The 422,750-nt window shown below is 45.9% G+C and overlaps 1 protein-coding gene across 5 annotated transcripts; it reads right to left on the minus strand.

Annotated features, from left to right (window-relative positions):
- Window positions 1–92,704: 92,704 nt before the first annotated feature.
- SLCO3A1 (solute carrier organic anion transporter family member 3A1) lies at window positions 92,705–397,764 on the minus strand. Of its 5 annotated transcripts, XM_035024066.1 has the most exons (12): window positions 397,452–397,764; window positions 331,894–332,359; window positions 169,356–169,454; window positions 160,017–160,280; window positions 143,247–143,411; window positions 138,080–138,278; window positions 135,772–135,910; window positions 123,219–123,394; window positions 118,878–118,942; window positions 101,932–102,174; window positions 94,088–94,328; window positions 93,301–93,387 (listed from the first exon to the last, which is right to left on the minus strand). In XM_035024066.1, exons 1-11 carry the CDS (start codon window positions 397,629–397,631, stop codon window positions 94,120–94,122), a joined length of 2,205 nt encoding a protein of 734 aa, XP_034879957.1. In that variant the 5' UTR covers window positions 397,632–397,764; the 3' UTR covers window positions 93,301–93,387; window positions 94,088–94,119. The 5 variants fall into 5 exon arrangements, with proteins under 5 accessions (XP_034879956.1, XP_034879959.1, XP_034879957.1 ...); XM_035024065.1 differs by having other exon boundaries at window positions 92,705–94,328; XM_035024068.1 differs by lacking the exon at window positions 94,088–94,328 and having other exon boundaries at window positions 92,705–93,387; window positions 397,452–397,761.
- Between the last annotated feature and the right edge of the window lie 24,986 nt (window positions 397,765–422,750).

The following is a 422,750-nucleotide window of genomic DNA, read 5'->3' on the forward strand; positions in this document are numbered from 1 at the left end:
CCAGCTTTTCTTTTCTTTTTCAACATTCCTCTGGCTATTCGGGGTCTTTTCTGGTTCCATACAAATTTTAGGATTCTTTGTTCCATTTCTTTGAAAAAAGTGGATGGTATTTTGATGGGGATTGCATTGAATGTGTAGATTGCTCTAGGTAGCATTGACATCTTCACAATATTTGTTTTTCCAATGCATGAGCATGGAACGTTTTTCCATTTCTTTGTGTCTTCCTCAATTTCTTTCTTTTTTTTTTTATTTTTAAAATTTTATTATGTTGGTCACCATAGAATACATCATTATTTTTGATGTGGTGATCCATGATCCATTGTTTACATATAACACCCAGGGCTCAATTTCTTTCAGGAGTAATTTATAGTTTTCTGAATACAGATTCTTTGCCTCTTCAGCTAGATTTATTCCTAGGTATCTTACAGTTTTGGGTGCAATTGTAAATGGGATCGACTCCTTAATTTCTCTTTCTTCTGTCTTGTTGTTGGTGTATAGGAATGCCACTGATTTCTGTGCATTGATTTGATATCCTGCCACTTGACTGAATTCCTGTATGAGTTCTAGCAGTTTTGGGGTGGAGTCTTTTGGGTTTTCCACATAAAGTATCATATCATCTGCAATGAGTGAGAGTTTGACTTCTTTTTGCCAATTTGGATGCCTTTGATTTCTTTTTGTTGTCTGATTGCTGTGGCTAGGACTTCTAATACTATGTTGAATGGAAGTGGTGATAGTGGATATCCCTGCCACATTCCTGACCTTAAGGAGAAAGCTCTCAATTTTTCCCCATTGAGAATGATATTCACTGAGGGTTTTTCATAGATGGCTTTTATGATATTGAGGTATGTACCCTCGATCCCTATACTCGGAAGAGTTTTGATCAAGAAAGGATGCTGTACCTTGTCAAATGCTTTTTCTGCATCTATTGAGAGGATCATATGGTTCTTGTTCTTTTGTTAATGTATTGTATCACATTGATTGATTTGTGGATGTTGAACCAACCTTGCAGCCCAGGGATAAATCCCACTTGGTCGTGGTGAATAATCCTTTTAAGGTACTGTTGGATCCTATTGGCTAGTATTTTGGTGAGAATTTTTGCATCCATGTCCATCAAGGATATCTGCCTGTAATTCTCCTTTTGATGGGGTCTTTGTCTGCTTTTGGGATCAAGGTAATGGTGGCCTCCTAAAACAAGTTTGGGTTTTCCTTCCATTTCTACTTTTTGGAACAGTTTAAAAGAATAGGTATTAATTCTTCTTTAAATGTTTGGTAGAGTTCCCCTGGGAAGCCATCTGGCCCTGGGCTTTTGTTTTTTGGGAGATTTTTGATGACTGCTTCAATTTCCTTAGTGGTTATAGGTCTGTTCAGGTTTTCTATTTCTTCCTGGTTCAGTTTTGGTAGTTGATACATCTCTAGGAATGCATCCATTTCTTCCAGGTTATCTAATTTGCTGGCATAGAGTTGCTCATAATATGTTCTTATAATTGTTTGTATTTTTTTCCTTTCCATTTTTCCCCACTATACTCTTTTTTTATTCTTATGTTAATCCCCATACATTACATCATTAATTTTAGATGAAGTGTTCCATGATTCATTGTTTGTGCATAACACCCAGTGCTCCATGCAGAATGTGCCCTCATCAATACCCACCACCAGGCTAACCCATCCTCCCACCCCCCTCCCCTCTAGAACCCTGTTTGTTTTTCAGAGTCCATCGTCTCTCATGGTTTGTCTACTCCTCCGATTTCCCCCGCTTCATTCTTCCCCTCCCGCTACCTTCTTCTTCTTCTTTTTTTTCTTAACATATATTGCATTATTTGTTTCAGAGGTACAGATCTGAGATTCAACAGTCTTGCACAATTCACAGCGCTTACCAGAGCACATACCCTCCCCAGTGTCTATCACCCAGTCACCCCATCCCTCCCACCCCACCCCCACTCCAGCAACCCTCAGTTTGTTTCCTACAATTAAGGATTCCTCATATCATTGAGATCATATGATACATGTCTTTCTCTGTTTGACTTATTTCACTCAACATAATACCCTCCAGTTCCATCCATGTCGTTGCAAATGGCAAGATCGCATTCCTTTTGATGGCTGCATAATATTCCATTGTATATATATATACCACTTCTTCTTTATCCATTCATCTGTCGATGGACATCTTGGCTCTTTCCACAGTTTGGCTATTGTGGACATTGCTGCTATAAACTTCGGGGTGCACGTACTCCTTCGGATCCCTACTTTTGTATCTTTGGGGTAAATACCCAGTAGTGCAGTTGCTGGATCATATGGTAGCTCTATTTTCAACTTTTTGAGGAACCTCCATACAGTTTTCCAGAGTGGCTGCACCAGCTTGCATTCCCACCAACAGTGTAGGAGGGTTCCCCTTTCTCCACATCCCCGCCAACATCTGTTGTTTCCTGACTTGTTAATTTTAGCCATTCTGACTGGTGTGAGGTGATATCTCATTGAGGTTTTGATTTGGATTTCCCTGATGCTGAGCGATATTGAGCACTTTTTCATGTGTCTGTTGGCCATTTGGATGTCTTCTTTGGAAAAATGTCTGTTCATGTCTTCTGCCCATTTCTTGATTGGGTTCTTTGTTCTTTGGGTGTTGAGTTTGATGAGTTCTTTATAGATTTTGGATACTAGCCCTTTATCTGATATATCATTTGCAAATATCTTCTCCCATTCTGTCGGTTGTCTTTTGGTTTTGTTGACTGTTTCCTTTGCTTTGCAAAAGCTTTTCATCTTGATGAAGTTCCAATAGTTCATTTTTGCCCTTGTTTCCCTTGCCTTTGGCGATGTTTCTAGGAAGAAGTTGCTTTGGCTGAGGTCAAAGAGGTTGCTGCCTGTGTTCTCCTTTAGGATTTGGATGGACCCCAGTCTCACATTGAGGTCTTTCAACCATTTTGAGTCTATTTTTGTGTGTGGTGTAAGGAAATGGTCCAGTTTCATTCTTCTGCATGTGGCTATCCAATTTTCCCAGCACCATTTGTTGAAGAGACTGTCTTTGTTCCATTGGACAGTCTTTCCTGCTTTGTCAAAGATGAGTTGACCATAGAGTTGAGGGACCATTTCTGGGCTCACTATTCTGTTCCATTGATCTATGTGTCTGTTTTTGTGCCAGTACCATGCTGTCTTGATGATGACAGCTTTGTAATAGAGCTGGAAGTCCGGAATTGTGATGCCGCTGGCTTTGCTTTTCTTTTTCAACATTCCTCTGGCTATGCGGGGTCTTTTCTGGTTCCATACAAATTTTAGGATTCTTTGTTCCATTTCTTTGAAAAAAGTGGATGGTATTTTGATAGGGATTGCATTGAATGTGTAGATTGCTCTAGGTAGCATTGACATCTTCACATATTTGTTCTTCCACAGCATGAGCATGGAACGTTTTTCCATTTCTTTGTGTCTTCCTCAATTTCTTTTATGAGTATTTTATAGTTTTCTGAGTACAGATCCTTTGTCTCTTTGGTTAGATTTATTCCTAGGTATCTTATGGTTTTGGGTGCAATTGTAAATGGGATCGACTCCTTCATTTCTCTTTCTTCTGTCTTGTTGTTGGTGTATAGGAATGCCACTGACTTCTGTGCATTGATTTGATATCCTGCCACTTGACTGAATTTCTGTATGAGTTCTAGCAGTTTTGGGGTGGAGTCTTTTGGGTTTTCCACAAAAAGTATCATATCATCTGCAATGAGTGAGAGTTTGACTTCTTCTTTGCCAATTTGGATGCCTTTGATTTCTTTTTGTTGTCTGATTGCTGTGGCTAGGACTTCCAATACTATGTTGAATAGCAGTGGTGATAGTGGACATCCCTGCTGCATTCCTGACCTTAGGGGGAAAGCTCTCAGTTTTTCCCCATTGAGAATGATATTCGCTGTAGGTTTTTCATAGATGGCTTTTATGATATTGAGGTATGTACCCTCTATCCCTATATTCTGAAGAGTTTTGATCAAGAAAGGATGCTGTACTTTGTCAAATGCTTTTTCTGTATCTATTGAGAGGATCATATGATTCTTGTTCTTTCTTTTGTTAATGTATTGTATCACATTGATTGATTTGCGGATGTTGAACCAATCTTGCAGCCCAGGGATAAATCCCATGTGGTCATGGTGAATAATCCTTTTAATGTACTGTTGGATCCTATTGGCTAGTATTTCGGTGAGAATTTTTGCATCCATGTTCATCAGGGATATTGGTGTGTAATTCTCCTTTTTGATGGGGTCTTTGTCTGGTTTTGGGATCAAGGTAATGCTGGTATCATAAAATGAGTTTGGGAGTTTTCCTTCCATTTCTATTTTTTGGAACAGTTTCAGAAGAATAGGTATTAATTCTTCTTGAAATGTTAGGTAGAATTCCCCTGGGAAGCCATCTGGCCCTGGGCTTTTGTTTTTTGGGAGATTTTTGATGACTGCTTCAATTTCCTTAGTGGTTATAGGTCTGTTCAGGTTTTCTCTTTCATCCTGGTTCAGTTTTGGTAGTTGATACATCTCTAGGAATGCCTCCATTTCTTCCAGGTTATCTAATTTGCTGGCATAGAGTTGCTCATAATATGTTCTTATAATTGTTTGTATTTCTTTGTGTTGGTTGTGATTTCTCCTCTTTCATTCATGATTTTGTTGATTTGGGTCATTTCTCTTCTCTTTTTGGTAAGTCTGGCCAGGGGTTTATCAATCTTGTTAATTCTTTCAAAGAACTAGCTCCTAGTTTCGTTGATCTGTTCTACTGTTCTTTTGGTTTCTATTTCATTGACTTCTGCTCTGATCTTGATTATTTCTCTTCTCCTGATGGGTTTAGGCTCTATTTGCTGTTCTTTCTCCAGCTCCTTTAGGTATAGAGTTAGGCTGTGTACTTGAGACCTTTCTTGTTTCTTGAGAAAGGCTTGTATTGCTATATTCTTTCCTCTTAGTACTGCCTTTGCTGCATCCCAAATATTTTGAAGAGTTGTGTTTTCATTGTCATTGGTTTCCATGAATTTTTTTAATTCTTCTTGAATTTCCTGGTTGACCCATTCATTCTTTAGTAGGATGCTCTTTAGCCTCCATGTTTTTGAGTTCTTTCTGACTTTCCTCTTGTGACTGAGTTCTAGTTTCGAAGCACTGTGGTCTGAAAATAGGCAGGGAATGATCCCAATCTTTTGGTACTGGTTGAGACCTGATTTGTGACCTAGGATGTAATCTATTCTGGAGAATGTTCCATGGGCACTAGAGAAGAATGTGTATTCTGTTGCTTTGGGATGGAATTTTCTGAATGTGTCCGTGAAGTCCATTTGGTCCAGTGTGTCATTCAAAGTCTTTATTTCCTTGTTGATCTTTTGCTTAGATGATCTGTCCATTTCAGTGAGGGGGGTGTTAAAGTCCCCCACTATTATTGTATGGTTGTTGATGTGTTTCTTTGCTTTTGTTATTAGTTGCCTTATATAATTGGCTGCTCCCATGTTAGGAGCATAGATATTTACAATTGTTAGGTCTTTTTGTTGGATAGACCCTTTAAGTAGGATATAGTGTCCTTCCTCATCTCTTATTACAGTCTTTGGTTTAAAATCTAATTTGTCTGATATAAGGATTGCAACCCCAGCTTTCTTTTGGTATGCATTAGCATGATAAATGGTTTTCCACCCCTCACTTTCAATCTGGGGGTGTCTTTGGGTCTAAAATGAGTCTCCTGCAGACAACATATCGATGGGTCTTTTTTTTTATCCAGTGTGATAGCCTGTGTTCTTTTGATTGAGGCATTTAGCCCATTTACATTCAGGGTACTACTGAAAGATATGAATTTATTGCCATTTTATTGCTTGTAAGGTGATGATTACTGTATATTGTCTGTGTTCCTTTCTGGTCTATGTTGTTTTTAGGCTCTCTCTTTGCTTAGAGGACCCCTTTCAAGATTTCTTGTAGGCTGGTTTTGTGTTTGCAAATTCCTTTAGTTTTTGTTTGTCCTGGAAGCTTTTGATCTCTCCTTCTATTTTCAATGACATCCTAGCTGGATATAGTATTCTTGGCTGCATATTTTTCTCCTTTAGTGCTCTGAGTATATCATGCCAGTCCTTTCTGGCCTGCCAGGTCTCTGTGGATAGGTCTGTTGCCAATCTAATGTTTCTACCACTGTAGGTTACAGATCTGTTCTCCCAAGCTGCTTTCAGGATTTTCTCTTTGTCTCTGAGACTTGTAAGTTTTACTATTAGATGTTGGGGTGTTGACATATTTTTATTGATTTTGAGGGGGATTCTCTGTGCCTCCTGGATTTTGATGGGTGTTTCCTTCCCCAAATTAGGGAAGTTCTCTGTTAAAATTTGCTCCAATATATCTTCTGCCCCCCTCTCTCTCTTTCTTCTTCTTCTGGGATCCCAATTATTCTAATATTGTTTCATCTTATGGTATCACTTATCTCTCAAATTCTGCCCTTGTGATCCAGTGTTTATCTCTCTTTTTCTCAGCTTCTTTATTTTCCATCATTTGATCTTCTAAATCACTAATTCTCTCTCCTGCCTTATTTATCCTCACAGTTAGAGCCTCCATTTTTGATCGCACCTCATCAATAAATAGTCTTTTTGATTTCAAGTTGGTTAGATTTCAATTGTTTTATTTCTCCAGAAAGGGTTTCTCTAATATCTTCCATGGTGTTTTCTAGCCCAGCTAGTATCTTTAAAGGCGTCATTCTGACCTCTAGTTCTGACATCTTACTAATGTCCATATTGATTAGGTCCCTGGCACTCGGGACTGCCTCTTGTTCTTTTTTTTTGAAGTGATTTTTTTCTGTCTTGTAATTTTTTCCAGAGAAGAATAGATGAATGAGAGAACGAAATGCTAACAGGGTAACCACGACCCCAGAAAAACATACAGTGAACACATCAGAAGAGACCTGAAACCAGGGGAAAAGAAAGGGAAAGAAAAAAAAAAAAGGAAAAAAAGAAAAAGATAAAAATAAAAAAGAATATGATCAAATATGATCAGGCTGGTGCATAGATTAGTGCCACACACTAGATTTTGGGCATATTTTGGTTTGTCAGAAGAAAGTATCTCCCAAAATTTTAAAGAAACAAAAGCTTATATATGTACAAAAATAAGGGCAAATATGAAGGGATGGAATATGACTGTAAAAATGAAAATTATAAAAGATTTTATATAAGGAATTGATAAGATAAGTTGGATGAAGAAAGAAAGAAGAGGAATTAAAAAAAAGGGGGGGGGGAGAGAATGTGATCAGGCAGGAGACTAGAACAAAGCCATGCACTAGAGATTTAGTGTATATTTTGGTCTGTTAGGAAAACCTGTATCCCAAAATTTTAGAGAACAACTTATATATATACCAAAAATAAGGTTAACTACTATGAAGGGATAGAATATGACTCTAAAAATGAAAAATAAAAAAGATTTTTGAAAAAGGATTGATAAGATGTTGGTTGGAAAAGGGAAAAAAAATTCAAAAAGAAAAAAAAGAAAATTAAAAAAATTAACTTTGAAAGACTAAAGAATCAGGGGGATAAAAGCCACGAATTCTATGTGCAGTATTCCCCTAGTGCTGGTGTTCTGCTGTTCTCTTTGATTGGTAAACTTGGTCTTGGCTGGCTGTTCTTGTTGATCTTCTGGGGAGGGGTCTGTTGCTGTGGTTCTCAGATGTCTTTGCCGGAGGCGGAATTGCCCCGCCCTTGCCAGGTCTGGGCTAAGTAATCTGCTTGGGTTTGTTCTCGGGAGCTTTTGTTCCCTGCAAGCTTTCCGTGCAGCTTTGGAGGACGAGAGTGAAAATGGCAGCCTCCCAATCTCCACCCAGAGCAGTGGAGAACTTGGGGCCCCACTCCTAAGTGCACCCCCAGAGAAAAGCAGTCAATCACTCCCGCCACCCCGGTCTCCGGCTGCACTCCGTGCTCACCTGGCCTGTGACCGAGCATTTCTATCTCTGCACCCAACCCCGTTTGGAGTCTCCAAACCCAGCAGATCCCTGAGGCAGGCTCCCGCACCACTCCTCCCAGGGGAGGAAGGGAGTCTCCCTGGATCTGCCGCTTGTTGGGTTCCTGCTGAAAGAACAGTGGACTGACTCTGCCAGGGATCATGGTTTATGGCAACCCCGAGCTGAGAGCCCACTCCTCAGCTCCGTCTCTGCAGCCAACTTCCCCGCTCCGATATCTGGGAGCTCTGCCGCACTCAGTCACCCCCGGTCTTCCTGTGACCCGAGGGTCCTGAGACCACACTGTCCCAACAAGGGTTCCACCCCCTGCTTAGCCACTGGAGCGATGTCCCTCAGTGGAGCCGACTTCTACAAGTTCCGATTTTGTGCTCTGCAGCTCTATCACTTGCCAGAAGCCGCCAACGGTGTTCCCCTCCCCCGCCATCTATCCCCCCGAATATCGCCTCGGATTCACTTTTCTGCATGTCCTACCTTCCAGAAAGTGGTCACTTTTCTGTTCAGAGAGTTGTTGCTCTTCTTTTCTTCAATCTCCTGTTGAGTTTGTAGGTGTTCAGAATGGTTTGATCCCTATCTAGTTGAATTCCTGGGACCAGATGAAATTTAGGTCTTTTACTCCTCCGCCATCTTGCTCCTCCTCCCTCTTCTGCATTTTCTAACCTGTTGATACTTTCTACTATCTTTTCCATTTCAGTTATTGTATTCTTCAACTCTGATTATTCTTTATTATATTTTCTACCTCTTTGTTGAGGTTCTCATTGAGTTTATTCATTCTTCTTTCCAGTCCAGTGAATATCTTTATGACCATTACTTTGAACTCTTTGACAGGTAGATTGAATATTTCCATTTCATTTCATTCTTTTTCTGAAGTTTTGTTTTGTTCTTTCATTTGGAGCATATTCATGTGTCTTATTTTGCTTGACTTTCTATGTTTGTTTCTATGAATTAGGAAGAGCTATTTCTCCTAAACTGGAAGGAATGGTCTTGTGTATGTTTATGCCCTGTATAGACTATGTGAGCCTGGTGACTTTGACTGGCTAACTGGAGCTGTGACTGGCATGGATTGGGTGTCCTGGAGTACTCTATGGTGGCTGCCCTGGTGGGATGGTTGGAGCTGAACTAGGCACAGGCTAGGGTGATCCCAGGAATTTCCACCCAGAGAGTACCCTGGCAGCAGAGTTGAAGCTGAAGTGGGTGTGAACTGGGGAATCCTGGGGTGCTACATCTGCCGGGGCTTCTTGGGAGGGAAATTAGAGTCAAAGTGGTGTGGGCCTGAAGGTTTCCAGGGTGCTTCATACCTGTCTCACCTTGACCAGATCTCTGGAGCTGTAGTGAGTGCTGATGAGAGGTGTCCTGATGTGTGCTGTGCTGGGGCCACCATGGTGGGATGGTTTGAGCTGGAGAGGGTTTGGGTCTGGGGGTCACTGAGGTAGTAGGTTAATGAACTCTACTTCTATCCATGCCATCAAGGGGGGAATATAAATGGAGGTGCTCCTCAACCCCTCTGACTGAAAGAGAGCTCCAGCAGTTCTCTGGCCATTTGATGCATTTCTATAGATGGATCCTTAATATTCTAGTTGCTTTTTTAAACTGTGGCTTTTTTCTGTGCCCCCAGGCATCCTGGCCTAGCTTGGGTAGGATTCCAGGGCTCAATGAGGTGGCAGTCTGGCTATGATATCCAGACCCTACTCCCATCTGCACTATCAAGGTAAAGGAGAAATGTAAACTGTGGTAATCACCACCTCCTCCAATCAAGAGAGAGTTCAAGCAGCTCCTCCAACTTTTGTGTCAGAGTTCTAGAAGTGGATCTTTTAAATTCAAGTTTCCCTTTTAAGCCATACCCCACCACACCATGTCCCAGCACAGACAAATCTGCTCATGGTCACTCAGTACTATCCCTTTCCACTTTAGTTCAGTGTTGGGGGTGGGGGTTCCCTTCATTACCATGTCTGTCTCTCTTGCTGTTCTCTATGTGGTCTATTTTTTGTTGTGCAGAAGCTGTTCAGTCAACCCACAGTTCTTCAGGAGGAATTGCTTTATAAATAGGTATAAAGTTCATGTGTCCAAGGAGGAGGTGAGTTCAGGGTCTTTCTACATCACCACCCTCTCCCCTGTTGTCTTTGTTTTAAAACACTAAGTTTAGTAGTCATTTGTTACAACCAAAGTAACTGGGAAATGTCCTCTGTCGTTCACTTCTTGTTTCCCCCATTTTTTCCATCCTAGGTAGAAACCCAGGACACATTCTGGGGCTCTTTCATTATTTTCTCATTATTGTTTCATTATTTCTTGAGGTAGGGTAATGTAAATTTCTGTCAGTGAGAAGAGCAAATGCAAGGACATTATCCATTTGGAAAAGACATGCTCATATTAAATCATCTTATGTTTTCTGTATCAAGGATATATTATAAAGAATTCTCACTTGATGCCCCAGTTCTCATATAACTATGTTAACACAACAACTGTTTTAAAGTGGTAATTGCCTCAGTGAAGTAATCCATTTTATATTTATAATATCAGGAGTATCTTCCAATGGGGGTATGTATTCCCAAATCCACCAGAGGCAGTAGCCTTCCTTAGCACTATTGATAAACCCAAACAATTCTGTATTCTTTCCTATTGCTTACCATGCAGTTTCATGCAATAAAACTAATGTAACCCCTTCTTCATGCAAATGAACATCCTAAGCCTTTAAGGTCCCCCTCTTCATGCTGATAATAGCACTCCTGGAGGGAGCTAGCTCTCAAATTAATTTGGTGCCTCCTTCAGTCTCCTATATAATGTGCTGTCTGATTATTAGTTTCAAACTGCCCCCATGACTACAATAACAGCCATCTGTTTTCCCTTGGTAACTCCCCATTTCTGAAGTGGCTAAGTGACTGTCCTATTGGAAATGGTGGAGGTGGTGGATAGGGTTTTTGCCCATGACCTCTCTAGAGCAAGTGATAAGTTCCAGTAGCTTCCCTGGATGCATTGAGAAGGCTTTTCTTGTTTTCCTTTCTTTAAGGGCGCCATTTTATGTACCACATTGGCTTCTTTCATAGCCCTCTTACAACATTTCCACTTTTTGCCATGACCCTTGGAAAGCATCCATCACCAACCATCCAACTTTAGCCAAGTGACCTTGCCACTGCTTCAGTGGGGGTATCTCTCCCCCCACTTTCCATTTAAACCTTTTTCCTGGTTAAAACAACAACAACAACAACAACAACAACAACAACAACCAAAACATAATATCAGATCAGTTGGCATGGACAGGGATCCACAGTGGATGCCAAACATTAGGATACATGGTGACCCACACCATAATGCATTCATGGTGTAAACAGCAATAATATTAATTGTGAACAACTTTATAAACATATATAAGAAGCAGAATGCACAAGAGTGAGGTTTTTTTTTTAAGATTTTATTTATTTATTTATTTGACAGAGAGAGACACAGCGAGAGAGGGAACACAAGCAGGGGGAGTGGGAGAGGGAGAAGCAGGCTCCCCGCAGAGCAGGGAGCCCGATGCGGGACTCGATCCCAGGACCCTGGGATCATGACCTGAGCTGAAGGCAGTCACTTAACCAACTGAGCCACCCAGGCGCCCAAGAGTGAGGTATGTTTGAGCCAGTAGTACTGCAAGTGCTGAGAAGAGCACCTTGGTAGAGGAAGTTTGCCTGTATTTCTCCTTTGCTTTATGTATTTATTGGGTTGGCTGAGAGAGGTAAGGGAGATCCAGTTTTCTATACAATAAAGTGGTTTACTGTTAGGAGCCTAGAGCTCAACTATGGAGTATCCATACCAGTGCTACTGCTAACAACTGGAGGCCTTCAGCGCCCCTGAAGATGGGGGTAAAAATGGAGATCTGCATGGATATTAGGGACAAAGGCTAATTTCTACTAGGTAGGTGATGGGACTCTTGAAGCGCTGGCACTGCTTTCGTTGGGACTGAATGAATAGGGGGGAAAGAACTGCTCAAAGCACAGGTGCAGTGAGGATTTTGTTTACATGGTGTAGGTTGCCCTATCAAACCAGTACAGGGCATCTTCCAGCATCTCTCTAACAGCTTCTAAGAGTCCTCTTATCCCTGTCCTTAAACCCCTCTGTGTTTTAGTTTAGGTGGTTCCTACTGACCTAGCTTCAAGCTTACTGATCCTTTTCTCAGCTGTGTTGAGTCTACTGATGAGTAAAGAAGGACATTTTAGATTTTTTTTTTTACTTTGTTTTTCATGGCTGGCATTTATTTACATTCAGTTCTTAGAGTTTCCATCTCTCTGCTGAAATTAACCATCTGATCATGCATGTTGCCCATCTTTTCCACTAGGCCATTAACATATTATTGTTAAGTTCTCTATCTAGTATTTCCAAAACTTGTATAATATATGAATCTACTGTTGATTGATTTGTCTCCTGATAACGTGGGTGTTTTTCTTTTGAAATGCCTAATAATTTTTGTTGAAAGATAGATATTTTGTATAGGAAGGTAGAGACTGAGGTAAATAGTTCTTATGCTGGAAATAAGCACACCTTTCCTTCTGCTAGGCATTTACAGTTATGCACTGAGCCAATCTAATCAGGAATTAAGCTAACCAGGTCCCACCTTGAGGTCTGTCCCCAGCACATATTCCCACCCTTCCCACTGGTGGATGTTTTTGTTGTGTTTTCTTTGGCATGGTATAAAAACTAGTGTTCTAAGGGCAACAGAGTTTGTTGCTCTTCCGCAGTGGCTTAAGCCCTTGTTGGATAGGGAAAATAGAGGAGAAGGATCCAAATGGAGGTTTCATATCCTTTCCCCCAGTAAATATTGTTCCCATAAGGGATGCTTTATTAAAAATCTTGCCCTGCCTCCCATCTTTTTTTGTAAGTACCCAGCGTGGTATGTGGTAAGAGGCTGCAAGTGGGTGCAAATTCCCTTTATATCTGTGCCCCATGGGGTTTTGTCTTAAGCCACATTTGGTCTTTAGTAATTGGTTTAAGAGAATATTAGCTGAATTCTTCTTAGTGCCATCTGGCAAGATCTATCCCAATTAAAAAGTACTCATGCCACATCCCCTCTTGAAGATACTTATTTCTTATATTTTGTTGCCCTGAAACTTTAACTTTTGATGGGTTCAGATTGAGTTATAAATTTGGCTATCATCTTGCATTTTGTTGTTCTTGTTGTAAGGGTTAAAAATGATGTTCTCTCTCTCCATTTTTCTACCTCCGAAGAGGAAACCAGAAGTTCTTACCATTCATTTTAAATTAATCTACAGAACTACAGACATCCTCCTCAGTAAAATTAATAATAATAAACAAAAAACCCTCAAGAGTCATTTCATGAATTAAGCCTTTATTATTATATCCTGCTTCATATTATTAATTGCATAGACAATATTTTCAGTTAAGGTCAAAAGTATTTAAAATCTATTTCTTGATCCTGTGTAGATAGTTGAATCAGTTATCTGTCATTATTTCTTCAAGGTGAATTTGCTTGGTATGTACCCAGTGTATCATTATTTTCAGCTTGTATTTTTCCTGTCTAGTTAATTATTTTTTCCCACTTAATTGCTTAAAAAAACTCTTCTAAATCTTGCACTCTCCTAATCTGTTTTATGGCATTCCTATATAACAATCTGATTGGTAAAATATTGGTAACTTGACATGTATAAAAGCTTAATATCTGAAGTACCAGGGAATCTATAATGACTGAAAACTTTGACTTAAATACCTCATTTTATCAATAAAATGAAAGGACATCCTTTCTGTCCATTCTGTTTTGTTCATTATGGGGTATGATTTGCATGGTGATAGAGAAGATTATTTAGAAGATTTCAGATATTTTATGATATTGCATATCATGATATATAATAATTTGTGAAATTTTCTAAGTCAGATTTGGATGGAACACAATGTATTTTTTATGATGTTGATGGCCATTATGTGATCAGTAAAAATCTAAGATCCTATAACTGAAATTATCTTTGCCACTAAGAAATCATGTCACTAGAGATCATCTCCACTAGGGGAGTGGAGATCCTTTTATCCTATAACCCTGAGTGAAACTACATCCTTGACATTTTCCCTTTAGACACAGTTATGTCTGAACAGTGTGGGTCTCCAGCTGAAGGAGACATAAAATACAGATTTTATAATACATTTTAAAGGAAAACTTTTAAATTCAGAGTTTTTTGTAGGGTTTTTTTGGGGGATTGTGTGTTTTTTTTTTTTTTTAAGATTTGAAAGAGAGCGCATGCATGCCTATGCAAGTGGGGGGAGGGGTAGAGGGAGACAAGCAGACTCCCTGCTGAGCATGGAGCCCCATGTGGGGCTCATCTCATGACCCATGAGATCATGACTTGAACTGAAACCAAGAGTCAGGTGCTCAATTGACTGAGCCACCCATGTGCCCCATAAAGGAAAACATTTTAAAATGTAATTTTAAAAAAAGTTTTTATTTAAATTCCAATCAACATACAGTATAATATTAGTTTCAGGTGTACAGTTTAGTGATTCAACACTTACATGCAACACCCAGTGCTCATCACAGCAAAACAATGTAATTTTTTCTGATTATAATTTCAAATGTGAAAAAGCCAGAAGATTTAAGAAAAAGTTTAATTTTTTAAATATTTTAAAATGAAACAGCAAAGTCTAGTCTGGTAGTCTTAATGGTTGTGTATGTGTGTGTGTGTGGATATATATATATCCATCCATATATAAATATTCCTAACACTTTTAAAATCATACACATATACATGTTTATGTATATATTATCACTGTCATACTATATAAAATTTTCTATCCTGATTTTTTTTCTTACTGCATCAGAAGTATTCTCCCATGTCATCAAAAACACTTCATAAATATTTTAAATACTGAATAATATCCTGTTTTATAGTTGTGCCATAATTGAATATAAGCCTTTTGTGTATTAAAGTTGTTTCTAGTGTTTCTGTGTTGAAGATAATGTCATGCTGAATTTCTTTATATATAAATCTTTGTCTTCATTTTTGATTACTTCCTTAGGATCCACTCATAGAATTAAAATTACTGATTCAAAGAGGATGAAATTTTTTATAGCTCATGACAGTTTTACAAATCATGTTCCGGAGAGCTTTAACAAATTGCATTGCCACCAGTAGTTTATGAGAATATATGTCTTAGTGAATCTTCACAAATATTGAGTACTGTTATTTTAAAAATCTGTGTCAGTGATGAATCATCAAGACTAGGATCTCTCTGATATTTTACTTTTCATTTCTTTCCTTAATGCTGGGACTGAAAATTTTCCCTCTTGTTTATATGCCATTTGCATTTCATTTTTTATGAAGTCACTGACAATATATTTTCTTCTCTTCTTTCCACTTTTTCATAATTTTTGTTTTTCTAATGTGATTGTACCATTTTGCATTTCCAACAGCAGTATGAGAGCTCCAAATGTTTTACACTTTCTCACCGTACTTATATTTTTAGTTTAAAAATATTTTAGACATTGTAGGGGTATCTGGTTGGCTCAGTTGGCAGGGAATGCAACTCTTGATCTCAGGGTTAAGTTCAAGCCCCACACTGGGTCTAGAGACTACTTAAAAAAATCTTTAAAAAAAATTAAAAATTATTTTAGACGCTCTCAAAGATGTATAGTGGTATCTCATCTTAATTTGCATACCCCTAATAATTAATGATGTCAGATATATTTTGTTAGGTTGGTTGTTTGCTCATTATTGAGTTTTGAGAGATTGATATTTATTCTAGATACAAGTCCTGCTTTGATACATGACTTGCAAATATTTTCTCCCAGTATGTGGCTTGTATTTTCATTCTTTCAACAGTATGCTTTGCAGAGCAGAAGTTTTTAGGGTTGGAGAGGTGTGACTTACTGTATTTTCTAGATTAAATTAGCCAACATATAGTACATCCTTAGTTTCAGATGTAGAGTTCAGGAGCTCATCACATCACATGCCCTAATTAATGCCAATCACCCAGTTACCCCATTCCCCACATCCCCTCCAGCAACCCTCAGTTAAGAGTCTCTCATGGTTTGTCTCCCTCTGATTTCTTCCCATTCCACTTTTCCCTCCCTTCCCCTAAGATCCTCTGCACTGTTTCTTATATTATTCATATGAGTAAAACCATATAATTGTCTTTCTCTGACTTATTTCACTTAGCAAAATACCCTCCAGTTCCATCCACATTGATGTAAAGGGTAAGATTTCATCCTTTCTGATGGCTGAGTAATATTTAATTGTATATATATATACCACATCTTCTTTATCCATTCATCCATTAACGGACATCTTGACTCTTTCCATAGTTTGGCTACTGTGGACATAGCTGCCATAAACATTGGGGTGCAGGTGTCCCTTTGGATAACTTACTGTATTTTATTTAATGTATTATAACTTTGGGGTTGTATCTAAGAACTCTTTGATATAACATCATCTCATTTGTCTGAAAGTTTTTTAGTTGTAGGTTGTACATTTAAGTCTAGAATCCATTTTGGGTCCAATTTTTATATGGTGTGAAATGTAGTTTGAAATTCTTTTTTCCACATATGGACATACACTTGTTCCAGAAACCTTGGAAAACATCCCTTCTTCATTGAGCTGATTTATGCCTTTCAAAAATCAATTGACCATATTTGTGTGGGTTTATTTCTGGATTTTTAGTTTCTTTGATCGATGCATCTAGCTTTTCACCAAAACTACACTGTCTTGATTATTGTAGCTCTAAAGTAGTCTTAAAACTAGGTGAAAATTTTGAGCACTCTTTGTTCTTTGTTTTCAAAATTATTTTGACTATTCTAGTTCTTTAGTTTTTTCATATAAATAACACATTTATTTGGAAATGTCTATAAAAATATCCTGCTTGAATTTTGATGGGGATTGCATTGAAACTATGATCAATTGAGGAAAATAGACATCTTAAACAATATTGTTTCTTTAATCCATAAACATGATATACCTCTTTATCTTTGATTTTTTCCATCAGTGTTGTATAGCTTTCTAAATACAGATCCTATGCATATTTTGTTAGATTTATATCTAAGAATTTCATGCATTTTTGTGTAAGCAATACTTTTTAAAATTTGTTTCTTTTAAAAGTTGTTCATTGTTAAAATTTAGAAATATGATTGGTTTCTGTTTGTTGATCTTGTATTCTGAGACACTGCTAAACTTGTTAGTTCTATAAGCTTGTTTTAGGGGGATGATTAATGTGTTTTCCTTAAGATCTGGAATAAAGAATTGGTGTCACTCTCAGCATTCCTATTAAACATTGTACTGAAATTTACTGTCAGTGTAATAAAAAGAAATTGAAGGACTATACATTGGAAAGGAGAAATAGAACAGTTTCTATTCACAGATAACAATTGTCTATATAAAAATTTTTTTTAAATTACATTTTAAAATGTTTTCCTTTATGGGGCACATGGGTGGCTCAGTCAATTGAGCACCCGACTCTTGGTTTCAGTTCAAGTCATGATCTCATGGGTCATGAGATGAGCCCCACATGGGGCTCCATGCTCAGCAGGGAGTCTGCTTGTCTCCCTCTACCCCTCCCCCCACTTGCATAGGCATGCATGCTCTCTACTGTTTTCCACAGTGGCTGCACCAGTTTGCATTCCCACCAGCAGTGGGTGAAGATTCCTTTTTCTCTATGTCCTCGCCAACATTTGTTTCTTGTGTTGTTGATTTTAGCCACTCTGACAAGTGTGAGGTGATATCTCATTGTTTTGATTTGCATTTTCCTGATGATGAGTGATGTTGAACACCGTCTCATGTCTGTTGGCCATCTGTATGTCTTCTTTGAAGAAGTATCTGTTCCTGTGTTCTAACCATTTTTAATCGGATTATTTGTTTGGGGGGTGTTGAGTTGTATAAGTTCTTTATATATTTTGGATACTAATCCTTTGTTGAAACTGTCATTTACAAATATCTTCTATTCAGCAGGTTGTCTTTTAGTTTTGTTGGTTGTTTCCTTTATTGTGCAGAAGCTTCTTATTTTTATTTATTTATTTTTAAAGATTATTTATTTATTTATTTGACAGAGAGAAACACAGTGAGAGAGGGAACACAAGCAGGGGGAATGGGAGAGGGAGAAGCAGGCTTCCCACGGAGCAGGGAGCCCGATGCGGGGCTCTATCCCAGGACTCTGGGATCATGACCTGAGCCGAAGGCAGATGCTTAACAAATGAGCCACCCAGGCGCCCCAGAAGCTTCTTATTTTGATGCAGTTTATTATTTTTTTTCTCTTGCCTTAGGAGACCTATCTAGAAAGTTGTTGCTAGAGCCTATGTCAGAGAAATTACTGCCTGTACTTTCTTCCAGGATTTTTATGGTTTCAGGTCTCACATTTAGGTCCTTAATCCATTTTGAGTTTGTTGTTGTGTATGTTATAAGAAGTGGTCTAGTTTCATTTTTTTGTATGTAGCTGCCTGGTTTTCTCAATACCATTTTTTGAAGAGACTGGTTTTTTACCGTTGAATATTCTTGCCTTCTTTGTCAAAGATTAATTGAGCATATAAGTGTGGGTTTATTTCTGGGTTTTCTATTCTATTCCATTGATCTATGTATCTTACTTTTGTGCCAGTACCATACTGTTTTGATTAGTAGAGCTTTGTAATAGAACTTGAAGTCTGGAATTGTGACACCTCCAGTTTTTTTTTTCCTTGTTTAAGATTGTTTATGCTATTTATGATCTTTCATGGTTCTGTACAAATTTTAGGATTGTTTGTTCTAGTTCTGTGAAAAATGCTGTTGGTATTTAGATATGGATTGCATTAAATCTGTAGATTGCTTTGGGGAGTATAGACATTTTAACAATATGTATTCTTCCAACCCATGAGTATGGAATGTCTTTCCATTTCTTTCTGTCATCTTCAATTTCTTTCATCAGTGTTTTATAGTTTCCCATGTACAGGTCTTTCACGTCTTTGGTAAAGTTTATTCCTAGGTATTTTATTATTTTTGGTGTATTTGTAAATGGGATTTTTAAAAAATTTCTTTTTCTACTGTTCATTATTGGTGTATAGAGATACAACAGATTTTGGTATCCTGCAACCTTCCTGAATTTATCAGTTCTAGTAGTTTTTTGGTGGTCCTTAGGGTTTTCTATATATAATATGTTATCCGCAAATAGTGAATGTTTTGCTTCTTCCTTACCAATTTGGATGCCCTTTATTCCTTTCTTTTGTTTGATTGCTGTGATTAGGACTTCCAGTGTTATTTTGAATAAAAGTGGTGAGAGTGGACATCCTTGTCTTGTTGCTGACCTTAGGGGAAAATCTCTCAGTTGTTCACCATTAAGTATGATGTTAGCTAGGTTTTTCATATAAAAGCCTTTATTATGTTGAGGTATGTTCCCTGTAAACCTACATTGTTGAGGGTTTTTTTTATCATAAATGGATGTTGTACTTTGCCAAATGCCTTTTCTGCATCTGTTGAAATGATCACATGACATTTATCCTTTCTCCTATTGATGTGATGTATCATATTGATTGATTTTCAAATATTGAACCATACTTGCATCCAAGAAATAAATCCCACTTGATTGTGGTGAATGATTTTTTTTAAATGTATTGTTGGATTCAATTTGCTAATATTTTGTTGAGGATTTTTATATCTGTTTTCATCAGTGATATTGGCTCATAATTCTCATTTTTTGTGGTGACCTTATCTAATGTTGGTATTAGGGTAATGCTGGCCTCATAGAGTGAATTTGGAAGTTTTTCTTCTTTTATTTTTTTGGGGGAAAGTTTGAGAAGAATTGGTATTAACTTTTTAAAATTTTGGAGAATTCAGCTGTGAAGCTATCTGGTCTTGGATTTTTGTTTGGAGTTTGATTACTGATTTCATTTCATTGCTGGTAATCAACATGTTCAAATTTTCTATTTCTTCTTGCTTCAGTTTTGAGAAGTTATATGTTTCTGGGAATTTATCCATTTCTTCTTGGTTGTCCAATTTGTTGGCATATAGTTTTTCATAATATTCTCTTACAATTCTTTGTATTTTGTATTTTGTGCTTTTGGTTGTTTACTCTCCTCTTTCATTTGTGATTTTGTTCGAGTCCTATTTTTTTTTTTTTATGAGTCTGGCTAGAAGTTTATCAGTTTTGTTGATCTTTTAAAAAAACAGGCCCTGGTTTCATTGAACTGTTCTATTGTTGTCTTAGTTTCTATATCATTTCTTTTTTTAATCTGTAGTATTTTCTTCCTTCTGCTAGATTTTAATTTTGTTTGTTCTTTTCTAGCTCCTTTGGGTGTAAGGTTAGGTCATTTATATGATATTTTTCTTCTTGAGGTAGGCCTGTATTGCTATAAACTTCCCTCTTAGATCTGCTTTTGCTGCATCCCAAAGATCATGAACCAATGCATTTTCATTTTTCTCCATGTGATTTATTTCTTCTTTGCTTTCTTGGTTGACCCATTCATTGTTTAGCAACATGTTATTTAACCTCCACGTATTTGTGCTCCTCCAGATTTTTACTTATGGTTGATTTCTAGTTTCATAGCATTATAGTTAGAAAAGGTGCATGGTATGTCTTCCATCTTCTTGAATTTGTTGAGGCTTGTCTTGTGGCATTATATGTGATGTATTCTGGAGAATGTTACATGTGCACTTGAAAAGAATGTGTAGTCTACTGTTTTAGGATGAAATGTTCTGAATATACCTATTAAATCCATCTGGTCCAGTGTGCCATTCAAAACCATTGTTTCCTTATTGATTTTCTCTTTGGATGATCTGTCCTATGACATAAGTGGGGTGTTAAAGTCCCCCACTATTATTGTATAAATATTGATTGGTTCCTTTATGTTTGTTATTGTTTTATGTATTTGGATACTCCCACGTTGGGTGTATAAATATTTACAATTGTTATATATTCTTGTTGCATTGTCCCCTTTGTTATTGTGTAGTGTCCTTCTTTGTCTCTTGTTTCAGCCTTTGTTTTAAAAATATTTTTTGTCCAGCTTAAGAATTGCTACCCTGGCTTTCTTTTGACATACATTTTCATGATAAGGATTTCTCTATCCCCTCACTTTCAATCTAAAGATGTCTTTAGGTCTGAAGTGAGTCTCTTATCAATGGGTCTTTTTTTAAATCCATTCTGCCACCCTATGTCTTTAAATTGGAGCATTTAGTCCATTTACATTCAAAGTAATTATTGATAAGTATGTACTTATTGTCATTTTGCTACTTGCTTTATGATTGTTTTTATAGTTCCTCTCTATTCCTTTCTTCTCTTGCTCTATTCTATCATTGTTTGCTGGCTTTCTTTAGTTATATACCTGGATTCTTTTCTCTTTATTTTTTGTATATCAGTTACTGGGTTTTGATTTGTGGTTATCATTAGGTTTGTATATATATGTTCTGCATATTGTAGTCTATCTTAAATTGGTTGTCACTTAAGTTTGAACCCATTCTTTACTCCTATATCCCCTCCCCTTTTTATATGGTGTCATACTTTACATCCTTTTATTTTTGTGGGTCCCTTTACTGACTTTTACAGATAAACTTATTTTTACTGATTTTGTGCTTCCTTCTTTTGTTTCTCTCATGGTCTTGCCTTTCCACTGAAAGTGTATGCTTTAACATTTCTTGTAGGGCTGGTTTAGTGGTCATGAACTCCTTAAGCTTTTGTTTGTCTGGGAAACTCCTTATCTCTCCTTTTATTCTGAATGATAACCTAGCTGGATAGCATATTCTTGGCAGCAGATTTTTTCTTTTCAGTACTTTAAATATATCATGCCATTTTCTTCTGGCCTGCAAAGTTTCTGTGGAAAAATCTGCTCAGACCCATATGCAGTTTCCCTTGTATGTAACTGTCTTCTTTTCTCTTGCTGCTTTTAAAATTCTCTCTTTACCACTGCCTTTTGCCATTCTAATTACTATGTGTCTTGGTATGGACCTCCTTGGATCGATTTTGTTGGGGGATCTCTGTGCCTCTTGGATCTTGATATGTTTCTTCCCCAGATTAGGAATTTTTTAGCTATTTCTTCAAATAAGTGTTCTGTTTCCTTTCCTCTCTCTTCTGGGATCCCTATAATGTGAATGTTATTACACCTGATGGAGTCATTGAGTTTCCTAAGTCTGTTCTTATTTTATATAATATTTTTCTCTCTCACCTGCACAGGTTGATTACTTTCCATTAGTCCTCCACATCACTAACTCATTCTACTGCTTCCTCTAGCCTGCTATTTATTCCATCTAGCGCATTTTAAATTTCATTTATTGTGTTCTTCATCTCTGATTGGCTATTTTTTAATCCCTTTGAGTCTCACTGATGTCCTCCACTCTTTTCTCAAGTCCAGTGAGTATTTTTATGATCATTACTTTAAATTCTCTATCAGGGATATTACTTACATCCATTTCACTTAGTTCTTTTGCTGTGTTTTTTCCTGTTCCTTCATTTGGGATATATTCCCCTGTCTCCTCATTTTGTCTAACTCTGTCTCTATTTCTGTGTGTTTGGAGCATCAGCATCTCCTGATCTTAAAAATCATGGCCTTAATAAGAAGAGGTCCTGGGGTGCCTGGCTGGCTCAGCTGGTGGAGCATGCAACTCTTGATTTCAGGGTTGTGAGTTTGAGCCCCACATTGGGTAGACATTACTTAAAAATGAAATCTTAAAAAAAAAAAAAAAAAGAGGTCCTGTAGTGTCCTGTAGTGTTCTCTGTTCAACAAAACCTGGCACTTCAGAGGTGTCTCCTATGTGTGTTGCATGTGCCCTGCTGTTGTGTCCTAGCCATGTTTTCCTTCAGTCCAGTCATCTGCAGTGTCTCTCTTTGCCTACTGTGGGCAGTGTTTGGTTCCCGGCTTCATGGGGCATGTGGTTTTAACAAGGTGGGCGCTGGTGTGCTTGGGAAATGAGACCTGCTTTCCCTGCTTGGACTGGGCTGGGGTGGATCCATAAATTATGTGTGGGTGGGGCATGCAATTTTAACAAGGTGTGCACCACCAGTGCCAGGACCAAGGCCCTGCAAGGTGAACAGTTTGGGAGATGCAGTGTTGGCAAGGTTTGCATCTGGTCTTCTGAAGGAGGTGACCCATAGCATTAGGACTGAGGCAAGTGTGGTTGGAAAGGGTGGATCCACCAAAAAGTGGGGGGTGGGTGTGCGTGGGGCTTGATGTAAACAAGTGATATATGGTAAGAGTCAGTGCCATGCTGGTTCCTGCAGGTGGCCATGTGTTTATACTGGCAGATGGTGGAGGAAAATGGTGTCTGCCAGCTCCTTTTTTCCTGGAGAAGTCCTTCAACAAACTCAGATTAATAAATAACTCCCCCTCCTATATGCCCCAGGCATTTTTTTAAACTGCTGTTTCTTTGCTGTACTGCTGGGCGGCTGTTTGTTGTGCTGGCTCTTTATTTTTTTAATTTTTTAAAGATTTTCTTTTTATTTATTTGACAGAGAGAATGAGAGAGAGCACAAGTAGGCAGAGTGGCAAGCAGAGGGAAACACAGGCTCCCCACTAAGCAGAGAGCCTGATGCAGGGCTTGATCCCAGGACCCTGGGATAATGACCTGAGCTGAAGGAAGACACATAACTGACTGAGCCACCCAGGTGCCCTGAGCTGGCTCTTTAAGGGTGGGAACTCAGCTTCCTATAGCCCTGTAGGCTCTCCCAGAGCTTCACCCTCTGATTTTTAAAGTTCCAGGCTTTAAGTCCTTCTGGTTGTAAGAACTCATGAAATTCAGCCCGTCCTTCTTTCAAAGCCAAATATTATGGGGATCTGCTTCCCTCTGTGGGCTCTTCATTGTGATAATCTGTTTCTCTCCCCCTCTCCATGGCCAGGGCTCCCTCCCAGTCAGTTTTGCTCCCCACTGCATCCCTGCCCTTCCTACCCCCTTTGATGTAGCCCTTTCTCTACCTGCGGTTACAAAGCTTGTTCTGGCAGTCATTTTCTGGGTTATTTACACTGATGTGAGCTTAGGGTCCTCTTACAACACCATCTCCTCAGTCTCAAGTTTTTTTTTTTTAATTAAAAATGTGTTTTGAATTTTGCCTAATTTGTTTACTTCATCTATTTTTATGACCATATGATTTTTCTTCTTTAATCTATTAATATTATGTATGTTGATTGATTTTACAATGTTGAATCAATAATGCATTCTCAGAATAAACTACACTTGCTTGCAAAGTATTATCCTTTTCATATATTGCTGGATTTGATTTACTAATAATTCATTGAAGATTCTTGTGTTTATGTTCTTGGGAGATACTGCTATGAAGGTTTTTTTTTTTTCCTTGTACTTTCTCAATCTGTTTTCATATCGGGGTAATCTTGCCTTCATAAAATTCACTGAGAAGTGTTCTCTGTTTTTCTGTCTTCTGCAAGAGACAATGTAGTATTGGTATTTTTTCCTAAAGTGTTTGATAAAACTTGCCAGTGAAATAATCTGGGCCTGATGTGTACTTTATTGGAAAATTTTAAATTACAAATTTATTGTTTATAGTAGCATAGTACTATTATTTCTTCTGGAATATTTTGTTAGTTTGTCTTTCAATAGATTGGTCATTTTCGTCTAATTTGTCATATTGATAGATACAGAATTGTTCACATATTCCTTTATTATCTTTTAAATGTCTCTAGTAATGTCCTCTCTTTCATTCCTGATATTGGAAATTTGTTTTTTTCTTTTTCTTGTTATGTCTGGTTAGAGATTAACTTTATTGATCAAAGAACCAGCTTTTGGTTGTATTGATTTTTCTGTATTTTTTTATTAATTTATTGATTTCTGTTCTTTATTGTAGACCTTCATTTAATATAAGCATTTTTTCTATACATTTTTCCTAAGCATTGATTTAGCTGCATCCCACAACTTTTTTTAAAAAAAGATTTTATTTATTTGAGAGAGAGCATGAGCACAGAAAGAGACAGGCAGATGGAAAAGCAGGCTCTCCCCTGAGCAGGAAGCCCGATTCAGGACTCGATCCCAGGACCCCGGGGTCATGACCTGAGCTGAAGGCAGACACTTAACTGACTAAGCTACCCACACACCCCTATCCCACAATGTTTGATATATTGTATTTTCATTTTCATTAAGCCCAAAATATTTTCTAGTTTTTCTTGAGATTCGCTCTTTTATCCATGGACTAGTTAGAAATGTGTATTGTTGTATTTCCAAGTATTTGTGAATTTTCTGTATATATTTCTGCTGTCAAATTCCAATTTAATTTTGTTTTGGTCAGAGAAGATACTCTGTGTTATTTCAAATCTTTTAAATGTTCTAAGATTTGTTTAATGGCCCAGGATATGGCCTACCTTAATAAAAGTTCCATGTGTACATAGATAATATGTATATTTTGCTGTAGTTGTCTGGGATGTCCTATCCATATCTGTTAGTTCAAGATGGTCGGTCATGTTGTTTAGGTCTTCTATATCATTGCTGTCTACTTGCTCAATTGATTGGTGAGTTGGTGTGTTGAGGTTTCTAAGTATACTTGTGAATTTTAAAAAATTTCTCTTTTCATTTACATCAACTTTTGCTTTATGAATTTTGAAGCTTCGTTGTCAGGTACATACACATTTAGAGTTGTTAATTCTTCTGGATGAAATTACCCATGTTTTAGTCCGCTAGGAACCCCCATGACAAAATACCACAGACTGGATGGCTTAAACAGAAATTTATTTTCTCACACTTCTGGAGGCTAGAAGTCTGAGATCATGGTGTTATTATTTATTTTTTATTGTTATGTTAATCACCACACATTACATCATTAGTTTTTGATGCAGCGTTCCATGATTCATTCACCCAGTGCTCCATGCAGAACGTGCTCTTGTTAATACCCATCACCAGGCTAACCCATCCTCCCACCCCCCTCCCCTGTAGAACCCTCAGTGTGTTTTCCAGAGTCCATCATCTCTCATGGTTCATCTACCCTCCAATGTCCCCCCTTCATTGTTCCCCTCCTGCTATCCTTTTCTTCTTTTTCTCTTTTTCTTAACATATACTGTATTATTTGTTTCAGAGGTACAGATCTGTGATTCAACAGTCTTGCACAATTCACAGTGCTCACCATAGCACATACCCTCCCCAGTGTCTATAACCCAGCCACCCCCTTCCTCCCAACCCAAACCCCACTCCAGCAACCCTCAATTTGTTTCCTGAGATTAAGAATTCCTCATATGAGTGAGGTCATATGATACATGTCTTTCTGATTGACTTATTTCGCTCAGCAGAACACCCTCCAGTTCCATCCACATCATTGCAAATGGCAAGACTTCTTTCCTTTTGATGGCTGCATAATATTCCATTGTATATATATACCACATCTTCTTCATCCATTCATCTGTCAACGGACATCTTGGCTCTTTCCACAGTTTGGCTATTGTGAACATTGCTGCTATAAACCTCGGGCTGCACATACCCCTTCGGATCCCTACACTTATATCTTTGGGGTAAATACCCAGTAGTGCAATTGCTGGGTCATAGGGTAGCTCTATTTTCAACTTTTTAAGGAACCTCCATACTGTTTTCCAGGGTGGCTGCACCAGCTTACATTCCCACCAACAGTGTAAGAGGGTTCCCCTTTCTCCACATCCCCGCCAACATCTGTCATTTCCTGACTTGTTAATTTTAGCCATTCTGACTGGTGTGAGGTGGTATCTCACTGAGGTTTTGATTTGGATGTCCCTGAGGCCGAGGAATGCTGAGCACTTTTTCATGTGTCTGTTGGTCATTTGGATGTCTTCTTTGGAAAAATGTCTGTTCATGTCTTCTGTCCATTTCTTGATTGGGTCATTTGTTCTTTGGGTGTTGAGTTTGATAAGTTCTTTATAGATTTTGGATACTAGCCCTTTATCTGATATGTCATTTGCAAATATCTTCTCCCATTCTGTCAGTTGTCTTTTGGTTTTGTTGACTGTTTCCTTTGCTTTGCAAAAGCTTTTGATCTTGATGAAGTCCCAATAGTTCATTTTTACCCTTGTTTCCCTTGCCTTTGGCGATGTTTCTAGGAAGAAGTTGCTGCGGCTGAGGTCGAAGAGGTTGCTGCCTGTGTTCTCCTTTAGGATTTGGATGGACTCCTGTCTCACATTTAGGTCTGCCAACCACTTGGAGTCTAGTTTTGTGTGTGGTGTAAGGAAATGGTCCAGTTTCATTCTTCTGCATGTGGCTGTCCAATTTTCCCAACACCATTTGTTGAAGAGACTGTCTTTCTTCCATTGGACATTCTTTCCTGCATGGTCAAAGATTAGTTGACCATAGAGTTGAGGGTCCATTTCTGGGCTCTCTATTCTGTTCCATTGATCTATGTGTCTGTTTTTGTGCCACTACCATACTGTCTTGATGATGACAGCTTTGTAATAGAGCTGGAAGTCTGGAATTGTGATGCTGCCAGCTTTTCTTTTCTTTTTCAACATTCCTCTGGCTATTCGGGGTCTTTTCTGGTTCCATACAAATTTTAGGATTCTTTGTTCCATTTCTTTGAAAAAAGTGGATGGTATTTTGATGAGGATTGCATTGAATGTGTAGACTGCTCTAGGTAGCATTGACATCTTCGCAATATTTGTTCTTCCAATCCATGAGCATGGAACGTTTTTCCATTTCTTTGTGTCTTCCTCAATTTCTTTCATAAGTATTTTTTTTTATAAATATTTTATAGTTTTCTGAGTACAGATCCTTTGCCTCTTTGGTTAGATTTATTCCTAGGTATCTTATGGTTTTGGGTGCAATTGTAAATGGGATCAACTCCTTAATTTCTCTTTCTTCTGTCTTGTTGTTGGTGTATAGGAATGCCACTGATTTCTGTGCATTGATTTTATATCCTGCCACTTGACTGAATTTCTATATGAGTTCTAGCAGTTTTGGGATGGAGTCTTTGGGGTTTTCCACATAAAGTATCATATCGTCTGCAAAGAGTGAGAGTTTGACTTCTTCTTTGCCGATTTGGATGCCTTTGATTTCTTTTTGTTGTCTGATTGCTGTGCCTAGGACTTCTAATACTATGTTGAATGGAAGTGGTGATAGTGGACATCCCTGCTGCATTCCTGACCTTAGAGGGAAAGCTCTCAGTTTTTCCCCATTGAGAATGATATTCATTGTAGGTTTTTCATAGATGGCTTTTATGATATTGAGGTATGTACCCTCTATGCCTATACTCTGAAGAGTTTTGATCAAGAAAGGATGCTGTACCTTGTCAAATGCTTTTTCTGCATCTATTGAGAGGATCATATGGTTCTTGTTCTTTCTTTTGTTAAGGTATTGTATCACGTTGATTGATTTGCGGATGTTGAACCAACCTTACAGCCCAGGATTAAATCCCAGTTGGTCATGGTGAATAATCCTTTTAATGTACTGTTGGATCCTGTTGGCTAGTATTTTGGTGAGAATTTTTGCATCCATGTTCATCAAGGATATTGGTCTGTAATTCTCCTTTTTGATGGGGTCTTTTTCTGGTTTTGGGATCAAGGTAATGGTGGCCTCCTAAAATGAGTTTGGAAGTTTTCCTTCCATTTCTATTTTTTGGAACAGTTTCAGAAGAATAGGTATTAATTCTTCTTTAAATGTTAGGTAGAATTCCCCTGGGAAACCATCTGGCCCTGGGTTTTTGTCTGTTGGGAGATTTTTGATGACTGCTTCAGTTTCCTTAGTGCTTATAGGTCTGTTCAGGTTTTCTATTTCATCCTGGTTCAGTTTTGGTAGTTGATACATCTCTAGGAATGCATCCATCTCTTCCAGGTTATCTAATTTGCTGGCATAGAGTTGCTCATAATATGTTCTCACAATTGTTTGTATTTCTTTGGTGTTGGTTGTGATCTCTCCTCTTTCATTCATGATTTTGTTGATTTGGGTCATTTCTCTTTTCTTTTTGATAAGTCTGGCCAGGGATTTATCAATCTTGTTAATTCTTTCAAAGAACCAGCTCCTAGTTTTGTTGATCTGTTCTATTATTCTTTTGGTTTCTAGTTCTTTGATTTCTGCTCTGATCTTGATTATTTCTCTTCTCCTGCTGGGTTTAGGCCTTATTTGCTGTTCTTTCTCCAGCTCCTTTAGGTGTAGGGTTAGGTTGTGTATTTGAGACCTTTCTTGTTTCTTGAGAAAGGCTTGTATTGCTATATACTTTCCTCTTAGGACTGCCTTTGCTGCATCCCAAATATTTTGAAGAGTTGTGTTTTCATTGTCATTGGTTTCCATGAATTTTTTAAATTCTTCTTTAATTTCCTGGTTGACCCATTCATTCTTCAGTAGGATGCTCTTTAGCCTCCATGTATTTGAGTTCTTTCCGACTTTCCTCTTGTGATTGAGTTCTAGTTTCAAAGCATTGTGGTCTGAAAATAGGCAGGGAATGATCCCAATCTTTTGGTACTGGTTGAGACCTGATTTATGACCTAGGATGTGATCTATTCTGGAGAATGTTCCATGGGCTCTAGAGGAGAATGTGTATTCCGTTGCTTTGGGATGGAATGTTCTGAATTTTTCTGTGAAGTCCATTTGGTCCAGTGTGTCATTTACAGTCTTTATTTCTTTGTTGATCTTTTGTTTAGATGATCTGTCCATTTCAGTGAGGGGGGTGTTAAAGTTCCCCACTATTATTGTATTGTTGTCGATGTGTTCCTTTGCTTTTGTTATTAATTGCCTTATATAATTGGCTGCTCCCATGTTAGGGGCATAGATATTTACAATTGTTAGATCTTCTTGTTGGATAGACCCTTTAAGTAGGATATAGTGTCCTTCCTCATCTCTTATTACAGTCTTTGGTTTAAAATCTAATTTGTCTGATATAAGGATTGCCACTCCAGCTTTCTTTTGGTGTCCATTAGCATGGTAAATCGTTTTCCACCCCTTCACTTTCAATCTGGGGGTGTCTTTGGGTCTAAAATGAGTCTCTTGCAGACAGCATATCGATGGGTCTTGTTTTTTAATCCAATGTGATAGCCTGTGTCTTTTGATTGGGGCATTTAGCCCATTTACATTCAGGGTAACTATTGAAAGATAGGAATTTAGTGCCATTGTATTGCCTGTAAGGTGGCCGTTACCGTATATTTTCTGTGTTCCTTTCTGGTCTATGTTGCTTTTAGGCTCTCTCTTTGCTTAGAGGACCCATTTCAATATTTCTTGTAGGGCTGGTTTCATGTTTGCAAATTCCTTTAGTTTTTGTTTGTCCTGGAAGCTTTTGATCTGTCCTTCAATTTTCAATGACAGCCTAGCTGGATATAGTATTCTTGGCTGCATATTTTTCTCGTTTAGTGCTCTGAATATATCCTGCCAGTCCTTTCTGGCCTGCCAAGTCTCTGTGGAAAAAGGTGAGTCTCCCCGGATCTGCTGCTTTTTGGGTCCCTGCTGGAGGAGCAGTGGCCCAACTGTGCTGCGGATCATGGTTTATGGCAACCCCTAGCTGAGAGCCCGCGCCTCAGCTCTGTCTCTGTAGCTGGCTTCCCCGCTCCAATACCTGGGAGCTCTGCTGCACTCAGGCAGCCCCCGTCTTTCTGTGTCCCCGAGGGTCCTGAGACCACACTGTCCCGTGAGGGTTTCACCCTCCACTTAGCCACTGGAGTGACGTCCTTCAGCGGAGCCGACTTCCAAAAGTTCCGATTCTGTGCTCCGTGGTTCTATCACTTGCCAGAAGCGGCTGATGGAGGCCCCTCCCCTGCCCTCTATCCTCCTGAATATCGCCTCGGATTCACTTCTCTGCACGTCCTACCTTCCAGAAAGTGGTCGCTTTTCTGTTCAGAGAGTTGTTGTTCTTCTTTTCTTCGATCTCCTGTTGAGTTTGTAGGTGTTCAGAATTGTTTGACCCCTATCCAGCTGAATTCCTGAGAGGAGATGAAATCCAGGTCTCTTACTCCTCTGCCATCTTGCTCCACCCCCCCAGAGATAGATTTTAAATACAAATTCTCAAAAGGCATCTCAAACATCCCTCTTTTATGAAAGAGTGAAAAAGAACTCAAGTCTTCTTGGGAATGAAATGTTTATATTGCAATGTTAATTATAGTTGGAAAATAAGGAAACCTTTAAAATTATATTTTACATTTGGAAGTATAGAAAATAGTGGCAATAGGTAAGTAGAAAGAAACTTACATATTCTAAGAGGAAAAGAGAGCATTTGAACACTACACTTCCCAAAGACTAAATTTCTATAACTATTCTGGGAAGAAAGCATCCCAATGTAAGTGAATTTCAAGTCAAGTATGAAAGAAAGTGAGATGGTTATTTAGAACATAACATTTCCAGGAAAAAATAAAAGGTTTTTTTTTTCCTTTTTCAGTTTTTTATTTAAATTCTAGTTAGTTAACATATAGCATAATATTGGCTTCAGGAGAAGAATTTAGTGTTCAACACAAAAAGTTTATACTTGTGTCCACCAATATGTTTTTGCCTTCCTCATAAGAGAAGTATAGGTGGGGGGCACCTGGGTGGCTCAGTCATTAAGCATCTGCCTTCGGCTCAGGGCATGATCCCAGGGTCCTGGGATTGAGCCCCGCATCGGGCTTCCTGCTCCATGGGAAGCCTGCTTCTCCCTCTCCCCTTCCCCCTGTCTGTGTTCCCTCTCTCGCTCTGCCTCTCCCTATCAAATAAATAAATTTAAAAAAAAAAAGAGAGAAGTATAGATGGGCACATGACTAGAATGCACTTCCCTGCAAGTTCTTCTTAACATAATTGCTTTTAAGAAGTAGTTGAACTCCCTCCATAATTGTTCTCTGCTTTTAATAGGTGTATGCCAATATTTATGAAGCCCTAGCTGGAGGTAGAGCTATAGGTAAAATGTCCTGGGTCCCTGAATCATTGCAAGTAGACCACTGATAACTAGGAATACTTGCCTTGGATTTCTATGTGCATGAAAAATAGACTTCCATTCTGTTTATAGTCCTTTCACATTTTAGTGTCAGTATTTGCAATGATTTAACATACCCTAACTAATGCAATTGTGTTGCATAATAAGGTGGTTGAAAGCAGGAAATTTCAGAAGGCACAGAACTCAACTCACACAGAAACCCTTAAATCAATTCTGTTCTTGTATCTAACTCTTCATCCTGATTAGGATATTAAAAAACCCACAGAATGGGAGAAGGTATTTGCAAATGACACTACAGACAAAGTGCTGATTTCCAAGATCTATAAAGAACTTCTCAAACTCAACATCCAAAAGACAAGTAATCAAGTCAGAAAATGGGCAGAAGACATGAACAGACACTTCTCCAAAGAAGACATGTGAATGGCTAAAAGGCACATGAAAAAATGTTCATCATCATTAGCCATCAGGGAACTTCAATTCAAAACCACATTGAGGGGCGCCTGGGTGGCTCAGTTGGTTAAGCGACTGCCTTCGGTTCAGGTCATGATCCTGGAGTCCCGGGATCGAGTTCCACATCGGGCTTCCTGCTCGGCAGGGAGTCTGCTTCTCCCTCTGATCCTCCCCCATCTCATGCTCTCTCTCTCTATCTCATTCTCTCTCTCAAATAAATAAATAAAATCTTAAAAAAAAAAACACACATTGAGATGCTACCTTACACCAGTTAGAATGGTGAAAATCGACAAGGCAAGAAACAACAAATGTTGGAGAGGTTGTGGAGAAAGGGGAACCCTCTTACACTGTTGGTAGGAAGGCAAGTTGGTATAGCCACTTTGGAAAACAGTGTGGAGGTGCCTCAAAAAGTTAAAAATAGAGCTACCCTATGTCCCAGCAATTGCACTACTGGGTATTTAACCCAAAGACACAGATGTAGTGAAAGAAGGGCCATATGCACCCCAATTTTCATAGCAGCAATATCCGCAATAGCCAAACTGTGGAAAGAGCCGAGATGCTCTTCAACAGATGAATGGATAAAGAAGATGTGGTCCATATATACAATGGAATATTACTCAACCATCAGAAAGGATGAATACCCAACTTTTACATCAACATAGATGGGACTGGAGGAGATTATGCTAAGTGAAATAAGTCAAGCAGAGAAAGTCAATTATCATGTGGTTTCACTTATTTGTGGAACATAAGGAATAGCATGGAGGACATTAGGAGAAGGAAGGGAAAAGTGAAGGGGGAGAAATCAGAGGGGGATATGAATCATGAGAGACTATGGACTCTGAGAAACAAACTGCAGGTTTTAGAGGGGAGGGGAGTGGTGGGATGGGTATTAAGGAGGGCATGTACTGCATGGAACACTGGGTGTTATACCAAAACAATGAATCATGGATCTCTACATCAAAAACTAATGATGTATGGTGACTAACATAACATAATAAAATAAAATAAAATATTTTAAAAAGGATATTAAAAAACAAAATATTAAGTGACACAGAAATCCCAGAAATCATATGCTGAACTTTAAAAAATGACAGGTATGTACATAAATGAGAATTTAAAAAAAGAATTATAAGTGGTTCTGAAAGACACCGTCATGGTCATAGAGAATATGCCATTTATATTAGCTAAGAACAAAGAAGAGCACCAGGAATGGCCCTCAGCTAACCTCATGCCCATTATTCACTGAAGAGTGTCCTGGAATGGTTTTTCTTAGTAAATCTGAGGTCTTTCTCTGCTGATGGTGGCTAAAACACAGATAACCAGAAGTAGAATAGGCATTTAAAGACAGGCTCAATTATAGCAGAAAATTAACATAAAAGACTGATAAGAAAACTGAGGTTTAAAAAGAGAGAGTAACTTTCCCCAAGTAAGTGGCTGAATAAGGTTTTAAATCCATTTAGACCCAAATTTCTAAAGAATAAACAAATGCTTGTGAAAAGTGGAAAAGGAATCCCCATGGCATAGTGGTCTTGGACCCTTCATGTTGGGGTAACCAGGCCTTGGGTAGTGAAACAGGCATAATAACAGATAGTTCCCATAATGAATCATAGTCTTCCAATATAGGGAAACCACCTCTATTTAAGAAGCCAGGGACTTCTGCTTTCAGAAAGATGGAGTAAACATACTTTTCCCTATTCCTTCCTCTGAGTACAAACAATAACCCTGGAAATTATATACTAAACCTAATAAAACTCTGAAAAGTGGAGAGAAATAGACCTGGGAGGAATCTTGGTACTCCAAGAACAACACGGTAATAAGTACCTTTTGATTTTCATTTCACCTGTTATAGTTCAGACTTGGCATGGAAGAAGCCAGCAACCTGGAAATGCCGACCAGTAAAGAAAAACAATAAAGCACAAATAAAATCCTGGCCTCTTGTCAAAAGACCAAAGAAAAAATTTTGAGCATTAACAACTCTATTACAGCCAAATACCCCAGTTCTATTCCCATCTATGTCAGACAGCACTGAGTGGGGAGCCCAGACCTTTACCCTCACAGACTATAACAAGGCAGCACAAAATCACTACTGGAATGGTGTCAGAGGAAGCCAAGCGTGGAGTTAGGGCTTTCATCCCTGTCCACGCTAAGAAGCCTCCCTTATATGGTATCAGTGGAGCCTATCTCCACTCCTATCTGGCAGTAATGAAGTACCCCTTACCCTCTATGTTGAGATACTATCAGAGAAGACCTGGTAGTGAGTAAGAACTTTCACTACCATCCAGTGATAATGAGGCCTCCCAAACATGCATGGCAATGTGGAGGCCATGTAGGGAGCAATAATGAGACACTCTTACTCCTTACAGCAAGGAAGGTATCAATGGAGGCCTAGTGAGGAAATAGAATTCCCACCTAGACTCAGAAATAATGAAAAGCTCACCCTTGGTGCCAATGGAAACCAACTGGGGAACTTGAACTTCTACCTCTGACAGTAACAAAGTAGCACTCCTTTTCCCTGTGAAAATGATGTCAGATGAATTCAGCTAAAATAAAATATTTAAATAAGATTAAGAGGCTCATAAGGTAGCACACAAAAAGCACCAATTTAAATTGGAAATCACTTTTTATGCCAAGAACCAGCAAGATCTCAAGCTGAATTCAAAAGTCAATCAATAGATGCTTACAACTAGAAGACAGCAATATTAGAATTATCTGATAAAAATTTTAAGCAGCCATCATAAAAATACTTTGAACAGTTAAACACACTTGAAACAAAGTTTTAGCAAAGAAAAAAATCAAAAAAGTAAAAAGGAAAGGAAAGCAAAATTTTAGAACTGAAAAACAAAATAACCAAACAAACAAACAAACAAACAAACAAAAAACCCAGTGGATTGACTGAATAGTATAATGGAGGTAACAGAAGAAAGAATTTGTGAACAGAAAGAAAAATAAAATTTACTCAATCTGAAAATTGAATAAAATGAACAGAATTTCAGGGACCTGTGGGACTGTAACAAAGATCTTATGTTTTGTTATCAGAATCTTGGAAGGAGAAGAGAAAGAGGGTGTGCCTTAAAAAAGTAGCCAAGGAAATATGGCTGAAAATTTCTCAAATTTGGTAAAAGACATAACCTACATTTTAAGAAGCTGAGAGAACCCCAAACAGGAAAAGCTTAATCACAGTCAATGTTCTGAAACCTAAAGACAAAGTCTTGAGATCAATTTGAGAGAAAAACATCTTATGAATGGGGAAAACCATTATGGCAACACATTTCTCATCAGAAAACATGGAAGCTAAAAGAAAGTGGAATAAAACTTTTTAGCTACTGAAAGAAAAAACTGTCAATCCAGAATTTTATATATAATGAAAATATCTTTTAAGAATAAAGGGGAAATCATGGCATTTTCAGATGAAGATAAACTAAGAATATGTCACCAGCACACATACCCTAAAAGAATAGGTAAAGTTCTCAAAAAAAAAAAAAAAAGAAATAATAAAATAAAGGACTTGGAACATCAGAAAGTAGAAGAATATAGTTAACAAAATTAAGGATAATTACAATAGTCTTTATTTTTCCTCTTGAGTTTTCTAAATTGATGGTTGAAGCAAAAATTATAACACTGACAGATGTAGTTCTAAATGCAGAGAAAATAGTTAAGATAATTATAAATGTAGGAGAGTTGTGTAAAGGGAGATAAGATTTTTATACTTCATTGGTATTATGGTAAAATGATGACACCAGTAAACTGATAATTTATGTGTATATAATGTGCCTGGAACAAATGATAAGAACGTTTAAAAAGATATACTAAAAAACCCTAGAGATAAATCAAAGTATTCAGGTTAACCCACAAGAAGACAGGATTAAGAAACAGAAACAAAAGGAGAAAACAATAAATGAAATGGATGTCCACTCTCACCACTTTTGTTCAACATAATACCGAAAGTCCTAGCCACAGCCATCAGACAAGAAAAAGGAAGGAGTAAACTGTTGCTACTTGCAGATAACATGATACTATATAGAGAAAACCCTAAAGACTCCACCAAAAAACTGTAAGAACTAATAAATTAGTAAAGTTGCAGGATACAAAATCAATATATGGAAATCTGTTGTATTTCTATACACTAGTAACAAAATAGTAGGAAGGAATATAAAGAAAAATTCCATTTACAATTGCACCAAACAGAATAAAATACCTAGAAATAAATTTCACCAAAGAGGTGAAAGACCTATACTGTGCAAATTATAAGACACTGATGAAAGAAATCAAAGGTGCCATAAATGAAAGACACACAATGCTCAGGGATTGGAACTGGGTGATGGACATTGGGGAGGATACGTGTTGTAATGAACAATGGGTATTGTATAAGACTGATGAATCACAGACCTGTACTCCTGAAACAAATAATACATTTTATGTTAATTTAAAAAAATAAAAAAAATTAATATTGTTATAATGTCCATACTACCCAAAGCAATTTATAGATTCAATGCAATTTCTATCAACATACCAGTACTAGAACTAGAACGAGAATTAGAATAAAAAATTCTAAAATTTGTATGGAACTACAAAAGACCCTGAATAGCCAAAGCAATCTTGAGAAAGAAGAAAGCGAGAAGTATCACAATCCCAGATTTCAAGGTCTACTACAAAGTTATAATAATCAAAACAGTATGGTAATGACACACAAAAAAGACACAAAGATCAATGGAACAGAATTGAGTATCCACAAATAAACCCACATATATATGGTCAATCTACAGTAAAGAAAGCAAGAATATACAATGGAGAAAAGACTCGTCAATAAATGGTGCTGGGAAAACTAGACAGCTACATGCAAAAGAATGTAACTGGACCTCTTTCTTACACAATACACAAAAATTAAAATCAAAATGATTTAAAGGCTTAAATGTGTAAGATCTGAAACCATATAACTTCTAGAAGAAAACATAAGCAGTAATCTCTTGGGGATCAAACTTAGCAATATTTTTTCTTGATCTGTCTCCTCAGGCAAGAGAAACAAAAACAAAATAAATAACTTTCATTTTTTTATTGATGGGTCTACACCAAACTAAAATGCTTTTGCACAGTGAAAGAAACCATCAAGAAGATGAACATATATCAAGATAGACCCTATTCTGGTCATAAAACAAATCTCAACAAATTTTAAAACAAAATCACACAGAGCATGTTCTCTGACCACAATAGAATCAAACTAGAAATCAATAGCAGAAAGATAGCAGAATTATTTGGAAACTAAACATCACACTTTTAAGTAATCCATAGATCAAAGAGGAATCTTAGGACAATTTAAAAATTGAATGAAAGAAAATGAAAAAAAAAATTATCAAAATTTGTGTGACCCAGTGAAGCCATTTTGGGAGTGTTATTTTTAGCACTAAATGTATACATTAGAAAAAAAAGGAAAAGTCTCAAATCAATAATCTATGCTCCTAATTTGAGAACCTAGAAAAAAAGACCAAAAGAAACCAAAAGCAAGAAGAAGTAAGGAAATAATAAAAGTAGGAGCAGAAATCCATGAAAATGAACATAGGAAAACAATAGAGAAAATCAATGAAATAGCTGTTTCTTTGAAAAAACTTGACAATCTTCTAGTAAGAGTGACAACAAAAAAAGAAGACATGAATTACATCTATCGGGGATGAAATAGGAATTTTGCTGAAGACCCTACAGACATCAAAAGGATTGTAATGGAATACCACAAACAACTCTGCACACATAAATTCAGCAATTTAGATGAAAAAAAATATTGTAACTTCCCAATATTAAATAAATTATTTAAATTTCTCTATAGCTATCAAATTTAATTTGTAATTCAAAACCTCCCAAAAAAGAAATCTTCATGTCCAGATGCTTTTACTGTAGAATTCTACAAAATATTTAAAGAATGAACACCAATTATACAACATCTCTTCCACAAAATAGAATAGGAAGGAACACTGCCTAATTCATTTTATAAAGTTAATATTAACCTTATATGAAAGCCAGAAAAAGTACCAAAAAAACTACAGACCAATATTACTGAGGAATATAAATGCAAAAATCCTTAATAAAATATTAGCAAATAGAATTCAGCAATATATAAAAAGAATTATATACCACAATTAAACAGGGTTTATTCCAGAAATGGAAGCTGCTTCACATACAAAAGGCAACCAGTAAAATCTACCATATTAATAGGCTAAAGTAGAGAAGACTATCAAAACATCAAACATGATAAAAACTCTCAAAAGTAGGGATAGAGGAGCAACTTATTCAACTTGCTAAAGAACATCTATAAAAAACCTACAGCTAACATTATTCTCAATGGTGAAAGACTGAATGAGGTCTCTAAGTCAGGAACAGGCAAGGATGTCTTCTTCCTGTCTCACCGTTTTGTTCAACACAGTATTTTTTTTTTAATTTTCCTTTTTTTTAGTATTTTTTAAATTTTATGTTAGTCACCACACAGTACATCACTAGTTTTTAATGTAGTGTTCCATGATTCATTATTTGTGTATAACACCCAGTGCTCCATGCAATATGTGCCCTCTTTAATACCCATCACCAGGCTAACCCATCCCCCCACTCCCCTCCCCTCTAAAACCCTCAATTTGTTTCCCGGAGTCCATAGTCTCTCATGGTTCATCTCCCCCTCTGACTTCCCCCCCCTTCATTTTCCCCTTCCTTCTCCTAATGTCCTCTGTGCTATTCCTTATGTTCCACAAATAAATGACACCATATAATAATTGACTTTCTCTGCTTGACTCATTCCACTTAGCATAATCTCCTCCAGTTCCATCCATGTTGATATAAAAGTTGGGTATTCATCCTTTCTGATGGCTAAGTAATAAGTTCTCCCCATGCAATAAAGAAAAAAAGGAAAAAGTATGCAGATCAAAAATGAAGAAAAATTTCCTCTACTTGCAGATAACAGGATTATCTACATAGAAAGTTACAAGTAATCTATTTTTTAAAAAGCCTTCTAGAACTAATAATTTTTTTTAAAGATTTTATTTATTTATTTGAGACAGAGAGAATGAGAGACAGAGAGCATGAGAGGGAGGAGGGTCAGAGGGAGAAGCAGACTCCCCGCCGAGCAGGGAGCCCGATGCGGGACTCCATCCCAGGACTCCAGGATCATGACCTGAGCCGAAGGCAGTCGCTCAACCAACTGAGCCACCCAGGCGCCCTAGAACTAATAATTATATCAGGAAGTTTGTAAAGTGTAAAATATTGGATAAACACACAATTGTATTTCTTCATGCTAGTGATGAATACATGAATATGAAATTTTAAAATATACAATTTATAATAAAAAGTGGAATAATTAAGTATAAATCTAACAAAATACGTACAGGACTTGCATGCTAAAAACTAATACTGTGATGAAAGAAATAAAAGATCTGAATAAATGGTGGATATACTGTTGGTGCATGACATAGTAAGGTTGTCAATTCTCTTCAAACTGATATACAAATTTAACACCATTCCTATTAAGTATCAGAAGGATTCTTGTCACTGTAGATTTTAATCCAAAATTTATATGGAGAAGGAACTCATTAGCCAAAATATATTTTTGTAAAAAGAACAAAGTGGGAAGAATCAGTTTACCTAATTTCAAGACTTATTATATAGCTACAATAATCAAAACTGTGGCACTCACAAATGGATAGACAACACAGATCAATGGAACAAAATAAAGAACACAATAATAAACTCCTATGGAGACCCAAATGATTTTTGATAAAATTTCAAAGCAATTCAAGAAAGGATAGACTTTTCAACAAGTGGCACTGGAACAACAGAACATCCCTATCCAAAAGAAATTAAAAATTAAACCTCTTCCTAAGTTTCACAACTGTACAAAAATTAAAAATAGATCATGGACTTAACTGTAAAATGTAAAACTATAAAACTTTCAGGAAAAAAAATGCAAGTAATTCTTTGGGATCTGTGTTAGGCTAATATTTCTTAGATTTGACACCAAAAGAATGAGCCATAAAAGTAGAATTTGATAAATTAGACTTCATCAAAATTAAAAACTGTTCTGTGAAAGACCTTGAGGATAAAAAAAAAAAAATGGGAGAAAACAATTGCAAACCATATTTCTTACAAAGGAATAGTGTCTAGAATATATAAAGCATCCTTAAAAAGCAACAATAAAAAACTAAATCTGATTAGAAAATGAGAGAAGACAATGGAACTTTCATCAAAGATGATATACAGTTGTCAGATACAAGAAACATTGTTCGATATCATTAGCCATTTGCATTAGGGAAATGCAAATCAAAACCACAATTGGATATCGCTATACCCATCTTAAAATGGTTAGAATAAAAAACCATGGAAACACCAAATGCTGATGAAAATGCAGACAAACTAGATCACTTAAAAATTTCTGGTATGGAAAGTAAAATACTATCACCACTCTGGAAAATTTTGTCAGTTTTTTAAAAAACCTAAAAATGCCACTCCCATATGAATGGAAATTGCACTCCAGGGCATTTATCAGAGAGAAGTAAAAAAAAACCTCTTTTATCCCCAGAACCTGTACATTATATTTTTATTGTGGTAAAATTTACATAACAAAATTTACCATCCTAGGGTCTCCTGGCTGTCTGTCAGAAGAGCATGAGACTCTTGATCTTGGGGTTGTGAGTTTGAGTCACATATGGGCTGTAGAGATTACCTACTTGCATATGTACATAAATAAAAAAATAAGTGAACAAACTTTAAAAAATAAAATTTACCATCTTAAACATTTTCAAGGGTACACTTCAGTAGTAGTAAGTACATTCAAATTGTTGTGCAACTATCACCACTGTCCATCTCCAGAACTTTTTTCATATTCTCAAACTCAAACTTCATACCCATTAAACAATAATTCCCCATTTCTCCCTGCCCCCACCGTCTGGAGCCACCATCCTTTTATCTGTTTCTATGGATTTGACTACTCTAGGTACCTTATACAAATGAAGTCATACATTTTTTGACCTTTGATTTAAACTTTCAAAAAATTCAAGCATAATTAACAGTGTTATATTAGTTTCAGGTGTACAATATAGTGATTCAACAACACTATCGTCAGTGATCATTTTGGTAAGTGTACTCTTAGCCTCTTCACTATTTCACCTATCCCCCACCCACCTACCCTCTGGGAACCATCAGTTTGTTCTCCATAGTTCAGAGTCTTTTTTTGCTTGTCTCTTTTTTCCTTTTTTTCATTTATGCTGAGTGAAAGAAGCCTTTTAAGAAAGGCAAATAATGTCTTTAAGGTTCATCCATGTCGTGGAATTTGTCAGAATTTCTTTTTAAGAATAATCTATATATGACTATTTGATTTATATATATTATGAAATTATCACAACTTTATCTAACATTTATCATCTCATGTAGATATGAAAAAAAAATAAACCGTTTTTTTTCTTTGTGATAACTCTTAGGATGTACTTCTTTAACAACTCCAAATATACCATACAGCAGTATTAACAATAGTCATCATGCTATACATTACATATTTCATATTTACTTATCTTATAATTGGAAGTTTGTACCTTTTATCCACTTTCATCCAATTCTCTCTCCCCTAATACCTGCCTCTGATAACCACACACCTGATTTCTTTTCTTTTTTTTTTAAGATTTTTTATTTATTTGACAGAGAGAGACACAGTGAAAGAGAGAACACAAGCAGGGGGAGTGGGAGAGGGAGAAGCAGGCTCCCCGCGGAGCAGGGAGCCCAATGTGGGGCTCGGTCCCAGGACTCTGGGATCATGACCTGAGCCAAAGGCAGACTCTTAATGACTGAGCCACCCAGGCGCCCCTACCTGATTTCTTTTTTTTATGACTTCTTTGTTTTCTTTGTTTGCTGTTTTTAGATTCCACATATAAGTGAGATCATACAGTATTTATCTTTTTCTGTCTGACCCATTCCACTTAGCATAATGCTCTCAGTTCATATGCATGTTGTCACAAATGGCAAGATTTCTTTCTTTTTTATAATTAATATTCCATTTTAAAAAATACACACACATGTATACACTTATACACCACAACTTCTTTATTGGTTCATCTACTAAATTTTTTCCATATCTTGTATATTGTAAATAATGCCTCTATGAACATGGGGGTGCAGTTATCTCTTTGACATAGTGCTTTTGTTTCCTCCAGATATATTCCCAGAAGTAGAATTGTTGGACCAGGTGGTAGCTCTATTTTTATTTTTTGAGGACCTTCCATACTGTTTTCCATAGAGCCAGTAACGGGTTACAATACTACCAATAGTGCACAGGATTCTCTTTTCTCCATATCCTCAACCAGCATTTCTTATGTCTTATCTTTTTGATGACCATCCTAATAGGCATGAAATGACACATCATTGTGGTTTTGATGTGCATTCCCTTAACAGTTAGTGATGTCAAACACTTTTTCATGTACCTGTTGGCTATTTGTATATATTTCTTGGAAAAATGTCTTGAAATAAGGAAATATGATTACCTCCTACTTTGTTCTCCTTTCTCAGGTTTGCTTTGGTGATTTGGGGTCTTTTGTAGTTCCACATGAATTTTAGGGTTTTTTTCTACTTCTGTAAAAAATGCCATTGGAATCTTGAATGGGATTGCTTTGAATTTATAGATGGCTTTGGATGGTATGGATATTTTAGCAATATACTTGTGATCCATAAGCATGGAATACCTTTATGTTTATTTGTTTTGTCTTCAATGTTTTTTATCAGTATCTTGTAGTTTTCAGTGTAGAGCTCTTTCACTTCCTTTGTTAAATTTATTCCTAATTATTTTGCTTTTGATGCAAATCATTTTCTTTAAATTTTTTTCAGATAATTCATTGTTAGTGTATAGAAATGCCACTGAGTTTTGTATGTTAACTTTATATCTTGCAGTTTTACAAAATTTGTTGATTAGATCTATTTTTTCCCCCCGGTGGATTCTTAAGGATTTTCTGTATATAAAATTATGTCACCAGTTGTGATTAACATAATAATAAAAAATAAATAAATAAAAAATTATGTCACCAGCCAATTTTATATCTTCTTTTTCAATTCTGATGCCTTTTATTTATTTTTCTTCCTTGGTTGCTCTGACAAAAATTGCCAGTACTATGTTGAATAGGAGTGGTGAGTGTGGGCACTTTTGTCCTGCTCCTGATCTTAGGGAAAAGCTTTCAACCTTTTATTATTATAATATCACTTGCAGGCTTTTCATATATGGTCTTTATTATGTTGAGGTACCTTCCTTCCATACCTAATTCAAAAAAAATTTTTTTTAAATTCCAATGTAGCTAACATACAATGTTACATTCATTTCAGGTATACAATATAGTGATTCAGCCATACCATATATTACTCAGTGCTCATCAGAGTAATGTACTCCTAATCCTTTTCACCTATTTCACCCACCCCTCCACCATCCTCCTCTCTGGTGTATGTTTGTTCTCTGTAGTTAAGAGTCTGTTTTTTGGTTTGTCTCTCTCTTTTTTTATTGTTTTGTTTCTTAAATTCCACATATGAGTGAATTCATATGGTATTTGTCTTTTTCTGGCTTATTTCACTTAGCATTGTATTCTCTAGCTCCATCCATGTTGTTGAAAATGGCAAGATTTCATTCTTTTTATGGCTGAATAATATGCCATTATATATATATATATATATATATATATATATATGCACACACACACACACATCTTCTTTATCCATTCATCTATTGATGGACACTTGGATTGCTTCCATAATTTGGCTTTTGTGAATAATACTGCAATAAACAAAAGGAGTACATGTATTCCTTTTAATTAGTGTTTTCATATTTTTTGTGTAAATACCCAGTAGTGTGATTATAGGATCATAGTTCTATTTTTAACATTTTGAGGAATGTCCATATTGTCTTCCACAGTTACTGCACCAGTTTGCATTTCCAGCAACAGTGTAAGAGGGTTCCTAATTTCTTCACATCCTTGCCAACTCTTGTTTCATGTATTGTTGATTTTAACTACCTTGACAGGTGTGAGGTGGTATCTCATTGTGGTTTTGATTTGTATTTCCCTGATGATAAGTGATGTCGAGTATCTTTTTATAGTCTGTAGGCCTTCTGTATGTCTTCTTCAGAGAAATGTCTATTTGTGCCTTCTGCCATTTTTAATTGGATTATTTGTTTGGGGGGTGTTGAGTTGTATAAGTTCTTTATATATTTTGGATACTAACCCTTTATTGGATATGTCATTTGCAAATATCTTCTCCCATTCTGTAGGTTGCCTTTTAGGTTTTTTTTTTTTTAAAGATTTTATTTATTTGACAGAGAGATAGTGAGGGAAGGAACACAAGCTGAGTGAGTGGGAGAGGGAGAATCAGGCTTTCCCACTGAGCAGGGAGCCTGATGCAGGGCTCAATCCCAGGACCCTGGGATCATGACCTGAGCTAAAGGCAGACACTTACCAACTGAGCCACCCAGGCACACCTGCCTTTTAGTTTTGTTGGTTGTTTCCTTTGCTGTGCAGAAGCTTTTTATTTTGATGTAGTCCCAATAGTTTATTTTTGCTTTTATTTCTCTTGCCTTATGAGACATATCTAGAAAGATGTTGTTATGGTAGATGTCAGAGAAATTATTGCCTCTGCTCTCTTCTCGGATTTTTGTGGTTTCAGGTCTCACATTTAGGTCCTTAATCCATTCTTAGTTTTTTTTTTTTTTATGGTTTAGCACAGAGGTACAGTTTCATTCTTTTTCATGTAGCTGTCCGGTTTTCCCAACACCATTTATTGAAGAGACTGTCTTTTTCCCCATTACATATTCTTGCTGCCTTTGTCCAAGTTGAATTAACCACATAATTGTGGGTTTATTTCTGGGTTTTCTAGTCTGTTCTATTGATCTATGTGTCTACATTTGTGCCAGTACCATACTATTTTGATTACTACTGCTTTGTAACTTGAAGTCTGGAATTGCGGTAACTCCAGTTTTGGTGTGTGTTTTTTTTTTTTTTCAAGATTGCTTTGGCTATTTGGGGTCTTTTCCGGTTCCATATAAATTTTAGGATTGTTTGTTCTAGTTCTGTGAAAAATGCCATTGGTATTTTAATAGGAATTGCACTGAATCTGTAGATTACTTTGGGAAGTATGGACATTTTAACAATGTGTTCTCCCAATCCATGAGCATCGAATGCCTTTCTATTTGTTTTTGTCATCTTCAATTTCTTTCATCAATGTTTTACGATATGTTTTCAGAGTACAGACCTTTGACCTCTTTGGTTAAGTTTATTCCTAGGTATTTTTTCTTTGGTGCAATTAAATGGGATTATTTTCTTAATTTTTCTTCCTGCTACTTCATTTTTAGTGGATAGATATACAATAGATTTCTGTACTTTGATTTTGTATCCTGCAACCTTACTGAATTCATTTATCAGTCTAGTAATTTTTTTGGTGGAGTCTTTAAAGTTTTCTGTATATAGTATCATGTCATCTGCAAATAGTGAAAGTTTTACTTCCTTACTAATTTGGATGCCTTTGATTTCTTTTTGTTGTCTGCTTGCTATGGCTATGACTTCCAGTACTATGTTGAATAAAAGTGGTGAGAGTAGACATCCTTGTCTTGTTCCTGACCTTAGGGGAAAAGCTCTCAGTTGTTCACCATTGAGTATGATGTTAGCTGCAGGTTTTTCATATAAAGCTTTATTATGTTGTACATTCCCTGTAAACCTATATTGTTGAAGATTTTTATCATGAATGGATGTTGTACTTTGTCAAATGCCTTTTCTGTGTCTATTGAAATGATCATATGGTGTTTATCCTTTCTCTTATTAAAGTCTCCTACTATTATTGTATTACTATTAGTTCCTTTAAGTTTGTTATTAACTGTTTAATGTATTTGGATGCTCCCATATTGGGTAAATAAATATCTACAATTGTTATGTATTCTTGTTCATTTGTCCCCTTTATAATTATATAGTGTCCTTCTTTGTCTCTTGTTCCAGTCTTTGTTTTAAAGTCTATTTTGCCTGATAAAAGGATTGCTATCCTGGCTTTCTTTTCACATCCATTTTCATAAGTGTTTTTCCCTCCCCTCACTTTCAATCTCCATGTGTCTTTGGATCTGAAATGAGTCTCTTGTAGGCAGCATATAGATGGGTCTTGTTTTTTCATCTATTCTATCACCCTATTTCTTTTGATTGGAATATTTAATTCATTTACATTCAAAGTAATTAGTGATAGGCATGTATTTATTGCCATTGTATTATTTGTTTTGCATTTGTTTTTGTAGATTTTTTCTGATCCTTGCTTCCTTTGCTCTCTTTTCTCACCATAAGTTGGCTTTCTTTAGTGATATACTTGTAATCATTTTCTTTATTTTTTGCATATTTATTATTGGCTTTTTATTTGTGGTTACCATTATGTTTGTATATAACATCTTCTGCATATTAGCAGTCTATAGTTGATAGTTGGTTGAGTTTGAACCCATTCTTTACTCCTCTCCTCCTCATTCCTCTCCTCCCCCACCCTTTGTGAGTCCCTTGACTGATTTTTACAGATACACTTATTTTTTAAGTCCTTCTTCCTACTTTTGTTACTCTTATGGTCTTTTCTCAGAGTCCCCTTTATTATTATTTTTTTTTCAGGGCTGGCTTAGTGGTCATGAATTCCTTCAGGTTTTCTTTGTCTGGGAAACTTTTTACTTCTCCTCTTCTGAATGATAGCCTTACTGGATAGCATATTCTTGGCTGCAGATTTTTTTCCTTTCAGCACTTTGAATATAGCATGCCACTTCTTTCTGGCCTGCAAATTTTCTGCTGAAAAATCTGCTCATAGCCTTATGGAATGTCCCTTGTATGTAACTGTATTCTTTTCTCTTACTGCTTTTAAAAATCTTTATCATTGCTCTTTGTCATTGTAATTACTCTGTGTCTTGGTGTGGACCTCCTTGGGTTGATTTCGTTGTGGAATCTCTGTGCCTCTTGGATCTGAATTTCTGTTACCTTTCCTAAATTCAGGAGGTTTTGCTGTTATTTCTTCAAATACATTTTCTGTCCCCTTTTTTTCTCTCATTCTTCTTAGATCTCCATAATGCAAATGTCATTACACTTGGAGTTTCTGAGTTCTCTAAGTTTATTCCCATTTGCATATTTTTTTTCTCTTACCTGTTCAGCTTGATTACTTTCCAATGCTCTGTCATGCAGGTCACTGATTTGTTCTTCTTCTAGCCTGCTATTTATTCCATCTAGTGCATTTTTAATTTTAATTGTGTTCATCTGTGATTGGTTCTTTTTTTCTTTTAATCTCTTAATAAGGGTCTCACTGATGTTCTCCATTCTTTTCTCAAGTTCTGTATTTATATATTCATTACTTTAAGTTCTCTACCAGGCATATTACTTACCTTCATTATGCTTGGGTCTCTTGCTATGATTCTGTTTAGTTCTTTCATTTGGGGTGTATTCCTGTTTCCTCATCTCACCTAACTTTCTCTGTTTCTCTGTATTAGGAAAGTCAGCTAAGTCTCTTGCTCTTGAAAGTAGTGGGTAGGCACACAATTTTAACAAGGTGGTGCTGGTCCTTTCCTACAAGGGATATGCAGCTGCGGATGAGACCAGGCAGGCTGCTCTACAATATGCACACAGGTGAGCAGTGCCCACAAGGTGTGCATGATGGTCCTCTTTCACAGGGGCTGCACATCTGCTGCTGAGACCTGGGCTGTCTGGGGATGCTCCATAAAGTGCAAGCAGAGGATGGGAGGTACAGTTTTAACAAGGTGTGTGTGTCCTCTGTGGGAGGTGACCAGCTTCCTCCACCAGGACAAAGTCCCCACCAAGAGCATAGTTGGGAGACACAGTGTTGGCAAGATTTGCACATGTCTTCTCAGGTATGGGGACCCACAGCATGAGGACTGAAGCAGGACCCACTGTAAGGGGTGGGGCTTGGTGTAAGCAAGTTAAGTAGTGAATGTAGGTGGAGCTGCACTGGTTCCTGCAGGTTGCTGTATGTTTATGCTGGGAGGTAGGGGAGGAAAATGGTGCTGGCCATCTCTTTGTTCCTAAGCAAACTCTGAGATTAATAAATAACTACCTCTCCCCCTGGTATGCCCCAGGTGTTTTTCAAACTGCTGCTTCTATGCTGTATCTCCATGGGGCTTGTTTCTTGTGCTGCCCTTTAATGGTGGGACTCCGCTTCTTATTGTCCTCCAGGTTTTCCCAGAGCTGAACCCACTGATTTTTAAAGTTCTAGGCTTTAAGTACCACTGGTTGTCAGAACTCACAAAATTTGGCCCATCTGATTTTCTAAGCCAAATGCTATGAGGATTCATTTTCCCTTGTGTGGGCTCTCCAGTGTGGGAGTCTTTTTCTAACCCTTCTCTGTGTCCATGGTGTCCTCCTATTGGTGGCTAGACTTGTGGGGCCTAGCTCTTCACCACATCTCCACTGTTGCTACTGTCTTCAATGTGGCTTTTTTTCTACATTTGGTTGTGAAGTTTGTTCTATCAGTCTTTGGGTCATTTTCTGGGTTATTTATACTGATTTGAGTGCTATCTAGTTGTATCCATGGGACAAGGTAAGTGTAGGGTCTTCCTACTCTGTCATCTGTCCTAGAAATCTCTCCCTTTTATACCTAGTTTTTAAAGAGTTTTATCATGAACTGATGTTGAATTTTGTCAAATGCTTTTCCATATCCATTAAGATCGTCAAATGATTTTTTCTTTTAATTAATGTGATATATCACATTTATTGTTTTTTGCATGTTGAACCACCCTTACATCCCAAGGATAAATCCCACTTAATCATGGTCAATTATCTTTTTAATGTGATGCTGAATTCAGTTTGCTGATATTTTTTTGAGGATTTTTGCAGCTATATTCATTAGGATATTGGCCTGTAGTTTTTTTGTGTGTGTTTTGCTTTTTTTTTGGCTTTGGTATCAGGGGAATGCTGGCCTTATAATGAGTTTAGGAGTGTTCTCTCCTCTTGGGTTTTTGTGGGGTGTTTTTTGTTTTTGTTTTTGAAGAGTTTGTGAAAGACCCTGGGCTTTTCATCTTTGGAAAATTATTTTTGATTCCTCATTCATTGTCAATTCAGATTTTCTGTCTTCCTGATTCAGTCTTAGCAGTTTTTATGTTTCTAAGAATGTTTCCATTTTTTTCTCCATTGTCTGGTTGGTTGATATATACTTGTTCATAGTAGCTTTCATTATCTTTGTATTTTTGTGGTACCAGTTGTTATGTCTCCTCTGTTTTGTCAATTTGGGTCCTCTCTCTTTTTTCCTTGGTTAATCTAGATAAAGGTTTGTCAATTTTATCTTTTCAAAGAACAAGCTTTTGTTAATCTTTTATATTGTTTTTCTGTTCTCTATTTCATTTACTTCTGCTCTAATCTTTATTAATTCCTTCCTGCTGTGGACTCTGGGCTCTCTTTGTTCTGCTTTTCCTAGCTCCTTGAGGCACATGGTGAGATTGATATCTATCTTGTTCTTAAAATATTTATTGCTATGAACTTCCCTCTTAGAATTGCTTTTGCTGCATTCCTTAGGTTTTAGTGTGTTGTATTTCCATTTTCATTTGTTTCAAGATATTTATTTCCCCTTTTATTTCTTCTTTGCTCCATTAGTTCAGAAGTGTTGTTTACTTTCCTTGTATTCGTGAGTTTTCCAATTTTCCTTCTATTATTAACTTCTAGTCTCATACCATTGTGTTAATGGAAATACTTATTGTTTCAATTTTCTTGAATTTGCTAAGACTTGTTTTGTGGCCTAACATATAGTCTATCCTAGGAAATTTTCCATGTGTGCCTGAGAAGAATGTATATTATGCTGCTGTTGGATGAAATGCCTATGAATGTCAGTTCCATTTGGTCTATAGTGTTGCTCAAGTACTGGGTTTTGTTTTTAAATTTTACTTTAAATTCCAGTATGGTTAACATACAGTGTTATATTAGTTTCAGGTGTACAAATAATGACTTAACAATTCCACACATCACACACAGCTCATCATGACAGTGCATTCCTTAATGCCCATCACCTTTTTTACCCATCCCCACACCCACCTTCCTTCTGGTACCCATCAGTTTGTTGTTTATAGTTAAGAGTCTGTTTCTTGGTTTCTCTCTCTGTTTTTCTCTCTGTGTATCTCTCTTTTCATTTGTTTTTTTGTTGTTTCTTAAATTCCACATGAGTGAAATCATATGGTGTTTGTCTTTGACTAATTTCACTTAACATTATACTCTCTAGCTCAATCCATATCATTGCAAAGAGCAAGATTTCATTCTTTTTTATGACTGAATATCCCATTGTGTGTGTGTGCATGTGTGTGTGTATACCACATCTTCATCTGTCAGTGGATACTGGGGGTATTGTAAATAGGGCTGCTATAAACATAGGCATGCATGTATTCCCTTGAATTAATGTTTCTGTGTTTTTTTCAGTAAATACTCAGTAGTGCGATTATAGGATCATAGGGTAGTTCTATTTTTAAAGTTTTGAGGAAACTCCATACTGTTTTCCACAGTCAGTGCACCAGTTTGCATTCCCACCAACAGTGCATGAGGGTTCCTTTTTCTCCACATCCTTGCCAACAAATGTTGTTTCTTGTGTTTTTTTGTTTTGTTTTGTTTTGGTTTGCTTTTTTTAGCCACCCTGACAGGTAGGAAGTGACATCTCATTGTAGTTTTGATTTGCATTTCCCTGATGATGAGGGATGTTGAGCATCTTTTCATGTGTCAGTTGGCCATCTGTATGTTTTCTTTGGAGAAAGGTCTGTTCTTTTCTTCTGCCCATTTTTTAATTGGATTATTTGTTTTGGGGGTGTTGAGTTGTATAAGTTCTTTATATATTTTGGATACTAACCCTTTATCAGATATGTCATTTGCAAATATCTTCTCCCATTTCAAAGGTTGCCTTTTAGTTTTGGTGGTTATTTCCTTTGCTGTGCAGAAGCTTTTTATTTTGATGTAGTCCCAATAGTTTATTTTTTTATTTTATTTCTCTTGTCTTAGGAGACATAGCTAGAAAAATATTTCTCTGATACTGACCTTTGCAACTACTGCCTGGCTCTCTTCTAGGAGGCTTACAGTTTCAGGTCTCACATTTAGGTCTTTAATACATTTTGAATTTATTTTTGTGTATGGTATAAGAAAGTGGTCCAGTTTCATTATTTTACATGGAGCTGTCCAGTTTTCCCAGCACCATTTAAGAGACTGTCTTTTCCACATTGTATATTCTTGTCTCCTTTGTCATAAATTAATTGGCCTTGTAAGTGTGGGTTTATTTCTGGGCTCTCTATTCTGTTCCATTCATCTATGTGTCTGTTTTTGTGCCAGTACCATACTGTTTTGATTACTACAGCTTTGTAGTATATCTTGAAATCCAGGAATGTGGTACTTCCAGCTTTGGCATTCAAAGTCTTTTGTGGTTCCATACAAATTTTAGTATTATTTGTTCTAGTTCTGTGAAAATGCTGTCAATATTTCATAGGGATTGCATTGAATCAGTATATTACTTTGGGTAGTATATAAACATTTTTAACAATGTATTCTTCCAATCCATGAGCATGGAATGTCTTTCCATTCATTTGTGTCATCTTCAATTTCTTTCATCAGTATTTTATAGTTCTTAGAATATAGGTCTTTCACCTCTTTGGTTAAATTTATTTCTAGGTATCTTATTTTTGGTACAATTGTAAATGGGATTGTTTCCTTAATTTCTCTTTCTGCTGCTCATTATTAGTGTATAGAAATGCAACAGATTTCTGCACATTGACTTTGTATCCTGCAACTTTACTGAATTCATTTATCAGTTAGTAGTTTTTCGGTGGAGTCTTTAGACCTCTATATAGTATTATGGTATCATGTCATCTGCAAATAGTGAATGTTTTACTTCGTTCTTACCAATTTGGATGCTTTTGATTTTTTTTTTTTGGTCTAATTGCTGTGGCTATGACTTCCAGTACTATGTTGAATAAAACTGGTGAGAATGGGCATCCTTGTTCCTGATCTTAGGGGGATAGCTCTCAATTTTTTCCTATTTAGTATGTTAGCTGCAGGTTTTTCACATATAGCCTTTATTATGTTGAGGTATATTTCCTTTAAATTCACTTTGTTGAAAGCTTACATCATGAATGGATGTTGTATATTGTCAAATGCTTTTTCTGTGTCTATTAAGATGGTCATATGGTATTGATACTTTCTTTTGTTAATGTGATGTATCACGTTGATTGATTCACAAATATTGAACCACCCTAGCATCCATGGCATAAATCTTACTTGATCTTGGTGGATGAGTTTTTAAATGTGCTGAATTCAGTTTGCTAATATTTTGTTGAGGATTTTTGTATCTATCTTCATTAGAGATATTGGCCTATAGTTTTTTCTTTCTTTCTTTCTTTCTTTTTTTTTAATGTCTTGAGTGGTTTTGGTATCAGGGTAATGCTGGCCTCATAGGATACATTTGGAAGTTTTCCTTTCTTCTTTATTTTTTGGAATAGTTTGAGAATAACAGATATTCTCCTTTAAATGTTTGGTATAATTCGGCTGTGAAACCATCTGGTCCTTGACTTTTGTTTGTTGGCACTTTTTGATTACTGATTTAATTTGATCAATAGCAATTAGTCTGTTCAATATATCTTCTTTTTTTAAAAAAATTTTTATTGTTATGTTAATCCCAATACCTTACATCATTAGTTTTTGATGTAATGTTCCATGATTCATTGTTTATGCATAACACCCAGTGCTCCATGCAGAACGTGCCCTCTTTAATACCCATCACCAGGCTAACCCATCCTCCCACCACCCTCCCCTCTAGAACCCTCAGTTTGTTTTTCAGAGTCCATCATCTCTCATGGTTCGTCTACCCCTCCGATTTCCCCCGCTTCATTCTTCCCCTCCCGCTACCTTCTTCTTCTTTTTTTTTTCTTAACATATATTGCATTATTTGTTTCAGAGGTACAGATCTGAGATTCAACAGTCTTGCACAATTCACAGCGCTTGCCATAGCACATACCCTCCCCAGTGTCTATCATCCAGTCACCCCATCCCTCCCACCCCAACCCCCACTCCACCAACCCTCAATTTGTTTCCTGAGATTAAGAATTCCTCATCAGTGAGGTTATATGATACATGTCTTCCTCTGATTGACTTATTTCACTCAACATAATACCCTCCAGTTCCATCCATGTCATTGCAAATGGCAAGATCTCATTCCTTTTGATGGCTGCATAATGTTCCATTGTATATATATATACCACTTCTTCTTTATCCATTCATCTGTTGATGGACATCTTGGCTCTTTCCACAGTTTGGCTATTGTGGACATTGCTGCTATAAACATCAGGGTGCACGTACCCCTTCGGATCCCTACATTTGTATCTTTGGGGTAAATACCCAGTAGTAGAATTGCTGGATCATATGATAGCTTTATTTTTAACTTTCTGAGGAACCTCCATACTGTTTTCCAGAGTGGTTGCACCAGCTTGCATTCCCACCAACAGTGTTGGAGGGTTCCCCTTTCTCTGCATCCCCGCCAACATCTGTTGTTTCCTGACTTGTTAATTTTAGCCATTCTGACTGGTGTGAGGTGGTATCTCATTGAGGTTTTGATTTGATTTCCTGATGCCGAGCGATGTTGAGCACTTTTTCATGTGTCTGTTGGCCATTTGGATGTCTTCTTTGGAAAAATGTCTGTTCATGTCTTCTGCCCATTTCTTGATTGGATCATTTGTTCTTTGGGTGTTGAGTTTGATGAGTTCTTTATAGATTTTGGATACTAGCCCTTTATCTGATATGTCATTTGCAAATATCTTCTCCCATTCTGTCAGTTGTCTTTTGGTTTTGTTGACTGTTTCTTTTGCTGTGCAAAAGTTTTTTATCCTGATGAAGTCCCAATAGTTCATTTTTGCCCTTGTTTCCCTTGCCTTTGGCGATGTTTCTAGGAAGAAGTTGCTGCAACTGAGGTCGAAGAGGTGGCTGCCTGTATTTTGATGGACTCCTGTCTCACATTGAGGTCTTTCAACTATTTGGAGTCTGTTTTTGTGTGTGGTATAAGGAAATGGTCCAGTTTCATTCTTCTGCATGTGGCTGTCCAATTTTCCCAACACCATTTGTTGAAGAGACTGTCTTTTTTCCATGGGACATTCTTTCCTGCTTTGTCAAACATGAGTTGACCATAGAGTTGAGGGTCCATTTCTGGGCTCTCTATTCTGTTCCATTGATCTATGTGTCTGTTTTTGTGCCACTACCATACTGTCTTGATGATGACAACTTTGTAATAGAGCTGGAAGTCCGGAATTGTGATGCCGCCAGCTTTGCTTTTCTTTTTCAACATTCCTCTGGCTATGCGGGGTCTTTTCTGGTTCCATACAAATTTTAGGATTTTTTGTTCCATTTCTTTGAAAAAAGTGGATGGTATTTTGATGGGGATTGCATTGAATGTGTAGATTGCTCTAGGTAGCATTGACATCTTCACAATATTGGTTCTTCCAATCCATGAGCATGGAACATTATTTCCATTGTGTCTTCCTCAATTTCTTTCATGAGTATTTTATAGTTTTCTGAGTACAGATCCTTTGCCTCTTTGGTTAGATTTATTCCTAGTTATCTTATGGTTTTGGGTGCAATTGTAAATGGGATCGACTCCTTAATTTCTCTTTCTTCTGTCTTGTTGTTGGTATATAGGAATGCCACTGATTTCTGTGCATTGATTTTATATCCTGCCACTTTACTGAATTCCTGTATGAGTTCTAGCAGTTTTGGGGTGGAGTCTTTGGAGTTTTCCACATAAAGTATCATATCATCTGCAAAGAGTGAGAGTTTGACTTCTTCTTTGCCGATTTAGATTCCTTTGATTTCTTTTTGTTGTCTGATTGTCCTGGCTAGGACTTCTAATACTATGTTGAATAGCAATGGTGATAGTGGACATCCCTGCCACATTCCTGACTTTATGGGGAAAGCTCTCAGTTTTTCCCCATTGAGAATGATATTCACTGTAGGTTTTTCATAGATGGCTTTTATGATATTGAGGTATGTACCCTCTATCCCTATACTCTGAACAGTTTTGATCAAGAAAGGATGCTGTACTTTGTCAAATGCTTTTTCTGCATCTATTGAGAGGATCATATGATTCTTGTTCTTTCTTTTGTTAATGTATTGCATCACATTGATTGATTTGCGGATTTTGAACCAACCTTGCAGCCTAGGGATAAATCCCACTTGGTTATGGTGAATAATCCTTTTAATGTACTGTTCAATCCTATTAGCTAGTATTTTGGTGAGAATTTTTGCATCCATGTTCATCAGGGATATTGGTCTGTAATTCTCCTTTTTGATGGCGTCTTTTTCTGGTTTGGGGATCAAGGTAATGGTGGCCTCATAAAATGAGTTAGGAAGTTTTCCTTCCGTTTCTATTTTTTGGAACAGTTTCAGAAGAATGGGTATTAATTCTTCTTTATATGTTAGGTAGAATTCCCCTCGGAAGCCATCTGGCCCTGGGCTTTTGTTTGTTGGGATATTTTTGATGACTGCTTCAATTTCCTTAGTGGTTATAGGTCTGTTCAGGTTTTCTGTTTCTTCCTGGTTCAGTTTTGGTAGTTGATACATCTCTAAGAATGCATCCATTTCTTCCCGGTTATCTAATTTGCTGGAATAGAGTTGCTCATAATATGTTCTTATAATTGTTTGTATTTCTTTGGTGTTGGTTGTGATCTCCCCTCTTTCATTCATGATTTTGTTGATTTGGGTCCTTTCTCTTTTCTTTTTGATAAGTCTTTCCAGGGGTTTCTAGTTCATTGATTTCTGCTCTGATCTTGATTCTTTCTCTTCTCCTGCTGGGTTTAGGCTTTATTTGCTGTTCTTTCTCCAGCTCCTTTAGGTGTAGGGTTAAGTTGTGTATTTGAGACTTTTCTTGTTTCTTGAGAAAGGCTTGTATTGCTATATACTTTCTTCTTAGGACTGCCTTTCCTGCATCCCAAAGATTTTGAAGAGTTGTGTTTTCATTTTCATTGGTTTCCATGATTTTTTTAAATTCTTCTTTAATTTCCTGGTTGACCCATTCATTCTTCAGTAGGATGCTCTTTAGCCTCCATGTATTTGAGTTCTTTCCGACTTTCCTCTTGTGATTGAGTTCTAGTTTCAAAGCACAGTGGTCTGAAAATAGGCAGGGAATGATCCCAATCTTTTGGTACCAGTTGAGACCTGATTTATGACCTAGGATGTGATCTATTCTGGAGAATGTTCCATGGGCACTAGAGAAGAATGTGTATTCCGTTGCTTTGGGATGGAATGTTCTGAATATGTCTGTGAAGTCCATTTGGTCCAGTGTGTCATTTAAAGTCTTTATTTCTTTGTTGATCTTTTGCTTAGGTGATCTGTCCATTTCAGTGAGGGGGATGTTAAAGTCCCCCACTATTATTGTATTGTTGTTGATGTGTTTCTTTGCTTTTGTTATTAATTGCCTTATATAATTGGCTGCTCCCATGTTAGTGGCATAGATATTTACATTTGTTAGATCTTCCTGTTGGATAGGCCCTTTAAGTAGGATATAGTGTCCTTCCTCATCTCTTATTACAGTCTTTGGTTTAAAATCTAATTTGTCTTACAAAAGGATTGTCACCCCAGCTTTCTTTTGGTGTCCATTAGCATGGTAAATGGTTTTCCACCCCCTCACTTTCAATCTGAGGGTTTCTTTGGGTCTAAAATGAGTCTCTTGCAGACAGCATATCAATGGGTCTTGTTTTTTACTCCAATGTGATAGCCTGTGTCTTTTGATTGGGGCATTTAGCCCATTTACATTCAGGGTAACTACTGAAAGATACGAATTTAGTGCCATTGTATTGCCCATAAGGTGACTGTTACTGTATATTGTCTGTGTTCCTTTCTGGTCTATGTTGCTTTTAGGCTCTCTCTTTGCTTAGAGGACCCCTTTCAAGATTTCTTGTAGGGCTGGTTTCGTGTTTGCAAATTCCTTTAGTTTTTGTTTGTCCTGGAAGCTTTTGATCTCTCCTTCAATTTTCAATGACACCTAACTGGATATAGTATTCTTGGCTGCATATTTTTCTCGTTTAGTGCTCTGAATATATCCTGCCAGTCCTTTCTGGCCTGCCAGGTCTCTGTGGATAGGTTTGTTGCCAATCTAATGTTTCTACCATTGTAGGTTACATATCTCTTCTCCCGAGCTGCTTTTAGGTTTTTCTCTTTGTCTCTGAGACTCGTAAATTTTACTATTAGATGTCAGGGTTTTTACCTATTTTTATTGATTTGAGAGGTGTTCTCTGTGCCTCCTAGATTTTGGTGCCTGTTTCCTTCACCAAATTAGGGAAGTTCTCTGCTATAATTTGCACGAATATACCTTCTGCCCCTCTCTCTCTTCTTTTTCTGGGATCCCAAATATTCTAATATTGTTTCGTCTTATGGTATCGCTTATCTCTCGAATTCTGCCCTTGTGATCCAGTAGTTGTTTATCTCTCTTTTTCTCAGCTTCTTTATTTTCCATCATTTGGTCTTCTATCTCACTGATTGTCTCTTCTGCCTCATTTATCCTAGCAGTTAGCGCCCCCAATTTTGATTGCACCTCATTAATAGCCTTTTTGATTTTGACTTGGTTAGATTTTAGTTCTTTTATTTCTCCAGAAAGTGTTTCTCTAATAACTTCCATGCTTTTTTCAAGCCCAGCTACTATCTTTAAAGTCATGATTCTGAATTCTTGATCCGACATCGTACTAATGTCTGTATTGAGTGGGTCCCTGGCAGTTGGTACTACCTCTTGTTCTTTTTGTTGAGGTGATTTTTTCCATCTTGTCATTTTGTCCAGAGGAGAATAGATTAATGAGAGAAAAAAATGCTAACAGGGTAACAACTCCCCAGAAAATATACTCTAAACCAATCAGAAAAGACCTGAAGCAGGGGGAAAAGAAAGGGAGAGAAAGAAAAAAGAAAAAGATAAAAACAAACAAAAAAAGAACAAAACAAAATAACCAGAATATGACCAAATATAATCAGGCTGGTACATAGATCACTGCCACACACTAGATTTTGGGTGTATTTTGGTCTGTTAGAAGAAAGTGCCTCCCAAAATTTTAAAGAAAGAAAAACTTATGTATTTACGAAAGTAGGGGTTGATATGATGAAGGGATGGAATATGACTGTAAGAATGAAAATTATAAAAAAATTTGTAAAAGGGGGCGCCTGGGTGGCTCAGTCGTTAAGCGTCTGCCTTCGGCTCAGGTCATGGTCCCAGGGTCCTGGGATCAAGCCCCATATCAGGCTCCCTGCTCAGCGGGAAGCCTGCTTCTCCCTCTCCCACTCCTCCTGCTTGTGTTCCCTCTCTCACTGTGCCTCTCTCTCTGTCAAATAAATAAATAAAATCTTAAAAAAAAATTTTGTAAAAGGAATTGATAAGAAGTTGTTTGAAAAAAGAAGAAGATTTTTAAAAAAAAAGGAAAAAAGGGAGAGAATGTGATCAGGTAGGAGATTAGTACAAAACCATACACTAGAGATTTAGGGTATATTTTGATTGGTTAGAAGAAACTATCTCAAAATTTTAAAGAGAGAACAACTTATATATATGTGCCAAAAATAAGGGTAACTACTATGAAGGGATAGAATATGACTCTAAAAATGAAAAATAAAAATGTTTTTTAAAAAAGGGATTGATAAGATGTTGATTGAAAAAGGGAAAAAGAAAATTCAAAAAAAAAATTAACTTTGAAAGACTAAAGAATCATGGTAAAAAAAGCCATGAATTCTATGTGCAGTATTCCCCTAGTGCTGGAGTTCTGCCGTTCTCATTGATTGGTAAACTTGGTCTTGGCTGGCTGTTCTCGCTGATCTTCTGGGGGAGGGGCCTGTTGCCGTGGTTCCCAAATGTCTTTGCCAGAGGCGGAAGTGCCCTGCCCTTGCCGGGTGGGGCTAAGTAATCTGCTCGGGTTTGCTCTCAGGAGCTTTTGTTCCCTGCAAGCTTTCCATGCAGCTTTGGAGGCCGAGAGTGAAAATGGCGGCCTCCCAATCTCTGCCCCTGAGGAGCTGAGAACTCGGGGCCCTGGTCCTCAGTGAGCCCCCAGAGAAAAGTGGTCAGTCACTCCCGTCTCCCCGGTCTCCGGCCGCACTCCGTGCTCACCTGGCCTGTGACGGAGCGTTTCTATCTCTGGCACCTGACTCGGTGTGGAGTCTCCAAACCCAGCAGATCCTTGTGGTGTGCTCCTGTACTGCTCCTCCCAGGGGAGAAAGGGGAGTCTCCCCGGATATGCTGCTTGTTGGGTCCCTGCTGGAGGAGCAGTGGCCCAACTGTGCCGTGGATCATGGTCTATGGCAACCCTGAGGTGAGAGCCCATGCCTCGGCTCCATCTCTGCAGCCAGCTTCCCCACTCCGATACCTGGGAGCTCTGCTGCACTCAGGCATCCCCGGTCTTTCTGTGACCCCGAGGGTCCTGAGACCACACTGTCCCACGAGGGTTCCACCCCCTGCTTAGCCACTGGAGCGACGTGCCTCAGTGGAGCAGACTTCTAAAATTCCAATTTTGTGGTCTGCAGCTCTATCACTTGCCAGAAGCAGCTGAAGGAGGCCCCTTCCCCCGCCGTCTATCCTCCCAAATATCCCCTCGGATTCACTTCTCCACACATCCTACCTTCCAGAAGGTGGTCGCTTTTCTGTTCAAAGAGTTACTGCTATTCTTTTCTTCGATCTCCTGTTGTATTTATAGGTGTTCAGAATGGTTTGATCCCCATCCAGCTGAATTCCTGAGACCAGATGAAATCCAGGTCTCCTACTCCTCCTCCATCTTGCTCCACCCCTGTCCCCTCATTACTTATTATAGTCTTTGATTTAAAATCTAATTTGTCTGATACAAGGATTGCCACCCCAGCTTTCTTTTGGTGTCCATTAGCATGGTAAATGGTTTTCCACCCCCTCACTTTAAATCTGGGGGTGTCTTTGGGTCTAAAATAAGTCTCTTGCAGACAGCATATTGATGGGTCTTGTTTTTTTATGCAATCTGATAGTCTTGTCTTTTGATTGGGGCATTTAGCCCATTTACATTCAGGGTAACTCTTGAAAGATATGAATTTAGTGCCATTGTATTGCCTGTAAGGTGACTGTTACTGTATATTGTCTGTGTTCCTTTCTGGTCTTTGTTACTTTTAGGCTCTCTCTTTGCTTAGAGGACCCCTTTCAGTATTTCTTGGAGGGCTGGTTTGGTGTTTGCAAGTTCTTTTAGTTTTTGTTTGTCCTGGAAGCTTTTTATCTCTCCTTCTATTTTCAATGACAGCCTAGCTGGATATAGTATTCTTGCCTGCATATTTTTCTCGTTTAGTGCTCTGAATATATCGTGCCAGTCCTTTCTGTCCTGCCATGTCTCTGTGGATAGGTTTGTTGCCAATCTAATGTTTCTACCATTGTAGGTTACAGACCTCTTGTCCCAAGCTGCTTTCAGGATTTTCTCTTTGTCTCTGAGACTTGTGAGTTTTACTATTAGATGTTGCGGTGTTGACCTATTTTTATTGATTTTAAGGGGTGTCCTCCATGCCTCCTGGATTTTGATGGCTATTTCCTTCCCCAAATTAGGGAAGCTCTCTAATATAACTTGCTCCAATATACCTTCTGCCCCTCTCTTCTTCTTCTTCTGGGATCCCAATTATTCTAATGTTGTTTCACTTTATGGTATCACTTATCTCTTGAATTTTCCCCTTGTGATCCAGTATTGTTTATCTCTCTTTTTCTCAGCTTCTTTATTCTCCATCATTTGGTCTATCTCACTGATTCTCTCTTCTGCCTCATTTATCCTGGCAGTTAGTGCCCCCATTTTTGATTGCACCTCATTAATAGCCTTTTTGATTTCAACTTGGTTAGATTTTAGTTCTTTTATTTCTCCAGAAAGGGATTCTCTAGTGTCTTCTATGCTTTCTTCAAGCCCAGCTAGTATCTTTATAATTGTCATTCTGAACTCTTGTTCTGACATCTTACTAATGTCTGTATTGATTAGGTTCTTGGAAGTCGGTACTGCCTCTTGCTCTTTTTTTTTTTTTTTTGAGGTGAGTTTTTCCATCTTGTTATTTTTGTCCAGAGAATAGATGAATGAGAGAACAAAATGCTGAAAAAAACGCTAAAAGAGTAACAATGACCCCAGAAAAATATACACTAAATAAATCAGAAGAGACCCAAAACTGGGGGGTTGGGAGGGGAAGAAAGGGGAAAAAATAAAAAACAATATGATCAGGCTGGTGAAATTAACAGAGCCAACATAGTAGATTTTGGTTGCATTTGGTCTATTAGAAGAAATTGCCTCCCAAAATTTTAAAGAAAGAAAAACTTATGTAAATACGATGAAGGGATGGAATATGTTTGTAAAGATGAAAACTAAAAATGATTTTAAAAAAGGAATTGATAAGTTGGTTGAAAAAGAATGAAAAAAATTAAAGAGAATGTGATCAGGCAGGAGACTAGGAGAAGGTCATATACTAGATTTTGGGTATATTTTGGTCTGTTAGATGAAACTGTATCCCAAATTTTTAAAGAAAAACATATATATATATAAAGAAAAACATATATATATATAAAGAAGTTTAAATACAATGAAGAGATAGAATATGATTGTAAAAATGAAAAATTAAAAAAAGTAATTGTTAAGATATTTGTTGAAAAAATAAAGAAGAAAAATTCAACTAAAAAAATAGAAAATGAAAAAAATAAAATTAACTTTGAAAGACTAAAGAATCATGGGAAAATGAATTCTATGTGCTGTATTCCCCTAGCACTGGGGTTTTGCTGTTCTCATTGATTGGTAAACTTGGTCTTGGCTGGCTGTTCTTGCTGATCTTCTGGGGGAGGGGCCTGTTGCCGTGGTTCCCAAATGTCTTTGCTGGAGGTGTAATTGCCCTGCACTGGCCTGGTCTGGCCTAAGTAATCTGCTCGGGTTTGCTCTCGGGAGCTTTTGTTCCCTGCAAGCTTTCACTACAGCTTTGGAGGCCTCCCAATCTCTGCCGGGAGGAGCCAAAAACTCGGGGCCCCATTCCTCAGTGCGCCCCCAGAGAAAAGCAGTCAATCACTCCCACCTCCCCGGTCTCCAGCCACACTCCATGCTCACCTGGCCTGCATAGGAGCGTTTCTATCTCTGGCACCCGACCCGGTGTGGAGTCTCCAAACCCAGCAGATCCCTGAGGTGCGCTCCCCTGCTGTTCCTCCCAGGGGAGGAAGGGGAGTCTCCCCGATCTGCTGCTTGTTGGGTCCCTGCTGGAGGAGCAGTGCCTTGACTGTGCCATGGACCACTGTTTATGGCAACCCCGAGCTGAGAGCCCACTCCTTGGCTCCATCTCTGTAACCGGCTTCCCCAATCCAATACCTGGGAGCTCTGCTGCACTCAGGCATCCCCGGTCTTTCTGTGACCCTGAGGGTCCTGAGACCACACTGTCCCAGAGAGGGTTCCACCCCTCCCCCCCCAGCTTAGCCACCAGAGCGATGTCCCTCAGCAGAGCAGACTTCTACAAGTTCCGATTTTGTGCTCCACTGCTCTATCACTTGCTGGTAGCTGCTGATGTAGGCCCCCTCCCTCACCATCTATCCTCCCAAATATCGCCTGGGATTCACTTCTCCACATGTCCTACCTTCCATAAAGTGGTCGCTTTTCTGTTCAGAGAGTTGCTGCTATTCTTTTCTTTGATCTCCTGTTGCATTTATAGGTGTTCAGAATGGTTTGACCCCTATCCAGCTGAATTCCTGGGACCAGATGAAATCCAGGTCTCCTACTCCTCCTCCATCTTGTTCCTCCCCCCTGAAATGATAAAATTATAGAAATTAATATCAGATTAGTAATTTCCAGGGATTAATGAGTGGATGAGAGGGAAGTGGTGTGTTTACCAAAAGTCAATTTAAGAGATCCTTGTGGTGCTGTAAATGCTCTGTATCTTGACCATATCCATCTCAATATCCTGATTGTGATATTGTACCAAAGTTTTGTATGGTATCTCTGCATCATTTCTTACAACGGCGTGTGAATCTCTAAGTATTTTAAAATAAAAAGTACAATTTAAAGAAAGAAAAAGGCATGGAAACATGCAATATCTTTTAGAAGGATTTCCATGAAATATTGTTAACAATAAAAGGAAATTTACCGCTATTTGGGAAATATCTGGCGATAATGATTTGCTTCTCATGGTCTCTGGAGAATGAAGATTTTTTTTTCTTTTTTTTCTTTGTTTTAATGATGCTTAGAATAAAAGTATCTTGCAGCAGTCACAGCTCTGAATGGCTTAGGAATACTGTTGCTATTAGAAACTAATTGTCACCAAAGATACTATGGAGAATCTGTCTAGTAGAGACTATGACATCCTTATCTAAGTTAGATGACTGCCAGTTCTAGCCTGGCAGTGTTACCCAGATGGTCCTGAGCAGGTGAGTAGATTGGCAACTTGCTTGTACTCACAGTAAAGTCTGCACTTACATGACCCTGAGAGGGAGTCCCTTCTTAATTGTTGAGCCCCAGGCACCTCACCCACCCCATCCTATTCCTGGCCCTGCTCCCAGCCTTAAAAAAAAGCTAGATGAGGGACTCCTGGGTGCCTCAGTTGGTTAAGCATCTGCCTTCAGCTCAGGTCATGATCTCAGGTCCTGGAATTGAGCCCCACATCAGGCTCCCTGCTCAGTGAGGAGCCTGCCTCTCTCTATCCCTTTACCCCACTCATGCTCACTCTCTCTCAAATAAATAAAATCTTAAAAAATACTAGATGATCCAAACAAACTACTTTCTCAGCTGTAAATTGGATAAGTGATTCAAGATTATCTCTAGTGTTTTAATTTCAAGATCAATAATAGCAGTTACTGGGCATGGGCTTCTGCTTTAGGATTAGGCATTTTATTTGCAAAATTATTTCATCTTCACTGCAACCTTTGAGGAGCATCTTTTTATAATTTTCATGTTACAAATAAAAACTGTGTTGGAAAGGTGAAGGAAATTTCCTGAGAACACAGAGTGAGAGGGGTAAGGAAGCTGGGAAGAGGAGGACAAATCATCCCAATTTTCCCAAGACTGAAGGGTTTCCTGAGATGTGGGACTTCCATTGCTAAAACTGGGGGAGTCCCAAGTAAAATCAGATGAGTTGATTAACCTCGCTGGGAGGCGAATCCTGAAGGAACTCCTGTGATTCCGGAGTCTATATTCTCTCAGCTGTACCGCACCACCTCTCAGTTTCTTAGAGACTGCCTGAGAATTGTCACTATTAAAACAAGCAAGACAAATTGTGTTTTTTCAAGGGGAAGTGGGAATAAAGATGCTACCTGGAAGAATGGGAGAAAGTAGTAGGCAAGGAAACCTATATTTATATTTTATGTTGTTCATTTTCAAAAATAATTCGTATAGAAAGACTGGCAGACAAGCAATTAAACTTGAAATATATTAAAATGAGAAAATAAGGGAGATGAGCATGGAATTTATATATTTTTAAAATGTCTTATAGAAGTTTTAATAAATAATGTATGCTCCTTAGAAACAAATGCTAATAAAATCTAGGAGGATGGCTTGCAGTAGGATTCGAGATCAGCAGATGCCGCACATTAATCCAAAGATTGGCAGAGTTAATGGCCCTGCACGCAAGAGCGCTTTGCTTTCTCAGAACTGTGGTTTGCACAGATTTAACCTCCCTTCTCTCCATAACCCTGCCTTTTGAATAAGTGTTCCTTTGCTGAAAAAGTGTGATGCAATCCTCGGGGAGCAGAGTAGCAAATCAGGCAAAACACAGCACTGGCAACAGCTTGGAGGATGCCAAACCCAGTGACCGCTGGAGCAGAGTTGGGTAGCAGATGTTGTGTTACCATGGCAACCAGTGGGTGGCTCCAAATGAAGAAGGGACTCAATTTCCAAGGACTGAGACCTGAGGGAGTCTTTGACCCTGCCTTTTTCTAGAGCTCTGCAGCTTTGGAAATGTTGGGGGCAAAGGAAGACATAAAGGAGGGGCTATTCCAGTTTTCTTTCCTCACTGCTATTGCAGTGTTGGTGAAGGAAAAAGACATTTTTTGTTTTTTAAATATCAACCTTCGACAGGAAACATCCTGCCAGTTGTGTATGAATGAGTTGCCTTGCCTCCAGGAGACTTGATAACCCCCCTCCCGGTTGAACTGGTGGCTGATCCTACAGTGTTTCCTCCACTTCTCTCTGCTTCCTAATTACTGTTGTTGGGGAAGGGTACACGATCCTGCAGAACGACTGCTCGTAGGCACAAAGGAGGTTCTGCAGGCCACTGCCGTCCCGGCTTTCTGGCTCTCCTGTCTTCTCTGAAGCACAGGCGCCCACTGGGCCATCACTGCAGGAGCCCAGGGTCCATTTAGTGTGGTTCACACACATATCAGAGCCTCGATCACCACTGCCAAGGGGGTTGTGCACACACTCGCCCAGATACTGCAGTGAACAGAGATGTGAACACGCAACCTCCCACTTGTTCTCCATTATCGTTCCACTGCCTCTGTGTGCTCAGAATTAATTTTTTTCTAAAAAGATCTAATTATCTTGTGAATAGCACGATTATGTTGCATTCTGTTTTTTATGTCAGAAGCCTTTATTTTTTCAAATGTAAACAATTAAAATATTTCTTGATATTTTAACCTCGTTTTGGTATTTCTTTGTTTTTGTTTTTGAATACATTGTGATCCTCAAAAAAAAAAAAATAGCAGTGCTCCCTGATCTCCCTCAACCTCTGGGAAACCCTGGACTCTGTCTGCTGTGCTAGGAAGAACAAAGGTTCTGCAAACTTTGAGCCTCAGCTTTTTCTTCTAGAGCAGGCGTCTCCAAAAGCACTCCACTGGGTTGCAGACAGAAAATATTAAAATTTCTATTTATTTTTTAAATTTTGTTTATTATGTTATATTAATCACCATACATTACATCATTAGTTTTTGACGTAGTGTTCCATGACTCATTGTTTGCGTATAACACCCAGTGCTCCATGCAGAGCATGCCCTCTTTAATACCCATCACCAGGCTAACCCATCCCCCCACCCCCTTCCCCTCTAGAACTTTTCTATTTATTTTTATTTTATTTAAATTCCATATAGTTAACATACAGTGTTATATTAGTTTCACATACACAATATATTGATTCAACACTTCCATACATCACCGGGTGCTCATCACCGCAAGTGTGATCCTTAATCTCCATCGCCTATTTCCCCCATCCTCCCACCCACCTCCCCTCTGGTCACCATCAGTTTGTTCTCTATAGTTAAGAGTCTGTTTCTTGGTTTCTCTCTCTCTCTCTCTCCTTTGCTTGTATTGTTTCTTAAATTCCACATATATAAAAACACTAATTTAAAGGGATAGATGCACCTCTATATTTATTGCAGCATTATTTACAATAGCCAAATTTATGGAAGCAGCCCAAGTGTCCATCGATAGATGAATGGATAAAGAAGATGTGGTGTATGTAAAGTTTCTATTTAATTTTCATCTCAGCCTGTAAAAGTCTAGTTTCTGTATTTGTGTTACAATATACATGTTAATGCAATGATTTATGTGTGTGCATGTACAAATAATTTTAAATTTAGTAAAGATTTATGGAGGTTGTATCCTATAGTTTTTAAAACAGTTTTAATTATACATATCATACAATTCATCCATTTAGAATATACAATTCAATGACTTTTAGTATATTCACAGAGTTGTACATTGATTACCAAGACCAACTTTAGAACATTTCATTACCCCAAAAAGAAACCCCATTCCTCCCAGCCCCTGGCAGCCTCCTACTTTTTTGTCTCTGTAGATTTTATTATTCTTGATATTTTATGTAAACAGAATTATACTAATGTAGCTTTTGTGTCTGGCTTTTTTTTCACTCAGCATAAAAGTTTTCAAGGTTATCTGTGTTGTAGTAGGCATTGGTACTTCATTCCTCTTTATGGCTGAATAGTCTTCCATTGTGGATATACCATATTTTATTTATCTACTCATCATTGCTTTTAGGGGTTAGCAACCAAACATTGTTGTTGACCTTTGATCTATATAATCTTTGTACTATATGCACTGTGCATCAAAGACAATATTCAAAATATTCAACCGTAGCAAGACAGAAAAACAGATGTTATAATCTCTGGAGTTGGTTTCTGGAAGCACTGCTTAATGCCAAGGTACAGTATTTGCTGGGATCCGGGAACCTGGGGGCAAGGTGCTTAGGGGGCTGAGAGGAGAGGCTGTTTACAACTGTCATGGATGTATTTCAATATTTCAACAACTGGTATGGCCACACATGCATGCGTATAAGCTGACCATGTCATGAGCATAACTGTCAGCCTAAAGTCACTTCTCATTCCTTTCAATGTAGGACTGCTCCCCGCAGCTGAGTGAGTCCCTCTCCTAGAAGCCTATTTTATTATGGATCTAAAGAGAGCCCTAAGGTCTATTGCATGTGCAAGTACATTCCACTAAGATAGCAGGGGGAAAATCTCTTGCATGGTCCCCATGGTTCCTTCCCTAGAAATGGAGAAGAACAAATCTGGCTGGAGTCTGAGGGAACAGCCTGAATGTGAGGCCACTGGGATAAGGAAGGAAAAAAACTTCAAATGAAATCCTCCTCTTTCAGTTCCCTGCTTGCCTCACCTTGGTCTGTATCCCCAGAATGTTCCCTGATTCAGTCTAGGGCCTGCCAATCACTTCTCATTTTTGCCATGAAATCACAAAGTTGAATAGGAAACTGAGGCCCATATAGGGAACGTTACTTGCTCAAGATCACTCATAGCTAGCTAGCTGGTGGAGGAGCTGAGTTGTGACAGAGATTTCCTGATTACAGACTAGACCAGTCCTGCAAGATTGGACAAAGTGACAGCACATGGTGAGCTTCACTGAGCTGCTTCTCTTTTCATTGATGCTGCCCTCCACCTGTGGGTCCTCAGTGTATGATCATCAGGGGATTTCACACGCCCAGCCTCTTCCAGGTCTTGCTATAACCATGTGCAGTGGAAAGAGTTTTAGCAGCAAACAATCTTGTCTGCTCAAGGACCTGGACTGGAACCAAATAATAGTTAAAAAGTTATAAAATAATAGTTATGAGAATGGACAGAGAGGAGAGAAGGAGAGGAGCAGATTGATAACACTTCTTGATGTTTTAGACAACAAAGATTAAATACAAAGAGAAGGGGAAGCTGCTCACTGCCCCAAGATGATGGAGGAGGAGATCACAGTAGGGTCCAGGCAGAACTGAAAGGCAAGTGTGAACCTTGCTGATGAAGTTTCATGAAGATCTGGGGTGGTACTGGTGGATTAAGACTCATCTTCCCAGGGAGGTCTGTCCCCATCCCTTTGGGTTATTTGAATGCTCCAACCTGTTTGGCAGTGTTCTTCCAAAAGAAGAGTCAAGAATTGGAAGCAGAACAATAGAAATTGCGGCTGAATGGTGTGAAGGAAGTCAGATTGCCTGAGCCAGGGGCACTGTGTCACCTGCTCTTCTCCTCCCATCTCTGGATCATTAACTGGCATCATGTAGGGTATCCAGCTCCTCTGGGACTCCTCAAAGTATTTGGAATCAGTAGGGACTTTGATCTGCAGGCAAGAGGAACCTTAGCTCCAGCTGGCTTCATCCATAAGGAGAGGCATTGTCTCTCATAATAAGTTGTGGAGAACTGGGTCAGGATCCCAGACATGAAATGACAGAATGCTCATTGACACTATCAAGGCCCTGGGCTCTTCACCTCTTTGTGCTGGTGTCCTCAGCTTTGCCTTACTCCTAATAAAATTTTCTTTCATGGTTGTACGGTTGCACCCAGGAGGAATGGGGATGATGTGTGCTCTTCTTCCTGGGAGAGAGAGAAAATGGCCCCTTGCTTCCTTTTTGACATAGAAATTCTTTGTTTTCACTTGATTGGGCTAAATTAAGTCACACATACCCACTCTTAGGTCAAAATCAGTCACAGAAATGCCACAAGCCAGCTGGCTCTCTGCTCTAGACCAAAACCGTGTTCATAGAAGTTTGGGGATTAACTGTGATACCCATGACACTTCATTCCATCAGGACAAACCCACCACACAGAGTGCCTGCCTTGATGAGGCATAAAGTTGGGCTCACTGGCTCTTGAAGTTACCAACTGGGATATGGGCACTTCTGAATCCAAATTCTGTCTTCTTTCTAGTACCATGTATATCACATCCTCAAACTTCTGTCACTCAAGTAACACCTTCACATTCTCTTTTGCAATATCAGCACTCCATCTTTGATATTCCTTACTATTTTTCTTTAAACAAGCTCCTTTTTAAACATAAGTTTTTAAAAAATGAAACCTTATTATTGGAAATAGGAAACTGGTATCTCTTGCCAAAATTATAAGTTTGCTATAAAAATAAATATATGATAAACAATGTTAATTTTATCTAGACACTGTTGCCTGAAAAAGCACTGATTCTAAGACAGCTGCTTTAAATGGGAGATTGGCAAGTGTTTGAAAGTGTTAGAGACACACCAGCACAGAACAGAGACTTTGTCTTTAACCTAAGCAGATGAATTGAAAGAAATTTGAAAGAGGAGTAGCTTTCCCACTGTATGATTCAGTGTTTTTTAATGACATATCTGTGTACTACATGTTCGATAACCAATGTGATTAACCAATAACCATAGTAAATAACCAATTTTTTATCATTCTATCTGGGTAATGCTAGACCTAACCGCATCTCATGTACCATTAGTGAACTATGTCCTACTTTTGGCGAGACTGTCTGTTGCATTAGGCTGGTTGCCTTCAATTTTCACAGCTCTTCTGTAGTATTAAGGTAGTGAGAACAATTAGGAGAATACTGACATTGTTTGCTAGACATGGGGATCAAACTATATACATGTTTATTGAGCATTTACTGTGATTCTAGATGGTAGAAGGCAGAGCCCCTCCCCTCAACGTACTTACAATCTAGGTGAAGAAAGATGACCCAACGATTATAATGCAGAAGGGAAATGTGAGTGGGGATGAAAGAGTATCCTCTGCCTTCCCCTCCTGCAGCTCAGAGGCACTTCTGTCCAGAACACTTTAATCCCTGGCTGGTGTCCAAGGGATAAGGGGCAGGGACCTGGGTCACTGCTTGGTTCCTCCCAGTCTGGAGTGGATTTTATGCCCCTATGAAGGCAGAGTTAAGAGTCCCACACTCTTCCTCTTCCCAGCCTCACCTGAATACCAGCCGGGCTCTGAGGGGAGAGAGGCTGTCTTGCCTTCTAAAAATTACCTTAATGAGCAGTATAGCTGGGGCACTTTAATTTAGTTAGATGACTTGCCTTCTGAAGTCTCCCTCCAAAGGTCAAGCTTTCACGGGAACTTAGCCAGACCCCGGAAGCAGGAGGAAAAAGGCCAGGGTTTGGCCACCTCCCTAAATGAGCCAAGGCTCAGGGTGCTTCTTTGTGCATGAAGGGTGCATTTACTAAGAAGAAGCTTCCCTGGAAGGGCAGTTCCATTTACTTAGTTCTAGAAGATTCCATGGCCTGCTCCCTGAACTCTGATCAACTCCCTTGTCCTAGCACTGGTTAGAGCACTGTGCTCATTGCAGTGGTAGGCATGTACTTTGAAGGAGGCAGGTCAGGGGTGAGCAAGTGAGCGCATACTTTGCCCTGAAAGATGACTTACTGTTTCAGACCCTATCAGTAGATTCATCTTCCTTTGGGCCATCAAGTAGGGGATATGGTTACTCTTCCTTACTAACCTCATTCATCCATTGTCCTCAAAGGCTTATTGAGAGCTGACCCCAGTTATGCTCAGGCCCCACACAGAGGACCCTGGAGCCTGCTGCTTGTATCCCACTGGAAGTGCCCCTTCCTCCCCCATGGGGCCATGGCTACGTTACCCCCTCTTGGTCACTGACCTCTTGCCTTTTCATTCCCTCGGTCATCAACTGGATTAATAATCTCTCCTTCCCACCCCTTCATCAAACCCAGCTCCTGAATTATTTAGCAAAACCTAACTAGCTCAAAGGAAGCCTTTTCATCTCCCTGTTTCATGTGCTTTTATTCTTCCACTAGACAAGTGTGGGAGCTTATTCTTGATTTCAGCTGGGACTTGGGGAATGATTTTCACTTTTTTGTGGTTTGCACCTGCCTTAGGCCTGCTCCCCAAATCAGCTCCAGGTGGCACTTCCCCCACCCCCAGTTCTCCTAGCCCTAACTTTGGTTCCCCGCATGTGGTAAAATTAGCAAAGATCAGGGAACTAGATAGAAACTGAAATTCTGGGGTGAGACAACTCCACCAACACTTACATTTCTTATCTGTCAAATAGATGTAGCAGGTGCAAATCTCACAAATGCAGGTGTGCTATATACGTAACTGTATTTTTCTATAAGAATTTATATTTTGAGTTCCTATTCCATATGCTGTAAGACATGTACTGTCAAATAATTTGGGATTTCTTTTTTTTCTCCCAGGTTCACATTTATGTACTAGTTGACTTATTTGAAAACAGTATCACTCCAAGGCCCAAGTGCTCCTTGATATCATTTGGGCATCTACTGAGCTGTCCTCCCCCTCTGCAGGTTTCTGTGGTCTAGCCATGCAGTTGCCAGAAACGGTTTCCTGACTGGAGACTCCATCTGGAGCTCTTTCCTTGACCCCTTAGCAGTTTTTGGGAGGACAGGACAGGTTGACATTCTCTGACACGGTCTTCTACCTCCAGTGGTGTATCGGTAGACATTTAACTACTAGCTCTGAGGGATGGAGGGTGGAAAGAGGTAACTCTTGATTGTAGTATTTGCCAACTTCTGGGGTGTAAATACTCCCATCATGCTGATTTCAAGCTATAAATGATTTAGCAATTGGCTCACAAAACTACTGAAAATTTATCAACCAGCTCTTGCTAGCAGGCTTAAGGCACCACTGCATGATACATCTTATAACCAATTCTCTGGATCTGAACTGTTTCCCTGCTGCAATACCCAGCAAATCAGAAGTCCTCTTGCTCTCACATCCCAGAAATGAATCTGGGATTTTTCTACCTACTCAAGGTCAGCCCAGGGAGAAGGGCATAAGACCATTTTCACAGGGGACCCCAACATTTATGCTGCCTCTTTCTGCTTTTCTGATTCCTTCTTCCAGACTAAGGAACATCTTTCTAGTTGGTGGAATGGCTTTGAGTTGGAGGTGGTGGCTTCTATTACTCAGTCCAACTATTAGGCTTGAGTGATTCCCACTGCCAAAGGGCCTTGGCTTTTGAAATGGCTGTGTTCTCTGCTCCCTGTTATCATATTCCTTCCTTAAAGCAACTAACACAAAATGGCCTACCTCACTGAAATGAGGAAAGGGCCAAGAGAGAAAAGCAAATACAAAAAGGAAAAACTGATCAATATTTCAAAGCATTATTCTGTCATAGATATGGTAATATTTCCCGGGATGTTGGGAGAAAAAAATGAGAAGTTATGGGAATAGTTTCAGGCAGAGTGTGACATAAAGGCACTCCATGACATGGATTATCCTTTCTCTCCTCCAGCTGAAGGAATCACAATGTCCACTGGTTTGTATTGCATGGAGTCAAGCATGGTTCCCTTGGGCATCGACTGCCCTGTCTCCTTCCCCTTCTCCCCCCTTGAGAATGTAGCATTCCCTGGGATCAGAATGGACATACCTTGTACCTTTCCATTTAGAAGTCAAGAAATAAGCACCCAACTATACAAGGAGTTTATAAATCTTGTGTACAGTAAATTTTAGCTGAAGAAGTTAAGGAGTAAATGAAAATGCCTTGGAGGGGTTTAAACATATTTAAATGGTTTGAGACTGTATTTTAGCTCCCACTGAATTTTCTGGGAGAAACATATATTGATGATTATACCATCCTATCTGCTCATCTTAAATAGCTTGTCATCATTTTGCTTTGTGTTCTAGGTAACTGTGTTTTCGTCCTCAGCCTCCCTGCTAGATGCACATCCCTGAGGACAGGCCTAGCACAAAACTTCTTGGTGGTCAGAAAATGGCTACTGAACTATTTTCTTGATTTCTTGGTTTCGTTATGGTTTTCCCTCTAAAAGAAACTACACAGTCAAGAAAGATGAAAAATGTGTGTTTACTCAACTTTGCAGTGCTTCACTCTTGGCTTATAGCCTTTCCTGAGTCTATAATTTCTACTGGTTCTAGTCTAACTGATCTTCTGTCCAGGAAATGCTAATTGTTCCTTCCCTGGTGGAGGGATTAGAATGTAATACTCCATTCTGGCTTTGCATAGAGTCTTATCACAGAGGTGCCCTTCAGCTTCCATAGGACATGGCTACCTTAAGAAACAGAAATGGTCCTTGGAAACCAGAGGGGGCTTATTTTACCTTGGCATGGGAAAAGAGGAGGGGGTTTCATTTTGTTTCATCCCCAGAAGCACAGACACTCAGCATGGCTCCTTAGGATATTGGAGAAATAGAAGTGAGAGGGAAAATTGGGCAAAGGGAATTGGAGATCATTGGTTGGCAATGAATTCCCCCACATCAACATTCACACTGGATAGGGAGAGTACCAGCTGATTGGAACCCTGGGTGGGTCCTTGACAAAAATAACATGGCCAGGCTCCAGCTTACAGATCAAATCAAATGCAAGGCCAGATTCTTGTCATGGGAAGATAATGAGAGGAGTTCTCATTTCTAATGCAGTTTTCCTTTCAAGAAAAGGAGCTATCTGGAGGTTGAAATGAGAAACAGAGCATCTCTAAATCTTGCTGTAGATTCCCTGTAAGCTTTGGGCCTCAATCTCTATGCCTGTGATGGAATGAAAATATTTTACAGTATTAAAAATATAACATATTTCTAGTTATCCACACATACACCCTTTTTAAAACTTTCTAGTTGTTTCCCATTTAAACTAGCCTACAAGGCACCTACTGCCTCAATGAAGTTTTCGTAGATCAGAAAAGCAGAGAAGTTTAAAAGCTTGGACTTTTGAGTATCAAACTCCAAGGCCTTGATGTAGCTGGTCAGAAGTAATTTCTCCCTTTCCACTGCCCACTAAATAAAAATGTTCTGCTATGGGAGAGGAGAGAATCAGAGGGTGGGTGAGACACAGAGATAGGTAAACTCTGATATGTGTTCAAAGGAGGTATCTTGAATTCCTGCCAATCATTCCAGGTTGGGGGTCACTTAATGATGCAACCCGAAGGTAGGTCAGAGTATTCTTCAGGAGTAGTTGTGTCTTACTGCTAGACTGAATCCTGGGGAGTTGGCAAGACTTGCAGAATCCCCTCAAGACCAGCATGGCATGGGGAGGAATAGATTAGACATGGCCACTTGGCATTTCTTTAGGCATAAATATCCTGAAACAGTCTCCCAAGTTCCTTAGAGACTCCAGTAATGGTAGACAGCTGCTGGAATTTCTCAGAAGAGTAGTATGAAAGGGCTGAAATTAGTCAGCTCTGGAGAGCTCAGTGATGAGGACAAGGGGGATGTAAGTATGACCTCACTTCAGCCTCTATACTTTGCAGCAGATTTGTTGTTGTTGTAGAATAAAAAGGGATGGTGGCTGCAATTTCTTAAGGAATCACTAATAATTGCCAAGGGACACTTTCCAGGCATTTGACTTAGAAACCGCAGGAACAGAAGACCACACTTAGACTTTGCATTTTTAAGTGGGTATAGTGTGATGTTCTGGGTGTGCAGTTCTAGTCCCCAATATAGTAGCACTAGTTGCAAGTAACTATTTACATTTAAGTTTAATTAAAATCAAATAAAAAGTCAGCTCCTTAGTTGTACTAGCTATATTTTGAGTACTCAAAAGCCACATGTAGCTAGTGGCTCCCATGTTGAATAGTGCAATATAGAGCATTTCCATCACCACTGGAAGCTGTACTGATCAGAGCTGTGGCTTTTGCCACTACTCCTGCTAAGACAGTGACTACTGACCACTTCCTCCTCCTCCCCTCACACACACACACACACACACACACACACACACACACAAGCAGGCTGAGTCCAAAGAATTCTGTCACTAATCTCTGAGCTGGTATTTCCCTGGATGTGGCCACATTCCATCAGTGGTGGGTTTTTGTTTGTGTTTGTTCGCTGACACTCCCTACTCCCCATGGTGCTCTCACTACCACCACCATTTCAGACACTTTGATACTCAGCATAAGAAAACCAGTGTCATGAAGCCTCAGGGGTAGGCAGTCAACCAAGGGATTCTCTTGTCATAATCTCTGTGGAATCTGAATCACTTCATGACATGGACATCCCAAGACTAATAAGGCATCCTATGCCCAAAAGAGCCCACACAGAGTGAGCAACATGGTGGCTTGTATGGACAATGTTATCGAATCCTCTCAGGGGCTGGTTGTCCCAGTCAAACTGGAATAGAAGCCATTCCATTCAGAACCTAAAGAGTTTATTGATCCCCAGAATCCTGCATTCCCATCAAAACCATCAACTGATGTCATTCTTCCAAGATTGGAAAGGAGAGACCAACACCCTCTAATAGAGACAGAAGTCACTGAGGTTGGACATGGACTCCAGCTCTACCCATTCTTTTTTTTTTTCTTTTTTTATTCTTATGTTAATCCCCATACATTACATCATTAGTTTTAGATGTAGTGTTCCATGATTCATTGTTTGTGCATAACACCCAGTGCTCCATGCAGGATGTGCCCTCCTCAATACCCACCACCCGGCTAACCCATCCTCCCACCCCCCTCGCCTCTAGAACCCTCAGTTTGTTTTTCAGAGTCCATCATCTCTCATGGTTTGTCTACCCCTCCGATTTCCCCTGCTTCATTCTTCCCCTCCTGCTACCTTCTTCTTCTTCTTCTTTTTTTTTTTTTCTTAACATATATTGCATTATTTGTTTCAGAGGTACAGATCAGAGATTCAACAGTCTTGCACAATTCACAGCACTTACCAGAGCACACACCCTCCCCAGTGTCTATCACCCAGCCACCCCATCCCTCCCACCCCCCACCACTCCAGCAACCCTCAGTTTGTTTCCTGTGATTAAGAATTCCTCATATCAGTGAGGTCATATGATACATGTCTTTCTCTGATTGACTTATTTCGCTCAGCATAATACCCTCCAGTTCCATCCACATCGTTGCAAATGACAAGATCTCATTCCTTTTGATGGCTGCATAATATTCCACTGTATGTGTATATATATATATATATATCACATCTTCTTTATCCATTCATCTGTCAATGGACATCTTGGCTCTTTCCATAGTTTGGCTATTGTGGACATTGCTGCTATGAACATCAGGGTGCACATACCCCTTCGGATCCCTACATTTGTATCTTTGGGGTAAATACCCAGTAGTGCAATTGCTGGGTCATATGATAGCTCTATTTTCAACTTTTTGAGGAACCTCCATACTGTTTTCCAGTGTGGCTGCACCAGCTTGCATTCCCACCAACAGTGTAGGAGGGTTCCCCCTTCTCTGCATCCCACCAACATCTGTCATTTCCTCACCTGTTAATTTTAGCCATTCTGACTGGTGTGAGGTGCTATCTCATTGAGGTTTTGGTTTGGATTTCCCTGATGCTGAGCGATGTTGAACACTTTTTCATGTGTCTGTTGGCCATTTGGATGTCTTCTTTGGAAAAATGTCTGTTCATGTCTTCTGCCCATTTGTTGATTGGATTCTTTGTTCTTTGGGTGTTGAGTTTGATACATTCTTTATAGATTTTGGATACTAGCCCTTTATCTGATATGTCATTTGCAAATATCTTCTCCCATTCTGTCGGTTGTCTTTTGGTTTTGTTGACTGTTTCTTTTGCTGTGCAAAAGCTTTTTATCCTGATCAAGGACCAATAGTTCCTTTTTTGCCCTTTCTTCCCTTGCTTTTGGTGATGTTTCTAGGAAGAAGTTGCTGTGGCTGAGGTCGAAGAGGTTCCTGCCTGTGTTCTCCTTTAGGATTTTGATGGACTCCTGTCTCACATTGAGGTCTTTCAACCATTTGGAGTCTATTTTTGTGTGTGGTGTAATGGTCCAGTTTCATTCTTCTGCATATGACTGTCCAATTTTCTCAACACCATTTGTTGAAGAGACTGTCTTTTTTCCATTGGACATTCTTTCCTGCTTTGTCAAAGATGAGTTGACCATAGAGTTGAGGGTCCATTTCTGGGCTCTCTATTCTGTTCCAGTGATCTATGTGTCTGTTTTTTTGCCACTACCATACTATCTTGATGATCACAGCTTTGTAATAGAGCTGGAAGTCCGGAATTGTGATACTGCCAGCTTTGCTTTTCTTTATCAACATTCCTCTGGCTATGTGGGGTCTTTTCTGGTTCCATACAAATTTTAGGATTCTTTGTTCCATTGCTTTGAAAAAAGTAGATGGTATTTTGATGGGGATTGCATTAAATGTGTAGATTGCTCTAGGTAGCTTTGACATCTTCACAATATTTTTTTTTCCAATCCATGAGCATGAAACGTTTTTCCATTTCTTTGTGTCTTCCTCAATTTCTTTCATGAGTATTTTATAGTTTTCTGAGTACAGATCCTTTGCCTCTTTGGTTAGATTTATGCCTAGGTATCTTATGGTTTTGGGTGCAGTTGTAAATGAGATCAACTCCTTAATTTCTCTTTCTTCTGTCTTGTTGTTTGTGTATGGGAATGCCACTGATTTCTGTGCATTGATTTTATATCCTGCCACTTTACTGAATTCCTGTATGAGTTCTAGCAGTTTTGGGGTAGAGTCTTTTGGGTTTTCCACATAAAGTATCATATCATCTGCAAAGAGTGAGAGTTTGACTTCTTCTTTGCCGATTCGGATGCCTTTATTTCTTTTTGTTGTCTGATTGCTTTGGCTAGGACTTCTAATACTATGTTGAATAGCAGTGGTGATATTGGACATCCCTGCCACATTCCTGACTTTATGGGGAAAGCTCTCAGTTTTTCCCCATTGAGAATGATATTCATTGTAGGTTTTTCATAGATGGCTTTTATGATATGGAGGTATGTACCCTCGATCCCTATACTCTGAAGAGTTTTGATCAAGAAAGGATGCTGTACTTTGTCAAATGCTTTTTCTGCATCTATTGAGAGGATCATATGATTCTTGTTCTTTCTTTTGTTAATGTATTGCATCACATTGATTGATTTGTGGATGTTGAACCAACCTTGCAGCCCAGGGATAAATCCCACTTGGTCGTGGTGAATAATCCTTTTAATGTACTGTTCGATCCTATTGGCTAGTATTTTGGTGAGAATTTTTGCATCCATGTTCATCAGGGATATTGGTCTGTAATTCTCCTTTTTGATGGTGTCTTTGTCTGGTTTGGGGATCAAGGTAATGGTGGCCTCCTAAAATGAGTTTGGAAGTTTTCCTTCCGTTTCTATTTTTTGGAACAGTTTCAGAGAATAGGTTTTAATTCTTCTTTAAATGTTAGGTAGAATTCCCCTGGGAAGCCATCTGGCCCTGGGCTTTCGTTTGTTGGGAGATTTTTGATGACTGCTTCAATTTCCTTAGTGGTTATAGGTCTGTTCAGGTTTTCTATTTCATCCTGGTTCAGTTTTGGTAGTTGATACATCTCTAGGAATGCATCCATTTCTTCCCGGTTATCTAATTTGCTGGAATTGCTCATAATATGTTCTTATAATTGTTTGTATTTCTTTGGTGTTGGTTGTGATCTCCCCTCTTTCATTCATGATTTTGTTGATTTGAATCTTTCTCTCTTCTTTTTGAAAAGTCTGTCCAGGGGTTTATCAATCTGGTTAATTCTTTCAAAGAACCAGCTCCTAGTTTTGTTGATCTGTTCTACTGTTCTTTTGGTTTCTAGTTCTTTGATTTCTGCTCTGATCTTGATTATTTCTCTTCTCCTGCTGGGTTTAGGCTTTATTTGCTGTTCTTTCTCCATCTCCCTTAGGAGTAGGGTTAGGTTGTGTATTTAGACTTTTCTTGTTTCTTGAGAAAGGCTTGTATTGCTATATACTTGCTCTTAGGACTGCCTTTGCTGTATCCCAAAGATTTTGAACAGTTGTGTTTTCATTTTCATTTGTTTCCATGAATTTTTTAAATTCTTCTTTAATTTCCTGGTTGACCCATTCATTCTTCAGTAGGATGCTCTTTAGCCTCCATGTATTTGAGTTCTTTCCAACTTTCCTCTTGTCACTGAGTTCTAGTTTCAAAGTACTGTGGTCTGAAAATAGGGAGGGAATGATCCCAATCTTTTGGTACCAGTTGAGACCTGATTTGTGACCTAGGATGGGATCTATTCTGGAGAATGTTCCATGGGCACTAGAGAAGAATGTGTATTCTCTTGCTTTGGGATGGAATGTTCTGAATGTGTCTGTGAAGTCCATTTGGTCCAGTGTGTCATTTAAAGTCTTTATTTCCTTGTTAATCTTTTGCTTAGACGATCTGTCCATTTCAGTGAGGGGGGTGTTAAAGTCCCCCACTATTATTGTATTGTTGTCGATGTGTTTCTTTGCTTTTGTTATTAATTGCCTTATATAATTGGCTGCTCCCACGTTAGGGGCATAGATATTTACAATTGTTAGATCCTCTTGTTGGATAGACCCTTTAAGTAGGATATAGTGTCCTTCCTCATCTCTTATTACAGTCTTTGGTTTAAAATCTAATTTGTCTGATAAAAGGATTGCCACCCCAGCTTTCTTTTGGTGTCCATTAGCATGGTAATTGGTTTTCCACCCCCTCACTTTCAATCTGGGGGTGTCTTTGGGTCTAAAATGAGTCTCTTTTAGACAGCGTATTGATGGGTCTTGTTTTTTACTCCAATGTGATAGCCTGTGTCTTTTGATTGGGGCATTTAGCCCATTTACTCAGGGTAACTATTGAAAGATAGGAATTTAGTGCTATTGTATTGCCTGTAAAGTGACTGTTACTGTATATTTTCTGTGTTCCTTTCTGGTCTATGTTACTTTTAGGCTCTCTCTTTGCTTAGAGGACCCCTTTCAATATTTCTTGTAGGGCTGGTTTTGTGTTTGCAAATTCCTTTAGTTTTTGTTTGTCCTGGAAGCTTTTTTATCTCTCCTTCTATTTTCAATGACAGCCTAGCTGGATATAGTATTCTTGGCTGCATATTTTTCTCATTTAGTGCTCTGAATATATTATGCCAGTCTTTTCTGGCCTGCCAGGTTTGTGGATAGGTCTGTTGTCAATCTAATGTTTCTACCATTGTGGGTTACAGACCTCTTGTCCTGAGCTGCTTTCAGGATTTTCTCTTTGTCTCTGAGAATCGTAAGTTTTACTATAAGATGTCAGGGTGTTGACGTATTTTTATTGATTTTGAGGGGGGTTCTCTGTGCCTCCTGGATTTGATGCCTGTTTCCTTCCCCAATTAGGTAAGTTCTCTGCTATAATTTGGTCCATATACTGTCTGCCCCCCTCTCTCTTTCTTCTTCTTCTAGGATCCCAATTATTCTAATATTGTTTCGTCTTATGGTATCACTTATCTCTCGAATTCTGCCCTTGTGATCCAATAGTTGTTTATCTCTCTTTTTCTCAGCTTCTTTATTCTCCATCATTTGGTCTTCTATATCACTAATTCTCTCTTCTGCCTCATTTATCCTAGCAGTTAGAGCCTCCATTTTTGATTGCACCTCATCAATATCCTTTTTGATTTTAAATTGGTTAAATTTTAGTTCTTTTATTTCTCCAGAAAGCGTTTCTCTAATAACTTCCATGCTTTTTTCAAGTCCAGCTAGTATCTTTAAAATCATCATTCTGAACTCTAGTTCTGACATCTTACTAATGTCCATATTGATTAGGTCCCTGGCGGTCAGTACTGTCTCTTGTCTTTTTTTTTTGAGGTGATTTTTTCCATCTTGTCATTTTGTCCAAAGTAGAATAGATGGATGAGAGAACAAAATGCTAACAGGGTAACAATGACCCCAGAAAAATATACACTAAACAAATCAGAAGCAACCTGAAACTGGGGGAAAAGAAAGGGAAAGAAAGAAAAAAGGAAAAAAGAGAAAAAGAAACAGAAACAGAATATGATCAAATATGATCAGGTTTGTGCATCGATCAGTGCCACACACTAGATTTTGGGCATATTTTGGTTTGTTAGAAGAAAGTGCCTCCCAAAATTTTAAAGAAAGTAAAACTTATGCATGTAAAAAATAAGGGTAAATATGAAGGGATGGAATATGAGTGTAAAGATGAAAATTATAAAAGATTTTATAAAAGGAATTGATAAGAAGTTGGTTGAAAAAGAAAGAAGAGAATTAAAAAAAGAAAAAAGGGAGAGAATGTGATCAGGCAGGAGGTTAGAACAAAGCCACACATTAGAGATTTAGGGTATATTTTGGTCTGTTAGAAGAAACTGTATCCCAAAATTTTAAAGAGAGAACAACTTATATACCAAAAATAAGGTTAACTACTATGAAGGGGTAGAATATGACTCTAAAAATGAAAAATAAAGATTTTTTTTAAAAAAAGGGATTGATAAGATATTGGTTGAAAAAGGGAAAAAGAAAATTAAAAAAAAAAAAAAGAAAAAAAAGAAAATTAAAAAAATTAAGTTTGAAAGACTCAGGAATCATGGGAAAAAAGCCATGGATTCTATGTGCAGTATTCCCCTAGTGCTGGAGTTCTGCCATTCTCATTGATCAGTAAACTTGGTCTTGGCTGGCTGTTCTCACTGATCTTCTGGGGGAGGGGCCTGTTGCCATGGTTCTCAAATGTCTTTGCCGGAGGCGGAAGTGCCCCACCCTTGCCGGGTGGGACTAAGTAATCTGCTCGGGTTTGCTCTCAGGAGCTTTTGTTCCCTGCAGGCTTTCCGTACAGCTTTGGAGGACAAGAGTGAAAATGGCAGCCTCCCAATCTCTGCCCCAGAGGAGCCGAGAATCCGGGGCCCCACTCTTCAGTGAGCCCCCAGAGAAAAGCAGTCACTTCCATCTCCTCTGTCTCCTCCCGCACTCCATGCTCACCCAGTCTGTGACCAAGAGTTTCTATCTCTGACACCTGACCCCGGGTGGAGTCTCCAAACCCAGCAGATTCCTGCGGTGCGCTCCTGCACCACTCCTCCTGGGGGAGGAAGGGGAGTCTCCCCAGATCTGCCACTTGTTGGGTCCCTGCTGGAGGAGCAGTGGCCTGACTGTTCTGCAGATCAGGGTTTATGGCAACCCTGAGCTGAGAGCTCACGCCTCGGCTCCATCTCTGCAGCCAGCTTCCCCGCTCGGATACCTGGGAGCTCTGCCACACTCAGGCACCCCCGGTCTTTCTGTGACCCCGAGAGTCCTGAGACCACACTGTCCTGCGAGGATTCCACCCCCTGCTTAGCCACTGGAGCGACATCCCTCAGTGGAGCAGACTTCCAAAAGTTCCAATTTTGTGCTCCGTGGCTCTATCACTTGCCATAAGCAACTGACGGAGACCCCTCCCCTGCCATCTATCCTCCCAAATATTGCCTCGGATTCACTTCTCCGCACATCCTACCTTCCAGAAAGTGGTCGCTTTTCTGTTCAGAGAGTTGCTGCTATTCTTTTCTTCGATCTCCTGTTGAGTTTGTAGGTGTTCAGAATGGTTTGATCCCTATCCGGCTGAATTCCTGGGACCAGATGAAATCCAGGTCTCCTACTCCTCCGTCATCTTGCTCCTCTCCTCTATTTTTTATTTTTTGAGGAATCTTCATACTGTTTTTCACAGTAGCTGCACCAATTTCTCCACATCTCTCCAACACTTATTCTTTTCGATACTAGCTGTTCTAACAGGTATAAGATGTTATCTCGTTGTGGTTTTGATTTTCGTCTCCCAAGTGATGAGTGATGTTGAGCATCTTTTCATGTGTCTGTTGTCCATCTGTATGTCTTCTTGGGAAAATGTCTATTCAGGTCCTCTGCCCATCTTTATTTGTTTTTTTGGTGTTGGGTTGTATAAGTTCTTCATATATATTTTGGATATTAACCCATTATTAGATATAGCATTTGCAAATATCTTCTCCCATTCAGGAGGTTGCCTTTTTGTTTGTTGACGGTTTCCTTCACTGTGCAAAAGCTTTTTATTTTGGTGTGGTCCCAGTAGTTTATTTTTGCTTTTGTTTCTCTTGACTGAGGAGACAGATCTAGAAAAATGTTCCTAAGGCCAGTGTCAAAGATTTTATTGCCAAGTTCTCTTCTAGGAGTTTTAGGGTTTCAGGTCTCACATTTAGGTCTTTAACCCATTTTCAGTTTATTTTTTTGTATGGTATAAGAAAGTTCAGTTTCATTCTTTTGCATGGAGCTGTCCAGTTTTCCCAGTATCACTTATTGAAAAGACTACTTTTTCCTCATTGTATATTCTTTTTTTGTCATAGATTAATTGACCATGTAAATGTGGGTTTATTTCTGAGTTTTCTATTCTGTTCTATTGATCTATATGTTTATTTTTATGCCAGGACCATACTGTTTTGACTACTACAGCTTTGTAGTACATCTTGAAAGCTGGGATTGTGATACCTCCAACTTTGTTCTTCTATAAGATTGCTTTGATATTTGGGGCCTTTTGTGGCTCTATACAAATGCTAAGATTATTTGTTCTGGCTCTATAAAAATGCTGTTGGTACTTCGATATGGATTGCATTGAACCTGTAAATTACTTTGGGTAGTATGGACATTTTAATATTGATTCTTCAAGGTATTTTAATTTTGAAATAATCAGATATATCCTTTTATTGATGGATTTTTGTATTTTGGATATTCTTAGAAAATCCCCAAACCATAAATGTGTTCTGTTTGCCCTAAATCCTTTATAGTTTTAAAACATTTTAAACTATGTAAACCATGTAGGATTTATATTTTTCATTGGTCAGAGGCAATGAGTTAAATTTGTTTCCAAAGTGTCTCCCCAAGCCATTAGTTGAATGGTCCCATGTTTTCCCAGTAATTTGAAATGCTTTCCTTTAATATATTCTAAGTCTCCATATATATAAGTGTTTGTTTATGGAAGCTACTCTGAGCCTTTGATCTATTTATCTGGTTTGTGCAAATGCCACACCTCTTTAAGTACTAGAACTTTTTTTAACATGTTGATTTTTGAGAAAGCTACTCTTCCTGTATTGTTGTTTTTTATTTTTATTTTCAGAATTAGCATGCCTGTTCTTGAGCATTCTGTTTGAATTTTGCAATCAGTTTGTGAATTTCCATAGAAACTCCTGTTGGTATTTTCTTGGGGATTGCATTGAAATTATTTAGGGAGAAATTACATTTTCCAAATATTTAGCCATCCAATTTTGGAATATGGCAATGCTCTTTATTTTTTGTTATTACCTTTGTCTTTGAAAATGGATTCACAGGTTTTATTTTTTTTAATAAATAGTGCACCTTTCTGTTAGTCATTTTTATAGGTTATGAATGCTGCTTTTATAAAGGAGACCACATCATTATTGTGATTATTATTAAGTATGAAGTAATAAACCTGTGCACATGAACTGGGCTGAGTACAGCCTTTTCTGGGCTATGATTCTGCATTTTTCTTTTTTAGAAATTTGAAAGCTAACAGGTAGGAAATTTATATTCATCAGTGCTCAAGCAACAGAACTATATATACTCCAGACAGAATGTATATGCAGATTTTTTATCAGTAAGGGATGATCATGAATCTGAGCCTACACAAGTAGAGAAGTGGTGACATCAACTCACCCCATTACTAACTTATACCAATGATTTAATCACCAAGACGAGCCATCCATTCACATTAATCTAGAAAAGATGACCTTATATTGTCTCCCCCCCACTTTTTTTCCGATACAAGAATCTTTAGAATACCAAAAGCTTCAGTTTCTGGTAAACATTTAGAAAGATCATTACATGGTCTTCAAAAGAGTTGAGGATAATACCAGTTTGGCTGAACTTTATTTTTAGTCTTGCAGGTTAGATAATGAATTGGGTTTGATCTGATGGTATATTTCAGTGCAGCTCGAACTTCTCAAAGCTAACTATGGTGTAGACTTCTAGGACATTTTCAGGGGTGCAGTAAGATATTGGATGTGCCCACTTTTACTTCTGCAAGAGTTTTGTATGAAAATTTCTTTTTCATGTACGAAGATGTAAAAGTGATTGAATTGCTCTTCCATACCAGTAGAAGCTTGTGACCCTCTCTGACAACCATCTCAGAACTCAATAACCAGATGGTTTTATTTTCCTCTGTGATTACTGGGAAAGACACTTGTCCTCTTCTGGATTTTTTTCCAGTGGTAAAATCAAGTTTTGTGCCTTTCTTATCTCTACTTCACAGACATATTTCAAGTATCTAAGAAGTACACCAATGTAGATTGCCACCCAAATTCATAAATGATGAGCTGTATATAAATTCATTTACCTAACAGATACCAATTGAGACTTTCAGAGTGATAAACATTAGGCAAAGATTTAGAAATGAAAACGTATACCTGTGGGTCATAACTATAGGAATAATTAAAGTATTGGACATTGGCACAAGGGAAAAAAATTCCTTTATCATTCAGGGTTTGCACATTTGGGCCCCGCTATCATTACTAGCTGTGGAATTTATAAGAATTAAATAGTTTTTATTTTTTATTTTTTTAAAAAGACCTTATTTATTTGACAGAGAGAGATGGAACACAAGCAGGAGGAGTGGGAGAGGGAGAAGCAGGCTTCCCGCGGAGCGGGGAGCCCGATGCAGGCCTCCATTCCAGGACCCCGGGATCATGACTTGAGCAGAAGGCAGACGCTTAATGACTGAGCCACCAGGGCGCCCCAGAATTAAATAGTTTTTCAACTCAATTTTTAAAGTTGTATTGATCCAGATCAGCATATGACCATTAGATACTTGGAGAGTTTAAGGAACAATAAACTATTTAAATTTGTGAAGTGACCACATTATATTATATTATTTGTCCATTATTTAAAATAAAATTCTCAACCCAGGGTGCATATCATCCAGCTGAAATGTTTGCTTAATTGACTTCATCAACAAAATGCTACATCTTTTATAGATCTATTCTTACACAAAGATTGAGAGGATTGGTGTCTGTATGTGTGGTTTATAAAACCATCATAGTCCTAGCTTTTCAGAAGTATGTGGTGTTTATAAGGGTTGAATGCATGCTGATTTGGGGAAAGGAATTAATATATAATTTGAATTCAGGGTACAAGCCTTTAAAAAATATGATCCAGCTTGGAGAAGCATTTCTGAAATACCTCCAGGGAATAAATTTCTTTTATTAATCCAATCAGCCATTGATGTCATTCTTCCAATTTAATTACGTTTATCTGCCAATGGGTGACTCTGCTTCTTATGCATGTAATTTCAGTGGGTACAAATGGTGATGGCAAATAATTGTCCTCAGGGAGATAATTGCTGTTATAATTATTTACTCATGCAAGTTAGCTCTGTTAGAAAGTTCATCTTCTGTTGGATACCTGGCAATATGAGGGAACATATTTCCTTAGACATTTTCTGGGTACCAGGCACTGTGCTAAGTGCCTTATATACATTATTCCACTGAATCCTCATGATATTCCTACAAAATGGGCATGATTACCTTCATCTAATTAATGAGAAAATTATAACTGCATAGATGGCAAGTACAGAAACCCAGATTCAAACTGAGGCCAACAGGCCAGAAATGAAATGATTCCTATTTCACAGGTGTTTGCAAGGCTTAAATAAAGAGACAGCCTTTGTAAAGAATTTAGCCTGGTGCTGCTGTGTTATTACGGTTATCCGCATGTCTGTTCATAGAGATTTTACCTCTGCAGCCACTTCCTGCTTCCTTCCAGGAAGCCATTCCAGTGGATAGAGTGAAGCATCATACCTGGATCCTACATGAGAATGTTTTCCTTTGAGGTCTTTGTATGCCCCACCTCCTTGAGAATGCTTCATCTGGCTACTCTGGTCCTTAGGGATTCTCTCCTCTCTGAATTCCCATCACTCTGGCATCTCTTTCTCAATAATAATGCCTCGATGTATAGTGTGTCATAGAAGTCATCCTATGATATGGAGGCTTGTTTTTCCTTGATCTAAATTGTGAATTTATTGAGTACAAGGAAGGCTTCCTTGGATCTCTCCACAGGGCTTCATAGGGCACAGGGATCCACACCAGGCTCTGGATCAATACTCTTTCATTAAGTGTGAAATCTACAAATAATTAACTACCCGAAGGCTAGAAAGTGCTGAGAGCTCAGAGCAAGACAGATGTTCGTTATGAAGAGTTGGAGGCTCCTCTTGAGGGAGTGTCATTTATCATCAAAGGCACCCATTGGCCACTTCCTCTTTTGAAAATAGTAGTACAAGGTGGTAGGGTGGCATGCCAGGGGAAATGTTTGGAGGTTTTCTCTCTTGAGAAAAATGGCCCCTGTTAATTCCTCCCCAATATCTCATCTGTGCCCCTGTTGTCACACACAAAGGGCTGAAGAGGGAGTGAGAGGTTACAATTTGGGGGGAGAAGTGATGTTTGTGAAGAAAAGCATTGACTGGCTTTCTGCCCTAAAATTGAGGGAAGGGGACCCCAAAGTCTGGGCGTGTATTAAGGAGGGGGGCTGACATCTTGTACACTGGGTGCATGGGCTTGCTGACTTGTCCTGTCACCATCAGAGCAGGCTGGGGAGGAGGGAGGCAAGGACAGCCCTAAGAAGCAAAGAGGTGGGTATAATGGCCTGGTTCTTACTTCAGGCCCAGAGCCCAGACTAGGAGGGAAGGTGAGGTTGGAGGCAACTGGGTTCCCCAGGGACCAACCCAGTGTAGGGCAAACAGGTGCTTTCTGCAAGGGAATGAAGCAAATGGCTGGTGACTGAAAGTCTGCCTGAAGTTAGACCTACTTCTCCAAAGGAAGCCACAGAGCTCAGGGGAGCTTCTTGGAATGGAGTCCTTCTTTAGCTTGGCTTACTGGGGCAGGCTGCTTCCACACCAGCTCTTCATAGAAGAGGCTCAGTCAGCAGGGGTGGCAGCAAGCTTAGTCGTGGGCAATCCAGGAAGCAAACTGGGCTTCTCTCTTTACTTCCACACCTTGCTCTGGAGGTGAATTTGGGCAGGGAAGAGGAAAGTGGAGCTCCCCTTCGCTCCATGCTCCCAGAGCTACAAGTCCATAGGCCTGTCCTTGTTGGGGAGGGCTTGAACAGAATACGTGCTTAGAGTTCCCATATGGACAGAATTAGGTCTTAATAAGTGTAGCAAAGTTGCTTTTTTTAAAACATTGAAGTATAAGTGACAGCATTACATTAATTTCAGGTATACAACACAGTGATTCCACAACTCTGTGTTATGCTCACTGCAAGTGTAGCTACCATCTGTCACCATATAACACTATTACACTATGATTGATTATATTCCCTACTCTGTACCTTTAGTCTCAGGGACCTATTGTTTCCACAACTGGAAGCTTGGCCTTCTCACTGCCTTTCATCCCTTTTGCCCACCCCCAACATCATCCCATCTGGCAACCTTCAGCTCTCTGTATTTATGAGTCTGTTTCTGCTTTGTGTTAGTTGATTTGTTTTTATTTTTTTAGATTCTTCATATAAGTGAAATCATATGGTATTTGTCCTTCTCTGACTAATTTCACTTAGGATAATACCCTCTAGTTTCAACCATGTTGTTGCAAGTGGCAAGATCTTTCTTTTTTTATGGCTGAGTAATATTCCATCACACACACACACACACACACACACCATATCTTTATCCATTCATCTATTGATGGACACTTAGGTTACTTTCATATGTTGGCTATTATAAATAATGCTGCAATACACATGGGGTGCATCTATCTTTTTGAATTTGTGTTTTTGTTTTGGGGGGTAAGTACCCACTAGTGGAATTACTAGATTGTATGGGAATTCTATTTTCAATTTTTTGAGGAACCCCCCATACTGTTTTCCATAGCAGCCGCAGCAATTTATGTTCCCACCAACAATGCATGAGAGTTCCTTTTTTTTCCTACGTCCTCCCTTGATGCCAACACTTGCTATTTCTTGCCTTTTTAATACTAGCCATTCTGACATGTGTTAAGTGATACTGTGGTTTTGATTTGCGTTTCCCTTAATGATGCTGAGCATTTTTTCATGTCTGTTGGCCATCTGTATGTCTTCTTGAGAAAATGTCTATTTAGGTCCTCTGCCCATTTTTAATTGGATTATTTGGTGGGGGGGAGTTGGTGTGAAATTATACAAGTTATTCATAATTTTGGATATTAAGCTCTTATTGGACTATCATTTGCAAATATCTTCTCCCATTCAGTGGGTTACCTTTTTATTTTGTTGATAGTCTCCTTTGCTGTGCAGAAGCTTTTTAATTTGGTATAGTCCCAATAGTTTGCTTTTGTTTCCCTTGCCTGAGGGTACAGATCTAGAAATGAAGCTGTTTTGATAACTAAAATGATGAAACAATTAAGGAATTGACCGAAAGGTCATTAAGGGAGCAGCTATCCAATAGGACAGAGAGTTCCCAAAAAGCAAAATGGTAGCAACTATTGGTAAAGAGTTGCTGGTTTGTATTTAGATGGTCAAGGATGAGAACTCTCAATGAAACTCATTACTTCTTGAGTCTCACTGGGACTGACTCTGGATTTGCACATACATGGAATTCTCCTGACATCCCTGCCAAGCAGGCTGAAACTTTCCCATCTTCGAGCCACGTAAAGACAGGTTCAGAGCAGTGACTGGACTTGGTAACCTGGCAAGGCTAGTAAGCAGCCGAGCTGAGAGGCAAACTTGGTACCTGCTCTTTCCATCCTGTCTTCCTACTGCTCCCAGCTATGGAGGGCCTACTGTGCACAGGAGACCTCACAGTCTTGTCCATACTAATTAAAAATCATGGCCTTGCTTTAACCTCACATACCTCAGTTTGAAATACAGAATGCGTGGGGGAACCGCTAACCCTCTTCCCCAGTGCTCAGATTCCCAGGGAGCCTCGAATGCCATGCAGGAGAGGGTGGAACCTAGTAAGAGTGAGGGCCTGCAAGTATTTTTGGTCCTCTCCTCCCCCCAGCATGGGTCTGAGTTCTGTAGCTCTCCTCCCCAATAGCTACCTCCAGTTTTGGGGGGATTGACCTGCCAATACCATCTGAAGAAATGATTGACAGTGCTATATGATTCAAGGGCCATACAGGGACAGTTGACATTTAAATAAAGTCTGATCTCCAACGTCCTGTTCAAGACATATATGTCTCCTTTTCTTGCATTGTGTTGTAATGTCTAATCATTTGCATACAACTTAAAGACCTAGGCCATGATTATTTTAGCAACAACTGAAATAACTACCATTTTCTTTGGGCACTTTTTTTTTTCCTTTTTTTAACTGTATATCAAGCACTGATTTTACTATGAAAATATAGATGCCTCAATACAGAATACCCCAAAGGAATGGAAGGCTAGGCATGAGGGTGAGTTAAGAATCTGGATGAAGAAAGGAGCCCACTGCTATGCTGGGCATAAAGCTTTCCCACTTCCATTGTGTTGGGTAGACATTTCAATTGCTCCTGTGGATTATGGCAAAGTTCTCAGTGACAAGTGATGGAGAAGAACATCATAGACAATGTGTCCTTTCCAAAGAAGGCCAGTGTCTTCTGTCCTGCAGGTTTGAGTCCCTGAGGCTATTTCCTATATTGCTGGTCAAACGAATTCATGCATTTGTCACTCTGCCTTTGTGCTCTGAGTTCATTGCTTTTTTATTTCATCCCTTAATTCCTTCATGAGGAACAGCAGAGAAGTGGGATTGCCCAATGCAACACTCTTGACATTCTGAAAAGCCCTCCTTTGGGGGATCCAATAAATGCATATTTGTGCATTTCATATTTGGGAACACTGGAACTCAGGAAGCTTATGATACTTTTAAAAGTGCATTCTGGAAAGCAAAAGTTAGTTTCTGCCCTATGCGTTAACTATAGACATTTCTCTGCAGAGTTACAGAAATAGTTCTGTAGCAGTAGTTCGTGAAGTAGCAAAGCCTAAAAATATAAAAAAAAAGACAGGTTCTTTGTAAAGTGGGTATACTGGTAGTTTTGAATCCATATTTGAGGGCATAGAAACAGCCTGTTTTAATTTTGGTTGAGCCAAATGCTTGCGCGCATGACTAGCCCTTTCACAAAGACAGAAAAGGGTCAAGTTGGATTTTCAGATATGGATCAAGATGGACCACATGTATATGGAGTTCAAAGCCCTGCTGGCCATGGTGGCTGAGAGGACATTGCTGAGAGCTGGATGTGAGTTTAACCTGTCAATTCCCCCTGAGTTGGCTGAACAATCTGTGTGACCCGATCTCTTATGTACCTGCTTATATATGGAAGGATGAATCTCTTCATTCCAAAACAGTAATAATAGGTCTTTGTGAAGTTAAAATGGATGGAGAGTAAGCTTTCCATAAATTGATCACCTTTATGGGAGGAAAGGTAGCAGGAGAAAAGAAATTGGGCTATAGACGCAACACAAATGTGAAATTTTGGACTGAGAGCATGAATGCCATAAGCAATAGCCCTTCCTTGCTTCCTTCTGCCTCCCACTGAATTTCCAGAGCAAATGAAGCCCTGCTCCCGGGAGGAACCACTAACCAATTTTCCAGCTGCTTCAGCATCTTTCTGCGTCAGGAAGGAGAATGTTAAAATTGCATTTTCTTGGGATCTTTGTGCCAGAGAGAATAAATTGCCTTGCAAACAATATTGCCTTGCAAACAATAAACAATCGCATAAATAGCAAGACTAGGCTAAAAAAGAGTCTTCGAGGCACCAGTGTGCTGGGTAATCAGGCGTCAGAGAAGGTAACTCGCCCAAGCATATTCTTTCGTGAGTCCACTGACTCCCTAGAGTAAAGACCACATAGGGCTGAGGTGAGTGAAGTCTCCCAGTAATATTAACTTGACAAGCTTTGATTTCAGGTGAGCTCACCTACAAAGGATGAAGCTGTCTAGGGCAAGATCCAGGCTGGAAGGGGATATGAAGAAAGTAGGTCAGTTACCAGGGCTAGCCCCATAAGAGGAGTGGGGCCATCGTAGATCTCTTGCCCAGAAGACAGAGTGCAAGCACCAGTTTCTGGAGCTCCAGTCTGGCCAGCAATGTAATGAATGTATGATGCATGTCAGTGGCTGGCATCAACCTGACCAAACTGTCCATATATGGTAGGAGTCCAGCCACTGGACTCAAGATGGTGGAGGAGAAAGTAGCCAATCACAAAGAGGCCTGGCAAGGACTAGGAAGACAACTGGAGCCTCATCTATGGGGTGAGGCTGGTGGGAGAGAGGTGTCTGTGGACCTAGAAGAGGGAAGACAAATACTGCGGTTGCCTCTGCAGAGTGGGACAGAAGTCAAAGTCCCCCAGGCTGATGCATCTGAGACCATTTGTTATTCATTCACTCACTCGTATACTGAGCATCTACCAAATACTAGTGGGTCGACCCTGAAAGGAAGCCATTGCCTGCTCTCCCAGTAGGAGAGTCAGAAAGGAAAACCAGACAGTGACAGTGCAGGACCAGAAAATGTCGCAATAGGAGCTGCATCAGGGCTGTGGAGCACCTCATTCCAGCCAGAGTTGGGATGGCAATGAATAATTCCCATTTACCAAGCGACCATTCTGTGCTAGAGCTTGGTGCCTCCACATGTGACCTCATTTACATCTTATCACAACTGTATAAAGCAGATGTCAATATTCCGGTTTAAAAATGATAAAATTGAGGCTCCGTGCAGTCTGCTCACTTGCTCGATGCCACATCAGTGTCAAGGGCTGGGGTGAGGATTTGAAGCCAGGAGCTATTTTGGCTCCAAAGCCCATGCTCTTTCGAATGAGTCAAAGCCCACAAATATGGAACATCTGCAGCCAGAAACATTCCCCCAAAGAATCTTTTAAGATCATTCTACCCAAAAACACAAGAGAAAAAGGTAATAGAGATTACAGCATGAGACAGAGAAAGAATTAAAATAGTGCTTTTAATATAATTTTCAGCAAATGTACAGTATGTACTTTACATCACATATTTCTAAACTGCTCATCTGGAAAATATAAGCTGCAAAAATACAGAATACCACACTCAAAATCTGTTGAGTATGTGCTTTTTTCCCCATCCCTTCTGTGAAACAGGGTCATTTTTACCACCCCCACACCCCCACTCCATTGTAATCCAGCCTCGGCTGCTTTTGGAAGAGCTGCTGGAGCCCTCCGTCAGAGAAGCATTCTGGAGAGGGGTTTTCTAAAGCGTGTCAGCAGGACATCCCCACAGGAGCCAAGGGAGGGATAGACCAAAGGGAATTTGCACACCTGGTCAACATTACTCTTTAGCAACCCAGGAAAATTGCCTACTGCAAGGGTTTGGAGGACTCCTGACCACAAACACCTCCTCAGTCCTCATCACAGGCCTGTGCTTGGGGCCTCAAAGGACCACACACTGGCCGGATAATCCACACAGGGACCCTTGGGTTCTTGGGCAGGGCAGAGCACGCTAAGTCAGGCCTGCGAGGTCTGTGGATAGTGGCGGGCTGTTCTCTGGAGGAGGAGGATGAGGGCCAGGCCCTCAGCTTCTCACAAAGGAGTCTTCTGAAGGTGAATGTGACTCGGGGCAGGTTTTCTCAGTCTCAATGTCTTGGTACTCTGTGCCTAAAAAGGGAGGAGGGAAGAAGAGCCAAGAGGAAAAAGAGATCGGTCTTTTCTGGTTTTCCTACTATTTTTTTAAAAGGCTTATATAATACCATCAGGGCTTTTCAGTGGAATGGACAAGAGCAGAAGTCATGCAAGGAAATACTGGGTTTTGCTCCATGTAACCCCAAGAAGCCAGATTCCAAGCCCAGAGACCTTTGTGAAGGCCACATCTTTCTGAGAATCTATACCAATACTCAACTAGATGTTTCTTCTCTGGGAATGAATAAGTATCCCAGTCATTAACTTGTCCTCATCTTATATAAATCACCAGTGACAGGCCTTGTGTTCTGGGACTCCCAAGTGTCACGGCAATCTCTGTTGAAGATGTGGCTGAGTGCCAGACAGCACCCGCCTGCGTCATAATGTCATGCTTTCTCCTCCAGCATCCTGGACACTGTTTTCTTTCCAGCCACAGGATGCACCGCATGCTGAGTCAAACAATCTCCTCACTGGGGCAAGGTTTTTAAGCCTATGTCACACTTCCAAAATAGATGCTGTGGCTTCACTTAAAAGGCATTAAAAACCCAGCTAGTCCTTGGGCTGATTTACAAGCTGGGTAGGTCTCACTGAGCATGATGTGCGGCTCTGCTGTTCAGTGATAGGCACAGTGGGACCATACAAGTCCCCACTCATTTACTTGTCCTCTTTAGACTCTGACCTGGTGATAGAAAAGGTGACAGTGGGGAAATGTCACTCTTTTCCTCGGGATTTTGCAGCTGAGATCTGGCTTATAGGACGCAGCCCGTGTGTTCGGAGCAGTTTGGAGCATCCTTGCTCAACTTTCATGAGGATCAAGTTCTTGTGGTCTTGGGGCGGGGGGGTAGGTTCTGCTGGAACCCTGGGGAACAGGGAGTTGGGGAGGGTAGGACAGAAGCGAGAGCTGGAGTTGGTTCTTGTGCCTGGAATGAGTAAGAGAGAGGTTGTTGAGTGGCCAGAACACGTCTACCAATGTGGCTAAGGTGGAAGAAGGAAGGAGTGTGTTTAAAGGTCTCTAATGTTTAATTATTAAGGTAAAAAAGTTTTTTTTTCATTTTAGATTCCCGTGCCTGTAGGCAACATTTTGCAGAGGTCTCACTTCCGGCTCTTGGCTCATTTCTCTATGAAATATAGATTTCTGTGGGGGGTTTTCCCAAGAGTAGATGCCCCGCTGGCCTCATCAAAGCTTCCGAAGAGGCAGATCTCGGTTCTTGCGTTGGTGGTGATGTGGTATAGTAGAAAGAGCACTGGTTCAGGAGTCAGACAGACCTGGCATTGGCTCCTGGTGGCCTTTCTAACTAGCTGTGTGACCTTGGGAGCCTTGGGTTTATTGAACCTTCGTTTCCTGATCTGTAAAAGTGGAAAAAAATTAGATTCCCCTTTGCCTGGTGTAAAGCTGCTGGGTGCATTACCTGGGACCATGCCTTATGACACCTGGCACGTGGGTAGCAGACTCTTACATGGGAGCTCCCCAGCCCCTTCCTCCTTTGAGGTGCTGGACGAATCTATGTGTTAGTTGGGTTCCTTCTGTAATGCAACTTCCTATATTGCATACTTCTGATTCATCTTATGTCCTTAGATTATAAAATTGAACAGTTTTGACAAACATAATACCATGAGAGCTCTCTTCTATTAAGTTAGCACGAATTTAAGAAAAACATTATTTTGGGGGATTTAATGGCAAGATGTCAACCTATAGAATGTTAAACCTCCAGAAAATTTACCATTCCATTTGCTCATAGCAGAATACAATCACTTTGCCTTATGGAAAAATATTCAGAATTTATGCTAATCATCAACTACTGATTGTTGGCCTGAGTCAATGCAAAAATAGAAACATCTAGAAAGTCTGTTCCTAAAAGCCTAGTATCTGATAATAGAGTAAGACCTATCCAACTGGCAACCAGTGTTGGTGTGTCTGAAGGCCCTGGGCCAGAGCCAAAATCCTGAGGTTGATGCTGAGGACCATGGCGGTGCCTGGTGGGAGAGGTGTCTGGGGTGTCCCCACTGGAGCCGATGACCAGCACGGAGGAATGCCTCCCTGGTGTGTCAGAATGTATTAGAGTGGAGGAGTCTCCTGTTTCCTGTTACCTGTTTCTGGTAGAATACCCCATAGAAATTGATCATTGGGCTCTGTGGTTAAGACCACGAACAACCCAGGAAGAACAGAAGTCTCCAGAAGACAGCTGTCGTGGTGTCCCTGGTGGTTATATTAGGGGGCACGTGAGAGTGGGTAGGACACACAGTCCATTTGAGCCAGAGTCTTCCTGATGAGGCAGTCCCTATGGGTAGAGAGGAGTGTCTCACGTCTTGCTCAGTAGGCAGGGGGTACCCATAAAAGCTAAGATCACGGGCTTTGGATTCACAGACCTGGGTTTCAATCCCAGCTCTGCTTCGTGGCTTGAACCGATTCTGGAAGCCTTCCCTGCCTCCTTTTCCTCTCCTGTCCACTGCTGCTAGTAACAGTTCCTGCCTCACAGGGCTATTGTTGAGATTAAATGAGCTAATACGTATAAGAAGCTGATTCACAGTAAGTGCTAGGTAAATGTTAGCTACTATTATTATTAGTTATTATTAGTGTTTACCAATTATTCCACCTGGTGTATCTGTTAGCTTCATAGTGCCAACGTTTTATGTTGGTGGGAATGGATGTGAAATACTATTTGGATTCACTTTTTTTTTTTTTTTAACTCATTAACTCATTAACACATTTCCTCCTCCCATCCCCATTTCATCACATAAGAAAACAGGACAATTACTGTGGTAGAACTGTGGCGTATCAGAGCTGGCAGAGACTGGCGATCAGATCCTGTAGCTCAAATTCCCCTCAGTCCATAGAGAGAAAGATGATGTTGCCTTCATTGTAAACCCTGCCAGTCATGGGGTACTCACCTCATTCTTGGAAAATGGGATACCTGCATTAGACTCCTGTGGGCAGTAACGTCAGGGCTGATGGACACCTTGCTGCAGGACCCCTCCAACACATGACTTGGCCCTCGCTAGAGCAGCTTCAGCTGCTAGGGCACCCCCCCCCCAAACATGCTATGCTGCTTCAGACCTCAGCACACTACTGCCCTCGGCCACTGTCTTTGTAAATAAAGCTTTATTGGAACACAGCCTGTGCATTTGTTTACACGTGAGCTGCTCTCATGCTACAACAGAATTGAGTGGTGGTGACAGACAGCGTATGACTCTCAAAGCCTTAAAAAACCTAGCCCTTTACAGAAAGTCTGTCAACTTGTTCTGGCGGTCCTCTCAGGAGAGGTGACCTCCTGCCCCATCTCTCTGGCCGACACCCACTGCTCTCTAGTTCTTGGTTTTAGACCACGCCTCTCTCTGAAACCTTTCTGATTCTCGATGCCAGGAGTATGAGCTTCCCACCACCACGAATCAGCCCTCCTCGGGCCCAGTCAGAGCCGGGCTCTTAGTGTTATTATTCTATTGCTTTTGTTTGTGTTCAGGTCTGTCTGGCTCATGGAACTGTGAGCTCTTGGAGGATGGAACCCTGTCTTTTTCGTCTTTGTAGCTGGTTTGGGGCCTGGCATACTGCCAGAATCTTAATAAAGGAATGAATGAATACATGTTTAGAAATTATCAAGCTCATACGATATATCCCTGGATGACACTAACCCTGCAAAGGGAAGGCATACTACCATGTGGATGCTCTCTGAGAGGCAGGAGTTCTGTCCCTGTCTCCAGGGCCATCTCTGAGGTACAGGAGACTCTGGTTTTCTGAATTTCCCATTTTAGACCTTTTAACTCCTGTCCTTTCTGCCACAATGGCCAAGCACTCTGAGATCACCTACAAAATGTGAGAAAGGGGAGGCATGGGTGGGTGGCTGTGGGCAGGCAGGGTAGTTTCCACGTGTTACCCTGGGCAACAGGCCCCTGTAAGAGGCATCTGAACAAAAATATCTTCTTGCATATTCAACCAGTTAGGGGTCCTTCAGTTTTACAAATGTATTTGTGAGCAATCATAATCCCCCTGGGGGGCTGGGTCTGAAAGCTATCATTTAGGGCCAGTTGCTTGAAGAGATTAGGTCTTTGCACCTGTCCAGAACTCAACAATGCGGACTGAGTTGGAAGCAATGGTATAACGAACGAGGAAGGGCAGAGGGAGGAAGATAAGGACGGTGTTTATGTTCCACACTAATCCTTCTCTTGGAAAACATGGCACCTCTTAAGTATTTGGCCTGGATTCTAACTTAAAGGGAAACACAGCTCATGGTTGAGGGGAGGCTGAGGGAGAGGGCAGTGGCATGAGCTCAGCCACCAAGCCCCTACGGTGTGTCTGGAACTTTCTCCTGAGCCATCAAAATGGGCAAAGAAGAATAGCACAAGACAGCAAATATTCTCTGCGGGGCTGAAAAACTGCTGGCCTGGTTTTCTCCCTTCATCTAAAACAAACCACACCGAATACACAAACAACGCTGGAGTGGAACTCTGCCAAACTGTAACAGAATGTCTCCCTTCTCCTTTGTTCGACTGTATGATTTCTCCATAGTGACCTTTATTGCTTAATGCCGCTGAGAAGCGCTTACAGTAACAGGGCTGGCAGGCCTGACGGGGTGGAGAAGAGATCACACTTGTGAGGACCTGAAGAGCAGGCAGCAAGAAAACCAGCCTCGCAGGCTCATGGAAGCCAACAACTGCTTCTCCTCAGAGGGTTTCTCTGTGAGTGTGTGTGTGTATATATATAATTTTTTTTTCTCCATTTCCTATGTTCCTCAATGAATGGCCTGCTCTAGAAGTGCAGAAGATAATCCATTAGCAACCATGGTGGAAACTTTTTCCTGAGAAAATGCCTCTGGGGTGGTAGGGTGGTCATTCCCAAGGACTGGCTGGCTGGTTGCCCCCATATGGAATGTTTCTGCAGGTCACCTTAGAGGACCTCTCTTGTTCCTTCATTAGCTGGGAAGAAAGCCTCGTGCTGCAGCGGCTTTCCATGGGAAAGGGATGGGAAATCTTGCCATGCCTGAGTGAGGGCAAGCTCTAGGTCATCCCTGAAGACAGGGAAGTGGATTAAATCAGGGATTTAAATGTAGAGATACCACTTTAAAATGTATAGGCCTAATTAAAAAAAAAATCTCTAGAGAAAGCTATTCTACTTAAGGTGGTGAGAAAGAAGTGATTTTTATGGAGAAGCACATTCCTTCCTGCTTGGAAGACATTAACAAGTCTGTCAAAGGACTCCTTAGGAGCTCTTGGCTTCCCCTTGTTATTTTGCCTGCTTAAGCACTACTAGCAAACTCCTTAGGGGGGCACCGGGAGAGGAGGCCTCTCTTGCTCCTTCATTAGCTGTGAGTAAAGCCCACATGCTGTGGCCGTCTGGAGTGGTGATGTCCCCAGGGTGCCTTGACGCTTCCCAGCCCTCCTCTGTGGAGGCGGGAAGGAGGGGGCAAGGCTGCTGGTCTTCCCTGACAGCACACACCAAACTCCACCTCCCAAACAGACATCTACTTTTACAAAATGTGTTTACTTCACATGTAGGAATAATACCGGTCAAAAAACTTCTTGGTCTACATGTAGGGATTACAAAAATCTGTTAAAAGTTGCAGCAAAGAGAGATTTTTTCATCCATCTCTGGGCACGTTTGACCAAGATGGCAGAGGAGTTTTGGGGCAGGAGAGAGAGAGAAGCTTAGTGTTCACCTTCTAGGTTTATTCTATCCCTTACATTTTTGTTTTCTCTGAGTCCAGTGGAGCTCTCGCCAGGAAATCTTTTCATTCAAAATACCACTCAACATGAAACAAATAACCAAGGAGCTGGATCTAACGCTTATGTACAATGGTTCTTTGTAGCACAAAAGGAAACCTAACACCAGACTAGGTTTTCTGTTCTGCAGGAGGAGAGACATTAAAACCCTAAAAGGTGACACACTGCGCTTTGCAGCCGTCTTGCAATGGGGGACTTTAAGTTCACATCCAGTTGTGGACAAAGCTGAGCCCTGGAGGTGTTTTCCTTGTTCATCTCAACATCTCATTCATCCTAAAATCTTCGGGAAAAAAAATCCAAACTGCAAAGAGTTTTCAAAAAAAACACGTTTTTCTTTTTAAAGCAAATGGCCCCATGAAAACACAAGGTCAGCGGAGCTCAGTGTGTGTGTACTGAGTTTGGAGAGCTACGCAGAGGGCAGTGACCTATTAGCAACACATTTCAAAACAAAACTCACCCCAAACCTGTACAGAATGGTTTCAAAGCCTTAGGAGCGACAGAGTATACATATTTCATGAATTGGTTGGAGAACAATCCCGCCTCTTACTAGTTAACATACTGATGAGTGCCCCCATGTTCATGGACAAGGACAGACTGCAAGTAAACACACAGAAGGGTGGTTTTGGAAGCATCCTGTCCCAGGCAGCTGATCACGGTGGCCCCACACCACAACACAAGCTTCTCTTTGAGTTGTCCTTGCTCGGTGGGGCTTTCTCTAGTTTCGGGCTGTCACTTAAACTACCCCATTTACAGTATGTGTGAGAAATTTGGCACAAGAGTCCGGTCTTCTCCCCGCTCTTTTCATTCCTGATTCTTTTGTTGCCCTCCGGGGGAACTGCACATCTGTGTCTCAGGTGAAAAGGCAAACCAAAGAACAAACCTTGAGATCTTTCTCGGGGCCATGAGTGGCCTGGACCAAGGTCACTGAGGAAACACGAAAGGAACGTTAACTGGGCCATGTGTGCGTGTGTGTGTGCGGGCTCTCCCATAAGCCCTGTCCCCTTCCGGGGAATGGCCTCATGAGGCTGAGGCTGCTGACCCCAAAAGCTGCGCCCACGATTCTCCTCCCAAACAAGGAGGTTTGCCTGCCAGCTGCTGGAGGGTTAACCACTTTCAAAACACAGACCGAGGCCCCTTCGTTCAAGACTGACCCTAAAAACAGTGACATTTTAATGCATCAGACACGCGGTGGCTCCCGCGACCCTGTGGGTCTATTCACCATCACAGACCCCACAAACTGCTCGACAGCTCATGCTAGGGGACCATTCCTTCTCTTGCCTACCCCCAGAAGCACCGCACCCATCCACACAACCCACATCTAAGCGTGTCTCCTCCACGGGCTGAAAAGAACGCCTCTTGGAACGTGAAGCATGAATATAAAAGGGCTTCCCATGACAGTGATCACTGAATCACGGGGAATAAAGCCAGAAGGCGAATTTGCAATTCATCACATTATCCCCTGTTGTCTCAAATGTGATTCCTTTAAAGGCAGGCTGCATAGATACTCTTTCCCAAGAATTTTTTTTTTCTTCCCGTAGCACATGGTATATTCTTGTTTTCGCAGAATATCCGAATGAGGATAAAACGATAAAAAAAAAAATTACAATAGATTAATTGCATCCCTTGAATCACATTATATTTTTGGTGCATTAAAAAGAGGAGGAAAGGAAAAAGCAACCAGCATAATAAACTCAGCCTAGAGAACTGTGTTAGTGATTGAAGGGTTAACACGGATTTTAGAAGTGGTTAAAAATAGTATTAGAGGATTATACATACAACAGTTTGAAATTCATATGCATTGCGTTTTTTTTTTTTTCCTTTAAAAATGGTAAAATGTTTGGCAAATGTAAGCAAATGACTTGGACTGTGTGGGTTTCACCGGCTCTGAGCGAAGTCAGTCATAGCCAGGCGAGGCCCACCGCTTCCTGAGGTCACTCTGCGGGGCTGGGGGGCGCTGCAGTGGGGGGGGGAGGTGAGGTGCTGGCCCCCCACGCCCGGCTCCCCCCTCGGGCCCTCAGTCTTGAACATGAACATGGAGCTGGTGAGAGGTGCCAATTAGACTCCAGCACGGATCACCCATTAGCATCGCTGAGAGAACTCGGGGGCCTTGAACCACATGCAGACTGGGTGAGTCGTCTACACAGTGACCCATATTGCGAAAGTTAGAGGAGGGAGCACCCGCTCTTCCAACTTGCATGCTCCCCACCCCCACGTGGAGGAGGCAGGTAGCACGGGGTGTGTGTCCCTAGTGCTTATCCTGGTTGTCAACTTGTGATGTTTAGTAGACTTTTAAAAAAAATTTGTTTTGTATGTGTATGTATATCCAGAAACGTCCATCCTCCAAGCTGGCCACCACTGTTCCCTGAATTTGGCAGTGCCTGTTGCTTGCAGCTGTTGGCATCCCGAAAAAGCATGAGGTGCCTTCAAAGAGTAGACTCTGGGCCCCAGCAGGTCGGACGACAAACACACGGTCCCATGCTCTCCTTATTCTGAATCCTGTCTGGCTCTGATTTTGAGAAAGAGGACAAAGGTCGTGTTGTGTGTACGTGTTGTGTGTACGTGTGTGTGTGTCTGTACTGAGTTTGTGGGTTTTTTTTTTTTTTGGGAAACTTTTTTTTTTTTTAGGAAAAATGACCCTTTGATTACTAATACAGAGTTCAACCTCCTTTCGTCACTATAAAACGGACTCCATGTTTTCACACCACTCATGATCTTCAAGGTTATAGATAAATTTTGTCCTATGGGTCTGGCTTGCGGGCACAGGGTCCCTCCCCAGATTGTCTAGGGTCAGAGTAGAGGCAAAGAACTCACTGGTGCTCAGCCCGCCTTCGTGGTTTTTGATGTAGCGTTTATAGTTTTTCCTCAGGCACTGCCATGTGGTCGTATAGAGGACGAAGGCGGACGACTTCAGCACGATGGCGATGCTGACGTACAAGTATCTGTAGGCCACGTTGTCATACAGGACGCAGGCGCCTTGCTCCCCGCAGAAGGTGCTCCAGAACAGGCAGGTGGAGTCGATGCCGGCCCCGAAGATGAGGGGAGGGGGGATGAAGCCTGCGAGAGGGCAAAGAACACATCACACTCCCGCTCCAGCTCCGCAGGTTGGTCTCTCCCCATCCGCACGCGTGTACCCACTCTCCTTACCGTTCCTGGTGTCGACGCAGTGCGACCTCCTAGAGGGAAATGCAAGGAGGGTACTGCACTCCATGTACTGTGTTCCCGCACGGCCCTTCTAAGGCTGTGTGTGTGAGCAGAGGGAGCTGGGGCCAGAAGTTGAACACGAGTACCCTTTACCTTGTGTCTATATACACATACATGTGATAATATATATGTATGCAATGCATGTACATAAACATGCCTAACATGCATGCACGTAACATGTGTACGCAGGTATCTAAGATGGAAAATACCTGCACACATGCTAACAATTTCCCTTCCCCTAGACGTTACCACTGCATTGAATCCTTTTCGTCCTGAGCTGGAAACTGGTTTTAAAACCTTCACAATAGAGTATTTCAGGTGCTTTCAACCAGTGATCAAAAGTGGCAGAGGGGATAAAAACTAGTCTCCTTAATTCATGTCTGTGTTTCTGTCCCTTGTCCAAGCTCAAAGGTTATCAGTCCTGGCTGCACATTTAAAATCATCCAAGGTGCTCTATCCTAGGACAACTGAATTAGAATGTTTGGTGTGTGGCCGGGTCGTCAGGATTGTGAAAGCATCCCCTGGTGAGGGGGGGAAAGCCTCTCATTTGTACTATGGGAAATCCATGGATGGCTCATTAATACAAATTAATTGCTTCACAAAAAAAAAAAGGATCCCCAAGGCCAGAATGTGCTGCCAATCATACCCAGGGAGAGACCTCAAAAGCAGAACGTGATCACTGCAAGCAGGTGGCAACGTAGCTGAGATCCCAGTGCTGGGGTAGCCTGAGATCTGGAGTGTTCTTTCCAGGGCCAGCCCTGGACTGTCAGAGTTTCACGTTTTATCAAGGAAGGTCCCTCTGAGAATCCGATGTGATGAGATACAGATCCTTAGTCCAGGAAAATACATCTACCTGCAAAATGACACCCATGTTTCAGGGCGTTCGTGGGCCCCTAAAGTCCACTCACGGTCCCCAGATGTAGAACACCTGTGTTACCCAGGCTGTGTCCCTCCCTCTGAGCCAGGGAGGGAAAAGGCTTACTGAGGGAAACAGCACTTCCTTGGTTTTAATGGCAGGCCCAGAATGGGTGTGAGGGGGCCTGCACTGCCCCAACAGTGCGAACGAGGTTGGCAGAGCTCCTGGCTCCCCAGACGCCTTGGCACCACCCAGCTCTGGCCCCAGCCCGGAGAGAAACCCCAGAGAAGGGATTTTAGTTGAAACCTCATTAAAACTGCCCAAGCAGGTTGATTCCATGGGTAAACTCCAAGCTCAAAATCCTGCACGATCTGCTCCCTCTTTGCAGCATCTAAGTCAGCTTGGGCCCGCCGAAGGAAAGTCCTCATCCCAGCATTCTCTGCCCCAAAGTGTCTGACGCCTTCCTCACCGGCCGCTGGGAGTTCTTCCAGCCCCTCCAACAAATGCCTTTCTTCATTTAACTGAACATGAGCCCACTGGGCTAACTGTCCTGACAACCACATAGGAGAAACTAAGTCACACGCCACAGTATTTAGGTAAAGAAATGGAGATCTGGAGCCAATTTAAATTGATAGACTTGGCAAAAGAATGGGACAAATCTGGCTGTTTCTATGGCCCAATGGGATCGTTTGGATCCCTTCACCAAATTTCTCTGGGTTTTAGGAGTTGTGATAGCCCCCAAGTGCTCCTCCCTCCTTTTTCTTCTGTCTCTCTTGAGGTCACTTTGTCCTAGCTCACCCATCACCCAGCAGTGAGGTGCCAAGACTCCGAAACCTCTGACAACAGTTCTGCCATGCGAAGGGACGGACAGCCCAGGGGCTCCAGGAGCTGCAGGCAAATCCACACCAGGCAAATCAGGTCCTATTTTCAGCACATCCCAGGAAGTTTGCAATATAAAGGAGACATTCTCTAATCCTTGCTCGGACCCAAACAGCCCTCTAAAATGCCAATATGTAACTCCTTCATGTATCTGTATCTGTGCAAGGGTTTTAAAAATATTGTTATCGTGAAAGTAGGGCATCCTTCTTTGTGCTAACCGTGTCAATTTTACCCTGCCTGTCAAGCTCCATTACCAGATGAGGCAGCCCTGGAAGGAGTCAGAAAAACCCTTCAAACAGAAATTAGAAAGCTAAGTGCCTAGAAAAGTTTTTCACATTTTGGAGAGCCTTTGTGAGAGAAAAGAACGAACCTTTAACTTGAGTCAAAAGCCTTGGGGTGAGTCGCTTCATCTCTTGGTGTCTCAGTTTCTTGATCTTTAAAAATGGAGCTAATACCACCCCCCCGGCCAGGGTCAAGGTGAACACCAGTACGAATGCGGTGTTATGTACAGGTCTGGTTCTTCCACATGGCCAGAGCCCTTGTTATCTGATTCATGTTCTACAGGGGACTTGGGGTAACCGTTTAAACTCTGGGTTTAATACTTTAAGTATAACCTTTATGAGGTTCCTTTTAGATTTCTGAAAAAAAAAAATGGGCTTTTCCACCAAATTCATCTTCTTCCTTATAGTGACTTTAAATATTCTTCCCCAAAGGGGAGCTCTGGCTATCAGGTATGCAGAGAATACGAGAGGAAGAACTGACTGGATCTCTTTCACTAGAGGTCATTCTAGCACTCACCTGATTAGTCACAGAGGGGAGTTCCACCTGGTGGCTAATTCTCACATGCGGCCACTCCTCATTCTGTTTCTCACTCAGGTGGGCCAAATACACGCTCGGCCAGTCCCTGCAAGATCCCACCTCCCCAGACACCAATGGGAGACTCCCTTACAATGGCGGAAGTTAACGAAAGGAAACCTCATTAAAGTGGAGTAGGGAGGACAGAAGGGGGAGCCATACAACCAGAAGAACTGTCAATTACAGACCCCCAACAGGGAAAGATGTACATCGTATCTCCTACAAGAAATGGATGACCCCGGCAACTCAGCCAGTAAGAACCTGTCATCACCCTGAACTCTTGCTCTTCTCCAATGGACTTTCATTCAGTACCCCTTCTGAGGTCCTCTTCCTCCTCCATAAAGTAATCTTCCTCTCCTGCGTTTAGGATAGGACTTGCCTATGGTTTTGCCGTAGCTTACATGCCCGGAATTGCAATCCTGTTATTCTCGAATAACCCCCCTCCCTTTTTTTTTGCTGGTAAAATAATGGGCTTTTATTTTTAAGGTTCACATTATTTAGTGATCAGAGTGGGATCCAGAGAGGATCCAATCAACAGGCTTAGTAAAAGCTAGAATACTTTGTGAGTAAAGCAGTGCGGGCACCCAGAGCCAAGTGAGCTGCTCTCCTGATGACCTTAGAGTTTGCAGGTAAGTTTTCTCCTGGATTTCAAGCTCCATTCTGTGTTTTGAGCTCTCCAGACTATTCGGGATCTGTTTTAAGGCTTTGTTCTTTCTGAGAGTACTCATTTAGCCTTTGGTAGGACTCCTTTTGGAATCATGTCTTTCCTGTTGAAAAACTGTGCTGTTTAGGACATTTTTGTTACTTTAGAGAATACATCTCTTAAGAAATGGAGTCCCAGCCCTCAAAATGCTTTAGGGGGTACCCTCCCCCTTCTGGGACCCCAGCTGGTTTTATGTTTAAAAACTGCAGTCCCTCTTCATGCGCATTTCTAACTAAATGGACCAACTTAACCAAAAGTCATTTGGAACTTTAGTGGGGAACGTTCCATCTTCCTAAACTGACTCTTCTCAAAACTGGATTGGACAGGCCTGGCTCTAAAATTATCAACTGAATGGCATGACTATATTGATTGGTATTTTGCAGCTTCCAAACATTATCAGGAATCTAAAATTTATACTAGCTGAGGCAAACAAAGAAAAAAAGGGCAGCTAAAGCCGCTTTTCTCTTCCCTGTTCCTCTTTGTCTCAGGATATATGGCAGCCTCCTAGCTCAGATCCAACCTCTGGCGCCATTTTCCTCTATTTGCTCTGCAGGTCCTCTATATTCCCCCAAGCTAATCCTTTCTTTCAACTTTGCTTTCCCTATGAAGGAACTTCTCCCTCCTCTCCCAGACCTATTAAAATCTCCTTTAAAGTTAAGTCTCGGAGGATCCAAATAAGCCCCACATTTCTTATGTTCCCTGGAATAGGGCCAAACTGTGAGCCATAGTTAGAGTTTCCCAAAGTGACTGAGGACCCCCATAAGGTTTGCTGAAGAATTTAACAGAGTTATTCACATTTACCAACCTGGTTTCTCAGATTTATATTAGTCCACATTCCTGTTGGAGAGGGCCTGGCCAAACAATGGATGAAACTAGCCCGATGGGAACAGCCTGAAGGGGATTTAGAGAAAACAGACCCCTAACTTTTGGCAGGATGCTAGAACACTCTCCGCAAAGCTTCATCAAGCAATTATAGTAGCTTTTACTAAGCCTGCTGACTGGAACAAAATTCAAGTTTGCACACAAAAGCCTGATGAACCTGTTCATGACTATTACAATCAACTCCAAATTGTCTTTAAAGAAAACATTCTGGTCTTCCTTTAGATGTAGAATCCACCCGGGGAGCACTGAACTCAATTTATTATTTGTTATTATTAACATGGTATTTTATTTATTTTCTTTTTATTATTGTTTTTTTGAGAGTGAGCGAGCGAGAATCCAAAGACGTGCCCCCACTCAGTACGGAGCCTGACGCGGGGCTCAATCTCACGACCCTCAGCTGATGACCTGAGCCAAAAATCAAGAATTGGACACTCAACTGACTGAGCCATATAGGCGCTCCGGTATTTCTTCTTTAGTTAAAAGGATCAGGTTGGAATGGGAAACTGCCCACCGCAGATTTAATTTGTCAAATCAGCTCACTTGTATCCTAGATGAGTCACCTAAAAGAAAGTACTAAAATTCTTAATCTTCAATGCTGGCAAATGAACACCCCTCAACAAAACCAACTCTTCCTTAATTTCTGATATTACTGCTAAGGGCCAGGACCGTGGAAAAAGATGGTTACAAAGTGCTTCAGGCACCTGCAGCCTTCTATCCAGCCTTTTCGATGGCCTCTTAATTCCCAGTGTTGGGGCTCCGAGGAACTACAGGAGCTCTTCCCAATCCTCTTTCCTGATCAGCTCAGAGAAACCACTCTCCAGATTGGGAATGAATCTCTTTGTCTTTACTGATACCTGAGCTACATTCTCGTTGCTCAAGCCCCTGCCTCGGATACGAAACCAGTTCAAATAGTGGGGATCTTTAATAAACCTCAACAGCTTCCCATCTCTGAACCTAGTCCCCTTTGTTTAGGCCCACTGATACTCACCCTTTTCTCATTTATTTATTGGACTGAGATTTCTTAGAAAAATATCATGCCAGAATTTCTTTCTTCCAAAGAACCTGACAGTAGTAATCAAAATAGCCAACCAGGCAAATTAAAGGACCCTTTGGCATCTATTATTTGCTCCAACTCTGCCAGCACTGTAGCTGAGTCTGGGGACACCAATCATTTGTCTCTGTTGGATCAGCTACCATCCTTTTTATGGGCAAGATCTTCAATTGTTTTTGGTAGAATCCACAGTATACCTCACATCAAGATTCAAATAGATCCCTCAAAACCTGTCATGGTCCAAAGGGATGTTCTCGCAAATGATCATTTGGAAAAACTGACCAGAGATGCCCAACAATAGGCCCCAGAGAAGGAAAAACAGTAGTAGAAGTCTAATAATTGTTGGTTCAACAAAAAGAGAGAACTCTGCTTTGAACCAACTAACCATCTGGCCCTACCAGAAATTTTAAAATTCCCACTACTTACAAATGTACTAAACCATTGGTCTACTGACAAAATGATAGCATGTATGAACCAATATTGGTGAGGAAATATTAAGAAGGCGGACAATGTGCATGCCTCACTTGTCTCCCCCTGTCCAAAACACAATGCAGGGAAACCTGTTTGCGTTGCTCTAGGACGCTTTTTAATGGGCCATTCGAGGTTTGCAGGTGAATTTCGTGTTTTAGTCATGGTTTGTATGTTTCCTCACCAGACTGAGGCTTTCCCTTACAGACAGGCCACTGCTTTCTCTGTGGCTAAAACTCTGTTAGAAGAAATGATTCCCACCTGGGGAACTCTTCTCAAACATCATAGTGATCGGGGACCCCATTTTACCTGTCCGGTGCTTTGAAAGTCTGCGCTGTTTGGCCAGTTTTGGAACACTTTCATTGTGCATCCCATTCTCAGTCCTCAGGGTTATTTGAATGGACTAACGGTGCTATGAACATGCCATTGGCAATATTTGTAGCGAACCCTCCCAAAACCCTGGCTGAAAACACTGCTCTTTGCTTTCTAAATCTCAGCCCCACCCCTGCTGGGATAGTTACAGGATGTCCAATGTGCTTGTCTCCTGCCTCCTTTGGTAATAGCACTCCAGCTGGTCTTAAGGAGTGTGTTAACGTGAAGCAAGTTAACTCTTACTTGCTGACCTAAGTCCCTTGATCTGTAGCAGAACTAATTTACTTGGAGATTTGCAGACCACTGGCCTTGAGAAGGACCAGAACTTTGCCAGGCCCTAGACACCAGCAAGTCTCTTTGAAGGCACCTCAGCTTTCTAATTAGCCTAGCAATTTTTAAAGCAAAATGTTTTTTGTTTTTTTGTTTTGTTTTGAGGTCACACAGATGACTTTACTGACCACTCTTTGTGTAGCCATAGACCTTGCCCTTGCCCCCGTGGAACACAGTACTCCTGCACATCACAAGACAAGAACTGGCAGCCCCGAGCACGGAGAGAATGTTTATAGCCAGCAGCATCCCGTCTGTACATGATCAAGAAATGTCACAGGCCACTGCACTCCCTTTGCTGATGACCCTAAACCCCTTTAGAAACCTCTGGGTCAGGTGGAAACCTCAGAGTTGGCTTTTGGACAAGAGTCTGCCTTCTTCCCACGTGACCAGCCTTAAAGCTCATGTTCCTTTCCAATCACAAACTCGTCTCTTGGAATATCGGCCTCTTGAGCAACTGGAAGCCCAACACATTGACCCGCCACTGATAAGATATACTTTAATACTGTAAAGGCCTCATTGCTTCTGTAATAACAGCCATGCTTCAGTGGAACAATCTTTTCACTGTGCCCTCATGGGAGATGAAGACCTTGAGCATCACATCTGGCAACAACACCTCCAGGAAGATGTTCTTCAACCTCGCACTGCTAACCAACCCTGTGCTGCCAAACGCCAGGAAACGGACTCCTGGATTCACGTGACTCATCCAAAGAGAGCACCAATCCCTGACTGGACCCGCACCCATCTGGTGACCTGAAAATAAAGATCTCCCAGCACCGAAGCAGACGACATCCAGTGGGATCCGTGGGCCAGGCCTGTGAGAAGGTTCTGGGCTCAAAGAAGTCTGTCTTTTTTCATCTGGATATTAACAGACTTAGAATCTTATCCAAACTTCATGGTTTCCGAATTTCAACTTTATTATTAGTAACATCTCTATGTTCCAGCAGTTCTTTCAAGATAACAATGCTGCTTTTAAATGTCTCTGAAGTTTCGCTGTTTTGCACAAAGTCCACCCGCGGTTGCTTCATGTTTATACACATGCAGTGTATCGTCCCAAATGCATGTGGTTAATTCTTCTAGGGAGTTCCTGCAGTGTCCACTGTTCTGTCCTCATGACTGCTTTGAGTGGGGACTCCCAGGAGGCATATGTGACTCTGGGGTTTATCTCCGGAAGGGGGATTTTTCTTCCCTAAGCTGGAATGAGGGCCAATAGTTTAAGTTGGCTCCTTTCAGATCTAGGATCTTGTTTTAAAACCTCATCACACAATTTGGAATGGTCGTGTTACTTTTGATTCTGTACTTACTACCTGTCAAACCTTTGTAAAAACACTATACCCAATAAGGACATGATCTCCAGTGCCTGAGACTTCTGCTACCTGTCCTTGTTACTCGAATGGGACCTCAGTAGGTTTCCCATCTGCACAATGTCCCACTGCCGTGTGACACGACACCCAGGAAAGATCCATCCTGGCAATGAGGGACAAAGGCCACTGAATTACGAAAACGTGGCTCTTGCTCAGTGATGCTTCCGGAGAAAGATCTTGATCAAAAGGGGAAAATGTAAAAATAAAGGGACACCTCACTGAAATGGAATGGGGAAGATAGACTAGGGAGGCATACCACTCAGGGTTAATTATGGGAAGAACGATCCCAGTGGAAGAATCATCAATTACGGGTGCCAAGAGGGAATAATGTACACTGCATCTCCTTCAATGCACCATCCCAGGAACTCAGCCACTGAGGACCCATCACCACTGTGGACTTGTGCTTTCCTTCAGAACAACCCCTCCCAACTTCCTCCTCTTTCTAGATAAAATAAGATCCCTCTCCTTTGTTTACAATGGGACTTGCCTGTGGTTTTGCAGTAGCCTGTTTGTCCTGAACTGCAATTCTGTTATTCCTGAATAAACCCATTTTTGCTAGTAAATAACTTTCATTTTTAAGGTTAACACAATAACTACTATTAACTACCCCTTCTCCCCAGCACTGTGTGGGGGCGGTACTCTCAATATAGTATAAGCCCCCTCCATAACCCTGTAACACCCCCTATTTTATATGCAAAGAAACTGAAGCTGAGAGATTAATTATTTGTCCCAGGCTTGACATTTCAAAACCCCAAACCCAATAATCTCCTTCTTACTAATTCAAAGTTTGTTGATTTGACGAGATTTTAGGGCTCTTATCAGGGATTTCCAGGGCTATAGAAAACATCTTATTTGCCCTCCCGCTAAGCTCCTAGGAATAACTGGCTGGCGGAAGGCTGGTTTTGAAGCTTTCGGAGGTGAAATACACAGGGGTTCTGATCTTTGCAAGGTGTAGAGGGGGAAACACACACACACGATCTGATCTTTGCAAAGTGCTTAGTCCTCCCTTCTCCTGGGTTGTTAATGCATCGAGAAGGCTGACAGACTGTTTTGTAAGCAAACAGTACTTTGGAGAACACCTCAGGCACGACTACTGGCAGATGCTTGTCAGGAGAAAATGCTGACAGTCGCCTTTCTTCAGGCAGGGAGCTCACGGCTGCAGGATGCTTGGTGGTGGGGAGGCAATGAGAGCTTTGGGACTGGAGACAGCCAACTCTGGATTCCAGCTCTGCCACCTGGGAGCTAGTGACCCTGGGAAGTCACTCAACTTCAATGAATCTCAGTTGCATTGTTTATTAAAATGGGCACAAAATGCCTTCTGGTATGGAGTTTTCATACAGATTAAATGAGACGGCATTTGTGAGAGCCCCTCACGTAGCCAGCTCTTAACAGATCTTGTGCCTTTCCTGTTCTTTGGATACCTGGAAACGTGTCCCCCTTTACAGCACCATCTCTAGTGAGCTGCAGAACACTCTCCAAGCCAAGACTCAGAGAATGACCGCAACTGGCAAGAATCCTTCATGTCGTAAGAGTAAGTCAGTTGTGGAGGATAATCAGCCACTTCCAGAAGGGAGGCCAAGTGGATAAGGTGTAAAATTAGTGCCTACTTCTGCTCTGAGCATCTTCATTCTGTTATGCCCTCAATTACCTAGAGAATAAAGAGGGAGGGTGATAACGGTGCAGTATTTTAAGAAACTGTGTGTTTTATTTATTTATTTATTATTTTTATTTTTTTAAAGATTTTATTTATTTATTTGAGAGAGAGAATGAGACAGAGAGAGAGAGCATGAGATGGGGGAGGATCAGAGGGAGAAGCAGACTCCGTGCTGAGCAGGAAGCCCGATGCGGGACTCGATCCCGGGACTCCAGGATCATGACCTGAGCCGAAGGCAGTCGCTTAACCAACTGAGCCACCCAGGCGCCCAAGAAACTGCGTGTTTTAGAAGAACACTCTCCTCCCTGGAGCTGCAGTAGCATGCTCTCCCTTTTGCCTTCCCTTCTCCCTATGTCTCCTGGGGAGGAGCTCATGGATGGAGTGGGCATGAACCAGTGTCCCATCACTGGGACTCCGGGAACCCACTGTATGTTGGGGACGGTATCCGGAGACTCCGTGCTGTTACGTGCTATTACAGAGAATATTAAAAGGATTAAATCTTACTTCCTATTATACTCTGGCCCAAATTGCAGCTATCTATCTACCTATATATACCAATGCAAAAATGCAGTACTGTTCAAGGAAATGGTCTCTGTTTTCTTGAAATCTATTAACGGAAATTAAATCCCATGGTCTTATATTTTGGCTATTTAATTCAGTCCCCTGCTTGAAAAAGCTGGGCCTATTTATATTCTTTGGTCTTAAACTTTAAAGGTGAACTTAAAGGCTTTTGTAAGAAAACTAAGTTCACATACCTTTTTGGGACAAAATGGAAGCTGAAAATTACTCTTGCCATTTACATTTCCAAACCTACCCATTCCTCCCCGGTTTAACTTCCAAAGACTTGGAATCACCACGGAATCCCTCTTCAGCCTGACAGAATTACTGTCATGTCCAAGCACATGTCCTACTGAGAGGGTTGGTGGAAAAACAGATTCTCTCTGCTTCAGCAAGGCCAAGGATGCTACTGGACTTTTGGCTCCAGCCCGCATGGCCCATGGGTATTTGACATTCCCTTTTCTTTTTTTTTTTTTTTTTAAGATTTTATTTATTTATTTGAGAGAGAGAGTGAGAGAGAGAAAGAGCACAAGAGGGGGGAGCGGGAGAGGGAGAAGCAGACTCCCTGCCGAGCAGGGAGCCCGATGCGGGACTCGATCCCGGGACTCCAGGATCATGACCTGAGCCGAAGGCAGTTGCTTAACCAACTGAGCCACCCAGGCGCCCGACATTCCCTTTTCTTAAATCTGGGAAGTTGGGTGGTGCTACTTTGTTCTCACTTCGTTACTGGGCTCCTTGCTAAAGTCACTGAGGCTCGAAGAGCTTAAATAACTTTCCGAAGGCCACCTGGTCAGGGATGGCAGGGGGTACTCAAAGCCGGCTGGGCCTGCCTGCAGAGGGGCCCACGGTGAAGATGCATGCCACCTTAGCACACGTAAGGAAGTGAATCCTGGGTGATGAGGGGACTTCAGGATGTCGGACACACCATTGCTTAATAGATGTTTGCTGAATAAGCAAACAGATGCACAGGTGAGTGGGAGGGGTCTTTCATGCACCCAGACCATCACACCCCACCCCCGACCATCCCTGGGTGCGTGGCTTCTTGACTACGGCTTCCGGCACGCTGTGCTTACTTCTTCCAAAGTGCTCATTTAATGTGTTCATTTCTTCCACCTGCCTGTAGAACTTCTTTAAACTTTTTTTTTTTTTAAGATTTTATTTATTTATTTTTTGAGAGAGAGAGAATGAGAGACAGAGAGCAGGAGAGGGAGGAGGGTCAGAGGGAGACGCAGACTCCCTGCCGAGCAGGGAGCCCGATGCGGGACTCGATCCCGGGACTCCAGGATCATGACCTGAGCCGAAGGCAGTCGCTTAACCAACTGAGCCACCCAGGCGCCCTAGAACTTCTTTAGATTCAAGACTTCAGGGTAGGAGCCTGGACATTTCTTGCAGGTGATAACGGTGATTTGGGTAGGTTTGGAAATGTAAATGGCAAGAGTAATTTTCAGCTTCCATTTTGTCCCAAAAAGGTATGTGAACTTAGTTTTCTTACAAAAGCCTTTAAGTTCACCTTTAAAGTTTAAGACCAAAGAATATAAATAGGCCCATTTTGCAAGACAGGGCCCTTTGCAGGACATTTCTTGACCAGCCACATCGGGAGCTTCCTAGATGCGCTGCTCCTGGAGTAGTTCATGAATCACCCAAGACATGAGGATAGTTTGCTCAGGAAGGACACATGGATCCAGAGGTACAGCCAGAGGCTGATGTTCTCTTGTGTTTTTTGCTTAGCAGGTTGCTCTGAAAACTAAGAGCAGGCATTTGTGGGAGGAAAGTCTGATGGCCAGCCCAGCCCCGACAATACCCTTGAGATGACTGGCTGTGTCTCTTACTCTATGATAAGGCTTCTCCATATGCTCAGTCCCAGGGGCTGAAATCCTCTGCTTCATCTTGTGCTTCTATTGGTTCTCTTCTGCTTTCCTCTAGTCAGTCGTGGGGGGTTTCAATAGATGTTACCTCCACCATATGCTTCCACCTGTCCTTGCCATTTTAGTTCCACTGCTCTACCCTGGTTTGCTGCTTCTCTCTCCGATGCTTTGGTTCATTGTGTCGCACCCTGCGGAACAACCTTGCTCCCAGGCTGATCTCCCTAAATCAGAACTTTGAGTGCATATCCACTCTCCCATCTTTATCTGTCATTTGCTCCACAATGGCAACTACTTAGCCAAGTAAAATCTTTCTTCCCTTGAAATTCAAGGTCCAGACCTATATATCCAGCCCTACATATCCCTGGTACTTGCTTCATTCTTGTACTGGAGCTCCATGAAGGCAGGATACTGGCTCCTGCATATTTTTATGTTCTTTGCAGCCTCTTGAACAGTGCCTTGGGTGTAGCAGGATCTCAGTGAATATCTGTTTCCATTAATTTTACTTGGTGTAACATCCACGGCATGCAGTAGACCCCAGGGTCAAGATTCTGGACCAGACCTTCAAGCAGATGGCTTACCAACACCCAGAGAGAAAAGCAGTGATCAGGACATTTGCAAAAGGATGAAGGAGGACGGATTTGAATGCATCAAGTATTCTGCTATGAGTAGACCATTCCGTTTACTCTGAATTTACTGACTCAGCTCAGTGTCCTTCTCCTCCACTCAACTTCTGCCACTGTCCTGGGTGACTTGGACTTCTCCACAGACATGCAGTTCCTCATCCCAGCCTTTCATCGACTCTTCCTCAATGTCAAAGCCACTTACTTCCCTTTCCTCTGGCCATGCCACACCCTGGGCTTTGTGTCCTGTTTCCCTTATCCAGCCTATGTACCATGGTCCACCACTTAACCCCGCTTTGGCCATCATCCTTAATTTCTTTGCCCCATACTCTTTCCAGCGCACCTGCCACTGATACTACCAACCACGTTTCTACTTCTACTCCAGGGCTGCTGGGGAAGCTCCCTGAGCCACGCTGACCCTTGCCACCGGCGTTTAAAGCAACAAGAAAAAAATATAATCTCACATTCCCTTCTGGGTCCTACCTTCTTTCCTTATACTCTTCACAGCCAAGTATCTGGAAAGAGTGGTCTCCCCATGCTGGCCCCCTCCCTCATGCTCTGCCTCCCTGAGGGTGGTGCCTCAGAGACTGTCCAACACGATAGCCACTGGCCACATGTGGCTACTTAAATAAAACTCAGTAAAAACTAAAACTTACAGATGCCCCATCTCAACTGCTCAATAGCCACAGGTGATGCAAATATAGAGCATTTCCATTATTTCAGAAAGTTCTACTGGACAGTGCTGGTCTATGCCACTTCCAAATTGCCCCTCCTCCTGGGCTTCCTGTTGCCATGAGCCATATCCCCATTCATCATGTGATCCAAGCCTTTTTAAGGAGGTTTCACTGTGCATTCTTCCCTCTCACATACTGCAGTGTGTACACTTTCATTCAGAGATTAAGCCTTGAACGTTCTTCTTCCATCCATACCTCCCCACCCAGGCCATCAGCTACTCCGTTATACCAGTGGCTTACTGTTCAGTCCCTACATTCTCATTCTCTCTACAGCAGACGGTGGGATTTCTTCAAATGCACAACCATCTGGTGACTTCCTGGTTAAAGTCCATCCATGACTTCATCTGCCTTAGAGATAAAGGTCAAACCCGTCGACAGGGCAGCGACCCTTTCGGATCACGTTCCTGATGGCCGCCCACTCCTGCCCATCTTTTGCCAGTCTCTGCCTGCCCCGCACACGCCAGCCACATGGGGCTTCCTGCAGCCCCAAACATGATGCTCCCTCCCAGGCTTTTACTTCTGTAAGGCCCTCCCTATAAAGCACTCTCTCCTTCTTCATCTACATAACTCTCGCTCAGTCTTCATGTCTAAGGTGGACATCACATGGTTTCAGACCCACACCCCTGCCAAGACCAGGTTTGGTGGCTCTTCCACCTGTCCCCACTGCACCCATGCTGACGCCATCATGTATCTTGTCACACCAAACCGTGATGCTCCACTGAATTCCCACTACCCACACAGGGCCAATCACAGAGGCCAACAGTGTCGTGGAATCTGATTTCTTGGTTGACCCCTCATTAACAGTAATGGTGGTTAATCTTACTGGGTGCTGCAGGAAATGGAATCAGGCAATTGCAAAGACTTCTTTGATAAGCTGCTTTTAAGTAAAAGATGAAGCTATTGTATCCTGCTAGAGTGGAGTTCTCTAGACTGTGATTTGTGGCCCATAAACGGGAAACAAAATCAATATCGTGGGTCATGACCAACTTTTTAAAAGCATGGAATAGAACAGAATACATACATATTAAGGGTATTGTTTTGTGAAATTTTTGTTTCAGCTATATTAATGCATATGTATGTGTGTACTGGGCCATAATGTAAAAGTTATCTCTTGCTGGGGATCAGTCACAGAAGTTGAAAAATACTATTCTAGATAATGCCTGGTTGATTATTCCTGGGGCAGACATACAAACAGTAGAGCTGCTTTAGGGCAATATACAATGATCTTAACGGTGTCACATTATACGAGCTCTGTAATTTTCCATTCTGTCTTCAACTGTGCCGTAATTCTCATTAACATTTCAGAAATATTTTACAATCTTTTTTTTCGTTTTGTGCTATCAAGTTATTCTAAAGGGTAACTTTTTTTTTTTTTACCAGCTATACTGAGTCTTTAGCATCTGTTTAGAGGTGCAGAGATTCCCCTAGAGCAACTCCACAGATGGGGGAGTCCCACCTTCCCTGGTCAGCTTGCCCAAGGACCCCCAGGAGGAGGGCTGTGCCCACTTACCTGGGTATGGTCCACGGAAGTCTGAACCCATTAGGTGCTCAATAAATATTAGTTTGTTGAATGAATGTGTATGTGAGACGATTTTACCATTTACAGAAATAAGGGTCCACAACTTGCTATCTGATGTTACACACTCCTTTATCTACCCAAATCAGGGCGGCAGGGGTGAGGCATTATGATGAGTGCATACTCAACCCTCCAGAGGAGAAGAAAAAAAAACACATGATGATTACCCTGTGGTTACAGAGTTCTACAAGCCACTACAACTTCCAGGGAGGCCTAAATGTTTTAGTTTGAATTTCTACTGAACTTGTCTTACCTTGGTATCTTCATACCTAGAGCATTTCTGCAAGATCAAAATAAGAAATAAATGCCATTTAAGTTTCCCTATGTGTACCAACATCCATGGATTGATAATGGTCGAGAGGATGCTGAGACCTTGTCCTGGGCATGGGAGGAAGGATCACAGCAAACCACTGGAAATATTTTGCTACGGACAGAGAAGGGAAGTGAGGAGGGGCATTTGCCCAGAACTCGCCATTCCCCAGGGAGGACCTTATGAATGTTCTAAGGGTGAATGTTCTTCTTCCATATACCAATTATACAGGAATTCATCCCATCATAAAAGTAACAGGCACACATACATATTCATACAAAATTTTAACACATTTAGAAAATATGACTTACATGTTCTTTACTCAGACAATAACATACCACATTTGTGTTTAGCTTTCTAATATTTTCCACGTTTATACTTTAAAAACACTTGAGTATATAGTATATTACAGACTTTTCTTCCCCCTCTACATGTCCTGCACCCTTTCTAAGTCTATAAATACTTTCCAGAATTTTAGAGGAGGCCATAAATCCTACTGGGATTCTGGATCATAATGGATGTAACTAATTCCCCGGCTGTTGGACAGTTGGGTGGTTGCCAATTTTTTCATTTTTTACAAACATTTTCATAAACATTTCTATAGTTGAGTCTTTGTGCTCATCCACAGCGATACACTTAGAATGAGAAGTTTAATTTTTCCTCTAAAAATACATGCCATGGTTATCTCCCTTTGCACATTTATTTACCATAGAATGTCCATGCCACTACTATTCAAGGGAAAAAAGTTACCCTGTTTTGATCTTGGCCTTGACAAAGGGACGTTCATAAAGCAACAGAGGTCTACAGGGAGAAGGGTGGGGCATGCCTGGCAGCTGGGTTACCTGGTTGGCCTTTCCAGCTTCGCCTAAGCCTGTCCTAGGACCCTGGGAGAACCATGGAATATTCCCGTGCTCTGTTTTCTCATTTTAAAAATGAGAGGGTTAGACTTAATTCCTTATACATGCCAAACCTTGGAATCTACGCTCTATAGCATGAAGGTCACATTTGCCCCATCCTGGAAACCCAAGGTAAATAAACTCAATCCGTTTGGAAAAATTTAAAGGGTGCAAAGTTTCCATTTGTGAGGCATTGTAAGAACGCCTCTCTGTCCCAGCTGGCAGCCCCATAAACGAAGCATTTCATGAGCTGCCCAGGGTTTGCTTAATGAGGGAGCCACGTTACACCATCAAATGTTTTCTTTCCCTTTGGTGCCATCACTTTCCCCTTCTTATGCCACTGAGAATTCAGTGTGGCACAGAGACAGTTTATATAAATGAAAACTTTGCAGTGTCGAGAGAGAGAACAGGTCTAAATCCAGAGCAAAACGTACAGATTTAAAGTTTCTCTTGTTTACTAATAGTTATTAAACTTCATAGACAAAAAAAAAGGCAAGCTCAAGAAACGGGACAAAGTCACGGATATTTACTCACCTGGTCATAAGCATCCAATTCATTATTGAGGGAATAAAGAGAGCATACATACCCAACAAACGAAGGAGGAGGAACAGGACTCCCAGGGCGTAAGACTTGAGTTCAGGGCTGACTGTCCTACGTGCAAAGAGGTGAAGAGAAGAAAGGAAAAGATTCTTACCACTCCGCTTTAATTAACAGACCCCAGAGTCATCCACTGCTGTCCATCAGAGCCATTCTTTAGAAATTAGTGGGTGGGTTGGTTGATTGGTCATTCATTCATTCATTCATTCATTCGGCTTTCTTTGCCTAAAGTCTGAAAAACAACTAACTGCAGTGACAAGATAAGTTTAGGAACTTAAAAGTGTTTTTTAATAACAGGGCTAATCTTGTCATTGGAAAAAAGACATGCAAATGTGGTCCCTAAAGTCTTCCTTTAAAGGCGTTTTGCTTTTGCCAGGACAGGAAAACATCTTAAGTTGGTAACACACATGTATTGGGGAAATATCAACTAGGAAGACCATTTCTCTTCTAGCTTCACAAACAGCCAGCACCATGAACACCCTCGACCTTCTCAGGTTATTTTGTGAAATCATCCAGACGAGCATGGTTTGACACCGCAGATGGACCACTTGCAAAATAACCCATTCATCTATATCCAGTGTCAGTACCTTTTAAGTTGGAAAAGTACCTTCAGAGTCATGGTTCTTTGTTTTGAACTGACTCAATCACCCTGGCTTTGGTTTATCTACAACAGTCCCTTAGAATGATTCTCTTGCACATTTTCTAGAATATTCTCAGAATATAACATTTTCTGGGATGAGCATGACAGTAGAGGAGGTTTGGAAAGATGACCAATTCCAGATAAAGGGGCCTTCACAGCTGATAACACATCTCTTTTGAAATGCCTCTTACTCTTAAAACTCGTATTAATTCAGTGCTTGTCCTCTCTCCTTGAGTCAAGGGACAATTTGTATCTTGTTCACCATGAGTGCAGTGATGATATGCTGAGTAATATGTAAGTGGGTGGAGGGGTAGGCACATGTCTCTCACTCATGACCCAGGCTGGCCCCATCTCTAGTGGGGTGGTGAGGGGCTGTGAAGGTAGACTATTTGCCCGACTCCATGCACACCTGCTTCAGGTCATCCTGGACACCACTGGCAGAGAAACTTCCCCTTATGCTATTGCCATCATGAGTCCCTAGGGGAGATGGAGAGGTAAGCACACGACTATGACTCCTGGAAGGACTGGGCTAGGCCTAGAACGAGTCTGGTGTGGCTGAGCCTTTGGAAACACCAGGAGCATTTCAATATGGCTGAAAGACCAGGAAGACCCATGCAACACAGGGAGGACCTAGGCAATCAGTTCTGTAGAAAATAAATGTTAGAAACAAAGTACCATTGGATATCTAAGTCCACTAGGATATCTAATACCCAGGATACATAATCTGACTATGGATTTAGTGGCTAAAATTATATTCTTATATGACCTCAGAGGTCATTCATCTCACCATCCAATGCCATCCATTCCAATGACCTACCACCTGGTTCGAGCCTCAGGTGGGCATGTCTTTGGCTTCTCAGAAGAGTGGTCAAAGGACACCATCAAACCAAAAGGAACATGGATGTAGTTTTTACAATCTTTGCCCTAGTTCTAAGATTTTCAGTGAAAACTAAAAATGTGTTATTCTTGGGGAAATACCCATTTCCTCTCAATTATAAAGAGTGCAATACGGGCCAGCAGGTCAAGACTTTCTCTGAGCGATGGGAAAGCCACTCTCTGGCTGCTGAAACAAGATACCTGAACAACATCAACAATGAGATCAGCATTTCTGGACAGAACCACAGCCAGTTCTCTTTAGAATATACATGTTTCAAAATCCAAGTTCTTCGGAGCTATTTTCAGCTCCATGGTTCTGGTTTTTGCACATTCACTTGAAGGTACTGAATTGAAAGACATCCAAATAAAAGCAAATTGTCCTTTTCAAGAAAACATGCTGGCATAATGAGCTAGAATACTTACCACTTTTAATTTGTTTTCCTTTCAGCTCTCATGTCATTAGGAATAAAATGAGCAAGGGGCTAAGATCTCCCTTCATATCCTGTTGGGGAACTGGTTCCCCCAGAGGGAGTCTTCCTTCTCAGGTCTAGTTATGCAGAAATGGAAGGTTCAGGTCTGAATGTTACTGAAAGGTCTGGGCAAGGCCAGGGATGGGGGCTTAGGTCTACAACTTACGAGCTGATGACCTTGAGAATACTGCTTAACCATTCTCTGAGCCTCCACCTCCCCATCTGTAGAGGGGAATGCTAATAAGGATGTAAACATGTCATTAAAACAGGAGCCCAGCGCTGGCTCCAAAGAGGGGCGCAGTGGGGCTTAGCTTATATCCTCGCTACGGGTGTTCTGCACACTACAGTGGGGCCATCACTCTGGGACAGGGTAAGGACTGGCACACATCTGGGCTGTGGCCCAGGCTATGCCCTCGTGTCTGCCTAGAACATCTATGATGGCGTAGTGGACAGGGACGGTGACAGAATAAGGTGCTACCCCGGTCATCTTGATGGACCCAACGTGTGAGCCTGTGCCTCCAGCAGGCCCCAGCAGAGCATGGAATTACGGGGTGGCTGAGGCCCAACCTAGGTCATGTAGATCATCTGTTGCTGATCTATGCGAAGGAATCAAATGTGTCCTGAAAATCTCCAAGACCTGTTTATCAAGTTGGGACTTGGAAGTGATTAAGATTTCAACTTTCTGTGTTTGCTCTGCCCGTCACAGTGAGCTGGCTCTTTGTACAGAAATCATGGGGAGCAGAGGAAGGGGACTAGTCACTGCTAATTGTCATGAAGGTCATTCTTCCTGCACCTTGGTGCCTTTTGTGTGTGACCAACACAATATAACTTCACAGGAATTTCTAATAATGAAAAATAAGTTATCCATAATGCGGCCACCCCAGACCCATACCTAGGGCCTGATGGGTTTTGTCCACATGCATATTATATATAATCAACCTCCATATATAATTTAAATGCAATAGTTCATTCCACAAATACTTTTCACATTCTTAAGAATGTTCATTATCCCATGGAGCTATGGTACAGTACTATAATTTAATTCATTATTCCAATTCAGGTTCTTCTGCTATTATAGTTAACATTGTAATAAAAATCTGTCAGCATGGAGCTGTTTTTCTGGTAGAGAAGTATTTTCCTAAGTGGTGAGAGGTAGGGTTACCTCATAAAAAATCTGAACATTTTTATGACTCTTGATTCACAATGCTCTATTGCTTCTTTGAAAATTAGAGCGACAGGCTTTTCAATCCCACCAGCAGTATGCGATTTGACCAGTTTTGCTGCAGCCTTGCAAGCACTGGGTATGAGTATTTAACACTGATTTCTCAAGTTTAGTAAGTATAGAATGGCACTCTGTTATTATTGCCTTAATGCTTCTGCACATTAACAAGGCTTTGCTAATGACCTCCTCGAGCACTTATATAAGCACTTTGTAGAAATGCTCTTCCTTAGGAATTCATAACCAAGATCGGGAAATGTGGTGGCCATGGGGAGAAAGAGAGAGGAGGTGGATAAAGCAGCTGGGGATGTGCATTGTCAGCACAGGTCACACTCAAGCATTGCATTCCTACTTGTATTCCTACCCCCTAGGAGTGAATTAGCTGCATCCCAGTAAAGTGGGTCTGTCTGTGTTTGGTGTCGCTTCCTCTGGTTCAGTAGACACTGGGTTATGGAGCATTCCACTTCTAGGTTCCTCACACAACTCTAGGTAACTTGGCAAGTGTACAAATTACTCGGAAGATGACGCCATAGTTCACCTCGGAGGCACGTCCCCTGCCCCCAGGACAGGTCCCGAGAGACGGGGAGCCACACACTATGGGTGCTCTCTCCAGCCATCTATTTATACAAGAGCGGTCACTTCTGGTACACCCATGGTCTCAATGGGACCCACACCAGTGCCAGAGGCCAGCAGGACCAATGACTCCCCGGCCCCCATTCAGAAACAAGTCTGAGGGGAAAATGTGCCCAAGATCATGTGGCTGATCAGTGGCTGGACAGGAGCTGGACTTGAGGACTTGGCTAGTCCAATGCCATTTTTGTTTTACTCCAACGATGCTGCTCTCTGTAAAAGTCAATGCGGGACCAAAGTTCCTTTCATAATCACCTGCAGAGTCTACTCTTGGGAGGATATGAAAGTGCATCATCTCCCTTGGGCCACGATTTCTGGTCTCTTGTGAGGTCCCTGGCCAATGTAACGGATCCCTATCAGCCTGGGGAAGCTGGCCTGTGAGACTCACACAGTACCCGACGTTCTGGTCTCCTGAGGACTGCAGACACCCAACGAGGTAGGCAGGGGCAGGGCGAGAGGCGAGGCTGGCTCGCCAGTCCCTGGGTCTGAGCTTACCTGATAAGGATGATGACTGAGGGTGTCTGCGCCATTGCCCCGATCATGCTGCAGACACACATCACACACAGGAAGGTGAGGAAGGCCTCTTGGCACCCGGGACTGGGGCACTTTCCGGGAACCACAGTCGTGTTCTCGGGTGGGACAGTCGTGAGGCACGCACAGCCGGTGAGATTCTGAAATGCAAGTATTCAGCCCTTTTAACTGGGGGCATCTCCCGTTTCCGAACCCAAAGCCATCCATCAGCTGCAGCTGTCACAGCCTAATTATGCATTCTGTGGCATTCCATTAATTAGGCCTGAATAAACGAGTTAGCTTCTTAAGGAGGCTGCAAAACACATGCAAATAAAGGAATATTTACGGGGAGGAGAGCCCATGCCCTATCTCCTATGTGTTTCATTTCCACGTTCCAGAATCCCTCAATAAGCTGTACCCTTATGGGTCCCCCCCGCCAAGTACAATTAGAAAGGAAACTGTGCCTCCACAATAGGATAAAACATTGCCAAATTAACGTAATAATTACTTGCCAATTTGTCCTCTCTTTTATGCAGTGATAATATCAACGAAATGTATTAAAAGAAGTAAATCAGGTAACCTGCATATTGTTGCTGGTTCAGCGCCCAGTGTGGCACTTGGAACAAAGGACATGCATTGTCATGCACGAAGTCGCTGCTCTTGGGGGGCCACCGGAGGGGGCAACTTAATGGGAACATTCTCACATGGCAGGGTAAGCAAAGGGGGCTAAGAGGTGCCAGGAGCTTGGAGCAGATCACGCCCGGGCAGTGAGCTAAAACCCAAACCAGACACATTTATTAATTCTTGATCCAAGGAGGAAAAAAAAAAGGGGGGGGGACTGCATTCCATTTGATCTTGTGGGTGGATCCTTGCCCAGCTGCCCCTGCCCCCGGGCGCGGTCTGGTCCCTCCATCATCAGAGGAATTTCTGATGGCAAAGGGAGGAGCAGGGGCGGGGAGAGAGTGCCAAGCAAGCGCCAAGCCAATTAAGATTTGATAATAATAGTGCAGAGGCCTTTAATGAATACAGTCATAAATGATTCATTGCTTTTCTTCTTGGGACTGCTTGGCTTTCAGAGCACACGCCAAGGAAAATCCTCCTGAGGGTCAAACAAATCCCCTTTGGCTTTTACATTCCTCCTGCCTGTCTTCGTTCCTCTCCACCCTCCCTGTGCCTTCTTTTCTCTTCCCACAGAACACAGCATAGGTAGGGGGTTTTCTCATCCCATCAAGCCACATGGGGTTGCTTTCAGGGGTGTCCAAAGGCCCTTTAGGTGCCGCCCGTCCCTGCCCCATCAGGGCCACCTCATACGGCTGTGCCCCGCACAGGGGCTTTTATCCACGGGGCAGAGCTGTGGACAGACAGGGTGTGGGGCTGGACCCTTCTTCCTAAGAGCTGTGCCCAGAGCAGGTGCCTCTGTGTAAACAGCCCGGTTACTGTACCCTGTGGGGTTTCCTGTAATTCCCCCAGAGGTGCTGAAGCCTTGCCCTTCTGCCCCTTCCCACACACCTCTGCCTGGGGGCTTCCTAGGGCTTCTGGAAAACCTCCTCCTTCTGGGAGGCATCCCCCCGCTGAGCCGGCTCTGAGCCGGGGCCCTCTGTGCACCCCGAGGAGCCGGCACCTCCTTCTATGACGACACGCCCCACACCCCGCTGCAGGACCTTCAGCACGCGGCTGGAGGAGACCCCCATGGCTCCTGGGAGGAGGACGGAGTCTGAGACACACTCTCCTGAGCATTTCACGGAGCTGAGACACAGCAGGTGAAGCTTAGCAGATGGTTTTGGAACACATATGTCATGCTCTTCCCCTGCGTTTACCAGGAGGCAGGACGTCCCCCCACCTAGAACTTAAAATGTCACTTCTCTCCCTACTCAGCGTTGAGGAAAACTGTTCCCTCCCCTCCTCAGACTCCAACTTCACAACCACACTTTGCTAGCTGTCTACACTCACCACCCCCACCTCATCCCCCAAGCTCCCCCTCACTCGGGCTGGGCTGGCTTCTGTCCCCCACAGGCAGGAACCCGATCCATATCCTGAGCCCACCAGCCACTTTTCTCTTACTGGAGCCCCCTCAGGAGTGCATGCCTGTGAACCACACCCGTCCCTGGCTTCCACAGCCCATAATCCTCCCAGACCCACTTGATTCATCCTGCCCCAGGGCTCTGAGCACGTTGCCATCTCCATGAGGAATCCAAAACAAACGCCCAGAGCCGGATTCTGCACTGTCAGCTTGGCGCTCCCCCCCCCCCGCTGGGAGCTATTTCCCTAGAAGCCCCTTCCCTGCAGGGGTGAGGGCTAGATGGGGGAGGCACGATGCGGGTGCAGTTTAGAAGGCAGATGTGAAGCAGAGGCTGCTACCTCAGAAGGTCAGACACAGGGATGACATCACACCTGTGGAGGTGCCCAGAAGGTGCTGGCTGGCCCTAGCATCCCTGTTTACACCCCCCTCGTTTCTGCCTGTCCTGCTGACAACAGGACAACAACTACTGATGTGGCTGTTTGCCTGCTGATGTGGCCAGCACCCCCTTCGTCTCACTCAGCAACCACGTGAACACAGCTTCTTGGGATTTTCCCACAAGCCCCCACGTACCCACCTGAGCAGGTGCTTCTGGGGATGGAGTAACCGTGCTCTGATCCTTCATCTCACTCCTCCCAGATTGTAATTCCCCAACTCCCCCATGTTCACAGTAGCTCTGATTCCCACACTAAATTCTTTATTTCCAACATACTTGTGGGTGCTGTTTTCCTGACCAAACCCTGACAGATGCACATCCCCCGCCCCAACCTCCTTTCCCTCTGCAACTCTTGCCTGAGAAGTGGTACCCTATTAACTCTCTGGAAACTGGGTGGTAATTCTGGACCCCGACCCTCACTCCCACGTCTGATCCGTCTTCCTCGTGACTATGAGGCTAGTGAGGCCAGACACGACTGTGGTTTTGCTCCCTAATTTATCCTCAGCTCTAGGGGACAGGGCTTGGCTCATGACAGGGAGTCAAGAGCTATTTATCAAACAAATGAAGAGATCTCAAGTCCTATTCATTTCACTGTATCCTAAATCCTTCTCAAACCCTCAAATCCTTCTGTCTCTGATTCCTGCAGTAGCCTGGGAGAAAAGAGAGGTCCAAGTCTGGGGGGTGGGCCGAGACCCACACGGACCCAAAGAGTGCTCAGGTATAAATGAGGAACAGGCCCCTTGGGGATGGCTGTGGTCCTGCCTCGTCAAGCATCCTAAGAAGTGAGCTCCAGCTCAGCCTCTTAAGAGATGTGATGTGAGTACTGGAACTGAGTGATCAGGGCCAGGACCCGGTGAATGAACCATGTGATTGGTGAGCTTTGTTTCAGTTTAAAAAGTAATCTGTAACTGGGACCTGTGCTCAGTCATAGATTTTTGCCCAATACCTGGACTAGGGCTCGACTGCATTATATTTACCATAAAAGGCAACTGCCTGGTTCCTCTCTGCTCTGAGAAGTGAAAAACCCCTTCTGAAATGGATCCACTCCGGATTTGGTCTGTGCTCCTGCCCCTAATGGCGTGGGATCGAGAGAGACCGCTTTCTCTCAGACTGTCTGACTCAGCGACTGCCCGGCCCTCCTGGTCCAGGGGGTGAATGTGTCCATGAAGCCAATGCCCCGGAGATGGAGTGAGTGGACAGCAGAGTTGAGCCGCCATGGGATCTGAGGCCGAGACAAAGGGAGGGACGTGACAGTGCACAAAGCCAGGGAGAGGGATGAGACAAAAGCAGGCCAAGGGCAGCTTCAGGCCGACTGGACAAAAACGAGGCACTTGTAAGGTCATTAATACCAGAAGAGCAGAAGTGGGAAATACAACCAGCAAAGATGTTGGCTTACTGGCACCAAGGAAAGAAGATACAAATGGGTGGGTCCCTCCCAGAGGTTCTGGGCAAACCTGTATTTATTTATTCAGATTTAACTTAATTTATTCGAGAAGGGCTGAAGAGGCTGGGGAGGAGGTAAGCCAGAGGGTCCGAGCAGGGACTTGGATGGGTCTCCTTTTTGGGCAGGTGACTCAGTCTGACACAATGACCAGGAACCACTGGGTGGCCCCAGGGTCTGAGGGGCAGCTGGGACTTCTGGGCAACCCTTCCAAGGGGTATCTAAGGGAACATGCTAAGCCTGTGGCCATATGGCAAGAGATGGGGAACATCCTTCATTTGGGCTTAGGTGACACAAAAGATGGGCCTGGACGTCATATGCTAAAGGAGGTGCAGGGACTCTGACTGCTGAGGCAGCTGTCTGGGAAGAAACTTCCACCCACACGTTCACATGTGGTGGAAAGAACCGCAGATGAGGACCACACAGTTTCACCTTTCCCATAATTGCGAGAGATGACTTTCCACCAATGGGGTTTCAGACTACCATCCCAGATAGAAAGGAAGTGGGGGGACAGCCCTTCTGCTGGTATTAACCGGATGTCTCTGTGGGAACTCCTAAACTTGCAAAAGCTCCAAGCAGCAGGAAGCTGGAAAATACAGAGCAGACCTGGGTGTGACAGAACGATCCACTCTACTGAAGGGATCTAGAGGGCTGGAATCTGAATTCTCACCCTGTCTGGATACAACAGTCCCTTCGGGCCAGTCTCAGATGGGTCTCAAAACCCACCTGTAGACCATCACGACCTGAATGAAGTGGTAAACCCAATGCACTCCTGGCCAGTGCCTGATATATTTAACTAGTAAGAAAGTACACCAGGCTCCAGGAGATTGGCTTACCACTCCTGACCTGCAACATGCCCAGTTTTCCATCCCCGTTTCAAAGGAATGTCTTCCCAGTTTGCCATTCTGTGGGAGGGAATGCAGTCTCTGCTGTCTCCAGGGGAGCTGGATTCTCTGTCTGGTGTCATATATTGAGGTGAGGTGGGGTGGGGGCGGGGTCTGGCTTTCCTGGAAATAAGTGCATCCTGATCTATCATGGTGATAATCAGATGACCACTGTGCTCACAGAGGAGCTGGCCTGGCAATATCTGGTACCAGTGCTGACCCAGAGGACAGAGTGGGACTGACCTGGAAATTCTGTAAGAACTTATCCTATAGGCAGACCTGTACTGGGCATAACATGACCTAGGAACTCCAAGAGACACAACGATGTTTGCAAGACCTAAAGCCGTGCAGCAATCTGAATGCCCATCACAGGGACTGGTTACATAGGCTCCAACAGATCCACACAATGGAAGATTACGTAGCTGTCAAAAAGCACGAGAGTGTTCTTTATGTACTGACACAGAAAGAACACCAACATAAAGTATTAACAACGAAAGCCTCACACACAAGGTACAGAATAAGAAAGACCTTAGAGATACATTAAATGCCAGTTGGATATACAAGAAACTAAAAGCACTCATTACTTTACTTGGCAGAGTGGTGGGGTCAAACGGTAGGTGAACGGAAGACAGTGGTGGAAAGGAGAGTTTCCACTTTTTTTTTTACACTTTTTGATTTCTGAACAATACAAATATATCATCTACTAAAAAAAAAAAAAAGAAGAACTCCAGAACATTACAAAATAAAGAAGAAATCAATGAAGAAGAGTAGCACACTCACTGGAAATCGTACTCGTATTCCACATTCAGTCATTAATTTCCACTGAGAAATGTTTCTATTCACATAGAATGATGGGAATAAATAATTACAATAAAGCTGGAGACCATGAAAATAGAAAAATTACTCTTTGGAATCTGGGGCTAATTTTCTATTGATGCAGGAAATCATAAGCATGCTATTTTGACAGCTCATATTACAAGGAAAAAAATACTTTTCAGCAATGTTTCAAAAATACTGGCAAATGAACTTGTTTGTGTTTGGGTCTTTTCCCCCTACATGTAATACTGACGCATCAACTGCTATTAATCGTACAAATAACACTGATTTGTAGGTTGAAAGATGACTTTTCCAAGGGGACAGGTACAGGGGTGATGAGGTCAGGTGTACTGAGAGCCTCCTGGATTGAAAGCTGGAGGGTTACTCCCAACATTCTAGAATACTCTGTCTGGTTTTCTTTCTGTAACATATTCAGTTCCTAGGCAGAAATGACAATTTCGATTAAAAGCCGGATCCTCGTTCTGTAGTTTGGAGGGGAGTTTGCCACCAAGAGTGCTGAGATGTGTAGTGCTCGGTCCTGAGGCTGCCTCTGAGACCTTGGATCCCTTGTGCATGACATCCTAATGAGAGAGGGACAGATAAGGACATTTTCCTTCCAGGGGCAATGAGCTCCTATACGTCCTAGACACCTACGGACTCCCTCATGATTTGGCCAAGTCCCTCAGACCCTCTTCTGTCGTTCATTACTGTCCTTTTGTAGCTTAGAATCTCTTCACCGCATTGGCCCAACCCAAGCTGGTATTTTAGGTAAAGACCTCAGAGCTCAGCACAGAGAGCACCAGCGACCCATGTGCCTCAAGGCAAAGGGGATGTTGAAAAACTGCAAGAAGAAATAGACTCTCATGTTCCCTTTCAAGGTCACTGGCTGAAGGATATGGCCAGGGAGAAACATTCTGGGATGAAAGCAAGACCTCCATCCACCTCTCACTCCCAGAACCTGTAAGACAGATGCTGGAACACATCCGGGCAGAGCCTTAATTATCTCCTGCAGGAGGGGAGGAAAGGGCTGGTCTTTGGGGAGCGGCAAGGCCCACGCTTTGTTCCAGCCACCTCAGGCAGGAAGTGTGGGCAGATCACAGAAGGGGAAGGATGTGGCTCATGCTCAGGAATGGGGAATGAGCACCGGGCCCCTACGCTTCTCCCTCTTTCTCTCTCTCCTCCAAGTGGAACCTGTCCCCAGAGCACAGGGTCCAAGCCTCCCCGCCACCCCCCAGGGTGCACACACACAGCGCATGCTGTGATGTCCTTCGGTGTCTCTCCACCGCTGAATGCCCACTCATCCTTCACGAGAAGGACCCCACCACGGCTCCTCCTCTGGGGGGAAAATAACCGCACCCCTCCCTTCCAGCCTCACCTGCCCCAAACTAATTCCTGGTTCCCTCTAGGCTCACTGATCTCCCCACGTGTCTGCTTCCTTCTCTTAGAATGTAACCACCTATCCTTAAATGTCGGGTTATTATTAATTTCCTTAATAAAAAAGTTTTCTCCTTACTGAAAAAGGGATGCATGTGCATTTTGAACAATTTAGTAATAGGCAGAAATGATAGAAACATATAAAAATTAATTTTTTAGTCCCTAGCCAGAGGTAATGTTATATATCTTCTGTATAGATCTTCCCATGTAGAATATTTAGATTTTTCCTTTTCTTTACTAAAAGGGATCATAATCTGTACACTGTTTTATAATATGCTCTTTTCGCTTAATAGGTTAGCTGTTGCTCATGGGTGTTCCTTTGTACACGATTCTATCAATACGTTACATCTCATCTCATCGTAAACACGAGCTCCTACCTTTCCAGCTCTGTATTTCTAATGCCTAGTCCAGGGCCTGAGATATATTAGATGTTCAGGGTGACATCGCCCTAGTTGGGATTGATTCCAGAATCTTCACGTCTTCTGACAAGCCATTGCCTGACTGAATATAGACTTTTAAATCCATTCTGGCCAACGAGGCCAGGCTCTATGAGAGAGCTTGCAGACTCCAAACCTTCGAGGGCAAGAGGAAGCAGAGAAGAAAACCAGCGCAAGTTTAAGGGGTGGTCAGGGGCGGAGACTGTGGCTAAGGGGGATCAGATGTCTTGTCTGCAGGTTCGACCATTTCTCAGCTCCAGGCAATTGCTGCCCTGTGGGGGTGAAGGGGCAGGTCAGTTCTCATCCAGCTTTTACAGAGAGGCCAGAAATCCAGATTTGTGTATGAAATGCACAGACTGTTTAAACCTTGGTTCAGACCCCAATAAGCCCATGTACAGGGCAGAGAGGGCGTAGAAGCCATCAGTTTGCTTCTTCTGTAATATGCTGATATGGCACCTCCAGTCACCAGCTTACTTTCTCCAGTGCTTGAACACATAAAGGTGGGAAGGAAAAGGACACTGAAGGCTGGATGCTCAGTGTCCGCTCAGACGCTGCTTCTAGAAAGATACAATTTTAGGAACCCATCCCTTCTCCTGGAGCAGTGGTTCTCGACTGTGGGGGATTTGGCCCCCAAGCAGAACCTATGGAAGTATCTATGGGTGGTTTCACAAATGAGCAGGGCTTGCTATTGGCATCTGATGGGCAGAGCCCCATGGTCCCCACAACAAAGAACAACGCAGCCCCGTATGTCACCAGTTCCGAGGTGGAGACACTCTGGAGGGGAACAGTGGTTCTCAACTCTGTTACGTACAAAAACACTTGGCGGGGGGAGGGCTTTAAAAAGTTACTGATGCCTGGATCCTACCCCACAACAAAGAAACGGGAGTTTCTAAGGACGAGGCTCAGGACTCAGATTTTAAAAGTTCTCGAGCAATCCTAATATGCAGACAGGACTGAGATCCATGAGAGTCCACAGTAAGCTTCCTGCATGCGTCCATCATGGATCCCCCCCAGCCCTCCACAGAACCAACTCAGGGCTCCGCTCAAACAGGTGCCAGACACATATCTGTTGCCGGCGTGGGGAGACAGATTAGTGATCTATCATTAGTCTCCTACAAACTGCGGTGCTGGGCTTGGATTGACTTTCAGCGTTCTACTGGTGGCTGATATAAGTCTGTCTTTTTTTGTTTGTTTGTTTCTACTCAATTATTCCGTACATCAAAAGGCTACAACTTGCAGGAATCAGTCAGCCTCATACCAACATGCTTTCCATTGGAATAATTACTTCTGAGAGTGAAAGGTACAGAAACAATCTGGACAATATATTCATGCCAAAGGAAGCTTATGAAATTAACTCGCAATCTTTTTTGTCATCCTTCCTGGTCATACGCAATGAGAAGAATTAGAAATTGTATATTAAACATAGTCCTGGAAACTTCCACTGCTCTCACTCAAGGAGATAGGAAGTAAGAAAATAAGAAAACAAAACCCAAACTAGGGCAGCAAGGCAAGTCTAATAGGAAACTACTAATGCTAACCAGATTCCCCTGTAACCAGAATTATTCGATTGGTGACTTATCCACGTTTAGTTGAGTTGTGGGCAATCTTCACAGGTTCTGATGGAAGCTGTGTGCGGGTGGGGGATGAACAGGGACTGGAGCTTTAGTACTGAAATCTGCACCAGCCAACCCACCCGCCTGCCAATCGCTATTCAAGGGAGTAGTATTCTCACCCGTGGCTCCCTGGGGTCAGCACGTGGCCTCCAGCCAGGTGTTCAGGAAGCCTGGGGCCTTTATCCAGAGCCATGGTTGGCACTAGAAATGCAAGGGTCCACAAGAGAATCCCGTCCCTGGACGCAGGAGCCTAGGGAGGCAGACCCAGGAGTCAACAAGCTGTTCGACTGGGGGTGGGAGGGTCAGACCTTGTCGGATGGAGCAGGTGCTGGAGGACTCTGCAGGACAGGGTGCTGATGCACCCCTGGAAGAGGGCTGAACAGGGAGGAGGCTTCTCAGCTGCAGGTAAAGAATGATTATGCATCTCAAGGGCTTAATGGAGGAATGTACTTGCCAAAAGGAGCCCAGAGGTAAGGGAGAGCTGGGTGTGTTGGGGAAACCCCAGGAAGTTCAACACAGCAAGTCATTCTTCAGCAGGTGGGAGGAGGGGGGAGGCTGAGGCTGGAGAGGCAGCAGGGCCAGCCTGTGTGGGCGGAGGGTCCTGACTATGGAGTATGAACGAAGAGGTATTTTTCAAGGAGGAAAAAGGTGAGAATCCCAAAGAGGTAAGTCACCGAGTCAGACACTGGGGTCGGTGTCGGATAGACGGACAGACCTACAACGTCAACACCAGTGCCACCACGTTCTGCATGACCAGGGGCAAGGGACTAGTCTGTAATCAGGGAGTAAAAATCACAAAATCACACCTCCATCCTCAGGCTGCTGTGAGGATCAGTGAGGTAAGACGCACAGGGCTGGGCAGGGGGGCAGGAAGGAATAATACGAGAAGGGAAAGAGGGAAGAGGGTGGAGGAAGCCTTCAGTTGTGGAAAAGCTTTTCTGGGAACTCGAAGACAGGAAGGAAAGTAGGAACGAAGGAGGGAGTGAATGCACCAGGAATATAACCCACCATTTGGCATTTTCTCAAAATACTGCAGCAGAGATTGAAAAGACTGAAATTGCTTTTTGCTCATTTTTGGCCGGTGGCCTGAGATTTCTTTGACTTTAGGCCAAGCTGTCATGGGCCGTGAGTGACAGGCGGAAGGCCTGTTGCCTGGCCCACGCGGGCTCTTGGTAAAGTTGCTGGAGTGAGCTCTACAGTTATGGGTGTTTTGAAGGCTAGATTGTCACAAGGGCCCCTTTCCAGGATACACATGGCTCTGTGTCCCCAAATCCCTCATTCATCCCGACATCTGCCTCCATGAAGGAGAAACGTGACTCTCACTCAACCCTGGGGCCGGCGGCTGTCTCAGTCTCTGACTTGTAATCGCAGGAGGAGAACCTCTCTGCTTTGTGGACAATACGAGGCCTCCAGTAATGTGACGAAAAGGCAGGTATCTGGTGAAGAAAGGATATGTCCAGAGGGAAGCAGAGAAGCTCACTGTCCAATAATTGCATTCCATAGCTTGCTGTTTCAGCAGCTGGAAGCAGTCAGGAGCCTGGTTAGGCTCTTATTCAATAAGACTCTTGCACATGCAAGATCAAGGGAAATGCAATTTTTAAGACCAATTTTTTTTTTTTTTTTTTTTGGTCAGAGAATGCTCTGGAATAGAGACTTGTTTGGTTTCAGGACACCAGCCTATACAGAGTCCATTTAATTCTTGAAACAGGACAGTAACCCAAACTGATTTATATAACTTTTTTGGGTATTAGAATGTTAATAAAATTGTTGTCAGGAAAACGAATAGCTTGTATTTTTATTTTAACCAATCGCAAGGCTTCATCCCTTTTTTTAAATTCATTTCCACTCACATAAAGAAATTGCTTTATCATCCAATTTAAAAAAAAAAATCAGTTTTTCTTCCCCTCTGCTCCCCCCACATGGTGATTTATTTTCTCTGTGGAAAAATGTTAATAACTGGCCAGGAATCTAAATGTTAAAAGCAAAGAAAAATGAAATCTTTGGAGATGAAAATAAGTGATCGATTTTTTTTCTTTCGGAGAAATTGCCGCTCCTAAAAGATACAGAATATGGAAAGGAAAAACAAGTAATTACAACTCTAAATTCCTTTAAAGCAGCCACTCAGCCCTCTTTTTCTCATCTTTCTCTTCATCTAGATGTTCCTGGACATTTCTGGAGCAGTTCTGGATGCCAGCCCTCACTCAGGAAACTCACAGATCAGAGCAGATGACAAATACTTTTAGCAGATCACTGGAGTGAAATGAGAGAGCCGCCGCCAGCGGAGACAGTTCCTGCAGTGCCAGGAACTGCAGAGGCAAGAGCACCAAAGATAAAGAAGGGATGGCTTCACAGAGAAGGGTGAATTCGAGGAGGGCATTGACAGGTGTGTAGGAGTTGTCCAAATGGAGAGAGAAGGATAAAAAGACATCTGTTGTGTAGGGGAAGCTGAATACCACAAACTAAAAGGAAGTAGAGCTGAAGGGAGTGGCTGAGGATGGAGGACGTGTGCTGAAGACACATAACAAAGCCAGTGCAGTGCTTAGATCTTATCTTGTAGGTGACAGGGTAGCACGAGAAGGGGTCCTTTGCGGTGTTACAGAAGTCATTTTGGCTGCAGTAGAGAAGATGGACCAGAAGGGGGCCACCCTGAGCTGTGAGGCCAGTTAGGCAGCTATACCACAGGGGTCCAAGCAAGAGATGAGGAGGGCCCACACCAGGACGGTGGGGATGTGGATGAAGAGGACAGGCAGGTGTGAGACACACCTGGAAGGCGGGATCAGCATGACTTAATGACTAGTCCCTTAGCATCACGTTTTCATGCAGAGCAGAGCACAGAGAAAACTGTAGGCTGATAGCCAATTGGACAATTCAAGCGGAGAAGGAAAAACAAACAAACAAAACCCCCAAACCCAAAAAACCAAAAAGCAAAACAAAACAAAGTTTAGTGGGGGATGGAAAAAGGTGGGAGGTATCTAGTAGAGAATAAAAAGGCGAAGGGAACTAAGGAAGAGGTTAAATTTAAGAGTCAGTCTCAGGCTTGGAAGAAGTCTTCTAAATGGTTTTCTAGCCCTTCTTTACATACTTCTGTTCATGGGGAGCTCATTACCTGTAGAGTCAGGCTGTTTCACGGATACCCTTGGTAAGCACCTTGAACCATAATCTTTTGTTCTCTGGCTCCATATGTACAGCTTCCTTTGAAATTTTTGCTTTCAGTGGCTCCACGACACTTTTTGGAAACCTATTCGATTTAGCAGGAAGGCCTGAATGATCTGGCAGTCCGCCCATCCTGATGGAGGCTTCTCCACCAGAGCGCGGTGGAGGCTGAGAAAAAGTCACGGCGCACGCGCACAAAGTATGGAACGCGTGTGGTTGCCCGCTGCAGCCCCTGGCCACAGGTTTTAAGCTGCTTTGTCTGCCTGAGTCCCCTGCCCATCCCATCCCGTCAGAAAATCACCAATACCGTGCTGCTGCAGCCAGCAAAGCAGGCAGACAGGTACGTAATGCCATCTGCCCCACACACTGGAGTGAAGGAATCGGTTTGGCATTCACAGTTTTTATTGCAGGGCGAGTAGGGGTCCAGGGCCGAGCCCGGCGCTGAGCTGGAAAAGAGAAGAAACATGGAACCCATCAGAGGAAGGGCAACTTCTGTTGGATCTCCCCAGTGACAGCCTTCTGGCTCTGCTGTGATGAGGTGCCTGGCGCCCCTTCCTTCTCCTCCTCCTACCTCACCCCTCCCTGTCCCACAAGGACCAGCCCAGCGCCACCGCTGAGTGCAGTACATAACGGTGCCAGAAGTGGAAGAAGCCTCTCCTTTATCCTTTGCGCCAATGTGCCCTCCAGGCTGGGGGCAGCCCAGGCTCAGCTCGGGGCCACCTCCTCCGTGTCGCTGCTCGTGATTGCTGCAGCCTCAGCCCACTCCCCCTTCCCTGACCCCACACCACCACCGGGCACAGCCGGACACTGACTTCTCCCCTCCTCGGGTCAGTCCTCGTCTCTGCTTCCTCCCTCCTCCCAGCACGCAGCAAGCCTTGTGATGCTTAACCACCACCACCACTAGACTGGATTCAATAACTATCGTCTGTTTGATTGATTCGACTTCCTGAGAAAAATAACACAAGTTATTTTAAATTTCCTTTTGTACCATTAAAGGCACAACTACCTGAAGCACGCAAACTGCAAAGGGGAAACGGATGGAGTGGGTGTTTTTAGCTCTGTAAGAGAGAAATCGTCTCCTTCCAGCACCATTATTTTCAGCTGAGCCTCCTAGGGTTCATAATGACGATGACGGTGATATCTGACAATTTACATGCCAGGCACCGTTCACGGTACTGCGGACATTATTGTACTTATTCTCAGTGTGACCCCATGGGGTTGACAGAGAAGGAAACTGAGGCAGAGCCAGGCTGAGTCGCCTGCCCAAATCTATCTAAGTCGTACATGGGAGAGCGGGGGTGGGGAGGGTGGGGATTGGAGCTCCACCAATTTGGGCAGAGTTAGCAGTTGGATTGTAGGCTCTGAGCCTTTTTTTTTTTTTTCCTTTTTTAATGAAGAAGAACTTCATTATCGTAAGACCCTGTGCTTTGAACTACTACAAGTTTACTACTTGAGAGTTGGCACAGAAGGCTGGCGGTCTTTCTCTCCAAATGCTGTTACTTATGGCATGCACACACCAGAAGGCGCCACGTTTGGGAGGAGGAGGAATGGGGGCTGGGCTGGGGTGGGGGGCAGAAGAGACCCTGGTGGTGGTAAAGGGCCTGGGCTGTGCATGAATATACGGACAACTGCCCCCACCTGTGTTCTCCCATTCAACCTGCTTGACCTTGTCAGGTGGCAGGTAAGCCCGGTTCTCCTGCATCTTTGGGATACAGGACTACCAGAGAAAGCCTGATGGCCTGCCTGGAGGAGGAGACTGGCATGAGGAAGAACTGGTATCCTGCAGGTTGACTCTGCTGCAGCCTGGATGCTCCAGACTGATCCCCAAGCAGTTTCAGATTCTCACACAGAAAAGGGGACAGCTGTTGATGCTGGACATGTAAGTGCTCTCCATAATTCCCTCTGGGGCAATTCTGATTGGACTCTAGGCCAAAGTCTTGGGATAATAACTAGAAAAAAGGTGTCCCATAAGAACCAACTTCTTTCCCTTCTCCCTCTTTTCTCCTTTTATTCCCCACCTCCTTCTCCTTCCCGTACTTATCAATACCTACTAGGGGTGAGACCCTATAATTACTATGGGAGCCTGATGATACCTTCTGATAATTTCCGGAATGATTGGAATCTATTCTGTCTTTCATTTAAAGCTGAATTTTAAGGGGCACCTGGGTGGCTCAGTTGGTTGTCCCACTCTTGATTTCAGCTCAGGTCATGATCTCAGGGTCATGAGATCGAGCCCTGCAACGGGCTCCATGCTGGGCGTGGAGCCTGCTTCAGATTTTCTCTCCCTCTGCTCCTTCCCCCACTTTTCTCTCTTTCTCTCCCTCTCCAAAAAAAAAAAAAAAAAAAAAAGCTGAATTTTAAAATAAAATTCATCTGTATTATCTATCTTCAGTCGTTCCTAAAGTCAAATGCCAAAATGAGTGGAATGGTTTGAGCCCTCCACCCAAAAGGTCCATTTGACTCTTCAACCCCGGGAGGAAGATACAGAGGCATCATCGAACCCTCCACTCGTGGTCACCACTTGGGACAAAGAGAGCTCCCTGATCCGACCATGCAGAATGAATCCAGGCAGCCCTGGGCTGGCAGGGGTGGGAGCGGACATTTCTGGGACTTACGTGTTTCCATAGGGAACAGTAACCCCAGCCACGGGGCCTGTGTCACAGCCGAGGAAGAGGAAGGAGACATAGCAAGCTGTGGACACCAGGTTGACGAGCATGGCCATCCGAATGGCCCCGAGGGCAGAAAGACTGAGCTTTTTCACCAGGAGACCGCCCAAGAAGATCCCCAGGCAGGCACATGGGATTGCAGTCATCCCTGGGAGAAAAACAGAGGGGCGGGAACCATTAGTGGGGGAAGTAGGGCCCATCGGCGCAGACAGATGGGTGCCAGGCTGGGGGCCGAGCCCTGCGTGGGCCACATTCCCAGTGACCCCCCCACTGCAGTGCCGCCTCCTCCAAGCTGCCTCCGAGTCTCCATGAGGGGCCTTATTTCTGCCCTCCGGGAACTCACAGAAAACTGGGGGAGACAGACGTGGAAACAGTTATGGGGAGTCCAAGTACATACACCAATCTTGCTAAGTAAGGTATCCTCATGGGAAAGACACGGCTGGCGTGGGAACCACCATGAGACAAAGACAGACTGGGAACACGCTCGTGCTCTCTGTGCATTTTTGAAGTGATGTGAAAGGGGACTTGAGATCATTTGGGGATTTTCTCCCCTTTCCTCATTAGCTGAGGAGGGCTTCATGGAAGGGTCTGGTGGCTGTTTACACAAAGGTCCCAGCACTCACCAGCCTGTGGAGACGGCATTTTAACTTGCTCCCAGACCTCTTGGGAAGGAGCAGCCATCCAATCAATATGTTTTGTAGCTCTTGGTGAGTAATTGGCATAAATATTCTCCCCTTCTTATAAAAAGAGCTATCTGCAAGGCAGCAGGGACCATAAACCTGTTATTTCTGATTCTCAGAACCCCAGACTCAATCCTAGGGTTCCAATCTCCTGTTTGGCTTTGCTCTGTCCTGATTTGCTTCATCTAAAACTCAGCTTTAAATTACAGTGCATCATTTATCCACCGTGTAGACCGTGCATGGCCAATTTCCCAGTCTAGGCGGTCTCCTCCTTGCCAATCAACAGACCTTTAGGTCAATCGACTACATCAACCAGCTGGTATGTGCTAAGGGAATGCAAATTAATTTTAATATTAGGGGAAGAAAAACATAATCAGGAAGGCTGAGCTCTGCAAGAAAATAGCACAAGTCACATTTAAATAAAACATATCTCTGTATTATCTGATGCTCTTGGAATACCTATGCTTGATTTTAACTGGTTTTTGGTATAGAAATGACCTTCATGGTCTAGCCCCCATGTGCCCCTCTCTGCTCACCCCTGGCCCACGGCTCCTCCTTTCTCTCCCTGGGACAGGCCAAACCCATTCAGAACCCCAGGCTTTGCACCTGCTGGTCCCTCTCCTGGGACATTCTTGTACAGCATTTCTCCTTGGCTGGGCCCTTCCCAGACCATGACATCTAGAGCAGTCCTATACTCCATCCAGGGGCTCCCCATCATTCCTCACCCCATTTTATCATCTTCATGGTTCTCCCCATTATCTGAAGCTGCCTTCCTCATTTTTGGTCTTGTTTCTTGTTCACTCTCCCCCTCCTCAAATGCAGCTTCCCCGAGCACAGGAACCTTTTCCATCCTCTTCAGTCCAGCACAGTTCCCTGTGCCTTGCACAGAGTGGGCACTTAAGGCTTCTTTTCGGGATGGATGAAATGGCCAGCAGGCTGGATCTGTGTGCAATGAACATTGGTGCGGACATGCCCATGCCCAGAGAGCAGGCCTGTGCTTTGTTTCATTTCCTAGCAGAGACCATGGGGGAGCATCACCTAGTGAGGACGGTAACTATGGCAATAACAGGCTTTCGGCACCTTTTCTCCCAACCCGTCATCAGGCTGCTCTCTTCCTCCCTGCTGCATGTGCAGCCTTGGCATTCAGTTATCAGAACTTACCCCGAAACGCCATCCTCATTACGTTAAACTATGCAGATTGAGCCCTTTGTATCTTTACGCACAGATCCATGCATAAGTCCACGCCAGCAGCGCCTTCATCATCTGTGCTGCTCTTCTCCGGACCCCGCCCCATTTGTTGACTTCCAGGGTGGTTCAGAGGCCCTGCGCTGATGCCCCGGGGAGACTGCACGGGCCCCATGCCCTGGGTCTGCAGGAGCTGAGCACTTTCGGATGCGAGCCTTGCCTGGTGCTCCTGGGGTCCGTCTCTGTGTCCTGAATGCCCAGTGCCAGCCCTGTTGCAGCCAGCCCTCCAGGGTCCATGCTGATTAGAGTGAGGCCCCGAGCAGGACACAGGGAGAGGCCGTGCATGCACGCTACCTGTGTGGACTGCCGGACAGACGGACTGACAGATGGGCCAGCAGGTGGCCTCTCTGCATGGCAGGAGAAGGTCCTCCCCTGCTAAGCACCCTGGCAGACAGAGTCACTGGGAAAGAAACAGGTGCGAGAAGGCGAGATTGTTTTTTTGACCTTCTGCCCTGAAGAGTATTGATTTGTTTGTCGATAGAAACTGTTCTGAAATAGAACACAGCCCCGACGTCGAGGCAACTGTGCAAATGTAATGAGAACGTAAGAAGACCAGCACAGAAATGAGGAGGAAACGGAGGAACCCGGGCTGCTGGAGGGCAAAACCAGAGACACTGCAGGTATAAACAAGAAGTTACGACTTTAATTATAAAGAGACCCACTTTACCCTCTCCCTGCCAGACATGTACTAGAGGGCTGCCTTTATTTTGTTATTATTTTTTGGAAGTGACACTTAAAAAAAAAAAAAAAAAAAAAAGGATGGTAAAGCTTTATTAGAAAAAAAAAGGCTTGTGCTAGCCTAGCAGTTCCCAAGGAGACCTTATGATCCAGCTGCGTCATCGTAGTAGGCTTTTAATTTTTTTTTTTTTTTTTTTAGTTGCGATACATTATGTCCTAGGAAGTGTACAAAGCTTAAGGAAACAGCCGATGAATCCTTGCATCTGTAAACACCCCTATAACCAACCACCGCTCAGATCAAGCTTAGAACATTTCCAGCAGCCCGGGAAGGCTCCCCACTGGCTGCCCACCTCCCCCTCCCAGAATGATAATTCCCATCATCATGGCCTCTATCACTTTAATTAACTTTTCCCTCTTTGAACTCCTACAAATATGTCCTCTTTTGTCCCTGACGTCTTTCAACTCTGTCAGATTCATCCGCATTGAGGCAGGTATGAAAATGCTTGCTTTCTCATGTTGTGTGGCAGCACTGTATGAACATTCTCTAATTTATTTACCCATTCTCCCGTTGACAGACGTCTGGGCTGTATCCAGTCGGGGTCATTATGCACCAGGCTGCTCTGAACGCAGTTACATATGCAGATCGTAAGGAGTGGACTTAAACATTCATTTCTGTCGGGTATCTGCCCAGAAGCGGAACGGACATATCCCAGCATAAAAATGTGCTTTCATAGGTGCTGCCCAGGAACTGTCCAAAGTGCTCACACCACTGGGCACTCCCAACAGCTGCTCATGAGAGGTCCAGGTGCTCCACATCCTCACCAACACTTGGTACTATCAGTCCAGTGGATGCGCAGTGGTATCTCAGTGTGATTTTAATGTGTGTTTTCCTGATGACTCATGATGGGTTAGCACCTTTGCATTTGCTAATTGGCCGTTAGGTGAAGAAACAGGCAGTGTTGAAGGAGACCTTTCCTCTCAGCAGACGATCTGACCCCCTACTTACCAGAGAAGGTAATTCACGGGGCTGGAGCTCTCTCTCAAATGCAGGGCCATACTAGCCGTAGTCTCCGTGGCCAGACTCATGCCTCTCTCCTTCTCTGCACTGGCAGGACCTATGAGCTCTTCTTCTGTCGAGGGCTGTCCATCCGCATCCCTCTCTTTCCTGCAAATCCCGTTCTGCTGGCTCTTTTCCCTCCACTTAGCAAACTGCTCATGTTTCCTAGCAATGCCCCATCTCCCCCGCTCCCCCTCCATGGACACACGGCCACCTGCTGGAGCCCCTCTCCTCTGCGCCACGACTGAGCTTTGGGAAAGTGTCCTGCAGCCACAGACTACTCCTTCCCTCTTGCAGGCAACTCTCCACACGGAGCACGGGCTCCCCATGGCCACGTCTGGGCCACAGCTCTGACACAGGACGTCCCAGTGCTTGCAGCTAATGGAGACACCCAGCTTTCATTGTGTTTGCACTCACGCAGCTGCCTGCTTCCTCCTTGGAATCATCTCTTCCTTGACTCCCATGACCTGTGGATTTCTTTCCGGACTTCCCCTCAGACTCCTGTGTTTCCTCGTGGTTGGGACTCTTCTCTTCCAATTCACTTTCTTGCTACGTAATTTCCACTCCCGTGTCCTCCACTTCCACCCGGACATACACCAATGCAACAGAACCTCTATTCCCCAGTGGGGTCTCCTTGCTGAGCCCCCACCGAGTACTGGACGCTGCAGAGACACACCCTGGGTGTCTCACACTCAGCAACTTCAAATGTGATCTCATAATCTCCCCCATGGATCTGATTGTTCTCTGCTGTTTCCAGGTTTCAAAAATGGTGCCACCAGCTGTCTGAGCCAGAAACATGGGCAGCCTTCTTGACTCTTCCATCTCCCTTATCAGTCATGAGGCCACGTTCCTAACTCCACGTAAGTAATGCTGCTTCCCTTGAGGTCAAATTGGTTTTCCTTACCATGCCAACTCCAAACAGTGGAAGCAGATGCCCGTAGTCTCCTACTGAGAAGGATGGTAAAGTCATGCTTGAGCTTGGGGAGGAGTGCCGTGATCCATTAATTATGTCTGCTGTGGGCAGGGGTCAGGAGGGGAGTGTATGGCTTCCAAGTTCTATATTTGCTGACTGTGTGTTTCATGCTGCCAAGGATATTCTTAATTTTTTATGTGCCTGACCAAAGCCTGCTAACCTTTCTGGGTATGTCTCGATTTCCCTCTTCCTTCATCCTATCTTCTCCCAAATTCTGCAGTTCACACCAATCTATTGATCTCCTGGCCTGTCACAATGCTTCTTACGTACATTTTATATTTTAGCTCTTTCTTATCACATCCCTTTGGCAAATTTTGCTGCAAGAATAGACTCTGAAATTCCGTCTGCACACAGACCCCAAGAATACTACTGCTGTAGGAGCAGCAGAGTCTGGGCTCTTTCTCCAGTGGGCCTCAGTCTTAGAGGGTTACCTGCATGAGAGCAGCCCTCTGTCCTCCCGGGGGGACGGAGGAGCAGACTCACCGAGCAGCTGGTTGGCAGAAGAGGTGGTAAGGTTAAACTGCTGCTCCAGGTACTTCCCCAAGAAGGCAGCGAAGCCAGCCACCACTGCAATCTCCATGCAGGCGGCCAGGATGATGCAGGTGAACACAGGGTTCGAGAGCAGGTGCTTGGTGACCTTCGGGATCACTGCAGGGAGACAGAAGCAGAGGGTTACACTCTGCACTTCCAGGGCTCCTGCCCCCAGAGTCCCTTCTTGACACACTTTTGCCCATCACAGCAACCAGCGTCGGGAGTCACCCAGTTGCTCAGGCTGAAACCTGGAACCTGTAAGTCACCCACAAAGTGTGGAAACTCTGGCTTCAAAATATATGCTCATATTCTGCCAATTAAACAGAGAACTACTGGAACAGGAAAGCCTATATTGTGCCTTTTCATAGTTTACTGGAAATACCAAACAATTTTATAAGCAATGACAAATTATTTCCACCCCCCCCAAAAAAGTTTGGGGTTTGTTTCTCAAAGGAAAAAAAATATAATTATATATTATAAATTGCATTATAATAATGTTATATCAGTATATCTAAGCATATAAATCCATAAGTCTGAGATAAATATTTATAACTCTATATGTGTGTTAAGAAAATATACTTAATCTTAACAGGTTTCAAGAAAAAAACTGGAATTCTAGTGCATATATATATATATATATATATACATACATTGTGCTGAATCAAACCCCACCTCTTCTTACCAAGTCCATGGCCACCTCCCTGGCAAAAGCTTCCATGAGTTCTCACATGCGGGGCTCCCAGAGAGACCCACCTGAGGTCTTGGTTTTCACTCTTCATCTGACATAATCATTCCCTACATGGTAGCCAGTAGGATCGACTCAAATCACTTTCCTGTTCAGAACTCCTCGATAGCCCGATAGCCCGGGTCTGCCCCTTAGCAATCTGATGACACTTCCTGCCACGCCCCTTTCCCTCTAGTCCAGTCATGCTCACTCTTGCCTCACGCAGGTCCTCCCCACCTAAGGCTTTGCGCTGGGGGCTCCTCCTTCCTCTCCTGGGATGCTCTGTCCCCAGATCTTTCCTGCATCTCTTCCCTCGTCCTCAGATGGGGTCTTTTCTCATCACCCAGTCCCACCTTGAAGAAGCTGCCCAACCAGGCTGGTGCCCCGAGCTTGGGCGAGAACTGAGGGTGGGCAGAAGCACTTCGTGGCTTGTGGACCATATTAAGTACCACCAGAGCTGGAAAACAGCTCTTGTTGAGGTCATACATTTTGATCATATTTTTTTATACTCTATTTTTCTTGAAGTACGTGGTGGTTTCATAAACCACTTAAGGTTCCCCGCTTACATTGGTGCTTTAAAAAATGTGAGATTTTTTTTTTTTTTTAAATCCTTTGAACACAATCAACGACACATCTTGGCAGTAGGCAAAGGGGTTCTGCAGGTACAGGAACCAGGACAAGCCTATCGCTTCAATATTTACACTATTATTATTTTTTACCATTTAACTTATTTTAATGTTTCTTCACAAATGGTGAAAAATACTAAAGTACAGACAAGGAATAATCATGATGTTGTAGCCAACATTATAAATACAGAATTATAAATTTAAGACATTTTCTGGTTTAAAAAATAAATCTGGTAGTCAGTGCAGCTCTGTGGGGTCCCTGCGTCTAGTAGGGCTGGTCTCTGCGTTCCTGACAGTGCTCGCCTTTATCCATTCTTCCAGGTCTTCTGCACCTGCCTCTTCTTCCTCCCATCTGTTCCATCAAAGGTCCAGGGGGCCCATCAGGGCCACCCCATCTTCCTCCACCAGAGCCACCTTGGTCCACGGCCCCAGCTACCACAGAAGCCCCCTCTGTCTCCACCATGGCCACCTCTGAACATCCCACCAGGAACACCGCAGTCCATGAGGCCGCCTCTGCCATGGTCACCGCCCGGGGGTGGAAAGGGTGGTGGAAGAAAGCCTTCAGGCTTTGGGGCCTTACACTGGTTGCATTCTGTTCTCTAGGCGAAGTTCTGGTTTCCACACCTCGGACTGGGGCACTGCCAGTCTCCAGCTCGGTGCTGGATGTTTCCTCCTCCGGGGCTCTCTTGGGGGAAGCCACCTCTGTCTCCTCTATGGCCTCTCATGCGACCCATGGGGTCCCCAGAACCTCCTGGGCCCCTGGGACCTCCACAAAGTGGTGGCAGCATCCCTCTGCCCTCACGGGGAGGCATACCACCCTGCATACTGTTCATTGGAGGCTTCTTCCGAGCAAGAGAAACCTTAAGTTTGCTCCCTTGAAAATCTTTCCCATCAAACCACTCCATGGCAGCCTTGGCAGTTGGTGGGTCTTCATAGGACACTGTAGCATCACCTTTGGGCTTTCCTGTTTCCTTGTCCAAGTAGATATGGATCATGGGTTGTCCGGTTCTCTTGTTCATCTTAACAACTCCACACTGCTTAAAGAAGTCTGCCAGGTCATCTAGAGTCACATTGTCATTTAAGCCTTGCACATAAATTGCACTGTTGTCAGAGTCTTCATCTGGATCTACAGGTGGGCCTAGATCAAGATCCGGTCCTTCGTCCACGGGTCCACCAGGCTTACTGAAGGCACCTCGCTCTCCAGCGCTGCCCATTCCACCGCGTCCTCCTCCCCGCCCACCTCCGCTCATGCCTCCACGATCAAATCCCCCTCTTCCCCTGCCCCGGTTATCAGGGCCACTCATGCTCCCGTTCTCTCCTGGTCTGGAAAATCCTCCAAACTCCAGCCCATAGACACCCATGCTGCTGGGGTGGTCCTGTCGGAATGAACTCTGCTGCCCGTAGCTGCTGCTCTGTTGGCTATACTGACTTGGAGCCTGGCTGTAGGATCCAGTTTGGGGGCGGATAACTAGTGGGAGGCTGCTGCCCAGAGCTGCTTTGTTGACCATAGCTACTCTGCTGTCCATAGCTGCTGGGCTGTCCATAGGTGCCATAACTTTGCTGCCCAGATGCCTGGGTGGTCTGTGCGTATCCTTGAGTGGGTGGGGCAGGGTATGCACTGTAGCCCTGCTGGGCTGCCGCTTGGCTGTAGGTACTGTAATCCGTGGTCGCCATTTTCTCTCCTTCTCATTCCTTACACCGTCATTTTAATGTGTACTTACAGTAAGTCAACTGCAATGTAACTGATACAACAAATGTGTGGTTTTATGGCTCTCACGGTTTAAAATGATGCCAGGTTAAAACAAGTAGATTAAAGTAATTTAAAGAGAAGTCTTAAGGCAAAAAGTGATGTGCCAGGGACTACAGTCAGGGGAAGTCTGTTCCGCTGTAATCATGATGATATGGAATATTTGGCATGGGGTCTACTTTCCACCTGTGTAAACAGAAAAGATAAAACTGAGTCCCAGATGGAGCAATATTATTCTAAGTCTAGGAAAAACCATTTAGGTACCCATGGTCATACAAAATAAACAGGTGAGCAGGGAGTCTAATGCTGCATTCCAAGGTGATGAATTAGCCAGCTGTCTGAAAGAAGAGAGCTAATTATACAGGCTCAATCTCATCTCCTAGGAGAGGAAACCTCTAAATGGCCCAGCTAATTAGAATAAAATAATAATAGGGGGTACGTAAGTTTTTAATAATGGTAACAGACAAGCTCAATAAATCAAAATGGCAGAACAATGGGTCAGCAAATGGCAGATACACACAGCTCAAAATTTATCATTTCTGTGAAAGATACCAAGTTTCAAAAATGGAAACCTGAAGAGAGGGACTTAAAGATCCTCTGACATAATAAAAGGAACTCGGTTATGGGAATGAACTGAGTCAGAGGACAAGAAGCTCAGAATCACTGTGGGCTGATCAACCTAATCCTGCATCCCAACTAAGAAACAACCAGAGGTGGTGGCCTCTGCTTTTCTGTCACAGTTTCTCACAAAATTTACTAAAACCTTAGGAAGGCAACTCTTGGATGATAGAACCATGTGTAAGCAACACACACACAAGTCACACAAAAACCCAGAAACCTTAAATCCATGGTATTCACTCATTTACACCTGTCTTTTTTTTTTTTTTTTTGCAAACACACTGGCCTTTACATGTGTTTTGTTTATTAATTAATTTATTTTTGCAGGGTTTTAAGCATTTAAGATCTGACTTTTTTAGAAATCAGTTCAAATAAATGGCTAAAAGTGGTTACGCTTAAAAATCTCTGTTTAAATGTTGAGAAACTTTCCTTCGTTAAATACACATTATTTTTTAAGAATCGTACAAATATTTAGAGGCCTGTTGAATGTGTAATGTTTAAAAACGTGGACTGCTAAAGAAATACGGAAGATGAATACATTGGCTGTAAACAGAGGGTAATGCGGTTTCTGTCTTTAAACACAAAAGCCTGTTGGATGTTAAGACTCCATCATCCTAGGGTGCCTGGGTGGCTCAGATGGTTAAGCGTCTGCCTTCGGCTCAGGTCATGATCTCAGGGTCCTGGGATCGAGTCCCGCATCGGGCTCCCTGCTCCTTGGGAGCCTGCTTCTCCCTCTGCCTCTCTCTCTCATGAATAAATAAATAAAATCTTTAAGAAAAAAAAAAAAAAAGACTCCATCATCCTAAATCGCTGCTAAAGAGTGAAGGCTGATTTGCTATGGTGTGAGACACATTGTGATGGCGTAATGTTCCTGTGGTAAGGGACTGGCTGATTGTCTCACTCCACACTGTAGAGAGACAGGTATGGGTCGCATCAGGCGACCACAGTGCCTCCTGGTAACGAGTGAACGTCAAAGCCCCAGCTGTTTATGTTTTGGCAGATAAAAATACTGTGGCTTGCTCATTGTGCTCTTTTGGAATTAAGATATCTGAACTCTGGAAGCATTGCCAACAATCAATAGGCAGGTTGGGGGCATTCCAGGAAAACGATCGTCTGCCATACTTTCATTGTAGGCTTCATTTCCTTTGTTAGGGTGCAGACCATTCAGACGGGGGCCTTAGAAAGAAGCAGGACAGCCATGCTTGCTCACAAATAAAACTTTATCCTCCAAATAGGAACTTTGTTCTCTGGCTCAGAAATGGCACCAAAGAGAATTTAAGTTTGATCACATTACTTGGGTCCTGGTATCTCCTTGTCCTTGATCATGGCCATCTCGATTTACTGGGGAGGAAGGGAGGGCACGTCTCAACAAAGGCAACTCCAGTTAATGGAATGTTTTCATACTTCAGCAACCATTTTAATTATTCCAGAGATAATGCCACTTCAGTGGGGAAGATGCTTTGTTGAGATAGGAGAGCCTGCCTGCTTTTGTCTTAATATCTAATGACTAACTTCGTGTTGAATTAGATGTGGAAATCATTAGGTTTGAGGATCATCTGACCGAAGGCCCAGAGAAGCCTCAGTGGACCTTATTTGCATGAAGAACATTCTTTTCTTTCCTCTATCAGGCCGATTCGCTGCCAGAAATGACAGATTCCTCTTGCGTTCGGCTCTATTTTGCTCCCAGGTTCTTCCCTCCCATCCTAGGCTTTATTTGCAATGACCTGCAGCACTCTCAAAAGATTCCTTTTCAAAGGTTCAGCCTACCCACCAAAGCCCCAATTTGAAAAGGGGTATTAATTAGCTTGAACCTCGGGCTATCCCAGTATTTCAAGCTTTTTCATTCGAATGGGTTCTTAAACCCATAAAATTCTAACCTTCCACGGAGGCAGCAGCTAATGAGGTGGCCCAGACAAACAGAAACGGATGAACCAAGGCCACACCAGGCCACTGAACACCCATGGTCCCCTTTAGCCAATGACTTCCCACCCACTGATTTAGCCTCCGAAGCTGGGAGCTGGGGAAGGAGGTGGGCTGGCCTGCACCATGCGGCCTCACCAGCTGGGGAAGACTTCACTGCTCATCGGGAGCCCGACAAAGTGCCAAACAGCAGCCGGGGAGAGTTTTTCAGGGAAAACAGGTTTTCCACTCCTGTCTTTGGAAGACCTTCCTTGTAGGTTTGAGATTTCTTGAAAATGTGTAGGTCCTCCAGGAGGGAGAAGGGCAGGTTTGGAGAAGGTGTGAGGACTGATGGGGACAGAGCATTACCTGGGTGGGTGCCTAGTACCGTTCTGACCACTAACACATCAAATCACATAATCCTCACAACAAACCCGTGATCTTGGGGCTATGTACAGCCTCCGTTTACAGGTAAGGAAACCGAGGCAGAGAGTGGTCCAACGGTTAGGGAAGCGTGGCACCAACTCAAACCGTGGCACCTGCTGCCTCAGGGCATGCTCAGAGCCAGGGTGTTATTCTGGTTCAGGTTTTCAGAAGCTCTGCTCTTGGTCAGAGGATGGAGCATGCAGAGACCACTCCTGGTAATTGAAGGAGTAGCTTAATGTTTAGAAAGAATACAAAAATTCCCACTGGGGCTGGGAAAATGACTCACGGGTTTAGTACTTGTTTTTTTTGGAGGAGGAGAGGTAGGACAGGAAGGGAGGGAAATGAGAGAAAGAAAGGCTTGCAGAGCCCAAAAGGGAGGAGTCCTGTGCTGCAGAAAAGTGTGACTGAGCAAGGCTGTATAAAATAAGGGCCTGGTTCAAGGAGCCAGGTCACTGGGACCTGAATTCTACCTTCAAGACTGAGCAGGTCTGTGCCTGGAACATACCACTCCGTCCCATGGATTGTTGCAAAGATTAAATGAGACCCATGCCTGCAGAGCAGGTGATCCAGTGATTCTGACACACAGGTAAGATGAGCACGATGATAATTAATATAATAGAAGCACTTGTTGGCTACGTTAGGGAGCGAGCCCTCGAGCTAGGAGGACGTCAGACCTGCCATAAGAATGCCTGTGTGCGAGCAGATATGGTGAGTAAGCAGAGCTGGGAGACTGGGTAGGTGAGTGGAGCTCCTGGGAGCTGCTGCTGGAGTCACTGGCTTCCCAAGGTCAGAGATGACCTCCTGCAGAGGGCTGGACAGGTCAGGGGGTCGGGGGCACACGTCCTTGTTGCTCCGCCCCTTCCCGGGAACTGGAGGTGCCCTGGGAAGTGCTCACTGTGGGGCTCGATGGTATTGCACTTGACTCTGAGATATTTCAGCCCTCAGGCTCTCTACTGAAATTGGCCTTGACCTTCTTTTTCTTTAATAACATTGCTGTCAATACACCACGGTTAAGGCTCCCAAGACGGGGAGATGCAGCCAGTGTGTGGAACCACTTGGTAATTACGACAGCGACAGCTGATGTTTGCTGGGTGACCGTCGGCTTAGTGGATGGGCCCCGCGCTAAGGGTCCCGCATGTCACTCCCGCAGCTGTTACAACAGGGACAGTCTTACTGTCTCATTTCAAACCAAAGCTTCCTTGAACGGCTGCAAAAACCACGCTCGCAGAATGCAAAACCCAGGTCTGCCTGCACCTTGGGGCCCACTTCTAGATCTTCAGGTTTCTGGATGGGGACTTGAATCAACGGAGAAATGTCTTTCTGAATGATAAGTTGTCATGAAGCAATTCCCAGTGCACAGGACCCAAGAGCAGAAGAGAGCAGAGGCGCAGGGAGCGGGACGGCGGGGAGATACACAACAGTCTTCGGGTCACGACCGAAACCAGATGAAAGAGGAAGGAAGCAGTAACAAAGACGTGGAAAAACATCACCACAGAGGCATGAGATGAGAGCCAAGGCAGGGTGAATCCTAGGAAACATGATGTCTCCTGGTGCGGCACGAATGTCTGGCAGCCACCAGACCGGTCCCCCCGTACGGGGTGCAGCCTGTCATCACCGCACCTATGTGTCCCCAGACACCCTCGCCTGGGTCTTCCTGTGTCTCCCATTCAAGGAGCCACCTGCATGCAGAGATGTGGGCATGGTGCCCGGTGCAAGCAGATGCTTCATCAATGCAAGAGGGATTAAAGAATTCAATAAACAAACAAATTGCAGTCCCTAAAGGTAACTGTCACAATCTCTTAAGAAACCTTAACTGTGGAGACAGGGACCAGCTCGTGATCGCACCATGGGCCACGTTCCACAGGCTCGTGGGCCACGATGGAAGTGGGAATAATTAGCAAATATGGTCATTTCCATCGCTGATTCTGGAGGTATCTACATCGTTCCCTTGGATAGCGGTGGGGAAAAGCCTGGGCAGGAGGGGAAGCCTGTGGTGCCGGAAGCTTCCAGAAGGGAGTGCCTACCGTGCACCGGCCCCAGCCTGGCCGCCTCGGGCTCCCTGCGACCTTGTTGCTGCAGGTATGACTGTCCCCCAACCTCTGTTCTGGGCTGTCGAGGGGCCCAGGGGAGCTTCCTGGCACCCTCTCGTTGCCAGCTGTGAGACAAGTCTTTGGGAACAGGCTGAAGGTGACATGTCTCTTGTATGGAGAAGGTCATGGTTTGAGTGAACAAACCAGAAGCCATCAGCACAGGAAATGAGCATTTACACTGAAAGCCAAGTGTCAGATGGGTGTGGATCAGCCAGGGAAACCCTGAGCCAGCCAGATCTATTGATTCTTTTTTAAAATCCCCAGCTCCTTACAACACCACCAAGAAGGCCCGAGAGAAAAAGAGTAGTGTGGGGTCCCACTAGCTGCTTTGAGCCCAAACACCCCCAGAAGCACAGCTAGCTCTTGCAGTTGGCCAAGACAGAGAAAGGAGCCTGGGAAGCAGCAAGCTCTCTTTCAGATCCAACTGTTGTGTCTTTCCATGCCAGAGGTAGCAGGCAGAAAAGGACTAAAGAAAGACAGCTCCTCATAAGCAGAATGCCACTTTTGTAACCTCATGCCAGCCCCTAGGAACCTTGTCTGGGAGCATGACGCACCACCTCAGTGGTGGCAGGGCTGACTGCATTTAGCATTCATGAAAACTCTACCCGTAGGAGAATGCACTGCTGGAAAGACAAAAAGCAATGCTTAGAAAAGAAATGGTGAATTTCAGCACCCAAGCTGACAAAAATGCCCTTCTCGAAGCCTAGACTCCTTAGTGCTGTCTCCTGGAGGGCTGGGTTTACAGACCTTCTCAGAGCCTTTAAGGTGCTAACGTCACTTACGGCCCTCCAGATGGGCCACATCACAGACTGTCCTAAGCTTATTTCGTGAGTGGGTCTCCTCTCCGTATTTCATCTTATGGGCAACTGTTGCAGAAACAGCTTTGATGGAAACCCCCCGAAGGACTCCCACCCCCTCTCATATTTTCAACTAGGGGTTCACTTAGAATCGCCTCTGAACTTTAAAGACATCCAGGTGCCTGGACCACCTCCCTCTTCCCCACTAGACTCATGGAATCAGCATTTTCAGGGGTGTGACCCAAGTGTGGGGTGTTTCAAGAAACCTCCTGGGTGATGCTGACTCAAAACCCCAGCTGGAAAACAATGACTCATAAAGGCCACATACTTTAGAAGAGCAATGCGAATGCCCTCCGTAATTCATTCATAATTTTACCAAAGTCTTACTAAGTGGCCTCAGGTGCCAGGAACTCTGCTGGGTGCAGGCACGACACCAGCCAGCCTTCTGCCACAAAATTTTCTAAATCCTGTTCCCCCAAACCAGACGTCTCTCTCCCACCCACACCGTGGGCATTGCTGTCCCCTGCCTCTGGTCACACCTGCCCCCCAGCCCGGAAGCCCTTCTCCTCCCTCCATCCATGGGGATCCTGCTCATCCTTCCAGATGGGGCTGAAATGCTACATGCTTCCAGAACCTGTCTTCAAGGACTCCCTGTGGACTCAGTACATCCCTCTGAACGTCCTGTGATCCTCACCACCTTCTATCCTGCATTCTAGCAACAATTCCTAAATGCCCGAAGAGTTCACATGAACAAGAAAGTTCTGGGATCACATGGAGTAAAACAATGCCAGCCAACTTTCCATAGAGCTGGCCTTCCAAGGGCTTTTTTTTTTTTTATTAAAGATTCTATTTATTTATTTGAGAGAGAGAATGAGACAGAGAGAGAGAGCATGAGATGGGGGAGGATGAGGGAGAAGCAGACTCCCTGCTGAGCAGGGAGCCTGATGCGGGACTCGATCCCAGGACTCCAGGATCATGACCTGAGCCGAAGGCAGTCGCTTAACCAACTGAGCCACCCAGATGCCCCTCCAGGGGCTTTTAATACTCGAATATACCATACGGGTCTCCAAAAGGGTCACACAGTATAGAGACATTTCCTCAAGCTTATTTGGCTATGTGACCCTTCCTCCCTCCCCCCACTGATTTGTTTTTCCCTGAGCATCTCCAAGGACTCCTGTTCCAAGGAACCCCCATAGGGAAATGCTGTCCTCTAGTTGTTTCCTTCCTTTGTTCATCCAAACAAAACTCCTGGGGTATCCACAATGTGCCAGGCATTGGGCGAGGGGCCCTCCCCTGGGTCCCCAGGTGCTTTGCTGAAATCACTTGTGGTCTGGTCACAGACATAACACCCCAGCACATCGTCCTCCAACGCTGGTAAGAACATGCCAGTGGCCAGACTGGTCCTGGGGACTAACACACATGAATCCCATGAAATGGCAGCATATGAACCCCACAGCCTGGCACGGGGTTCCAAGCATTTGGGAGGGTGGATGGTTTTAACGGGGAAAGAAGATTTTAACGGGGAATCCACACGTGGGGAGAGCGCAGTTCTGAAGACAAATGGCATGATAAAAAACACTCAGCCATCGAGCCTGCAGAATGAGGGCTCTCAGATCGCCAGGCTCCTCACGATAACCTGATGCTGAAAGGCACAGGCCCATCATTAAGGAAAATGTGGCAGAAATGGACTGCTAGCTGGCAGAGGATGGAGGAGGTCTGGCGGAGCTGTAGAAGCTAGAGGCACGAGCCAGGTTCCAAGAGGAACAACGGTGGGGATGAGTGTGCACCCTGGCCCAGACCCAAACACCTGCCAGGGGACTCACAGACCCGAGTCACCAGTGCAAGTCAGCCTGAGCAACTGGGCCAGCAGCCCCTCCCCCACACAGGCGGGTCACCTGGGGGCTAGCGGTGGCACTCAGCGTATCTGGAGCTCCTGCTGACCCCGTGTCCACGGACCGGTCAGACCCAGGCCAAAACTCCGGGAGGGGGTTGGGGGTGAAGAGAGCTTGAAGGAAAGCAGCAAACTGTGCTTGGCAGTGCACGTCCAGTGCTCCGTGCATCCCTCCACCTATCATACACATCCCGAGCACCTATGGACAAGAGCAGAAGTAAGCAGAGGCAGTCCCTGCCCGAGTGGAGTGCACGGAGGGAGTCAGTGAATCATCACTCACATGACGGTAACATCATGACCGTGATACGGAGAGCAACACCTTGGGGGCGCGGGGGCAGAGAAATGTCCCTAGGGACATGATTGCGAGCTGATGCCTGCTGATGGGATCAGAATTCCAGCTGAGGGAACAGCAAGTGCAAAGCCCTGGGAGCGAGGGAGCCTGGGGAACCCAGGGGCTAGAAGGAAGCCGGGGAGGTGAGGCTGACGTGGAGGGCCAGGGTGGCAAGGTGTGAGAAGAGGCTGGAGGGGCAGAGTAGCACCACTGGGAGGCCCCGTGAAGGCTCCACCTCTGTCCCTTTAAGCAGGAGGCAGCCCCAGGATCAGATACGCTCTAACGCCATCATCATGTGCAAACAGACCTGCGGGGTGAGGGCAGACTGGAGTGCAGGAGATACCAGAGTGGGCTGGAGAGAGATTCAGGTGGTAAAATCCACATAACCCAGGGATGGATGGCATGAAGAGGGCAGGAGGGGAGGAGGGTGGACAGGGTAACCACCTGGGCAGATTTCATCTCCCCTGCAAGTGAAGGTCCTCTGAAACTGGGCACTGCATTTCCTCCCATGGAAAGGGAGCAAGAGAAACAGAGAGGGGTTGTTTCTCCAACACAGGAAGGGTTTTGGTTCAGTCGGCCCCAGGCTGATTCCCCTTTTCCTCCTCAGTCAGTTCATTACCAGTCCAGTGAATCCCTGAGGGACACACGATAGAGAGAGGATGGGATCCGGAGTCCAGAGAGCAGTGCCCCATCCCAGCTGCATCCTTCACGGCGGTGACAACCCAGAAGTGCAGCTTAACCCCGAGCTCTGTGTTGGGTGGTTGGCATGGAGATGAGTACCACTCGCTCATCAGCTGGACTGTGGGGGCTCAGTGGGAGGTCCCCGCAAGGGCTTGGGAACTCGTCAACCATCCTCCACATGTTGCGGGTGGTTTTTAAGGCTGAGCCTGGAGCCCCAACCAAGCCCCCCCCGGCTTGGCTCTGCCCTGCTATCACTCGATGCAGCTTTTTCTGGGACATGAAGAGGCCACTTGGCAGTCAGCGTGAAGTGCACAGAGACAAGAGTGCTCAGCTTTGACTGCTCTTCTCTTTTCGGTGATCAAAGGCAGGGCCCTCCCTGCAGATTTTAAACCTCTGGAACAGTTCCACTCATCCCAGCTAGAGAGCCCGTCAGAGGGCCAGGACGTGCCAACGCTTGCCGGGAGTGGGTTCCTCCCGCCCGTTTAGCCTGTAGCCTCGTCCAGAAGACCCACTGTTTTAGGGTACACTGGTGTTGTTGCAAGCAGCAGCTGGAATTTAAGTACACTCGGCTGAAGTCAGCGAGCACCGGCTGATCCCACTTTTCCTTTAAGAAAGTTCGTTTATGGCCGCAAGAGGTAGCATAATGCTGTGGTGAAGAAAACAGGCTCTGGGGCCCTTGCCAGGGTCCAAACACCTCTCCTTTCAATCTCTAAGCCCCAGTTTACTTATCTGTAAAATGGTATCAATGCCTCATAGGATCGGGGTGGGTAGATTAAATACAACAGTGTGTGGAAAACTGACGTTCGCTGCTAGTGCGTGTATGTGTACGTACGTGTGCACGCCGGCAAGAAAATATTCGTTTGTTCGCTCGTTTGTTCATTCAACCACCACCACCTACGTGCTGGCACCGTGCTGTGCAGTGGAAACAAAAAGATGCATGAAGGCTTTGTCCTCGGAGAACCCACAAGGTCTGGGCCGAGGCAGACAAGCTGAGAAGCCACCAGGTGGCGGGGTAACAGGTGCTTTGCAGGGGCTGTGTAGATGCCAGGGGAATGCAGCTAATCCAACACTGGGCACAGGGGGGCTGCAGGGAGGGACTCCTTGGAAGGGGGGACCGAGTCTAACGCAGAAGTGAACCCAGAGAGGAAGGGTGTCCCAGGCCGACAACGGAACAAAAAGGAGAGTGCCTGGTGGGTTGAAGGAACCAAACAGAGCATGATGAGGAGGGTGCACAGAGTATGGCTACTGGATCACCCTGGGCCCCAACCATCAAAGCCCATCTAGGGCAGGTGACAGCAGAGACAATCTCCAAATAAAGCACAAACTACGGACGTGAGATTTAACATACTAGCTGGTGATAATACTGTGCATTTGTTTATAACAGTCCCCCGAATTCCCTCCTTCCTCCGGGCCTAGACTTTTACAAACTGTTCTGCAAACCCTGAGCGTCTAGGTTCCGGAGGCCACATGGGTGCTGTCCTCCCCCGCACAGCGATGGCACGGAGAGGAGGAGAAGACACAGTGCTAGACACAGAGGAGAGATGAGAGGGGGCGGGGTGTGTCCTGAGAGATGAATCAGCAAAATGCTTTGAAGAATAAGGTTGGCAAAGAGGGGCTTTAGAGCCAGGGCATAAAGAAAAAGCTATCTGGTGGCACAGCTAAGATGCACAAATGTGTCTTGGGTTTGCAGACTCCCACCCGGGAAGATACTGGAGTTTAACAAACCCAAGCATTTGTTTGCCGGCTGCCTGCTTTGTTAAACAGTTATGTGTCAGTCCCTACAAGATGGGTACTTCTGGGCCGTGTAAGAAGTAACGGCTTCTCTACACTTATAGAACACCACTCTGGGCTTTCTGTCTCTCTTCTTCTTCTAAGAGTTGCAAACCCAGTGATGGCCAACTTTGTTGGAAGGAGACCTTCAAACCCAGTGGCCCAGTGGGAGGGTGCTTGGGAAGTGCTTGGGAACTCGTTTTTGGGGACAGTGCCCTGAAAAGTAAGCCTGAAGTCCTAGATCACCAGAGCTTGGTTTCCTCATCTATAAACAGGAATAAGTAATAATGTTAACCAGACAGCATATGTGAAAGCCAAGGGGAACTAAGCAACACGGCCAAGGCTGCAAGATTAGGAACCGCCCCACTGCTCTCCCAGGAGGGGGGCAGACTGTCTCGGTGCCGGGAGGTGCAGGGAGGAGGATGGAACAGCTGCTCAGCACACGACACCAGCTCTTCTCAGGGCCCTCCCCCATCTGTGGAGCATGGCAGGGGACACGGACTGATGGCCAAAGAAGGAACCCGTTTGCAAACTCAAATGAAACAGATGAGAAATTGCAACATATATATTTTTAGAGCAATGTTAATTCCTCCACACACAACACTGCTCAGCTTATCTGTACCCACAAATGTACAGCGCTCTGCCTTGAACCCATGGGGGCCTTCAAGGCTGCAAACCGGAGAAAGAGTTCGGGAGCACCGGGTGACACTGCATGGTGCTTTTGGTGGAAATGTCCATGTGGCAAAAACATGGTCTCATGTGGAAAAATGAAGGATGTAAACCACCATGCCCCGCCCCCCAATCCATGTGCTGGGGCACGTAAAATGTGTTTATTAGCATAATAGCTCACGTCACTGGATTTCGGCTCCTGGGGATTCTTCTAGACACATTGCCTTCCTTTCCTGCTGGGACATTCTTTAGGTCCATTAATAGACCTACTGCCTCTGGGAATTGTTAATTCTAATTAAAAATCATTAATTATTAGAAGTGGAGCCCACGTATGTACACAGGCCAAAACTCACGGTCGTTACGGCCTATAGCGAGTCTCAGACCAGTCTACCCAAATGTGCACCAGGTCAGCCACGGTACATCCAACATTCACTCTGCCATTGCTCCAGTTCTGCCTGTTGGAGGCCCCCCGCCCCCCACGGCTACAGCACTAGCTCCAGATACAAGCTGCCTGGGTTACCACTGAGTCCCTAGAGTCTAGCAGGATCTCAGTACATGCTGAACAAAGAAGTTAACAAGCAACTGAATCCTCACCCAAGAATTCTGAAGATATGACATCCCTCAGCCTCTGACCCAAGACGTGGGCTCCCCCCCGCCGCCGCCTGCCTCCAATACGTCCATAACCTCCCTTCCACACTGGGCTGCCTTTGCTGGCTTGCTGGTCTGTCCCTACACTGGATGGTGAGTACTTTGATGGCACGATTACATCTTTTCATCTTCGCATCCTCAGAGATGAAAGATAAGAGATTACTGGTGCAGCTCTTGCAATCACCCTGGGACAAAGAAAGACCCAGAAAGGCTGCCCCTGCTCTGGTCCAGGGCGTCCCCCGCAAGGCCCACTTGGGCCAGCCCCATTTACTCCTGCAGATCTGGTTATTGGGACCCCCTGTGCGGCTGCCTATGCTTTAGGACAGCAGTAAGCATGGCCCTCTGCCTGGCTCTTTGGGTGTGTGTGGGGCGGGAGGGGGCTCTTCTATTAAGCACAGACTCCTGGGGGTCCAAGCTAAGGCAACCCCCATGGACACAGCGTGGGTGGCCACCTTCTACCCGTGCATTCTGGAACTTAGACGGTTCTGAAGACCTTCCACGGACAATTCCAGATTTCTACCTTGGTAGAAACGATCGCGGAACAGGGGTTCAGACATAACCTTAGATTATTAATTAGTCTCTTCTGGGAATTCACACAAGTTCTTCCGATCCCTCCCCGACGAACAGGCACTATCAGCAGAGAGTCTTCTGCGGGCCGTGCTTTAATTCTCACGGCCCCACTGTGACTTCGGAACGCTATCACAACTGCCCGCTTGTGGAAATGAAGCGTGCAGAAGGTAATGATCCCAGTTCTAGTGAAGAGCGGAGTGGGGACCGCAGCAGAGAGGCTGTGCTGAGCTCCTCTGGAGGAAGTGTTCCTCGTCATACAAAAGCTCGGTGAAGAGACCTTCACCCAGTTTCTCAGCTGGCCCGTGGCAGCCTGGCACCGCTCACAGGTGCACCCGGATTCTGCCAACAGGTGACCATCCACCTTCCTCCCGCCCCAGCCTCACCGAGGAGGAGGGCCCCGGCCTTGCCACTGCCCACTTCAAAAACCCAGCAGGTTCTTTGGGGGACCCACGGGAGGTGTCCTGGGACTTCAGGAGCGTGGCACAGACCTTGCGGTGGGGAGGGGGCTGGGACAGACACCCAGTGGCCCGAGGCCGCACTAGCACTATTTGCCTTGAAGATGCTTTGCCAAATGTGGAAACAACCCCGGGGGCCGGGGTGGGGGGCATGCTTCTCATTCTCATTCCGGATCGCTCCATTTTGTCAGAAAAGATGCGTTCGGTTTCTTTTAAAAACCGAGAGCTTGGCCACCTTCTCAAGGGTGACTTTATTATTAAGACAGAGTTCACACTTCCTTCCAGAGAAACACGTCTCACACGGAGGGGATGGAAGGACAGAGCGATTCAAAGGAAATGCACTTTTGGATGTGGCTTTTGAAGAATGCCCAAATCAGGCAAAGGAAGCCCTGCTTCTCAAGTCCTTTCTTGCTACAACGCACTTGTACGTGGTGATCAGAAAGAGTCCAAGGGCTCCACGAGATGTCTAGAACCTTCCTTCTACAGACATGTCTACTTATTATGCATCAGGAGCTTTGGTAAGCACCGGGGTCTCTGCTGGGGAGATTGGTCTGCTGCCCCTTCGCTGAGTGGTAGCTACTCTGCTTTTATTTTGAGCATCAGGTCATTTCCTTCTCAGGGCTAATGTTAAGCATCGGGCCAGAGAAGGCAAACCATGCAAAACAAGTGTGGTTGTACCTCAAGCCCCCAGCACCCAGTCCTGAGTGTCCTCCATTCCCCCACCGGCCTAGACGAGCCCTCCTCCTTTGCTCTGGCCACCCACATTCGAGGCGCCTTTACCTTTCAACTGCTGGAAGCAGGAGGCGCTGCTGTCCGGCTCCAGGGGGTGCCTCAGGACCCCGTTGCTGGGCTTGGGTCTCTCATATTCTCTTTCGGGGAGCATGGCCTGCTCGCTCTCCATGGCAGGGTCTGAGTGTGGGGGCAGAGACTGTGGAAACCCGAACATCAAGAGGGAAGAGAAGAAGAGTAAGGCACCGCAGAGCAGAAAGCCGCCCCACCAGGCTCCGATCCAGCGGGGGTCGTCCGGAGTGATGTCCAGGTTACCTGCAATGGGAAAGAGCACAGTCAGGAGGAGAGGACACAGCCGGGCCGGGATATGGCTGAGGGTCTGAGTCAGGTGCACAGACAGGAGAGGGCTCTGGACACAGCCTCGGGGTGGGAGAGAGGCAGGGGAGGGAGCAGGGGGCCTGGACGCTTCAAAAGGCAGCCTTTTGTTCACATCAGTGCTCTTGTTTCTCCCACCCCTCAAAAAGCAGCTACTCGGAGATCCCATTCAACACCCCACTCCCGGTCTCAAATCAGGTTCACAGATCGTAAGGGACGGCATTGAATGAAGTCAAGAGCTGAGATACCTGGAGTGAAATCCTGCCACTTCTCACTGCGGGACCCCAGCCTAGTGATCTGAACTCTCCGTGCCTCGCTGACTAACCTGTAGGACCATGAGGACGGTGACAGCACCTTCTGGAGTTTGGAGGGAGGATCCAATGAGCCACACCAGATATGATGTGCTCAGAATAGTCCCTGGCATATGCTTGAGCATTTAAACACTGTTAGCTTCATACTTACGGCTAGGATCTTGTTTCCAAACTGCTAGTGGGTAGGTTAATTCAAATCTTGGTGGTGGCCTGTGGTTTGGGGCAGTCCTTTATTAGAAAGCTTTGCAGCCAACTTAATGCTTAAAGGCAGCGTGCATGTGGTTTGGCTGTCTTGTGCTATTATTTCTTTGATTTACCAGCTGAAGTCATGAAGACAAACTACAGCCTACCGCCTGGTAGATTTTTTTTTTTTTTTTGTCTTTCTCTACAACTACCCTTCATAGAGCACTCTCAGATAGGCTGCTTAGAAATGTCTCCTTGACTCTGAAAAACAAACTGAGGATTCTAGAGGGGAGGGGGGTGGGAGGTTGGGTATTAAGGAGGGCACATTCTGCATGGAGCACTGGATGTTATGCACAAACAATGAATCATGGAACACTTCATCTAAAACTAATGATGTAATGTATGGGGATTAACATAACAATAAAACATTTTTTTAAAAAAAGAAATGTCTCCTTGATGATAGTCCCATACCTCTGGACCACAGAAGGACATTCTTGGACATGGGGGCAGGGCATATGAGCTTAGAACTAACAGGACTACAGCCTTGGACCAGATGGATGGACAGGCTTGGGAAGAGAAATGACCACAGACACCAAACCAGCACTTCACCATTTGTAAAATGTTCTCCCTGAAGACTCTTCAGCTACCACTAATAAAGAGCCCAGCCATCATTCACTGAGTGCTTACTCTGCACTGGGCATTATGCAGAGTATATTCTTTTTTTTTATATGTTTTATTGTTACGTTAATCACCATACATTACATCATTAGTTTTTGATGTTGTGTTCCATGATTCATTGTTTGTATGCAGAGTATATTCTTAACTGTTCTGGTCAACCCTCCCCACAATCCTACAAGGTAGAGTCTTTTATTATCCCAATCTTATATAGATAGAAAAATCGAGGCTTAGGAAATATAGGTACTGGGGCGCCTGGGTGGCTCAGTTGGTTGGGCATCTGCCTTCGGCTCAGGTCATGATCCCAGGGTCCTGGGATCGAGTCCCGTGTTGGGCTCCTTGCTCAGCAGGGAGCCTGCTTCTCCCTCTGCCTTGGCCGCTCCCCCTGCTCATGCTCTCTCTCTCCCTCAAATAAATAAATACAATCTTAAAAAAAAAAAAAGAAAGAAAGAAAGTGTAGATACCCTGCCCAAATTCACAGAGTTGAAGACTGGAAGACGGGCATTCAGATGCCAAGGGCCAGGTTCCTTATCACTTTGCTACACTGCCCTTCTGGACCGTCTAGGCTTTGTTCTGGGCTCCCTGAGTGGATGATTAACTCCTGTGCTTTGTGCAATGGGCCTAAGATCACCAACTTTGCCGTTGGTCTTTGGAACATCGGTGGTCTCTCTCCTGGAGGCATTGATATCCACCCAACAGCAGTATCTAGGGCACTACCATGAGCCAGATGCTTCTGCACAGCTGCACGTCAGAGAAGAAAGAGTATAAGCTTTGGCAGGCAGAGGGTTGAATCCCAGCTCTGCTGCTTAGTAGCATGTGGTGCTGGGCAAGCTACTTACCCTCTCTGAGCCTTACTTTGATCACTTGCAAAATAAAGGCGACATCCACCAAGACTGCGTGCAAGGATAAGAGGTAACGAGCAAGGATCACTTGACACATAGGCTCTTTGTACATGGTAGCTCTTCTATCTACTTGTAGGTATATATTTACATGAATGCAGATTTCAAGATATAGGGGTTTTTGAGTATGGGAAAGCTTGAAAAAAGCATGAGAAAACCCAAGGTGATCTTGAAAGCATCTTTATGCAAACATGAGAAGAGAAAAGGAAGTCAGATGGCCTCGGGTAGCTGAGCAGGAATGTTTTCTCCAGTTACTGACTGTTTCTTCACCTGCTGCCAAGCAATGAATGAAAACAAAAGACATAAACGGGAGCTGTGGTATCTCCCTCCATTGTCGATGGGCTCCATAAAGGGGGAATTGAAAGCTGGCAGATGTGAGCCAGTAGAAGAGAGAGAGAAATCCTGGCAGTTGTTTGGGGAAACAAAATTAGTAGCACGTAGAGAGTCATATTTTAGTTAGGAAGTTAGTGACTCTCTTCTACATGTGAGGAAACATCCCAGGGAGAGGGGTTGCAGTGGGGAGGCGGATGTTTATGTGAACGTGTCAACTCGCTCCCCGTAGGCATGTGCCTGCGTGTGGAAAGCCAACGTTGGCTCGTAATTTGTAAGACAGGGAAGAGCACATGACCTGTGTCAGACCAAAGCCTGCCTGTGGTGCAGGCAAGGAGAGGGAGAGGGATCTGCAGCAAGGTGTGGTGGGGGCAGGGAGGGGGGGGCAGGATTTTATAGGAAAATCACAGTTGACCATTTTGGAAGGATTGATTTTTTTCCCCCCTCTCCATTGCAACCATCCAGAGCACCGTGGCAGGGAGAGAAATAATGTTCTGAGGAGAAACCACTCAGCTTTGGAGCATGCCGCCCTCAGGTCAGGGTTGGCTTGGGGGTGGAGTTTTAGTCCTGATTTTGGCACTTCTCAGGAAGATGGCTAATTCTTGAACCCAGGCTGAGAAGTTTTCTTTTCTAAGGCACCTCCGCAGAAGTGATGGTGAAAATCCCTCCCCACCTGCCTGGCAATCGTCACTGTCAGCAGGTATGTTCTAGTTCTACTGATGTTGAGGGAAAGTTCTCTATGTCGGCCAGCAAAGAACAGTGCGGTTGAGGTTACTGATGTCTTCATTTGGATCTCCTCTTTGGAGAACAAGGATTACCCCTCCCTCACCATGAACTTAGGTATAGCCACACGCCACAGAACTTTGCCACTGAAGTGTGAGTGGTCGGATATGTGTCACGCCCTTTTGCCCCAGCTGATCATGGAAGCATGTGAAATGCTCCTAAGATGGTCCCTGAGAGACTACGATGAACAAAATGTCACTGCTGACCTGTGCTGTGTGTATAAGCAAGGAACAAATCTTTAGTTGTTATTCTCAGCGACTGAGATTTTGGAGGTGTTTGTTACTGCAGCAGAACTGAGCCTACCCTGACTACTACCAAAGGCTTAGGAAATAAAAAGTCATGCTCTTCAAGAACAGTGATCCTGGGCAGGCTTGGAATCATGAAAGTGTTGTTTCAGGTACAGGTGGGGAACGGGGTGAAAACCTCGTTACTTTTCTTTCGACGTGGCTCTAGGTAGTATCTTGATCTTAAAAAATTACTGCAGTTTCGGGCGCCTGGGTGGCTCCCGAAACTGGCTTAACCAGTTGGTTAAGCAACTGCCTTCGGCTTAGGTCATGATCCTGGAGTCCCAGGATCGAGTCCCGCATCGGGCTCCCTGCTCGGCAGGGAGTCTGCTTCTCCCTCTGACCCTCCTCCCTCTCATGCTCTCTGTCTCTCATTCTCTCTCTCGCAAATAAATAAAATCTTAAAAAAAAAAAAATTACTGCAGTTTCAGCTTTTTCGTGAAGACTGTGGTCAGTAAGATGCCCAGAACAAAACTGAGAAGTACCCGCGTGTCTCATTTACTTAGATGTACTTAACTGTCAATCAAACTGCAACCACAAAGGACAAAAACACATTGAAAAGAACAGGGTAGGGACAGGATCCCAGGCTGAGGGAGCAACGCTCACAAAGGCATGGCACCCCTCAGTTAGGGGACTCCGATGGGCTGGCTAACACCAACCAGGCACTCATCGGCCCCGTCATTCCAGGTGTGGAGGAAGTAGAGCAAAGCATCACCATGATGGAGATGTCTGTACACCATAAGACAGGCACAGTCCGGCCTGCCTTTGCAGAACTGTCTGTATAGGCTTGAAGGATTTCTGCTTTACAAGATCCATTTTTCTAACCCTGCCATGTCTCGGAATCCAACATTCGGAGTGTTTTTGTGGTTTTATTGGGTAAGCCGAGCAAGCTTTTGGCAGTGTTTGCTTCTTCTGTTTAAGGTCATGTAAACACAGGGGATTGAGATTTTTCTCCCATTTCTGAGGCCTGCCACCATCGTAGGTAAGAAAGAAAAAAATCATTGGGAACAGTCAAACCAGTTTAAAACTAACTGAACAACCAACCCACCCATGAGGATATCCAGGACTGTGAGAAGGGGCCAATCAAAGCAAATTGGGGATATTTACTTGTGACTCCCAGGCCACACTAATGTGTAAGTGGTACCGTGGGCTGTTTTTTTTTTTTTTTTTCAGTCCATTTACCTATTTGTCTAACCTATTTTGTGAAACTTTTGCTATGGGACTCAAGCATTCCAAGAGTATCATTAAGTTACAGACCAAATTAGAAACTGGAGACAGGGAGGGGCTAAGGGTAGACGGCAGCATGGAATGATCAGGATCCTGGCCGTGAAGCTAATTTAGTCTAACATGAAGGACTCTGACGAAGCCCGCAGCTAGCCCCAGAGCAGGAAGCTCTTGGCTGGCTGACCTTTTTTAAGGAAGCAAACATATGGACCCATCTTATTCCAGGGGCAAACACCACGCAGCCCTAGTGGGGTCAGCTGGTGCATGCCTGAGGATGAGTCTGTATGGCTGGGCTGACGAGGTTAGGTCATCTCAGCAAGGCCTTTGTCCACGGAAGGGTGCAGCCTTCTGGCAAAAGTCCTGGAGAAATTCCAGGGACATAAGCTGCCCGGTTTGGAGTCAGACGGAGGCTTGGGCTTTGAATCCTACTCGCTGTGGAAAGGAGTGAACCTGTCGCTGACCATGTGCTTACTATACACCAGGCGCCGTGCTACGCTCTTGGCATGATTAACTCATGTCATCCACGCACAGACCCTTGTGGAGAAAGGCCCCCAGGATCACAAAGCTTGGAAGGGGTACTGATTCCAGCATCGGAACTCTGAACTCGTAATCACTGCATGAGAACAGCTCAGCTGGTAAGTGGGAGGACAGAAGGACCCAACCTCTAAGGGGAATGTCCTGAAGTTCAGATGAGACCATCTACATACAGCTTTAATAAGCGATCAGTCATCAATCTTCTTCTGATAACCCACTGCTAAGGTCGGTCGATTCAGTGCTTTGGGGCACATTCCTGCTACCAAGTCCTCCTTTCTTCTAGGTTCTGTTCTCAACTGGTTTCAGTCTTACAAAGATGTTCTCCGAAAGTGCTTCTGGCTGCACCATCACTCCTTCCCCAGGCTGTTACAAGAGGCATCTCCCCTTAAGAACAGGGGCCACGGGAGCCCCACAGGGATCAAACACAGATGGAGAGTAGCCGCGGCAGAATTCCAGTGTCTAAACAAGGCCAGCAGAGTCCTTCTGGGGAGCTGCCCGCGGGGTCTGCCCACCCACAGCTGGTCTGTTCCTACAACCGACTGCCTTCCCTCCCCCACACAGACTGCAACCAGCCTTCCTCACTGGTCTCCCCCCTTCAATCCTGTGTCCTCATCTGTGGCCAGGCTGCACAGTGCAGGGCACATTCCCTCCTCCATCTGCCCTAAGACAAGGGCTCTGCCTTGCCCGCCTCACCTCAGGTTCCAGATCACGGCTCTCCCCAGCCCCTACCCAGCTCTCCGCTGTGTGCCTGGCCCTTTCCATTCAGGCTTCAGGACATGCTTTCCTAGGTCGGACAGCCCTAAGGAGGACCTCTATCTTCACTGGCGAAGAAAAAATACAGGAGGGTCACCCCTAAAGAATTGAGAACCCCCTTCTCAAAATACAGCCTGAATCCATTCCAGACAGAACAAGTTTTAGTCACAAGATGAGAAATCATTAAAATTGCTGGCAACTATTGAATTCTCTGTCTTGCTCTCCGATAGAATAAATTACATTCTTCTGCCCTCTACTGGTAAAAAACAGCACCAGCCCTCCCTGGGCCTTCAGCAAGGAAGCAAACAAAAGATGGTGACTCACAGAGCATCCTTCCCTTTCTTAGAGACACACTGGATGGGACTTCTGCTATTTGCTTGTGTGCGTGTGTGTGGTGGGGGGGGATGCCATAAGCAAGATGCCCAGCTGGACCAGGAACGCGCCCATCTGCCTTCTGCTTCGAAACTGCCAGTGAGCCTAGAACCATGGGTGATGTTGCTTCACACGGCGCCCCGACGGGTGAAGAAAGATGCAGACCAGACAGGACCACAGGCAGGACTCCAGGCTGAGGGAACAGCCCGATGCAAAGGAACAGCACATCAATGGGGACCACGAATGAACTGGCTAAGCCCCTCGAGCCCCTTGTCCACCAGGCACAGAGAAAAGATGCTATTTAGTTCCCAGGAGGTTGCATGGTGGAGGGGGCTGTGAAGTGGAAATGCCCACATGCTTGCTAGGAGACCTGGGTTTTATAGAGATACGCCCCTTGGACTGGGTACATCCCTGTCCCTCTCTAGGCCCCGTTTCCTCGTCTGTACTATGGAAGGGTTGGAAGAGAATGAGCTGAGGTTCTTGGCTCAGAGATTCTGGTAACCCACAGGCCTTGATCCAAGGGAGCCACTGCTGATGACGCTGAGGGGCAGGATAAACTGCCTGGCCACCTGGCCTCTCCTTCCAGGAAGCCCTCCCCATTGCACGGGGGGTGCACCCCTTTCCCTCACCCGCTTTTACGATTCCTGTCTTGTGCTGCCTTTGGTACAGTGGTGGAAGCTGGCTTGTTTTTGTCCATATGAGCAAGATGGCAGCCGACTCCCACCACGTGATGTTTCTCTGACCAGGCCACCCCTCGTCCCACTCATTAGGAGCAGGGTACAAAGGGTCACCAACTGCCACAAGACAGCAGCATCCAATCACCTCCTGAACAGAGCCAGCACTTTAAAAGAATAAGTAAACAAAGCTTCATTTGATTTTCTCCACCCCCACCCCCGCCACTTGCAAATTTGTAACATCATTAGCTACAAGTAAATATATCAGTGGGATTAATGGAGTGAATCACAGAGGGGCTTGACTGGATTTAAAACCACATTATTTCTTTGGAGTGAATTAGTAAATTTTAAGCACTGTCAAGTGATGATGGATTGAGAAGCCAGGGACTGAGCTCTTATTGATCCTGAGAAAAGATTGGTATGAGGAGGAGAAGCTGGGATGGCTTCCCGCACTCCGTTCTCAGCGAGGAAGGAAACATGGCTCCTATGCTCACTGAACTGCATACAGAAACGGAGCGTTCTGTTCGGGGCTCACGGCTGACTTGTGACCACATATGGGGGGCAGCGTCTCAGATGGTCTCCAGGGATCCCACGCCCTGGTATTCACGCCCTGAGTGCAGACCGGAACAGGTGGCTTGCTTTCGACCCCCAGGATGCAGCAGAAGAGGAACGACATGTCACTTCCGAGCCAAGGTTATCAACAGACCACGGCTCTTGTCTCGGGCTCTCTCTCTCACCCTCTCTTGGGTGGTTTGCTACAGGGAAGCCCTGGAGAGGGAGCCTGGTCGAGAGGCCCAGGGATATGAGACTGAAAGCGGATCCTCCAAGGCCTGCTGACAGCCTTGGCAGTGAACTTAGAAGTCGAATCTCCTGCGGTTGAGCGTTGAGATGAGTGGACACCATGTCAACACCCTGACCACAAACTCATGAGGGACCCTGAATCGGAACCACCCAGCCAAGCTGCTCCTGGACTCCAGACCCACAGAAATAACCTGTGATATAATAAACAACACCCCAGTGTTGTTTTCAGTCACTAAGCGTGGGGTAATTTGTTGCACAGCAAGAGAAGACTGAGAGACCACATGACTTTTGCTTTGGCCACAGAAACGTAAGGAGAAGCTTCGAGAGCCAGTGTGCAACTTGCCACGGCCTGGTCTCCTGCCTTGGCAACTGCGCAAGCTGGGGTCAGATGAAGCTTCTGTGACCTGCGTCCTGGAGTGACCGTGAGGAGCCAAGCCTCACCCTCCCTAACACTGCCATCCTGCACTAGATACGTAGCATGCCCAAGAAGGAAACTTTGGTTGGATAAAATCACTTAAGATTTGGGAACCGTGTGTGACCACGGTACAACCTAGCCTATGTTAACCAGCCCACTGGTGGATCAAAGTGTGCCTAGGGTCTGGGGGGCCCAGAGCCGTTGGAGAAATACACTTGCTCTTCCTGCTAGGAACCAAGAAGTGTTGCTTGAAGTGGTTCTGAGCTATGGTACATTTCTTCATAGAGGCCTCTACAACACTGCCTTGTAGAAGGGGGTTTCAGATACTCTGTCTCATCGACCCCGTTTGTACATCTGCATTTCCAGAACACACTTAGAAAGTGGGGTTCTCATATAGGTTAATGGACTAACATTCAATGAGAAAATGCCAGGCACTCTACATCTATCCTCTCATTTAGTTCTTATAGTGGCCCCACGAAGCAGATAGAATTGTTACCCTTAATTTACAGATGAGGAAGATCCAGATTTGAGGAGTAAAATCAACCACAGAGATTATTCAGCCTCCGGGTGGACACTGGTGGAACACCACTGGATCCGAGGCCATCTGAGCCAACACTCATGCTCTTTCCTTTGATCTCTGGTGGGCTAGCAGCTTGAGGTCCACGCACCGAGGCTGCCCCTCAGTAGGAAGGTTTTAGAACCCAAAGGCTGAAGGGCTCCCTTATGATGGAGGACATGCTCGGGGGTGGCGGTGAGAAGTTGAGATATACTCCTTACTTGTGTCAATGAAGACTGCATCCACGTAGATTTTGGTACAGAAAGAGCCTAGGATAAATCCACAGGCTGGTCCAAATACCAGCATCGTGAAAAGGATTCCTGAAAGAAGAAGATAAAACAGAGATTAGATTAAAAAAAAAAAAAAAGCAAAAGCCACTCAATGAGCAAAAGAGTCAAAGATCAAGGATATTATTTCACATCAATCAGATGAGAACCTGGTTTATACAAATGACATTAGAGGAACTAGTCAAAAAATCCTACAGGGGGAAAGCTAGTACTGAAGCACCGTTATGCAGAAATTCTATAGTTTTTTGGAGGTTGCTCTGAAATATCTGTAGGCCCTGAGTGCACTTCCTTTTAGAGTACTCCATCCCACACCATATCCACCATATTAAAACACACCCACGTCTGTCATTAAATGGTTTCTATCATAAACATTTTTGAAACTATTTTTATATTTTTGCTTTCACATTTATTTGGCTTTATGGAATTCATTTAATTTATGGTTGGCTAAGATTTCTCAGCACTCATTGTACAAATTCAGGAATTGTGAAGGGAGAAAAGTCAAAGCCACAAATTATTTTCAAATGTAATGAAATGTTTACGAGCATTAAATTTAGCAAAAAACGGAGTTGACATAATGGTATGCTTTGAAAACATTTAATTAGATGTTTTATTAATTTGAATTTTGCAGATCTCCCCTACCCCTGCTTTTTTTTGGAGTTGCTATCTATTGTTTTAATAGTTGTTCAAGACTCAACCTTTTCCTTAGGACTTGAGAAGATGGTACTAGGCATGAACTTAAGCATCTGATGGATATAATACCTGGGATTTTCCACAAACCCTTTTATTCATTCTGGGAAAGTACCAAGCCCAAACTAAAACCCACAGGCTATATCTATATAACTAAATTTCAGTTTGGTAGAATGTTCCCTGAGCAAGGACAGTTCTCAAGGCCCTGGGAATAAAAATAGGAAGTGGCCCTTCCTACAAGAGGCTGGCTACCTGTGGGGACAAGTGGTATATGAGTTGATCCAACCCAAACAGCCCAAAAGAGGGGTGCTAACAGGTCCATGAGGGCACATGAAGAGCAAGGCTGGAGATGAATTCAAACAAAGGGAATTTGAGCTCGGCGGAGGGTACTTCTGGTCTCTCTGCTCACAGGTGTAGACTAACTCATTCTGATTTCCCTCGATGATGTCGTCATGGAACCACTCAAATATTCATTCAGTCAATCAATATTTATTGAGCTCCTTCTTTGTGCCAAGCAGTAGTCTCAGGAATGGAGATTCAATATTGAGCCAAATAATTAAGAATCCTGGCCTTCCAGAGCTCATTGACTTGGAGGTCGGGAGAAAACACAAACTATAAACAGGAACTCAACTGGTTTATAAATACTTGGCAAAGGAGGCCACATCTTCCAGATTTACAGACAGAAACCCAGACCCAAAGCAATCATTGAGGGACAGTTTATAAGGAATGTTGTTCGATAAAGGAAGAAATGAAAAGAGGATGGTTTAGGGCGCCTGGGTGGCTCAGTTGGTTAAGCGACTGCCTTCGGCTCAGGTCATGATCCTGGAGTCCCGGGATCGAGTCCCGCATCGGGCTCCCTGCTCAGCAGGGGGTCTGCTTCTCCCTCTGACCCTCCCCCCCTCTCATGTGCTCTCTCTCTCTCTCTCAAATAGGTGAATAAAATCTTTAAAAAAAAAAAAAAAGAAAAGAAAAGAGGATGGTTTATAACATGGAAATGGGGCCAACTCCACTCTCAGTGAAATCCTACTCTGTGATTTGGAGCAATCTAGAAGTTCTAGAGTCTCAAAGTACCTGCTCCCATAGCTGGCCAGAGACCTCCAATCTCAGTTATTCTTGTTTCTAAGAATCTTGAGAAGAGCAATATCCATTTTATGAGTACATGGACTCCGTTTTGTCACAACTCAGATTAAGATAACCAAACAGAGGAAGTTGAGTAAGTTGGGGGTATTGGAAAATTCTAGAATATGGGGATCTTGCAGATATGGGCTAGAATTAGGGGGGCTGTCCTTAGCACGGTAGGGTTAGGAACCAGAGCTACGCTTGGCCCCATTCCCTGGGAGGAAAGTGAAGCAGAAAGAGATGCTGAGGAGGACCCCAGGGGGCAGGGGTGGGGCATGGACAGGGGGTGTCCAAGGCAAGAGCACCACCCAACATAGCCTAAAGGGATTTCTGCTTCAGGGCAAAACTGTGAAGCCAGCCATGTCCTCCTGTCCAGGCTGCAGGCGGAGGTGAGCCCCTGGTCAACCACGGGTACTCTAAAGATGGCTGAGCAAGCAACGTATCTGCTCAGGCAGTCCCGGAGGAAGGGACACAGGGGACAGGAACACAATTCTCCTGCCACGGTTGCTGCAACTACCCTGCTGACTCCCTGTTGATATTCCAGCAGCCGCTCTATCCACCCCCCACCCCCGCCCGGAACCCACACCACTCATAATAATATGCCTTCTTTCATGCCAATTAGATAAAACCCCCAATCAACGTAATCATCACTGATGCATGGCCTACAGATTGCATAACGCAAATTATACCTAATACTTAATAGGTCAAAGGACTAAGCTTTTAGTGTCCTTGGAAGAAACAACTGATGGGCTGAAGAGGTTGTGGAGATTGTCCTGTTACTCCCTCCCCCACCTGGGGACAGCAGAGAGTGTGTGGATAGGCCCCTCAGCTGAAATCTCTGGTGGCATTTTATTTTTTTCTTTTATTTGAGAGAGGGGCAGAGGTAGAGAATCTCAAGCAGACTCACGGCTGAGCACAGAGCCTGACACTGGCCTCGATCTCATGACCCATGAGATCACGACCTGAGCTGAAACCAAGAGTCGGATGCTCAACCACCCGACCCACCCAGGAGCCCTTCTGGGGGCATTTTCCAAGCAGCTCCTCCTCAGAGAGATGTTAAAGAAACCTCTGGCAATAACAAGTTCTCGAATCTTTTCCAAGGAACAATCCAGTAGAGATGTGGGAGGGGGATCTTCACGCATCAAGAAACACCCTTTTTCCACCTCAGCAATATCTTAGGATAACACCTCAAATAAAGCAGCATGCAGAGCACAACCCTGGGTTTTTAGGGGAAGTTGTTTTCCTGCGAGGGTATGAGGCAGGCCACGATCTTACAGAAACGTACTTCCGAATGCACTTCCTTGCTCTCCTTTCGATTCATCCTCCTAGGCTGTGAATTTATTCTTGTTTAATGAAACCACCCCACATGTTCTGCCCAAACAGGAAAAAGACTGGCCAGCACTAAAATCTGCAATCCGGGTGCTGAACAGTGGAGTGCCTCCAGGACAGGAGAGGATGTGCTTTGTGGCTCAGTGCTGCCCCCTGCTGCCTGCCAGATTCACAAACATGGGAGGGGAGGGGCGAGGTGGCTGAGGAGAAGCTGAGACACAGGAAATAATACTAAAAATAAAATTAAAATATTTTTTCTTTTAATTCACGTGCATTATTTTATCAGACATTTATTACGTAGTTTAAACCTAACTGCTTGATAAACAAAACTGCTAGGTATTTCTTTTAGACTCAGGGCTCTGGGAAAATATAATTAAGATACTAAGGGCATGGGGAGCCTGCGTGGCTCAGTGGGTTGAGTGTCTGACTCTTGACTTCGGCTCAGGTCATGATCTCGGGGTCCTGGGATCAAGCCTCGCGTCTGGCTCCCTGCTTAGCTGGGAGCCTGCTTCTCCCTTTGCCTCTGCCCCTCCCCCCCCACTCATTCTCTGTCTCTCTTGATAATAATAAAATAATAAATTAAAAAAAAAAAGAAAGCAGCAGCAACTTGCTGCCCCACTGGAGAGACTTTCAACCATTCTTAGTCACTCAAAATACATACTGGCAACTACTAGGGGCCAGGCACTGTGCAAGCTGCTGAGACACAATAGTGAACAAAACAGACAAAATCCCTGCTTTTCTGTGGAGTTTGTGTTATGGAAGAAAGGCCATAAACAAACCAACCTAGCATGCTGTAGTCAGGAGTAGTACCAAAGAGGAGAGAACACAACGGCGCAGGGCTGCAAAGACCTTGCATGGCACCGAGTCCTCGATGGAACGCCCAGCACTGGGTCAGCTGGGCTACTGAGCTGGGGCCACTGTGTGGGAGGCAGACTAATGGCCCTCAAAGATGTACCTGTCCTAATCTCTAGAACCTGCCTCTGCTGGCTTAAATGACAAAAGAGAATTAAAGCTAATATGGAATTAAGGTGGCTGATCAGTTGCCTTAAAGAGATTATACTGATTATCCCCAAGGACCCAATCAACAAGATTCCTGTAAATGTGGAAGGAGAAAGAAGAGTCAGAGTCGGAGAAGGAGATAAGATGACTCGACCAGAGACATGGCCTCCTGAGAAGGAGGTGACCAGTGATTCCTGGCTTTGAAGATGGAGGATGAGGTCAGGAGCCCAGGAACGAGGACCACTTCCTGAAGCTGGAAAGGGCAAGAAAATGGATTCTCCTTTCCAGAGAGGATCCTCCAGAGGACGATAGCCCTGCTGACACCTTGATTTGAGCTCAGTGAAACCCACTGTGGGCTTCTGACCTCTAGAACTAGAAGATCATAAATTTGTGTTATTACAGGCCACTAAGTTTGTGGCAACTCATGATGGCAGCCATAGGAAATTAATGTAATTGCTAATCAAATTTGAGTCAATTCTCAGATCTCACAACCATGAATATCCATGTGACTAAGAACAGGACATTGCATGAAGTCGTTTGTTAATTACTTGACCACGGAGCATTTTTTGTGGGACATTTTTCACTGCTGGTGTTGACTGGGGCGTACTCACAGAGAAGCTGGAGGAGAGTCCAAGCTCTATGAGACAGAGAAGGTGTTTTATTCTTCTTTCTATTCCTAGTTTGGTCCAGCATAACGAAAAGTTAGTTCACCAGCTATTGAAAGGGTGCAGGAAAGTAAACACTAGTTCAGCATTGCCATAAAAAGAGGGAGTGTCTGTGCCCAAGCTCAGGCCCCTCAACCTGCTATTTTCCTGGACAGTGCTCTCTGCACCTGTCTCTTTCAGCACGGGGACCCTCCCATTCAAGTGCCTCCTCCTAGATCCCATGAGCCACGGGACTCGAGGGACAGAAAGGGTCAGGCCAGATGTACAGACCCCGAAGAATTTGGAAAATCCAAACGGCGACTTCAATTTAGAATCTGATGGCCCAGGAAGCATTAGTCAACTTTATTATACTGATATATAATTAATAAAAGTACTACAACATTTTTTATGTAAGTAACGTGACACACTGATTCTAATTTGTTTATAAAAATGTGGAGGGCCAAGAGCAGCCTAGATATCTTTGAAGAAGAATTATCAAGACTTGTCCTACTGAATAGCAGGACCTTTTTTTTTTTAAGCTGTAATGATGAAGACAGTGCATTTCTGGCTTAAGGAACAACAAATACAGCAATCAAGCAGAAGAGCAAGCCCAGAAACAGAGCCACACTTACGTGGACACCTGATTTATGGCAAAGTTGCATACAAAGCAGCAAGGGAAAGGAAAGGATGATCTTTTCCATAAATAGTGCTGAGGCAATTTGAAATTACAGTGGGGGGCGGGGGAAGCCAGCCTCACAGGACATGCAAAAATCAATTCTAGGCAGAGCAGAGACCTGGGTGAAAACCAAAACAATAAAGCTTCTGAAAGATAACAGACAAAAGTACTGTCATGGTGTCGGGGGTAGAGAAAGATTTCTTAAACCGAACAAAGAAAGCACCAGTCATTATAAGAAAAGCCTGGTAAATTGGTCTACACTAAAATTAAGAAGGTCATTCATCAGATTCATCAGATTCACTCAAAGAGCCCACTGACAAAGTGAAAATGTGGGAAAATATATGTGTAATGTACATTCTTAAACACAGACAAGAATCAGCTCATGTCTAGACTATATAAAAACTGCTAGAAATTGATGATAAAAAGACAAACTAGCTGAAAAGAAATCTTAATAGGTAGTTCACAAAAGAGGGAATTCAAATGAACTATGGACAAGGACAAGATATTCAACCTCATGAGAATTCAGGGACATGTGCATTACAACCCAATAAAATGTCCTTCCCTTTTCAGCTGGTTAAAGAGCTCTGATCATACCAACTGTTGGCAAGGCTGTGGGGCATCTGGGAGTCTTGCATGCTGCTGGTAGGAGTGTAAACTGGATAACCCCTTTGGCAAAACTTTGACAGTATCTGGAAAACTGAAGATAAACTCACCCGATGACCCATAATTCCAACTCCTAGGTAAATACCCTACAGAAAGTCTGACAGGTACTGGGAGACACATCCAAGAATGCTCATAAGGAACTGGAGACAACCCGATACCCATCAATAGTAGAAAAGAGAAACCAACTACCCATACTCTGAAATTACTGCACAAGCAAAGAAAACACATCATCAAGAACAAGGGAACCTTCAAAGATATAATGCCGAGCAAAAGAACGCAGGTGAGAATACATACCGGTGTGATTCTACCTGCATAGAATTCGAAACAGCAAAATTAACTATTTAGTGATATATAACTCGGTAGTCAGAGGATAAAGAAAAACAGGGAAATGAATAGTATGGAAGTCAGGACAGTGGCTGCAGTGTGGGGAGGGAGGGAATTATGATCCAGAAGGAGACAGGGCATGCGGGTAGGGAGGGCAGTAAGAGGGTGGGGGTGGGGATGTTTCTGGGGTGCTGGTTTTGTGTCCAAGTGGATGCTTGTTTCACAACCATTTGTTAAACTGTAATATGTTTTCTGCACAAAGACCGGACTGTTACATTTTTCACATACATAAGTATCTGTAACGTAAGTACCTATATACAAACAGCTATTCATTTTCTCAAAGTGTATCAAGGGAATCTCAGCAACCCTCCAGAGAAAACCACAGACTTCCCCTGAAGTGATCTTTCATTTTGTCAAGCCCAGAGCCCTCAGCTCCGCCCTTCCCCTCCCCTGCTCAGCGCTCTCAGAAATCCTGCATGACCCTGCGTGGAAAGTGACTAGGGTGGGTCTGTCCTACAGGAAGGACGGTGCCGGCCTCCGCTGCCATCTGGGTCTGCGAGCGCAGTATAAACGCTCCCTGCACCTCAGTTTCCACCTCCCTACAATGGGCTGACAACAACCCCTCCCCTCTTGGGGGCCTTTGAGGGTCAAATGCGTGAGTGCACCAAAACAAAATGCTCTACGTAAGTTCCTGGAACACAGATGTTCTCAAAAACAAACAAACAAACAAACAACAACAACAACAAAAAACCTGGTAGGTGCCAGGAATTCTTACTGATGGTTCCAGTAGCAGGATTTTCTCTTCTGCTTTCTCAGTTTTACTTTTTTGTTTACTTAGGTGGGAGATGCTGAACTGACTGTGGAAAATCCAGAATCGTATAACAAAAATACTTCATCGTTCTCCTATTTCCTTTTGGGCATGACTGTCTTTGAAGTGTATTTTCTTCCTACGCGTTTTTGCATTGGTGAGACCAGATCGGTTCATTTAAACACAAAACCTCTTTTCCTCCTTTTAAAAGAAGCACATGCTCACTGTAGAGTGATGTGAGAATAAAGCGAGGACGGAGAAGGACCCCACACCGTGGCCAAGAACACAGAGCCTAGAGCTGGCCAGAGTCGGCATTCAGGAGCTGTGCAAGCTTGGGAAAGCGACTGACCTTCTTTGGGCCTCCATGCTCTCACCCAAGGCCGGGGATCATAATGGTACCTAGCCCACAAGGTTGTTTCAAAGTGTAAGTGATCAGTGTGTGTCCAGGGCTTTCCATAGCACCCGGCATACAGTACGTGCTTAATAAATTTTGCTATTACTATTACAAAGAAAATGGCACGAATCACCATCTCTCACCAGCCAGACAGAAACACTGATATTCATTTAGATATTCCTTCCCAGTCTGTCCCTATATAGAAGGTTAATTTTTTAAGAATAATTAAAAGAAATACACAACACAGGTCTCCTAACAGAAACCCTGGAAATAAACGATAATATTTTCTAAAGAGTATCTATTTTTTAAGAATTGAATTATCTCTGTAAGTAGCATTTAAGGCGCTGATGGAAAGGGATTCCAAGGGCCAGGCATTTCTCTGCTGCCCTCAGGGGGATGGCGAAGACAGAGCTAATACACTGCAGAACCACACTGCCCAGCACCCCAGGCCCGGCTCAAGATCCCTCCCTGGCCGTCAGGAGGGAGGGCACCCAGGGACACGGGGATCTCATGTGACAGCAATGACTTCTTCACAGTGAGTGAGAGCACTGAGCAGGGCAGGGGAAGGGCGGAGCTGAGGACTCTGGGCTTGACAAAATGAACGATCACTTTGGAGGGGGGGTTTGATTTTCTCTGGAGGGTTCCTGAGATTCTCTTGATACAAATTGGAGAAAATGAGACAACATTCTCTCCAGCAGTACATGCAATACGCACAGGTGAGTGCTTTGGCCTCTTTTGGAAGGAAAGTGGTCTAACCAATCCTTTGTTTTTTGTCTGATTATTAAAGCAATGCATTCAGAAAGAGGGACAATTTACTATTATCCTACCATCTTGAGGCAATCGCTTTTAAGTCTATATCCCTTGTGATGTACTTGAGGTCAAACAAAAGTTCTCATGACCACTTTATAAGGTACATGTTACGATACTTTTTGTACAGGAGAAACAGAAGCTCAGAGAGGTTAGTCAATTGCCCCAAGGCTAAACAGCATGTAAATGGCGGAGGTAAGTATGAACTCAGACCTCTAGGATCACCTAAGTTCTTAGAGAAAGAAGAGTCAGGACATGATGGTACAGCAGTGAAGCCTTTGGAATCCACCAGACTGAGCCTGGGATCCTGGTTAAACTTCTCAACTTCTGGATGACTCATCTCCCAACCCTGAGTCTGAGAATAGGAATAGCTACCTTGCAGAACAGTGAGAATGAGATGAAATGCATGCAAAGCTTCTGGTGCCTAGAATGTAGTAGATGCTTTCTAGAATTTTCCTTGCATCCCAGGGGTGATGAGTCCAGGAAGGAAGGCCTGCATGGCTGGTCTCCCCTAGACACATGTCTTGGTCTCTTTGGCTGGACTCGGCAATTTTAACCCTGGATGGGAGTCCCCTCAAGTGCGCAGAACGGAGGAAGCTCAGGTTGGCTGTGGCTTTTCCCCACTAGAGGGCAGCGCCGGCCCAAAAAAGAGAAGAGTCCCGCCTTGAACTTCCCCGTCCTCTACTTCCTAACTGCCAATGAAACCCTCAGTCTGAGCATTGCTTTTCTCATCTCCCACTTGCCTTCCGTGCCCTCAATTTATACAAATGTATTCTTCTGTGTTGAAATCTGCAGGGTGAAATTTATCCCCTGAGATGGAACATTCTGCATCATACGTGCATGAATAAAACATGATCCATAAACAGTAGGAGGCCTGCAAAACATGCAATACGTATTTCTCTGGTGCCCACTGCCAAGAGCCTGGCAGGATTACGTAACTGACCTTGCTTATCTCTGAGGGGGAGGAGGAGGGGAAGAGAGGATGAGGAGGCGAGCAGTCACTGAACACGGACCGTGTGCCAGACCCTGGCCGCAATTTGTTAACAGAAGTATCCCCATTGCGAGGTTTATCAACCAAAGCCTCCAGTTGCTAGTGCTGTCTGGTAAGCGCAGAGCCTGAGCTCCTGCACTTCCTCCCGCACGACCCTACCTGGGGCCTCCTAGGGCAGCTGCATCCCGGGGTCTCGAAGTTGGCTGCACTTTGGAATCACCTGGGATACATACTAGAGGAAATACTCCTGTGTAGGTCCCACCCGCCCCCAAGATCTGAAGGTGCTGATCTGGGGGCACAGCCCAGGCACTGGGATTCTTTTCAAGTTCTCCAGCGCTGTGCAGCCAGGTTGAGAACCACTGAATTTGCTGACCTTGACCAAGGAACCAGGTGGTAGAAATGCACCTGGGCACATGGGAAAAGGGAAGGACGTGAACGCTATCTGCTATCAGCCTACAAGGTGGAGGGGCAGCCGGAGACTGGGCGTGGCCAGGCTCGGGTCAGTGAGCTGGTGGCAGAACCTGAATGCTCTTGTGTAGCCAGCCCAATCAGCCCCGAATGCCACGAGACCACAGGACACTGCCTGACATACCTGGGGTGGCCCCCAGGCCTTACTTATGCGGGTCCTCCACTCAGATTTCCCGTCTCCTCCAGGCCCTGAACACTGTATCAAAGGCCTACTCTCCACACAAAGCCTGCCTTCCATACCACCTCCTCCAAGGGGCCCTCCTAGATCTCCTCCTCTTCTTCCTTCTCCTTGCTTCCTCTGCCACAGCACCGAAGCCGAGACTTTTTCTACAGTTCTGCTTACAGTCTGCCTGGATGCAAAAAGAAAGTTCCATGTTGTAGGTATGCCAATAATAACTGCAGACTCAGGGAAAGCAGAGACCTTATTTAAACACACACACACACAATCTGGTTTTCCACAGGGGTAATGATGCAGCCGTTTGCCTAGAGGAGGGACCAAGTGTTTGGTGGGTGAACTGTGAACTGATTACTCCCCAGGCCTGGGAGAGGTGGAAGGCCCTAGCATGATGGAAACGGTGCCTCTAAGGAGGGTCATGCTGTAAGGCCAGGCTTCTTGGGCTGCTCAGGAAGGATCTGCAACTGGTCAAAGCTTTGGGTGCTGCTAGTCTTGATTTCTCAGCCCAGCTAACAGAAGCCTCTCTTCCTCCCCTCCTGTCTAGCAGGGCCCTATGTGGGTGAGGGCACATGTCCCTTAGGCTGGTCAGCCCGTGGGCATCTGGACGTGATGTCCCGAGGGAGGAACCCACTGTCAGCAGGGGCCAGACCTGGGGCTCCCCGGGGACTGATGTGTCAGGGCTGTGACCACCATCAAACTCTCCTGTAGCTTTCTTTGTATGTGGCAGGTATCGAGGGGCAGGGCTAGAGCTGTCTGACTCTTCAAAGCAAGTGAGAGCACGCCGGCTCTCCCCCCATGCTCCGTTTTAGCCCCTGGAAACCCCAGGCGTCCCCGAGACTGCACTGGCTGATGAAATGAGAAATGCAGCTGGTGGGGTGAAGGCCAGGAAGCCCTGAGCCCTGCCAGCAGGAAGCCCACCCAAATCAGCAACAGGCTGCCCCTTCCTGAAGGGCCCACATCCTGTCTGCTGGCCAAGTAGGGTCTGCCCAGCAGCTCTCTGAGGTCACGGGGTGGCTTCCTGTTGTCCCCACCCCAGCCTCCGGGAGGGGACAGTGGAGAGATGGGGGCTCCGCAGTCCAGAGTCGGCTCCTCCATGGAGCTACAGCAGCCCCTGGCCGCGCTCAAAGCACTCCACCCCTCTGAGCTTTGGCAGCTCCGGCTGTAAAATGTATCCTCCCAAACCCATCTGCTGAGGCCCTAACACCCAGGACCCCAGGATGTGACTGTGTACCAAGACACGGCCTTCAAAGGGGCGATTAAGTTAAAATGAGGCTAAGGTGGGCCCTCATCCAAAAGGACTGGTGTCCATGGGGCGCCTGGGTGGCACAGCTGGTTAAGTGTCTGACTCTTGGTTTCGGCTCCGGTTGTCATCTCAGGGTTGTGAGATTGAGCACAGAGTCTATTTAAGATTTTCTCTATCTTTTCCCTGTGCCCCTCCCCCCCCGTACACTCTCTCTCTCTCTTGCTCTCAAATAAATAAATAAATCTTAAAAAAAACAAAGCAAAACCAAAAGGACTGGGGTCCTTATAAAAAAGAAGAGGAGACACCAGGAGGGTGCACGCTCAGAGAAAACATGTGTGAGGACATGGGGAGAAGGCGGCCATCGGCAAGCCAGGGAGAAACCAACCCTGCCAATGCCTTGATCTTGGATCTCCAGGCTCCGGAACCATGAGGCTAAGTGTCTGTGGTACCCAGTCTCCGGTATTTTGTCACAACAGCCCTAACAACCAAGGCCCCTCCCAAGACTGGGGTGAGGATCCCATGTGAGAACGCGTGAGCGAGTACATAGAAACTGTATTGTGCCACCTAGATGGCATGGAACATGAGACGCATGGGGTGACCCACGGACATCAGTGAAGCTGTCCCAGGACTGCGGGGAAGGGGGGTCAGGATGAACTCAGCACAGAGCACCCTGTGTGCACGTGGATCCCTGGTTAGGTCTGGTGGGACGTGAAACTAGCAGGGAGCTCTGTCTGTCCGGGACCCTTGTCTTATTTATGACCTCTGACCCCTCCCTGTGCTCAGCAAGGTCCAAAATACATTTGCTGAACGTTGCACACAGGACAAGGTGCGTTTGAAGGTGGTGGAAGGGCGGCAGAAAACTGGAGGAGGGAAATACCCCATTCATAGCCTAGGGTGGGGCTGGGATTGAAGCAGGACTCTCGTGGGGTGTGGGGGGGGTGACCGTGGCACTGACGCGGAGACTGCCAAGGGCCCTGCACCAGCATGTGCCATGCACTGCCTCACTTCAGCCTTAGGACAGCCCCATCAGCAGATGCACGCCCACTGTCCACATCAGGAAACTGAGGCATGGAGAGTGGACGTCACTTGCCCTGTGACGCACGTGCTGCAAGCGGGAAGGAGAAGGAAGAACAAAGACGGAGGGTTTAAGGAAGGCGAGGCAGGAAGGGAAACGGCAGTCCAGCAGAGAGGTGGGAGCCGCCCAGGATGCAAGACCGGCAGCAGGAGGCGGCCCCTGCAAACAAGCGGGGTCCGTGGTGCCGGCCACGGGGGCACCGCGGGGTGGGGAAGACAAAGCTGGACGCAGGACGCGGGGGAAACGGAGGGTCCGGGGGCAGGTGGCAGGGAGGCCCGTCGGGGCTCCGGGGGTGCGCGTGCGGGTGGGGGGTGTGCGCTGGGATTAACTCCGCCCCACTGAGGTCAGTGCGGCCCCCTTCCTCCCTCCCTCCCCCAGGGGGCGCTGCACCCGAGGGGAGTCACGCGCGTGGCCTTGGCGGACCCACAGGCCCGCGGGGTCCCAGCTTCCCCGACCCTCCGCTAGCTGCTGCGCCACGAGCAGTTACTCGCTGAAGGGGTCCTGTCCGTCTTGTGACCTCAGGCACACCCTGCATCTTCAAAGGACTTTAGAACCATCACGAATGCTCTCGGTGGCCTCAGGGGGCCCCCCCGTAGGGAGTGGTGCTTGGAGGTCACCGAGGCTCCAAAAACCCCGGGATGGGCCCAGGCCTGGGAGGGGAAATACAGGACCTGGGGGCAGAGGGTGGGCCGGGCCCCAGCAGGTGGCGCTCCCACAGGTCAGTTCCTGGCTCTTGGTCAGTATTTCTCCTTCACCAAAGCAGCCAGGTGCTCACCGGACGTGACCTCTCGCTGCCTTCACTGCTCAGGAGCTGCAAACCCACTGGTACTTCCACCCGGCCACATGGATGCCACTGCCTAAACCAAGACCGCTCTCTGCCTCCACGCACCTCAGGGGCCAGGGGCTCCGACCTGGCGCACATCTGAACTCTGACACATGGGTCTTTCCACCTCCAGTTTACAGCAGAACCCGAGGCACAGAGAAATCAGGTTACCAGCCTAGGGCCGCACAGCTGGTAGGAGCCCAGTCCTGCACTGCCTCCCCGCTACCATTCGGCAGCATGAAACAGCAACAGAAGGGTTGTGGGCCACTGACATGCTTCTAGTAAATTCTACAGGAACTGGCATCTGCAGGGTGCAGAAGGCCCCGCTCTGAGCCTTAGCCTGCCTGTCGCTGGGATGCCAAGTGGCCTGAGGGGGGACAGTTGGACTCAAGCACACATACACGGGGGCTCTCCCCGTCCCCCAGAGTTGGGGGAACTTTGGACCTTAGTTTACCCTCAACTCAACAAGTGTGGGTTCCACCGGCCTTGGAGATGGGAGGCCAACGCTCAGGCATTTCCTCTTGTCACCAGAGGGAGCCAGACACCTTGTCACGCTGCTTCGTGAGGGCGGCGGGAAGTCTGTCCAAGGTAGGAGGGCCACCCACCTGCTCCTGAGGGGGCTTCCTCACCTGCACAATAGCGACCTGGCAGATCTGTGGCCACTAGTGAAGGTCCTCACACTGTCTATCAAGAAAAACTACTTCCCAAATGCCTACGGAGGAAAAGGGAAGCCTTCGAGATCATAAGAGGTTACCCACCCAACCACGGTGCCTCGACCTCCCCAATCCACACAGTCTGTACCTCACTAGATGAATCTTCTTAAAACTTGTGGGATCCTATTCCTCCCCTGCTTGAAAACACCAGGGGCTCCCTTTATAATACAAAGTCCCAACTTTGGCTCGGCACTGTCATGGGTGGTGGGGGCAGGGCCCCGATGCCAGGGCACACATGGTGGTGGATGAACTGGCCTCCGAGAGCTGGCCTGAGACAGCAGGATGGGCAGGGGTCCCACCCCGAGTCTCCCACTGAGGGCACAGGGAAGGGCGGGGGCTGGCCCAGCGCTGAGCTGAATGGTGTTCGAGGAGGCCAGGGAGAATGGACCGAGTCTGGGCAAAGCATCATAATCGGGCACTGGGGCAGGGAGGGTGGGCTAGTACGGGGTCCCTGGACACTGTCCATCGGCCTATCGGTGGACTCAGGTCCAGGTCCCTGAACAGGAAGCCCTTCCTATGAGCAAATAAGCCAAAATCCCATTCTCCAAACTGTCCTGCATCCAGGAGAACTGGCAAGCATGAAGGCCCGAAACATGGGCTCCAGCTGCCGAAATTTCTCCCATGCAGGGGCAGGGTCTCTTGACGTCCCATCTGGGACGAGACAAGCAGACTGTAGCCGTGACAGCCAGCGGGACCCGGCGCTCCTTTCCCCCATTTCCAACCTCCTCTCCGGCAGTGCCCTGACACCCGGGTTTTGAAAACGGTCGAGGTGGGAATGAAATGCAAAATTCACCCTGATTTATCCCCCAGGGGGACACAGCTGCTGGCTGAAATGCCAGTCTGGTGATTTTGAACCGGGACAAAAGTTGAGGACCGGCTATTAAACCCCAGGCTTACGTGCTCTGCAAGAAGGGAGCCGCCATTGTCCGAACTCGACAGAGTTCACCAGGAACGAGTCGTGCCAGACCAACCTCACTCCCTCGGTGGTTTTCTGCTAGGGTCAGGAGGCTAATTCGATCAGCGGAAAGTCATAAACACATTACATCATGAGGCAAGCAGAGACTGGATGAGAGAATTCACTTTACACGAGAGAAGGTGCTGGGACACGGCTGCCTCAACCTCCCCCAGAGGATGGAGCAGGTGCGGGCTCCTCTCCCGGGCTGCACACGTGTGATGGTGCGCTGGGACATTACGCTCATCTGAGAGGGAAGGTCAATATGCCGGAGGCAGATTAAAGACTCAGGATGAATAAAACCAGCTGAATCGATAGACCCAAAGGATGAGGATGAAACGTAGCTAGCATGCACATACAGGAGACTTTAGGGGAGGCTGGGGAAGGTGCCCTGCACCAGCCGTTCAAGGCACACATCCCCATTAGTAAACATTGGTCCCAAACACCAATGCCACCTTGGTGGCATAAACAGAATCTGAGTACAAGTGGGCAGACACCATATCCTCACATGATGAGCCTGGAATACGACATTTAGAGAGAGCCAGGCCATACTGGAGTATCTCCTGAAAGGGCACCTGGGGGAGAGGGAGGTATCTAGAATCATCCATGCCTTAAAATGACTAAAGGAACCAAAATGAAGAACGAGCAGGTGGTAGGACTGAAACACTGTCATGAGCTCAACCACTGTGGGTCTTTCCAGAAGCCAGAACCATATTCAGGAGGTGGTTATAACAAAGCAGGTGACCAGGAGCATTGGGCACAGGTGGACTGACTATCTTAGGAGCTGGTGAGCTCCTTGACACTTGGGGGGCGGGGGGGAGCAGGAGTGGGGCTGTGTATGCAAGTGGAGGCTGAGTGGCCAGGTGTCAGGACTGCAGGGGAGGGCTTTCCTGCTGGGTAGGAGGAAGGCAGCCAAGATAGTCCCCAATGCTAAGATTCTAGGATTTTCGTCTGGGCAATCTTCCAGGAATTATCAAGCCTTTCCACCATCCCAGGCACACAGAGGATTGGAGAACCTTCTGACCGACTACTCCAGGATACAGGTGTGAAGTCCCTTCCCAAAGGGGCCGTAGTAAACTCAACATAGAAAAGCAGGACATGGGAGGTGCCGGGAACTTGCAAACGTGACCTTATTTGGGAAAAGGGTCTCTGCAGACGTCATTAAGTCAAGGATCTCAAGACGTGATCATCCCAGATTACCCTGGTGGGCCCATAAATTCAAGCGTCCTTATGAAAGACACACAGAGAAGAGACAGGGAGAAGAGAAGGCCACGTGAAGCCAGGGATCGGAGTGACGCAGTCACAAGCCAAGGACTGCCGGGAGCCACGAGAAGCTCGAAGCAGCAAGGGAGGATTCTCCCCTAGAGCTTCTGGAGGGAGCACGGCCTTGCCAATACCTTAATTTTGGACTTCTGGCCTCCAGAACCATCAGCAAGTAAGTTTCTGTTGTTTTAAGCCACCAAGTCTGTGGTAATTACGTGGCAGCCCTGGGAAATTAATACGGTTTTGTTTAAAGAAATGGTCTCATGGTCAAAAGTTTGAAAGTCACTACCTCTCCTGGGCCATCTCCCCAGGCCTTCTGTTCACCTAAGTCCAGAGCAAGGAACTCAGAACACAATTGGATGAAGGTGCAGTGAACGACGCTTTGAGGCTGGGCTGGGCCAAATCTCCTCCCAAATATAGGATTCAAAACCCAGTGAGAGGGGAAAAACGAAAGGTGGCTGAGCTTATTAGGTTTGGAACTCTACATTTCTTTCAAAAAGCCCCCATTTCGCCCCATCCAAAATCCTTTGACATCTACGAACTAACTGGACAACTCTCAGAATCCACAAGGAAACAAGAAAAAAGACTAGCACTGCCCTTGCCGTCCAGGCATCTCACACAGGGAAGGACAGATCAGGGCGACTAACTGCACCCCCCCGGTGGCAGTGAGGAAGGGCAGACCCCGGGCTCAGAGACCTCCCTGGGTCTTGCTGCAAGTTCCTCAGTGGAAGCAACAGGAGCTTATCACACCCGGACTCCAAAACCACGGCCACGCTCACGCTCATCTGAGCGTGAGAGACACCTCCCATATGATGCACCTGCCGGGGATCGACCCTACAAATGGCCTGTCATCGTGAGCTCAGTCACAGAGCGGTAACCAACTTCTCCAGAGACAGTTCACCTCATTTCACAGGTGGGGACACAAAGAGCCTGAGAGATGAAGTGATGTGTCCCCAGGTGTCACAACTGAAGAATTAGGGCCAGAAGAGAGGCCACAGCCCGCCCAAGGACCCGGGGCTCTGTCTCAGCACCCTGCCCGCCCCTCCACCTATGCTGGTAACTTGGCATTGCCCATCAGGAAGAGCACTGGGGGCCACCAATCGTTTTGTAACCCCGAGTGCTAGAGGAACATTATTCCAAGACAGCTGACGCTTAGCTTCAAATGGCTCTGACAGGTGGTTTTCACAAGGCTGGAGGGGAGTGGTTATAGCTCCTACTTCATCTGCTCCTGAGTCCAAGAGGAGCCCCACACTGCCCTCTGAGTACCTTCCGGCAGGATGCCGTCATGGCCCATGGGGAGGCCCTGGTGTTCTCTGAATCGCTTCCCCCGTAGACCATGAGCCTCCCCAAGCACAGGCCACACTGTCTTCGTCCTCACATCCTGGGGAAGGAGCGTCGGGCCCAGCCGTTCCTCTCTCGTCCACCACCTCCATCTGTAAGCTCCTGCTCGGACCAGCGCCCCGGGACACTCCTGCCAACATCCCAGAGTCACCTCTCTTCCCCAAAGCCCCCAGCCAGGAGAGAGGCCATTCCCTTCCCTTGTGCTCAGAAAAGGGCATCGTGGCTTGCTTTTTCCCCTCTGATCCCGACTTTCTGTGCTCCCCTCTGCCCCCAGTATACTGCTGATTTGAATCACTGGTTTTAAAAGATACACATACATATACTTTTTTAAACTGTGGTAACATTCACAGAACCCCAACTTTATCATCCTATCTACTTTGAAGTATAGAGTTCAGTAGTGTTATGGATACTCGCATTGTTGTGCAATCTCCAGAACTCTTTTGTGAAAAGTAGACACTTGGAAAGGACGGAAAAATTCAAATATAAAAGTAAAGTGGACAGACTAGAATAACAAAGGCCCACATATACACCACTAGCCTGGATCATCACCAAGGGCAGTCTGTCCCGTCTATGCTGTCCAATTCTGTCACTGTGTTATTTTAAAGCAAATCCATCATTTTGTCCATAACCATTTTAGGACCTCTATTTTTTAAATTTATTAGAGAGAGAGAGAGAGAGAGAGAGAGAGAGAGGTGGGGGAGGGGCAGGGGAAGAGGGAGAGAGAGAATCTCAAGCAGACTCCCAGATGAGCACAGAGCCCGATGTGTGGCTTGATCCCATAACCCTGAGATCATGACTGGAGCTGAAATCAAGAGGTAGGATGCTTAATCAACTGAGCCACACAGGCACCCCTTAGGACTTCTCTTTAAAAGGTAAAAAACAAAACCACAACCCCAATATTTAACAATAACTACAGAAGCTTATTTAAACTTCGAATCCCCTTCACATGCCTAAACTTCTTTATCATCCAAATGGTGCGGTGGGGGAGGAGTGCCATCAAGACACCATGCTGTCCAAGGAACCAGTGAATGCTCAGAGGCTCAGTGATTTCCTAAGAACACTGCTGTTGAGACTGGAAGTTCCTGAATCAGTCTCATCTCTCTCCACTCCCCCTTCCCCTCTTGGGGACAATGACTTGTTGGGAGAAAAGCCGGTCCTGAATGAGTCTGATGCCCACGCAACGGAATAAACTCCTCATCGTGCTGAGACCTTCCTGTATTCTAATTTGGGTAGCCTCTCAGCTCGACTTCTTTAAAAATTTCCGCTTTATATTCTTATTATGAAAGTAGAAAAGTCATTGCAGTAAGTCATCTTAGCTATTTTACATTTTATTTTTAGTCCTTTGTGGGGAGAGGCAAGAAGGGAACTGAGAAAGTGGATTTATGTCACCTGGGTGGGTTCTCAGCTGTGGCTCTTGGGGAGGAGGGCTTTCCCCAGTGAGTCACTGGGTGACTCATTTATAATTCTGCCTCGCAGAGCTTCGTGTGGGGCTGCGAGCCTTCAGATGAGAAAGATAGGCGATCGCAGAGAACTGCTCATTGCTGAAGGCCGCCTCCTCCCCCAGCAGGCCTGGCCCCATTCTGGGTTCCCTCTGTCTCTGGAGCCCAGAGACAGGGATGGGTTTTGACAGAGCTGGGATAGACAGCTGGGAGCGCACCAGATCACACGAGCCAGACTTATATCAACCAGACGGACCCCTCTCTCTTGTGCAATGGATGCAAAGTCTGCTTTCTTTCTCTGGATGCTTGCTACCCATGTGAGTCCTTGAAGAGGTACAGCGTGGATGACCTGTCATGGAGCACCAGCAAATCCAGGCCACTGGATACGAGTGATTTATTTCATGCTCTTAACTCCTACATCACCAAAATTATTTGCTTAGACATCCACTTCTAAATTTCTTTCAAAAAGCCCCCATTTCGCCCCATCCAAAATCTTTTGACAACTACGAACTAACTGGACAACTCTCGGAATCGGGCTGGTCTACTCTGATCACTGTTTCTCAACCTCGCCGCTATGGACACAGCAAGGCAAATAATTCTTGGTTGTGGAGGGCTGTCCTGTGCACTGTATATTTAGCATTGCCTCTAGCATCGGCCTATGAGACAACCCAAAATGTCTCCAGTTATTGCCAAATGTCACCTGGGGCTAACCATGCCCCTGATTGGGAACCACCGATCTAGAGCATGTACTTTGAGCAAGCGTGCCCATCTTACAAGCACAGTGCCTGGCACAGAGCGGGAATCCCAAATGTTTGTGCATCTCTTTAACAATCACCCTCTGAAATGGATGTGCGACCCAGCGCGTGACAGATGGGGCAAGTGAGGCCCAGAGAGGTTCTGATCTCCTGGGTGACACAGCGAGGGAGTGACAGGGCTGGGAACCCCTCAGCGGCATGGTTTCCAAGCCCGTGTGAGGGGTGAGAACTAGCAGGAGCTCAAAAGAGGCTCTGCTGGGGATTCTTCTTTCTAGCTCTGGCCGCCAAAGGAGTGAGGCTGTTCGCGCCATTTGGACAGAACATTCCAAGTGCCTGCAGCTGTTAATTAATGAGCATGCTTCGAGGCTTCCTTCAGTGTGGAGCCTCTGCACTGACCGGGATCAAAGTGACTGGAGCCGAGTGGCCCCACCTGCACGAGAAGAGCAGTCTTCTTCTTCTTCTTCTTCTTTTTTTTAAATCTCACTAGTAGCTTCAACCTGAATAAACGATAACAATTTGAATCAGGTTTGCAATAGGAGGCAGCAAGAGGAAGCTTGGTCCCAGTGCAGTCGGGCTGTGAATGAATTTAGTTACAGACTTGAAGTGCTGTCTTAATTAGGTTTGGAGTCTGCTTTCCTGTTTGAAGAGGAAAGCAGAACAGAGTATGCCATCTGATTCATCCTTGCAAGTGGGAGCGAGGTGGGGGTGGGGGGTGGCCTCACGGGGCTGGGAATCTCATACACGATTTGCTCGCTGGGCAGCAAAGTCTCATTTCTGACTCTATCACGGCCGGCCTACCGCTAAGTTTTGCTTTGAAAGCAATGCCAATTATGAAGAACACAAATAGCTTCATGCGTCTCTACCGTGGAACTCAATCAGGTCCACACCCCCCTGCTGCCGCCCAGCAGTGTCCTCAGCAGGGAGCCAGGGCCATGTGTCATGACTTGCAAGTGGTCACGTGGCTACAAAGGAAAACAGTCGTCTGCATCGATGATCCTGGTTCTGGAAAGCCAGTCCCAAAAGTGGCACAGTCCACTTGCAGTCAGGTGATGTTTAATGCATCTTAATGACCCAGCTGGTGACACTTGACACCAGGTTAATGCCTTAACCACACCATGCTTGTGGGTCTCTCGATTGGCAATGTGGGAGAAGTCCCTTGTATGTGTGTTCAGAGAGGAAAAGAGAAGCTAAAGAGAAGTGGATCCGGGCAGGACCATCCCGTCAGCTGGCTTCCTCTGCAGTGAGTTCCCTCACTTCTCCCTCAGGGATGGAGGTCATGTGGCCTGGGACCTAGGTGCTGGGTGCTGCCAGGCTGAGGGAAGGGGCAGGCATGCAGGGCTGAGGACACCCCATGGCAAGGGGAGGGAGGTGGGGACTGGATGTGGCCCAGAGCAGAGGGCTGTGAAACTGGTCTAGGCTGGGTCACAGGGGACCCAGAGGGCCTGGGTCAGCACTAGGCCTGCAAACAGCCACAGGGAGGCTGAAAGGTTTCTGGGGAGAAGAGCCATGCCCTAGGTAGGTTACCCCGGCAGCTCCCTGGGTGCGTGTAGGGAGGATTAAAAGAGAGAAAGAATTAGATGAACACACAGACTTTCCGACACGAGGCAGATGCAGTGGACCCTACTAGGCCGTGAAAGCCCCAAGAGGAGGATCCTTGTAACCACCCCTAATGCCCCGAATCCCTAGCAAGCTGCAACATATCAAGCTCTCTCAGAAAGGTTTGTCGAGTTGATTCAACAGAGCAGGCGCTTATCACCATTTTCAACCCTTTCTACCATTTTGGGTGAGTCTCTTTGCAAAGCAAACCATGTTCTCAAGTTGCTGATTGCGTTCTTGGTGGTAGAAGTGAGATCCAGGCCCACACAGTCTCCTATGGTCAAAGGCTTGGGTGGGGCGGAGCTTCAGAGGACAACAAGCAATTACTTAAAATGTGGCGAACAGGTTAGAACTCCTAGAAATCTGCTGTGGACACTGAAGAGAAGCTCAAGTCAGAAGCTGGTAAGAACTTGACAGCTAGAGAGCCCACATCTGATTTTCAAACACTAGTGAGGAAGAGGATTTCTGCAAGAGGCCACAACATGGGATGTGAGTGACAAGGATGCTGGAAGGGACCGTCACTCCTCTCTGAGGGCTTAGTTTGCTCTGCCCTCCAATGGTGAAGAGTGCATGGAGATTCTAGGTGTGGAGGGGAAAGCTCTCATTTCCTGGCATGGATCTCCTCCAGGTGTTTCCCTCAAACAGCACCTCCAACCTTTGCTACGCCAAGTGCAAAGGCAGGAACATGTATATGGCCTCCAAGGTGAATGGACAAGGCTACCCTCTGCTGCAGTGACCAGCCAGGGGGCTCAGCCCACCGGTGCATGCCCTGCCCAGCCGCCTGAGGGTTGGAGGATCACATCCTGCCACACCTGGAACCCCTGCTCAGGGACGAGGAGGCTCTTCCCTGGAGAAAGGTGTGCAAGAACCACAGTGCTTTAGGTGCTTGGAGATACTCTAGCCTAGCGAAGACCAAACTTGTTTTTCTCTTTTTGCAGAAGTCTTTCTTCAAACAAGCTCACATAGAAGACCAATCTCAAAGAGATGCACAGAAAGATGCTCTGATTGAAGGGGGCTGAGCCCACTGGATCCACTCCGCTCCTTGGTGTCTCCAGAGGCACCTTGGTGAACCCTCAGCCCCCACAGAAAATAATTTCAAAACCGAGGCTCTAATCTAGTCCAACTGCTTTATTTAACACAAAGAAAGGGTAGTTCTGAGATTCAGGTTATGAGTCCTTGCTAGGACTCCATGGCCCTTCCTAACGTGCAGCTGGGGCAAGCAGCCTGGAGCCCTGGCATGATGCAGGGGGCCCTGGTCTGCAGAAGGGGGAGTGATCACGGTGGGCTGGCCACCATGGGACACACCAGTAGCCTCTAAAGCACATACACACCTGGTGCCCGACCCGATTCCCCCCAGTGCTGCTAACCCCACCCCCAGACCAACCACTCCCCAGCCCTGGAGACAGACCACGTGTGAAAAGTCCCAGCCCACTGGGAAGGGACGGGGGGAGGGAGGAAAAGGGAGCCTTGCAAGAACTGAGGCACCTGTGGGTCCTGCTCACCCCACCCCCCAGGTTCCCAGAGCAGAACTGGATCTGAGCCCGGGCACAGCTGCTGAGGCTGGCCCTGGGCCTCTGAGCCCTTTGGCTGTTTCCCTGTCCCTCTGTCTGTCTCTTCGCTTGTCTGTTGGTCGTTCTTGGGAAGCTCATTGCTAGGGGCCCTGGTAGCTTCCCAGTCTGTCCCACACTGTTATCCATAAATTGATCTCTTATTAAAAAGAAAACACACACAGACACACACAGACACACACACACACACACCCCTACATGCCATCCACAGGACTGATCCTCAGACTCTTCCGCTTTAAGCTCCAGCTCTGTCTTTCCCACTATGTACATACAAGGTGTGAACCAGCAAACTGAGACTCCCAGAGACACCCTAGAACTGCATCCGAATTCTCAACAGGCTCTTCACTAGGCCTGTACTTCCAAGGGTTCATGCATTCATCCACATGCAGACTTTGGTATTAACTGAGGAACAGGGAACTTAATATCCACAGAGAACAGCCAACCTTGATGGGACCCTGGCAGGTGCCAGGCCCTAGCTGAGCTCTACGTGCACGGTCTCATTTGATCCCGCCCCATCTCCACAAGGCAGGAACCATTCTTAGGCTCACCTTCCAGATGAGGAAACAGGCTTGGAGAAGTCAAGCAACGTGTCCAGAGCCACATGAATACAGTAAATAGAAGAAAGTGAACTTGAATGCACTGCCATTTCCCCTAAGGGACCAGATAGGTCTCTAGGCTTGCCTCCCTCCGATGCTGCTTTATCTTGACCAATAACAGCCATCACTTCTATTTACTGAGCCCTTATTATATCCTAGGACCCCTGTATGCACACTGTCATTTCACAAAAATGCCACAGACAGAAACAACTGTTTTCTCCAACGTCAAGATGAGGGTACTAGGCTTAGAGCAGGTCACTAGTAGAGCCAGGATTGAAACCTGTCTTTATAGTTCTTCCCCCTGGACCACTCCTCCTCTGAAGAGCTGGAGGACATCTCAAGGACACTTGCCCTCTGGTACCAACTCCCCTCTGGGATTTGAACTTGGGCCAGGCTTTTCCTCCCCACTTCCTTGACGAGGGATTCAGGAGGTCAAGTCTCCTGAGGCTGTTCATGTTCTCCCAGAAATTCTGCCCACTGATGCGGGTGTGCTCCCCCCAGGGGCATGAGCATGGCCCCAACACCTGGGCCCCCACCGGCAGAGTGGACATGACCACTCCTCTTCTTGGTGTCCCCTCTGGGACTGCCACCCATAAACCACATCCTGGCTAGACAAACTTCTAGCCTTCTGATGCACAGCTTCCTTATTTTCAACTTTCCACTCACGAGCTCAACAGGACCAGCATGTAACACGTTATCCACTTTTAAACAGAAATAGGGGAGTTGTAAATGTTTTAACGTTCGATTGTGGTGACGACCATACAACTCTGTAAATTGTGCACATAAAATGGGTGAATTTTATGGTATATAAATTATACCTCAATAATGTTGTTTCAAAAAAGGGGGGGAGAGAAGAAATAAGAAGGTTTTAAAGAAGAGCTATAATGGGGTTTGAGCACATGGATCCTCTTTAATTACTGCAGGAAGTAGGGGCTACGCAGGGAAGGCTGGCCACATATTTATGGCAACACAACTGAATGATCTAGTCTGTTCTTTTCTCCTTGCAAAAAAAAAATTAAAAAAAAAAAAAAGGGAACGGAGACTCCAATTCAGCCAACGGATTCTTAAGCTCTGGTGAAAGTTCTGCAGGTAGGGGAGGAGGGGAAGATGTCAGAGACCCTGAAGCAGAATTTAGCTTTAAGCTCCACCACGGGGCTCACCCACGGGGGGTCATTTATTGAAATCCCAGCAGGGCCCTGGTAGGAGTCTGTCTATCCAATGCAGGGCCCATGGCTTGAAGCTGCCAGGTCAGCCTGCTGGAAAGGTTAACTTGCCCTCCATCACTAAGAAGCTCAGAGTAAACACATCCCCAAATCTCATTCATTCACTCTATAAAATGATGACACCTTTAGTACTTACTGTGTAACAGTGCCCTAAGGGTTAAACAAGATAATCCATGGAAAAAGTAAAAACTCAGAACAATGCCTAGCTTGATGACTTTTTTTTTTTTTTAAAGATTTTATTTTTTTTATTTGAGAGACAGAGAGAGAGAGAGTAAGGAGAGGGGCAGAGCAGGATGGAGAGAAAGGGAGAGAATCCCAAGAAGACTCCACACTAAGCATGGAGCATGACACAGGGCTCCATCCCACGACCCTGAGATCATGACCTGAGCTGGAACCAAAAGCTGGACGCTTAACCAACTGAGCCACCCAGGCGCCCCTCAATGACTTTTTAAAATTAGATTTGTTATAATGCAATATATGTTAAGAAAAAAAAAAAAAAGAAGAAGAAGGTAGCGGGAGGGGAAGAATGAAGCGGGGGAAATCGGAGGGGTAGACGAACCATGAGAGACGATGGACTCTGAAAAACAAACAGGGTTCTAGAGGGGAGGGGGGTGGGAGGATGGGTTAGCCTGGTGGTGGGTATTGAGGAGGGCACGTTCTGCATGGAGCACTGGGTGTTGTGCACAAACAATGAATCATGGAACACTTCATCTAAAATTAATGATGTAATGTATGGGGATTAACATAAGAATAAAAATAAATTAGATTTGTTATACTAGTTCAAAGGAAACAAGGATAGGCAGGAGCCATCATCTTAACTCCAGCAGTGAGTTTATATATTTCGTTCAATCTGCTTGATAATCCTTGCAATGGTTTTTACTGTTCCCATTTTATAGACAGGGAAAGAGAGGCTCCCAGAAGTTAAAACACTGGCCCAGGGGTCTAGCAGGTAGCCTACAGATAACAGAGCTGCCGGGATTTGAACCCAGGCCTGTCTCTGAAATAACTGTTACTCCACTATGCCATTACAGGGACCCCACCCACATTTCCAGGATTTTGACCGAAATGGGTTTACCTGCTTATCTCTACACATGAGGGGCCCCGACAAGCATCTGTCACATTAACCACACGCCCGTCTTTGCCGAGGTCCATGCTCAGTTGTCGTGGCCACATCCTCGAAAGGTGCCCCAGTGACACATCACAGTACACCAGGCCCCTAAATGGTTAAACTTCCCTCTAGCTTGGAGCTCAGTACTTACAAGCAGACCTGCACTAGCCCTAAGGGGCTATTTTTAGCTGTCCATTTTCCCTGTCCTTTTTGGGAGATCTGACAGCACAGGCTGGGCTGATGTTTTCTCCTGCTGGTTTCTTCTCACCAACTCCTACCTCAGGACTGGCCAAGTGCGGGGGCTGCACCTTCCTTGCTTATCGAAAGGGAGCTGAAGGAGGCAAGCAGGCCCTGATCCAGGCGCCCTCCCAGGGCTGCCCTGGGGTGGGAGAGGTTGGATGGGAGCCAGCGGCTTCCAAGCACACTGGTTTCCAGGGAAAGCCTTCATGAGCACACGGCAGGGGGGACCACAGTGATCATCTCAGTGATTTCAGATCATCTCCATCTGAGCCCCAAGCAGACCGTGCCAGCAGGAGCCCCAGAGAATGGTCTGGGTGTCGCAGCCTGCTTCTGGGCTCTGGCTCTGGGTCTCACCACCCTCACGTGCCTTCCGTAATGGCATGTGCCAGGATCTAAGAGCCCACAATTAGAAATTCACGTCTTGGGCCAACTGGCCTCCCACTCGCCAAGCCCTCCCTGTAACTAGTTTTTCACCGCACAGCCAACAGAGGTGCCTGCTCCAGGACCCAAGTGTGACCACACCAGCCCCTCCTCAAAATTCATTCACATTTGCCTGCACAGTTCACAAGGCCCTCTGGCCCCTCCCGGAGTCCCCCTCCTGACACCCCACACTCCAGGACGCTCTGTCTATGTGCCTTTCAGAGACTGATCTGACCTGGACAGGGTCTGGCAGCTCCTGAGCCATCCCCATGAAACCCATACGGAACTCCAACGTCACCTTCCGACAAAATTGCCCCTACCAGCCCCACTGAGCTCTCAGGATCTTATTCCTTTGAGCATAATAAATGCTCAAAGCTTTGTAATAGAACTTAAAGTCCGGAATTGTGATGCCGCCAGCTTTGCTTTTCTTTTCCAACATTCCTCTGGCTATGCGGGGTCTTTTCTGGTTCCATACAAATTTTAGGATTCTTTGTTCCATTTCTTTGAAAAAAGTGGATGGTATTTTGATGGGGATTGCACTGAATGTGTAGATTGCTCTAGGTAGCATTGACATCTTCACAATATTTGTTCTTCCAATCCATGAGCATGGCACGTTTTTCCATTTCTTTGTGTCTTCCTCAATTTCTTTCATGAGTATTTTCTAGTTTTCCGAGTACAGATCCTTTGCCTCTTTGGTTAGATTTATTCCTAGGTATCTTATGGTTTTGGGTGCAATTGTAAATGGGATCGACTCCTTAATTTCTCTTTCTTCTGTCTTGTTGTTGGTGTATAGGAATGCCACTGATTTCTGTGCATTGATTTTATATCCTGCCACTTTACTAATTCCTGTATGAGTTCTAGCAGTTTTGGGATAGAGTCTTTTGGGTTTTCCACATGAAGTATCATATCATCTGCAAAGAGTGAGAGTTTGACTTCTTCTTTGCCGATTTGGATGTCTTTGATATCTTTTTGTTGTCTGATTGCTGTGGCTAGGACTTCCAATACTATGTTGAATAGCAGTGGTGATAGTGGACATCCCTGCCGCGTTCCTGACCTTAGGGGGAAAGCTCTCAGTTTTTCCCCATTGAGAATGATATTCGCTGTAGGTTTTTCATAGATGGCTTTTATGATATTGAGGTATGTACCCTCTATCCCTATACTCTGAAGAGTTTTGATCAAGAAAGGATGCTGTACTTGGTCAAATGCTTTTTCTGCATGTATTGAGAGGATCATATGGTTCTTGTTCAAAAAATAAATAAATAATTCAAAAAATTTTTTAAAAACGCTCAAGTTTGCTGCAGTGAATTAACTTAAGGCATCTGCCTCCAATTAAAACATACAAATTCATCTGGAAAGGAAGTATTCTTTAGTCAGTAGCACTTCTATGCCAATGTGCTTGCTGGGTGCCTCCCTGATCACGGGATCTGAAGGGAGAGGAAGGCCTGAGGGCCAAAGAAGGGAGAAGAGAGAAGGGTGTGCATGGAGCTCTGGGAGCATCTTGCCTCCCTGCCTGGGCCCTCATGGAGGAGAGTCCTGGGGCAGCCACCTGGCAACCTATGCTCCCTCTTTCCACACCCCCCACACCTCCCCACCTGAGTGTTTCCATATCTTGTTTTTCATAATGGTGTGATGGGAGGTTATTAACCAAACCACACAAGACTTGACCAAAAAAAAAAAAAAAAAAAAAACTCTGCTAAATAACAGCACTCGTCCTCAGACATCTAGTTCTTGCTATGTTTCTGCTGAAACTGGAATCGAGCTCGAAGTCTGATGGAAGAGACTAGGATGGGAACCAATCCTTCCAGAACAGTCTGTGCCCTGGTCCAGTGGGAGATGAGTTTCTTACTCCCTGTCACCATCTGCTGCAATCAAGGTAGAGTCCTTTGGTCTCATTTACAGATGGAGAACGAATGTGTGATTGTCCATGATCTCTGCATGGACACCACACTGTAGGTCTGACCACATGACATGAAGGCCTGTGTGGCTGATCCCTGGGTCCGAGGCCAAGCGGCACCAGATGCAAGAGGACTGAACTTCTGTCCCCATCTTGAGAGGACTGAAAGTCACAAATTCAATCTCTGACACAAGTAACATTCTGGAGAGTTTTCTAGCAAAAAATAAAAGTATTCCCATACAGAAAGGAAGAGGGCTGACTCTGGGGTCCTCTACTCTCCAGGCCTGGGGCTGATGTAAGCTAGGGTCCTCTCCTTGCCATGCCCAAGGAGGGGGCCACATCCAGGCACACAGACAACACACATGTGGCCCACAGACCATGCACAGACCTCAGCAGCAGCTAAGCAGGCTAGCTCCCAGAGACATCAGTTGGATTCACATCCAACAGTCCCCTCCAAATCATCTTTCAAGAGCTAACCTTTATCAAGTGCTTACACTGTGCTAAGTGCTTTGATCTTATTGAAGATAATAAGCAAAAGGTCCCTGGCAGATGAGTTATTTCCATCTACATTTTACAGGTGAAGAAGTTGAACATCAGAGATGTTAAGCCACTTACTCAGGGTCACATAGGATCTCGTGGTGGAGAAAGGATTTGAACCCAGAAAAGGGTAGTTCCCAAATCAGCTCATGTAACTGCTAGGCCACACAAGAAGACAGGGACCGGGCTTTGCAAGTCCTTCATACCCAGCACAGGGCCTGCATCCCAGTAAGTGATCAGGGAGTATCCATGAATGAAGGATCAAGTGAGTCCGGGTCTGTGAACCCACGGTATGCATTATTTTGAGGGATTATCAAAGGGCTATGCTTCATACCTCTTAACCAGAATTCTCAAGACAGATAGCCCAGGGATCCCCTGAATATACTCAGTCACCTGTTCATCCTTCCTCTGAGTAAATGCCCCTCTCGTGCCCATATGGAACGAGGAGGCACTGCCAAGTCCGGCCTCTTGGCTCATGGTCCCCCTGGGTTTCCTCTGCTCTTCCCCTCCTTTGCTCATCTTAGAGGCAGGAAGGCTGTCCTGCTCCTGGAGGAGTAAGACCAGCAAAGGTGAACCTGAGGCCTGATGTGAGCAAATCACAGGAAAAGGTCATGCAGGCAGGGATCCCCCTCCTTCTCCTGCAGTCCGCTGAGGAAAGCAAAGGAAAAACCCTGAACCACTGCACAAAGACTGAGGAGAAGAGGAACCTCCGAGAAGGCTTTTAAGAGACCGGAGTGTGGGGGTGACATCCTCATTGTCAGGCTGTGAGGGGCCGTGGGACAGGTCCTGCCAGACTGGGCTCTGGGGAGACTTGAGCCAACATGGGCTGTGCTCCTCAGAAATGCCAGGGAAGGTCAAGAGCCACAGTGATCCTGGGCCAACGCTGGGTCTCCAGCAGCTGCCGGGCAGAGCGGCGGCCTCGGGGGCCCCTGATCTTGCTCTCCCCATCTCAGGAGGGAGAAGGCGTGGGGCCACACCTCCCCCAGCCAGCTTGGGACCCTGACCTCTCTTCCCAGCTGAGGCCAGCCGTGCGAGGAACCGCAAGCAGCCCACGCTGCCCATGCTCCTGGGTCCTACGGCTTTGCCGGGGCTGCAGACGGACGCGGAGAACCTGGACTCTGGCCCCAAGGCTGCCACTGTCGCCCCGTTACCTGCGCCTCACTCAGCTTTACTGAACAGCTTTCCAGGATGGAAACACCCCTCCTTATTCCCTTGTACGGGGGCTAAAGATGAATCAGATTATTAAAAATACGTAAAACCCTCTGCTGCCCTCGGAGATCTAGAGAAAATCAGCGTCTGAGATCAACAGTGATAATCAGAAGTGATAAAGGCCTCTTTTCAGTTGTAAAGCTTTTTGAAATTGTACTATTTTTCACAGTGACTTTTTCACCTAAGACGCCAACAGGTGTCTCCAGGGCCCCCCAAGGAAAATTTTCCTTTTCAGGGGCTCAGATTCCAGTTGAACGCGGGATGACCTTGGGTAGCGCCCCTGCCTGATGGGTAACCCCTCACTCACACACAGAGTCTCCCTCCGTCTCAAGGCTTGGTTTTGAGGGACACTCACACTCTTTCTGTAAGAATATTTTGCCACTTTCAAAACTTTCTGGGACAGAAAGAGATGTGAACTGTGTGTGTGTGTGTGTTTGTCTTCTTGGGACAGGCCTTTGAAAGGCTTGGAGATGGACTGTGGCTCAGGTCTTCCTCCTGAATTTCTTCAGCGTGCACGGTTTGCTCTTGGTCCTATTTCAACAGGGCCCCCAGGAAGGGCCTGGGGAGCACTGTGGATGGGGGCGGAGGCCGGGGTGTGCCCTGGGGGGAGCTCCATCCGCGCCTCTCTGCACAGTGTAGGATGGTGGCTGCCCCCGCCCTGCCCAAAGAGCCAAACCCCAGGGCCCCAAAGGAGAGACCCTTTGTGTAGGGGCACGCACGTGCACACAGGAACGAGCCCGTGGGACTTCTGCAGGGGTGATGATGAGGGTGCCTGGGAGCGTGCCCCAGAAAGCCCATCATTTTCCTGCTCCTTCTCTCGTTCCACGGCTCTGGAAACTCCCGGGGCTCCAGGACCAGTGCCACAGTGAGCAGGGAGGTAGGCGCATACCCTCCACGTCTCTGCTTTCTCAGGGTCCTCCCGGCAGCTCCACCAGCCCTTTGGGGCTTGAGAGATCCCACAGCTAATCACTGTAGGGAAGTACCCCTGGAGCGACCAAATGAACAAACCCCGGGGAGATTTTGGTCTCTCAGAACCCTCAGAGGGGCAGCTCTTGGTGAACCAGGAGTTGGAGTCAAATGGGCGTGGAGGAGGGAGGCTTCCTTTTTGATCCCTGGGATGGAGCTCAGCTCTCCCTCTCAGCCAGGTCCCGGTTCCTTTCTGTCAGCTCTTGTTGCAGTACTTGTGGCCCTGAAATCCTGATGGGGCCGAGCCATGGGCGTGAGCCAGTCAACCTCCCAACACTCCCAGACCCAAGTAAGGAGAGCCCCCAGAGCAAAGCTCACTTGCGGGGCACCTGCCATGTACCAGACCCAGGGCCAAGGGAGTCTGGAGGGAAACAGCCATTCATCCACAAACAGTAAGTGCAGTTAACCTGTGTAAGGTGCATCGTGAGGTTCGGCGGACACCAGACCTTGGAGAGCAGTGATGTAGCAGCTTAGATCCAACACACTAAACAAGCACGGACCACAAAGTTCTCAACGCAGGCTTGATGCCATAACTGGGTTGGCCGTGCTCACGACAGCCTCGGTGTAGACGCCACCACCTCTGTTCGCCCCCTCCCCACCACCCCTCAAGGGTTTTGTTTTCTAGATCCAGGGAAGCCACTGCTAGGCCTCCTGGGGAACGTGCCATCTGGTCAGGGGCACATTGGTCACAGGCTGGATGATGAGGGAAGCGACACACTCCCCCACAGGCCAGGCATGTGTCCTGCCAAGACCTAGAGCGCTATGCTGGACACAGACAAGGTAGTGGGACGTCTGCGAGGAAGCACATAGGCTGCCAGAGAAGGTGACGTGTGTCCAGGCGGGGGAAGGGCTTTGGGAAGTCAGTGAATCCAGCCCCCTGCCTCAGGGCAGAGGGAAGAACAGGCCCAGTGGCAGGGGGCACACACCTGCTTCCTGGGAAAATATAATGCAGCCCTTTTGAGAAACCCACGCCAGGACGTTGGCTCCAGCCTTTTTTTCCCAGTGGGACTCATGCCTAAAGAGGGATGGGGTCTATTTGGTCGGGAGGCTGGGGCAGACGGCTCACCCCCTTCTCACCCACTCCAAGACCCTTTACGGCTTCTGGAGCTGTTCATAAACCATGAGGGAACAGTGATCCAGTGGGTTGAACCGCATCCCCCAAACAGGCATGTTCAAATTCTAACCCCAGTACTGCTGAGGCAAATGTGACCTTACTGAGAAATTACACTGTGGATGGAATTAAGGATCCCAGGATGAGAGGATCCTGGATTACCTGGGTGGGCCCCAAATCCAATGACTGATGTCTTTGTAAGAGAAAGGAGAGGGAGACCAGACCCGGAGGGGAGAGCCACGCGAAGACAGAGGCAGAGAGAGGCGTGATGCATCTACAAGCCAAATAACACCGAGGACTGCCAACCCCCAGATGCAAGGACAGGGGCAGGGAAGAGATTCTCCCTCAGCCTCGGGAAGGCACGGACCCTACTGACACCTTGATCTCAGACTGTTGGTCTCTGGAGCGGTGAGAGCATACATTTCTGTTGTTCGAAGCCACCCCATTTGTGGTACTTTGTTGGGCAGCCCCAGGGCATGACCACAACTGAAGACCTCAGCAGGCATGTATCTCCAATGGGGACTGTGGTGACGTGGGCTCCCAGAGAGCAAGTGTCCCTAAGTGGATGGAACAATGGGCCACGTTCGATTGCTCTCCTCTTGGCCCACTGTCAGATGAGACTACCTCATGGGGTGCAGCCACACTCCGAAGGACATCAGCATCCTGCCTTCAAGGTCATCTGAAGGCCGGCCTGCTTGGAGGGAACGGACTGATGATGTGGGTTAAAGCAAGGATCTCAGCCTGCTGGCTGATTTTAACTCAGAGAGTAAAAGGGGGTAAAACTCAAGAAATGAATCCTGCATATAACTCTATGTGCAGGTTAGACCTCACAGAGCTCTTAACTCTACAGAGTGGAAAGGACACTGAATTTAGACCCTTGGGATTCAATCTCCATTTCCCAATGTGTGGAATAATACTCCCCACCTTCCAGTGATGCATGTGCACGTGCACCTGCTCAGACAGGAATCCAGAACAATCAAAACTCAAAGACACAACCGTGGTGATAAGGCTCAAGTCCAAGTCCAGCCTGACCCCTTCCCAGCTGTGTGCCCATGGACAAGTCCCATCCCTTCTCTGGGTCTTAGTCTCCTCATCTACAAATCTGGGGATAACACTACACATCTTCCAGAGTTACAATAAAAATGGGAGATTACAAATGCCATGAGCCTTGAACCCTGCCTGGCATAGAGTAGGCCTTCATTTAATGTTACACGTGGTCACTACTCACTATTAGAGCTGGGTGCAAGTTCAAGTTCTGTTATTCTCTTGCTGTCACCTCTAGCAATGAACCTCCGTCTCTCCCTTCTGCAACCCAGTGTCCTCGTTTGTCCACTGGGGGATGAAAAGGGACTACTGTGAGGATCCAGGCAGCCTCTGACCATTAGTACTTCCGAAGATGGCCTAGGAGGTCCTACAGGAGACCTGCACCGAGAAGCAGCAAACGTTCTTGCCAACATCTGGATGCTACGCACCAGCCTTCTTCACTGCTCTTTGAAGACCAATGAGACCGTAAGACTGAAGAGCGACATCTGGGCTAGGCTGGGCTGGGCTCTCTGTGCCTGAGGTGGAGCCCATCTCTCTGGGACTCAGGCTCAAGGGTTGACTGGACTTACGTGTACATATGCAGGAGTGGTCTACCTCCAGGAGCTCAGGCACGTTAGTCCCCGAGGCCCACCTCAATGTTCTGATTGAAAATCCACTGCCCTTTTTCTCTCTAAGCACCGCATGGGATGTCTGGCACCTACCAGCCTTCTTAGCTCCAAATATTATTCTCAGGAAAAAGCAAGCAGCTCAAAAGTAGAAAGAACACAACTACAATAACCTCCTTCCAGAGCTGGCTCTTCCTGGGGTCCCCTTGCTCAGTGAGATGACATGCTGCCTAGACGACGGTGGGGAAGGGGGCACAGGATCCACCCTGCCCTCTGCAGCCAGGGACAGGGAGCCGAGCACCGACTGCAGCTACAGGTACACAGCTTGCTGACCACTCTGACATCCCAGAAGGGCAACTGCCAGGCAAGTGCTGCTTACTGGAAGGGGACAGACCCAGAAACTGTGAAGATATCTGAGAATGTATTTTCTGGCTGGAGGGAAAAAGGGGCATGACGTCTGTCCATCCACGACGAAAGAATCCACTGAGTGCCAACAATGAAGGAAACTAAAAGCCACATACTCCAGACACAAAAAGGGGATGGAGCTGAGCTTGTTCTCCCCCCAACAACTCTGGGTGCTAGAGGGGACCCCGGGGATAGTGAAGTCTGGGTGCCCCTAGAAAGCCAGTCTGGCGAGGTGTCCTTAGGCAGATGAGGGGCACCTTCTCTCCCCAGTGCAGGAAGCACAGGAGGTCGGGACGGACCCACCCCACTCTGGCATCCGTAACAGGGGGAGGACAGACCCCCTCTGGCTATTAGGACAGCGGCTGCAAACGGTGTGACAGGGAACTTGGAGGGAGTCGGACTCTGGAGAGAAGGAGCCCCTGAGAAATAAACAGTCTCCCCACCACCACACAGGAGGCAAAAAGGAAGGTGAGATGATAGTTTAAATGAGAACTCAGGGGCACCTGAGCAACCGACTTGTGGTTTCAGCTCAGGTCATGATCTCATTATGAGTCCTGAGATCGAGCCCTGTGAGGGCTCTGTGCTCAGTGGGGAGTCTGCTTGAGACCCTCTCCCTCTATCCCTACCCCTACTCTCTCTCTCTCTCTAAAACAAATAAATCTTAAAAAAAAAATAGGAACTCAGATCAACTGAGAATGCTAATGACAAATGATGGAAGGAATGACCTGTTTTTAAGGATGGAGATAGGAGAGAGGCAGGAACCTCTAAGCAATGGGTTTGGCACTGTTATGGCCCAGAAGGGGCTGAGGTTCTGGAAAGTGAAAAACCTCCGAAAGGCATTGCTGGAGAAGGATGAAGCAGCAGCAAAAGATGGGCCTTCAATTTACAGCAGATGGTTCAGCAAGAAATCAAACTCACTGAACGATGATTTTGTGGGGTTTTTTTTTATATCAAGGAAAATGTTCTTCAACCCCAAAAGAATGAACAAAAGTGGTTATGAGGGAACCAGAACACAGAAATAAAAAAAAGAAAACTCCTAAACATGTTTTCCAATGACTTCAAGGCCTCTTGCTCGCCCCAGGTACTGGATACAGACCAGAGTTCAGTAGCACACAGAAACTGCATGAGAAAAATATGTCAAAACAAAGAAAATGCCACAAAACCAGCACTAGGCAAGTGTCCAGTTTGTAGAGACCAATAGGCAGATTCTGGAAATGACATCAGTAAAATTACAGAGTGAATTTAACCAATGGTTCATGGACCTTTAAGGCAAAAGAAAAAAATAGCAGTAAGTACCAGTGGAAATGGATTTCCTGAAAACAAACTGAACCCAACCAACCTCATTTCCTATTTTCATAAGGTCACCAGATTAAATAAATTAGGGGAAAGCCAAAAGGCTGTGAATCTCATCTGACAAGGTCCTTCCTCATAGCCCGGATTCAAGATGGCGGACGGTGGTCAAAGGAGGGCCCCATGCAGACCCCCACTGGTTGATGGTATGGCAGGGTGGAGGTACTACGTGTGGCCCAGGCCGTACCTTGTCTGCCACGGTGAGACCTCTCTGTCAAATGCGGGGAGGCTACGAAGTGACATACAGGAATCGAGACTAGAGGTGACTGTGACAGGCTGCAATAATGCAATGGAATACACATGAGAATCAACAGGGAAAGAAAGTTCTGCGTTAGAAAAACGAACAATACAGGTATGGAACAAGGGGCTCAGACTTAGGAGGAGTTTCCATGAAAAAAGAAATCGGATCTTCTTTGCTTGACTCAAACTTCAGTGTGGTGATATGGCGGTTAAACGTTTTTTAGTAAAGAAGTATAGGGTGCAGTGAAGTGGGTGAAGGGGGTCAAAAGGTACAAACTTCCAGTTATAAAATAAATAAGTTCTGGGACGCCTGGGTGCTCCATCAGTGAAGCATCTTGACTCTAGATTTTGGCTCAGGTCATGATCTCAGGGTCATGGGATCGAGCCCCGCATCGGGCATCATGCTGAGCTGGGAGTCTGCTTGAGATTCTCTCTCCCTCTTCCTCTGCCCCTTCCCCCTGAACACTCACTCTCTCAAATAAATCTATCTTTAATAAATAAGTCCTGGTGATGTAACACACACCATGTGACATTAATCATACTGCACTGTGTGTGCAAACTGCTAAGAGAGTAGATCTTAAAAGTTCTCATCACAAGAAAACTAACACTGTGTGGTGATAGACATTAACTAGACTCACAGATATCTAATCAGAAATTAATTTAATGTTCTTATGTCAATTTTATCTCAATAAAGAAAAGTATTCAGGGGAAAAGCATTACTTGTAGTAACTCATTTAGTTTTCAGAATAACTCCATGAGATAAGTGCAAAAAGGATCCTTATTTTAATACCAGATGAGTCTGGAACATGTTATAGTTTGTACTGCCAGAAAGTAAGGAAGTGTTAAAAAAACAAAAAACAAAAACAAAAAAACTATACTAAAACAAACTAAACGAAAACGAAAAACCTACACGGATGGGGATATGTCAAAAGGACACCGAAAAAGCATCCAACAGCCGAAGTTGGAACAACTGCCAACAACACAGTAGTATTGCATCCTAGCCCAAAGTATGAAATAAATATTCACGAGTCCATCCTGACATAAATCAATAACTGAGTAAATAAATGGGGGAGAATGGATAAATGCAAAAGAACTCCAAATAATGTATGTAGATGCTCCGCCCTCAAGGAGGTGGGGCATAACGCCTCACTCCTTAACTGTGGACTGCACATGGTGACTTCTTTCCTAAGAAGACCATATGGGGGGGCGCCTGGGTGGCTTAGTTGGTTAAGCGACTGCCTTCGGCTCAGGTCATGATCCTGGAGTCCCTGGATCGAGTCCCGCATTGGGCTCCCTGCTCGGCAGGGAGTCTGCTTCTCCTTCTGACCCTCCTCCCTCTCATGTTCTCTGTCTCTCATTCTCTCTCTCTCAAATAAATAAAAATAAAATCTTTAAAATGCTTCTTTAAAAAAAAAAAAAAAGAAGACGACCATATGGGGGCGCCTCGGTGGCTCAGTCTGTTAAGCATCTGCATTCGGCTCATGTCATGATCCCAGGGTCCTGGGATCGAGCCCCGCATTGGGCTCCCCACTCAAAGGGGCGTCTGCTTCTCCCTCTGCCTTTCCCCCTGCTTGTGCCCCACCCCGTCAAATAAATAAAAAATCTTAAAAAAAAAAAAAAAAAAGACGACGGTATGGAAAGGAGGAAGTAAGAGTTAACTTCACGGTGTTTATTGTAAAATAACAAATGTACTAAAAAGGAGGAAAATGGGGCGCTAGGAGGCCACATGTGGAACCACAGTCCTGCTTGTGAGACTTGATAGGGTCTACATCCCCCATCAAAGTATAGCTCCAAGAGCGCAAGGGCCGAGCCCACTTTGTTCACCATCACATCCCACCTCAGCACCTAACACAGTGCCTGGCACATAGCAGGTGTTTAATCAATACGTGGGGATAGACGAGAAGACAAGCCCTGGGGCATAAAATACGTATCTTAATATATCTGAAGGGCCGCTGCGTAAAAAGGCCGGATCTAGTTTATTTTGCATAATTCTAGACCAGCGCTGTCCGATGATGATAATAAAGTATAATGTGAGCCACAGATGTAATTTAAATTCTTTGAACGGTCGCATTATTAAAGTAAAACTGAACAGGTGAAATTGACTTTAATATTTTCCAGAATTCGATGTATCCAAATTATTTCAACATGTAAAAGATGAAAACAAAATTAACATACATATAAAATGTTCTTTTTTTTTTCAAAGATTTTATTTATTTATTTGAGAGAGAGAGAATGAGAGAGAGCAAGCACATGAGAGGGGGGAGGGTCAGAGGGAGAAGCAGACTCCCCGCCGAGCAGGGAGCCCGATGTGGGACTTGATCCTGGGACTCCAGGATCATGACCTGAGCCGAAGGCAGTCGCTTAACCAACTGAGCCACCCAGGCGCCCCATATAAAATGTTCTTTACACATGTATAAATTAATGAGATTTTCTGTTCTTTTTTTCCACAGTAAGTCTTTTGCAATCCAGAGTGTATTTGTCACTGACGACGTATCTCCGTTCCGACTTGCCACATCTCAAGTGCTCAGTAACCGCATTCGGAGCGGCTACCATGCTGGAGAGCAGGGCTCTGGAGCGCTTGAAAACCAGAAGCTGGGAATTACAGGGGTAATGTCGGGCTCCACAGAAAGGAGTGCACTGAGCTCTGAACCCTGTCTGCGGTTGGAATAGGGGACCTTGGAAAAAAGCAAGCTCCCAAAGACAGGAGGAATCCAAGCAGGGGCTCGTGATTCTCTGTGGAGACCCCTGAGAACGGGCTCTTTCATTGGCTTGGAGTTCAGACTGGATGAACCCCTGAGGTGCCAGCCAATTCTTACATGCTCAGGGGAGAGGCCTGATGCCTTACTTAGAAGCCTGCTGCCGGATCATTAGCATCTGTATGGCGCCTTCCAGAACGCGAAAGGCCATGGCACACAGGATCTCACCGGACTCTCGGATTCTCTGCCAGGTAGGTGTTCCTTTTTTCTTTACTCATAAGAAATTATTTATTATCTATTTATTTACAGATGAAGAAATAGGGTCTCAGACAGGTTAAGAGGCTGACCTGGTCACAAAGGGCTGCCCCGACGAGTACAGGAACAAGGCCCTCAGCAGAGTACAGGTGTCCTGTCCCTGGAAAATTCTCTCAAAGGCCCCAGCGCCACTCCCACATGTTCTGAGCTCACCCAGCAGCCGGGGGCAAGCAGGGCTTGAAGGCATTGCTGGTGTTCCCACCCCCCAGCCCCTGGCAGGGGTGGTGTGGGGTCACCTGGCACGAGGGGCCCTGCAACACAGGGACTAGGAGAGCAGAGTCCGGCTTTACTCACTGCAGCTGTGTTATTTGGTTTTTAAAGTCACACCCTCGTGAGGTCATCACCAACTGCTCCCCAGAACATCTGCCCAAAATAGCACGGACATCTGGATGTTACAAAAAAGACTCATCGCTGTGGAATTACAAAGAGCATCTGACCCTCATCATGCAGCACTTTTGTGTCTGTGTGGCTTGAGTTAGCCAGAGACAGAGAAAACCATCAGTGGGAAATGTGCGTGTCTTCTTGGAACAACTTGCTAATTCTCCCGGCCACCGCAGACCTCCCAAAGACCAGTGCACAGGAATGCCACCTGGCTGTTCAGCTCAAGATGTATTCAGGAAATAAGACCTCGTCATCCCAAGGCCTCCCTTTGCTTCTCACTCCAAGCTGATGCTCCCGGTCTCAGCACACTCTCTCTTCCTCATCAGACTTGGCCCCCAGTTACTTCTGCCTATTTTTATTTTTTCTTTAAAGATTTTATTTATTTGAGAGAGAAAGAGAGTGAGCAAGCACGACTGGGGGGGAGGGGCAGAGGAAGAGGGAGAAGCAGGCTCCTTGCAGGAGCAGGGAGCCCAACTCGGGACTCGATCCCAGAGCCCCGGGATCATGACCTGAGCCGAAGGCAGACGCTTACCCTACTGAGCCACCCAGGCGCCCCACTTCTGCCTATTTTTTTAAAAACCCGACTTCACTTTCAAACCCTATTTGGTTCCATCGAGCAAATCCAGGAGGTCTAGCACACTACTCAATGTGCACCCCTGACTTCTCACTGTCCACAGGAGGAAGCCCAGATGCTCTAGCGTGGGGTCTCAGCACCCCCTCAACTCCCATTCTGCCTTCCTGTGTCATCTGGCAATAGGCATGCTGACTCAAAGTGGTTTTCTGAGGGTGACACACTCATTGGCCTCTGTCTTTGCTCATGCTGTTCCCTCTCCTAAAATTCCTTCCATCCACATCTTAACCTAGCAGGTCATACCTCAAGTTCCAGCTCAAATGTCACCTAAACCTTCACCTCCCTGCGGACCCTGAGCATGATGCATTTCTTACCTCTTTGTACCTCCACCACAGCAAAATAAATGGGCAAGATACTTCTAAAAACTCTGAAGAAAATCCAAGAGGAAAATGTGACAGTGGACGTGGGGTGAGAGGCAGATTTGGAAGGGTGGCCAGAGAGGTCTGTGGTGAGATGGTGCATCTGAGTTTAGGCCTGGCAGATGAGAAGGCAGCAGGTCCCGGCGGCCAAGAGCTCCACACGCAGGGAAGAGCACACGTGAAAGCCTTCATTGGGAGTGAGTGTGAAGGGTCTCAGGAACAGCAAGTGGGTCGGGAGGCTGCATCACCATGGACAGCGGCCAAGCGGAAGGACACAGATCCAGGAGGAAGGTGGGTTCTCTCCCGTGGTTCATAGAAGCAGTCTGCATTTATCCTACATGGAGCAGGAAGCCTATGGAATGTTCTGAGCAGGGATGTGGCAGACAAGGGGAATCTGGTTGCTGTGTGAGTAACAGAGGACAGAGTGGACCCAGGAGATGCTGGGGGTGATGGTGGCCAGTGAACGGGAGATGGAGAGAAGCCACTGCAGATAGAGCTGAGGGCACTTAACAACAGAGATGTAGCAGTGAAGGCAAGGGTTCTGACCACTTCTCCACCATATTCAGTGTGAGCTCTTGGAGTGCAGGAGTCCCTTTTATGAATGTCTAGATGGTGCCCCATGCTCCGTGTCCCTAGGCATAACCCAGAAAGTGCTCCCCACACCTGCTATTTCTATTCTGTTGGAACTCACAGCACACTGCAACGTCCTCTTTGCCCTCCAGCTAGTCAGTCGTTCCTCTGTACCCAGGACTCCACAAGGGTAGAGGCCAGGCCAGGTGCCCGGCCCACAGTGGGCTCACCGTTGCACCTGCTGAATGGCTACCAGACGTGGACATCAGCACCAACAGCAAAACAAGAGGCCGGGCTCCTTTGCACGGGACAGTCACCTAAGTGTGTTGGCTAGGGATCAGCCACAGTGACAGTCACCCAGTCACAGGGCAAGGGCCGGACTGACCCTAATGACACTAAAGGGTTCTGGGCCTCTGGGGGCCTGTTGGATTCATTCTGAGCTCAAGGAAATTCTGAGATTCGCTGTTCCTTCTGTTCTTAACTCTCCTGTGATTAAAAGTCTCCTCGAACAACTTGTGCTCAGCTCAGAGAATGCCAACATCAGTATTACCAAGCTGCCATTTAGTCTTCTCCCTCCTCCCTCCCTCCCTGTGCCTGAAACAACTCTGTGAATACTTCCTCCCGGATGTCTTCCTGAATGGCCCCAAATGTCAGTAATCTCTTGGAAATTGGCCACTGCTGCTGTCAATGTCTGGGCTGTCAGACCCCTAACAGCCTCTGGATTTGTCACGGGCTATTAACTAGCTAACTCTTCATTAAGTGTTGGTAAAGATCAATTTCTGGGGGGCTGATCTGGCTCCACTTGTTTGCTAAATGGAAGAAACAGATGTGTCTGCTCACACTTCCCGTGGCTTCACTCTGTAGGACACGGTGGCCTAGGTACTGGTCTGTAAAGCCCTCGCCTTCCAGGTGGTGGGAACATGGCCTCTGTTGTCATGGTGATGGGTCAGCAAGGACAGCTAAGGGGCAGAGACAAGGGCTCAGGGTGTAGGGGAGGCCAATCACTTCCTCCTCTCAGCTCCCAGGCCTTGACACACACACATGATTGGACCAGGAGCAAACCACTCACCCGGGCTGAGCCAACTGCACAGTTTCTCCTGGGAACATGGATTGCTGACACACAGACTGAGGCATATTAACAAGGTTGGGGACAGGGTTAGCATGGAAGCTATGGGAGAAGCAGAACCAGGAGCACCCTTCCAGCCACCAAGTGCAAAGACACAGGCAGAAGGACAGCCAGGGAGCGCCGAGAGATGGGCGCATAAACTTGGCTCCCAACCCACCAACTCTATTTCTGTGAGACCCCATCATATCTCGTTCCCTGTCTTGAGCTGCCTGCAAAATATCCCACTATTTCCTCAAAATAAACCCCGCCAGTGGCTTTGCTTTTCCTTGCAACCCTACCTCTCTCTAAGAGAATGGGCTTTGACATCAGACCAACCTGGATTCAAATCTTGGTTCTAGCACTTACTGTTATCCACTCATATGTAACCTCTGGGCCTCAGTGTCCTTATCTGTAAAATGGGGCTAATGCCACTCCCTTCACGTGGTTATTGTGGGGATTCAAGGAGTCGGGGTAGGTGAAAACACCAGCTCCCCAATAAAGCTGCTGAATGGTTCTCAATGCAGACAGAAAGAGAAGTTGCCCGCCACCCCCCGCCCAAGGATATATGATGATGTCTGAAGACACTTTTGGTCATCACATCTGCTGCGGGCACCTGGCATCTAGTGGACCGAGGCCAGGGATACTGCTAAGCATCCTACAGGGCACAGGGCAGCCCCCCACAACAAAAGATGATCCAGCCCCAAATGTCAACAGTGCTGAGGCTGAGAATCGCTGGAACATTGTTGTCAACTAGGTGGGGAATTCCTCCCCAGTGACAACAGGGCCATATTTCGCATCAGCAACAGCACTTCTGAAGTGGGCCCCTTCCAAGGCCCGCCCTCTCCTCCACACCTCCTCCTCCCCTAGCCTCCTGCCCCCATCTTACATCCTCTCCTGCACCTCAACCCTCCTTTTCTTGAGGGTAATGAAAAATGCCTTGTGCTCCACAGAAAGGACTCTCTCCTTTCTCTGGGAGAAGCCCTTGGGGACCTGATAATGAAAGCGAAGGGGCTAACGGCTTCACGCTGACCTGCTTATATCCTCAGTTGGAAAAGGAGGAGGGGAAGCGCTGGGGAGGACGGTAGCACCTGGAACCAACCCTTGTTTTTCTCCCTTTCTTTCTCTCAAAGACCCATTAGATGGTCCAGCTTTATATGAAGGGTCTCATGATCACCGTGATGGTCAGAGGGAGAGGAAACATGAACACCTTCAGCCACAGAGCAGTCAACGTCACTGGAGCAAGGGAAGATGGCTTTAGATCTTGGAGTAACAGAAGAAAATGTGATGGTTTTCAGAGTGGCTTTGGCCAAGAGTCCCTGGGACTCTGCAGAAGGATGGGCAGAGGAAGGGAAATGAGCCGGGGGGGGGGGGTCATTAATCCTAGGGGGCTTCTGGGTTTTCCCCTGGGAGAAGGGAGGAGGTGGCAGCCTAATTTCAGAGTCCAAAGGAGTAAGGCAACATCAGTTCCACCAGCACGGGCAGCCAGGCCTTGTCCCCAGGTCTGATGGACAGGCAGGGATAGTAGCAGGAGCTCCAGCTAACAGTAAATTTGGAATTTGGGTGTCCGAGGGTTGGATGTTGCATCTACCATGGGCTACCCAATAGAGCTTATCCCCTGACACTGTGGATGCCTGATGAGCCCCTCAGCATCTTCATTTATAAAATGAAAAAGTGCTTGCCAGCTCTAATTGCATCTATGATTAAGCCCAGAGGTGTGCATCTGACTGCAAAGAGGCTCTTCTAATCCAGCTGGGAGGGGATGGTAAAATAAAGAGGCTGCCCACTCCCTTCATCAAGTCTTAGCACTTGCCCACAGGCGTGAGCTGCTGTGCATCCTTAACACCATCACGGAGGGTAGGGCAATGGGGGCTGGATCTGGGATCAAAGGCTGCGCCCACAGCTGGACCTCATAATCTACAAACCAGATGACTGAAGTCAAGTGACTCAAGATACGGCTCCTGTCTTTTTTTTTTTAAAGATTTTATTTATTTATTTGAGAGAGAGAGAATGAGAGACAGAGAGCATGAGAGGGAGGAGGGTCAGAGGGAGAAGCAGACTGCCCGCCGAGCAGGGAGCCTGATGCGGGACTCGATCCCGGGACTCCAGGATCATGACCTGAGCCGAAGGCAGTCGCTTAATCAACTGAGCCACCCAGGCGCCCCACGGCTCCTGTCTTCTGCGCAAGGTGGCTCAGAGGCTTACGTGAGAATGGAAGGCACTAAGCACATGACAACCGCTCAGTAAATGCAATTTGCCTCTGCGTTATTAAAAAAATGCTAAACCATACGACACAGAAAACAAACAGCTAGAGTTAGGGAACCAGGACATTTGGTATTTATGATGCTAAAATGCTGGAAGCCACAGAAAGACCTGCAGGAGGAGACAGGCTAAAGGTCTCAACTGCACATCCACAGAACGGGTTATTACAACACAGCTTGTTAAAATGCCATTTAAAACTAGTGGGATGGGAACATTCTCACAGCCGGTAAATAAAGTATGATAAAATGTAAAAACAACACAATTCCAATTGTGTAAAAAATAATACGTGCTCTACAGATGCCTATACATTTAATCTTTGATAAATACAAAGTATCATTCCGCCACCCAGAAATTGCCACTCTAAGTTCTTTTTTTAATCTCTTCATTATACTTCTCTGTACTTTAAAACACGTTTTACAACAAGCACGTATTATTCTGAGAGACAATACATTTGTAAGTGTTAGAAAGAAGAGGAAGCAGGTTTGGGGGTCAAGGCCTGGTGGATGGCTAGAGATGGAGGATGGAAGCAAGCAGAGAGGGGGGTTCAGGTCCGGGAAGAGCAGACAGAACCACAGAGCGGGTGTGGGGATGGGGAGGGGGTGGGCTTGGGGGACCTGCTTATCTGAAGTCAAAGAGCACTCCGGGAGCTGGAGGTAGGGAAAAGTCTCCCTGGACAGACCGAGTGGCACTTCGGGAAGAAGCTGGAGGATCAGGCGGGATGGACCCAATACAACCGCTGACATGGAGCCGCTGTGGGCTCTTGAGTAGGGGGATGATGTAATAAAGTGCTGTCAGGGCTGCATCAGCCCAGTGCAGGATAGCCTGAGGCATGAGGAGGGACCAAAAGGAGAAAGTAGAAGAGCCACTGACAGTAATGAGGTCTGGAGAAAGGAGCTCTAGGGTTGGGATGCCTCTGGGAATGAAGCTCTAGCAGGACTTCTGGTCTGCTGGGTTAAGAAGGGAAAGCTGGGAGGGGCCAGAGGTGCCCCATTGGCTGGCCTGAGAGACCAAGGACGTGGCAGGGAGGGAAGCCCCAAGAGAGGAGACTGGAGCTAGTGGTCCAGGGGACAGAACACCTGGAGCTGGGGCTTATCTGGACAGGGTGAGGGAGGAGCTCCCGGAGGGGTCCAGGAAACAGGCCCAGAAAGTGACGAAGCAGTGATCAGCAGGGGAGGAAAGGCGCCTGCCCACCCCTTCCCAGGAAGCGGAGCGAAGACAGTGTTCCAGGGAGGGTGACGGTGGTGAGAGACAGAGGCCACTAGTCATCTCTGAATCTCATCCTAAGAGGCCAGGAGTTTGTATACTGAGCCATGGGGCCACTGGGTATGGTTACGGGAAGAGCAGGCATGAACCAGACTGAAGCTGGAAGGAGGAGGCAGGTCAAGACAGAAGTGCCTTTTATGACAGGGGAGGCAGAAGTGCTGGAAGGCTCTCAGAGAAGTCCAGCAAAAACCACCGGGGAGATAGAGACCCACAGCGCTGATAAAGCTTCTCCGAGCCGCCCCGAGCTGGTCTCCACAAGCAGGGTTACCTGAGTTGCAACCTGAGTTCTGAGTAAGGACTAAATGAGTTATCACATGTAAAACGCCCAATACAGGGCAGACATTCAATATACAGAAGTGATTATCACTACGTGGAAATAATTTTTTAAATTTATTTTAGAGAGCGAGCGTGCATGTGCAGTGGGGAGGGGCAGGGGGAGAGGGAGAGAGAGAATCTCCAGTAGACTCCCCACTGAGTGAGGAGCCCGACACAGGGCTCAATCTCATGACCCTGAGACCATGAGCTGAGCTGAAACCAAGAGTCAGATGTTTAACCGACTGTACCACCCAGGCGCCCCATGTGGAAATAATTTTTAAAAGTGGCTGAGATGCGGTGGATGGGAAAATGTGAACCAGGAACCAGATGAGAAGCTCACCTAGGAAAATAATGCAAATGAAAACTAAGTTCTTCTGCACACAGAGCTCATTTATCAGCTGGCATTCAAATCTGGGCACTGGGGAACAAAAAGGTTATCAAGTTATGTTTATGCGACACCAAGTTCTCCATTTGGGGTTGGACGGGGTGGCCCAAGGATGGTCTCCTTTGGTGTACCTGACCTCCATCAGCCTGCCTGGGTCAGGGAGGGGCTAGCAGTCCTGATATGTGGTTAGGCTGCAGAGTGACAGCCCCCAAGGCTGTGTGATGTGGTCCTGAAGTCTGTGTGTATATGGGGAAGGTGGGGTGTCTTTCTGATCTTGTGGGAATTGGCTTCTTCCCACAACCAAATTTATCAAGAGCCTCTTCCTCAGCTCAGATTCAAATCCAAGTAATGCTGACATATAATGAAGGCAGGAAGGATACCGAGGATTTGTCAGGAGCCAGCTGCTCGGCCATCATTGGTTTTCCTGGCCTGCACTGGGGAGACAAAGAGTATCTAGAATCCACTGGGTGATGCTCTCCTCTTGTCCACACTCTTAGTTTTGAAGCTGAAACAAGTCCAAGCACTTCTTCCCACTGCTTGCCCCTGGGCTTAAGGCCTCACCAGGTCTAGTCTTGGCCAAGAAACAAAGTGAGGTCTACTGGCATCTATGGAAAGCAAACACATGCTCTGGACAGTTCCTAACATCACAGGCCAAACAATTGAGCCAAACAACTCCTAGCTGATCAGACAGCCATGGCTGTGTGAACAGCACAAACATGGGTCACGAGAAATCATATCATTTTTTAAAAAAGATTTATTTGAAAGAGAGCATGCACACTTGAGCATGCACATGAGTAGGGGAGGGGCAGAGGGAGAAGAAGAGAATCTCTAGCAGATTCCTCACTGAGCTCGGAGCCCGACACGGGTCTAGATCTCACAACCCTGAGATCATGACCTCAGCTGAAACCAAGAGTCGGATGTTTAAACCAAGAGTCTGAGTCACCCAGGTGCCCCCAAGGAATCATATCATTAACCCAGAACAGAAGAGCTCATCCTAGCCATCTTGTTTCTAGAATCTATCCCTTCTCTTCTCTTCCCTCTGTGGCCACCTCGAGTCACGCTCCTAAAATATACATCTTAAAATCCGCAGGTGATTTGGCATGGCCTAAAAGATCACCTAAGTCCCTCGGGGTGGGGGGTATGGATCCCCATAATTGAAATCAACTTTCTAATCCTCCTTTACTGGGTCCTGTGCTTGCTGGTTTTCAATGCATTGCTCTGGAGTACCCCCAGACCTTCACATCTAGGCTACACGCTATCCCCCCCGCCCCCGCCTGAAACATCTGCCCTCCTCTCTAGTCTAACGGTGGACTCCAATTCCCCTCGGAGGCTCAGCTTCTCCATGACGCCTTCTCTGACCTCCCACCTCTGTGCCCCCGAAGACAGTCCAGGGCCCACTCTCTGTGCTGGATGATCACGGGCCACGCCAGGTTCCTCTGTGAGCAACTCTGAAGCAGGAAGCGCCCCCTGAATCACTTGGGACTTGCCACAAAGCTCATAGTGTTCAGAGGCATGTGAACGAGCTGAGGCCACCACGAAGTCCCATCCGCACAACAACGGGCCGACAGTCTCGGTGCTCCTGAAATCATTTCTAGGTGCCACAACACAGTGGTCACAGCCAACCCCTTCCGTCCTCCCTCACTACGGTTGCCAACAGTCAACACCTTTTCACTTTTATCATCAATTTTAGGCTCGCTAGGCAAAATGATCGGACTAGGATTTGCATAGCGTCTGCCTGGCACATTTTTGACACCATGTGAATTTCAGATGGTAACAGTAAAGAGGAGAGACGCCAAGAGCTCGGCGGATTTATGGGAACCCGCACAAACCCCTGCAAGCACCTGGCTGAGAGAGCACAGTGCCAGGTTTGGGGACAGCCACTGGTGACCCTCCAAGCTGCCCAGGGCTCACCTGAGAGCCTAGACCTCTTGCCACTCCCACTCACTCTCTCGAGAAGACGCATTCCGCTCACCGTTGAGTTTGACGCTGAGCCTCGTGGCTACTAAGTTAAATAAACCTCCCTACTCCTTCCTGCCCACCCTCCAATGATTAGATTTGAAGGTGTCCAGTATCACCCAGCTAAGAGTCTATGGCACACAGATCTCCTAAAAGATTTAAGTTAAATATTTAAATGCCATTTCATTTACCTTCTTTATCTATAGGCTTCAAATTTGGAATCCGTTTGTGTACCTTAGACACTTCAGCTCCTTGGGCCATTGTGGATCTGATTTCTAACACTGGGCATGTGTTGGCAGGCGGATGGAAGGATGGGAGGTAAGTGTAAGATCCCTTCAGATTCTGTAACTCTACGACCCTTTTTTTTTTTTTTTTAAAGATTTTATTTATTTATTTGACAGAGAGAGACACAGCGAGAGAGGGAACACAAGCAGGGAGAGTGGGAGAGGGAGAAGCAGGCTTCCCGTGAGCAGGGAGCCCGATGCGGGGCTCGATCCCGGGACCCTGGGATCATGATCTGAGCCAAAGGCAGACGCTTAAAGACTGAGCCACCCAGGCGCCCCTCTACGACTCTAATCACACATATGTACACATATATTCAGTGCAATCCGCCAGTCTCCATCTGCATTTAAAATACATGTATTGGGGCACGTGGCTGGCTCGGTCGGTGGAGCATGTGACTCTTGATACTGGGGTCATGAGTTCAAGCCCTATGTTGGGCACAGAGCTTATTTAAAAAAATAAATGTGTCAAGATGACCATACAGTTCATTCTAGAACCAGGGTGGGCATAGCCCACGACTGCTTTCCCCTTCCTCTAAATTCCTGTGTACAAAGGATTGTACAATTTCATCTTCTTCGGTCTGTTAGCTGATTTCTTATGAGTTCTGTTTACTTAGCAAACATTATTAGGTTCATGCACTGAAGTCTCACCTCCAAAAGCAGAGCTTCTGGTCCCCGGTGCCGGCAATTACTTTTGACACAACATTTGTGTCTCTCTCCCTGTCCCTGAACTCTGAGATCCTTGCTCGGTCAGGCGAATGCCCTGGATAAAACACTCGCTGAGTGATGGAAACATATCCATATTATACATGCACAAAAACAGTTAATGGGGACCAAGAACTGTCATACACTTTAGGAAATCTGAAATAAATCCGGTTCTCGTTCTTGCCCAGGGTCGCTCTAAGAAAGGGCAAGTACTAACATTTATTGAGCCCCTCTGTAGGCTGGACACTTTCTACAAAAGCATCACAGTCAACCCAATGCCTGGAGCGGCCACGTGAGATGGGCCTTACCAAGGAGGATGCAGAAGGTCCGAGGCCGGCTCAGCCCAGCCCAGCCCCACAGCACTGGGGGACAAATCAGGACATGCACCTAGAGGTCTAGGATTGCTCAAACCACTGACACCTGAATCAGTCCCGCTGCCTGTCAAAAATGCATATTCCCAGGCCATCACCCAGGCAGACCAAGTTGATCTGGATTTGTAAAAAGTGAGGCCTGGAACTGGGCCTTCTACACAGCTCCCCGAATGCCTCTGCTGCTCACTGATGCTCGAGACCTGCAGCCAACAGGCAGCAGTGAACGGCTGGTGCCCTCTCTGCTCTCCTAAGCAGTTGCCCACCGGCCAGCACTGGCAGGAACGACCCTACTGTCCTGAGATGCTCAGTTAAGGCCCAAGCAACGACAGAGGCTGGTAGCATTGTCCCGGCACTCCCACTGCCTTCTGGACTTCAGAGCACCGGGCGGGGCCGTGGGAGAGGACAGGGCCAGGGCCACCGCGGGCCACCGCGGGCCACCGTGCCTAGAGCACAGATGGGCTTGCAGTTCCTCGTTCTGCCGTCTCCCCACTCTGGGGCAGGATCACAGGAAGGAGGAGGCTTTTAGGTGCGAAGCATGGCTCACGTGGGGTGGGCCTTCTCCTGGAATGTCTCCTTCAGCCGCTCCCCACTTCCTCAGCCTGGAGCACAGGAAAGATGCATGCATGTTCTCATCCCATCCTGGACCACTGCTACAGATGCCAGTGCTCACCACGGGACCGGGTCTCCAAATTTCCCTGGCCTAGCTTGACCACCATCACCTGCACGGGCCCTGAACTGTTCAGAGAACAGACCTGGTTGCTTTTGTGAGAAAGTGTCCTCTTTCGAAGCCTTAAGAGCAGCTATTTTTGACAACATTAGCGGTACCAGCGAAGCTGAGTGTCAAAATTGCACACATCTTCAAAATGGCCAGCATCTTCTACATCCCTGTGCATTTTCCTCTTCCACAGATCATTTTTTTCTGTTTCTAGAAGATGAATAATAATCTCTCATATTTGTACAGAATTTTAAAATTTCCCAAGTACTTTTACTCCCATTATCTCAGGTATTTTCTCCTGGCCAGCCGGGGAGGTTGCTCAGGCTGGAATCATGATCTCCATCTTAGAGATGACACAGGACCGAACTAAGGCGGCACGTCCATACACCCAGCCACCTGTCCTATAGAGAAAGCACCTGAACACAGGTCTTCCAGCCCTGGCACACTTTGCTATGCTGTGTCTGACCCTCTTGAGAGGTTCTCACTGATCTCCAAATAATTTTTTGCCGTAAGCGAAGGAGGTGCCTTCAGATCCATTACTGCATGGGTAAACCAGTTGCTCCTCCCAGGGTGGTCCAGTGGCCATGGTTAAGGACAGACCATCCCAGCTATAAACAGGGAGCCAGGTGACGGCGCTGAGGTCAAGACCCTGCTGGAATGCTCTCCGCTAGGCTGCTATGCCTGTAAGCTGGAGAAAACAATGAAAACCAGAAGCTAAGGGGAAGGAAGCCTTGCGTATCGGCGTGTTGGGGAAACCTGCTATGTTCCAGCATCGAATGAACCGCTGGAGCAGGCTTCGAGAGCAGAGGATGTCGGGTCTCAGGCTGCACCTTCCAGGGGACTATGTGGTCAGTTTCACACGAAAGCAACAATGCATGGGAATGAAGTTTCAGCAACTCAAGGGCTGCGTTTTAGCAACGTACAGACAGCTTTAGAAATGTGTTAGGAAACTGATTTATGCTGGGGATGGCTCTACGTCTAGTGTCCTAGAAGCTGACTCCCTGCATGCGGACACACATCTTTACTGTTGAGATTTGGGAAGAAAGAAGCCTGCACTCAGGGTAGAAATTCTGGGTTAGCGTGACCATTTCTCACGAATGTCACCAAGCACCAGCCTCTGAGCTTGGGATTGCTACCCACAACCAAGGGGCCTGAAGGGTCTAATCAACAAAGGCATCAATTTCCCCCAAGTCGGGCCAGGAAGAAAGGGCAGAAACACAGCATCTGGCATAGACATTATTACCAAGACGTCATGTAGGTGAAAATCACTGCACTCTTAAAGACCAAGCTGCAAGCTGCAAGCAACAGAGAGATCACAGAGGCTCCAGGCTCTAAGGCCCACAGAACATACTGGCATCCCATGGCATCCCACGGCAGCTGCTGCAGTATGAGCCCTGTGAATATTTGCTGTCGCGTCCCCAGCACTCAGAACAGTGTGTGGCCCCTAGAATGCATCCGGTCACTGTTGGTGGAAACAATGAGCCTCCTGAGCTGGTCACCAGGGAGCAGGAGAACCTGGAACGAGGACTTCCAAGTCACAGTTAACCAAAACAGCCCTCAGGCCTGCCTCCCTCTTCCCATCTTCTTAGAGGTCACGTTCTAACGATCTGTCAAATAAAAACGGTCATTCTGCCGTAAAATCTGGGCACTTGCCAGCACAGCATAAGGTGAGCCCTTGTGAGTCCAGAGTCACAAGACCTCCGGGCTAGAAGACATCTCAGAGGCAAGTTCCTGGTTGCAGCAAAGCTAGAACTTAGAAACATGAGGTGGTAAGTAAAGCAATGGTAAAAAAAATTTTTTAATTAAAAAAAAAAGAACGACCTGGGTTTGGAAGGAGGCATACGGCTCCCTACCGAGGTGCATGGAGAGGCTGGGTTAATAGGTGCTTCTGTGCAGATGGGGAGCATGCAGGGCTGTCCGTTTCTCAACCTGAGGGCAGTCCTCAGGAGCTGAAGCCCCTTAATTTCTGGCAAAGTGGAATTTTCAGTGAGAAGAAAAACTTGAAGAGAATCATTAAAAAGCCCCAGAAGGTTTCTCAGAAACTAAACAGCCCTTCTTCAACAACAGGCTGGCAGAGGAAGCGCACCAATTAGATTTCCCAGAACAAACTCTCAGGCTGGCTTTAAAAATTAGAGGAGCATGGGCTCCAGGCAAGACCCAGTTTTGGGTTTCATGAAACCCAGTTGGCTAGAAGGATGATCAGACACACAGGAGAAATCCAGAAAACAGATGGGGTGTCTTCTTCCTCTAAGTGCAGCATGGCCCAGGGAAGTTGTTCTGCAGTTGGAGCATAGCCTGGAGGGGCTGGTCCCAGCCCGGGGCAGTGGCCGAGCCCCAGGTACACAGCAGGGAAATGCCCCAGTCCTCCCTGAGCACTGTGCGAGCACCCCACGCCACCCCACCCTGCCAACAAATTCAGGATGGGGCCCCAAACTATGGCACTCTTCAAAGCTCCCACCCTCTCCCCACCATCAGCCCCCACACCCCCCAGGCTGGGCCCAGAAGAAGGAGGAAGCAGGCTGGGGCCTTTCCTGGGTCAGGGAGGGGCACTGAACAGGTACTCACACCCTTATGGACCCCTCGTGGATGGGCCTCTGCAAGTCGGGGTACCATGGGGTCTGGGACTGCACGGGCATTAGAACTCTCTCCCGGTTGTAACTATGGGAAGTCTGTCCTCCCTCCCTGAGCTGTCCTGGAGTGAGCAGCCTGGGGCTGGCAGAACCCAGTCCTCTGCCCCCCTCTGCAAGGTGGTGGTAGGAACCAAACTCAGTCTGGTTCATGGTTCTCTCTGAGATCACTCAGCCTGCCTGAGAGTCTTCTTGCAATTCACAGTTGTATATGTGTATTTACTTGAGTTTGTCTATTCTTATATTCAAACAGATCTGGGTTTCTATATCCCTCTGGGCCACACAACATGGCTTTTTACCAAACATCGTTTTAACAAAGGAAAAAGCAAAGAAAAAGCGTGACATTTCCCTCCGGCAAAGGTTATCTTTGCACGACTGTCGTCATAACATACAGAGCATAGAGTGAATTTTTTTGGAGTCGTTACTGAGCTCGTCTTATTTCTTTACAAAAATTCAGCCAAGGGCCTGGGGGAGGGGTGCGGGGAGACCTGTGAGGCCACTGGAGGAAATGCAAGAGGCCCCCTGTGTGGCCAGCTCAAGTACTGAAGCCTAGACCAGAGCTCCCTCTGGAGCTATTCTGTGCCCACTGGACTAACCGCCCCCAGCTTGAAAAACCACACGCCCGGGAGCCCACCGGCTTGGCTTCCTGATCCTGCTCTGCCCCTTTAACTCTGACCTTGAACAAGCCATCAAAACTCTCTCAGCCTCAGTTCCTGCCACTGTGAAATGTGGGGACCCTCCAGTCCTGTGGGGAGGATCAAATGAGAGTAAATGGAGATCACGTGACACATAACGGGCCATCAATGAGTGACAGTTTGGGCTATCGGCATCATAGTGAGACCCAGCGGATCAGTGACGGTGGTATTCTCACTGGCCCTTTCCATACACGAGAGCTACATGTCACTGCTGGGGGAGACTCGGGAACCAGGCCTCCTCGGACGCCAAAGAGGATGAATCCAACGGCCACTGTCATTCTACCCGATTCACCTGCCACCCTAGACAGGTGATCTCTCCTCTTGGAGGACGTACGGTCTTCCCTTGGCTGCCCAGACTCCACACGCTGCACCCTCCCAGCTGTTCCTCTGGCCTCCGGCCCTCAGCAAGGGCGTGCTCCAGGCTCCCCTTCTTGTCTGCACCCAGTCCCTGGGCCATCTCCTCCAGCCTTGCTGTTTCAGGTCCCACCTGGATGACTCCCAGATGGACATTGCTCCAGACCTCGATGCTCCTGTAGCCAAGTACCCACTCGCACTTCGTTCATCGGGATGCCCAGGAGGCCTCTGAAGCTTAGCACAGCCTAACACAGGCTCCTGGCCGTGTGCCCCCACCCCACCCAAGCGTGCTCTCTCTACAGCCCTCCCCATCCTAACAGCGGCCCCACCCGTCCAGTTAGCGAGACCCTCCTAGACTCCTCGAATCAACCAATCGCCACAAAGAATCCATCCGAATATTCTCAGTCTTCCCTTTAAGATACACACATGCTTCCCCTGCTCCCAGCTTCCAGGGATCCCTCTGGGTCTCTGCATGGAGCCCCACCATCCTCCTTGCCCTCCACAGCCCACTGTCAACAGAGCACACAGGGGCCGTCAGATGCTGTCACCCCTCTGCTCAGCACCCTGCCACGGCTCCCTGCCCCTCTGCATAAAGCCGTGATCATCCCAACAGGCAACAAGACCCCACTACTGACTCTGTGCCTTGCCCCTTCCCGTGCTGGGCCCCGGCCAGGCCAGCCTCCCTGTCTGCTCTGTTCTCCCCTCCTTCTGTTTTCCTCACCACACGGGCATTTATGTCCCTCAGTCTTTCACCCCACGTGTCCACCCAGCTGTCCAAGCCGGCACACGGCTACTTCTCCACTAACGGGGAGAACACGGAGGGAGGGAGGGTGGGAGGGACCACCCTCATGCTCGGGGCGGGGCGGGGTGGGGAGGACAAGGACAATCTTCCTGCAAAGAGTGAAATATCGGGAGGACAGTGTGAATTTCAATGCTTCCAGGCGCCCGGACAATGGGCTCCGAAAGTGTCTTCAACCTCACTGCCTGTTTTTATTTTTTTTTTTTAAGATTGTATTTATTTATTTGACAGAGACAGAGAGAGAGAGAGTGCACATAAGCAGGGGGAGCAGCAGAGGGAGAGGGAGAAGCAGACTCCACACTGAGCAGGGAGCCTGACACGGGGCTCGATCCCAGGACCCTGGGATCATGACCTGAGCCGAAGGCAGACGCTTAGCTACCCAGGCGCCCCTCTTCCTGCCTGTTGTAACCACGGACTCTGCTATGTAGGCATGACCTCAGTATCCCCACCTTAAAATATAGATGATCAGAATGCCTCATCCCGTGGGGATTTTTGACATACGAGCTTCTTCGGTAAATTCTAAAATTGTACACAAGTACAACATTTTGAAACTTTTTGTAAATTTCTTTCTGTAATCCATCTCCTATGCTCCAAACCCCAAACCCACAATACTTGCTGGATATGCTGACACAGACGTCCCCTGACACCTCAAGGTCAAAATGCTCACACAGGACTTGTCTCCCCTTATTCCTTCCCCGATTCTAGCTTCCCATCCCAGGCCACCAGCTGTAGGGTGCTCATCACCCCCTCCCTCCCTTTACCAGCCCGATCCAACCAGACTTCCGATCTTTTTAGCACCATTTCTGTGATGTTCCTCAAAGCCATCTCCTCACTGCATCTCTGACTCGGTCCCTGTCCTCCTAATGGCTTGCCAGGAGGGTCCTGCCGCCTTCCAACAGGCCCACCACCTGCAGCGCTTCCCAGTCACGACAGGCAGAGCTTTCTGCCAAAAAATCTCCGCTATTCAAAAGCTTCTGATGGGTTTGCCCATTACATACATAGTAAAATCTGAAAACCCACAGCCTTATCCAGAATGCTTCCCTTCCAGCTTCATCTCCATTTATCCCCTCCCCCTGCCCCCAATGCCTCCATGTACTCTAGGGTGGAAGCAGAGCCCAGCCCTGAGACTCTAAATGACATTGGACACTCAACTTCCCGGCGGTGCCCCATCTCCCCTAGTCACAGGTATGCACATGATGTGGCCCTCCGGGTTTGAGACAGCTCTGAACAAAGTTAACACCAATTCCCTCTTAGAGGATTGTGTATTCTGCCCACCACCCCCACCCCGTCTTGACCAAAGATCACTACTGCAGAGACCCAACACAAAATAAGAACCCTATGGGCAGTGGCCCACGGGTGAGGGCAGGTAGCACATGACCACCACCAACCATCAGTTGGCTAACTGGGCTCTGAGTCCTGTGCCAATCCTTCGAGTGGGCATAGCTCACGTCCCTTTTACAAATGATCTCCTGGGGCACCGAAAAGTCTTTTTTTTTTTTTAAGATTTTATTTATTTATTTGACAGAGAGAGACACAGCGACAGAGGGAACACAAGCAGAGGGAGTGGGGGAGGGAGAAGCAGGCTTCCCGCGGAGCAGGGAGCCCGATGTGGGGCTCGATCCCAGGACCCTGGGATCATGACCTGAGCCGAAGGCAGCCGCTTAACGACTGAGCCACCCAGGTGCCCCACCGAAAAGTCTTAACCACTTGGCAAGCGGCACAGCTCTAAGTGGCAGAGCCCAGGATGAACCATCTCGGTCGCGCTCCAAAGACTGGGCTCTTACCACAACCCTCGGCCCCTCCAGGACTGAGCGGCTCAGCCCCCCTCAGTCCTCGGGACTGAACTCAGACACACCACGCTTCCCCATTTTGTACAGTGAAATTCCAAAGAATGTCAAAGCCAGGGATGCAGGAGAACCTTCTGAGGCCTCACAGAACACGAGGGCTTATGAGCAGAACAACTGAGCCTCACAAGAGGCCCCCTTATTTGGGGCTGTAGAAAGTATTTATCATCAGACCGCTGGTTTCAACTAAACAAAACAGACTTGTGTTCATGCTGGGTGCTGCACAAGTTCTAAAAGGTTAACATAATTAACACTTTTTCTTCTTTCTCATGCTTTTCAAATTCTTTTTATACGGCTATTATTTCCCTACTGACTCATCCCTTTGAAAAACACCCTTGTGTTTAGCTCCTGCAAAGCTGCCATCCACGTCCTTTGTCTTTCCTCTTCCTTGCCCTGACCTTTCACACGGGCCCAGCCACAGGTAAAGGAAGCCCAGGCAGATACTGGGGATCCTCTGTGCAGAATGTTTCTTTAAAAGGCTAACAGACGTTCCGAATGCTCGGGAAATGCCCTCCTCACAGGGCACGACAGAGGTCAGAAGACACCAAATTGCAGCTAGTGGTGCATTTTACACAACCCACAATGTATATTCATTTCAGTATGAATGCACTGGGAGCTCCAGAGGTTGGCATCTGCTTTTCTTAAGATTTATTTATTTTAGAGAAAGAGCGCAAGAGAGAGCACAAATGAGGGGAGGGGCAGAGGGAGGAGGGGAGAGAGAATCCCCAAGCAGGCTCCCTGCTGAGCGGGGAGCCCAATGCAGGGCTGGATCCCTGGACCCCAAGATCACAACCTGAGCTGAAATCAAGAGTCGGACGCTCAAACCACTGAGCCACCCAGGCGCCCCAGGCATCTGCTTTTCAAGTCATCAGACCACTGAGCAGAGCATTTCCTGTTTCCACAGTACAGTGTTGATACCTCTCTGGTGACCCTAGAACGTGAGAGGTCCTGGAACGGTCCTGTGGGGCACAGGACAGGCAGGGCTGGGCTTCAGGAGACGTGGGTTCTAATCCCCCTGGCATAGGGGAGGCTGGGACTTACCCACACTTCTCAAGCCTGGCAGAACTTGTCTCTTCATCTCTAAGTACAAGCTCTGGGAAAAGAGGACTTCTCAGACCCTGTGAGACCTAAAATTTCCTCAATCGTTTATCCCCTAGGGCAGAGTTCTTCCAAGTTCACAATCAGGTTTCCATGGTTCAATCAGCAGTAATGATATCAGGTTTTTAAATCATTTTAGGGGAATGGTCATGACTATGCTATTTACCGTGGTTCTGGCATGACACACAACCAAAGAGGCCTGTGTCAACCCCACCGCTATCCCTCCCCACGCCCCCCACCCCTGAGCTTCCACCAGAGGCTTTGCGTCCACTGTGGATTCCCAGGATGAAATTTTGTATTTTGCAAAGGTCTTTTCCCTTGGTATTTGTCTGAGAAAAGCATCCGTGCATAAATCTCAAAACCACTGAAGGAAAAAAAATACATCCAACTGTGTCTAACACACAGCTTTTGAAAACTAACCCTTTGGGGCATTTTGCAGAATAAAATACACAGAATGAATCAACAGGAGGGTGGCATTTAAATTATTCAAAGGAACATCATTAAAGCAAACTTTGCTATGCTGGTGGGGCGGGGGTGCTGAGTAGAGCCCGTGTTCAAGATAAATGCACCATTCCTTTGGGACTCCTAGTACCAACTGTTACAAAATTATATCCCAGAACATTTTATTAGAGCAATAATGCACCTTAAGAAGTGTGACTGGGCAGGCAGCTGGGATTCTGAATCACTCCTAGGTAATTGACCTGTGGTCTTTGGGCTCACACACTCTTCACCTGAGCCCAGAAGGTGCCTACTGAATTATACATCTTTTACCTCTCATAATACTAGACAGAAGAGTTCCATTAAAATGCATATGAAGGCAAGTAAGTGTGCAGGCCTCAGCTGGAATGGGGCTCAGCAATGTGGGGCAGACGTCATTAACAAAACCCTGTAAGATCCATTCATTCACACAGTGTTGGCTGGACTAGATATATAGGATCAGGGAAAAAAAAAAAATACTGGAAGCAGAAAAACAGACAAAAATGTGCTTTCTCCCTGTGATGTGGGAAAATAGAGGATTCTTATTTTCTTTCTTAGCCTATATTATGTTTCCAAATTTTCTATGGGCAGTAGGTATTCCCTTAGGAGAAAACATCAACATTTTTCAAAAACAAATGTTCACATGGGTCTTTGCCCAGGCAATGACTATATTTAAGTAGGTAAAAGATGCAAAATGCAAAGTTTGGAAGACGCATACTTACGGAGCCCAGGGATAATCCCAGCTTTGGCCCACTGCAAGTATCTTGACCCCCCAGATCACGGGGACCCTGTCTCTCCTGTTCACCACAGTGGAAGGGCCTGGCCGGGCAGAGAAAACAGTCTCCGACAGCTGCCCCACATCACCAGGGACAAATCCTAAATGTGGCATCCTCTAGGGGCACCTGGGTGGCTCAGTTGGTTAAGCGACTGCCTTCGGCTCAGGTCATGATCCTGGAGTCCCGGGATCGAGTCCCGCATCGGGCTCCCTGCTCGGCAGGGAGTCTGCTTCTCCCTCTGACCCTCCTCCCTCTCATGCTCTCTGTCTCTCATTCTCTCTCTCAAATAAATAAATAAAAATCTTCAGAAAAAAAAAATGTGGCATCCTCTAAAAGTGAACAAGTTTCCCTTCTTCCCCCTGGTCAGAGATGGGACATAGAAGTACGACAGGGTGCCGAGGGTTTTCAAATAAACGTGTTCCTCCTGAAGAAAGCCATCCAGTGACGATAGCTTAACTTTCTCAGAAGAGACTCCATTTACTGCCTCTTCTTTAAGAAAGAACTTGGCAACAGGATGCAATTTAATTAAAGTATTTACTTGAACATATGCCCTCTGAGGCCTGAAGGAAACAGGATATTCTTGCAAAGCCACTGGCAATTTGGGGGGGGGGGGTGTTGTTTGGTCGTGGGTCAGACTTTTTCTGAGGTTGAAACACACACAAGGGCACACAAGGTCACACGCATGCCCCTGTTTCTGAAGCAAGAAGTCAGGATCTCCTCTTAGATACACTAGCAAAAAGCAACAGGCTCTCATTTCCGGGTCCTACAAAAATTGTTGGGGAACGCCAACTTACTGGCATTCTGCACTTGGCCTTGGAAGCCACAGAAAAAAGCCCTGGCTGCAGCATGTTCTCCATGAAAATTAGCAGCAGTGATTTCATTGTGGAATAAAATCTACTTAGGGAGGGAAAAAAAAAAGTCCTGACCAGTCCAACCTAAAAAATTTATTGTATATTTAAGGTGTTTGAATATTGCATTAAATCCAATATCCCAGTGGTCTTCTTTCTAGGTTAGAACATTTCCCCATTTGAGGGTTGGTAGGTGTCTTTTTCTTTCCTTTTCCTTTTTTATTTGTTTTATTAAAAACATATCCCCAGGGGCGCCTGGGTGGCTCAGTTGTTAAGCATCTACCTTAGGCTCAGGTCATGATCCCAGGGTCCTGGGATCGAGCCCCGCATCAGGCTCCCTGCTCGGCGGGGAGTCTGCTTCTCACTCTCCCACTCCCCCTGCTTGTGTTCCCTCTCCCACTGTGTCTCTGTCAAATAAATAAATAAAATCTTTAAAAAAAAATATATATCCCCAGGACCTAGAACCTTGTCTGGTGCTTTCAGCCTCCAATAAACATTTATTGATTAAATACAACCGCCGAATGGAGGTGGGAGTGTCAAGGAATAGGTGCATGTCCCCATTCCTGGGGCCAGCAGACTGAAGCCAGGTTGCAGGGGCGGATTTCAGGACCGGTGGGCTCCCTTTGGGACAAGCGGGGTCTAGAGGCCTGGATTCTGGTTCTGATGAGACCCTCCTCCCCCGCACCGGCTGGAGACGTGAAGCAAATCACTGAGATCCCCGGGAGGCCTGCAGCCCACACTGCTGCTCTTCTCATTCCAGCCCTGTCAGGACCTGCCCACCAGTGACTCACACCTCACACCTTCCTCTCCCCCTCCACTGGCCCCTGGGGCTTCCTCTCCTCCACGGTGCTTGGCGGCACCCAGTATAACCAGCAGTGGGTCAGCAGAAGAGACTGGTGTTCTGCTCGCTGTTAATCCTTGGCATAAACTCTAGGGAGGATTCTCAAACAGGTGGTTTGTGCATATTGAGGAGAACACACACTGACAAGAGGAGGCAACGCAGGCTCTGAATTACGTACATCCCCTTTCACGCGCTCTGCTCTAAAGCATCCCTCTTGCACACGGGTGGCTTACCTGAAAATTCAAATAAATGAAAAACTGGGCCACTTGGCTGGCTTAGTCGGTAAAGCGTGCAACTCTTGATCTCGGGGGTTGTGGGTTCAAGCCCCGGGTGGGGTGTAGAGATGACTTAAAAAATAAATTCTTAAAAAAATAAACTAAAAACCGAGATGCAGAAATGTACACTTTGTAGTGGTCCTTGTGGTTTCCAGCCACAGTTGGACAGCTTAAGATCGTTTCATGCCATCCTGTGCGCGATCTGTTCTTCCAGCCCATGCCAACTGTTTAGCTTCTGAGGAAATGCGTGCCTTTATGGTTTCATTCAGGTCATGGATAAAAATGTTGAACAGCACATAGCAGAGGGAAGACCCCAGTGGCACTCCACACCAGAGCGCTTTGCAGACCGATGCCAATCCAGTATGAATACTCTGGGGGCAAATCGTGCAGCTTTGGTAACTGCTGGGAGGCAGAGGGGCACTGTGGGTAAGAGCATGGGGCGAGACTCCTATCCTGCTCCCACTGGCTGTGCAACCTTGGGCAAGTTGCTTAATCTCTCTGAGCCGCAGTTTGCTTATCCACCATATAGGAAAAATCATGATGGCATTTTTTCATGTGGTCGATCTGAGGATTATATGGGACAATACAGAACAAAAGCCTTAGCCTGTGTTGAACACACGGTTTCTCTCTCTCTCAGTAAATGGGAGCAATGTGTTGTTTAGCAAGTTCATAAGGACAGGAGGAGAAAATTTGTTACCACATCTCCGGGAAATTGCATCTTGGGCATCAATTTGATATAACAGCGACCCTATCAGAAATGCAACGCACGGACTTGGCTCTGGCTTTTAGAGAGCTCGTGACAACTCCCAGTCATCTTCTAGCAAAACTCCCCATCTGTTTACTAATCCACTCTGGACATTTGCTGGGGAATGCTATCTCTCTCTCCCACGTATTGCCTATTGTTTCCAGAATCCATCCTTTCCTGCTTCAAAAAAACCATGACAACGCTGTCATCTCCATTTCCTCCTGTAATTTTTTTTAACCGACTGAGCCACCCAGGTGCCCCTGTAATTTTTTTTTTTTTTTTTAAGAACTAGGTAGTGGATCTAGTGGATCTATGAACTCATTTCTCCAAACTCTCTTAAGAGAAAACAGAACTCAGAGAGCCCCAAGGCTGTGCTATTTTCTTTTAATCACTATGGACTCCAGTTGCTTTGTGAACCTGTTGGCCCCACCCTTTCCATTTTAAAGCATTCTAATCAGTGGGAAAAATAAAAATGAAACAGGAAGGGGCTAGCTCTACTTTCTGTCACCTGTTAAACTCACCACCTGCTCTGTCACTTCTGTCCCCTACGTGAGAAGCTTCTGAAAGACTGAGAAGTGGAGAAGGCCCATTCAGAAAGCAAACAGACGAAAATAAACAAAAACCTGCCTTCCTCCTTCCTTCCCCCACTTTGCAGATAAGAAAACCAAGGTTCCTGTCTGTTGCCTAACCTATTAAAGCAATCAAATCAAGAGGTCATATGGTCATATCCCAGGCTACAGTTCTCCTACTCAAAACTCCTAATGACTAACTCCAAGAGTCACCACATAGGGAACCAGAATCCTTTGGGGGCCCGTGGTGGACACTGGCTTGGACATCCAAAGCTTCCTTTGCAGGACAGAGGGCAGAGCTTTCCAGCAATACGCTGACCAGGGCAGGAGAAACAGGCAAAGGGACTGAGATATGTAAACAGAGCCAATTAACAGATCACCCTTGGCCAATAAAACACCTTTATGGGGTAATTAGCAGTTCATAAAATCTGCTAAGTAACTTAGAAACCTCTGTACCACGCCTTTAGCGTTTTTCACTGCTAAAGGGCCCTGGGGAAATATTAGCTCCTACCGTGTGATGAATCACACAACACTACCAAGGAAGATAGCAGCCCCTCGTGGGGAGGAGCGCTTAGAAAAATTCTGTCTGCTTTGCTGACTTACAGTCTCGAGTGACCCCAGATTAACAGTACCCTGTCCCAGGAGACTGCTACAGGGTGGTCAAGAGAATGGACAATGGCCTCAAACGAAGCCTCGTCACCCTCCCACATGAAGAGAGGTAGACCTGCCTTGCAGAATCACGTCCAAAACCAGACATCAAGAACGTACTGTGCCTGACTCAGTGCCTCACTGGCCCACACCTTGGTGGCCGTCATCGACATGCTGGCTAGCCACCATAGTGCTATTTGAAATCAGCACTCACCGAGTGCCAGTGTCCCCCCAATATTCTTCATGACAACCCTCTAATGCACCACCCGTGGCCTTATCGTGAGGGCCTCAGACTTCAGGAAGGGTGGGCTTGACTCACCGTTTGAGCCCCTATCATTAAGTATTTCCTAAATTCAGGAGTCTTTCTGAAGTTAAAGAATCACTCTCAGAACACAAAATGAAACACACGAAGGGAAAATCTCTAATAGCTAAAAAGCTCAAAAGAAAAAGAACTCCTACCCCATCTGCTAGGAAGGATGAGCATCTTTCTCCATAGCGGGAGGGCATCTAGAACATTCGGGGTGCCCTGCCAGGGGCCGTGGCATTGGGAGGACGGGCAGGTGGATGGTGTGTGGGTAGGAAGGCCTTTGTACCTGCAGGTTTCCTGACATGTTCTAGGCCCACTCCTTCTCTTCATTTGGGTGTCTGTTCAAATGTCCCCTCCTCGGAGAGACCCCCGGCCTACCTCCTATAAAGGAGCACTTCACTGTCTCCTGTCTCAGCCTCTCCTCCTGCTTTGCTTTCAATAGAGTGGTTATTACTACTGTCATTTTATTATATTTGTTCATTTTGGGGGTCTCCCTTACAGCAGGGTGTAAGATCCATGAACATTGTTACCTTGTACTTCCCTGGCTGTATCCCCAGGACTCAGAGAAGTACCTGACACATAGTAGACCCTCAACAAACATTTGTTACATTGATTAATGGGTGGGGAAAGGAGTATACACATATACATCACTTCACACAAACATATATCAACACACGGTAGGAGAAATTCCATGTAAATACAGATTATTATGGATTCCCACCACCCCCCCAAAAAATCTGAACTTACGATAACATGAAGTCGGACAGCATAATATTTTCATAAATATCCCAAAGGACCTGGGGCCCAATTTCCTTTGAGGACTAGCTGGGGGAGGGGGCAGGGGGAGCCACATCCCTTGTCACCTCTCAGCCAATCACTTCTATTTGAAAGACATAATCGAGATATAAATAGAAAAGAGAGATCCTGCTAAAGAAATCACTGAAATGAACGTTGCCCATGATACCTAGAGCAGTGGGGTCATATCAGTGTTGTTGTTTTTTGTTATTGTTGTTGTTCATTTTCTCCCCTCATCAGGGGACAGACCTGTCCTGTGTCCAGTGTCCTGCAGCCGGGTGGACCCACAGCAAGGAAGAGACCGTTTAAACACCATGCGCTAACCCAGGCACAGCGGGATGCTCTGGGAGCCCAAAAGGCAGAGGAACCGGGGAACAGAATGCCCCACCGAGTCACTAGCAGGCTCCAACACTGTGCCCGGCTCTCTAGAAAACACGTCCTCCCTGCCACCCCCATGAATGCAAAGAAAAGGGCTTCACAGCCTCACAAGACAGAGCTCAAAAGCCATTCAGGGTAGGAATCAGTGGGATAAGGATCCAGCTCTCCAGATTGATTTCCTAGGAGGAGGACAAGATCGGTCTCCACTTCCAAAGTTGTTTCTTAAAAGTCAATCTCTCTTTACAGATATACTTCCTGAAAGTTCCACTTTTCTTCTCCTACAGATTACCAAAAGATGAGAAAGAAAATGAATGCTTTAAAGGACAACGAATTTCAATCCCCTCGTTTTAAAACCATGACCAGGCTAGCTGTTTGGCACAAAAGTGGCCATTTAGGATGCAAACAGCTACTAGACTCTTTGTGTGTTCTATAAAGAAAGGTGGATTCCATTTAAGTGGAAGTCTTGTCCTTAGAAGCATCAAGAAACCCTTGAAGGGCTTGAGCACACTTACCACCCAACCCCTCGTGGAAGAAGCCAACACCCACAGGGAACGTCTGGGCTCTGGTTCAGACTCTTCCCTAGAGTGGTATGACCTTGGGTAAGCCACTCCATTTCTCTGAGTTTCCTCTCCTGTAAAACGGTTCTCTGGGATAACCACCCCCACTCAGTGATTCCACACGTCTGGCTGTTTGCAGGAATCCCATTCTCTCCAGTGCCCTTGAACGAAGGACAACACTGCACCCCCCTCCTGACCCGCCCCCCCAGCAAGAGGACGTGGCTTGTTTTTGGTTCCCAAACCCCACCAGTCTAATCTGCATATGGCACCTAAGTCCTCGGCAAGAAAAATTATATAGCTGGAAGCTAAAAATAATTCTGGAGGAAAAAAAGCACCTCTAAATATCCAACTTCCTTTGCTAAAAAAAAATCTGTCCTTTTAAAGTCAGGAATTTCTTGGTATCACTCGAATATCATAGACTTCTTTTTTCCCCTCCAAGGGCTCATCAGGATTTTATACCAACGCATGGGAACTCTGGATTCAGACAGGATTTCCTGACCCATCTCTCTGCCTCCTGGTTGAATCTAGTCCCAAAGCAGTAAAATGTATTGACTCTGGTCTTCCTGCCACTTCAGAAGGTGGGAGGCTCTCATTACAAATCGGCTCTATGCTTTTGTTTTCGAAAACCCTGGGCATCACTGTAATAGGTGGCATGGGATGGCAGGATGTTTCCCACCTCCTTCCCACCAGCTCCCTCGAGGGTCCCTCTCCAGGGTTCTAGATGCCAATGCCCTTGAGACCTGCTCCCCTCAGAGTCATCATTAGAGAGAAAGTGGCATGACTGCTTATGGGAACACCTCTCCCGAGCGGGAGCGGCTTCAGGGAGGTGCTGTGCCTCATTCATTTTTGGGACCCCAATGCTCGGCACATCATAGGAGCTCAGTAAGTCTCTGATGAATGAAAGAATGAAGACCACATCTTTAAGGCAGATGCACTGCTCTCGGGCCACCCCAAAGCGTGACAGAGACAAATACCACAAACGTGTGGACCATGCAGGGATCGGGGCTGCCCCTTCCTGAGTACCTGCTACTGTCCAGGAAGCCCCGTGTGCTAACTGATGTAATCCTCACTACATTTCGCTGATCTGGACAGAACATGTAATTTGCATGAGGTCACACAACCATGAAGCCAGGATTTTTTTTTTTTTTTTTTTACTGTCATTAAAATCACTTCCTATACACCACGGAAAGATTTCTAAGGGGGCTTGAGAGAATGTGTGTTTTGGAAAACGCTACGCTGTGCACTGGATTTGCCCAACACTCTACTGTCACCCACAGCAGGAAGATGGGGATACAGGTGTCTTCTGAGCACTCATGTCAAAGAGAAGGCAGCCGGGCTCCTGTCACCAGCCTGCCGACTGGGGCCAGCTTTCTCTCCGCGCCAGAGTGCGGGGCCCTCCCCACCTCCTCCCTGTCTAACCCGCTCACTTCTTTAATCGATAACACCCATGCGGGATCCATTGTGAGAGCTGACGGTGGCCACTGTTAACATGTAAGAAAATGAACACAAAAATCCGACTGCTTTTCAGTGCTAGTTAGCCCCCAAACCAGTGACGTACATTTTACTTTCCCAGGGCAAGGGGCATGCGGGCCGGCCCACGTGGTTTCAGGAATCCGGTGTTTCTGCCAAATAAATCTGCTGAGATTGTCCTGTTAATTCACTGAGCTGACAGATTTCAACATGGTTTCGAAGCTTCAGGACATGACAAAGGTGTGTGCGCTCTGGGGGAAAAAAAAAGTACTGTCTCAATTGATAAGTCTACCTGGCTGGCAGAAAACTTGACAGAGAGAGAGGGAGGTGTGCTGGACCTACAACAGCTGGGAAAACCTGTCCCCGCCTTGAGGCTGGGACACATCCTGGTCATGACAATGGTAAAAGGGTGGCAGCTCTTTGGGAGCTCTTTGCTCCTTCCGAGGCCCTCCATGCACGTCACCTTCCCCACATGGTCCTGTGGGACCTGTGCTTTGGGGACAAGGGGAGGGCACAGTCTTCACTGCCCTGACATGAAGAGCCCTATGACCGCTTTCTCCTCTTCCACTCCTGGGCACCACCTAAACCTTAGGTCTCCCCCAGAGGACACCCTATAGAGGCGTCCAGGCAGGGTAGAGCCACCCCATGAGCAGCCGGGTTGGATTGGGTCCTCCCATAACATCGGCAGGCTCTCCAGAAGCCCCTGACAGGCTCTGTGCAGAGCCAGCCTGGACAGTGGTTGGAGGTTATCTTCAGGGAAATAAAACTTCGCCATCGGTAAAATCTGGAGATTGTCAGGCACGCTTCGAGAGGAGGGTGCTATCATAGGAGAATCAGTCCCCCCTCTCCCCCATCTCTGCCAGCTCACCCCAAAGTCTTCCTGCTGTACCATGAGCCCTTCAAACCCCACTAGCTTACCTGGGCCTAGCACAGGGCTTGGCCATAGCAGTGACCAACAAAGCTCATAAATACAAAGAAATCTCTAAGGGGAAAAAATGGGCAGGGCAGGGCTAGGACTTTATTCAACACTGAACAATGAAGAGCTCCACGCTTTACCTGTTCCGCCGCTCCCACGGACTTCAGGAAATCAATACTCCCATTATCCCATGTTACAGAGGAGTAAGCTGAGGCTTCGAGAATGAAGTTAAGAACTCAGTTTGCCCAAGGTCACAGAGCTGAAAAGCGGCAGGGGCCAGATTCCAAGGCAGGCAGTCCGGCTCCAGAGCACCGTGAATCTGCCCGTCCACGTGTCCTCCGTGCCCGCAAGCTGAATGGAGAGAGCCTCCACAAATCCAGGATACTGAAGGGGCCAAGGACCCGGGGCCAGCCCTACACAGTTCGTTAGTACAAAACCCTGGTACCCACTCCCCCCGCTGTGGAGGAAAGGAGGGTCCCAGGTGAAAAATTCCAGACTGACCTGACTCGCAGACGCCAAGTCTGCCTGCGCAGGGGACATTAGGAGCAGAGCCACCCCATCAGAGCTGAAAGCCAGCCTGGGGAGCCCCCAGGAGGGGCGGTGTCAGCCCCTCCCAGGACGCACACACTCCTAGTGAAGATGTACGTTCACCACAGCAGTTCAGCCAGAGCCCGCTAAAAATAGCCTCCTGCGGGAAACAAAAGTCCCCGTGCGTCCCAGGCCAGGCACAAGGGGAGAGCCAGCCGTGGTATCGGCCGCTGCAGATCAGATCCCTGTAACTGAGGGTCACCCGGGTCACTAGCCACAGCCACGGTGGCTGGGCACGTGGCTGTGCGCACCTGTGGCTGGGCAGGGGGAGGCAGCTGGGGGCGTCCTTGCACTCGGTGCCCTCACCAGCCCAGTGCAGCCCACAGGTGAGACCCTGCAGGTGGGCACGTCTGCGGTCTCACTCATCCTGGCGCCCTGTGACAGCTCCAGCTTCTCCGGCCGGGGGAAGCCGCGCTGCCAGGAGCCTGGCGAGGGCACGGATTTAAAGCCGGCAGTGGAGTTGGGGGCTGCCCGTTCTTGCAGAAGGAGAGTGGCAGTGTCACAGGGTGACGGCAGCCCGCTGCTGCTACTCACACCGTGAGCGAGGCGTGCGCGGCACGGACGTAAATCAGGCTGGGGGGCGGTGCCAGCCCCGGCTGTGAGGACCTGGCCCTGGGGTGTTCAAGTTCATGGCTCTGAAGCACCCCCAAGCCCCTGCTGGTCCAGAGACCACCTCACACGACACACCAGAGGGATGGCGCGGACTTGAGCCCTGCATCCAGGAAACCCCAGGGACTCGCCCATGTCACGCAGCTACTTTTCGCAGCAGAGCTTCCAAGTCCAAAGTCGCTGACTCCTGTCCTGTGGCCCCCCCCCCCCCCCAAGGACATTGCACCTCCCCCGCCAGCCCCGCCTTGTGCCTATCACCTCCAGCCTGTCCCTCTCAGTCCCCCAGAGGCCTTGACACCCCACCCCCCGTTGGCTCTGCAGCGCAGCCACGGTCCAGCCCTGACCCATGTCACCACCCTCTCTACTCCACCCCTGTGGTCTCCGTTGGCAGCGCCCTCCCCTGCATGCCCCATGCAGCCTTCTCCACCTGCCACCTGCTGAGTTAGCGCCCTTCTTTTAAGAAGCTCCCTCCCAACTTCTCCAAACCTCACTTTGGGGCCTCCCTCTGCATTTGTGGCTAGTTCCTTGGTGTCCCTTGGCTCACTCGCCCCTTGGGAAGCCTCCAGCCCTGCAGCGCAGACTACGGGAGCAAACCCTAACACGGTGTCCCCATGCACATCCCCAAGGGCTCACCTCACCCTCACTGTCCTCTCAGGGATTCCGGAGCCAATGCTCCCACCCAACAGTCACTTTGGAGTCTCTTGTCCCTACACGTCCACCTGTGCCTTCTCCCATCCTCCCCTAACCCCAGTGTCAGCACCTTCTCATTGCCTGTGCCCGAGAGGACAGTGGCTACTTGCTGTAAGCACCCATTGTCTGTCCTCTACACCCCCCGAATATTTGCTCCACACCCAATTTACTCTACCACCCTTGTATCTGAGAATGGGAATGGCTTTGCCATTGTAAGGATAAACTCCCTACTCGTGTGCAGCCCTCCCCAGAACATGCTCCATGCCGTACCTCCTTCCCCTCCAGCATGTTCGGCACCAGCTCCTTCCCTGTTGGGGAGCATGATTTGGCTTCAGAGCTTCAGAAGTCTGTTGACCCCTCCACTTAGACTTTCTCACCACCACCCACGCTTCCCCTACCCCCTTAATCCCAGCTCCTCCAGCTCTCCGGAAGCCACCCTCTGGAAACTTCTCTAGACCTTTGAGGGATCAGCTCCAACAACCAGATGTTAATCTTCATTTTCTCTAATTTCCCTGCAGCAACCGCAACTGACCACGCGTGGTGCTTTCTTTTTTGGTCCGTCTCTCTCTCTCTCTCTCTCCTTTCTGTGGCTTCTTCCTAACCTTGGGCTTTTCCTTTATCCACTTTTTCCTCTCCAGCCCATCACACGTTGGTGCTGACTGGCTGAACCCCTGCATTCTTTCCCTATATTCTTCTCAACCAAAGTGGTCTTCACTATCACAGCTAGTGAGGTCAGCTCTGCAGGGGAGATTTTCAAGTATATGATGCAGCCCTCACCTCTCCATTCCTTATTCTTACCTAACTCACCTGGAGACCCCCACCTTCAGATGCCCACTGCCACCTCAATCCACTCGCTCAAAGCTCATCCCCCAGCATCCTCCCATCTTCCCCTCCCTCTCTTTTTGCGGCGGTGCCCACCTGTCACTCACCCGCTCAGTCTTCTGGATCTTTTCCCTTGGTCACGTCCACTCTTGCCCTGACAGACCTCTGGCATCCATTCCTTGTTCCTCATCTCCACTGCCGCCATCTTGATTGAGGCTCTTGCTAACGCATTCCTTAAGCCATGCCCACAGTTCTTTACGTTGCTCTCTCTGCATCCCATTTCTTTGTCCCTGCCGCCATGTCAATATACACAGGCCACAGAGACTCCCATTGCCTCAGTCCTTCAGGGTCAGGACCTGTTTTTTCCTTTGGCCTTCAGAGCCTGTCCTGGTCACAGCCAGCAAACCTGCACCATCCCAACCTTACCTCCCAGGGCCTTTTCCACACTCTACTCTTGCCTAGAATGTTCCACTCCCCTCCCCTGTCCCACTAAGCCTAACAAAATCTTATAAGGCCTCGTGCAAATTACACCTCCTCCTTGGAAGTGGCCCAGACTGAACCTCTTTCCCACCAGCCTTCAATCCTAACAAGTAGTGTCTCTACAGTTCATCTGGGAATCACTCATGTGTCAACTTCTGGTAGCCACTCGTATTCATTCTTCTTATGTCCAACTAAACTACCGGCTTCTGCCTTCACCGGGTTTCCTGGCCGCTGTTTCCAGAGCCATACCCTGACAAGTTTCAGGAGCAGGAGTGGCCCGGCACCCTGACCCCACCAGTGAGCAGGGACCAGACTCAGTCCTATCGTGGGCAGGCAGAGGCGGCGTCCCCAACAGTCACCCTCAGCACATGGCAGCCTGCTCACCTCCCCCCATCACCCAGTAGAAACATTGGCTTCTGCCCCAATTTCCTGCCCACTTAGCATTCCAGCGCTCGACTGCAGCATGCCATTGCAAATGGTTGTCTCTGGAACTAGAAACTGCTACTCATCTGACTTTGAGTATCTCCTGTTGCCCAACACTTCTGTGTGCCATGCCTGCTTAGATACAGAACCGAGTAAGAGTGCACCAAGCCCTCTGGGGGCTGCACACCAGACGGCGGACCTCTGCCCCTAGGGACCTACCTCGTGGCCAGGTGGGTTTGCACCATATCAGAGCCCTGCCTGGTCCTCCTCACTCCCTCCTCCTCTTCCTCCTCCCCCTCCCCATCCCTCACCTCCTCCTTTTCCTCTTCACAAGCCACCTTACTGAATTCCCAGAATGCCTTGAGTCTGAATAATTCCCCACCCCTTCTCCCTCTCTGGAGACTGAGAACATCCCAAAAGGCTCCCTTTTCTCCCCACCGCCTCCAGGAGAGAGAGCCTGGCACATCATGCACTCGGTAACTTGTATTAATTCGATTTCTGAAGTTAAGTGTCTGAGTGGGCAGATGGAGCAGGAGGAGGTGGGTCTTCTGGCCACCAGGATGGAGGAGAAGGCGGGTTGGCTTCCTCCCACTGCTCTTTAACCATTAAGCGTCTTTTCCTTAGTGCTGTTTGAAAACCACTTCCAAGAGGCCTGGCTGACTTCCTGTGTTTGCAGAACCCAGGGCAAGTACAGTTCAGTATTGCCCAGAATAGCAATAAATGACTGTAATTTAAACTGCAGGCCTGGAAGGAAACCCTAATCTGGGGCATTTTCACCCCTACAGCCCTCCAAAGAGAGCCAGTTTTCTTTCCGGCTCTTTCTCTGCCTCTTTGCACCCACACTTCCGCTGTGTGCCCAGGTATCTGGCTCAAACGGGAGTGGTGTTTAAAAGAGGTGGCAGGGGGCCGCTTGCCCACATCGGCCGGTGAGCGGCGGGAGCTGCCCAATGGGTTCCTTCTTTTCCCTTCTTTTCCTTGGGCGGGGACAAAGGCACTTACTTGTATCCATGTATTTCTCTTCTGCCAACATCCAGACCAAAGGAAATGGGCTTACGCTGAAGCCTCTGCCTAGATTAGGGGAGACGTTCAGGAAGCCTCAGCCTGGCTCTTTGGGAGCTTTGTTGTCACAATTTCCACTGCTAACCTTTTGCATACAGTATCCAGCTCAATTCCTGCCAGGCTTCTGTCACCCGCTGCGTGAGCCCTGCTCTTACACCATTTGGCAAGGTGAGAAACTGAAGCTCAGAGAGGTCAAGCATCTTGCCCAAAGTCACACAGCCATGTGGCGCAAGTCCAGGAATTAAAGCCATAGTGTCGGACTTCAAGCCCAAGGTCTTCCCCAGCACACTCCTGCCAGCATGGCGGGTCCTTCTGGACTCCACAATTTTAGGATGTCTCGGCTGGACTTAAAACCAAGTAATGAAGCTTGATTACGAACGACTATTCCCTATGTCCCTAGGAAATGACCTTTTGCATCTTTTTAATAGTTTACATTCTCAGCTGACAAGTATAAGGCAGGTGGTGGTCCGGGCATGTCTCGCCAATTAAAAGCCAGCTCCCCAGCACTTTGTTGCTAGAGCCCATCAGCCCACTGGAACAGAGCTCACATCATCTGGCCTTGTGCCACAGCAGGGTCTCCGCCCGAGGAGGCCTACAGGATTGGGATCAGGTCTCATCGTGCCTGCCATCCTGTAGCCGCCAACACAGCACCCGGCCCAGGGGACAGGCCTGTTACCACAGAAATCTCAGAGGTATGGAATGTGCTCTGCCCAGCAGCCTGCAGTGTGATACAGAGCAAGCCTCGGCCTCTGGGAGCCTCCATGTTCCTATCTGTGAAATGGGAATAATGATCCCAAACTCACGGTGCTCCTGAGAGAACTGATGAGTTACTGGAATCTGTGTTGAGAATTCATACTCCCTTTAACCAAAGAAGAGCCCTTCTTGCTGCCTGGGGGAGTCTGGAAGAGCTACTCTATCCCGAAGCTTCGGGGTCTACTGGGCACAAACCCACCCACCCACACAGGACTTCCTCTCTTCTTCCAGCCCAGCAGAGGCATCAGCCCCTCCTTCTCGGGGAGCTGTGTTATCAGAGCTGCTGGGCCACGGGCTCTCTTCCTGGCAGATCAGGTGACATGGAATCTTCCAGCTATCATCTGACGGCTTTGGTCGATAAGCTGCCCCCTGAGTTGTACTTTTACTTTCAATAAATGACATCTTCTTTTTCATAAAGTCCTTCTCTGGAGTTATTCAACCTTATACACATCTGGGATTCACTTGGACTTTCTCCAGCTCCCTGGGGATTCTCTGAAGATGCTTCTACCTCAATCCAGCAGCACCTCGAGTCGAAGCCCTCCCACTGCCTGCTTGAGCTGGGGAAGGTGTGGTTAGGACAGGAGGACCCCCTCTGCATGCAGGAGACTCCTCACTGCAGCCCATTTCTAGAGCTTCACCATTTCTAGAGCCTCATGGTCAACAGCAGGAAGGGGACACTCTGCACAAGGCCACCACCACCTCTGGGTGCAGCCTTAATTTCTCAAGCGCTTTGCTGCGCTGAATCACAAAATAAATGATACCTGCAGTTCCATGGCTTCTAGGTGACTTTATTCCTGGAGCCGTGGACCATCTGTGATGGGAAGAGACCTTTAAGACCTTCACGTGCGATTGGCTCATTTCACTGCAAGGAAATTGAGGCTCAGGAAGACTGGGCCCCTTCCTACTCTGTCATCCAAACTGACTCCTAATGGTGAGCTCTTTGTTCAATGCAAGGCTTGGAACAGAGACGAAAATACAATGGCGTTTATAAGAGGCAACAAGGATAGACCTCGGTGAAAGAGCACTTCTGCGGTAAATGACCATTACTATTACAGGAAACAACCTGGCGTGATGGTGGCCGGGTAGCAGTAGCACTGAAGCTCTGCAGGGCTCCACCCTCGGCCTCCTCTGGGCTGGCCGCACTGTCCACCACCCCCCTCTCCATCACATGTTGGTGAGCCTTCGGCTCTCCCCTTCAGCTCTGACAATTCTATCCAGATGCAGCGGTCTCTCTGAACCTGGGACAAGCTTCCACGCTGAGCTGTTCCAAATGACACCGCAAACTGAGAAGTTCCTCGATGTTCCACGCCCTCCGGCGTACCCTGCCCTGGTCACATCATGAACAGGATGGCGATCACCGTTACTCATCCATTCAACAGCTAGAGACTGAGGTCCGCCTGCACGGCAAGCACCATGCTCAGAGCTGGGGAGACAGCCTGCCAAGAGCCAAGTCCCTGCTCTAGGTCAGCTGACACTCCCATGGGCAGAGGAGACAATAAACAAATAACCGAGTAAATGTATCACATGCCAGGCATTGACGGGTGTTGTGGGGTAGGGAAGGAAGCAGGGAAGGGGACGGAGCTGGGGAGGGCTGCTACTTTATGCAGGACAACAAGGCAGGCTTCTCTGGTACAATGGCATTTGACCAATGGCATTGTTTCTTTACTGGAAGTAAGTGAGCAAACACGCAACTTGGAAGCCAGACGGAGTGTCCTGGGCAGAAGGGAGAGGAAATGCAAACTTTTTTTTCCCCTCTTTCTCCCTAATGAGGCAGCAGCCTGCCTGGAACATTTTAGGGAGAGCAAGGAGTCTGGGGTGGCTGCAGCAGAATGGGGAGGGGGAAAGTGGCAGGAACCCTGGTCACAAATGGCCCTGAAGGCCACTGTCAGGATGGTGGTATTCCCCAGGTATGGGAATGACTCTATCAGACTTGTGTTTTAGCCAGATCACCCTGGCTGCAGTGGCAGGAACAGTCTAGGTAGGCAGCTATTGTGATGGTCCGAGTGAGACAGGATGGTCGTGGGGTCAGGGTGACCGCCGATGGACATGGTGAGAAATAGGGAGTACCCTGAAATAGATTTTTAAAGCGTTGACTGGATTACAGGGATATCGATTAAAACAATCAGGGCCTCCCTGGGACTGCCCGGTGGGTCTCGTCTCATCATTTACAACTGACTTGAAGCTCAAGGCAGCTAAAGCACCATCATGCAAAGAGATCAACAGGGCTTCTGAAGTGGTAAGTCCAGCTCGATGCCCACTGACATCAACCACAGAGCTGTGGGAGGAAATGTTACCTGAAGTTTGTTTTCCAGCCAGGCAAAGACAACAGCACAATGCCTACAAAGAAGTCTGGGAATTACCTGGAAATGTAGGGGGATTTATGATTCAGACTAATTCCGATCAATATGCCATTGATTAGTGCTTGCCAATATGTGTGTCCTGGGAAGGAAGTGAAGAAAGCTTCCCAGACCAAATGAAGCTGGGAAACACTGGGTTGAATGAAGTCAAAATGGGTTCTTCGTACAGGACTTCTCAGGGCCTTGATAATGTTAATGAGCATCCCACTCTCCAAAATAGGTCTTTATCAAGCTCATGTATTGTGTTGTTGCTGCTGGGGTTTTGACGGAGCCCCTTCCCAGACTAATATTATTTGAAACAGTTTAGGGAAACACTGAATAGAGAGATTACATCACTTGAGCATCCACTGTGTGTGCTAATATCCCATATCAAAAACATTTTCTAGAGTTCTGAGTGCTGGGGGTACAAAGGAAAGGAAAAACACCAAGTATCACAGAGTGGGTTGCAAGGTCAGAGCCACCTGCTCTCCTATCCACCACCGACCAGCCTTCTAGGCTGTTAGGAGTGGGGATAAGAGCCAAGCCAGGAAGCCTGGGTGAGTTCAGCCTACAGGGCACTTCTCCGTAAGACTTCTTGGCCCCACCGTCCCTCTCCATGGGCAAAGGGATTTGGAAAAGGCCTCCATGGAATGCATATCTTCGTAAAGCGTTCTTTTCACATCGCTTGCCCACCTGAACTAATCCAAAGGCAGGGGAGGAAAGCAACACTTGCGGGACAAACCTTGTGTAGGAATCTCTTCTCTCTGGTCCTCATTACAGCTCCACATACAGGAAGCTCTGAGAAGCCTTTTAGAAGCTTTCCATGCGGGGCACCTGGGTGGCTCAATCGGGTAAGCCTCATACTCTCGATTTCAGCTCAGGTCACGATCTCAGGGTCGTGAGATCAAGCCTCATGGCAGGCTTTGTGCTGAGCATGGAGCCTGCTTAAGATTCTCTCTCCCTCTCCTTCTGCCCGACTGACCCCCTGTGCGTGCACTCTCAAAAAAAAAAAAAAAAAAAAAAAAGTTTAGAAGCCTTTCCATGCACCATCCATTTAGACCTCAGAACATCCCTTTGAAGAAGGTGGGTATCCCTCACACTGGAGAAAAGTGAGATCTGTAGACACTTGCTGCCCTGTCCCAGATCACACAGATTCTAGTGGTGCAGCCAGACCCAAAGGTTGGGCTGGTGCTCAAGCCTGTTCTCTTCCTGACACACCAGCGCCTGGTTTATTTACGACACAGGCTCTCCAACAAGCAGACCCTGCTGGGGACCTTATCAAATTGGCCAGCACACCCCTGAGACTGAGTAGGCTGGAAGAATTTAACCCAGGACACTGCTCAGAGCCTCAGCCACCGAAGAGGTCCCCTAAGTGATAGAAAGATGGAGACATGGCAGAGCCCAGGGCACTCTGCATTTGCTCTGCCCCAGCTGAGCGTTGTGCAAACTTCAGGTAACATTTCCTCCCACAGCTCTGTGGTTGATGTCAGTGGGCATTGAGCTGGACTTACCACTTCAGAAGCCCTGTTGATCTCTTTGCATGATGGTGCTTTAGCTGCCTTGAGCTTCAAGTCAGTTGTAAATGATGAGACGAGACCCACCGGGCAGTCCCAGGGAGGCCCTGATTGTTTTAATCGATATCCCTGTAATCCAGTCAACGCTTTAAAAATCTATTTCAGGGTACTCCCTATTTCTTACCATGTCCATCAGCAGTGGAGTGTGAAGTTGTCCACTTCATTCAAGAAATGGTCTATGGCCTAGGCAGACCGGGCTCTCGCTTATTTCAATTCCAGAGTCGTTCCTCTGGAAAACATTCTGATGGTAAGGCTGAAAGGGTCACCGACTTCCCAACTGTAACTCGGCGGATGGAGAGCAGAGCACAAAATCTGAGGCAGCAAGCGGTCCTTTGCCCTGGACATGGGTGATGGCTGGGGTCACAGAAGGAAAGCAAGCCAGAGCAGAGCAATCTATACAAATGTCGCTTCAGAAAAAAAGAAAAAAAAAAAAGATGTCAGAAGTAATACATTATCCTCCCTACAAATGACTCCACCTTATGATATGGCACAAACTCATTTTACACATCAGAAATCCCTAAAATCTCATCAAGTAGAGTCTCTATGGCTGAACTATTGCTCTTCTGGATAGGCAGGCAGTTTATTTGTCTTGCTTGACCACAACTGATGCTATTCAAAGCAGATTTGCTTTATGAAAAGACATGCTTTGAGTTTCAGTTTTACCTTCGCAGACATCCTAAAAACATTCACGGTCCTAAGTACTGTTTTCTGTACCTACTAATCACACTGGCCAGTGTCAGTGAAAAAGTCTCATTGAGAAAATAAGCTACACCTGCGTGTCACCCTTATGTTCCACCAAGTTGAACACAAAATCTTAAACCTCTCATTTCAGTGTCAGTGTTGACTCTCCAAACCCTGTGAAAATGAATCCAGATTTTTATAAACTAGCTCAGAAAGGTCAGGAGTTAAGAAATTTAAAATGAAAACTCTGAACTATAATTTTTTTTTTAGCCCATCGTATGTCCCACTGAGCTAGGATACTGTATAAATATTACTTTATCATCACAAAACCCACGTAAAACAAGTGTTCGTACCCTGGTTTTAAAGAACAATATGTGGGCCTCCTGGGTGGTTCAGTTGGTTTAGCATCTGTCTTCGGCTCGAGGCATGATCTCAGGGTCATGGGACCAAGCCCCACATTGGGCTCCCTGCTCTGTGGGGAGTCTGCTTCTCCCTCTCCCTCTGCCCCTCCCTATCCCCCGCCCCCCAGCTCCTGCACGTGCGTGGGCATGCTCTCTCAAATAAAATCTTAAAAAATACATAAAATTTACAAAAGAAGATCAATCCATGATCAGAAAGGAACTGTGACTTGCCCTCAGGGAGCTGTATGCTTTGGGGCAAGGTGAGGGGGTGGTTCTTAAGTGCTGGGTTTCAGTTGGACCCATTACAGCCTAAGTAGAAGGAATTCCAAGGCTCCAATTGTGTATACGTGTTTACAAGTGGGGGGGGGTGGTATTTTTTATTTTGCCAGTTGGCCACTTGGTGACTAAGTGTGGAGTTGTCCACTTCATTCAAGAGATGATGTTGGCAATGGGGCTGTCCAGTTTGCTGAGCCGACTTCATCAAAGGCAAAAAAAAAAAAAAAAAGAAGAGCCTGCTAATCCAAAGGCAACCTCTCTGGCCCCACTGGAGATTGGACGTGTGGCCCACTGGTGCAGGAATGGCAAGGCCCCAAGGGCTGTCAATCTGGATCCTTCTAAAGGCACCGCCTTACTTTTTTAAGGCCTTCTTTCAAAGATTTAGAAAATAAACAAACTTGTATTCTTTTAAAGCTAGTATCCTACAAACCAAGAGAGTGTGGATCTCTGCTCTTCGGGTAAAATACCCATATTAACCTCAAGATGCCCCTGTTTTATGCTTTGGGGGTTATTTTAATACATTTAACTTATGATGCCTAGATAATTACAGAACAGGAAAAATAAAATGTGGCCCCTATCCCTCCCTCCCCCCACTCCATACAGTTCTTCTGGCTTTCAGAAGAGCCTGCTAGTGGCGCCTGGGTGGCTCAGTCGTTAAGCGTCTGTCTTCGGCTCAGGTCATGATCCCAGGGTCCTGGGTTCGAGCCCCACATCAGGCTCCCTGTTCCGCAGGAAGCCTGCTTCTCCCTCTCCTACTCCCCCTGCTTGTGTTCCCTCTCTCGCTGTGTCTGTCTCTGTCAAATGAATAAATAAAATCTTAAAAAAAAAAAAAAAAAGAAGAAGAGCCTGCTAATCCTAAGGCCTCTGAAAACCTGAGAGGTTCTTACCACCAATTAAAACAATCCACTTCCCTGGTGCCTCCCTGATTCCCCAAGGCCATTCTGTGTGTACGCACTCCAAAGCAATTCTGTGACTGGTCCCAAGGCAAGACCCCCCCCCCTTTATGTTCCCCCTATTCAAAAAGACACCCCTTCCTTTGTTTTAGCCTGAAACTACATCTGACACCCTCTCTTCTCATTTACCTCCTCTTTGGGGCCTTCATTGATTTAGCGTAAGAGAGGCCTCCTGGCCTCATATTCCAGCCAAGTACCCATCCAACGTGCATGTCAACTCAAGCTCAGAGTCCATGGTGATTGAACACTGTTTTCACTACAGAACAAATCCTGCATAGTTGGTGTTTATGTATTACACAACCCACTCTAACATTAACCAGACAGGTTTTAGGAGAACAAACAGTATCTCTCTCTCTCAGTCTTAGCCGCATTTGACATGAATCAGGACTTTACCTAGAGAAAAACACACAGGCTATTATGTTGTCCTGAATGCCCCACCACAGGAATACTCCAGTCCCCTTGTGGATTGGCTGGAATGTTGCTTTTTTCGTATATCAACTCTTGTACGAGACACAGGAGTGCCTCATCAGCATGATTCGACGCGGAAAGTTATGTAACTCGATGTCACACAATTCCCAAACTCTCCGTTAACAGGCCTTTCTGCTATTTCCTTTAGAAATTACTTCCTCTGGGTAAAGGACTCCGGCCCTCTAAAACAGACGCCAAATAGAGAGATTGCTAAGAGGATGTGGGGCCAAAGAGGCATTACAACTAGCACTTTTCCTAGAAAGGGGATCTCTGCTTCTGGATGTGGTAGCTTAATGAAGTATATTTATTCAGCAATGAGAGGACTGTCTACACAGAACACATCTATCCTGTTGATTAAGTTCACAGGGTGTTGTCTTTTGGGGCACTGGGAATCCAGTGTTTAAAAGAGCTGATTCTTTATCAATAATTACAGTCATTGAAATAAACAGGACTTTTATTTTCCTTTTCTGCTAGATTTTTAAACTCAGCAAAACTTAAAGCACTTGACAGAGCTGTGCTGGCTAAAGGAAAGGCAGGATCCAGCAGAAAGAACGCCTGATCTAAGCAGAAGACGGTCGCCAACACAGATACCAGAATTTGGGGGGGGAGGGGGAGCTCTGATCAAAAAGCATCTTTCCTCTTGAACTAACTCAGTAACTATACTAAGTCCAGTACATCTCGTTCACATCCGACCAAGGAAGTGTGTTATCTGGCACACATGGAAGTTTTCACTCACAGCATAGATGTTGAGCTAATGTCGCCTCTGTGCAGATCTTGGAAAGGCGAGACCATCTACTCTTAGAACCCGGATGATCAAGAAGCCCTGCCTTTTCCCCAAGTGCGGACGGAAAGATGACTGGCAAAATTCTTAGGCAACTAAATCCAGCATAAACAGGACTATGTGAGCCCTAATTAACCTCTGAATGGACTCTCTTCTGATGGTTGCTTTAGAGGCTTTATACCAAACAGATTAGCGAATGACCCACCCGCACTGCCCGAGCATGAGACAACAGAGCAACTTCCCACAGTACAGGGAGCACTCCTGGTGTGATCGGTCTGCCGCAGAGTGGGGAGGAGAAATCAGCTCTACCTGATTCCGGGCTCCCCCCCCTTCCCCCACCACACAGTGGGGGAAGACGACTGGGGCACACGAGGATTATCCAGCCAATGAGGCTGAGAATTGTCTCAGCCTGGAAATAAGCTAGCTGGATGGGCTCCCCACTCCCCAGTGGGCAGGGCTGTACCCCAGCTCAACTGCTCACAGGACCGGGAGCCCCCCAGCTTTCCAGATGCAGGGTAGCTGGCCTATCTGAGCACTCCCTGCAACAGCTAGTATCCAAGCTCAGACAGGTGCTTGAGCCTAATGTGCATTCCACTACGCAGGTCAAGCTCATTCTTGCCTTGAAACACAGAGAGCAACAGGGAGGCAGCGTCTCTCACCTACACCCCAGACCCACCATCCTGAGCCACAAAGTACATCATGACGACGGGGCCCACATGCCTGCCCATGAAAGGGATAGGGAGGCCGTCCACTTCTGGATGTTCTTGAAGTGACCACATGTGATCATCACTGCACCTCTGGACAAGCTCCGAAGTTTGGGCTGGGGGCCATTCCAACCCAGGAACATTCACCTGCGGATGGTCGCCATATGCAAATATCGAGTCTGCAGAGCTATTTTGGGTGGTTTTCTATTTATTTTTCAAAGGCCCCAGTCACATTTCTGGGTCTTGCTTCTCCATATACGACTCTCTAAAAATAGCCAGAAGATTGGGCTATTTATTTAACGAGACGGTCTTCAAAGTAAATATAATGCAAACATCATGAACTTTTCAAATAACCAATGCCTTGCTCTTTAGTAAACTGTATATAGCAAATCAAGGCACTGATGTTTATTAGCATTCAATGTAAGAGTTTCAGAGACTCTGGTAGTTTTCTGTTTTTGTTTTGTTTTTCACTGAAATTTCCATAAAGAAATAACCAGGGTTTCAGGGCTGGGAGCCACATACCATCCTTTGCATGTTCTTTTGCTTATGCTGGACATCGCTGCTTTAGGTGGGTGCTCATACGCAAGCCCTAGATGCTTTTTGAATCTGGGTTTCCCAGGATGAAAAATAAAAGATGTTTTAGTATTAGAAAAAGCATCCCAGTTCAGTGGAGACTAATGCATTTCGAGGACAACAGTGGGGAAGCTCCAATCATTGCTTCCGTGAGCTACATTGGCTTTGTTTTCCCAAATTGCTCACAGGCATCCATCCCCTGCTAAACTCAGTTACAAAACTCCGCTGAAAAGCACTTCATGGAGTTTGCTGATGCACGGATGACAGTGACAGCTAATCCAGGGAGTTCATGTCTCTGGTTTTCAGTGTTCAATTGGTCAAAAAATGGCCAATAATTCATTCCTGTGTTCAACACCACTCCAGCATCTACTCAAGCACTGTTGGGGACAGAATTACCAAAGGCCTATCAGCACTGCACCACCGACCAAGACCCCTAAGTGCCTGCTGATCCCACCATCTTTATCGCCATCACAGAGAGGAGGTCACGGAGGCCCAGTGGGCTTGCATGCCACAAGCCACAGGGCTGGCAGGTGGCAGAACTTGGACTCACAGCCAGGTCTGGCCAGCTCTAAAAGCCAGGCTCCTGTCCACTCCAGCATGACTCCCAACCTCTCCTGTGAATTAGGATCAACTGGAGACCATTCAAGCTGGTGCTTCCCAAGCCCCACACGCAGAGAGCCTCTCCCAAAGGTCTGGGTGGGACCCAGGAATCTACATCTGTAAGTGCCTGAGATGGTCCACATGCCAAATACCACAACGCACCTGCCTATCTTGCACATTTCAGCTAATCGTCAGGAATTGGAGACAGAGGGTGACAGCTGCGGCCCAGCGGGGCACTAACGCCCAGCAACACCAATCCCAGTGCCACCCACCCAAACCATGGACACCCACCAGGTGTCATCCTCTGGCTGGTGGACGGTGTATCCCAGGCCCTGTATCCATGAACTCCTTGAAGAACCGGCCATTGTGAATACAGGGCTTGTTCACTGCTGCTGCTTGGGGCACAAGTTCCATCAGGTGTGAAAGCTCCTTACCCCTACAGGAGGACCACCGCATGTCCCTACTGGATCTGGGCTTGCTCTCCTTTGTCATCCCCTGGCTTTTCCCATGGGCTCTGGGATTCCTCATCAAACAGCAGAGAAAGAACAGTGTCCACAGAAGGACTCATGAGATGTCTGCTGCTGAGCATGGGGAGTTAATGCCAGGAGGCACGAGGACTAGGTTCATGGATAGACACCGAGGCCAACACATGACAGGCCAGCTGAGGAAAAGTCACAGAGGAGTACAGCTAGGCAAAAGAGGTGTGCACTTTTCAATGTGTACTCTCTGGAGCCAAGCACATTTATCACTACTAGCCACTGGGGAGGAGACTGGACATGGATAAATTATTTCAGCAAACCAGTTCTCAAGCATCAAGTAACATTAATTGAACTATCACGCACGCATGCATTCCTTCACTGAACAAACATGACAATGTGCCTACGCAATGACAGATAGGCACTAAGGATACTGTGGTCAACTGCAGGAGAGAATATCCCCTCCTCCCAGGATGTTACAGAACACGTAGCCAGGGACTGGAGAATATAAAGGAACACCAAATGCATTTCCTACTATTCAGGGGGAAGTTGGGCAATATAAGTTAACGCAGGAAGAAGGATATACTTACCTCATTTCATCCTTATGACATTCTGTAAGATAAGCAAGTGTCCTCATACCCATTTTACAGATTTGAGAACAGAGGCTCGGGGCATTTAAGTAACTGGTTGTGTCACATGGCTGGTAAATAGAAGAACTGGGATGTGGGAATTCAGAGGGCTCTGTGCAGCATTAACACTCAGTATATGCAATACTACCAGCATAGCTACCCCTTGTGTTTGACAACAAAAGATTTTTTTAATTAACTAAGCTCATTTAATTAAAAAAGATATGCATTTGGGAAAATGTAATTCAAACACTACAAGGATATTCAATAAAAATGGAGTCTCCTGACCAGGCTAGGCCCTTCTAGACAGGCAGCTGCTACTACCAATTTCTGGGTATAGCTTTTCTACGGAACTCTTAATATACCAATATACCATGTGTACCAAGCAAATATGACTGTTTGGATAACGCTGAAATGAGTAAGAAGAAAAAGTCTCAGAATGACAGGTAGGAACCAAGCAGCTCAGGGGAAGGGGCAGAGGGAGAAGGAATCCCAAGCAGACTCCCCACTGAGCATGCAGCCAGACTTGGGGCTCGATCCCAGGACCCTGAAATCATGACCTGAACCGAAATCAAGAGTTGGACGCTTAACCGACTGAGCCACCCAGGCGCTCCAATGTTATTTTTTCTTAATAAAGAAGAGAAAAAGCACTAAATATGTTCCCGCTATACTGCTCTCAGTACCTGGGCTTTATAGAATTATAAGAACTGTTACCAAACCTGTAAAAGTCCACCTCTTTGTCCAGACAAGGCCTGAGCAAGTACTGTGTTCCACTGCCTTTTCAGGGTGAAACCCTGGATGGTTTCTCCCTCTTGTTGTCTTGAGCCAAGGGCTGATGTATGGATATCACCGGCCTGGGGACTGGGCCCTGGCGGATCATCAGGGACAATCAACACCTGTGGCAGGTGGTAGGGCGGTGCCTTCTCTCCCTGTGAATATACATCTGGACTGAGATTGATGGGAAAACCTGTGTCTACTCCATGGGTTAAGAATCTTCATGTCCTTGGGGAGCCTGGGTGGCTCAGTCAGTTAAGCATCTGCCTCTTGATCTTAGCTCAGGTCTTGATCTCAGGGTCTTGAGTTCAAGCCCTGCATTGGGCTACACACTAAGCGTGGAGCCTACTTTAAAAAAAAAAAAAAAAAGTGATCAATTTTCTTAGTACAGTGTAAAGGATCTGATTTTCTTTTTGTTCCTTTTTGGTGTGCTGACAGTTTAAGCGTTTTCCTCACTATAATATCCCTGTGCCCACACACACACACAAATTGGCTTCTGGGCATGGCAGTCAGTTTAAATATGTATTTTTATATCCCTGTGCCAATACCACACATTTAAATCACTATAATTTATAATCAAGATAATTATCAGGGCCATTTCCCTCCCTATATAATCTGCATACACAAAACTATGTTAATTATTCTTGATCAAGCACTTTTCGTCATGAGCTTTAGGATTATCTTGTATGGTTATATACGTACAACCATGTGCATACACACACACACACACACACACACAATCCCAGATTCCCTTTTATTGCAATGGCACTGAAATTAAAGACTAAATTTGGGGAGAAAGATCTTTAAGATACTGAGTCATTTAATCCATGAACATGGTATGTTTTACCTTTTATCCAAGTCTTCTTTTATGCCCTTCAACAGAGTTTTATAACATTCTCCATAAAGGTCTTGCCCATTTTTGTAACTTTTTTTCCTTAAGTGCTTTACAAGTTTTTGTTGTTAGTGTAAATGTTCATTTCTTAAAAACCTTTTCTGCTTTGTTTTTGCTACTCTAAAGGAATGATAGTTGATTTTTGTACATAGATCTTATATCCAACAAACTATTACTAATAGCCTATAGAGTCTCACTTTTTTTTACAATGATAATCATATCACCTGTAAATATGGAAAATTTTTATTCTAATTTCATGCCCCCTTTTTTCTTGTCTTATCAAATAGGTAGAACATCCAATGTGATACTGAATGGGAAAAGTAAGAACATCCTTAAGTTCCTAGAGTTTCACAATTAAGTATGATGTTTCACCATAGTTGTTGTCATGATCTTCTTTATCAGAATAAGGAAGTTCCCTTCTATGTCTAAATTGCTAAGAGTTTCTGCTTTGTTTTTTCTTGGGTTTGGTTTTTTTTTTTTTTTTGAAGATTTTATTTATTTATTTCAGAGAGAGAGTGAGCGAGTTCATGGTGGACTTTTACAGAGGGAGATGCAGGCTCCCTGTCCGCTGAGCAGGGAGCCCGATGCGGGGCTCGATCGCAGGACCCTGGGATCGTGACCTGAGCTGAAGGCAGACGCTTAACCGACTGAGCTACCAGGCATCCCATCTTTCGTTTTTTTAATCACGAAGACCATTACACTTTTGTAGAAAGCTTTGCTGCCCTACTTTAAGTGTGCTGAGATACACAAGATTTTTAAAGAAAAGCTTTCAGGGTACATAACTACTTTTCTTCTCCAAGGTCGGAAACACAGACCTGCAAAGACTAAATCTCCGGTGTCCCAGGCAGCCTTGTCTAAAAGAATCCAAAGGCTGGGGTCTCCCCTCCCGCTAGGCACCTCCAAGGATCACAGACGTCTGCATTTCCTGTGTGGCTGCCTGCTGGAAAACCTCAACAGTGTTTTGGTCTGAAATTATCCCTAAATTTCCTTTAGGAAAAAAATCTTAAGTGAGCTTGACCCCCAAACCACTAGCTGCCTAGGACACTAACTCTCCAATATAATCACTATTTAGAGAAAGGGAGGGGAAACACATGCGTGGTACCCACATTACCTCATGGGATCCTCCTAAGGAATAAATGAGGTCAGCAGCAGTATCCCTATTTTCCACTCTAAATCAAGCCTCCAAGAAGTTAATTTGTTCAAAGTCTCACACCAGGAAGTAACAGAAATGGGAGTTGAACCCAGGTTTGTGTGACTTCCTTGCCACCCTGGGCTTTTCACTGCTGATGGTACCACCCCCTAAACCTCCAGGTACACCCAATGTAATTACCTCTGGCTCCACAATGCCGACCTCACAGAGCCAGCACAGCTCCTCTCCTTTTTCTGTTTTATTTCTGTCTTTCCAGTTACTTCGTAAATTAGTGGTTGGGGTTCCAAACCGCCCACTCTGTAGAGTACTGTGAATAATATAATTAAGCACAGGAAATGGTTCATTGTTGTTAGTCTGCAACCCAACACTGAAGGTCAGTGGATTTTTCCTATGTGGGGACTCAGGGCTGAGTCCCAAATAGGCGTCTCCTTCGGAGAGCTGCAATCGCATGGGCTGGGATGCCCGGCAGCCTCCAGGCATGGCTCAGGATGGCAGAACCCAAGGCAAAGAGCAGTACCTTCCAGAAGACCGAGTTCCCCTTGAGTGGTGCTAAATAGAAGGTGCCTAGCAAGGGCAAGAACTCCGGTGTATGGATACCACCCCCTTCCTGCTAAGGGGCTTTCATGACTTATCTCATTTAATGCTCAAAACATCCCAGAATGGGAGCTGGCATTTTCCAGGCTTTATAGACGAGTGGACGGAGGTTCAGAGAAGTGATTTAGCCAAGAAGCTTCCAAATCCCAGATGGTAATAGAGCTGGATTTAGAACCAAGTTCACTACTCTCCTAAAATCACTCATCCAATTTTACAACTGATTTCTTAAAACATGTTCCTCTTTGGCCAGACCCCTTAATTCAAACCCCAGTTCAGCTTTATGTAAATTCTGTGATTTGGGAAAAGTCATTTATACATCTCTGGGCCTCAGTTTCCAAATGCATAAAATGGGAACAACAGCAGTACCTACGTCAAAGGGCTGATACGAGGATTAATGGGTGAATATTGCAAAGGTCTTAAAACAATGCCTGGAGTACAGTAAGGGATATGTATTAGTTATCTACTGCTGCCTATCAAATTACCTCAAAACCTAGAAGGCTTAACGTGGCAATAAACATTTATCATCTCCTACAAGTGTAAGTCAGGAACTCGAGTGGTTCTGGCTGATGGTCTCTCACGGGACTATAATCAAGACATCACAAAGCTGCAGGCGATGGAAGGCTTGACTGGAACTGGAAGATCTGCTTCCAGGGCGCCTGGGTGGCTCAGTTGGTTAAGCGACTGCCTTCAGCTCAGATCATGATCCCGGAGTCCTGGGATCAAGTCCCACATCGGGCTCCCTGCTCAGCAGGGAGTCTGCTTCTCCCTCTAACCCTACCCCGACTTGGGCTCTCACTCTCTCTCTCAAATAAATAAATAAAATCTTAAAAAAAAAAAAAAAGATCTGCTTCCAAGATGGCTTATTCATAGGGCTGACAAGTCGGTGCTGGCTGGAGGTGGGAAGCCTCAGTTCTCCATGTGGGGGTGTCCTCACAACATGCAACCAGCTTCCCCCGCAGCAAGCGGTCCAAGAGAGCAAAGTGGAAGCTACAACATCCCTGACAACCTAGCCTTGGAAGCCATGCATCATCATTTCCACATTATCGTACTGGTTACGTAGGTCAGCCCTATTTCCTATGGGAGGAGACTGGACAAGGGCACAAAGGCCAGGAGGCAAGGATTATTGGGGACCAATTTTGCAGGCTGACTACCACAGGACCAGGTCTGTTAAATGAAGAAAGGAATCAGATGTTAACTAATCTTGCATTCTAAGTGCCCGGGCGCATCGTGAGGTAATCAATATACATTTATCAGAAGGATGGACGTATGGATGAAAAGAGGAAATGCCCATGTCATCCCAGCCAAGTTCCATTTTGGCGCTCTGTCCTTTTACTACCTACCTTCTGAGCCATTTCCAAAGAAAGAACTATTTGCTCTCAGTTTCAACTTTAAATCATCATCTCTACAAATTACTTCTCAAATTTCACCTTCCCATAAAAGTGTCTGGAGTGGTAATCTCAAACCAAGAGTGCTATGTAAGTTTCTCTCAGCCAACTATATCAATATAAAATACTTCCTCTGAATTCACAAGACTCAAAACAAAGTAGAATGAAACGTTATGTCTTGGTTAAAACATCTGCAGTAATGTAATCGTGCAGTGACTAGTATGTGTTCCAAGACAACTGTGGGAAGGTGCCTCCCTGCACAAATGCAGACTATCTGCTTCCTCCTCTTCCCCATCAAAACTATACTCAGGAGATAATTCCTGGGTGAAACCCAGAGGAGGTTGCTCATGGGAGCTGGCTAGGGAGCAGGCTAGGGAGGGAGTGCCTAATGACTAGGGAAGCAACTACCTCTCTGAGGGCCTGGGATTCCCTTCCAGAGCTCTCAGACTTCTGCTTCTGGGCAGCTGTCTCACATCAGATCCATGCCAGGGATTATATATTTTTTTAAGATGTTATTTCTTTGAGAGAGAGTGAGAGCACATGAGCAGGGGAGAGGGGCAGAGGGAGAGGGACAAGCAGACTCCCCACCGAGCAGGGAGCCCAACATGGGGCTCGATCCCAGCACCCTGAGATCATGAGGTGGATGCTTAACTGACTGAGCCACCCGGGCACCCCTCTGCCAGGGATTTTAGACACGGGGACATGTCACAGCAATGGCATCCCCACTAAGCCCTAGGATGGCCTTTCCAATGATGTTGGAAGTTCAGCCCAGGATGGTATTCTCAACTGTACCACTGCCCTAACTCACCAGAGGTACATCAGTTGGCTCCTGGAAAGAACTGATAGTGAGCATCTTCCACAATGCAAAAGTTGTCTCTGAGGACATGACACTCAGGTCATGGAGATATGGCTGACAATCCTGAGAAGCTGTCCTACTTTCTCTGGCTCCCTCCAGTAGCTTAAGAGCATAAAGGACCACACTTTGGCCTCCACTAGGAGCATAAAGGCCCAGTGATAGCATGGTGTATTCAGAGTATGCGTCACTCCATGCCAAGTTGTTGAGATCTTACTCTTGGAAGATGTGAGCACGGTCTCCATGATCATTAGCTTCATGTCTACAGCCTCAACAGATTCCTCCACAAAGGGTGGAGTCACAAGAAACATAAAAACCATGGAGGTAGGGTCAAAAAAGGAGTCACTGGGGGTCATCATCTTCAGCAGGCCAAAGCTGACAACAGCTCCAGGGCCCTGCTCCTCAGGAAGAATGTATGGTGAAAGCAGGTAAATACTGAATGCAAATGTTCCTCTTTAGCAGTGAGGAGATCTGCTAAGTCTTGACCGAATGACAAATCATCACTGAGTTCACAACGTTCTTCTCCATTTTACAAATGGCTTCTTCAATGTTCGTTTGGTTTTAAATGCTTAAGGACAAATGCTCACCTTGACCTTTGAGAAGGGTAACAGCATAGTAAAATCCAAAGTATAACCCCACTTCAAAATGTGAATTAGAACTTCAACTGTGAACTTCTGAGTGATGGGCAGAGCTCCCAAAAGAAAAGTCCTTCAAAAAACTCCAGTCAGGGGTGGCCTGGATGGCTCAGTCAGTTAAGTGTCTGCCTTTGGCTCAGGTCATGATCTCAAGGTCCTGGGATCGAGTCCCGCATCGGGCTCCCTGCTCAGCGGGGAGTCTGCTTCTCCCTCTTACTTCCCTCTATGCTCTCTCTCTCTCTCAAATAAATAAATAAAATCTTTAAAAAAAAAACACAAAAAACCTCCAGTCAGCCATGCATGAAGGGCTTAGGAAAATCTATAATGCACCACCCTGGTGCCACCCCGGAAATTTTTTCTATATAGTTCTTTGTGTCATTTTTGGACTCATCATTTTCAGAGTTGTTACCTTCTACCTTGGTTTATCCTAAATTCAAATTATTTACCTCTATGCAAGCATAATAAATAAAATCTCCTCTTATTATATATGCATATAATTAATTCTTGTTCTTCACCATTCAAAGCTGTGATTTCCAGTAGTCACTAGCCACGTGGAGCTAGTCCAAATTGAGATGTGCCAGAAGCAGAACCATTTCAAAGACCAAGTGCATAAAAACAGAATGTAAAATAGCTCCTCGGTAATTTTTTTCCATGGATTACACGTTGAAATATTTGGATAGTACTGGGTCAAATTAAAGACAGCATTAGAATAATTTTACCAGTTTCTTTTTACTTGTCAAAATGTGGCCACAAGGAAATTTCTGACCACACATACGGCTCACATATACCTAACAGACGATGCAAGGTTGGACCCTCTAAATTAGAGATAGCAAATGGCAGCTGAGGTCCACACGGGACTAATAGTTTGTATGAGCTGTTAGGTCAAAGGGTGATTTTCATTTCAAACAAGAGCTAACATTATAAAATCAGGTGATTAAAGACAAATGGATCCCAAATTCTCTTTAAAAAATAAAAAATATCTGGTAACTCTGGGCCCACATTCCTACATGGCAAGAAGGACTAGGAACTGCCCCATTTGGACAGGGCACCTGTCCCTCCTTCTCCACTGTCCCCATCAGGCCCTCCCACTCCCAGACACCGAGGCAAAGGTCAGCTGCCATTCTTCCCACCCCTCCTGGCCAGCTTCACACATTTAAATTGCCTTCCCAGCTTCTGAAGGTGTTTGAGTTTGAGAGCCTCATCCCAGAGTCGGGGTGGGAGGGATTCTAGGAAAGAGCGAAGGCAGTGGGAAGGGTCTGATTAGTGCATGCATATGCCGATAAAAGACCTGGACAGGGAGGTTGGTTTCATTCAAATCAATGTGTTGGGCTTGGGGTTTTTTTTTTTATTTTTATTTTTTTTGAGGCTGGACATTGAAGTGAAGAAGTCCCAGGGGGGCATTTGGAAAGACATCACTGAATATATATAGTAAAGAGCTGAAGGTTAAGAACAATGCCTTCGGGACACCCAGAGGCAAGAGGAAGAAAGATAAATGCAACCAGCTCAGGAGTCTGAGGACAGGTTTGGAGTCCGGAGCTGGGCACCTGGAGAGAGGAGGGGCAGGTAGCCAACCTTGCTGGGAGGCTGCAACCGCGAGCACTAGAAACTACATGAATCCTTGGACAGACAGCCTCGATGTGCATGTTCCCCTCAACTTCTACCTAACAGTTATCGCTTAGGTCAGGCAAAGTTGGATTAGAAATAAAGGACAAAATTATCAAAGCGATTTTGCAAAATCCTAGCGTGCCACCATTTCTCCAAAACAAACTCTGCCTTCCCATGCCCACACGGTGACTTAGCCCTCCTACCCAATGTCTGACTCCAGACCAAATGCCCACTTCCTTCCTCTTGACTCACCACCGCCCCATTCCATGAGTTTTTAAACCTATTGTATGTGTAGCACGGATGTGATGAGCACCACACTGGAAAATACACGACCGAGATCGTGGACCCTCTGAAATATTCTTCATGATTGCAATTCTGGAGCTGCTCTTTCCTGGGTAAATGGAAGAAATTTTCATTCTCATAACCTTTTTACCATCTCAGCAAATATTTCCCCAAGTGATTATGTTAGAGCCGAGGACTCCGACACTGGGCCTCAGACTCATTTGATAACCTAACACTGTGACCGAAATACAAAGCAGATTACAGATGCTTATGGACAAACGTTCTGTGATATTCGCTCATGTCCCTGGGCCGGTATCAGCAAATTGCTTTTTATGAGTAGGTAAGTAACACTTTGTTTCTTCCATGAAATAATTAATCTAAGCAGAGTTAGATTCAGACTTCAACGAGATGCAGAGCAACATAATGGAAATCTCAGGACTTCTCGTTACCATTTTATTTGCACCATGACTCTGCAACTCTTTTTCAAATATCCATTATTTGAACTGTCTGCATTCCGTTTCTTGGTTGTGGTTTCATTCTATTCATTTTCATAGACGGAGAGATCTGGGATGCTTTGACTAAATCATCCAATCATGCAGCCCATCAATACTGACTGTGCACCTGCTCTGAGGAGGCTGGGGCTGAGGGGCCAGGGTGCTGCTGAAGCCGTGTCTGATGCCTGGGAATAGCTCACACGATGGTAAGGGGACTATACACATCACAAATTATAAAGTGGTATGTGCTGTAAGCAGGACTCCATGTTAGGAAAGAGAAGGCAGAGAGGCAGACAGAGAAGCCAAGAGGTGCCTATATTCAGGGGGTGGCAGCTAAACAAGGTTCTTGAGGAAGAATAAAACTTTGCAGGGCGGTGAATGCAGAGGAAGAGTTTGATACAAGGGCACAGTGCAACGAAGAGCAACTCAGTGGGTCTGGGAAACCGTGACCACTGGTGCTGGCAGCTTCTGCAGAAGGACAGTGTCAGGATATGAGCCCACAGGGAAGGGCCAGGTTACAGAGCGCCGAATTTCAATATCCCCACGGCAAAACACAGAGACTGGGTGACTGGTCAAAGACAGCAGGTAAGCCCAAGGCAGCCCTGAAAACCATATGCAGAACGGCTGCGTTTCATCTCTAACTCTCGCTTGTACTCGTGCTGTAGGATTAGAAGATACCCTAGCTCTTCCTGCCTTATAGGATTCATGGGCCCAACCTTGCATTACCCCCGTGAAACCGAAGCAGAAAGCGGGTGCGTGTCTAACAACAGTAACCTACTGAAACAGGACCAGTGGTTCTCAAAGTGTGGTTCCTGGTCCAGCAGTAGCACCTGGGAACTTGCCAGAAATGCAGAGTTCCAGGTCCCACCCCAGACCCGCGAAATTACAAACTCTGGCAGTAGGGACGACGACAGTCTGTGTCGTAACAAGTCCCCCAGGTGATTCAGAATTCGCTCCGGTTTGAAAGTCACCAACACGAAGCCTCTGATTATTTCTCCGAATGGATCTCTATGTTCCCTTTTCTTCTGACTCTTTAGGCTGAGGCATCCCATGTAAACAAAATTTTCCTGTAGCTCACTTCATGCTTAATTTTTTTTTTAATTCTAACTTTAGTTTTAAAGGTTGATTTTTTCACTTGTTACTTGACAGCTGATGCCAGACTTCCAATCCATGCCAGCTTTTCAATTTGCATCTCCTTCCCATCAGCCCCCAGAAAAACCCAAATCTGTAAATAAGAAACAACTGTTGGTCGGGTCAGACAGCAGCTCAGCAGTGGGCTTTGGAGCCAAACTCAATTTGCGACAAGTGTCTTAAATAGATAGCCTTAATCCCTTCCCACCAAATTCCACATCCCCCAAATATGGCCAGCAGAATGAGGTGCTTTCAATATCTATTACGCCTGCCGACTAATTATAGCTTCTCAGACTCAGGATAACTACTATTTTTTTTTTCTTTCAGTGCTTGAGAGTAAGTCACATGTCAGATTGTCATCTGGATTATGTTGGCCATATGCGGTATTATTATTTATTATTACTAACAACGAGGAGGCTTGCTGGACCCAAGGACACAAATTCCAAGCAAGCAGGAACTTTGTTCACTGCTGTATCCCCAGAGCCTAGAAAAGCACCTGGCACCCAACACATATCGGGCACTCAATCAATACACCTGTTGAATGAATGCGTTTAATACATTAGCACCTACTATGCCGAGCTCCAGGAATATGGAGAGACCAAGGCAGATCTATTCTCTTCCTTCACACAGCACCTATCTATGTGCAAAAAGCAAAGAAGCAGGTGCTGTGAGGCCCCAAAGATGAATAAGAAATGGTTTCTGCCTGCGTGCAGGAATGGGTATACGGAGCTGGACAGTGTCTGATCGCTCCAGCCGACCACTCTTTGCATTAACCGCTCCACGCATCTACGGGCATAACCACAGATAGAGACACACGTACCATACACCTAAATGTTAAATGTTGAAAATCAAGCTAAAACTCTTCAAAAAAATATGTCCCAGCCTCCTAATTTTACAAATACGTCTTCATAACAGCAAAATTAAAACAACGCAAAAGCAACAGTTCACATCAAATAACCATGGGTAGTACAAATCCAGACTCCATCTCATTTCCCACCAAAGGGCTGCAGGGTCCAGCAGAGGAGCCAATGTGGCCGCTGGTCTGACCTGAGGACGTTGCACTCGCATACACACACTGGATTTTGAAACTTACGAAATGTAAGAAGAATGTAAATATCTTGTCAATTTTTTTATGTTGATTACGCATTAAAATATTTTGGCTATATTGGGTTAAAATACATTAAGATTAATCTCACTTGTTTATGTGCACTCCTTTTAATGTGGCCACTAGAAAATTACACTTTCACCCGATGCCCACATTCTAGTTCTAGGGGCCCAGGCTGCTCTGGGCAGTTAAATATACAAGAATGCTTAGGAAGACATGGCAGTGCTGGCCGTGGTGGGAATGGGAGGAAGGGAAAGGACCCTGCCGAGCCCACTGCCAAGTGACCACCGATGCTCCCTCTGCTTCCTATTCCAACTGCTCTGGAAATCCACAGGATCAACACCCACTTCCTTCTCCTCTTTACTCTGGGACACAGAGAGGCACCTTGTCTCCTGGCCAAGGCTCGGCTGCTGTGTGCCCGCCATCACCCTCCCTAGCCCCCCACAGGACACCTGGGGAAGATGTGGCCCAGCGGCCGAGAGGCCCCCACCTCACCAACACACGCCACACAGACTCTGTCCCCAGATGCTCTGACACCCACCTCCCCTGACTTCACTTTTTTCCCACACTCCTCAGAGGAACCTGAGCTTGGAAGACCGGGTCCAAATCTGGAATTCTCAGCCTCTTTGGCACTAGAAGCTAGTGACTAAGGAGAGCTGGGCCCTGATCCCGGTGCCTCTCGCCTCCCATCCTGGGCTCCATCCTCCTCCTCAGAGGCCTCCTCCATGGACCTATAGACTCAGGAGCCCCCAGGTGCAAGCTTCCTGCGCTCATTGCTCCTTCCAGCCCATCTCTGCCAGGAATCACCTCTTGGCCACCCCTCAGAGCCACTCTTTGCAGGATAAGGAGGCCCCGACATAGGGAACTCGAGGGGGTGGGCCTCCAGACCCCTCAAACTTCTGAAGGACCACCAGAGTAGAGTGCTCTGCTCTAACACACAGGGCCTGGGAGACGCCTTGTGTTGACAGCACCCACCAGAACAGCCGAAGTTAAATATACAAGAATACCAAGCAATCGTGAAGATGCAGAAACACTCCTCAGCCCCTGCTCATTTGGAAATGTGCACTGGTACAATCTATGAAGCACGAAGACGCATTAGGATCCAGAGACCCACTCCGAGAGACACAGCCAACAGAAGCATGTACACACTTTCACCAACACCCAGGTGGTATCATGCTCACGCGGACACGGGTCACGAGAGCCCCACCCGGGACACTGAGCAAATGCCCAGCGGCAGCAGAGGCCACAACCAAATGGAGGAACAGCCACACCACCCAGTGCTCCTACTGCAGGACAATGAACAAACCACACCACACCCAACACAGGTGAACTCAACACACAGAATGTGGAGAAACAGAAGGCAGACACCATAGAAGGCGTGTGCAGCATTCCATTTAGATAAAGTTCAAAGACAGGGGGAAGTTATATGAAGTGACAGACATCAGGGGAGTGGTTACTTTGGGAAAGAAGTGGGAAGAGACTAGGGGAGCCATGATGGAAACTTCTGGAATGCTCCAGGTTCCTGATCTAGGTGGTGTTCACGTGGGTGCGTACATTTTGTGAAAATTCATCAAGCTGTACACTTATAACCTGAGTGCTTTCCTCTGTGTATGATATACTGCAACTAAGAAAAAAAAGTTCACTTAAAAAAAAAAAAAAAGATTCCCGAGGCTCCTGGCTGGCTCAGTCGATGGTGGAGCATGCAACTCTTGATCTCAGGGTGGGGGGTTCAAGCCCCATGCTGGGTGTAGATATTACTTAGATAAATCTTAAAAAAAAAAAAAAAAAGGTTCCTGCAAAGAAAGCATAGGTTAAAGATAACATCAATAATGCAAACATAAGTAAATAAAATAAATACCAAAAAAAAAAAAGAAAAGAAAAAGGCAGGGCCTCTTCTTTCCCCAGTAAAAGCTTTCATCAGCCGTATTACATGGTTAAAATCAGTGGGCAAAAATTCATCAAAAAGATGTGAAATTATGGAGAAAATAATTTGAAGTACACATTTATACTCAAAATCATTAACAATAAACATGACTCTATGTATCTTTTAGTCTTGAGATAGCATGAAAACATCCGGTTAGCCAGATGGCATTTTTTTTTTAATTTTTTTTTTTTTGAAGATTTTATTTATTTGAGAGAGAGAATGAGACAGAGAGCATGAGAGGGCGGAGGGTCAGAGGGAGCAGCAGACTCCCCGCTGAGCAGGGAGCCCGATGCGGGACTCGATTCGGGGACTCCAGGATCATGACCTGAGCCGAAGGCAGTCGCTTAACCAACTGAGCCACCCAGGCGCCCTAGCCAGATGGCATTTTAAAATACTGTTTATTTCATCTTTACCTCCTCTCTTTATGTACATTTTCCTTGCTCTATAATTTACTTTCAATATTAAAAGAAAACAAGTATATAATTTATATACATAAAGTACTGCTACTTACCAAACTCACTAACGGGGTTTAAGCAACCTTTTATGTTTAGAAACCCTTATCTAGATGTACAAGCATAAATATATCGTCGTATTGCTCAGGGACAAGGCACAGAGCTATCCACACTCTGTGGAAATTCTGGACTTTTAAAAATTATTTTGGAAATCTCCAACAAGGAGGACAGTTGAATGTTGCAGGAAATCCGCTTTAGAAACTTTTCATTTTTTCTTTACTTGTGAAAACACAGCTGAAGAGGGAGGGTATCAGAAGTCACTTTATCTCCCTTTGAAGCTGCAGAAATAGTCTGGGAAAAGGATTTATGCCTCAGCACGGAGTTCCCACCATTGCCCCCTTGAGAAAAGTCAACAAATTGGGTAGTCACGCAGCTCGTGGCTGGGCCAGGCAAGCAAGTAAAAATGAAGGTGCAAACCCCTCTTTTCAGGGGGAACAGCCGAGTGTGGATCTGACCCTCCGGACTCCTGGTCTGGATAAACAGAACCCCTGTTTGGCTGGGAGAGGGTCAGAGGGGTCACAGCTGAACTGGGACACCACGTGACCAGGAGCCCTGCCCACCCTGCCCAGGTCTCTCTCCCATCTTAGCAACTGTCTTAGCAACCGCAGAGGAAGCCCCTGGCACAACCCATGGGAGCATCCAGCCCCGAAATTACAGCGATGTTAAGATGCAGGAATGTACCACCGGGTGAGTATCTTGTAACAGGACTTCCAGAATCAGAGAGATCCGTACATGTGCTCATGAATTCCAGCTTCCTTCCACCGGCTCCAGCGACCATGGCAAATTTCCTGTTGATCCCATGCTCCTGTCCATCACCGCTATTTTATCGCTTTTTGTCACAAATATTAAACCGTGATTTTCACAAAGTTACAGTCCCCGCAGCCTCCCCGTGCCACAACCCAACAAATGTGCTTTTACTGCCTCAAGGAAATAAGTAATTTACTTTTTAAAAGTGTGCTGAGCACTCAGGGGAAATTCAGCCTCACGCTTCCTTCTGATGGGTTTCAGCTCTCAATCCATCCAGGGGAGTCAATTACAGATTAAGCTGGAATTGGAAAGAAACTTTCTGTGCTGGCTCAGCTGGGGCAACTCTCCCATTAGGCCAGACAAAGGAGGAGGATGAAGGGTATAGACCCATCTCTCTTCACAGAGGCAGCCACGGAAGAAGTCTCTAGAAATAAACGGCCCCCCATCCCATGGCTCTCAGGGCCATGCTTCCAGAAAAATGTCAGAGAAATGCACCGGGCCTTGTCATTAAAATTCTTAAGCAAGACCACCTTAATAAAATGGGGATGTTGTATAGATGAAACGGATTGTGGGGCACACGGGACCAGGGCTGGCCCAGGGTGCGTGCTCAGTGTTGGGATCACTGCAGCCAAAAGTCAAGTGCCTCTCGTGCAGCGTGGCTTGTCAAAATGTGGCTGCCACTTCTGACGAGCCCCATCCCCAGCCTCGTGGAAGGCAGTCCGGGACACGTGGAGGGGACACTCCATTTCGGATGAGGACGGGCTCTTGCAGCTGCTCTGACGGACCCACGCGGGCAATGCCATTCCTCGAAGGGACAACCCTCCAGCTCCTGGGCGTCTCAGGGTGGGGCTGACACAGGTAAGCCACACCTGGAGGGAATCCTATTCTCCTTGGCAGGTGTAGTACGGAGAGTTTGGGCTTGGGAGACCTCCAGGGATGCTTTCGAGATCTAGCTGTGCCATTTGGGGCAAGCCCTGGCAGCGCCCCATACACCAGCATCCATCAGACGCCTCCAGTGGGGCTGGGGCACAACACACGTCCACCTGCCCCGCTTACCTGGGGCTTCACACACCGCAGAACATCTCTGGTTCCAGGACGCCGGTCTTCCTTACTAAATGCTGCTTTCCCACTCTACAGAGAGGGAACCAGGTGGAGTGTGCACCGAACTTGAAGCCCTACCACCCCCTTCACCAAGAACAGCTCTGTTTTGTTGTTTTTCACTTTGGACATCTGCCCAAGATTTTACTTAACAAAGGATTCCTGGCTTAAAAAAAAAAAAAAATCTGTTTGAAAATCACCGCTCTATAGGTGGGATTAATCTCACCTAGATTATGCTCAGAGGACACTTCCGTGGGGCTCCTAAAGAAAATGTGGAGTTGTCTTATCTCCTACGGTTTCTCAGAGGGGCCCTCCTCAAAGCCCAGGCCAAACTGCAGAGTTCCTTGAATCAGCACTCCTGTGCGGACTGAGTCACCTTATACCCTCGGGCGTTGCTCTGATGCTTAAGTGATCTAATGAGCCAAACCAGGCCACTCTCCACATTTCCCGTCTAAAGAAGGACCTGTAGGTGGTCCTTCTCTTGCAACCATCAACCGTTCCTGCCACAAATTTGGCAGGAACTCCTCCAGCAGCTGCCTGCAGGCACAGAAGTCTGGCTTGCCAGCTGAAACAGGGTTCGCGCCCAGCGTGCCAAGGGCTCTGCAGCGGTGTGATTGCCCCATGCTGGCGCTGATGTGCGTGAACTTGAACAAACGGCACAGGAGGGTACAGAGGAATGCACAGGGTGCGCGCAGCTCGGCGCCTGGCACGCACACGAAAACGCGCTCAAGAGGCCGCTGCTGGAAGGATCAGTGAGCACCATCTTTAGGCAGGGGTCGCGCAGGGTGCTGGGCAGGGGACAGGAGTCCTGAGGCAGCTTAGAATCTGGGGCAGGAACTCAACGTTTACACGGATGCCCATACTCTGCAGCAGAGTGGGATCTGCTGTAACATCTTTAACAACAAAGAACTGAAGGAGCTTCAAAGGGAGGGACCCCCTCCTTTCCACAAAAGCTTTTTGGAGAGGGCGACCAGGCAGTTCTGGTTTGTGCATTTTGTTCCAAGAAGAGTCCCAGTGTGGATGATAAATCCTAGGACAGCCTTACAGAGGGAGGATGGGGCGTGCGAGCAGGGACTGAAGGACCCACAGAATGTCCACGGGTAGGAAGCATTCCACGGAAGGGGGGTTGGGAAGGAACCAGAGCAAAGAGCCACGAGGTGGGGCGGGGGTGGGGGAGAGCATGCTGGGGAAATGTCGAGGAGTCTGGTTCTGCTGGAGCACCGAGGGCATGAGGAGAGAAGATCCAGACAGATTGCAAGGGCTTCACAGTCTGACTTCACGCTCTCCTTTGAATGGGTACCTGTGGATCTTTCTGAGCAGTGGTGTGTTCGGAGGTAGGTGAGCTTTAGTTTGGAGAGTGGGGAGAGAAGGCAGACAGACCTAGGAGAGGAAGGAGGGCCTGGTGGGTGGGACAGGAACCCTGGCATCCAAACTATCCCACCCCCGCCCAGCCACTGCTCCAGCCTCTACCCCCCAGGGCTGCCTATCACTCTGAAGAATGCTGGCTCACTCTCCCTAATGGGAGGCAATCCACTCAACAGCGGACTGCCTGGATACATACTAGTCCCAGGACCATCTATTTCTGGCCCTCCCAGGCCAGGGTTTGCAAAGAAAGGCACAGCTGCCAGGCACTTCCATCCTAGTGGGACCCACTGTTCCATAAAAGGTCACATCAGAAACTGGGTTCTGCCTGAGTTATGGTCACCTGGACTGGAGGGCACCTCTTTCTCTAGATTCACCCGGCAGGGTCTTTCCAGAATCTGGGGAAAGTCAGCCCACTGCCTTTGTTCGGCATGTGCTGAATCCAGAAACACAGTTGTTCTTGGGGTGGTGTGCATCCGAGGATCGTGGGGGTAACCAGGGGAAACGCACCCTAGTGCACCCGGCCTGCTCTCTGTTCAACAACCTCCTCAGGGCGCAAGGAACCACAGCACAAAGGGAGGCAGGTTTAGACCTCCAGCAGAATGATCCCGAGTCAAGGAGTCCTGTGTAAAAAAGGACCCACTCAAAACAGGAAGGAGCTTGCAAACTCCCTACGGACGAAAGCTTCATCCTTACCCAGCCTAGTCCTAGTATCCCCTCCAACTCCTTCTTAACCCACTCACCACCTTTTGCTTGGATTACTTTAAAACCCTGATTTCCTGGCCCCCACGTTCTTGCCTCTCTCATACATCCTCAAACTGGGAACCAAGATGATGGGCCCTTTACGGCAGGGCTAAGTATCAATCTTCCTTACTATCTCTGCACACAGAACAGTACATGTTGAGTGAGGGAATGAATCAACACACAAGGGAATGCATGAACACCCCTGGGCAGCCGCACGTGAGCAGAGCATCCTCTCCGGCCCCAGCCAGCCCCTGAGAACTGTTAAAGGGAACAAGAGCCACGTGAACCATGAAGGCTGAGAGGGCTGGCTCCGAAAGCATCGCGGGGTCGCAAGGACTCCAGGCAAGAGCCTCTCGGCTGCTGCCCTTGCCTTTAGGAATGATTTTAGAGCACCACATGTGGAGGTGAAACCCTGAATTTATTTTCCCCAAGAGGACACAGGTTTTCTTTGCTGGCAAATGTGGGCAGAGCTGCTGAATGCCAAGATCCTGGCCAACCGTTTGTACCCTCAGTAATCAAACCACCACCAGGATCATCAAGGTAATAGACACAACCACTTAATGAGCAGGTACTGGGTGCAAGGCGTGACGCTAAGCACCAGACACGCACTACTCACCGAACACTCACGATACTGCTAGGAGACAGGTAATATTCTGATCACTGTTTTTACAGCAGTTTTAATGAGCTTAAGCATCTTGCTCAAGGTCACACAGCTAAGTAAGTGTCAGAACAGTGATGTGAACCCAGGCTGTCTAGTAGCAAATTACTACAACACTGTAGTGCCATTTCCCCGCCCCCACAGATAAATGGTCAGACTCTTTTGGGAAAAGGAGAAAGGAAGGAAGGAAACTCTCTTGGTGCAACATTTAATGCTAAAAACCGTATAATATCCCCCTTTCTGCAGACGAGGCAGCTGTATCTCAACGAGGTTCAACAGCAGGTCTGAAGTCAAGAGTGACCATCAGAGTCCAGGTGAGTGGCAGTGAGAAAGGCAAACTGACTTTGGTACCAATGACTGAGATGGGGTAGAGACCGGGGTGCGAGATGGGGTAGAAGGGGCTTTTCTAAGTGTCAAACTAGATCAGAGGTCAGCAAAGTTTTCCTATGAAGGGCCAGACAGTCAAAATAGGCTTTATGGAAAAAAACAGCATTTGGCCAAGGGCCATGATCGGCTAACCCCTGAACCAGACATGGATGATGACACATGGGAAGTTTAAGATCTCAGGGGAGACTCCTGTTCCTAAGAGCAGCTTTTGCATTATGAATTCATTCATGACTTCTGAGAGTTTAGTTTGTTCTGTGAACCCAGAATCATTAGCATAAATTGTCAAAAGGCAAGCCCTGGAGTAATTATTAAATCGACTCCAGCGGGAAAATTCTATGGCACATATAATTTTTATAGTGGGAACAGAAAGAAAAAGACTTCCCTCTGAGCAGGGAAGAAAGTGAGCGCATGTTCCCGTCCTCTGAGCCCTGAATGCAGGACAGATTCTAAGACAAATCCACATCAGAATCCTTCACTCCTCTTTGGTGTGTGGACCAAAGCATAGATGAGTTGGTGGTCTGGGTAATCAAGGACTCGGAAGATCACTGGCTTTATTCCAAAGGCCACATAGTCACAGAAACCTTCTTCCTTGGATGCCAGAAACCTATGCATGGTGCCATTCTCAGCGAAGGAAGAGAGAACTTAGTCCATGGAGGAAAGAAAGAATTAGAAGACTGGAAAATACCTAAATCAGAAATAATCCATATCTTTATAAACAGCAATGGGATACAGGGGGTTGCAGAAATTGAGTCTATCCCTTACTGGTGAAAAAACCCCTCAGGCAATTGATTTGTATTTCAATCTGACCGATGGCCTCCAGAAGACAGGCTTCCTAGATCTGACAGGTCTCAGAAATCTGAAAAACATGGGGTGCCTGGGTGGCTCAGTCGTTAAGCATCTGCCTTGGGCTCAGGCCACGATCCCAGGGGTCCTAGGATCAAGCCCCGCATCGGGATCCCTGCTCAGCCGGGAGCCTGCTTCTCCCTCTCCGTCTGTGGCTCCCCCTGCTTGTGCTCTCTTGCTCTGTCAAATAAAGGAAGAAAATCTTAAAAAAAAAAAAAAAAAAAGAAATCTGAAAAACTCCCCAAAAGTGGGTGACAGGAGAAAACCAACAAGAAGCACAAAGTAGCATTTGTTCAGAAAATTATCCAGTGCAATACCTGATTCAGTTATCAGTATTTCTATATTCAGTGTCCGAGTCAATGCTCAATGTTCACTGAGTGCCTACCCTGTGGCCTGGCCCCATGCAAGGTTTGGGAAGACAACAGTGGACAAGACAGCCAAGGTCCTTGTCCTCAGAGCTTAGAGTCTCCTGGGAAGGAGCATTCAGAGAATAAAATTTTAACTTCAGCCATTAAAAGGCTATCTAATAAGGTCTGCCTCTGACCCTTCTTTACTGAGGTGGACTCCACATTCCTGGGGTACATTCTCAGCAGCGTTTTCCTTCCTCCCTAACAAGTAATGAAGCAGAATGTACTGCGCTAACTGGTTTTCTCTGGAAACTTCCAGGAGATGCCTCCTCTGAGTGTGACACTAACAACATGAAAGGTAGGACATACTCGGACAGCTGCTTCACTTCTCCCCCTGGACCACGAAGACAGAGGGAGCTAGAAGCAGAAGCAGTGTGCTACCTGCCTGCAAAGGGGAGGAGGCCAGGCTGACCTCCGGCCATTCCCTCCACCCACCCTCGACCAGAAGACGACAGCTGTGCCACTGTAGGAGAAAATGACTGAGGTTTTTGTTTTCTGGGTTTTCTTTTAGCCTGGACAATTGATCACGGAGGTATAAAAAGACAAAACAGAACCAGAAAACCTTTTCAGATGCTGAGGAACTGAGATAATCTATCCCTCACAAGCCTTCATTGAGAAAAGTTTTCAAAGACCTGTTCCAGCTAAATCACTGAAATTCAAGAACTCAGGGACAGGAATGTCCCAGTACACAAAGTGGGGCAAGGAGCAATGACATCACCTAAATCTAAATAACAAGGTATAACTGGCCATTAAAATTATGGCTTCAAAATGGACTATAAAAGCCAAAAATTAGGCTTAAAGAGATATTTTATAGTAAAAACAACTTTACAATAATAATGTTTAGTCTATATAGAGACTCTACAACCTTAGATTATATTAACAATCGGAAACTGGCAGGGGGCAGGTTGAAAAAAAGAAGAGCAATGAATTTCTTATTTTGTCAAAGGGAAGTAAGATCTCACACCTACCTTTTTCTATTCTTGTGTTTAGTGATTAGAGAAATATAAGCTTACAACCTGATGGAAAGCATTATTAGGACTTAACACAAGCTATCGTCCATATCATTGCACGGTTAATAAAGGGAAAGAGAAAACATGCACAGCAAGTACACACAAACATAAAATTCCATATAAAAGGACAAAAGAATTAAAATTCCATATAAAAGGGCAAAAGAATTATACTAAATTAGAATTATGCTAAAATCCAAAAAAATCCAGAATGAGTTTAAAAAATAAATAAGCCACAACCCAATTATATGCTGATTGATAAAGCACGCAGAAGAACTAGACGATGTAAAAAAAAAAAAAAAAAAAAAAAACGACAAATTTCAGGCAACAAAGGAGAACAATATTAAAACAGAGACAAAGTAAAATTCACATTAAAAGAGCATTACCCAGCAGTACACAATGTAGCAATCCCACACATGGCTATTTCCCTGGGAGAAATGAAATTAGAGACCTGTGGGCAAGTGTTCACAGCAACATTATTCATAATAGTCAAAACCTGGAAACAACCCAATGTCCCTCCACCGGCAAATGAGCAAACTGTGGTATGCTCACACAATGGAACACGATTCAGCAATAGAAAGGAACAAGCTGTGGCTAGATGTGCCCACATGGCTGAATCTCAGAAGCATTAAGCTGAATGAAGAAGTCAGGCATAAAAGGCCACCTGATGTATGACTGCATTTACATGACTTTCTAGAAAGCTATGCCTATAGGAACAGAAATCAGACCAGTGACCACCAGGGACTTGGGGAAAGAAAGAGGGGACTGAGAAAAAGTACAAAAAAACCCAAAAAAACAAAAAAAACTTTTAAAGGTGATGGAACTTCTATATCTTTGTTTTTTGTTTGTTTTGAGAGAGAGAGAGAGAATTTTTTTTTTTTAAAGATTTTTATTTATTTATTTGAGAGAGAGAGAATGAGAGAGAGCACATGAGAGGGGGGAGGGTCAGAGGGAGAAGCAGACTCCCTGCCGAGCAGAGAGCCGGATGCGGGACTCGATCCAGGGACTCCAGGATCATGACCTGAGCCGAAGGCAGTTGCTTTGACCAACTGAGCCACCCAGGTGCCCGAGAGAGAGAATCTTAAGCAGGCTCCACGCTCATCACGGAGCCAGAAGTGGGGCTCCATCTCATGACCCTGAGGATCATGATCTGAACGGAAACCAAGAGTCAGACACTTAACCGACTGAGCCACACAGGCGCCCCAAGGAACTTCTAGATCTTCATTAAGGGAGGGCTTAATACAACTGTACACATTCATCAGAACTCAAACTACACCCTTGAAGGAGTAAAATTTTGTGAAATAAGTAATACCTCAGTAAATGCAACTTTTAAAAAACAAAAGAAAAAAATAATTAACAGGAGCAAACAAGGTTCTTTCACAGAAGATACACTGTGTGAAGAAAGTCTTTTATTTTAGCATCTGAAAATTCAAACAAGGAGCAATTGGAGAAGTCATCATCACATGGTTGGGTTTAACACTTCTTTGATCAACTGGAGTTAAAAAAAAAAAAAAAAAAGGACACAGAATCATTATTTAACGAAACCATAAATGAGTAAGTAAAAGGTAAGCAATAGCAAACTCCACCAACGGGAAATCAACAGATTCTAACCAGTACACGTGTTATCTTATTTTTACCTGTTTTCCAGAACGCTATCAGATGGTCATTATGCCCAGCCGGCAGGTAAGGACACCAATACACACAAAGACAGGGCAATCTGCCAAGCCCCATGGCCCGTGGAACAGAGATTCAGATCCAGGTCACTTGTCAACAGCCAATCCTAATAATTATAGTCATAAGTTTGCCACTATTAAATGTAAAAAAAAAAAAAAAAAAAAAAGTAGTATTTCCTTACATCTCTTCACCTTTTCATTCTTCCACTGTACCATAAGGGCAAAACAAATTCACTTGAAACTTATTCCATTAAAGGTTCTGGAGTTCCAACCTCTGTCACGTTATGTGATCAGATATACCTCAAAATCTAGGTGTTTGCAATCACAAAAATCCAAAATTGTATTAACCTGTGGATCAAGAGAAAGGTCACTGCTTATAAGTGACAGCCAAACACACAGAAAGGGGGCCCTATAGAATCGGAGCAGAAAGTAAACGTATGGATGTTTCTGCAGATGCTCCTTTGGATTGCCATTCATAATTATCCCCGGTCACACTGAGCCTGTCTAGAGTAGGACGAAAGGTTTAAAGAGCTCCTCGAACTTTTTAATCTCAGGACCACACCACAGGACAGAAAGTTCTAAGAAGCAGTGCTACCACACAGATCCTCTGCAACCATCCATTTCCCATATCCCGCCCCCCCCAACCCAAGGCATGCCCTGGGGGCCTTGCAAGAGAGGTCCTGTCCCAGACTACAGGGTCAGAAAACTCCTGCAGGAGAACTGGATGCCAATCCTTGCTCGACAGGATACACAGGAATTATCTGGTAAAGAAGCTCCAGCTGAGGCTATTCCAAGGAAAAGGAAGAATAGGACGAGCACAAGCCCTGAGGGACAACAGTCCATTCTCGAAGCATCTAGTATCTACGGCCACAGCTCGGCTGTCCAGTCAGCAGGCTGCTGATGGCACGGCCATAACTTGAGGAATAATGCAACGTGCTAATTTCATTATTCTTAACTATTATTTGCAGAGTATCTAACTTTTTTTTTTTCAAGTCCCCTATGGACATATGGCCTCTTCCTAGTATCCCAACAAGTACATGAGGTGCTGAGAGCCTTAGTAGTAGTCTGGTGTCACAGACGGGAATTGGGCTGCAAGGCTCAGTGACTTGTCCAAGGTCACACTTCAGCCTAGGGTTCTGCCTCCAGAGCCAGGGGTCTGTCCTTGCTCGGCCACTAGCTCTGTTCCTAAAGCTGACAAGGGGTGGACGGGGGGCGGGGAGGGCAAGCCGAGAGCAGAACGGGAAGGTGAGCAAGACGGAGAAGGAGCACGGTTGTGCCAACACTGCAGGAGCGATGTCAAGGGTGGGGCCGGGCCTGGACGCGAGCCCACAGCCACCAGCTGGAGTCACAGGCCTGCAGGGTACCCTCCTGGCCTGAGGACCCGTTGCCATGGAAACCGATCATCAATGAGCTCCTGGACAGAATCCAGCACTGAAAATCCTTCACTGCCGGTCGAACAGGGCTCCCACCCACGCACGCGGGCGTCACAACCAGCTCCGTTTATGGTTAATCCTGCCAACAGTCTCTCCTCCACCTTCCCTTTGCTCACCACAACTTCCTGGCCCCCTGCCCTTCTGTCCACGCTGCCCAGAGCTGGGGACACTACGTGTGCAAAGCAGGACAGGTGTGGCACAAGGTGGGGGTGGTTGCCGAACGGACGGTGGATCCTGCCAGTCCCATGCAAAGGCTTGATTCAAGTTCCAATTTTTTAAAAAATGCACAGGTGATGGCCAAGGGCAGCACTGGGGCCGCTGGTTCTCAGGCTCAGGCCTGAATCGACACTGTCTCGGAGTCTCCCCCACTGCCTCCCACAGATGGTAAAGAGGGGCTCGCCCCAGCGAATAAAAATCCAGCGGTGTAGTGCACTCATTCTACTCATTTTACAGACTGGAACCTGCGGCTCAGAGAAATTAAGTGAATTTCCCCTGACTGAACAGTGAGGACGCAGAGATGCTGGGACGGAACCCTGCTCTCCGGCTCCCACTCTCTGTAAAGGGCGTCTAGCACCCAGCTAGGTTTGCTCCTTGAAGAGGAATTCTCTTCCCTATAACGATGCACAGTGGGCATGGCTTCATCACACCTCTTGGAGAGAGGTCGCAGATTCCCTGCTGCACAGGGACTACAAACAGCTCCACCTTCTCATGGGGGATGCTCCATCTCTTGGAGAGAGTCTCTCTTGAAACCTGAGATCATTCTGGAGAAAGCACCCAATTTCCTGCTGCCTTGTGAACGCCACGCAGCCCTCCCCTTGCCCTTGACGGAGGCTGAGCACCTACAGCACACTCCCTACCTTCCAGCACTTTCTTCCCTCTGCCTGGACTCCTATCTCAACCTTCTGGTCCCAACAGAGACTTGTGCCCTCCTTCGGCTTCTGCAGGCTAAGGCACCTGTCCCTTCCTCTGTGCCCCCACACCAAGCACTTGAGAAACACTGCCCACACAGGAATTTGCACGGCTCATTTTTTATTCATGGGTCTGTCTCTGAAAACGCTGCAAGGTCCCTGAGGACACACTGTAAATGCTAAGAAGAGTTAGGCAAATAAAAAGCCAATGGTGACCCTTTAGGTCAGCCTGAGCCCCTCAGGAGGGGCCTGGTTTTTGGGGCCTTGCTGTCCCCTCTTCCCCTTCTCAGACCCCACCCCAGTGGCGGCCTCACAATACCCCTGAGCCCCGAAAGGTGTCCCACACCTGTGGTCTTTTCACAGATGGTGCTGGGCTCCCAGCCTGGCCTCTCAGGCCCAGGCCTCTCTTGCCTGTCTCGTCACCTCTCTGGGCCTGCTGCCATGCGGGAACACGGCTCACAGACAGAGTCTTATTTAATATAGAAAAGGTACAAAAAAAAGGAGTGAATTGAGCCTGGAATGATAACAGGTCAGAAGGAAATACTTCTACTGAAGTTTCTGGATGGCAGCAATTTTGCAGCAGAGGAAATGTTAACTAGAAACCCAAAATAAACCCTTCATCCTCTGCTGTCACTACAGAGGGCTCTCTCTTTGGCCTGTTTCCAGGCCCCTCTGCGGTCTGACCCACGATATCCTGCCAGAGCCTGCTCTCATCTTAATTCAGGTGTTCTCGGCCTTGGCATTGCTGACATCTTGGGTCAAATAATTCTTTGTTTTGAGGGCTCTCTTCTGCGCCGGAAGATGCTTTAGCAGCATCCCCGGCCTCTGCCCCCAACCCCATTATGACAACCAACCACCAAAAAGGAATCCAGACATTGCCAAATGTCCTTGAAGGGGGAAAACCGACCCAGGCTGAGAACCACAGCCTCAACTCACCCCTGTCCCCTGCAATCACTCACCCCACTTCTTCATTCCCCTCAAAGCAACCATTATTGTAGACCTCCAGACAAAAATCCCACCTTCGCTCCCCATTCTTGCTGCTATTCCATCAGATTTTCCAATCAGCCACCAAATCCCATTAGTTGCACCTCAGTTAATCTAGGCTTGCATCTAAATTCTAGCCCTCACTAGCTGTGTGTCTTCCGACAATTCAGGCAACCTCTCTGTGCCTGTTCTTTGTCGCAGAATGGAAAGGAGAACTCAGAAGGTTACCGTCAAGTTCAGATGAGAGCCAATGTGCAGTGCCTGGCAGCAACGGGCACTTGGGAGTCTCCCCACTGCCTGGGTATCCATGACCATGGCTTTTCTAGGGAGTGAGAGGTAGAGAGAATGAAACCCCACCTTCCGTCCATCCATCTCAGTTCCCCATGCCAGTGTCCCGCCCACTGTCCCTTCCTATGTGTCCCTGGATGGAGGTGCAGCTCATCTCACAGCTGAGATCCATGCAACCCATGCAGCGCCAGGAACCAAACTGGAAGGCCGTGTCAGGGTGTTCCCTGGGCCTCTGTCCTCGCCGGGAGTACACAGGATCCTGAGCACTACCGCGCCCTTCAGTAAGTCATGGACCGCGAGATGAGGCAGCTGCATTGTCCCGGTGCCCTGGTTCATGGGGACCCCCCCGCCTCTCATTCCCAACCCCACCCCGGCACAGACCTCTGTGTGAGGGCTTCATCTGTGTCCCAGAAGTTGGCCATACAACTTCAGCCAAATGTTCCAAATGTGGTACCTACGGTATGCAAAATTCTCAAAGCACTTCACAGAGTTGATTTGCATTAATTGTAGTAGTTATGCTCTACAGAGTTGCACCGAACATCGAATCAGTGAATGCTCCTAGCGGAATCCAGAGGCAAGTTCCTATGAGCCTCTGGTCACAAACATTTCATCCTCAGATCACTATAGGACCTTGCTGTATAAGTAGGTTTCTGCTTGAAGACACCTTATCGAATACGTGCTGTTGATTCATTAACACGGAACTTGCAAGTCGACAGCTCTACAACTTGCAAGAAGCTCATTCGAAGCACATATTTTCCCCAAAAGGCACATTACAGCCTTCCTCACTTAGGAACACAAAACAGCACTTTAGCACAACACTTGAGAGCCGTTTTAAACAACGAAATCACCAACAAAAAGCACAAAAGTGCAGCATTAAATAGACCACAAAAAGGACAATTGTTTCTAGTATGAGAGCTGAAACAAGAAGGCAGAAAGTGGCCTTATTTGACCTCAACTGGGAACATTCACATGGGGCAAATCAAATTTTTCACCACCCTGTGTATGGTTGCAAATGACCGTGGAAGGGCTGTGAATACAGATTTTGAGGTTACAAATAAATTTTAGCAGGTAGGCAAATTTGCAAATACAGAATCCACAAATGACGACAACCAACTGTATACGCCTCTCCCTATCTGAAGATTCACACACACACGTGCACCCAGCAGCATCTCAGCACAGACCTGTGGCTGGTGGGCAGACCCCCAGCACCTCAGCTCACCCTCTCGGGTCAGGGAAAACAGGTGGCAGCCCTGTCTGCTCTTCTGCCCTGGGGGGGAAGCTGCTGGCTGTCAGAGAGAAAACCATGCCCGTGTGAGCGAGGTCTAGCCAAGGCAAGATACTGCATGGTGGTGGGATCCACACTCGTTGCCTATTTTAGGTCAGGAGAGACCTGGAGGTTTGAAGGCTTAATGGGAGAAAAGGATCCACTTATGCAAAAGAAAAAGGGGAAAAAAGCAACCACCTTGCTTTCCTGGAGCTCCTTCTGGGTCCCAGGAAGCCAGACCCAGTCCACCTCCAAGACGCCTGCTTTTATTCTCCAGGACTGTTTCAGCAAATGGCTACAGACCTCAAAATTCCATGTCTATTCGATTTTACGTGCCACCTGCAGAGACGGAAGAGGACCCCAGGGCTCTCTCCCCAGCCGGCAGGCACCTCACGTTAGTGACCCCAGCAGCCTTGCTGGTTGCTCCAGCATGTGCCGGAGCCCGAACTGCCCAGGCTTGGGGCCAGCTCACCAGCTGCAAATTTCATCACAACTCTCATTGTTTGAGAAACAGAGCCCAAAGACAGGCATGCAAATATACTGCACTGTGGCCACATTCTAAATAATACGTTAAAATGTAGTTCAGAACATACCCCAACTCTCTCCCACCCACGCTACGAGCACCTTGCTTGTGAAGTGTTTTGAGCAGCTGGGGGGAAAGTGCTGTATCTCAATGCCAGTGTCTTTTTTTTTTTTTTTTTTTTAATGGCTGTAGACTTTTTTTTCTATCTGAGCTAAATGTTTTTCTGCGTGAGCAAGTCTTTTTGTCCTTTAGCATTCAGCTAAAGGGGGAAAATGCGATACTTCCTTGGTTGTGACGACAAATGTAATGCTAGAGAATTTCAACACATAAAGCTGGGAAATTAGCAGCCACACCAACCATTGCTCCCAGCTCAGATTTTCTTCTCGACAGCAATCCAAAGGACCAACCCTGCCGAACTCCCCACCACTCCATGCAGATCCCGCATGCCCAGCCTCCACCACCACCAGGAGACCCACGGACATGGCTAAATCCCTTCCACGGGAGAATGGAGATTTCTCTTGAGAGAAGCATAAAGTAAGGCTGGGAGGTGACAGGAGCACTTCTACCAGAAAGGAAAGGATGTAGGTGGAGTGGCACCAAGTCAAAGTAGATTATGGGAATGGTCTTCATAAGAAACAAATAACTCTAAGAGACAAACATGAGAAGTTTAATCCACAAAACAATTAGTTCTTAGTAGCCATATAGCAGTCAGATATTTCTGCAACCCCTCCCCCCACCAAAAAATTCATTCATTCATTCATCTAACAACTATCTACTAATTGCTTGTATGGGCCAGGTACATTTACGTACATATTTGTTTTGTACGATGAAAAGACATGGTTTACCCCTCAAGGAAGTGTGGGGAGACGGGTGCATGGGCAATATGGCAGAGTAAGGACAAAGGACAGCAATGCTACATGCAGACAGCATTGGCGGGGGGAATCTGTGTGCGTATGGCAGGTGGTGGGCAGAGAAGGCTTCATGGAGGAGGGGACCCTTGAGCTGACTCAACATGACGCAACAGGCCTTGGCCAGACCCACTGGGGGAGGAAAGCCAAAGAGGATTCCATACAGAGGAACCTGCACAGGCAAAGCATGAACATAGTATAACACTGTAACATACAGAGCTGCTGAATCACTAATGTAACGCTGTGAGTCAATGACAGTGTAATTAAAGAAACTTAAAAATATATTAAATGAGATAGGCACATTCACAAAAACAAAGGCACCAATAAGCAAGGCCACCCTCAGGGTGACCAAAAGTCATGCAGGGCCTGAGAGGCATGTTTGTACGGGGCTGTGGTCACACGCGTGGGTGTGTGCGCAGCGTGCAGAGTGGGCAGAAACTTCACTAGTCAGTGGGGGTCCTTCATCTCCATCCCAGCTCCTTCTCACTCCTCTCCCCGGCACCAGAATTTGGGGCAACTGGCCCTATGGTGGTCTGTGGAGCCCTCTGGACCTCACCTAGTGACCTGATGGGATCAGAGGCACTGTTCCCGCAGCCACACCTTCATGCTGCATAATAAACACAGTGCAGAGAATTCTAGAGGGCCCATCACAGCCTGTCGCGAATAACCCCAGCAGAACTCTGAAGGGTTTACCGAGAGAAAGCTCACAGGAGGCTGAAAGGGTCATCTGAATGATACGCACCAAACTCTCTTTCCCTCTCCTCCTCCGCTTCCCAAGATGGAAAAGTGAACGGGGCCAGGGAGCCATATGCTGACAACTCCTCCAGTCTTGGGTCTTAGAACTAAAACGGGAGCACTGCTCTCCTCTGCAGCTTTTAGGAGTATTTCCTCTGTTTGAGACAGTGGATGTGCACGGCACTTTGATGGATGGGCCAGGAGCTGCTTGCCTGGATACTTTCCGAGGTGATTAGGCAGAGGAATCAAGAAAACGCTCAGGATGGAAGCATCTGAACAAATAAGGCAATCAGAAGGGAAAGAAGAGAGGAGCTTTTCAAAGCCACCTTGTATCTCTGCAGGAAGGAGGGAGAGAGAAGGACAAAGTGGAGCCTTCCTCTTGGTTCAACTGTCTGAAGATCTGCCCATGAGAACTCCTGGCACCGAGTCTTGCAAAGTAGACAGGAAGAGAGTTTATGCCAGTGGGATTTGGGAGAGTGCTGAAGAAGTGACCTTGACCTTTATTCCTGCCACTGTCCCAGCAGCCCCCCAATGGTGAACACAGCTCAAAACTGTCCCTTTGATAGTTCATAGATATCAGGATCTACATATTTGATATTTGATAACAGGATCCAGGAAAATAGGATAACAGGAGCAGGAAGTCAACAGGACCAAGTGGTTAGTCCATCTGTAAAATGGGTTTATTTCATTTGGTGGGATGCCTGGGTGGTACAGTTAAGCGGCCAAGTCTTGGTTTCAGCTCAGTCATGATCTCAAGGTCGTGAGATCAAGCCCCCTGGTGTCAGGATCCACACTCAGCAGGGAGTCTGCTTGAGATTCTCTTTCTCCCTCACCCTCTGCCCTTCCCCCTGCTCTCTCTTTCTAAAATAAAAATAAACAAATCTTTTAAAAACTTTATTTCATCTGGGATTATCTGTATATCATGAGACTCATTCAAGAGTGGAGTATTGTTATATATCACATGTTATCGGTTCTCATCACATGGCGATGCTCTGGATTATGTCCCCACACCAGCTCCAGTACACGAGGGAGGGAGGGAAAGAGACAAATCATATTGCTATCAAAGAAAAGCATAACTAGAACAGATACTCTCACAAGAGAACACCATATAAAGCTTCAAGTGGGGAGCTAATGTGCTCTTCTGGACTAATTTGTCCCATAGTTTGCTTCCACGTACAGCAGTCAAACTAGAAAGCCATACTCTCTGCTTCCGGATACCTCCCGGTCTGCTCTGATAATTAAAAGGCTCTTTTATCACTTGAAATTTTTATTTAAAATAAAGATGCAAGAGTCATTGTATTCAGACATAGATTCCTATGCTCTAAATCATGTCTGTGCATATTTAAAAAGGAAAACATAAGCAACACAAACAGATGCAGGCAGTCCAAAACTTCTCCAAAGTCCAACTCTTCTGGATCATTTCCAAAGATAGTTTTTGTTACAGACTAAATATAGGTGTTCCCCCCAAAATTCATGTTCAAATCCCAACCCCCAAGGTGATGGGATGAGGAGGTGGGGCCTTTGGGAGGTGATTAGGTCATGAGACTGGAGACCTCGTGATTGGCATTACTGTCCTTATAAGAGACCCCAGAGATCATCTCGCCCCTTCTGCAAAACATGAAGACACAGAGAGGACAGATCTCTAGGAGCCAGGAAGCAAGTTCTCCCCAGACATCTTGATCTTGGACTTCCCAGCCTCCAGAACTGTGAGAAATAAATGTCTGTTCTTCAAGCCACCCAGGCTACGGTATTTTTGTTATAGCAGCCCAAATGGACTCAGATGGTTTTAAAACCATTTATAAGGTTATTTGAAAGCAGAGCTCAAAAACACGAATTATGTCACCTCTTTCTTGCTGTTCAAAAAGAAAAACAAACAAAAAACCCAAAAAACAAAAACAACAACAAAAAACTACACCAAGCTTTCTGTCTTCTCGAGGACCAGAGCTGCTTTTTGGAAGCCAGATACCATACAAATGTGCTTTGCGTTCTAGCAGCCAAGCTCTTTGCAGAAGCAAGGGTGCGAATTTTTTTTTTTTTACAGTCTACCTTACCATTCAACCACCTCTTTGCGTGAGACATGCCACCTGCTGGCTTTGAGAAGCGTCACCAAGGCCCAGACATGAAACCCTTCCACTGCTGAGGCATTCAAATACACCCAGGTTAATTGGGATCTGAAAACGGTTATGGCTCCCAAGGGACCCATTCAAATAAATGTTCCTGAAATTTGCATTTGAAAAGCACATCTCTGCCTCCTGCTTTAATGCAAACCTGAGCCCACAACATTGCCGTGCAGGGCTCAATACCTTCATGGGGTCATAGGCTGAACTGCTCAGAACTGCAATTCTGTGCCGGGTCCAGTGGGGACTTTTCCGCCCCGTGCACCCTGGGGACACGGCGATGCTGCATGTATGCAGTGGCAAGAGCATCTCACCGGGAGCTGCTGATGCTCACAACACGACAGAAGAAACCTGTACGCGGGCGATCAGGACCATCCTCAGCTTCAACTCTGGGCTGTCCAGCTCCCCCTCCCCGACCACGAACCACTCCGCACTCCGTCGGCACTCGGTCAGCACGAGGCCCCGACTTGTCTTTTCTCTGCGTCCCAAATCTGTCACAAAGCAGAGGCATCCTGACCTCATGGCGAGCCACAGGCGCGGCCACCTGTTTCCGTCTGGTTGTTTCTCCACCTGTCTCGACCTTGTTACCGCAGATCAGAGCTCCCGTGGTTAGCGGGGGCACAACTGCTCCGCGGCTGCCAAAGTGACGAGGCTCTCTGATGCCCTCTGGGTGACTCACTGAAGAGCCAGGCAAGGACGAGCCACACGGATTGTTAAAGGAACTGCCCAAGAAGGGCAACGGAGGCCGCACGCGCCACCAAACCCCTCCCGGGCTTCTGCGTGAGCTGCCCGCCTCGCTGCGACCGGAGCTGGGAGCTGGAGTCCAGGTCCTCGGGGCCCGACGGGCTCACGCCTTCCAGACGCCTCCAGGAGCAAATGCGGACAACTGAGAGCAGACGCGCCCAGTCACTCCTGGAACTGCCCTCAACATACACACACACACACACAGAGATGCACACCCACACGCTCACATTCAAACATAAACAGACTCACACTCACAGGGACCCCCTCAGACTCACATTCACACATAAACACACATACAGATTCACACTCACAGGGACACACTCAGACTCATACTGACTCACACTTCCACCCCCTACACACACAGCGCACGTGGACACACAGACACACACAGACTCCTATTCACACTTTCACTCACACACACACACAGATTCACACTTACAGTCACACATACTTTCACTCCCTAAACACACACATGCACACGCTTTTCCCCATTCGCACACACAGACTCACACTCATTTGCACACACTTTCACACAAACACACACCCGCTGACCTCCCACGATCCCAGTGCACCTCAGTAGTGTCGGCCCCACGGCGAGGCCGCCAGACAGCACCCTGCAGGCCAGGCCAGGGAGCAGAGGAAGGAGATGAGCAGTCAGCACCAGAAAAGCAGGGAAGCTGGAGAGAGGCGGAGGTCTGGGTTATGAAGGGAACAGCCAGTGACGGGTATTTGTAGAGAGCCTGCAGCTGGGAAAGCCTCCGAGGCCCAAACGAGATTGCTCCTCGCAACGGAGGATATTTGTTTTGACCTGTCAGGTCTAGTTTTTAAAGTCCTTCTTAGTACCGCACAGAATTCTAGGATCTGAACAGGATCTTGGGTTTCTGCATCAAGGTGGCCCCGGGGTCTCCTTTAGGGGTTGCTGAGAGGTCAAGGTTGGCTTTGGGGTTCCCCTGCACAGGCTGGGAGTGGGTCTTGACGTCCTCTTCCCTTTGATCATATGTCTTCTGATTACCGGGCTCTAAGGGCACAAATCTCTCTCTCCCTGTACGCTTTTGTAAACACTCCCTACCACTGAGTGTCCCCACTGACCCTCTCTCACCTGGTCTGCATGCTGCTGGGAGGAGACAAAGTCCCCAGAGCCTCTCAGCTCAGGCTTCGGATGGGGACTGTCCCAGGAGCTTCACGGCGCACGTACAGGAGTCTGAAGGTAGGATGCCTGGCCACATGGAGAGCCTCACGGAAAGAAAATGCAGGATAAGACACAGGATGGGGTCTAAGAGCACCCTGATTCCAGTGCCCTCACCAGCATCCAATCCTGTACGGCCAGGAGCAAGTCACATAAAGCTTTCTTGAGCCTCCATTTCCTCATCTGCAAAATGGGGACAGTGACATCTCTACTTGTGAGGATCAAAGCAAAGAGTTCTCAAAGAACATGCTTAAAGCACACAGAGGGCTATAAAAATCAAAAGGATTCTTGTACTTAAAAACACAGAGTCCCTGTGGCAGCGAGGGGCTCCTACGGACTAAACCTGCTTCTGCTCCTCCTTGGGGAGCACCGCTCAGCTGGCTCTCCCCGCCTCCCAGGGACACTGCGGGCCCGAGCCCCGGCCAGCAGAAGGTGCGTGGAAGGGTCATGTACCACTGCTGGCCCGGCCCACATGACTCCTCACACCCCTTCTACCATATTCTTTCCTCCTCCTTGACGCAGATCCACGCAGCAACCTTGCGAAGGACATACTGAAAACAGCAATGCCAAGGTACAGAGATGCACCACTTGGCCGAGAGTAGCCCACGTGCTCTGGATGTCACACAAGCAAGAAACATCACTGAGGCCATGACACGCATGGGGGGTTTGCTGGCTAAAGCAGCTGTCCGTGCCTCACCACACACGCTCACCACACAAAAACATGCATGTGGGGCAGGAGACGCTATTCAGTGATCTAAAAATGGCCAAAACAAAAAGCCAACCAACCAACCAACCCATTACAAATGTCAGGGCCACTGTATCTCCTTTTACAGGTGAGCCCTGGTTTCTCCCACCAAAGGCACGGGATTCATGGGTCACCGCAGCTAAGCTGATCATCTCGAGGGGGTTTTCTGGCTCCCTTTTCCTGCAGACTTATCTCCACGAACTGAAAACACGCAGATTCCCGATCCGAACAGTTACCACCTACCGCAATGACATCATAGCGCGAGTTCCATGATCAGGTCAAGTGTGACTTGCGAGTTCGTTCCATCATCTGTGACTTTTCTGTTAGCGCAACGATCGAGAGTCAGCCCTCCTAGGTCACCATCCCTCCTGTCCCTCCAAGCGCCAGACCCTCGTGAGAGAACCGTGTGGGTGCCAGGCTGGGGGGGGTGTGGGGGACATAGGACAGCCTGGGACAGCCGGTGGGCCGGCCTGGACGGCATTCACCACAGGACTCCCAAGTAGCACTCCTGAGGCTTCCCTCTGGGTTTACAATCTTCCAGGGTCACTTCCAGCGTGTCTCTCCCCCCGGGCCCGGCCCTCAGCACGAAGTCTCCCACGGCTGTTTTCCTGGGTTTCTGTCATTTCCCCATTTCCCTCGCAGGTCACAGGAAATCCTTGCTCCAGAACCCTCAACATTTCCACTCTGGTAAGGACCCCACGGGCCACCTCCTGCTGTCGTCTGACATTTTCTGAGAATTTCCAAATGATCTAGAGAGGACATTCTCGGGCCCTGTAAGCCAGGGAGCATGGCCACACTGGGACCCAGAAGAGTTGCGCTCAACTCACCTCGTGACCTGGAGTCATCACCCCAAGGACCGGGCCTTTCCTCCCCCACATGATGGCAATAACACCTCTGCCTCGCAGTTTTTAGAAAACTGAAAGCATCCGTTCATTCACTCGACATGTAGTTAACGCATCCCTTCCATGTTCTGAGAACCATCTGAAGCTTTAAAGATCTAACAGCGAATGATGTGCCCTCATGGGGCCTGTGTCCTGATAAGGAACAACAACAAATACATAAACATATAATACAGGGATGAGTACTATGAAGAAAAAGAAAAGTAAGGGGCCCAAGAGTGAAGGTGGGGGTCAGTGGGAGATGGGTGTTCAGGGAAGGCCTTTCTGATGTGGTGATAGATGAGCAGAGCCAGAGGGAAGGGGTTGAGCAGGTGCAGAGGCTGTGCGGTACGATCCGGAACACGACCTACGTACAGAAAAGTGCTCTAAAAACACAAGACGTGAGGGGCGCCTGGGTGGCTCAGTCAGTTAAGCATCTGACTCTTGATTTCAGCTCATGTCTTGATCTCGGGGTCATGAGTACAAGCCCCGCATTGGGCTCCATGCTGAGTGTGGAGCCTACTAAAAGAAACAACAATGAAAACAAACAAACAAAAAAAACACGAGACGTGATTGGTCTCTAAATTTCACACACCTTGGACTGAGAGGTTTCAACAAACCTTCATGCCTGACACAAGCCAGTGCTATCTTCCTTCAGTTTCCTCACAGTAGAGTCAGAGGGCTGGTCTTCAGCACCACCATACTCCCCCTTTAGGAAGATCCACCACCGCCCCCGCTGTACCCTTCAGAGAAGAATCTGGGAACTCAGGACTTCCCCGAAACGAAGGAGAAGAACAAGACTGAGAAACTCAAACATGGGTCCTTGGTGGAGCAGTCCGCATGCCTCCTTTGTTATCACTCCCTCGCTAGCAGCCAAGACTTAATGAATCTTCTGGAAGTGCTTTTTTGTAATTCTACTGGGTTCGTGGGTAATGCAATTAGGAGATAAAGAAATGCACTGGAATGAGATGAACTCAAAAACTCAAAGATCACATTTCAGACAAGTTCCCTTCAAGTCAAGCGTTCTTGAAGCAGAATGGCCAATTTCATTCAGCAAAGGGCCACTCGTGGGAGGAGGTTCTGAGAATGGAATCCACTAAAGTTGAGGGGCTGAGCAGAGCCCAGAAGGAGAGGCATCAACGCGACTGGCGTGAGCCGGGAACGGGACGCGCAGACGGCAAAACCACATGAATAACCAGCTAGTCATATCCGTAAGTGAAAAAATGATGATAATCCTATATCCAAAGAAAGTCTGTGGGAATGAGTAAAATAGCTCTCTAAGAATATGACAATTTAAGGGGTGCCCGGGTGGCTGGCTCAGTCCGTTGAGCATCCGACTTTTGGTTTTGGCTCAGGTCATGATCTCAGGGTCGTGAGATTGAGCCTTGTGTCAGGCTCTGTGCCCAGCATGGACTCCGCTTGAGATATTCTCTCTCCTCCTTCAGCTCCTCCCCCTGCTCGCACGCTCTCCCTCTCTTTCTCGGTCTCTAAATAAAATCTTTCTTAAAAAAAGAATACAGTAATATGAAAGGAATGAGTATAAGGGCTCCTGAGGGATATGGGATGTGGTTCAAGGTATGAAGACCTCTCAAAGAAGGCATCCCTGCACTGGTCTGGATACATCGATAAGCCCTCTACTCCTCCACATGCCATCTGCACTGAAGTTCACAGCAGCATTACCCGTAAGAGTGAAAAAGGGAAAGAACCCAAGCGCCCATGGACACAGGAATGGATACCTAACGTGTAAGAGATCCACATAATGGAATACTATTCACCATAAAAAGGAAGGAAGTACCGATGCCTGTTACAACATGGATGAACCTTGGAAAGGAAGCTGGTCACAAACAGACACAGGCTGTAGGATTCCATTTATAGGAAATGTCAATAGGCAAACCTATAGGGACAGAATGTAGATCAGCTGTCGCGGGGGCCGGGGGGAGATGGAGTAACGGGGAAAGACCGTCAATGGGTACGGGGTTCCTTTTCGAGGGTGATGGAAATGTTCTAAAATTAGATGGTGCCGATGGTTACGCAACTCTATGAATATACGAACCCACTGAGCTGTATGCTTCAGATGGGTCAATTTTATGGGATGTGTATCATATCTCAATAAAGCTGCTTTTCAAAGGCGTTTCCTCTGTTTGTTTAACACAAAATTAGTACAGCATATGGGCTAACGAATATTCCTCCGACAGCCTACGAGGCAAGCCATGTTCCCTCAGTTTTGCAAGTGAAGACAGGAAGGCTAAGGCAGGAAGTTAACTTGCCCAGAGATACCTGAGTAGGGAATGGAAGGGCCAGAATTCAAACCCAAGGCTGCTGAAATCCAAAGCTCATCTTGGCTCCGTGACATGCCAAGGCAGTGGAAAGGCAGCTGGGTGAGCCTGGTGGTCTGGACTCATGAGAGACTCAGCCACTCAAGGTCACTGGCACCACCAGCCTCGGTAAGCACCTGTTACGTGCTGACATTGTCCCACACGCTGGGAATACAGCAGTGAACTAAACAAAGTCCTTGTCTTTGTGGCACTAACATTTGGGTTTGGCAGGACAGAAACGAAACACATGAATAACTAACCATGTGCTCCCGCCAGTGGGGCCAAGTTCTACGGAGAGAAATAAAGTTGAGAATGGGTGCCGGGGAGCGCAGGGGTGAGAGAGTGAGTGGGGGCACTTCTTTACGTAAGGCTGACAGGTGGGGCAGCCTCTCTGATAATATGGGAGCAGAGCCCCGAAGCAGGAGATGGAGAGCCCCAAGGATCTGCGGAGTGAGCCCGGTAGAGGACACAGGGAGTGCAAGGGCCCTGGGGTAGAAAGAAGCTTGGTAGATGTAAGGGAGCGCAAAGAGGCCAGCATGGCCCGTGCTGAGACGACTAAGCAGGAAATGAGGTCAGAAAAGCAGAGAGGCCCTGACCACATGAAAGCATGTGTCCCTGGTTTACAGGTGTAGCAGATCGGACTCCCTCTATATTTGTGGGAGACCACACCGGTGGCTGCAGTCTTCAGAGGGGAATAAACAAGGTGCTGGGGCAGAAGACACAAGGCTAGTGAAGACCATAGCAATGGGCCCAGGGGACAGAAGGTATGGGGTCTTGGACAGGAGGGGCGCAGAAGTCACTGGACAGGGAAAATAGACATCTACCTATCAAGTTCTCAAACAGTGCTAAGGCTGTTTTTGGCTCTTTCCCCCCAGGGTCTAGCCTCAGCAGGGAGATAGCAAGTTCCTCTCTCTAAGATGATGCAGGAGCCAAACTGCATGTTCATACAAGGTTAAAGACCTCCTCACGCCAGAGGCTACTTCCCATTGCCAGATGAGCCATTTATCCCAAGTTGTTTTATTTTCATCTTCTGCAAACTGCTTCCCTTTGAAAAATTCCGCTTACTCCAGTTACGAATAAATACGCCAGCAGATCTGCAGAGCTGGAAGGAAAAACCCACGGAGCTAAGGCAATTGGGGCTGCCTACAAGTGGGAAAAGGGATCCAGACCGACATCCGATTTTTATCCCCAACTCCCGGGCCCCATTCTGCATCAAGACCCTCCCAAACATCTGCTCACCAATGTGTGCATGGGTTCTGGAACTCAGGCCTCCTGATAAGAGGCCAGCGAACTTCTGCATAGCTCAGAAACCAGCCGCCCCCAGCAGGAAATCAGAGGCAGACCCTAGCTCATTTTCATCCACCAAAAGCTGGTCTCTCACCCCGATGTGCACTCCTGGAACGGGCCTTCTAACCACCTGCCTTCGGAATCGTTCACTCTCTCCTCGTCTTGTCCTTGCTTTGAACCAGGAGCCCCAGCCCGGGACTCGGAAAGCCCACACCCCAAGAGGCTTTTGCTTCTGGTAACAGCAAAAACAATACCTCCTATGGGCAAGGGACTTTACAGTGCACAGAGTCATTTCAGGAGGACATTCACCAGCGACTGGATGATGGTTTCAGAACCTACCCATCTCGTCATTATGAACTTGCACCTCTGCCCGGAAAACTACTGCTAAATGACAGCTTCCAAACACATCAACAGGTGGCATTCACCTGCTCTCTGGTCTGCTCATCAGTGCACTTCTTTAGCAACGATATATGCATGAGGCTTGACACCCAGGCAAGAGAAAATTCATTTGTCAAACCTCTGCTGAGCACCTACTATGTGCTAGCACGGGGATGTGAACATGAGGTTCCAGAGCCGGACACGAAACAACAAAGAATAAAAAGCAGCCAGTGCAGTGGTTAAGAGTCTACAGACCCAGATCCCAGTCCTCCCACTCCGTCGCAACACAGCCTAGGCAAAGGACTCCACCCTTTGGGGCCTCAGTTTCCTCATCTGGAAGATGGGAATACTAGAGGTACTCCACAGGGCTAGCGAGGACTGAGTGAGGAAACGTTGGTACAGCACTCAGAGCAGTGGTTCACGGTAGGAGCACGAGCAGCTAGGAGTTTTATGAAAGATACAACAGGGACCACAGGTAGACCAGGCAACTGGGGCACGGAGGGAGGGGAGCAAGGCGGGCGGGGGACACGGAGGACCTGACCAGGGTCCACAGGCAGATGGAAGAATGCAGCTTGAGGCACAGACATGGGAAGGGCTGGCCGGGAACTGGGAGGCGTGACGGTGTACGGCCCTGGGCAGGCAGCGGAGAGCAAGGGACAGTCACAGCGCCACACGAAGCATGGCCCAGGGTGCAGTGCCCAGCCCACCAGTAGACTGCTTCCACTCAGACCTGTGCTGGGAAGGGAAGAGCAGAGGGTGCTCTGCAGGCCGACCCCGCCCCCTGCAACATGGCCCCTTCCCACCCCCCACCCCCACCACAAGGGCCTCTGTCCTGATAGTACCATACAGGGCCACTCTCTCGGCTTCATGTCACCACCTTCCACTTCCTCTCAGGCTGGGAGCTTGGATTCACCTCCTCCAGGAAGCATGAGGGCCCCTGATTAGGCTCGGCCCCTGGAGCCCCCCCTTCATAGCCTTATCACAGTTGCAATATCAACACTCGCTTCTGTAATTCTTAAATGAATTTTGGCCCCCTGGAATCGCAGAGGGCAGGAATTACTTACTCTGTGTGGTGTCCCGCCCCCGCCCCCCAGCCCAGTGCCTGGCCCCGAGACAGCACTCGAGACCTGCCAAAGGAGTCGGTGGATGGTTTATGCTGAGTGTACGTATAAAGCTTCTAATCCAAAGGAATCCACCCTTCCAGGGGCATCCGTGAGGCCAAAACTATTTACGTAATAGCACTAAGACCTTCTTTGCCTTTTTCACTCTCATCTTCCCCGCAAATCTGCAGTGGGGGTTTCTAGTCATCACTAATGGCTAATGGAACGTGTGCCCGTGTGTTCTCAGTTTTAATTTTTTTTTTTTTTAAAGATTACTTGAGAGAGAGAGAGAATGAGTGGGAGGGCAGAGAAAGAAGCAGAGAGAATCCCAGGCAGACTCTGCACTGAGCATGGAGCCCAATATGGGGCTCGATCTCACGACCCTGAGATCACGAGCTGAGCCGAAACACCGAGCCAGGCGCTTAACCGACTGTGCCACCCAGGCACCCCTCGGTTTTAATTTCTAATTAAATACCCACAGATACAACCCTTGTAAACACAAAATCCCTGGGGTGCTCAATGATTTGAGGAGGATTAAGAGTCCTAAGAACAAAAAGTTTGAGGACCACCCACTGCTCCACTCCATCCATTCCCACCCCCTCCACCAAGGAAGCTTCGTTTCCAAGACAAATCGGCTTCAGAGAGCAACTGGATGGGGTCAGGTGTTCCGGGGATAAGGGGCAGGACCAGCACCCAGACAGACCCATCAAGCAGAGCAGACAGGATGCCTCCACCCCACCCTGAGACCAGCCCTGCAGAGAGCTTCCCCCACAAATCTCCTGCCACCTCCCCACACCCCCACCCTGCAGAGCAGAACACCGATGGGGACATTCCGACTGCCCATCTCCCCCCTCCCTCCCTATTCCCAGTGACAGCCCTCAGCCATGATCCCAGCAGACTCCCTGTAGTTCCCATCCACACCCTGCGGTTTCCAGGGTGCAGGCCCCAACATGCACTGCCCAGTCTCCCTGATAAACAGCAGCTCCTCCCTGCAGGCTATACACCCCGTGGGGGCCCCTCCGCGGCCTAGCAGAGATGCCCAACCCCATCCCCTTCAGTGTCCCCGGGTTCCTCTAGGCACCTCACTGCCTCTGGGCCTGGGTACTCCAGGAGGCTCCTGGAAAGCAGAGGGTGGCCTTCCTGCATCTCCGCAGCCCTAGCCCGGGCTCTTCCTGGGACACGCCGTGAGCTCAACGCCTGTTTATTCACAGGACGGAAAAATGCGTGAGCGAGGGAACAAGAGAGCCAGGGACTTCCACTTTCGAAGATGACGGTCTGACATTCGCCACTTTATAAATAGATGTCTTCCTCTGCAGGAATGACCTGGGACCTCTTTCTAGGATTACTGAAGCCTCCCTTCTACTCTTGTCTGCAGAAGGAGAACTCCTCCTCCATCCACATTACTCCACAGAGGCTGAGACCTACCCATCTCTTTGGATTCTTTGATCCCACTTCTCAGAGTGTCATCGTTCCACCTTGTCCCTAAACCTAAGACTCTCCCAGCTGCCTCTTCCCTGACCGAGGTGATGGTAATGGGGCACTGGGCCCCTCCCTCCCTGAACATCTCCCCCTCTTCCCTCCTGGGCCCGGCAGTTTGTGGGGGCGTCGATGAGGACTAGATTCAGGAGCCAGGGTGGAGTGGCGTGGGGGCAGGAGGAAGAATGCCAATACTCGCTGAGAGGACAGAATCAATAGGTGACAACTGTAATTTGGGGCACGATAATTACACCACGTTTACAGGCCTCTGCAGAGCCGCCCTGTTGATTCTGGAAAAGTATATTCACTGCGTCAGAAACACAGGTGCAAGCCCAGCTCTGCACTCATCATCTTTCTCTTCATTGATCTTGAAAGCATATCCAGATATGAGATGCCTCAGTGCGCAGATCTCCCTCTCTTGCCTCTGGGGTTTTCGCTCAGCAATTTATTATCCAATTTCCCTTACTTCACCCAGATCCCTTTTTACTCTCGGGAGGCAGCCTACAAAGGAAAACCATTCATTTACTCAAATCACTGGTGCTGGGTAGATGATGCAAAACTGTTCTCGGGTGGAGTTTCTGGGCACTGGCCTTTGTCGCTACCGATGGCTCAATGTTCTGGTGAAGGCTACCTGTTCACACGGGCACTTAAGACAACCACAGAATGGGAGAAAACAAGAAAACATTTCCAAACTGTGTATCTGATAAGGGTCCAGGATCCAGAAAATATCAAGAACTCTTACAACCCAACAACAAAAAGACTAATAACTCAATTTAAAGACAGGCAAACAATTTGAACAGATGTGTCTCCAAAGACTATATACGAATGGGCAATAAGCACGTGAAACGATGCTCTACATCATCTGCCATCAGGGAAAATGCAAATCAGAACCACTTTGGGCCCACAAGTACGGCTCCAATCAAAAAGACAGACAATAACAACTGTTGGCAAGCTTGTAAGAAACTGGAACTCTCCTACATTACTGGTGGAAATGTAAATGGGGCAGTTGCTTTGGAAGACAGTTTGACAGTTCCTCAAAATGTTAAACACAGTTACCATATGACCCAGCAGCTCCATTCCTGGGGATATACCCAAGAGAGGTCAAAACATATGTCTGCGTACAAAATTACACATGCATGTTCAGAGCAGCGTTATTCATACAGCCGAAGAGTAGAAACAACTCAAATGTCTACTGACTGATGAATGTCTAAAATCTGTTACATCCCTACAATGGAATATTATTCGGCCATAAAACAGAATGAAGTTCTGATGCATGTTACAATGTGGATGAGCAATGAAAAAGTGATGCTAAGTGAAACAAGCCAGACATTTATATGAAATGTCCGGAATAGTTAGATCTAGAGAGACAGAAAGTCAATGAGTGGTTGCCAGGGCCCCGGGGCGGGGGTGGAGGGTGGGGGGCGGGGTGGGGGTTGTAGAATGAAAGGTGATTACTAAGGGGATTTCTTTGGGGGATGATGGAATGTTCTAGAATGAGATAATGGTGAAGGTGGCACAGCCCTGTGAATACACTAAAAACCACAGGATTCTACATGTTAAAAGGGTGAATTTTACGGTGTGTAAATTATACCTCAATCAAATGATGTATATTTAAGGGTGTGAATAAAGGAAGGGAGGTTTCAGCAAATACCTCAAAGCCACATCACCCCAAGGGAACTTTAGCATGAAAATATGCACAGTCGCTTAAGCTCCCCTGTCAAATGAACTGAAAGCCAGAGAAATATTTCTTGCTGTTTTCTTTCTCAGATTGAATATTAGCTACCTGTTGTTAGAGACACACAGGGTGGCTCCCTGGCTGGATTTCCCAAGACATCTTTGTCATCAAATTACTAAAGGCAGAATCAGCGTTCCACATACCATAAAATTCAGCATTGCCAAAGACTGAACAGCAACATGCTCGGTAGCCTTCACCCCAAAAAGCAGGAGTACTAGCTGAGAAATGTAGGAACAACTGAAGTGGGACAAAATCTAAGTTTGCTCCAGAGGGAGAAACGGTGGAAAGATGAGGTACACGGGAAATCAATGAGAAACAAGGTAAGCGCTAGGGACCTCGGGGGACTTGAAAGAGGTGGACCAGATGACGAAGCCCATGGCAAAACACGAGGGGAGCACGCACGAGTGTGCGTCCAGTCTGCAAACACACAAGGTTCCCCTGCGACAGCTCATCCACCCTTCCCTACACCCAACACCACACTCGGTCAAGGCCCAGGACGGACCAAGGGCCAACGCCAAGGCTGGACTCTCCCTACCTACCAGGCCACCTAGAACACCTCTGACTCTCTTCCCCGACCTGGGCCAGGCCCCACCTCCGCTCCTAGGCGGCTCTCTGTTTCCCCAACCTCGTGTCATCCCCTCCAGTAGATACGCACTCTAGATTCTGGCCACAAAGTGGCCCCGCGTTGCCTGGGCACCCAGGCCCTGCACCTGCAAGGAGGCCAGCCTGTGGGAGTCCCAGTCGCTGCCTCTGTGCCTCTTACAGCTTTCTGTCTCAAGGTCAGCTTCAATTTCCCATTCTCCCAAAAACCCTCCGCTCAGAGAGGATTTTCCCTGCTCTCTATTGCTGCAGCATGACCTCTCTCCCTGGTACAGACTCCACTGTCCCACTGATGGGACCTCCCAGCCAAGAGTGGGCACCGCTCTTCTCCCTGCCTACCAGAGAGGGGGTGATACAAAGTCACACAGCCAGGAAGCGAACCAGGCCTTCTGGTGCTGATGCCCCCCCTCCTTCCCTGCAACCCCATCCTCCTCCTGAGTTTGTGTATCAGAGTCATCTGTGTGCAAAAGCATCCCTCCCCCTCTGCCTTTTTTTTTTGATACCTTTAATACCCTTTCTCTGGCACTAATCCCATCCACATCCAGACACCTGCAGGCAGAGGGTGAGCAGTCAATGAACATGTAAAGATGTTTACAGACAACGGTGACATCTTTCAGAAGTCCAGGGAGTTGACACCAGGCGCAAGGATGGAGGGAATTATTCCCACAAAGGATGATGTAAGCAGGAAGCCAAAAAGGCTTTTCTAAAATATGGATCTCTTTATAGACGACCAGTTCCTACGTTATTGGGGGGAAACAAGGATGTGGGGCCTCCTGGGTCTCTGAAACCCAGAATATCTTTGGGGGGGTTAGCTGGGATACAGAACCCCATGCCCCAGGAGTCTGACCCTGACCTTCAACCTTACAAACGTCCCAGGCTAAGTGCACATTTCCTTCGCTAGGCCTCTCCCACTCTGCAGCACCCTCCTGTTCTCGGAAAACCCAGCCCTGGTGCCTGTGAACCGAGGTGGCCCGTTCCAGACAGCGTTGCTAGAATTCTTCACACTGGAAAGCTTCTCAATCCTGGGGACAAACGCCCTGTCTCATCAGCAGCTGCCCAAAGTACAAGGATACACTGCAGAGTGCATCCCTGGGCGCCGACAAAGTCTACCTTCGGCACTCCCTTAGGAGAACACAGAGGTTCACATGGGGACATCCCCACGCTCAGCCCGGGGACTCCTGCTGTCCCCACAGTGAGACCACACATGCTAGCATTTCCACAGGGGCTCTCAGTGTGTCTGCAGGACAGGGTGTGGGACCAGCATCACGCACTGGGCCTCTTCTCTAAACCTGGCTAAGCTCACGCTCTCAAAACCCTGCAGGCTCACAACACCTCTTGGGGAGATGACAAGGGGTTACACTCGGGCCCACCATGGACAGCTGGTGAGGACTTCCACAGGCCAGGCCGGAGCAGAGCAAACTTCCCAGAGGAGGGCACAGAAACAAGGGGCAGGGAATCCCTGGAGGCCCGGCCTTACTACACCCACCTGCTGGCTCCAGCTGGTAGTAGCATCTGGAAAGTGGAGCAAGGAGTGCAGAGGCATCTTTAATTTCTCTCTCCTCGGCAGTAGATCTGCCATCAGTATCTGCTCCTGCTCCCAATGTCCTACTGGAACTTCTAGTTGGGAGGAGAAATGGCCCTCACACGGAACTGGAAAGCCTACTGCCAACTGGCCTGCAGCACCTCCCGTAACCTGCAGGGGTGGCAAATGGGAGCGGCGCCCAGGGATGCACTCTGCAGTGTATGGTCCGACCGAGGGTCCCGAAGTCCCCTGCCTACTGGGGCCAGCAAGGGCTACCTCAAGGAGAGCAGATTGGGGTGGGGGGAACCAGGCCCATGGGGAAAGGGACCCTGTCTGTTTCTAATAAACACCAAAGTGGGTTTGACAAACAGCAGAATGACGAATGCCTGAAGGCCTGCTGGCTTCTGGCGCAGAGGATAAGGGGCACTTCGTAGAGCCCACTTCCTGCCCATGATAACCAGGCTCTTCGCATCTTCGTCTCAAGACCCAGGAGCGTTTGGGCGGGCCCAAAAGGGCTGCCACCAAAACCCCTGGAGCAGAGAAAAAGGGGGAGAGGTGCCAGGGATCCAGGCAACGGGGCATCCCCTGAGTGAGAAGCCATACGAGGCTGAATCTGCCGGCAGGCCCAGACGGAGCGTGTGTGAACCTGTTCAGGAAAGGCCAGGCCTGAGAATCCTCAACCTTCACAGAAGGGCCTGTGCCCAAACTGGAGCTCGGCCGGGGGTGGTGGGGGGTACAAATGCATGCACACATAGGCGCATGTGCCCGCAGGTGCCCGCAGGCGGTGGGGGGGGGGGTACAAAACACCCTTCCTGTGGGACTGAGTGGGACTTTTTTGCCACAGAGCATTCTGAAAAGGCAAGGCTTGCCAAGGAGGGATCTAATCACTGCAGGGGCATCAGGAGGGAGGTCCCACAAAGGATGAGTGTGATTATTTCAAACCATGCTTCCTGGGCCCCCTTCACCCCCGCCCCCCCCCATGTCATTCCTCCCTCCATGGTGTCACCTAAGGTCCAAGTAGAAAATGCAGAAGCCCAAAGGCCAACACACACAGCCCCATCCCCACATCCATCCTGTGGTCACCCCATACACTCAGGGGTCCAACTGTAAGCTTCCTTGGTGCTGCTTTATGTGGTACCATGCTGAGGCACGGAAGGGCACTCCATGAACACCTGCTGTCTCCGAGTCACTAGTCAGGGGTCCCCAGCTCTGTCCTTCCACTGGCGGCTTCCACCGGCTCAACGGTCCCGGAAGAACGCATCCCTGTCCTCCTTTGGACAGGGAATTTTGCAAACTTGGGCTATTGGCACTCTCTCCTCAGCCTTTAAACATTACAACTACACCAGGAAAATGGGTTCTGATTGCATTCTTTTTAATGTGACAAAACCAGATTACAGACAATTCAAGAAACTGTATAATACTTCTAAGTCCTTCTCCTTAAGTGCAGAGAACACCCAACCTATACTACAGTTTTGGAATCTGTTTCTTCACTCAGTTCTCTACCCTATGCATCCCAAAGTCACAGAATATCCCCCCAACCATTATCTTTAATGATTGCAAAACAGCTCATCGTTTTCCTAGATCTTAACTGACTGGACCTACATGAAGTCTTCTCTATTCTTGGTATGAATAGGGAGTTCATACCTTTGCTCTTTCATGTCAGGACCATCTGAAATGTTCTTCTGGGGCAAAGGAGCTTGGGGCCCACTTCAAGTGTGACCCTTCTCTGTCCATGTAAACACTGGCCACTCTCGGTCTCTTCATTCTTTTCTTTTTTTAAAAGGACCTTATAGGATTCCTCTCTGATAGGTTTACCAGGTACACTGACCCCTTGAACAACACGGGTTTGAATTGTGTGGGTCCACTTACATGTGGATTTTTGTCAACAAATATGGTCCAGTCCTGTAAATGTATTTTCTCATCCTTACGATTTTTTTTTTAAGATTTTATTTATTCATTTGAGAGAGAGAGCACATAAGCAGTGGGAGAGGCAGAGGGAGAGGGAGAAGCAGGCTCCCTGCTGAGCCAGCTGGGAGCCTGATGTGGGGCTCGATACCAGGACCTGGAGATCATGACTTGAGCTGAAGGCAGACGCCTGACCATTTGAGCCACCCAGGCGCCCCTGTGATTTTCTTAATAACATTTTCTTTCCTCAAGCTTACTTGATTATAAGTATACATACGAACTATGTGCTAACTATGTTACCAGTAAGGCTTCTGGTCAACAGTAGGCTATTACGGGCGCCTGGGTGGCTCAGTTGGTTGAGCATCCAACTCTTAATTTCAGCTCAGGTCATGATCTCAGAGCCACGAGATTGAGCCCCGTGTCAGGTTCTCTGCTTAGTGCAGTCTGCTTGTCCCTCTCCCTCCCCCCACTTGTGTGCACTCTCTCTCTAAAATACTTTTTTTAAAAAGTAGGCTATTAGCTAAGTTACGGGGGAGTCAAAAGTTATAGCTGATGTTTGACTCCGGGGGGGTGGGGGTGTGAATCAGTGCCCCTAACTCCGGTGTTATTCAAGGGTTAACTGTATTTTCTAAGAGATGAGTTCAATGCTTGTCATCAGAGGAGGACAGTACGGGGAGAAGTGCACACTTTGAGATAAGGACTTGCTTATGCCTCCAAGCTTCCACATATAAATGGGCCTTAAGTCTCCTTCTTTCCCTCAGACCTTGCTAGGGATGAACGTGCTTGAGTGAGTCACCCTGCCCCAGGGACTCTCAAGTTTCTCCCACTTGCCATGAACTCCAAAAGGCGTTGCAGTCCACTGCGGCCTGGAGCACGGTCCACGGTCCTGTGGCACTGCCTGGCACCCAGGGGTATCTGGGAATTGCCAGGCAGGGATGTAGCCAGGGTCCCACTGTTTGCCCAGAGCTGATCCCTTTGGCAAAACTGCAGCCTGGCTCCTGCCACTGACCAGCTGTGCGGCACCAGACAAGTTACTCAACCCTGTAGAGAAGGAGCCGAACTGATGATCTTTAAATCTTCTAGGCTCTCAGATTACGAAAACCACCTTCACAAGCCAAGGACCCAAGGTGACATGGGGCCTTGTTCCTGGAGGAAGAAGTCTACACTGGACCCACGATCATGCACTCATGCAAACCACGGCCTTCCGCTGTGACTGCCCTCACCAGGTGATATGCATATGTACAGAAACAGGTTAGATAATTCTTAACCAAGATAAGAGGGAAGAAAGATACCATTTGAGAAAGCCAGAAACTATAGGTGTTACCCTGGATTTCCCCCCTTCTCCCTATAAGTCCTCCCCTCCCCCCACAACCCATCAGGAACTCCTACAGCTCCTACCAGGCACTGCCCGCACTCAGTCCACGCTGCCGTCATCTTCACCCAAACTGCAACAGCAGCCTATTGCTCATCCATCCACCGTTTGCACATCAGTGTGAAACAGCAGTGCACCAAGTAATTCCTCCCTAAAACCCCAAAAATGGTTCTTATCACCTGGGCAGAAACAGGCCAATGGGGTTCTGTGGCCGGAGGAGCCCTACAGGACCAGCATGGCCACCTCTCAACCTCAGCTCTCCTGTCTCCCTCCTGCTCACTCCGCCTCATGGCTTTTATTGTGATTCCTCCTACCCAGTAACGTCTTTCTTCTGCCTCAGGGCCTTTGCATATGCTGTTCCCTGTGTCTGCAGTACTCCCTTTCCCAAGATGCGTTGCAACTTGTCATTCTTGTGCTCCTTTGCTTACTTCATTCATTCTTTTTTTTGGCACTCTTCCCTACTAGAATGTCAACCACGTGAGGCCGTGGCCCTTATCTCTTTTCTCTATCATCACCTTCCCAATACCCATCCCGGTGTCAGCCAGAAAAAGGATACTTAATAAATTTTGCTCAATTAATAAAGTACACAGTCCACAGCTCAGAACATTAACTGTCCAAAAACAAGTCCATTAGGGCCTGAGTTGCTCACTTTAATAGAAAATACTAGAGAAAGATTCAAATTTGGATGTGAGAAAGGGATCTTAATGTGCACTCCAGGAGGTTTCGGGCAAGTGTGAGGCTTCCGCCGCACCTGAAGACTGTGTGCGCGCACATATGTGTACGTGTGCCTGTGGGTACGTGTGCCTGTGTGTACATGCATCTGTGTGTGCGCGCCTGCGGGCCCCTGCGTGTACATGCACCTTTGTGTACGTGCACCTGTGTGCGCACGTGTGCCTGCGGGTGCCTGTGTGTACGTGCGCCTGTGTGTACGTGCATCTGTGTGCGTGCGTGCACCTGTGTGTACGTGCAGGTGTGTGTGCGCACACGCCTGCGGGCACCTGCGGGCACATGCGCCTGTGTGTGCATGCATCTGTGTGCACGCGCACGCCTGCAGTCGCCTGTATACGTGCGCCTGTGTGCGCGTGCATCTGTGTGCGCACGTGTGCCTGTGTATGCGTGCGCGTGCACGCCTGCGGGGGCCTGTGGGTACGTGCGCCTGTGTGTGTGCATCTGTGTGCGCACGCGTGCCTGCAGGCGCCTGTGTGTACGTGCGCCTGTGTGTACATGCATCTGTGTGCGCGCGCGCCTGTGGGCACCTGTGGGTACATGCGCCTGTGTGCGTGTGTGCCTGCGGGCGCCTGTGGGTTCGTGTGCCCGTGGGTGCAGGCCCCTGTGTGCGCTCGCGCGCCTGCGGGCACCTGTGGGTGCGGGCGCCCGTGGGTACGTGCCCTGTGTGCGCACACGCACGCGAGTGTGCACGTGTTTGCTCCGCCTCTCCGCCTCAGATGGCCACCATCAGTTCGGCTTGACAGGACCGCCCCCGCCACTCCACATTCCACAATGAGTATCTCTGGCATTCAAATCTCAAGGCTGGCTTCCTCCCGAAAGGCACCTGCCGGTAAAGGGGGAGCCATCACCACATCCTCCGTATCAGAGATCCGAACCCGCCGGGATTCGCTGTGTCATGTCTCTACCGGCCACTGGCCAGGGGCTGAGCAGAGTGACCAGGCTCCAAGGGGAACTGGCAGGACCTGGGACAGATCATCCGCCAAGTGAGACATGGAGGCGGAAGCCACTCTGAGCCCCCCCAGCACAAGCCGGGGGCAGTCAGCTTGCCCAATGCCTCGTCTCCGGTGGACAAGCCTTAAAGCATCCTGGATAATACCGTCTCCTCTTGTTGGCTTCGTCCTTCTTGCCCCTCAGCCCAGAACTCAGGAGCTGCTGAATCCTCGCGCGGCTCCCGCTCTGACAAAAGAGCCCCGGGGGGCTGACCCCAGTTGTACAGTCTTAAGAGGGGCCTTGCACAAGGAATGCAGAAATCGTAAAAATAATAGCAAACACTTACGTGGGGCTTTCTATGTGCCAGTGTCTGTGCTGAGCTCTTTATGTAACATCAACATACACCAACAACCCTAAGGAGGCATTTTACAGATCAGGGAAACTGAGGTACAGTGAGGCTGTGCAACCTCTCCCATCCTCCTCTAAGTGGTTGTTATCAGTCAAGACGTGTAGGTAGCAAATAGTACACTCCAAAGTTTCCACTCAGCACCACTTGATAAAGGACAATTTACAGATGAGAGGGCAGGGCTGAGGGACCCACCGAGGGACACCAAGGCACCCAGGCTGGGCAATAGTGAGAACTCATCACCAAACCTTGGGCCTAAAGAGACAAGAGGAGAGAATGATGTCACTGGAACCCAGAAAGACCTGGCCTAGGGACAGAAAGGCACTAGGGCAAAGCCAAGACCCATCAGGGAGGGAGGGAGTGCATGGACTACGTTCCCAGCCCTCCCTCTCTCATTCAGGGCTCTGATGTCTTGTGGGAGCCTCCTCGGGGGCCTTCATTCCATCACCAATAAACTGGGGAAAATCACACAGCTGCTACGGAGACCAGTGCAGTTTCTCAAACAAATTAAACAGAATTACCAGAGGGGCGCCTGGGTGGCTCAGTTGGTTAAGTGACTGCCTTCGGCTCAGGTCATGATCCTGGAGTCCCGGGATCGAGTCCCACGTCGGGCTCCCTGCTCAGCACGGAGTCTGCTTCTCTCTCTGACCCTCCCCCCCTCACGCTCTATCTCATTCTCTCTCTCAAATAAATAAAATCTTAAAAAAAAAAAAAAAACCAGAATTACCAGAGGACCCAGCAGCCCCAGAAGAACTGAAAACAGGGTTTCAAGGAGACCTGTTCATCACAGCACTTATCCACAGTAGCCAAGAGGTGGAAGGAACCCCAATGTCCAGCAACAGATGAATGGATAAGCAAAAAGGTGGTCTGTACATACAATCGAGTATTATTCAGCCTTCAAAGAAGGTAATTTTGACACACGCCTTACCACGGATGAACCCCGAGGACATGATGTTAACTGAAACAAGCCAGTCACAAAAGGACAAATTACTCTAGGATTCCACTTAGAGGAGGTACCCCCAGTAGTCCAATTCACAGAAAGTAGAATGGTGGCTGCCTGGGGAAGGGGAGGGAGTAGGGGGGAGTCGTTCCATGGGCACAAAGTTCTAGAATTACAGAAAATGTTCTGGAGACCCACTTCACAACAACGTCAGTATATGAAACACTCAACTATACAGTTAAAAATGGTGAACATGGTGAATTTTAGGTTATGTTTTACCACATTTCTAAATTTTACCACAATTCTAAACGAACAAAAAAGTGGTCAAATCAGACGAGACCTGAGGTTTTCATTGGGTTCTGTGGAGTCCTTGGATGACCCTGACAGAGGGTTCAGGGAGATGCTTTCAGGAGGGAAAGGGCAGCTCGGCCTGGGGCCCACACGCTCAGGCAGCGCACTTCTGTTCTCGCGCAGATGTGAGGAGTCCCACTGATGATTTCTAAGAGGTAAAGTTCTGTCAAACCAGAATTTGAAAACCAGTGAGCCCAGTATTTTCAAATGTCTAAGGGAGGGCCACTTACACCCAATTCCTGGGCACGTCCTCAAACAGCAGTCCGTGTCTGGCGCCCCCTCCCCCCCACAGATGTGCTGTGGCAATGTCCCTAAGAGGCATGTTTTACCTGCACAATGCGAGGAAAATACGTAAGATCAATTCTCAACAAAGGACAGATGTGTTTGCCTACCAGAGCCGTACGGTAATATATCGCCGCAAAGCGCAGGGTTCATACGTGAGAGCCTGCTGCAGATCAGGCAGCAACGCAGGTCAGCAGTTCCTCCGAGTCTGGATTTCCACGGCCCACACAGAGAATCGTGAGAGGTGAATGAAAGAGGTACCATCTCTTTCATTTGTACAAGACAAATTTTAAAAAGAAAAGCTACGGTGAACCAAAATTAGGTACATCTGAACAGCAAAACGGGACAAGAACATCACCTCAGGATAAAGGATAGGACTCTACACTGACTCAATGAAGCGTGCGACAAACTCCGTATTATACCGATTTTCTCATCTTTGTCACGGATGGGCAAGACGGGGATCAGTGGCTGATCCCCTAATACCCACCCCTCACCCTCTCTCCAGGGCTGCAGGCTCCTGGAAATCTGTTTGCGTTTATGGAGTTCCTATAGCATACAAGGCACCATGGTGGGCTGAGAGAAAAGGATGCCGGAACATTCTGAGCTGTGGTCAAGACACACAGACCCAAGCTCAGTGAAGGAGGAGGACTACAAGAAGACACTTGAGTCTTAAAAACTAAAAGGGAAGAAAATTTTTGTAAAAAAAAAGTAAGAGAAAAAGTGAGAAACCAACCTCCCCAGTGGGAAAAAGTACTGTTAAAAAAAAAAAAAAAAAAAGGCCCAAAATAGAGTCGCTTGTGCTAAACCCCACGTCAGCAAACCACGACTTAATGCCTAACCTAATGACAGTTTTGGCCTCTCCCAGGAAGGCAACCTTTAACCACCCAACCTGGATTTAACTGATCAGCACTGGTGAGATGATCCCCCTGTGCCCCATCCCACCTCCACAGGTAGATTACCTAAGCCTGAAACAGTCCACTCTTTGCTAACAAACTTCCCTTGTCTGCCCCTCTTTGCCTTTAAGACCTTCCCTTTTCTGTAGCTCTTTGGGGCATACTTCTTTTTGCTAGATGGGATGCTGCCCCCTTCAAGAATCAGTGAATAAAGCCAATTTGATTTTTAAATTTACTCAGCTGAATTTTGTTTTTTAACAATACAAACCTATCGGAGATTAGAAGGTTCCCACCTCGCAGGATGGACAGAAGGAAAATTAAAAAAAAAACCTTTACAGAGTTAAAGGCACCTCCAGATTCTCTTATTTCCAACATCTTCCTTCTATGGAGAAGCTAGGTAATGTGGTCAAGGTCACCGAGACTTAACTATCAAAGTTGAGACCCAGCCTTCCCCAAGGCCAGCAGGAGGGGGTCCTGCTGATAGTGTGATCCAGTCACCCCCTAATGCCTCCTGGGGACTTTCAGGGCCCTGGGCTCAGTCCTGGCTGGTCACCTATTCACTTACTCAATCACACACACGCACACACACACCAGCAAGCTCTCAGTCCCTTCTCAGGGGAAGGGCACAACCTTCTTACCCGGCCAGGCCAGGCCAGTGCAAGAAGCCTGCTTTCTCCCTACCCTACAGCAGTTCCGCCCACAATCACACAGGGGGCCCTGCAGAATTAATTTCCCATTGTAGCTGCCTAACGACCTCTAACTGCGTAGCTGGAGGCTTCCACATTCATGTGGGCAAAACCAGCCATAAATTTAAAAGGGCGATTTCCTTCCCACTGTCCACCTCTGCCTCCCTTTCAATAAATCACTCGCCTAAAACAGCAAAGCGGTGAGGCCCAGGGCCAGAGGTCAAGGGGGCCCTCCCCTGGCTGGGTCCCTCATTAACATTTGCAGAGCCTGGTGATGGATATTAAGGAGGGCACATACTGCATGTAGCACTGGGTGCTGTACAAAAACAAAGAATTCTGGATCACTACATCAAAAACTAATGATGTATTGTACGGTGACTAACATAATAAAAAATATATATATATATAAAATAATAAATAAATAAATAAATAAATAAATAAATAAATAAATAAATAAATAAATAAAATATTTAGTAGAGTCTGCCCAGGATGTTGTTCTTAAGAACTCCAGGGGAGAGACAGGAGTCCATCAAAATCCTAAAGGACAACACACGTAGCAACCTCTTTGACCTCAGCTGCAGCAACTTCTTCCTAGAAACATCGCCAAAGGCAAGGGAAGCAAGGGCAAAAATGAACTATTGGGACTTCATCAAGATCAAAAGCTTTTGCAAAGCAAAGGAAACAGTTAACAAAACCAAAAGACAACTGACAGAATGGGAGAAGATATTTGCAAATGACATATCAGATAAAGGGCTAGTATCCAACATCTATAAAGAACTCATCAAACTCAACACCCAAAGAACAAAGAATCCAATCAAGAAATGGGCAGAAGACATGAACAGACATTTTTCCAAAGAAGACATCCAAATGGCCAACAGACACATGAAAAAGTGCTCAACATCGCTCGGCATCAGGGAAATCCAAATCAAAACCTCAATGAGATACCACCTCACACCAGTCAGAATGGCTAAAATTAACAAGTCAGGAAACGACAGATGTTGGCGGGGATGCGGAGAAAGGGGAACCCTCCTACACTGTTGGTGGGAATGCAAGCTGGTGCAGCCACTCTGGAAAACAGTATGGAGGTTCCTCAAAAAGTTGAAAATAGAGCTACCATGTGATCCAGCAATTGCACTACTGGGTATTTACCCCAAAGATACAAAAGTAAGGTTCCGAAAGGGTACGTGCACCCCGATGTTTATAGCAGCAATGTCCACAATAGCCAAACTGTGGAAAGAGCCAAGATGTCCATCGACAGATGAATGGATAAAGAAGATGTGGTGTATATATACACAATGGAATATTATGCAGCCATCAAAAGGAATGAGATCTTGCCATTTGCAATGACGTGGATGGAACTGGAGGGTATTATGTTGAGCGAAATAAGTCAAACAGAGAAAGACATGTATCATATGACCTCACTGATATGAGGAATTCTTAATCGCAGGAAACAAACTGAGGGTTGCTGGAGTGGGGGGGTGGGGTGGGAGGGATGGGGTGACTGGGTGATAGACACTGGGGAGGGTATGTGCTCTGGTAAGCGCTGTGAATTGTGCAAGACTGTGGAATCTCAGATCTGTACCTCTGAAACAAATAATGCAATATATGTTAAGAAAAAAAAAGAAGAAGGTAGCAGGAGGGGAAGAATGAAGCAGGGGAAATCAGAGGGGTAGATGAACCATGAGAGACGATGGACTCTGAAAAACAAACTGAGGGTTCTGGGGGGGAGGGGGGTGGGAGAATGGGTTGGCCTGGTGGTGGGTATTTAGGAGGGCACGTTCTGCATAGAGCACTGGGTGTTATGCACAAACAATGAATCATGGAACACTACATCTAAAACTAATGATGTAATGTATGGGGATTAACATAAGAATAAAAAAAATTTTTTTTTAAATCTTAAAAAAATAACTACGAAAAATAAATAAGTAACTACTAAGAAAAAAAAAAAAGAACTCCAGGGGAGGGGCGCCTGGGTGGCTCAGTCGGTTAAGTGTCTGCCTTTGGCTCAGGTCATGATTCCAGGGTCCTGGGATCGGGTCCCATGTTAGGCTCCCTGCTCAGCGGGGAGCCTGCTTCTCCTTCTCCCTCTGCTGCTCCCCCTGCTCAGGCTCTTTCTCGATCTCAAATAAATAAATAAAATCTTAAAAAAAAAAAAAAAAAAAAAAACTCCAGGGGCATGCCCTAGGAGTCAGAAAGTGGCAGAAACAACTCAGGGAGGCAGGAGTCGGGATGTAGGGTACTTACACAGACCTTTCCATAAAAAAACGAGAGGAACTCTGCTACAATTTCCCGGGCCAGGGAAAGTGCCCTGTTCACATACTGATTTGAAATTCACTATTTCAGTGCACTTATTTCCGTATCCACGGGAGACCACCAGGCGTGGAGGGGGTCAGCTGAGATTCAAGACCGGCTCCAAGCGCCCCCCCTTCCCTCCCACCCCCCCGCCTCGGCCAGCCTCCCTGGGCCTCACGTACTCCTTTTCTCCGTAAAACCTGGGTTTGGGGTGGCTCGGCATGATACCAGCATGGACTTAGGCTTGGTAGGTTATCATTACCTACTGCCACTGTTTTTATTTACTGAGACCTGACAGATGTCAGGCCCCCTATGGAAGGTACTGGAAATGGAGAGGAGGCTGATCCGAGGCAGGGCCCAGAGAGGTGCAGAGACCTGAATCGCTCCAATGATGGGGGACCTGCTGTCACCAAGTGTGGTCCATGGAGGAAGAGCAAGTTAGAAGGCACAGGGCAGGGAACAAGGAGAGAAGGGGAAGGAAGAAAGGCCCCAAGAGGAAGCACTTAGGCAAAGCGCGAAATGGGAACATGTAGGGAGAGAACATCTGCTATAAAGGGAGGGAGGCAGGCAGGAGTGGGGACCATGGGCTCCAAAGCCAGACTGCCAGGGTTCTAGGCCTGACTCAGCTACTCTCCAGATGTGTGACTCTGAGCACATGACTTGGCCTCTCTGTGCTAAGTGCTTGGACCAGTGCTTAGGCCATGGGGAGGACTCAGTAACTGCTCAGTAACTCATAGCAGCAGGCTGGCAGGGCTCTGGGCTACACCCTGTAGGATGTAGGGGCTGCTGATGGTTTTGTGCAGGAGGCAAGTTGTAAGCAAAGGTGAGGAGGAGGGAGGCTGTAATAGCCACCTTCTCCCTCCACAATGCCCAGCTCAGCCTCCAGCAGAAGGGCAGGCCACGGTCTAGCCCAGAAGAGGGGCAGCATCGCTAAGTTTAGAAAACCTGGGGGCCTGCCCTCCCACCCACCCAAATTCTCCGGACAAGACTAAAATCCACTGGTGACCTAACTCCGCTTTCTTTTTCCATTAACCCTCCTGTCTACACCTCTGTGGTTCCTAATCGTAGGATGTTTGTAACACATCCATGCTAAATGGAAACTGCAGTCCCCTGCCAAATCTAGAACTGTCAACCCCAGAGGTGAAGACTCAGAATCTGGGGGCCGTGGGCCTGGGTTCAAATCCTGACACCACCACACACCAGCTGGATGATCGCGAGCAAGTCACTTGGTTTTTCTGTGCCTCGATTTATCTGTACATGGGAACAGCAGTCCCGCTTCTTACGGTTTTCTTGAGGGTTAACTACATGGAAAACCCTTAGACCAGCTTAGCACACAGAAAGAGCCACTTGTAAGCACAAAAGATGCAGTCTTGAAACTACGGCACGAACGTTTACATACCAAAGACTTCTCTATTTCCGCCGCGCGGCACCCCTTTAGGATGGACTTTCCTTCTTTGCTGATTCCGAGAGCACAGCCAGGATGGTACTAACTACCGGTACTCAGCAAGTGAATGAGAGCCCTTAGGTGTCCTGTCATCACAGTGACCACTGTTTAGGGACATAAATTGGGAAGCATGGGGCCTAAGAGAGAAACAGAATGGAAGAGAACTTGAGAATGTCCCAGGGATTGCAGCAGAGGAGGAGGTGTGGCCTTTGTGAGCAAGAGGGTCTGCAGGGGGGGCGCGGGGAGGCTGAAGGGCACTTTAGCGGCCTTTGGCCGCCTCTGGGGACAACCCCCCCGCTTTGTCTGCAAGGGCGTCATTATTCCAGCAGTCGCCTGGAGATGTGCACCCCCACGTCTGCACTACAGACACTCCTCCCTATTCGTAGAAAGGGGACGGTACCAGGAAAAAAATTCCAAAATTAAACAGTCATTCTAATGCCATCGAATCCCTCAGGGGCTAAACCCTCCGAACAGAACTGTCCAAAAGAACTTTCCGCGTGACAGAAATGTTCCATAATCCACACGCTCCGACACGGTAGCCAAGAGCCACATGGGGCTCTTGCGTCTTGAAATTGAGCCGGTAAAACTAAGCAACTGCGTTCATTTCATGTGGCTTGAAGTCATTTAAACAGCCCCATGTGGCTGGTGGGTGCCACCCTGGACGGCGCAGCCCAGGCCATGGTTAGAAAAAAACCCATCAGTGGGGCGCCTGGGTGGCTCAGTTGGTTAAGCGACTGCCTTCGGCTCAGGTCATGATCCTGGAGTCCCGGGATCGAGTCCCGCATCGGGCTCCTTGCTCAACGAGGAGTCTGCTTCTCCCTCTGACCCTCTCCCCCTCATGCTCTCTCTCTCTCAAATAAATAAATAAAATCTTAAAAAAAAAAAAAAAATCAGAGCTCGCGCCTAGAAACCACACCAGTGAGCAGACTGGGGGGCCTGTGTGGACACGCCGTCCTCTGCTTAATTACGCACTGAGCACTTACTACCTGCTGGCGATGGCATGTTTCACGTCCCCTCCTGTAATCATCACATCATCTCTAGTAAGAGAAATGCTGTCATTATTGCCACTGTACCTAGGAGGGAAACGGAGTCACAGAGCTCAGGAAGGAACGGGGGCCAGGACCAAGAGCGGTGGGGCTATCACTCCTGTATTTGTGACTCCTTGCTCAGTGGCTTGTGGATACAAGGGTTTTATTCTTTCCATTTGGACCTGCGCTTGCTTTCATAATGAGGTCTATATTCCCTCCCAGGTTCCCAAGGCTGATTGCAGTGAGACCTCCCCTGAAACAGTTTTAAGGTCCTGAGAGATCCCACGGAGCCTGGTTTTAAACAACAGCAACAACAAAAAAGTCCTTCCAAGGAAACAGAGGGTTGCTGGAGTGGTGGGGGGTGGGAGGGATGGGGTAGCTGGGTGATGGACACTGAGGAGGCTATGTGCTATGGTGAGCCCTGTGAATTGTGTAAGACTGATGAATCACAGACCCCTACCCCTGAAACAAATAATACATTATATGTTAATAAAAAAATTTTTTTAAAAAGTCCTTCCAGTAAGAGGTCCAATGAGAAGTGTCAAAGGTACTACAAGGGTGTGCAGACCTGTGTGCAGACCTCGCCCAGAATTCACCAGGAAGGAGGAAATGCCAAACCCTCGTGCCCTCCCACACACCAGCAACACCTGAGGGATGCCCTCTGGGGACTCCACGCCAGAGTCTTACTGTTAAAATTCATGAGAGAAAAGGCTAGACTTTTAAATTTTTTTTTTCAAGATTTTTATTTGTTTATTTGACAGAGAGAGAGACAGCGAGAGAGGGAACACAAGCAGGGGGAGTGGGAGAGGGAGAAGCAGGCTTCCTGCCGAGCAGGGAGCCTGATGCGGGACTCGATCCCAGGACCCTGGGACCATGACCTGAGCCGAAGGCAGACGCTTAACGACTGAGCCACCCAGGCGCCCAAGGCTAGACTTTTAAGATCAGGCCAGTGGAAGCGAACAGTACCCATCCATAGCTAATAGGGATGGACTGGATTTTAAGGTAAGCAGTACTGGGTGGCAAGCTGCACCTTTGCCCTTGTTGGCCTGACTTTCCTCCCCTAACCTAGGACCTGTTAATGTTCCCTCTCCATTCCTCTAACCCCGGGCTCCCGCTCCCAATTTTCCTGATGGATCAGTTAGACTGCATTTACAGAAGCTTGTTATGTTGCCTTTTCTTCTAACTTAAAGGAGCACTACTCCTCTCACAGGGGCAGGGCTTGGACCCTTGATAGTTCTTACTTAACATAAGAAACCCAATCAGGAAAGTCACTGAGGATGCCAAACTGGAGAGGGCTGCCTTCCAAGGGAATGTTTCCCTTCAAAGCACCACGTGTTCCTATGAAAAGGTAAAGTTGTAATCAGGGTCTTAGGAAGGGCAGTAATTTACAGAATTATATATAAAAAAAAAATCACTGGCAAGAAAAACTGGACTCAACATTGAAAGGAGTCAGCCAGGCAAAAGAAAAAAAAAAAAAAGGAAATCAAAACAAAACCTGCTGTTATGTAGTCAAGAAACTGATCGGTGTTTGTCAACCTCATCCCTCTGGAAGGTTTCAAAATGTCACACATCACAAATAAAAAATAAAATCCATGGGTTTGCCATGTGGCGAGTGTTTAGGGTGTGTTAAGGTGGACTTCAAAACCGCTCACTGGGTTTTGCTAAATGCAGACATTCAGAGTCTGAGAAATACAAAACCCACCATAAATAGGTCAGGGGATACTGGCAAATGTTTTTAAAAGCCTTAATTTGTGGGCACCTGGGTGGCTCAGTCGTTAAGCATCTGCCTTCAGCTCGGGTCATGATCCCAGGGTCCTGGGATCGAGCCCCGCATCGGGCTCCCTGCTTGGCGGGAAGCCTGCTTCTCCCTCTCCCACTCCCCCTGCTTGTGTTCCCTCTCTCGCTGTGTCTCTCTCTGTCAAATAAAATCTTAAAAAAAAAAAAAAAAGCCTTAATTTGTGAAAGAAATGGTATGGGTACCTACCTGACTATTCAAAAACAAAAGGGGAAGGTGCAAGGAAATGTCCAGCGAAGCAGTTCTCTAGGCTCCCACACATCCTGCTAGGTGTGCCAAGAACACCAGGCAAGAGAAAAGGCTGAGGCTGACCCCCATCCAGCAGACACATTAGACTTTTATATCAGGCTAGTGGAAGTAAACATGGCCCATCCAATAGCTCACAGAGGTGGGCTAGGTTCATAACCCACTCATTTCTCAGAGAGCAACCTTAAGGAATGAGCCCGCTTTTCCCTCTGGGACAAGAGTAGGGCTGCTTACTGCTTGCATAAAAGCAATGGATCCTGAAGGGCTACGTGCACCCCGATGTTTATAGCAGCAATGTCCACAATAGCCAAACTGTGGAAAGAGCCAAGATGTCCATCGACAGATGAATGGATAAAGAAGAGGTGGTATATATATACAATGGAATATTATGCAGCCATCAAAAGGAATGAGATCTTGCCATTTGCAACGACGTGGATGGAACTGGAGGGTATTATGTTGAGTGAAATAAGTCAAACAGAGAAAGACATGTATCATATGATCTCACTGATATGAGGAATTCTTAATCGCAGGAAACAAACTGAGTGTTGTTGGAGTGGGAGGTGGGGTGGGAGGGATGGGGTGACTGGGTGATGGACACTGGGGATGGTGTGTGCTCTGGTAAGCGCTGTGAATTGTGCAAGACTGTTGAATCTCAGATCTGTACCTCTGAAACAAATAATGCAATATATGTTAAGAAAAAAAAAGAAGAAGAAGATAGCAGGAGGGGAAGAATGAAGGGGGGGAAATCGGAGGGGGAGACGAACCATGAGAGACAATGGACTCTGAAAAACAAACTGAGGGTTCTGGGGGGAGGGGGGTGGGAGAATGGGTTAGCCTGGTGGTGGGTATTGAGGAGGGCACATTCTGCATGGAGCACTGGGTGTTGTGCACAAACAATGAATCATGGAACACTTCATCTAAAACTAATGATGTAATGTATGGGGATTAACATAAGAATAAAATTAAAAAAAAAATGGAAGAATTACAAGGTCAAAAAAAAAAAAAAAAGCAATGGATCCTCCAAATTCAGTATTCCTCTCCTGCACCTGACTTACTGCACACCTGACATCCATCTTTGCCTTCAGGTTCCCCTCTGTGGTACTGAACGAGGCAAAAGGAATGTCACAACATGCTGATGACTATGCCAGTGGTCCAAATAAAGTCCTTTATCTGACCCAGGAGCCTCCTCTTCTGAGCGTCCATGAAATAAGAACAGGCCAAGTGTTTAACTTACAGTAAGTTAAGATTAAATTAGAGACTCCGCAAGAAACTGCATCGCAAGCTGGTGATCATCTTTAGAAGTCATAAATCTAGGGACAGGGCTTGTGGGGAGTGACACCTTTAACATAACTGCCCAGGGGCTAGAACTTCCTTACTCATAAAACCCAGAAAATCAAACTCTGGAAATTCTAAAGCAATATAATGTGGTAGAGGAGAGCAGATACCAGGATCCAAATCCCAGGTCTGCCACTCACTAGGTCTAAGACTCTGGGCAAAGTACTTCCCTGACAACCCTCTGCCTCAGTTTCCTCATCTACGGAATGGCAACAATAATATTAACAATTAATATTAATCCCCCAGAGGATTACAGTTACGAGAACCATTGAATGAACTTACGTCAAGCACAGTGCATAGAACAGGGTAAATGCCACATGGGTATTTCCTGTTAATACCACCAGCTCTAAAAATTCAATGACTCTATGTCTTTATATGATGCCAATTATCCTAATTCTTTCTAATGCATACTGTTCAGTGAAAAAGTCAGGTGGGAAATATAAGAAGTTACTTTTTATAAAGAAAAGGGAAATATTAATATATAAATGTATTTTGTTATATTTTTAAGACAGAAAGATAAAACTAAAAACTGGAAGAAAAATGGCTGTGTCTAAGGTGTGGGAGGGAAGAACAGGGACAGGTTTTGGAACCAGAATTCCCAGAACATTCCTACTCTGCAGAAATGACTTTGACACCATGTAAACAGTTCACATGATTATCAAACAAAATTGTATCTTAAGAAGTCATCCATAAAAATCAAAAACAAAATGGAACACATTTAATCGTTCATTGAATTAAGAGTCCCAACCACACCCAAAGCCATTTCCAATGACATTTAAACACAGTAATTTATACATCCCTAAGAGGATATACCTCAAGGACAAAACAAACTACAAAAGGAAATCTGAAGTTGTTTTTTGGTAATTATATATAACACTTTTCCGGCTTTTCTCAATCAAATTCTACCTCCAGGTAATAAAATAGTTGAAACGAACTTTCTCTTGATAGAATTACAAAAGAATGAATGACAGAATTTGAATGTCCCCACTATTTAGAGGCCAACCATTAATGGCTGTAAGCACCATGAAAAGAAAAAGCCAGACCTTATGTGTCTCACTAACAGAAATAGACATCATGGGCGCCTGGGTGGCTCAGTTGGTTAAGCGACTGCCTTCGGCTCAGGTCATGATCCTGGAGTCCCTGGATCAAGTCCCGCATCGGGCTCCCTGCTCGGCGGGGAGCCTGCTTCTGCCTCTGACCCTCCCCCCTCTCATGTGCTCTCTCTCTCATTCTCTTTGTCAAATAAATAAATAAAATCTTAAAAAAAAAAAAAAAAGAAAGAAATAGACATCATCGCCTATGAAGTATTTCTTGCCAAAAAAAATAAAAATTAATCCTGAATCTGATCAGTCCTCTAGAGCTAACAACCAATTTACAAAAAATGCAGGTGGGGGACAGAAGAACATGTTAAAAAGCACCATCCTGACTGTACAAAACTGCAAGATAAATGAGTGATTCCATTTCTTTAACCTGCAGGAAGAGAGAGATAGAAACCTATAGATTAAAAGGCAACTAATTGCAAAGCATAGAGCTTTTTAGATCTAAGTGGGTTTTTTTTTCTTTATGAGACAACTGGAGAAATTTGAACAGAGTACATATTTGTTAATATTAAAAAATTATCATTAGGCCTTAAGGGGAGACTGGCTACAGGTACAGATAGAACAAGAAAGGCCACAAGTTGGTAATAATTGGCGACAAGCATACTGAGGTTCATTCAACTATCCTTGCTACTTTTGTATGGGTTTCATATTCTCCATAATAAAAATCAATTATTCTACAAAATCTCAGCTTTGGGCCAGATGCAATCAGTCGACATTATGTTCAACTTTGATCACTTACTAAAAGATACAGACTTGAGACAAGTAACTAACTCTGCTGAACCTCAGTCTCCTACTCTGCAAAATGGTCATGGTGCAGAGGAAAGGAGAAAACTCATTTCTGAGTGCCTGGATCATGGTCTGCACTCTCCCAGTGGAGGCTTCTCGCCGCCCACAGCTTTCTAAGGCAGCAAGCTACGGGACCAAATCTTCCACCCTGACTTTAAATTAAAGACCTATTTAGTGCTCATGCATTGCTTGTTTAATCATCTCTAGTGGGAGTGAAATGCATTCTTAAGAGAATACGCTCGTGTTCTGTGTGATGAATGGCAATTTCCAACATTGGCGCATGCGTGCACACACACAGGGTTAGGTGGCCCCTTTCAGGCAGGCCCTATGTGATTCACAGGAAGTAAACACCATCTCCCCAGCTGCGAAGGCTCACAAGTTTTAAAAATGCTTCCCCCAGACATCCAGTTCAGAGACATCACCTTCCTTTCTGAGCCAAGGCGAGAGGCTCTGTCATGTTACTTGACCAGATGATGCGTCACATCAGGGAACAGCATCTGACACCTCTGAAAAACAGAGTTTACGCAAGTCCTTGCTTTGAGAACATGCAGAATGTGGTTTCCTTTCTCTAACAGCAGCTATGGTTTGGAAGATGGTGTGTCTCTTTGCAAGGCACTGAGTCATTACTCACACTTGTAAAATATTCCTGAGCACGTTTGGTGAATATTTTCCAACTCAGCATATACAAATGCATGTGTAGGTTCCTATCAGCCTGGTGTCTCATCCTGCCCTTGGATTTTATGACAGTTGCTGGTAGAGTTTGCTGGGAGCAGAGGAACACAACCCTTGGAGAAGGAGCCCCCTTGGCTCGAGTCCCCATGCTGTCCCTTACTGGACTGGTTACCCAATCTCTGTGTCCTAATTTCTTTCCATAAAATGCAGACAATAAAACTTAAAGAACTGCTTTGAGAATCACACTGGATAATATACACAGAGAATTCTGCCCAGTCTCTGGCCCACAGAGTGTGCTCCATAAATGTATGCTGATATTATTATTACTCTTATGGGCTGGTGTTAGATCTGATCCATCTGTGTACCCCCAGCGCCTTGCACTGGGATTGATACATGGTCATCTCTCAGTATTTGTCAAATCAATGCATGAATGATATAGAGACAAATTCAACATGTCTATTTGTTAAAAAGAAGTTATTTTAAGTCAAAAATATACAGTAGTATCTTAAACCTATGCATTATTTTAATATACATAACCATACTGTCGTTATTCACTGGGCATATAATGAAATTCAGTTAAATTCCATGCAGAGGCTTTGGAGATTTTGGAACAAAGTTTCCAGAACAATGCGCATCTCTTCAGGTTCATAAATGTTCAGAGCCTGCTTTGGAGCTGTGGCAATATGGAGACTTGGACACAGATTGGATTGGGCTTAATCATCAAAGGTAGACACACTCATCCAGGGGAGAGGAGGAGAGGGCCTGGCCCGGCAGTACTCAGGGGGAATGAAGAGAGGACGGGGGGCAGACACCAGAGACCTTCAGAAGCCATGATCAGTAAGAGGTGGTGGCTCTTAAATGCAAGGTGTAGGAGGGCAGGGACAAGGTGAACAAATGACAAAGCCAATTTGGGAGAAAACTTGAGGTGAATTCTGGACTTCCTGAGCTCCACACCACCTCAGGACACCCAAGGGAAGAGCTGTCTTTTAACAAGCCAGAAATACACGGGACACAGATGTTCACAGCAGCGCTAGGGCCCAGGGGCTGTTTCATGGGTGCAGAGCTTCAGTTCCACAAGAGGGAAGAGTTCTACAAAGCTGCCGCACGATAGTGTGAATACGGTTTGCGCTACTGAACTATACATTTTATAAATGGGTAAGATGGTGAATTTTAGGTTAGGCATTTTTTACCATAATTTAAAAATTAAATTAAAAAAAAAAAAGGCAAGCTGGAAATAGGGATCTGGAGTCATGAGCCAGAGACACTCAGCCTCCCAACTTCCCCTAGGCACTAACGTTCCCTAGATGGAACGCTAGGTGGCTCGCACCCAGCCGTCTGCCCTCTGAACCCACCCTCCACTCCCCCACGTGGACCAAGAGGAGACAGTCTGGACATCACATCCTCCGGGATGGCACAGGATGCCTCTGCCACTGTATGACCCGTCAAGTCACCACTCCTCCTGTTACCAGTTCGTTTCCATGGACCTTCTACTCTGGAAGGTCTTCAGGACACCACTGGGCTGGCCCATCGGGCTGCCGATGACTCTCCCTTGTTAAAAGGCCCTGGGAATGAGTATTTCAGCTCATCGATCTGCTCGTTCTTTTAACCCTCCTTGGTCACCTGTTCCTCCAAGATCCATGAAGCCTTTTTCTATTCCACCTTCTTACCATTTTTGTCCCAGCTGTGGCCTTGTGGGGTAGAAGATCACAACTGCCTTGCAGAGCAAAGCAAGCCAGCATGGCTCAGCCCTGGAGTGAAAAATCCCCAAGTCCAAGTTGTGTAGGAACAATGACTGTACACCAATTAAAGGCTGTGGGGCCTGGAACGTAAACAAAACCGTCTGGGGAGTGTCCATCACTTTACTACGGGGGACTGTGAAAATATCTCACGTGGTTCTTTTTCCTAGGAACAAGGCCTTATCTGATGAGAGTTTTAAAAATTCCCACGGAGAACCCAGGCCCTGAGCACCCTACACCCAATTAACCTCCCCTAGCCTAGACACTCATCACCGTTTCATACTTTACTGCTAAAATCAGGAAAAGTTCCAGATACTTAGTATAGCAGAGAGAGGAGTGGGGAGAGAGATGTTTGTAAATAAAGAAGTAGTTGGGGCACCTGTTTGGCTCAGTCGGTTAAGCATCCGACTCTTGGTTTCAGTTCAGGTCATGATCTCAGGGTCCTGGGATCAAGCCCCTCGTTGGGCTCCACACTCAGCGCAGAGTCTGCTTAAGATGCTCTCTCTCCCTCTGCCCCACCCCCCCACCTCATGTTCTCTAAAATCTTTAAAAAGAAATAATGAAGTAGTTGAGTGAGGCCACATTTAATACTAAGTAGGGCATGCTTAGGGTCCTCCATTATCCTGGGGGGCACAACAGTGTCTAAGGATGAGGGAGGGGGGCATATGGTGGAAAACACATGGTCTTTGGGATAATGAAGACAAGGATTACCTTCCGGGCCTTGCCACTCACTAGCTGTATGACCCTGGACAAGCTGCCTGACCTCCCCCTGCCTCGGTTTGTTCATCTGCACAATGAGAACAGCAACCCCTGTCTCCCTGGGCTTTAGGAGGTGGGAGTGAGAGACCACAGACAAGCGCCCATTCTGTTTTATAGCAAGGACACCATAAAGGAGAGCTAGCGTATCGAGTGCTGCTCATTATTCAAATCCACGTGTGCTTGACGCACTTGTCCAAGTAAACAGACAGCTTAAATTTTCTTTGTGACCACAATGACTCCTAAAATTAAACACTTGCTCACAACCGCTAATGAAGTCGATATTAAAAAATAAAAGCACTGATGCAGGAGACATTTTGTTTTTGTTTTTTTTTTTAAAGATTTTATTTATTTGAGAGAGAATGAGAGAGAAAGAACACATGAGAAGGGATAGGGTCAGAGGACGAAGCAGACCCCCCGCTGAGCAGGGAGCCCGATGCGGGACTCGATCCCAGGACTCCAGGATCATGACCTGAGCCGAAGGCAGTCGCTTAACCAACTGAGCCACCCAGGCGCCCGACATTTTGTTATTGATGCTGTCCCCATGGTTGCTGTTTTTTGAATCTTGTCCTTACCCCAGATTCACAGGTATTAATGCGTGCTTAAGCCAATCCAGTTGATCTGGTTGGATCAAGGCAAGGTTCCTTCCCCACCGATACAGACTGGGGTAGGTGAAATAATTTAGATCTAATAATAGACACCAATGGGTTTCAAAAGGTTCCAAGTGTCCATGCACAATTTTAGAATCTATCAGATCCTTGCTGTGCTAACAAGGCCTCTTGCTGGGAATCCACATTCCCTTTGTAAACGCCATTAGCAACCCACAAGGCAGGTGGGCAAACATGAATGTTCTTATGGTAATAATGACTTGGGCAGAAAGGGAGGCCCTGGGAAATCACACCCACTGGGCTACGTGCTTAGAACGTTAGAAAGGGAGAAAAGCAGCTCTCCCCCAAGCCCTGTCCCCCCACCATCCCATACCTGAAATAGGAGGCAATGGGAATTGGTAAAGAAAGAATGAAGCAATGATCCCAAAAAGCGTGGGAGGAAACCTTTTGCCCATGCAGATTTTGCCAAGTTCATTCGCATCCCCAGACGATTTTCGGGGGTCCCTCTGTTTTTAACTGCCCCTAGAGAATTGTTCTTAGGAAGAACACATGGAAAGTTTTGACTTTTGAGAGTTCAGATTCCATTAATGAACCAAGTGCATTTTTTAAATGTTTTTGCTTTTAGAGCAAAAAAAAAAAAAAAGTTGATTTTCCTATCTGTGCATCAGTTCAAACCAGCACAGAAATTTGCTGAATATTACCCAAAACACCCAGTTAGGCTGAAAGAGGGGATGGAAAATTTTAGCCCCAAAGGAATTTTTTTTCGGGGGGAGGGGTTTGAAAGGGGAGGCACAGGAGGAGGAGGGCTGAGAGGAGGTCTCCAGAGTCACTGGGAACACATTCTGACTTTCCACCCACATTGCCTGAGTGAGTGATGTTCCTGTTGGAAGTACAGTGGCTCCCCGGGGAGCAGATCAAGTTGACAGCTGAACAGTGAACAACATTCCATCTGTCACTCCGTACAGCCCAGCACCTCAGCTATCTTGATTTCTCTTACCCCAAGCTGCACATCATCAGGCTCTGCCCCACATAAGGACTGTGTGTGATCTTAACCTTTTTTTGGGTCATGAACCTCTTGGAGATGCCAGCAAAAGCTTGCCCACAAGATTACACCCACCTCTCCGTATAATTTTAAGAAGGTCACAGATCCCTCCCTGAAAGCACATCCAGGGAACTTTCATTTCAAGCAGCCCAGTTAAGTAGCCCCCCATTTCTCTTCATTTTTTTTTTCTCTTCACACTCTTAAAGCAAATTCCAGAACCCCAGCTCTAAAGACTACACCTGTTTTTTTGTTTTGTTTTGTTTTTTTAGGAGTGACCATTAGCCACCTAATGCTTTGGTGGGTTCAGATTTTCATCTGCATGGGAGCAAAAACAGGCACGTGCACACACACATACATGGCTCGGCAGGAATGAAACAGCCAAGCCGAGTCACAAATGGAGCATACTCATTTAGCGTCTTCGCTCCCGACCACATGAAGCCATTCCAGGGGGTTAAGGTCACTTTGGCAACTGCGGTGAAGGAAAGGACCCAGGGCTGGTTATGTGTCTTCCATTCAATAAACCCAACACCACTGAATAAGAAATGGACATGCCGGACACTCTCCTGCCCACATACACGATTTGCCATTAAATGCAGTTATCTTAACCAATAATACATTAATTTCACATCTGATATGTTAATAAGTTTACAATATGTCAATTAAAAGTAGGTTTACACATAGTATGGTCTTCACTAAAAGGTTATTTTTAAATGCTTTGCTTTGGGTGGTTACGGAGAAACTGGAGGGGGCATCACTTTCGGGCCTCTAGGTCCCTTTCCTGTAACTTAAGTGCTATGAAGTAATGAAATGAAAAACTGAATCAGAACTTCCAACCTAACCCTTTTTATTGAATATATTGGGTCAGTTCTTCAGGGTACCAGGGGTGAACACCTTGGTATCAGAAAAGAGCTAATTCTGTGATCAGAAGACAACAGCCCTACAGGTATTTCCTTACCCAGGAACACTAGCCCTGTGGGAAGGTGCGTGGTCAAACCTTAAGAGGAAAGCAATCCATCCAACTCTTCCATGACCTGACAGGGCATCCAAGCCTGTGGACTGCAAATGTTGTAAAAGACAATTTATGTGCTCAAGTCACTGGGATTCCAAGGGCTAGAATCTCACTTCAGGCATCGCTGGATCCAGGCAGTCCTCCTGCCTTCGCTCTCCCCCAGTCTACCTTCCTTTATGCATGCTTCACTCCTATGTCCAGATCTCTGCATATGGCAGCAATGACAGGCATCAGCATCTCCGAACATTGAGAGCTTACAGGTAGCACTCCTGGAGAAGAACGTGACCTCTGTCTCTGAGTCCATCTGTTAAACCTCATGGTAGACTCTGGTTGTCAAGCTCCTTGGGCCAATACTTGTACACGAGAGACCTTCTCTGTGTCGTGGTCGGCCATGCCTGGACCACATGATCATGTCTGCAGCCCTCAAGAACCCCCTCGGGGAAAGGCAACGTTCCATCACAAAAACAACGTGTGGGACAGGCAAAAAGCAAACATTCACAACGACTCTTCCATGAGGCATTTCAACACAAGAATCCTCCAACAATGAAGAGCTCGCTTCCCACTTTAGAGGAAGGCCATTAACCTCTGATGCCAGTGTGAACGACAGCAAATTGCAACCCTCCCCAGAAATCAAACCCTTCACACAGCTGCTCTCTCTGAATGCTTCTTGCAGGTGAAAGGGGGAAAAAAAAAAAAAGGAGATAAAGCCAAGATTATTCTAAGGTCAGAAATAAGTAAATAGTCTACAAATAAACTAAAGAGTATGCACGTTATTCAGGAAAATAGCTCAGAATCTTTTATATTTAACAACAAAGCCTGTGGTACAGTTGAAAAGAAAAATGAAATGAATCTGCTTTCACCAGTCAGGTGCAGTAAGAGGTTGGTGGTACAGAAATAATGAGCCTTTGAGGTACGAAAGACACACACACACACACACACACACACACAAACACACACCCCACCCCACCACCCCCGTGCATCCTTCACTCTCCCCATGAATCTTCTGTAGGTCCGTCTGAGGCTAAAACCTCTGGTCTTACATCTGGTCCATCAAACACACGAACGCCAGGTTCTAAAATCTCTCAGCAAAGATGCTTACATACAGGAAAACATCCGCAGGCCCCAACCAGCTCCAAATGGTACTGGCTTCTGCCTTCCAACACTCCCTTCAGGAAACTGAGTGGCACTTGTCTTCATCCAGACATGCTTAGCTTAGAGAAATGGTTCCATTTCTTTTCCACTCTGGGATTCCCATTCTTAGGAGGCAAGAGGCAGAGCCTGGGCCAGAACGGCACCCCGAGAGGTTCAGCAGCAGGCATTCACTCTGCTCAGTTCCATTCTACCACTGGGTCCTGTGTGTGTGCGCAAGCCCCCATCCCCTGCCCCAACCCAACGCCCGCATCACTTGGAATCACAGGAGAGGAGGTTATGTATCCTGACTATGGCATTCATGACGTGCAACTGCCTTCCTTACCACCTGGCTCCGTTCGTTTTATTTCTTTGCCATTCAAAAGGTGAACACAATGCAAAGAGCAGAGAGTCCAAAATGGCAAGTCACCGACGCATTCGAACTGGCTTACATGTTGACGACTCACAGAGGGTTTTGGGAGGTGATGTCGATGAGCTGGCACTTTGGTCCACTTGAAAGACAGACTTCTGGTCACTCTTAAAAATCTGAAGATTTGGCAAGATGGACTTTGCATTCCCAGGGAAACAAATGGCAAAGGATGAAGCAAGAGCCCTTGGTTCCCCAACCTCCATATAGTCTGCTGTTTGTCATTTGCTCACTGAGCCCCTGAAACAATAAGATTGCTCCCCTGAGCAGATGTGGGAGAGGGCTGCAGAACCAATACCCTCGGGGGGCCCAAAGCCTCTTTCAGGACCTGCTTCTGCCTCACTTATTTCTCTTCTGGAAAAAGTCACAGCAAGGCAAAGGGCTGTTTTTCCAGCTTACATCAAATCCCCTGCACTAACCTGAGCTTTTAAACTTTTCAATAGATATGGATGTGACTATAGCCACAAAGATGTTCACCACTCACATGCCCAATGAGCACATTCCAGTATTTCTGGATTAATAAAATACCCTGCAGTTATCTTAACCAATAATACATTAATTTCACATCTGATATATTAATAAGTTTACAATGTCAATTAAAAGTAGGTTTACATATAGTATGGTCTTCACTAAAAATACATCCAAAAGAAAAAGGCTGGAATTAAATATACCTAAATATTGACGATAATTTTCTATATGTACCTGGATTAGAAATTATTTGCTTTCTTATATTTTGGTTTTTCCAAGTTTTACTAAAATGAGAATACATTCTTTTGAAAAATGGAGACAATATTAAGAAGCAATGTAGGAAGCAATGTAGGAAGGAAACCCAGAGAGCTAACCAGTACATCACGTGGCCATGGCCATATGCTGCGGTCCCCCGACTTAATATGGACCATATCACCTGCTGCCTGGGGCCCTGCTAGCACTTTACATACTTTGCGGTGAGCCACAGGAAGGGGTCCTCAGGCAAAGAAGAGCCCTACCGATTTAATTCACGACTGAAGAGGTTGCTATTCTTAGGTCTACGAGGTGGATTATATCCCAAGCTGAAAACCAGGATCCAACTACCCTTGTCAAGAGAACTGCCTGTGTGTTTCAGTAAGTCCTTTACTCCCGCCTCCCTTTCTCCACCTGGAAATGGAAAGGACAGGACCATAAAAATGAACAGGACAGTGTTAATCGGTCTCTACCATGATACCCGATGCAAAGGATACCAAGGCAAAGCCGTGCCAGGTAGGTCCCGGCCTCCTTTTACTGCTAAGGAAACAAGCTCAAATCAACTGGAAAGGTGTCCAAAATCCTGGTGGCAGGTCTGTGGTGGAGCCAGGATTTCAATCTCAAAACTGTCTAACTCCAGAGCCCATGCTGGGAGTCTTGCCCAAGGTCACCCAGGCAGTGAGCACAGAAGTGATTCCATGAACCACAGGACATGAATTATGAGCAGCTGAAAATGAAAAAGCATCATCCAGCAGCCCAGGCAATATGGAAGCACCCGGTAAGAGCCACACACGTTTCCCAGCACATTGCTCAACACACGGAAAATGGCATGTGACCAGCAGCTGGGGAGAGGGGGTGGAACATGGCCCAAACCAAGTGACCAGTTTTACAGTGTCCTTTACTTTAGAAAAAAATTAATGAGGCTAACTTCAATATCAATGAAGTTGCAAGTATATAATGAGCTAGGCTTATTCCCATGAGGGAGAGCTTTTTAATTATTTTTTCATATGAACTACAGTCACAGTGTATTTGATCCATACGCAACCCACACTCTTTGGAGAGTTAAAACACATTTTACTCAATGTCAAGTTAAAATAAAAACTCATCAGAAGCAAAATAACTCTGGGCTCCCAGGGCTCTGACGCAAAGGTGGGTTCGCTCTGCTTGCCGGCTGGTATCACAGTGACCTTTGTACTAAACAAACACTTGGCAGATGAAATCGGAGAATAATTCTCTTTGCATCAACTGGAACACAGAGGGCTCCCCTGGGTTTCAATATAAGTGATAAAAAAGAAAACAGGACACATCGGTGTCTGATGTGTGTGCCGCCCGAATTGCAAGCCATTGCTGTGTGTCTGCAAGGGCCCCATTCTTCCTGGGTATGCAGAGGGCGCCCACGGGAAGCCTTCTTGAAGAATCGCTTTCCTCTAGCCAGCTGCCATTCTACCTAAGACTTCTGTCTCAATATCCACCTCTATGTACACACCTGTGCATGCATGTATTATTATTGCCTGTGTGTTTGCCAAACACACACGACTCAAAACACTCTGGTTTCATCTGGATCCCATTCTGCATTTTGAAGACCTCATGCACGTGTAATAAAATTGCACAGAACTATACATACATACACAGACACAAATGAGTGCACAGAACGCTGGTAAAATCTGAGTCAACTCCATGGACTGTACCGATGTTAATTTCCTCGTTTTGATAGTGTTATGTGCAGTTATGTGCAATGTTACCATTGGGGGAAACTGGATGAAGGGTATGGGGGACTTCCCTATATTTTGCCACAATTTGTGATTCTAGCATTATCTCAAGTTTAAAAAAAAAAGCTCCATCTTCAAAAAATTTCTTAGGCACCTATAAATAAATAAATCACAACAATGCAGTTCCTTACAGAAAAGTTGAGACAAAAGATGCAAGAGTCTTGGCTCAGTCTGGTCCTGGCCCCCTTGGTACCAGTTAGGGGCTGAATCAGGTCCCCCCTCCCGTGCCCCCAAAATCCCTATGTTGGAGCTCCAACCTCCAAGACCTCAGCACGTGACTGCATTTGGAGACAGGGCCTGAAGGGGTAATAAGGTTAAATGAGGTCCTGTGGGTGGGCCCTAAGCCACTCTGACTGGTGTCCTTATAAGACATGAAGAGACCCCAGGGATGGGTCCACACAGAGGAAAAACTCTGTGAAGGCAGGAGGAGGGGCAGGTGCCGTGTGCCAGCCAAGGAGAGAGGCTCTAGAGGAAACCAACTCTCCTGACCCCTTGATCTTGGACTTCCAGCTTCCAGAACTGTGAGAAAATAGATCCCTGTGGTTTGAGCCACCCTTAGGACTGCCTTAACAAACTAATACAGTACCCATGTCCTGCCCACCCCAGTCATCTGGTTTTGTCCCCTGGTAAGGAGCTCCTGAGCCCGTGGCATCCACCTTTAGGAGGGAAATGGTGGCCCTCAAGTGTGGCAGGAAACCAAATCGAGGAAGGAACAAAGGTCCTGGCACAGAAGAGCTAAACAGCAGGTAACCAACCCTTCCCTACCCGTGCAAGACTGGTGCTCCACTATCTGGGGAGTTATCACAACACAGAAGACTGAATGCAAGTTTTCGGGGTGAGCCCATGGGGCAGAACCAAAAGCAGCATGTGGGAAGCTGTGAGGAGCCAGATTTCTATCACAACAGAAGCATAAGTGCCTAATGGCTATCATGGTTCAAGAAGGGAATGAAGAGAGGTGTCTGGGTGGCTCAGTCGTTAAGCGTCTGCCTTCAGCTCAGGTCATGATCCCAGGGTCCTGGGATCGAGCCCCACATCAGGCTCCCTGCTCCACGGGAAGCCTGCTTCTCCCTCTCCCCCTGCTTGTGTTCCCTCTCTCGCTGTCTCTGTCAAATAAAATCTTAAAAAAAAAAAAAGAAGAAGAAGGGAATGAAGAGCCATGTGAGGGGAGGGCCCCTGCATTGCTGGAGACAGGGAAGCAGAAGGCGGAATACACCAGCTGCCCCTGCCTAAGAAGGGCCAGCTCTAATCTGCACCCACCCTGGAGAAGGCTCCAGAACCCCACCCTGGACTGTTAGCCTGGATCACCCTCCCCTCTCCCTCCTCCTCCCACATCTCGGGCTGTGACACCCACTCCTCATTCCGATCCCACCTCTCCCCTCAGCTGTGAGGCACCCTGCGTGCTTTCCTCCTTGCTGGCTTCTGTGATTTTTATTTCCTGAAGCCTTCACGCTATCTTGTGCAATGCCCTGACTTGTACCTAACCCCCTGGACCATCCACTGGCCCTCTCCCCACAACCCCAGCCTTGTGACAGATCCCAGATGAACACGGGAAAACCCCCGCCCTCAGACCTGGGGTCCAGCTCCATTCAGCTAAGTTCTCTCAGGCAAGTCCCTGAACCTCTCAGAATCGTGTCCCTGTCTGTCTCATTTACAACAGCGAAATGGTGGCCCTCAAGTGTGCCCTCACAACAATGCAGTTCCTTACAGAAAAGTTGAGACAAAAGATGCAAGAGTCTTGGCTCAGTCTGAAGTTTAAAAAAAAAAAAAACGCATGTCCAACAAGAGAGGGCATTAAACATCACAGGACGGATCCCCAAGAGAATGCTAGGTTTACAGCGGTAGCACCATAGACTATTTAGTAACATGAGACCATGTGCATCAAATATTGAGAGATGTTTGTTATAAACACATTTTTAAAGATTATTTACTTGGGGGAGGAGAGAGAGAGCACGTGCACACACGAGTGAGTGTGGGGGGCAAGGTAGAGGGGGAGAGAGACTCTCAAGCAGACTCCCTGCTGAGTGTGGAGCCCCACACAGGTCCCAATCTCAGGACCGCAAGATCATGACCGGAGCCAAAACCAAGAGTCGGACACTTAACCAACTGCACCACCCAGGCGCCCCCGAAACACATTTTTGGTAGAAAAGCATACCAACACAGAAAATACAGACATTATATAATCATAAAGCTAAGAGTAGTGCTTCTTTATTCTTTCTTCATACTTCCAAAGTTGTCAACAGTGACATACTTTTTATGTCATAACTTTATTCCTAGTTAAAAAGTATTTAAAAAAAATCTCTACCACTCTCGTTTCACCTTTTTCCTCCTCAAAGAGAACAAGGTTACAGTCAACCTAATGAGGGACACAGTGAGTCCATCACATTATCCTACTTACCCTCGCCTACAATACGACGGGCCAGGTTTTGAACTTGGAGAAACAGAACAGCTAAGAACACTAAGCAGCTAAGAACATGTGAGCTCATGGGAGGTCACATCATGGGCCAGAGGCTCACTGAGGAGACTCCCAAAGGGGTGACTCTTGGACCCTGGTCATGCCTCACATCCAACAGTCTCCACTGCCACGCTGCCCCATCAGTCCCGCTCGGAAGAAAGAGTGCCACGTGCCACCCACAGGTCATTGTCTAGCTGCTCGGTGAGGCTTGGCTCCACGTCATATGGTTGTGAAAAGCCTGCCAGCAGAGCCATGTCCCCATTCAGCTGCTTTTGTCCCCTGGTAATGAGCTCCCTTCGCTCCCTCCCCGTGCTGGAAAGGGGCAGCTGCAGAACGGTGCAAGCCAGAGAAGCCCCTGGGGAACGGCCCATCCAGGAACTCGGGAGCTTGGCAGTGGTCCGGCCACAACCGTCCAAAGCCAACAGTCATTTCAGTGGACAATATTGGCTGGACTTGAGATGGAAGGCTTCCATGTCCCCCTCGTTCTAGGGTCCATGACATGGCCACTCAGGAGCGCACACACCCCGAGACTGGGGACCCAGGACTCGCACACCCCAGGGGCAGGTCTTGTCCACAACAGCCTGTGGACACCCAGAGGAAAGGATCAGCTGTGAACAAGTCTGTGGTTGACAAAGGAGGTATTGATCATCTTTTCCATCTTCAACCCACACTCACGTTTTCGGCATATGGCCAGATGGCTGGCTGTGGGCCTCTTGCTCTTCACCAGCTTCACAGGTGATGGAAGCAGGGGACGCACAGGCTATTCCGCCCCAATGGACACGCATCTACACAAACAGTCCCAGCGCCAGTCCCTTCAGACTTTCCTCCTCTCTGCAGGCAGGTATAAAAGGCTGTAATGCAGCAGTCCCTTCCAGTGGGTTCCCCCATATACTTCCCAAAGCTTTAAGTGGCTTCAGGAACTAGCTCCCCATTAGAGGAGATAAATGCTACAATATTCTTGTGATCACAAACATTACTTTATGTCCTGTACGATAAATGAGTGAACCAGTTATACTCTGCATATACTAAGGTCTTCTTAAATCGCTCCTGGAGAATCCCAAGCATGCACGGGATAGTAAGACCACATATTGAGCTGATCTCCCCCAGAAGGCTTACTCTTTTCTTCTCCCTGTAAACACGTACCCATGAAACCAGTTCAGAGGCACTCAGAGAGCCCATCTCAACAGCTGTGTATGGTCATGTTTTGGAATTTGCCAGATGGACCAGCACCGAGGTCCATGCACCACACAGACAGACATTTCCAACTCTGTTTAACTATCACAGAAGGGAAAAAAATGGCACCCAAGTAGAAATTTGCCTGAAACATTCTTCCTAACAAAGACTCACAGCAAATCCCATGGTCTCAGAACTGGAGAAGGCCCTCTGCCTTTAACGGTCAGCCCTACTGCCCATGTGTCCACCTGCCACACACAAAACCAAAGCACCTCCTCACCCTAAAGCTTTGCACACACAAACCAGGTCCCGCCCACTGCAGGGAAAGACCATGACCTAACTCAGCAGGGAAGACTTCCAGAAGCAGGTTCTGGGCCTGCTGCCCTGGGCAGGAAGTCCCAAGCCAAGGTGATTCAGCACTGACAAGACTTGAGAAAGGATTCCGGGGAGGAATTTTTCTGCTGGATTCTATCATCAGAGACAAGAACTTGGCTATTCATTCCCCACTTCCTTCTCTGTGCTTTGATTTATGTACTTTCTATGACTACTACCAGAAAACAGCTCTCCCAAGGTCTAGGGTGACATCAGTCAAGTCCAAGACCAACGATCTGGATGGACCTCAGGAAGCTATCTGGCTCCATGTTGTGGCCCATGTCCTAGTCTGTGTCAGACTCACATGGAGTGGCTGCTGCTCAAGCTTTAGAAAGAACAAAATGTAAATGATGTCCTTAGTACCTTTAATACCCACCCGGACCACATGGGGAGAGGGCCTGACCTCATCCTGGGATATCTTCTATGTTGGGTTCCACATCGTAGTGGAAGCTAAGTCACGACCAGGCTCCAGGTGATCTACCCCTTTATAGAGAGGCATACACTCTCCACCTTTCTCACCCTAAGGCTGTTCTCAAAGAACAGGAAACCTACATTTGCAACGTATTTGTCCAACAAAAGCATGTACTCCATAGGTGGGACAGAAAGCCACTGAGGAAACTCAGCATGGAAGCGTATAACTATTCCAAACCGTCCTAGCTCAGAAACCTTGGGCAGTGCATGGTGGAAACTCAACAGGTACAAAGCTTTAGGTCACATTCTGTTCAAATTCTGTTTTATCCTAAACCTTTGTATGGTAATTAACAGTGCTCCAGGAAGCAAAACGTTTCCACAGGAAGAGGTAATTCTGTCAAAGCTCAGCACTCAGTGAGTGGGGATAGGTCTTTACAATCCAACTGTTTGTGGGAGGCCAAATTACTTAGTGAACAGGGGACGGAGATGCTCGGCAGGCCCCCACCCTACAAATGGCCATACGACAGTGCCCCAAGGCAGTGACAGAGGACCCCCGTTTGTTGTAAGAAAAACTCACACTTCGAGGTTGCTTAACCTTAGACCCATGAATGGCTTCCATCTTGCCAGTTGAAAATATCAGAAGCTAGGATGCAAAATAATTTTTGAACAACTCACATGGACCTTATTCCTTCCTAAATATCCAGCTCCTGTGTATACCCTCATTGCAGAATTACCAGAAGTCACCAACTTTGAATGATACCAAATGCTGAAAAGACAATCATCTCTCACCCCTTTGAGCTTCAATAGGACAATGACCAGATGATCATTTCGATTATTAAAAACTGGGGTTTCCAAGGTGTAGACCCCAAGTATACCTCGGTGGCTAATGCCAGAGAGCTCAAAGTCCACACACACGTGAAAAGCAGGTAAATACACGTTAAACCCATCCTGACCACGTCTTCCCATTCATAGCTTCCTAATGTCCTAGCAAAGCCAACCTCAAACTCCACTGTGCATTGAAATCACCTGGGGAGACTTTTTCAAAAAAGCAATCCATGCCGGTGGTACCCCAGACCAACTACACTGGATTTTCTTGGGGGTACAACTCAGGCATCCCCATTTTTCAAAGTCCCCCCCCTTCCCCCACCACACACACCCGGCAGATGTGCAGCCAAGTCTGAGAACCATAAAAAGTTCACGGGCCCACCTGGCCTTCCTCTGTCAAGGCGCCCCGGTTACTAACAGAGCATGGAGCCCAGGGCAGCGCGCGGGCACGGCCGCAGCTCCTACCTATGTAGAGCGAGGAGTCCTTCCTCCGCACGTGGTCGTCGATGTAGGAGACGCCCAGGGGCTGCACGGGGGTAGCACCGATGCCCAGGAGCACCTGGGCCCCAATGAGCAGCAAGTACATCATGTTGGTGGCGGTCCGGCTGCGGCAGATGAGGTCCGGGTCGGGGCCCTGGTCGCCGCCCGAGCCGTTGGCGGCGCAGACGTCGCGGCCCTCGGCGCCCCAGCGGATCTCACCCGCCTCGTACTTGTACTGGTGGGTCAGGAACTCGGGCAGCGCCGACAGCAGCGCGCCCAGGGCCATGACGATACCGCCGCAGCCGATGAGGCGCGGCCTGTGCCCGCGCGCCCCGAAGTAGCTCACGAAGAGGATGAGCGCCAGGTTCCCGATCTCGAAGCTGCTGGCGATCACGCCCACGTCGGCGCTCTGCAGGTTGAACCTCCGCTCCAGGGTGGTCAGGACGCTCACCTGCGGGGTGCAAAAGGAAAGCTCAAGGCCAGTGCGAACGCACGCCACCCGGGACGCAGCCCCCCTCCGGCCTCGCGGTGCACCTGCGGGCCCGGCCCTTGCCCCTCAGCGGGGTTTACAGGACCAGGATGCAAAAGGCGCCTGCGACAAGGGACTTAAACCTGAAGAGTCCAAAAAATATTTACTTAGTAGGACAACCCTAATTCGATGGCTAAAGAATTAACTTTCCCAATAGCAGGGAAGTGTTTTCTTGGCACCTGCTTCCATCCTGAAAGGTTCTGCCTTATTTGGGAAACACAACTTCTCCTTCCCCACAGGCGGCCACCATCCCTTAGGGCTCAGGTGTCCTGCGCAAAGCCCTGAAGTCCATTTTCACACGCTCCCAACGACACCCTATTTAGAAAGTCCATGCTGGGAGGGCACAGGGGGCCAGGGAATTTTTACTAGGAGGTTGGCAAAGCATACCTGAAGAAAAGAAAACAAAACCCTACTTGGAAAAATGGACATGCTAGATTAGTTCACTGGGATAATCATTAGCTCCGTTTCCTTCTGGAAATTTCCAACATACATTTCCCTAGGCCTTCAAATAAATACATCCCCAACTGTTCTATGCCCTGCAGCCCTGCCAAAGTCCCTTGGATGGAATATTTTTAAGACTTTCCCCACCTCTGTATTCTAGTCCACCCTTCATCTGTTTAACAAATATTAAACCTCTACAGTGGCTTGGCAATGCCCTAGACACACACCCACACAGAGGAAAAAAAGGAAGAGAGGACACCTGTCCTTAAGATGCCACCTAGCAGACAGACATGCACAACTCTATCACAAAGTGACTGGATATTACACTCATGCTGCAGCCATCACAGGAGCGGGGGGGGGGGGGGGGGGGGGGGGGGGGGGGGGGTCAAGAGGAGATGCATATTATATTAGGGCTTTTGAGCTAGAGAGAGAAAATGCAAATAGCTCTCCCTCCTGTTGTATGCAGGTTCCACACAGGGTATCACCAGCAAGGTAAGAGTCCCCATCATCACGGGAGGTCCGATAGCCCTAGCTGGGCAGGGAAGAACATTCCAGGTTAAGGCAACAGGGTGAGCAAAAGTTGGTGGCATGACTTAATAAAGGAATGGAAAATGGTTGGAAAGGTGGATTAGTGACAGATTCTAAAGAACTACAGATGCCACCCTAAAGAAATTAGGCAATCCCGCGCAGTGTGGTGGAAAAAATGCAGAGCACGGAGAGAGGAACACCTGGTTTGAATCCCAGCTATTATTCCCTTAATTAGCTCTAGAATGTCGATCAAGTTGCTTCACCTGTCCCAAGCCCTGGTTTCTGTGAAGCAGGAATAGGAACATCAACCGGGCAGGATGTACAAGAAAATTGGAAATAATGAAAGGTCCGCTAGCACAGACCTGCCTTTCCCTTCCTGGCAGGAGAGTGTAGGGAGAGGAAGCAAAGCAGAGGGGTGCAGAGCCAGGACTCCCAGAGCCAGAACGCCTGGGGCCATCCTGACTCTATGACCTTGCACCGTTCACCTATGCTTTCACTTTCCCATCTATAAAATGGGGATAGGAGTGCCAGGAGCCAACAACATACAGGAGTAAATGCTGGAAAGGGCTATCTATAACCATTGTCATTTATCTGTGGGCATCGGGCAACATCAAAGCAAAAGATGCTGGGTGTGGCCATTGTGTGGCAAATGGACCGACAGAAGAGTGGAGAGAGGAATGCCAGCAAACTATTATCGAGAAAAGAGAGAGGAAAGGCAAAGTCAGTACAGTGGCAAGAGAAATGGACAGGATTTGAGGCTTGTGGAAGCCGAGTTCTATCTCCAGAGACTCTGGGCCGTGTGCTGCTAAGGAATGGGAAGAAGGAGAGTTATGTGGATCTAGCCTTCCACCAAACGTGTAAATCCGTGCCCCGTTGTCAAAATCCACGATCCACAGCCTCCGACCATGTGCACACACAGCTATACCTGTAAGGATTAGCAGGTCTCTATGTACCTTAAGAAAAAGAACAGAGAAGCCAGGTGATTCCTCCCAACCTCATCTTCAACCCCACACATTGAAACAGCCTTCTTTAACCCAGTGGTTCTCAAAGCTACCTTCAGATTGGAAGCACTCGGGAAAAGCTTAAGAGTTCAGATGTTCAGGGCGAGCTCGGCAGAGCAGCGTTCTAACACTGGTATTGGCGACAGGACATCTGTGTCCCCGCTCTGTTGCCCACATTCCAATTCTGACTCCCGTTCCCACTGCACTTTCTAACCAAGTCAAGGCCAGCTCGCAACTCAGTCAGCCCTCATTATGTGGCTAGCTTATTTCTCAAACACCAAGTATCTGCAACTGTCAAGAAAAGAAATTTATTAGCCGGTCTGGTCTCATTAAAATGGCTTTCAAAGACTCCCAAGGAAGTTCTTTCTGGAAGGTCTGGGTAGGAAAAACAAAGGCTTCATTTATTCGCTCCTTTGTAACACCCAAAAAAGCATGATGGGACCAGCGCTCTAGCAGAGGCTTGTAATAAGTAAAGCTGCGTGGGAGTGAAGACGACAGCCTATCCACCTGGGAGGTTGGGGGGCTCCAGAAGGCTTCACCCCAGCTTTTGTGCTGAGCTTGAGAGATGCCCAGAAGAGGCTGGGTGCAGGAAGGGAGCAGGAATCTATCCAGGCACTAGAGTCCTCTCACGCAGCCTGGTGACCTCCACAGGAGGTCAAGGACAACAGAAGCGGGATGGTAGCAGGTGGGAAGGGTTGGAACAGAAGCCGTTTTCTATTCCTGCCACGAGGCTTAATGACATACATATTAGGCGGCATATCTGAAACATGACAACAGTGCTGTTCCAGCAGGTGTGACCTGTCATAAAATATCACACAGGTGTGGACGTTTATGATGACAGATAAGGACGGCAGGGATAGAGACAGCTGTGGGCAAAACAAAATATAATCAGCTCTTCTAGAGCGAGCTGACGTCTGTGCCTGCAACCCCTCTTGTCCTGCCTCAATCCTGCTCTTTGCAGAGAAATCCACAAGGGGTGACAGGAAGCCGTAGGGTCTGCACCTCCTTGACCTGTGACCTGTGACCTGACAAGCCCCAGGGATGCCTCTGAATCAAGCATTGGGCCGTGCAAGCATTCTGAAAAGACGCTTTGTGGATCAATTCGATCAGAGGCTAATGTCTCCACTCACTTAAAACACAATTTTGAGAAGATGAACTAATTAAGTATGCATGAGGCCATAAAACCCACTTGTGGCTTTTATGTGGCAGGGAACAATCCAGCAGTGCGAAAGACGCGTGCTAAACGGAAAGACTGTCTTTACTTAATGGGTAACAGGACTGATGAGAAACGTCTTGGTAATTAGAGACGAAGGAGCCGTAACTCCAGGAGGTAAAGTGCCCTCACCCCGTGCCAAGTGGATATGAAGTTATTATTAAAAGAATGCAATATTTATCAGGTCTCTACTACCACGATTCAAAAGAGAAAAACAACTTGCATTTCAGAATCTCTTGGAGCACTTGCTAAAAATACAGCCCCCCAGACACTGAGAGGTGACCCAGGCCAGAGATTCTGTAAGACTCCAGGCGTCTTGGATGCCCAACTAGGACAGAAAACCACTTCTATTCCAGGAGTCCACCCACGTACTCACCATCAATCTCGAGCTGGGCTCCTTAACCTCAGGGGCAGCAAAATCACACGGACTACATCACCACCGCATTCCAACCTCAGAGTTTATGACACCTCGGGGGTCCAGGGCGGGGGGGAGGGGACTGGGAATTTACGATCGAACCTGCCCCCAGGTGATGTTGCTGGTGCTCAGGGGACCACGCTTTAAGAACCACTGGTCTACTGGCCTTCCTGTCCTCAACAAACCTACCGCTGCTCAAGACTGAAGAGTCTGTTTTTTAAATAGATACGAGTGGAAAGCACTCCCTCATTTTCGGCTCCTAGAGACACACTCACATGGGCCAACTGGGATTGCCTTTGTGGGAGGCTCACCTCTTAGGGTGCCTGCGGCACGCTCAGGCCAGCTGCATCAAGGGGGACCCAGCCCAAAGGGAGAACTTCAGCCCATGCCGTCATAAATACCCTAAGACAGGAGGCACCCGGAGACCATGGCCACGTAGAGATGAGAGCCCTTCCTCACCTTCAAAAGCGCGGAGGTGGTCCGGAGCTCACTGAGTAAGAAGAGAAGTTCGTAGAAGCAGAAACCAACAGTCAAAATAGCCCCCAGGCGCCTTCCCAGAGGTCTGTCCATTTTCTTACTCTGGCTGGGGGCATGGGGCCTGAACTGGAATCACCTGGGGAGCTTTTGAAAACACCAGTACCTGCCCCACCACCACCACCACCACCACACCAAGACTCTGATATAATTTGTGAGAGCTGGGCCCCAGCGTGGGATTATTCAAAGCTCCCAGGTGATTCTAAGACACAGGCAGGTAGAGGTATGTGTGTGCACAGATGCACCGCATGGACGCGGCAGAGGGGTGTGGATGTTCACCACAGTGCAACGTGTTCATCCGGGTGCCGCATGGGAGCAGGGAAGCCTCGAGTCCCAATCTGCCTTGGACAGCACGTGGCCCATCTTTGGGAGCCTGTCTGCCATCATAACAATACCTGCCTGAGTGAGCATTACGAGATCACGTATCAGAGCAGTGGGCACACAGGTGCATCTAGAAGTGTTGGCCTCATCACTGGTGCGCATGCTCTGTGTGACTTCCAGGTCCGTTCCAGAGTGCCTGCTCCGTGGCAGGTGCAAGAAATGTGACTATAATTGAGAGACCATCCCTACCCCGTGGGAGTTTATAACCTGGGGAGGGCAGAAAGAAGCAATCGAATAACAAGACAGCCTATTATACAGGGGAACAGAGTGGCGGAGGGTACAAGGGAGTGAGAGCGTATGTTTGGTTGCACGTGAAGGAAAATATATCCAGGATTCTGGGATGCAACAAGGATAAACAGGGGGTGATGGGGGGTCACAACATTCCACGAGCAAAGATCAATGGGGGTGGGGGGTACAGTTCAGACCACCCCTGGGGTAAGGTGGGTGGGGGAGACACCTTTTGGCCTCAGAGTAATCAGAAATAAAACAACCGTGAAGGCCAGGCTGAGGGTCTGCCCTTGATCTGGAGGTCAATGGGGAGCCAAGAGAGGTTCTTGAGCAGGAGCAACATTATCCAGGCAGTGGGGCATAGCATGGAGTGAGAAGAAACTGCCAAGGCAGTTATCTCAGCAGTACCCATGGGAAGTGAGTCTTCAGCAGGGTAGTGCTGGTAGAGCATCAGAGGGTGCCCCTGGGAGAGGTGCTGGAGAAGGCAAACAGTGCAGAGCGTGAACCAAGGAAGGGACAGCAAAGGACCTCGGAGGAGTATCCCCTTGCTCCATCCGGAGCCATGTGAGGGCTGAGAGTGCGGGAAGGCTGGGAGGAGCCCCGGAGTGTGGACAACCTGCATCTCAAAGCACGTCTGTCTGAGGGGCATAGGATGCGACAGAGGGCAGCAGGTCAGGGAACTTGGAGGAAGCTTCACCTTTAACCTCCGGTGCCCAGCAGCAGGGCCCATGTCAGGGAGCAGATGCAGAAACAGTCTGGAGATGTGAAGCTCACCCTAAACTACAGTCACATGAAGCCTGACGTGGAGTCCCCCTGCGCAACAGGGGGCAACACACTTTTTCTGCAAAGGGCCACATAGTACATATTTTCAGCTTCCGGGCCACAAGGTCTCGTAGCTACTGCTCACTCTGCCATCTTGGCACAAAAGCCACATCCATACGCAATATGTAAACAGTGGGCATGGCTGTGTTCCAATAAAACTTTATTAACAAAAACAAGCAGTGGGCTGGATTTGGCTACAGGCCACAGATTCCCCCAACTCCTGCTCTACAGTTCCCGAGTCAATCCAGTTTGGGAGATCATGTTATTCCTATGCCTGGCAATAAAAACACTGGCCATTTACAACAAGTCTGTGAAGCAAGCACTCCTCTTGCCGGCCCAGGAAAGTCAATCTAGGCAAGCCTTGAATGCAAGTTTATTAATTGCGTGAAAGTAATTTGCAAGGCAACTTCAACTTCCTGTCTGATGTGCCAAGGGCATGTCTTCTTGCAGTAAGGAAGGGGATGGTGCGGGAGGGGCTTAACTACGTAAGCCCAGACAGCACCGTCGTGTGAGCAGCAGGGATCTCATCGGGTAAATGAGGCACCTTGTGTGGTTTTGTTTTTCATCTGAGCAGCGGCTCTTTGGAGCATGTAATTTAGGGCACAAGGGAAATGCCGCGCACAAGGCATTCACTTGTGAGTTCCAGGATGTGACGTTTGCAGAACCAGGTAACAGAAGACAACATCTCCCGTGATTGCCCCGGTGGCAACCAGATCCCTCATCTGCCTCACAGGTCAGCCGGGGGAAAGAGACATTTAGTCAGTGCTGCTTCATTTCTGGCAGATGATTTAGCCTGTATTATGACCACATAATAAATGGCCGTTCTCTTCCAACCATTGTTCTCAAAAAGCAGAGTAAGAATTACATAAAGAATCCCTGATTTAGACATAACTCTGGCCTTCAGCCCCCACCAAAATCCTATCAGTATGTGTGAGGGGGCAGGTGGAAAACACGAGAGATTTAGGGAGCCAAACATTACCTGTGGGACCTTAGGCAAGGCATTTAACACACCTGCAACTCGCTTTCCCCGTCTGTAACATGGAGATGAAAATCCTGCCCTCTCAGCTTGCCACGGGTTCAACTGAAGGGGAAATGTTCTGGACAATGTTTATCACTGTAACAGCAGTTATGCCTGGGGTTGCAAATATGCAACATAGCTTTCCCCTTCTGTGCAGCAGTGTCCTGGGAGCCCATCGACTCTCCCTGTACCTGGAGCAACAACCTTTCCTCTGATCACCCTGAGTGAGAGTCGCCACCTGGCTCTCCTTAAGCCTCACTGGTCTCTGCTCTAAGCCTCTGTCTCTGCCGTTCCCTTTATCTTTATTATTCACCTCTTTCTCAGACTACTTTTCCCTCTACATCCCATTTCTTAGTTTCTCTCATCTCTTCTGCTACCTCTGTTCCCTAAATGGCCCTAAAGCACAACAAGAACACTTTTTATTGCTCCTTATATGCAGCGAAATTTTGTTCAATTCTATGAGAATGTGTAACACCTTAGGATTCTCTTCTAAAACAGAATCTCCAGATTTAATGGCCTCCTATTTATATATTATATATATTTCATCATTGATTTTTCTCTCTAGCTCAGTGGTCCATCATGGAAATACAAAGATTCTCCATCTCTGCTGGGTACAACTAATAGAATGCTCTTCCGCTCTGTTACTGAGCTTTACAGTCATTACCAGAAATGTCCGCATCTGGCTATTATTACTAATTTGTGTTTAGCACCTTTTATAACTTCAGTTATTCTTTCAATTCACAGCTTATGTGCTGCCCAGTCTCTTCTATTAGAGAAACTTCAAGAACAATAGGAGTTAAATGATTTCCTCAGCATTCAACAAAAATGTTTAGCGGACCAGACAGTCTACAGGAAGAGATTTCTAACACACTAACAACTTAGGCATCCAAATACTCTCCCAGGCAGAACTGTTTTCACCGAATTAGACTTCTCTATATGCCCTAGGGCCCAGGCTTACCGTCAGCTGAGTTGAAAAACCCCACACTGAATACCTGTGCCTTACAAAGGCCTAAACCAGTGGCTGGAGATGCCCTCAACCAGCTCGCAGAATCAAGGAGATGGCAACTAGGAAAATAAGCAATGATCACAAAGGGTGAACGAGTTTCAAAGCACAGTCAGTACCCAAAGAAACAGTGTAGTTAGTACCCAGTACAACGGGAGGAATGTGGCATCATGGTAGGCTCCTGAACAGGGGTGATATTAATTACAGCCATCTTAAACAGTTATTAATTACTTGAGATACAGTACCGAGGGCTTTTCATACATTGACATATTTATTCTACACTAGGATTCCATGAGGTAGGTAATACTGATAGCACAATTCTACAGAAAAGGAATTGGACACTAGAGAAGATGACTATTCTGCTGATAGCCACAAGGCTAGGGAGCAGAGGGAGGAACCAGGACTGAAGCCCAATCACTGGCCCCACACCAGAGGGATGGAGCACCCCGCACCCTGCCTCAGTGAGGTTCTCCCCACCCACATGGTTCTATTAAGTAAGCAGATGGGTTGTATTTAGTAATCAGAGGCAGCCCCAAGCCATTGGTAACCAAACTTACTATAAAAAGCAAAAAAAGGGGCACCTGGGTGGCTCAGCCGGTTGAGCGTCAGACTCTTGGTTTCAGCTCAGGTCATGATCTCGAGGTCATGAGATCGAGCCCTGCATCAGGCTCCATGCCCAAGTGGAGCCTGTTTGAGATTCTCTCTCTCCCCCTTCCCTCTGCCCTCCCTCGTGCTCTCTCTCTCTGTAAAAGAATATTTAAATTCTTGTCAAAAGTTTCGTTATTGTTTAAAACTACATGGGATGGAAAAGAGCTTTGAAGTCATAACTTTGAAAACCCTGCATTGAACAAAGATAAACAGGTTTCCTTACTACTAGACTTATGAAAGATTTCCAAATGGTAACATTCCTTGTTAATCATCCATCAAAATATCAGTATGTAGCATTTCTTGAAACTCTTCTATCCATTTTTTTTATATACTGAGCATCCCTTGAAAAAATATATATATACTTTCAGAAACATTGGGTTAAGGCTGATATGAGAAATGTGTTTTAATTAAGTACTAGAAAAAGGTCTGCCGCTCTGAGGAACTAATTTTTTGGCTTCTCCCAGCCTCGCTACCTCCAACCAAAGGCTATTCAACAGTCTGATTATAGCTGCATTTCCCTTTTTGCCTTGCTTACCAGGAATCTCAGACTCAAACCTGCCGCCATGCTAGAGAAATGGAGTGGGATGCCAGGGCTACACACAAGCATTTCATTTCCTTCCTGGTTTTCAAATTCCACTTGTAGTTCCACAGGAGTATGCTACATACAAACTGCTTCTACCAGGACAGGGTACAAAATCATTACATATAAATTCCTCAAGAGCAACCCAGCAGACAGGTATTTAAGTCCTAATCCCTAAGTCCTAAATACCAAGATAATCGGCTTCCACGTAATTATATCCTCTCAAAGAAATGAACCCCACTAATAAGCTGATAAGAAATAATACGTTCACCAAAGCCCATGCGTCCAGGTGTAAGATAAACACAGACCAGAACAAAACAGCGCCCGTTCATGTGCAGTGCTAGAAAGCTTCCAGAAGAATAAGAAAGTAGGAACTTCGGAGTCAGAGCGGTGAAGACAACAGTCACACACAGTAAAGAGTTCATCTTCCTCAACCTGCTCACAGAGCTCCCTGCTGATTCTGCTGTCCATCCTTGCAGTACCTCTCAGGCACAAAACACCCTCAGCTTTGCCTAAGACACGCAGTGACCGACCACGGGAACAATGGATGTTACTGCTAACATGGATGTTGAGGACAATCCAGCCAGCCCATTTCCACCCTACTGGGAGGAACCAGAAGCCCAGAGGAATGAAGTAATTTGCCCAGGATCATACACCTGTATGCGACAGGGGTGTCTCTTGATGCCTCGTCCAGTTTTGCGCCCCCTCCCCCATGTTAAAATAAAAGTAGACCTAGCACTACTTGGTCTCGCTCTACCAAGAGTAAAACAGTACTGCGTGTTGGATGCATATTACCTTGTTCAAGGTGCTAAAAATGCTGTACCGACCGATATCTAACTAGGTACCAAAGGTACCAAAGCTATAATTGAACAGTCATGGAGAGGTTATTATTAGTGCAAGATGTGACAGCACCACCTTGTTCTGCCCAAGCCAAAGGTGGGATCCTACTCGCAGGAAGGATGAGGGAGAGGGAACGTGCTGTAGGATGCCCAGCTTCGCTCCACCCAGGGAACGAGCATCCCTGCCTCCCACTCGGCATGGGTCCCTCTGCCCACCCACCACCTTTCTTGTCTCCTCAACACCTTTCTTCACCTCTCTGCCCTATTCTCTCTCCCCTCCTCCACTGGCTCCTTCTCTACCCAAACACACCCAATTCTCATCCGTATAAAAACAACTTAAAATCCCTTCTTTATTGATTCATCTATCGGTAGACATTTAGGTTGCTTCCATATCAGAGCTATTGTAAATAATGCTGATAAATACAGGCATGCATATACCATTTTGAGTTCATGTTTTCATTTTGGGGGTGGGGGATGCATACCCACCAGTGGAATGACTGGATCATCTGGTAGTTCTTTCAATTTTTTGAGGAACCTCCATCCTGTTTTCCACAGTGGCTACATCGATTTCCATTCCTGTCACTGCCATTCTTCTTCCCTTCCATCAAGAGGCAAATAAAGAACGTCCCCATTTGCTGGGAAGACTTCCCTCTTTCGACGCTCAAGTCAACCCCACGCAATTGGGCGTCACTGCTGGGCTATGGCCACGGGAAGCTGCTCTGTATCCAGGTCCCCGCTGAGCTCCTACTTCCAAATGCGATTGCTATTTTCCCTGCCCTTCTCTGGGCTTTCTCTGATTTCTGACACAGCTGACAGGAACAACTTTCCTCCACTTTCCTCCAACACCCACCCCCTCAACCGCCCCCAAACCTGCTCCCCCTCCTCCTCCTCTTCCCTTCTTCTCTATGACCAGAATTCTCCACGGTCACATCCAACTGTTTCTGAGTCACTGTACAACCCTCACAGGGGGATCCCCACATTCTCTTGTCTATCTCCAGCATCCTGATGGCACCCAATCTCACCCTGCAGCCATATTGCACCTCCGAGCTCCAGACCCCGCCCCCCAGGAAGGTCACAGCACCCAGCCTCCGCAGCATTCTGCTCTCCACCCCCGCCACCACCCCTGCCCCGGGCTCAGCAAGCCCAGCCCTTCTGATCCCTCCCTCCATGAGCATCAGTATTTCCCTGACATCTGCAGGGTCCCAGGCTCCAGAAACCTGACACCCCCAGCACCCCGCCCAGCTCAGTTCTGTTGCCCAGCCCCTCTTCCCTGAAATGTCCCCAGTGCCCCTGCACCGGCCACTGCCCTCTTCCCTGTCTCACCTCATTTAACCCAACCCCAATTAATTCTCTCCTTAAACCCCTCCAGTGATGCCCCCTGTGAACCAGGAAAGCCCAAGCTCCTTGCCTCATGGTAGCAGACCCCAACATCTGCCCACATTCTGCCTCCTGGCCTCCCCGCTGCAGCAATCCCTAGCTGCAACTTTCCTACACTGGCCTGGATCTGTCTCATCCCCCAGCTTTCAAAGGGGCCAAAATACCACCCAGCCCACTTACACTCACTTCAGAAATCCCTACTTATCCAGCAGTTCAGTGCCGCCTCCTCCATGAATCCTCCCTGCCTTCACCTTCTCCTTTGCAACCACGGAACCTGATAGAGACTCCCATGTGGCTGGCATTATTTTGGCATGTCTGGCGTCCCTCGTGCTGGCTGGAAGTTCCTTGGGGGCAAGGACTGGCTTATGTCTGCAGCCCTGCTCCTGAGCACAGAGTGGGGCGTGCTGTGGCTAAGCCAGGTTACTGTATACAGCAGTGCGAGACCTACGCTTTCCTGCACAAAGGTGTCTGGCCCAGGTAATAAGTGAGCACTGAATCCAGCGGGCACTCTGTTCACCCCAATTACGTGCCCTGGAGGAAGGAGCACCGATTTCCCATGGGCACAATGGCTCCATACGGGTGAGCAGGAGCCTGGCCTGATGAACACACGCTCTAAGTTCCCTGCCCTCCCACAGCTCCCTGGCAGCCCCTTCCCTTTGTGTAAGAACCTAAATAAGCATCACAGCCAAGCTGCTTTATCCATTCCTGGAGGTGCCTGATGCAAGGAGACTTTGGAGATGGTGGCAATTGTGCTAACTAAGTTCTTGGAAACAAATGCAAGTGGGCAAACATGGGCTCAAATTCAATATGGTATGTGAGCAGCACCAGGCCTTTTAGGCAGTTCCTGGGGCTGGTTGGAAAAACACATGAGCCCAAGACAAAGACTGACCAACATTTGGCCTCAGCGAGACACAAAGCCATCTGTTCCTTGGGTCCCCTGCAGTCTCTCATCCTTTATCTACAGTTACTCTGGGAGCTGCCCTCATTTCCTCTGAATGTCAAGCATCATTTAGTAAAGATGATCCAGGGGTCAGAAGAGCAGACTATGTGCAAAGTACCAGACCAAGGATATGGGGGCTGAGATCGTAGATAAGATAGAGTCCCCTCCCTCTGTGAACTAATAAGAATGAATATATCATAGCATTTACAATGTGCCCAACACTGCTCCTATCACTCTATGTATAGTAAATCCATATCATTCTTACAACAACCCCATTAGGTAGGTACTATTGGTTTTTTTTAACAATTTTTTTTAGGTCATCTCTACACCCAACAAGGGGCTCAAACTCACAACCCCAAGGTGAAGAGTCACATGCTCTGCCCACTGAGCCAGCCAGGTGCCCCAGGTAGGTACTATTATTATCCCCATTTTACAGATGAGGTCACAGAGGCCCAGAAGTTAAGTAACTTGACCAAGGTCTGGCAGGTAGTAAATGCCAGAGCCAGGATTCAAGCCCAGACAAGCTGGTGTCAGAGTCCCTCCTATTAACTGCCACATGATTTTGCTCTCTAGAAGATGGGAAAAGACAATGGGGCTGGAATGGCAGCATGAGAAACTTGACAAATTCTCTCCTCAGGAACAATAAAACTGGACAAGGGGCATCTGGGTGGCTCAGTTGCTTAAGCAACCGACTCTTGATTTTGGCTCAGGTTATGATCTCAGGGTTTTAGGATCAAGCCCCACATAGGGCTCCCACACTCAGCAGGGAGTCTGCTTCCCTCTCTCTCCATCTGCCCCTCCCCCTGCTTGTGCATGCACTCTCTCTCTCTAAAATAAATTTTAAAAATCTTTAAAAAATGTTCTAAAACTAGACAAAATTGTAAAAATAAAAGACAAAACCCATAAAACCCACCATTTCAAGACTCTGGAAATCAACTAAAACATGCAAAAAATCGAGGAGCATTTGTTCATGAAAAACTTCTGAACCTCTAGTAAAAGCAGGAGGAATCTGGGTTCTTTCCCTCCCATGTTGATTGGCACAGTAGTTTTATCACACGATTTGGCCATGCAAACCAACAGCCTCCCGGTTGGAAGGAGTCCACCTGATTTGAAGTGGAACATGAAAAACCCCACTCGGGCGTTGTCAGCAAAAATAGCTTTCCTGATGGCAAATGAGTGGCAAACATCAGCTACAAACATCTGAGGTTGTGGTGCTGGTTAGGGCAAACAACAGACTAGCAGACTAGACAGAAATTCAACAGCAAGATCAGCCATAAGAGTCCTTGATAAGCTCTCCACATAACTTTGGTTAACTGAAAGGCCAGGCAAAAGGAGGAGAAACCAGAGAGGGTCCATGCTCTCCACTCTTTCCAGGCTGACTGTGAGCCTGTGAATAGACAAAAGAGATGCAAAAGGACCCAGAAGAAATGAAAAGCTGGAGAAATTTAAAAACTGCCTTAATTTTGAGAGGCGTCTGGGTGGCTCAGTTGGTTGAGTGGCCACCCCTTGATTTCAACTCAGGTCATGCATGATCTGAGGGTCCTGGGATTGAACCCAGGTTGGGCTACATGCTCAGTGGGGAGTCTGCTTGAGGATTCTTTCTCTCCCTCTCCCTCTGCCCCTCCCCCTGCTCACAGTCTCTCTCTCTCTCTCAAATAAACAAATGTTTTTTTTAAAAAACTGGCTTAATTTTGAATGCAAATAAACTCTAACCAATCATTTGACTACACGGACACAGAGGCAACCCCTAAGGAAGCCAGGCTTCAAAATAAAAACAAGAATTTACAAAATGAAAAAAAAAAAAAAAAGAACCAAAAATTTTAAAACTGAGCCAACACACCAATGGCCACACACCACAAGAGAGACAGATACCACAGATTTAGTTCACACAAGTAATTAAACAGAATAACAACAAACCATGGGTGAGAATGGGGGGAGGTGGTTGGGGGACAGAAAACCAAATCCAGTGTTGCTAGAGTATATGATCTAAAATGTCCAATTTTCAACAAAAAACTAAGAGTCATGCAAAAAACAAAGAGGAAAGCATGGCTCTTCCTTACTCAGGGGGAAAAGAACAGTCAATAAAAGTCATCTGGGTGCACCTGACTGGCTCAATCAGAGGAGCATGTGACTCTTGATCTCATGGTCATGAATTCAAGCCCCACACTGGGCACAGAGATTACTTTCAAAAAAACTTTTTAATAAAAGTCATCTGAAAGTGAGCCCCAATGTTGGACATAGAGACAGACTCAAAGCACCTACTATAAATATGTTCAAAACACTAAAGAAACCCATGTTTAAAAAATTAAATAGCAATATGATATTAATAACCCAGCAAATAGGTTATCTGAATAACAGATAACCTCTCCCTCCCCCCTCTCTCTCTCTTTCTTTCTCACACACACATATCCACACCAAATGGAAATTCTAAAGTTAAAAGTATAGTAACTGAAATGAAAAATTCACTAGAGGGCCTCAATATCAGATTTGAGAAACAAAAACAAAACAAAAACACATAATAGATCCTCAATAAAATTAACAGCTGACTTTTCATCAGAAACAACATAAGTCAGAAAGCAATGTAATGGTCTATTTAAAGAACTGAAAGAAAAACCTGTCAACCAAGAATTCTACATCCAGCAAAACTATCATTTGAAAATGAAGGCAAAATAAAGATATTCCCAGACAAACAAAGACTGGGAGAATTCATTACTAGCAGATTTTCCTTGGATGTAATACTAAAGAATTCCTCAAGTGGAAAGAACACAATACCATACAGTAACTCAAATATACACACTAAGAAATAAAGAGCCCCAGAAAAGTTTGATGGGGGTAAATACAAAAGGCTGTATATACTTTTCCTCTTCTTTAAAAGGAAGAGGATTGCATAAAACAGTAACACTACTATATTGCATAAGCAATAACACTACTATATTATATATAGATGTAATATATATAATAACACAAATGAGGGAAAGTAATGGATCTGTATTAGAGCGAAGTTTTCATATTTTACAGGAATTAAGTTGGTACTGATCTGAACAGACTTTGATAACTTAAGATGCATACTGTAGAAGCAATCACTGAGAAAGTAATTCAAAACACAGGGGGAGAAGGAATTAAAATGAAACTCAAGAAAATATCTATTTAACATGGAAAAAGGCAATAAAGAAGGAACAGAGTAACAAAAAAGATACAAGACAAGAATTATAAAATGGCAGATGTGAACCCCACAACACCAACCTTAAGAGCCCCAAAACACATTGAAGCCAAAATTGACAAAGTGAAAGGAGAAATGAACAATTCAATGATAACAGCTAGAGACATTAATATCCCTCTCAATAATGGATTAAACAAAAATCAGTAAGGTTAAAGATGATTTCAGCACCACTTCCTACCAATCTTACAACTTAACAATAAAATAACAACCCAATTTTAAAAATAGGCAACTAATGTGAACAATTTCACCAAAGAAACATGGAAATGTCTAATAAGCATTTGAAAAGATGCTCCGCATCATTAGTCTTTAGGGAAATGCAACTAGAAATCACAAGGTGCCACGACCCACCCACTAGAATGGGTATAATAACAAAACAGAGACAATACCAAGCATTCACATGCATGGAGAAGAACTGGAAGCCGCATACACTGCTGGTGGGAATGTAAAAGATGAAGTGGTCACAGCCTCTTCGGAAAATAATTGAGCGGTTTCTTAAAAAGTTATATAAAGGTTAGTCAATTAAGCTTCCAACTCTTGATTTTGGCTCAGGTCATGATCTCAGGGTAGTGAGATCGAGCCCCATGTCAGGCTCTGCGCTGGGCATGAAGCCTGCTTAAGATTCTCTCTCCCTCTCTCCTTCCACCCTCAGTCTACCCAAGAGGATTGAAAACATATGTCTACACAAAGATTGTGATAGCAGTATTCAAGATAACCCCAAACTGGAAACAACCCACATGTCCATCAATGGTCACTGGATAAACAAAACATGGTATAGCCACAAATCAAACATTAATCTAATCCAGTTAATATAATATCTACTAAAACTGAAATACCAAAGAATAGTATTTAGCAATAAAATGGAGCAAACTACCAATACACACTATAGCACAGATTCACCTCAAAACAATCATGCTAACTGAAAGAAGCTAGAAGTAAAAGACTGGCTATTGTATTATTTCATGTCTATGAAATGTCCAGGAAAGGCAAAGAAAGAAAGAAAGTAGGTTGTCTGGGGCTGGGATGGGGTGGGATCTGACTGCAAATAGGCAGGAGCAAACTTTTTGGAGTGATAGAGATGTTTTAAAACTGAACTCTGGTGATGGTTGCATTATTTTATAACAACTAAAAAACCATTTCATTGTATACTTAGAATGGGTGGGTTTTACGATATTTAAGTTATGCCTCAAGAAAATGGGAGGAGAAAAGAAGACAACAGGTGCAAATAAGTCAAAACAGGAGGGGGAATGTGTAAGTGCAGTAAGAACACTGGGGAGTTTCGGGAAAGGCTTCCCACACTAGGTCTTGTAGAACAAGTAGAATGTGGATAGGTTAAGAGGAAAGAAAGGGAATCCAAGTGGAGACTCTAATAAGCAAATGCATGGAGGTGGGAAAAGCTGAGGTATGTTTGGTGAAACAGGCACCGTCTGGTTTGCTGAAGCACAGAGGTGGGGGCAACGTTGGGGTGGGGGTGGGGGTGGGGGAGAGTAAGACCCACCAGACAGTCTCACTTTCTGGCTCTGGGTCAGCTTCTCATATAAACCACTTTTTCTCCTTGTTCTAGATCGGTGATTATGGACTTCATGCTGGGCTGGCAATTTAGGAATCATCCAAGTGATGTCCAGAGCTCCAGAAGATTCTGGGGTACGTTTGGGGTGGGATCCAGGAGTTGCCTTTTTGAAATCTCTCTGGGAGACTCCAATGCTATTTAAAATGCATGGATGGTTGCCCCCAAGAGTTCTCAACAACTCTTCAGCTGGAAACACAGCAGCCTACCCTCCTTCCAGAAGTACATCTGATGACATCTTCACCCCAAGTAGGGAGCAAGGGGTTTCCTTTTAGGAATTATTTTTTGTGAACAGGGAATAGGAAGCACCAAGAGTAAAATTCTAAAGCAGTGTTTTCAAACCTTTTTTTCATGATCACCCTCAAAGAGCCTTTATAGACATTTCTTCCTAATTGGCCCACATGAAACTTTAATACCACAGACATACTGTAGATGTTTATAAATCGGATGTAAATCTGTGCTTAATACATAAAAAAGTAAGACGTTTTTCTACCCCTCCCCATCCACAGGAAGCAATTTTCCCTCCCCTAGGGGTGACTTCAACTCCATCAAGAAGGCATGCTCTGGGATCTCATGGTGAAGGGAAGGGGGAGGCGACCCCTACCCACTGAGCATAATGCTAGTAGTATCTTGTGGATCTAAAATGTTAAACTCGGGGCACCTGGGTGGCTCAGTAGGTTGGACGTCTGCCTTTGGCTCAGGTCATGAGCTCAGGGCCCTGGAATCAGGCCCCCGCATCGAGCTCCCTGCTCAGTGGGGTGTCTGCTTCTCCCTCTGCCTCTTCCCCTGCCCCCTGCTCATGCTCACATACACACACTCTCTCTAATAAATAAATCTCAATATAAATAAATAAATCTCAAATAAAATCTTTAAAAAAATAGTAAAATAAAATAAAATGTTAAACTCCTTTAGCTGGATTTTTCCAGCTCAATTGGAAATGAAGAAGTGAGTATAGCCATCCTGGCCAGAAGAGACCCAAATGACTCTGGAGGCCAGAGAATAACAGAACCAGGCCCAACCAGGAGAACTATTGCAGAAATGCGATCTTTTATGTCTAATAAAAGCTAGAAGCCCGGAGAGACACAGTTTGGGGAAACTGCATAGACAAGCAGGGCAAAGATGGTATTAGAAAAATGATCCAACGTAAAAGAAAATGTACTCTCTGGAAGAACTGCAATCTCCAGCTTGTAGAACAGAGGCATTTGCCTCTCCAGTTGGATTTTCAGGGCAGTGGAATCTTCAGCTCCATCAGAAAGTGGCTACCACCCAACTCAAGACCAGAGCACGGACAGCCGTGTTGTTATGTGCACCGGCAAGCAGGTATCATGGCTCTGTTCTTGAGCAGGGAGCCAGCCCCGTGTGTAATGGATAGCAACGGATGCATCCCCTGGGAATGCCACAGCCCTATTATATTAACTGGGTCACATTATCTCCCTTTGACTTCATGCTTAGAAAATAAGATGTGTTGAAAGAGACACCTTCACGTAAGCCAAGAACACCAGAAACAAACCAGGAGCATGGGCTTTCTGCATCTCATTCAATTTCTGCTCAGAAAACGCTATGTGTCTAGAGGAAGGACTTCCTCTCTCACTCACCTTCACCTGGCTTGGCTCCCCAGAGTTATGGCTCCCACACACCTCCTCACGTTGACATGTCACCCACGGCAAGATGCCTTAACAGGGCAGAAAACAGAGGAGATGGTCTTGCGATTGCTGGCCTTGGACACCCAGTTCCAATACTGTCCTCGGCACACTGCTGCCATAGCCTGCACGGCAAGGCCAACTCGGCTTGGCACAAGGGAGCAAACCCATCCACTTGGCCACCCATGTCCAGGAAGACAGCTTTATCATGACGATATTCCTAGCATTTGCATCAGCAGAAACACCTGCCACAGTGTGTTCTGGGCCATTCTAAAGAGCCAAGATGAAGGAAATGGTCAGAAATCAGGAGAAGCTTGATGGCTTATTTTGATCCAAAGAATGTGAAAACATCACGTTCTTCCCTAAAAGACTAGTTGTAAGACCCAACTTACTATTTTTGTTTTGTTTTGTCTTTTTCTTAAAGATTTTATTTTTTTAGAGAGAGAGTAGGTGGAGGAAGGGCAGAGGGAGAGAGAAAGAAAGTCACAAGCAGACTCGGCGCAGAGCATGGAGCCCAAGGTGGGGCTCGAACTCACAACCCTGAGATCATGATGTGAGCCAAAACCAAGAGTCAGACACTTAACCAACTGAGCCACCCACGTGCCCGTTTTGTTTTGTCTTAAAGACAACAATCTGTAGAGACAATGGCAAACAGTATGGTAGGAACTTACCACACTTCACTTGTTAATTCTCGTAGTTTTCCAGCTGCCAAGAAGGCATTATTCTATTTTCTGGAGGCGATGCAAGATCGGAACAGTTATGTATGCTTCCTTAAGATCACACAGCCAGAACGTGGCAAGGACAGATTTCAACCTAGGACTGTCTGGCTCCTAAGGCCGTGATACCTCTTGGCAAAATCCTGGCTGGCATCATAGAGACATTTTCTTTTTCTTTTTAACATATAATGTATTATTTGTTTTGGGGGTACAGGTCTGTGATTCATCAGTCTTACACAATTCACAGCACTCACCATAGCACATACCCTCCCCAATGTCCATCACCCAGCCACCCCATCCCTCCCACCCCCCACCACTCCAGCAACCCTCAGTTTGTTTCCTGAGGTCAAGAGTCTCTTAGGGTTTGTCTCCCTCCCTGGTTTCATCTGGTTTCATTTTTCCCTTCCTTTCCCTATGATCCTCTGTCTTTTTTTTCAAATTCCTCCTATCAATGAGATCATATGATACTTGTCTTTCTCTAACTGACTTATTTCGCTTAACATAATACCCTCTAGTTCCATCCATGTCATTTGCAAATGGCAAGATTTCTTTTTTTTTTTGATGGTTGCATAATATTCCATTGTGTATATATATACCACATCTTCTTTATCCATTCATCTGTTGATGGACATCTAGGCTTTTTCCATAGTTTGGTTATTGTGGACATTGCTGCTATAAACATCAGGGTGCAGGTGCCCCTTCGGATCACTACATTTGTATCTTTGGGGTAAATACCCAGTAGTGCAATTGCTGGATCGTAGGGGAGCTCTATTTTCAACTTTTTGAGGAACCTCCATACTGTTTTCCAGAGTGGCTGCACCAGCTTGCATTCCCACCAACAGTGTAGGAGGGTTCCCCTTTTTCCACATCCCCCCCAACATCTGTCATTTCCTGACTTGTTAATTTTAGCCATTCTAAAATGGTGTGAGGTGGTATTTCACTGAGGTTTTGATTTGGATTTCCCTGATGCCAAGTGATGTTGAGCACTTTTTCATGTATCTGTTGGCCATTTGGATGTCTTCTTTGCAGAAATGTCTGTTCATGTCTTCTGCCCATTTCTTGATTGGATCATTTGTTCTTTGGGTGTTGAGTTTGATAAGTTCTTTACAGATTTTGGATACTAGCCCTTTATCTGATGTGTCATTTGCAAATACATTCTCCCATTCTGTCAGTTGTCTTTTGGTTTTGTTGACTGTTTCCTTTGCTGTGCAAAAGCTTTTTATCTTGATGAAGTCCCAATAGTTTATTTTTGCCCTTGCTGCCCTTGCCTTTGGTGATATTTCTAGGAAGAAGTTGCTGTGGCTGAGGTCAAAGAGGTTGCTGCCTGTGTTCTCCTCAAGGATTTGGATGGATTCCTGTCTCACATTGAGGTCTTTCATCCATTTTGAGTCTATTTTTGTGTGTGGTGTAAGGAAATGGTCCAGTTTCATTCTTCTGCATGTGGCTGTCCAATTTTCCCAACACCATTTGTTGAAGAGACTGTCTTTTTTCCATCGGACATTCTTTCCTGCTTTGTTGAAGATGAGTTGACCACAGAGTTGAGGGTCCATTTCTGGGCTCTCTATTCTGTTCCACTGATCTATGTGTCTGTTTTTGTGCCAGTACCATGCTGTCTTGATGATGACAGCTTTGTAAGAGAGCTTGAAGTCCGGAATTGTGATGCCACCAGCTTTGCTTTTCTTTTTCAACATTCCTCTGGCTATTCGGGGTCTTTCTGGTTCCATACAAATTTTAGGATTCTTTGTTCCATTTCTTTGAAAAAAGTGGATGGTATTTTGATAAGGATTGCACTGAATGTGTAGATTGCTCTAGGTAGCATACACATTTTCACAATATTTGTTCTTCCAATGCATGAGCATGGAACGTTTTTCCACTTCTTTGTGTCTTCCTCAATTTCTTTCATGAGTATTCTATAGTTTTCTGAGTACAGATCCTTTGCCTCTTTGGTTAGATTTCTTCCTAGGTATCTTATGGTTTTGGGTGCAATTTTAAATGGGATCCGCTCCTTAATTTCTCTTTCTTCTGTCTTGTTGTTGGTGTATAGGAATGCCACTGATTTCTGTGCATTGATTTTATATCCTACCACTTTACTGAATTCCTGTATGAATTCTAGCAGTTTTGGGGTGGAGTCTTTTGGGTTTTCCACATAAAGTATCATATCATCTGCAGAGAGTGAGAGTTTGACTTCTTCTTTGCCGATTCGGATGCCTTTTATTTCTTTTTGTTGTCTGATTGCTGTGGCTAGGACTTCTATTACTATGTTGAATAGCAGTGGTGATAGTGGACATCCCTGCCATGTTCCTGACCTTAGGGGTAAAGCTCTCAGTTTTTCCCCATTGAGAATGATATTCGCTGTGGGTTTTTCATAGATGGCTTTTATGATATTGAGGTATGTACCCTCATAGAGACATTTTCTAAGTACGGTTCTTATCATTCTCTTACAAGACATGGCACGTCCTGATGATAAACATCCTATACACCAACAATAACATCTCACGTAAGGCTTACCTTTATTCACACAGGAAAGTCTGTCCTCCAGAGGAAGCACCTCCGAATGCCATTTCTGCCTAGAGTCCCACCTCTGAGAAGCACCTGTGGCCACACCATGAATGTGACTTTTATCTGGTTCGCAGAGAAAGTTTTTTCAGCTTTGTGATTGGAGCCCTCACTCTTAATCCTCATCCAGGAAATCATGTGCTGGCTTACAGAGTACAGAGTACACAGGGGCATATGTGTATGCTGGGAGCATTTCTATAAAAAGCCCCTGCCTTAATTCTAGGACCATATTATGAACTAAAGACCGTTTCATTAAGGGCTGTCTCAGACCATGCCTTTTCCTCCTATTCAGCCCCTGTCCCTAAAGTCAGCTGCAATTCCCTAAAGAGAAGAGAAACAAATGAGGAAAACAAACATCAAGAGTTGGAGGAATCAGGCTTCTCTGGAGGAGTTAAACCACAAACAGAGTGAGCAGCTTTACTGAATGGCTTCCCACTCAGAAACAAGAGAGGGTTTGGGTCATTTTGGCAGAGGTGGGTCAAGACAGTTCAATGTCCCCCGCCCTGCTGAGTTAAATCTATGTGGGCTCTAAAGGGAAGGTTTGCATTTATTAGAAGAGAAGAACATAATAAAAATGCAAACAACCACATGATAATTTAATAACCTGTAATGATAAATGCCACAACCCTTGCGAACTCAAAAGATTAGACAGAAGGAAGCTGGAATACGTGCTTGGTACAATAACCCTAAATGTTTAGACCAGGAGTCAAGGAAATAGCTTCAGTATCTCATCTGGTATGAAATGGGACAGATTATGAAGAACTACTGGATGCACCAAGAATCAACGGTATTGGCTGGGAAACCAAATAACAAGTCACACTAATTTTCTCCCGGTAATCAAATATTAGTTTCATTTACGAAAAGCTTCCATATGGAATTCTGCCTCAATAAAGCATTCCGTGCTGGCGCCAGATAATCAATATGGTTGAGCTAGCCCCTTCTAGCAGGGAGTACACTTGTTTCGAAACAGCCCAAACTCCTACAGCCTGGTAATAGTTTTCACTTACAGTAATGCTCTGCCGGGAAATGCATCATATGAAACTTCTTGACGCTTCCTTTCCCATTTCATTAAGAAACGGATCCAGAGCTAGAGGCACCGCTTTGGAATTGAACGACCTCTCTGCCCAAACGGATCATCCCACTGTTAACATCTCTGGTAATCACATCTCATTTCTCCCACCCGGACACCAAGCAAATGCATTGTGTTAATAACATAGGGTTGCTTAAATCAGGCAGTCATGTGGCTTCTTGCCCACAGGTCATTTTGCTTTAAAGGCTCCTTTTTCATGTAAAATACATCCCCTCAAATGTAGTTCAAGAGATGAACCTGAAGAGATGAGCGTACACAGCTACAGGCTGGGAAATAATTGCCGTGGAACTCTGTTCCCAAAGGACAAAGGAACAGGGTCTTCTGTGTCCACAAAGAAAATTCCCTGAGTCTCTGGAGAGGACTTGATAGCCACAAGTCCAAGATGTCTGTGTGGAAGAACGGGCTCAGCTTTGAGACAGTGGCTCGCTACAATCCGCTCCTAAGACACACAGGGTCTGGAGGGTCACTGTGTTGCACCTCTGTGTAGCAGGAACATATAATAGGGAGTGAGTAAGCCCTTATGAGGTGAAGTGGGGCTCAAACTCAGGTAGTGCTGACATCACCAAAGAGCCTTTCAGAAACACAAAATCTCAGACCCCAGACTTACAGAGTCAGATTCGGCATTTTAGCAATATCCTCAGGTGATCTGCCCCTTGCTGTCCGAGAAACATTGCCCCAGGCTACATGCTTTATAGTCCCCTAACCTGCACTGCATGGTTTCACAAAGCTTCCAAGCAGTCTCCTGAAGTAAGATGGAAGGAAGATAAGCTTATTCAGTCAATGGAAACTCCAAATACCCAGTCTCACTGTCTATGTATATTTGGGAAGGAGGGTATATAAACACTCTCCCTGTGACCTTCACATACCCAAACCGCCCATTAGTAAGTTCTGTCAGCTCTACTTGGTAGAGCCCCATCTGTCCACTCTTCTGTCTTCACTGTACCATCTGTGCCCCAAGGACCACTATCCCCTCCCCATATCACCCATGCACTACCTGTATGGCAATTAAAGAGATACATGCAGTACAGGGGGCACTGTTCAGTATCTTCCAACAGCTCCCCATGGCACTCAGAATAAAAATCCTGAACACCAGACCCCCGCCCACAAAGTCCTGAAATATCCCACCCGGCCCTCCTCTCTAAGATCATCTCCTGCCACAGTCCTCTATGCTCATCATCCCAACCACATGGCCTTCTTCCTGTTTTGTAAACAGGCCAAGTGCAGTCCCAACTTCAAGACCATTGGCTGCTCCCTCTGCTGAGAACACTCTTATCCCAGATCATGACAAAGCTGTTTCCCCACCAGTAGGTTCCAGGTCAGGTGTCCCTTCCTGAGGGAGGCTTTCCTTAAACAAGCACCAGCATCCCTTCCAACCCAGCCACCAACACGATGCCCTTTTATCCTCATTGCTTATTGAATGCTTTCACATTATCTATTCCTTCAGTAGCAGCCAAGTTCCTTGAGAACCAGGATCTCTCTCTTTGCTAACTACTAGTGCCAAGAAGAGTAACTGGCATACAGCAGGAACTTAATATTTACTCACTGAATGGATGGATGGGTGGATGGATGGGTGGATGGATGGATGGGTGGATGGATGGGTGGGTGGATGGATGGATGGATGGATGGATGGACGGATGGATGGACGGACGGATGGATGGATGGATGGATGGATGGATGGACGGACAGACAGACGGATGGGTGGGTGGATGGATGGGTGGGTGGATGGATGGATGGATGGATGGATGGATGGATGGATGGATGGATAAGATGGATGGATGGAAGGTTGCATGGATGGATAGATAGATGGATGGATGGGTGGATGGGTGGATGAGAAAGTGCTGGCCTAAAAGTTCCAGTCCTGTGGTTCTCAATTCTGGCTGCATGTTAATCACCCGTGAATGTTTGCAAAAATGCCGAAACCAGACCAACCAAATCACAAACTCTGAACACTAGTGTTCAGAAAACTGTGCTGTCTAACATGGTAGCCACTAGCCACAGGTGGTTGTAAGTTTAAATTAAGATTGAATAAAACTTAAAACACAGTTCCCTGATTGCACTACCCACATGTCAAGTGCTCCTTACCCATATGCAGCTAGTGGCAACTGACAGGAGTTTAGGGCAGGCCATCCCAAAATGTGCCACTCTGGCACTTTGATTATTTTGAATTAAAGTTTCACAAGAAACAGCTGATATAAGGACACTCTGGCCACCCTTTGTCTCCCTAAAAACAGGAAATAAATCTCCCATGTGAAAGGCACCTTCCCTGCACCAGGAGGAAAGGAGAAATCCTTATCACCAGAGACAGGGAATCTGGAGCCCAGAAGACTATGTAAACAAACCTTGTTGCTTCCTTGTTAATTTACCACTCAAGCTCGAACTTCTTTGTCTTGTCAATTCTTCACAAATTTATTGTTTCCTTGTCAAAAAGGTATAAAAGCTGTCTGCTTGGGTCACTTCTTTGGGTCTCATATCTTTAAGGCCCCATACATACAAAATTAAATTTGTGTTTCTCCTGTTAGGCTCTCTATTACAGGGGATGTCTCTGTCAAGAACCTAAAAGGGTAGAGGGAAATTTATTTTTCCTCCCCTACACTACTCTAGTGTACAGCACCAATACAACACATTTCTATCATCATAGAGAGTTCTATTGGAGAGCACTATTCTAGAACTCCATCTGAATCTAATTTCTTATGTGACTCATTTATGCCTTGAACTACACTTATTGACCACCTATCACTACCCGGACACCATATGAAGTGCTAAAAAATAATGGTAATAATAACAATAACCAAAACAATAACAAAAATAGCAGAAAATACTTCCACAGTGCTTACTATGTATTCCCAGGTATTGTTCTACAAGCTCTACATATACAAGTTAATTTCATTTTCCTATTAGCCATATTAAAGATACTATTATAATCCTCATTTTACACATGAGGAAACTGAGACAAAAGGGATTTAAGAAACTTGCCCATGATCACACAGCTGGTGAGGTGAGGGGTCAGAATTTGAATCCAGTCCCTGTCAAACAGCTGTTTACAAAGGCAGAGCGGGAAAAGACTGGAGAGTTCCTCCACATTTCTTAAGGGTGACAACGGTGTCTCGGGCTGACCACGGGGCTTGCTCAGGGGCACAGCCAGCATCTGGCACAGCCTAGGTAAGAGCTCCCCTGCTGTGGTCTTAGCTGTTCTGACTACCTACTTCTGTCAGAGGAATGCAGCCCAGGAAACGAGGTCCTGGCTGGAAAATTCCTCTAAAACCTGAATGGATAAGAGCTATCTGCATTCACACTGCCCTGCTCACAGGTACACCCACCTATTCTGTGGCAATTCTGGGACACGTGGCAGAGAGACTGTGGTGCTGGGCAGGGCCTCTTCAAATACCTCTGGGCTCTGAATCTGCAGTCAGCTGTTCCTTGGGTGCGTTTCTCCAAATAGTGACTCAAACCTCTATCCCCATGTTTCCCATGACTCAGTGAGGTAGGCTGATGGAGGGGGACATAGCAAGCCTGAGAGCTAGATCCACCTCCTCATTTCCAGGGACCATCATCTACTTAAGTAGTAAGACCACAAAGAACCATCATTGATTCTATTACCTCACTATTGAAATGGTAATATGAGCACCTTGTGGACGGTTGCAGGATTTAGAAATTAAATCCTCCAAGAATCAAAGGGGCAAAGATGGCAGGCAGCTTGTCCTTTCAATGTCACACCAGGACACCGTTTAACAGACTTACACAGATAACTGTCTAGGGCAAGGGTCAGCATACTACAGCCCTTTGGCCAAATACCACCCTCCACCTGCTTTGCAAATGTGGCCAAGCCACCAAGACTACTTTCCTGCTTCAAGAGCAGAGTTGTGAGGTTGTGTGAGAGCAACAGAGGTGTGTGGTCTGGAGAGCTTAAAATATTTATTGTCTGGCTCTATACAGATCAGCCAAACCTGGATCTAGAGAAGTATACCTGGCTTTGATTTTGTTATTTTCTATATATCAAGGGCTTGGACACTGTGAAGCTACATGCTAACTTAGACTTCTATACCATAGAAAAGAGAACCCCAAAAGTTACAGTAATACTGCCTTGTAGGATGCTCATTAATTTTGTATCTAATTGTGACAGACTGGGTTTCTCAGGAGACAGACTCTGAAATGGTCACTATGGAGCCACAAGTTTATGAAGGGATGTTCTAGGAGTCAAGCCCCAAAGAAGGGAGGGAAGGAAGCAGGACTAAGTAGAGAAAGAAGGTAAGCTGGGACACAGTTGTGACAGGCCTTGGCTGACTCTATGGGCAGTTCTGAACAGAGGATGACCTCAAGAGATGCAATCAGGGGGTGAGAGGTCTGGGCTTTATCCTCATTCATGGATCAGATACTGGGTACAGGCTGCCCTGAGAGGGAACATGTCTTCAAGCCAGGTGACTATCTTCAGCCAAGGCAACTCCTGAAGGAGCTGACAGCTAAGGACTAAAAGGATTCAGAGCAAGTCTCCCCCCTCCTCCCCAAAATGCACCACTTTGGCATGTGGATTATTTTAAGCTGAAAATAATTAAGGTCCAAAAGACTCAGGAAGAGCTTTTAACCTCCCCCTTAACCACCTCTAAGAATTTAGATAGAGGTCCTAGACCAGGAGAAGTCTCACCAGAGATAACTATACAAAGTCAAGGCTAGGTGGGATAAGGGGTGGGTGGCTCATAGGGCCTACCTGTTCGATTCCTCTCTGTGTCCCATTGTCTCTGCAAGGTACAATGAACATTTGTTTACGAAACATTTGCTCTTCCCAACTTCCTATAAATTGTCTTCTTCCCCTTTGAAGCCCTAGACCCCTATCCCTCCTTAGCTCAGGATGGCATATAAGCTTCAAATGCCTGTCTCAGAGCCTCTCAGATCTCTCTGGCACTCCAGTACATATGAAATTAAATTTGCTTTCTTCCTGTTAACCTGTCTTAATAAGTCAATTAACAGACCAGCCAAAAGAAACTAAAAGGGTGGTGTAAAATTTTTTCCTCCCCTACAGAGCTTTCTGCTGGCAACACTTCCAGAAGCTGGGGTATGTTAAGGCTGCTCTGAATGGCACCCCACCATTTCCCCCACACTTACCTAATTATTCTCTTCCATCCTTTTTCTTCAAAATGCCTATAAATACCCAGTTCTTCAAATGCTCTTTGAGTCAGCTTTACCAACTTACTGGTTCCCTCATTAATTATTTAAATAAAATATTTGACTCAGGTTCCCTCTATAATTATATGAGTGGCATGTTTTTTCACCTTTTCCAAATTTTTTTTGACAGAATGCACATGTTAAATGGAAATTATTGCAATATTATTATAAACGTAATGGAGAAAGCCATTATTTAAGATAAATGGGAAGTTTACTCCCCAGCAAGATCTTCATTCCTACATTCCTTCTCAACATTCCACGCAGGGCAGAACTAGGGCACCAGTGAGTCGGGACAGCAGTGAACTGCTTCTCCTTGAAGGTCAATTTGATGGCTAGCTGGAGGGGCAGGGGAGGCTGCCCAGACCAGAGAATGCTGGAAAACAACCAAAGGGGAAACCTGAGGCTAAATCAGGAGTTGGTGTCTATCAGAGCCTTTATCTGGCTAGTGCCAAGGAGCAGACAGTATTTTCTGGGGAGTCTAGTTAAGTCTCTATGTGTGCAAAAGTAAAAAGGTAGACAGAGCATCTTGAACACCTTTGCTTAAAAATGCACAGTGAGAATCAGAATTGTTAAGGCCACTCCAAGAGGGATACAGCCCTGGGAGAGGCTGCTGGGAGGGTCCTGTGCCTGCTGGTGAGGCTTCCAGCCTAGTCATAAGTAGGTGTCGAGAGGAAGGTCCAGGGAAGGCTCAGGGAAGACCTGATATGTAATACATGCTTGCCACAAACAGAGTACATGGCCATGATTAGGAGCAACAGGCAACTTACATAGAAATATAACAACAAATGAATGGAAATGAATGTAGTGGTGGAGAGACAGATAATTGTGAAATAAAGCAAATATAGCAAGACGTTAACTACAGAATCATAATAGCAGGTAAATGGGTATTCACTGGACAATTCAACTTTTTTACATGTTTGAAATACTTCATAATAAAATGTTAGGGGGAAATGATTACTGACGTACAGAGGGAGAAAACATAATCTCAATCCTTCTGTATTCCACATGTTAAATGTGTACATACTTATAAAATATACATATTTACACACATGCAGATATATAGATATATGCATACTCACACACACACACACACACACATATACACACACAGTCATAAATGAATAAAACACAAATATAAGCAGAGGATTGGGCATGTAAACGAAAGGAAAGATACTTGGTCTGGGTTTGTATTTTGTTCTGGCAAGAAATTAATGGCACAGTGTTTCCTAGACAAAAACCAGGAAACTGTAGACCATCTCCGCTTAAAGTCACTTATTCTTAAATGTAACAGAAAATTGCTCAGGGAAAAAGGTATTTATGAACTAGATGTCATAAAATAATAACAATTCTGAATGAAATCATTCAACCTATAAAGGAAGGAAACACAATTCAAATATCCTACGTTTGCCTTAACTCCACATTGATTTGCCTGGGCTAACAGCCTAAATGAACATGTAGAAAGCAAGGCTATTGTTATACATATAAGTCTGGGTGGATTCTAGGTGTAAATAATTATGCTGTACTTGACACTAAGTGAATAGCAATCACTTTTGAAATAAGCCTACCTTACAGAGTTTCCAGTAGTAAATTCACAGAACAAGCCAGCACTGTGTGCGACAAGGCATGGAGCCTTGAGCTAAAGCACAAGTCCTTCTAGCCAGCACCAATGGCCACGATCACCCACAAGTATAAGGAGAGGCTATGTGAGCTTAGGACCAGAAACCCAGGGAAACGGCTGCAATATGGCCTGAGCAATGAGTTGCAGCTTAAGGGAAGCTGTCAGAGGTACCCAGTACTCCAAAGCCCACAAAGCGCTACGAATGCACCCCAGATTCAGTATGGCTACCCACAGTCCTTCCCCGGTGACATACAGAATTCGCTTTTTTTTTTTTTTAAAGATTTTATTTATTTATTTGACAGAGAGAGACACAGCGAGAGAGGGAACACAAGCAGGGGGAGTGGGAGAGGGAGAAGCAGGCTTCCCGCAGAGCAGGGAGCCTGACGCAGGGCTCAATCCCAGGACTCTGGGACCATGACCTGAGCCGAAGGCAGATGCCTAATGACTGAGCCACCCAGGCGCCCCCAGAATTCACTTTTATCCAAGGAGTTTGCATTTCCAACCTAATAACCTCAGTCAAGTAGGGGTGGCTCAGTCAGTTAAGCATCCACCTCTTGATTTTGGCTCAGGTCATGATCTCAGGATCACGGGATCGAGCCCCGTGTTGGGCTCTGTGCCAAATGTGGAGCCTGCTTAGGATTTCTCTCTCTCCCTTTCCCTCTGCACCCCCCAACTTCTGTCTCTCAAAAATAAGTAAATACATACATACATACATACCTCAGTCAAGGAATAATAGGGTTAATAGGGTTTTGCTGTACAGAGAACTAATGATGTCAGCTTACCTGGAATATATTTATTCTGTAATAATAAATGCTTGCCTATTATTATTAATACAAGCAGTTTTACTGAGCACTGATTATGGAGCAGATTCTGTGCTAACCACCTTTCTGCATTAATCGTCCTCATCCTCATGCAATCCTATGAGGTAAGGGCTATCATTACTCCATGTTGCAGAAAGAGAAACTGAGGCTCCTTATGCCCAAGGCCAACGGTGAAAGGCGGACTGGAATGTGGGCAGTGTGACCACAGGGACACACTGAATGCTCCCGCCAACACCAGTCACCGTTGTGCATAAGTCACGTGCACAACCGGAAGTGAGTGCGTAACAGACATTAAGTGAATGAAAAGCAAAGTACAACAGCGAAAGCATCTTTAAGGCCCAAAGGCACAGCCCCTGAAGATGTAATGAGAGGGCCAGCAGCCCACAGGGGCTCAGCACACCAGGCCCCGGGGCCACCTGTCATCCGGATGATGCCGCCAACCCCACCTACGAGGCCAGGGACTTGGGAGCTCTCTGACAAAGTACTGCCTCCCGGCTCTGACTCCCGGCCAGCCCCGTACTCAGCAGCAATGAGGCAGGCACCGCATTATCGATTGGGAAAATATCACAACCAAACCAAACCACAAACAAGGGCGTAATTAAAGCTCTTTTACTTCTGTTTATAAGTATCTGAAATCTGCCAAGCACAGATCACTGCAAAGAGCAAAGCAGCATGTCTTGCAGCCTACTTGGCCTTTTCTTCTCCCGCCTGGGATCCTGTCTGAGAAAAGGAAGTTAATTATCTCCTGGAGCACAGACAATGTGCCAAGACCTAGACGAGGTGCTTTCCACAAACGTTATCTCATTAAATCCTGGAACAAACCATGTAGCACACGTATTATTAACTTCAATTTAGATACAGGAGGAGAGGGTCGGAGAGCTTCAGTAACTTGTCCAGGGTACACAGCTAGCAGGGCAGAATGAGAATTTAAACCTCCAGCTGCACATTCAGCCTGGATTCGTTAAATCGCGTGGCCACCTCCAACATCCTTCATCACAAAGACGGTCAGAAGATAGGGTGAGAGCAGCAGGTCTGCAGAAGCTCCTAGGATTGATGGGGCGCCTGGGTGGCTCAGCCGTTAAGCGTCTGCCTTCGGCTCAGGTCATGATCCCGGGGTCCTGGGATCGAGCCCCGCGTCGGGCTCCCTGCTCAGCGTCGGGCTCCCTGCTCAGCGGGAAGCCTGCTTCTCCCTCTCCCACTCCCCCTCCTTGTGTTCCCTCTTTCGCTGTGTCTCTCTGTCAAATAAATAAATAAAGTCTTAAAAAAAGAAGTAGCGGAGCAGCAGAAGAAGAAGTAGTAGTAGTAGTAATAGTTCCTAGGATTGAAATCGGTCTGTTAGTACAAAGTGGCAAACCACCTCTGCAGGGCAGCCCAGCAACCCTGGGACCGGCTGGGCTCTAAACGGCCAAGGCCGCCAGGCCATTCGAAGATGCCAAGATGAGACTGAGCTCTGTTTGGCACCCAGTGCTGTGGGGCTCCCATGCACACGGGCAGCACCGCGTCGCTCGACGGGGTGGGGTGCGGGCGAGGGGTGCAGGACTTGCTGATGCAGCATCTCAGCCGAGCCAGCAGGCCAACAGGACCCTGATTGAAAACCTTCATTCAGGGTGGCCGTTGGGGGCGCTGGGTGGGCAGGGGTGCTTGGACAGCCAAACTCCACCAGGACATGGCTCCAGCATTCCTGCACTCAGAAGGAAATGGTAGAGGGAAGGGCCAGAGGATGACAACATTCTAAATGAGAACAGGAAAGTACTGAGGAATAAAGCAAAGATAGCATCCGTCCATGAGCATGTTCTATATAACTCCAAATTCGAAGGCACTTCTAAGCCCATCCATGACCCCACGCTGAGGAAGTAGGCGCCTGACCGTGATAATGACACCCCGCGTTCGCACACGTCACACAAAGGGCCATAAAGCTTTCCACTGGGAAAGGGAGTCTCAGCCACCACACAGACACACACAGAAAGGAGGGGGAAATACAGTCTTGCCTCCCCTCCCCATCAAGTGCAATGCCAGCTATAAGCAGAGTTCCTTCACCTCCGAGCTTCAAGTTCTGAACAAGAATATATAAATTGCAGGATTAGAAATGGAAGACATAGGCACTTGTCCACACCGGCCATCTCCGGGGACCCATTAAATACCCCTTATCCCTCATTTTCCCAACTTTTACAGAAAATCCACAAAGCACCATCATATCACACCCTCAGTGCTCATCTGGAGTTAAGCCATACTGCTCAAATTGATGGAGTCAGGGTGAGGTCCTAGGAACAAGGCGAAAAGGTAAGGATGCTGAACGCCTTCCTGCACGACAGAACTCAGCAGTCAGTAAACGCATAAACAGTGTCACACTGCAGAAACAATACTGATGCGGGATAGAACACCTCTCTTTGGAAGGGCAAAGCATAAAGAGGCAAATCACTTGTGTCCACGTTCATACTCACACAGGGCCCCCAGAGAGGGAGACTTCAGACACTTGTCCCACATGTGAGAAAGCCAGGGGCTTACAGGGATCTCATCTAATGGTAGGACTATGTGTTGGGGATAGGGTGGGGGTCTTAATTAAAAAAGTAGCATAGGAGATGGGCTCTAATGTCATTTTTCAGCTAATAAGAGTTAGCTCACAAAAAAAGACACAATTCTCGAGCTTCCAATATAGATTTTTGTGCAATATTACTACTATAGGGAAAACTTTTCCATTGCACAGTTAACAGAGACCAAAGAAGCACAGGATACACTAAAGGAAAGGCAAATATGTACAGGCTAGTGGGGGCACTGGAGAAAGGCACTGATCATCCTGGCCACCTGAAAGAATACTTAAAAGGGATCAGTTCAGCCTTATGATGGCTCACAGGGATCTGGAACAGTAGATCTGGTCTTCCAGCTACCACTCTGCTCTCATCTCTTACCACTTTCCCCCTTGCTCCCGCCGCTAGGGACTCACTAGCCTTTCTATTCCCTGATCACAGCACGCATGCCTCAACCACAGGCCATTTGCACTTCCTATTCACTCTGCCTGAAACACTCTTGCTCTGAATAGCTATGTAATTTGATCCTATACTTCCTCCAAATCAACTCAAATGTCACCTGCCCAGAGAGGCCTTTCTCTACCTCCCCATACATTAGCAGCAAAATAAAAAGGGGGGTGTGAGGTTCAGTTCAGACAGCATATGGCTGCGCGCAGTCAGGATCTACCCCAAACTGCCCATTGTGAATGGAATCAAGGACAGAGACAGATGCACATATCCAAGGGCCATCCTAGCAGTTTAAGGGTTAATATCTTACAAAAGCTAAAACCCAAACAAGGGCCCATTCTCAGCATTATTAGAAGACCCTGGGCGTTCCTGACCCAGCTGCCCAGCAGAGAAGGGATCCCCCTTCCTGGAACATATAAGATTTCAGACACTCTGGTGTTTGGCTGCTAAAAGAAAGTGGAGTCTGCCCAGCTTCTACAGGAGACAGAGAAGCCAGGACAGCTTTGAAAAGGGCACTCCAGCCTCTTGATGTCCTGTGTCTTCCCTTGAGAAGCTCTTGCCCTCTGAGCTCATTCAAGGAGAAGCCAGCACGGTCCTCCTGCCCTAGGGAGTGAGCTCTGGGAAGGTAGCCCTGGAGAAGGCGGGGCAATGATAGAAAAGGCAGAGTTGGCTCTGGGGATGTCCAGTGATAATACAAAGAGGCAAAGAAGGAAATCGCCTCTGTTGTGTGAGGACCCACCTACTAGCTGACCCAGAGCAGAAAGCCAGGCTCAGCGCCCCTGTGCACCCCATCAGCCACTCGTTCCCAGGCCCCCACATGGGATAGGGTAGCTTTTTCCTACTAAATGGGCAAGAATCAGACAACCCGCATAATGGCACCTTTTCCCAGAAAGCTGTCCTGATGTGCTGGAGAAAGATATCAGACTTTATGTTCCTGGAACCCAGGTGAACCAGGAGGGCTCCAGCTGCTGAACCCAAGCAATCTGGAGAGGTTCTGATGAGTTAACCTCTGTGGAGCTGTTTCCTCAGCTCTTAAAGAGTTTTGCTATTTTAAGAGTTAAATGAGATGATATGTGGGAAACACTCAGTACAAGGCCTGGCACAAATGGGTATTCAGAAAGTGCTAAATTTGAACAAATCATGATGATGATTTAAAAAAGGAAATGTCAAAATTAGAACCCAAATCCAACTATCAAAGCTTTCTAGAAAGACGCAAATTGTGGAAATCACTTAAACCCATTTAATACTAGAAAATAGACATTTTATAATAATTCCTGATTTTAGTGATTCATATAATCTCTGTTGAAGAAATTAATAAGGGCGCCTGAGTGGCTCAGTCGGTTGAGTGTCTGACTCTTGATTTCGGTTCAGATCATGATCTTAGGGTCCCGGGATCCAGCCCCACATCGAGCTCTGCACTCGGCAAGGAGTCTGCTTGAGATTCTCTCTCTCCGTCTGCCCCTCCCCCCACTCATACTCTCTATTATAAATAAATAATTATTTTTAAAAAAATTAATAATGGTTTACTTATTTTAAAACAACTTTTTATTCTTTAAAAAAAAAAGTTCTGGAGTAGGAAAGCATGCTTTCAGTGCCCAGCACTGCCTTTCAAACTGTGTGACACTGAGAACATTTCCTGACCCCTCAAGAACTCAGAATCTGGGGCTCCTGAGTGGCTCAGTCGGTTAAGCATCTGCCTTCAGCTCAGGTCATAATCCCGGGGTCCTGGCATCGAGTCCTGCATCGGGCTCCCTGCTCAGTGGAGGAGCCTGTTTCTCCCTCTCCCTCTGCTGCTCCCCACGCTTGTGCTCTCTCTCTCTCTCTGTCAAATAAATAAATAAAATCTTAAAAAAAAAAAAGAACTCAAAATCTCCATCTATAAAATAAAGGCAATAGTCATACTGATTACACACAAGGTTTTGAGATAATTAAACAGATTAATACTTATAAAAACCTTAGAATGGCGTTAGGGAGGATCACTATTCTTATCATTCATTGTGAAGATTTTGATCATTAAAGCAACTTTATGTGATGCTATAGTTGCAAAGCTTTCTGCTCTGAGCAGCGTTTCTGTGCGTGTATCAGTGGGAGGGTTAAGTGGACAATACATGAACAGCATACATATGATACATGGCACAGCATACAGAACTAAGTAGAAGTGGTGCCTCAGGATGCTGCTCTCGGGGATATTACCGATATGACTCTGCTTAAAAAACAGTTGGAACCAAAATTTCTCACACAAGCCAATAGAACACATGCAATAATTATGAGAGTGTGAATGATGTGTAAAAAGATCGCCTTAGTAATTATTAAGAGATATAAATCTCAACTTGGAATTTATAACCAATGGCAACATACAAGGTATATAATGGCATAAAATAAGGTAATTACAAATAACTGAAAGGGGAAATCCCCATGGAACCGACTGCTACATGAAAGGAAATGCAAGGGGATAGAATGTGGAAGATGTGGCGGTTTCTTTTTTTTTTTTTTTTTAAGATTTTATTGATTTATTTAGAGAGAGAGAGCATAAGCAGGGGGAGATAATCTCAAGCAGACTCCGTGCTGAGTGCGGAGCCCAAAGCAGGGCTGGATCTCATGACCCTGAGATCACAACCTGAGCTGAAATCAAGGGTCAGACGCTCAACCCACTGAGCCCCCCAAGGGCCCCTGACATGGCAGTTTCTAAATGCCCCAGCATGCCAAAGCAAGGCAGCCCATCATCCAGCAGCCCCAGCATCTGAGCAAGAGGGCCAGGCAGAGAAGGGATGTCATGATCCCAAACAGGTGCTTCTCCTACTGAGAACCCTAGAGTTTCTGAACTTCCTTCTGATGCCTCAGCTGATGGAGCAAAAGGGCAAACTGGAAAGAGGGAATGCTAGAGTCTCAGCACCAGGTTTCTCTTTTCATTTTCAGGACAAGCAAATTTCACAAAGCAAGCATCCCAGGCACCTGGTGGAAGGAAACCCAGGCCATTACTGCCTCCTGCTAACAACATCACCACCACCAAAATGGGTGGGTGGGGTTGGGGGGAGGAGGGAGTCATTTTATTACCCACCAGCCTCAAAGCATTTTGGCAACCTGAAGATTAAGATGCGCTGATAAACAAGCCTGGAATCGAAATGGCTGGAGCGCCTGGCTCCCTCCCAGGTCCTTACGGGTCACCTACTTACAAAAGATGGTGCCAGGCGGGGCTGTACTGTGGCTGGTGGCCCATCTGCTATATTCCCTTACACACCAGCAGCTACGAGTGCAGCCCAACCAACTTCTTAAAGAACCAGGTGATATTACAGCTCCTTGGGATACCAGGTGATACCTGATCACAAAGAAGATTCCACTTCTTTCTAGGCCGTAATTTACTAACTTCGATGGAGTTACACTTTTTGCACGTATTTGGTAAAATCGGAGGAGAGCTGAAAAGTCAGTGTAAGGGTGGCCACGGGAGAGGAGGGTGGGAGTGCCCCCATCCATCCCATATTAGTGATGTTCACGTCTCTCTGCTTGATCATTCATTCATTCAGCAGATATTTACCAAATACTACCGCGACCTCAACCCTGAAGTGGGAGCTGTGAACAGAGATAAGCAAATGCACACCTTCAACAGTATGTTACTTAAAAAGTGTGAATGGGGGCGCCTGGGTGGCTCAGTTGGTTAAGCAACTGCCTTCGGCTCAGGTCATGATCCTGGAGTCCCTGGATCGAGTCCCGCATCGGGCTCCCTGCTCGGCAGGGAGTCTGCTTCTCCCTCTGACCCTCCCCCCTCTCATGTGCTTGCTCTCTCTCATTCTCTCTCTCTCAAATAAATAAATAAAAATCTTTAAAAAAAAAAAAAGTGTGAATGGTTTATCCCCAATTCCACTCAGTAAAGGCATGTCCTGAACGTGTGCTTGAGAAGGGAGATGTGAACTTCCCACCCTACCACTGAACATCAGTGCCCACATGCCCTCTTCCTATACAGGTACCCCTCCGATGCTAAGCCTGATGTTGGGCTAAGCATTGGTCATGCACCATAACCCCTGAAGGTACTTACCTACCTTCCAGGAAACTGAGGACTGTCCTTGGGTAAGATCCCACCACACACAATGCTGGTGTCCCAGGCTGCTGTAGAGCTAAGCCTCCCGGTCAAGAGCAACCGTCCTTCAAGGCACTGACTTAAAGGGTGTGGTGTCAGAATAGGGACAGTGCAAAGGAGGCCCCAAGAAAAGGGCAACTGACCTGGCCAGGGAGGGGCGGGGAAGGTGCTGATTGGGAGGGCACAGGGTTACCCTACTCAAGCATGACACGCTGGGTTAGTGCTAGAAAACGATGGCTGGTGAAGTTGCCATTCAAAGAAATCATACTGCGTATGCTAAGAAAACCGTCTCCTGAAGTCTGAGCCAAAGACACATGTTTCTGTTTCCCATGTGGGCCACCTCTACATGCTGCTTATTTTCCACGAGGACTCACATCCGCTGCTCAGCTCCAACAGAAAGTCCTGTGCGGACTCTCTGACCAACACGAGTTGGTACTGGAAGCTTCTGATCCAACACACCAGGTGTCTCCAAGTGGTTTTTAAACCTCCAGTCCCAATGCTAAAACCCCTTCCCTTCTTTTTTTTTTTTTTAAAGATTTATTTATTTTATTTATTAGAGAGAGAGAGAGCATGAGAGGGGGGAAGGGCAGAGGGAGAAGCAGACTCCCCGCCGAGCAGGGAGCCCGACGCGGTACTCGATCCCGGGACTCCAGGATCATGACCTGAGCCGAAGGCAGTCGCTTAACCAACTAAGCCACCCAGGCGCCCCAACCCCTTCCTTTCTTTAGGTCAGTATCTTGATAAGGGGAGAGTCTGCTGGTTGCATAAAATACAAGGTAAAGAAAAGTCTCTCAGTGGGGAAGCACGACATCAGATCGTGGGGTCCATCAGCTCGGGCCTCTTCCGAGGAACCTCAGACCAGAAACAAAGCCCCGTGGCAGGCACTCTGAGAAGGAATTTGGTGTTTAAATTCTGTCACGTGACCAGTGCAACAATCCCCGGGCATATTTTTTTAAAAGGCCAAGCACGGTACTTTTCGAAATGAAAATCTATCTGTGAAACCCAGGATCTGTCCCAGAACAAGAGTTTAGGTCTTGATTTCCCCAAAAGGGTTTGGGGGTGGGGGGGAATAAGAAGGCTGAGCAGCTGGTGTTACAGCTCCTTTTATCCAAAACAGAAAATATCTTCTTCCATCAACCCCTGGAAGAGAAATAAAGCTGCTTCAGTGCAGGTCCCAGAGCACATAGTGCTTCTGCTCCCCTCTGCAAACTAAATATATCCAATACCCAGGCCCACCCTTGAAAGGAGACACGTCAGCTGGCTAGCCAGCTCTCCTGGGCCACAGTGGGCTCTCTCCACTGTCTGCCGGCCTGCCTTCTTTCTAAATAATCTGGAAAATTTTCCTGCTTCTGGAATGAGCCCTGCTGGAAAACTCCAGAAAAGAGAAAAGAGAGACTGGATCCTCTTGAAGTGCTCACAGATGGTGTGTTGTTGGGACCCCTTTAAACTCTCTCCCAAGTACCTTCTGTTTGAAAAGTTGAGCAAAACCTAACGTCCTTCAAGCAATGATTGTTTAAATAAGCGTAGTACATCCATACCATGGAATATCACTCCACAGTATCACTTAGCAGTCCTAGGGATCCAGGATACATGCAACAACTAGGGGATTTCTGCTGAGTGAAAAAAGCCAATCTCAAAGACCGCATGAATGATTCCACATACGTAACATTCTTAACATGACAGCATTACTGAGATGGAAGACAGATCAGTGACTGCTTGAGGTTGGGGGCAGGGAAGGTTGGGGCCACACCAGGGCAAGCAGGAGAGATGCAGGAGGGAGAACGGTTCTATACCTTGACTGTGGGGGCGGTCACATGAATCTACCCACAAGATGAAACAGCAAAGACTAAGATACAAATGAATGCAGGCAAACCTGGGGGAGTCTGCTGGTGGATTGTATCCATGCCAATTTCCTGACTGTGGCAACGTACTATAGTTATGCACAATGTTACCATCGAGACTGGGTGTCCTTCTGTAGTATTTTTTACATATGCACGAGAATGTACAATTATCTCAAAATTAAGTTTAAAAAGAAAAAGAGAGCAGTTTTGAAGGAGAACACGGGCCAGCTTCATTCACACTCCGCGCACTATTTATTAAAGGGATCCGGGTGCCCTTCCTCGGACTCAAGATGCCGCCTCTCCCGTCACACACAAGACTGAAGCTTCTGGGACCACTGGCACCTTTTCAAGGGACCTTGTTGAGCGTTCAGCTGCACATCAGAATTAATCCACCACTGCCCAGAACACAAGTGTCACTCAGATAGTCAAAGATGTATCCTAAACAGTGTTTTTATATGGGGAAAAATGTGCCATTACTATGTATAAAACACACCTACAGAGGGAATTCTACGCATCTGCTGGGACCATGAGCCTTGGGCAGCCCCCTGGCCTTCCTTTTCTTTCCTTTGTATATTTGTCTTAATTTTCAGGCATGTTTTTGTTTGCAACCTTAAAAAAACCACCCAAATGCTGACTTTTGTTACATGCACAGGCATCAGGCTAGCTATGATCGTCTAAGCGCACCATTCTCCCAAACATACCTATAATTTTCCCCAAGTGTCGTATAAATTTCAAACCATTAAATAAAATGATTTCATACTGTCCTTGTGGATGTTACCAACCCTCACCCCCACCAGTGACATCACTGTTTCCATAGTAACTAATGTACTTCAAAGTGGAAAATGCAGATGGTGGTTTTAAAAAAAAAAAAAAAAAAAAAGGCAGACTAAAGTGATAGAAACCAAGCATATCACAGTGTAAGTGGTGATGCATAATGTACCTGCATTACAGGGCACCAGCTCAGGGACAAGCAATAAATATTTTAGTGGAACCCTAATGCTAACAGCTATTCTGTATTAACAGTAGCCCTATCAAATTATACGATTGCCTTTGGACACACAGCTGCCCACTCACTGCATGTGGGTAAAAGCCTGTATTCAACAACACAGGTACACATCACAGGCAGATTTTCCAAACAGAGTCACGTATCCTACTCTACACTTACGTTGTAATTATGCCTCACTGAGAATAGCTATTTCCGGAAGAAAAGAACCCAACTGCTCACAAGAGAAATGGAACACACGGATGAGGAAAAGAATCTCAATTCTTAACTTCCTAAAGATAAAAAAAAAAAGGATAAAATCTCCACGCAATGCAACATCCTTCTCTGTAAGCAGAAGGTCCTTCCGGTGAAGCGTGGGTACTTTTCCCGTGACTGCACTTATCTCTTTGTCTGGAGGATGGTGACTGAGGGTTTTTCTGGACATGAAAACCCACGCTCTGAGTTGTAAGGAAGGCGGCGAGGAGGTGACAATTCTGGATACTTTGACACAAAACTAGAGTCTGGTTTTAAAACATAACCGAGTGTTTGATCTGTCCCTGTCAAAATGTCACTCTTAACGTTTAACAGATTCAACAGAAGCTTCAAGAAGTTCCATCATTTTGTCTCTGTGCTGTGGAAGCCAGTATTTAGAAGACCTGGAGGTAAAACCATGTCCTGCAAACACCCAATGAGCTACTTTCTTCTGACGCCCTCTGGCTTACCACCCAGGACTAGGAGTCCTGCAGCCGACTGAAAATGCCCAAGCCCATACCCCACTTAAGATCTCACATGACAATGGTCTCATTTGTGGGTGGCTAGATTGTGTTCCATTTTCTCAACACAGTAAAGCTCTGAGACAGAAGTCTCAGACAGTCTCTGTGTGGCCCTGCCACCTCATTCACGGAGGGGGGTGGCCCAGCCACACACCTTCCTCCCTAACTTCTGGCGGCGTGCTTGGACCAGACTACGGGTCTCCAATTCCTTTGAGGCTCACTGAGCTACCCTCCTCCTGTAGCACCTCTTTCCACAGGTCCCACCACTTTCTGCAAAACCCTAAAATGACTCCTTCCCTTTCCTGACCTAACTGCAACCTCCATCCAACGAGGCCCTCTTCCTTCCCCAGTCCACCTCGGCCAGAGGCCTTCCCTCAGTTATTACCCCTCCCCTTCCCACAGCACATCTTCCCCTCTGCTGATGACCTTGCCTTTTCTGTGGGGTCCGCCTCAATGTCCTCCTCCTTCCCGGCCCCAGGTAGGGACTTTTCACATTCAGCCACACACACTCACTCCTTCAAGAATCTCAGCCATTGCTCCTATGTCATTTGCAAAGGTTTAGAGAAAAGCACGGCCATGTCAAGCTCTCTCAAGGCAGAGATTTCTGTGCGTATGGATAAGCACCCTGTCCCCAAACCCTAGAAGAGGACCTGGCAAATCACAGACACTCAAAAACTGGTCTTGATTAATAATGGTCAGTGTCACAGAATACAGATATCTTAAATTTTTGAAGGGAAAGAGAGGGAGATGAGAGCAGGGCTTGGTATCAAAATTTAAAAATATGTATACAAGGAGAAATGCCATCATTGCTTCCAGAGGCTTCACGCCAAATTAATTAAAAATGTTAAATAAATGATTTAAGTAGTTAGGAGACAATATAAAATAGAAGGGAAAAGATTCTTCCACATCAGAATTAAATTTAATGCCTCAGATCAATAAAAACTATCTTAAAGACCAGGAAATAAATCAAGTAATATAAGCCGCATGCAAGAGAAAATGACTTGAGGAAAGTGGTGTGTTGCCATCCAAATGCAGAAGTAGCTTATAGAAATGAGGTTTCTCATTCAGTAGAGTTGAATCAGTTCCATTTGGGTCTGACCCCAAACATATTGGCAGAAGCAAAATATCTACAATTAGCTGTTTTAGTGTTCGAGGGCCAGGAATACGAATAGAGGGAAGGCTGCACACCCCCCTCCACCACAGATGAGAACCACACGGGGTAGCTGCAGGTGGAGGGGCAGTGCAAAGGAGCTCCCTGGGGATCATCTAGAAGGTGCCATGCAAAACACAAGCAGGCCTACTCGACTGATTGGCAAGACCCCAAGGACAGAAACCTCCAATGTGGGGCCTTCAGGACCCCCAGATGTTACCCAGCTAAGAGAACATCTGTGAGCACACAGGCTAAGATCAGTAGGAGGAGCCTGCCCAGAGGAAGGAATCAGCCTTGGGCTCTGGGTAAAAAGACTAGAACGATGGGGAACTGGCGTCCCTGGGAGCGAAAGCTGAAGGTAGGAATTTGCCAGGAAGCGGCATCTTCTTTGGGGAGCCAAGACCCAACAATCAGAGAACACAGCTCTCAGAACTCTAGGATTCCAGAGCAGGGGTCTGTCAGCTTTTTCCGCAAGAGCCCAGACAGTAAGTATTTTAGGCTTTGCAGGCTCTGCGGTCTCTGTCACAACTACTCAACTCTGCTGTTGTCGTAAACAATGATCCGTAAATGAACCAGCATGGCTGTGTTCCAATAAAACGTGATGCGAAAAACAGCCTACAAGGCGGATCTGGCCCGCGGGCTGTCGTTTGCTGGTCCCCGCTCTAGAACTATCGTCACTACTCTCTATCTTCTCCAGATTTTCAGCCATCGGCAGTGTGTTTCTCCACAGGGCATTACAACAGAGCCCTCAAGGCAAAAAGCATGAGGAAGTGTCTTCAGGGACCCATGGAGGGGGTGAGAGCAAGGAGGCTGAGATGTATTATGTACCAGGCACCACACTAAGCCTTCCACATGTGGTAACTCACACTCATGAGAACCTTCTGAACTAGACACTCACCATCCCCAAGTTACAGATGAAGACAGTGAAGTCCCGAGGGTGAGCAACCAACCTAGAGTCACACATGAGGGGTAGAGCCGGGGCTGGAATGCAGGCAGCCTGTCTCGAGAGCCAAGTCCTCACACTGTGGACACAGAAACTGGAGAGACAGTGCGCACATGAAACCAGCTACCCTGGCCAGGAAAGGCCATGACCCACCATGGTCGGGGAGCAGTACAAGAAAAGGAAAGCAGGATGGTGAGGGGTCTGCAAAGTGTCTTCGTAACAGAAGGGCAAGTAGGGGCTCCAACACTGAGTTGCAAAATGGGGACAACCTGAAGAATTAAAAGAGATAATATGTGTCGCGGACTACATCAGTGCCCGGTACAGAGCAAACACTCAATAAATAGGAGAGATGATTATTATTGGTGAGCAAGTTAGCACCTACTCAGAATTTCGGCAACAGCTTCATCTGTTAAAAGGGTAACAACAGAGATTCACTTGCCAACTTCAAGGGAGTGAATGTCCCTTTCACATGGAGAGGTCTGGCCGTCACTACCCACATCAACCCAGGGGTCACCCTCAGCATCACGAACAGGGATCAGCCAGACATCTAATCTGATGTTAAAGGAATGCCTCAGCACTTCTCCAGTGCGATGAAGCAAAACAAATCCAGTCAAGAAGAAATGAACTTCCAGGCACCTGAGTGGCTCAGATGGTTAAGCGTCTGCCTTTGGCTCAGGTCATGATCTCAGGGTCCTGGGATCGAGTCCTGCATCGGGCTTCCTGCTTCTTGGGAGCCTGCTTCTCCCTCTGCCTCTCTCTCTCTCTCTCTGTCTCTCATGAATAAATAAATAAAATCTTAAAAAAAAAAAAAAAAGAAATGAACTTCCCATCAGACCATCAGGGAGTAATCAGATAAATTCAAAACAAGGAACATTCCATAGACTGTTCTATAAAATGACAACTGGACTGACATCTTCAAAAAGTTGACATAGTAGGAAAAAGGGAAGGAACTATTCTAGATTAAAAGAGGCTGAAAGTTGTACCCCCACATCCATGGCAGCACGACTTCACCACAGCGAAAATGTGGAAGTAACCCAGCGTCCATCGACAGATGAATGGAGAAGCAAACGTGCTACCTACGTAAATGGAATATTACTCAGCCCTGAAGAGGAAGATAATTATGGTACAGGGCCAGAACACAGATGAACCTTGAAGACATGACGCCAAGTGAAACAAGCCAGACACAAGAGAACAAATATTGTAAGATCCCATTGACGTGGGGCATCGGGAGTGGTCAAATTCACAGAGTCAGCAGGTAGGATGGCGGTTGCCAGAGGGTGGAGGGGAGAAGGGCATGGAGTTCTTGAGTAATAGGTACAGAGCTTAAGTTTTTCAAGATGGAAAGAGTTCTGGAGATGGACAGTCTACTTAAGATGGAAAGTCTACTTAAGACTTTCTCTCCCTCTCCCTCTGCCTCTTCCACCCACTCTCTCTCTCAAATAAATAAATAAATAAATAAATAAATATTTTTAGGGGCGCCTGGGTGGCTCAGTTGGTTAAGCGACTGCCTTCGGCTCAGATCATGACCTCAGGTCCTGGGATCGAGCCCCACAGCGGGCTCCCTGCTCAACAGGAAGCCTGCTTCTCCCCTTCCCACTCCCCCTGCTTGTGTTCCCTCTCTCGCTGTGTCTCTCTCTGTCAAATAAATAAATAAATAAATCTTTTTAAAAACGTTAAAGAGGCTAAATTCCATGTTATATGTTTTTTACCACAATAAAAAAATTAAAAAAAAAAAAAGAAAGAGAGAGAGAGAGAGACTAAAAGTCATCTAACAAATGAAATGTAGGATCTTTCATTGCTTTTTGGCTGCCTAAAAAAATAGGTAGAATGTTCTCGAGATTGAGCTAGGGACAGAGTTATGGATGTCAATAGCAACACCAATGGAGATATTTTGGGAACACCTGGAAAGAGTTGAATATGTAGCAGGTATTAGTTCAAATGAGGGAATAGTTGCCTTGTTAGGAGTGGTAATAGGGTCGTGGTTTTATAAGGATATGATCGTATCTTATGCAGAGGCATAAATGAAGTATTTAGGTGTGAAATGTCCTCCTTTCTATAGTTTCCTTTAAGGTGGTTAAAAAAAAGTATATGGATATATTTGTGTGTGTGTATGTATTGTTCAACAAATTGTTCAACTGCTCAATCCTAACTGGTAAGTACATGACTATTCACTGCACTATAATTTCTATTTTTCTGTCTTGTTTGAAAACTTACAATAAAGAGTTAAACATAAAAGTGGATCAAAAATACCCCACCGAGGGGCACCTGGGTGGCTCAGTCGTTAAGCGTCTGCCTTCGGCTCAGGTCATGATCCCAGGGTCCTGGGATCGAGCCCCACATCGGGCTCCCTGCTTGGTGGGAAGCCTGCTTTTCCCTCTCCCACTCCCCCTGCTTGTGTTCCCTCTCTCGCTGTGTCTCTCTCTGTCAAATAAATAAATAAAATCTTTAAAAAAAAAAAAAAAAATACCCCACCGATCTCCCTGGGTTGCCGTATGGCTGAAATGACAGAACCCACGACAACACTTTGAAACTCACTGAACATTCCACACACAAAAGAGAGGCATTGTTATTTTCCCTTTTGACAATAAAACAGAGACCCAGAGTAAATAAATGATATCCCAATCAGGAGTCTTTCAGTAAATATCAAAATGTTATTCTTGGTAAGTCCTTCAGAATGCTTTTTGAAGAGGGGACATGTGCTTTTGTACGAAGGTCTTGAAAAATGACTGTTTGGTGAAGAAGTAAACATTAATTAGAGTGTCTGTTCACACTGGCATGGAGCAGTCTGTAATTTTGTGGGGGCTGTTAGGGCCGGATTATTACATAATGGCCCTTGTTTTTGAGTGTTTGGTTGTTCAGAGCAAGAAACGCAGTCGAGGGCTGAGCACTCAGGTAACAACACGCCCAGAGCAGGGGCCCTATGACAGGGCATGGAATGTACAAAGCCTCCTTTTCAGAGCTCACAGCTCCTGCAAATGCCATTTTGTACTCACGGAGAAAGGAGAGACAGATAACACAGTTCTCTGCCCCAGTGAAGTCGTGTTCAACATTCACTACCAGTTTGAAAAAAAAAGGAAGGAAGGAAGAAAGAAAGAAAAATAAAAAAAAGAACAGTGTTCTCTTACAAGTAGTAACATGTTAAAATGATATGAAAACACCCATCATGCTTAAGCATTCCACCGGGCTGTGACTTCTTATGGAGATACGGTCTGAGGAAAGGAAAGGGATTTCAGAGCAAGGCAAAGCTGAGAGACCCAGGATCAAACATTACTGGTGTCACCCTGGGCAAGGTATTCAACTTCTCTGAGCCCTCATCTCCTTATCTGGAAAACAGAAATAACGGTGTTTACCTTACAGGGTTGTTATGAGAATGGAATCAGACTATTTATGGGCTCCCTGGCACACATAAGACCCTCAGAAAATGACAGTCCCCTCTCCACAGTTGTGACCATCCCCTTAATCTCACCAACCTATACTACAATTCTAAAAAGCAAAACAGAAAAGTAATGAGGAAATCTGGATTTATATTGGCAAAACAAAGCAGTAAACAACCTATTCACAGATATACGGGAATGAAATACAATAGAATGTTATGCAAACACTTAATTTGATAGGAGGGGGGCGCCTGAGTGCTTCCGTCGGTAAGCCATCTGCCTTTGGCTCAGGTCATGATCCCAGGGTGCTGGGATCGAGCCCCGCATCGGGCTCCCTGCTCAGCGGGAAGCCTGCTTCTCCCTCTCCCACTCCCCCTGCTTGTGTTCCCTCTCTCGCTGTCTCTCTCTCTGTCAAATAAATAAATAAAATCTAAAAAATAAAGTGATAGGAGGTACTTCTCAATTAAAATGGTACAAACTTCTGCACAAAATCTCACTCTTTCAAAACTTAACCAAAAAAATTTTTAGTGCAGAAATGTTTAAAAATCACCAGTCCAAAAAAAAAAAAAAAAGAGCACGTCCAAAAAAAAAAAAAAAAAGGGCACATCCAGTGTCCTAAAATTCAAATACTGCCTGCCAGGGAAAGTAAAGGAAGATTCTAGAACAGAATGCTATGGCATAGCAAGGCTCATAACCCTGTATCCACCACCCTCAGGATGATGAACCAGTGACTAAATAAAAATCCAGAGAGGGGCGCCTGGGTGGCTCAGTTGGTTAAGCGACTGCCTTCGGCTCAGGTCATGATCCTGGAGTCCCGGGATAGAGTCCCGCATCGGGCTACCTGCTCAGCAGGGAGTCTGCTTCTCCCTCTCCCGCTCCCCCCTCTTGTGCTCTTTCTCTCTCTCACTCTCTCTCTCAAATAAATAAATAAAATCTTAAAATAAATAAATAAATAAATAAAATCCATAGAGTTTTCATTAATATCCTCGAATCTGGAGAAAAGCATGAGTAGGTATCAATATATTCCTCTTTTCTGACCGGGGAATAGTGAAAACATATACTAGGGAGAAAAGGATGAAGAGGTCATGAACCACGGTGCTGATTACTTCTGCTGGGAGGAAGTGAAGGCTCCAGGAGTACACAATGAAATCCAGGGCTGATCTGATGAGGCCAGAGAATACTACCCAAGGGCGGGCAGTGCGTACTCCCACATAGGAAGACTGGACCCTCCTAAAATAACCTTTAAAACATCCCAGAAGTAAAAGCCACCAAGCCAACATTTTCTTTTCTTTTTTATTATTTATTTATTTTTAAGATTTTATTTATTTATTTGACAGAGACACAGCGAGAGAGGGAACACAAGCAGGGGGAGTAGGAGAGGGAGAAGCAGGCTTCCCACCAGGCAGGGAGCCCGATGTGGGGCTCAATCCCAGGACCCTGGGATCATGACCTGAGCCGAAGGCAGACGCCTAACGATTGAGCCACCCAGGCACCCCCAAGCCAACATTTTCTAGCTGCAACTAGTCAGCACCCTACACACCACCTGCTATGGCTTAGCCAGCCCCGATGTTCTGTGGGCCGTCAGGGTGCAGAAAGCATGGCCATCAAACAAACAAAAAGCTAGCCATCAAACTTCAACTCCATAGTAAAGGGATAAAAAAGAGAGGCTTCAGATCAAGAAATCACCCACACTGGGAACAAGAGAGATCTGCATAGACACACTCAGGCAAGAACAGAGTGGAAAAAAGCAAACAAAAAGGCCTGGTCTCTACAAACACAGAATCCTGGAGGAAAGGACAAATGAAACACTGTATCAAAGACAAAGAATTCGGCCTAAAGGAAAACAGAACCCAGTAAGAGAATTCCCCTCAAAAGATCTTTGAGCCCTAGAACTTAATATGAATATGAGTACAATAGAGTGAGAACACAAAGGCAACATTAACAACAACAACAACGAAAAATGAGATTGTAAACCTAAAGAAATTAATTGGGGGCCAAATAAACATTAGAAAAGTAATATATAAAGTAAAATTTACAGCAAACTAAAGAAAGATGGCTTCACATCAATTTACTGACTACAGGAAAGCAAAAATAAAAACAGTGAATATAGATAAAAACAAGGGATCCAAGTAATCAAAGAAAAACAAACAAGTATGGAGTTCAAAGACAATCCAACATACAGATAACTGGCATCCTTATAGCAGAGAACTCACAACACAGAACCAAGAAAGGTCAAAGAGACGAGGTAAGAAAATTCTCTTGAGACTAATAAAGAATTGAATCTGTGGACTGAAACATCCATCACACCTAGTGCCACAAAAATATAACACACCTCATGCGGCAGTAATATACATTATGGTTAAATTCTATGTCAGATACCAAGAAAGAGTTCCTCGGGCATCTTACCTATGAGCACATAACCTATACAAGAGGACAAAGCAGGGGGTAGAGCTCAGTGGTAGAGCATCTGACTGCAAGAGGACAAAGCAGGCTGGCCTTGGACCCTTCTACAGCAACATTCAAGGGTAGAAGGCAGTGACTTTTTCTGAGTTTTAACTAAGTCTTCTGTTAAATTTGAGCAAAGTTAAATTTTCTACTTGGTATTTCAAGAACATAGATTTTACAAAGTACATCCAGCCAGCCAGCCAATTTTCCGTGGAGGAACAGAAAGAACTCTGAAATGATATACTGTTAACATGATAATTCTAAGGGGGAGTTACTCTTCTCAGAACTGGACCCTCCCACTCTTCTCAGAACCCACACCTTGATCCATACTAGAGAAGGAACCTCTACTCTCTGGAAGAAACAAAGATAGACCTTCTGCTCTTCCAACTTCCTCACTCAGTCCTCCCCAAAGGGGGCTAGCGAGACTTATCTGATCAGTAAAGTTGAGAAAGGAAGCCTAGAAGATTGCCCCAACCTCTTCCTCTTCCTCTTCTACCGTGAACAGTCCTCAGGATGCACACATTCTTTGCCCCTCCAGGAGGTAAGCTTACCTAAGCAGGTGCACCCCTGCAGAGACAACCAGCCTATCATTCTGACCAGGAGCAAAGTAGTGAGGAGTCTGAATCTAGCCACAAACCGAGTTTTGTCACTCAAACTCCAAATTTCTCCATACAAACTCCAAGCTGATATTTTTATACCCCTGTGGCTGGTTAACATGTCTACTACACAACTGATTATTAATTGGTGGGAGGGGAAAGTAATTAATTAAAAGGTAATTAATTATCACCCCTCAAACACCAAAGTCAGTTATATCTGAATGGTAAGTTTGGAATTTCTTAAAATATTTTTATCTGAACTTTTCTTCATTTTAAAATTCTTCATAGGGCGCCTGGGTGGCTCAGTTGTTAAGCGTCTGCCTTCGGCTCAGGTCATGATCCCAGGGTCCTGGGATCGAGCCCCACATCGGGCTCTCTGCTCAGCGGCAAGCCTGCTTCTCCCTCTCCCACTCCCCCTGCTTGTGTTCCCTCTCTCGCTGTGTCTCTCTCTGTCAAATAAATAAATAAATTCTTTTAAAAAATAAATAAATAATTCTTCATAATGGGGGTGCCTGGGTGGCTTAGTTAGTTAAGCATCTGACTCTTGATTTCGGCTCAGGTCATGATCTCGGGGTTCTGGGACTGAGCCCTGCATCCGGCTCTGTGCTCAGCGTGGAGTCAGCTTGAGATGCTCTCCCTCTGCCCCATCCCCCACTCATGTCCTCAATAAATAAATAAATAAAATCTTTAAAAATAAAATAAAGTAATAAATAAATAAAATTCTTCATAATGAATATGTATTGTTTTTATAGAAACAGTAGGGTAATTTTTCTTTATAACCACGACACCAAAGAAGAACATCTGACATTACAGAAAAGTAGTCACAGTGGTTTAGGGGAAAGAGTAAGTTCCTAACCAGAAGGTACGGTGTGATCTGATTTTATTATAGGATAATAATAATATGTAACAAGAGTAACATACTGCAGAGGCACAGCTTAAACACTCTGAATGGATTACCCCATTTAGTATGAAGGAGGTATAAACACCATGCCAATCTTAGGGATACAATGGAGAGGTAAAGTCACTGGCCCAAAGACACACAAGATTAACACACAGCAGACATGGACTTCACAGAGCCAATAGCCTCTACTACAGGAGCCCCTTGAACAACATGGACCTGAACTGCACAGGGCCCCTTATATGCAGATTTTTTTCCCATAAAGTACAGTACTGTAAATGTATTTTCTCTTCCTTATGATTTTCTTTTTCTTTTTTTTTTTTAAAGATTTTATTTATTTATTTGAGACAGAATGAGAGACAGAGAGCATGAGAGGGAGGAGGGTCAGAGGGAGAAGCAGACTCCCTGCCGAGCAGGGAGCCCGATGCGGGACCCGATCCCGGGACTCCGGGATCATGACCTGAGCCGAAGGCAGTCGCTTAACCGACTGAGCCACCCAGGCGCCCTCCTTATGATTTTCTTAATAACCTGTTCTTTCCTCTAGCTTACCTGCTTGTAAGAATACAGTATATAATACGTACAACATACAAAATATATGTTAACCAACTGTCTATGTTATCAGTAGGCTTCCTTTGGTCAACAGTAGGCTATGAGTAGTTAAGTTCTGAGGGAGTCAAGGGTTATACACAGGTTTTTGATAGTGGGGGAGGTAGGTGCATGTTGATGCCCCTTAAACCCCACGTTGTTTAAGGGTCACTTGTACTCTGTCCTCAAAGTCACAAAAAAGCGTGGGCTGACCCAGAGACATTGAAAGCGTGGGTTCCAAAATGTTGAGAGTATATCTCCAAGTCCTGGCATTATACATGATGATGCTTCTTTTTTAAAATTGTATCTGTGTTTATATTTTCCAAATTTTCAACACATGTAGTCCTTGTGTAATAAGTAAAACAGTAAGGCCTCTATTAAGACAAAAGCCACAAGCATGAACTTGAAGTTCAAGTTAACGGTAGAGCCAAGTGCTGAGGCCACACGGGGTTTCTGAGCTGTCTCAGCCCGTGTTTGGATCGGCCATCTGTGGGCAACAGGTGTGGGCCAACGGGCCAGAGGCGTTCTGGCCAGGCTCCACATGCCCTCTATACAGGATGTGACGTCAAAGGGCACACAGCTCAGTAAACGCCCCACCAGCCTCCCGGTCCCCGCATCCCAGTAGCTGGTTAGCTCTGCTCAGAAGATGGTTTCCCTCTGGACCCTCATGATTATTCCAAGGAGGAATGCCCCCTCTCAGCATTTTGCCAAGTCCTTCTCAAGGAGAACAGGAGGGGAATTTTGAATGGCCTCCATCCAATTTTCAAACTGTAAACTGCACGCCCACTTTCTGTTTGGAGACATTTCCTGTGTGTGAACACAGTTTGTCCTGATACCAGCTTTAAAGTTATCCAGAACTGATACATCTGAGGCCAAGCTAAAGGGTTTAAAAAAAAAAAAAAGTCAAACACGATAGGACCTTTCCTAATTTTAGCTCATCTTGCAGAAATCTCATTTGAAGAGAACTCAAAAAAGAGGTTGAACACAGAGGTGCCATTGTGTATGGATGCTACAGCCCCCCTCCACCTCCACTGCCCCCATCCCGGTGAGCACAGCATTCTGGGAAAACCAGCGTCCTTCAGCCCCTTGTCTATGTCATGCAATGCAGCCATACTCACTTATAGCTAAGTCTGAGGATGCCCTAATGCTGCTTCCTTCCACATGCTGGCAGAGTGGTCTCTAGCAGGATTTTAGGGGACCGCTTCAAAGCTGGGGGGGAGGGATGTAAGCCTTGCCAGGAGAGGTGCCGTCAGCCCCCGCACTGCTGGCTAGAGCGCACCTTCCAGTGCTGGCCCTGACATGCCCCTGTATGTGGCTGTGGCCCTGTGTTCCCAGCCTGCCCCTTATCCGTCGTAGGCTTCCCATTCCCATCCCACCTACGAAGGCTCTCCCAGCCAGACACTTGCCCCGTTAGCCTGACATCTCATTCCCCTTGGGTCTATTCTGTCCAAGGTTGGGAAAATTATTTTACATCTGCAACCCTAAACATTCTCCTCTTCTCCCCAGGCCCATCTCCAACACCGCCTCCCACCTTGACCCAACACTTGGCTTCTACGGTGGAGACCTCATGGTCCCGTGGACAGTGGATACGGCTGGACCAGCTGCAGGGTTCCCCGAGGACAGAGCTGCTGCCTGGCCCAGCACCTGAGACAGTCTAATGAATGAGTCATTAGTGAAAAATATAAACATGCCATCCCTCCCGCTAGGATATATAAACTCCGTGAGGGCCAAGAACACGCCTTACCGAAGTCGATGTTGCTCACGGCACTTAAAGAAGTTGTCCAAGTTAATTAGTTTGGCAGAGACCAAGCTGAAGTCTTTTAAAAGGAGCCAATGCTGAGCAACTCCCCATCAAAAAGAACATGGAGATGAAATGAATCAGATTAGAATGCAGGTGTCTGGTCCTAAAGTAATACATACCTGGCCAAATCTGGGGCTGGCTGGCACAGTGATAACATTCTCTTCCAGTCTCACCGAATCGGACAGGACTTCAGGGAGGGGACAGGGCCAGCTGGACATTTTACTGGGCCTGGTTCCTATTAAGGAGTCCCGGGTAGAAGGAGCGGGAGAGATATACTACACACACTCTAAATATATACACACATAATGCTCACCCACGTGTATTTCTAGGGTTTTTGTTTTTGTTTTTGTTTTTTTTACATGGATTTCCCTTAATCAGATCCCGTACTCATCCAGGCCAATCCCTGCACTCAGCTATGCCCAGAACTGGGAAAGGGTTTGTTCAAAGCTATTCATTAATGCAATCAGGCTCACTCCACAGCCTAACCACCACGTCCCAGATGGAAACATAGTTATCACCTTACTTGTTGAGAAAGGAAGCAAGGATTGTCACAGGGCAGAATTTCTGCAAAGAATGACAAGCCGACCAACAACATCCCATAATCTTCCTACCCAACCCCAAACCCTAACGAGGGCAAAGAATCTGTCTTTTCCTTTTTTTTTTCCCTCTTTGTACCATCAGACCGTTTTAGGGGCCTTTGCTCTTTTTCTCCCCTGGTATTATGGGTTGAATTGTGTCCCCCCAAAAGGATGGTGTTGAAGTCCTAATTCCTGTTATCTGTGAACGTGACCCTATTTGCAACAAGGTCTTAGCAGATATAGTTAAGGTAAGATAAGGTCATTAGGGTAGGCCCTAACCCAATATGAATGATGTCCTTCTAACAGGAGGAGAGAGACACAGAAGGAAAATGCCCTGTGATCTCAGTCACATATGGGAGCGGTGCAAAGTCTACCTAAGAACATCAAAGATGAAAGGCCACCATCAGAAGCTACAAAAAAGCAAGAAAGGATTCTACCCAGAGTCTCAGAAGAAGCATAGCTCTGCTAACACCCTGATTTCAGACTCCTGGCCAGCAGGACTGCCAGAAGATAAATCTGTTGTTCTAAGCCACCCAGTCTGTGGTCATCCATCTCATCAGAGCCCCAGGAAACCAACACATCCCATTTCTTCCTTTGGAAACACATTCCTATCATCCACCTTCCCACCCCTGGGTCCAAGTCCACCTCCAACCAAAGGATAAACAGTCCAAGTCACTGTCTCTGAACCTCACGTCACACCTTTCTATATCTAAGGGAGAAAAAATAACCCAATTTTGGTCTCACATCTGAGATACAGAAAATGTTTGACAATGCCCCTACAGCCCTCTGAATTCCAAAGAAGGAAAATGTTTAAATAGGATGTGAAGACCCCACTCCCAAATAAAATACAACAGGGTCCAGGAGGGCAGGAATTAACATACAGCCCATGGTCACAGGTGGGACTGGATCTCTCTAGCCTGTAGGGGGCGGAGAGCTCAGCTGCATCACCCCCTGAATGAGGATGGAGGGAAGCCAACAAAGGAAGGCACTCATAGAAGGGTATAGACAGTGTCCATGGCATAAACTCGGCACAAGAGTCCTACTTGGGAATGACCAGGGTTTTGACTTCGGGGAGCACACCCTGACAGAGGTCTCGCAGCTCTGACCATGATACCCTGCCAGGGTTGGCGAAGCATGGCCCCGGTGGAGTCAGGGGCCAGCCTAGGGAGGCAAGAAGAAAATCAATGACCAACCAGGAGGCGAAAGAGCTGAGCTGACCACCGTGACCACCAGAGAGCTCAGCTCCGTTGGCCCAAAGAGAAAAGCAGTCACAGAGGCGACAGACCTGAACACAAGAACACTCGGCTTCCTTTTGGAGGATCTAAAATATGTCCCTTGTCACACCGAATGGTCTCCCTGACAGCCTTGGCTACCAGGAGCCCTCGCCGTGTTTTTAATGGCTGCTTTGGTACTTAAGTGACAAAAGCGTTTCCCAGTGAAACTGGAAGTATCAGAAGACAGAGAAATACAGACGTATGTATTTTTATCTGTTCACCCGATTAAGAATAGGTATGATGCCTTTTAGGAAACAGAGTCTGTTTAAAAAAGAAAAAAAAAGAGGAGGAATATTTTAAAAGACAGAAATAAATGATTTTTCCCCTGCAGTCACCAAAACATTATTTTTATTTATATGTGTTTATAATCATTATCTCCAAAAATAAAACTCTTCTGGACTGCTCACCTGCTCACCCCTGCTGGCTACTGTGGGCTAACTCTGGAGAGTGGGACTGCACATTTGGGGAAATTACTTACTCCTGTGCCCTGATTTTGCCTAAGATGAAAGCAACAGGGGCAGAGTTTGGGCGATGTTATTTTTAAAGACACCTAAGAATACAAGCCATGCCAACGTTGGGACAGAGGGACGGTATGTTGATTGGACAATCCGTTCCACCTATGCATCTCAGAAGGCTCACGGGGCTGCTGGATCCCCACACCACTCTGAGCTGCATGCAGCAAGGAGGACCTCCCCACCGGCTCCCCTTCACCGCCAACGGCAAAGCTGCAAAACTGCTTGCAGACTTTTCGATTTATATGCACCTCCACGGGTTGGCCAAGGTAAAGCGAAGGTGCTAATTTATGGTTTTTGTCTCCAAAAGATATCCTCCCTTCGGCTGACGGAAAAACTGCTGTTGGCATGTTAAGCCTCCCAGCCGACACAGTATTTACCACACTGGGGAGGAGGCAGCACCCAGTGCCCGGCAATAAATCATACAATAAATTGTGCGTCTGGCCCTCAATGTTTTGCATAATGACAGTGGAGGCCTATCTGCCACTCTCCTAGATCTGTTTCAACTGGTCTAGTTTACTTTCAGTCTTTTCTCCCAGCGCCCCACCCCAGCCACAAAACAAGCTGCTGTCTACAGTTCAGGAGGCTGGAAATCTGGAATGGACCACGTAGCGTGCCACGCTGTGCACCTCACGGAAGTTATGGCGTTGAGGAGAAGATAGTGCGATGAGCCACAAGGAGACACCAGCACGTTACACAAAACAAGACAGAGTCCATCCCAAAGGCCATCCCAGCAGCACTTTCGGAAACAAAAAGGCCAAACCGCGAAGCCCATCGCAACCGACTGTGGCTGTATTCCACGGACATGCCGCTGAATCGCATGAGCACGGACACCTGCCCTCTGCGACCTTGAGAGTGGCGGGGACCACAGACCCAGGGTGTACCTGTACATCCCCGGGGAGAAGGTGCTGGTGCTGAAGCATCAGGTGGTCCAAAGTTCCGGGGAGGGGGGAGTCTCTAGGGGGCTCTGTGGGTCTACTTCCAATCATTCTCTGACCCAAAAAGCCAACGGAGAGTTGAGCTCATCAACGCCATTCTTTTTTTCCCACAGGTTGCATCACAATAATTGAAGCTTACATAATAAAAACATATGCGTCCGTGCTGCTTAGAAATGTGTATCTTCATTAAGAGAATTCTCAGCAAGGTAAACATGAGATTTCAGGTACAGTAGTTGAAAGCTTATGTAATCAGTCAGAGGGCAGCTTTCCAATTTCAACTTGCTTATATTCAAGGTGGTAATTTCTCATTCTAATCAGCCCAAGATGGGAAAGCAGCAGTGTCAGGATGGGGGAGCAAATCCAACAATTAGAGGAGCTTGCCTGTTTTACATAAGCCTTTTCCAAAGGGGGGAGGAGGGGAAGACAATAGCCATTCCCAAGAACATTGTACAATAGTCTTTAATTGAAAAGCACCATTGTGACACTGTTCTCCCTACATCGACCTTGCCAGTGCAGAAATGGAGGTAAAAATAATCATTTCTCTCTTGCTTAAGTTCCTGTAGTTGTGTGGGCAGGGATTGAGGGAGGAGTTTGCCTAATAGTCTATTATATTCCCCAGGACTATTTGTTGAAAGCCTGCTCTCGGCTCCTTCCTATTTCTGCTAACTCTGCACAATCAGGAGCTCAGGTAGCTATGAACTGAGAGCCACAAAGGGCTTTAGACCTACCAACAAAAAGTGCCCGGGGTCACCTGGACAGCCAGGTTCATTATCCGGAGACCCGTCCCAAAGGGCAACCTGCCAGACAAATTAGAATCTGCCAGCACGTCGTACAGAACTCACGTAGGGAGTGTGGACGGATGGACAGATAGATGCACGAAGAATGGACTCGTTCTCCTGCACAGTAACTCACACCTGCTGCCACATCCTGGGGACACCTGCTTGTTTCCAGGATTCACAGTGTGCCCATGGCAAGGATTTCAACAAAACCCAACACTAAGGAAAGAAGACATCCCTGTTACACTCAATACTCTTCCATTCTGTTACCAGGTATCTTGAAATGCCACTGGGGATATGACCTCCCAGGAGAACAGAGCACTGGAGAGGTACTGGCAGGTTATTTATGAAGATAGTGGGCACCACACTATCTGCCCGACCCCCACCAGCCCCATTCAAAAACTAGGGCTTGTAGCAACCTATGCTGCCTTTGGCTTTTAAATATTTTCAGTAAGTGTTAAGCGGAAGTCATAAATGGGACTTTTGTACTAAGTCCTCCCCCCCCAAATTTTAATGATCAACTATTATGTCTTAGTGAAGTAACCATATCCTATTCAAAGGGGAATGTCTGGTTATATCAGGAAAAGAGCCAGCTTGGTGACCATCATTCCCATTAAAAAACTGAGCTACTAAACCCTTTTCAGAAAGCCGCAACTCAAAGCCACACAGAAGAACAGAAACAAAGAAGCTGGAAGTAGCCAACTGCAGAGACTCTGCCTGCACCCCGTGGAAGGTTTCCGCTCTGTATACGGTCCCTGGATTGCACACGATGAAGGCCCCCCCAAGCTTGCTTACTCCCCAGCCGTGGCTGCAGAAGGTCCAGGGCCTTCGGAAGCAGAGAGGGCTTCTTCCTCGGTGAAGTCGACACCGAGCCACCAGGGTTTGGGGATGCAGTGGTCCTCAAGAGAGTGTGCTCTCTTGTGAAGCCTGTGGCACTTGGAACGTGAGCCTATGAACTCACCTAAAATAGCCACTGCCAACTTGATTCACTGAGAAGAGCGTGGTTCATTCCTTATCCTTCCCAAGGACAGAGGTGACCAGACCTGGGGAGGAAAGGTGAGCGGCATTGTACAAAGGTGTCCCCCCTAAACGATCATCATGAGCTAAGGGGAATGAATCCAGGGGATGAGAAACGACACTCTTATCAAGAGCTCATTCACTCGGCTTCTGAAAAACAAAAAAGGATCAAGAGGAGGAAAATGCCCACAATTGTGCCTGCTGAGGAGGAGGTGGGTGTGGCATGAGCCCTGAGCCCCCCAGGCAAACAGGACTGAGCCCCAAGGTTGCTCATCTTAAACAAGGCTGCCCAGAGGGCAGCAAATGTCCATTAACAGATGTCCCCCGATACCCCCTCCTGACACCCCAGGCTGCCTTGAAGTGGCCACCCTTCACCCAGAGTCGCAGAGAAAGCTACAAGGGCCCAGATCTCCAATTTAGGAAGCAAATCCTCAGTCCCCTGGGAAGGACTTCTGTTGTGCCAAGGTCAACAAGTAGGGTTATGGTCGTTAGCGTTAAAGCAAGTACCGAATCCTATACCCTATGAGAAACACTGTATCACGCGTCCATTTATTTCAATCTCCCAACCATTGGTAAGACAGGCCCCGTTTTTCAGATGAGGATACTGGGGTTCAGGTTAAGTCAAGTCACCAGGAGCTGGGAAGTAGAAGGTCCAGGTTCAAATGCAGGTCTTCTGACTCCAAATCCAAAACTCTTTTCACTGCTCCTCGGCTGCGTACAATGTAGAAGACTGTCAAGTATTCCCCATCCTGTGGCCACAGACCAGAGCGACAGATAACAGGGCCTCCCAAAGCGAGGCATCAGGGCACCTGTCCCTCCCAGCCGCGCGAGCACCATCCCTGCTCCACCCACCTCAAAGTACCCACTGATTATAAATGCTCAGCATAAGCATTACTAGAGTAGGCTCCTCCCCCACATGACTGGTAACTTTTATAGTGTCTTTAAGATAAAACGGATTGCTATATTTATAATAAGGGAATAAACAGAATTAGCAACTGGTACTGGTATTTCCTACCAAAAACCTTTTACCTCCCAGACAAAACGTTCATGCAGAATAGGAAACTACTTGATGTACAATTCACTACACCCAAATCAACGCTTGATTGAAATAATTTTATTTCTCATTTGTTGGGGCTACAAACTGAGTGTCTGCAGTCAATATATATAACCATGTCATTATTAATAGCTTGTCTATGTCGAGCCCTATGTGCCAGCTAGCATTCAAAGTGCTTTATAAGTACCAACTCCGTGAGTGCTCACATAATCATTATGAGGCTAGGTACTATTATGATCCCAGTTTTAAAATGAAAAACCAATGCACAGAGAGGTTGGGTAATCAGCCTGAGAACACAGAGCTGAGAAGGGGAGAACATGGGAGTGAACCCCAGGTCTTCTAAAGCTCACCCCATTGAGTCACAACTGTCACAGGTGCTGTCGGTCTCCGTCTGGAAGTTTTCACCATGTCATCTGGAGTTTTAACCATTCAGCAATACTGCCTGTTACACAAACACACGAACGCTTAGGTGACATAGAATACAAGTTTCTCAAACCATATACCAATTCACTTCTCCTGTGAACCAAAGTCAGTGATGCCATTCTTTTTTTCCTGTTTATTACCTATTTTGTAGGTGCACATATAGAAACAGAAAGCAAAACTAAGTTACAAGGACTAGGATGCTATCTTTCTGGCCTAGGGATTGCCAAAAACTTTTCTGAGGGGGAACAGAACATAGGTAACTTGTCTTTGGGGGCATTCTAAATCTGTGTTTAAGCCACACAATCAGAATTACCACTGAAATGTCCCTTAACATCTTCCCAAAAGGAAAGCATACAGTATTTGGCGTATGTAACCCTGTCCAAGAACACGTATATATGTAAACATATAACGCACACATTAATATACACAGTGTGATAAAGTACGCGTACAAAATATAAGTGAGTAGAAGTGGTAAGTACTTCGACTCTACTTCAGAGGAATGTGGTTATTTATTAAATAATGTGTTGCAGTTAAATCTGTGCAAGTTAAAATGTACTCCGCAAGTTGGAAGTAGAAATACTGCTGGTAGAATTTTATTCTCCAAGCCAGCAAGGGGGGAGCATCTTCTGCACACCTGCTTGCCCAGTCACCTGGCAGGCCCCACCCCCCTTGCCTGGCACCTCAAGGAGCCCTCCTTAATCCAAGGAACGGTCGGTGGGTCAGTTTAGCAGGAGTCCTTGCTATTCCCCAGCTTCTACAGGAGGCCTGGCCCCGACCTTGAAAGGAACACCAGTGTCGGCAATTAACCAATAACATTCACAGATTTTTTTTTCTTTATTCAAGGCCTTCATCTTCATCCAATGTGGCTGTATCCTAATTGCTTCTGCTCTACCTTATACTTACTCTTACTCTGCTAAGTGAGCCCCTCCCCTAAACAAGGCAGTACTTCGAAGCTTGCTTTAGGATGAGCAAGAGAAATTCTGAGACCTTCTTGCTCGAACTGCCTTTGCACCAGTGGAAATTTATCCAGTTTAACACAGAGCTATACCATTCCAGCAGCAGGCAAGGAGATGAGTTTAAATGCTGGGCATCTGATTAGCAAGGCAGTGCCTCTGCGGAGAGGACTCTGGGTCATCCTCTTTGTAAGGAATCTAAAATGGAAATGTGGGAGAGTTACAAAATTCAGGAAAAGAGATGGAGCTCACTTCACAACTGATTCACTTTCTTGGACTGTTAAACACACAAGAGAAAACCCCTACAGAAACTAAGCTGTGTACACAAAGCTGGTTGAAAGGAATTTTCAGAGATCATTTTTTCCCCTAAATAATTATTAGCTAAACATTTGCAACCAAACAGCAAGGAAAAAAAAATCAGGGTAATTTTATTTCTTACTACCTGGGGCTATCCAGTAATTATGCAAATGGCAGGGAATTTGTCACTTTGAGCAACCGTAAGTGTGTAAAATAATTTGATTAAGTAAAACACAGTTGCCTTAGTCATCATACTAATTTGACAAGGACTTTAAAAATGTCTCTCAGCTGTCTGCTTCTGGGGAAAAGAGGCAAATACCCATCTTCAAAATGATGCTTCTTTTGGGATTTAAAAAAAAAAAAAAAAAAAGGAGGAGGAGAAGGAGGGGGAGGGGGAGGAGGAGAAGGAGAAGAAGAAGAAAGACTAACAAATCCTGCAGTTTCACCTTACCAGTAACTCAAGCCATGCAATGCTCTCGGGGCCCAAAATTTTTAAAAAGGGACCATCAATCAGCTTTGTGACATGCACTCATTCATCCAGCTCATTATGTCATCAGCACAACCTCAGACTCAGTGTATGCAAAACTCTCAACAGGCAAATGCCCACCCCTGGGTCAGAGGCCCCGCCTGAGCACCCCACCCTGGCTGGAGACTCCTCCAGCCACCGCCTTAAGTTTTCATCCTGAAGACATTCAAATGCCTTTGTAAGGGAGCCTCGATCACAACTGCCCAGGGGTGTCAGGGGCTTTCATTTCCTTCACGCAGCCTTATCTATTCCAGTCCCCAGAAATTTGAGAATGTATGCGAACCTCTATACGCAGGGCTACCCTCCACGAATGGCTGGAAACACCTGAGTGGGTCTCCACGCATCACCAGGACGCGCACACACACTGACTTTCTCTCCGAGCAGTTCCCACATGCCTACGCCTTCTCCAAAGGGCCCGAGATGTTAGCAGATGTCACATCCTTGCAAGTAGGTCAGTTCAGACTGGAACGACCAGAAGCAAAGACCCAAGTCAAGGAAAATTGCACTCTTGACCCAACTGGATGGGTCTCTCTTCTTCTGCTCCAAAAAATATCCCGTGGCCAGTCAGGCCGTTTCAGTGACTAGGAGAGAACATTCCTGGGACTGTTGGCTGATCTGGAGCATGATTTCCAGTTCAAGCACTTGCAAGTGTAACAGATTTCAGAATCCACAGCGGGCCTGGGGTGGCACATTACCTTATCTCTAGGATCACAGAGCCTGGGTGTCGGGGTTCAAAAGCCTTCTGCATTCCCCTGGGAGACCCCCCACACCCAGGCAAAAAGCTGCTGGTCCCCTGCCTAGCTTAACAATTAATGTTTGTCTCATATACAAGTCTCCCTTGAGTTTCCTCCCTAGGCAGGTTCTTGAGGGAAGGCGCACACACACACACAGTCCTGCCTGCTTTTCAAAGTTGCTTCTCAAATCACAGGCAACTTCCTCCTTCAGCTCCGCAGTTGAGAAGCCCACACCGGTGTCACTGAAGACACTGGGCAATCTCAGAAAGTAAACGGAGAAATGAAATGAAGCCTCCGAATGTCAAAAAAAAAAAAAAAAAAGGCATCTGGGAAGACAAAATAAGAAGGTGGACTACTGGGGGATCAAATAGGAAATAACATCACTGGGCACAGAACTTTCGATCACCACCCGCCCCCGACCAAAGCAAGCATTGTTGGCAGCGTCCCAAGGTGTGCCCTTCCTCAGGTATCTGAAAATGCTTCATCAGAGGGACAGGCTGATTGCCAACGCAAAGATCATATATAACACACACCTTGCACACCGACCCTGTGTGTGTGATCACCTACAAAAGCAAGCTCTCGGGTTCCTTAAGAAAGCCATGATGAATTAACAGGGAGAAATCTGCTTCTCCTGCAAACATCCTACAATGCTTGGTTCCCAAGTTAACCATAAAGCAGTCTCACACAGCTGAAGGAATAACAGACTTTTCATTCCACCTCCAAAATAACAGAGGAACAGAAAACCCCCCAGGGGCCCAGAAGAGCAAAACCCACAGCAAGAGGATCCGGTCAAGCCTGGCAAGCCAACTATTTATTTTCACGAGGTTCGGATGGCAATGGAGTCCACAGCGGCCGGGCAAGGCCTAGCCCTGAGAACCTTGTGCCTCCACTCCTAGTGATCAAAATGAATTCCACTTCCTAGGCCTGTCCTCTCCTGGGCCTCCATCTCCTTTCTGCTGGTCACCTGTTGACTCCTATTACCCTACCCCTCTGAACTAGCCTTTCTATTGGCCCAGGCTGAAATTGCCAGCCCTCCCTCGCCCCCAAATGTGGACTGACTTCCTCCTCTGCCTGCCACTCGCCTATTCTGGGATCCAAGTCAATGTTCTATCTCCTGGTGCCAGCCCTGCCTCTATATATCCACCTGGCCATCAGCCTCTGCTTCTTAACTTTCTAAAGGAGCTTAGGCTACTCATCTGGTTGAAGCCCAGCCTCATTCCTTTCTAAGAGCCTTAGATCGTTGCAAGCTAAAACTAAGCCTGTGCCTTTATAATTCATGGTGTGAAAAGTTCTGGGCTGTTCGCCACACGTGACTGATGCACTCTACTGAACAAAACGGGTCTCAGACTAACAAACTGTTAAACTGAAGGCAGCGTTGATATACTACCTCCCTCCTGAAACACAGACCCGCTTAGGTAGTACATACTTTGCATATGCTCCCAGTACAGGCCCCCAAATATTTTGTTAATATACATTTGCACCTTGGTAATACATGTACCTATTTTAAGATCTTAACAGTCAAATACCCTCCATAAAAGGTGTGATAAACGGACCCCCCCCCCCCCCACTAAGAAACAGTGATTCCTACCTCAAAACTCCACGGGCCACAGGTACTGTCTGTACTGTAACTACAGAGAAAAGTGCATTTTATAGAACAGAAATCCACACAGAAAAGAAAATGTGCTTTTGGCTACAGGGTTCACCTGCAGCATAAAAGTCAGGGATACACAGAGACAGGGATTTAAAACACTTTCATCTCACAAGGAGCAAAGGAAATGCATTTGATTTTCAGAAGCCCGGTAAGTCTGTCACCCCAGGAAGAGAGAGATGAGCTTGAACAACCCTCTGTCATAACCCCAAAATTGACTTTACCCCCCACTAGAGACCAAACCTGCCCGTAGTTCCCTCTGACAGCAAGCCCCCGAGTCTTTGGAGACCATTTATGAATGGTGCCCTGTCCCAGCAGTCTGGCCCTCATTAACTGTACCCCAAGGCCAGGAAGGAGGGATTTACTGGTACATCAAGTAGAGCACAATTCTATCTGTGGATGCGGTTATCCAACAGCCAAAATCTTGTCCAATTCTATCTCCGTCAAACTTGTTCACTAACACTCAAAGTCTTTGACATTTGATTCCAGTTGCAGGTCAATCACCAAGTAATGATTTAACACTATACACTCTGAAAAAAAAAAAAAAAAAAAAAAAAAAAAACTTCTCCTGCGTAGGCAGGGCTGTACTTGGGTCTAGAAGTGCACCTCTCTAACTCAAGCTGGGACCACCTGCGCGGGGCAGGACCAAGCGACAAAGCAGGTATTTGACAGTGCTGAGTCATTACAAGCTGTTTCCTCTGATACGTTATGCACCCCTGGGCCGTTTGAGCACTAATATCCCCCTTCGGAAGTCAAATGAAAGAGATGTACATAGTGCAAAATGCTGCAACCCCCTTGTGGGCGAGAGACCACGGTGGGGAATCGAGGTCTAAGCATGGGTAGCAGAACTATACAAACTCGCAGCTGCTCTCCAGGTACCGAGTAACTTTATCCCAGAAGCCGAAAGATGGCTATTGGGATAGGGAGAGGGAATATTCCCCCTGCAGCCGTGGCGCGGATCAGGGCCACACTCGGGCGCATTTTACTCTAAGCTGTTAAATCCCCCCGTAATTGGCGCATGGAGAAAGCGCCCGGAGAAAATGATGCATAATGGATTTGTTCTCCAGGCGGCTGGAATGGAGAGTAGAGGACGCAGGATGCTAACCGGCTTTTCTTCCCATGTGCAGGTCACCTGAAAACCGCGCTGCCTGCCTCCCCGAGGGGGCTCCTGAAGTCACCCTCCCGCTGCGCTTTCCCGGCGGAGAGGGGAACGGCTTCACGCCCACCCGCCCGCCGCCTCTCCTCCCCGGGGACCCCCGGCCCCCGCCGGGCGCGCGAGCAGCTGCCGGCATCCGCGGTCCCGCCCGCTCCCCGCTCGCTCGGCGGCCCGGGCCGGCAGCTCCCCCGGCGGCCGCCTCTGCACCACTCGCCAACCTCCGCGCCCGGCCGAGGTCATGCCCGCCTGCCCCCGGGCCCGGGCGGCCCCCTCCTCGAGCCTGCCGGTCGCCGGAGCGCCGGTCTGGGGAGGGGGCCCCCGCGGCGGAGTCGGCACGGGGACTCACCAGGTAGGCGCCCACCGTGCCCTGCGCCAGCATCAGGGCGCACTCGGACACCAGGAAGATCTTGATGTTAGAGAAGCAGGACACCTTCTTTTTCTTCTTCTTGTTCCTCTGCCCCTCGTCCCCCGGCAGCTCGCCGCTCCGGCCGCCGCCCGACGAGCCGCCCGGCTTCTTCCCCTGCATCCTTCCCCCGCCGCCGCCGCCGCCGCCGCTTTCCCGCTCGCCCCGGGTGTCGGGGCCGCTGCCGGGCGGGGGTGTGCGCTGCGAGGCTGCGTGCTGTCCCCGCCCCGGGCCCGCGGCGGCCGCCCCCGTCCTGCCGGGGCTGGAGAGGTGGAGGCACAGCTCCTCGCCGCCGCCGCCGCCGCCGCGCGCGCTCGCCCCCTTCCTCCGCCTCCTCCTCCTCCGCCCTCCCCGCGCCTCCTCCTCCGGCTCGGGCTGTGCCAATCACAGGGGCTCCTCGCGCCGCCCGCCGCCGCCTCGCCGCCCGCGGACGCCCGCCGCTGCCATCGCCAGCTTCCCCTCGCCCGGCCGGGCCGGCGCTCGCCTCCCCCGCGTCTGCCCCGAGGCCCGGCCGCCTCTCGCCGCCGGTGCGCCCTCGGGGAGGCCGGAGGGGGAGCCGCTCGGGGCGCGCGCGGGGGGCTGCGGGGGGTGCCCCGGAGGGAGGAAGGCGGTGCCCGGCCCCTAGATGGCGCTGCGGGGCGCGGGGCGCCGCCGCCGCCGGCGCTGGGCGGTGCTCGCGAGCAACTGGGGGCGCGGAGGTGGGGTGCGGGGGCGCCCCGGCTGGGCGGGGACCGACTGCTGCGGATTCGGGGCGCTAGACGCTTGGAGGGGAGGGCCGGTTTCTAGGAAGAGAGAGAAGACCGAGTATCCAGGAAGGGGTGGGCGCGCTCTCGTCTCCTCCGCCCGGCTATTTCTGGGGACAGATGTTGCGCCCCGGGGCTTGGGGAGGTGCCAGAGGTCAGAGCTGCTTGAGGCTTCCGAAGCCCGCCGGCCCCTGCTCCTGCTCCCCCGGGCCCCTGGGCGTGCGTAAACGGCTCCCGACCGCGAGGAAAGAAAGCAACTGAAGCACCCCAAGGGGGAAGTTCGATTATCCCGTCAGGAACCGCACAGGCTGTCGGTCGCCCCCCAGCCACACGGTCTAGGTAGCTGCAGGGTCGCAGCGACCCCAGCAGAGGGCCTTGTCCCGCCCTCCCATCTGCCTGGAGCCTGTCCTCAGGAATGATGCAGCCAAGGCTAAAGCCAGCGGGAAGCGGTTAGCCACAGGCCTGCCTTGGTCCCCAGCCCTCCCCTCATTTTGTGGCCCGGGCCTCTCCCCTGGCCTTGGCCTGAAAGCTCGCGCCCCGTGGCAGCCGCTCTTTATAACCATCACCGGGAGTTTGGGCCACAAGTCACCACCAGTAGGATCTGCTTCCTATTGGAAGCTCAGAAAAACTGGGAAGGACTGGATCAGTACCAGGAAGCACTCAGCAGCTTCTGCCGGGGCCACTGGGGGGCTCAACCAATTATTTATAAAGACTTTACTTAATAATGTCAGAGAAAATGTGCCATTCTCCTAGGCTCCCGTGTACAAATGCAGGCTTAAATTTGAAACTGAATAGCAATTAACACTTCGTAATGTTTACTTCCTCCCAAAGAACTTGAATGAGAATGGATGGTGTTATGTGGGGGTGTCGTCTTGCCATACCATTTAAATATAAACTGCTTCATCCTGTGGTTCCAGACATGATCTCACCTAGACTTGGTGTCCCTTTCACATGCTTCCCCTCTTCTTGTCTTGGCTGTCTGCTATCCAATTGGCTCCCCCCAACACAGGTCTTTTACCATTTTCCCAGATTCCTGTCACCAGGGACTGCACCATTCCCCGAGACTCTGTCACCTTCTTGCAGCTCCTCCCCCACTCCCTGCACCCTCCCCTCACAGCTGACAATTTCTACTGAGTCGGGCCTCTCGCCTGCTTCTGGGCCCTCTCCAACACTCTGGCTTCAGGGGAGCACCTCCATTCTTCTTCCTGAGAAGACCCTTGATGAGCTAGCTCCCTTCCTGCCTCGTGACTTGGGCCTGCAAAGCTGAGATGTTTACTTGTCCCTGAAGCTGTTGAAATAGCATGCTGAGTGCGTTATAGTCCTTAAGTGTTGTTTACATACTTTGTAATCACAAGAGCTAATGTTTCTCCCATGCTTCCTCTGGCCAGGTCCCATTCTAAGTGCTTTACCTGCATTTACCTGCATTCTAAGTGCTTTACCTGCATTTACCATTTACACCTCACAACCATCGTCTAAACTAGATACGATTATTAGCCCATTTTACAGATAAGAAAACAGAGGCCCAGGAAGGTTAACTAACCTTACCGATGTCACATATCCAGTCAGTGGCAGGGCCAGCCTCTGAAACCAGTCCAGGTTCTTAATGACTCCCTGTCTTTTGGGGACAGCGGAACTCATGGGTTTCTACTTTCTAAATGGAGACTCAGAGATACATAGTGATTAGCCCAGTGTCACACAGATCAAAAGGGACAGGACTTGAATCGAAGTCCAACTCTCTTTGCTCTATACCACATTGCCCTGTGTATAGTCCAAGAAGGACACAGGCTTTTTTCAGTTTGGGGCATTTATTTTAGATAAAAACTTAACTGTCTTTGGAGACATCAAACACTTCTGCTGCTAATCCACAGAATTCTGGATTAGGGTTGTAGCTTCTTCATATAATTAACAGTAAGCAGCCATGAAAATAATCCTGTGCCTGAAGCCTGAAAGAGTAATCCAAGTCAGCCTGAAGGAAATCAGGTGTCAGCCTTACAACCATCAGAAAGAAGAATTTAACACGTTCAATTTCCTTCCCTCCTTGCTTGTCCTTTGTTTACCTATAGATCCGGGCTTCGGGGTTGATGAGGTGGGTTTATGAGCAGCAGGTTCTTCTGCTTGGCTTCTCTCCTATGCAGAGAAAGCGGCGGAGGACAGGGACCACCCTCATATCTGCATAGCACATGACTGCAGATGAAGTATGTTAATGCCCTGTGTATCATTCAAATCTCCCAACAGGGAGAGCTGTTCTTATTAGTCCCATTTCACTCATGAGTAAAAGCAGCGTTTTCCACCCCAAGTTGGGAGGAATGCCCAGGAGGAGGAGGGAGATCAAGAGGGGATTTAGCCCCGCCATGATCTGTGGTTTCCCATCCAACTAGCCTCTGAAATGAACCATTGACCATCACGTGGCGAACAAGGCAAACAGAGCTCAGAGCCCATCCCATGCCTCAACTGGGCAACCTTAAATGTTGCCTTGGAGAAATGCTGCAGCCACCACTTACAGCCTGGACCCTTTTCTGTCATCTATCCCCCTAGCGGTGGATGGTGAATTTAGGAAAGGTAGGCATTACAAAGGCCCAGAGGACCCTCGTGATTATTGTTGCCTCTCTACTCCTTTCCTGGGCTAGGTTCTAAATTGGACTTTCCTAAATTAGCTGAAAATATTGCTAGCTGGGGCTGGCGATGCATGACTCCTCTCTTTGTTGGTGACTAGAGGTATTCCAAACATAGAGAAGCCATGTAATCTGGAAATGTGATGTGGGGAAGCATGAAGATCGGGTGACGTGGGAAGATAGACTGGCTTTTGATTCTGAAAATGTTAGTAAGCTGTACATAAATGCTTGGTGATTAGGATTTGGAGAGCTTTTCTCCCCCACTTTGGAAAGGACCATCAATTCGTTTATGTGGGAGAGAAGTGGGTTAACTTCATGGCCAGGGGGAAAAAAAAGTGACAATATCTTTCACTGTTACTGGGCTGTGGCAAGATTTCACAGCAAGCAGCCTCAATGTAATTCAACACAATGAGAAACTGTTGTTCAAGTAATTCACATGAACCATCCTTTACCAGCTTCAATTTTGTTCACAGGCAAATACAAAGTTGAAAAATAAATGCAAAGAATGATTTCTGATTGCTTAGATTCTCACCCTATGGATGGATTTTTTTTTTTCTTTTTCTGAAAATACAGCAATCATGTATTGTGTCCAACCAAGGATAGAATTGGAGCCAGGCCAACTTCTTTGGCTTGAAACTAATATTTGGGCTGAGCTGAAGCTTATTTTCTCTCTCTCGGAGTTTTTCTCTCCCCACCCCCACTTTACAATTAGCCTGATCCATATGCCTTTCTACCAATAGCCTGTGTTTGCTACTGACTATATTCATAGTTCTACATTTTTAAATTATATTTCTTAATTTGAATATATCCTAAAGCTCAGCAAAGAAGTGAAAAGGATAAACATCAGTGTAGATGCAATTTTAAGAATGTGCATCCAAAATCCAAGGGAAACGGAAGGGAAAAAAAAAACGTTCAGGGAAATTGGAGAACAGATAGGAGAAAACTCAGGATTTAAAAATGTGTTTTATTTATGCAAAATGAGCCTTGAGATGAAAGAAGCAACACAAATGATAAACATTTACCAATATTAGTGTATTTGGGGAGCTCATCCTTGGCTGCCTTCGATTGATATGTGGGTAAATAGAATGGGTTTACCCAAATAGACTGTTAGTTTCTTAAGAGCAGAGTGTTTTACTTTAAAAATAAAGGAGACTTTGTCTTGCTCAGCATCTAACAGGCCTCCTGCCAAGAGGCTTAATACTTATGATTAGGACAGGAAAATGACCCAGAGAGTGTCAAGGTTTATAGAAAACTTCCTTCCAGATATGCTCACCAGGGCCCTGCTTCTCCATCCCTGTGGCTCCTTCTTACAGCAGGAGTTGAACTGGAGTGCCTCTCACTGACACAATGCCTTTTCTCTCTCAAGGGCAAGTGTCCCAGTTTTGCTCCCAGTCTCAAAAACGCACACACACCCTTGTGTTTTAAGGATGGCTACTGATACTAAATGTGAGCCAGTGAAATGAGCCAGCCCTGCAAATGTTCAGAAAGCCCAACAGCCTCTCTGGCAAAGAGGTGTGGGTTTCAAGGCTGATAGCATGCCAAGAGTCTCATGGGTCCCAAGCCCGGCAGAAAGTGGCCACAGCTGTCTGCGCCCCGAGGGGTGGTGGGCTCCGGCCCTGGGTACCCCGGTGGTCATGGCACACGGCAGCCCATGAACCCTCTGGCTGTTGGAACAAAGGGCATATGAGAAGACCAGGAAGGAAAACCCCAAGGTACAGGATGCCACTAAAACCTAAATCAAGAGTATGAGTAATAGAGAAAGCATCCACAATGAGGGAGTGGAACACCCCTGCTCAGATTAGGGTCCTCCTCCACGCCCAGCTTCCGTCCTCCAAACCCTGTCCAACTCTCCCTCTACGGAAGGGTGAGGAGAGCAACAAAATGAAGAAGGCCATCCTACCTCCAACTGCCCGTTCTGGGCTGAGTTGTGGCCCCTTAAATTCATATGGTGAAGCTCTAACCCCCAGTACCTCAAAATGTGACTGAATTTGGAGGTAGGGCATTTAAAGAGGAGATTAAGGTCAAAGGAGATATTTAGGGGGACCTTCATCCAAGAACACTGGTGTCCTTACAGAAAGAGGAGATTAGGACACAGAAAGTCAGACAGAAGGGCGACCACGTGAGGATTCAGGGAGAAGAGAGGATCTGCAAGTCAAGGGGAGCAGCCTCAGAAGGCACCAAACCTGCTGACACCTTGATCTCAGAATTCTAGCCACCAGAACTGTGAGAAAACAAATGTCTATTGTTTAAGCCACCCAGTCTGTGATACTTTGTTAGGGTAGCCCGAGCAAGCTGATACACTACCTTACCCCTCTCCCCAGCCCTTCACACACATACACACACTCCATGCTCCGGTCATAATTAACTGCAGTCCCTTGAGCTCACCATGCTTTCTCCTTCTTAAAACGTTTGCACCTGCTATTCCCTCTGCCAGGAATGCCTTTCCCTCCCCCTTTCTTCAGCCGGCTCACACTTACCAGCACCTTAAGATCCAGCTAGAATGTCACCTCCTCCAGGTAGCCTTTAGAGAATACCCTCTCGCTCATGCCTTCCCAGCTCCCCCACTGCCTCCCTACCACCTACATCCCCTTACCATCTATGTCCTCCTCTGCCCTAGCGTTTGTCCTGTTGTAGAGGGTACTCACTGCCCTTCTCCCTGACAAATCTCTGATCAGTGCCTTCCATCTCTATGTTTCTGCCCCTGGAGGAGCCAGGCCCAGAGTGTTCAGTAACTATTGGGCAGAGAACAAATTAGTGAGGACACAAGAAGTGATCCTTCCCCACACCCCAGCTGTGGGACAGGACAAAATGGTGGGAGGCAAAGAGACAGGGGGCATGATAGTCGCAATAGCTATAAAACCACATCTAGTGAGGCAGGAAGTAAGAGTCTTTCTGGGCTGCCTTCAGGAAGTGAGAGCAACAGGAACTGCCCAGAGCCCCACCACTGAGTGTGTGGTCCGTGGACCAGCAACCCTGGCGTCACCTGGGAGCTTGCTAGAAATGCAGACGCTCAGACCTCAGCCCAGATGTTCTGAATCAGAATTCAAATTTTAGCAAGATCCCCAGGAGATTCATATGCATGTAATGATTTGAGAAGAATAGAACCAGCCTAGGAAGCCATCAAAAGGAGCCCAGAGCTAGGCAACTTCCAGCAGCCTTGTAGATTTCTGTGTATTCCCCTTTCCCTTGTGTTTGGGGCTTTAGAAGGGAGGACAAAGAGCAACAATTGGCTCTAAAGAAGATGCTGGTTATTTTCATTCTCCCGGAACCCTCACCCCATGGAGTCCCACAGAGCGCGGGTCACCTGACAAGGCCGGGGACCGAGAGAGGGGTCCATTTTGTGTCTGTTGTTTTGGCAACACCTCTGAACCTCAGAATGAAAGCTAGGATCCTGGACTTCAAGATCATGAGGGCTGCCTGAACTTCCCTTTCCCAGCTTGCCTTAAAATACCCATGAAAACCCAAAAGGGCTGCCAGGACTTAATTGGGCTGAGACCCCAGATTCTAAATATGGATTATCCAGTTTCTCAGGGAAATGGCCCTTAACACAGGCTGAATGGGATGACCAAGGAAGAGTGCCTCTTTCCTCCATGGGGAGAAAGGACAAGAGGGCTCTACATGGGGGATCTGGGCTAATTTCCCAATCAGAAAACCTGACAGACAGTCACCTCTTGGCTGCCCAGGAACACTCAGCTCAGGGCTCGCATCTTGGTAAGTCTATGCAATTGTAAATCCCAGAAAAGCACAATGGGCCTCAGTGAAAGGGGTGGGTGGTTGCAGAGTATGTCCTAGGATAGAAAGTAACATAGTAATACAGGGAGTGGGTAATATAGTAATATGGATGGGGGTGGGGATGGGAAGCCCATGTTTTCGATTATCTAATGCTATGTAACAAGCCACCCCAAAACTTAGTGGTTTAAACAATGATGTTCATTTATTCATTTTGCTCAAGAATCTGCAATCTGGGCAGGGCTTGGTGGAGAGAACTGGACTCTACTGGAAGACTGAGGGCTGGAATCATTGGAGGTCTCACTCATTCACATGCCTGCGTCCTAGGCTAGAAAGGCTCAAACAGCGGAGGGCTAGAAAAGCCATGCCTTCAAATAAAATCTTTAAAAAAAAAAAAAAAGAAAAGAAAAAAAGAAAAGCCATGCCTTCCTGGCATCTCTGTTTGTGATGTTTCTTCATGATGTCTCCAAAATGGCAAACTTGAGGAAGCCAGACTTCATACATGTCCACTCAGGAGTCCTAGTGTCCATACCTCAGAAAGAAAATGGGACTTTTATGACCTTGCCCTCAGTCATGCAGCGTCATTTCTCCTGCATTCCGTTGGTAAAGAGAGCTACAAAGCTCCAACCAGACTCAAGGGGAGAGATCACAGAACTCACCTCTCGATGAAAGCGGGTCAGTGTCACATTGTTAGAAGAACCTGTGGAATGGGGAGCGCCTGGGTGGCTCAGTCAATTAAGTATCTGACTCTTGATTTTGGCTCAGGTCATGATCTCAGGGTCATGAGATCAAGCTCCAGATTGGGCTCCGTGCTTAGCAGAGTCTTCTTGTCCCTCTCCCTCTGCTCCTCCCCACTTGCACGCTCTCTCTCTCTCAAATAAATACATAAATAAATAAAATCTTTAAAAAAGAAGAAGAAGAACCTATGGGATGGGTTATATGTATTGCTATGGCCATCTTTGGAAAATACAACCTGCCATGTACATTGAAAGCACTGTATTCTTAGACTCAAAGCCCCTCATACACTCTTTCAGGCCACAAAAAGACTATGAAATATTTCAAACTATTTACTAATTAATTCACCTCCCATTTACAAAGAAATAGTTAGGGAAGCAAGAGAAATTCCTGCCATGATCGAGCAGTACCCATTGCTAGCTCGGCACTGGAAGTCATGGAGGGTATGCACCATAACTTGCTCTCCAATTTAATATTTAACATCCAGAGTACAACCATCTTGGATAGATATCTCTGTTTAAGAAGGAATGAGTGTGTCTGTTTTGAGAGGTGGATAAAGATACATTGAGTCTATGAAAAATATTCTATAACATAAAACAAGGGACTCCCTAGACTAGTGAGGCAAAGAAAAAGCATGCTTGTTTAAAAAAAAAAAGGAAAACTTGACTAGATAAGACAAAAAATTTAATCCTGCTGTTTTGTGTTCTTAATAAATACTTTTCAGATATACTTTCTGAAATGAAAAATAAAGTGCTAGATGAAAAAGATGATGCTTGAGATTCTAACTGAATTAGAAGAGGAAGCTGGCAGATAAGACTAGTACTCAGGTAAGCCACAGATAAAATTGTGCAATTGAAATCTGATTTGGAGGCAGTAAAGATCAGAATCAAAAATGCAGGAAACCAAATAAGTGATATAGAGAGCAAGCTAGGTAAGTTTTCTATCAACGTAGAGAAGAGAAACAAAGATAAAAATGATTAGAGAAAAGATGGGTGACTTGGTAGATCACAAATAAAGACTTACTACATGGATAAGAAAGACCCTCCCCCCCCAGAAAATTATAAACAGAATGAACAATGTTGCTGCAATATTAAAGACCAAGAATGGAAGAAAACTTTTGAAACTGAAAAAAAAAATTGAATGCACAATTTAAAATAGCTCATTATTTCCAAACAAAATTAATGAAGAAAGATTCACAGTTAGTTATAATCTAGAAAATTTGTTTAAATATAAAGGATTTTTTAAAATTCTGCCAACATCCAGACAAAACATTAAAGTTACTTATCATCAAACGAAAACAGGCTAAATCAACTGTGTATCACAAAACTAGATGCCAGATGATAATGGAACAAAGTCTAAATGGTGCTGAGAGAAAATGCTTATGACTCAAGCTGAAACGTTGCTAATTTGCAAAGAAAACAAAAAAGACATTCTTAGATATTCTAATCAAGAGCTCAAAAAAGATACCACCCTTGCACTTTTCTTAAAAAATTTACGTAGAGATACGTTCACATGGAACAACATAATAATTAAAGACAAAAACTCGAGAAGAGCAGAAGTGGGTTCAAAAACATTATGACAGTCCCAGCTAAACATTCTGAATTAAGTTAAAAAAAAAAAAGTTGTAAATAAAATAGCAGCACAAATGGAAAGTTTTTGCCATTGTTTCTTGAAATAGAATAACTAAAAATAAGGCTACTAACAAATTGGTCTGTAATTCCAAATGATATTGGCAAAGATGGGGGAGAAGAGTATGTGGGGAAGAGAAGGGCACTCCATTCCTCATCTTATAGAAGGAATCAAAAATTATCATAGTGCTCATGAACTTGATGGAGAATCTGTGTATTTGAGTGTGATTTTGAAAAACCTAATTAGAATAATTCAAGAGAATATATGCTTGTAAATATTGGGAAAATGAAAACCAAGAACAATTACAATGTTGGGAAGAAAACAGTATAATACGATAGTCAAAATCTTGGGCTTTTGAGTTAGGGAAATTTGTTTTTTGAAAGTAGTTCTGGCACTTACTCACTTTGGTCTAGAAAATTCAGAGCCTCTTTTCCTGTCTGTAAAAGTATAGTAACATGGGGCTGCAAGGATTAAAGGAATCTTTATCGAAAGAACTTAGTCCAATGTCAATAAACAAGTTGTTGTAAACTGTTGCCAATCCCTATTATTTCTTTCAGTATCATTGACAGTAAAAGGTTGAAAATGCGTGGGTCTCTCTGAGGGCCTCCCCAAGCTTGCCCAGGAGGCTCTCCTGGCTCTCTTTTCTGAACCAACTCCTCAATTGTGTCTGATCTTTGAAAATTCTTTGATATGGATCCTGTTCTAGATTTCTGACCAATTCCACAGGCTCGACATTTAGAATGTTCCTCTCTTTGCAAGAGGGACTTAGTCATGACGAAGTTTGAGTCTTCCTTGTTTTCATGCCTGCAGCTGTTTCTCATGTCAGTGTTCAGACTCTGTTCCCCTGAACTCCACCTGAGTAAACCCCCAGAGATCCCAAATAATTATCCAGAATGAGGGGATGGGACAGTTACAACAATAAATGTAAATGATTTATCATCCTACAATAAAATATTAAAACTTCAGTATTGAGCTAAGAAAATCCAACCATGATCTACTTACAAGAAATGTATCCAAAATAAAATGATACAAATAGAGTAAAAAATTAAAAATGAATAAAGATTTACCAGAAAAATATAAACGAGAAAAAATGAAGATACTAATATTAAATTCATAAAGACTGAATACATGAATCAGTGTGCCTAAAAATGTGCAGTTTTCAATAAAGATATAAAAGGCATATATATTTTATACCTCAAATACATAAGGCAAAGATGTACAAGAAGAAATGGACAGAAACACAATTATTTTATGCAAGCCTCTTATAGAATTACTGTACTTGAAAAAACAAGTAGACAAAATAGATACATTTCAAAGCATTTGTACTATACATAATTAACATGTATTTAAAATAAGGAAAACAGAAGAAAAGATTTTCTAAAGATAAGCATAGAAAAAAATGAATTATTAAAAATAGAAACCGTAAAGTTGATGCACAAATTCAAGAACTGATTTTTTAACACGATTCAAGGATATATGAGAAGTAGAGGGAAAAAACAAAATTCAAAAGTAAAAAATGTAAAAATAAGAACAGAGGAAAATTTTAACAAATCAAAAAGTATTATTCAAAAACAATGTTAGTAAATTTGGAAAACTGAATTAAATAGATATTGTAATGGCAAACTTGACTTGACTCTAAGATAATTACCTCTAAAGATATCCCATTGCATTAAAATTTCACCAGTGATAACTTCCAGATTTTCACAAAGATAGCCCCATGTAATAGGACTTTCCCAGATATAAAAACAAAAGCTGAACATATAAAGATTCACTGTGCAAAGTTAGCCTAACACTAATATAAAACTAACAAAGATAGCCTAACAAGAGAGCAAAAAAATACTACTACAATTTTGCAATAACACATTATGTATTTCGATGATATGATGAAAACCAAAAGATAAGCCAATATTATCTGGCTTATATGATGTAGTGATTCTACAGTTCATACAGATGAATAACAAGTAAAAAAAAGAAGAAGAACATATTGAAATAGGAAAACTGGGGCAGTTATATTAAGGAGGCATGTCCTACCAGGTATTAAAATATATCACAAGCAACATCCAACAGAGTATGGTATGAGCTCAAGAACTGGCAGACAGATTGATAGAATCAAGCAATCAGCCCTGAAATAGACTCTAGTATATATCCCAGCTTAATAAAGTAAGCACAACAAAAAATGAGAAAGGAACAGGTTATTCATCAAATGGTTGAGAAAATTGATTAACTCAAATTATAGCCTTGCTGGTGCAATAGCCCAAAGCAAAAACAATAAAAACAAATGGATGAAAGAACCACACATAGACAAAAATATAAGTGAATAATTATCAGATCTTTGGAGAAAGAAAGACATTCTACGTATAAGAGCAACAGGAGTAATTACAAAGGAAAAGCTAGATAGACTTTACGATTACACAATTAGAACTCCCCTACGTCAAGAAACATCGCTCACGACAATAAACTCAGATATTGGGAAAAGTAGTTTAGCAACAGAGCAGAAGGGTAGTATCATCAAAACATAAAGTGCCCTTACAAATCGTTGAGTAAAACCCTAATACTCAGAAAGAAATGTGGGCAGAGGGTCCACACAGAAAATTTAAAGAAATACAAAAATCCAGTGAACATGTAAAAATAGTCACACTCACAACTAATCAAACAAATACTAATTAAAACCAATACAAGACACATTTTATTCACCCTCCAACATGGCAAAACATTTTTTAAAGAAAATTTTCTGCACTGGCCGAAGTTTTATGGAAAGGCTCGTTAATGAAGTGCTGGCAAAGGTGTGGATTTCTGCCACTCTGTGGAAAGTGATTTGGTGATGCCTATTAAGGTACTCAAATTGTTCACTTCCATTGGCTTGATAATTCCCCCAATGAATCTGTCCGAAGAAAATAATCAGAGACACAAGCAAAAATACAAGTACAATGCTTTAGTGTTTGTTGCTTAGTGTTTATTGAATATTTCTGACACTGAAAAATTGGGAAGAATGTATATGTCCATGAATAAAGGACTGGCAAAATTACATTACATTTTCAAGAAAGGACAGTATTCACCCATTTGTACTTTTATTTTTTTAAGTAGGCTCCATGGCCAACGTGGGGCTTGAAGTCATAACTCTGAGATCAAGAGTCACATTCTCTACCAACTAAGTCAGCCAGGCGCCCCAAGTATTCACCCATTTTTTAAATGATGTTTTATGAAACATTATAAGAAGGGGAAATGCTCTTAATAAACTTATAAGAGGGAAAAAAAGGAGGATTCCAGATTGTATGTGTGGTATGGTCCAGTTTTGGTATGTGTCCAAACACAGCATGTTTAAGACCATGTGTTCTGCAATCAGACTACCTAAATTTGAATCACCTGAATTTGAATTGACCATCTACTAGTTTATGACCATGAATAATTTACTCAACCTTTCTAAGTGTCAATTTACCTATCTTTAAAATGGGAATAAAAATAGGACCCATCCCAGCAATGTTGCTATGAGTATTAAAAGAGTTACATAGCATCCAGCGCCTGGCCCAGAGACTGGCTCACTCATGGCAAGTTTTATGTTCATCTACATTTCCAAGTTACCATTTAAAAAAATAAATACGCGTTAGGATTATAACTCTTTAAATTTTATTCATATTAAAAAAATGTATACCCACTCCATCATTTCTGGACCCAAATTGCCTTGTTTAATGGGAAGCCTCCAGCAAACTGACATTTCTCATGAGCTCTGCCCCAACTCAAAGGCATAAAATGAAACCCAGGCTGCTGTCAGATTCAAACTCCATCCTGCTAAGGTAATTTTGAATGAGAGATCAGGTATGTGTCCCTTTGTATTCTCTTACTTGCTATCTCTTATCTCTTTAAGCAAGTGTTCTCCCTTTTCCTTGTCCAGAGCCCTCTTCCTACGTGTAAAGGTAAATGGGGCATATTTGGCTCAACTCCCAAGGTAATCGTGGAAGCTAAATCTGTAGTAGCCAGAGCAAACTGGTGGAATTCCAGGTCCCTTAAACAAAAGGATCAGTAAGTCTTGAGTTACCAAAGAAGACACTCATTAAAAATACAAGAAAACAAGGACTTCTAGAAGGAAATATATTAACCAGGCTAAGACAGGGAAAAGGTGCTACTGTTCTTTTAATGTTGTCACTGAGACTATCCAGAGATCACAGCTTTCTTCCTTTGTATTCCTATAGTCAAATATGTTAGATGTCAATGATGGGAAATTGTATGGGGCAGATATAGAACTGGTGGTAGGGAAACATATGGGCAAAGGGAAATATGGTGTCCTCCAAAATTGAATCCCGAACAAAGAAGAGCCTTCGAATATAATGAAGCCAAGCCTTTCCTGGAATTGAGGAAAATCAACATGCCACCATCCAAACAATTACTCCTCAGGATCAAGAAACACTTAGGTACATTGCCCAGGGGCTGAGAATTCATCTGGGATGAGAGGAAAATCAGGCACCACAATGATGGAACAAAGACTATCAGGGTCTTTGAATGTCAGTGTGATGTGAAGACAAACACAAAAGCCAGTATCATTGGTAGACCTATGAAAGAAAGAAGGTTCAAGCAGAGGTCATTTATTGCATAATATATTAGAAAGTCTTAGAGGTCAATAAAACCTCCTGCTACAAGGTGAGTAAAGTACAGAAACTTAATTATGTTAATGATATTAGGAAAAAAAAATCAATGTTGGATACATGATGTTAAAAAGCAATATTATTCCTGCTAGAAGTGTTTCAATAGCAGCATCATTTTGTTCACTGCATATTCTGACATGAAGCCCTAAATGCCTGGATTTGGAACGGGCATGTCCACCCATGCACAGATACCCACAGAACAGAATGGTCCTGGAATACCCTATCGTTGCCAAAAAGCAGAGATGCTTTCCAAGATGCCAGGAACAGTGCTGAAAGAACAAAAGAGCTAGCTTAGAGGTCCCCTACCAGCCAAGTTGGAATTTGAGCATCAAAATGGGTAAAATTGCGGTTAATTGAAATATGCTGTTTGTGAAAGGCCATAATTTCATAATGACATTAAGAGAAAAGTTCATATAAAGTACAAAGGACACTAAAGGTAATTAGGATGAGCAGAGAAGTTGGCTATAAAGGGAACTGTTTAATTTTTTAATTAATTTCAATGAGAGGAGGTTAATATAAATTGGTATTCTATTTCTTCTATTAAGGGTTTGATTTTAAAAAACATAGACATGAAACTGATGTCTATCTGAATAAGTAGAGGAGGAAAAATATAGGGAACTGGAGTTAGCCAAATCGCCCGGGGAAAATATACAGAACCAAGAACAAGAGGGACTTAATTGGCACCAGTGTTCATACAAAATAACTCGGCAGAGAGGAGGCTCAAAACTCTGTTCCAAGATGATGAATAGGCCAAATACCTTAAAAAAAAAAAAAAGAGTGCTCATTGCATAACCTTGTTCTCCCACTCCTGGGAGATGAAACCAGGACTTACAATGAGACACCAGTAAAGCATCCATACATTTTAAATAATGCCAATAAAACCAAGGTATCACAATGACCTGGTCATCACAATCACGGGACAACGGGCTATGTTATGCTGGCCAAGAAAGACTTCAGTAATTCATGGGGAAGTTCCAAGCTACTAAAAGCAAAAATCCATGGGAAAAGCGTGGACCTACATTTTTTCTTAATTGATGTAGAAAGAAAAGATTATCTTAAAAAGAAAGTTTCAGCCTGAAGTCCTGGCTTGGGTTTGAATAGCTTTGGGAGAAATAACCTGCCTTTGTGCCATAACCAGGAATCAGTTGATGAACCAGATCCTGTAAACTTGGCTATCTGAATTGATACTCATTTTCTCTCTCGTCTGGGTAAAAATACTATACCCTTGGGAAGGTTTGTAATTAAGTACTGCTGTAGTTTTAGGAAGTGTAGAATATTAAATATATTTTAATATATGATATTAAAATAATGAAGAAACGGGGAGGGGAATAAGTTGTTGACATTTTAGAAACAGGTTTAGGAATAAGTAATGTTTTTTGTAATCATTATATTTGTGTATGTTCTACTTGTTGTTTGATGTGTTTGAAATGCTCAAAAGAATGTCAACTGAAACAGGGAGTGAAAAAATGTCCTTTAAAGACACGTCGAGGATTTTTTATGAACCTTTCAAGGTTAGTTTCCAGTGCATGTTGGGGAGCAGAAGCCAGATCGTAATGGGTTGAGGAGTAAATAGAACAGGGCCAGGACTCTGGTAAGACATGAGGCATTCTCCTTGGGAGCAAAATCTAAGGGGGTGCTAAAAAACTAAGTAATCAAGATTAACAAGATATTAAGGCAGTATTTTTAAGAATATCAAAATTAATGCAAGAAAGTCTGTGATGAGCAAAATATCAACATGTTTTAAATACTGAGAGAATGGAGATTAAGAGGTGTGGACAGTAGGTGCATACAGTGGGTTTTTTTCCCCCGAAGCCCTGCGTGTGCAGGGAGGAGAGAGGTCTTGCTAGGAGGGAACCCAAAGTCTATGGAGGTGAGTTGGCTTGCTTGTTGATTTCAAGATGGGAGAAGCTTGAACGTATTTATATACCTGAGTCCTTTCCTTCCTCTTCCAGCGGTGTAATTACAAGGAGGCGGAGGAATTTGGCCAGGTGCCTGGTGTTGCGGTGGAGGGGGAAGGGAAGGGTTATCATGGCAGAGCAGATGTCCTGCCTCCAAAGACAAGCAATCCTCTCTCCCTTGCTGTGCGTTAGAGACACGGGGGTCTTCAACACATGCTAATACTGGTTCTCTCTCTACCTCTCACCCTAGAGGCTGACTTAACGGGTCTTCCTCATGCCCCCTCCCCGCATGGCTTGGGTACCAAAAGTTTTAAAAGCTCCCAGGTAAAAGCTCCACTGCTCTCCATCTCCTGTGGATCCACCTTGAAATCTAGATCCACCCTGTGAGCCCCTCTCCCAGCCTCTCTGCGGCCATTGCCAGGAGGAGGGCAGAGGAGAGAGGAAAGAATCCTTTTTTCTGCCTTTGACTCAGGGTCATAGGCAGGCAAGATCAGATGATTTTCCCTTCAAGGGTTCTGTGCCTTCAACTTTTCCACCTACCGCAAAGCCAATCAGTTATCTGGTGAGTATGTTAGTGGCAGGTCTTGCACGGTGTTCAGTGCTGGGTTCCTAGAGCTCGTGCGCACGGGAGTGCTCACCTGTTACCGTTTCTCTTTGAAATTCCGAGGAGCGCTTTAGGTTGCAACAGCCCTTGAGTCCTGGGCCACAAGTCTTTAGCTTTTATTTTCAAACTTCAAAGGTTGGCTCTGAAATAAAAGGTTTATTTCACTACATAAGCCTACGGTTTTTCCCAGGTGAAAGAAATTTAGGTTTAATGAACTTTTTTTTTTGGGAATTTTATTCCTGTCAGTTCACTGTTTTCTCTGAAAGGGCTTCAGAACTACAATAGCTGAATATTTGGCCTTATTTTTATCTTTGAAGGAGTACAGCGGCTTTGTTCCACAGGGCCTGAAATTAACAACTGAAGTCCGCACGTAACCATTCTGAGACTTCCTCGCTCTTTTTTTTTCCAAACCAAATACAATTATTTGATCTAATAATCAAACAATTATATAAACCTTAAAGTAAAAAGGAAGAGTAGAGGAGAAGAAAAAGAGGAAGAAGATGAAGATACACCGCACAACAGCTTCAGTGGAAGAGATTCCAGAAAAGAGTGTGTCTCATACATAGAAGAGGGCAGAGCATCTAGTAGGTGCCTGTTAATTACTGTTTGCATGAATGAATGATCAGTTAATCTGCCATCACTGCTCTTTATCAAAGCCCAAGTCTCTTCCCTGCATGAAATGATCACAGTAGCACGAAGTAGGGAGGAGAGGGTAGGGAGATTGCTTTTTCTGGAGTGTCAATAATGACCAGCCTGGGGTCTGGATGAAATAAAATTAGGCGTTGGCTGGTGAGAAGTTCCCACATCTTCCACCCAACTTAAGATTTGGCGGCAGGGAGAACAGCTGTGTCACATCTCATTGCTGGGGACCGTGTCTCCTATTTCGATTGAGGATGGCAGATGATGAGGGACCAAAGAAGCAGCTCACTGCAGCTTCCCCAACTCCTTGGATAAATGTGCCCTTGCTCTGAGGGAGGGACCTGCCAGGGAGTCTCCCGAGCCCCACATTCTAGCCTAGGAAATTCAGACGGGCATTTAGGTCTGCCTCCCATACAACCCAAGTACAGAGCAGGGCAAAAGCTGAACACATTCCTAGGAATTCACATGAGTGTTTTGGTCACTCAGGGTCAGAGCATTTGCTTGAAAAAGAATCGAGCATTTCATCTGGATGAGCCATACTGTAACTGGAGACTTCTGCAATGTTGGGCAGCATTGGCTTTAGTCAAGAAGTTCTTGTAGCAGAACTCTGAAAATACAAGTATGCCCTTATTGTCTAATCTTATAACAAACTGGGATTTCAGATCTCTGAGTTTTGAGATGGCCCAGTACAGGCAGAGAAATCCTTGGGTGCTGTTTGCTATAGAGCCACTTAAATTCACATATAATTAACACACAATGTTAAATTTCTTTTAGGTGTACAATATAATGATTCAACAAGCCTATACATTTCTTAGTGCTCATCAGGGTAAATGTGCTCTTAATCCCCTTTATCTATTTCACCCACCCCCCACCACCTCCCCTTTGGCAACCACTGCTTTGTTCTCTGTACTTAAGAGTCTGGTTCTTTGTTTATCTCATATTTTCTTTGTTTTGTTTCTTAAATTGCACATATGATTAAGATCATTTGGTATTTGTCTTTCTCCAACTTATTTCACTTAGAATTATACCTTCTAGACCCATCCATGTTGTTGCAAGTGGCAAAATTTCATTCTTTTTTTTGTGGCTGAATACTATTCCTTTGTATATGTATACCACAATTTCTTTGTCCATTCATCTGTGGTTGGACACTTGGGCTGCTTTCTTCTCATGGCTATTGTAAACAGTGCTGCAGTAAACATAAGGGTAAATATATCTTTTCAAATTAGTGATTTTGTTTCCTCTGGGGAAGTACCTAGCAGTGGAATTAGTGGATCATATGGTAATTCTATTTTTTAAATTTTCTGGTGAACTTCCATACTGTTTTCCACAGTGGCTGCACCAGTTTGCATTCCCACCAACAGTGCACGAGTGTTCCTTTTTCTCCACATTCTCGTCAACACTTACTTCTTGTGTTTTTGATTTTAGCCATTCTGACAGGTGTAAAGTGATAGCTCCTTGTGATTTTAATTTGCATTTCCCCAATGATTAGTGATGTCGAGCCTACAGATGGTCAATAGTCACTATCACTTTTTTGAAGTCCCAGGAAACCCCTTTGAAGGAGTGCTGGGATGGGTACGTGCTTTTACACTGATTTAAAGAGGATGGGCCAAGAGGAATGGCATCCTCCATACACCAGATGGAATGTGTCCTTCTATGAGCCTGTTACAAATCATAATTTATTCCACAGGCTGTTTGGCCTGTCTGGAATGCTTGGCCCTGGGAAATGAGGCTATTCTATAAAAGCAGTGAGAGGAAATGGTTTTAATACCACACCATGCAAAAGGCATGTGTAATGGTGGTAATTTATCGTGTTAGAGATCTGCATGTCAATTCACAGTGCATTTAGCACAGCAACAAGGAACAAAATCAAGTTCAGATTGAGGAAATCTCGGGTGATAATTGCAAAGAACATAACCCTATTTACTTTAAAAAATCTGAATTTTAAAAGTAATTTATAAATAGGAATCCATCATATTTCTATATCAGGTTTCAAGAGAAACTGACTCACTGCAATGACATTCTTTTCCTTTGGGGGTTTCACACTAAAGGAATTTAAAATCAACTCTGGCCCTTTATCTCAATGAGCTTTGCACAGGCTGTCTCCCCTGTATGGAATGTTCAGCTCCTGGGTCATCTGTCCCATTCCCCAGGCCTCAGCTTATGTTATGGGCTGGGTTGTGTGTCCCCAAAATTAATATGTTGAAGTCTTAACCCTCAGTATTTTGGAATGTGATTGTATCTGGAGATATGTTCTTTAAAGAGCTAATTAAGGTCAAATGAGGTCATGTGGGTGGGGCCTAATCGGATGGCACTGGGGTCCTTTTAAGAAGAGGGATTAGAACACGCGCACACAGAAGGGAGACCATGTGAAGATATGGAGAGGACAGCCATCTGCAAGCCAAGGAGAGAGGCCTCAGAAGGAACCAACCCTGCCTGTACCTTGATCTGGGACTCGGAGCCTCCAGAACTGTGAGGAAGTACATTTCTGTGCTTTAAGCCGCCTGGTCTATGATTCTTTGTTACAGCAGCCCTCACAAACTAGTACAGTTTACCTATCATTTATTTACAAAGGCCTTCCATCTAAATTAGGTCAGCCTATATGCCTCCTTGGGCCACTCTGCATTCCTTCACAATTCTTACTGCAACTTATCATCACTGTAATTCACAGAATTTAAGATGCTGTTGATTGTAAAACGTACCATTATTGTATGGACCTATAGGAACTGTTTAAAAAAACTCAACCTCAGCCCCCAGGGGAAGGAGGTAGAAAACTCTCACCTGGCAATTTGAACCAGAAGGTGATCATCATACAGGCTGTCCAAGGCAGACAAATTACTGAGATCAAGGCAAATTGTGTGTAAGAAGTAAGGTAGATTTATAAGAAACAGGCCAGTATAAATCCTGAAGCTTTGAGCCATGCCGAAGACAATTTATGGGCAATCAGGAATCAAAGGATTCTTAAAAGCTGAAGACAGAGAGCAAAGCAAGGAAGAATACAAGGGAGAATCTGTGTATCAGGGGCAGCAAGCCCACTGCTGCTGTAGCTCAGGAAAACTTCTGGTCCATTCTGCCAGTCCCATCAGTTTCCCCTCCACTCATCAAAGTTCAAGACTCTGTTCAGGTGCTAACAAATTTCTAGTGCCTTTTCCATAGGCAATAGGTCAGCCAAGGAGAAGACCCCAGTAGAGCCTCTAGGCACTGAATGCTCAATGACTAGAAGACCACTGGATGACCCTGCTCAGTAGCAGCCACGTCTGGCCTGCCTCTACTCAGTTTCCTACTTCTCTTACAAAGGAAGTTCTTCCCCTCATGCTTTGAGGACCAAGTATAGTCACTCCTACTGATTAAGAAAACCTGGGCTTTCTGCTGGCACTGGCCTCATCCTATGGATAACCCACTCTTCAGCGGCTCTGCATACTCAGAGGGCTTACTCTGAGTCTTCCTTCTGGCCAGGCAATGGCCTCCAGTCTCCCTCTCTATAGCATGCCATTCCAAATTTGTCCCAGGCCCTTCATTGTTGACTTGAGATTATGCCCTGGAGATGGGTTTGTTTTCTTCTCCAGGAAGGGACTTCTTTCAAAGACTAAGAATCCATGAAGGGGCCTTCGAGATAAAGATCTATGACCTCCCCTCGTTCTGTCTGCTGAGAATCCTGCAGTGCCTGCCCATCCTCTCTCAGGGTTTTGACCCAGGCCTCCCTGGCTTTCCTAAATTTTGACAGATCCACCCTGTGAAATATGGATGCCTATGATATACAAACTATTAAACTTTCCTGGAAAGACCTCTCCCTAAAGGTAACTGGGCAGGGGTGGAGGGAGGGGCAGCATGAGCATTCCTGGGAAACCAGGGAATGCAGAACTGCTCAGCCAGCACCCGTTTCTTGCACCACACTTTGGAGGCAAAAGGCACGATGAGGCAGGTGGTGTTGGCTGGAGAGCTGGTCCACGCAGAGGAAAGTTTTGCCTGATTGTATGGCCAGATCCCATTGAAGACAGAGCCAGTGTTGGGAAGGTCAAGTTTCTTGAGACTAAGAAAGGATTCCCATTAATGGGAAGTGAAACTTTCAGCCAATAATGAGGTTCAACCATCTGGCCAGACTCTGGGGGCTTGGAAGATGGACACAAGTTCAGGACAAGATCTAGTTACCACTTTCCTGGAAGGAGTTAGATTCCTGGACAAAGGGAAATGCCCTTAGTGTGGAGGGAGAGTACAAAAGCTTATTAGGGGGAGGATGTATTGAAGATAATGGTAAAAAAAAAAAAAAATGAAATAATTGTGTGACTTAGTTTCCCTAACATATTAAGCAACAATACCAATATAATCCCAGGGAACACAGAGAGCTGTATGCTACCTCTGGATGAGGAGGGCAGGTGTACAAGCAAGCCCCAGAGAAGAGGAAGAAGGGAAACACCTGTTCATCTGCCCTAGTGGGCTACGGGAGCAGAAGAGGAAGGAGGAAGGGTAAGGTCCATGTGCTGATATCCTTGCTCCAGGTTGACGATTATGTAGCATCTTACAAAACCCATGGCCAGGCAGCCACTCTTCCTGGCTTCATTCACATTCAACCCTTGTTTTTTCTTCTGAATATTTAACTTAATTTGTTTTTGAAATTTTGTTGTGTGTGCTTTGTAATCCATTGCAAATCTCTATGGAATGAATATGCATTAATGATGGGAATACATAAAAATGGAGAAAGAACCAGTCCTAGGTTGAGTCCAGATAACTGTAAGGTTTTCAGCTTTAGGAAAAAATACTGAGGGCCTTGAGGAGTTTATCTGGGGAATTTAGGAAGTACAGTAGACTCCTAGATTTCTGTTTTTTTCCCTGAGAAATCATGTGGCCTACATGCATGGACATGTGTGTGTGTGTGTGTGTGTGTGTGCATGTGTTAGGGGAATGCAGGCATGGAATTGGTGTTAAGGGTGGTGAACATTACATGTGACTGTAAAAGACAATTACATAGTCCTTATATGTTTTCAAGGAATTGGAACATATCACACACACATGCATATGCCAAATATCAGTTTTCAGAGACTTAGAACACGATCAAATTCACTTCACACTAAAATATGCTGAATGTAATTTTAACCTTTCTTTGATAATTCAGAAGCTATTTTAGGTTCCTTGTGCTTCTGGGTTATTACTATGAACATAAATTATTATCATGCAATTCTTCACAATCTAGGTTGTTCACATTTTTTCTGGTTATTTTATCATGAATGAAGGGGAGCCTTCTCAAGTACTTTAATTACTATGTAGAACTAGTAATGAAATACTAGTAGTATTGTTTACTACTAGTAGTAATGAAATACTAGTAGTATTGTTTACTACTAGTAGTAATTACTACTACTAGTAGTAGTAGAACTAGTAATGAAATACTAGTAGTATTGTTTTCCTGTTAGTTGACCCAATCATACCCTACATGATAGGTGTAGGGTATGATTGGGTCAACTAACAGGAAAACAATAAAACTTGTCTTAAAGTGGAAATATATATAAAAACTTTGCTAGTTATGCCTTTTGGGTGATTGATTTCCCATATCAAACATGCAAGAACTCCAAGGAAAAAGAGTTCATATTTACTTCAGGACACAAGAGAACATTTTAGTGAGAAGGTTGCATTTGAGCTTGGCTTTGAGGGATTAATCAATTAATGGAGACCAGAGAGCATTCCAAGTGGAAGTTAAAGTAGGAACATGGGGGCAGAGGTGGTTTGGATTGAGTCCCTCACTACTCAAGGCTGTGGTCTGTGGAGCAGAGGCATCGACATCACCTGGCCCTTGGTAGAAATGCAGTCTGGAGCCCTCACTCTAGCCCTACTGAATCAGAATCTACATTTGGAGCAAAATCCCCCAAATGACTCATGAATATATTACGTTTTGAGATACACTCATATAGGATATCATACCTATTATTTATAAATAAGGCTGAATGGTACCTGTTTATGAAGGCCTTAATTCCATGACAAGGAACTTCACCTTTATTTGATAGGTTGTGTCAACCATTGACAGTTTGTAAGCAGACACTGATGTATAGGCTGAACAATCAAGTGGAATCAATGTTGGTCTTACTTTGGAGCCAAGTCTTAGAAATCCCCCGATATGCCAGGTTCCTCCAACCTAAAGTCTTGGAGAGGAGGAGTGGTGGTAGCTAGGCTGGCAGGACATCACTGGGGGACTGAATCAGGGGCTATTTCCCAACTGCTGATGTGTAAGTAAGATGTTAGGAAAGTTACTCTGGCTTCTGTGCTTTGGATGAATATTAGTGAGGAGAAATAGAACACAGGAGAGAATAATAACAGCCTCTTTGACGATCTAAGTAAGAGACTTAGCTCTCTAGTTTGGGAGACCACAGAGAGAATGGGAATGAGGATACAGACAATTGAGAAATTATAGAGGTAAACCAACAGAACCTCATTTATCCAACAAAGTTTGATTTTTTTCCCCCCTATCATGTGTCAGGCATTTGACTAGACCTTAGGGCATCAAGAGAAAGTATGTTCTTCGTATACAGTAACTCAAAGCTAGAAAGGGAGACAGGCATATAGCAGTTTTGAGGGTGGCCAAGTTGATGTTAAGCCCAGGAATGTTCTAGAAGTAAAAGATCTCCATCTGAGGAAGCCCATGGAAGCAGAGGAATGGAGGGTTGGAAGAGCATGACCAACTTGAAAAAAAAGTCACTTCTCATCACTGGACATGAGGTTTCTAAGGGGACTAACAGGAAACAAAGTGGCAGAACAGGCTGGAGCCAACGTCCAAAGGGCCTGTCTAGGTAGCATTAGGGAAATTATACTTTATCCCTTAGGTCATAGGAAAATGCCAAAGGATTCTAAACAGGAGAACAGTAGGGGCAGATTGGATTTGTGATAAATAACTTTGCCAACAATGAAGATGATGAATCAAAGCGAAGTGAACCTGGAAAGAAATTTGAGAAAGGAACAGTCAACTGTGTAGAAACCAGGAAGAAACCCAGCTGGTGAAGAGCTGGGTTGGGGGCGGGGAACAGCCCATTGTTTTGGCAATTAAAAGTTATTGGTATCCTTTGAGAATATCCTTTGGATTCAGCGGAGAGCAGGTACATAATAAACAGCTGAGGTGTGTTAAGGAGGAGAGGGAATAGAGAGCACCTGTAAACAGTATTTGCAGGTAACGGAATGTGGAGCCCCGTAAAGAGAGAAGAGATCAAGGATGTAGGTTTGATTTTATCTACCAAATTCTCTCTTGTGCAAACAGAGGATATTGCCTTTCATTTTTTCTGGGATAGTGTTCTGCATGTACCTGATAGTTGCTGAATGAGTGGCAATCTGCATAAATGGGTGAATAAAACATTTGGGTCATTTTGCTTGACCTTAGAGTTTCTTTACCCTTCAATTTAACCTTTCAATTCAACCCTTTTTCATTCAGGCTGTTCTATGTCTCCTCACTAATATTCATTCATGTTCTATGTCTCCTCACTAATATTCATTCAGATGGAGCTCTCCATCCATTTGACCAATGTTGTTTTCCTTTTTCCTCTTGTCACTACAGTCTGATGACGCTAAAAATGAGTAGGTGTGTACCCTCCCCTCAAAACTACTTAATTAGTTCATCTGGGCTGCAACTTTAAAAGCATCTGAAAGGCCTCTTTACTTCTGGATGCATCTGAAAGGAAAATGAGGGCATGTTGGCCCTCCGTGGCAGAGTCCTAAAAATCTGTGTGTAAATACAGTCAATACATCGTTCTTACTGAAAAAGGAAGAAAACTAACATTTATTGAGCATGTGCCAAGTGCTGGTTACTGGGCTAGTGACCTTCATCTCCCTGACAGACCCATGAGGTAATTTTTACTCTCATGCAAACACATAAGGACGAGACTGGTGTGGAGTGGATTATTTGCTCGACATTCCTGGGCCCTGAACCATAGGATTCCGACTCAGGGCTGCCTGACTCCAAGGGCTGTGCCTTCACTCCATCACCCTGCCACCTCCCGAGGAGGTAAGATTCAGGAATTATTTTAGTTATGATAGGAACTAAAATTT

This window comes from Mirounga leonina, unplaced genomic scaffold, assembly GCF_011800145.1.
Source record: "Mirounga leonina isolate KUSES-001 unplaced genomic scaffold, KU_Mleo_1.0 Mir_178, whole genome shotgun sequence".
NCBI lineage: Eukaryota > Metazoa > Chordata > Mammalia > Carnivora > Phocidae > Mirounga > Mirounga leonina.

Bases quoted from the DNA above. Each gene is read 5' to 3' on its own strand.
- SLCO3A1 (XM_035024065.1), bottom strand. From the start codon at position 397,631: ATGCAGGGGAAGAAGCCGGGCGGCTCGTCGGGCGGCGGCCGGAGCGGC. The intron at 169,455-331,893 runs GTAGGAGCTGCG...TTCTTCTTTCAG, and splicing joins GGACTCCTCGCTCTACATAG to GAATCCTTTTCACGATGCTG. The intron at 94,329-101,931 runs GTGAGTTCTTTG...TACTCATTCCAG, and splicing joins CGAAGGCGGGCTGAGCACCA to GCACAAGAACCAACTCCAGC.